This window comes from Mobula hypostoma, chromosome 21 (genome assembly GCF_963921235.1).
Source record: "Mobula hypostoma chromosome 21, sMobHyp1.1, whole genome shotgun sequence".
Lineage (NCBI taxonomy): Eukaryota > Metazoa > Chordata > Chondrichthyes > Myliobatiformes > Myliobatidae > Mobula > Mobula hypostoma.
The window spans coordinates 22,747,284-23,261,288 of NC_086117.1; the positions used below are offsets into that span (position 1 = coordinate 22,747,284).

Here is a 514,005-nt window from a genome sequence, read left to right on the forward strand (position 1 = left end):
GCCAGTATTACACATTTACACGCCTCTACTTAGTTACACGGACCCTTCCTCTTAGAGCGGACATCAAAGGTGTTGAGGTATATTCGCGTATTGCAGAATCTAGCCCCTCCTTGGGGAAATAAAGGAACATCTTGTAGAATTTTGGCGACAGTGCCCAAGAAATATATTCGATTGGTGTATTATTGTCACATGTACCGAGGTACAGTGAGACTTGTTTCTGCATACCTTCCATCACATTAGTACGTCGAGATAGTACAAGGGAAAAGAAATAGCAAAATATAGTACTGCAGTTACAGATGACTGCAGGATTGTTTTACTAACTCATTTAACTGAATGCCTTCAATGACACACGGAATGAGCATCCGGTAAATTCTTTCATCAACAAGGAAACAGAGTCATTTAAAAACGTTTTACACAGCGAATCTCTAAATGCGTTATTCTTAACCAATCACGTTCAAGCACTTGAATAATACAGGTGAGGCCAGGAACACGCTGACAACTGCATTCACTGATTTGCATTTATTCCCAGTACTTCGCTGTTTTTCTTTGGCACTTTTTAGTGAACGTGTCATAATATTCACATCGCTCTAGCTGCGCGCAAACTTTAGCATCACACAGATTTATATATAATATAAATATCAATGCCATGCATATACACGGACGCTTGCAAATGTTTTGTTGTTTAATAAATAGTTTATTTCCTAACAATAACTTGCAGTCACGTGGCATGTAGCTAATACTGGAGAGTAAATGGCTCTATATTTCATATGAGAGATCTGCATAAACAAACGACATTGGACCAGCACAACGAAGCCTACAAGTTAACCTCAGCTGACGTAGAGAATTGATTTTATGCACTCTAAGACTTTAAATTATACTGCATGTGTTTATATTAACCTACATCTGGATGTCTCCAAAATAATTGGGGCAACTTTATAATGAAAGAGAAACTACCCAGTATCTGTAACGAAAGAATTCGTTCACATTTGAGGTCGATTAGCTTTTATGATTTTAAAAAAAAGTAAATAATTTAAAGCATTAATCCTGTTTCCCCCCCCCCCCCCCGGCAAGTGCTGCCTATTTCCAGCATTTTCTGTTTTTATTTCAGATTTCCAACATCTGCAGTATTTTGCTTCTGACTAATATAAGTTTATTTTCGTTTTATCCGTCACTGTTTAACTTTAGAATTGATCTTACAGACACATAGGACTAAAATGATTTGTGCCTTTCTCGAGTTTAATGGTCACCATGCAGTAATCTCAAACGGGGATGATGATTTTGTACTGTACAATATATTACTAAGCTTTTGTAGTTTACCAAAAGTAGAAGTATTCGGTTAAAATTAGAGATTGGAATTTCTTGGATTCATAAGTTTTTGTTTCACCTTTTTGAGTTGTATTGCAACTGGTTCTCAGAAATTATGTTTGGCACATCAGCAATAGCTCTGTCAATCAGCACATTTTTTTTAGTGTACCGGAGTCGAATTGCACATTGCATTCCCTGTCGTGGGGCGGCAGTAGAGAGTTTATAATTAAAATAAACTTCCTCGCTTTGAAATCTTTCTTTGCCCTTTCCAGCTGCTTTCGAGCGGTTTCAGTCGGAGTTTGTTCGGCTCGGAAATGTCGAGACCACTGGGTTATTCATGTGGGAGTGGGATCTGCCTACAGGTCTGAAGTTATCAGGCTGAAGGTAAACCCCCCGGTTCCCTCCACCCTCAAGCCTTTCGGACAGTCCCGTTGGGATTTATAGCCTTTTGATTTTTTTTCAAAGAGGTTTTCTTAAATACACACACAAGAAATCTGCAGCATATCTCGCTCGCTGGTAACATTCAGCATCTGGCTGCATCTAACACTCTGGCTGTTAAATGGGATTTAGAGTCGGTGTGACACATCGAGAGGCCGGCATAGTACGATCTTCAAGCGTTCAACCGGCTCCAAAGTTTACTTTCTTTCCCCAAGCTATTTTGTAGCGTAAAGTTTCCGAGAAATCAATGGAATGAACAGGCAGATGTTGTCAGATGTGTCTCCTTTTCCCCCAATGGGACTCAGAAAGAGAATGAAGTAACGGGATGGAGACGGCGGCAGTCCCGGACTCCAGCAAAGCTGCTGCCTTTGGGGGGTGAGTTCAAAACCTAATCGAAAGCATTTGACAACTTACCGTACGCAGGGAGTTGCGAACTCCGGTGGACAGGAAGTGATTTAAATCCGCATTTCTCTTGTCTAAAATTATCAGCAGAACCCGCGAGTGACAAATAAAAGTCCCAACCCCTTAATTACCCGGGGACGGACAAACGTATTAATACGCCTTATAAAATCTAAAACCATTAACGCTCATTCGCCTGGCATATAAAATCGTTTCCACATTTGGAGGACGGTGACATATGCTGTGGCTCGCACACGTCGATTTCAAAGCATTTTGTTAACAGTACAGTTAGTTTAGGGCAAAAGATAGTTGAAATACAGATAGCTCAAATAAGAACGGTTTATTTTGAATTTATGGGGGAGGCCAATGGTGCTGGGTTAGTGTTGTGGATGAGACGGAGATCCGTGTGAATTCATCTTCCCGTTTCCTCCAAGAGGCAGACATGCTTAAGAACTGTCAGTTCCAAGTAAGGGAACAACTGCAAAGCTCGAAGGAATTGTTAGTGACCGTTTTTTAAAAAAATATCCAAGTTATTTCTATTGCATATAGAATGTGAATTGGAAATGTTTACTGTGATCAGGGCGTGCTGTGTTTCTGATCTTGCAATTTATTACATTTTTTGCTTATTCTTTCAAATTTAAAGTTTCGGTCAAAAACTATAAGCATTATGTCAAACCGGTCAATGAGTGCGAGCCTTAAATCAACAGATCAAAACAAGTTAAGACTTTGCATACTTGCTTCTGGAGTGTTGTCATTCAACGCTTGATTTTGCTTGGAGATGATTTCTGTATCCTTCGCTTGAAGAGGAGTACCGTGCTGTTTAGAGACGGTGCCTGAACTCGCAGTGCTGTGTGTAACGCTGCCTTGCGAAGCACTTCCGAACACTCTGAGTGTTCGAAATAGTCCGCGTCTTCAATTGAAGCGATTTCCACTCAAGCTGCACCGCCGGGAAATTTTAAAGCATCTTGAATCGTCTGCAGCACACGACGGATATCCATCATTAACGGAGATTTCAGGTGAAGGAGGGAAGGGAAGAAGCAATAAAGCTCGTTTGCTAAGAGCAGAATTCCTTGCTCGCATTAAGTTGTAGTTGGTGGAAATCTGAAATTAAGCGGGAAATACTGGAAATACCTAGCTGGCGAGACAGCACCTAAGGAGAAAGAAACGAAAGATAAGGGTTCACGAGTTTCAGAAGAAATGTATTGTTTTTTAAAAACAATCCTGTTTAAACAATTGAACAGTTTTGTGACGGGGCCATGGTCTGCTCTGGAGAGTGGTACATAAGCGCATGTCAGAGAATCAGAATTTTAATCAAGTTTTATTGTCACTGACATATGTCACGAAATGTGTTATTGTGTGGCATCAATACATAAAATGTTACTACAAGTAACAATAAGAAGATATAATAATTAAATAACTAAGAAGAATGAGGCGGTGTTCATGGATTCATGGCCCACTCAGAAGTCTGATGACTGAGGGGATGTAACTGTTCCTGAAACGTTGAGTGTGTGTCTGCAGATTCCTGTACCTTGATGGTACCCGCCCTGACACCATAAAACAGCACCCTTATGATTAATAATTACATCTTTAGCTAATGGAACACAGCATGAGTGAATAAAATGGCAAGATTCAGACGGTCAGTGCCACACTGGGAGTTTAAAAGATGAAGGGTCGGAGCTTGGAGTCCAGGTGGGAATTCTGAAGACTGGTTGAAGGACAAGGTCAGCCATCGAAGACTCTTGAGGAAGGAAATGTGCACAAAAGCAAAATGGAGCAGAGAAAGAGCTCCAAACTGGGTGAATCTGAGGCCCGAGGAGTAATTGTTTGTGTTAAGAGAGGGAGGTCAAAAGGAACAGAGAAAGGAGTAAGATTGGGGGGGGGCGCGATGTCCTCAGGGGAAAGTGAAAAGGAAAATAATGATTCTGAGCAAAGTTTGAAGAATTGTTGAAGTTTGCAGTCCTTCACAGCCGAAAGGGTTAAAAAGTTGAAACAGTGAACTAGTCTGCTTTGAGAATGTGTGAGTTTATGCTGTCGAAAGGAAAGGTCAAGGTAATGTGTGATCATATATATTGCAATAAAAATGGACCACTTTTTTAAAATGTTGAGCACAATATCTTTAATTGTGGGTTATTTAAAATACTAAGAATGGGATTTCATTTAGAATATGCATGGAACACGCTGAGGTAGACACATCTGTTAATAAAAGAAATTGTAGTTATGAAAGGAAATTTGGTAGATAACTATCAAAAACAATACAGTTGAAAAAGATAATGGGGCAATGGAAATCCTGTGAGAGACAGAAATAGCTTCTTTATGATGGGCGTTCCTGAAATAGAGGTGGCAGTGAATTGTTAAAAATCTGAACTAAAACAGAAAATGTTACATCTGCTCAGCTGGTCAGGCAGCATATATGAGAGAAAAACAGAATTAATCTTTCAAATTAGAAAGGTAATTGACTTGAAGCATTAACACTTTCTGTCTGTAGACGCTACTGTGTAGTTTAGCATTTTCGGTATTATTTATCTTCTCAGCTTTTCGGTGTTTTAAACTCAATTCTAATTGGCCCTTCTTGAATAAATTCATATGAAGTGTCACTAATTGAGATAAATTTATTGTAGCATTTTTCAGAACCTTCTTTGCTGATGTCAGTTGAATGAAATTCAGTTGCTAATTTTGGACAAATAAAACAGCAATAAATACATGAAGAATAGTCAAACTTACATAGAATATTACCACTTGTTTTCTCTCTGTGCTAAAATAGTACAACCAACACTTTTGATTTAAAAGTCGAACAATGCACTGTTGCTTTATTAATCTAATTGATTTGAAATTGATTTGCTATCAGTGTTTCACTGATAGCTAAAAGTGGGTATTTTAAATTGTAATGAATATTACTTAGTCAAGGTGTTTTATGTTCTTATATTGACTTCTGTTTTATAAGGAATAGTTAAAGATGATGAATAATTAATAAGTTTTCAGGATGCACTTGTTATAACATTTTAGATTAAAGGATAAGGGGGGATTTAACATTACTTTAAATACTCTGATGTGCTGTGTTCATACATTATCTATACCATAAGCATAATCCATAGAGGTTTCTCTGTACTGTAGTGTACTACTGGAAATTTGCCAGTTCTGTAGTTAACATTGTAAATATTTCTGTGCAATGGAGACTGTGAATCAAATCCACAATGTTGCTCCTGGACTGTAATGCTTAACCTCTGTTGACAGTCTTGCCCATTGAAATATTGGAGTATATGGCCTTGAGTATTGGCCTCTTTAAGTCCGTAGAAGCTCTTTTGTCATCTGGCCCATGAGTGATCGGATATTTCAGTGTATCCGGATTGTTGGGAAACAATCTGCTAGCAACAAAATGGTGATCATAGTCCATTTTTCATCTGTCTTCTATTCCACTAATTTTACAACTGCAGATAGCTAGTATGTTTAAATCACGTCATTCCAAATCAAGCATGGTGAATACATTCACTTACAAGAGATAATTGGAGAACTTTTAAGTTTCTAGTTGAATTTTGGTTGCACATTGTTTTTAAAATTCTGTTTTTGGTTAGAAAAAGGCTTTTTTGTGCATTAAAATATTATGTTTTGCAAGTTGCCTTCCAACATCATCTGCTTCTGTGGTAGTTATGATGAGCTAGAGATCAAGGTAGATCTGCTGGATGTAAGCTTTAGCTAACCACTAGGAGCTGCATTAATGCGATCCAGGGTCACCAGCCTTCCAGGACTGACCACACAGAGAAATGTCCATGTCAAACTTGACATCTTTTTACATGGTATGGAAACTTCATTTGGTAAAATCACTAGAGCTGCAGTTTATTGTGAGAGCTTAATTATCTTTAATGAGTACTCATTTCTTTTCATGTACACACATTTATCCATGGGAATGGCCTTAATCAGCTGTGTCTATCTACATTGAGCGGGCATTTTACTACCAAATAACTTGGCTATTTAGATAAATAAAACAACTTGCCAGAGGAACTCAGTGGGTTTGGTCACATCTGCGGAGGAAGAGGATGGTTAGCATTTTGGCTTCAGACCCCATCCTGATGCAGGGTCTTAATCCAAAGTGTTGACCATCTCCGTGCCCCCACAGATGCTACCGAACCCACTGAATTTCTCTGGTGATTTGTTTCTGCTCCACTGTACAGCATTTGCAGTCATTTGTTGGGGCACCACTCAGCCAGATTTTCAATCTACCCCCCCCCCACCCCCATATGCTGATTCATCACCACCTTTGATTCAGTCTTCAATGGCATATCATCAGCAAATTTAATTATGGCATTAGAGCTGTGCTTAGCCAGCGCCTGAAGGAAAGTTATGTTCAACTGTATTATTTCAACATTATTTCAAATTTAGGAAATAATGTTTTTAGTGTAAAATTAATTTTAGAAATATTACCAAGCTAAATAAAGTCACATGCTAGAATATCTTAACTCTTTTGAGATATCTCTGCGTATGTTTCGTTTCATGATGTCTTTACTTATAAAAATCTCTAATTTTATGTTTGAGCATCCTTGGCCCTGGAAAGTTCCAGATGTCCACTTTCCTTTTGTGAATAAAAAATCTTGCTGATTTCTCTCGGAAAAGACTGAGCTCTAAATTTAAAAGTTATGTCTAAAGCCCTGCAGGATGAATGTCAAAGCATTATGGAAGAGAATAGACTTGCAGAGAAATAAAATGTACTGTTCGTTCTTATGGTAATTTGCAATGGTCAGAAGACATTCAATTCTGAGGGTGAGAAACATAATAGGCAATTGGAGTTTAGATACTGTATATTGGTCATGATCTGATCGAGTTCTCGGTAGCGGGCCGCATCTCAAATAATTATGAGTTGGAGTACAGGAAGGAGATAGCAAGCTTACAGACATGTTGTAATGATAACAACTTTTCTCTCAGTGTCAACAAAGCAAAAGGGTTAGTCATCGACTTCAGAAGGTGGGGGAAGGGACGGTGCACATGCGCCTGAATACATTAATAGCATTGAGATTAGGAGCTTCAGGTTCCTAGGTGTGAACATTTTGAATCGCCCGTCCTTATCCAACCACATTGATGTCACGGCCAAGAAAGCTCACCAACACCTCCACTACCTCAGGAGGTTAAAGACAATTGACTTGTCCCCGTTGAGACTTACCAATTTTTGTTGATGTACCGTAGAAGGCATCCTACCTGGGTGCATAATGCATTGATATGGCAACTGCGCTGCACCTGCCCACCAGAAACCGCAGAGAGCTGTGGACACAGCTCAGCACATCACAAAGAACTAGCCTCCCCTCTGTGGGCTCCGTCTACACCTCCTGCTGACTCAGTAAAGCGGCCAGCATCCCCTCACCCCAAACATTCTTGCCCCTCCCCTATCGAGCAGAAAACACAGAAGGCTTGGGGCGCCACAGTAGCATAGCGGGTAGTGCGACGCTGGTACAGCTTGCGGGGGAGGGGGCGTCGGGGTTCAGAGTTCAATTCCAACGCCATCTGTGAGGAGTTTGCATGTCCTCACTGTGAATGTGCGGGTTTCCTCCAGGTGCTCAGGTTTCCTCCCACATCCCAGTTAGCAGGTTAATTGGTCATTGTAAATTGTCCTGTGATTAGGATAGGGTTAAATTTGGTTGCTGGATGGGTACGGCTTGTTCGGCCAAAAGGGCCTGTTCTGTGCTGTATCTCCAAATAAATAAATAATAAATAAAAGCCTGAGAACACATGCACCAGGCTGAAGGACAGCTTCTATCCTTACTCTTGAATGGCCCTCTTCTGCAGTAAGAAGGACTCTCACCTCAGAATCTATCTTATTATAAATCTTGCCCTTTCATGTTCACCTGCACTGCACTTTTTGGGTGGGCTTTGCACTTTAACTGTTTTACCTTATTCTAGTTCAAAGCCCTGTGCAATGATCTGATCTGTATAAACAATATATGAGACAAGCTTTTCACCGTGTCTTGGTGCATGTGACAGTAATAAACTGACTCCAGTGTCCAAGCTGAGAACACTGACTCAGCATAGGCCAGGGATCATTTAGATTAGATTATGAGGACACTCAGCCCTCGTTTATTGTCATTTAGAAATGCATGCATTAAAAAATGATACAACGTTCCTCCAGAATGATATCACAAGAAAACACAGGAAAAACCATGACTAAAACTGACAAAACCACATAGTTATAACATAGAGTTACAACAGTGCAAAGCAATACCATAATTTGATAAAGAGCAGACCATGGGCACGGTTTAAAAAAAAGTCTCAAAGTCCCAATAGACTCATCATCTCACGCAGGCGCCATGAACCTCCAAGCACCGCCAACTTGCCCGTGAAGCACCATTGGAAGCACCCGACCTCCGTGGACTCTGAGTCCGTCGGAAAACTTCGAGCCTCCGACCAGCCCCTCCGACACAGCCTCTCCAAGCACCTTCTCTGCCGAGCGCTTTGACTCTGCCCCGGCCGCCAAGCAACGAGCAAAGCCGAGGACTTGGGGCCTTCTCCAGAGATTCTGGACCGCACAGTAGCAGCAGCAGCGAAGCAGGCATTTCAGAAGTTTCACCAGATGTTCCTCCGTGCTCTCACGTCCGTCCCCATCAAATCAGGATTGTGCATGGCACCCTACTTGACAAATAACAGACATCACCACCGGAGTGGCCACTGCGAGCTGCGTCGCACCGCCATCTTCTCCTCCCGCCTGAGAATTGGTAGTTTCTTTGTATAGCTTTGCAAGACTTACAGATGAGCAGCTGCAATTTTTACAAGATTTAAATTGTGACATTAAATAATTTCTGTGAAGTGTTACCTTAGTATTTATTACTTGTTTTTCTTGGTACACTGCACTTGTCCCATATAGCTACTGATTTGTTTGGTTTACAGGAAACAGATGAGTATGATATCTGAGATTGGGTTGGCAGACTGTAAGGCATAATCATGGTTGAGAGGGAAGTTAGAGACTCAGAAAATAGTTTGGACAGAGGCCAAAGATCCAGGAAGTGGGAACAGGTCAGGCAATCTGGCTGATTTTACTTGAGGCCTGATTTTCCAAAAAGTACAATTTCTATAAAATACCGTTTTGGTTGGGCCTTAGTTGTGCTTTTAATCTGAATTCTGTGTTAACATGTTTCAGGGATACTGATATCTGGTTCATATTATAATTAACGTATTCTCCAGAACCAGTATTATTTATTTACTGATACAGCATGGATTAAGTCCTCCTGGCCCTTAGATTCACGCCATCCCAGAAACCCCACAACCCCTTTTAACCCTAACCAAATCAGGTGATAATTTACAATGACTAATTAACCTATCCAGTTGGACTGTGGGATGAATCCAGAGCACCTGGGGAAAACCCTTGCATTCCAAAGGAAAGCCCACACATTCCACAAAATCTCCTCATATAAAACAGTTGTATTTTCAGCATAAAAGTTGAAACTGTTCAAAAGCAGACAGCATTAATCAACTGTGGAACAGTTCATATTAACCACTGAAGACTCTCCATCATTTCTTCTGCATTTTAATTTTCCATTTTTATTTTGGACCTCTACCATCTCTTCGAAATCCTCCTCATATGCACGTCAGCTACAAATCTTTCAAATTCTTAATGTCTAGTGTGACTAATAGCAAGACTGAAATACCGTCTAATATTAGTTCTCAAATCAAGGTATTAGTTGCACAAGTTGACTCGTCACCGGCCAGAATAAAGTTTGCAACTTCTCTCTACAGCTTTCCCATACTCAATCAGTGGAATGATAAACAACACACAAAAATTGTGGAGGAATTCCACAAGTTAGAAGCATCCATGGAAATGAATAAATGATCATTTTCATTGGAAATGATGAAACAGTCTGCTGGCGGAACTCACTGGGTCGAGCAGAATCTGTGGGAAGAGAGGAATCAGAACCAGGTTTATTCTCACTGCAGTATGTTGTTGACTCCGACTCTTCGTGAGGTTTTCATAGCAAGATACAGAAGTAGCTTTCTCCCACGCAGATGCTGCTGCTGCCCAGGTTGGGACCCGGCTGGGTTTGAACTCAGGACCTTCTGCCTTGAAGTCTAGTGCTGATGCCACTACACCAGCCGGCCCAGTACAAGACATAGAAGTCTCAAAAATAAATATTGCGAAAGACTAACAATGAGGTACTGTTCATAGGGTCATGAACCATTTGTAAGTCTGATGATGGAGGGGAGAAGCTGCTCCTAAAATGCTGATTGTGGGTCTTCAAGCTCCTGTACCTCCTCCCACGCAGAGACAATATGCCAGATGGTGAGGGTCTTTAATGATGGATTCTTTAAGACATTACTTTGTGAAGGTGTCCTCAGTGGTGGGGAGGCTTCTCCCTGAGATGGAACTTGCTGAGCTTACAACCCTCTTGCAGCCTCTTGTGATCTGATGCATTGGAGGCTCCGTACCTGACCGAGATGAATGCTGTCCATCATATGTCTGCAGACATTCACAAGAGTCTTTGGCAACATACCAAATCTCCTCAAGCTCATAATGAAATCGAGCTGCTGGCTTGCCTTCCTTGTGATTGCTTGGGAAGACCCTCTGAGATGTTGATGCCCATGAATTTGAAACCATTCACCTTTTCCACATTTGACTGGCCAATGAGGACTACTGTGTGCTCTCCCAGCTTCCCCTCCTGAAGTCCAAGTCAATTTCTTTGTCTTACTGACATTCAGTGTAAGGTTGATGTTGCAACACCACTCAGCCAGCTGATTTATCTCACTCCTCTATGCCTCCTTGTCGCCATGTGAGGTGTTAGCAACAGCAGTGATGTCATCTGCAAATTTATAGATGGCATTTACGATGTGCTTAGCGCACACAGTCTTGAACGTAGAGAGAGTTAAGCATGCATCCTTGATGTGCAACTTGTTGATTGTCAGCGAGGGGGAGATATTATCACTAATCTGTACTGACTCTGGTCTCCCAATAAGCAGGCTGATAATCCATTTGCAGAGGGGGGGGGTGGGTGTACGGTGGTCCAGGTTTTGAAGGTTGGTGATTAGTACTGAGGGGTGATAGTGTTGAATGTTGCACTGCAATCGATAAATTTGATTGTAGTCACTGCGATCAATAAATATTGACGTATGCTTTGCTGTTGTCTAGGTGACCCATTACTGAAAGGAGAGCCAGTAAGATTGCATCTGCTGTAAACCTGTTGTGGTGATAGGCAAATTGCACCAGGTCCATGTCTTTTGTCAGGCAGGTGTTAATTCTAGCCGTGTTCACCCTTCAAAGCACTTCGCCGTACCAGATGTCAATATTTCTGCATCCATTGGGGAATTTCAATCTAAGTTTAAAAAGAAAGCACAGAATAAAGATTGCAAGATACAGGGTAGGATATAGATGACAAATAGGATGAATTTTTATTTGTATACTAAATGAATGTGAACATTGAGGATTGGTAGTGAGAATGTTTATCCTGTACAATAAATGAGGAAAGAGTTTGTAATTCTACAAAGCGGGAGTAAACATATTAGCAAATAATATTGCCCTCTACCACCAGAAAAAAGATGGGAGAATAAGTCAAAATTGATCATCGAAAAAAATAAAGCACCGGAGTGGATGTATAGTGTGTAATCACAATTATTTTGAGAAATGGGAAAAAAATAAAAGGTTCATAAGATAGAACAACATGTAATGAAGAATTAGACAGCATAAGAGAGAAACAATGGATTTTATTGCCTAGACGGGAAGCCCAATGAGCTACATTATCTAAGTTTGCATTAGTGTCAAGGGGGCCTATCTAGACACTAAATCAAACTACTAGTAGATACTAGAAAACTATTAAAAGCCTAGTAACAAGCTTGATTCATCATTTGATCAGATCCTGATTGGCCTGTACCTCAAGTGCATTTGCCTGTCTTTGTTCTATATTCTTTGATTCAGTAAGCCAACAAATCTCATTCTTAAAAATTTTGATTGACCCAACATTTGCAGAACTTTGGTGAACATGCCAGGATCTCATCCGCCCTATGTATGAGGGGACTTTGTGTTTCATTTCCTCATTATTTTTCGTACATCAGTTAGCTAATTCCTCAGTCAATTGCATGTCCTGGGTGATGAGGTCCACTATTTAGGACACCCATTACACAGGACATTCCCTCTTCTCATTGTTACTGTCAGGAAGGAGGTACAGAAGCTGGAAGGCACACATTCATTGATTCCAGAACAACTTTGTTCCCCTCTGTCATCCAGTCCCTAAATGGACATTGAACCCAGGAACACTACCTCACTATTTTTTTGTTTTTTATATTATTTCTGTTTTTGCACTATTTTTAACTTAACTACTTAATATACTCACAGTAATTGCTTTATTTTAATTTTTATTGATTTTTAAATCTAGATTATCATGTATTGCATTGTCCTGCTGCCACCAAGGGAACAAATTTCACAACATATGCCGGTGATATTAAACCTGATTCTGATTTTGAATTTTCTAAACTCAAAGACTGCAAACTTATTCAATCTATCTCATATCTTAACCATTGAAGTAAAATGGTAGTGAATCGAGGCTGTATCCTTCCAAATGCAGTATATTTTTCTGAGACTCGGTTCCCAAAGCAGAACCGTCAATAGGGTTCGACTTTCTGAAATAAAATCAGGAAATGCATAATGTCCTCAGGCAGTACCCATTTAGAGGACAGAAGCTGATATTTCTATTGCAGAACTGTGGATCCTAGAAATGATGAACAGGTTAAAAAAGAAAAGAAAATGGCAGGTAAAGGAATGTACTTAAACTGACTGGGGATGTGACTTCTGTCTCAGCATAATCCCAGTCTCAAACTTAACTTTCTTCCCTGCCCAGTTCTTGGAGATGGTGGCATATTCATACCAGGCAGGCAGTTCCTGGGTTACTTAAGGATCCCATTCCTAAAAATTGTCCATAAACCAAGTTTTTTCCCAAAAAGTCAACAATTTACACTTTCAATGATTAATATAAACTTTTATTTATTACATTTCTCTGTGTAGTTAACAATTGTACAGAATCAGAATGTCCCACATCCAAGGTTTCTTTTGATGACCTTGAAATAGCTATGGATTTACAAGTGTTAGTAGAAGAAAATACCATGTTAGTTTCCAAAGGAAATCTCTTAAGTGGCTACTATGTTAAGCGTTCTTAACAGACACTTATGTCTGTTTGATTATTGCGAGGTGGTTATATGTGAACAGGTTTTTTTGAAGTCTGCAAGTCTTTTGAATTAAATAACTGCTCCCACTATTGTATAACTCCTGGACAACACTCACAACACGCTGGAGGAACTCAGCAGGTCGGGCAGCATCCGTGGAAATGATCAGTCAACGTTTCGGGCCGAAACCCTTCGTCAGGACTGTAGAGGGAAGGGGCAGAGTCCCTATAAAGAAGGTGGGGGGAGGGTGGGAAGGAAAAGGCTGGTAGGTTCCAAGTGAAAAACCAGTAAGGGGAAAGATAAAAGGGTGGACGAGGGGAAGCCGGGAGCTGATAGGCAGGAAAGGTGAGGAAGGAATAGGGAAGAACACAATGGGTAGTTGAAGGAGGGGGAACCATGAGGGAGGTGATAGGCAGCTGGGGGAGGGGGCAGAGTGAAATAGGGATAGGGGAAGGGAGGGGGAGGGAATTGCCAGAAGTTGGAGAATTCTATGTTCATACTGAGGGGCTGGAGACTACCCAGGCGGTATATGAAGTGTTGGTTTGATCGTTTGACTGATATGACTGATCGTTTCCACGGATGCTGCCCGACCTGCTGAGTTCCTCCAGTGTGTTGTGAGTGTTGCTTTGACCCCAGCATCTGCAGAGTTTTTGTGTTTACTATAACTCCTGAAGATGTTTTCATTTCTGAAACTAACTTATCTTGGAAAAAAAAACTTAAAAATTTTACATGAGAAATTGCATGTCATCAGATTTCCTTAAGCAGCCCCTGTATTGTCAGTAGGAAAATAATCATCAAATTATGATGTGGTTTGGGTTTGTATTACAACCTGAACAAAGTCTGCCAAGAACTTAATAGAAAGAACCAACATTCTTTTTTAAACTGCCTTGCACTTAATTCGTAGCATATAGAACATGCTTGGTCATTTACTTTATCATGTTTTGATCTTTTTCTACGTCTGTATTATCAAACATTAAAATTACGTACTGGAAATACGAACTTGTTCTGTTGAAAAAGTTTGACTAGTCGCCAGAGTGTTTCCCTTGTTTCTGGTTTTTATTTCATCAGTGTCATTGTCAGCAATAAGATTCGTTTGGAAATTCTTTGAGGATTATATTTTTATGTTACTTAGGCAGCACACCTTAAAGAAAAAAATCTTTAATCCCTTTGCACCCATATTGTACTGTCTCAGTACTTTTATATTGCACCCATGTTGTACTGTCTCAGTACTTATATATTTGTATGCTGTAGCACGTACTTTTTACTCGCAGTTATTTTGCACTTCTGGTTAGATGCTAATTGCATTTCATTGGCTTTGTATCTGTACTCGGCATAATGACAAAGTTGAATCTAATCTAATCTAATCTTTATAATATCACATGGCAAAGTTTAGAATGAGCCTGATACTTCACCCTGGACAGAAATGTCACCAATTGCACCTTCAGACACCTTGATTCAGCTTAATATACGGTAATTTTGTCACTATATTTGGTGTGTTATGTATGATCAACGTCCCCAGAGAGGTGCTATTTTTCACTGTGTTGAAAGGGATGCGTTGGAGAGGACATTGGTTGGAGTTTTGCATCCTACTACTTTTAAACTTCTTATTTGTTCTAAGCTATACAGTTTGCGCAAGGACTTACTGCATTTATCCTTGGCTCAACTCAAACATGTTCCTGGGAATCCCATCATACCAATTACATTTTTGAACTAACTTTTACTGTATCTGTGCTTTCCAAGGATGGAACTTTGGCTGGGAATATTCCTGCGAGATTTCATCACGTGATCTTGTCTCTCCAATTGCCTTACCCCATTGCCTTCCTCACTTCCCCTGCTAGTGTTGTTAGCTACGCACATTATTTGTTTTCTTAATCTAATTTATCCCCAATGAAAAGACTTTCACCATGGAAAGATGTTTCATTATTCAGTTGACTTCACAACTTCAGTATCTTATAACTATTACACAAAACTTCTAATGATATTTTTAATGATATGCTTTTTCTGTTGCTTTGTTCTCCTGGAACTTAACATTAAGTTCCCAAGCACTCCAGAACATTCCTGGAGGTTTGATCACATTGACTGTCTCCTATGTTTGATGCATGGGGCTGCTCCCTATATTGGTTGAGATGCAAGAAGTTCAAAGTTTGATATAAATTTATTATCAAGGTACATATGTCATTGCATACAACCCTGAGATTCATTTTCTTGCAGGCATACTCAATAAATCTATAAACGGTTGGTGATAGAAAGATGAAAACAAAATACTAGAAATACTCAGCAGTCAAGCAGCCCCTGTGGATAGAGAAGCAGAATTAACATTTCAGGTCAATGACTTCCATCAGAACATTTCATCTAATGGAAGGTCATCAATCTGAAATGTTGACACTATTTGTACAGATGATGCCTAACATACAGAGTGTTTACTGTATTCTCTATATTGCTTCAGTCTATTTTCAGATCAGTATTTTCCTATTTTCGATAACAGGATTGTTAAATAAATTAAAATTTTAAAAAGTACTAAGTGTTCATCATATCCCCTGTAGATATAGTATCATAGCATCATAGAGCGCCACAGCACAGAACCAGGCCTTTTGAGCCATCTGGTCCATGCTGAACTATTATTCTGCCTAGTCCCATTAACCTGCCCCTGGACTTTGGCCCTCCATATCTCTACCATCCATGTACTTACCCAAACTTCTCTTCAGTGTTGCAGTTGAACCCATATCCATTGCTTCCACTGGCAGCTTGCATTTGCCCTGTATTTTACCCATGATAATTTTGTATACCTCTGTCAAATATTTCCCCATTCTCCTACGCTTCAGAGAAAAAGAGTCCTAACCTATTCCACCTTTCCCCAGACCTCAGGTGCTCAAGTTCCAGTAATGTCCTTCTTAGTTTTCTTTGTACTCTTTAAATCTTTTCTGAAGGTAGTTGACCAGAACTACACATGAAGTTCCAAAATTGGTCTCAATAACATCTTAAAAACCTTCAGCATAACATTCCAACTTAGTACTCATTACTCTGATTTATGAAAGCCAATGTGCCATAAGCTCTCTTTAGAGCCCTATCTACCCACGACACCACTTTCACGGAATGATGGATCAGTATTCCCAAATCCCTCTGTTCTACTACATTTTCAGTTCCTCTTAAATCTGGTGAGTAGAATTACACCACAATCTATTATATATGTACATCAAAGGGAAAATTAGAACTGATTAGACACGTCAAAGAAAACGATAACTAGACAAGAAGAGAACAAAGCATGAGTGACTAGAAGTTATTTGAGACTAGGAGAATGACATTGGAGGACAATAAGCATGATGATGATTCATAGTACATGGACTATTTTTCTTTTTCTTTAGATATACAGATCTGTAACTTATTTTTTGTTTTCCTTCCTGTACACCAGTAGGCAAATATTTCAGTCATTTAAAAGATTACATTTTTTGAATTTGTCTCATTTTATGCTGCAATAAATGTTTGCCTGATATTATTATGTAGTAATATACCATTTTGTGCAAATATCCTTCTTACCATTCAAAGTTTTAATACTGTCGAAACATTTTAAAAGGGAATTCTCAGTGATGCTAAGAATGTTTGAAGTGGAAGAATTTCATTGCAACGTTTTCTCCTAAAAAGCTGAATACCCCAGTTCCACTCACCAGTCCCCGCAAAACATTTCTAAGGATCGATACGCTTCTTTTAAATAGTTTTGAATTCTACGAAGCTGATTAGCTGAACAACTAAAATCCACAAAGAAGAATATTGAGTGAAATTTCCTCATATATTTCAATAACAAAGAAAGCTGTTATATCTCTGACAGCCTGGCGGAGGCCCAATGGATTCCCTAGCACACTCGGAAAAATAAAATTCACCCTGATAAGCTGCAGGAAGCTTGTAGATTAGTAGTGAGTGTCCGTAATAAAGGCTTGTAATTGTCTTCTGAAGAAATCCAAGGAACTGACTCATAAGAGGAAATAACTACAAGAGATTGATTGACTGCACTTGGGTCTCAACTGCAACTCTGTGTGTGTGTGTATTTTTAAATGAGAATTAATTGGTTCTTTAATCTATTTTAATTCAGTAATCATTTAGCTACTCAGACGAATAACAGAGTTGTATTGTACATGCATACTTTGACAATAAAATGAACCTTTTTGAATGAAGAAGCATGGTGTGAAGATTTCCATGTAATGGGAGGAAAAGGGTTCATTGAATAAGGCCGTGTTTGCAGATTAAAAATAACAGCTTTAAGATGAAGTTGATTGTGTTTGTTATTAACACTAATATTTTATTTTCTCAGGATTTCAGAATCAGGTTTATCATTGCTGAAGTTTGTTGTTTTGCAGCAGCAGTACAGTGATAAGTTATAATAAGAAATATTTAAAAGCAGTGCAAACAGAGAGAAAAATAGTGAAGTTAGGTTTGTGAGCAGTTCAGAAATCTGATGACGGAGGTGAAGGAGATGTTCCTAAACCCAGTATTTTCCTGTAGAGTGCATTTGTTGCTCATCTTCAATTGACCAGAGAAGCTGGTGATGAGCTGGATACATGTCATGTCACTCCCATATTACCTTGATATTCATATTTGAATTTAAATCTAATACATTTTGATCTTTAGACTCTCTTGATTAATGTTGGTAAATGATGGGCTCTCCTGTTATATCTATTTGCACTGTTGGTAGAAAACCATAGTCTCCAATGCATTCAGCTTTGCCAGATTTTAATCATGCTTCATAAAAGGATATTCTGACATCCGTTACTGGGATTCTTTTGAAAAGGAACAAAGTTGGAACCATATGTGGTAACCATGTGTTGGTTTGAGCTTAACAACTAGTACACTGTTTTAATAATTTGAGAACATCATGTTTTAACCAAGCTTTATTAGAAATTTCCTGTTATCAAGTTCTTGATTTCTTTCACAAATGGACCTACCAGCCATGAACATGTGTTTGAGAGTATGCTTAAAATCATTGGCATTCATTCACTTCTTACAATTGATGATACTTTAAGCATTAGACCTTTCGTTGACCTGAAGTCACCATCCAGTCGCAGCTCAAGTCAGTTTATTTTCGCCTGGATTCTCCTTTATTTTATGCGCATTGTGATCTTGGCTGTTTTTTTTTATATGCTGCAGTGGATAAACTGGCCTGTGTTAGCAATTTGCATTTTTCTCAAGTGACACTGTATCATCGGTGGCCTGGATCTAAGTTGTGAGCTCTTTGGCTAAAAATGATCAGCAGTGAAGCTGTCAAGAATCGCACATTTACTCTGACTCAACAACCTGATTCTGCCCTCCGTACTCCCTCTCCTCCCGCAGCCTCTGCTCCTTAACAAAGATCTTAATTGTTGCACCTGCTCTCCATACTTTTCTCGCATGATAACTTTTCGTCTCCCTCATCAATCTTTTGAAGAACCTTATCTGAGTTGTGTGTTGACCCTGCCCACGTCAGCAGATCTTTTACTCTTCTTTCTGTGGTGTTTTTTCACTGTCAGCCTACATAAAGTACTCTCAGAGCTCTTTCTACACCTGAGGAGGACAATCGAAGTGCTTATTATCTTTGCATGCCCCATTGGTTTTGCTTGAGCTTGGTTGTGCAGAGTCAGGGTTTATTGTGTGGTCAGAGTAACCTTTTTGTAAAACTGTGACTTAGCATTGGACTGGGGCTGCATCAAATTCTTGCAAAAGTCATAGCTGAGCAAATACTGCTGTCCTAAATTCTTTGCAAATATATTTCAGAGGATGTAAAACGTGTGGAAGGGTCACCCTTAAAGGAGTTAATGCCTCCATTAAATGACCTTTAACTTGAGTTGCTTAGCTGCATGTGTCATGTGGAATTTTCTCCTTTTGAGTGGGTGGTTTGAAACAGGAAGGGGGTCAACTGTGTTGGAAGAGATGGCTACTCGGAAAGCTGATTCCTCCCTTTCCAATTGCACTTTTCATCTAAATGTGCGAATCTGTATGTAGTGATCTCTTTTAGGAGAAGTTGTTTGATTTTTTAATATTTACCAGTGTTAGGTTGAAGTTGGGCTTTCAACAATGTGCACGTAATTCTGAGATTCTTGGAGCCTGCTGCTGAAATGGAAGCAGTTTGGATAAATAGATACCGCAGGCTCAGAGGATGACTTTGACTTTGTAAAAAGGATTTCTTTTATTGTTGACAGATTGTGTGGCAAACTTCAGAGAAAGTTTTGTTAGAAATCTCACTGATTTTCTGAAGTTGGCTGCTCGCTTTCTGGACTTTGTAGCTGATGATTTGATAATTCGACTTCGGTACAGTTAATAGTGTAACATTGTGGAAGCCAGCAATGGGAGAAAGATCAGTTAAGTGATCCTGCTTGCAAGCAGCCATGTCGGAGGCTGTATTCTTGATTTCCATAATCTCTAGGAGTTGAAGATATTGCAAAAGATTATGGTAGAATTGCAGTTTACAGCAAAAAGATTTTCTCTTCCTGGACATGGTAACCATACTTTTCAAGTGATAGCTGGATCACTATCACCCTCATTTGCTCTGACAGGGGAATTGTTCTAGGGCTGTATTGGAGTCTTGGCCAGAATCTTAAAAGGTGATTGCTGTCTTGCTGTAGAAGGTGACCAAGTATATGAATTTTGCTTGTGAGTAGGTCCATCAAATGAGACTTGTTTGGAGGAGGGTCAGAACTGGCAGCTCAGTGTTCCAGGGTTCCACTGTTTTTAGACGTGATAGAGTGGGAGCGGTTATAGAGGGAGGGGCGACATTACTTGAAAGGGAACTTGTCACGGGAGTGCTCAGTAAGGAGGGACTGGACAGTCAGGCTTGGGACTGTCAGTCAGGCTCATCTCGTGAGGCTTAATGGGTAGAACTGAGGAATAACAAAGTTATGACTGGGTTTATGGGATTATATTATAGAACATCCAACAGGATTTAGAGGAGCAAACTTATAGAGAGATCGCAAGCATTAGGTTGTGATAGTAGGTGATTTTAACTTTCCACATATTGATTGGGTTCTCCCACACTGTAAAAGGGCTGGATGGGAAAGAGTTTGTCAAGTGTGTTCAGAAAAGTTTTTGTAATCAATACATAGAAGCTCCAACTAGAGAGAGTGCGATACTAGATCTCCTATTAGGGAATGAGACAGGGCAGGTGACAGAAGTTTGTGTAAGGGAACCCTTTGCATCTAGTGATCATAATGCCACTATTTTCAAGGAAAAAGGATAGTTCTGGTCCTCGAGTTGAGATTCTGAATTGGAAAAAGGCCACTTTTGATGGTATCAGAAAGGATCTGGAATGTATGAATTGGGACAGGTTGTTTTCTGACAAAGATGTACTTGGTAAATGGGAGGCCTTCAAAAGTGAAATTTTAAGAGTACAGAGTTTGTATATTCTTGTCAGAATAAAAGGCAAGGATGAGCCGTTTCAGAGACCTTGGTTTTCGAGAGATATTGAGACCCTGGTTAAGAAAAAGGAGGTGCATAGCAGGTATAGGCAGGCAGGAGCAAATGAGGTACTTGAGGACTATAAGAAATGAAAGAGAGCACTTAAGAAGGAAATCAAGAGGGCTAAAAGAAGGCATGAGGTTGCTCTAGCAGACAAGGTAAAGGCGAATCCTAAGAGTTTCTACAGATATACTGTATTAAGAGCAATATCCTGCAGGGGAAGTTGGTCAAGACGCTTCAGTCACTCGGCATTCAAGATGAAGTAGTAAATTGGATTAGGCATTGGCTTCAAAGCAGAAGAAAGAGAGTGGTGGTGGATGATTGCCTCTCTGACTGGAAGCCTGTGATTAGTGGAGATCCGCAGGGATCGGTACTGGGTCTGTTGTTGTTTGGCATCTGTATCAACAATCTGGATGACAATGTGGTAAACTGGATCAGCAGATTTGTGGATGACACCATGATTGGCAGTGTAGTGGACAGCGAGGGAGATGCTCAAAGCTTGCAGCAGGAACTGGACCAGCTGAAAAAATGAACTGAAAAATGACAGACAGTCTTGCAAGATGAGCGGTAGGGCACTGAGGAGTGTGGTAGAACAGAGGGGTCTGGGAATATAACTCAGTAATTCCTTGAAGCTGGCAGTACAGGTCATTAGTGCCATAAAGCTTTTGGCACATTGGCCTTCATCAATCAATGTATTGAGTACAGGAGTTGGGTTGTTATAATGATATTGTATAAGGTGCTTGTGAGGCCTGATTTGGAGTATTATGTGCAGTTTTGGTCACCTACCTACAGGAAAGATGTAAATAAGATTGAAAGAGTGCAGAAAAAATTTACAAGGATGTTGCCAGGACTTGAAGATCTGATTCATAGGAAATAGCTGAATAGATTAGTTCATTTCCTAGAAAGTACAGCAAAAGATTGAGGAGAGATTTGATTGAGGTATAGGAAATTATGAATGGTAAAACTAGGGTAAATGCAGGCAGGCTTTTTCCACTGAGGTTGGGTGAGACCAACTATAAGTCATGGGTTAAAGGTGATAGTTGAAATGTTTAAGGTGAACATGAGGGGGATCTTCTTCATTCAGTGTGCAGTGAGAGTGTGGAATGAACACGTGGTGAATGTAGATTCGATTTCAACATTTAAGAGAAGTTTGGATAGGTACATGGATGGGAGGGGTATGGAGGGCTATGGTCCGGGTGTAGGTCGATAAGATGTGGCAGATTAATGGTTCAGTGTGGACTAGATGGGCTGAAAGGCCTGTTTCTGTGCTGTAGTATTCTATGACTCTATGGTTCTATGAAAATGGCCTTGATATTGAGGCTCTGGATGGTCTACCATTAGTGCATAATGCCAACCCCATGAGTGTTGACATCAGCTCGAGGGGCTTCCAATCTATCAATATGCAACTAACGTATTACCACAAGACTGGCTTTCTGCAAATATATGCAGGATTTCAGAGTGCATGTTGTGATTCTGTGCTCTATGACGTATTCACACAAGCATACAGGCTTGAATGGGACAAACACCGACAGAAGAGCAAATTATAATGTTGCATTAGATCAAACCAAGGAAGAAGACAAAAATCTTTCAGAGAGTTTTTAGCTTGCGTGAGAAGATGCATGAAGTGTCATAAGTAAGGCTGATGAATTACAAGTCAGAAGCTGCATAGAATTATGATGTTTTGGTGATAATGGAAACCGTGTGCAAAACGGGACATGTTTGGCTTTGAATATGCCTGGATACTATGTATTCAAGTACGATAAAAAAGAAGGAAATTGGAGAGCTATAAGATGTTATTGATTATATATGAAGTTCCATTACTGAATCAGGAGAATGCCCTTGGGAATGAATGACAACATGGTTAGAACTCTGAATTAATGGAGGTCTTCTTAGACTGCTGGTAGAAAGGCTAAATGGAAGCAAACTTGCAGAGAAATGTGGAAATTATAGAAAAGTGATAACAGATACTTCAAGATATTAGTATAGAATAGGTTAATTTTAAAAGTCAAAGATGGGGGAGAATTTCTAAGAATTCTTCCTTATGATTACTATATGTTTTGAGTATTGCCAGGAAAGAACATTGCCTGATCTGATACTGTGGGATGAGTCAAGCCAAATGTAGCTGTGTGAATGGGGAAACACTGCTACACTTGACCTGCCTCATATCATAGCATCATGAGGTTTGGGTTCTATAAGGTGGTGAAATGTAGAGTTAAAATCCTTAATTGGAAGGCTGCCAGTTTCATTGAGAATGGATCTGGCCAGGTGAAATTAAAATCAAAAGTTGGCAGGAAAACTGTTGCTGAGCAATGAATAGCCTTCAAAAAGGAAATAGTTCAAGCAAAGTCTAGGAACAGAGGAAAAAGGTAGGGCAACCAAAGCCAGAGCTCCCCGAATAAAGAAAGGAATAGAGAGTAAAATAGAGCTATGAAAGGGATGTATTCTATTGCTAGATTCATAACATTAGTGAGAAAGATGACGGCAGACAAAGATCTGTGAGAAGTAAATAAAGGAAGTGTATTGGACTAGAGTCAACAAAAAGGGGACATTAAGTCTTCTGTCTGTGTACAACTAATAGACAAGTAGTCAGGGATTCACATGATTCACACATGGAGGCAGAGTCCATGACAGAGATTACTGAACGCATTTTCTGTATTAGTCATAATTAAAGAAGATGCCACCAAAGTGGAGAGTGTTGATAATGTACAGTGGCTAAGAATTGTTGTGGAGGTGCTGGGTACTTAATTACAATGCCAGATGGGATATGGCCTAGGTTACTGAGAGCTGTAATTGTAGAGATGATAACCACAATCTTCCACCATTCTTTAGAAATGTGGTGATGCCAAAGGACTCGAAAATTGCAAATGCAGTTATGTCCCTCTTCAAACAGAATGTGAAGAGAAACTGCCAAATCAGTACGGTATGTCTGTCATTTTACTGATAAGGGTGAAGAAGTTGCTAGGATTAATAATCAGAGGAAAATAATCAAAATTTGGTTATGTATGGATTGATACTGTAAAGGAAAGCCAACAAGAATTACTTTAAGGCAGATCTTGCATAACAAAGTTTAATATGACAGAGGGTTCTCATGAGAGCGAGGCAGTTGCTGTTGTACATCTGAACTTTTTGATAAAGTGTCACATAAAAAGTTAGCCAGAAAATTTTCAGTCCATTGAATAAAAGCAGCAATGGGAACATGTAATTAAGATTGGCTGACTAAAAGTAACAGGGAAGTGATAAATAGTAGTTTCTCAGGCTAGAGGAAAATATGCAATGAAGTCCCCCAGGGAACTACCACTACTTCTTTTGATCTATTAATCACATGAGTGTTTAAAAACACCGTTTCAGTAGTTAAGATGACACAGTTTGTTAATCTATTCCTATGGATACATTTACTGCTTTTATTATCATAGGCTTTGGTAGCAGATAAGGCACCAACGATCTGAAACCATTGTCTCAACGTGTGCTAAGTAATATGAGTAAGGCATAATTTTTGGTTATTGTTTCTCGTGCTGTCAGACATTCCCCTGTATGTATTTACTTTGTCCCTGTAAAGATAAATTAACTTTTTGGCTTTCTGTGAAAATCGTATTTTCACTTGTTTTGCTTAGAATCACGATACGAAAAAAGGATTTTCACCACGGTTTAGTAGCAGTGCCTTCACATGCAAGTCTGGTCCATATTTTGGATCAAAATCTCTCTGCTATGATGGGTACCATATGAAGATGAAGAAAGTCATTTTCTTCACTATGCTGCCTAATAGACAACCCTCGGTCTGTACCGCCATGCTGAGACTTATGTAATCTCAAGCTTGATCAGAGCTGGTACTATGACCCCTCTTGATGATGGATATTGTTGCCCCTAACTAGAACAGGTGAGCATTGTTTGTTTTCCCAGTGCTGTTTAATTGTGGCTCAACGTTGAACACTACTGATTTGTCAGCTAGGGGAAGATGATAGTAATCAGCAAGAGATTTCCTTTTCCATACTCTATCTAGTACATTGAGACCAATAGCTCTGGAGTCAATCTTGGTTATTCCCGCAATCATTTCTCATGCCGGTGGGATACCCTTGAATCATGCTGGAGCAGTCTGGGATGTTGATTGGAAGTTATAATTCTGTGAATATGCTCTCCAGTCTTTGTTTGACCAGTGGGAATCGTCTCCCAGTTTGTCATTATTTTTCGTATGTCTCTGATGAGGATGCTGCAAGGTTGAGTAGGCCAGAGGTGACGTTACCATGCTTGTCCAGTGCCTTAATTGATGGTGGGTAATCCATCTGATTATATTCTTATTTAGTTTAAACTTTGTGGATTTTGACTGGACAGAAAAGCTTGCTGGATTGGAGTGGTACGGGTAGCATAGTGGTTAACATAATGCTCTACAGCGCCAGTGACCTGGAATCAGTTCCCACTACTGTCTATAATGAACTTATACATTCTCCCCAATATCACATGGGTTTCATAGAACATAGAACGTAGACACCTGCAGCACATTACAGGCCCTTCAGCCCACAATGTTGTGCCGACCATCTAACCTACTCCAGAAACTGCCTAGAGTTTCCCTACCGCATAGTCCTCTATCCTTCTAAGCTCCATGTACCTGTCCGAGAGTCTCTTAAAAGACCCTGTCGTACCTGCCTCCACCCCGTTGCCAGCAGCGCATTCCACGCACGCACCACTCTCTGTGTGAAAAACTTACCACTGACATCCCCTCTGTACCTACTTCCAAGTTTCCTCCCACAGTCCAAAGACATACTGATTGGTAGGTTAATTGGTCATTGTAAATTGTCCCGTGATTAGGCTAGTATTAAATTAGGGGTCGCTGAGCAGTGTGACGCGAAGGCCAGGAGGGCCTACTCTGTGCAGTACCTCAATAAAATTTTTAAAAATCTAAATCTGCTAAATGTGACTTGCATTATAAAGTATGTATGTATGTATATAAACCTTTGAAGGTGGGAGGATAGGTTGAAATAGACTAAAATAAAAAGAATTCTGGTCTTCAAAATATATTAACGGTGGTTTTCCTGGTACATCAGAGGTTTGAAGATGAAAAACCAAAGTAGGTTATGAAGGCAACCGGACCCTCCTAGCCTGCATTAGCTTTTATAACACACAGGGTTGGCTTCAGCTAGTAACCAGTTCATGTCCATTCCCAGTCATCTTGCAATAGGAAATAATATAATGCCCTTCGAGAGGATGCAGAAAAAAAGATTTGTAAAAAGGTCCTGGGCATGAAGGAGATCAGTTATTTGGCTAGCCTGAAGAAGCTGAGATGTTTCTTAGAAGACTGAAAGATGATCTTAAAGAAATCTTCAAATTTGTTAAACTTTAGACCAAATAAGTAGCAATTGGAGCTGTTGACAGTAAAGGTGTGAACTTATTGACAGTAAATGGGTTGATATAACCTGTTATCTATGCCTTATTTATTGCATAGTTTTTTATTCATTTCAAAACTCAGTGGTTGTATCATTCTAGTCAAGGCCTAGCTCTCCCTAGTCCTATACTAACCTTGTGCGGATGTGAAGACGTAAACACGAGGAATTCTGCAGATGCTGGAAATTTAAGCAACACACATCAAAGTTGCTGGTGAACGCAGCAGGCCAGTTAGCATCTCTAGGAAGAGGTACAGTCGACGTTTCGGGCCGAGACCCTTTGTCAGGACTGATGAAGGGTCTTGGCCCGAAACGTCGACTGTACCTTTTCCTAGAGATGCTGCCTGGCCTGCTGCGTGACGAAGGGTCTCGGACTGAAACGTCGACTGTACCTCTTCCTGGAGATGCTGCCTGGCCTGCTGCGTTCACCAGCAACTTTGACGTGTGTGGATGTGAAGAATTTATCTTGCTAGGCCAAAGCACCAACAAATTTAGTGCTAAGGCACAGGCTGTGCCAAGACTTCACTGAGTTTGACCCAGCCCCAAATACCCTTACAAGCTTGACAGCTTTCAAAGCCTAGCTCTGAAATTTGTTGCAAAAGTTGTGGTTCCATTACAAATTAAATATACAATTAACAATATAGGTTGATTAAGAAACAAAATCCTTAAATAATAATAAAATGAACTGAAATAATTTAAAAAATCCTTTCCTGGTAATCCGTGTTAATTAAAATGAGTGTGTTATAAATCCTGCATCAGGTCTAATCTGGATCAGTAGAGGCTGAGGAATCTCAGCAGGATAATGCACAGCAGCAAGTCTCTGGGATGTCTAGCTGTGATGAACAACAATGGTGGAGGAACTCAGCAGGTCAGGCAGCATCTATGGAAATGAATAAACAGTCAACATTTCAGGCCAAGGCCCTTCTTCAGGACTGGAAAGGGAGGGGGGAGATGACAGAGTGAAAAGAGGGGGAGCATAGCCTGGCTTCAGCTCTCATCTTCTAGCTAATCATCCGTCCCCCCACCTTTTCATTCTGGTGTCTCCCCCTTTTCCTTTCTAATCCTGAAAAAGGGTCTCAGCCTGAAAGATCGAATGTTTATTCATTTCCGTAGATGCTGCCTGACCTGCTGAGTTCCTCCAGCATTTTGTGTGTTTGTTGCTCTGGATTTCCTGTGTCTACAGAATCACTAGTGTTAATATGATTAACTTTGAAGAACACTTTGAGATCGGGAACTCCCTGTCTCCTTGATAAACTGATCTTCCAGCTGTTTATTTACATGAATATAAAAAAAAGCCTCTAAAACAGATTTGTGGCCATTTCATTTAGTGTGTGTTGGTGGGGGTGGGGGAAGGGTTGCATGCGCAGGCACAACCTTGATTTGGGAACAGCCTGAGGATATGAAGTGCCACATGTCTGAAAGTTGTTACTTTTGCATTACATCTTAAACTTTTGGATGAACTGTCTCCAGAAAAAAGTGGGCAAATTTGCCTGTTGCTTCAGGTTTTTGTCAGTGCCATTGCTGTTGTGTTGTGGCTGTCAATATCTTTGTTGTGTTGTTCATAAGTAACAGTGTCTGCAAGAAAGTGCTGTTAACATTGTTGGTGAAGGAGCCCACCAAGTACAGTTCACCAAATCCTGCATACAGAACTAAGTAGGTTCAAATTTGAAATTGTCCTAAAGGGTACCCATATGTCCACTTGTAATGATGGTAATGTGAGAAATTAACTCACAACCACATAATACCTGTGTAGATTTGCAAAGATAAATATTGTAAAGTATAATTTTATAGTAGAGAATATGGAATTTTGTATTTTGATAACAATGTAAATAAATACATAATGTCTTCAGATTGACACATATACTACCCATTTCATCATCAAGCTTAAATCTGCCAGTTCCATGATTATTAGTTATGTTTACAGATTAGAACTTCCAGTTTTAAATTGAACTTCAAAATGAATTTGAGTTTATCATTCCTGAAATATGATGACTTGGAGATTATCGTAAAAGAATTTAATCAGATAGGATATGAAAACTCAATATTAATTGCACATGGAATATATGGCTGTTTATGATTGAGGAACATTTAAGACATTTTCTGGCTGCAATCCCAGAACTGGAGGCCTTAGTTTGTTGAATCTATTGTGTTAGAGACAAAGATGTAACAAAGAAATAATGACATTTTTGCACTGGCACGTAATATAAGATGATAAATAGATAAATGTAGTTTATTTTCAAAAATTCTAATCTATTCTATAATCTTTTCTAATCTAATCCCTAGGAGAGCCCTAATCCTCTGTGCTGTATTGTACTGTACTTGTTGTCTGGGACTTGCACAAGTACTGCCTGAAGGTAAGATGCATCTCATTAATACAAAAACTGCAGGAATTGGAAATCTGAAGTAAAACCAAAAGATGAAGGAGATACTTAGCATTTTTATGCAGCATTGAAGGGTGGGGGAGGGGAGAAGCAAATTTAACTTTGTCAGAGCATTTAGTATTTGAAATTAATTCATGACATGGCAATGGTTCAAATAAAAAACAGTGGGGTTTTGAAGAATGAAAATGGAAATAGTAGTGTTATTATTTGAAACTGTTGACATGTTTTTGGTGTGGTTTCTGTACCACGAGACGGGGCCCTGAACTGGTTGAAACTGGGAGTGGGGGCATTGTGGATCGTGGTTTAGTGAGTTCCGAGGATTAGCAGAGATATTGAGGGATAGTGATAGGGTGCACTGAAAGATAATTGCGGAGTATTGGACAACTATGTATAAGATCAGTGGGTGAGGCAGCTTTTTGGTTCCTTGAGGAATCTGTGGGGACCAGAGGGGCTGGTGTGTTTAGAAACTTGAAGGGCTGATGGATGGAGGACAGAATGGTGAATTGGTGTAGGTTTGGCAAAATGTCAAGTTAGGATAAATCAATGTACTGTTTTGTAGTTTCCTTGGGAGTTTGGAGGCTAGTTGGTTAGTTGTTGGGATTCTGAGTATTGTGTGTGTGGGGAGGTGTCTCAAAAATAAAAATAAAATAGATATGAGATTTAGTTTTTCTAAAATTGAATAACAATAGTTATTTTCTGGCCATCTTGTTTTGATCTCCCTTTGAAAAGTGAGTTGCACAAGCAATTATATAAATTGATACATATCTGATGTGCATGTATCCAGTTTCCTCCCCCAGTCTAGACTTACCGCTTGGTAGATTAATTAGTCATTGTAAATTGTCCTGTGATTAGGCTAGGGTTAAATCGGGGGATTGCTGGGCAGCGTAGTTTGAAGGGCCGGAAGGGCCTATTTTGTACTGTATCTCAACAAAATAAAATTGAAAAAAAAACAAAAAGCATAACTCATTCCAGGAATTATTATATATTTCCAAGTCAGGACAATGTTTCATGAGAGCCTGCAGATAGTGGTGTTTGAGTGAGTCTAGACCCCTCCTTTTAAGAGACTGAAAATTTGGAATAAATGTCAAAGATGCAGAGGCAAATAATTAAATTGCATTTTATAGGTTGTATACACTGTGGATCTAGTGCACTTGCCAAAGGAAGTGATTGATAATGTTTTGAATGGGATAACAGTCAAATGAGCTGTTTTGTCCTAGATGGTGTCAAGCTTTTTAAATGTTTTTAATGTGGTTAGGGCTGAAGAGATTCAATTACTGTATTGTTGAAGTGTATCCCATAGCTGGTGAAGGACATGTCAAATGGTCAAAGTGCAACCATCTGCATTCTGTAACAGTGGACTGCAAATAACGTGTTTTCTATCAGAGGCCTGTTGACTTCAGTTTTAGCAGGGCCTCACTCAGTCAAATGCTGATATCAAGGTGAATCACTCTCACCATTTATTTTCCACATCTCACTGGAAAACAGTTTTTCAGTCAACATTTAAGCCAAGTACTGTGTATTCATTATTTCAGTAATATTTGAGTAATATTGTAAATATATTGTTTGATTAAGCATTCTTTGTTATTTACGTAATGCATTGTAGGTTATATGTAAAAGTACATAAATGGCATACACCAATATGTTATCACGTCATACGAGCATGCCTCGCTTAAAGTAAAATGAAGTTAGACTCGTTTTCTCAGTTCCTTTGTTTTTCTTCCAATTAGTTTTGTGTTTTTGAGTTACAAAACATAACAGTGGTGAAAAGGAAGATTTAACTAAACCCAGGGCAGCTACCTACCTTTTGAAGTGTGTTAAAATAAAAGCACAGCAAGAAATGGTTCAGTAAAAAACAGTGCAGACATTTTTCTTTGGAGAAGCATATTTTCTTTGCAAAGAGAAGGATAATTGAGTTAAAAAAGGGTAGTAAACAGAAGAATTCATAGGTTCATAAACAGTACTGGGTGATAATAATCATAAATAATAAAAATGAGCAGAAATAGCTGGCTACTTCAGAAAGATGGATGTATTCCATTGTATTACAGATAACTGGCTCATATATACTGAGCAATTGAGCAGTATTTTCAAGCAAATGGAATAGCCAATGAGAAACAAGTACCAATTTTCCTGAATGCGTTGGTGGAAAAGCATACAGTTTGCTTTGAAGTTTAACTGCTCCAAATAAACCAGCCAAAATGAGTTTTGCTGATATTGTGAAAGTAATGCAGGAAAATTTAGAACTGAAAATTGATTGCCAAATACTTCAGGTTTCATAAGCAAAATCAAACCAAAAGGGAGTCCATTCCAGCATATTTGGCTGAATTGAAGAAGGCTGACTGAGCATTGTCAGTTCAGTGATGGGCTTAATGACGCACTGAAATATTGTTTAGTTTGTGGAATCTTACAGGAAAGCATTCAAAATGACTCCTAACTGAAGCATAATTTACATTTAAAAGAGCAGTTGAAATAGCTGTATCAATGGAAACAATAGACAGAGATGCAATTGAGTTGCAGTCACTAATAAATGTGAGCATGAACAAGATTGCAACATCTAAACAAAAACCTACTTGGCTGAACAAATTGTGTTGCTGTTATGGGTAGGGCTGATATACACCAGACCAACACAGATTTAAGGGCGAAACTTGCAGAAAATGCGACAAAGAAGGACACATACAAAGAGTATGTCGGGCTGACAAAAATAAATGGACTGCACAAAGAAGCGAAAAAGATAAAAGGTCAAGTTGCAGTTTGAAAAAGAGTACTAATCTGAATGCTGTTGATGAAAAATCCGATAATGATGGGAGTGACACAGGACTGAGTAGCCTTGAGATTTACAATGTGGATTACAAGCAATATAATTTACAGCAGAAGTGAATGACAAATTAATTAAAGTGGAATTGGAAACTGCCTCAACTGCTTCAGTCATTCCACAAAATCAGTTTGAATGGCATTTTGAAGATACTGAACAGAAGCCTTCAAATATCTAAGTAAAAACATATAATGGAGAAAAGATCATTCCTGTGCGACTGACATTTGTAACAGTGAAATACGACAACCAAAAAGCCACATTTGGGCTTGTATGTGGTAAACCAGGAGGGTCAGCATTGTGGAGAGGTGATTGGCTGAGACGACTATAATTTGATTGGAGATCCATCCACAATTTGCATGCCACGCCCCCTGCAATAGAGTCAACAAAGCACATTAAGAAAGGAACTGGATGATGCCACATCAGTGTTCAAGGGTGACATTGGAAAACTCAAATATATCAAGGGTAGAATAGTGTTAGATGAAAATGCCACACCCAGGTTTTGCAAAGTCAGTCCGGTTCCTTATACCATCTATGACAAAGTAGCTGGTGAGCTAGATCACATGGAGGCCGAAGAAATTCTTTCCAAGGTTGAGTGAAGCCCATGGACAACTCCAGTAAGCAAGAAGAATGAATTTGTCAGGATCTGTGGTGATTTTAAGGCCAACATCAACCCAGTACTGAAAATTGATCAACACCCTCTGCCCAGGATAGAGGAAATCTTTGCAAACCTTTCTGGAGGGAAACACTTCAGCAAAGTGGACTTAGCTGAGGCCCACTTACAGATGAAGATGGAAGAAGAGTCCAAAGTGTTTCCAACCATAAACACTCACGAATGGTTTTATCGCTGTAATAGACTCATTTTTGGAGTAGCATCTGCACCTGCACTCTGGCAAGAAGCTATAGATCAGGTGCTGCAAGGCTGCCCAGGCACTCAATTTTACCTGGATGACATCATTGTTATCAGTAAGGAAGACAAGGAACATCTCCAAAATCTCAAGACAGTGTTAAAAAGAGCAGAAGATTACGGTCTCAGAGCACCATGCAACAAGTGTGAATTCCTTAAACCAAGCATTACTTACTGTGGTCACACCATTGATGCACAAGGATTATACAAGTATGCTGAAAAAAATTCAAGCACTGGTGGATGCCCCAAGGTCAAAGAACATGTCACAGTAGTGGTCCTTTTTAGGATTTGTCAATAACTTAAAATAGATCCCTGTCAAACCTGATTATGTGCTCCACCCCTTATTCTAGATCAGGAAGAAATGGCAATGCAGTGTGAGGTGGCTTTCCAAAAGGAAAAGGAAATGGTGATGTTAAATACTGTAGCCACTCGTTACGATTCACACCATCCAGTGAAGCTTGCCATGCACTGTTAGGATGCCAACATGTCCAGGAGAAAGGTACCCAGAGCTGTCAGAACCACTCCCTGCTGTGCCAGAATCAACTCCTACAACCATCACAGAGGAAGCCCCAGAACCTGAGATTATTTCACAGCCATGAGGTTCTCCCGCAAGCAGAGGGACCCCCACCCCCACTTTGTTAGGAAAGGCATTATCCCACAAGAATAAGATATCCTTCACAGCGATTAAATCTATTGACCTGAATGGGACAATTTAAAATTTACTATGATATGTATATAAATTGAGAAGCATTCTATATTGAGTGGGAGTTTATAGCTAATTAGGGAGGAGTGTTGTGTATTTAATATTTCAGTAATATTTGAGTAATATTGTAAATATTTTGTTTGAGCATTCTTTGTTATTTACAAAATGCATTGCAGGTTATGTTCAAAATTACTTAAATGATATACATCAAAAATGCCACCACATCATATGTATGTGCCTCGGTTAAAGTAAAAACAAAGTTAGACCTGCATTCTCGGCTCCCTTGTTTTTCTTCCAATTAGTTTTATGTTTTGGAGTTACAAAACATAACGCCAACGATCTAATGGGTTCTGGAGCTGCATGGTTCCATTGAAACTCAATTAGAATTTAGAATTAGAATTGGAATTTATTTAAATCTTACATCCATCCCACAACGTGAGGGTGTAAAAACAGTTGTGTTATGATTCCATTGCAATGTGAATTTAAAAGTCTAATGGCTTGTAGAAAGAAGCTGTCCTGTAGCCTGTTGGTCCTGGCTTTTAATGCTGCGGTACCGCTTGCCAGACGGAAGTAGCTGAAACAGTTTATGGTTGGGGTGACTGGTGTCCCAGGTGATCTTCCAGGCCTTCTTTCTGCACCTGCTGCTGTAAATGTCCTCAATGGAGGGACGTTCACATCCATAGATGCACTGGTCAGTCCGTACCTCTCTCTGCAGTGCCCAGCGATCAAGGTTGGTGCTGTTCCCCTACCAGGTGGTGATACAGCCAGTCAGGATGCTCTCAATGATACTCTTGTAGAATGTCTTGAGGATTTGGGGCCCATGCTGAACTTCTTCAGTTGCCTGAGGTGGAAGAGATGCTGTTGAGCTCTTTTTGCCACAAAGTCAGGTGTACAGTCCAAGTGGGATCATCGGTGATGGGTATACCGAGGAACTTGAAACTATTCACCCTCTCAAATACAGACCTGTTGATGTTGATTGGGTCAAGCTTGTCTCTGTTCTCCTGTAATCTACAATCAGCTCTTTTGTTTTTTGGACATTGAGGGAGAGGTTGTTATTTTGGCACCACTGTGTCAGGGTATCAACCTCTCCTCTGTAGGCTGTCTCATCACTGCTAGAAATAAGGCCGCTCAAAGTCATGGCACCTGCTAATTTGATCAGCAGACTGGAGCTGTGTGTGGAAGCACAGTCATGAGTGTAAAGGGCGTAGAGAAGGGGACTCAAACACAACCCGGGGGGGGGCACCTGTGTTGAGGGTCAGAGGGGCAGAGGTGAGGGAGCTCTGACAATCTGACTATCAGAAGGTTATTGCTTCACATGTTTGCTAAAACCACAGTTACCACTGTTAGGCTTCTCAGTGTCATATTTTTGTGTTGTTGTTGGTGCTATGATCTGAAGGGGTCATTTTTGCGATTCTGAATTATTGATGGCTTTGTTTCCCAGTTATCAGCTTTCATTTTCTTTTTGGTAGTGCAGGTGATGAAGTTTAAATATGGGCTGATGTTTTTCAATGTATAGGTCAAACCCAACCACTTTAAATTTGTCTTTTAGTATCTTAGCATTGTACGTACTCTATCTTTTAATTGCTTCACAGCATTATTTAGAGAATTGAAAGTTATGAAGTTAAAAGTGTCCAAATCTCAAGCGAAAGTTAAACGGCTGGAAAAACTCAGCATGTCAAGCAGCATCTGTGGAAACAAAGGGATAGTCAACATTCCGGGTCAAGACCCTGCATCAGGACACTGGTGCCGGGTCTCAGCCTGAAAAATCAGCTAGCCCTTTCCTTCCACAGATGCTGCTTGGCATGCTGAGTTCTTACAACAGTTTACTAAAAGTTATTGACTGGCTATTGCATCATATCTGTTCGTCAGTTCAATTCCAGGCCCTTTTTTGATCAAAATAAAGCAGTTCAAATCTACCATACTATCTGGTGTGAAATATTATAATTTGCAATATGATAATATTTCACTTGTGGCTCTGTTTATTTTAAATTTGTGACCTTAATTTTTGCTATTGTCATTTTCAATACCATTATAAGATTTTAAACAAATCTTTCACTAATGTTCCCAGACTCAAATATAACCTACTGATTTGTGAAGCATTGAAGGCCAATATGTGCTGTTTTCAGTGAATTATGTTGGCAATGGCAAGCTTGCATGAAAATAGCTCAGGAACGGTTTGACCTTTGTTAAAATAGTTTCTCAGGGAATAGGTTGGCAACAGAAAGAATTGTAACTCATCTATTAAATACAGTACTGTGTATAAAAACACAAGTCTACAGATACACATATCATGGCAGGATATAAACCGGCAACAAGTACAGGATCATATATTCCTTTGTTTAATTTCTCCCTTTATTGTCGGAAATGTTTGCAGTTTGCAATCAGGATGTTTCAGTGTAAGTGACCCTTGAGGAACAAAAATCTTTTGCGTTAGGATGAAAACAGGTAAAGAAAAGCCCTGAAGAACAAGAGTTGTAACCGTAAATCATCAGTCATCAGATGTGACAGATGTATACTGTTGGGTTATGGCAAATACTGATAAATTTATTTCCTAATTTAAACATGCTTTCTGTACCAAAGAATGTCTTTTTGTAATGAATCCATTCTTTATTCAGCATGTCCCCTTCCCAATTTTGTTCGGCATTTTTAAACTTTTGAGCACAATACCTTGTTCCATTCCTTGAAGCTCACCTGCATCCTTACAGGTCCCTAGTTATGTTTCTTTCTGTTGTTTTTTGGTACCCACAATTTTAGATGAAATGGCTTCTCATTCTGTTGTGATGCCATTGACTCTACTTTTGACTTCCTTGGTCTTCTGACTCAAACAGTTGCACCAAATATATAAACTCATTCTCACGCTTAACCTTTCTCTGGAGATGTCGCATAATACAATTGTTAACCTGTGTTCTTGAAACCCACCTTTACTTCTTTCAGCACCCTTATCTGAGCTAAACTCTGATTTTAAAATTTCATTTATTTTAACATTATTTTGAGATTTATGGGAAACAGGAGTAGAGAATAGTTAAGATAAATGATGGAATGTAGGGAATTCCAGAATTCCTTGGTATTCTGGGAATCCCAGGGGTGTGGAAGTATTTCAAATTTAACAGTAGGTCCTCTATTTTCTTTCTGTTTCATTTTTCATCAAACATCTGGCTTGTTTGACGGGCAGCCAGGATGGAGGGAAAACTGGGATGGATTGCTGGGCCTCGTCCTCAGAACAGTGACTTCAGTGGGGTTGCTTGCTGGCACAATTGTGTACGGCAGTGGATATATTTGAGAGCTTAGTTGCATTTCAGCTTGGCGTGACCTGCAAGCAGCACTATAAAACACAGTTACCTGGTTCATCAACTTCTCTGCCATGTTTCATGCAGTCAGAGAAGCCAGCCATGAATTTAGATTGAGAGTTACTAAGTGTATACTGGGACTCTAGTTTAATTTGATAAGCAGGTGGCCTACCTCTTATGAACGGGATGCTGGCATCGCACGCAGTCTTCTTGGGCACAACAAATGATTCTCGGTATTCCTTGTGTATTTCCCCTTGCTAATGCTTGCAATCTCCTCAGCCCTGCACTGTCTGAAATTTGTTGTGCATTTCTTAGCTGTGCTGTTAGCAACTTCCATTTACTTTTGTTCTAACCTCTGGAATTCTCTTCCTAAATCTGGCTGTCTCTGACTATGGATTTTATTATCTGAACTTGTACTTACTCATCGAGCTCACTGTTGGATATGATTTCACAGTTGCTTGTCTGAACCATGTTGAGATTGTTTACTTTGTTAAAGGCACTTTAAGGGTTTTTTTCTGGTTATTACTACATTTATAGACTGTATATCTTTTCTGCTGTGCAGTGTCTCTACTACTATACAAAATGCTATTGCTAAGTGATAACGATGCTTCCTGATGGATTTGGTCCATCTGAAGAGCGAGAGGTCAGGAGTTCAAATCCTGGATGAGTCACGTTTTAGTTAGTTGAGATGAGCTAGTGTGACAAGCACAGGAAAATCTGCAGATCCAGAGCAGCACACACAAAATGCTGGAGGAACTCAGAATCTGCAATGGATTGGTGTATTTGGATTACAGGGAGAGTTTGATAAAGTCCTTCTCAGGAGGTTGCTATTCAGGATTAGAACACATGGAATGTTTTGAACTATACTTGTGTGGATTAAGCGTTAGTTAATGAATGGGAAACAAAGGGTGGGAATAAATGAAGTCTTCTCAGGTTGTCAGGCTGTGACTAGTGGGGTATTATTAAAGATGAGGGAAATGCCGCCAGTATTATCCCAGGCTGAGGTGACTTTGCTCTAGCAAAAGGCACCAGGTCAGATATTGGATCTTCACACACACTATTTAAGACCATAATACCATAAGATATAGGAGCAGAAGAAGGCCATTCAGTCTGCTCCACCATTCAATCATGGGCTGATCCAATTCTTCCAGTCATCCCCAAACCCCTGCCTTCTCCCCTGGGCATACTCTTTGATGCCCTGGCTAATCAAGAACCTATCTATCTCTGCCTTAGATGCACCCAATGTCTTGGCCTCCACAGCTGCTCGTTGCAATAAATTCCACAAATTTATCAGCCTCTGACTAAAGTAATTTTAACACATCTCTGTTCTAAATGGATGTCCTTCAATCCTGAAGTCATGCCCTCTTGTCCTAGATTCCCCCACCATGGGAAATAACTTTGCCATGTCTAATCTGATCAGGCCTTTTAACAGTCGGAATTTTTTTATGAGATCCCCCTCATTCTCCTACACCCCAGGGTATACAGCCCAAGAGCTGCCAGACGTTCCTCATACGGTAACCCTTTCATTCCTTAGAAGTGTAGTCTTTAGAGAGACAGTGTAACCACCCCCTCTTCCCACTGACTTCCCTCATTATCACTACTCCTCAACAGAAAATTCAGATGTAAACATCATTGGGACAACTAATAGAAACAGCAAACATGGTTGCTTGAGACACACAAAGTAATGGTCACGTTGAGTCACTGTGATAAGCAGCTCCTTATCATCACTCATAGACACTGATGGCAGAGGATAGCACTTCCAGTGTAATACAGGTAGAATATAGTCACTATATAAGGGCTGTATGAAAGTTCACACTTCTGCCATGTGAGCTCAGGCTTCTGTCAACATGAATTCCACTGCGCGAAGAGGTTTTGAGGGTGTTAAGTCATTCCAGCAACTTATCGTTCAGCAGATTAATGTGACTGCTGATTATTTATCTGAGCTGAGTTGTAATAATTGCCTAGAACCTTATATCCATCTGGGTAGTCTCCAACCTGATGGCAAGTACATCGATTTCTCGAAATTCCGGTATTGACCCCTCTCCCCTTTACCATTCCCCATTCCCATTTCCTTCTGTCGCCTTCTCTCCTTCCCTGCCCATCACCTCCCTCTGGGGCTCCTCCTCCCTATCTTGTGCATAGAACATGAACCTTGTTCTTCTCCGAGGGTAACAACGTCTGTGCTTTCTCTCCATTACCACTCTTTTAGCAGATCCTTATTGCTTCTAGGCAAACTGGCTTCAATTCATATAGTGAGAGTGCATGGAAACCACCCTTCATCTTATTGATTCCACACTGACCATCAAGCACTTGTTCACACTATTTCTACCCAATTCCCGTTTTTGTACTCCCTGCATCCCCATTAACTCCATTCAGGTTCTACCACTTATCTACATACCAGAGCAAGCTGTGGTAGCCAATTGATCAACCAACCTGCATGAGTTGGGATGTGGGAGAAAAGCAATGCTGCCATCGGGAAACGTGCAAATTCAACATAAATACCACTAAAGGTCAGGGACAATATGTCAACTCCATGGAGAGAGCACAAGAGGACAGGATTGAATCTGAATTGCAGGAAATATGGAACTGTACTAGCAGTGCTAAGGCGCCAGTGAGATTCGGCAATCCGAAACCTGCTCATCAAGAAAGTAGGTAAGAAGTAAGAGTAGGACTAGGATGGTTGCCTATCGAACCTGCTCTGCCATTCACTAAGATCACAACTGATCTGGCTGTGGGCTCAGCTAGACAAACCAGGTTTTCCCCATCACCTTTAGATTTAGATTATGAGGACACACAGTCCTCTTTTATTGTCATTTAGTAATGCATGCATTAAGAAATGATACAATATTCCTTTGGTGTAATATCACAGAAACACAGGACAGACCAAGACTGAAAAACTGACAAAAACCACATAATTATAACATATAGTTACAACAGTGCAAGCAATACCGTAACTTGATAAAGAACAGGCCGTGAGCACGGTTAAAAGTTCAAAGTCTCTCAGAAGTCCCACATCTCACGCAGACGGGAGAAGGAAGAAAACTCTCCCTGCCATGCCCGACCACAGTCTGACTCTGAGTCATCCGAAAACTTCGAGCTCCGACTAGCCCTCCGACACCGAGTACCGAGCACCATCTCTGCCGAACGCTTCGACCCCAGCCCCAGTTGCCAGCAGCAGGAAAAGCCAAGGATTTTGGGGCCTTCCCTCCGGAGATTCTCGATCGCACAGTAGCCGCGGCAGCAAACCGGGCATTTCAGAAGTTTCTCCAGATGTTCCTCCGTGCTCTCATGGCTGACACCAGCAAATCAGGATTGTGCACAGCATCCTACTTACAACTACGATATCATTTCACTGGAGAGGCTACACGCACTGCGTCGTGCCGCCATCTTCTCCTCCCTCCTGAATTCTCCTACTATGAAAATTCTATTAACTGGGTCTTAAGTATATTTAAAGAGGTAGCTTTTACTGCTTCCCTGGGGCAGAGAATTCCACAGATTTACTCCTTTCTGGAAAAACAGTTCCTCCTTATCTCCATTCTAAATCTATTCCTTGGAATCTTGAGGCTATGTCCCCTAGTTCTAGTCTCACCTACCAGTGCAAACAACTTTCCTGCCTCTATCCTATCTATCTCTTTCATAATTTTATATGTTTCTATAAAATCCCCACTCATTTCCGTGAGTATATTTCCAAATGACTCAATCTCTCCTCGTGGGCTATCTCTGGAATCAGTATGATCATCTATAGAGCTGCTGACAGTTTTTCTTCATAGAATCTGTAACTTCCATCAAGGGAGCAACCATTTGATTTGTTTGACTGCAGGGAGCAGTGCTTAGAAGTAGTAGGGAAAGAAAAAACTTGCAGAACCTAGGAATTCTGAGGGTAGGACTATATTGAGTGGTCAATAATTCTCAGGTTTTGGCCTGGATTGATATATGAGTAGGTTAAATACCACAACTCTAACTTTCATGACTAGTGCTCAAGAGGATTTTGAAGTGATCAGCACCAAAGGGATATCAGTCATCCACCAGCCCTGAAGGCCAAGGTGTGGTTTATTAATGGCTTTTAGCTCCACTGGCACAGGTGAAGTGCCTTTGAAAATTGTCTCTGAATATATTGTTCTTCAGATAGTTAGAATAAGATAATTTCTCTTAGAAGACTCATGAAGGATTAACTCTCCCCCTAGTCAGAGCTCTTTGCTTCGCTGTTAACTTGCTTTGTGAAGGCAGTCTGGTCTTTGAGTGCAGGGATTATTATCAAAGATCCAAAGTGACCAGTACCAAAGCACCCGTGAATTTGAGAAATGGATAGTTTCATCTCATCAAATAGAAAACATCTTATTTGTTCCATCTCTACAATGATGCCAACAAGCTATATTCCAACTGAATTGTCAACAAACCTTTAAGAAATGGACAATCCCATTAAATAGTGCAAGTGTGAACTCTCTCCCTTTTGCTTGACCCTGCCTTCTTATGTATGGCCATATTGTTTTATTAGTTCCACCCACATTAACTAAACTGACAGGGTAGATGTCAAATATATCATGGAGCAATTATTGACATCACCCTTGTGAGATTTGGGCACATACCATGCCCTGAACCAAGCAGTTTATTTTTTACAATTGGAATTATTTTGCAAGACCTGTTATAAACTACTTAACACCTGGAGTTGATTTTCTAAGCCACTCAGGATCTAACTAACCTGTGCTAAGGGATTGCATTTCTGGGCATAGGTAACAAATGTTTCTGCATTGGATCTATCTCGGTCGTGTACTTTCCTCATTTATTGCAACTCTAAGCGAGTTTCTTTTTAGATTCAATAAAGAATGAATGATGTGAGCCCTGCATTAAACAGAGAGATACAACTAAAAGACTGAAAGCTCAACTCAGAATTTTAGAAGGCCCTATTTATTCCAATAAATTTTTTCTTATATTTATTTCAGACAAATAATTTGTAGTAATAATATTGTTCTCTTGAATGAGTAGATCATTTCTGTTTTTCTGATTTATCATGCAGGGCAATTAGTTTTTTAACATTCTTCCTTGTGTTGAGAAACTTTGATCCCTACTGAGAACATTCATATGTAGTCTACTGTTAAAACCGTCTCCAAGAAATTTTGTTGTAGCATTCGTTCCAAATAGTTTTCTACTCAATAATTCATCAGCTTTCTCAATTTATTATTTCAGTAAGTAGTTTCAGATTGAAATTAGTGAAAAAGCAGCACAGTAAGTCCCCGGGTTAAGAATGTCTGACTTACAGACAACTTGTACTTATGAACGGCCTGCCATGAGGCCTATTATATTAAAATTTTGAGATAAATACAATGGTTCGTCGGCTCGAGGAAGGAGAACACCGTCCGCCATTTTAAGGCAGATCACGTTGCTGTTAACACTGTGTTGAGTGTGTAACTTTGTATTTGGCTTAAATTTTTCTCTTATTTACCCTTGTAACCATGCCTCCAAAGCGTAAATCCGATGCAAGTGCTGGTGATACATCAAAGAAAAGGAAAACAATCACGATTGAAAATAAAGTGGAAATAATAAAGCGATCGGAAAGAGCTGAAACGCCATCGGTCATTGGAAAAGCTTTAGGCTAGTCGGTCAACGATGGGAACAATTTTAAAGGATAAAATGAGAATAGTGGAGCATGTGAAAGGTCCTGCCCAGTGAAAGCTACAATTATTACTAAGCAACGCAGTGGTTTAATTATTGAAATGGAAAGGCTGTTGATAATTTGGTTAGATGATCAAGATCAGCGTAATATGCCTATTAGCCTTACTTTAGTGCAAGAAAAGGCTCGAAGCCTTTTCAATGATTTAAAAGCTGCATGTGCAGCAAGTGAAGGTGATTGTGATGAAGAATTTGTTGCGAGTAGGGGTTGGTTCAATTGTTTCAAAGTGAGGGCAAATTTACATAATATTAAAGTGCAAGGTGAAGCAGCGAGTGCCAATGTAAGTACTGCGAGTGATTCTCCTGAAATGTTGAAAAAAAATTATTGAGGAGGGAGGTTATTTGCCAGACCAAATATTTAATGTAGACGAAACTGGCTTATTTTGGAAAAAAAAATGCCTGAAAGGACCTACATTTCGAAAGAGGAAAAAAGTGTACCAGGGCATAAGGCATCGAAGGGTAGGCTAACGTTATTGCTTGGGAGTAACGCATCCGGGGATTTCAAGCTCAAGCCTTTGCTTCTGTATCGCTCCCTAAATCCGAGGGCTCTTCGCCATATCATTAAGGCATCTCTTCCTGTTATTTGGAAGGCAAATGCAAAAGCTTGGGTTACAATTGCCATCTTTGGATTTGGAAGTGTTTCTTAAGTGTTTTATATGCATAGAAAGGTAAAATATATACTATATACTAAGGCAAACATTTGACTAACTGACGCTAAATAAGAACCGTATGTACCTGTTCCAACTTACCTACAAATTCGACTTAAAGACAGACTTAGGAACAGATCTCGTTCGTAACCCGGGGACTGCCTGTAGTATATTTCAAGAATTGGGTTAGCAAACTAGATTGAGTACCGGACTGAATCTGGCATGAGAAATTACTTCCAAAGCACTTGTATTCCAGACTAATTGTATACATGGCATCTAAGGCCAATTTCTATAGCATTATTTATTCTGTACTGGACCTTTACATGTCTGAAATCTGTGGCTTGGAAATTCCTTTTCAAAGCTCCCAATGAAACAATTGATGGGATGAATGAAAATTGGCTGAACCGATGCTGTAGTAGAGCAATAATACTTGCTGCTTGTTTGGAAATTTATGCCCAGATGCTTTGGGATCATTTTCCTTTCCTTTGCATGTTTTTCTCTTGTAAAACTCTCTAAATATTTAACTATTTTTAACATCTTTAATATTTAATATTTGTAATCCAGGGAGTGTGAAGCGCAGAATCAAATATCGCTGTGGTGATTGTACGTTCTAGTACCAATTGTTTGGCGACAATAAAGTATAAAGTATAGATAATAATAATAGAACATTTATCTCTAGTGTGATTTTTCAGCCTCACTAGTCTAAAAACAACAGTTCTTGTTCATTTGCCAAACAACCAATTGTAATAGTTCAATAGTTCAATTTAATATCAGAGAATGTATACAGTATACAACCTGAAATTCTTACTCTTCACAGACATCCACGAAACAGAAATAAAACTCAAAGAATGAATAACAGAAACGTTTGAATCCCAAAGCCCCCCCACTCCCATGCACAACCCTCTCCCCCCTCCCCAACTTGCTTCAGCAAAAGTACCAACCCCCTCCCCCTGTCATGCAAACAATAGCAAAGCCCCCCCAAAGAGACCATGATCTACAATCCATCAAAAGACCACAGCCCATCCCAACACTTCAGTATCTCAGACAGCAAAGAGAGACAGAAACCACTCCTGCAGCATCCATTTCTCACAGAGCCACATTATTTAAGGATTACCACTCCTACTGCGCTGTTTGCCCTCCGTTTTGATCTGCAACTTAATGTGGCTTCAAATACAGGTCCTGCCCAGGTTACGAATGCCCGATTTCTGTACAACCTGTACGTGCGAACAAGCATTTGGGAGATCGGATCAGCAAGATGGATTTGCTGAAGCTACAGGGCTACAGTCACCTCATATTGTGGTTTGAAATTTCCTGGTTACGAGCACTTTACACGCAGGGGCTCCCAACCCAGTGCCCACAGACCCATTGCGTAATGGTATTGGCCCATAGAAAAGATTGGGAAACCCTGATTTACAGGAACTTTGTCATAACTTGAGGAGGACCTGCATAAGTTAGAGTGCTCTGCTTATGGACATCAAGGTCATGATCACCCACGGTATCGTAGCCTTAGAATCATCCCAGGCTGTACCCTGAAACATCAACTACACCTTAAACCTTTGGCTCATTGTTGTATTAGACAATTCACCCAAAATCGATACCCTAGCAGAGTGCGATCAAGTGCATCGGCAGGTACAGGATGTTATAAGTATTGTTGTCTTTTCCAAAGTGCAAGCATTTGCAGACTATCTCCTTACCTGCCTCCCTTTCTGTCAGGAGAGCCAAGTTGTATCTCAGGAGTGGGAGGGTAAGAGCATGGGGGGCTGATGGGAGGAGAGAAGGAAGGATGGGAAGTGATAAAAGTCAAGAGAGAGGGAGTCATAAAGAATAACCCTGTAGGATACACTCTGAGTATTCAGGCCACTCTTAACTTCTAGGGAGCACTCTGCCACTATGCCAACTCAACCACCTCCAGTGGCTGTAGGGTGAATTCAGTAGCTGACACTGCATGGCATTTCACAAGGAAACGTGGCCAGGATGCTCTGGGAACTTGAAATTGAAGATTGAGGTGTTATGGAAATATTGGAGTCGTGCACCATTAAAATGTAGGGAAAAAAAACTGTGGTTGTAGCTCTTCCAATTGACCTTTCTGTTCACATTTCAATGTTTTAAAATCCATGTTTAGTGTAAGAGTGCAGCCTGGTCTACTTTAGAAGCTGTGATTGTTTTTCCCAGAGGAATGATGGATTTCTCTCTTACCTCATTATTGTAGCAATTTGAGAGATGTCAGATGCCCAGCATGCTTTATATTCACTGAATAGGTCCATTTTACCTAAATGGATCATGTTCCCAGAGATCTTATAGGCAAAACAGTTTTTCTCTTGAAAAAGAGTGTATTAGAATTCAAAGAAATGTTTTAAACAGTAATTCCATGAGCTGAGCGAGTCAATGCTTCAGCAGGACAGTGATAGTTCTCTGTAAATATCAAATAACATTCATGAGCAATCAAATCATTTGTTATTAATTCAAGCTTTAATCCTTTCTTCACTGTAAGTGTTAAGAACATTGGTCCTAAACAGCAGTTTGCTTTTTGTTGAGTTGCACATTTATAAGCCTAAGCCCTCGTGATCTATCTGTCATGACATTTCTTCCCCCATTTATCCCAAAGGTCCTTCTCTTCCCCCCACCCCTCCTAGCCCCCATGCTGTTACTCTCCTCTCGAGATACTACTTGGCTCTCATGACATCGGCACAAGATCGAAGTAAGTTGCAGAAACTTGTAAAATTAGTCAGCACCATCATGGGTACCAGCCTCCGTAGTGGCCCAGACATCTTCAAGGAGCGGTGACTTAGAAAGGCAGCGCCCATCAATAAGGACCCCCAACACCCAGGACATGCCCCCTTCTCATTGTTACCATTGGGAAGGAGGTACAGAAGCCTAAAGGCACACACTCAGCGATTCAGGAACAGCTTCTTTCCTTCTGCCAACCGATTTCTAAATGGACATTCAACCCATGAACACTACCTCACTACTTTTTTTTAAATTTATGTTTATTTTTTGCATTATTTAATTTAACCTAACTATTTAATAGACATGTATATACTTTCAGTTTTTATTCTCTATATTTATTTATCATGTATTTCAGTGTACAGCTGCCATAAAACTAGTGAAGTTCATGACATTAAACCTGATTCTGATCTGACATTTGTGATCGCTAAATTATGGAGTAATGGTTGCCGTGTTTAATTTAATGAATCAGTAATCCAGAGATCTGGAGTAAAAGTGTAGAGTTCAAATGCCACCATGACAAACAGGGAATTTAAATATTGTTAATTAAATAAAAATTCTTGGAATTTTAAAGGGCATCTTTAAATCTGAGGAACTAAGATGAAAATCACAGAAAATCACACATATTGAACAAACTATTCAAATCTAATTTAAGAATCTCCTCTTTAGTTAAAGATAACTTTGTATTTGTATAATGCGTACGAGGGATCTCCTCAGAAGATATTGCACCAGACACTGCCAAAGGCTGATACCTGACAGATGGATCTGAAACAGATTCTGAGTGGAGAGTGTTTTTTATTATTTTCTTAAATGAAGCCAGAAAATTCCAATGTGCCACACTGCATACAGAATTGGTTCAACTAAATTAATTTTGGATCTAGTAATGCAATGTGCGATAACATTTAAAAACAATATTTGCATGGTTATGTTATAACTTGGAAAGAAACCAGAAAGGTTTAGATCTTTACTGGGTAATAGGTCTTGTTGCTGACTTGTTTGTTTCATTTTTGCTTTGTGCTTAAAGGTTCAGGGGTTCATTTATTATCAAAGTATACAACTCTGCAATTCTTCAGTTCTCCAGGTAGCCATGAAACCAAGAAAGAAAAGAAAACTAGCACGATCATCCACCCCCAAATCTCACTTCCCCACAAAAAAACCCGAACAAAAACAGAACAGGCACATCGACCCTCCCCCACCCCAAATCCCTCTTCCCACGCAAAAAAATTCAAGCAAAACGGCTCAGGCACATTGACCCCCAAATCCCTCCTTCCACAAAAGAAAAACAAACAAAATGGATCATTTGTTTATATATTGGATTTTGTTTTGGATATAAACTAATGTTGGTAACTAGTCCTCAATTTGGCGAATACTGTGCTTAACTATATATTTTCTTCTGTTAGAGATGGTAAAATGTGCAAACATTTCCTTAGTGTAGCTAATGTGAAGTCCATCTTTGGGTTAAGAGAAAATGCTGTACTGCAATGTGTTGTGTGATGCATCTATACTAGACTTGAAAGCAGGTACAGGAAATGGTGAATCTGAAATAGTTATATTTGTTTCTAGATAATGTGAAAAATTATTTCAATTTTTCAAGAGTAGTAGATATGGGCCGTTATCAATGTTCAAAACTAATTTACAACATTATCTCTTTCACCAATTAACTTCTGAGCTCTTTACTCCATCCTTCTCGTCCTCCCAGTTTCACCTATCATCTACCACCTTGTACTGCTTCCTCCCCTCCATGCCCCCGATCGCGTACCACCTTGAACTCCCCCCCACCCTGAATTCACCAATCATCTACCACCTTGTACTTCTTCCTCCCCTCCCCCCAAGTCCTTGCACTGACTTCTCATCTTCCATTCCAATCTTGCTGAAGGGTCTTGACCCGAAACATCGACTGTTAACCCTTTCCCATAGATGCTGCCTGGCCTGCTGAGTTCTCCAGCATTTTGTGTGGGTTGCAACATTATTGTCTCACCTTTTTTCTGAAGGAGTATGCAGGATTAGGTTTAGGGTGACAAAACGTGTGGAATTAATCACTGAGCAACCCCATCCAAAGCAATGACACTCACATTTTTAGTAGAGCATGATAGGTTGCGTCAATGTGGCCTCTTGGGGGAGATATATTCTCACTTCCTAATGTTCATTAATCATTCGGGTAGTATTGGGAATTGACACAATGTTAGGTTTATAGCCTTCCTAGGCAGGAAGTTGAAGGAATGGAATCAAATCCAGGCAAAGATACTATTGTTCTCGGTACTCAGAGTTGCTTTCTTACCTAACAGTGGGTTAAGGTTTGTTTGGAAAACATTATTTGAACAGTTCCTTATTTAGAATAAAGACAGAAAATGCTGCAGATCAGAAAGCATCTTCAGAAAGCAAAGAAGGAGAAGCAGAGTTAATGTTTCAGGTTGAGAACCTTTCATCAAAATTGAGCTAAAACAGATTATTTTTCGTGGCAGACAGGGCAGGGGAGAAATAAATACAAGAGAGGATGGTGGAGTGATAAACTTTTAATGAAACGCTCCGGTTGATATATTTATAAGGAAGTTGGGTGAAAAGAAAACAAAGGGACCAAAAGCTGTGAAGTATAGGTCAGAGTATAGTTCAGAGATTTAATTTGTTTTCAAATTTTTCTCTTTCAAGTAAAATGAATGCCATTTTTCGTATCTTCAGTTAGACCTCAGAAGAGGATCGAGATGACCAGCAATAGTATGTCTACAGTAGCCCTTTGCCCATAGACTTGCAATTGTATGAAAAGTAAGATCCCTTAGCATTGAACGCTGCCATTGAAATAGGGTCCACAGACAGAGGCTCAGTTTATGTTGCATGGCTTTACATGGGACGTAATTTGGAAATGGGAGTCAGGTCAGGTGGTGTAGTCTTCTAGATGAAGAGCTGTTGCAAGTTAGACACAGTGGCTTAACACAGTGCTTTCGGTCTTTATTCTTTTATCTTTTATTTATTCTGCTCTTCCACAGATTTATGCAGGATCTGCCAATTGCCTACTCATAAATACCTGTATTAAGTGACCGATACTTAAATGGGCAGCACGGTGGCGTAGTGGTTAGCCCAACGTTTTACAGTAGCAGCGACCCGGGTTCAATTCCCGACGCTGTCTGTAAAGAGTTTGTCCGTTCTCCCCGTGACCTCGTGGGTTTCCTCCGGGTGCTCCGGTTTCCTCCCACAGTCCAAAGACGTACTGGCTGGTAGGTTAGTTGGTCATTGTAAATTGTCCTGTGATTAGGCTCGGATTAAAGCAGGGGTTGCCGGGTATCGTGACTCGAAGGGCAGAACGGGCCCATTCTCCACTGTATCTCTATAAATAAATAAAATAATTTCTAGTCCTGGAAGTCAGCTTCTGTCAACCTTGCTACTCTTTTTTTTTAACAACAGGAAGATGCCTTCATGTACAGCAAAGCAGGCTTCACAGAATCAGAGACTACTAGAGCATAAAAGAATCCTATTTGAGCAGTTAGTCTGTGCCAGATCCAAGCAGAACTATCCTAACTGTCCTTGCTACTGTTGTAATTTAAGTTCCAACAACACAGATTAAGTGTGTAACTGTAATAACTGTCATAAAGATGTTGGTGAGCACAGATTCCTGGGTAGCTGCTATGATTCAAGGCCTGCAGCTGTCTAAACTGTGTAATCCTGTCTGGAACTGGAAACAGATTTTAGTGCAAGGCAACAGGGATGTACATTACATATGGAGATTTCTACATCATCAGAAATCAGATGATGGAAGCCCAACAGCATTACCATATATAAAAAAGAATCACTCTCTTCTCTCCATCTTGCTCACTTTCTGACAATCTAAAATACTTTTGATTTCTAACTTTTTTTAGTTCTCATTAGGCCATAAGATATGGGAGCAGAATTAGGCTATCAAGTCTGCTCCACAACATCTGTGAGGAGTTTGTACGTTCTCCCTGTGACCGCATAGGTTAAAGTTTCAGTTACTTTACACCAGGTAAATTAAATGTATTACTTTAAAACATATTAGAATAAATTACAACTCTTTGATATTATTCAGAATGTTTAACTGAAGTGATGATCTGAAATATTCAGAAACAGTACAAAGTGCTGTCAGTCGTGCCTTTGGGAGACGGGGCTCCGAGTTCTGTTCGTGAGGCACGTTTGCTGTTGGCGGACTGCGCTGTTCTGGCTGCAGACGTGAGGTCTCCGTGACTGGAAGAGCAAAGTGCAATTCTGGGAATAGCACAGGGGGCCCTTATTCAACGCATGGCTGAAACACAAATGACCCTGCCCATTATGGTGTTTTCCAAAATTTAATGAATTTATCAGCTCATTTTAAATGCACATTACTGTTTATATATAAACAGTGGATGGAAGTGTTGCAATGCTGTAACTGTGCATGGTTACCAGAGAGAAACGGCTGGTAAATTAAAAAAAAGTCATAAGCGTCTTTACTTGGGACACACACAAGCTGACAGCCTTTGGCGTCGTGAGAGACAGACAGACAGACAGAGACTCCCCTATCCAACATTACAGCACATCTTTATATGTTAAAGAACAAGGGTAACAGGACAATTTTTATAGTTACAATGCCTGCATCATGCTTCTCTTGAGTTGCACGTAGTTTTCAAATTCCTGGGTCTTCCTACCAATGCACCGGAAAAGGTTATTAAGTGCTGTCGTCTCTGGGTCGTATTCATGCAATGGGATGTTGAATGCATTCATGCATATGCAGACATATATCAGTCAATTTGGTCACAAACGAGAAAATCTGCAGATGTTGGGAATCCAAGCGACACACACACAAAATGCTGGAGGAACTCAGCAGGCCAGGTAGCATCTATGGGAATAAAGTACAGAACAGTTGACGTTTCAGGCCAAGTGTCCTGCCGAAGGGTCTCAGCCCGAAATGTCAACTGTCCTTTGTTCCATAGATGCTGCCTGGCCTGCTGGGTTGCTCCAACATTTTGTATATGTTGCTCAGTCAATTTGGTGTTTCCTGGTCTGCAATTTACTATTCGGAGCTGTATTTTAAATTCAGTCTACAATCCATATTCATATCTGGTTGCTGCTGTGATTGGAGATAATATTTGTTATATACCCTAACTCCAAAATATACCCTAACAGAATTTTTCTCCCCTGGGCTATCATTAGAAAGTGAGTCTTGTGAAATGAATGTTGAGATAGATGGATGAAGGAGGGAACAGAATGCTTTGTGTCTTTTGGAAAGGTAATATAAGAGTGACTGGAACTGGAGCTCTCCAAATCCAGCCAGATTTTCTCTGAAAATCTTAGAATAAACAGGTAATGTTTTATCAAGGTTACTGATAAAGTTAGGCAGCAACAGCCCTGTGGAAATTCTCTCCTTAGACTTTGATGTGAAAGGCATATGGTGTGCCCGCCTTTATCAGTCAAGGAATTGAAGTCAAGAGTTGCAGCTTTATAATATTTTGCTTAGGTTACCTTGGAGTACTGTATTCATTCCTGGTTGCCCGATTATAGGAATATATCCAGGGTTTGGAGAAGGTGCATAAGAGGTTCACCAGGATGCTGACTGGATTCGAGGGCACGTGCTATAAGGAGAGTTTGTACAAACTGGGGTTGTTTACTCTGGAGAGGCATATAAGATTATGAGAGGTATAAACAGAGTAGACAGTTGGTATCTTATTCCCAGGGTTGAAATATCTGATACAAGAGTGCATGCATTTAAGGTGAAAGGAGTAATGTTCAAAGGAGATATTAGGCAGCTTTTTTTTTTACAAGGAGAGTGGTGGCTGTCTGGAATGCCCTGCATGGCGTGGTGGTGGAGACAACGAAGACAGAGGCATTCAAGAGTTTCTTATACAGGCAGGAAATGGAAGGGTATGGACATTGTGTAGGCAGATAGGATTATTTTAGTTGCATTTGATTACTGATTTAATTAGTGCAGCATAACATTTACAAGCTGTTCCTGCACTGCACTGTTATATGTTCAATGTTTTCATGGTTGTTGCACAAAGCGCTTTTATCTTTAATTCTGAATATGATTTGCATCTTTCTCTCTTCCAGGCCTGTTGGGTTCTTCACCTTACCAACCACCCCACCCCACACCAAAATCAATCAAGGGCAGTTTCTCTGAACTACTCTTGCTCTAGAACATCTTGAATTAGATATTTAATGACGTTTAAGGCAGAAATATAATGAAGTATATTATCATTTGACACTTCTTTCTCATCATACCAATTTTGCTGATAATTAATTTTCAGATTTCCCTTTTTTCCATGTTCAATGACCGAAACCTTTCCTTTCCAACTCTTACAAGTCTATCTGTACCACGAGCTGTGGTAAATGCCAAGAACTTGCTATTAATTTGCAATTTTTTGTAAGTGATTTTGAAATGTACCAAGAATGATCCTCATAACAATAAGGGTCTTGCTTCCTTTAGTCTCATTCAATGCCATTTCTGAGCATGCAGCTGCACCATGCTTTCTTCCTCAAATACCATCCATTTTCTTTCAAAATTGTTGTCAATGTTTATTCCTATAAGCCAAAGCTAGGGAAGGATGCTGCATTTGGCTGTTACTGTAGGCTTGGGAGGAGACTAATCTGTTACCTACCGTCCGATTGTTGGGTGATCCCATGTGCAAACTTGATCATGCTGAGTTAAGATGTCTCTCACAGACAAACAGCCTTGCACATAGATGAGTGTTAAACCAAGGTAATACAGGGCTTTTAGCACCCAAGGCATTACATTGTGAATTCACCACTCTGTTTAAAAGATGAGAAAAAAAGGCTTCAATACATTTGCTGAACTTCTTTATTGTTAAGAGGATGCCTTGATACATTTCAAAATCACTAAAAAAACCTGCAAATTAATTATGATAACGGGATCTTGGCACTTACCACAGAATGAAAAAGTTTATAGCCAAGAATGTCTAATGAGCCGAATGGTGGAAGTGTGGCGGTAATGAGGAAGGCAGGGAAAAGTGGGGCCCTTTAAAGGGGTGTGGGGGGGGGGTGAGAGGCTAAGTTGGAAAATGGCATTGTAAAATTGAATCAAATTGTTTAAATTTCCAAGAACACAATGCACTCATAAAACGTAATCTTTGAAAGTATTTTATTAAGATAAATAAAAGTTTATGATAGTATTCAAATTTACTTTTATTTTAAATTAAATTTAAAAGTAAATTGACTTTAGTCCAAGATGGCGTTTTTGAACCATGTTGTGAGCTGCTTGTAAAACTCCTAAATATACTTGTTCTGATTTATGCTCACTGTAACCTGCAGCCTGTAATTTCCCTTTAAGCAACGTACCGTTAAACCATCTTAATGAACTAACCGTTTCACAATCTTCTGAAGGATTTGGCAGATTCAAGCATGCAGGTACGGCTCCTTTAAGTGGACGAAGGTACATTACTATAGCTGGAAGAGAGAGAGGCGGGGAGGACTCCAAGCCAGGCTGAAAAGCCAAGCAGTGGAAGTTCCTCCACCCTGCATTTTGTTAGCAAATGTACATTTGCTAGGGAAGAAGACTGAGGGCCTAAAATAAAGATTGCTGTATTGGAGGGAAGTGAGGAGTTGCTATGTTTTGTATTCCACAGAGATATGGCTCAGTCTGAAAACACCGGATACGGTGAGTAGACCCAGGGGCTTCTCAATACACAGGGTGGACCAAACTGCTGATTCAGAGAAGGCAGTAGGTGGGCGGGGGGGGGGGGGGTCTGCGTTTCATGATTAAACTCTCCGTGGTACTCGAGCACAGTGGTCTTGGTTTTGTCACATTCTTGTTCCCCTGACCGGGAACATCTAACAATTAAGTGTGAACCATTCTACTTAACGAGCGAGTTCTCCTCTGTGATTATGACCGCACTATACAAAAGCTGATGTTAACAAGGCACTTGAGATACATCTCAAGCCTGAAATAGCCCACCTTGGGGACACATTTCAAATCACAGTCAGGGATTTCAATCAGGCTTGCTTGAAAAAAATCTCTGCCCCAGTTATCACCAGCATATAACCTGTGGCACCAGAGGTCCCAAACACACCTACCGCTCCCTGTTTAAACCACATTTCAGGAAATCTGATCACTTGGCTGTTCTCCTCCTGTCTGAATACTGGCAGAGAGTAAAGAGCAAGACTCCAGAGATAAGGACAACAAAGAATGGTTATCGGAGACTCGGACCGACTACAGGATTGCTTTAAGTCAGTGGACTGTGCCATGTTCAAGGACACATCAGGTGATCTGAATGAATACAGCACTGTTGTCAGGATCTTTATTAAAACAGTTGCTGATGACTGCGTCCCCACAAAATCATTCAGGGTATTCTCCAACCTCTGGATGAAGAATGGGATCCAGAATTTGCTGAGGGCCAGATCTGATGACCGAGTATAACACACAACATCTAGGTATGATCTCCAGAAAACCATTTCACGTGTGAAGTGCCAATTCTGATCCAATGCTGAGTCGCTGGGAGATGCTTGACAACTGTGGCAGGGCTTAATTGCTATTAATTAGTGAAACCAAATAACATAGGCGACAACAAGGCTTCACTCCCGGATGAGCTCAATGCTTTCTATGCTCACTTTGATCATCAAAAAATGGAGGAACCTTCATGAACTCTGACCGCTCCTGATGACCCTGTGATTTCAGTCTCTGGGGCTGACATGTAGCATCCTTAAGAAGGATGAATCCCCAGAAATCATCCAACCAAGATGGGGTACCTGGACATGTACTAAAGATCTGTGTTGATCAACTAGCTGGAGTGTGCACTGATATTTTTAATCTCTCGCTTTGGCAGCCAAACAGGTTTCAATTACACCTGTGCCTAATTATTCCTCCCTCAATGACTATTATTCAGTAGCACTTGCATCCACTGGATGAAGTGTTTTGAGAGGTTGGTGATGAAACACATCAACTCCTGCCTGAGAAGCGACTTGGATCCACTCCAATTTGCCTACAGGAGCAACAGGTTCACAGCAGATGCCATTTCATTGGCTTTTCACGAATATCTGGACAGCAAAGATGCATAAATCAGGTGTTCTTTAGTGACTACAGCTCTGCATTCAATGCTATTATCCCCTCAAGGTTAATTAATAAGCTTCAAGATCTTGGCCACAGTACCTCCTTGTGCAATTGGATCCTCATTTTCCTCACTTGCAGACCCTAGTCTGTTCAGATTGGCAGCAGCGTCTCCTCCACAATCTCCAATAGCACAGGTGCACCACAAGGCTGTGTGCTTAGCCCCCTGCTCTACTCGCTTTATACTTATGACTGTAAAAGTACACACGACTCCAAAGCCATATTTATGTTTGCTGACAACACCACTGTTCTTGGCCAAGTCAAAGGTAGTGGTGAATCAACATACAGGAAAGAGATTGAAAATCTGGCTGAGTGGTGCCAGTACAACAACCTCTCACTCAATGTCAGCAAGACCAAAGAGCTGATTATTGACTTCAGGAGGAGGAAACAGGAGGTCCATGAGCCAGACCTCTTTGGAGGATCACAGATGGGGAGGGCCAACAACTTTAAATTCCTCGGTGTTATAATTTCTGAGTATCTGTTCTGGGCCCAGTACGTAAGTGAAATTATGAAGTAAGTACAGCAGGACCTCTACTTCCTTAGAAGTTTGTGAAGATTCGGCACGACATCTAGAACTTTTGACAAACATATACAGATATGTGATGGAGAGTTTATTGACTGGTTTTGTTTCTCAGACACTCACCATGAAACTCACCAGAGGCTTGTTTCCACATGCTTCCATTAACATTACTACATTCACTGGAAAACTTATGATTCTGCTCTGTATCATCATTGAACATGTAATGAAGGTGCATTGGTGTATTAATAATATTACATTTGATAGTCCAGAAAATCTGTCCATCTGACACCACAAAGTCCTAAACATGTGGATTAACAGTTTTGTTTTACACCGTATATGCAATTGAAAACTCAGTTTAATTTTAGATCAGCTTTACCTACTGTATTTGGTGTAAACAAATATTGACAGACTAGTAATAGAAAGTGAGAGACAACATAGGTGACATATGCATATGATGGTTCTCCTGATAATCTTGCCCTGCAGGAAATCTCAGCCAGCTGAGAGACTGACAGTTAGCAAAGATGAACATGACATAAGGCATTGTATCTTCCAATAGTAAAAGGTATACAATCACCATATCTTTGCAGAGTACGTCCAAAAGATATCATAGTTGCAAAAGGATATTGAAGTTCTTGGAAGTGAGGCCAAATTATTGATTTGATTAACAGATAGGCTGAGATCTGAAGTCAGAGTTGGGATTACAGTTAGGTGTTCCAGAAAGTATCTGTGGAAAGCGAAATGGTTAATGCTTGAGATCCTGGACCCTTTGTCAGATTGAAATAGATCGTCTTACTATTAAGACAGCTATGCATCTGAGGTTATCTTGAAGCCAGATACATCACCAAACATCAAGGTGAGAATAATCTGATTGACTTTTAGACAATTGCAGGAAGAGATATGGGCTGGGTGGCCAGTGCATAAAATCTTGAGTGGTTCCAAAGATATTTGTTCTAATCTTCCCATCATTTTCTCAAGTAAAATTTCTGCCCACGTAGTTGAGGATGTCGGACAAGCAGTCCATTGACTTGAACACACTGGTGCCCAAGCAGAGCTGGGAGTAATCGGTATAGAGGTGAAATGTTCTAGATGAGCTAGATGAAAAAAAGGTTAAGTATATCAATGTGAAAAATAAAGTGCCATTTAATAATCAGGCAAAATATAACATTTCAAGTAACCTAGGTAAATGCAAAACTCAAAGGTTTCAGAGGGAAGGCACAGGTAAGAACAGGTAAGCTTTTAGTCCTTAGTTAGTGTATGCAGGGTTGTTAAAGCAGTAGAACACTCCTCCTGTGATATGTGGGATTTCTGGGTATCAAGTAGTCACCTAGAAGTCTGCATCTGCAGGAAGTGCACCCAACATCATCTCCTGACTGACAACGTCAAGAAACTGGATGGAGTTTGAGCTGGATGTGTTCAGGCCATCTGGAAGGCTGAAAATGCCATAAATGAAACTTCTACTGAAGTGGTCCCACCCAGAGTACATATGGCAGATAGCAGACGGGTTACCAGCAGGAGATGTAAGGGAAGTAAGCAGTCAGTGCAAGGTTCTTCATCTCATGTACTTGATATTATTTATTTATTATCATTATTCTTTTCTGTTTTGTATTTGCACACTTTGTTGCCTTTTGCACATTGGTTGTTTGTCCGTCCTGTTGGGTGTGATCTTTCATTGATTCTTTAGATTATGAAGACACGCAGTCCTCTTTTATTGTCATTTAGTAATGCATGCATTAAGAAATGATACAATATTTCCTCTGGTGTGATATCACAAAACACAGGACAGACCAAGACTGAAAAAAACTAACCAAACCACGTAATTATAACATGTAGTTACCACAGTGCAACAGTACCATAACTTGATGAAGAAGTTCATGAGCACAGTAAAAGTTCCAAGTCTCACAAATGCCCCACATCTCACGCAGATGGGAGAAGGAAGAAAAACTCTCCCTGCCATACCCGACCACGGTCCGACTCTGAGTTACCCGAAAGCTTTGAGCTCTGATCAGCTCTCCGACACCGAGTACTGAGCGCCATCTCTGTCCGAACGATTCGACCTCCATCTCGGTCGCCAACAGCAGGCAAAGCCGGGGATTTTGAGGCCTTCCCTCCGAAAGATTCCCGACCATGCAGTAACGACAGCAGCGAATGAGCGTTTCAGAAACTTTTCCAGATGTTCCTCTGTGCTTCCACGTCCATCTCCATCAAATCAGAAAACACGATTCTGTTGTGTTTTCTTGGATTTACTATGTATCTCAGAAAATGTATCTCAGGGTTGTTCATGGTGACGTAAATGTACTTTGATAATTAATTTTCTTTGAACTTTATTCTTGAATTTAAGATAATCTTAAGCTTAAAATATTACAGTTTCAGAACTGTTTGGAATTGATTATGCAGTTAGTTTCTGAGAGAACAAACCTTTTTTTAATTTAAGACTGAGATTCTATTCTGATTAAAGAAGGATGTGGTCTTTTGGGAGAGGACAGTTGTAAACCGTGTTTTGTTTAGACTCTGATATGAATAGAACATTTTGATGCAATGAACTTTCATTCTGCCCACGTGACTGAACCCACTATTTGCTGATAACTTTGTATCTACATGCTCAGTGGTTGGATTACAAGTAATCTCCATTCTTCAAATGAAAGCTTTAGCCAGTTTTGTTTTCTTATATTTATTCATAGTTTTGTGGCCTAAATTAGAAAGCACTGGAAAATAATGCTGGGATCACCACCAATTAATATGTAACCTCACGGTCTGGTGCAGACTGCTTAAAAAGTTTGCATTTTTGATTAGAATTTCCAGGTGGCTCCAACTTCATTGTTTATTTTCTCAGTACATAGCAATACAAATTAGTTTTGGATGCTCACGTCAGTTCAACCCAGTTGGTGCCGATTATAGCAATTTTCTTGAAGTAGTTGACAATGCTGTCAGAGTGTTATTCAATTTAATAATATTACAGTTGTGGTTTAATACACACTTACTCATACATGGCCAGAGAATGACTAACAATGGATCCAGGTGTTGATATTTTAATGTCTGGTGTTCTACAAGGAGTGATTTTCGGGCTGCTCCCGCTTTGCACCTTTACTCTACCATCATCTGAAAGCAGCTAATTTTTAATGCTGGAGGAGCCTCGCGGGTAAGGCAGCATATATGGAGGGAAACGGACAGTCGATGTTTTGGGTTGAGCTGTTCAAATGGACTGGATGAAGGGTCTTGACTCAAAATGTCGACTCTCCATTTCCCACTATAGATGCTGCCGGACCTGCTGAGGTCCTTCAGCATCGTGTGTGTGACTTCAGATTCTACTTCCACGGTCTCCTGTGTCTCTTAATTTTTTAACATGCACATTCTACAGTCTTATCTCACAACCAGCTCCCTTGTTCCATAAGACCATAAGATATAGGAGCAGAAGTAGGCCATTTAGCCCATCGAGTCTGCTCTGCTCTTCAATCATGGGCTGATGCAATTCTTCCAGTCATCTCCACTACCCTGCCTTCTCCACATACCCTTTGATGCCTTGGCTAATCAAGAACTTATCTATCTCTGCCTTAAATACACCCAATGTCTTGGCCTCCACAGCCACTCGTGGCAACAAATTTGACAGATTTACCACCCTCTGACCAAAGTAATTTCTCTGCATCTCTGTTCTAAATGGACATCCTTCAATCCTGAAGTCGTGCCCTCTTGTCCTAGACTCCCCTACCATGGGAAATTCTAGGTTTTCTTATTCGAACGTGTAGTGAGGAATATCTGTCCTGGGCCTATCACGTAAGTGCAATTATGAAGAAGGCGTGGCAGAGTGCCTCTGCTTCCTTAGGATTTGCGAAGATTTAGCATGACATCTAAAACTGTAGATGTGTGGTGGCAAGTATATTGACTGGCTGCCATCACAGCCTAGTATGGAAACACCAATGCCCTTGAATGGACAATCCTACAAAACATAGTAGGTACGGCCCAGTCCATCATGGGTAAAGCCCTCCCCACCATTGAGCACACCTACATGAAGCATTGTCGCACAAAAGCAACATCCACCATCAGTGACTCCCACCACCCAGGTCTCGCTCTCTTCTCACTGCTGGCATCAGGAAGGAGGTACAGGAGCTTCAGGAGTCACACCACCCTCTTGAAGCAGAGGGGATAACTTCGCTCAACTCACTTGGCCCATCACTGATTTCCACAAACTTTGGACTCACTTTCATGAACTCTTCATCTCATGTTCTTGATAGTTATTGTTTATTTATTTAATTGTAATTATTATTATTATTATTTCTTTTTTATCTTTCTTTTTGTATTTGCATAGTTCATTGTCTTCTGCACACTAGTTGTCCTCCCTGTTGTTGCAGTCTTTCATTGATTATGGTTATTAGATTTATTGATTATGCCCACAAGAAAATGAATATCAGCGTTGTATATGGTGATATATATGCAGTTTGATAATAAATTTACTTTGATCTTTGAACTTTGATCTGAAATGTTAATTGTTTTTCTTTTTCCATTATTGTGGCATGACCTGCTACGTGTTTCCACGGCCTGTGAACTTTCACACATCCACACTACTGATTGTGGACTTCAGTAAGAGTAGGATAAGGGAGCACAAACCAATCCTTATAGAGGGATCAGAAGTGGAGAGAGTAAACAATTTCAAGTTCCTGTGTATCAATATCTCTGAGCACCTAACCTGGAAGCAACATATTGATGCAGCTATACTGAAGGCAAAACAGTGGTTTATTTCATTTGGAGTTTCAGGACATTTGGTCAACTAAAACACTTGAAAACTTCTACAAATGTACTGTGGAGAGCATTCTGACTGGTTGCATCACTGTCTGGTATTGGGGTGGGGGTGGGGGGGAAGCTGCTGTGCAAGATTGAAGTAAGTTGTAGAAACTTGTAAAATTAGCTCTTTTATGGGTACCACCCTCCGTAGTATCCAAGACATCTTCAAGGAGCGGTGCCTTAGGAAGGTGGCGTCCATCAGTGAGGTCCCCCACCACTCAGGACATGCCCCCTTCACACTGTTATTGTCAGGAAGGAGGTACAGAAACCTAAAGGCACACACTCAGCGATTCAGAAACAGCTTCTTCCCCTCTGCCGTCCAATTTCTGAATGAACATTGAACCCATGAACACTACCTCACTACTTTTTTATTTCTGTTATTTTGTCCTACTTATTTTAAGTTAACTATTTTATATATATATATACATATACACACACACAGCTATACGTACATCAGGTTGGCTGGTGGCGCAGTGACATCAGCGCCGGACTCCGTAATGGAGGTTCCCGGGTTCGAATCCAGTCGGGCCGCTCCCGAGTACGCTTTCCATCTGTGCTGGGTTGAGTGTTGAGCTCGCAACTCGACCTCGTAAAATAAAGAAAAATACTGCGAAATGTCTGTGCAAGGAATGGCGCCCCACACAGCCTTCCGATCTGCGCCTTGTAAGGCATGAAAATACCCAACGCTGGCCGGTCAGGCCTGAGTTGATGTTGTCATCATCATCATCATCATATACATACATACATACATACATACATACATATATATGTAACTCCGCTTTTTTCTCTATATTTATTTATCCTGTATTTCATTGTACTGTTTTTGTGAAGTTACCAATATACCAGTGATATTGATTCCGATTCTGATAGTGTTCATTAATAAATACAAAAGGATAAAGAAGTCCTGATTGCTCCTCATTTAATAGACAGCAATGTTTGTAACGAGTTGAAGACCAGCTGAACATTCAAGGAGTGTCTCTGTATCCATTGGATTCTCATCTGGCACAAGCAAGATGAGATGCACAGTCTCTGGATCCTTGAATCATTTGGATGCTCTTTATCACTCAACTGAGAATCACTCAGTTCCCTCTGCATACTACTGCTGGCACAATAAGAGGAAAAGATTTCTTGACATTAAGCTGCAGACCTAAAGGATTAGCCACCAAAGCACAATGATTGGCAGCAACAGATTTACGCTTAAATTTAGGGTTATTTTCAGCTTTGACTCGAGCTCTGAACTGAAGACTCAAATATTCAATGCCAACAAGCTCCTTTCCACCGTTATCAAATCCTTGACCTTTGGTCCCTTTAAATAGCCCCTATGTTTTTGTAGGGATGTAGCTCTTGCTCCTGCTGAGTGCTGGAATTTTTGTGGATGTAAAATGCATGGCAGCCTGGTACCTATTGACACTGTTCGTCATTAGCTTGTTGTAGCAGGGGTTTGATGTCACAGTCTGTCTGCTCTGCCTATTGCTTCTGCTTGTAATGTAAAATGAGTACCTGCATATGCCAATTAAAATCGCAGCCAAATTGGCACCCCTGGTGCTGAAACAGTGGATGAATGAAGCCCTATTTCATGTCCTTGATCTTCATAAACTTCACTTGACTTGCTACAACTAAGGAACTGTCTGCAAACTCCTTTGGACCACAATTTTGCATTGTCAGTGTCTCTTAGTGATATGGTGCTATGATTCAGAGTGAAGAAAACAAAAGAGCTGACTTCAGAGAGAGGGACAGTGCACATGTTCCTGTCTACATTAAACAGCAAAGAGGTTAAGGGTTTCAAGTTCCTAGGTGTGATTATCACTAGCAGCTTGTCCTGGTCCGTCTGTGTTGACATCAGGACCAAGAAAACTCCCCAATGCCCCCAGCGATGTGCTGGTCTGGTAATTGTCTACGATTACCATACCCCAACCACAAACTGTTTCAGGGGCTTCTGTCTGGCAACAGTACCACAGCATCAAGGCCAAGACCAACAGACTATGGGACAGCTGCTTTCACCAGGCCATCAGATTTATCAATACACATTGATCTGATTGTCTATCTGACTGCATACATATATACAAACAATTATGTATACAATATACATATAGGGCTACTGCACAGGACCAAAAAAAGCTGCAGAAGGTTGTAAATCTAGTCAGCTCCATCTTGGGCACCAGCCTATAAAGTACCCAGGAGTGGTGTCTCAGAAAGGCAGTGTCCATTATTAAGGACCTCCAGCACCCAGGGCATGCCCTTTTCTCACTGTTGCCATCAAGCAGGAGGTACAGAAGCCTGAAGGCACACACTCAGTGATTCAGGAACAGCTTCTTCCCCTCTGCCATCTGATTCCTAAATGGACATTGAAGCTTTGGACACTACCTCACTTTATTTAATATAGAGTATTTCTGCTTTTGCAAATTTAAAAAAATCTATTCAATATACGTAATTGATTTACTTGTTTATTTACTATTATATTTTATATTATTTATTATTATTATTATTTTCTCTCTGCTAGATATGTATTGCATTGAACTGCTGCTGCTAAGTTAACAAATTTCACGTCACATGCTGGTGATAATAAACCTGATTCTGATTCTGATCTTCGTGTCTGGACAATATCCTCCCACATTTCCCTTCCTTATTGCTTGTACATTGCGACGGAGACGCAACATAAAGATTTTTACTCCCTCATGTTGTGAGATAGATTAAGAAATAAAATTCTATTTCTGATATTGCCCTTGTGTAAATGGGTGGCAGGCGAATGTGGAGGAGTTGATGAATATATTAGGGAGAATAGGTTAAGGGAAATAAGTGGGTAATGGGGATTGGGGGAATGCTGTGAGGGCTGGCAAAGAGTTGATGGACCAAATTCCTTTTTATGTTGTTAGAAAAAATATAAAGCATTGTTTCTGAAATTCATTCTATTGAAGTCAATGAGAAAACAATGAATTGCCACTATTATATAGATGACAGGAAACAAATGCTGTATAGTTTACATACATACAAATAATGCAGTATGTATTATTGTCACATGTACCTCTTGAGGCCACCATTGGACTGGTTTGACCATGAAAGTTGGGTCCTAGCTGTCTAGATACGCAAGCCGTGGCAGTACAAGCTGCCCCTCTTCACACAAACTGACGAACCCAAAGGAGTGGCAGAGACCGATACAGTTTGGCACCAGCGGCGTCGCAGAACTCAACATAGGACTGCCTTAGGGTCTCCAACTCTGGATTTTTCCATCGGCGTTTACTCCGGAAGCCTTCCCCATGAGTGGCTACAGCCGCAAAGCAGTGGAGGTTTGAGATCAGAGTTTTCCATCTCCTAGATGAGCTGCCAACCACGGCTGATGAGCCCCAACTTCCTGAAGTGACTGGTTTTTAAGGCGTCAGTAGCACGCTTTGCCTTTTCTCCTGTCAGTAAAAATGGCTAAGCCACATGTAAAGAACAGGAGCTGGACTAAGTAATCTGGGCTATTTAATAGAGGCACAGCACTCTACTGTACAGGCGACCCGGGTTCAATTCCCGCCACTGCCTTTAAGGAGTTTGTACGTTCTCCCCGTGACTGCATGGGTTTCCCCGGGGAGCTCTGGTTTCCTCATACAACTCAAAAAGACACACTGGTGGGTAGGTTAAAGGGGATTGTAAATTGTCCCGTGATTAGGCGAGGATTGAATTGGGGGATTGTTGGGCAGTGCGGCTCAAAGGGCCAGAAGGTTCTACTCCGCGTTGTGTCTCAATAAATACAATTAAGACCGTCCTGCCAAAGGGTTTCGGTCCGAAACATCCACTGTACTTTTTTTCCCCACAGGTGCTGCCTGGCCTGCTGAGTTCCTCCAGCATCTTGTGTGTGTTGCTCGGATTTCCAGTATCTGCAGATTCTCTCTTATTAGTGAAATGTTTTATTTGCGTTAATAACCAACACAACCTGAGGATGTGCTCGGATTAGCCCTCAATTAATTCTACACATTCTGGTTTGAGTAACATAGTCAGAGTGAAAAATTTACTCCCCCTCCCCTTTTCTTCTATTCCTCATTCTTGCCTTTCTCACCTGCCTATCACCTCCCTTGGGACCCTCCTTCCCTTTCTCCTATCAGATTCCTTCTTCTCCAGCCCTTTACCTTTCCCACCCACCTGGTTTCACCTATCACCTTCTAGCTAGCCTCCTTCCCCTCCCCTTTTTATTCTGGCATCTTCCCCCTCCCCCCTCCTTTTCAGTATCTTGGCCTGAAATGTCACCTGTCTATTCTTCACCATAGATGCTGCCTGATCTGCTGAGTTTCTGTGGGTGTTGCTTTGGATTTCCAGCACCTACCGACTTTCTCGTGGTTACAGTCCGAGTATGTCATTCCATCATTTTGAGGCACTGTGCTCTAAATATCTCATGAAAATATTAATGTTGAATGTGTGGACCTGTTGCAAATCATTCCAGCAATTGGTTCAGCATAGACGACTTTTGTGGTTTTCTGCATAGAGGAGATTGGATTAAAGCCAGTTTGGAACAGACTTAAATTTTAATGCACAGTGCAACCAGAGTTCTATTTTTTCCCTCAATAGCTTATTCCCTTGGCTCTATTACACATCTTGCATTGAAACATCCTCAGGTTCCTGCAGCGTTTGAAACTAGAAACACTGCAATACATCAGTTGTTTCAATCCTTCAACACGCTGTGTACTGTCAAGGATAGGTTTCTCTTTCCCTTAACATTACATCTAAATTTCTTCAGTTGGCCAAGAATAATAGGAAATAATTTCAATTTGTCACTTAAAAAAATCAGACTAGTTCACATTAAGATTAGACCACACAGTTCAGTGGGTTATCAATATATAAATGAACTTCAGTGTTTTTTTTGTGTGATGAAATTTCAAGAATGGCCTTTCCGCAAGAATTGTGTGGCTGGCAAAATTTAGTCGACTGTGTACGTGCTCATGCAGATAAGGACTTTGGTTCCTAGAATATCAGTAAATGGTATCATTCATCATGTAGTGCTGTTTTGAGTGGTGCCAAGTGAAGTTGGGTCACGTTTTCTTGTGTTGGAAAAATCACTGGCAGCTCACACGGAAGCTGGATGATTTAAAATGGTATGGATACATTTGATGTTTATTTCTGTACTGTTAGGGAACTCTAGTGACCAGCTGGGGAACAGGGAGCTTTATACCAGGATTTCGAATGAAGTACCCTGTCAATTCTCCACATTACCCCTTTGTTATAAATGTTTCTGTGGCGCTTCTGCTAAGATGCTACGTGAGTTGGAGCTGCCGGGTGATGTCTTAGGTAGGACAGGTATACCTGTTGGAGGAGGGGAAGAAAAAGCTGTCCACAAACTCTATACATCAAGGGTGTTCAATGAGTTAATCCCATATCGCTAGCTCCCCAAACGGCAAAGGATCGAGAAGCCGACATTTTATAAAACACTGCTGATGGAAGTGTGCTACACTTGTACCTGTTTAGTTCTGCCTGTCGTCTTTCTGTTGTTTTATCCAATCATTGGTGGTCAGACTATGCCGCATTCAGTCCCTTTAGTCCACAGTGTAAGGGGGCGGCAGAAGGAACTTTTTCTCTCCGACCTCGAGTAGAGAAAATCATCCTGAGGATTGTTAAACATTTAAAGCAGGTTGTTCCCATGCTGGGATCCGTGGACCCCCTCAGTTAATTGTCGGGGTTCATGACATTAAAAAGCTTGGGAACCCCTGATTTAAAGGTTTATACTGAGGGTTTTGGATGACTTCCATCCATATTTCCACAGCACCAAGAATCGACTGCATTATCCGCTATTCTTCTTGAATGTCACTGACCTATTCACACGTGGATTGCAAAGGATGCTCTCCTAACTCTGCATAAGGATTTGCAAGAGATTAGAGATGGAACCCCACCCCAATCCTCCCTCTTCCATGTTGTTTAAATTCTGTTAACCAGGTTGGATTAAAATATCAGCCATTTTAACATTCAGCAGCCACACTTCCCATGTATGATTCTCTCTTGTAAATCTCATCTAGATGAGTACATACTAGAGTTAAACTTCTTCCCTTGGAAAAATGGCACAATCGTTCCTAAAACTCCTGATCTGACTGAAGCCCACTGTGTTACTCCGTATGAAATGCCCCCCTCGTCTGCGGGACTAGAATTTGAATTAGTCATTAGTGATATCCAGAACAACAGTAAGGTAACACATCCCCTCTGCAGAGTGCTAGTTTGATGCAGGGGGTGTCTCCTGAAAATGTGCAGTGATAAAGGCAAAGGGAAGAGTGTGATAACTGTGTATATGTGACATTGACAACTGGAGGGGCCAGCAAACATTCAGATATATTAGAATCAGAATGTTTCTAATATATCTGAATATATAATATATCTATAGAACTATCATTCCTGTAATGCAGAGGTACCCAACCTTTTTCATGCCATGGACCAATACCATTGACCAAGGAGTCCGTGAACCCCAGGTTGCGAACCCCTGCTCTAAAGCAGGGAGCGTGGTAAAGCCTCAGTATATATTAGCATTTGTTTCATCTTCAGTGACAGCAAGGGAAAAGCCTAAGACACCACAACATTGATAGATACAGATTCATTTGTGACGTTAACATCAAAACATACAGTGAAATGCGTCATTTGTGTTATCGACCATCATGACCGAAGGATGGGCTGATGGTGGGGTGGAGGTGTGGGAGGCGTTTCCTTTTCTTCTGCCTTGTGAGTCTTTTCTGAAAGGAATGTACCCTGTTCCTCTTGGTATTAAAAGGTGAAAGTTAAATGTGGGTTTTTTTTGATGGTGAAAAGAAAGTTTTGGATTTTAAAGTTTGCAGTTGACTAATTGTGTTATAAATATGTGTAATAAATAGCAAGTCTGAAAAGCTCCTAGAGCGGGTGCAGAAAGGATTTCCCAAATTGGTTCCAGGGATTAAAGATTGTGGTTACAGAGCTTGACAAGCGAAACTAGGGATGTTCTGCTTGGAGCTAAAAATAAATGCCTTTTGGTTGGAAAAGATATTTATTAAGAATGTTTAATACATACAAAGTATATATGTTTTTCACAACAGACTGCCAGAATGTTTTCTGCACAATAAACAATGTCCCTATTAGCATATTTAAAATCTTGTCCAAGAGTTATAAAGGTAGTGTCAAGAAAAACACCTTGACTCCCTGGAACTCACTTCCTATAAAAGGTGACAGAAACTGTCATGAAGGGATTTTGAAAGTGGGATTTTCAGCACTTGAAGGGTTACAAAGCAAGGTGGCATTTGGTTGTGTGACATTTGGCAAGAAAGGATTAAAGGTATCGTAGGTAGGTTAAGTGAATGCATAAGGGATGTGGTAAGTAAACTAAAATGTAGGTCTATGTGAAGTCAACTGTTTTATCAAAAATAGAAAATTATAATGTTTTTCAATGTTGAGAGAACATTGTTAGGTGTCCCTGTTCAGAAAGAACTTGTTGTGCTCGTGCACAAGTCATTGAAGCTTAATTTGCTGGTTTGGCAAATAAGTGTGAAGGCAAATTTTAGGCCTTCATTGCAATAGAATCTCAGAAATGCAATAGGGATGTCTTACTGGAATTTTATAGGACTTGGGTGAGATTGCATGAGTAGGTCTGGTGTCCCTGCTTATGGAAGGAGATACAGAGAAAGAGCATGTTAGTATGAGGAGTGGTTAAGCAGGCTGTGCTTGTATCCTCTTGAGTTTATCAAGAAGTGATCTTATTGGAACATTGTAAATCCTTACAATGCTTGGTAAGGTAGATCTTCCTCCAGGTTGGATGTCCAGAACCAGTGCTCACTTCTCAAGGTATATGACGAAGTGAGAAGAAATTTCTTCTTTGCAATCCCATATCCAAGAGGGCTGTGGACGCTCAGTCCTTGCTGGAGTTTTATGTGTTAAGAAAATCAAGGGACGTGGATAGGGTTCGTAGAGGAAAGTGTACTGATGGAAAAGATCAGCTATGGCTCTCTTCAATGGAACAGCCATGAGCGTCTAACTAGTCTACCCCGCTTCTAATTCTTAAACATGTTCTAATTCAAACTTCGATGGTAAAATCTTGAATTTGATAGAATAGCAAAAGAATGTCAGAAACTCTCAAGGCAAAATTATCTTTTTCTTACTTAAATCAATTGTAAAACAGACTATTTTAAGATCTCACCTGTATAGACTTAATAATTAATTATTTTTTTCTTAATTTTACTTTTCAGATGTGGACATTCTCCAAAGGCTGGGCCTTACTGGGAAAAAAGCACAAACACAGTCATCACCATCTTCTGTAACGTCCCACTCGGTTCCTCAGGGGGTCATTCCTTTTAAATCAGGCGTTATTCTCACTCAGAGAGCACGTATCAAAACATCTGTCGCAGCACTCATTCCTGCTTCATATGGTACTAACTTCGCCATAGTTTTGAGCCTATGCTCTCATCGTATCAACAATGCTTTTTTATTTTCTGTTAGAAATAAGAAGAAAAAGCTACAGCTTGGTATTCAGTTTATACCAGGTAAAATCATTGTGTACGTAGGACACAAACAGTCTGTATATTTTGATTATGATGTTCACGATGGCCAGTGGCATCACATGGCGATCAACATCAGGAGCCGAAAGGTTACTCTGTATACTTCTTGTGGGAAGAATCGCACTAATGCAAATTTGCATTTCAAAAAAGAAGATTCTTTAGATCCAGATGGTTCCTTTCTTTTGGGAAAAATGAACCAAAACTCAGTTCAGTTTGAAGGAGCCATCTGTCAGTTTGATATTTATCCCTCTGCAAAAGCAGCTCATAATTATTGCAAATATATTAAAAAACAGTGTAGGCTGGCAGATATCTACCGGCCGAACCTTTTCCCACTTCTTCCTCTCTTACCACGTTCTCCTAATTCATCTGCTGTCACTTCTCCATTAACACTGCAGAAAAGGACTGGAAAGGGTGACAACTGCACCGATAAGTCAGCTTTTACGGACATGTCTCAAACGGTGCCAAACTTTAACATCCAGATCAATAAGCGATCGTCTTTTGACACCATGTCCCAGCCGGCCCATTTGTCAGTACAACACCAGAGCACTGCTTCCTCCCCTCTGCAGCCAGCAACGACGACACTGATCCCGAGCACTGAGTTTCTCCAGTTCCCGCCTCGTATCAAATTTCCAACCACAGCCCCTGCTACGATGCCGTCTCGCACAGCTCTAGACAAGTCCACGGAAAAAAGCAGTGCCAAGAGGCAGAAAGGACAGATTAGCAAAAACCTATCTGATAACACAACAGAGCAAGACATGAAGAAGAAAGCTAGAGTGATTGTAAATGTGACAACAAGCCCAACATCAACAAAGCCAGTAAAAAAGAAATCAGAATACCAATCCACTGAAAGTCGACCTGAGACCCAGAAGCCCTCTACAAAATTTGTGGAAGAATCGCTGCAAAGACAGAACCAGCAACCAGAGAGGCATAACAAACAGACACCAGAAACTAAAAATGAGCCAAAGCTGACAACTCCAGGTGACTCCAGAGGTCCCTACACTGTGATGTCTATAACACCAGCTGCCACAGACGGATACCAAACATTCGGAATGGAAAGTTTTACCATGGATCCACAATTTCACGAGCTTCTAGGTATAAAAGGAGACCCTGGACCAATGGTAAGATTCATGTCAACTTTTATATTCTTTGAATGTATTCTATATTTTTGTTTGCCGTAGGTCTTTTATCAAACTTGTCACCATGCCCAATTTGCAAAGTATTTGCCATGCAAACATTGGAGGCAAATTTCACATTTGAAAAGCTGTAACAACTCACAACTGGTCAAGTCCTATTAGCACATCACCTGAAGGAGTGCAAACTACCAAAAACAGCCATTAACAAATAAAACTTAGAGCAAGTGAATCACTCAAAATATTTTTTGAAAATCCTTGCTGGAAGGGTAATTTTCCTGATATGTTCTTTTTGCAGCCAAATGCAATTAAAAAATTAATAGCTTTCTGATGTGAAATGTGCAGTAGTCATTTGTATTACTCCAGAAATTGGACCGGATTCTTGCTGATGTAAGTTACCTTTGTATCCCAGATGTGAGTTCCATATCAAGAGTATATGGCGTAATGTCTTTCCTCTTTGGACCATAGACGGGAACTTGCACCATGTTTTCAAGGATTACCCACCACTGGTATTGCTGGAACAACCTGATCTTCCTAGTGCGTCAGTAAATTGTAACATCTGTGGTGCAAGTCAGTGCCGGGTACCCCTGTGAATGTTTCCTCAATAACTAGTATACTGCTTTGGATACTATGGAGCGGGATGACCCTCTAGGGGAAATGGGGAAATCCACAGCAACCAGGTCTTCAAAGCTTGAGTCTGGTTCTGTGGCTCAGTAGAAATGGGGAAGAGAGGAATGCACTAGTAACATACATCAAAGTTGCTGGTGAACGCAGCAGGCCAAGCAGCATCTATAGGAAGAGGCGCAGTCGACGTTTCAGGCCGAGACCCTTCGTCAGGACTAACTGAAGGAAGAGTGAGTAAGGGATTTGAAAGCTGGAGGGGGAGGGGGAGATGCAAAATGATAGGAGAAGACAGGAGGGGGAGGGATAGAGCCGAGAGCTGGACAGGTGATAGGCAGAAGGGGATACGAGAGGATCATGGGACAGGAGGTCCGGGAAGAAAGACGGGGGGGGGGTGACCCAGAGGATGGGCAAGAGGTATATTCAGAGGGACAGAGGGAGAAAAAGGAGAGTGAGAGAAAGAATGTGTGCATAAAAAAGAGTAACAGATGGGGTACGAGGGGGAGGTGGGGCCTAGCGGAAGTTAGAGAAGTCAATGTTCATGCCATTAGGTTGGAGGCTACCCATACGGAATATAAGGTGTTGTTCCTCCAACCTGAGTGTGGCTTCATCTTTACAGTAGAGGAGGCCGTGGATAGACATGTCAGAATGGGAATGGGATGTGGAATTAAAATGTGTGGCCACTGGGAGATCCTGCTTTCTCTGGCGGACAGAGCGTAGATGTTCAGCAAAGTGGTCTCCCAGTCTGCGTCGGGTCTCACCAATATATAAAAGGCCACATCGGGAGCACCGGACGCAGTATATCACCCCAGTCGACTCACAGGTGAAGTGATGCCTCACCTGGAAGGACTGTTTGGGGCCCTGAATGGTGGTAAGGGAGGAAGTGTAAGGGCATGTGTAGCACTTGTTCCGCTTACACGGATAAGTGCCAGGAGGGAGATCAGTGGGGAGGGATGGGGGGGACGAATGGACAAGGGAGTTGTGTAGGGAGCGATCCCTGCGGAATGCAGAGAGGGGGGGGAGGGAAAGATGTGCTTAGTGGTGGGATCCCGTTTGAGGTGGCGGAAGTTACGGAGAATAATATGTTGGACCCAGAGGCTGGTGGGGTGGTAGGTGAGGACCAGGGGAACCCTATTCCTAGTGGGGTGGTGGGAGGATGGAGTGAGAGCAGATGTACGTGAAATGGGGGAGATGCGTTTAAGAGCAGAGTTGATAGTGGAGGAAGGGAAGCCCCTTTCTTTAAAAAATGAAGACATTTCCCTCGTCCTAGAATGAAAAGCCTCATCCTGAGAGCAGATGCGGCGGAGACGGAGGAGTTATGCACTAGTAATAGGGGTTCACAATTAGGGAAACGGAAAGGAGATTCTGTGGACGAGAACGGTATGTTGCCTCTCAGGTTCCAGGGTCAGAGATGTCTTGGATTCAGTTAAAGGGGAAGGTGAGCAGCCAGAGGCCATGGTCTACATCGGTACCCATGGCACAGGCAAGAAGCAATGACAAGGGCCTGCAAGGTGAGTTCAGGGAGTTAGTTAATTTAAAAGAGAGGACATCCAGGACTGTAATCTCATGATTGCTATCAATAACACATGCTAGTGAGTTAAGAAGTAGGAAGATAGTGCGTTTTAACACATGTCTAAGGAGATGGTGTAGGAGGGAGGGCTTCAGATTTTTGGTTCATTTGGCTCTTTTCCACTGCAGATGGGACCTGTACAAAAGGATTGTTTGCTCCTGAACTTGAGGGGGATTTTAGGTTAGAGTTACTTGGGGTTTGGAAACTGGAGTGGCAAAGGCAGCAAGTGGAGTGGCTTTGGAGAAAGTAGATGTTTAGCCTACAAGCTGAGACAGAAACTGACTGGTTGATTAGCATGGTGAGACTAATGTTCTGACGTATGTCCATTTCAGTGCAAGGGTATTGTAGATAAGGCAGATGAAGTTGGAGAGCATAGATCAGCATGTGGAATTATGATGTTGTAGCTATTAGTAAGATTTGGTTGCAGGAGGGGCAGAACTGGCAGCTCAATGTTCTTGGGTTCCATGGACATGATAGAGCATAGAGTTCCTGACCTATTTTTATGCTATGGACCAACACCATTAAGCATGGGGTCTGTGGACCCCTGGTTGGGAACCCCTGTGACAGAGGGTGAGGCATTAAAAGCAGAGGGGTGGTATTACTCATCTGAGAAAACGTCATGGCAATAACAACAGTCAACATACTGGAGGGCTCGTCTACAGAGGCAAGCTGGGTCAAACTGAAGAATAAGAAAGGGATGACTTTGTTAATAGGATTATAATGTAGACCACCTAATGGACAGGGAGATTTAGAGGAACGAATTTGTAGAGAGAGAGCAAACATTTGCAAGAAAAATAAGATTGCAATTGTAGGTGATTTAATCTTCCACATATTGACTCCCATACTGAAAAAGGACTGGATAGGATAGACTTTGGCAAATGTGTTCGGGGAAGTTTCCTTTATATGTAGAGGTCCCAACTTGATAAAGTGTGATACTGATCTCCTCTTGGGGAATGAGTCAAGGCAGGTGACAGAAGTGTGTACGGAAGAACACTTTGGATCTAATGATCATAATTCCATTAGCTTCAGTTACGGAAAAGGATAGGACCGGTCCTGGGGTTGGGATTCTAAATGGGAGTAAGGCCAATTTTGATGGCACCATAGGGATCTGGCAAGCATGGATTGGGATAGGCTGTTTTCATGAAAAGAGGTGCTTGGTAAGTGGGGGGCTTTAAAAAGTGAAATATTGAGAGTGCAGAATTTGCATGGCCATGCTGGAATGCAAGGCTGATGGGCTTTGGGATCCTTTGTTAAAAAAACATTGAAACATTGGTAAAGGAAAAGCAGATGGGACATGTCAGATATAGCCAATTAGGATCAAATAAGGTTCTTAAGGAGTATAAAACATGGAAGCGAACACCTGAGAGAGAAGTTATGAGGACTAAAAGAGGACACGAGATTGCTCTGGTAAACAAAGGTAAAAGAGAACCCAAGAGTTTCTATAGCTGTATGAAAAGCAAAAGGGTAGCAAAGAACAAAGCTGGCCCAGTTGAAGGCTATTAGTGTCATCTATGCATGGAATTGGAAGAAATGAGAGAGATCTTAAATGACTTATTTTTGTATTTGGGTTTACTCAAGAGACAGACACAGGGATTATAGAACCGAGGCAAAAGAGTAGTGAGGTTGTGGATCATATCTGGATTACGAAACAGGAGCACCTGACTAGGTGATCCTAGAACCTTATGGGAAGCTAGTGAAGAAATTGAAGGGGCCCTGTTAGAGATATTTTAAACATTCTTAGCCACAAATGAGGTCCGGAGAACTAGAGGATAGTGAATGTTGTTCCATTGTTCAAGAAAGGCTTCAAGGATAAGTCAGGAAATTATAGGCCAGTGAGCCTGACATCAGTTGTGGGTATATTATTGGAAGGTACTCTAAGAGAGAAGTCCTATATGTATTTGGATAGATGAGTCCTAATTGGGCATGGTTAGCATGGTTTTGTATGTGGTGGGTCATATGTGACCGATCTTATGGAGGATTTTGAGGAGGTTAGCAAGAAAGTTGATGAAGGAAAAGCGGCGGATGTTGTCTACGTGGACTTTAGTTTGGCCTTTGACAAAGTCCTACATGGGAGACTGATCCAGAAGGTTAAGTCACTTAGCATTCAGGCTGAAGTAGTCAATTGGATTCAACATTGGCTTAATAGGAGAAGCTGGAGAGTGATATTAGATGATTGTCTCTCTGACTGGACCCTGTGACAGGTGGTGTGCTGCAGGGATCAGTGTTTGATCCAGAGTAGCACATACAAAATTCCGGAGGAACTCAGAAGGTCAGGCAGCATCTCTGGAGTGGAATAAACAGTCGATATTTCAGGCCAAGGCCTTTACTGGGGCTGGAAAGGAAGGGTCCTTCCCTCCTCTCACCCCTCTTCTCCTGGCCAGTCATCAGAGCTTCATGGGCACTTTCCAATTTCCCTTTTCATCCTCCCAAACTAAATATCAAAATATATCTGTTCCTTCACCTCCCCATCCACTGAAGGAAAACGCAGAGACTACAATAGTTATTCTAAATTATTGTTATGCAATCTACATACTGTTTTAACCAGTAACCTGGGAACCAAGACATCTATCATACTCACCCACATTTATTGAAGAATTTTATGTAGATGCTAGCTGAAATTACAGACCATTGGTTTCTGTTTATGCCTGTCTTGGCGTTGTTCCTTCAGAGAAATGTTCTCCCGCCCTGCTGCATGATGAGATGGCTCTGTGTACTTCTCTCATTTCTTTGGCTCCTCATTCTAGTATTTGCAATCTCTTGTGTCTCCAGCTTCCTAGTATTAAGGCTAACATTTATTTCTCAACTAGCATCAACATAAAGTCCCATTTGGTTGTGAAGAACCTTGTTGTATGTTTGCTGACAAAAAGAAACAGTAAGGGCAATTAGTAAATAATTAATTGATAAGAAAGTCCTGTGGGAATTGTTGGAAATATAAAACCTGCCCACCGCTCATTAAAAGTTGTTTGAGAGTCAGTTTCGATGAGGTCTTAGAGCCATATTCTTGGGAGTGGAGTTGGGATGGAGAGGCTTGGAGAAGTACCTGCCATGAAAGGGACCTGCTGAAGTCAGGTTCCGATGCCATCTTAGAACCTGCTGAAATGGATTTCACAAGGAACTAGTATCCCCTCCAAAAGCCCATTGCGCATTTTTCTTTGGCATTGTCTTTATGAACTGCCTTGAAATGCTTGTCATCAAATAAATGCAATTTATATAGCATTTATAATTTGTCTTAATGAGCCGCTAATGCTATGTGCAACTGTCAGCTACGTAGCATCCACGTAGACTCAAAAACAGTTAGTTTCCCCAAGCAGTAAGGCTGATCAACACCTCCACCCAGTACCCCACCCCTCCACAATTCCAACCACCACTACTTTATCATTTCCTGTCAGTCACCTTACGTACAAACACTCCTGTGCTTAGGGTCACTTTATGGATATACAATCAATCTATATGTATAAGCTACCTTATGTATTTATATTTATTGCATTTTTATTATTATTGTAGGGGTTTTTTTGCTGCATTGATAGGGAGTAACAATTATTTAATTCTCTTTTACACTTATGTACCGGAAATAACATCAAACAATCTTGAATCTTGAATTTTTAAATAGTCTCTTGAAATTCAAAGTGTGATAATTTTGCTTGTGCGCATTTATGTTGTTTCTTTGGAGACATTGAAGAATAAAGAGATTTGATTTTTGTGAAAGGATGCAGAAAACATTGTTAGGTCAATGCGCCTGTTCTTAGTTATGTTTCAATATCATGTGGGTCACTAATTCCATATCAATGAAATCACTTTGCATTGGAGGTGATGATTATTATTTGGGGTTAGATCTACATTGCAAGGAATCTGGTTTCTCTCTCTCTGTTCTTTGAGAAGATGGTGCCCAGTTAGATCTGTCTGTCCACAGTGCTGCAGGCTAAAGCTGTGTAATTTGTGTTTTTAAGAGTGAAAGCTGGTTGCTATAGTGTTGGCAAGGTGCCAATTCCTCAGGTGATGGCACAGATGTCAGTATTTACTAGAATGATTAATTTTGCATTGTGAAAAATCTTTAAAATGTGCTTGTCTTTGTTGATACTATATACCAAATCTCCTCAAGCTCCTAATGCAGTGTAACTGCTGGTGTGCCTTCTTCATGATTGTTTCAATGTGTTGAGCTCTGTAGTTACCCTGAAACGTTGATGCCCAGAAACTTGAAACTGCTCACCCTTGTCACCGTTGACCCCTCAGTGAAGGCCAGTGTGTGCTTTCACAACTTTCCCTTCCTGAAGCCCTCAGTCAGGTCCTTGGTCTCGCTAGTTTTGGGTTGTTGTTGAAATACCACTCAACCAGCTGATCTGTCTCATTCCTGTACAGCTCCTCGTCACCATCTGAGATTCTGCCAACAGTGGTATCATTGGCGAATTTATAGATGATGGTTCAGCTGTGCTTAGCTACACAGTCATGAGTGTAGAGAGCAAAGCATCGGGCTAAGTACGCATCCATGAGGTGAACCTGTGTTGATTACCAGCAAGGCGATGTTATTTCCTATCATGGTCTCCTGATGAAGAAGTAAAAGATCCACCTGCAGATGGAGATACAGAGGTCCAAGCCTTATTGATTTGTACTGAGGGGATGATGGTTTTGTTATTGAGCTGTGATCAATAAACCTCAATCTGACAAGGGTATTGCTATTGTCCTGGTGCCCCAAAGCCCAGTGGAGAAGCAGTGAGATTACATCCACTGTAGACCCATTGTGGTGGTAGGAAAACTGCAGCGTGTCCATGTTCTTGCTCAGGTGGAAGTTGATTCTAGCCTTGACCAGCCTCTCAAAGGACTTCATCACAGTGGATGTGAGAGCTGCCAGGCAATAGTCATTGAAACAACTTACTCTGTTCTTCTTGTATGATTTCTGTAGGGTGGGAACCTCAGACCGCAGCAGTGGGATGTTGAAGATGTCTTTGAGCACTCTAACTGGTTGGTCAGCACAGGTTTTCAATATCAGCCAGGAACACAGTCGGGGTATGACACCTTGCAAGTGCTGCCCCTCTTGTAGGATGTTCTGACGTTGGCCTCCAAGGCAGAGGTCACAGATGCTGTAGAGGTTTGCATAGATTATTTTTTTTGTCCCTTTCAAAGCACCTATAAAGGCATCGAGCTCATTAGGAGTGAAGCATCATGGCCACTTATACTATTATGTTTTGTCTTATAGGAAGGAATAGCACACCATCCTAGCCACAGTTGTTGTGCATCCACTTGGTCTCCAACTTCACGTACAATTACCTTTGCATTCTCCTGGTGCCCTTCAGAAGGTCACACCTGGACTTCTTGTAGGGTTCTGGATTGCTGATCCTGAATGTCACAGATCTGACCCTCAGCAGACTGCATAATAATCTGAATTATTATGACAGCAATTCCTGAGGAATTGAGAGGGGTTGCTAAGGCACTGATACGGGAAGTTGCCAGGGTTACAAGGCAGCTCTTTGTTACTAGGCGGATGCCATTTATTGAGCTTGTTTGCTTCATTAAAGTTGATTCCATTCATATTCAATATTTCCTTTTACATACCATCCATTAAAAAGATTTTAGAAGCAAAGTAAAAAGTTAAATTCATTGGCAGGAGGTATTTAAGTGCATATGGTTTGATTAGTTGCATAAATTCAATGTTACCAAAGAAACCTCGCAGCTCTCGGTACTTTCAACTTCGTAATTTTTATGAAGCTGGATTTTACAATATCCTGGACTTAAGGAATATGTTTAAAATGGGATCCTGCTGTGCAGCTGAGAGCTCCGTTTGATATTTACAGAGGCCATGTGAGTTTGCCAGGGTTGGCAAATTGACTAGTGAAAAGCTGCACAAGTTAAATGGCCTTTCAGTACTTCCTGTGGACGAGGAAGATTTTAACATCTTTTCTGCTGAGAATAGTTTTGAATGTGTAACTAGCACTAACTCAGCACTGTGCACCTCCTCCCCACCACTCCCCATTCAAATGGCTTCTTTGCTTTCCTTAAAACAAACCTTCCTCACACCCAGAACAAACTCTGAATGATTAGCTAGCCCATGATGCGCTGGCATACCAACTCCGAGACCGGAATATTGACATTTCACCCTCCCAATCACTGTGGGCTGAACCCAGTAGCAGCTTTTTATCATTGGTTTTCCAGCAGGCTAATGTTTGACCAGCTGTTGGGCAGAAACAAGGAAAAATGCTAACAAGGTTCTACATTAGTGTGAGATCTCTAGCTACCCAGCTTTTTCAGTGTCTTCCACATTCTCCTCATTTGTGTATAAATATCAGGGCCACAAGATGGTATTAGCACAAAGATGAGAAAATCTGCAGATGCTGGAGATCCAAAGCAACACACACACAAAATACTGGAGGAACTCAGCAGGCCAGGTAGCATCTATGGAAAAGAGTAAACAGTCGACGTTTCGGACCGAGACCCTTCATCAGGACCCAGGGTCAACTATCTACTCTTTTCCATAGATGCTGCATAGCCTGCTGAGCTCCTGCAGCATTTTTTTTTGCATATTGCCACAGGATGGTATGATAGTTTCTGAAAGTGGGGAAGGTAGGAACTGCGAATAGTTTCATTCCTCAGAACCTGATAATGTAGATGCAAGATGATTTGTAAAATTCTTGACTAATTTGAAAGATCTGCACACAGTTCCCGAAAGGCTCAAGCTATTCAAAATAGAATAAGCAAAACACACCAAAGCTCAAGTCATTTACTGTGTCAACATGGTCCATTTGAGCAGTGGTGAATTTGATGGTGTGAAAATTAGCTTTAGCCGTCACCCAGGGAGGTAAAACAAAAATCAGACACAGTTTCAATTTCTGGTAGTTATCCAACAATCCTTTCTGAAAGCAGACATTAGAATTGCAGGAACGATTTAACTTGGATGAGCTCCATAACTGTATAATCTATCAATAACGAGGCTCACGGCTCTACATGATGAGAGTCATCACCTTCTGAATTTAAAAACGCAAACACAAGGAAATCTGCAGATGCTGCAATTTCAAGCAACAGACATAAAAATTGCTGGTGAACGCAGCAGGACAGGCAGCATCTCCAGGAAGAGGTACAGGAAACGTCGACTGTACCTCTTCCTAGAGATGCTGTCTGGCCTGCTATGTTCAGCAGCAACTTTTATGTGTGTTACCTTCTGAATTTACTTCTTAAAATTAATTTTCAAGATCTGCAAATCTAAGTCCAGCATTTATTACTTATTTCTAGTTGCCCTTGAGAAACTGGCAGTGTGCCAGTTACTCAAAGACAATTATGGTCGCTATGGTGAAGGTAGTCCCATGTGCTCTTGGACAGGGAGTTTCAAAATATAGACGCAATGACAATGACGTATTTTCAACTTAGGGTGGTGCCTGACTTGGAAGGGAACCTGAAGATGGCATCTTGTCCTTGGTGGTAGATGTTATATGTTTGGAAGGTACTGTCAGAGCATCCTGAATGAATAACTGCAATGAATTTTGGAGATGGTACGTTCTATAGCCACTGTGATGGTGATTAAGGCAATTAATGTTGATGGTGGTCTCTGGGGTCCCATTCAAATGGGCGGCTTTGTTCTGGATGGTGCCTTATCACTTGAACACTGTTGGAGTTGTACTCTTCCAAGCAAGTGGAGAGCACTTCATCATACTCCTGACGTGACTTATAACTGGCGGACAGGGATTCCCATGTATATCCATGATACTTCGACATTTTCAACTCCTTGGCCCTAACTACCACACTTCCAAATTAGGAGGGCCTGAGGGTCTCTGCTTCTTCCTTGAACATAGGCCCGACCAGCTCCCCTCTACCAGCACAGTCATCCTCACATGACTGACTTTGTCAATGCCACTCACACTTTCTCCTGATTAAAGGTGTAGCTATGGAAACTCATTTTGGCCCTGTCTATGCCTGGCCTTTAATTGGAACAGTCGATTTAGGTTCACTGCCTCAGCTCATTTCCAGAATATTGATAACTGTGTCAGTGCTGCTTCCTACAAGCCTACTGAATTTTCAAAATCTCATTGCTTTTGTTGCCTATTTTCAGACAGTTCCTATCTTCACATGGTGCATCTTTAACTTTTCCCTTTACCTTCGGATCTCTGATCTTAATCTCAGAAGATTAGTGTGCCACAAACATCCATTACACGCCTATAGACTTCCAGTTTGCCTTTTGTAAGGACTGCATTCCATTCTCCCAGTTTCTTAATTAGCATTGCACTTGTTCTGGTGGTGAGACTTCCTGCTGAGGTGATTCTGAAATGTTTCCTTTTTCCTGAACAGCACTTTCTCTGGCTTAGTTGTCAGAGCAGTTGATGACATCTCATCAATTTCCCACCCCCGTTTTCTGGACAACAAGCAGAGAGTTTCCACAGTTGTAAACTCCCATGCCATCTGCCCTAATATCCAATGGATCGTCCCTTGCCATTTTACATCAGCTCCAATAAGATTCCATCACTGGTCCCAATTTTCTCTCCTCTTTTCCTTTCAGATTTCAAGGGAACCATTTCCTTTGATTCCCAGCTTGGCTCTACATTCCTCAGCAACACTGCTGTGGCATTTCCCTCCCAAATGCAGGAGGTGCAATATTTGTCCTTTCCTTTCTTTTGCTCCCACTATTCAGGGATCTGAGCTTTTGCAGTGATTCACTTGCACATCTTCTAATCAAATGCACTATGTTTGGTGTTCACATTGCTTTCTCTATATTGGAAATAACAGTTGCAGATTGAGTAATTGCTTTGTGGAGCACCTGTGTTCAATCTGCAAGAGCAACTTTGAACTTCCTATTGTCTACTACGTTAATTCTTCATCCCATTCCCACCTGACCTATCTGTCTGTGGTGTCCTATGCTCTCACAACGAGGCCCAGTGCAGATTTGAGGAACAGCACCTGATCTTACCATCAGAGCACATTGCAGTCTTTTGGACTTAGATAGATAGATAGATAGACATACTTTATTGATCCTGAGGGACTTGATATTAAAATCATCACCTTTAAGTACTTTACTTTCTCTGTATTAGAACTGACCATTCATGCTGTCAGTTATCCACACTCCATCTCTCTTCATGAATACAATAGGACCAGTGGCCAAACATTTTAATTGCAATTCCCATTCCCATTTTGACATGTCAATCTATGGCCTCCTATCGTGCCAAGAAAAGGCCACCCTCAGGGTGTCACGGTCCAGTTCGTGAAGTCCGCATTCCGGTTCACGGTCCGGTCCATCGATCCTTATTCCAGGTTTTCTGGTTTTCCCTTGTCCTGTGTGTGCCTTAATTGAGGCACATGATTCCCATTTTGGGCTGACTACATAAACAGCTCTTGGGTTCAGCTTCAGTTGCTCTGAGTCAGTGTTAGATATTACGTTAGTGTCTAATACCTTGGCTGGCATTAGTAACTGGGGAGTTTGGACTGCTTCAACAGTAGGCAGTGATCACTACCCAGTTTTGTGTTCAGTGGGTGAAAGAGTTGAAGTAAGACCAGGTGGCGGAACCCCAAAGTGGGTGTTTGAAAAAGCTGATTGGGGTAAGTTCCAGAAATTGAGTGAAGAAGGGTTGACAAAGATTGATATTTCTGGAAATGTAGATGAATTAAACAGTCAGGTGACTTCAGCAATTATCATGGCAGCAGAAGGATCTATACCTAGGAGTAAAAATAGGATGAATAGAAAACTGGTACCATGGTGGACAGAGGAATGTTGTCAGGCTGTAAAAAAACAGAAATAGAGCATTCAGGCTAGTTAAAAGAACCCATAATATGCAGCATTTGGTTCAATATAAGAAAGCACAGGCAGTGGTGAGAAGAACTATACGTCAAGCTAAAAGGGCAAGTTGGAGGAGTTTTTGCGACAAGGTAGGAAGAACAACACCTGTGGGAGAGATATGGGGAATGATTAAGAGGATGGGAGGAGATAGAAGGGAATGGGAATATCCAGTAATGATATCTGAGGAGGAAACTGCAGTCTCCAGTAGGGATAAGGCTGAGGTCATGGCCAAGTCATTTGTACTGATACACAGTTCAGAAAATTTGTCTGAAGAAGGGAGAGGAAGAAGGGAAAGAATAATGAGCCAACACCCAGGTGTGTTAAGCAGGAGGGAAGGAACAAATGATATAATTGATGATCCATTTACATTAGCAGAAATGGTGAGAGCAATAAAGAGATAGAGACCAACCTCCCCAGGGAAAGATCTGATATGCTCTGTGATGCTAAAAAATCTAGGAGAAGGAGCGCTCTTGAAGTTGCTGCATTTTTATAACAGAGTGTGGGAGGAGGGAAGATTACTAAGTGCATGGAAAGAAGCAGTAGTAATTTCAATAAGGAAGCCTGGCAAGGATCTGTCAAAACCCACTAGCTACAGACCAATTGCATTAACATCAAGTATATGTAAGATAATGGAAAGGATGCTAACAGAAAGGTTATCATATGAGCTTGAGAAAAGGGGAACGCTGGCAAGTTATCAGAGTGGTTTTAGAAAGGGAAGGAATTCCATGGACTCAGTGATTATGTTAGAGACTGAAATAAGGAAGGCTCAGGCAAATAAAGAGTCAGTAGTGGCAGTGTTCTTTGACATTGAAAAAGCCTATGATATGATGTGGAAGGAAGGATTATTAATTAAACTGCACAAGATGGGGGTTGGTGGGAGAGTTTTTAATTGGATTAAAGATTTTTTGTTTGGTAGAAAAATTCAAGTTCGGATTGGATCAGAATTATCAAAACAGTACATAGTGGAAAATGGCACACCTCAAGGTAGTGTGATTAGCCCGTTACTTTTCATCATTACGATCAATGATGTCTTCACTCAGGTACCAGTGGATATAGGTAGGTCACTGTTTGCGAATGATGGGGCCTTGTGGAAAAGAGGCAGGAACATGGACCATATAATCAGGAAACTACAAGAAGCAGTTGATGAAGTGGTAGAGTGGGGTTATGATTGGGGATGTAGATTTTCAGTAGATAAAACTCAAACTGTATTTTTTACCAGGAAAAGTGTTGAGGTAGGGAAGAAGTTAAGGATGTATGGGGTTGAATTAGAAAGGGTTGCATCATTTAAATTTCTGGGAGTTATATTTGATTCACGATTAACATGGGCAGACCATATCAGGAAAGTTGAGGAGAAATGTAAAAAAGTAATAAATGTGATGAGATGTTTGACTGGTAGGGAATGGGGAGCAAGTTGTTCAGCTTTGAAGAGAATGTATGTGGCTTTAGTAAGATCTGTATTGGATTATGGAAATATAGTATATGGATCAGCAGCTAGGTCTCTTATAAGGAAACTGGATGTGATTCAGGCTCAGGCCTTGAGAGTGTGCAGTGGGGCTTTTAAAACGTCACCAGTGTCAGCACTACAGGTAGAAATGGGAATAATGCCTTTGGAACTAGGAAGGATGCAACTGATGGCAAACTACTGGGCTAACTTGCAGGGGCACAGTGATTCTCACCCTACTAAAGGAGTGTTGCAGGAGTGCTGGGAAAATGGGAGGTTTCAGAGGGATACCTTTAGTCGGGTAGGGAATGATATCGCAAAAGAATGTGGAGTGTTTGATCTGAGGATAAGTCCTTCAGTAGTTTATCCGGTTGTAGCTCCATGGAAGCTTGTATGGCCTGACATAGACTGGCATTTGTTAGAGGTAAAAAGGAAAGAAAGATATAAAACAGATTTGGTAAATGCATTTAACTGTCATGTGATGGAAAAGTATAGTGATTATACTCACATTTATATGGATGGTGCGAAGGAACCTGAAACAGGAGTGACAGGGTTTGGGGTGGTAATACCAGCAAAAGAAATTGGAATCAGCAGAAGAACATCTAATAAGTTAGGGGTGATAACAGTGGAGATGCTGGCAGTGTTGGTTGCGTTGCAATGGGTGCAGAAAGCCAGACAAGCCAAAGCATTGATATGTTCAGATTCATCCTCAGTTCTAGCAAGTTTAAGGTCTTTTCACACAAACAGTCGGCAAGATGTACTTTATGAAGTCCTTCAGTTAGTTACAAGAATTGCAAATCAGGGAGGTCAGGTAAAATTTCTATGGGTTCCAGCACATGTAGGGGTGAAGGGGAATGAGAGGGTGGATGAGTTGGCAAAGAGGGCGTTAAAGAAAGAAAATGTGGAAATGCACATTAGTATCAGTAAAGCAGAGGTTAAGTGTGTAATCTGGGAAAAAGTCAACCGAATGTGGCAAGAAAGATGGGACAGGAAGGGGAAAGGGAGGCATTTATATCAAATACAAAAGAGTGTTGCAGTTACTAGGGTAGGTAATGGAAACAGAAGAGAGGAAATTGTGTGGACTAGGTTAAGGCTGGGGCATTGTGCATTAAACAAAACATTGAAAATGATAGGGAAACACCAGACAGGATTGTGTGAGGAATGTCAGGAAGAGGAGTCAGTAGAACATGTAGTTTTGTGTTGCAGGAAGTATGGGATACAGAGAGAGATGGAGAGAAATAAATTAAGGGAGTTGGGGATGCAGGAATTCACATTAAAAGGGTTGCTGGGCATGGGTGAGAGAGCACAAGTCCGGGTATTTTTAGCGTTTTTAAGGGGTACAGGGTTTTTTTATAGAATATGATGAATAAACAGGAATAGGATACTAGGACGGTCAAAGATGGGAGGGTGAAGTGTAGGTTTGTATATATATATATATATATATATATATATATATATATGTGTGTGTGTATGTGTGTGCGCGCGCGCGCACGATTGGGTGAAGGGATTTAGAATGTATGTCTAGTGAACATTCTGCAGCAGAGGGTGGCGGTAATGCACCATTAAGCTGGATGCCAACCGCCGTAAAACAAGATACAGACAGACAGACAGCTTCAGTTGCTGGACTGTTCCCTCCCCTTCCCCTTCCTTTTGAAGCCTCGCCTGCTACCTTTGCCTGTGTCCTTGCCTGTAACACCGTCAGATTCAACTGCCAGGGCAAGATCGGGGCCTTGCTGTGTCTAGATAAGGAACTGTCTTTTGTTGTTTGGAACTGTCTCTTTGTGTCCTCGCCTTCGCTAGGTAGGTCTGGCCATTTGCCGCTACCTTGTGTTCAGAACTGTCTCCCTGTGCTCTGTGTATGAGTCCCAGCCCTACGTCCTGTTCCCAAGGAGGGGTCCAGGCTCTGCATACCTGGTCTCCCTCGACCAAGGCGCTACATTCTCGTCCTGTCCATGTGCCTCGCCCAGCCCAGTGCTGGGGTTCCCCCGTCCTGTCCAGGAGTCTCTCGTCCTGTCCAAGCCACATCCAAGAACCTCGTCCTGTCCTAATCAAGGCTTTGTGTTCTTGTCCTGTCCATGTGCCTCGTCCTGTGCAGGAGTTCCATGTCCTGTTCTGTAGCCACGTCCTACCCTTGCCAAGATCCTAGTCCCGAGTCCTAGCCTAGACCCGGGTTCCGGTACCGAGTCAAGACCCAGGTTCTGGGTCCTTGTCCAGGCTCTGGTTCCGGAGTTCTGTGTCACTAGTCCAGGCTCCTTGTTCCTAGTTCCTTGTCTGGGTTCCATGTTTCTTGTCCATGTCCTAACCCAGGCCCTGCATCCTATTCTCGTCCTGGGCCTGTGTCAATGTCCAGCGTCCTTTCTTCCCCACTTCCCTTGCCTTCTTGACACTCAGAGTCCAGTTCCTAGTACTTAAGTGTCTGTGTCTTGCATTTGGGTCCGGTCCCAGTGCGCCTCCTTATGACACAGGTTGGAGAAGCAACACCTTATATTCTATCTGGGTGCCCTCAAACCTGATGGCATGAATATCGATTTCTCCTTCCGGTAAACAAAATCCCACCCCCTCCCTTCTTCTATTCCCCACTGTGACCTTTCACTTCTTCTCACCTTCCTGTCACTTCCCCATGGGTTCCCTCCTCCTTCCCTTTCTCCTATTGTCCACTCTCCTCTCCTATCAGATTCCTTCTTCCCCAGCCCTTGACCTTTCCCACCCACGTGGGCTTCACTTATCAGTTTCCAGTTAGCCTCTTTCCCCTCTCCTCACCTTTTTATTCAGGTATCTTCCCCTTTTCTTCTCCGTCCTGAAGAAGGGTCTCAGCCTGAGACGTCGACTGCTTACTCTTTTCCAGGGATGCTGCCTGATCTGCTTTGATACTGATGCATTTTGTGTGTGAAACTTTGGATTTCCAGCATCTGCAAACCTTCTTGTGTTTATGACCTTCTGGTTATGTCCTACATCCCTGTAATTTGTAACAAATTTTGCTTTCTTTGTCTGTTTATCACCCTCTTGCTGCATGGTTAGCCAATTTGAAAATAAACTTATCCCCATGGCAACCCAAGCCATATTCACTTTCTTTTATCTCTAGCTACAACTTAAATATAATTAGTTTTTCTCTCCTTCCCTTCTGATGACGGATCATTGAATTGCAACATGAACTCTGTTTCTTTTTTTTAAAACGGGAGTTGCTTAACATGCTGAGAGTTTCCAGAATTTTCTGTTTTCATTCCAAATTTCTAGCATCTGCATCATTTCAGTTGCATGAATCTCAGTTTGATCCAACCAAGCATTATTACATGCTTAGTTTAAATTCCCTATTTTGAGGCCGAGTCCTCTACAAATAAACATTGGTGCTTGGCTTACTATCTTTATGACCTTGTAAATCCATGGCACAACCTTTAGTGTATTTTTATACTGAGATCCCATTGTTCCTTTACCTCAACTAGACTTGAACCTTACATACACTGGTTGACTTCTCAGTTTTTCCCACCAATGTTGGACTGAAACACTTTTACCCTTGCTTAAACTTCTTCGAAGATCTCTTGTCCATTCTGTGAATCTGTTAATGTTCTCAGTTCACACTGACAGCATGTTCGCATAGAAATAAAACATGCAAATAACCAGCTGGCTCCTTCAACACTTTCCATCCATGCTGGGTTGAGCATCGAGCTAGCAACTCGGCCTCATAAAAAGCAGACAGATGCTAAAGAGACGGCAAGATAGCCACCCGATGCGCCACAAGGTGTGGAGAAGAACATTAAAATATGCAAAGTAGATAATCAGTGGTGAGTTCTCTGACCAAACTCTGAAGCACTGTTCTGCGTGTGACAGTGCATTTCAGTTTGATATTTTGTTTTGTATCTAATACTGCTCTGCTCAAAGTTACCATATACGTTTTGTTTTTTTTTTCTTATTTCTTTTTAATTGGGTGTAATTCCTTGTTCCTCTCTATTTCCTGCTTTGTGAAAATCTGTTTGGCTTAATCACTGCAGTTAAAAGCTTGTCTATAAAAGAATTTACAATCCAAATGTTGCAGTTATTACATTATCCTGGCTAATCAAGAGCCTATCTATTTCTGCCTTAAATACACCCAGTGACTTGGCCTCCACAGCCACTTGTGGCAACAAATTCCACAGATTTACCCCCCTCTGACTAATTTCTCTGCATCTCAGTTCTAAATGGATGTCCTTCGATCCTGAAGTCATGCCCTTGTGTCCTGGAATCCCCTACCATGGGAAATAACTTTGCCATATCTAATCTGTTCAGGCCTTCTAACATTCGGAATGTTTCTATGAGATCCCTCCTCATTCTCCTGAACTCCAGGGAATACAGCCAGGAGCTCCTAGACGTTCCTCATATGGTAACCCTTTCATTCCTGGAATCATGCTTGTGAATCTTCTCTGAACCCTCTCTAATGTCAGTATTTCCTTTCTAAAATAAGGAGCCCAAAACTGCACGCAATACTCCAAGTGTGGTCTCATGAGTACCTTATAGAGCCTCAACATCACATCCCTGCTCTTATATTCTATACCTCTAGAAATGAATGCCAACATTGCATTCACCTCCTTCACAACCGACTCGACCCGGAGGTTAACCTTTAGGGTAACCTGCACAAGGACTCCCAAGTCCCTTTGCATCTCTGCATTTTGAATTCTCTCCCCATCTAAATAATAGTCTGCCCATTTATTTCTTCCACCAAAGTGCATGACTATACACTTTCCAACACTGGTATTTCACTTGCCACTTCTTTGTCCATTCCCCTAAACTATCTAAGTCTCTCTGCAGACTCTCTGTTTCCTCAACACTACCTGCTCCTCCACCTATCTTCGTATCATCAGCAAATTTAGCCACAAACCATTAATACCATAGTCCAAATCATTGACATACATCGTAAAAAGCAGCGGTCCCAACACCGACCCCTGTGGAACTCCACTGGTAACCGGCAGCCAGCCAGAATAGGATCCCTTTACTCCCACTCTCTGTCTTCTGCCGACCAGCCAATGCTCCACCCATGCTAGTAACTTCCCTGTAATTCCATGGGCTCTTATCTTGCTAAGCAGCCTCATGTGCGGCACCTTGTCAAAGGCCTTCTGAAAATCCAAGTACACCATGTCTACTGCATCTCCTTTGTCTGCCCTGCTTGTAATTTCCTCAAAGAATTGTACCTTTCTGCTGGCATTGGCCTATCTTGTTATGTGCATCCAGGTACTCCATAATCTCATCCTTAACCATTGATTCTAACAACTTTCCAACCACTGATGTCAGGCTAACAGGTCTACAGTCCTTTCTGCTGCCTCCCAACCTTCTTAAATAGTGGACTAACATTTGCAATTTTCCAGTCATCTGGTACAATGCCAGAATCTATCGATTCTTGAAAGATCATTGTTAATGCCTCTGCAATCTCTCCAGCTATTTCCTTCAGAACCCAAGGGTACATTCCATCAGGTCGGGGAGATTTATCCACCATCAGACTATTAAGCTTCCTGAGCACCTTCTCAGTTGTAATTTTCACTGCACAAACTTCACTTCCCTTGCACTCTTGAATGTCTGGTATACTGCAGACATCTTCCACTGTGAAGACTGATGCAAAATATGCATTCAGTTCCTCTACCATCTCTGTATCTTTTATTATAATATCTCCAACGTCATTTTGTATTGGTCCTGTATCTATCCTCAACTCTCTTTTACCCTTTCTATACTTAAAAAAGCTTTTAGTATTTTCTTTGCTATTAGTCGCCAGCTTCCTTTCATAATTCATTTTTTCCTTCCTAATGACCTTCCTAGTTTCCTTCTGCAAGTTTTTAAAAGCTTCCCGATTCTCTATCTTCCTACTAGTTCTGGCTTCCTTGTATGCACTCTCTTTTACTTTGGCTCTGACTTCACTTGTCAGCCACAGTAGTGTCCTTCTTCCCTTTGAAAATCTCTTCTTATTTGGAATATATCTGTCTTGCACTTCCCCCATTTTTCGCAGAAACTCCACCCATTGCTGCTCTGCTGTCCTTCCTACAAACGTCCCTTTCCAGTCAACTTCAGCCAGTTCCCCTCTCATGCCATTGTAATTTCTTTTATTCCACTGAAATACCAACACATTGGATTTTATTTTTTCGCTCTCAAATTTCAATGTGAACTCAATCATATTGTGATCACTGTTCCCTAAGGGTTCCTTAACCTTCAGCTCTCTTATCACCTCTAGATTATTGCACAACACCCAATCCAGCACAGCTGATCTCCTAGTGGGTTCAACAACAAGCTGTTCTAAACAGCCATCCCTTAGACGTTCTACAAATTCTCTCTTGAAGCCTAGTACTGACCTGGGTTTCCCAATCCACTTTCATGTTAAAATCATGATTAACCATTAGAGCTTGCCAAATAGATTGCTTGCTAAACAAACAGAAGATAGTTTTTTTTAGTTTTCAATTCCAATGAATTATCTACAAACAACAGGAATTCTGCAGATGCTGGAAATGCGTTGCTAACATTATTTTCTATTTTCAAATGCTGATTGATTTGCAACGTGTTTTCACCGTTTCTACAATTTCTAAAATGCTCGAAACTCGACCAACTCTATAATGAGGGGTTGTCATGTGAAGAGTGAATAAAGTTCAAAGTTCAAAATAAATTTTACTATCAGAGTATTATATGTCATCATGTACAACCCTGAGATTCATTTTCATACTCGGCAAATCTATAGAATCGTAACTATAACAGGATCAATGAAAGATCAACCAGAGTGCAGAAGACAACAAACTGTGCAGGTGCAAATATAAATAAATAGCAATAAATAATGAGAACATGAAATCACAAGATAAAGAGTCCTTAAAGTGAGATCATTGGTTGCGGGAACATCTCAATAATGGGCAAGTGAGTGTAGTTAGCTCCTGTTGTTCAAGAGCCTGATGGTTGAGGGGTAGTAAATGCTCCTGAACCTGGTGGTGCGAGTCCTGAGGAGCCTGTACCTTCTTTCTGATGGCAGCAGCAAGTAAAGAGCGTGGCTTGGGTAGTGAGGATCTTTGATGGATGCTGCTTTCCTACGACAGTATTTCATGAAGGTGGTTAGGAGGGCTTTACCAATGATGTGTTGGCCGACTCCACTGCCTTTTGTAGGATTAAGGAGTACCACACTGACTGGAATTTAGGAAAACAAGACATGGGTTTGAATCTTCTGGGAAGTGGTACACTACAGGTACTTGCCAGTCACCTGCCTACCTAACCTGTGAGCTGCTTCAGGTAAGATTGCTCCAAACTGCACTGCAAAGCCCATCAGAATGCCTGGCTTTTCTGCAGCTCTGCTTCAGGATAGATGTGACAACCTGGTAAGCCATGATCTTTTGGCTTCCCAGCTAGCATGCCAATATTTATTGAAAAGTCCTTTGAAAGGTTAAACAATTAATCATTAGCAAACATGTAAAAGTAACCAAATATATTTAAATCAATTTGATTAAATAAAAAAATTAACTCACTTTCTACTTGACCTCCTCCCCTTGCAGCCTGTTCTCCACAGGATGCCCTGCTGCAAGAATAATGGCAAAGTTTTTTAATGTAAACACTGGAAAATATTCAGAAGTTTACACTGCCTGTTAGTGTTTATACAAGTTGGTTGTCAAAACACAATCAGGAAATTCCTGGTAGTCAACTGAGAACTTTGCAGAGTCCTGAACTTTTACGGAGTATGGTTCTGTGTGGAAATGCTGGCAATTCAGTAGAAGATTAGAAATTAATCTCAATGAGCCTTACAAAATTGAAAACAGTTGAATAACAAAGAATCATCGAGGGGGGTGGGGGAAGGTCTCGCTGATATCCTCCTGCTTCTATTTTTTCTAACTTTCTTGATTTACTATATTTCTGAGATGGAACTGTGCGAAAATTTTTAGACTGTTCTATATGTCCAACTCCCATCACAATGGCATTCAGAATGTATCAGGAGCAAACTCATTCATTTCTCTGGTTATCTTGTATGACCTTGGAAGTATTCCTCTTGTCATTTTGAACAAATATTCTAATCGGATTGCATAAATTATTTCCACATTTCCTTAAAGGTACTATTTTTAAATTTAAGTACCTTAGTTATAATTTTCTTTTTAAATAGTGAAAATTGCTTAACCATTGCACCTTCCAAGCTACTTGCTTCACACAGTGTTTTGTTTTCACAATTAGTACTCTCATTACAAGGTGACATTGTCAAGTTTGAGACAGTTTTCTGAAAATTTATTTCTCTGTGGAAACCAGAAGTCAGTATTCTGGCAACTAACCCATAAACTCTGTCACGTCAAGAGGAATTGGTTAGTAAAGGCTGTACTAATTGAGGAATGACTGTATAATACATTAATACATATTAATTATTTCTCTACAGGGTCCTCGTGGTCCTCCAGGCCTACCTGGTCAACCTGGAAAAAGAGGACCTCGGGTAAGTACTTTAGTTATTCTCAATCTTTACACCAAAATAAATGTAATTAATATTATTATGTATGAACCACTTTACAAAACACTGATTGTGACCATTTAATATCAGCATCATAATGCTATTAAATAAATCTATAAAACACAGAACAGTACAGCACAGGAACAGGCCCTCCAATTTTAGACTTTTAACCCTGGAAAAAAGATGCTGTCTGTCTGCTCCGTTTATGCTGCTCATAATCTTATAAACCTCTATCAAATCTCCCTTCAGTTTCCACTGCTCCAGAGAAAACAACCCAAGTTCGTCCAACCTCTCCCTACAGCACATGCCCTCTAAGGCAGGAAACATCCTCGTAAACCTCTTCTGCTCCTCTTTCCAAAGCTTCAACATCTCTACTATAATGTGTTGACCAGAACTGTATGTAATACAGTGTGGGACCTAACTAGAGTTTTATAAAACTGCAACATATCTTCCTGACTTTTCAACTCAGTACTTCGACTAATAAAGACAAGCATACCATATGCCTTCTTAACCACCCTATCAACCTGCGTAACCTCTTTCGAGGTGCTATGAACTTGGACCCCAAGATTCCTCCGCTCATCAACACTGTTAAGGGTCTTGCCCTTGATGATATACTGTCTGTTTGTGTTTGTCCTACTAAGGCGCACTACTTCATGTTTGGCTGGGTTGCGTTCCACCTGCCATTTCTCCACCCATATTTACAACTGATCTATATCCCACTGTATTCTTTGCCAGTCGTCTATGCTATCCAGAATGCCACCAATCTTCATGCCATCTGGAAACTTACTAACCCAGCCATCTACATTTTTATGTAGGTCATTTATGTACATCACAAACAGCAGAGGTTCCAGTACAGATCCCTGCAGGACACTGCTGATCACAGACCACCAGCTAGAATAAGTCCTGTCTATCACTTTCTCTGTCTTCTATGGGAAGTCAATTCTGAATCCAAATGGCCATTGATTCCATGCATCTTAATCTGCGGGTTGAGCCTCCCATGAGGGACCTTGTCAAATGCTTTACTAAAATCCATGTAGACAATGTCCACAGCTTAACGTTCATCAATTGCCTTTGTCACCTCGTCAAAAAACACAATCAAGTTAGTGACACATGATTTGCCTCACACTAAGCCTGCTGGTTCTCCCTAATTAGACCATGGTTTTCCAAATGCTCATAAATCCTATCCCTAAGGATTCTCTCCAGTAACTTCCCTCCCACTGATGTGGGACACACTGGTCAAAAGTTTCCAGAATTATCCCTGGTTCCCTTCTTGAATAATGGAACAACATTAGCTACTTCTTTACTGGCTTCTTAATAATCCTCAAGGTCCCTGTTTGATTCAAGCTTCCTAAGATTTACAAGCTATTCTGTTTTCTTCTTGACTAAATTCATCACTTCTGTCAACTTCTTACTGTGCCACCCTTGTCCTTCCTTCTGACTAGAACATACCTGTCCTATATATTGTTCTTTTGTCTTTAAACACCTTCATGTGTCAGATATGGACTTGCCAAAAAACAGCTGTTCCCAATAAACTGTCCCTTGTTCCTGCCAATTGTTTTCATAATGTGCCCTGCTCCAATTTAATACACTCACACAAAGACCTTACTTATCCTTTTCTATAGCTACCTTAAATCTCAAGGAGTTGCGGTCGCTGTTCCCTAACTACTCACGCACTGAAAGGTCAGTCACCTGGCCAGGCTTATCAACCAACAGCCCATACAGCCCCACCTCTGGTTGGACTATCTATATATTGATTTAAGAAACCCTCCTGGATGCACGTAACAATTTCAGTCCCATCTAAACCTCTTGCACTAAGAAGGTCCCAGTTTATATTGGACAAGTTGAAGTCCCCCATAACAACAACCCTATTGATTTTACACCTTTCCTTAATCTGCCTGCATACCTATTCCTCAATGTCCCAGTGGCTATTATGGGGAGGGTCTACACAGACTGATTGCACGCTTCCATATAGATTCTGTGGACAAGCCCTCCAGTAGATCCTCTTGGAGTGCAGCTGTGATATTGCCCTTGGCTCACCTCCCCCTGCTTTTTACCCTCCGTCTCTGTCTGAAACATCAAAACCATGCACATTAAGCACCCATCTCTGAACCTCTTTCAACCAAGTCTATGTAATTATCACAACATCATAACTCCACATACTGATTCATGCTCTAAATTAATCTCCTTTACCCATAACACACCTAGCATTTAAATACACACTTGTCAAACTATCCATCCTATCTTTTACTTTGCTTCTACCCATTTTCACCGGCCCTGACATCTACCTTCCTCTGCACCCCTCCACTTTCAGACCTGAGACTCTGGCTCCCATCCCTGGTGACAAACTAGTTTAAATGCTTTTGAGTACCTCTAGCAAACCTTTCGACCACGATATTGGTTCCCCTCCAGTTTAGGTCCAACCCGATCCTCTCGTACAGTTCACCACTGCCCCAGAAGAGGTTCCAATGATTAAAGAACCTGAAACACTGCCCACAGCACCAGTTCCCTTGCCACTCATTCATCTGTACTGTCATCCTATTCCTGTCCTGGCTAGCATGTGACAAGAGAATTACTGCCTTGGAGATTCTGCTCCTCAGCCTCTTCCCTAACTCCCTGTATTCTCCATGCAGGACCATTTCCCCCCTTCTTCCGATGTCATTGGTGTCATGACCTCTGGCTGTTCCCCCACCCCCTTATGAATATTCTGCAGCCGCTCTGTGACATTCTGGACTCTAGCACCTGGGAGGCAACACACCATCTCTGTTGTGGTCACAGAATCTCCTGTCTGTCCCCTAGCTATCGAGTCTCCTATCGCTGTCACTCTGCCTGATCTTACGCTTCCCTGCTTGGCTTCTGAGCCAGCTGAAGTGCCAATGGTCTGGCTGCTGCTGTGCCTTGATAGGTCACTTCCCCATCCCCACCAGTGGCCAAAGGGGTATACTTGTTGCTGAAGAGAATGGCCAGAGGGGAACCCTACACTGACTGCTTACTCCCCTTACTTCTCCTGGTGGTCACCCACCTACGATCGGAAGCCTGCACTCCGGGTGTGACCAGCTCAGTAAAAGTCTCATCTGAGGTTTTCAGCCTCCCAGGTGGTCCTGAGTGCATCCAGCTCCAGTTCCTTGACCTTGTCGGACAGGAAATGGAATTGGGTGCACTTCCTGCAGATGTCATCATCTGGGAGACTGCCTGGTACCCAGAAATCCCACACCCAACAGGAGGAGCATTCCTCTGCCTTAACCATCCTGCTTACACTGAACTAAGGATATACAGGCAAAAAAAAGCTTACCTGCTCTTACCCGTGCCTTCCCTCTGAAACCTTACAGTCTTGCACTCACCTAGGTCTCTCGCTGTGTGTGCTACATTTTACCTGATTATTAAATGCTATTTTATTTTGCTTGTTGATACATTTTACCTTTTTCTCCTTCTGTTTGAATCTGAGCTCATCTAGAACATTTCACATCTACACTGATCACTCCCAGCCCTGCTTGAGCAGCAGAGCTCTTAGGTCAATGGATTACTTGTCCAACATCCTTAACTGGAAGGGCAGAAAGTTTCTTTGAGAAAATGATGGGAAGATTAGAAAAGATGCCTTTGGAACCACTCTAGACTTTGTGACCTAGGCACCCAGCGCATCCCTCTTCCTGGCAATTGTCTAAAAGTGAATCAAATTATTCTCACCTTGATGTTTGGTAACATATCTGGCTTCAAGGTACCTTCAGATGCATAGTTGTCTTAATAGTAAGACAATCTATTTCAGTCTGACGAAGGGTCCAGGGCCTCAAGCATTAACCATTTCTCTTTCCACAGATGTTTTCTTGAACATCTAGCAGTTATTTCACCTCTGACTTCAGATCTCAACCTATCTGTTAATCATGTCAATAATTTAGTCTCACTTCCAAGAACTCTCATACCTCTCTGCAACTATGATATATTTCATAAGATATCTGTTGGCCGTATTCTGCAAAAATATTGTGATTGTATACCTTTTATTATTGGAAGATACAATACCTTGTGTCAGATTTGTCATTGCTAACTGTCAGCTTCTCAGCAGGCTGAGATTTCCTGCAGGGCAAACTTATCAGGAGAGCCATCATATGCATATGTCACCTATGTTGTCTCTCACTTTCTATTTATCAGTCTCTATCGATATTTGTTTACACCAAGTAGAGCAGGTAAAGCTGATTTAAAGTTAAACTGAGTTTCCAATTGCATATACGGTGTAAAACAAAACTGTTAATCCACATGTTTAGGACTTTGGTGGTGTCAGATGGACAGATTTTCTGGACTATCAAATGTAATATTATTAATACGCCAATGCACCTTCAATACATGTTTGATGATGATACAGAGCAGAATCATAAGTTTTCCAGTGAATGTAGTAAGGTTAATGGAAGCACGTGGAAACAAGCCTCTGGTGAGTTTCATGGGAGTCTGAGAAACAAAACCAGGTGTATTTCAAGGGAGCCTGGAAACTGAGGCTGCAGTGAATGAAAGGGAGCCATGGATGAGGAGACAAGTGAGTGAGAAGGGAGCATGGGAACCTGCTCATGGTAGGTCAGAAGGGAGTGTGTGAACTTGGGACCCGGTGATGATAGGGAGTGCACGAACCTGGGCCCGAAGAGTGAGAGGGTACATGGGAGCTAAGGCCCCAGTGAGTGGGAAGGGAGGACAGGAAACAGCACGTGAAATGAGGCCCTAGTGTATGAATGGGAGTGTGAGATGTGAGGTTCTGGTGTGTGGAAAAGAGCAGGGGAACTGGAGCCCCAGTATATTAATGGCAGCATGGAAATCAGCAGATGGTGAGTCAGAAGCTAAGCTGTCATGATTTATGGGTCGCCAATTATCAGTGAATTAGTGAATTACTAGAGTTTGCTGTAATAATGAATCTGTCTGATCTTTTGATTACTGCTTTTCAAGTCTCACTTAATTCCTACTACTGTTGAAGGAATTACTTTCAGAATAGATTCCTCAAACATCTTCTGTGCAGGATTCTTCACTTCTGTGCTATGCATATAGCTTCAACTATTTGAAAATTTTGCACCCCTTGTCATTCTCATTAAAACATCTTAGACAATACATCTATAACTCCTTAATTAATTGATCCTGTTGAATGAGCACTCAAACCTCCATCTCGTGGAAATCTGTCCATCATTTCATTCATTCTATATGGGTAATAACAGGATCATAGCTTATATTCTTCCGTCAATTGATGCTGAATCAGAGTCTATTGAACAATCGTTATTATCAGCTGCTAGATCTCCCCTTTACCAGTTTAACCATTATTACTCCTTAAACTATAAACTGTTGACTCTCCTGATGCATAAGTCCAATATCTTCCTCCTTGTTCTTCACTCAGCCCTTGCAAAACGCCTTCAGCTGTTCATTTTTAAGAAATGAGTTACATAAAGATTCATTGTTATGAGAAGCACCACTGAGATCCAAGAATGTCGGCTGGAAAATTACCTAGTTTAACTGTGGTTGTTCATTTAGTTTTGTGGATTCAGAGTGGAAATGTAAATAATTGCAAAAAAAGCTTCTCATTCATTCTATTAAAATAACTGATACTTATTTTCCATTCATACTGTAATATGGGAAATTAAGCAGCTCCAAAGTGGGTGAAATCTGATTTCCAATCCCAAACCATCATTAAGATCTCAAATTAAAGAAAGGCAAAGTAAATGCTTCCGGGGCTCAGCACATGAAGGATCCTGTTGTGGGCAGTTTCAGATTTTGAACATTACATTCCAGAATGCATTACAAACTCACATTTTGTCTCTGTGTTCTGAAAGACCCATGAAGACTGCTTCATTATTTTTTTTGCATTATTTATGTTGTAATTTATAGGAATTTTTATGTCTAATTATATTGTGCTGCTGGGAAATGACAGTTTGGATTTCAACTTCCCTTTCTTAGCTCAAGCATTAGAAAACCAAATAAAGAATATACCATTTCTGTTACAATATTCTTCGGAATTATTGGCTAACAGGCATAGCTGATATATTTAATTTCCTTGCTGAGTAAATTAGAGGTGAGAAAATCCTCGAGTCCCTCACTAGTAAACTCCAGTCAGTTTGGATTGGCAACATCTCCTCCGCAATCACCACCAGCACAGGTTCACCACAAGGCTGCTCCACTCGCTTTGCACAAATGACTGTCAGGCCAAGTGCAGTTCCAACGCCATATCTGAGTTGTTGACAACACCACAGCTGCTGGCAGAATCAAAGGTGGTGACAAATTGGCATGCAGGACAGGGATTTGAAATCTGGTTGAATGGTGCCACAGCAGCATCTCCTCACTCAATGTCAGTAAAACCAAAAATCTGCAGGAGGAAGATATCAGGTGTCCCTGAGCTAGTTCTCATTTGGGGATCGGAGGCAGAGAGAGTCCATGACTTTACATACGTTAGCGTTACCACTTTGCAGGATCTGTCCTGGGACAAGCACTTAAGGATCACTACAGACGAAGTATGGCAGTGCCTCTACTTTCTTAGAAGTTTGTACAGATTCGACATGTCATCAAAAACTTTGACAAACTTCTCTAGATGCGCAGTGGAGAGTATCCTGACTGGTTGGAACATGGACTGGTATGGAAGCACCAATGCTCAACAATAGAAAGCCGTACAGAAGTGGTGGATATAGCCCAGTTCATCACAGGGAATACCCTCCTCACCATTGAGCACATCTACATGGAGTGCTGCCCCAGGAAAGCATCATTAAGGACACCCAGCATCCAGGCCGTGCTCCCTACTCACTGCTGCCAACAGGAAGGAGGTAAAGGAGCTTTAGATCCCACACCACCAGGTTCAGGAACGATTATACCCTTCAACCATCAGGCTCTTGAACTAGTGTGGATAACTTCAGTCACCTCAACACTGAACTGATCACTGACACAACATATGGACTCACGTACAAGGACTCTACAACTCATGTTCTCAGTATTATTTATTTTCCTAATTATTATTTTTTTTGTATTTGCAATTTGCCTTCCTTTGCACATCGGTTACTTGTGTTTTTATGTTATTTTTCATTGATTCTATTGTAATTCTTTGTTCTACTATGAATGCCTGCAAGAAAATGAATCTCAAGGTAGAATATGGTGACATATACATACTTGTAATTATAATATATTATATTATCATACTTGGAATTATAATTTATTATAATAAATTAACTGAAATTTGAGTCAAACATAAAAGTCTAAAATGGGTACCAGTAGATTCTAAAAGTAAAAAATGCTGGAATTGCAGATCAAGTCACGTCATATCAATGAAGAGAGTGAGAGAAAGAGGTTTATTTTTCAGTTCAATGACCTTTCATCAGAACAACTATAATTTCTGTATTTATACATCTCTAAAACATTGTTACACTTCAGAACTAATGTTGATCCACAAAGTATCCAAAAAATGAAGTAAATTAAGATTAGCCATCATTATTTTGCCAAAAAAATCCAAAATGTTGTGAAGACATCATGGAAGCTTCCCTCCAGGACTCGTAGATATTCTGGATGGCGAGGTGAAGGGTAGTGTTCAAAATGGGTTTCAGGAGGTTGTGTTTCAGGCTTGGAGGTTTGAATATCTCAGGAATACAAATAACCCTTGAACCTTTTCCTTTGTCCACCCAGCAATCTCTTTCTGTGTCAAAACTCAAAATATTGTGTCCATTTAGGGAGTCTGGCATCAGGCATGCCACGTTACATTACTCTCATGCCCAGTGGAGTCCCTGAGATATAAAAAGTGGTTCCCATTTTAAAGGGTCCTATGATGACCATTTATGAACAGAGAGCAGTTGGGTGCAGTCGAAGAAGGTTGGCAGAGGAACTTTCTCTTGAGCATGTTTAAAGAAATGCTTCAGTCAAGGTAATGCTGACTTGAAGCTCATCATCTGAGTAAACACAAGTGCATGTGTTGTCTGCATATAATAATTAATAATTGACCATGGTGTGACTTTGGTTCTAGAATGTAGATACTATTGGTTGAATAATCTGAAGATTAGCTCCACTCTTCTGGAAATTTTGTTGGAGGTCAGTTGTGACCTTTTGGCAGGAAAGATTCTGACAAGTATCAGGGAATTGCCAGAGCCTAGTTTTCACTAAGACTGGTTCTGCTGTAATCCATTGATTAGGATCGTGTCTTACACGCCATCGTAAAATGAACATAGGCAACCAACTTTAAAGAGGGTGTTTTACGGACACTTGATTGATGGAGTCAAGTGCTTTAACGAGGACACGAAAGATCACAATAGTGGTTGGTGCTGCTCTCTACAATTTTTCTTGGGAGCTTTTGTAATAAAGCTCTTGTCAATTGTGTCTCAAGATAGACGGAATTATAACACCGATCTGTTATTATTTTTGCTCAGGGGCAATTTGATTACCAATCATAACAGAATTTATAGTATCTTCTCTTGCAATCCATTCCTGTTCCTCTCTCAACATCATAGTGTGAGTCAAAGTGTAAATTATATTTATTAACAAAGTACACCATATACAACCATGAGATTCAGTTTCTTGTGAGCATACTGAATAAATCCACACTGGAGTATTAACCATAATACAATCAATGAAAGACATTCCAACTTGGGCATTCAACCAATGTGCAGAGGAAAACAAACTCTGCAAATACAACAATAAAGAAATAATAACAATAAATACATAAGCAATAAGAATCAAGAACATGAGATGAAGAGTCCTTGAAAGTGAGGCCATTGGTTCTGAGATCAGTTCAATGATGGGGCAAATGAAGTTAAGTGAAGTTATCCCCTTTGGTTCAAGACCCTGATGGTTGAGGGGTAGTAACTGCTCCTGAAGCTGGAAGCGTGAGTTCTGAGACTCCTGTACCACTTTCCCAGTGGCAGCATTGAGAAGAGAGCGTAACTTGAGTGGTGGGGTCCCTGATTATAGATGTTGCTTTTCTGCGACAATGCTTCATGTGGATGTGCTGAATGGTGAGGAGGGCTTTACCCATGATTTACTGGGTCATATCCGCCATTTTTTGTGGGATTTTCCATTCAAGGGCATTGGTGCTTCCATACCAAGCTATGCAGCCAGTCCATATACTCTCTTGCAAACATCTATAGAAGTTAGTCAAAGTCGTGCTGAATCTTCGCAAACTCCCCCGGAAGTGGAGGCACTACTGTAATTGCATTCACATACTGGGCTCAGGGTAACTCCTCCAGAATGATAATAATGAGGAATTTAAAGCCACTGTCCCTCTCCACCTCTGATCCTCCAGTGAGGTCTGGCTCACCCATGTGCTAATGTACTGATCCGCATGCTGAGTTCATTACCTCAATAATAATGCTCCTAGCATTAAAACACACACACACCTCAAGCCCTGAATTGTGTCTGTTATCTTGTTGCTGCCTGTTCTTATTGGCCCTGACGTCCGCCTTCCTCTCAATCCCTCCACTTTCTGACCTGGTGCTGTTTCCCACCCTTCTGCCAAACTAGTTTAAACCCTCCTAAGTGGTACTAGTGAACCTCCCAGCCAGGATATTGGTCCCCTTCCAGTTAAGGTGTAACTCACCCCTCTAGTTCTAGAAGATTTTACAGTGATCCAACAACATGAAACTCTGCAGCAATTCCACGGGCATTCATTCATCTGCTCTGTCTTTCTATTCATGCCTTGGCAAGCATTACTCTCTTTATTCCCTTTCCTGATTTTCCATACTCACTACACAGGACCTCTTTCCCAGTTGAACCTATGCCATTGGCCTCAATGTGCACTGTGACCTCTGGCTGCTCACTCTATCTCTTGAGAATGTTCTTCAACCACTCTGAGACTTCCTTGACCCTAGCATCCAGGAGGCAACATGCCATACAGGCATCCCTTTTGTGGCCACAGAACTTCCCGTGTGTCCTCTTAAAGCGGGGTAGACAACCTTAAGCACAAATGATTTTCTAGCGTGTGTTATTCATTAATTTGAGGCAAAACATAATTAGATGTATTGAAATGGATAATTTCCATATTTCAGGTTTTTTTATGGCATTTATCTGGCCCACCATCCGCTCATTAAGATGTGATCCGACCCACAGAGGCAATAAAGGTTGCCAACCCCTGTCCTAAACCAACAAACCAACAAGTCTCTTGTCACTGTTACACGCGCGTGCGCGCGCGCGCACACACACACACACACACACACACACACACACACACACACACCCTCTTGTTTATGCCTCTCTGGTTCCATCTGGCTCCACCTATCACTGGCAAGCCCCTTTTCCACCCCTTTCATACTGCTTTATACTGGCTATCTCTCCTGCTGCACGTTCAGTTTTGGTTTTTATAGTCTGCAAAGGAATACAAGAAAATTAAAAGCAAATGCATATGCAAATAGGTATTTTGCTGAATAAGAAATCTAAATCAGGTGACAAAAGAAACAGAGCTGCATTTTTCAAATTTTCCTTCACTTTCCATGAATGAGAATGATTTCAAACTTTTAAATCCTTTAGAAGAATAGTTTTGTGCACCTCATAACCATCACCCAATGCAAACAAAAGTTTCCAATTGCTAAATAAGTTCTAAGACACAATCATGGAGTTTCTAAGCTCTTTATGAAAACTGCAATTGATGGAAGAAGACCACATCAAGTATGTATCTATATTTCACCTTTTCAGTTATTAACAGCCTACACTTGCCTTTGCAGGTTCACGTCAAACATCATAATGTTCATCAGAAATGCAGGTGGTGGACCATTAGGTCTGTGGAGCAAAGGCAGATGGATTTGGTTAAGATTTGGATTACCCAGTATCTCATTCAGTGATGGAATAGATCCAAGGTTTCTGACTGATATTCCCACTTGAACTAGATTGCTTTAGATTTATACTTCAGCAGATTTAGATAATGTCTTTGCCAGGACTAACAAGGGAAATGTGAGTTGTAGAGTAACTGTCTAATGCATTATTGTCATAATTGCCATTGGAATTATATTTTTAAAGCCTTGAAGCAATCTGTATGACCTTGGCCAGGGAAACATTTAAAGAAAAAATTCTGTAATACAAAAAGTTGATGGGCCCGTGAGGGAAGTTAAAGATGGTGTTAGATTCAAGGAAGAGACGTATAGCAGTCAGCTTGATCACTGGGAATATTTGAGAACTCAGCCATGAACCAGGAAATTGATAAAGATTGAATATTATGGTACTATAAATTTTAAAGTTGATAATTTTTTATAGGTGCTTAGGAAGCAAAAGACTAACGAGTACGGGCCAACTGCAGACAGAAGCAAGGGAATTCATAGGCAGGACCAATGAATTAATTACTTTTTAACTCTCTTCACAGAATAAGACATACAATATCTGCCAAACTTAGTACCAACTGGATAGGTGAGCTTGAATGCTGCTACATTCCAAGCGCTCAGTGATTTACAAACCAGAGTTTGAAAAGATGTGGCTTTAGAGATTGTGGACACCCTGGTTATCGTCTTCCAATGTTTTATAGATTCTGAAATTGTTTTTTCTTGGGATAAGAGTGTAGAAATGTGACTCTATCATTTAAGCAGAATGAGGGAGAGAACAAACAGGACTGTTGTCCTAAAGCAGTGTTAGGAAGATACTGGAACCTCCACTGAAAGGTGTAATGACAGAGGACTTGAAAAGAACAGTCAACACAGATTTATGTAATGAAAAATAGTGCTTGACTAATCTATTTTTTGAGCAGGTGACTATTAGAATAGATAACAGAGAATCGGTGGATGAATGTATTTTAGAAGGTATTTTGTAAGATCCTGTGTAGGACTTGGATAAGAGAACCGGAGCACATGGAACTCTGGTAATATACTGGAAAGAATAGGGATTGGTTACTGACGTAAATCATGGGTAACACACAGATTGCTGCTGGACTCCACAGTCTATGACAACGATTTGGTGAAAGGGGCCAAATGACATAGTTCTAAGTCTACTGACTATTTTAAACTAGGAGGAACTGTGATTAAAGAGGATATATAAAGGCTTCAAGAGGATAAGGACAGGATGAATGATTGTTTGAAAATGTGGCAGATGGAATGCAAGGTGGAAAAATGTGGCTCACTATAGTTGAAAAGAAAGTATTTGTTAATGGTTACGGATGTTCAAAGGGGCTTGGGGACGATTGTACTTACGCCATTAAAAGCCAACACATATGCATAGCATGCAATAAAAGCAAACGGTTTCTATTATGAGAGGAATTGAATACAGTCGTTAGAAAACTTTATTGTGAGTGTATGCGTCCTTTGTGACACAACACCTGGAGCATAGTGTGCAGTTTCGGTCCCTTTACATAAAAAAATACTGTAGATTCCTTTCAGTGAAGATCCACTTGACTAGTTCAACAGGAGGATGGTGTGCTCAATGAGTAGATTTGGACTGCATTCTCTCCAGTTTTGAAGAATGAGAGGAAATCTCAATGAAACATGCAAAATTATGCAAGAGCTTGATAGGGTAGATGCAAGGAGGATGTTTCCAGTGATTGATAAATGAACGGACAGGGACAGTGTCAGAGTAAAGCTGGATACAGATGAGGTGATGAGATATTTTTCGCATCAGAATATGGTAATCCTTGTGCATTCTTTGCCCTAGAGGCTGTGGACGCACTGCCATTATGTTTATTAAAAAGAAGGATCGATGGATTTTATATGAGGTAAATCATGGGGTATGAGGATTCTGCTGGAAAATGATGCTAAGGTGGAAGAGCAGCCATGATCTTAATGAATGTCACGACAATCTCCAAGAACTGGATCCTGCAACTATTTCATGCTTTTATGTTCTGATCTTTTAGAAAAGAAAAACCATATTCCACAATTGTTTTCTCCAATGTTTAAATACCTAGTTAGAAAGGGGAAAGAATGCTGATTTAGCAGTTTGTATGAATAAATGTTTAAAGGAGTTGGTGTAGCTATTTATGAAGTATTTAAATATTTAATCAAGGAAAGTAGTGAATAAAAAATGTTTCTTGTGTTCTCCTTTCACGTATAGTATATAAAAGCTTTTTTTAGTAGTTGGCTGTACCCCTGACCAAATCAGAAAGCTGTGGATAAAAGACTACTCAAATGTTTGAGCACATAATCTCAAGCAATATTTCTGTCTAGTGCTACATTATTGATGACTCTGACTGTGTATGAGGCTTGAAGCCATGGTTCATATTTCTCTAGTGGAATCATACCACACAGAAACCGGTGCTTTGGCCCAGTTCACCCCTGCGTACCTGAGCTAGTCCCTTTTGTCTGAATTTGGACTGTACTCCTCTATACCAGAAGTTCCCAACCTGGGGTCCATGAACCCCTCGGCAATCGTAGGGGTCCATGGTATAAAAAAAAGGTTGGGAACCCCTGCTCTATATCTTTCCTATCCAATGGTTTTTGACTAACTGTTGCTTAAAAATTGTAATTGTACCCACATATACCATTTCCTCTGGCAGCACATTCCATATACCTACCACTTTCCATGTGGCAAATCTTGCCCCTTGGGTCCCACTAAACCATTTTGAACTAAGCAACTTAGCCAGTGTTGTCTACTTTGAAACAGCCCAAATTAAATAACCCAGTGTCTTACACTGCATCTCTTGAGCAACAATAAACCAGGTATTGTGGGCAAGCAGTCCGTTCCATAGAGAGAGTTTGTTTGTAAAGCTGCTCTGTAGCTTCAAACTGATTACTGCTTGCTATTTACATTTTAAGAACTGAAGACTGGCTCCCGTCTGCAACCAGAAGCTAAACAAGGCATATGGTTGGAAGTTTAACTCACACTGTTTGGTCTTACAAGTGGCAGCTGTTGTGTTTGGAAAACTGAACTTGGCAAAACATGAGGCCCCCTGGCCCAGGAAGTGAATATCCTGGATTGGGGAGCATGCATTATGAAAATAGGTTGAGTTAACTCGGCCTCTTTTCCTTGGAGCGACGGAGGATGAGAGGTGACCTGATAAAGGTGTATAAGATGATGAGAGGCATTGATCGTGTGGATAGTCAGGGGCTTTTCCCAGGGCTGTAATGTCTAGCATGAGAGGACACAGTTTTAAGGTGCTTGGATGTAGGTACAGAGGAGATGTCAGGGGTAAGTTTTTTACGCAGAGAGCGTGAGTACATGGAATGGGCTGCTGGTGATGGTGGTGGAGGCAGATACGATAAGGTTTTTTAAGAAACTCCTGAACAGGTACATGGAGTTCAGAAAAATAGAGGGGTATGGGTAAACCGAGGTAATTTCTAAGGTAAGGACATGTTCAGTACAGCTTTGTTTCTATCCATCAGATTTGGGTGTAAGTATTAGAGTAATGTTAATTGTGTGAAGCTTTCTGAGACATACAGAGGTCTTGTAGTTTTTGTGATTGATGGAATTGGTATTAGATAGTGATAGAGCCTGATAGTATGGTGCAGTGCGTGAGTAAAGCAAAGGAATTTTTTTGGAAGTGGCATTTGCTGATATATTTACCACATTTCTTAATGAAGAGTTCATTGCACCTTTTGAAAAGCAAGTGGCGCCTGTTGGATTTTCTGCTAAGCTAGGGCTTTTCTCTTTGGAGTGAAAGAGCATGAGAGGTGGCTTGATAGACGTGCAAAAGATAGATCAGGCAGCCAGCACCTTTTTCCCAGGGTTGGAATGGCTAATATGAAATGGCATAATTTTAAGGGGAACGACGGAAAGTATATGTGGGATGTCAGAGATAGGTTTTTGTACATAGAGGGTGGTGAGCGCGGGGAACGCGCTGCCAGGTGTAGCGATAGAGGCAGTTAAATTAGGGAGATTTAAGAGACTTAGATAGGCACATGGATGAAAGAAAAATAGAGGCTATGTGCAAGGGAAGGTTTAGATCTCAGAGTAGTTTAAAAGTGTAGCATGACATCATGGGCCAAAAGCCCCGCACTGTGCTGCACTCTTCTGTGTTCTATGTTCTTTTGCATATTACATTAGCTTCTTTAGCCTCATCCTTTCACAGTGGTTGATTTTGAAGGCTTGGACATTTCTGAGGGTAGTGCCCTTTCCTCTGCCTGTTCAAAGCATCAGAAAATTGTTACATGCATTCTTATATCCAACGTGCCGTGGCCTTTCAAAATGTACAATTGATTTCAGCCGAAGTTGGATGCAATGAGCCCCAGAACTCCAGCTATGACTTAAGCCAACACTAGTTGCTTTCAGCTTGTTTGGACAAGTGCTGCATTTTGTGTCCCAAGTCTGGTTTTTTTCATGCTCCTGCAGAGTTCCTTGTAAAAGTTAGTGAGTCCTTCATGATGTCCTGCGCTTTGGGAGAGGATTACATCAGATCAGGGAAAGCCCTTGTCTGGCCAGTTGTATTCCATCAAGTGAAGCTATTATGTGGCTTCTTTGGAAGGAAGCTCTACATCAGCTGGCTATGGAGGTTGTCCTCCGAGCCTTTGCTGATAATGTACTCCTCGTGGTCACGGATAAGATAGACTTGCAGAAGAGGTACGAGCGCCAGTGGGTTCTTTTTGCCTCGCTCTCTGCGTGGGTCGATCACGTGAAGTGTTCCAGACACCTGGTAAGCGATTGCCAGGTGGAAGTGAGACTGCACCACAAACCTCCTCTGTCTGGGAGTTACCTTGGCTAGCAAACTGGCAGGAGCTGGACATGAATGTCTCGCCTAGCTAGGCACTCAGCATTCTTACAGCGGCTGAGTACTTGTCGTAGACCAACAGGTGACTTTCATGCTGCAGTACCATTTGGTTACCGTCGTCCTGACCACATCCAGAAGAAACTGGAGGGCTTCTCCTTGGGTAAGAGATTGTATTGGGCTTCTGCTGTCGTTCCAAGTCTTTCCAGCACGGCAATCTGGCACGAGTGTGTATTTGAAACCAGACGGCAATTCTCTGGCTTCAGCCCTCAAAAATAACTGAGCACAGAGCCCCCTCCAGCATGTCATGCATTGGCAATCAATTCATTGCTTCAATATGTCATGCAACTCCCAATGGCAGGCATCAGCTGTGTTTCTCTTTTCCCATGACCTTTTCAGATTCTGGGACAGGGTCACTTCCACTCACAATGCTTCCAACCCAGCAAAGGAAGAGAACCATAGAACCATAGAAACTACAGCACAGAAACAGGCCCTTTGGCCCTTCTTGGCTGTGCCGAACCATTTTCTGCCTAGTCCCACTGACCTGCACACGGACCATATCCCTCCATACACCTCCCATCCATGTATCTGTCCAATTTATTCTTAAATGTTAAAAAAGAACCCGCATTTACCACCTCGTCTGGCAGCTCATTCCATATTCCCACCACTCTCTGTGTGAAGAAGCCCCCCTTAATGTTCCCTTTAAACTTTCCCCCCCTCACCCTTAACCCATGTCCTCTGGTTTAGTGGAAAAAGCCTGCTTGCATTCACTCTATCTATACCCATCATAATTTTATATACCTCTATCAAATCTCCCCTCATTCTTCTACACTCCAGGGAATAAAGTCCTAACCTATTCAACCTTTCTCCGTAACTGAGTTTCTCAAGTCCCGGCAACATCCTTGTAGACCTTCTCTGCACTCTTTCAAACTTATTTATATCCTTCCTGTAATTTGGTGACCAAAACTGAACACAATACTCCAGATTCGGCCTCACCAATGCCTTATACAACCTCATCATAACATTCCAGCTCTTATACTCAATACTTCGATTAATAAAGGCCAATGTACTAAAAGCTCTCTTTACGACCCTATCTACCTGTGATGACACTTTTAGGGAATTTTGTATCTGTATTCCCAGATCCCTCTGTTCCACTGCACTCTTCAGTGCCTTACCGTTAACCCTGTATGTTCTACGTTGGTTTGTCCTTCCAACGTGCAATACCTCACACTTGTCAGTATTAAACTCCATCTGCCATTTTTCAGCCCATTTTTCCAGCTGGTCCAAGTCCCTCTGCAGGCTCTGAAAAACCTTCCTCACTGTCTACTACACCTCCAATCTTTGTATCATCAGCAAATTTGCTGATCCAATTTCCCACATTATCATCCAGATTATTGATATAGATGACAAATAACAATGGACCCAGCACTGATCCCTGTGGCACACCACTAGTCACAGGCCTCCACTCAGAGAAGCAATTCTCTACCACCACTCTCTGGCTTCTTCCTTCGAGCCAATGTCTAATCCAATTTACCACCTCTCCATGTATACCTAGCGACTGAATTTTCCTAACTAACCTCCCATGCGGGACCTTGTCAAAGGCCTTACTGAAGTCCATGTAGACAATATCCACTGCCTTCCCTTCATCCACTTTCCTGGTAACCTCCTTTGAAAAACTCCAACAGATTGGTCAAACATGACCTACCACGCACAAAACCATGTTGACTCTCCCTAATAAGCCCCTGTCTATCCAAATGCTTGTAGATTCTGTCTCTTAGTACTCCCTCCAGTAACTTACCTACTACTGACGTTAAACTCACCGGCCTATAATTTCCCGGATTACTTTTCGATCCTTTTTTAAACAACGGAACAACATGAGCCACTCTCCAATCCTCCGGCACTTCACCCGTAGACAGCGACATTTTAAATATTTCTGCCAGGGCCCCCGCAATTTCAACACTAGTCTCCTTCAAGGTCCGAGGGAACACTCTGTCAGGTCCCGGGGATTTATCCACTTTAATTTTCCTCAAGACAGCAAGCACCTCCTCCTTTTCAATCTGTACAGTTTCCATGGTATTACTACTTGATTCCCTCAATTCCATAGATTTCATGCCAGCTTCCTTAGTAAATACAGACGCAAAAAACCTATTTAAGATCTCCCCCATTTCCTTTGGTTCCGCACAAAGCCGACCACTCTGATCTTCAAGAGGACCAATTTTATCCCTTACAATCCTTTTGCTCTTAATATACTTGTAAAAGCTCTTTGGATTATCCTTCACTTTGACTGCCAAGGCAACCTCGTGTCTTCTTTTAGCCCTCCTGATTTCTTTCTTAAGTATTTTCTTGCACTTCTTATACTCCTCAAGCACCTGATTTACCCCCTGTTTCCTATACATTTCATACAACTCCCTCTTCTTCTTTATCAGAGTTGCAATATCCCTTGAGAACCAAGGTTCCTTATTCCTATTCAATTTGCCTATAATCCTGACAGGAACATACAAACTCTGCACTCTCAAAATTTCCCCTTTGAAGGCTTCCCACCTACCAATCACATCTTTGCCAGAGAACAACCTGTCCCAATCCACGCTTTTTAGATCCTTTCTCATTTCTTCAAATTTGGCCTTCTTCCAGTTCAGAACCTCAACCCTAGGACCAGATCTATCCTTGTCCATGATCAAATTGAAACTAATGGTGTTATGATCACTGGAACCAAAGTGCTCCCCTACACAGACTTCTGTCACTTGCCCTAATTCGTTTCCTAACAGGAGATCCAATATTGCATCCCCTCTAGTTGGTCCCTCTATATTGATTTAGAAAACTTTCCTGAACACATTTTACAAACTCTAAACCATCTAGACCCCTAACAGTATGGGAGTCCCAATCAATGTACGGGAAATTAAAATCCCCTACCACCACAACTTTATGTTTCCTGCAGTTGCCTGCTATCTCTCTGCAGATTTGCTCTTCCAATTCTCGTTGACTATTGGGTGGTCTGTAATACAATCCCACTAATGTGGCCATACCTTTCCTGTTTCTCAGCTCCACCCATAAGGACTCAGTAGACAAGCCCTCTAATCTGTCTTGCCTGAGCACTGCTGTAATATTTTCCCTAACAAGCAATGCTACTCCCCCACCTTTCATTCCTCTGCCTCGATCACTTTTGAAACATCGGAACCCTGGAATATTAAGCCGCCAGTCCTGCCCCTCCTGTAGCCAAGTTTCACTAATTGCTACAACATCATAATTCCACGTGTCAATCCACGCCCTCAACTCATCCGCCTTCCCTGCAATACTCCTAGCATTGAAATATATACACCTCAGAAGATTTTTACCACCACTCACAACCTTTCTATCAGCGGATTTGCTCAAACTTTCAACATCATTTATTTTCACCCCAGCCACACTGTCAGCTGTGGCACTCTGGTTCCCATCCCCCTGCAAATCTAGTTTAAAGCCTCCCCAATAGCACCAACAAACCTCCCTGAAAGGATATTGGTCCCCCTGTGGTTCAAGTGTAACCTTTCTCTCTTGTACAGGTCCCACCTGCCCCAGAAGAGGTCCCAATGATCCTGAAATCTGAAACCCTGCCCCCTACACCAGTTCCTCAACCACTTGTTCCTCCTCCAGAGCATCCTATTCCTACCCTCTCTGGCACCTAGCACAGGTAGCAATCCTGAGATTACCACCCTTGAGGTCCTGCTTTTCAACTTCCTACCAAGCTCTCTATACTCACTGTCCAGGACCTCTTCACTCTTCCTTGCTATGTCATTGGTACCGATGTGCACCACGACAGCTGGCTGGTCACCCTCCCACTTCAGAATGTCATGCAATCGATCAGAGACATCCTTGACCCTGGCACCTGGGAGGCAACAAACCATCCTGGATTCTCTGTCATGACCGCAGAACCTCCTATCTGCACCTCTAACTATCGAGTCCCCCTATCACTACCGCTCTCCTCTTTTCCCCCCTCCCTTCTGCACTGCAGAGCCAGACTCAGTGCCAGAGATCCGGCTACTGAAGCTAGTCCCAGGTAAGTCATCCCCCCCAACAGTATCCAATGCAGTATACTTGTTGTTGAGGGGAATGGCCACAGGGGAACCCTGCTCTGCCTGCCCTTTCCTCTTCCCTCGCCTGACAGTGACCCAATTTCCTGTCCTCTGCTCCTTTGGCGTAACTACCTCCCTGTAGCTACGATCTATAATCTCCTCATTCTCCTGAATGATCCGCAGGTCATCCAGCTCCTGCTCCAGTTCCCTCACGCTCCTGCATTTTAGGATCATGGCCGAAATCTCCAGAATTGAGTGTCGAGGGGAACAGTAAGTGTGAGCAGTCTTCACCATAATGACCCCCACCCCCACCCCACTCAGCCAGAGTTGTTCGTTAGTCCCAGGCCCCTAAGCCCACCTTGGAATCGGGTCCACAAGGCCTTGCCATCCCTTGAAAATGCCCTGCACACTGCCCCATAGAACATAGCGGCACACCTACACGGACAGCCCTTGCACACTCCCCCCTTCTTTGCCCTTTACCTGCCATCTGGACTCGCTGTGATGGTCAATTTTGCCATCCAGTGGCAAGGGTGGCGGGGGGGCTCCCCTTTGTGCGTTTATCTGTGCGGAGTCCTCCCACACGACGTCGGGGAAGCTGCAGTGAAGAGCGTTGTGACAAGTATTTAAGCCGTTTCACAGTCTCCCAGGCCGCCTGTTATCCCTGCAGCATGGAGTCCCATGTTCCATGCATGCACAGAGTGCAAGAGGCAGCAGCCCCTCTTTGAGGATTTGAAGTGTCCTCCTGTTCCTGTTGCACATTGGTCTTACACTCATGTTCTTTGATAAGCCAAGCAGAGCTGGGTGCAGGCACCAGTCCTCTCTTGAGCCTGGCCATGGTGGTCATTCACAGATCTAGGCAGCAGGAGATTTTAGATAGACAGATACTTTATTGATCCCAAAGGAAATTAGTGTCACAGTAGCATTACAAGTGCACAGATATACAGATATACAAATATTAGAAGAGAAGTAAGAAAGAATAAAAAATAAGTTAGCTCAAACAGTCTAACAGGAGGGGGTCATCACTTCCTCGCCTATAGGTCGACTCATTAAAGAGCCCAATGCCGAGGGTAAGAATGACCTTATATAGTGTTCTTTGCAGCAGCGCAGTTGCCTTAGTCTTTTCCCTGACCCTACCAAAACGTCAGTGCCTGGGTACCTCTGGAGACAGAGATGCTGGGTCGTGGGGTGAGAAACTGTTGAATTATATAGTGGATGCTGGTTAATTAGGACACATCGGGACCTGTACATTTTTGGCCCAGATCAGCTGCCAATTTGGCAAAGCTTCATGGAAATAGTTGAAAGATGTAAAAAAGTTAACTGAGTAACAATTTATGTATTTAAATGAAATACAGAATAAATTAGAATACTACCAATACTTCTACAGTACTATAAAACTATGTATTATTCCCTAATATTTATTAACGGAAGAATTCGGCTGCCACGTTCTTTTGATTGGCTGTAAATAAACAAAATCAGTGTAAGCACCTAGTGCAGATAATGGCCTGCCTTCACACAATGTTTTGGACGATTGCATCCTTCAAATCTTCATTTTCATTGTAATATTCAAGATGTTTGTCGATACCTTTGTAATGCCTAACTTGCTGAAGAAGCGAAAAATCGTTTCATTTTCACTCCCATACGTTTCTGGCATCTCCACGCCTGAAGGCCTGAATTCGTAGTGAGCAAAGCAGTTCTGAATTGTTTTACTGCTGACGAAAATCACCGCTTTTTGAACACAAACACACGCAACTGACGCTGTTTAAAAGCTTTAAGCACGGCGTAGTGTCTAATGGCTGCGCAAGTGCACGTGATTGAAGCTCGTTAGAACCTGTTTGCCAGCAGTCCCCTGCCCTAATTCAGTGCCATAATGACCAAAATAAACAAAGGGGATCCCAGCTATTTTGTCGATCAGTTTTTGTCCTTTAAGAGCTGTCCCAAGTAAACGGCTGCCCTGTGTGGTGATATCACGTGTAATGACATGTCAGAACATGATTGGAAAGAGTTCTGAGCATGTGCAGAAATGATAGAATGATCTGGAAGCATGGCTCTGTAAGAAACGTGGTTTGGTTTTGTTGCTGTAAGTAGAAGTTCTAATTCTTCCAGAATATGATTCTTTATTGTTAACCTACGGTACGTATAAATATAAGGACACAATGTGGTGTCGGAAGTCGGTCTGGAAGAATAATACATTCGCTAATACGGGAGAAGTGAAGATAATCGAAGAAAATAGAGTTTGAACTGTTTTAGTGTTTGCTAACAGTTTTAAAAATGGAAGGTTTGCAGCCTCTGCCGACACTTCAGCTGACTGGGAACATAGCTGAGAACTGGAGAAAATTCAAGCAGCGTTTTGGAATATATTTATCAGCGATCAGAGTGGATTAAAAACGGGAATAAATGAAAGCTGCGCTTCTACTCCACATAATAGATGACGACGCAATTAAGGTATATAATCACTTTATTTTTGAAGATGGAGATAATTTAAAATTGGAATCGATAATGGACAAATTTGAAGCATTTTGTATACCGAAGCGTAATTTAACGTATGAAAGGCATAAAGTTTTTACACGCGAGCAGAGAGCTGCTGAAACAATTGATCAATATGTTACTGAATTGAGACACCAGAGCAAAACATGCGAGTTTGTAGAACTGACAGACTCTCTCATTAAAGACAGAATTGTTTGTGGCATTTGGTATAATGGTCTGAGAGAAAGCTTCGGAAACCGTGACATCACAGGCTAAAGAACTTTTCATTAAAATCTACAACGTAGACGCTGTGAGAAACCAGGAACATATTAGAAAATATAATAAAAGAACAACATAACTGACAGAGAGCAAGACGTCATCTGAGAGAAAAAAGCTATGTGATCGCTGTGGGCAGCAGCACCGGCCTAAACAGTGTCCAGCGTAAGAGAAAATGTGCAATGACTGCAGTAAGAGTAATCATTTTTCACACTGTTGCAGAAGTAGAAAGAAAATAAAACAAGTAAATGCAGTGCTCGAAAATGAACTTGAAGTGTTTTATATAGCTGTGCTTTGTGAAAACAAACAAAGTAAGAATGACTGGACTATTCCATTGCAAGTGAACCAAAACAATATTCTGTTTAAACTTGATACTGGAGCACAAGTGAATGTTCTTGCAGAATCTGTGTTTAATGCATTAAAGCCAAGACCAAAGTTACATAAGACGAATATAAAAGTGACTGGGTATTCAGGTGCAAACGTTCCAGTTAAAGGAACATGTGAGACAACAGTATCACACAAAAATATTGTGCACATGCTTTCATTTGCGGTGGTGCCAAAGAATGTACAGTCAATAATGGGTCTATCTGCCTGTGAGAGACTGAATTCGGTGAAAAGGGTATTAGTCCTGGACGGTGACACGGAGTCAGAATACAGTGACAGAATGGAATGGCTAGAAGTCATAAAGAAAGCTCCCAGACCCATCCCTTTGTTACCAGCATCTGACAAAGCATTGCCACCAATACCAGGAGTTGCAATTTTGCCTTCTGGAAGTAATGCACATGCATCAATGGGCCATGCATTCCATCACAATCTCACCTCTGCAGGAGGACAGAGGCCAAACTTGCCGGTACAGTACAATACTGATCCGAAGCCAAAGAGTGACAAGAACCAGGATCCAATTGAAGAAGTGAAAGGACAAGTGAAGGAATTGAGAAGTTTTATTGAAATAATGAAGTCTCAGCATAAAAAAAGAGATTGCACAGTTAATGAATGAATTAGATGAAGAAAAGAAGATTCGTATTTCATTACAAATGGAAGTGGAAGGAATTAAGAAAGCTACAGCACTTGAAGAAGTACAACCCAGATCATACATGGTCCAAACAGAAGAAGCAGCAGTGTTAAGAAGAAATCACAAAGGCCTCAAGAAAGAGCCAACTTCAGAGTTTCAGTAAACTGATGCAGACCAGACAAAACATGGAAATAACAACGAAACACAAGAACTGTGTGAACCACTTAGAAGGTCTCCTCGTGTTCGTAAATCCCCAGAGAGACTGATAGAGACATGTTAAATTATGCATTTGTTCTGGTTGATGTTGCTAATTGTTTTTCTTTTTTAAGGAAAAGAAGATGTGATATCACGTTCAATGACGTGTCAGAACATGATTGGAAAGAGTTCTGAGCATGCACAGAAATGATAGATTGATACAATAATCAACACCCTGATTAATCAATGGCCCAGTTGACTGGAATCCACTGTAATGAGACTGAATGCTAATGCATTGCTTAACATGACCGTGCAGGATCAGTACTCAGTAAAATATGCTTAGATTTGAAGAGCTTGTTGCACTAGGTCAGACAGATACAGTTTTTTCATGAATGATGATTCCAGTGTGCTCACATTTCAAGCGTTTATACTTGACATCAGTTTGAATTATTTCTGAAAGTAATGAGGTTTCTTATTTGCAATCATGCAGTTTTGCAGGCGTTTACATATTAACACAAAATGTGAGAAACTGCCTGATAAATATTCACCACCGCTCTCTGATAAGTTAATATTTATCAGTAGAAGGCCTTCCACGGAGATCTAATTGCAATATTCAGTTACCTGACTTCAACTAGGTTGTTCACACCAGCTGGAGCAGATCAAATTGTTCATGGCAACTGGGATTGAATTAGATTGTTCACACCAGCCGGGTTCATATTGAATTGTTTATACCAGTTTGATGGTAACAATATGAGCTGGACAAAATTATCTGTAACATTGCAGCTGTCTTAAGTACGGTATTTTGAATTCCTGGCATAGGGTGGCTAATTATGCTTGTCGTGATCTCCTCGCTGGGAAGACTTTAGCTTGTTAGAAGGTGTGAATAGCAGAAAGATTTGTAGAATTGCTCAATACATGTCAGGCATTGTGAATCTGAAATACTGAAGTACAGCTAGGATTTTTTTCAAAAGTGAAAGACAACAGTTATTTCAGCTGATTGCAACAACCAAACTGTGAGTCATAATTAATTGTTGAAAGTTGGCCGGATGTCAGCTGGGTTATATTCCAGTTTGGCTCTCTTTCCAGTGGTTCAGCATTGGACTGAGAACAATTACATTGAATCACTTTCGTACCAGAACATCTGTCAAATCGACTGAAACAATTTGGTGCAGCTGAGCCATCCGAATTTGTTTCTACGCATGAGCTCCCTGCAATAGCCAACCGGCACGGTGCGCAATTGCATAACTTTTAACTTTGCACGGGAATCAGGAGCTGTAAAGGTGAAGAGTCAATGCAATGAAAATTTGCCCTGCTGTTAACTGCTAAAATAATAAATATGCAAACTATACAATATCTCTCATCAGTAATATCCATTTGTCATCCTAACTCTGGAATGAGGAGAAATTCAGCCCTTTAACCATTCTTGGCATTAATTTCCTCCTCCACTGTGAATGCAGTTGGTACAACCACATTGGAGTCATTCGCTGAAAATCTTCCCAAATCCACGTCCACCAAAATAAGTTAGGCGAGCACTATGTAGGAATGCAAATTGCAAATTCCCCTCAAGTTGTATGGTATCCTGATATAGGAACTACAGGGTTCAGTGCTTGTCTCTCAGCTGCTCACAACACTTATCAGTCAGTTGATTAAGGGAACCAAATGTGTTACTTCTAAATTTGCTCTTGAAACAACCTGGTGCTATAGTGTTGTGAGAAGAATTATAAGAAGCCATAAGGTGATGTAGATAAGTGAGTAAACATCTAGCCAACACATTTTAGGGTGTCTACAAGAAGGGTCAGAGCCGTCTCTATTTCCTGAGGAGACTGAGGTCCTTTAACATCTGCCGGACGATGCTGAGGATGTTCTACGAGTCTGTGGTGGCCAGTGCTATCATGCTTGCTGTTGTATACTGGGGCAGCAGGCTGAGGGTAGCAGACACCAACAGAATCAACAAACTCATTCGTAAAGCCAGTGATGTTGTGGGGATGGAACTGGACTCTCTGACGGTGGTGTCTGATAAGAGGATGCTGTCCAAGTTGCATGCCATCTTGGACAATGTCTCCCATCCACTATATAATGTACTGGGTGGGCACAGGAGTACATTCAGCCAGAGACTCATTCCACCAAGATGCAACACAGAGTGTCATAGGAAGTCATTCCTGCCTGTGGCCATCAAACTTTACAACTCCTCCCTTGGAGGGTCAGACACCCTGAGCCAATAGGCTGGTCCTGGACTTATTTCCTGGCATAATTTGCATATTACTATTTAATTATTTATGGTGCAACTGTAACGAAAACCAATTCCCCCCGGGATCAATAAAGTATGACTATGACTATGACTAAAGGTAAAGTTATCCACTTTTTCATAGGGAAAAAGTCCAAGGTTGAGAAATAGAATAGAGACACACACTGACACACCTCTCAATTAACAATATCCATGCCAACCACGATGCCAAATGTTTCTACACCTGTCTGCCTGCTCATCATCCACACTCCCTCTATTCCATGAATGTTTCTGTGCCTCTAAATGACTTTCAAATGGCACCATTGTCTCTGCTTCCACCACCCTTGACAGTGGATTCCAGGACCAACTATTTTCTGTGGAAGGAAAAAGCATCCTGCACATTCCGTTACATTTACCCCTTCTAGTGTTTGACATTTCTACCTCGGGAGAAGGATTCTGACTATTTACCCTATGCGTTCCTCCCATCGTTCTCTCAGGACCCCCCTCAGCTTCCAGCGCTCTAGAGAACAACCAAGTTTGTCCAATCTCTAATTATGGATAATACTCTTTAATCCAGACATCTTCCTGCTAGGCCTGTTCTGCACCCTCTCCTAGAACTCCACACCTTCCTGTAATGGGGCAATCAGAACTGCACACAGTATTGATTAATGAAGACACTTGTCACTGAAAGCAAACATACAGGAGCAGCAAATAGTTAGAAAGATGAATTTTTTTTTTGTTTTTTTTTGCCAGTGGTAGAGCGTGGATTCTTGCTACAATTATTAAAGGCTTTTTTTTGGGTAAATCCGGATTATTGCATGCAGATCTGGTTTCCTTATCCAAGAAAAGTCGATTTCCACAGGGGGACTGCTATAAAGGCCAATCGTACGGATTGCTTCACTGGTTTACAAGGATAGTCAATCCATTGTTAATCAATATTGTGTGCACTTCTGGTTACCCCAGTACAGGAAGGTGGGACTATGGAATGAGAGAGATCAGATCATAAAGGCCATCATTCACTGGAGTTCAGAAGAATGAGAAGAAATCTCATTGCAATGTATAGTGGATTTGACAGGCTGAAGATACTTCTGGCTGGATGTCTAAAACCAGGGTATAAACATCTGAAAGAGGGGGTGCAGTAAAATTTCATGAATGATCTCCAATCGTAACCCTAACATCCATCTGATCTACCCTACTGAGAGCCCCAGACCACCTCCCACCTATCTCCTTACAGATAGCCATCTGCTTGCTTCTCTTTCTGGCATCCCCTTTTGTTTTCTCCACCGTCCTCTCTTCCTACCTCCACTCCTCTTACTGTCCAGTCCTCCTTCCATCTTCAATGCACTTCAGCTAATCTCTTCCATAAATTCCATTCTTCACCAAGGTGAGGACTCACAGGTGAAGGACCTTTAGGTGAGTTTTGGGATACACGACCTTGTGTAAAGGAACACTGCCTGTCACAAAACCAGCGCGAGTCTTCACACTGCATTGCTTCAAATGCGCCCTTCTAGAAGTATTGCAATCTCTGGCCTGCTACGCATTATATGAGATGAAGAACAGAGGTCCTAATACTTTCTTAAGTAATGGCAAAACTATCTCTTTGTATTTTTTGGATTTCTTCAAATAACTTGGTCAATGTTTAACTCTCAATCGCCATTTTAGCACATTCATTGCATTTTGTAGTGTGTAAATCATTTTGTTGTTTGCAAGTTAACTGTTGCTTAGCATTAAAATATTGTAGTTGCATTTCAAGTCTACCTAATTGGCAGTGAAGTGCACTATGACATTCCTGAAGTCATGGAAAGGCTACATTAACGCATACTCTCTTTTCTAAGTTTTGTTTTATGTCCAGTTGTGGAAGTCGCCCATGTAATGCCCATGACATACAACAGAAAGACTCTTTAGCTCATTCTCCTTTCCCCACACTGAGTTATAAATCACTCCAGTCATGTGGTCTTATTGTTGTGCCTGGTACCATACGAATGCCTTGTGCATTAAATGTTATGCGAAAATGACAGCAGAATAAAAACACACGGTTGTGAATTTAGTAAGTTGAGAACTTGTAGGAAATTTTAAAAATAAGGTATATCAGGTCAAATTCACATGCATTGGGAGTTTAACATTTTATTATTTAATAGTCAAAGGTGAACAGAATTTATGAAAAATGACCATAAATTTTTCATGCCAATCCAAGTTGATTGTCATCTTCGTAGTTCCTGAGTACAGTAACATTCTGATTCCATTCATAAACTCCTGTATTACAAATACAAGTAAGAACAGCAAAAGTTGTATGGGCCTCAGTCTGTATTTTACATTATGTAAATTGGTGTGAGAGAGATCTAGTGCAAACAGATCTCTCTCAATTTTTGAAAAATTGTATTTGGTTTTGTAAAAATGATGGCTGAACGATATCTTGGTAATTTTGAAAACACCCCCTCAAATCAATTCTCCATTTCTCAGTGAACAGTGATCCTGATCAACGTAAGCATAATAGCCATCTGAAAACGGGGTGCATCTCAAGGACAGCACTGGCTGTTGCATTTTGAGAGCCTCATCGCTGTTAAACATTATTTGAAAAGTTGTACTCGGAAAACAGATGTTGTGTTCTTTGTTCAGGGAAGAAAAGGCCAATCATGAAAAGACCAGTAAATCATGAAGTTGGCAATAGGAAGACCTCATAAATAATAAGGCAATATAAAATCAGACCTGTTTATCAAAGCAGTATCAAGGATCCACAAAAAAAGGCAATGAGATTTAAAATAATGTGAAAATTGGAGCTCTAACAATCATGGCAGTCCACAAATCATTCAGTAGGAAATCTGAACTTTCAGAACCAATGCCACATGCACACAGAGCCTGAATCCTCATTGGTGACTTTACCACCACAGTAACAACTGCCAGCAATGCTCATGAAGATATAGAATTGTGGAAACTTGGGCACACTTTCTAAGCCTGCTTCTGTTTGAGGCCTCCATTGGTCAGAATTGACCATGGATCTTGTGTCCTAGCTGTCTAGATATGCAAGCCTGGGCAGTACGATACAGAGAGCAAGCTGTTGCCCAGCACCCCCTCTCCACTCTTCTGATGAACCCAAAGGGACGGCAGATACAGATACAGTTTGGTACCAGCAGCGTCGCAGGAGTTGCCAGTCAGCTCTGAACTCAATGTAGGACTGCCTTAGGGACTTCAGCTCCGGATTTTCCTTCATGGGTTTACTCCCGAAGCCTTCCCCTTGAGTGGGTACAGCCACAAGGCAGCAGAGATTTGAGATCGCAAACAACAGGAATTCTGCAGATGCTGGAAATTCAAGCAACACACATCAAAGTTGCTGGTGAACGCAGCAGGCCAGGCAGCATCTCTAGGAAGAGGTACAGTCTACGTTTCAGGCCGAGACCCTTCGTCAGAGATTTGAGATCAGAGTTTTCCTTCTACTAGGTGAGTTGCCAACCACAACTGATAAGACCCATCTGCCCGAAGCGACTGGTTTTAAGGCGCCAGTAACCCGCCTTTGCCCCTTTTCCTGTCAGTAGAAATGGTTCCACTGGGCTTAGTAGCTAAACGGCACGTGAAGTCCAGAAGCTGGATTTGGTTGTCAGAAGCTATTTGAGGCACACGCCATTGGGAGCATTTAGTAGGTAGTGGGAGCTTGTCCCCATTACCACCCCCAGCTATAACAACCTTAAGTATCCAAACCTGCTTCGTGACAGTGACATCTGGAAATAAAATTACCAATATCAGCAATAAAATCCCCAGTAATAATGCTACAAAATGATAATGTACTCAGTACTACTTCCTCAACCCACCCCATGCAGTCCAAGTCAATCCTGTTAGATTGCAAGAAATTGTACTTGGTTACCATCTCAAAGCAGCACGTATGGAGGCCTGGCAGAAGGATTCAGAAGCCAATAGAAAACAGACTTGATACACAACAGCAAAAATATTTGGTGAACAGCTGAGAAGTGTCAGAACATTCCGCAGCAAAACGCAACGGCTAATTGAATAATACAGAAATTGCTAAAAGAAAATTGCAAATCCGCAAACAAACAGCATAAAAGGGGAACGGCTTTGAAGAGGATGTAAAGAGAATACTTCACTGCAACCCTAATGGGGAAAAAAGCCTTCAATTGTTTGGAGATAGCAACAGCACAGCACTTCATGGTGAGATAAATAGATAAAGAAATATAGGTAACGCACACAAAATGCTGGAGGAACTCAGCAGGCCAGGCAGCATCTATGGAAAAGAGTAAACAGTCAACGTTTCAGGCCAAGACCCTTCAGCAGCACTGGAGAAGGGTCCCAGCTTGAAGTGTTGACTGTATTTTCCATAGATGCTACCTGGCCTGCTGAGTTCCTCCAGCATTTTGCGTGTGTTGCCTGGATTTTCAGCATCTGCAGATTTTCTCTTGTTTGTGTAAAGGAATACAGGTCACAGTGGCAGGGGAATGACTGTTGATAAAGGTCCTCCCTAGCTTACAAATACCTGATTTATGGACAATGTGTACATGTGTAAGTGTTGGAAAACTAGCATGAAGGATGATGTTAGATTTCCCAGCTCCTATGGGGCTGCAGCCTTCTGCCAGTGGAGTAGCGAGCGGGAATTGGCATTTCCACTTGCTTTCTTCCCTCACCACTCCCTCTTCCCCCTGGGAGCAGTAAGCATGTCCACCCACTCACTCGTAGTGAGGCCTGCTGCCAGCCACTCACTCTCCTTTCTTTGATTCCCTACTGCACGTTGTTTTTGTTCATTTCCAACTAATGGACAGTTCTCAAGAAAGAACCCTGTTCTAACCTGAGGACTGCATGCGTCGCTCAATACCAGTATGAGATCTCAATGGTTTCCCGGGATCTTATACTTCCAACGCTAGGTAAGGACCTTTTAGATAAAAAGAGCTTTCGGGCAATTGCTTTGTCACATTTATTATCTTTGTGTGAGCACTATGAGATACAGAGCAGCAGAATTAAGCCATTTGGCCCATCGAGTCTGCTCTGCCATTCCATCATTATCTGGAAGAGTGTCGTACCTACTCTTGAATAACAACTCACCTCCAAACAAATTGCGTTTTGCCAGGCATGGTATGCGAGGACCAAGTACTGAATCATACCTAATGGTTTCTGGAAAAGTTGATCACCTCCGCAGATTTTATGAATTTCTAAGTGGTACATGATGGTGTCCATTGTCCAACATTACTTTAGATGATTTGGGATGTGATGAGGAGCCAGTGAGTATTTTGTTCTCAAACTTCTGGGAAATGCCCTCTGCCCTACCCCCATCCCCTTTTCCCTCTCTCACCTTGTCTCCTTACCTGCGCATTGCCTCCCTTTGGTGCTCCTCCCCCCCCTTTTCTTTCTTCCATGGCCTTTGTCCTCTCCTATCAGACCACCCCACCCCCCCTTCTCCAGCCCTGTACCTCCTCCACCAATCAACTTTCCATTTCTCTACTTCACTCCTCCCCCTCCCGGTTTCACCTATCACCTTGTGTTTCTCCCTCCCCTCCCCCCACCTTTTAACTTTACCCCTTATCTGCCCGAAACGCCGACTGTACTCTTTTCCGTAGATGCTACCCGGCCTGCTGAGTTCCTCCAGCATTTTGTGTGTGTTGCTTGGATTTCCGGCATCTGCAGATTTTCTCTTGTTTGTGATTTTGTTGAAAATGGTAGCTTTTATTTCAAACTTTGAGAACTATTCAGTTGCAGGCACCTGCATTGCCACAACCTCCCACTAAGAAAACATAATAGTACTACTGATCTTTAGATCTTAAGACAATTGAAAAACGAATCCATCTAAGCACACCTAGGTTTATCTCTGCCGAAGTATAGCACAGGAATGTAAGAAGCTTCAGAGAGTAGTGGATTCTGCCCGATATATTATGGGTACATCTCCCCCCACCTCAGGAAGGCAACATCGATCATCAAAGATTCCCACCATCTGGACCATGCCATTTTCTCACAGCTGTCATCGCAAGGGAGGGAACAAAGCATTAGATCTCACACCACTAGGTTTAGGAATAGCTAATCCCCTTCAACCATTTGGTTCTTGAATCAGCCGACCCCAATCGCTAGGGTTTGGCAGCACTATAACCACTCTGGTCACTTCGACTAACAGGGACTTATTTTTAATCTTGTTTAATTCATGTTTTCCTTATATGATACTAGAACGTCTTTGTGGTGCTGCTGCAAGTAAATTTTTCATTGCATCTGTGACTATATGCTCAGCACCTCCTGTCCCTAATAAAGTGGCTACTGGGTATAATTTTGGTCTTCTGCTGCTGTAACCCATCATCTTCAAGGTTTGACATGTTCTACTTTTATGTACTTGTGCATATGACAATACACTTGACTTTGGTGACAATAGCTGAAGCAAGAGACGTCACCAATATCAAGCATACTATATATACCAGTCACACTAGCCACGTCAACTGACCCTCCCCCCCCCGCCACCACTGCTCAACATGTCTTTCTTCCCAACATCCTTCTTCAGTTGGCTAGCTGACTTTCAACTCTCCTGAGTTCCCCAACAACTTGCTAATCTGTATCCTCTGATACCCAGGTGCACCACTGGACCGACATTAATAGAATAGAAGTGAGGAATTCCTGGAGTTAGTTAATGGCTTTCGCTGCCCTGCCGAAGGGTTTCGGCCTGAAACGTCGACTATACTCTTTTCCATTGATGCTGCCTGTCCTGCTGAGATCCTCCAGCATTTTCTGTGTGTGTTGCTTGGATTTCCAGCATCTGCAGATTTTCTCTTGTGTGTAATGGTTTTCATTGTTCCCTTTGCTTCCCCATCTAGATTTTTACAATTCCTTTGAAATTAATTGGGATTCACTTACAACTAGCCAAATGTACAACCCAGTAAATCTAAACCCCAGCATGTGTGGATTCCAGCAAGAGAGTGACCTGACTGTTTCTGACCAAGCATCGGCATTATCCAGTGGAATCTGATCTACATTTTCCAGTTTTTATTTAGATTTTACATCCTGCTTGTGTGAAGAGGATTGTAGATGGAGAGGTATTGCAGAAATTAAAAAACCCTCGTTAATCATTCCTTCAACCTTCATGGCCAATTTAACTGGCAAGTTCTGGCCAATCAGGGAGACTGTTCAAGCAAGAGAATTAATTCAGATTCAAAAGTTACAACCTGATAGCATCAGTCAAACCATGACTATATTTCTGGTGGAACTCAGAAGGTTAGGCAGCAGATGAATAAGCAGTCAGCAGTTTGGGTTGAGACCCTTCTTCAGGACTGAGAGGGAAAGGGGAAGACAACTGAATAAAATGGTTGGGGGAGGGAGGAGACTAGCTGGAAAGTGACAGGTGAAGTGAGATGGGTGGGAAAGGTAAAGGGTTGGAGAAGGAATCCGATAGGAGAGGAAATAGGAGAAAGGGAAGGAGGAGGGGACCCAGGGAGAAGTGGTAGGCAGGAGAGAAGAGGTAAAAGGCCAGAGTGAGGAATAGAGGAAGAGGGAACATTTTTTTTATCCCGGACGGAGAAATCGATGTTCATGCCATCAGGTTGAAGGCTACTCAGACGGAATATAATGTGTTGCTCCTCCACCCGGAGGGTAGCCTCATCTTGGCACAAGAGGAGGCCATGGACCGACATGTCGGAAGGGGGATCCTGTTGACTAGCATTTCAATATGCTAGCCAACAGAAGGCCCAAACAGATAAATTAGTATTTCAGTGTCTCCCAATAGCACCTCCACTTTGAGCTGGGCAGCACTGCACTGTTGGTTTGGCACCAGGTCCTGGCGCAGCTGCAGGCAGCTGTAGGGATGGCAAGGGTCTATGCTGGATTTCTGTACTGTCCTGAATGGATATAACCACTTTCTTCACTGAGCCCATTGGGAAAGCATCCTGAGCCCTAAGTAAGGTATCGGTATGTACACGAGCAAAAGAGAACTTACTGATCTCACAGCTGTGCAGTTTTATTTGGTCTACAGGTTACATTATCACATATATTTGACAAAATAGAAATACAAAAGGAAGCTGTATAAGTGTTTATGTTTATCAGTCAAATGATATGATTCTAATGGAATTCATTACCTTTTATGATTATCTAAACTCGGGCTTTGGCTTTATTACAATTATGACGTAGTTTAATTGATGTGTAACATGCTGTTCAAGCCAAGAAATCTGATTCCTGCCTTTCTTTCTTTATTCATTCTATAGGGACGCCAAGGACCCCATGGAAATCCTGGTCGCCCTGGTCCCCCTGGTGTGAAGGTCTGTCCTTAATTATTAAGAAATATTGCTCGAGAAGTTCAAATATATAGTACATGCTTATTATGTGCTTTGAGAAGGCAGTAAAGTGTAAACTTGACAGTGATTAGCAGCTCGTGTGACCTTATTTCATGTGGTTGCACGTGTGCAACGTGCCCACGCCTGATGGCTGTGTACCATGCACCATTAATGTTTACCAGTGGCAAAGTGCACTTGTGGTTGTCGCCGCTGACACGCTTCGAGGCAAATGGGGTTTGACCAGGAAAGTAGGTTCAACGGAAGAAATCCATTTTGTTAGAGTGGGTGAGGTCTGTCAAAGTAAAAGATGGGTCCAGCATTCTTGGAATAGGTTATGGTAGGACAGTGGTTAAATTAGTAAATTAAAATTAAGAAGCTTGCATTGTTGATCCAAAAACATGAGTTCAAATCCCACTAAAGGAGTTCTGGAATTGAAACTTATGGAACTATATAAAATCTCCTCAGTTTAAGGGCATCCAAATCACATAAATGAATAAAGTAAAAGAGAAAATGAACTGCATCTTTCTTTGGAAAATCTCCTGGCATCCTTCCCACCCTTTCAAACAATAAAGCACTGATCTCACATCCTTCTTGTTCTTTAAAGGTCTCAATCTCTGAACTCACCCCAAGACCTTGATCGTGAACCCACTCTCCAAAACTCTTAATTTCTGAAATAATCACTAATCATCTCCTGCCCCCAAGGTCCCAATCTCTGACTTCACCACGCCCTCCCCAAAGGCAATGTTCATGTACCCACAGTCAAGGCACCAGGTATGGATGCTATGGTTGGGTCCATAAACAAAATAGCCTTCGGTACAACATGCAATGGCTAACTGTTGCGCTATTCAAGGCATAGTTGAGTTTGTAGAGCAAAATGTTTGAATAAAGCAAGAGCTTTGTTAGTAATAACCTCAAATTTGGCAGTAGTCACAAAATAGATAAAGATTTACTGCTGAAGGGAGCAGCAACTTTGGATAGACTTACTGACTAAAGCCCATCCAAAGTGGTTATTCCATCCCTTCTTTTTGAAGCCAACAGTGTCCTTAGAGGCAATATAAATATTGAAGATATTGCTGATCCTTTCTGGATTCTGATACAGATCATCATTGAGGTTAGTTGTCTAAGTTGCAGAAGGCTCAGGTATTGTTACTTAAATCTTATCATTGCAAACAAAAGCACACATCTCACGATAAAAGGATTATTTATGAGGACTGAAATTCAATTATTCTTTATTTAAACCCTGCTTTACAACAAATTCAATAAGCCAGCAATACAGTTAAACATGATAATTGTTATCCTGGAATTTTCTCTTTAGCTGATTAATATTGCTAAACTTGAAGTACAATTTGCCTGAAACACAATTATTTGATCGTCAGAAGCAGCATAACTACTTGTTGTAACCTTAGCAACTTCGCACCATTAGTGGGTTCTGGCTGCATTTAAAGAATATCTGCACTTATCTGGTTGAATGCAAAACCAAGCTTGAAGGGCTGAATTGACTAATGTTATTCCTATATTCATACACTGAAGTGTCTTTGGCAAAACTGCATGTGATGTCAACCTAAGCGGCATTTAAGAGCCAGGCAAAAAAAAGCCTTGTTCTGGAAGCAATCATAGAAATTAATGCATTTTTTCTTCAAGATCCCATCTCTCTCAATAAACAATCGTGGAAACATTAGGAGGTGTTTCTAAATATTTACATCAGAATCCTAATACTGGATATTCATTGCTGGTAATTGTTGGCAATGTGCATTAAATTTCCAGAATAAAACATAGAAAATTAACAATAAATCTAGTTGTTCTAAAAGTTGCCTTCTGCAGAAAACTACAATTGATTCCATATTTAGCTGGAAGGATTGTTACGTACCCCGTAACTGGGTTGCCAAACCAGCAGAAATGGATCACTCAGTTGGAGTCTGGAGTACTAGAACTAAGAAAGTTTTATTAAAGAAATAAGCAATACAGTAATCGAAAGGATAATAAATGCAACAGTTCAGCAATGATAAACACACATGTGCACAGAATTAAGATAACAGCATCAATCAAGCTCTATCGTTGTCTAGGGGTAAATGACCAAATTTCAAAGTGACTCAAAGTTCAGTCCAGTTTAGTAGTTCAGTTCGCAGTAATCGTTGCCATGGCGATGGACAACGTGGGGGGAGAGAGAGAGCGAACAGGAACAACTGATCATTCAGACACGGCTTCACTCACAGACCGGCGATATGGCTCCCAAGCAGCTTTTTGGGCAGGGCCTTGGTGATGTCACCTGAGGTCACCGACTGTGACCCCTCCTCCAGATGCGGTCGATCCTCTGCAGTGAACCCGGCACCCAGGCAAGGGCGGACACACACCAGATTCCCGCTGATCGTACCTTTCCACCCTGGCCGTTGTCTGGTACTTTCCACCGACTCGTGAGAGGCGTACCGCTTCCAGGGTTTCGTTACCTCGGGTGGCGTGTGTGTCGCCTTAGCGAACCGGTCCCTTTTTATCCCCCTGCTGGGGTATCGCCTGTCCATCACTTCAAACAGTTCAAGGTTCAAAGGGGGGAGCCGCTCCAGACAGCTCTCTCTCCCCCGTCCCTTCATTACACATCTCCAGACGCTGCTCCATTGTTCCTTATCTCTCCTTCCCCTGAGGGCAGGTGGCAGACCACTTGCTGATGTCACTGATGCTAACCCAGGCCAGCAAACATCTTAATTTTATGTGTATTCTCGTCACACTTCCCCCCTTTAAGGATTTTTACCGGGAGGTAAAAATTACAAACATGAATACATTATTTGATACATACACAAATATACATCTTTATCAGCTATTTGGCTAACACAGCGAGTTTGAAGCTGTCAACACCTTGACAGACAGTCATCACATTTTCTGTTCCTTTTACACGTGTTATTAATAATCCCTTAGACCAGGCTCCAACTCAGCAAACTTCATAGTGGCCAAAAACACTGATGAATTGCGACCAATGTAACCTCTCATTTGGTTTTGTCCCGGACCACAATAACAAGGGTCGTCCCATTCCGACTCAGTTTTCTCTCGCAAGGGCTTAGTAGGAGGGGAACAGGTATTGACCGCAGAGTTATTGCAAAACTTCCTGCAGTACCCCACCATCTCCAAGAGCCTTCGGAGGGCCCTCTTGTCTGTCGGGGTTGGGAGGTCAGCGATAGCCTGCACTGTAGCTTGCATCACTGCCAGCTGCCCCTGTGTCACCACAGTTCCCAGGTAAGTGACCCTCGTGTGGCCGAATTCATTTTTTTCAAGGTTCACTATCAAGCTGGCTTCAGACAGCTGTATTAAATTGGCAATACACACCTCTGTGTTCCTCAGCCCTTTAGCCACTGAATTACTCATTAAATATGAGTGTTGTTTACTAGGCTGACCTATTGTAACAACAATCACCCAACGTCCCAGTTCTTTGCATTGCCTCGGGACAATCAAACACACGGGTGCGAGTCGTTTAATTACTTCTTCTAAAGATTCGCTTTGTTTGGGGATTAAGGGAGAGACCTTATCAGTAGATCTGGCCAAAACAATAGCCTTCTCCCATCTGATCGATCCCATCCTAATCTTTTCAAAATGGTTTTTTCCTCTTATCAGGGGGCCCCTAGCTTCATTGATTTCCACGCTAACACCGACTAGGTTTGTTAGTATATCAAAAGCTGGTGACCGTCTCAATTCGCGTCGGTCATGATCAATAACATTCTTCCCCCTGGGCAGCCGGTAAATCTCTTTCATGATTCCACCAACTGTTTCCTCCAGCACCGCAAAATGTCCACCGGGGGGGTACCTCGTGGGCCATGTTAAAAACCTCATCCCCATAACTCTTTTGCACCACCCCCCACTCCTCATCTGCGGATACTGTACTTGATTTCCCTTTTTTCCTTAGCACTTCCTCCTCTACACAATAGCCTACTAGTTCCCTTGTCAAGGCTGTGTCAGAGAGAGCGGTCTCTGCCAAAACCATCAGCCCCTCGTCCCGCTCCTGTGCCTGTATAAAGTCCCCCCTGGCTAATGCTAAGTCTGCCTCAGCTCCCTCACTTCCTCTTGTTTCATTTCGTTCCGTCTTTTCACTTTCTATTTCCCCCCCCCGTACAGGGTGGGCAGAAACGTTTCAGCTAAATTCACTATCGCGGGCCCGTGATGAACCTGTGAGTCCATGGGCGGGGCCTCAATGCTGGCAGGCTGACCTGTCAATCTCACGACTGGGAACACGATTCCTCCGGCGATGTCATTACCGAGCAAGACTTCCACGCCTTTCATCGGTAATTCGGACCTCACCCCGATCATGACTAGTTCAGAGACCAGGTTGCTTAGTAAGTGTATCTGGTGCAAAGGGACTGACTCTGTCCCTTCCCCAACACCTTTGACCTCTACCTCCCCAGTCTGGGTCTCTGAGCTAAACTCTAATACACTCTTCAGTATTAGTGACTGACACGCTCCCGTGTCTCTCCAGATCCGCACTGGAACTGGTTTTAACCTCTTCCTTCACTGACACCAATCCAGCCGAGATAAACCTCTCGCGCCCTTCCTGGACTTTTTCAGACCTGTCCTTCCCTAGCGGTTCACTTAACAGCTCGATACAGCCATTCAACATTGCCGTTTTCCCTTTCCTTGGGGCAAAGCACCTGGACGCAAAGTGTCCGACTTTCCCACAATTATAACAGACGACCCCAGGGGACTTCCTACCAGACTGCTCCCGGTCTACCTTATCCTTTTCACTAGTCCCCGGCTTACTTTCTGACTTTTCCGGCGGACTCTCCCCGCCGTCCTGACTGCCCTTCTGGTAGCCTTTACTCGGGGCAAACTTCATTTTATGCGTCAACGCATACTCATCCGCTAACTTAGCAGTTGCGGCTAACATGACTGCCTCTTTCTCATCGAGGTAGGGTCTCATACCCTCAGGGACACAACCTTTAAACTGCTCAATCAGGATCAGCTGCAGCAGTCTGTCATAATCCCCCTCTACCCCCTTTGAGGCGCACCAACGCTCACAATATGTCTGCATCTCACGGGCAAACTCCAAATACGTGTGGTCCCACCGCTTCCTCGCATTCTGGAACCTCTACCGGTATGCCTCCGGGACCAACTCATAAATCCTGAGGATGGCCTCTTTCACCACCTCATACCTCTGGGCATCTTCCGCGGACAAAGCTGAGTAAGCTTGTTGGGCTTTCCCTTTCAGTACACTCTGAAGTAACACAACCCACTTATCCCTCGGCCAGTCCTGACTTATAGCCACTTTTTCGAAGTGGAGAAAGTACCGATCCACGTCGGTATCGTCAAATGGGGGAACCAGCCTAACCTCCTGGGTCGCCCGGAACCCTCCACCTTGGTTCGGCACGAGCCCCTGCTCGGCCCTTATCTTTAACTTCTCCAGCTCAAATTCCCTTTCCCTCTGTTTCCCTCTCTCTTCTCGCTCCCATTGCCTCTCTTTCTCCTCTCTCTCTAACTGTCTCTCTCTCTCTTTCTCTTCTCTCTCCAACTGTCTCTCTCTCTCTTTCTCTTTCTCCCGCCTTTCTAACTGCTTCTCTTCATTTTCTAACTGTCGTACCGGGAACTCGTGCTCGAGTCTCAGTTTTTCAAGCTGTACCTGTACCGTGTCTCCAGCAGGTTTTTCAATAGACACCACCCCCAGCTCACCTTGGGGAAACACACCTTTAGATACATAGTGCTCTACAATAGCTCTGTGTATCTCCTCTCTCCTCATTGTCGACTTCACCTTAGCAAGATTCAACCGTTTGGCCACAGCTACCAATTCCGATTTCCTGGCATCCTCTAATGCCTCCAAGGTCGGCGCCTTTATAAATTCCTCAGCCTTCATTTCTGCTGTTTGTCTTTTCTTTCTTTCGGGAATTTTAACCCAATCAATTTACTCCATCCCAAATTTAGCGTTCAAAATCGCGGACGAGAACCCCACTTATGTTACGTACCCCGTAACTGGGTTGCCAAACCAGCAGAAATGGATCACTCAGTTGGAGTCTGGAGTACTAGAACTAAGAAAGTTTTATTAAAGAAATAAGCAACACAGTAATCGAAAGGATAATAAATGCAACAGTTCAGCAATGATAAACACACATGTGCACAGAATTAAGATAACAGCATCAATCAAGCTCTATCGTTGTCTAGGGGTAAATGACCAAATTTCAAAGTGACTCAAAGTCAGTCCAGTTTAGTAGTTCAGTTCGCAGTAATCGTTGCCATGGCGATGGACAACGTGGGGGGAGAGAGAGAGCGAACAGGAACAACTGATCATTCAGACACGGCTTCACTCACAGACCGGCGAGATGGCTCCCAAGCAGCTTTTTGGGCAGGGCCTTGGTGATGTCACCTGAGGTCACCGACTGTGACTCCTCCTCCAGATGCGGTCGATCCTCTGCAGTGAACCCGGCACCCAGGCAAGGGTGGACACACACCGGGTTCCCACTGATCGTACCTGTCCACCCTGGCCGTTGTCTGATACTTTCCACCGACTCGTGAGAGGCGTACCGTTTCCAGGGTCTCGTTACCTCGGGTGGCATGTGTGTCGCCTTAGCGAACCGGTCCCTTTTTATCCCCCTGCTGGGGTATCGCCTGTCCATCACTTCAAACAGTTCAAGGTTCAAAGGGGGGAGCCGCTCCAGACAGCTCTCTCTCCCCCGTCCCTTCATTACACATCTCCAGACGCTGCTCCATTGTTCCTTATCTCTCCTTCCCCTGAGGGCAGGTGGCAGACCACTTGCTGATGTCACTGATGCTAACCCAGGCCAGCAAACATCTTAATTTTATGTGTACTCTCGTCACAGGATATAGAAAATATAGAGATAATATGAAACCATTTAATTTGCAGTTGGGATTATCAGCCTGATTTTGAATTGTTTTGCTTACAGATGTGTATTAAATAACAATAGCTATGAGGTTTTCAAACAAAATGCCCGGAAGGGCCTATTTGGCACTGTATCATTCACAATAAATAAATTTCTCTGACGTTTGTATGCTCGGTCAGTTGAGGGAATCGAACCTGGGCCACCGATACTGTGTTGTGATAACCACTACGCTACTGTGCTACCCCAATCAGGGTGACACTCTGACTGACACTCATGCAGGCACAGTACTGCATTCGCACAGATACACACAGTTACAAACATCCCCATATTCCATTCATTCCTACGTTCCCCACCCCACCACTGATGCATAAATACAACCACCCATAAAACCGAGATCAGGGAGCTAATAATAGATTCCTGCGAGAGGATATTGAATTTGTGCTTAGATATTCAAAGCCACTGCAAGGCTGTCAAACAAGAAAGGGAATAGAGTATTTATCTTCAGAGATAAATGTCCTGACTTTTCATTTAGGTCATGTTTAAAGTGGTTGTAAACAAATCTCAAAACACTAGCAGTATTCAAATGTGCTCTGAATTAAGGCACACAATCTAGTTGAGTGTGTATGGCTGCTGCTATTGCTGAGTTATCTTCATGCCTCATTTAGAAGGTTTTCTCATGCTACACTTTACATGCCCATTTTCGTGGAGCCACCTCTTTATGTATCGGTTGAAAGTGACAGGAATGACGTGAGAGCGTTAGTGAAGTGTGACTGCGTGTGCAGGATGGCATTGATTGTATCCAGTTGCCATGTGCTCAGTGAAATGTAGTGATTCTGTTGCAGAGTCCTTAAGAATAGAGTTTTTCCCACTGTGTACGTTAAAGACGTCAGCTGGTGTAATGACTCAAAATAAACCTTACATAGAGTTTTACGATGGATTTCTCATTACTGTGACTGTGATCTTGGAATATTACTTCCTTACCCAAAGCTGAATGTGAGGTAAACACACAAGATCTTGTCTGATGTTTGCACCTTCAGAGTACATCATCCAGACTTGGACGTAGAGTCAGCCAATAGTTTCCCATTGTTATGCAAAGCAACACACAGACAAAATGCTGGAGGAACTCAGCAGGTCAGGCAGCATCCATGGAAATGAATATACAGTCAACTTTTCGGCCAATGCCCTTCTTCAGGGCTGGAAAGGAACGGGGAGGGTGCCAGAATAAAAAGGTGGGGGGAGGGGAAGGAGGCGAGCTGGAAGGCGATAGATGAAGCCAGGTGGGTGGGAAATGTAAAAGGCTGGAGAGGAAGGAATCTGATAGGAGAGGAGAAAGGGAAGGAAGTGGGGATCCAGGGGGAGGTGGTAAGCAGGTGAGAAGGTCAGAGTGGGGAATAGAAGAAGAGGAGGGGGGGAGGGATTTTTTTTTCCTTGAAAGAGATATTGATATTCTTGCCATCGGGTTGGAGGCTATCCAGAGAGAATATAAGGTGTTTCTCCTCATACCGTTGGGTTGGAGGCTCCATTATTTGGGTAGGAAGAGGTATTGCCATCAGACTACTACTGTGGGTTGTTGATGGTTCTTCAATCGCCAAGTTATTTGCAGGCAATGGAGGTGTGTATTAGTAAAAGATGCAGGGTACTGGAATCATATCTTTACAAATCTTGTGAGGTAGCAGTACTTCCTACATGGTCCTTCATCATGGGATAGGTTGCTCCTGGAGCTGAACTTCACCACTACAACCCTTGCTTGCCCTTCAACCATATAGAACCTCTGGGTTTTCTCCACTCCAAGATGACAACGTGTGCGATTGTCTATGAATTAGGATGCTTGTGCGCTACCCCGTTCAGCTATTCTTTCTGCTGGTTTGTCATACATTCTCCTTTAAAAGGTTATACTGGGTGTTGCACTGTAAGGCTGGAGCCACAAAGTTGCAATTGTGAGGCTAAGTATTGGCAGCTAGGCCAATGTCATAAATGTATTCAATAGGGTTGGGGTGATGAGCCAATGGCACGAGTGCCCAAGATGCCACGGTACGCAGCAAGTAGTGCTGACCCTTCGTTCTTTAATGCCCATCCTTAATAAAAGACACATAATGATTATCTTTACTGCCAAATGAAGCAGCAAATGATGTTTTTTACAACCCAAGAGCAGTGAGACGTTTTCATGTGTCATGCCAGCTTGGCGCCAGCTACGCGATTACAAGAACGTGTGACGTTGGATGATATGTTTTGAAATCCTCACGGAGCTTGTCTACACATCAATGAACAGAAGAAAGCCATTTCTACCCTGGGGAAAAGGCTCTGGTTATCCACTCTACCTATGCATCCGATAACCTTATACACATCCGTCAAGTTGCCTCTCATCCTCCTTTGTTCCAAAAAGAAAAGCCCTAGCTTGCTCAATTTTTCCACATTTGACTTGTTCACTAATTCAGGCAGTGTCCTGGTGAATCTCCTCGGTCTCTTCTCTAAAGCTTCCACGTCCTTCCTATAATGAGGTAATCAGAAGTCAACACAATATCACAAGTGTGGTCTAACCAGAGCTTTATAGAGCTGCAACTTTATCTTACAGCTCTTGAGCTCATTTCATCAACTAACGAAGGCCAACACACTTGTATTTTATGTTTATGTTTAAAAAAGTTCTTTTTTTTAGCTTCAGAATTAGATTTCATTCATTTCTGTGCACTGCACCAATTAGATTCTTCATTTTATCCTAAAGACTGATTGGGTGACATGAAAAAAAATCACTTATTTGGGCTATCCTTGCTTTAGGAGATAGTAAGCATGATTCTTTCCACTAAGCAGCATCAAAACCTCACCTATATGATTAAGCAGGCGATTTCCACACCCACTCATAGGAAGCATATCAATGTTATTTAAAAACTCACATAGAACAGCAGTGAAGTTGCACCTACTGTACAATATAGAGAGTCCTGACATTAAGTGTCCTGCCAATTTTTTCCATCTTCCAGATCAATTCAAAATATTTAAAGTCACTTCAAAATATCTTTTGCATAATTTATGCATATAGATGTTCATATGAGTTGAGTTCAATTTCTTGGTCTTTGTCTACAGGCAGGAGTTCCCAGCTTAGGATCCATAGACCCCTGGGTTAATGTAGGGATCCATAGGACCATAAGGAATGGGAGCAGAATTAGGCCATTCAGCCCATCGAGTCTGCTCCACCATTCCATCGTGGCTGATCCTGGATCCCACTCAACCCCACACACCTGCCTTCTTGCCATAACCTTTGATTCCCTAACCAATCAGGAAACTATCAATTTTTGCTTTAAATATATCCACGGTCTTGGCCTCCACAGCTGTCTGTGGCAGAGCATTCCACAGATTCACTACTTTCTGGCTAAAAGAAGTTCCTCCTTACCTCTGTTCTAAAAGGTCACCCCTCAATTTTGAGGCTGTGCCCTCTAGTTCTGGATACCTCCACCACAGGAAACATCCTCTCCATATCCACTTTATCTAGTCCTTTCAACATGCTGTAGGTTTCAATGAGATCCCCACCCCCATATTCTTCTAAATTCCCGTGAGTACAGGCCCAAAGCTGCCAATATAAAGGTTGGAACCCCAGGCTCAAATTGACTCCACTTATTGGAGCAATCCTAGAAATAAATCATATAAAATTGAACACTTTCATTTAGAATCATAAGAAATATCCATTTTTATTCAAGATGATAATATCTTTCATGTTTAAGTAGAAATTGGGAAGTTCAGCTTAGAGATAGAAAATCCAAATGTATGAATGAAAACGGAATAAAATTTGGATAGCTGAAGAACTGGAAAAATCAACTCAGCAAAACCTTTCACCAGATTTGAATGATTTCTACATATGAATTTTTTGATTTTGATGCTATTAATTTTTATCAGTATTTTCTATGTTAGGAGGAAAACTGGAGAGAAAATAAGTGTTGACAGGCCTTGTGGACAGCTTTGTTAGAGCTGTAGGGAGTGGTTTAAACTAATATGGCTTAGGGATGGGAACCAGTATGATAGAGCTGAAGATGAGCCAGTTGAAGATGATGGGTGTAACAAGAATGTAAGGAAGGAAAAGCCAATGATTGGGTACAAATGCAGACAGAGCAAAGAGTTAAATTGTCCCACAGAGGCAAAATTCAAAAGGGCAAAGAATGCGGGACTAAAGGTGTTGTATTCAAATGAACTCATGGCACAATTAAAGACTGGTCAGTATGACTTTGTGGGCATCACTGAGTTGTGACTGAAAGATGGTCGTAGTTGGGAGTTTAATATCAAAGGATATACTTTAAATCAAAAGGGCAGGCAGGAAGGCATAGGCGGTAGTGTGGCTCTGTTGTTAAAAGGTGGAATCACATCTTTCAAAAGAGATAACAAAGGTTCAGAAAATGTCAAGTCTTTGTGGATGGAGTTAAGGAAAAAAAACATTATGGGAATCATATATAGGCATCCAAATTGTAACCAAGATGTGGGGTTGAGATTGTAAAGGGAGTTGGAAAGGGCATGTAATAAGGGTAATGTCACAATTGTAATGGGCGACTTCAATATGCAAGGGGATTGGTGTCGGATTGCAAAAGAGGGAATTTGTTGAATGCATACGAGATGGCTTTAGTAATGTATTAATCCAGATTTTATTCGGGAGCTTAAGGTAAAGGAACCCTTAGAAGTCAGTGATCATAATATGATTGAATTCATACTGCAATTTGAGAGGGAGAAGTATAAGTCACATTTATCAGTATCGCAATGGAATAAAAGGGAATTAAAGAGACATGAGAGAGGAGCTTGCCCAGGTGGATTGGAGGGGGATACTGGTGGGGATGACGGCAGAGCAGAGGTGGTGAAAGTTTCTGGGAATAGTTCACAAGGCACAGGATAGATATGTTGCACAGAGGAAGTTTTCAAATGGTAGGGGTAGGCAACCATGATTGACAAGAGAAGCTGAGGACTGCATAAAAGCCAAGGAAAGGACATACAAGGTAGCAAAAGTGAGTGGGAAGTTGGATAACTGGGAAATTTTTTAAAAAACCAACAAAAGGCAATTAAAAAGCATAAGAAGGGAAAAGATGAAATATGTGGTGTCAGGATTGGTCTCCTTTTGGATTAACCAGGTCATGATATGAACATTCCCGACTTGACCCTTTTTTTACGAGGCCGAGTGGCTAGCTCGACGCTCAACCCTGCACGGATGTAAAGTGTGCTCGGGGGGTGGCCCAACTTGGATTCGAACTTAGGAGCCTTCACTCCTGAGTCCAGCGCTAATGCCATTGCGCCACCAGCCAGCCCAGAAGGCATTTGATGAGGTGCCACACGTGAGGCTGTTTAACAAGATAAAATTCCATAGCATTATAGAAAAGATATTGGCATGGATAGAGGGATGGGTGGCAGGCAGGAGGTAGCGAGTGGGAATAAAGGGGGCCTTTTCTGGTTGTCTGCCAGTGACTAGTCGTGTTCCTCAGGGATCAGTATTGGGAAAACTACTTTTCTCATTGTTTGTCAATGATTTGGAGAATGAAATTGATAGCTTTGTGGTTTTGCAGATGATATGAAGATAGGTGGAGGGGTAGGTAGTGCTGAGGAAACAATGCAATTGCAGCAGGGCTTGGATAAATTGGAAGAAAGGGCAAAAAAGTAGCAGATGGAATACATAATTGGGAAATGTATTTTGGTGAAAAGAACAAAAGTGCAGATTATCATCTTAATGGGGAGAAAATTCAGAGGTGCAGAGGGACTTAGGAGTCCTTGTGCAAGACGCCCAGAAGGTTAATTTACAGGTTGAGTCTGTGGTAAAGAAGGCAAATGCAATGTTGGCATTCATTTCAAGGAGAATAGAATATAGAAACAAGGAGATAATGCTGAGACTTTATAAGACACTGGTCAGGCTGCACTTGGAATATTGTCAACAGTTTTGGGCCCATATCTCAGAAAGGATTTGTTGTCATTGGAGAGACTGGTGTCAGAGGAGGTTCACAAGGATGATTCAGGGAATGAAGAGGTTAACATATGAGCAGTGTTTGGCAACTTTGGGCCTGTACTCACTGGAATTTAGAAGGATGTGGGGTAAATTTCATTGAAATGTACCGAATGTTGAAAGGACTAGATAAGATGAGTGTGGAGAGGATAGTGGGAACTAGAGGGCACAGCCTCAAAACTGAGGGGCGACCCTTTAGAACAGCGGTAAGGAGGAATTTTTTTAGCCGGAGAGTAGTGAATCTGTGGAGTGCTCTGCCACGGTCAGCTGAGGAGGCCAAGACCGTGGGTATAGTTAAGGTAAAATTTGATAGTTTCATGATTGGTCAGAGCGTCAAAGTATGTGGTGAGAAGGCTTATGGGGTTGAGTGGGATCTGGGATCAGCAATGATGGAACAGCAGAGAAGAGTAGATGGGTCAAATGACCTAATTCTGCTCCTATGTCTTATGATCTCCAGTTCAGACGGACTGATTTCAACAACTCCTTGAGCAACCCCAGCCAATATTTTTCTTTGCATGGTGTAATGTAAATAAATACTCTGGAATAAAAATTAGTAAATTTTATCTTCATTGTTATATTCTATAGATGTATTTTTATCACATTCTAGCAAGTACAGGAGAAGAAAGCAACAGCTGTAATGTGTAATGCCTTCAAGAATCTTATATTAAAGAAAGTAACTGCAGATTACTTTTTAAAGCATCCATCCACCTCTTCATTGCATGGTTCCTATCTGTCTTTCGGATAACAGTACTTTTACACACTCATTAAGTCCTCGTTTATTTTTGGTTCTTACACTTCAGAGATTTTTAACATGTGAGTTCAAGTATCTCTGCCATCTTTCAGTACCTTGCCTCATTGATGATAACTCTTGTGTGAACTGAGAACAGTTGGTGTTGACAGCCTGATAAACTTAATTTATTAATAAGTTTGCTGCTTAAGATAAATGACAACTCAATTGTGGCAGAAGCTTGCCACCTTTCTCATTTAAATTTTCTACCAAAATTTTGAGAAATTGTTTTTATAAATCACAGCAGCTTATTTTTTTTAATTGCTGAGCACAGTTTGTATAATAGGCTAACAACAATGTAAAAGAGAAATCACTCCAGCTCTTATAAGAAGTAGAGCTATTGAATAGCATTCAAGGTTTTCTCTTTCTCATTCCAACTGAAAGAACATTATTAATAGAAATTATGTTAAATCTGTTCATGCTACCCATTGTAAGAACGTTTTTAAACAATTGTTGAATGTCACCTTGGGGTACAGTGTCACTATTTTCACAAATCTACATAAGTTGAAGCCCTGGATTTTGGCATCAATTTAGTGAAATGCTGGTCTTAAGGAATACTTAAAATAGTCATTTCTGAAGTTCTAAGTATTATTCTTTTATCTTTCAGGGTCATAAAGGTGAACCTGGCGTCTCTCCAGGGAAAGCACCCAATGGACAAAAGGTTAGAATGAGAATATTTCTTCAGGAGCAACAGTTAGCAGAGAAGCATAATAGAAGGTGCTTTATGGATGAAAACATTGCAAAATTACTGCACGAAAAAGACACATCTGTAATGAATTTGGCACTGGAGTGGATTTTCCAAATAACCTGATTGGATTCTAAAGTAAATACTGAAAGTAAAACCAATAAAAACTTCCATGTTGATGTAGGAAATAATTAACCTACTTCATTGCTGCATTAGTTGTTAAAGCCAATGCCCTGTAAGTCCTTTGCAAACTGTAACTAATCTAGAATTAATTACTCGCTTGTACTATCGATAGATTTGAAAACAGATAGTAATGGGACAACTTTGGAAGAGTGGGAGGGAGTAATAAACAAGCAGTGTTCTAGTTTTAATCGTTTTCCTCGGAAATGTTCTCAATGGTACAATAGAATTTGTTTAAACCTGCATTTCGCTAATTTCTTGCTAACTTCCATGGATTTACTTTTGAGTAATAATTGGCACCACCATCAAGGACTTGTAAAATCCTAATGTGCGGCATCGCTTTTCTGAGAATTACTGCAGAAAATTAAGGGGAAAAGATTTAAACTTAAAGTGAAAATGTCTTTTAATGTGTTGTTAATACTATAACCACTAACATCAGCTGAAGAAAAAAATTAACAAAAATTCATGGTGCAATTTGGCACAAAATGAGTTTCTTTTAATTAAAGGGTCCTTTTTATTTATTCTTGTGATATGGACAAATTTACTGGTAATTCTTAGTTTGTCCGTAAACCGGTGGTCAGTCTTCTTGAACTGTGGTTACCCTTCTAGTTCCAAGTGGGCATACTGGTCTTTTGACTTTTGGGAAGAACCACACAGTGTGACTTTGAAGGATGCTTGGAGGTTTTCCTGTTCCTGTTATTTTGTTAATAGAGGACTTCATCAAAATCTGGTTGAGAAGCTTAAGTGGTACAATGTACAGAGAGAATATACAACATGATGACCAATGGACTTGTGTTGAAGTAAGCTAATGCTGTGTTCAAGCTCTCTAAAGATTATCAATGCTTTTTCTACTTGCTCAATCCCCAATCCAGCAGGCTTCTGAGATCCCACTGCTCTGAGGTCATAGGTCCAGAAATTCCTGATGACTTCAGACTGAGACCCTCCGTTCCACACTCCCTGCCCAGCTTCAGCTTACATCAGTCAGAATACTCCATGTCTGAATCACACCATATATCATATATCTCTGTCACAAACTAACCTTTGCACCCTGACCACAATCGATCAGGTTGCTAAACTTTCCTCCCTCTCACCTGGAACCTAAATTATACTTTGAACTTTGAACATAGACTTAGACTCTTCCAAAAGAAGAGTCATAACATTCTTTCAGTAACAGGAATGAATCCAAATTGGTCATTGAGATACCAAGCAATGAATACACAGTGCTGTTGTGGCAGAGTACTACAATTTCTAAGCTATTAATACAACTTTGGAGACTGGCAGCATGCAATTTGTTGTTAGATTTGATATTTTTGGTATCCAAGATACTGAAGTGCCAAATGAAAAATTGAACATCGATGTTGAATAAATGCTACTGAGATTTGGGTTAAATCTGTAGCATCTGTTCAGACTACTGTCTACCTTAGTTGGCAGCCTTTACACTTCAATGTTCAAGGTTCATTTTATTGTCAAAGTACGCATGTATAATACAACTCTGATACACATCTTCTACAGATAGCCATGAAATACAGACATCAACTACCCCCCTGCACGAAAGCAAAGGAAATAAAACTTGCAAACCCCCAAACTGCCTTGTCCTAAATTTTGCAGATATATAAATATATGGTTAACCAGTGTTGATCACTCACAATTTGAACTGTTTATATAATCCTCAACAACTGATTGCATTATTTGACGGGTGATTTTGCAATGTAGTAGCAAAATGAAAACAATGTAATATTTATCAAGAAGATACAAACTTCAAATACAAGAAATAAACCATGAGTTTTATCTCAAGTATTTGTGGAAAACAAGAACAAAATCAAACAAGAGAAAATCTGTACATGCAACACACACACAAAAGGATCTCGGCCCAAAACGTCGACTGTACTTTTTTCCATTGGTGCTGCCTGGCCTACTGAGTTCCTCCAGCATTTTGTGTGTGTAGCAAGAACAAAATCAATTCTGTTTTAGGAACCATTTGTTGTGAAATGGATGTGTTGTTATACGAAGCATATTTACATCTGGAATATCCTTTGTGAAGTGTTAAAAAGTGAAATGCTATAACACAGTGATATTGCGTTGCTTTCTGTGGTCATTCTAAGATTTTCATATGCATGCTGATATTAATATTTATATCCATAATAATGGACTATTAAGTCCAGTAGTGAACACAATACCAGTTTACTGTATGGAGCACCTCTGTTCTATCCGCCACAAGCTGCTAAACCTTTTAATTCTGATCCCCATTCCAGTTCTGACATGTCGGTGCATAGCTTCCTCTTGGGCCAAGATGAGGCCACCCTCAGGTTGGAGGAGCAACAACTTATATTCCATCTGGGTAGCCTCCAACCTGATGACATGAGTATCAATTTCTCCTCCTGATTTAAAAAAAAATCCCCCTCCCCTCTTCCCCCATTCCCCACTCTGATCTTATATATCTTCTCCATTGACTATCACTTCCCACTAGGTATCCTTCTCCTTCCCTTTCCCCTATGGTCCACTCTCCTCTACTTATCGGATTCCTTTTGCTCCAGCCCTTGACCGTCTCCACCCACCTTGCTTCACCTATCACCTTCAAGTTGGCCTCCTTCCCCTCCCCATACCTCTTTGTTCTAGCAGCTTTTCCCTTCCTTCTCAGTCCTGAAGACGGGTCTCAGCTGGAAACATTAACTGTTCATTCACTTCCATAGGTGCTGTCTGACTGGTTGAGTTCCTCCAGCATTTTGAGAGTGTGATTGTGTTTTATGCTATTGCAACAGTGAGTCTGGTTGAGTATTTTTACACTACTTTTAACATGGAGATTTGGTTTTATTGTTTTACAGGGTGATGTGGGCCACCCTGGTGCTCTGGGACTCCAAGGACCACCAGGCCGAAAGGTGGGCAGCTAAAACTGGGTGTTTACCTGTTCTTTTATTAACTTTTAACTGGGAATATTTAACTGAATTTTTGGAATAAGGAAAGCACTAGTTAACAATCAAGGTGAGCAGGGTAAATTGGAAGTTAGTTTTATGAGCTTTAAGGTATGTGATGTTTTGGCAATTATTTCTGAGTTGATTTGGTAGCACTGCAAACTGTGTACCTGCCTATGCATTATTGAAGATTAAGCATCTCCTCATTGGCTTTATGTGAAGTATATCATCTAAGCTTCTTTTTGAGTCATGTTTCTGTAACTACCAGGTGAAAACTCCTGTAGCTGGCGAATCCAATATGTACGTTTTTGAAAGAAGACATCTCCAGTTCGCAGATAGGCTAGTTCCTTTCTTTGGAAAATTCTTTGGCCACTCCTGGAGAAATAGTACAATTCGTTCATGATGAATGCTTTTGTTTTCACTTGGTAAAACTGGTGCCAAGTTGCTGGGGGTGAGAGGGTCTCCAATATTAAATCTTTGAAGGTTATGTTAAAAATATCATGGTTAAAGTTTCAAGTAGATCTGGCTGCAGGACTTAATGGCATTTGTTCAACATTGCCGAAAGCAATTTGAGTGTATCTGGGAATCACTGGTTTATATCTTTAACACCTCATTGCAATTCAAGATCAATCATTATTGACTTAATTTGAGAAGGGGATGAATTAACATATTTTGAAGTCTTCGGCTTTATTTTACGACTAACAAAAAGAAGACCGTGGTGTTGTGTTTTTGTAGCATCCAGCAGTTCTAGATTATTGGAGAAGACTACTCGAATGTATCAGATTCAGTTTTATTGATCTGTATGAGATCAATTAAAAAAATCATTTTTCTTATTAGAGAGTATGTTCAGCAGTGTGATTGAAGCTGGGAGTGCATCACAGAGTTTTAGAGCAATCAGTTGGGTATTCTGTAAAATTAAGAGCTAACTCCACAAAATGTACCACACATCTCTCTGCCATGAATGGGACCTGTCACTTTTCTGTTCATAGAATATAGAACAGTACAGCACAGGAACAGGGCTTTTGACTCACAATGTTTTGCCGACCAGCTAAAATCAAAATCAAAAACATCCAGACACTATTCCCTCCTACCTATACAATATCCACATCTCTCCATCTTCCTAACATCCTTCTCCCTATCCAAATGCCTCTAAAGTTTTTGCATCTATCAGATCTCCTCTCAGTCTCTGCTGCTCCTGAGAAAACAGCCCAAGTTTATCCAGCCTCTCATGATAGCACATGCCCTCTAAACCAGGCAGTATCTTGGTAAACAACACACACAAAATGCTGATGGAACGCAGCAGGCCAGGCAGCATCTATGGGAAGAGGTACAGTCGACGTTTCAGGCCGAGACCCTTCATCAGGACTAACTGAAGGAAGAGTGAGTAAGGGATTTGAAAGTTGGAGGGGGAGGGGGAGATCCAAAATGATAGGAGAAGACAGGAGGGGGAGAGATGGAGCCAAGAGCTGGACAGGTGATTGGCAAAAGGGATACAGAGTTGGAGAAGGGACGGATCATGGGACAGGAGGCCTAGGGAGAAAGAAAGTGGGAGGGGAGCCCAGAGGAAGATGGAGAGCAGGCAAGGAGTGATTGTGAGAGGGACAGAGAGAGAAAAAAAAAGGGGGAATAAAAATGAGTAAGGGATGGGGTAAGAAGGGGAGGAGGGGCATTAACGGAAGTTAGAGAAATCAATGTTCATGCCATCAGGTTGGAGGCTACCCAGACGGAATATAAGGTGTTCCTCCAACCTGAGTGTGGCATCATCTGGTGGATAGAGCATAGGTGTTCAGCGAAATGGTCTCCCAGTCTGCGTCGGGTCTCACCAATATATAGAAGGCCACATCGGGAGCACCGGGCGCAGTATATCACACCAGCCGACTCACAGGTGAAATGTCGCCTCACCTGGAACGACTCCCTTGTCCATTCATCCCCCCATCCCTGCCCCATTCGTCCCCCCCATCCCTTCCCACCGATCTCCCTCCTGGCACTTATCCTTGGAAACGGAACAAGTGCTACACCTGCCCTTACACTTCCTCCCTCCCTACCATTCAGGGCCCCAGACAGTCCTTCCAGATGAGGCGACACTTCACCTGTGAGTCGGCTGGTGTGATATACTGCGTCTGGTGCTCCCGATGTGGCTTTCTATATATTGGTGAGACCCAACGCAGACTGGGAGACCGTTTTGCTGAACACCTACGCTCTGTCCGCCAGAGAAAGCAGGATCTCCCAGTGGCCACACATTTTAATTCCACATCCCATTCCTATTCTGATATGTCAATCCATGGCCTCCTCTACTGTCAAGATGAAGTCACACTCAGGTTGGAGGAACACCTTATATTCCGTCTGGGTAGCCTCCAACCTGATGGCATGAACATTGATTTCTCTAACTTCCATTAATGCCCCTCCTCCCCTTCTTACCCCATCCTTTATTCATTTTTATTCCCCCCCCCCCTTTTTTTCTCTCTCCGTCTCTCTCACAATCACTCCTCACCTGCTTTCCATCTTCCTCTGGGCTCCTCTCCCCCTTTCTTTCTCCCTAGGCCTCCCGTCCCATGATCCTCCCCCTTCTCCAACTCTGTACCCATTTGCCAATCAACTTTTCAGCTCTTAGCTTTATCCCTCCCCCTCCTGTCTTCTCCTATCATTGTGGATCTCCCTTCCCCCTCCCACTTTCAAATCTCTTACTATCTCTTCTTTCAGTTAGTCCTGACGAAAGGTCTTGGCCTGGCCTTCTGCGTTCCACCAACATTTTGTGTGTGTTGCTTGAAATTCCAGCATCTGCAGATTTTCTCGTGTTTGAGTATCTTGGTAAACCTCTTCTGTACCCTCTCCAAAGCCTCAACATCCTTCCTGTAGTTGGGTGGCCAGAACTGCATGTAATACTCCAGATGTGGTCTAAGCAGAGTGTTATAAAGTTGCAATATAACCTCTTGACTTTTGAACTCAGTGCCTCAACTGATAAAAACAAGAATTCCATAGGCCTTCTTACCACCTTATTGACCTGTATAGCTTCTTTCAAGGAGCTATGAACTTGGATTCCAAAATCTCTCTGCCCAGCAACACTGTGAAGGACCTTGCTCTTAACAGTGTGCTGCCTCCTTGCATTTGCCCTACCAAGGTGCAAAACGTCATATCTGGGTTAAACTCCATCTGCCATTTCTCTGCCCATATCTACAACAGATCTATATTGCGCTGGTCTTTTTGCCAGTCTTCTACAGTACCTGCAACTCCACCAATCTTGGTATCATCCACAAACTTACTAACCCACCCATCTACATTTTCATCCAGGTCATTTGTATACATCACAAACAGCAGAGGTCCCTGTGGAACTCCACTAATTACAGACCTCCAGCTCGAATAAGTCCATTCAGCCACTACCTTCTAGCCAGTTCTGAATCCAAACAGCCAATTCGCTGTGGACTCTATACATTCTAATCTTATGAATTAGCCTCCCATGAGGGACTTTGTCAAATGCCTTACTAAAGTCCATCTAGACTGCCCTGCCCCTCATCAATCTTTCTAGTCACCCTGTCAAAAAACTAAATCAAGTTTGTAAGATATGACCTGTCCCACATAAAGTCATGCTGGCTCTCCCCGATTAGGCCATGGGTCTCCAAACCTTCATATATCCTATCCCTAAGCACTTTCTCCAGCAATTTCCCTACTGGTCTATAGTTCCCTTCTTAAATAGAGGTACAACATTAGCCACTCACCAGACCTCCGGGACTTCGCCTGTGGCTAGAGAGGACATGGGGATATTGACCAAGGGCCCAGCCATCTCGTCCCTTGCCTCCTTCATTAACCTGGTGTAAATCCCATCAGGCCCTGAGGACATCCTCCTTCATACTCATTAGGAGGCCCAACACTTCCCCCTCCTTGACCCCTAAATACCCTAACATATTTATACACTCTGCACTGATCTCCTGGTCCTCCATATACTTTTTCTAGGTAAATACTGAAGCAAAGTACTCATTAAGTCCCTCACTCACATTCTCCGCATCCAAGCAAATGTTTCCCCCTTTATCCTTGACTGGTCCAACCCTCTCCCGAGTTATGCTCTTACTCACATTACCAATTCACTATTTGTTGTGTTCTTTAATCTGATTTTATTAACAAACTTCCTTATGATTGCATCTTGCCTAAGACCAGATCACACTATAAGTTGTAAACAAAATAGATCCCATTAACATGTCATTAACCATATCCTTCCAGATTGAACCACATCAATTTAAATCTGATTTTTCCTCTCTGGGCTCTAGTCTCGTTCTGCCCCATGTTGATACAAGATTACCATCTTGTTGTTCCTACTTCCTAGATGAGCACAAGCAGGAGAATTGTGATACCAGGTCCACCAAGATCACAGTAACTAAAGTGCAACACCTTTTCACTGCCAGGGGCAACATCACACTGGCCCTTGGGCTACCGCACAACTTTTTTGAAGAGGTCTACTCTTTCATTCAAGCTCAGTCAAAGACCTGTCCTTTCACCAAATGGAATACAGAAATTCAGGAACCTTGGTTCACCAGGAAACTTTGGAAAGGACAATAACTGGTGGCCTTGCTAGTGACATGGAAAGGTATTTTGGCAGCACCCATCCTGAATTGTTTCCACCCTGACAGCAGACCAGAAGGAACTCAGTGAAGCAGGTAACATCTTGAAGAAGATGAAAATCTGTGATTTTCTTAAAGCTCCTATGAGAGTCTTTCAATCTCCACACTTGAAAATAAAACTACCTCAAGTTCTTGATGGTTTCCCCAGTTTGACCAAAATTTTATACACTGCCCTCCCAGAGTAGGGGAATTCAGGACCTGCCTTTCTCCTACTACTTGTGCCAGTCTAGGTAGTAGAAACAGCACAGTGCATCTCTTATCCCTTATATCTTTCATAGACAGAATATCTTTTATCTTTCATAGACAGAATGTACACAGTAACTCACACTTCATACAAAACATGGAAAATATATTCAGAATGTCTTTTTATTTTCCTTTGCAATCTGCTTCAATTTCCAAGATCTATTCTTTTTAACTGAATTGACTTTTATCAATTTACCCTTAAATATTTCCAGAGTTTGCATTTTGACATATTTGTTATCTGTTCTCAGAAACCCAGTGGAACTCTTTCTGTAGAGCAAACATTTCTTCTTTATTTCAGTCTGACGTTGGAAGTGCTCTTCTGGAAATATTATCCATTCTTTGCCTATAATTTTACTTAAAATTTCCTGTGAGTGAAATGCAAAAGAAGTAATTTCCTCTTAATGCAAAACAATCAAACTAGTGGTATTTAATAGAGTATTTTAAAACTATTTATTCAGAGGTTATAGGTCTCTGTTTATATATAAAAAACCTAAGGACTGCTGCCTCTGCTACTGAGAAACACTAGTAAAGCAGTGAGTATTCTGTCTCCGGTCCCAAATTTATGGAAGTGGACACATCTGTTTATCATTATCTGAGATCTTATTTTGACAGACAGTTCAATTGTGAATCAGTATTATTGACTACAAGTATAGATTCTGAACATTGGATTTTAAGAATTATACAAAGCATTTTTTTTCTGTAGCATTGCCTAAAACTTGTAATTAAAAATGTATTGGAATCTCCATTCTGTAATATACAATTGCTAATGATGGCAGTAGAATTGAAATAAATCTGAGAGAGCTTCTTTGTGAATGTCACAAACTTCTGTTAGCATGAGAGTTAATTCAAAAGTCAGCTGTTGGCAAAGGAGCTAAATGTGTGAAAAAGTTACCTCGTTAGCCCTTTCCTCTCTCACCTTAAATGTATGACCTCAAGTTTAAGGTTGTTCTACCCTGGGACAAAGACTGTGACCTTATCGATGTGCTCATGATCTTACATATTAAGTCACCCTTCAATCTCCAGTGTTCCAGGGAGAAAATAGGTTCCCACTTATATGGTCTCACTTTACAACTCAGACCTTCTTCTTATACTCAAGTAATGATGACTCTAAATTCATAACACAATCCCTGATCGCTCTGTAAAAATTATGTGAATTTGGATAGTTTAGTGCAAACATTTCATGTTGCAATGAAGTATCCAGCCCTTAACATGTCTATGCCGTATTACAGTTTTCTTTTCAAAACTGTTTCACTGTAGAGGTTTATTGAGATTCTATCTCGTTAGACCATAAGGCATTGGAGCAGAATTAGGCCGTTTGGCCCATTGAGTCTGCTCTGCCATTCTATCATGTCTGATGCAGCCCCATTCTCCTACCTTCACTCCATAACCTTTGACATCCTCACTAAGCAAGAACCTATCACCCTCTGCTTTAAATATATCCCGTGACTTGGCCTCCACAGCTCTCTGTGGCAGTGAATTCCACAGATTCACCACCGCTACGTAAAGAAATTCTTCCTCACCTCTGTTCTAAAGTGACATCTTGTATTCAGAGACTGTGCCCTCTGGGCCTCAGCTCAAAACATCCTCTCCACATACGGTCTTCTAGGCCTTTCAATATTCAATAGGATTCAATGAGATCCCTTCTCATTCTTCTAAACGTCAGTGAGTACAGGCCTAGAGCCATCAAATGCAGCTATTTTAACCCCTTCATTCCCAGGGCCATTCTACTGAACCTTCTCTGGACCCTCTCTAATGCCAAAAACATCTTTTCTTAGATAAGGGGCCCAAAACTGCTCACAATACTCCAAGTGCAGTCTGACCAAAGCGTTAAAAAGCCTCAACATTACATCCTTGCATTTATATTCTGGTCCTCTCAAAATGAATGCTAACATTGCGTTTGCCTTCCTTGCCACCAACTCGACCTGCAAGTTAACCTTTAGGGAATCCTGCACTAGGACTCCCAAGTCCCTTTGCAACTCTGATTTCGGAGTTTGCTCCCCATTTAGAAAATAGTCCACATCCTTAACAGCAGACCTATGCAAACTATGACTCGTTCCTTCACTCAGGTCACCAATAATGGCATTAATGAATGGCAACAATTTTTGTTTAAGGACTATATTCACCAAAGAAAATCTTTAGAGGCACTGCTGTGCAAAGTCTCTGGCTCTTAAAGCAATAATTTTGTGTATGTCCATTATATTACCTCTAATAAATATTTTTAAATATAATTGATTCAAAATAATAAAATACTGTTACTTGATTTTCCCCTTTAATCATGAGTACGTGGTTTGATCATTATTTAGTACTCTGCAAAGTGTTTTAACTGTTAATAATTAATAGCTGCACGTGAGAATTCTTTAATTCTCAGTCAGCTTATTGACATGAAAGTCATCTGCACACTTGAGATCTGATGCCAGATCGCAACAGATGTGAGGTTACTAATCCTTCGTTGGAAGATTTCTGTTGCAGTCAGTGACAATGCCTCAGTGCTGATTGCAAATTCTGGACTATTAATAACACAAAATTCTGCTGGTGGCGTAATGGCATCAGCGCCAGACTTCGGAGCAAAGGCTCCTGAGTTCGAATCCAGCTGGCTCCCTTGCACACTTTCCATCTGTGCTGAGTTGAGCGCCAAGCTAGCAACTCGGCCTCATAAAAATAAGAAAGCCTGCTAATAAAAACGCCATCATGATGGCGTCCCAATGACTCCACTCGGAGTTAAGGGCTTTCTTCTTCTTCAATAACACAAAAGCAAACTTGAGGTTCATATTCTCTATTGACAGTACAGTATAAGGCAGAGGGACCATGGGGAATAGATGATGACAGCACTCTGGCCAGCCAGATAAATGGTCTCAAAAGCCCTGATGAAATAAATAAGGCTAAAACTACCATTAGGTCTCTTCAGACTAATGGGTTAGAAAGACAGCTGAATGTGATGAAGAAATACAAGAGCAATATATTGTTTGACTAAAATGTATTGTTTTTGTGAATATTAAAGAAGACAACAAAAGGTGCAGTTCCTTCCACAGGTATTTGAAAAATGAGAGAGATTATTCCAAGCTGATAGCAGCAGGCCTCAAACCCTTGTTTTTTTGTGTGAGTGAAGTCCTTCTGTTAATGCAGTTATAAGAGGTCTGGCTGAAGGAATGAGTAGTGTTCTACATAGGTCCACTGTTACTAGATTCTCCTGGGGGATTCATCAAAACTGAAGGTTGAGATAGTCAACATCTTTCCAGGTCATGAAATACTAGAGGTGATTCTGGGGACTAGTGGTGCAGGCAGGAAAGATGCGGTGATCTGTGTTCAACCGTCCATGAGATTTTATGCATCAGTAGTTTCACTAGAATGGTTTTGTTTCCCAGATCCAAACATCGTAACATTCATCCCTTGCATTACAAGAAGAGGTAGAAATGGCTAAAGTGTTCTGCAAAGTCAGAGAGAAAAGTATTGCTGCAGCAATTAGTCACCCTGTATCAGAATTGCAGTCCTTGACTACAAATCCAATGTAATGATGTGGTTCTGGGTGTGTGTGCAATTGGGTTAAATTTTTCTTCAGAATTGTTTTCATGCATGTGGGTACGTATGCACATCAGATGCACCAAGAGTTTTATGGTAAATACATATTTGATGAAGGGGGATTGAATTAGCAGAATAAGAACAAACCTTCTGAAGGGTGCCACCTGTTTTTTTTCCTGTGGTAAACTGCATAAAGTATTTCGCAAAGTATTGGCTTAATAATTGAGGGATGCAGGAAGAAGTGACATTTACTTTAGAACTTTGTGCCAGATTTTCGCTGATTCATTTTGAACTACTCTACAATTCGGGGAATGAATAAATGAAGCATTTCTATGCTGGAACACTGTAATTTCTTTTATTCTTGACAGACTCCTTGGCCATCACTTCTTTCAGATTCCGGTTTCTGCTATTAAAGTAAATTCATTAGCAAAGTTAGTATGTGTTAACATATATTATCTTGAGATTAATTTTCTTCCAGACATGTACAAGAAACATAAATACAATAGTTTATGAAAATTATGTACAAAACAAACACTGACAAAAAGCCAATGTGCAAAAGACAATTTGCCGAATTAAACAGTAAATAATTAGGTACATGCATACATACAATATTGAAAACTTTTTATTTAATTAGATACAGTGCAAAATAAGCCCCTCTGGCTCTTTGAGCTGTGCTGTCCAGTTACCCCCAATTTAACCCTAGCCTAATCACGGGGCACAATCTCAATTTACAATGCCCAATTAACCTACCAACCAGTAAGTCTTTGGACTGTGGGCGGAAACCAGAGCACCTGGAGGATACCACATGGTCATGGAGAGAACTCCTTACAGAGCAGGAATTAGACCCGGGTCGCTGGTACTGTAAAGTGTTGTGCTAGCCACTGTGCTGTTGTGCCACCATGACCAGAGTTTTCGAATGTGAGTCTGTAGGTTGTGAAAATCAGTACAGAGTTATGGTGAATAATCTCATAAAGTTGCATGTGCGGTAAAAAGTTAGAGTAAATATATTTGAATAATTCAGGCTTATGTGTATGAAGTTTAACTTAATTTGATAACATACGAGTTCTATGATTATTGCTAGATTCCTTAAAATAATTATTAAGTGTAAGTTTCCTCCAAACTATTTTCCAACAGTTTCATAGTTTAAAAACAAACTCCTACATAGGCAATTGAACAAATACCTAATAATGAATAATGTTTTTCGGTCTTTAGAAAAGTCGGGGAATGTCACTAACAGATTTCCATTACCTGAAGTCGGCTTCCTTCTTTGGCATAACAATCCCATGATTCAATGACTTTATAAAATGAAATAGCTTATTAACTCCATAATAAGAATTCAGTCAGCTAATATAACATCAAAATTAGATAACTGTATAATCCAAGAGACATTATAATGAATTAATTCAATAACCAGTCTTTTAATAATTTTCAAAAATTAATTAGTGACATGCAGCATCTGCCAATCTCAGTTTTCATTGCTCAGTGGTATCTGCATCACTAACTCTTCACTGTCTTTGGAAAAATGAGTTATTTCCAGTTATTAAAAAATACATCAACCTATCATCTCTTTAAGCACAACTAAATTTAATAATTAAGAACTAAAATTTAGTTCAGGCCTGGCATTAGTTTTTTTTAAACAGTAACTTCTTTCATATAATCACAAATATCTTTTTTTTACTTCTTTTCTGCAACATCTTTATGGTTCTGGCCTTTCTCACCGGCATCTTGCCATTTGGCCTGCATATCCCACAAGCAAATAAGATTGGTTATGAAATCAAAAAAAAAGAATGCTAGAAGGATCTGTGGATGTGGAGGGTGTAAATTGATGTGTTGGGGCAACAACTTGCATTGGAACCTGAAAGGAAACATTGCCAGTACACAGTAGTGCTAGAGAGGTTGGAACAGAGGCTGGTAGATTGCAGACGGAGCCAGATGGGGAGGAGATGATGGAATTATGGAACCAGGTGGAGGGAAGAGGACAGGGGAGGTGAACAAATGGAGAAGAAATCTTAGTGGATGATCAGAAAACATAAAACGGTGCATCACAGGAATGTTTGTACACCAGGGTGCCAACCCAAACTAAACTGTTTATTAGATTATTGTTATCACATGTACTAGTGACATAACCAAAAATATAGAGGATAAACTCCTGAAATATATTTGATAGTTATTGAATTTTAAATGTTTTCTAATCTACATGGCTCATCACTACATGAATTACATAGGTTTTTTGCAAAGAGTGGCAGATGTGTGGAATGTGCTGTAAGGATGGTGGTAGAGACAGATGCATTAGGGACATTAAAGTGTCTCTTAGATAGGTACATACATGAAAGGTAAATGGAGGGCTATGTGGAAGGGAAGGATTAGATTTATCTCGGAGTAGGTTAAAGGGTCAGGACAACATTTTGGGCCGAAGGGCCTGTACTGTGTTCTATGTTCCATTTACCCATTTGGCCCATTTGCCTTAAGCTGTTCCCAAAGGTAAGAAAATCAGTCTTCTTGCCAATGGAGTGTGATCAAAACAAAAAAATAATTTTTCCATCTTCTGAAATATTTGAAACTGTGGCATCTTCATAATTATTTAAAACAAGATGAATCAAGTTTCTACATTTGCTACCAGAAAACCACACATTGAGATTTTGACTTGAGGAATATAGTCATTCAAAATATTCTCAAGAATTTGGGTTATGCCTCCTCCATTGTTGATGGATTATCGTGACGTTCCTCTTGTTCCTGTATTTGAGATCCTGCCTATATTTCGGTGAATGTTCTTTTACAAACTAAGTAATGTTGTTTTCTTTAGGGGATGAATGGTTACCCTGGACCACGTGGCCATCCTGGCGAACCAGTGAGTGCTTACTTCTCTTTCTACTCAGTGCTGCTATACTACATTGTTTATTTTTGGAGACAGTATACAATGGTGTCATTCAGTAAATTCAAAGGTTCATCTCATTATCAAAGTATGTAAGCAGAATACAACTCTGAGATTCGTCTTCTCCAGACAGCCACAGAATACAGAAAACCAGATAAGTAGCTGAAAGAAAAACAAAAACTTGTAAACCTAAAATACCCTCAAATCCTCCCTTGCAAAAAAGCTAATAAATCGCCGAAACCCCACCCACCAATCTGCAACAAGAAAGAATGGGTGAGAACACAAAATAAACACAGAACTGAAAGAGGCCAATAAGAACTATGGGCCTATCCATAAATCTTAGAATTTTGCCCAAGGTTTTCTGAGGTAAGTGACTCGAGCTCAGTGGCCTCTCCAATGGCAGCAACTCGATTGCTAAAATGACTAAGTTGTCTATTTCCTGTGCCTTTCTCTCTATGTCCTGCCTATATAGTTCAAACGTTTCATTTCCAGCATTAACCCATTTAAATTTCCAAGCAACCCTGTACATATTTGTGACATAAAACTATGTCTCCAGCGGTGTTCAGAGTTTCGTGCATCATGTCAGCAGCTTTCTGTTGGTTTTCACTACTCTCAGTCATGCAAGTCCTGGGTGGAGAAGGAATCTTCTCAGATGTAGAAGGAATCTTCATTGCTGTTTCTGTAACAACTTTGTTTAACAGGACAGGGTTGGTACCCGTGAGGTGAGCCCCCAAACCCAGAGGACTGGTGGACCTCTACAAGATTGGCCTCTATCCTTTGGCCTGTTTGGCATGGGTGACCCTACCAAGAGCCAAAGCATAAAGCCTTGACTCCAGCCAACATAGCTCTCTGGGTCATCGAGGCATACAAGCCTCAATTGCTCTTGGAGGTCTGTGACATAATATGCTTCAGTAATTCACTATGAATACTTCTAAAATGCTATGAAAGTCTCCACCTCCTCCATTCCTCCACCCCAACAGTTGTTCTAGATTCCAGTTCTTCCTCAGATTTTCTCTAAAGTTCTTAACTGCTCAGCTTAAACCTATGCTCTCTAATTTTGTACTTCTCTGGCACGGGGAAACGTTTCTTACTATTTATCCTACCCATGACTCTCATAATTTTATATACCTCCATCAGTATGCACTTCAACCATCTCTGCTCCAAAGAAGACAAGCCAACCTTTCCAGGTCCAATAAAGGGCCTTGGCCTGAAATGTCGACTCTTTATTCCTCTCCACAGATGCTGCCTGACCTGCTGAGTTCCTCCAGCATTTTGTGTGTGTCATTCTGGATTTCTAGCATCTGCAGTATCTCTAGTATTCAACCTATCCAGTCTCTGCACATAACTGAAATATTACATCTCAAGCAACATTCTGACAAATCTTCTCCACACCCTTTCCAATATAACCCTCTTATAGTGTGCAACCAGAACTGGCATTGAAATCTCAAAAAAATGAGTGTCCTGTGAAGCACTTTATTTGAAATTAAAGTACAAATCCGCTACTTTGATTCTGGTAGTAATGAATAAATTATACTTAAATGAGAGTAAATTCTAACTGGAGATCAAATATTCTATCAGAAGCATGCTTGAACATCGACGACAGTATTTAGTAATAAGATTAAAATACGTAGTGTTACGTACTCCGTAACTGGGTTGCCAAACCAGCAGAAATGGATCACTCAGTTGGAGTCTGGATTACTCGAACTAAGAAAGTTTTATTAAAGAAACAAGCAACACAGTACTCTAATCAAAAGGATAATGAATGCAACAGTTCAGCAATGATAAACATACATGTACACAGAATTAAGATAACAGGATCAATCAAGCTCCATCGTCGTCTAGGGGTAAATGACCAGTTTCAAAGTGACGCAAAGTTCAGTTCAATTTAGTTCAGTTCAGTTCGCAGTAATCGCTGCCGTGAGAGATGGACAGTGGGGGGAAGGAGAGAGAGAGCAAAACGAATAAATATTCAAAACGACTTCCACACAGATCTTCGCAGTCAGCTTTCGGGCGAGTCCTTTGTGATGTCATCTGAGGTCACCGACCATGACCCCTCCGTTTCCAGATACGATCGTTTCTCTGCGGTGAACCCGGCACCCAGGCAAGGGTGGACACACACCAGGTTCCCGCCGATCGTGCCTTTCCATCCTGTGCGTCTATGGCCTGGTCCCGCAATCGGCCTTCCAAAACTTCCCACCGACTTGTGAGAGACGCACCGCTTCCAGGGTCTCGTTACCTCGGGGTGTCGTGTGTGTCTTGCCTTAGCGAACCTGTCCCTTTTTATCCCCCTGCTGGGGTATCGCCTGTCCATCACTTCAAACAGTTCAGGGTTCAAAAGGTGAGCCGATCTTGACAGCTCTCCTTCCGTTACTCTCTCCCGTCCCTTCATTAACATCTCCAAATGCTGCTCCATTGTTTCCCTTATCTCTCTTTCTCCTGAAGACAGGTGGCAGACCAACTGCTGATTCCACTGGTGCCAGCCCAGGCCAGCTACATCTTAATCTATGTGTATTCTTGTCACAGTAGCAAGCACAACAAATGGCTTGCTCTTTGGCAGTCATATCACTACTCCCCAACAATCGTATTTTATTGGAATGGTGATTTTTAAAACCACTTCATAGGCATTTGATGTGCAGGGGACATGTATGTATGTATATATGAATGAATGTGCAGAGAATGTTGAACAATTTACCATCAAATGAACTTGCATTTCCAGGAACTTTTGGCAGGGTGTAACTTGATTATTAGATCCAGCTGCTCTTAGATGTCTGTTGATCTTTTTTTAAAAGAAAAATAGCTTTTACAGATACTTTTTTTTAAAAAAAACAGTAAAATATTTAAAAGAGTAAAAGTACTGGGAAATCCCTTTCAAAGGACCTGCAAAAAAACAGCATGGAAAGAAGATTCAGTGTTTAAGGTTGCTAACGTAGAAGCAAATATGCAAATCTGTTTTTAATTCCACTAGACAGACCTTTAAATGCACCTGCTGGAATAATTTACCTTGCCAGGATATTTATTTCTTGTGTAAGGACAAGTAAATGTGTAAAGATAAATACATTTTATTTGAGCTGAAATGTTTCTTCAACTGAAACAATTTATTTGGACCTCTGTCATCTCCAATACAAATATTCTACTAAAAGCTCTTGGAGTGACATTGCCCACAGACTGGAAATGGTGTTGGTAATTATTTATGTGCAGATGTTATAACTCCAACGGAGAGTAGATGCAAGATTAAATAAAAATACAGATGGTGCTGTATGAGATGGACCATATTCTATCTATTAATTTAAAGTCATAAAGAAGCTCAGCACAGAAACAGGCCCTTTGGCCCATCTAGTCAATGCCAAAACCATTTAGATGTCTACTCCCATCGACCTGCACCGGGACCGTAGCCCTCCATACCCTACCATCCGTGTGCCTACCCAAACTTCTCTTAAATGTTGAAATCGAGCTCGCATGCACCACTTGTGCTGGCAGCTCGTTTCACACTGTCACAGCCCTCTGAGTGAAGAAGTTTCCGCTCGTGTTCCCCTTAAACATCTCACCTTTCATCCTTAACCCATGACCTCTGGTTATAGTCCCAACCAACCTCAGTGGAAAAAGCCTGCTTGCATTTACCCTATCTATAACCCTCATAATTTTGTATTCCTCTATCAAATCTCCTCTCAATCTTCTATGTTCTAAAGAACACAGTCCTAACCTATTCAAACTTTCCTATAACTCAAATCCTCCAGACTCCACAACATCCTTGTAAATTTTCTCTGTACTCTTTCATCTTTCCTGTAGGTAGGTGACCAAAACTGCGCACAATACTCCAAATTAGACCCCGTCAACATCTTATACAACTTCAACATAACACCCCATCTCCTGTATTTAATACATTGACTTTTGAAGGCCAGTGTGCTAAAAGCTTTCTTTACAACACTATCTACCTGTGACACCACTTTCAATTACCTGTGTTCCCAGCTCCCTTTGTTCTACCACACTCCTCAGTGCCCTACCATTCACTGTGTAAGACCTACCCTGGTTGGTCATACTGAAGTGCAACACCTCGCACTTGTGTGCATTAAATTCCATCTGCCATTTTTCAGCCCATTTTAACCACTGATGCACATACCTCTGCAAGCCATGATAGCCTTTCTCACTGTCCACTGCATCCCCAATCTTGGTGTCATCCGCAAATTTGCCGATCCAGTTAACCACATTATCATCCAGATCATTGAGAAACAACAATGGAGCCAGCACCAATCCCTGTGGCACACCATTAGTCACAGACCTCCAGTCAGAAAGGCAGCCCTCTGGCTTCCCCTACCTCATCCTGAATCTTCTTGACCAGCCTCTCATGCGGGATCTTGTCAAATGCCTTACTAAAGTCTACGTAGACAACATCCATTGTCTTGCCTTCATCCACTTTCGAAAAGCTCTATAAGATTGGTTAGACATGCCCCACTGTTGTAAGTGAGGAAACAGATTCAATAGGTCTCAAAGGCGAGGACTCTGGACACAGTCTTGGTAGTAAAGGATTTTATTTACAGAAGGCAAACGTGGGAAACTGGCAAAAGAAGCAACACGCACACGAACACAATTTACAGTAGTTGAATCAGCAATAAAATACGTGGACAATTAATAAAATCGCATGGGAACAAAGTACACGCGTACACACACACACACACACACACACACACACACACACACACAAAACCAAGGGAAAAGTCAATACAATACCCGACACCCTTGACTCTATGCGGGCACAGCTCTTCTGCTTAGGGACAATATCCACACTCCCAACCCTATTCAATGCACAACTCACCAATGGCAGGGTGGTCCCTCGGAGGTAGCAAAAAAGAGAAAGGGTCAAGCACACATGGCTTCCTTTAGAGTGCAGCAGGGCTGATGAGTCCAGCCCAGGTGACTCACAGGGAAGCCAATGGCTCGGTGCCAACAGGGTTAAGCTGATTACAGAGGTCAATTGCCCGAGGTCAAGTACAAGGCTAATTAAAGGGGCCAATAGTTAGGTGTGCATTGATGGGTGAGGAGGGGGTCAGACCTTGATTGTCAGATGGCGTGTCTTTTGACCAGGTAAATGGGCAGTGCTGTGACGTGACAGTCATGACCCCTCCAATACACCTACACACACAAAACCATGGTGACTATCCTTAATCAGTCCGTGTCTATCCAAATACTCATATATCCGGTCCCTTAGAATACCTTCCAATAACTTTCCCACAACTGATGTCTGACTCTCCAACCTATAATTTACTGGTTTATGTTTAGAACCTTTTTTAAACAGTGGCTATTCTCCAATCTTCTGGTACCTCCCCAGTAGCTAAGGATGTTTTAAACATCTCTGCTTGGGCCCTGGCAATTTCTGCATGTGCCTCCCGCAGGGTCTGAGGGAACACCTTGTCAGGCCCTGGGGATTTATCCACCCTGATTTGCCTCATCCTCTGTAATCTGTACAGGGCCCATGAGGTTGATGCTGCTTTGCCTCACATCTGTAGACTCTGTATTCACCTCCTGAGTAAATGCAGATACAATGAATTCATTTAAGGTGTCCCCCATCAGTTTTGGCTTCACACGTAGATTATCGTTCTGGTCTTCCAGAGAACCAATTTTGTCCCTTGCAATCCTTTTGCTCTTTACATATCTGTAGAATCTCTTCAGATTCTCCTTCACCTTGTGTGCTAGAACAACTTCATGCCTTCTTTTAGCCTTCCTGATTTCTTTCTTAAGTGTTCTCTTGTATTTCTTATACTCCATAAGCACCTCATTTGTTCCTACTTGTCTATGCCTGCTATGCATCTTATTTTTTCCTCTTAACCAGGGTTTCAACATCTCTTGTAAACCAAGATTACCTACACTTGTTGTCTTTACCTTTTATTCTGACAGACACATACAAGCTTTGTACTCTCAAAATTTTGTTTTTGAAGGCCTCCCACTTACCAAGTACACCTTTGCCAGAAAACAGCCTGTCCCAATCCACACTTGCCAGATCATATCTGATGCCATCAAAATTGGCTTCTTTCCGGTTTAGAATTTCAGCCCACAGACCAGACCTATCTTTTTGCATATTTACTTTGAAACTAATGGCATTGTGGTCACTGGATGCAAAGCGTTCCCCTACACAAACCTCTGTCACCTGCCCTGCCCTGGATAGCAGATCCAGTATCGCACACTATCTCATTGGGACTTCTGTGCTCTGATGAAGAAAACTTTCTTGAACACATTGACAAACTCTATCCGATTAGTCTTCTTATAGGAGGGGATTCCCAGTCAACATGTGGAAAGTTAAAGTCACCTACTATAGCAACCTTATGTTTCTTGCAACAGTCTGTGATCTATTTACAAATTTGTTCCTCTAAGTCCCTAAGACTTTTGGATGGTCTGTAATATAGCCCCATCAAGCTGGTGGTACCTTTCTTATTTCTCATTTCCACCCATAACACCCCAGTAGACGAGTTCTCCAGTCTGTCCTGACAGAGCACTACCTTGCTGACTAGTAATGCCACCCCTCCTCCTTTAATAGTGTGGCGTGTGGCCAAGTGGTTAGGGCGTTGGACTAGCAATCTGAAGGTTGTGGGTTCGAGCCTCGGTCGAGGCAGCGTGTGTGTCCTTGAGCAAGGCACTTAACCACACAATGCTCCAGTCTACCCAGCTGAGAATGGGTACCAGCAAAAATGCTGGGGGTTAACCTCGCGATAGACTGGCATCCTGTCTGGGGAAGAGTCTCGTACTCTCAGTCGCTTCACGCCACGGAAACCGGCATAAGTACTGGCCTGATGGGCCACAAGGCTCGTGACAGACTTTAATCTTTAAACCTTCTTTAATCCCTCCCGCTCTGTCACATCTAAAGCAACGGAACCCCGGAATATAGAGCTGACAGTTCTGTCCTTCCTGCAGCCAACTAATGGCAACAACATCATAATTCCAGGTGTTGATCCATGCCCTGAGCTCATCTGCCTTTCCTACGTATCTTACGTTAAATTTTCACGTAAACTATAAATCTTTCTATTCAAAAACTGAGTTAAGAGAGGGCGTAATTGCCCAGTATCTATGGGGTAAATTTACAACAAAAACTTCAGGTTTGTCCATTATATTCCACATCTTTTCAATGGTGTAATTTATGGTATTTACTGCTAATCAACCTCTCTGGCAGCGACATTTTATTGGACAAATATTAAGTCATATTTCTTAAGGGATTTTGTTTTGTTGGAGATACATTTTTAAATGTGATTAAAAGTTTATTTCTTCTCTCTTAATTGTCTTCCTTTTCATTTCATTTTCTCTCTCTCATTTGACATTGGGCCAACCATTGTATTACAGTTCTTCGTTTGCTATTTCTGCATTTTGGTGGTTAAAAGGGTACAATTATTTTCCCTATTCACCTGAATTCCAGATACCCAATGATTTCCATCCCCTACTTCTAATAACTCATGGAGCAAAATATGGAGGTTTAGAGGCAAGGGCAAGTTTAAATAGCAGTAAACATAATTCACTGGCCTATAATAAGAATATCTAGCTTGAGAGTGAACTGTTGATCTTCGAAGTTCATTCTTTGATGAGTACTCAGCCGATTTCTGCTGTTGAAGTGACATCTTCAGCTGAGAAGAGGGGGAAAAATGTAAATTGATTTCACTTATTCTTCGGTGACCTTGCTGAAAAGTGTGTACATGGATCTGGGCGAAGATGAAATGATCTTGGTTGAGATATGTTCATAGCTGGGATTTGACATGCCTTGCTGTTTGACTTGCACATGAGTCAGCCACACAAAGCTCCCAACACCGTGGATCTGAAATAAACGTTGAATCAAATGTAAGTGTTTGGTTCGTTAGGGCGGCATCTGTGGAGAGGAAAACAGTAAATATTGTAAGTTAATGGTCTTTGTTCAAAGGTTCTTATGGAAGATCATCAGCTTGAAACACTAACCCCTTTTCTCTTTTCATATTGGCTATAAATGTTTTCAGCATTTTGCTTTTTCTAATCTGCTTTTCCTTAGTGTATAACTCATGCTTTCCCATAATGTACCCCCACTACCACTTTCATGTCCAATCACTCAACCTTTTTATATCCTCCAGTTGAGAATAGACAATTGAGTTGGAAAAGCATAACGGGTTGTGGAAAAATCAGAGAAGATAGTGTGCAGATAGTCCAGGGCAGAGGTTCCCAACCTGGAGTCCATGACTTAATGGTACTGGTCCATGGCGTAACAAAAGCTTCAGGGCACAGTTGATGGATGGGGTGAAAGGAGAAACAATTAACCTTAAAGAGACAGGAGAACAGAATTTGGGAAAGAGATGTTTTCTGGATAGTCAAACATACCAGAATTGGAAGATCTAAGGGCAGCAAAGGATTTAGCAAGAGGGAATTAAATTTGAAATGTTTTTGGTATGTGGGCATTGTCATCAAGGAAATGAAGGTGGTTGAATGGGACTTGATGTGAAATAAATTTAGAGATCAGAGCAGTGATTGAGCTGCAGTAAGGAAATTATCCTGAAGAGCATTGTAGAAAGGTGATGATAAGAAAGTGGAGAGTCTAATAAGGAATCCATCTGGATGTCATAATGTGGATAGTTTGTTTCAGAGGTCAGGAAACGGAATGGAATATAGGTTCAGAAGTAAAAGAATGCTGTTTAGGATGAGGAACTGAGACAATAGCTTCATTTTTCCCAGCAGGTAAACTTCCTAACTTCCTCCTGCTAGTTAACTTCCTAACTAGCAAGAAGAAAGTAATACCCATTCAAAACTAGTGTTGAAAAAGAAGTTTGACAGTATATAGCAATAGAGAAACAGCTGTTATAATTTTTAAAAAAACTATAAGCACAAGTGATATAAATAGAGCAGTTAATACAAACATCTGTCAAAGGTAAGTATAAATAATAGACTGGCAGCTGAACTTCAGATATCAATGACTGATAAGGAAAATGCTAAAGAAGAATACAGTGATGCAGATTTTTAATGAAAATCTGTAAAAATTAATTTAAAGATAGAAAAATGAAACAAATATTCCATGAAAAAGGATCTAGTGCTTTCCCAGCGTATATGACAAATAAACTCTCTCAGGCTTCCAGCCAGGTACAGGTATCGATTATAACCAGCGTTTGGATGACAAACTCTGCCACCTTCATCAGGGATGATGCCTGGCCATGTCTAGTCCAGTGGTATTTATACCCTATTATCTGACCCTCCTCATTGGTTAGTCCTCATCCAATCAGGTTTCTGCTCTCCCACCTTGTTTACAACTGAATTCCAGTTCTTACCGATATACGCTGCCCCGCATTCACAGGGAATCCTGTAGGTGCCAGCCAGCCTGAGTCCCAGGTCACCTTTGACCCACATAAGCTGTGATTTGAGCTTCCTTATGGGTTTACGGATGGTATTAATCCAGTTTTCCTTCAAGATCCTGGCAATCCTTCCAAAAACCATGGAAATATAGGGAGGTCAAGCGGCAGCAACAGATTCCTCCTCGTTCTTGGTTCTTGATCCTCCAAAATATTCCGCATGGAATTTAAACTGGAGGTGGCGGAGGGTGTGCTTAAGAAGGAGCTTTTTGAAGAAGAAAAAATTATTAGGTTTCCTGGTTTTTCCATCAGCCCTTTCAAGGGCCTGATTAATTTCCTTCACCTCGTAGCCATTCTGCAGGAACATCGTGCATAATCATCTTATTTCCTCAGGAAGACTCTCTGGGTCTGAAATAGTTTTTGCACGGTTAATCAAATTAGAAAGAACTGCTCTACATTGGGAGGTGTTATGGTGGCTGTTATTGTTGAGGTACAAGTTCATTTGAGTGGGTTTCCAATAGATGCCATGTCTAAGGCTACCATCCAGTTTCTGTCGTATTAGAATATCCAGGAACGGGAGGCAACTTTTCTTCTCCATATCCACCGTCAATTGACTGTTTGAGTGTATAATCAGTATCATCCAGATGGGATGCACGGTGAAAACTCACATCAAGGAGCACAAGAGGTTTGCAATGGCCATAGAATTGACTTTGACAGCACAAAGCTACTGTGCCACTCCAATGGCTTTTGGGACTGCCTGGTGAGAGAAGCCATTGAAATAAGACTAGAGGAAAAGAATTTTAACAAAGACAAAGTTCTCGCTCTAAGTAAGGACTGGAATTCAATTGTAAACAAGGTGGGAAAGCTAAAACCTGATTGGTTAAGGGCTAACCAATCAGGAGGGACGAACTACAGGGGTATAAATGCTATCAGACTAGACATGCCCAGGCATCATCCCTGGTGAAGACGGCAGAGTCTGTCATGGAAAAGTCGGTTATAATCGATACCTGTACCCAACTGGAAGCCTGAGAGGAGTTCCATGGTTTAAAAGAATGTTATGCTGTGCCGCAATTTAGTGCATTTAGTGTTTACTAAGTAGACCTTCCATCAAACTACTATTGTATATTTGTTCCCGCACTTACTTTGATGGGATCTCAGCGTTATTTGTTACAACAAAGTATGCAGGGAAGTCAAAAAATACATGTTGCGAAAGCCTATAACATGGTCAATAGGAGTCTGAGAAACTAAAATAGCTGAATCAGCACTAAGTGAGAAAAAAATGTCTTGTCTCTTTTTACAATTAACTAGACACTCCCAGTATACACTCAGTATATCTAAAAGGTATCTAATAAAGGCCACTAGGTGTATGTTAGTGGCTTTCTGCGGCTATAACTGATTCATTTCAATATTCAGAGTTGTGCATTTAGAGATGGCCTTCTGCACACCATTGCTATAATGCATGGTGTTTTGAATTACTGTCAATTTCCTGTCAGCTTGAACCAGTCGCTCCATTCTCCTCTAACTTCTCTCATAAACAAGGCATTTTCACCCACAGAATTGCCACTTACTGTTTTTGTTTGCACTGTTCTTTATAAACTCCAGAGACTGTTGTGCATGAAAATCTCAGGAGATCAGTTTCTGAGATACTCAAGCCACCCTATCATGCACTAACAATCATTTCATCATCAAAGTACCTTAGCTCCGATTTCTACCCCATTCTGATGGTTGATCTGAATAACAACTGAACATGCATTGCATTTCTGCCATGTAATTGGCTGCCACATAATAACTCAATGCATGCTTTTATGCATTGAGTTGCTGCCACATAATTTGTTGATTATATATTTGCATTAACAAGCAAATATACCTCATTTCATGGCCACTGAGTATATGGACACATGTAGAACTATTTTACTTTTAAACTTTTATGGTGCATTATTGTTGAGGATTAGATTGGAATTGATGTTCACTCTGTGCTTCACACGCTCACTCTTCTCCAGCTCTTTTATTGGGGAAAGTATCCTTGTGTCTACGCTAGCTTCCCGTAGAAGCTTTTGATAAATGCTGGAGTTGCCTTCATGTTGCTTCCAACAGTGGCTGAAACAGAAGCTTTTAAATTATACTCAGCATGTCTGTATCAATTTAAGACATCTGGATACTGTGAGGTCATGTCAGTCATCACTAATAATATCTTGTAAGTATTTCTGTTGGCAGCCCTTGAATCTTGATGGTGAAGAAACCAATTGCATTGTCTTGAATCAACAATCATAGAGGGCTGAATTCAATCTCTTTAGTGATCTATTCCTTTACTATGAAGCTGCAAAGTTTTGGAGGATGTACTAAAGCAAAAAAAAAAGCCAACAATTGTTGGGGATCTTAACAAACATGAGGAATGCATTTACAGTATATAGCAATTTTCTATCTACCGAAGAATAGTTCCTGCATTAAATTGCCTGTGTCAATGCCTAAGTTAAGTTGGCAAACAGAGAATGTCACCCAAATGTGTTAAGCATTTGTGGGTTAATGCAATTAACAATAATTTTCCAGGCTGCTCTCTATGGAAATTGGTTTAGTGTTTGGCTGATTCTAAACTGATTTTTTTTTCTGTAACAGCAACTGCAGATTTTGTAGTGAGCTGAGTACAGGCCAAATTTATTCCGGGTCGCAGGAAAAACATTGGATAAGAAGTAGGGGTACAATTAATTTGGAACGTACATTTTGGCCATTTTTAGATGCTAAGGACATTTATCAGTAGTACAAAATTACCCCACTTGAACCCCACAGTGGGACCAATATAGATCATATCATTTTTTAAAATATTATTCCAGATGACTTGGACCAATCTGAGTCTGTTAAATTAGAAATTGTTCTTTGCTGTGCAGTCATTCCTCATGGGTCAGACTGAAACATGAATTCCTTGGAACAAGGGACATCCTAGAAACTAATGCCAAGTTTTTACACTGAATCATGCTGCACTTGGCAGTGGATTTCCTTAATTGTGTTCATGCATGAATACTATATCAGTAACACATCTGGAAAATAGCTCCCAGTGACATGGGCTAGAGTATGTTTAAAGCTGTAATTCCAGTCGAAACATTACTCTTTCGTCATGAAATAAAAATTATTGCTGAAAATAAATTTACTTCAAACTCCTCGATATTGAGCGTGGAAACAAAATAAAGTCAAAAATGATGCTGGATTTGGTGACCTATCAGGTAATAGTATCAGTAACATTGTCCAACTCTTTCCAACAGGGAGAACGTGGACCGAATGGAAGCCGAGGTGCCAAAGGTTATCCTGGCAGGCAGGTGCAGTAAATCTTCTCGTGCCGTGCAGTTTGATACAGAGAATGTACATTTGGCAAAGTTTGTTTAATTAAGATTCTGCTGAATCATCCAAAAGAACACATTAATGTATGGTGGTTGATCCTACTTTGCGTATAGCTTTTTGATGAACACTTTCAAATCCAAAAATGAAATACTAGTTTAACTGGCTGATAATGATTGATTCTCTGGTGTAATTTTTTCATCTCATCCAACATGCTTACAAACCATAAAGACCATGAAGCATAGGAGCAGAATCCTAGACTTCCCCACGACAGAAAATATCCTCTCCGTGTTCACTTTGCCTTTCAATATTCCATAGGTTTCAATGAGATCCCTCCTCATTCTTCTAAACTCCAGTGGGTACAGGCCCAGAGCCATCAAACGATCGTCATACATTAACCCTTTCATTCTCAGGATCATTCTCATGAACCTTCTCTGGACCCTCTCCAATGCCAGCACAACCTTTCTTAGATAAGGAGTCCTAAACTGCTCACAATACTCCAAGTGCGGTCTGACCAATGCCCTATTAAGCCCCAGCATTACACCTTTGCTTTTATATTCTAATTCTCTTGAAATGAATGTTAACATTGCATTTGCCTCCTTTATGACTGACTCGTCCTGCAAGTTAACATTTAAGAAGTCCTACATGAGGACTCAAGTCCCTTTGCATCTCTGTCTTTTGAATTTTCTCCCTGTTTAGAAAATAATAATCTACACCTTTCTTCCTTCTACCAAAGTGCATGACCATACACTTCCCTATGCTGTATTTCATCTGCCACTTCTTTGCCCATTCTCCTGATCTATTTAAGTTCTTCTGCAAACTCCCTGCTTCCTCAACACTACTTGCCCTTCCATCTATCTTGGTATAGTCCTCAAACTTGGCCACAAAATCATCAATTCCTTCATCCAAATCATTGACATATAATGTGAATGAAACCATCCTAACACTGACCCCTGTAGAACACCACTACTAACTGGCAGCCAGCCACTAAAGGTCCCCTTTATTCCCAGTCTTTGCTTCCTGCCAGTCAGCCAATGTTCTATCCATGCTACAGGAATTCTGCAGATGCTGGAAATTCAAGCAACACACATCAAAGTTGCTGGTGAACGCAGCAGGCCAGGCAGCATCTTTAGGAAGAGGTGCAGTCGACGTTTCAGGCCGAGACCCTTCATCAGGACTTCCTTCAGTTAGTCCTGACGAAGGGTCTCAGCCTGAAATGTCGACTGCACCTCTTCCTACAGATGCTGCCTGGCCTGCTGCGTTCACCAGCAACTTTGATGTGTGTTTCTATCCATGCTAGTATCTTTCCTGTAATACCATCTTGTTTAGCAGCATCATGTGCAGCACCTTGTTAAGCACCTTTTGAAAGTCCAAGTAAATAACATCCACTGACTCCCCTTTGTCTATCCTGCCTGTTATTTCCTCAAAGAATTCCAACCAATTTGTCAGGGAAGACTTCTCCTGAAAGAAACTGCGCTGAACTCGGGCTACTTTATCATGTGCTCCTAAGTACTCCGAAACCTCATCCTTAATGTAAAATCTTATCAACTACTGAAGTCAGACTAACTGGCCTATAATTTCCTGTCTTTTGTCTCCCTCGCTTCTTAAAGGGTGGAGCAACATTACCAATTTTCCAGTCCTCCAGAACCATTCCAATATCTAGTGATTCTTGAAAGATCACTACCAATGCCTCCACAATCTTTTCAGCTACCTCTTTCAGAATCCTGGTGTGTTGCCCATCTGGTCCAGGTGACTAATCTATGTTCAGACCTTACAGCTTCCCAAGCCTCTTCTCCTTAGTAATAGCAACTGCACTCACTTCTGCCCCCTGACGCCCTCGAATTTCTGGCATTCTGCTGGTGTCTTCCACAGTGAAAACTGATGCAAATTATTTATTAAATACAACCACCATTTCTTTGTCCCCCCATTACTACTTTTCCAGTATCATATTCCAACGGTCTGATACCCACTCTCGCCTCTCTTTTACTCTTTATATAGAGTGGATTGCAGTTAATTTGGACACATGAGGACCAGTATATTTGGCCCAATTAAACAGCTGCTCCAAATAGCTGAAGTTTCATGGAAATGGTAAAAAGGTATAAAAAAGACAAACTACTGTTTAACTGAATAATAAATTATTAATTTAAATGAGAAACAGAACAAATTAGAACACTACCAGTACTACTGGTGGTTGTCCACCATATCTGACGATGACAGGAAACCTGTGCAGGGTAGTTTTTAAAGTGGAAAAGCCACTGCACTAGTGCAATTACGCTCGCTCTACCTCAGAAGTCTATGTCCCGTGGTCATCACAACTTCCCTGGTTGCAGAGGATGACCATAACTTTTTCTGTGCCTCGTCATGCCTTTTGCTCTCCAGGGACTAGTGCAGAATCACCTTCCAGCTGAGATACAGACTGCCAGAGCTGACTTTGCAGGCTAGGACGGGCATATCCCTATCTTTACCAGGGTTTGAGATCCACCAGCTACCGTACCTGGTTTAGCCCATCAGTCGAAGTGGTGTACTGGGGTGTGGTCCCTGTCATGTGCAAACAGGTACTTGGGGTCATAAGAGAGGGCTGAGTGTCTGGTGGGGACCAAAAGTAACATTCCATATGATTGCCGATGCCTTCAAATTCTTCATAGTCCTTAACTTGTTGATGTGGTGAAATCTTTTCATTTTCTCTCCTATTCCTGGCATTTCCAAGTCTAAATACTTGTCACAATGGTGGGGGTATGGGGAGCAAGGGTGGACCCAAATGCAAGACACATCTTGTGAGGTTACTTAGGTTTAGTTTATTGTACCATACCAGGAGACCAAGACAGAAGCAGGAATAGTGAACAGGATAAAGACTCAGGACTACGACTAGGCTGGGACCAAGGGTCTGGGCTTGGACTCGGAATCGGCTCCCAGAACTAGAGGAGACACGAAGAGGCTAGGGTATGGACTCCGAGCCTGAGACTGGGCAAGGACCCAGTACCTGGGTCTTGCCTCGGGCTCGGACCCCAGAACCAGGCATGGACGTGACATGGGCTAGGAAGAGGAGGGACATGGAAAACAGAACCTCGGTCTCGGGAGAGCAGGTACATGGAACCATGGACACATACACAGAACAGAGAGCCGGGACCCCTCCTTGGGTACAGGACATAGGGCCGGGACTCACACACAGAACAGAGAGCCGGGATGCCTCCTTGGGTACAGGACATAGGGCTGGGACTCACACACAGAACAGAGAGCCGGGACCCTTCCTCGGGTACAGGACATAGGGCCGGGACTCATGACACTCCGCGGGGCAATGGCAAGACGGCCTGACTTACCCCACAGAGGCGAGGACAAGACACGACAAGACATGACCCCCCCGTGGGGCAATGGCAAGACGGCCTGATTTACCCCACAGAGGCGAGGACAGGACAAGACAAGACCAACACGAATGAACACCGGACAGTACCTATCTAGCTCCGGTGATGGAACTAGACCGAAGTGCAGGCGGGGGCTAGAGGCGAGAGGGGCAGAGAAGGGTTTCAGACAAGGGGGTAGGACAGGAATAGCAGACCGCCAGGGCCAGGACATGACTCAGAACTGGGAAGCCGCCAGGGCCAGGACTTGACATGGTACTTGAATGCCGCCAGGGCCAGGACTTGACATGGTACTTGGATGCCGCCAGGGCCAGGACTTGACATGGTACTTGAATGCCGCCAGAGCCAGGACGTGGTACTTGGATGCCGCCGGAGCCAGGACGTGGACGTGGTACTTGGACACCGCCAGAGCCAGGACATGGTGCTTGGAACCTCCGGGTAGTGCCGAGCTCTCGACTCGGCCCGGGAACAGTAGACAGCGGCTCTTGATTCTCTCCGGCAAGTTAACTGACGGACCCACCTTGATGAGGAAACTTTGCAGGCTCACTTCGGCCAGGTAACTGGACAGAGTTGCTCCGGTGAGGAAAGGCGAATTACCGGCACTCACTTCGGGCGGAGACAAGGCTTGCTCCGGCCAGGTGACATTGGCACGCCGTGACTTTGCAGACGCTCCCGCGCCGAATGGCTGAAAGCCGGAGACTATAAACTACCAGTTCAGCTGAGCGTTAATTGCCTCTAATCACCAAAGTCAAGGGACACAGGAAAACAGGGAATCAACGGTCCGGATTGTAACATAAACAAGCTAAATTTAAAGGGACCCCGATCCGGACCATGACAATACTTGAAACCGCAGTGGGCAAAACAGTTCTGAATTACTGCTTATTTCCCGCCAACAATCACTGACAAAGATCACTGCTTTTTGAACACAAACAAACGCAACTGAAGCTACTTAAAAACTTTTCACTCTAAGCACTGTGTGGTGTCTAATAGACACCCAAGTGCACGTAACTGACAGTGGTTATAAACTGTTTGGCAATGGTCTCTTGGCCCAATTAAGTGGCATAGTGTTCCACATAAACAAAGGGAATCCTGGTTGTTTTATCAATTAGTTTTGTGTTCTTTAAGAGTTGGCCCAAATAAGCAAATACCTCAGTTAACTGGAATCCACTGTACTATAAAACTGCGTATTAGCTCCTCATAGTTATCAACAGAGGAATTTATCCAGGGTACCCTGCTATATTCTTTTGATTAACTGCAAATGAACAAAATCAGTGCAGACACCCAGTGCAAATAATGAACTGCCTTCATACATTGCTTTCAATGATTGCATTCTTCCGATCTCCATTTTCATTGTAACATTCAAGATGATTGTCAAAGCCTTCAAGTTCTTCAGAATTCCTAACTTGTTGAAGTGGTGAAATAATTTCATTTTCATTTCCAGCCATTTCTGACATCTCCAATCCTGAATGCTAAAACTGTGATGAGCAAATCCATTCCAAATTGTCTTTCTTACTGCTTATTTCTTGCCAACCATCGGTGACAAAGTCACTGCTTTTTGAACAAAAGCACATACAACTGAAGCTTTTTAAAAACTGTTCACTCTAAGTATGGTGTAGGGTCTAGCAAGCCACATAGTTGCACGCGACTGATGCTAGTTAGAAACTGTCCGGCCATAATCTCCTCTCCAAATTAAGTGGTTTAGTGTCCGAAATAAAGAAAGGGAATCCAGGCTATTTTTTTCAATTAATGTTTGTTCTTTGAGAGTTGCCTTTAATTGACCAGAATCCATGGGACCTGAAAAAAAAATTTGGTATACTTTTTTATATTATTGGCTAGCTTACCTTCATGTTTACATAGAACATAAAACATAGAAATTTACAGCACATTACAGGCCCTTCGGCCCACAATGTTGTGTCGTTCATGCAACCTACTCTCGGAACTGCTTAGAATTTCCCTACCATGTAGCCCTCTATTTTTCTAAGCTCCATGTACCTATCTAAGTCCCTTAAAAGGCTCTGCCTCCACCACCATCATTAACAGTGCATTCCATGTACCCACCACTCTCTGTGTGGAGAAACTTACCCCTGACATCTCCTCTGTACCTACTCCCAAGCACGTTAAAACTTTCCCCCTTTGTGCTAGCCATTTCAGCCCTGGGAAAAAGCCTCTGACTATCCACATGATCAATGCCTCTCATCATCTTATACGCCTCTATCGAGTCAATGCAAATTTCATAATAGGTAAATAACTAAATGTAAAATATTGATATGTGTTTGATAATGTCACTACACATCCATCTGGATTTTATGCACAATACAGGGAGATAGCCATTTTACTTCTGAATTTTTCATAAACACATTTATGGACACAGTAAATTTGCATTGCTGTAGCAAATATAGACGGTGAACAAATGTCATTGGCATAGTTGACTGTTTTTAATATTAACTAGTTCCTGGTTCTGTTTTCTCAGTCAAACTCTGGAATATTCTGTTTCTGTGCCCAGGCCTTTATGCTTATTTGTTTTATTAGTTTGAAAATTGGAGACTGGCAAGCAGAGAAGCATGAAAAACAGCCCCCTGATATCTCCGGGTTTCACTTAGGTGCATGTGTTGTTCTATCAATTACAGTTCAAGTTTGTCATTCAACCATACACATGCATACAGCTAAACAAGACAGTGTTACACCGGGGTCAAGGTACAAAACATAGTACATACAGTCACACACAGCACATAGAGTTACAACAGCACGTACAGTCACAAAGTAAATATTAGCGCAGCCCATGGGTGGCATGGCTGAAGACTGATGGTGCATGGGATTTGTCTGTGTTTCATCCATATCCCTCCAAACACTTCTTGTCCATGTGCCTGTCCAACTACCTTTTAAATCTTGATATTAAAGAGACGAAAGAGATTGCAGATGCTAGAATCTGGAGCAAAAAAGAGACTGGTAGAGGAACTCAGTGGGTCAGGCAGCATCTGTGGATATAGAGTTGCTCAGCAATTTTTTTATTAGTTTCAACAATTGGAAAATCTTTGCAAAGACTTCTAACACAGAAAATCAAAGATGAAGTAGATACTGAAACCTGAAATAAAAATAGAAAATGATGGACATACTCCATTGATCACTAAGCTTTTGCAGAAAGAGAAACAGACCCTTCATCAGAAGTGGTAAAATAAGGCAAGTGAAAGAGAGGAGCTGCAGCAAAGGAAATGCCTCTGATACAGTGAGGCCCAGGATTGCCACGGTGATTCTCTTCTTCACTGAGTTTTCTGGTTGGTAGATTGATCGGGGCAATGAAAGAGGCCAGAAAGACGAAAGGACCCATAAAAGTTATGAAATGCAGGTGAAATCCAGAGAAGGAGAGGTGTCTTTGGAGCAAAAAGTTGAATTAATATTACAGATCTTATAGCAGAATTGGCAGTTATTTGACCTTGTTGAATTCGATAATGAATTGTGAAAGCTGCGGTGTACCCAGATGGAAAATGAGATGCTGTTCTGTAAAATACAGGGCTCAGAGATACAAACAACTAGGTCAGAGTGCGTGTGGGATGGAGAATTAAAGTGGCAGGCGACAGGAACCTGAGTGCCACTCCTGCAGACTGAAGAGTGATACTCTGTGAAGTGGTTATTTGAGCTGTATTTGGTTTCTTTTCAGTGAGCACTGAAAGACATTTAGAAGGCTGACATGAGTAAAATTTAATTATAACTTCACCTGGATTGACTTTGTAGTCTTTGCATGGTGATCAGGGAAAATAAAACAAAAGAGATATTGCACTGTTTTTGCAAGTCATTTGCCCAAAGTTCTCCGTGAAATGAGAAATTGTAAAAGCATTTTCACTTGAAGAACCATATTATTTTCCTTTCGTAGACTGAGTTTCTACTTCAGTTTCTATCAACAAAATTCACCCTCCGTTGCACTAGAATAAATGTTCTTTCGGATGATTCTTTACCGTATTCGACACAACCCTATAGCTGGCTAGTAGAGTGAAGTATTAAATGTTTGTTTTAGATACAAGTAACTTCAAAAGTATTAGGGAATTTGCTATCTGTTACAATGCAATAAAAACATATATTGCTCTATAAAGGTAGATTGCAGGCAAGCACAATAGATGTTTCCCTTATCAGTTGTGTTAATGCAACATGGCTTACTGTTATAATTCTTTCTTATAGTAACATTGATTATGTATTTGGTTGTCTGGTATTACTGCCATTAAAAGTTTTAGTTTAACCGTGAAAGTTAGTTTACAGGTGTGCTGCTGTGGTAAGAAAGCCACTTTCAGAAATATCAAAGAGACTTTTTGCCTTCAGGGGTCAACGGATCCCTTGCTTAATGGTATTGGTCCATGGCATAAAGGCGGCTGGGAATCCCTGCCCTGTTGTAGAAGTGGGAGCATCCTATTACACATGTCTCAAATTATACGAAAAGAAGACAAAAATGAGATAAGTCCTGGTTAGTCCAACAATCCCTTCTGCTTGCATTACATATCCAGCAAGATGTGTCGATGCTTGAAGGAATTATTCGCCTTATATCTCAGATGTAAACAAATAAAAGGCCAACATTTGTGCTTATAAAGCTTACTGTCAGCATTGATCACCTCATAACAGAATTCTCACTCATTCTGTTCCCAGCCACAGAGGGCCGTTTCATAATCCCAATTTCCATCTGTCCTTATAAAGCATTTATCAAGCTCTCTTTCAAGGAGTTGACCACCTCGGCCTTAGCTACATTCAGTGGGATTCTACACTACATATTGGATCAGATTTTCTGGTACCCAGTGAGTTGCTTGAGCTCATCAGTTGCTTTGGGCCATGCTGTTTGTTCTGCTGTGGTCCTGAGGAAATATCTTCCTCTGGGAGGCTACCTCCAACCGATTGATAAAATCCAACACAAGACCGTAAGATATAGGAGCAGAATTAGGCCATTTGGCCCGTTGAGTCTGCTCCACCATTTCATCCTGGTTGATCCATTTCCCCCTCAGCCCCAGTCTCCAGTCTTCTCCCCATATCCCTTCAAGCCCTGATTCATCAGGAATATATCAACCCCTACCTTAAGTATACCCATTGACTTAGCCTCCACAGCTGCCTGTGGCAACAAATTCCACAGATTCACCGCTCTCTGGCCAAAGACTGGTGCAGGATCTCTGCAGGAAGAGCAGCTGAGTCTGCCTCCAAAATGGCTTTAACAACAGGTGAGGCCCCACCTCACTGGCTTTCAACCCTGTACTGAAATGTTTTGACTGCCTTTATTAAAACATTCAGAATAATTTAAATTTTTTTAAAATTGTAAATTATTTAGAACATTTTAAAACTAAAATACTGAAGGAACACTTTCACACCTAAAATTAAGTAAATATATTTTAACTAAGTGATATTAAATATAAGAGAATACATTCCATTCAACAGACAGCTTGCTTACTCCCGTTGATTCCACTAGTTCTACTGCACTTGCACTAATGTGGGCGAAGGGAGCAGATTTCCCAGCTCAAGAACTGGAAAATTTGAGGATTCCTGTGTTTTGCTGTTGGACTCTCTGAGATGCACACCTGTACAGCCCAGGTCTTATAAGGTTAAATTTAAACTAAACATAAGGACAGCTTTCACCCGTTTTTGATAGTCCTTTGATTCTGCCTCGAAGAGCATTTGATGATCTTAAAAAGAAGCATTGATTCAAAAGGAGTTAAAAAAAACCTATTGATTTGGGGGAAAAGTATCTTCATCTTGTCTCAGCTATGTTTGGTATTAACTGAAGTTCTCAAATTATTAGTAGATGGAATTAAACAAAATTAATTGGGAGTTATTTCAAAATATTGTTGTACTGCTGAGCAGCTCTTTTGGTCCTATTGCGTACAAATATGGATAGTCTTGATGCTACACTTTAATTAGCATTTATTTCCTGGTAGCACCTCCCAATACTACCATTGCCCTTCTCCAAGTCCTCTGACGTATTTAGCTTGTTGCAGGTTTTATTTCTGTGCATCGTGGGTGACAGCATTCTGACTGACTCAAAAGGGCCCGAGCCTGGAAGCTGAGATTTCTCTCAGGGCCTTGGCGTGTGAAAATATTCTTGCTTGCTGTTGTTGAATGCTGTCGCTTACCCATCGCCAAACCTCTACTCCTGTCCCTCTGCCAGCTGCGCCTCCTTACGCACGGATATAATCACAAGTTAATATTGAGCATGTTGTTCCTGTAATTTTTTTTTAAACTTGTTTTTCTTTTGCAGGGCTTACCAGGGCCAATAGGGAAACGTGGGCCAAAAGGAATAAGGGTAAGTACTAATTGGGAATCTTTCTATCGGTTTTCCATGGTCTTGCAAATGGGTGCTAAAAATGTTTTATTGATTAACTAGGTTTGTTGTGTTTACTAGATAATACTGTTCCAAAAACTATTTGATTATCTTTAAAAGAAATATTTATACAAATTGAATTAGAAAGACTAATTTGAAAGATGTTCTTTACTCTGCTTGGCATATGTTTGTCATTAACTGAGATTACACTGGACAACAATTGTTTTCAAAAGTGTTGATTCCTCAGAATTTTTTTTGTTTATGATAGACTGCTTGAAGATGAACACAAATATAATTTCAGACTACCTGTATCACATAGGAATTTGGAGAAACAACAAATTAACTTATTGAATATAATATGTTTAATTGCATAATGGTGCTGATGCTTTGCAATAGTTCAACTGAGTTAAAATATTTTGTTAATGATTTTCGTTTGTACTCAGTGGCTGAGGCTTTTCGCTTAAGTGTCCAACAATAATTCGCCAGCATTGATGGATTCCAGTTGCCCTATCTTTTCTCCATGACCGCAATGAATGGTGAAAACTTTCACCATGCTCGTCACTAACAGCACCAAGATTTGCAGGGAAGAAATCTAAATGGGAATGCAGAAAATGAATCTTTAGTGACATGTTGTATTTCGTGGTTTTATATGCTTGAAGCATGCTTTCAACCAGCTGCATGTAGATTGGTGCACTGTAGATGGCGAGAAAAATTTCAACAACTTCTTTGGATGCCTTCCATGTGATTTTCTCCAGTCCCACTAGAAATTCTTCAAATTGCCTGCCTGATTTGTGGACCAACAAACATGCTTTTCTTAATCTTGGCATCAGTTATTCTGGGAAGCATCTGTCTCAAATATTAAAATCCTTCATAGAAATTTTTGTGCCTGGTGATAGCAAATTCCATCCTTACAGTCCTGAACCCAATAGTTGTTACTAAAACCTGTCCTGCCATGCAGCAACCGCACTGCCTGAGCGTGCCCAAGCATGCCTGGACAAGATAGGAAACTTTCCATTTTATGTTGTAGGCAACATTTTAATTGACCTGAATTATGAATTGAAATAATAAACATAAGTGATTTCAAAAAATGGTGCGTGATAGGGAAATTTCATGGTGTTTTCATGATCAGTAGCCCAAAATTCATAAGATACACCTAAAGGTATTCAGGAAGCAAAATCTTTTATGTCCAGTGTTACCTATCTACTAAAAATTGGAGCCTAGATAACATCAATTTGGATTTTTGGCACTGGTTAACAACTCTTTTGGCCCATTGCATATGTAAATAGACTTAATGCTACACTTTAATTAACATTTATTTAAATGTTAATTAAAGTGTAGCATTAAGTCCAGCAGTTTTCTTAAAAATCTGCTATTTTACATAACCTGGGGACGTTCAATTGGAAACAATACTTCTGGAGGCAATCGTCGAATATAATTATAATATATTTATAATATAATTATGTGAATAAACTTTCCCCTTTGAGGCTTCGAGTCCCAACATTAAGGCTTCTGCCTTGAAGTTGTTTAAATGGGAAACTTTCACTGGGATTCACAGCAAAAAGAAAATAAAAAGCTGGAGGAATTCAGTGGGTCAGGTAGGATCTTTGAAGTTACCTGTACAAACTCTGTTCAGGTGTAGGTCTCGACCTGAAACGTCACTATCCGTTTTCCTCCACAGACGCTGCCCGACCAGCTGAGTTCCTTCAGCAGCATGTTTTTTGCTTCAGATCCCAGAATGTATTGCCTCGTATTTCTCCATTTCACAGGGATAATACATCTAAGATGATTTGATATTGCATTAAGAATGTTACATACATTGAGAATGTTTTGCTCTTAACCTTCTTAATTCCACGGATTTACATACATTACATTCCTGATGCCTCAATTTGCTTTTCTCAAGGTGAAAAAGTTGCAACCACAAACTGTATTTAGTCATTGTCGAGTTTACGTAATAATGCAAATTCAGGAGTTTTCAACAAGAGTTTCTAATATGATGTGTGCTGCGAAACTTACGAGGCAACTTGGTTATGACTGCTGCTATCAATGTCTGTTTGCGTATTGACATAACTGATTGCATTTTAAATGTAACTGGTTTCTTCATCAAGACATCTTGATACCCTCTGCATTTAATTCACTGTATCTTTGAAGAGTGTAGCCATGCTGTTGAAGCATTTCGAGAAATTGGTAGTACCCCGTTCAGTGCTACATGAGTTAATGTCAACAAAATACCTGGATTACAGCAGTGGCTAAGTACGGTGTTAGTAATCTTCAACAAAGACTAGCACACCATCACCATGCCCAGTAATTTTGTAACAAGTTGCATAACTGAATTTCCCAGATATAGCATCGTGTTTCTTTGATATTCAGAACAGGTTTTGGAAAGATGCACACAAAGCTGGTTTGGGCTTGTCTTGGCTCACCGCTGGCTCCAGACCTTTTCCGTGCACATATGATCAGACACATACAAAAACTGTTCATATGTATTTCAGTAAGCTTAAATAAGAATTATTAGAAGTACATTTTCTTTAAACAGGAGGGAGAAGTTATTTAACAAAATTGAGATTATGTAAAATAAGATCAAAGACGAGCCGCATATCTTTTAACGCAAGTCAGGCGATGCTGTTTAAATGCAAAGGGCTCTAGTACATCATCCCTGGCATTAATCAGAATGGCTGAATTAGGGATGCATCTGGTTGCTCATCTCAGTATGGTTGTGATTCTGGCATCTGACCTGGAGTTTGCCCCTGACTTCTTCATGACAGTATATATGAATGGAGTTTGTGGGCAGGCCGGTCATGCATTGAGGTTGTGTTTCTCTGTGAAGCAACTGGCAAAACTGATAGCTCACTGCTTGTGAACTTGTAGTGGGCTTTTCTGGCCACTAAACTTAACCACATTCACTTTCATGTGCTCTGCCATCTAAATAGTTAATTCAGTTTTCAGCATCACAGCAGTCAACACAAGTTATCTCTTTCCTTATCATTTTCAATTTCTTATGACCCACCAGTGAGATGCTGCAGCTCATCTACACATTTGCATGTCTTTTTTAACAAACGAGACTGGCTTCTGTCCAGGAAGTAAAGTCTGGCAGCATCTTCCAGATTCTATATTTTCTAAATCAAAAGAGAAACCTCGACTAGATCCATTCCAGTGTTCTGCCTGCTGCCTGGCTTGATGTTGGTTTGTGTCGTCTCCACCCACTGGAGAGACAAAAGTGTCACAAAAAAAAAACTCTTCCATATTTACCTTTTGACGTTAACCATGTTTGCACACCTCTCAATCCTTATGGAAAATATTTGATAATTGTACCTACTTTGTAGCTAGTGTCTGTCCTCTGCACTGGTTCTGTGATGAAGTTTCAACTTTATCCACCACCAATAAAAGAAAATTTTGCAAGTCCTCAATTTCTCTGAAGGGGAAAGAAATAGGATCGATCCTTCATCAACCTCTTTGTTTATACTAATTAAATATATGTTCTTGTTCCTGTTGGGTAACAATGTGATGGAGTAATTGGTGTGGGAAGTGTGCACATTTGCAACAAAAATTCATTCCGCCTCTTCTTCCGCGAAGCTTGTGCTGATACTTTGTGGTCTAGCAGGCAAGTTGTGATCACTTACTTTCATCTGAATAGGCAATCTGCAATTTCATTTTCTTCCTTGTGTTTTCCTCTGCACAGCATGATACATACATGTTTTCTATTGACAACCGCTCGTTTCATCTCTCACCATCAAGAGAAAAATCTACAGATGCTGGAAATGACACACAAACTGCTGGAGGAACTCAGCAGGCCAGGCAGCATCTGTGGAAAAAAATAAAGTTGACATTTCGGGCTGAAACCTGCCAAAGGCCAGAAATGTCAACTGTACTCTCTTCCATAGATGCTGCCTGGCCTGCTGAGTTCCTCCAGCATTTTGTGTGTGTTGTTTCATCTTTCACCATACTGGTTATTACTGTACTGTTTATTCCATAATGTGGATGCCTACATTGAATCTGACATTTCTAGTCAGAAAGCTAAATGGTTTTTGAGAAATGCAGTTCTTTGAAGGATGTGAGCACAATGCTCTAGAATTTTTATGGATATCAATAATGTAGCATATGAGTTTGATCATTCAGTGCTCTTTCCCCAACTCATATTAGTTACTTTACAGGAAACTTTTACAGCAAATGCCCATCCACTATTATGTAATGACCTAAAGAATCTTTACATTTTAAAGCAATTCTGAGAAACCCTGGGCAATTCATATTTATATCAGCTCAGGACATAAGTTCTATGGTTCCTTTTCCTAAGCTGCTACTTGGCTAGTTTCAGGCAGTGAATGTCAAGAAAACCTGTATTACATTCCCTTGTCAAAGGGCAGGTATCCATAAAGTAGGTGTTCCCAACATTCTTTTATGCCATTAACCCATTTATCATTAACCCAGGGGTCCACGAACCCCAGGTTGGGAACCCCTGCCTTAAACCAGCGTAGGTACAATCTGCTGATCTATCAGGATAATCAGAGAATAGATTCAGTGAAATATCCACCCCTCCAGGGAAATAAACTGAATTATCAAGGATATTGCTTCAGGATGGCAAAAGGAGCGAAAGGAAATAATTTTTGAACAATATTCCTGACACTGTGTTGCAACATCAAAATCTGTTGATGGGATGTTGTTGTTTGTGTTTTTTTTTGTCTGCATTACAGCCCCAAAGACTGGACTCTGGTGCATCAGTTATGTTTTCAATTTGAAGTGAGAAGATTGAACAAGATTTGTAATCCACCAGTAAAGGTGAAGGGTCTTAACCCAAAATGTCCATGTCCATCCATGTGTTTTTTTTTTTGCTTTGTAATCCACTTTGTTTTTAAAAAGTTAATAAGAGGGAACCTTTACATATTCCTACTTGATAGCACTTGCTGGTGAACCAATTTGATACCATGCAATTAGTTTGCCTGCATTTAGGAAGTCATGCTAGTCAAGGTAGTCTTCAAACCAAACAGCCAGTCCCTAGGCAGTGCTAAGGCCTCACACTTGTTGCCAGGATACTAGGGAGGGCCACAATTTTGCTGACATTTGGAAGTGATTAAAATGATTAAAACTAAAATATTTGTCTGAAATTTCACAAAATTACAAATGTGACCACTTCAGTAATTAATAACAGCAAAGACAATTGTAGGAATGTAACTCTTCCAACTTCCCAGCTTTTGTAAGATCTGCATTGAGGCAAGTAGGTTCACAGATCCTGTCTCAGATCTACTCTACTACAGCATCTTGAAATAGAGTTCCCCAGCAGAGATCCCAGGGAATTCCAGTAAACACCCACTTCATAGCTGAAAGTTTGTGCAGAGTCCAGCATCAGATCACAGGCAGGAAATCACCACAAGAGCTCAGCCAATAAATTGCTGGCACTTATGAGGATGAATGCCAGCAGTTCTCTGTAGAACCGCTGGCAAAACCATCAAATTCTGGCCTATGGTTACATTTTCTATGGTTAAAGTCTAGAATCAGCAAAATACTCTTAGTTTTAAACTGCAAGTAGGATTAGAAATTTTGTTTTTAAAATATTACCCAGTTCTCACCCCTAAAATGATAGGCTAGATCTCAGAAGAAGCTTACTAATACTTGTTTATCTTGCCATTGTTGTTGGTAACTAATACATCCTGTTCTCCAATGTGAGTAATTTAAATCCATGGTATTTGCCCTCATTGTAAATGTTGCCAGGCATCCCACTCTATAAGAAAACAATTTAAAATTAAGGAATATGGAAACAATAATTGCTCTAGGTCTAATATTTGACTATTTAATTTCCATGTCCACAGTTTCTGAGCTTTCTAAGTGATAACTAACAGATCCCACCCACTGCCTGAATTCATTGCCCATTGTTCAAAGGTTCATTAATTATCAATATATGTATCCATATACAACTCTGAAATTTGTCTTCTCCAGATAGCCATGAAGCAAAGAAAGAACATGAAAGTTGTTCAGAGAGAAACGTCAAACCAACCCCTACCTGCATAAAAAGAGAATGGTATCCCAATCATCAACTCCCAAAAAACCCCTCCCCCCACACACAAAATGGAATAGGAACACTGAACCCCCCCCAAAAAAAGATAATCCCTCCCCCACACAAATAAAACTAACAGAACACAACAGAACATCAGCCCACAAACACCCTCCCCCCCCCCGCACAACAAAATGGAAGAGCAACGGGTGATAAGAAACACAGAATATAAAAACCATAATTCTGAAAAAGTCCACAGACCTTAAACACAACAGACCAATCCATAAACGCAGAACCATGATACCATCCCACAATATCACTGACATTCATCAAAAGAGAGGGACACCGCGTGAGGCCTCCCCGCCTGTCACAGCGAGCCACACAGTGATAGGCCAATCACAGACTCCTTCTCCGGCAGTGATCAGAAGGAAGGCAGTTGGCACTGAACTCTCACTCGCCATCTGCGTTCGCCTCGATGTCTCAATCTTCTTCAGCGCTCTAATCGGTGGTTAATGGTTGCTTTAACTGGCGAAATGGAGTCAAACATCAGCTCGCACCCCATCTTGAAGTTTCTTCGCTCCGAGGCCATTCAGGCACGTGCTCGCTTCCCGGAATCTTCTCGGAGTCAACAAAAAGCTGGATCACTGGGTCACTCAAACCATCTCCAAGCTGTAGACCGTAGGCTCCAACAATCCCAGAAACACATTTAAGGTGAAAAACAGACGTAAAAAAATAAAAAGGCATTTTCGTGCACTACGTGTAAGATGTCAACCAAGGAAATGTCGTACGCTGACACAATATTGACTGCAATTGTATCCACGTACCTACAAAATATTGCTAGGGATATGCAGGGCTGCTGAATGGACTCCCTTTATCTGAGAGGTAAACTTCAAGGCAGAAGAGTCTCCAGGCTCTTGGGTGTTGGTTCCTGAGGCCTTTCCCACAGAACTTCCAGAAGACCTTTATTGACTCGCTATTGACAAAATGTTTTAAATGTCCTGAATATTAAAATAAAATACCAGAAAATTGCAATTGCTGGACATGTAAAGAAAAAAACAGAGATTTAATATCAGACAGCATCTGTGGAAAGAGAAACATATTTCAGGTTGGAAATGAACTGCTGAAGTTAGAAAGAGATATTAAGTAAAGGAAATTTTATGTTGCAGAGAAGTTCATGGGAGAGATGGATAGGACTTTGAGAATATCTGTGATAGGGTGAGATCAGTTAAAGGCTGTTTGTTATGTTTCACTCATCACAAGGCCATGGAACTTTCCAGCAGATTAGCCTGTACTAATGGAAAAAGGAATAATGAGGCTTACAGAAGAAATGGCCAATCATGATGAAAATGGGAAATGCCTTGCTAAAGTTGGAGAATTTGATGTTGAGTGTCAGGCGTAATTCAAGCTTGCATAGCGTCTCATTACAACAGAGCAAGGGAGCACAGGCAACGCGGCCAACGCGGGAGTTGGATTAAAAACTAAAGTGGCAGGCAACAGGAAGCCCACGGTTTGCTCCTGGGACTGAATGCAGAAGCTCTGTAAAGCCGTCACCCAATCTGAAATAGGTTTCTCCCATATCGAAGAGACCACATTGTGAACATCAAGTGCAGTGCACTACATTGGAAGAAGTGAAGTGAACCATTGCTTCATACAGAAAGACTGGTTGGTTCCTGGTGGGAGAAGGGAAAAGATGAAAAGGCAGGTGGGATATCTCCTATGTTACATGGGAATCTACCATGAGATACGAAAGGATTAATAGGGACAGAAGAGTAGATAGGGGAGTCACGAATGGAATGTCTTTTCAAAGTGCTGAAAAGAGAAAAGAGCTGAATATGTGTTTAGAAATGGGATCTGGAGCTGGTGGAGCTTGCGAAGGATGATCTGTTCCACCAGTGAGGTGCAAGGTAAATGTAAAGGGGAAGCCATGGTTGTTCCTAATGCAGTGTGCCTGATTGACATGGTCCGGAGCTTGGTGTGAGGACGTAGGTATTGAGGGTTCTGTGAGACAGTGACTTTTGAAAACTGTTTAATAGATTGAAATAATTTTAAAAGTTTAATTTACAATATCTTAAAGTATAAACTACTTGCCTTTCCTCAGACATTGACATAAGTAATGTTTCCTATTCTTGCCAACACTCAGCAACACCACTTATCCTCTACTGTACTCAGCAGGGTGGAGAGCCAGCATGTGTCCTCCAGCTCTGCTCAGTCATTTACACTTAACCATACAGACACCGAAAAGTCTGAGATGACCTGAACCACAGACTGTACTTGACTGATGAGACTGACAGATAAATTCAGGGGGCTCCACTGCACAGCTGCCGCAGTGAATCTGTGACGAGCAAGACAGAAAAATCCTGGAAAGAGGGATTCTAAATAATAACAAATGTCGGCCTGATGCGTAACATTCACCAGTGACTTTCACTTTTTGTGTCAGAGCATAAAGAATTCCTGTATAGAGACCAATGCTTTAAAAAAATGACTAATCCCTGATTGGTTAGCTTATATGGATGGAGCTTCACTTTGTTTGACTGAATCTCACTCTAGTAAATCAAGATAAAGAAAAAATTTGTGGTATTCATGAAACTCCAGGCCAGCTTTATAAATCGCAATGATCTGTTCCTACCATTTTTTACTTTCTCAATATACATATAATAATACAGAACAGGATTCATTATATAAATGTGACAATTCTATTCCAGTTAAATTTTGGCACTTAGTGAAGTAACAAAATCCATGAAACCAAATGAGAAAGTAGTGTTTGCATTTCATCTCTTTACAGTTTTTAGCAGGGTGGTAGGTCAGAATCAGGGTGATTAATTTAACTTTGCTATGTATGTAATTAAAAAAATATCTTTTTTGTTTTTCATGAATACACGAATATATTCTGAACTTCAAAATGATCGTTTGTGATGTGTTCCTGGCAACTTGCAAAGTGAACTGTTGATGTTAGAGCCTGGTCATACATTTCCACACCTAAAACAGAGTCCTATTAGAGACTGTTTGATTTGAACTTTGAGAAGTGGCAGCTGGAAAGAATGTTGATGAAATGTTATTGTTAGTGTATTGAGATGAATGTGCAAGGAAATGCTGGTCAGGAATAGTTGAATGTAATACTTTGTTGAGCTGACTATTTATTGGCATACTGCATGGTGACCTAAGTGCTTAGAGAATTGTTAGAATATTTGTGAATGTTGGGATGAACAGACTGATGTTAGCAGATACAATTACAAAGGATGACATAAAAATTATGTCTTGGAAACCTATTTATTTTAATCACTCTTCACATGTTTGTCATCCATGCAAATGGTAATCCTTTTCAGTCTTGTGTCTTTGCATTGCTTTCCCTTATACCAAGTACAAAGCCTCAGGCTTAGAAATTCATTATATGCAATGAATTTATGTCTTTAGAAACATAGAAACACAGGTACATGGAGCTCAGAAGAATAGAGGGCTATGGGTAACCCTAGGTAATTTCTAAGGTAAGGACATGTTCAGCACAGCTTTGTGGGCTGAAGGACCTGTATTGTGCTGTAGGTTTTCTATGTTTCTATGTCTATGTTTCTTTGTAAATGTGTTGAATTTGCACTGTGCAGGGATTATCCCTGCCATTTTGTTTCAGTGCAGTCAGAGAGTGAAATTTATATATTTTAACATTATCATTTTCCACATCTTGTATATTTAGCCTATTCTGAGTAAAGGTAATACTAAACATTCCTGCCCATCTGCTGAAAATAACCTGATGACTGACCATAGAATACTTACACGATTGAAAGTTATTATGCAATTGGGGAGCGCTAACATCATAGGAACAGGCTACTCTTTCATTGATGCCAATCTTGAGATCCTGGTGTGGGAGGACTACACCTGCATGTTGAGTGATGCCAAAATCCAGCAGGAGCAAGAAGGTATCATGGTGGCCAGAGAAAATGGCGCCAGAAGAAAGTCAAATCTGATCTAAAAAATGGCCTGGATCTCAGGAACTTTGCAGTTTATGTCTACAGTTTGCAAAAAGTAGCAATACAGTTGGAGAGAGGAGTGAAGAAGGCATTTGGTGTTTTCCTTTAAGAGCCAATGCATTGAGTATAACAGTTCGGATGTTGTGTTGCGGCTGTACAAAGCATTGGTTAGACTGTGTTTGGAGTATTGCATACAGTTCTGGTTGCCACTCTATAGGAAGGGCATGGTGACAAAAAAGAACATGCAGAAGAGACTCACCAAGATGTTGCCTGGAATGATCATCTTCAGTTATAAAGGCGTGTGGAATATTCTTACTAGAACGTAGGACACTGAGGTGTGACGTTATGGAGGGTTTTAGGTAGTACAGAAAGAGTGTGATCTCCGTGTGGCCACCCATTGTAATTCCACTTCCCATTCTCATTCTGATATGTCTATCCATGGCCTCCTCCACTGTCGGGTTAAGGCCACACTTAGGCTGGATGGACAACTCCTTATATTCCGTCTGGGTAGCCTCCAGCCTGATGGCATGAAACTTCCAGTAATGGGATCCCCCTCACCATTCCCCATCCCCTTTTCCCTCTCTCACCTTATCTCCTTGGCTGCCCGTCACCTCCCTCTGGTGCTCCTCCCCGCTTTTCTTTCTTCCACGGCCTTCTGTCCTCTCCTATCAGACTCCCCCTTCTTCAGCCCTGTATCTCCTTCACCAATCAACTTCCCCCTCCCATTTTCACCTCTCACCTTGTGTTTCTCCCTCCCCTCCCCCACCTTTTAAACTATTCGTCATCTTTTTTTCTAGCCCTGATGAAGGGTCTCAGCCCGAAATGCTGACTTTTCCCTGGCCTGACCTGGCCTGCTGAGTTCCTGGAGCATTTTGTATGTGTTACTTGGATTTCCTGCATCTGCAGATTTTCTCTTGTTTTAGGATATATTGTCTATTTCCTCAGACAGGGGAGTCTCAATCAAGAGGCACAGATTTAAGGTGAAAGGGGAGAAATTTAAGGAAACCTGAAGGGTAAGATTTTTGGCAGAGGGTGGTGGTTATCTGTTACAAACTGGTAGTGAAGGTACTAAAGGCAGATTATTGTTTAAAACAGTGGTCCCCAACCACCGGGCCGCGGACCGGTACCGGGCCGCAAGGAAGCGATATGATTTGGCGATATGAGTTAACTGCACCTTTCCTCATTCCCTGTCACCGCCACTGATCAGCCATTACTCATGCGAGGTCATGACCCGCGCGTCATCCGTGTCAGGGCGGGAAGGAGATCAACTCCTCGAGCTAGCAAATGACGGCAGGCTGAAAAGTATGTTTGCCATAACATCTCTGTCAGCATTTTGGATCAAAGTCAAGTATCCTGAGATAGCCATGAAAGCACTGAAAACGTTGCTTCCATTTCCAACATTTTTCTGCGAAGCTGAGTTTTCTGCAATGAATGCAACGAAAACTAAACTGCAGAATAGACTGGACATCGGGAACCCCCTTGGAGTATCGATGTCTCCCATCACCCCTCGATAGGATGGTGTTGTTGCAGGGAAACAAGCCCAGGGCTCTTACTGATTCAGCGGTATTGGTGTGCTGCAATGATTTTATATATTCATACGGGGAAAATATGTGCTGTGCATTTAATATCCAAATGTTACCTAAAATGTTATGATGCTATTGACTTATAAGTGACCTATATAACCATATAACAATTACAGCACGGAAACAGGCCATCTCTCCCCTTCTAGTCCATGCCGAACGCTACTCTCACCTAGTACTGCCAACCTGCACTCAGCCCATAACCCTCCATTCCTTTCCTGTCCATATACCTATCCAATTTTTCTTTAAATGATCATATCGAACCTGCTTCTGCCACTTCTACTGGAAGTTCGTTCAACACTTACTTCAAGCTCCCCTGATAATTGACTTATCATTATATTCATGCGAGGAAAATATGCGCTCTGTGTTTAATATTAAATTTGTTAGATAAACCCTTTTAGAAATAAAATTAAGTGTATTACCCACTTATCACCTATATTCTGATAGTGATTAACAGCCACCCCCACGAACAGAATCGCCAAAAAGGATTTGCTGGGGGGGGGGGGAAATCAGCAGGTCACGACGCGCATGCGCATTGGTGCCCGCGCAAGGCTTCATGGTTGTTGTAGTCTTTTGGGTAAACAACGCATTTGACTGCTACTCTTGTCCGTTGGCAACCCTACCCCACCCCCACCCCCAGTCAGCCGGTCCGCAAGAATATTGTCAATATTAAACCGGTCCGCAGTGCAAAAAAGGTTGGGGACCCCTGGTTTAAAAGGCATTGGATAGCACAGGAGTGAAGGGTTGCAGGTCAAATGCAGATTGGCATAGATAGGCATCATGATAAACACTGAGAAGGCTACTTTCCTTTCCCCAATTATCACCTTCCCAGCTTCTTACTTTACTCCCCCATCCCACCCACCTGGCTTCACCTATCACATCCTCTCCCTCCCCCACATCCTTCTTCAGCCTTCTTCCGACTTCTTTTCCAATCCCGATGAAGGGTCTCGGCCCGAAACGTTGACTGTTTAAACATTCCCATAGATGCTCGGGATGGAGAAATCAATGTCACTGCTCTTGTGGTTGTGTTCCATGTTCCTTTGTACTTTAATGTATCTTTTCAGCAAACCGAGATGGTAAATGTCAAGAATGAAATGTTATGGTCACAGTTTAATCAAGTTTTTGCTCCCTTTAGTATGGATCGCAAGGTAGGCTTTTCATATTTTTGTTTCTAGAAGCAGTGTGCATCAGACAGCTTGATCCCTGGTGTGAGGGTATGTGCCCTTGGACTACATCGTGGAAGCCAGCACCATGCAGTCCATGGGCATATACACTTGCCTCAAGGCTTTGTTCATCACCTACATCACTCTGCTGCATCGCTGGAGCCAGATAATTCACTGACATCTCTGACTTACTGCAAGATCCACTGATGGCGCTTCTCTCCTCTTTCTACAGGGCTTCATAGGCCCACCAGGGTTAATGGGGCCTTCGGGGGCAAATGGAAAGCAAGTAAGTCTTTCATTCTCTCTCCATCCCCTTCCCCTCCTTCTCCTCTTCCTTCTTCCCCTCACCCCTCTTCCCCTCACCCCCTTCCCCTCCCCTTCCCCCACCTCTCCCTCTTTCCCCCCTCCTCTCCTCCCTCCCCTCTCCCCTCACTCCATCTCTCTCCCTTCCCCTCCCTCCCTGTCTCTCTCTCTTTCTGGTCCTCCACCTCTTTCCCTATCCCCCTTCCTCTCCCTCTCCCCCCTCCCCCTCCCCCTCCCCCTCTCCCCCTCCCCTCTCCCCCTCTCCCCCTCTCCCTCTCTCCCTCTCTCCCTCTCCCTCTCTCCCTCTCCCCCTCTCCCTCTCCCCCTCTCCCCCCTCCCCCTCTCCCCCTCCCCCTCTCTCTCTCTCCCCCTCTCCCCCTATCCCCCTCTCCCCCTCTCCCTCTCCCCCTCTCCCTCTCTCCCTCTCCCTGTCTCCCTCTCCCTGTCTCCCTCTCTCCCTCTCCCTCTCTCCCTCTCCCTCTCTCCCTCTCCCTCTCCCCCCTCCCTCTCTCCCTGTCTCTCCCTTCCCAGCGCTCTTTCTCTCTCCCTCCCCATTGCATTTATGTTAAGATTTATTTATCTTAGAACTTTGTGAAATTAATTCACCATCTGTTGCTGTTTTATTGTTGTGATTACCTATGCACAGCACAACTGTCAAGCCTATTTTCTTCCTGTTTTGATTTTCACCGTGTTATATGACCTATATCTTGCTTCCCTATTACTTAGTGTAAGGTAAGTATTTTCACCAAGTTCAAAGTTCAACGTAAACTTCTTATCAGAGTGCGTATATGTCAACGTTCAAGGGCATTGATGTTTCCATACCAGGCTTTGATGCTGCCAGTCAATATACACTCCATCACACATCTAAAGAAGTTTGTCTAAGTTTTAGATGTCATGCTGAATCATCACAAACTCCTAAGAAAGTGGAAGTGCTGCCGTGCTTTCTTTGTAATCGCACTTACATGCTGGGTCCAGAACAGGTCTGAAATGATAACACTGAGGAATTTAATGTTACTCACTCCACCTCTGATTGCCCACTGAGGACTGACTCATGGACCTCCAGTTTCCTCCTCCTGAACTCAATAAACAGCTCCTTGATCTTGCTGAGTGAGATGCAGCAGGATCAGATAGTATGTGAGGAGTTTATTTGAATGATTTATTTCTTTGAAAGACTACATTTAACTTCCATCATCACCTGTAGCTTTTGGCTCAATCACAGAGGCTAGGATCATTTTACAAAAAAAATCCTCCAGTAGTAGTTGCCAGCTGTCTGTTTAAGGTCAAATCTAGAACTGGATGTTAGCTAAGTTTCTCTAAGATATCTCTCTCCCTGTGCCACGGTGAGCCTGGCGATCTTCACTGTCATTTGCCAAATGATTCTGACAGTGGTGTTGCAATATCATTAACTCGTTTCTACGTAGCAAAGCATCGACTCTCAAGAGTGTAAAGTAACACGAACTGACACTGAGCTAGATAAGGAGATGCTAGGGTAGAAAATTAAAATCTTGATGGATGAGGAGATTTTAAACAGGTGCTGAAATGGTTGGGGGGGGGAGGGATTTTAAGCAGGTTAAACAAAGGCAGAGAGATGCAGAAGCAAAGATTCTTTGAATATCGAAAAGATTCCAGAACTGAGATTCATGGCATTTGAACACATCTGGGCAGCAAAAGCAAAGCAATTAAATTTAGAGACAAGCAATATACCAGAATTGGAGCAGGACAAGTATCTCTGAAGACCATTGAGTTGGAGATTATCGAGAAAATCATGAACAATGCCATGCAGGCATTTGATGACTTGATTCATGGCTGTGAACTTTAATTCTGAATGTTAATTACTTACATTTTATCGTTTGTGTGATTTATTCTTTGGCTCATTGGGTGTTTGATTATCTTCCTTCTTAATGATATTTTTTTGTGTGGCTGCCTATAAGGAGGTAAATCTCCAGATTGTACATAGTATACGTACTTTGATAATAAATGTATTTTAAACATTTTCCTTTGAATGCAGGGATATGTATTGAAAAGTTGAGGTATTGCTGAGTCCAAAGCCAGCGTCGTTGAGAAAGCACAAGGGTATTTGATAATTGGGGTGATGCAAGTTAGTGTGCAGATAATAAAGGCAAAACCCAGTGTAAGTGAAGATGGTGAAAAAGTGGATATGAAATACTTTTGTTAGTGTGTCCTTATAATTGATAAGCCAACACTGTGTTAACCCTCCCATGTCCAAACAAAACTTTGGTATTATTAAAAAGCAATTTATCTAATAATCCCCCGTGTAAAAGCTGCAAATGCTGGAAATCTGTAATAAAAGCAGAAATTGTCAGAAATACCAGTAAAACTTTTTGGCACAGGCAGGATTTTGGTGGTGTCGGACTGACAGGTTGATTCCACTATTGGATGTAGTTCAGAGTTTATACTTTGATAATAAATGTATTTTGAACTTTGAGTTCTAATTAATACCCCAATAGACTTTTAAATTGCTGTTTTTGGATGTTTACACAGTTGTGTAATAAATGTTTCAATGAACCTAGTAAGTTTAAAAGAGAACGCAGATAAAGTGCTCCAGTGTGTTAAAGGGCATGTGGAAACTGGGGTTCCAATGCTTTAAAAGAAACATGAGAATCGGGGCCCCAGTGCTTTGAAGGGAAAGCAGGAAATGGAGCCCTGCTCTTGTGGAGTGCAGCAACTGGGGTTCCAGTGCGTTCATGGGAGTGTGTATGAAGTGAGGCCCTAGTATGTTAAAGGAAGAGCAAGAACCAGGGCCCTGAAGTGTTAAAAAGAGTTAGTAATCAGCACACAGTGAACCTGATGCTGAACCACCTGCTTTTCAAAAAGCTCAGACAGCAGATTATTGGAATATTACTGGACTGAGCTGATATCAACTAAGTAGTTAAATTATGTCTTCATCCATAGGTGTTGCCTGGCCTTCTGAGTGTGTCCAGCATTTTCTATTTTGATCCCAAGCATTCCATGACTTCCTTTCTATCACTGAATATCCAACCAGAAGGTGCAAGAGCCCTTCTACTGACCTCACATTTAACCCCTTCCCATTTATCACTTTGGTTTCCTGTGTCTTGAATCTCTCTTCACCAGGTATCTGATCCCAATTTCTATCCTTAGAAATCCAGCAATCATTTTGCCTTTCCCTCTCGTTCCTGAGCATAGTTGTCGTCCCTTGATGGAACATTGTTATCATCCGCCTTCTTTGGTCTCCCAGGATATCGTCAATGTTGCAATGAAGCCCAATGAACATACAGTACAGTATGCAGAGGATCAGACTTCTGTGCCCTCATTTTATTTTAGCATGTATTTGGAGACCAGCTCTCCTGATAACTTTAATAATATTTGCATTGTTGTTCAACATTTGGGAGAGCTGAGGCAGATTTCCTTGTTCCTGTAATCAGACAGTCCCATTATTACTCACCAATCTTTGGAACACCCTTTGCTCCGTATCAAATAAAGTTTTATCCAGCAACTAAGTTGAGAATCAATCACACTTGCCACCTTAAGGAAGCAAATTCATGCACTTACAGGATAAAACTTGCAACCAGCACACAAAATGAAGCAAGGTTCTGAATTAGGTTGCTTCAAAAAGCTATAGTGTGTATGTGTACATGTCTGTGAAATCATCTCATCGGAATGTTCAGATTAATGTACTTGGGGCTTCAACTAGACTGACACACTCTGGGTTGTTTCCAAGGTCGTTGTGTAAACATTGCAGTTAAACTATGATAAATTGATATCAGATTGGAAATCCCGATGGTTCAGCTTCTGGCTCACCAGGTGATGATTGTTGCATCGCTTCAGATGCACTGGGAAAATCTGCCAATCCAGCACCATCGGAGTCCTGAGTTTGCTACAGTCAGGGTATTGTGTTATATTTTATTGTTCTCATGGAGTTGAATGAGGCCATCTGGAGACTGTTATATTCGCATTGAGGGAGTTTAGTGAAAACTAAGGAAAACTAGGCGTTTGTCTCTATAGACGAGCATTATACAGCATTATATTTTTTTGGCATATGATTTAAATTGTTACTTCATCCATTACCATTGTCATGACACTTATTTATACTGTTAGTGTTGGAATGTTCTTTGAATGAGCAAGAAGTGTAAATCTTAATGTTAATCGGTTAAAATCTGGATCTAGGTGCTCCCTAAAGGTGTAATAGGGTAAACTTATGAGAAGAAAGATTCATTGAACTCTAAAACAAAAACAGAAAATGCAGGTCCGTAACCCTTTTGTCAGAACTGATCTGAAACATTGATTCTGTTTTGTGTTCTGATGTGTCCTGATTTGTTGAGTGTTTCCAACAATTTCTGCTTTGTTTTAGATTTCTAGTTTATTTAAATTTCACTCATGTATTACACTTCGTGTCACAGCTAATGCAGATAATGACTATTCCAATGTATTTGATTAAACATATTTTGCCAAATGCTTCAAGAAATGTTTTAAATGAGTTACAGATTTTCATTAAGATGTTGGTGATGAGAACTGAAATTGATGGTTTATGAAGAATCTGGTATCAGTGTATATATAGCGCACTCTGCCTGTGATGCCATGCACAGGCACCACATCTGCCCATGAGAAAACCTAACGTCTTGTCTGTTGATAACCATGTAGTAGCCAAGCCAAAGCAAACTTTTACATTTTTAAGTTTCAGCATTTAGATGGCTAAATCATACATTGTGAAGTCTGATTTTTTATTTCTTACTCTTGCAGGGCATACTCGGAGAAGCAGGGAAGAGGGGCAAGATGGGTAGGCCGGTAAAGATTTTCTCCATTTTTCTCAGCTGTTCAATCTGACGTTTAGAACATCCAAGATAACAATTAATATATAAACACATTTATGGAAGGAATTAAGGGATGAAAGAGGAAAGGAAAACTGCACTGAGAAATTACGCATTGTTATTTCATGTGGATGCTTCTTGACCTTTTTAATATTTAAATAACCAATAATTTCTTCCTCAAGTTACAAAATGTCAATTATTATGATTCAGTTAGTAATTCATAGGCAAGCTTCTGAGGTAAAATGAATGATGTAATCACAGTTCAAAGTTAATTACATTGACTATAGGCCGGAATGATTCAGTGTTTTAACATGTGCAAACTTTTGGCCCATATCCTTTATAAACGAAACTACAGGGGCTAGAGATAAGCTGATATAAAACATAAGTGAATAGCACCTTACAAAGCAGCTTTTGTAGGAATAAAATCCCAATAAGAAACCAAGACATTTTTATGAGTTCCAATATTAAATCTGCGCAAAGCCACAATTGCATTGCAACTATATTTTTCTTGGATAGGGATTATGGTAGAACGGGAATTCAACTTTTGGAATGCAATGAATGGATCATAGCTTTTGTATAATAGGAATGGATTATTATACATTTGTATGAGAAGGGAAAGTTATGTGAATTGAACATTGAAAGACTTCATACTTTGTTCAAATATTTATGTGTACAGATTTGAATTTAATGCAAAAAAAACTTCTTAATACCTGATTATGAGAATTGGAGCTGAGCATTTTCAGTTTCTGAACTTCAGCATGTAGATTCTTTATTCATTTCATTCCCAGTGTCTTGAATCCAATATGAGCACTGACTAACTGATAAGTTAAATATTGATAATTGAAACATGTGCAAAAATATTTTGTCAAGGTAAAAAGACAAGTTGGAATCCAACATTAAATGTGTAACAAACACAGTGGTGAAGATGTTTTGGGGCATAATGCAAGATGACAGCATTGAATTGGCAGTCATTTGCTTTGCAACAAAAGTTGGGTGCACTGCCAATTCTTGGGTGCTGAACAGCTTTTTAACTAATTGATGAATTCTGCAGCAGTACGATACACCCAAGGCTTGAAATAACTGCTGGCCACTGTTTTTCAATTAACAGTTTGATTAATTATGTAAGCAGCAAAGCAGGTCTGTTGTTTCAATTACCTACTTGTTATTGATTAATGTATTCAGTTGATGACCGGTGCCTGGGTATTTGAGAATTTGGACAAAGTGGAATTGAAACCTGCCCATCCCCAGCAGAATGAGCAAAAACAAACACTTCCAATTTAAGAAAATGGTCGGTTTTGTTGGCATGGACTTGATTTGGACAAAGCTTATTGACTTAACATTAAAGCTTCCAGATAGACGTGGTGTAGTGTGATTAATGCAATAAATATTTTGCAGCATATTGCTCTATTAGATTTCATTGCATCCAGAATGCTTTGTTGTATTAGGCAGTCATCATGTGAAGATTCCAGGCTCTGTGAGCAATAGCAGTTTATAGTATTTGCAGTGTGAGGGTCTGGTGTTCTTTACTGTGCTGGTAAAAGCAGTCTATGCCAGCAAGCAACTGCTACATGAACTTAAAGAGAGGTCAGTAGTTGTACCTACAGTTGAAATATAAAGGAAAAAGTAATGGAAGAATATGACAAGGTGAGATGATCAGGTAGAATGAGTTTCATGTGGAACATTTAAAAAATCAAACAGTTGGGAATACAGGCCTGTTTTAGTGCTCTACCTGTTCGCAAACCCATAGTACACACATTGCTACAGATGACGTGTTCATGTATAATAGATATGGAGTACAGGTTCCTGCTTAGTTTTGACACAATGCCTCCATGTTATAGATTTCTTCTGGTATTGTATGATGTATAGCTCTGGTCATGATCTACAGCTGCTGAAATATTGTATTTCATAAAATACAATATTTACTGAGTATTGATCTTTCAAATGAAGATTCTGCTGCCAGATTGCTATAAAAGTTTAAAAATAGCAATATTCACTATTGCTGACGAAGGGTCTCGGCCCAAAACGTCGACTGTACCTCTTCCTAGAGATGCTGCCTGGCCTGCTGCGTTCACCTGCAACTTTGATGTGTGTTGCTTGAATATTCATTATCACTATTTTACCTACTGTCCGTTACGCTGCTGGTGTTTCGGGCAGCAATGAAGGTCCTCCATCTCTTTTTGTCCATACCATCGCACAAAGATGTTTCCGTAACAGTCTTTTTTGATCAGTCAGGGTTGTTCGCCCTGAGCTGAACACTCGAACCTGGAGGACCAATGGACCACTCTTAGTCTGGCCTCTACTCTTTGACCTGTTTGGCATGGGTGACCCTACCAAGAGCTAAAGCATAAAGCCCTGACTCGGGTCAACGTGGCTCTCTGGGTCACTGAGGCACACAAACCTCCAAACCCAACGACACGGTGTGCTCCTCTTGGAGGCTCACTGTTTTGTTGTGTAGCAAATGTACTGTAGTTCTGTAAGCTAGTGTACCATCATTTTATAATTGCTAATGTTTTAAAGTAAAAGTTTTTTTTTAACATAAAATAGGTTTGTAGGTAAAATAAGTAGATTGGGAGGCCATATGTTTCTTTTATATTTTATTTTATTGGGATACAGTGTAGAATAGCCCCTTCCAGCCACCCAGCAATCCCCCAATTTGACCCCAGTCTAATCACGGGACAATTTACAATGACCAATTAACCCACCAACCGGTACATCTTTGGACTGTAGAAGGAAACCAGAGCAACCGGAGTGAAAACCCCCGCGGTCACGGGGCGAACGTACCAACTCCTTACAGGCTGCGGCAGCAGCTGAATCCGGGCCGCTGATCCCGTAAAGTGTTGTGTAAACCACTCTGCTGCCGCAGCGCCCTTTCCTTGCCCGTATCGTATTAGTAGGTTAATTCGGAGAAGATGCCGTCAAATCTCTGTCCAGGTCAAGTACAATTAGTGCATGATAAGAGTTTGATAATGCTGAAACATAATCAATGCTCATTATAGTTTCAGTTTTCACACAGATGCAGTGCATCAACTGTTTGAGTGTAACGATGATAATGATATGTGTAAGGTTGATGGAAATGAATATATCATAATGAGCACTTGGCAAGAAAAACATCTAAGTCCTTATCTTGATTCAGCGACAGAATCTCACACTTCGCATTGTTGGGTTTCATAACTCTTTTTCACTTAGTCCCAATCTCACCCTTGGACTTGTTTTCTGGAGAGTTACTGCTGTTGTAGGAACAGCTCATTCTTCCATTTCCCTTCACCACTGGGCTTTTGTGTATTATCAGGCAAGGGTTGCGCTTCACCGTACAGGTGAAGGAAATGTGCTCTCTGCTCCATTCGCCAGGTTTTGGAGCCTTAAACTCTTGAAAGTTCTTAACACAGTGTGTTAACCCTTGTATAGGTAAATAAACCAACATAATAGCCAGTAGAACTTTCTAGTTTATAAATTTGTAGAGTACAAAAGAGAAAAAATAATTATGGATTTATATTAAAGATAGGTCAGGCACTTCCTGTGCTGTGTAGTGTAATTAATTGCAATCATTCAGCACTTCTGTGCTGCTATATTTGTGTGCTTTGTGAATGTGGTGAATTGTCCAAATCACTCAGTCACCAACAAAATGAAGCAGAGCTATGCATTAGTTCCAAGCCATTCCAGTATGTTATTCTCCGCAATGCTAACAAGATACCTTTTATGAACATGGTACATGGATTAATCTCAGATACCAGAGTGAAAGCAACTTTTCAATTTAAGATTACAGATGAAGTTGAAGTTATAGGAGGCTGCTGTTGATTAATGTATATTTACATTTTGACAACTTCGGTCTCCAAATAAACATAAAGAAGACAGAAGTGAAGCATTATTATGTATCGGCAAAGCATTAGGTTGTTGCTGTTGCTCCTTTTCGTGCCTTATGGCGCGTTGAGCAGCATTTTTGGCCATTTGTCTGTTTTTTACAAGGCTGAGTTGCTAGCTCGACGCTCAACCCAGCACGGATGGAAAGCATGCCAGGGGCTGGCCGGATTTGAAGCCAGACTATTCACCTCGAAATGTAGTGCTGATGCTGCTACACCACCAGCTGGCAAAAGCATTAGGGCAGAGCTTCATAAAGGGCCAAATCTTTCAAACATTGTACAAGATCACCTTTGCAGTCCACTGTCAAGTAAGGTTGAAATCAATAATAGAATTCTCAAAGCGATTTTGGTAGATCCAATGCAAATTGGACACAAACAAAATCGTCAAACAGGAATGAAGACATAAAACAATTATTCAGTTTATCCTGATGTATAAATGCAAAAACTCAAAAACTGTACCGAAGTAACTGCTTAAAGCTGTACACTTGCCACACGATTTTTTTTTGCAATAACAGCTAAGGATAAGATGACAAGACAAAAAATTTGACCTGTGTGAGCATCCCAAGCACTTACACTATGCTAGTAAGATTGTAGATGTGCTGAGCAAGCCATATCCCCAGAATGTCACTTAAGCAACTACTGAGGAACTTTTATAAAGTGTCATTGGAGAGTAAGTGCACACAAGGAGGCTTGAAGAATCATTTCAAGGGTTCCCTCAAGTGATTCTTGAAGCCTTTCAGTGGTAAATCAGAACCATGCAAAGATCTTGCTTATGAATACTCCATCCAGCATAATCTTGTCGATAGGTAGTAGAACTGCTGCAGTAAAGCCGAGATGTGGCCAGTGGAAATCCTGCAACAGAAGCTTGTTTGTTGTTGTTAATCACGTAAACCAAAAGTGTGCCTCATGTGCTACCAAAAGTTAAATGCCACTCATGTTTACTAATCATAAACACAAAATACCGTGCAGATGCTGGGGTCAAAGCAACACTCACAACACGCTGGAGGAACTCAGCAGATCGGGCAGCATCCGTGGAAATGATCAGTCAACGTTTTGGGCCGGAACCCTTCGTCAGGAACCCTGTGTCTTGACGAAGGGTTCCAGCCTGAAACGTTTTCTGATTGTTTCCACGGATGCTGCCTGATCTGCTGAGTTCCTCCAGTGTGTTGTGAGTACTAATCAGTTATGTCCTTGGTCATCTTCCATCGTGCAAAGGATGTACAGCACAATACAGACATCCTTGTTACCTTACTGTGTTATTGGACTGTTATTTCTTCAAATTGTCAAGAACAATGGGTGGCTTTAACAAACATGTCGTCCTTTCTGACATTCCCTTTGAGCCTCCTAAATGCAACAATTGTTCCAGCAAGGCATCTGCTGATAGGTCAGGTATATCCGTCTACATAGTTGGCAGCAATTTTGTGAACTTCTGTCTCAATGGATACAAGTTCTTTTCTGTTAATACTCTCTCTGATACCTTATAATTAACAGGAATATTTATGGAACTTGCATTAGCTAAAGCAATACTATTTAGCAAGAAAATTGCTGAAATATTAGTTAGTATAAACTTACCTCACTGGAATTTTTAGGAAGGCTGTTACATATATCATTTTGAAGATATTTATTACATGGATTTTACACTTATTCACTGAAGTTTTACAGTGTGTTACTTTAATTATAAAATATAAATTATACAGTACTACATTTACACTTAAATCTTATATGGAAGAAGGAAGATGAATTTAAACTTAATCCATAATTTCTATTAGCTGAACTTAATAGATATTGTGGAGTCTGGTGTAAAGGTGTTCATCTGTGAGATTTGAAAATCAAATATGTTCCCAATAAACAGAAGTGGTAATTCACTAATTGAGATCTTGCTATCTGTTCAGGTGGAAAAAAAATAGGATAAAGTAATAAAGGGATGCCTATCAGGAAGAGCTGAATGAGGAGCTAAGCATTGTGAAGAGCTCAAAACTCTTAAGTGCAGGGTAAAATTAAGAAAGAACTGGGAAGATATGGAAGGTGCATGTGAAAATCTGGTGAATTTGAGAACAAAATATCATATGTAAGGGAAAAGAGGATAACTAAAGGGTCTTTGGGAGACCAAAAGGATCATTTTAGATTAGATTATGAGAATACTCAGTCCTCTTTTATTGTCATTTAGAAATGCATACATGCATTAAGAAATGATACAATGTTCCTCCAGAGTGATATCACAGAAAACAGGACAAACCAAAGACTAACACTGACAGAACCACATAATTATAAGATATAGTTACAGCAGTGCAAAACAATACCATAATTTGATAAAGAACAAACTATGGGCATGGTAAAAAAAAAAGTCTCAAGTCCCAATCGACTCCCGAGTCCCCGATAGCAGGCGGCAAAAGGGAGAAACTCCCTGCCATAAACCTCCAAAGCACTGACAACTGCTGATACCTTGGAAGCAGCCAACCACAGCCGACACTGAGTCCATCCATCTGAAAACTTCGAACCTCTGACCAGCCCCTCCGATACAGCCGCCTGAGCGCTATCCTCTGCCGAGCGCCATCGACCTAGCCCTGGCCGCTGAAACAAGCAAAGCCGAGGATTCGGGGCCTTCTGCTCCGGAGATTCCGGTTACCACACAGTAGCAGCGGCAGCGAAGCGGGCATTTCAGAAGTTTCTCCAGATGTTCCTCCGTACTCTCACGTCTGTCTTGTGCACGGTCCCCTACTTGACAGATTACAGATATCATTCACCGGAGAGGCTGCGCGCGCTGCATCGCACCACCATCTTCTCCTCCTCCTCCTTCTAATTTGAATTTGGAGATTCAAAGATGTATTGGTTAGAGGGTTAAATGGTCACAGTAAGTTGTCCTGTGAATAGGCTAGGGTTAAATAGGTGGGTTGCTGGGCAGTACACTGGGCCAGAAGGGCCTGTTCTGTACTGTGTCACTAAATTAAAAAAAATAAAATAAAATGAGTAAATCAAATATGTGCCTTTAAATGAATGTATTGCATCAGTTTTCATGGATGACACAAATACTTAATTATTATGGGTCAGATCCAGCAGAACAATTTCATTGGCCCTATTCTTCCTTCTGATTTACCTGTACCTTTGCAACTCTATTCTCATGCCCATCAACCTCCTTATGATTCTTTTACTCTCTACCTGTTAGGTGATCAATCTATTGACACATATCCTAGATCCAGGAGTAATCTAGAACTGTGGGCAGAAACTCCCACAAACTTCAAGTACAAACTTCACACAGCGAGCACCTAAGGTCAGAATAAAGCCTAGATCCCTGGAGCTGTGTGGTGGCAAAAATAACACTATGCTGGCCCACAATATTTGTATTAAACATGACAATGTGAATCTTGGAGATCACTGACATAGAGAAAGGGTATCCTTAATAGTGGATAAATTGCTTCATGCTAGAAGTCTATTATAGTTACTGTACAGTGAATATGTGCCTTAATGCTCTGCAGACATAGGGTTAAAATAATATAATTTACAACAGTCAATGTTAATCCATAGTTATTGAGTGTATCCACTTAGTGTGCCAAAACCGCTACATGCCTTTGCTCCCGACACTCTAGAAATAATCCATTAGTCACTAAGAGTCTTTCAAGTTAAATAAATTGGGATTTTTAAAATCATCTGCTTTCTTTAAAACACAATGCACGTTATTGCTCTTATTCTTGTGCAGAATAGTCATTCACCGTGCACAGAGGCATGAAAACTGAATATTTATTGTCTATCCCACCAAATGGTGCATTAGAGTTGAGTTGAGTTCAATGAGTGCTTAACTAATATTTTATCATAGTGTGAATAAGATAGTTTTACTGTGCCTCTTCCTTTCTTCCTCTATACCAAGTCTTTTCATCCTGTGATCAGGGATCAGAACTGGTGTCCTAAATAAAGATGCAACAACATACCACACAATTTTCCATCAGGTTACAATTTTAGGAAATAGTTTTTGACCAGGACAGATCCACAGAAACAGTATTTTCTGTTCAAACCTTTGACCTTCCTGTGAAATAGAAGATAAACCAGTATATGTTTGGATGGAAGGTTTTCTTTTTTTCTGTTGTTTAAGAATAATAGAGAATCATAAATACAATACCTTCTTTCTCCTTCATATATCCCTACAGAAGGACATTATGCAGATATTTTCAGTTCAAGGATATATTGGCAAAAGTTCCTTTCTTTTATCTGCACAAAAAGCATTTTCAAACAGTCCTTGAAGTTGTTGTTAAATTTGGTCCTCACCCAGGGAGAATTCAATCCTATTTTTGGATGAAACTAACACTGGGGTGGAAGAATGCCAGGATTTCCTGGACTCTCTTCCTGGCAATAAAATATTACTCTTTCCTCTATTAGGCATGTGCCACAGGGAAATAAAGACCAAATGAGAGAGGCAGAGACGGAATAAAGAAAAGGTCTGAAATAGAGAATATCAACATTGAGTAAAGAATTAGAATTAAAGAAAGAATATCAAAGGCATTAAAATGCAAGTGACAAGAGAATATTTAACCTTGACATAAAATATATTAAATGTTGGGAACTAGGTTTAATGAATTGGAAATGAAATAAAAGCCTTTAAATATTTAGGAAAGAATTTCCTTTGAAACTGAGGAAGATTTAATTTAGATTAGAGTCTCACTGCAGTCCTTATTCAAGTTTGGCATACTAAATGGGAAAAGTGCTAAAATCGGAAATAAAAATAGAAGCCGAAAACAGCAAATGGTACAACGCCTGAAGTAAAGATAGGGCAATAGATGTCGTCTTGTGATTCCCCACACAAGCTGTAGTGCCACACCACAAGATGTGCAGATTGGAGAATTAATAATGATGACGAACTCATCATTTGAATGTTTTCCACTCATAACTTGTCAGAGAATTTCCCTAATAAGTTTTTTTTCCTCTCGAAATAGACTTGCCAGTTGGCTGAGTCTAAAGAAAAACACGCATTAGGGTATTCCCAGTTTTCCAATTTAGGCAAAAATGATCACTCTTCATCACCTACAGTGCACAATGAAAATAAACCAAGCATGCAGAGACTTAAAAACATATTTTGTTATACTCTATTAATAATTCCAAATAAATAAAATCATAGAAAATTGTTCCAATTTAACTATGGAAATTTTGTGTGCAAGATACTTGGATAAGGACTGCAGTAACTACTAGCTCTCATGTGTAAAATCATGGTATACCCAGCAATACATTTACCAAAAATAGAGGGAAACCAAAATAAAAACAGAAAATTCTGAAAATAGAATATTGATGTTATCCATGGAGAGAGAATTAACATTTCAGATTGTTACATTTTAATTACAATTGGATTTTAGATGCAACTCTCTTGCGATTGGGAAGAGTTGGTGGTCAGATGAACATTTAAAGTTTATAGGTTGGAGGAGAACTTAGGTTGGTGGATGGGCTGTGACCGCTGGAAAATTCAATCCATTTTCATTTGGTAGTCATAGTGGTATGTGAGTGAGGACAAAGATAGGGAGCACTGCAGCAGGGTAATAGTTGGGTTGAGGGTAAGCCTAGATGTCAATGAGGGAGTTGCTTGAAAATCATGTGGATATACAGTATTTATCATACTGGGCACAGGTTAGGACAGAGGTCATTGGGAAAGAAATGGATTGAGCTGAAGAATGGTTCAGCTGTTCAGCTGAACATCAGCTTTGAGGTATTCTGGCTGTGATCACTTTGGGGTGGTAACATTGAAGACCGTTGTTGGGTGGCCTGGCTGAAGATTGCTTGTAAAATGATAAAGGTAAGAGTTATTAGTGAGACTAAATATTGGGTTGGGGCTTAGAACATTGGAGATGAGGGGTTTTTTTTCAGAATAGCAGACAGTATATTAGCAAGAAACTGCACAAATCAGTTTTTGGGCCTCACCTAATCAGAATGGATCCAATCACTCGGATGCAACATTTTGAAGTTCCCTAGGATGCTATACTGCGTGGGATTAGGAGTTGTGAGGAGGATGCAAAGAGGCTTTCAGATAATTTAGATTGAGTGAACGGCAAAAAAAAAACTTGGCAGTATAATCCAGATATATCTGGTTACCCACTTTGGCCAGAAAAAAAATCAAAGCATTATTAAAGTGGACTGATGTAAAAACAAAAGAATTTGGTGTCTCTTTACTGAAAACAAAAAATGAGGTGAAATAAACAGTTATGAAGACAACAGGAAATTCAACCATTGTAAGAGAAAATTCAAACTCAGACATCAAGATATTAATCTACAATGATGTAGCATCTTGGTGAGATCACATCTGGAGCATTATGAGCAGTTTTGATCTCCTCACCTTAGAAAGAATACCCTTGCTATAGAGAGGGCGCTGTGAAGAAACAACAGATTGATGCCTGGAATTGGGGGAACTGCATATGAAGACAAGTCAATTAGGTTTGTATTCAGTCAAGCTTAGAAGAATGAAAAAAGATCAAATTAAAACATACAGAATTTTGACTGGGATGGGTAGCATTGGTTTTTAGGGCTGACATGAGGAGAATTGTCTTCATTTAGTTGGTGGTAAATCTGTGGAGTTTGATCCCACAGAGAGCTATAGAAACTAATTCATTGAATATATTTCTGAAGAAGACAGATAGGTTTCCAGATGAAAAAGTGCTGAAGACAAAGGAAGAGAGCTACAATGCAATATTGGGAAACGACCACCCTGGATGTATTGAATGGCAGAGTTGGTCTGAAGGCTAAATAAATGGCGTACTGCTGGTCCTGTTTTCATAACAGAGAGTAGTTTTCCACCACCAGCCTTGCTGGTCAGGTATTTGTGCAGGTAGTTCTCTCAACAAATGATGCTTCACAAATGTTGTGAAAACCAATTCCTGCTTGAGTAGTCCATACTGCCTGTGAGCCAAGCAAGTATTAAACAAAATGAGGGAATGTTAGATGCCACGATGTACTATATGTGTTGAAACATAGGATCTGGAGTGGACTGGAAGAAAAGTCAAGAATTCATGGTCAATCCATGATTTTTCCTTATAGTTGATGTTTTAATATCAAAACTATATCCATGCCAAATGTGCTGCATGACTTAGTTGATAGATAATTAGCCTTTAATACGATGCATGTATTTGTCTTTAGTTTTTAAAAATAAATACATATCGCTTCTTGGTATTGTGACTATGACCTTAGTCACCAGAGAGACACTAAATCTGGTGATATAAAGATTGTATCACAAAAAGCAGGCAATCTTCTGGAGACCCTCTGGGTACAGTCTCACAAACTCAAAAGTACAACACATTGTTGTTGTCTTAATCTAAAATAATAGTAGGTAATTGAAAAAAATTTCAATAGTTACAATGACATTGTTTAATATTTTGAGTTTGACAATGCTTCCTTTGAATTGTATGGGAGACACTTCTGAATGGGCAAATACCTTTGCTGGGACAAAGTAATTCACACAGATGGTCAAAAAGGAGGGAGGAGAAGATGGCGGCGCGACACAGGGCACGCGGCCTCTCCGGTGAAATGATATCGTATCTGTTAAATAGGGGCCGTGCACAATCCTGATTTGATGGAGACGGACGTGAGAAGCACAGAGGAACATCTAGAGAAACTTCTGAAATGCCCGGTTTACTGCCGTTGCTACTGTGCAATCGAGAATCTCTGAAGGGGAAGGCCCCAAATCCTCGGCCTTGCCTGTTGCTGGCATCCGGAGCTGGGGTCGAAGCGCTCGGCAGAGATGGTGCTCGGTGCTCAGTGTCAGAAGGCTGGTCGGAGGCTCGAAGTTTTCAGATGGACTGAGAGTCGGACTGTGGTCGGGTGCTTCCAGGATGCTGCATCGGCAAGTTTGCGGCGCTGGAAGCTCATGGCAGGGAGCGTTTTCTTCCTTCTACCGTCTGCGTGAGATGTCGGGACTTTCGAGAGACTTTGAGACATTTTTTACCGTGCCCATGGTCTGTTCTTCTATCAAATTACGGTATTGCTTGCACTGTTGTAACTATATGTCATAATTATGTGGTTTTTGTCGGTTTTTCAGTCTTGGTCTGTCTTGTGTTTCTGTGATATCACACTGGAGGAACATTGTATCATTTCTTAATGCATGCATTACTAAATGACAATAAACGAGGACGGAGTGTCCTCATAATCTAAAATCTAAAAATAGCTTCTTGGGACAGAAATCACAAACACCTAAAATTAACACTGTGAGGGCTAACTCTAGGTAGACAAATATCCCAACTAATGTTTGATCAAATATACCTGTAAACATGTTTGATGTGTTAGGCTTCTTTCAACTCAGTTATAGTGATACAGATAACATAGCCCATGGCTGCATGGTTTGATGTAGGCCCGTTAACTTAACCCCATTGTCTTACATTTGGCTGATGCATATCAGAATGGTTCATGAACTTCATTTTGCAAACCATATTTCTCAGCATTCAGCCCCCTGCTGTAGGCCAGTGTTCCATAAACAGAACTGTTTGTTTGCCCAGCTGTTCATTAAACTTTGAACTGATTAATGCTTGCAACTTACATCAAGAACTGAAGTCTGGCTCTCGCTTGATTTACTATCTGCTATATTCACACAAGTGCCTAATTCTAGAATAATCGCTAACAATGACACATTAAAATCAGTGCAGTTTTCCAAAATAAGCTTTCAGCTCCCTGACAAGACTTCATAATTATATCATCTGGTTTTGAAAGGATAACGTTGCCTTTGATTGTATATACTTGTAGCTGTAGTTTTTATAGGGTGACTGGCAGCGAGAGCTTTTAGTGTTTGTTTTACAGCTACTAATGTGCCATAGGTTATATTTAATAGACCATACACTGGAAAGCAAATCCCTGGCAATTCCTAAACTAACTTGTTTTCTGGTTATTAGAGTTTAGTTTAAGAATAAAATGTTTGAAAATGTGTTTTTTTCCTTTGAGAAAGGAGACAGCACTGCAACTTAATTTATGGTTATAAGAAGTACAAGGAAAGTTACCAGAATTGTTCGATGTTAAATATGTCCTGACCTGACACTAATTTATGTGGGAGGTACTTTATATACGACTTTTGTAAAATGTAGCTGGGTGAATAGAACTTCAGCATGAGCCTTATAAAAGAATGCCACTTAGTACCACAAGGCTGATGAATTTACTCTTAAAGCAACAATTTTAATGTAATCTAATTATGTGTACGTATTCCTCATAGAGCTGAACTACAAAGTTTAGCAAATTTTGTATTTCAAGATTACATTATCCAAGAGTTTTCTTGTTTTTTTTTGTACTGATAAAATGTTTCTCCTATCTTCAGGGTTTTCCAGGAAATTTTGGAGAGAGAGGAACGCCAGGTGCCGATGGAAGTCCAGTAAGTTCACATGAGATATTGGTAGAACAGTTTCTTGACCCAATTTCAACCACGTAGCCTCTTCTTATAAATGCTGATTGGTTGGGCCACATCTTGTGTCAGAACTTCTCTTGTTTCAAGATCACTTTTTACGTAATATTTTCTGTCTAAGCAATTGCTAACTGATTGGATTTCAACTAATGCAGAAGAAATCTGAAGCTCCTGGTGGAAAGCCATATAACCAGAGAGCACGCAACCTCCACACACAAAGCACTTGAAAACATCCAAACTCCACATAGACAGAACCCAAAGCCAGGATCACTCCTTCGTTGCTGGAGTTGTGAGACTGCAGTTCTACCGAGAGCCAAGTTTTCACCACGTTCTATTTGTCACCAAAGACCAATTATTTCCACTTCCATATATTTGTCTTCTAGTGTCTACACTTCAACCGAGTTCCCAAAACAGGTCACACCTTGTCCACGCTGTCATTGAAAATTAAAATCTGAATACCTGTAATGAATTTGTACAGAATAGAAGCAGAGTCTTTGGCCCACTGGGTCTATATCAATCATCAGGTCTATACATACTAATCATAATTGCCTGTGTTAATTTCAAGCCCCTCCACACTGGTGGTTCCCAACCCTTTTTTATGCCATGGACCCCTACCATTAACCAAAGGGGCTGGGAACCTCAGCTTAGGAACCCCCACTCTACACCATTCTCATTCAAGTATCTGTCCAGGTGCCTCCTGAATTTTGGTACCGTCCCTGCATCCAACACTTTATCTGGCAGCTCATTCCAGATACCATCTACTCTTACCACTCAAATCCCCTTTAAATCTCCTCGGTCTTATCCAAGTTCAAAGTCAACTTATTATCAAAATACATGTGTGTTACTGTATGCTACCTTGAGATTCATTTTCTTGCAGGCATTTACAGGAAAAAAACATAGAATTTTATTAAAACTAAAACAGGCAAAGACTAATAAACACCAATGGCAAAAGAAGACAAAATTTGCACATAAATATATGATATATATGTACAGTATCTGAAATACATCTTATGGAAATGTTTGATGATGAACTTAAGTAAAAAATAAATTACAAAAAAAAAGTACAGAGAATATGAGGTGTAACGAGTCCTTGAAAATGAGTCTGTAGGTCCTAATATCAGTTCAGAGTAGAGGTGAATGAAGTTACCCACGCTGGTTTAGGAGCCTGATGGTTGTAGGGTAATAATTATTCCCAAACCGGGTAGTGGGAGACTTAAGGCCTCCTTAACTCCTGCCTGATGGTAGCAGTGAAAAGAGGACAAGGATTGGGTGTTGGGGGTCTTTGATGATGAATGCTGCTTTTATGAGGAAGTGCTCCATGTATTTGTACACAATGATGGGAAAAGTGTTGCCTGTGGAAAACTGAGCTGTCTCCACCACTGTCAAAGCCTTTTCCATGCCTAGACATTGGTAGATCCCTACTAGGTTGTGATGGAACCAGTTAGGCTACTCTCCTCTGATCATCTATAGAAGCTGGTCAGAGGTTTTGGTGACCTGCCAAATCTGCGCAAACTTCTAAGAAAGTAGAGGTGCTGTCATGCCTTTTTTGTGATGAACTTGCCTGCTGGTCCCAGGACTGATCCTCTGATATGTTGACACCAAGGAATTTAAAGCTACTGATCCTCTCCACTTCTGTTCCCTAAATGAGGACTGATTCATGGACCTCTAGCTTCTTCCTCCTGTAGTCAATAATCATCTATTTGGCTTAGCTGACACCGACTGAGAGGCTACTCAAGTATATTTCCTGTATACCAGTTCATTGCCGTCTTTGATTCCACCAACCGCAGTAGTGTCATCAGCAAACTTAAAGCAGCATTGGAGCTGTACTTAGCCTCGCAATCATAAGTGTAAAACGAGTAGAGAAGGGGGATAAGTTCACATCCCTGTGGTGCACCCGTGCTGATGGGAATTGTGGTGGAGATGATGCCGTCAAGCTGTACTGACTGGGATCTGCCAGTGAGGAAATCAAGGATCCAGTTGCACAGGGAGGTACCAAGGCCCAGGGGTTGGGGCTTAGTGATGAGCTTCAAGGGGATGATGGTGTTGAATGCTGAGCTGTGACCCATAAGGACCATCCTGGCACGAGCATTTTCATTGTCCGTGTGTTTCAGAGCTGAGTGGAGAGCCAGTGAACGGCATCTGCTGTTGACCTGTTGTGACAGTAGGCAAATTGGAAAGGATCGAGGTTTTTCCTCAGGCAGGAGTTTATATATTTCATGACCAACCTCTCAAAGCATTTCGTCACATTTGGTTAACCCTCTAGCTTTAGAAAACCCTTATCATTGGGAAACAAACACTAAATATTTACTCTATCTGTTTCTCTACAGATAGAGTAAATCTACAGCATATTACAGGTCCTTTGACCCACAATGTTGTGCCACCCATGTAACCTACTCTAGAAGCTGCCTAGAATTACCCTACCGCATAGCCCTCTATTTTTCTAAGCTCCATGTACCTATCTAAAAGTCTCTTATAAGACCCTATTATATCGGCCTCTACCACTGTTACTGGCAATGCATTCCACACACCCACCACTCTCCATGTGAAAAATTTCCCTCTGACATCCCCCTTATACCTGCTTCCAAGCACCTTAAAACTTATGCCCCCATGTGTTAGCCATTTCAGCCCTGAGAAAAAGCCTCTGACTATCCACACGATCAATGTCTCTCATCATCTTATACACCTCTATCAGGTCACCTTTCATCCTCCATCTCTCCAAGGAGAAAAGACCAAGTTCACTCAACCTGTTCTCATAAGACATGTTCTCCAATCAAGGCAACGTCCTGGTAGATCTCCTCTGCACTCTTTCTATAGTATCCACATTCTTCCTGTAGTGAGGTGACCAGAACTGAACACAGTACTCCAAGTGGGGTCTGACCAAGGTCTTATATAGCTGTAACATTACCTCACAGCTGTTGAACTCAATCCCACGATTGATGAACGCCAACACACTATTCGCTTTCTGAACAACATTATTTTCTGTACATCTATTGTGTCACATCTCAGTCTCCTTTACTCTAGGGAAAACAAACTGAGCTCATTTCCCGTTATTTTTTCTAAATAACCTCCCATCAAAGTTAGACTGGTCATCCTGCTGACCTTTTTGAAAAAGGTACCGCTTCATCTGGCCGGCAGTCATTTGGTACCATGTCTATGGCCAGAGAAGATTTGAAAATTTTTGTCAAGAGTCCCAGCAGCCTGCCCGCTTGCCTCCCACAGTAGTCTGTAAATGATCTCATTAGGCTCTTGGGACTTAACTGCATTTAAACCCACTGTGACATCCTTTTCAATAGTAATTGTGTACAGGACTTCCACTAGTCCTATCCCTCAATTCTCCAATTTTAAAATCTTTTCCTATAATAAATACAGATGGGAAGTATTCAATTAAGACCCCACTTCTGCTCATCGATCCATATACAGATTGCCACAGTGCCCTAGTCTTTCCCTTGTAAGCCACTTGCCTTTAATATACTTATAAAGTGCTTTATGATTTTCCTTAATCTTGCTTGTGAGTGCTATTTCATTCCTCTTTTCTAAATATTTTCAAGTACTCCCTCCTCGAACATATTCTTCACTCCTATAAGGCCTCCCTTTTTTCCAGATTGCAAAATCAGCCAGAGAATTTTTTTACACAAATCTGAATATCCATTGACCTCTGGCGTTGTTTGAATTTGTTGACCTTATCTTTCACTATTATGGGAACATTTGTCCTTGAGTTCTTATTTTATAAAAGCAGTAAAGAATTAATGACTAGGAACCAACATCATCAGTGTCTTCTTATCTGAAGATATATAACAACAACAGTTACATGTCAACAGCAACAGTTATATGTCAACAACATTTACTACATTGACCTAAATGCTAATTCCATTTCTCCCTCAATGGATGCTGTCTGGTTTATTGCATATTTAAATTACCTAATGCTGTCCATCCAAAATCTGTCACTTTTCTTTTCATGGTCATGAGAGTTTAACTTGGTTGACAACTGCCAACAAGCCACCTCCCTCCCTCAAAATACAACTGAAGTGGTAACAATTATGAATCAGATGTCTTAATACTGAAGTTTTGCTGCATATCTCATGAACTGCAAGTATATCATTAATTTGGGTCGCACATATGGTAATTCCCTACACAATTAAGTGGTGTTAATGATCTGTGACGTGACAGTGCCACATTTTAGTCATTATAGATATCTGAAGAAAATTACATCATTGTTAGTGCTGTGGGAGAGCAGTATGCTGCCCTGGAATTATAATTAGTACTGCTGGTATAATTTTAATGTGTAAGAAAGTAATTTGGAGATGGGAACATTATAATTAGTATGTATGGTACAAAAGGATGATTTAGTCTGTGTTAATACAATAATGCAAAATTCAGAGCCTGTAATTTAGTGTTTGCTGTTCATTTGGATTGAAGTCTGTGTCATTCAAAGTTTTATTCACAAGATTAAACTAGCAGAGATTTTGCTAACAGAAACATCCGTTCTATCCACATTCTGTATTTTACTTAGGAATCTGCACTGGTTTTATTCCAGTTTGCATCAATTCATCTACCAAAAAAAAGATTGCTGGCTACTGGGTGGTTATAGTTATCTCTTTCACTGAAGTGTTCCCGCAGTCCCACTGGTGGAATGGAGGAAATCTGGCTCGCACATAACTGTAGCCCACTGAAACGGGACAACAAGCAAGCCTCTGTTTGAATGCTGAGTGGAAATAGCTGGGCTCCATTTATTAGCATGCCTTCTGTAGATGGGAGTTGCAGATTACACAGGCTAGGGAGGGAACCAGGTCTTCCCCCTTGAGGCTCTGCTTTCAGAGCACTAGCCACTTTCAAACTCCCATTTGTTTAGAAAAGAACCAATAATCTTCTGAACTTTGCTTACAGGGAGATTTGGGAGCCCCAGGCCCTCCTGGCGTTCGTGGATTGGTTGTAAGTAACAAGCAGTCCTTAACTAGTTCAATGCTGTTATTTATTTCCTATTCAGCAGTTTGCATTTGTTGTATTTGAAACTATTAGTGAAACTGCGAAATGCACAGAGAATAGTGGTTTGTTGTTCAGGCAAAATCAAAAACATTGTAACACATTATACTCTTAACACAAGTATGGAATGAATATTAAATTGCAAATACTAGTTCATAGATAATTATATTTAGTAGAATATCATTAAAGCTGTTAACACTTGTGCTGTTTAAAATGTCAGATCATTTTATTCACCTCTGGCATTTAATACTTTTGCTTACTTCAATAAAGGGGTATTTTTTTAACTCTTGTAGCTCTAAGGGAATAACTCTTTCCCAAAAAAAGTCACTGTTTCTTCGATCAAAACTCTGCTTTCAGCAGACATTGACACAATAATGTGCAATATTGTGAATGTATTTGCTTTGTGATACTGTATTAAAGACCAAAATACATGAAACGTTAATTAAACACTTCCATGCACAGTTTAAACTGAAATTAAACACTTCCAATTTTGAGGGTTACCCTTTGCAACCACCTCCCCACCCTACACAATTTCTTTTTTCTTTCTTGTACTCTGGATTATCTATAATTGCTCCTCCTTAATTTTCTCCTTAACTCTCCTTATTCTCATACACAGTTGGATAGAAACAAGCATTCACACCTCTCCTAATTTATTTTTAAATTGAAAATAGTAAAGAAGGCAACCTCGAGGTCAGTCTTTAAAAGATTCACATAGTTGCATTTTTGATGCTGCAGGATCAACCTTTTAGAAGCCAAGCAATAATGCACATTTAAATAGCACAGCATGGTAGCGTAGTGGTTAGCACAACGCTTTACAGCACTAGCGACCTGAGTTCAATCCCCACTCCTGTCTGTAAGGAGTTTGCATGTTGCCCTCCCACAGTCCAAGGACCAACCAGTTAGTAGGTTAATTTCTCATTGTAGAAATTGTAAATTGGCCGTTGATTAGACTAGGGTTAAACTGGGGGATTGCTTAGCAACATGCCTTTTCCACATTGTATCACAATAAATAGATAAATACATTTCTTTGTTGTTTGTATCCTTATGTAATAAGCTCCTTTTAAAAGACAGCTTTCTCTTGTCAGTTTCAATTACATTTCCTAAAATATCATTCAGGTTTAAACATAACAACTTTAGAGAATTACTTCGTATATACTAAAGAGAACCTCAAAATTGCAAGATATGTGATCTTTCTTTTAACAATGCATAGTGCTTTTAATAAAAAGGAATTGCTAAACATATACCGTTTTTTAAAGGTCTCCTCTGCTGTTAAATTTTGCACATTTTGTTCTACGGTTTGATCTTGAAAACAATGAAGCTGATTTTCCTTATGAAAATTTCGTGAGGGCATTATTATGACTGCAAAAACCACCAAGTGCTGGCAATTGTATTCTAAATTTAAACCACCAGACTGTATTTTCTCAAAACAAAAATGGCAAAGAGTGCTTGGTGGAATTCCACGAGTAAGGAAAATTTGTTAATAACCATTCAACAGGTTCTCAGTGTAATTAATCACCAACTGAATTTCTGCAGATGTTAACTGGACAGTTCAAAGGTTTTTGCAGTGAGAGTGCAAATGATCGAGGAAAAGCATTGGTGCCTAGAAATTGGACCCATTTGTAACCTTTTGTGAAAAAAATCCTGCAAAAGTGGTTGTAGACGTTCACTGTTTTGAACCTGTCCAGTAGGAAATTGAACTGGGTTCTTTCTTTGCAATTCACTTTAACACAACTTTAATTTTCCCATTGAATTTTGAGCACGAGATGATAATTATTTAATGAAAATTAGATCTAAAGGTAGCCACTTGCAACATTAATACTTTACAATCAAATACGTACAACGTGCTGTAAGTAGTGAACTCAGTGTGATTTAAAATGACGCCGTTCCTTGCACTTTTGTTCTGAATATTGAAACATCATTTTTATGTGATGATAAAGTAAACCCAGTCGCTTTTATATTTAAGAAAGAATACCTGCAACTGGCTGTGAAGCTTGAGGTGTCCATGAACAGCCAGCTGTGGCTCACAGGTCCCTCAATCCGTGGACTCAAAAGCTGTTGCTCAGAATGAAGCTAGGGATTTGCCGAAATCCACTGGGTGTGATCGGTCTGCTTCATCCATTGTGACAGTTTCCGCTTTCCTTGCCTTCAGGCTGCTAAGAAAATATAACTTTAAAAGTTATATTTTCTTGTGCAACTGTCTTCTGGGAAGTGCATCATTAAGTTTCCTTATCACAACAATATTGTAGTTTCCTGACTTTCATTCATAGCCTCTGATTTGACTTTAGTTCTCTACACAAAGTCCAAGTATTAGACAAAGAACACTTAATAGCGGGATAAAGGTTAACACATTTCACACCTTGATGATTACTAACTTGAATTCAAAAAGAGAATATCATCCTCTCCCTGAAATTCATAAGATAAGCTATTGGTACTGGTTTACTATTGTCACATATACCAGGAGCAGGAAGGGAACGTTGACTCAGACCATGAGAGGCCTGCGTCAGGCATTTTCATGCCTTACAAGGTGCAGATTGGAAGTCTGTGTGGGGCACCACTCCTCGCACAGACACTAGAGCAATGTGTGGTTAAGTGCCTTGCTCAAGGACACAAATACGCTGCCATAGCTGAGGCCCGAACTAGCGACCTTCAGATCACTAGATGAATGCCTTAACCACTTGGCCAACATATACCAACATACTATGAAAACTTTGTCTTGCATACTGTTTATACAGGTCAAACCATTACACAGAGCACTGAGAAAGAACAAGGTGGAACAATAAGAATGCAGAATAAAGTATAAAAGCTACTGAGAAAGGGACACCACAGTCATGTAGTGGTTCATGCGACACTATTACAGCTCGGGATATCGGAGTTGGGATTTTAATCCTGGTGTTCTCTGTTAGGAGTCTGTTTTTTTTTCCCGGTTGCACCGGTTTTGTCCCACGGTCCAAAGACGTACCGAGTAGGTTAATTGGTCATTGTAAATTGTCCCGTGATTAGGTTGGGGTTAAATCGGGGTTGGTGGGGCGGCGATGATGGAAGGGCTGGGAGGGCCTACTCTGTGCTACATTGCCAATAAATAACAAATAATAAAATGCTAAAGTGTAAGATCATTATGAGGTAGATTGTGAGGCCAAGTGTCTATCTTATTGTACAAAAGGCCTGTTCTTTAGTCTGGTAATACTGGGATAGAAGCAGTCCCTGAGCCTGGTGGTACATGCTTCAGTATCTGACAAGAGATGAGTATAGACTCCTCGTCCCTCCCACGTACTTCTACGTCACCCAGTGCCGTTGCTAGGTGAATCACTAAATTATTTGACCACCATTTTAGGCAATGAAAACAACCAAATGGACTGCGCAAGGACTGAGATCAAGCAGGTGTAAGCAGAGTAACATCTGGGAGTTTATAGGTTAAACAGAATGAGAAGCAGGAATAAAGGTTCAAAGTTCAAAGGTTTATTTATTATCCAAGTATGTATGCAGTATCCAACTCTGAGATTTGTCTTCTCCAGATAACCATGAAACACAGAAAACCATGGAGGCCATTCAAAGAAAAACATCAATCCCTCCCCCACACAATAAAAACAAATCATGCTAATGGCAACATCAAACCGCCCCCCCACACAGAAAAACAAATCGTGCAAACGTCAAGAACACCAAACCCCAAGCTCCCTCATCTCGCACAAAAAAACTAACAAATCGTGCCAAACGTCAACAAGAGCATCAACCCCCCCCCACACACGAAAAAAAAGTTGTACAAGTGGCAACAAAAACATCACACCTCCCCACGCAGAAAAATAAATCGCGCTAACAGCAAGGACACCAAACCTCCTGACAAAAAACTAACAAATTGCACCAAAACGTCAACAAGAAAAAAACAGATGAAAACAGAGAATATGAAATAAGCAACATAACAAGCTGAAAGAGTTCACAGTCCAATCCATAAATCACAGAACTTCAGTAATATCCTCCAACAACATCGAGGGAGAGAGAAACCACTCGAATACGGGAGCAGCGAACAATAGGCCATTGCACACGGAGACCTACCTTCCTATTGAACAGTAGATGAGCTAAAGAAGTGGCCAAGAGCTGACTGTGGGTAAAGATTTATCTTTGCTCCATAACAGGGTAAATACACCCATGTATTAGCCCCTAGTTGTGCTCAGCTGAAGTCAATGGAACTGAATATGTGGAACTGAACGTAATTGTGAGCAATATTCTTGTACATAGTGTTAACAACATATTAGGTTAGGGATGAAAGGGGAAAGTTTAAGAGGAACATGGGGGAAACTTCTTTCAGAGGGACGTGGAAGTGTTGAATGAGCTGCCAGCACAAGTGGTGCTTGTGAGCTGGATTACGATGTTTAAGAGGAGTGTGGATGGGTACATGGATGGTAGGGGTATGGAGGGCTATGGTCCCGGAGCAGGTCAATGGACGGAGGCAGTTTAAATGGTTCGGCATAGACTGGATGGGCCAAAGGGCCTACTTCTGTGCTGTACTTCTCTATGATATGGAAAATGTCCTTTTTTCTTTGATATAGATCTCCGTAGTAAACAAATAACAAACTTTCAAGCTAACAGTTTAAATCTTAGGCTTCTAAAAATACTGAGCCTGTTATATTTTGAAGACTGTTAAATACCAGGTGAAGGTGTAGCTACTGTGTATTACTAGAATAACGGGTTATTAGTTGGTTTAGTTATCTCCAGGTAGTTCTCTTAAAAACACTTCAGAAAACATTATTAGTGTAAACACTGACGTACAAAAACATATTTTCAGACAGTTGTGGAGAGAGACTTTTTATAACCAGAGTAATAAAAACCACTAGCTTTTTCAGTGGAACTCGGTGAATCAAGCAGCATCTGTGTGGGAGGGGAGTCCATAAGACCATAAACGGGAGTCCAAAGACTATAAAGATATAGGAGCAGAATTAGGCTATTTGGCCCGTGGAGTCTACCCCGCCATTTCATCATGGCTGGTCCAATTTTCCTCTCAGCCCCAGTCTCCTGCTTTCCTCCCCATATCCCTTCATGCCCTGACCAATCAAGAATCTATCAACCTCTACCTTAAATATACATAAAGACTCGGCCGCTAAAGCTGCCTTTGGCAAATAATTCCACCGACTCACCATTCTCTAGCAAAAGGAATTCCTCCTCATCTCCATTCTAAAAGGACACCCCTCTATTCTGAGGCTGTGTCCTCTGGTCTTAAAGTCTCCCACTATAGGAAACATCCTCTCCATATTCACTCTACCAAGGCCTTTCACCATTCCATTGGTTTCAATGTCATCTCTCATTCTTATGAATTCCAAGGGAATACAAGTACAGAGCTATCAAATGCTCTTCATATGACAAGCTATTCAATCCTGGAATCATTTTCGTGAATCTCCTTTGAATGGTCTCCAGTTTCAGCACATCTTTTCTAAGATTAGGGGTCCAAAACTGCTCACAATACTCCAACTGAGGCTTCACTAATGCTTTATAAAGTTTCAACATTACATCCTTGCTTTTTCCATTGGAGGAGGGTGAAGAATTATCTATAGCTTGGGTTGAAACTCTCCATCAGGACCTTACCCCTACAGATGCTATTCAATTTATGCATCTGCAGCCTCTAGTTATGCTTCTTCACCTAAAGAAGCATTCAGTCTGCATGAAACTTCAAAACAAACAGTTAAAACAATATTTTTTTCTCAAATTTTTAGTTTAGATGAAGTAAAGTTTTGGTTGCTCCCTCAAAAAATTTGCAATGTTAAGCAAGTCCACAATCTGCTGATTGTTACTTCAGAAGGATTTTTCTTTTCGTGAACACATTTTAACAATTTTTTAATAGATCGCGTACCTGCCAAAGTTTACATTGCTGAAAATCATTTTAGCAGCTGTAGTGTAACTTGGGTATGAGGTTACAACTTGGAGGTTCTACTGAATGATGAGGCTCCCCGACTAACTGTCAGAACTGAAATCTCAGCAACTTGGGCTTTGCAGCTGAACTTCAGCTTCCTTACTGCAATGTGAATCCTTAGTTTCATTCCTCCTTTCATGGGAAACTTTATAACATATTGTAAAAACATGATCGTCGCTAGGAATGCAACCCAGTAACTGCAATTGATTCTAGAAGGGCCAATGTAGATCAGCTTCTGAGAACCACAGCAACTTTAGTGCTTTAAAAGAAAATCACAGCTTGCTGTCTTTTTCAGCGCTACGCCATAGAAAATAGAGGAACATTCGAAAGCACAACTTGTGCTTGTTAGGAAACTTGCCTGCTGGGAAATTTGACTGTGCAGTTTTTGTTGCCATCTGCACAAGAACATGTAACGCTTTTCACAAGTGGAGGGTGCATTAGTGGAAAGCTATTCTTAGTGCAAAGCTGATTAAAAGAGATGTTAGGAAAAGTTAGGTCCCTTTCTTTCCGCTTGATTTGATTCATTGGTTAGTCTCGCAGAGCTAGTTAAAGGGCCACATTTACCCACACACTGAAGTATGCAGTCTGCCACAAACCACACTGAACTTGCCAGATGATGTAGAAATGTGTCCTACCACAAAGACTTATGAATGAGATCCACAGTCCCTTTACGATAGAGTGTTACAGTGGTGATGCTGCAGCGCGCACTGCATCCGCTGATCCTGTCAAACCCTGAGCAAGGCAGGAAAGAAAAGATTCTTGTCTTCGGAAAATAACCCAGAGTCTGAATCAGGGATCAAAATCAGGTTTTAGTCTCACCGTCTTACTTTAACTGAAAAACTGTTGTTTTGCACAGCGGTGCAAAAACTTAAACTGATTGTAGTTAGTAAATAGATGTTGCAAGAAGAAAGGAATAATGAGATAGTGTTCATGGACTCATTTGCCATTCAGAAATATGGTGGTGAAGGGGAAGAAGCTGTTTCTGAATCTTTGAGAGTGGATCTTCGGGCTCCTGTACATCCTCCTTTCTGATAGTAATGAGAAGAGGGCATGTCTCTGATGAAGATGATCCTTAGTGATGGATACTGCTTCTTGACGCACCTACTCTTGAAGAGGTCTTTAAGACTGGTTGAGTCTATAACCCTCTACAGGTGTTTTCAAATCTGAACTGGAGTCTTCATATCAGGCAGTGATGCAACCAGTCTGAATGCTCTCCACCATAAATCCATAGAAAATTGCTGGCATCTTTGGTGACATACTAAATCTCTTCAAGGTCCTAGGGAAGTAGGACTGCTGGTGTGATGACTTCACGATTGCGCCAATGTGCTTGGATCCAGGACAGATCCTCCGAGATGCTGACACTCAGGAGGTTGAAGCTGCTCGCCCTTCCCACCGCTGATCGCGCAATGATCTCCCGACTCCACCTTCCTGAAGTCCTCAATCAGTTCCTCAGTCTTGCCGAAGTTGAGCGTGAGGTTGTTGCAATGGCACCGCTCAACCAGCTGATCTGTTGCACTCCCGCACACCTCCTCATTCCCATCCCAGCAGCGAGCTTGTGAATGCTGTTTGAGCTGTGCTTAGCTACACCGTCATGGGGACAAAGGTATTGGAACAGTGGGCTAAGCATATATCTTTGTGGTGAGCCTGTCTCTGTTGTCAGTGACTTCTTTTCTTCCCGTTATGCTGCTAACGTTTAGGGTGATGAAAGACCTCCATCTCGGTACATACCATCACATACAGATTATATGAGGATTCTTCATCGCTGTTTCCCATAAGAATATTTTTTGACCAGTACTGGTCCCACGAACCCATGAACCAGCAGATCACCCTTAGTCTAGCCTCTAACCTTTAACCTGTTCAAAGGGCATGGATGACCCAAACAGCCAAAGCAGAAGGCCCTGACTGTAGGCGACGTAGCTCTCCAGGTCATTGAGGCACACAAGCCTCCAAACCCTACGACAAGGTTGTGGTCCGCTTGGGGGATTTATCAGCAGGGAGGAGATGTTATTGCTAAAGAAAACCAGCATCCCATAAGCCTTCTTGAAATATTAGTCAATGCATTTGAAAGCAACTTATCCTGATGGGTCCATTAGTATTAATAGTTAAATGCTTTTCAGAAGTGTGTAAGAAATTAGTTTTTAAGCATGCAATAATGAGGTTGCAATTATATCCCAGCTGATGCAGAAGAGTTAGGGGAGGTCTATCCTGTAAGAGATGATCTCCTGCTGAAGTCCAAACGGATCTTAGTTTACCACAGTTGTATTGCCAAGCATACAGCATAAACTCATTATTAAAACCACATTTTGCTTGTTCTATGCTGGGTAGGGTATGCAATAGACAGAAAGAGCAGCTAATGGACACCATGGCAGTGTAGCAGTTAGCGCAGTGCTGTTACAGCTCGGGGCGTCAGAGTTTACAGTTCGTTCTGGCACCGTCTGTAAGGAGTCTTTGTATGTTCTTTACAGGGATGTTGCCTAGATTGGGGAGCATGCCTTATGAGAATAGGTTGAGTGAACTCGGCTTTTTCTCCTTGGAGCAACAGAGGATGAGAGGTGACCTGATAGAGGTGTATAAGATGATGAGAGGCATTGATCGTGTGGATAGTCAGAGGCTTTTTCCCAGGGCTGAAATGGCTGCCACAAGAGGACACAGTTTTAAGGTGTTTGGAAGTAGGTACAGAGGAGATGTCAGGGGTAGGTTTTTTATGCAGAGAGTGGTGAGAGCGTGGAATGGGATGCAATAGGGTCTTTTAAGAGACTCCTGGACAGGTACATGGAGCTCAGAAAAATAGAGGGCTATGGGAAACCCTAGGTAATTTCTAAGGTAAGGACATGTTCGGCACAGCTTTGTGGGCCGAAGGGCCTGTATTGTGCTGTAGGTTTTCTATGTCTCTATGTTCTCACTGTGGGATCTCTGTGTTTTCTCTGGGTGCTCTGGTTTCCTATCACAGTCCAAAGGCATACCGGGTAGGGTAGTTGCTCATTGTAAATTGTCCTGTGGTTAGGGTAGGGTTAAGTCGGGGTTGCCAGTAGTTGCTGGGACAGCACAGCTCAAAGAGCCAGAAGGGTCTATACCATGCTGTATCACAAAATAAATACCCTTTGTAAGTCTGTTCTTGTAATTAGACTAGTCGGGAAACAGTGGTCATCCTGGTATTAACAAACAAACTAATCTCACAAGAATCTTCCCTTTTGAAAGGGCTGTAAGTAAACAAAAAGTAAATTATTACAAAAGCACAAGAAAGGATCCAGTTTAATCAGATTGTTTTCTTCTGTCTGTTGCACAGTTCTGGCCCTGTGGTTTCCCATAAGCCTCAGAGAAATAAAAAGAACTGCCTCTATATGGCACTTTTCACGATTTTGGAACATCTCAAGGAATAACCAATGAATATTTGCACATGTTTCCCATGCCACTTAAAAGCATAGCTTTCAAAGTGCTTACTTAGAAATGTTATAACCATTTGGTAATTTGTGCATTATTTGGATTACATACCAGGAATCTGAAAAACAGAAAATTACAGAAATACTCATACGTTAGGCAACATCCTTGAAGAGATCAGTAGAATTAATGTTCAAGTTATTTACCTACCATGATGATGAAGAAGAATTGTACCCATGGCCACAAAGAAAGTTCTGGTGATATTGCTGGGCTTGTTGAGTATTTCCAGCATTTATTCTTTATGTTTGAATTGCTTAGATGCAAACTAAAAATTTTTATACAAAATAATCTATCCCACATCTTCAGTGTTGTAGTATTATAAGCAGTGTTGTAAACAGTGGAAACAATTCTTTAATGTTTATATACTCAGATGTATTTCTAAATTAACCACAAAACAACCACAGATTTAACTTGTGCTAACAATTAACAAGTTGAAGAGCCTCAAATGGATTTTTTTATTTTTAGAAGTTCTATATAAATGCATATAATTGGTGATATTATAGGTGGTATCAACGTGCAGGAGTTTATTGTGTGACTGATGTTAGTAGTTTTTAAGTATTATGTTGTGGATTGTATTAATTCTGCTCCCAGAAGGTGGAAGTGTATAGTGCAAATGTTCAAAATTTAGCCAATAGTTAACAATTGGTTTATTCTCTAGACGCTTGCAAGATAATTCCTCAAAGCTGTCATAAGTAAAAAATGGGAACGCTCTGTGCCAACAGTAACTGGAAGCAAAGTTTTGCAATATGCTGTCAAAAAAAGCTTGGAGTTGTATCTGATCTGGAAATGCTTGACAATTATCAAGTATGTAGGACTAGCATGTTTCAGCTGAACTGAGGACCCGATAATTCTTGTGATTTCTTTTCATTAACTGTTTTATTTGCCGGTGAACATCGCAACAAACCATTGATTTGTCTTTCCTGTTTTTCACAGGGTGATATGGGGAGAATTGGGAAAATGGGCAGGCCTGGACGACCTGGACCAAAGGTGAGATGGTTGCATCAACACTCATTTTGTTAATTGATTTTTCTCTCTGCAGCTTACTTCAATCCTGTAAAGTAGTCTCCAACACCAACCACCCCCCAACCTGCCCCACCATTACCAGGCAGTGATGCAACCAGCTAGAATGCTCTTCGCAGTACATCTGAAGAAATTTTCAAGTGATATTTTATTATGGTCAAATTATTTGTCATAAACAATAGACTGAGTATACATATAGTATATCATATTTTATACAGTTCAAAGCCTGTATAGTAGTTAATATATATGATAATTGTATGAAAGTGACATGCAGTGCAACATTGACTTCAGTGAAATAGATTCCAATTTTAGAACATTGTCATGATTACAGCGTGTTCAGTGTTATTAGGGATGAATTTCAAGGTATACATATCTAAGACACCACTTTACTTTGGATACTCTTCATATTAGTATAAAATTGTGAAATTTATTAATGTGTGCCTCTCTTAGAAGCAAGTAGCATCTCTCAAATGAATATCCATAAAATTTCAGTGCATACGGTATATATTGTGTGGATGTTTACTTGTATAGCAAGGGGCCAAATATAAACTGCAATATATTACCATGTTAAAAACACTCTACATCAAACGCCTGAGAAATTCACGAATGTTTTCTTATTGCATTCTAATTTTCAGACTCAAATACCAATTAAATTTAGTTTGGTAGAAGTATGGCAAGGGGTGAATATCTGCTGCTCAATTAAATAAGTATTTCTGTGAGATTTCTCATTTTGCCTTTGTATTTGCTTCAAGTACTCTTTCTTCATTTTTACCGAAGTTCAATTTACTTTATGACCTATGAAAAAGTAATGAAAAATTGCAGAGAAAATTATGTTTGGTGTTCAATGTGTGAAGTACTGCTTCCATAAACAATGATGGAAGTGGACGTATTTTGACTGGGTACAACGCCATCACTGAGACCATTTATTCCCATTTAATATATTCTGATTCATTTACCGCTGAATCCTTCATTCATGACTTTCTCACTCCTTTCTCATTATTTAAACATATTCCTCTCCAGCCTGATATCTTCCATTCTGCCTAAAATTGAGTGAATTCCAAAATTTGCTTACTTGGCCTAATTCACACTAATTCCCATTCATCTGGCCTCTCTTTACTTGCTGACATACAGTGGCATCTTATTAAAAGACATATCAGTTTTAATAGTTTACATCCTCTCCCTCCCAAGCATTTCTCTGTATTCTCTTCTAGCATTACAATCCTGTTTCTATGTGCTTCTAGCCTCTTAAAAATCACTGTGCCTTCAACTGCCAGTTCCCTGAGCTCTGGAACTTGCTCCTTAAATTCGTCCCCCTGTTGAGGTTGAGCTCAGTTACCCATTGAAGCATTCTTCTATGAACGTTCTTTTGTGACTTGGGCAGATTTTAATTACGTGTTCTTCTGCTTTTGAGGTGTTTCACAAAATAAAAAAGTGCTTGGTTAATACAAGTTGGTGTTACATAGTAAATAACATCTGCATGCTGCTCTGTAAGTGATAGATAAATGATGTTGGGCCTAAGTCACTGTGAAACCTTTCTGTGATATTTTCATGAGAGGTCGTGTATACATAGAGTGAACTTTTCCACCATTTGGGCTAAAAATCATTCACTGAAGTTGAAGTTAAAAGTTCAAAATGTTATCGTCAAAGTACATATATGTCACTGTATACAACCCTGAGATTAATTTTTCTGTGGGCATACTCAGCAAATCAATAGAATAGTAACTATAACAGAATCAATGGAAGATCAACTAGAGTGCAAATGCAAATATAAATAAATAGCAATAAATAACGAGAACATGAAATAATGTGTCCTTGAAGTGAGATATTTAGTTGTGGGTACATCTCAATGGAGTGAGCTATGACATTCTACCAATGAATTCAATCCAGTTTAGTTTTTTTTAAATGTATGTTAATAACTTATACTTCAAGAATATGACATCCATGTGCTGTTTTCTAAGTTTTTTGCTTATCTTCCTAGGGGCTGATGGGAAACCCTGGAGAACCAGGATTGAAAGGTGATAAGGTGATCTGAATACTCCCTTATTGCACTGATGAAATATTAATGCATCCTTCCAACACAAGTTTAATATTCCCTATTGCATAATAATTCCAAAGCATAGTATTGAATTCTCTCTGTTGCTAAACTGTATTGATGTATGCGCTGATTTAAAAATAACATTTTCCGCCTTGTATCTATCTAATATTGAGTTTTTCTTTAGCAATGAGTTTATTTCCCCCTAATTTTGCCTTTAATTCTTTTTTAATTTTAGTTTCGTAATAATTTGCAAAACAACGTCTAATGTTCCATTATTGCACTGCAGTGGAGTTTGTTGTATTTGTCACAGTTGTATAAGCCCCATTTTCTATTAACCTAAGGAAACAGAGAAGCAGATTGCTGTTGCTATTTTTTGGGAAGAGAGGGGTATGGGGGAACAGCAGGGACATGGTATTGAATTCCGATGATCAGGCATGATCACATAGAACAGCAGAGCAGGTTACTCCGGTTCCTATCACAAACAAGGGAAAATCTTCAGATGCTGGAAGTCCAAGCAATGCACACAAAGTGCTGGAGGAGCTCAACAGGCCAGGCAGCAGAGTACAGAGTATGGAAAAGAGTACAGTCAACCTTTTGGGCTGAGGCCCTTCAGCAGGACTGGAGGAAAACAGATGCAGAGTAGAGTTAAAATGTGGGGCTTCGCCGAGCATCTCCCAGTGGCCACCCATTTTAATTCCACTTCCCATTCCCATTCCGATATGTCAGTCCTTGGCCTCCTCTAAAGTTGTGATGAGGCCACACTCAGGTTGGAGGTACATCTCATATTCCATCTGGGTAGCCTCCAACCTGATGGCATGAATGTCGATTTCGACTTCCAGTAATGCCCCCCCACCTTCACCATTCCCCATCCCCATCCCCTTTTCCCTCTCTTACCTTATCTCCTTGCCTGCCCATCACCTCCCTCTGCTGCTCCACCCCCTTTTCTTTCTTCCATGGCCTTCTGTCCTCTCCTATCAGACTCCCCATTCTCCAGCCCTGTATCTCTTTCACCAATCAACTTCCCAGCTCTTTCACCTATCACCTTGTGTTTCTCCCTCCCCTGCCCCCACCTTTCAACTCTACTCCTCTTCTTTTCTTTCCCTCCAGTCCTGATGAAGGCTCTCGGCCTGAATTTAGACCGTACTCTTTTCCAAAGATGCTCCCTGGTCTGCTAAGTTACTCTAGCATTTTGTGTGTGTTAACTCCTGTTCGTATTCTATTTTCAGTGCTTTCTTGTTTGAAAGAAGATAAAAACCAGAAGCTCTAAATCATATTTTAAATACCCCTTTTCTCTCTTTTTGGAAATATTGATGCACGTCTAAGTTTGGAAACTTAATTCATAGGAATTATGGGGAAAAATCTTTAACTAACGTCTGTAGCCCAGCATGTTCACCTACCAATATGTTGTGCTGACTTCAAATTTACTAATTCACCCATCAAATATTATGAATACTACTGAAGTATTCTTGCTGTAAGAAACTAATGTATGTTGTGGCCTGGTATTCTCTGAAGATATATGTTGACCTGGTTTATCAGAGCTGGCTTTCAGCATTGATCTTCATTCTCATGTATTGGTTTTTCAATATGATTGCTCAGAATATTTTATATGTGGCATGTTTTCAGAATAACAAAATACCACCATAATAATTCCTTTTTGGGAAAAGCAGTAATGCTACTATTTTTATAGAAAGAAGCCGGGCAATTCAATCCTGACACATTGCAACCCCTCAGGCTTATATATAAATAGCTAAACATCATATTTAACCACCATTGTGTAATGAACTAGGTTTGCGTGATAAAAGTTTATTTTGATTTTATGACTTGGGGGGAAACATTCTTTGCTCATTATTCTACATGTACAGGAGTTGATAGTCTTTCACGGAAAACATTTTTTTTATAAATGTTTTGTGCGCTAAAAACATTTTTGTAGATAGACAGATACTTTATTGAACCCAAAGAAAATTACAGTGTCTCTGTAACATTACAAGTGCACAGATATACAAACATACAAATATTAGAAGAGAAATAAGAAAAAAATAAAAAATAAGTTATCTCAAGCAGTCTAACAGAAGGGGGTCATCACTTCCCCACCTGTAGGTTGACTCATTACAGAGTCTAACGTCCGTGGGTAAGAATGACCTCATATAGCACTCTTTGGAGCAGTGCATTGACTTAGTCTATTACTAAAAGTGCTCCTCTGTTCAGCCAAGGTGGCTCACAGAGGGTGAGAAACTTTGTCCAGAATTGCCAGGATTTTCCGTAGGGTCCTTTGTTAGACCACAACCCCCAGTGTGTCCAGTTGGATTCCTGTAACAGAGCCAGCCTTTCTAATCAGTTTATTGAGGCTGTTGGCATCACCCGTTTTGATATCATTGCCCCAGCACACCACTGCATAGAAGATTGTACTGGCGACAACAGACTGGTAGAACATGTGAAGGAGAAGCCCACATACTCCAAAGGATCTCAGTCTCCTCAGGAAGTAGAGGTGTTTCTGGCGCTTCTTGTACACAGCCTCTGTGTTGGTGCTGCACTCAAGTCTGTCATCCAGGTGCACCCCCCGGTACTTGTATATCCTCACCACACCCACGTCCTCACCATCAATAGTAACAGGGAGCAGTGTAGGCTTAGTCTTCCTAAAGTCCATCACCACCTCCTTTGTGTTACTGATGTTGAACTGCAGATGATTCAGCTTGAACAGTTTGACGAAGTCCTCTGCCAGGGCCCTATATTCATCCTCCCGTCCTCCCTTTATACACCCAACTATTACTCAGTCATCAGAGAGTTTCTGCCAATGACATGACTGAGTGACTCATTGTTGTTACTAGTCCGAGGTACACAGGGTAAACAGGAAGGGAGCCAACATAGTCCCCTGTGGGGCATCAGCGCAGCTTATAGCCACGTCTGACACACAGCTCTGAAGCAGCACAAATTGTGGTCTGCCAGTCAGGTCGTCCATTATCCAGGATACAATGGAAGTGCCAGCCTGCACTGAACAGAGCTTATCCCCCAGTGATGAGGACTGCATGGTACTGAAGGCACTTGAGAAATCAAGCAACATAATCCTCACAGTGCTGCCCTGTTTATCCAAATGGGAGTAGGCTCTGCTGTACATTTTGTAAATTGCTGTTAAATCCTCATATCAGATCAATAAGACAACGAAAGATTGATTAAGGAGTATAATGACATCATAAGGACTGTGCTATTTGTCTCAGCAATCTATATATAATTATTTTCTAGCTTGACCAAAATAAGTATATTCTCACACATTCTTGGCCATGCAGTTACATAGCCTTTGTTTAAAAGAAGTTCCAGGAAGATAATATTCAGTCATTTGCTTATGGAGTTTCTTTGAGTGGTCCCAAAATTAATAATCTGCATTTAACATAATTGTTTTACATTTATTATATTAAAAGTCCAACTAAATAATGTGTGTAATTTCAAGAAATCTTTGATTTCTATCTAACATGAAATAAAGAAGTTAAACATTGATTGTTAAATGTCAACATTCAGGTAGATTTTTACTAATCTCCATCACTATTAAAAATCTTATTATCGTTTTGACTGCTAGACTAAACTACAAAAGATGTCTGTTAATGTAACTACTCAACTGGGATAGAAATTATATTTTTCAGTCTTTTATTATATTTTGTATTTCAATAATCTAAATGTTTTGAGAAGTTAAAAATATGCGGTAGATTTGATTTTTATTTTACCTGCAAAATGTTAGCGATGAGCCATCTATTATGGTGACCACCCCACCTAAGTTTCGCTGAAAGTCCAGTGGCTTCTAAAATGGGTTTTATTCCAAAGCAGCAAGTTCAAGATCTATTTGCTTCCACTGTTTTAATTTAGATAGTTTTTTTAAAATGGAATGTCTACATTTGGTTTAGCTTTACTGCAGTGGTTTAAACAATTTTAGCAGTGGTGAAATAACATTGAAATCAACTCATAAACAATCAATCCTTACCTTTAAGAGGCAATATGAAAAAAGTTCTTGAGAGAAGGAGTACTGTTCTGGAGCTGAGACCAGATGCTCAACTGGATATTTTTTCCTCACAAATATCAATTTGATCTGGGTTGTTTTCCATTAATCTGAAAATTTTATTGGATTTGTGACAACATTCACTCATGCAGAACGGATAATGTCATTCCCTGTGCAAGCTTCTGTTGGCAAATTAGAGCACCCATCGACTACATGGTGCTGGGGAATCCTGACATAGGGCAATCCCAGGATAACATGATGTTACCAGCAATGTGTCAAACTAGGATTCAGTGAAATAAATGAATTCCTTCCTTTAGTCCTGGCAACATTCCCCCCACCACTTCATTTTGTGATTTTTTTTCCCTCCCCCCTCCCCTTCTCTCACCTACCTGTGGATGCAAACCCACTGCTGGTCCTTATCTACTGTAAATTCCACATCTCCTAATGTGCTTCCAATCCCTGATTCCACTCCTATCCATAACCCTGTGTGCTGATGTTCCTCCCAACACGTCTCCTAATTTCCTCTCCCCCTACCACCACCAAGAACAGAGCAGTCTCCTCATCTCTCAGTATTCTTCTCTGATGCCCCAACCCAATCTCCAAGTCACTGCAGAGGCTCAACAGAAGCTGTTGCTATTATCTCACAAACTTCCCTCTGAAAATATTGCCAAGCATATCTAAATTGAGCTGCATGAAATTTTAATATGAGGGCTACAAAACGAAATATGTCATTGCCTCCCCATTTTAAGAATGCACTACAATTTCTAGGCAAAAGCTTCTTGTTTGTTTGCTGCATTGACCTGCCTGCAGTGTTACCTCTACGCGATAACTGCCAAGTTATCATTTGAAAATCTTTAAGATCTGTACTCAAAGTAAAATGGACAAGTTCGTTTCAACTCAAATATGCCGAAAAATCTTGGATGTGGGTACTTGCGTTAAAAAAGTGCTTGTTTTTGTCAGAGAACCAGGGCTTTTTGAAATATTCATGAAAGGGTAAACAGAAAGGACTCTTTGATCTCTGAAAGTTATAGACGTCAAAAGAGCCACTTGGTTTCACTCATATCTTATTATAAAGATCAATTAGACTTGGCAGCATTCTTCATCCTTCAGCCTGAAAAAAACCCAGGGTAATCATGAATTAGAGATGTTTCATCATCCAATGAACAGACAGGCTCTTCGACCCACCACATACACACTGCCCATTACATCTACACAAATCTGTAGCCTTCTAAGTTTGGCAAGAGGAGTTGTTGTCTAGATGCGTGTTGTGAAAATATCTGCCTTCGCCGCTCTTGAGGTAGTTCACTCCGGGCTCCAGCTTTCTTCCTTTGTGTGAAAGAATCTTCCTCTCAGATCTCCCCTGAATCCTCTACTACTCACTTTAAACCCTATTGCCTCATGTCTTGGACCACCCTCACTATGAGAAAAAGACTATTGCTTATCTATACCCATCATAACTTTATATTCCTCTATAACATCGATTCCCAACTTTCTTTATGCCATGGACCAATACCATTAAGCAAGGGGTCCACAGACCCCAGGTTGGAAATCCTGTTCTATAAAAGGTCATCCCTCTATCTCCTTTGATCCAGGGAAGACAAATATGGGCCATCTAGTTTCTCTTTATAACTATTGTTCTTATCCAGACACCATCCTGTTGAATTGCCTCTGTACCCCCACCAGCGCAAGAATACTTTCATTTCTCTTTCTTCTCCATTCCTGAGCTGCAATCACAAGTCTTGAGTTCATTGGTACCAAGTGAGATTTATTGATTGGCCATTTCATAATTTTGAGGGCTTTATGTGAATGAATCGGTAAGCGAATAATAGTGGATCAATATGAAAAGATAGTAAAGGCATCTGATAGTCTTGCGAGACCATGGATCTGCGCCTGGAAAGTCTTCACTCTCCAGGGCGCAGGCCTGGGCAAGGTTGTATGGAAGGCCAGCAGTTGCCCATGCTGCAAGTCTCCCCTGTCCATGACACCAATGTTGTCCAAAGGAAGGGCATTAGGACCCATACAGCTTGGTACCAGTGTCGTCGCAGAGCAATGTGTGATTAAGTGCCTTGCTCAAGGACACAACACACGTTGCCTCGGCTGGGACTCGAACTCACGACCTTCAGGTCTCTAGTCCAATGCCTTAACCACTTGACCACATAAAAAGATACATGACAGGTTACTTCATCTTATTAGCAGAAGGATTGGTGAAAGGAAAACAACTAAAGTACTATTCACAGCAACACGCACAAAGTGCTGGAGGAACTCAGAAGGTCAGGCAGCATCTATGGAAATGAATAGATAGTCAGCATTTTGGGCCGAGACTCTTTAGTCTTGAAGAAAGGTCTCATCACCAAACCATGACTATCTATTCATTTCCATAGATGCTGCTCAACCTATTGTGTTCTGCCCAGATTTTGTGTGTGTTCATTTGGCTTTCCGTCATCTGCAGTCTTGCTCGTGTGTGTAATATATCATTTGTGCTGGAAATCTGTGGAAATTAAAAACACAGAATACTGAAGGGTCAGGCAGCATCTGTGGAGAAAGAAAAATAATTAATGTTTTCAGTCAGTGACCTTTAATCAGAATTGAGAAATACTTGAGGTAAGATAAGAATCAAAGAATAATGAAAACAACAGGAAAGATCTGTGATACGGGAAATAGCAACAGTTGAAGACCAAGAGGAAGAAATGTCACAAAACAATGGGGGGAGTGGTGTGGAATGAGAATTGAAAGATGGGAGTGAATGTGGAACTTCCATCTTGGTGAACTGTATACAGAAGGATCTGGTCCACCTGGTCAAAAAATAAACTTACATTGAGCTCCAATGGAAATTTTTTTCCTATTCCATTTTTCCAGTGATGCCAGCTTCCTCACCAGCATTTTTACATGGTTTCCTTGTTCCTGTGTCAAGGAATTTCTGGCATCCTAGTCAACCATATCCATTCCATTTTCTACATGTTGTTACTTTCCATCTCAAAACAACAAAAGGGCTTCTTCTCTGTTCACCGTCAATCTACCAGAGATTTCTTTCAGTGAATACTCATTGCTATTTTTATCATCTCTAGCATTCTGCTGCTACCAATCCTCTTCCGTACAAAGATGCTGTCAAACTTGCTCAGAATTTGCAGCATTGTTGGCACTTCTTCCCATTTCTGTGTTTGCTATATTTTGCTTCAGTTCAATGCTTTGCAGTTGTGCATTGTCTGTAGTGATAAAGCTGCAACTAACTTTGTTGTTGTTAATGTACATTGTTCATGTTATGAATGATGGTAGAGCAATGGTAGAATGATGGAGAAATGTCCACAACTAAATCCAGAATAACGAAACAATATCGTAATATGTTTCCTTGTAAGCTATGTTTAGAATGACACTCAAATGGTTTGACATCCATTACATTAAGATTTATGAGGCAATGTGACAGATTTATTGTGTGCTTCAGTGTTTAGGCAAGGTAGCAATGATCTAACAGTATGTTGTCTTGTACTGTGAGTCTAGGGTGACGAGGGCATTCCAGGAATACCAGGAGAACCGGGTTTCCCTGGTGATAAGGTAAGTTAGACAATGGTTTGATATTGAGTTTCAACTTGATTAATTCGACCTATTTATTCCCCAGTTTATATCTCGGGTTTAAACAGCAATCACTGGTATTAATAAAACCCCTTTTTCAGTCTTTCCTTGCAAGTAAACTGTAGTGCCTTTTTTATGCCAGAGTTATTTATCAAGGATGCATGAAAAATGACTAGAGTTTATTTCTGAATTTATTTCCTTCATAAATTAGTCATGGCCTTGATAAATGAACCAAATTGCCAAGATAAGAGTCTGTACTGTTCTAAATTCTGTCAGATTTAAATCTTTGAAATCTGAATCACAATATAAAATACATCTATTTTTTAAAAGTGTTTAAAGTGTTGTTGGTGCAAGATTTGCAGACAGAAATACCTGGTTTACCTGACACAATGAGAACAGTGCTGCTCATCCCTCAGAAGCAATGAAGTGTCAGGGTGACAGTCAGGCAATGTTACACAACAGGCTGAATATTGGTTCTTACTTATACCATCACTCCACACCACCACTCCACACCATCACTCCACACCATCACTCCACATCACCACTCCACACCATCACTCCACACCATCACTCCACATCACCACTCCACAACATCACTCCACACCATCACTCCACACCACCACTCCACACCATCACTCCACATCACCACTCCACACCATCACTCCACACCATCACTCCACATCACCACTCCACACCATCACTCCACACCATCACTCCACACCACCACTCCACACCATCACTCCACACCATCACTCCACACCATCACTCCACACCATCACTCCACATCACCACTCCACACCATCACTCCACACCATCACTCCACATCACCACTCCACACCATCACTCCACACCATCACTCCACACCACCACTCCACACCATCACTCCACACCATCACTCCACATCACCACTCCACACCATCACTCCACACCATCACTCCACATCACCACTCCACACCATCACTCCACACCATCACTCCACACCACCACTCCACACCATCACTCCACACTATCACTCCACACCACCACTCCACACCATCACTCCACACCATCACTCCACATCACCACTCCACACCATCACTCCACACCATCACTCCATAAGATCACTCCATATCACCACTCTACACCACCTTTCCATACCATCTTTCCACAGCACCGCTCTGTACCATCACGTCACACGATCACTCCACACCATCACTCCATACCATCACTCTATATCACCACTCTACACCACCTTCCATACCATCTTTCCACACCACCATTCCACACCATCACTCCACACCATCACTTCACACCATCTTTCCACACCGCCACTCCACACCATCACTCCACACCGCCACTCAATACCACCATTCCACACCATCACTCCATACCATCACTCCACACCATCACTCCACACCATCACTCCACACCATCACTCCACATCACCACTCCACACCATCACTCCACACCATCACTCCACACCATCACTCCACACCATCACTCCACATCACCACTCCACACCATCACTCCACACCACCTTTCCATACTATCTTTCCACACCACCACTCCGTACCATCATGCCACACGATCACTCTATACCACCATTCCAACCATCACTCCATATCACCAGGAATTTCAAAATATACAAAAATACCAGCAGCTGAGTTTTGAATCTGCTAAGATACATAGATTTTGAATTTGTGCAGCGTTGTAAAGTATATGCCACCAAATCAGGAGTTTGTGTCATATTTCAGCTGAGCGCTTTGCCTGTTTAACACAGTTGAGCAATGTCAGGAGCTCCCCAGTTCCATCTACACTTTCTAAGTGTAGGGTAAGAGAGTGCTGGTGATGACAGTGGGCTCGTCACTAGCGTAGTCACATTTATTTCCCAGCCGCAGTCGCCATGAAACATTAGAGGTGATTCTCTCCTTTGAACTGTTGAAGGGTCTGTAGTGACAGTCCTGTTAGGTAACTAATCAGTATCAAAAGAGGAACAATAAAAATATCCAAACCAATATGATAAATAACCTGGAGGGAGAACTGAGTTGGTCTTACAACATTGCTGTTCATGTGCTTCATGGTGGTTCTTGTTACAAGAGAAGGAGCTGTTTTCAAAACACTTGACTGAGGTGCTGCACTCATCCTCGGGATTAACGGTGGGAGGAATGATACTAAGTCCAGTGTCAGATCACAAAACCATACGGATAAGGACTAAGTATTCTTTGTATCTTTGCAAATGGAGGGAAGACTTTGAGGGTTCAAAAAGGGAGTCTGTCATTGTAGAGTAACATTTCAGGCAACACTGTTGCGTAGCAGTTAGCTTTACGGTACGAGTGACCTGGGTTCAATTCCCGCTGCTGGTTAGAAGGAATTTGTATGTTCTCCCCATGACTGTGTGAGTTTCCTCTGGGTGCTCCAGTTTCCTCCCACATTCTGAGATGTACAGGTTAGTAGGTTAACTGATCAGTTGGGGTAATTGGGCAGTGTGGGCTCGTTGGGCTAGAATGGCCTGTTACCACACTGTATCTCAAAAATAAATTTCTCCTTCAGTTCTTCTGACCAACTTTCCTAAACTTCCAGTTATGTGGAGGTTACAGCAACAGTTATGTGGAAATCTCCTAGGTTTTGTCTTGTTTAAGTTGGCACAAGCGAAGCCGGCTTAGGATACAGTACTACCTTTGGTGCTGTGAAGGAAGAGATGCTTCGCTATTGGAACAGTTACAAATATATTTCTGGTTGAAGGGATAAGATGGCTTTCATGATATAGTATTAAATAATGAACAGGCATCAGCTGTGTTAAATTTGAGCTATATTAATGGGCATCAGCCTCAAAGGGTTTTCTAACCTTCCACCTTTAAAAATGATTGTGTGCTAGAATTTATGAATTTGTGGATTGCTGGAATTCATTCATATTACAAGCCATAGCTACTTGCTTATATACCACAGTTTCATCTAGACTATGTAAAAAAATAATTCACTTAGATTGAGAAATGGTCAGGAATTATCAGAAACAGGGGCTGTTTTTATGAATGAATGCCATGTGGACTGACTTTTTTGTTCAGAACCTTGTGAGTGGGATGCAAACGGACAATGCCCTGCATGATTATTTTGCTGTAAATTAAGTTCTGATATTGATAAATTGACCTGACTTTGCAACTTACATTTGGAGATGCTGACTTTTAATTGTTGTCAACAAGAAATGTCCCATTTGTTGCAGATTGTTCATAATCGATGTCAATATTATGTATTCTAAAACAACTTAGAAAGTTACTAGCATTCAGGTGCAGACGAGGAATGATGTGCTGTATAGGGTACAGGAAGGTCTCTGAGAAGACAAAGTCTGCCTTACCATTGTCATTTGATGAAGGATTATTTTCTTAGCATTGTGTGATGGCACAGGAAATATTAAAACAAGCTTTGGATAAAACTAATGCCAGAAGGGAAGTTATTATTTCAAGATGAATTGTTTTTTGTAAATGTGCTGTCATTAATTTACTATATTTAGTTATAATGGGAAAATATCAAAAGCATTCACAAGTCAACTTGAAACGTTGGAACTTCAGTGAAGAAAACAAGGAAGTACTAAAATTAAATTAGTGTATATTTGTATTCCACTGCTTCAAGGAATTTTATGCAGAGAGTGAATGAAAGATTTAGGTGGCCACGCACATTTAGTTCCAATAAGAATCCTTACTATGAGAAGCTGCTGTGCAGGAATGGTGAAGATTCAAATTAGCTGCTAAGCTTAAATTAATTTATTACAGATGTTTAAATATATTTTCACACCCAAACTACTAGCGTGTGATCCACTCGGAGAACTGCTCCAATTCTGCTTTAAATTATTTCTAGTACTTACCATATTTAAATATAATGATTACAAAGGGAGCTGTTTGACCTTTTCACCATCTATTCTGTGAAATATTATTATTAACTTAGTTTAATAAGACTAAGATCCAACCAATAAAGGGAAATACATCTAACCTCTATTAACCAAAATAATTTATGCCATTATTGCTAGCATCAAGTAATTCAAGACTTTTTTTTTTCTTTTACATTTCCTTTGTTATAGCTGGAACAGCACTTTCAAAGAATGGTAATGTTTCTCTCAGGGAAACTCATCAAATTATTTAAAAATGCACTTAGTGGATGGCCTGCACTGTAAATAGTCTGATGGTTTTGGAACATTATTTATAGTGATGAAACCGTGGGGTAGGACCCAGGAAACTGAAATGGGATAGAAGATTCTTTAATGTCATTTTATTTATTGGGATACAGCGCAGAATAGGCCCTTCCAGCCCTTTGAGCCACACTGCCCAGCAGTCCCCCGATTTAATCCCAGCCTAGTCACAGGACAACTTACAATCACCAATTAACCTTCCAGTCAGTATGCCTTACTGTGGCAGGAAACCAGAGCACCCCGGAGGAAACCCACGCGGTCACATTAAGAACGTGCAAACTCCTCACTGGAAGCAGCGGGAGCTAAACCCAGATTGCTGATACTGTAAAGCCTTGTGCTAGCCACTATACTACCGTGCCGACCCAGTGCACAACGTAAAGGAGAACTAAATAATTGTTAGTCTGCATCCAATAGCACAAAAAACAACAATAAGATAAAAAACAAAATAATGGTAAAAAAAAACACACAGTAAATGTAAATATGTAAATATAGATTGATTGTATGTCCATAAAGTGAGGCAAGGCACAGGAGAGTCTTACAGTTGACTTACAGGAAACGATAAAGTAGTGGTGGTTTGGGGTGTTGAGTGGTGGGTTCATGGGTGGAGGTGTTGATCAGCCTTACTGCTAGGGAAAAGTAACTGTTTTTGAGTCTGGTGGTCCTGGCGTGGATGCTATGTAGCCTCCTCCCTGATGGGAGTGGGGCAAAGCAGCCCATGAGCAGGGTGGGTGGGATCCTTCATGGTGTTGCTGGCCCTTTTTTGGCACCTGTCTGTGTGGAGGGTAGGCTGGTGCCAGTGATGTGTTGGACAGTTTTGGTGTTGAGGATACAGGGGAAGTTGGAAGTTTGGATTTGGGTCTGGCTTGACCATAAAAAGCTGCAATTCTGGCAGGTGGTCTGTGACCAGAGATGCTGGCATCTCTGTCATTTGATATGTACAGTATCTTCTTCGGCTGTCCATCGATTTTCAATGATGACTGAGGCCTGGGCAAGGTTGTATGGAAGTCCAGCAGTTGCCCATGCTGCATATCTCCCCTCTCCACGCCACTGATGTTGTCCAAGGGAAGGGCACTAGGACCCATACAGCTTGGCACCAGTGTCGTCGCAGAACAATGTGTGGTTATGTACCTTGCTCAAGGACACAACACGCTGCCTTAGGTGAGGCTCGAACTAGTGACCTTCAGATCACTAGACCAACACCTTAACCACTTAGCCATGCGCCACACATATACAGTATATCAATAACTTGGATGAGCGTGTATATAGGTGGATAAGCAAGTTTGCAGTTAACGCCAGGATTAGTAGACTTGTGGACAATGTATAATGGACTAGAAAAGAATACAATGGGATATAGATAAATTACACGTATGGTCAGAGAAGTGACAGGAAAGTATGAGGTGTTGCATTTTGGAAGGTCAAATGTATAGGCCCCTTAATAACATTGACATACAGAAGGGTATCGGGTCCACAGTTCACTGTAAGTGACTATGCATTTGCATAAGGTGGTAAAGAAGGCATGTGGACTGTTTGCGTGGTAGGAGATTTGAGAAATAAAGTCATTTTGCACCTGTGTAAAACTTCAGTCAGACTGCACATGGAATATTGTGTCCATTTCTGATCACCCCAATATAGAAAGGGTGTGTAGAGTTGAAAGGGTGCAGAAGAACTTAACCAGATTGCTGCCTGGATTAGAGAGTATGAACTACAAGGAAAGGTGGGATAAATTTGGGATTAGACTTCCTAGAGTGGTGGAGGCTTGAGGGGAGACTTAATGGAGGTTTTTAAAATCATGGGAAGCATAGATAGAGTAGGCATTCAGAAACTGTTCTCCAGGGTAGAAATGTCAAACACCGGAGGACATGCTTTTAAGAGTAGAGGGGAGAAGGATTTTACACAGAAAGTGATAGTTGTCTGGAATGAGTTACCAAGGGTAGTAGTGGGATTAGGCAGTTTAGTGGAGTTTAAGAGGATTTTAGATAGACATATGAATAAGAAGAGAACAGGTGGATGTGGATGATACACAGATGAGGACAGTTAGTATAAACTGGTAAAAAGTTCAGCACAAAATCATGGGCCAAATGTCCTGTCCGATGCTGTACTGTTGTATGATTTACGACTATTGTTAAATTAGCTCCATCCTTATAGGTCATGAAATCAAAGAGATTTTTAAGATGATGATCAGGCCTTCTTACATTGTTCATGGATTATGATGAGTGTGGGGGTTCCCATTATTCTTCACTCCCTTGTGAATCAAACAGGTTTATTAATACGCCACAACTCCCAGGCGAGTACCTGACATTATTGATCCAGGTTTTTTTTTTGGTGGTATCATTTGACTCAGAAACAAGTAGCAATAATATTAATGCACTCCATCCATTCAGTAACAGGTAAAATTACCTCTAACTTTTATTATGTTTAAATATATGTCTTTTACTTCTGTGATCAATATGCAGACAAAATTACTTGAATCATTTTTTCACTATATTAGAAATTAGTTTTGTGTATTTAGTAATTATTGAGGAAAATGTTGCCATTGCAAGTGTAAGTTGTTAATGATAACTAAATTACTCTGAATCAGTAAATTTGCTGTTGTTTCACTACAGGGTAATCCAGGATTACAGGGTTTGCCTGGAATGAGGGGGAAAATTGGGATACCTGTGAGTATTTGATTATTTCTCATTCTTGCTATTTGGATATACATGTCACTTTTTACTAAGGCCTTTTTAAAATATCACAGCCATTCGAAACCTCACAATTTACTTGATATATATTTCAGCTTCAGAGATGCGTAAAAGTGCTTCTTTATTAAAACTATTGTACACTCTTTGATACAAATGTTTGATGTAACAACAATATTTTTCTTCTTTTGATTTGAAGATTCAGATCAAAAGTGACTGCTTCCATAATTTATTTGCTCAATACCCGTTTCTCAGGCATTCTGCAGACAAAGAAAATCACTGTACTGCAATATTAAGCAGTTTTTCCATATATTTCTCAGATATTTAATGATAGCTATTAATATCCTATGGCCTTTCTGGTTCAAAATAATTGTGTATTTTAGCCCTGCCCAAATGATGCAATGATGGCACAACATCCAAGATTAATTGAGCTTAGCAATTAGCTTGCAGACGTTTCACTGGCTAATAGGCCAAGCTTACCAAACGCCACAACATCAAATACCTCAACCCGAGCTACCAATATTCACCACCATCCTATCTAAAATTAATCTCCAGCAACGTTTTTAACAAAAACACAAGAAAGTCTGCAGATGCTGGATATCCAAAGCAACACACACAAAATGCCGGAGGAAATCAGCAGGTCAGGCAGCATCTGTGGAAATGAATAGACAGTCGGCATTTCAAGCTGAGACCCTTCTTCAGGACTGAAGAGGAAAGGGGAAGGTGCCAGAATAAAAAGGTTGGGGTGAGGGGAAGGAGGTTGGCTGGACAAAGAGAGGTAAAGCCAGGTGTGTGGGAAAGGTCAAGGGCTGGAGAAGAATGAATCTGATAGGAGAGGAGAGTGGACAATAGGAGAATGGGAATGAGGAGGGGACCCAGGGTGAAGTAATGGGCCAGATGTGAAGAGATAAATGGTCAGTGTGGGGAATAGAGGAATGGGAGGGAAGAATTCGTTTACTGGAAGGAGAAATCAATATTCATGCCGTATTTTAAGATTATTGATTTGATGGCCAAATTGTTCGTATACTCAGAGAGAAAACAGCTTCTTATGAATATTGAAGCTCTGTGGCAGTGTTTGTTAGAGAAATACTTGACACTGAGTGGATAGCAAAAGAATGTATGTTCATAATGAGGTTCTAATGCATGATCAGGCCCTCTTGTATTGTTCATGGATTATGACTAGTATGGGGGTTCCCATTATTCCTCACTCCCCTATGAATCAAACAGGTTTATTAATACGCCACATTCCTACTAAGACCATAGGCTGATTTTTGCACAACTCTACAATACGCTTCTTAAGTAAACTGATTTTAGTTGGGATCCTTAAGATCATATCATTCAGATTTCAGTAGATCCCTTCTCAAAGTCTAGCTGCCAGAGGAAATCCTGCAGGTGAAGAAATTTTTCATGTTCAATAGATAAGAAATTAGTAAAAACAGGAGAAAGACATTTGACGAAGGAAGTAGTACACAGCGTCTTATCCACCCAGGTTTTGCAGAGACCCACTTTCTTAACGCTCCTGATATTGCAACGTTGAAGGAAACCATCTGGAAAATTGGGCGTGTACTGGCTTGCAGCATCCCATCATGCCATTCCCCATATTTCCCTGCAACCTTTCTCCTCTCGCGTGCCCATCAATTCCACCTTGTTTCTCCTTCACCTACCACTAAGGGTAATTAATCATAGTCCATTAATCTGCCAGTCTCCATACCTTTGGAAGATGTTTGTTGGGGCAAAGTCAATGTGGCTGCCCTCCCGTAAGGTTAATTCCATTCGCACCTGCTGGGATTTGAATCCGTTCAACCAAAGAGAGAGGGGGGGGACAACATTTTACCTTGTCCAACAGGAGTTGTTGAGGGAGATCATAGGACATGATGAGCCGTCAATACATGGTGAAGGTCTGGTGATTCTCTAACAATAAACCCACACCCACTGTGCTAGACAGAGTGCATCTCTGAGCAGCAGCGGGGGCGGGGGGGGGAGAGATGGGGAGAGGAATGGTGTACCCACTCATGAATATTTGGACTTGAAAACCTAGAATGAAACAATGAAGAGCAATACAAAGTGGAGTGGTTATGTGTTTCGGTTCTTATGTACTTACTTCATTAAGGAATTTACTGGAATTGAGAAAACCTCCTCTACAGGATGCATAAGATCAGCGGATGGATCCATACTAACAGATCCAGATAAAGTACGTGAGAGGTGGATTCAGTACATAGAGCAGCTTTTTGAAGATAATAAAGGGGAACCCCCGATATTAAACACCCTAATTCTGGCTCACCTATTACCAAAGGAGAAATAACTAAAGCAATGAAAAGCATGAAACATGGTAAAGCCACTGGACCTGATGAAATTTCAGTGGAAATGATACAAGCCCTAGAAGATCTGGGCATAGATATTCTTTTTGAGCTGTTTAATGGCATATATGAGTCTGGTGTATTGCCTGACGATCTCTTGAAATCAGTATTTATAACTTTGCCAAAAATTCCTGGAACTATTGACTGCGAAAATTATGGAACTATCAATCTTATGAGTCACATAATGAAGATTTTGCTGAGAATTGTTCTGAGTCAAATTAAAAACAAGTTAAGACCAGAAACTTCTAAACTGCAATATGGATTTATTGAAGATAGAGAAACTAAGAATGCAACTTTCATACTATGAATGTCTTCAGAAAGGGCAATTGAATATCAAAATGATGTCTTTTTATGTTATATTGATCTCACTAAAGCATTCCCCAAAGTGCAACATGAAAAATTATTTCAAATTCTCGTTAAACTAAACATTAATGGAAGGGACCAACAACTGCTTCAAAATTTATATTGGAATCAAACAGGGGCGGTAAAAATTGATGATAATATGAGCAGTTAGACTAAAATTCAAAGAGGAGTTAGGGATGCGTTGCCTCAACGGAATTATTTAATATCTATAGTGAAATGATTCTCAGAGAAATAGAAGACCTAGATGGGATAAAAATTGGAGGTGTTAACATCAATATAAGATATGCAGATGATACCACCCTGATAGCAAGTGCTGCAGAATACCTACAAATCCTCCTAGACAAAGTAGTACAAACAAGTGCAGATTTTGGTCTAACCATCAACTGTAAAAAAAACAAATATATGGTAATATCAAAACAGCAGGATACTCCCAACTGCCAATTGTACATCGGTGACCAAGAGATTGAACAAAAGACCAACCTTAATTACCTTGGTAGCTTTATATCACAAGATGCTAGAATTAGAAATAAAAAGAAGAATTGCCATTGCCAAAACCAACTTCCAAAAAATGAAACCCATTTTTACCAACGTACACATTTCTATGACAACAAGACTTAGGCTACTAAAATGTTACATCTGGCCAATCTTGCTGTATGCTTCCGAAACATGGACTATAACACCAGAACTCCAAAGAAACTTCGAAGCAACAGAAATGTGGTTTCTTAGAAGAATGCTGAAAATATCATATAGAGATAGGGTAACTAATGAAACAGTACTCCAATGTGCCCATACAAAAAGATCTTTAATGAGAACATTAAATGAAAGGAAACTTAAATCCCTGGGCCATGTCACCAGAAGGGAAGAAATAGAATGCCTTACATTACAAGGCCGTATGCCTGGGAAACGCGGACGAAGAAGGCAAAGAAGAAAATATGTGGACACTGCGAAAGAACTAACAGATCTAAGTGTGCGAGATATTGACGCTGCGAGGGATCATTCGACGTGGAGAGCTATGATCGCCCAAGCGTGCAACATGTAAGGCACATGAAGAAGACTTCATTAATAATAACCTCAATCTTTCCACATGTTTATTGCTCTTCCACCATGTATCAAGTAGCTCTCTCTTAGATGTAACAATCAGTGATAACATCCATTCAGTTCTCAATTAGCACTGATCCTTCACAAAATTCAAACCATTCTCTAGATCAGGGGATCCCAATCTTTTTTATGCCGTCGCCAATATCATTAAGCAAGGGGTCCGTTGACCCCAGGTTAGAAACCCCTGCTCTAGAGTCTCTCTATATTTAAAATACCATTGTACTCAACACAACCATAGTACAGTTAATGCCCATGGACAAAGTGAACTTGTAAATTGCCCTGATTTTGCAATTGTATTAGTGATGAACCTATTGCCACTTGTTATCACCACATAAGTGGGGCTTGGGAGTTCAATTTCAACATTTAATAGAAGTTTGGATAGATACGTGGATGGTAGGGGTATGGAGGGATATGGTCCCTGTGCAGCTTGGTAGAAGTAGGTAGTTTAAATGGTTTGGCATGGACTAGATGGGCCAAATAGCATTTTTCTGTTCTGTATTTTTCTATGATTCTATGAGTGACAGTAACTTCAGGATTTCTGCTGTCAGTAATTCATCTTCTTTCCATAAGCTGCTCTGTTTAAAGTGTTTTTCAACGCAATAAGGTTACATCAGTTGAGCTGGTGTGTGGTTAAAATTGTTACCAACTAGCCTTCCTGCAAAATATTTTAAAATAAGTCAAAATAAAAACAGTAAACACTGTAAATACTCAGCAGACCAGGCAGCATCTGTGGAGAGATAAACAATTAACGACCCAAAGAACCTTTGTCAGCTCTAAAAATAGAGGCACAGGGAACAAAGGCAAGAAAATAGTTATAGTCTTTATCAGTTAGTTTCAGCTAAAGTATCATAGATTTAATGCATTTATTTGATTTGTTACTTACATTAATTTTTCAGGGAAGAATTGGAGATAAAGGTCCCACTGGAATATCAGGACCCCCTGGACTTGAGGTGAGCTTAAAGATATGTTTTAAAGGTTCCTTATAAGATTCCAAATAAGCGGTTACATTCTTTCTCACCCCTTCACTGCCCCTTCATTGCCAAACTGCTTGTATAGCATACAGTGCTTGATCATTGGAAATTTTTACTGACTTAATATTAGCAAGACTGAAATAATTTTGCCACAAATTATGTTGCTTTGCCACCAAGTGCCTGGGATCTGCCTGAAATGAAATGGAACGATTCAACTCGCAGGCCAAAGTGAGCGTCTGTTCACGTGGCTGAACCATTACAAAAAACATCTATTTCCACCCCTGCAAAATCGCTCTGATTTATACTGAAACCCTCTATTATTTCAAGGTTTGTTATCTCAAGGTTTGTCTGCCCTCCCTTGTTCTACCCTAAACTGAAAGAAGTACAAAATGCAGAACACTGGAAGACCCAGTTAGTCAAGCAGTATCTGTGGAGGCAAAAGTTGTAAGTGGACATTTTGGGTTGAAACCACGCAAGGAACTGCCTGACAGTAGGACAGGCTCTGTGCTGTTTTGGGAAGGAAATGTGGGAAAGAAAGTTGATGTTGGAGGTGATCATGAAGCAATGTGAGTTGCGTGAGATCCACATTCTACAGGGCTGATAGCTGAATTCTTCATCATATAATCTGTGCTGACGTCTCAGTACTGTCTACAACACAGATTCCCAACCTGGGCTCCACAGACCTTTTGCTTAATAGTATTGGTCCTGGCATAAAAAGGGTTGGGAAGCCCTGGTCTGTAAGGTATGCTACATTGTCAAGAGTCAGAGGTTTACTCATTCATATGAACCCTCCCTCAATATTCCGGCCCAAATAAAGATAAAATTTCACGTAAATATTTTGACAGAGGATGGAAAATTTCTCCTGGTTCTCCCAGCCAACCATTATCTCTGCAACAATCATCTTTGTATGCAACAATTCTGTACAAGAGGACGAAATTTGGCTCAGCATTTAGTATTCTCTCACAGCTTGCTTAATGACTCATTTTATAGTCTGCTAAGCTAAATTCTACAGAACTCGGTGTGCAGGCATATAAAATGGCAAGCTCTCATGCCCTGACAAGTTAAATTTCATACTTAAGAATTCTGTTAGTCATTAGACATCTTAACGTTGTTAGCAAGACTCATTAAGGAGGACAGATGGTCATCCAATTCATCCTTGAAGGAAATGGGATTGGCTTGATTTTATTCCTTCTTAAGATGCAGGCGTTGTTGGCTGCTCTGCCCCAGTAACAAAGGATTCATAGTGATAAACATCCAGTCATGTCAGAATTCAGCCAGAATTAGAAGAAAGCTTGGGGATGAAGGTGCTTATCTCCCTATGCTGTCAAAGTTGTGGGTTTAGGTAGTGCCACTGATGATGGCACCCTGCACAGTAACTGCTCTTCTGCACTGTGGTGTTAATACCGATTATGCAGTTCAGTTTCTAGTCAAGTAGTGATACTGAAGATATTGATGGTGAGTGAGGGACTAGTGACAATTGATCTTAAAGAGCTAGAGGTTATTCTCTTTCTTGTTGATGATTGTGTGTGACGTATCAACCCAAGCCGGTGTGTCGTTTAGCTCCCGCTATTTGTGGGGATGGACTATCTCATTATCAAAAACACAAGAGCCTCTGCTGATGCTGGAAATCCAGAGCAACGCACACAAAATCCTGGAGGAACTCAGCAGGTCAGGCAGCATCTATGGAAATGAATGCAGTCAACATTTCGGCCAGAGACTCTTCATCAGGACGGCCTCGACCCGAAACGTGGACTGTTTATTCATTTCCATAGATTCTGCTTGACCTGCTGAGTTCCTCCAGCGTTTTGTATATCTCATTATCAAGATGCTTTGAATCTAATTTCTTAATCTTGATTAATACTTGTGGAGACAAAAAGTGAAGAAAAAACTGAAACAAGACAGGAAAATGATGTAAATTTAAAGTAAGAAACTACTTGAAAAGTTGTACTTACCTAGTTGTGAATAATGATGGAAAATTAAACAGCTCACGGAAGAAGCTGCTTCAAGAACATTCTCATCCTGAGTAATTGAAAGTTCCAACATGTAATTGCTAAAAAGAAGGGTGAAATACAGTATTCACAAACTTGGACATCTAGAAGTGCCATAAATCACCCATCTTGGCTTCCTCCTGAATTCCCCATCATCATTAAAAGATAGTTTTCTGACAATTGAATTCCTTGTGCATTGTATCAAGAAACAGTTATAAGTGCCAGGCTTTCGAATTAAATTATATCTGGCAGTTGCAGCAACAACCCACATTCCAGAACAAATCAGACCTGTACTGTTACAACGTTAACATCTACTCTGGTGATTGGAAAGTTTTCTTGTATGAACCATTCACAAAAAAAATAGGGTGTATCTAATTTGCGCCGAGTAATGGAATGTGTTGCGGTAATTAGCAAGCAAGTTTATTTGTGGAGCACTTTTCAAACACAAGGCAGTTCAAAGTGCTTTACGTAGAACAAGATATAAAAATCAAACATCAAATTTCAGACTATATATAGGAGAATAAAAGCACACAAAAATAGATATGATAAATAGAAGTTACAGTGCAGGAGATTCTAGTTAAAAGCTACAGCGAAAAGAAAAGTTTTAAGCCTCAATTTAAAGTTGAGGCAGACTCCAAATCCTCTGGAAGGTTGTTCCAGATGTATGGAGCATAGTAACTAAAGGCAGTTTCATCATGTTTAGCTTTGACCCGGGGGACGGTAAGCAGACCTGCCCCAGACGTTCTGAGAGTTCGGGGAAGTTCATAACACAGCAAATAGGTGGAATCATAATTCAGGTGGCACCTACTTACCAATAACTTGCTCAGCCACATCCAGTGTGGAATTCTCCTCAACCACTCGGCGACAGACCTTATGACACAGACCAAGGAGCAGAATTTCAGAGATGAGGTGAGAATGAGCAGCCTTAACCAAGCCAGCCTTTATCCAACTGTGGCACAAGGAGTACTCCTTAAAATGAACTGGAAGGAAAATATCTGTAAATGTACCTCAGACAAAAAGGAGATGGTTGAGGTTGCTGCGCCTGGCAATAGGGCCATCACTATAGGATTTCCACAGGGCAAGGTGTTCGCTGTAATGCTGTTCAACGACCTCCTTTACATGATCAGAACTGGGAGAGTTATACAGAATTCAGTTCTATCCACAACGCCTCAGCAAACGAAGCATTCTGTGTCCGCGTGCAGCAAGCATTCAGATCAGAGTTAACAAGTGGCCAGTAACATTCGTGCCACTAAAGCAGTGGTTCTCAGTGGGAGCCAGGTCGGATTTCATAGGGACCACAAGACAAAAAGAAGAAACTAGGGGCCACAGGAGATTCTGTCTGCGATGTGATAAGTTTGCTGTTTTAATGAAATATTGCTAAAATGTATAAATAAAGAAGAAATAAATCTACGTCTTTAATTTAATTGCAAGCCTGAATGAAATGAATGGGAACGTATGCTAAAAGATGCAAACGAGGCAGCAAAACAGCTTAGCTTGTGTGTTTGGGGTGGTGGGGGTGTGACACGTCAATCATTATCTCTGCTCCCGCACAAATCACCATTCACACCCCGCAAGATGGTCCACTGAGCCCCACTCCACATCCCCTCCCCACCCAAATCACTGATTAGACAGTGAACAGGCGGACAGGTAGTGATATTGAAAACAAGTTTCCACAGTTCTGGAAGAAAGCAAAGCTGTTTCTAATTGGATTTCCCGCTTCTTATCCAGTTGAATGTGGTTTTCAGTCAGCCTCTTCACCTGCTACCAAAACCCTGTAACCGTCTTGATCACAAACAAGAGAAAATCTGCAGAAGCTGGAAGTCCAACCAACACACACGAAATGCCGGAGGAACTCAGCAGACCAGGCAGCATCCATGGAAAAAAGTACAGCCAACATTTCGATCTTGATGTTGTGAAAAGAGGCAATTTTCAAATATCTTCAAACAAGTTGCAAACAGATATTCAAAAACTCACTAGTTTGCATCAGTCACAAGGATCTCACTAAATACCCAAAATAACAATATTAAGTGCACTTTTGTTGCTGGTTGGAAGAATATTTTATATATTTTATAAATAAAGTATCCTATTAAAACCTTTGAAATAGTTTTATTTTTCATATACACCTGTAATGTTATATATATAACTTGTTAAAACATAAATATTGACTCTGGAGTAAAATAATTAGTGCATTTGACCAAAAAAACTTTAGAATCCAACGGGTTCTATGGAGGGTGGGGGGGGGGTCATAGAGTTAAATAAAAGTCACAAGTGGAACACAAGCAAAAAAAAAGTTGAGAACCACTGCACTGAAGTACCACATAATGACCATTTCCAAAATGAGAGCTTAACTACCTGCCATTGACGTTCAATGGAATCAACATCGCTAAGTCCCATTCATCAAGTTGATCGCCTGCAATTTTGAAGCTAGTGAGTACAAAACAGGAAAGCAGGCAAGTCTTTTGAAGTATGTTCTCAGGTAGCTGCTCCCCCTACTGGAAAATAGTGTTCAAAGTGAAAAATATTTTGAATGCAGAATAATAAAATTGCTTTGTTTCTCAATAAAAAATACTAATTGACAGCAAAATAACTGTGTGACCTTTGAAAAAGCTATCAGCTTTCTTGACCCTCCATTGCTTTGAAATTATTAGGTGGCTTGTACAACCTACTATTTTCCACAGAAAATACCTTAAAACATTGAAGGATTAAGCCATTGCAATTAATGCTTGCTACAAACGCAGTTTCTGAGTGGCTGACTCTAACTCTATTTCTGCTGATTATCTGATGTTGAACTACACAACGCAAAATCTTGTGTTGTTTTTGACTGTGAGGTAATCTTCAGCATGTCTACAAGTTCCTAACTGCAGCAATGTAAATTTTTCTTCAGTGGATCATTGGGTAAGGCAGCTCATTCAGACTCTTTAGTTAGTCCCAACATTTATCTTAATCTCTGTCGGTCTGTATTTCAATTGCATTTGCTCATCTTTGCTTCACATCCTTGGATGTGTTTCTGTTGTCTTCAGTTTTGAAAGTTAGGCAATCAACCTTTGTCCTTGAACGCCCCTCCAGAGAACTCATTCTCCTTCTCTTTCCCTACCCTGGTGGACCCTAAAATTTTGAACGTTTTAAACAGGTCTTTTATTCTCAAGTGGAATATGACCTATCTTATGCAGATATCTCCCCATTAAACCCTCCAAGTTGCATCTCCTTCAAATTCAAAACTTAAGCAGGTATTCATGTAATTGACCTTCTGATTGTTGAGCAGGGGCCTGTTCCCGACCAACAACTGGACAGGAATGTTTCGGATTGCTTGTAGGGTTACTGAACCTGTTTTAGGGGAATGAGCACTGAGCCATGAGTTGCCAGTCATTTCCTTTACTGTTTCTGCATTTGACAAGGACTATATTAACAAATGATTTGCAACACATTATGATACCATATCACGACATAATAAATCACAGTTTTAACCACATAAACCTTTCACTCAAACAGGACAACTAATGAAAAACATTCATTTGCACTATGAAGTCATAAACAGTTTGCACTCATATGCTTTTGTCAAGGCAAACAATAAAAGCATAAATGCTTTTTTAAAAAAAGTCCCCTCTTTCTTTGCTTGCATGTGAACTGCAGTGCATATGTTCTCAATTTGGAACTCAAATTGTGACTTATTGGCCTTGATTATAAAGTTGGTGTTGAGGAAATAGGTCACGTGAGCCCCAGGTTGGAAACCGTGACATTTGGATAGGTGAGCTGAAACAAAATTGATGGGTAATTGTAGTTTTTGTATCAACCAAGGTACTATAACAGTGAGAGAGCATGATGCTATTATAGTTCAGGGCACTGGAGTTCAGAGTTCAGTTCTGGAGTCCTCCGTAAGGTATTTTGTATGCCCTTCCCGTGAGCACCTGCATTTCCTCTGGGTGATCAGATTTCATCCCACAGAACATAGACATACCAGTTAGTAGTTTAACTGGTCATTGTAAATTATCCTGCGATTCGTTTGTTATGTGCTGTGTCGAATGATGTAGGTAAATATGGCCTTTCCATGATTATTCTTGGCAAATTTTTCTGCGGAAGTGGTTTCCCATTACCTTCTTCTGTGCAGTGTCTTTACAAGATGGGTGACCCCAGCCATTATCAATGCTGTTCAGAGATTGCCTGCCTGGCGTCAGTGGCATAACCAGGACTTGTGATATGCACCAGCTGCTCATACGACCATCCACCTCCTGCTCCCGTGGCTTCACGTGACCCTGATCATGGGATTAAGCAGTAGCTACACCTTGCCCAAGGGCGACACCTCCTTTGGTAGACACATAACTGCACCCCGCCACTCATTATTCTGTCATTAGGCTGATAAATAGATGTGTTGCTGGACAGTGTGGCCCACTGAGCTGGAAGCCTGCTCTACTGTATCTCTAAATTAATTAATTATTCATGGTTAATTAATTCAATATTCATGGTTCAACAGTACAGTGAAGGGGCACAGTTATGTGATGGAGTAGCAAGTGCAGGGTCGAAAAACTGCAAATCAACATCAAGACCAATATTAATTTTACCCAACTGCACAAATAAAATATGAAAGAACTTGGAACATGCTGTATAAATATTTGCCAGAGGTTAATCACGTGGAGATGTTCAACAAGGAAAGGGAATTCAGAGTAAAGGGAAGATGTTGAGTAGTGTGGATGATCAAAGGGATCTTGCAGATCCTCAAAGATATATCCTGTTAAAGCAAATGAGATGCCTTTATTAGCTGAGGTATAGAATAATTGGTTGTGCAGGAATTGGGGGATAGGAACACTTGGGTGAAGTCAGCATGGTTTTGTGAAAAGCATATCATATTGCACCAATTTAATTAAGTTTTTTTTGAAGAGGAAGTATTATAGAAGAGAGCCTCTTTATTAAGTTTTCTAGTGGGAGTATGATTCTACATTCAAAGGTTATTTGGATAATAAAATATCATGATGCCAGTGAAAATGTATGATATTGTAGAAAATTGTCTGGTTGGAAAGGAAATGAAGAATAGGAATAGAAAAGTAATTTTAAGTTTAGGAAGATGTTTTAGTGGTGTGTTACATGGATTGGTACTGGTGTTTGTATAAATCTAAGTAATTCTGGTTCGGATTTATTTATTACATGTGTTTTGAAACATACAGTGAAATGTTTCATCAACTTGGATGAAAGCACCAAGGGATATGATTGTTAGATTTGTTATCGACACAAAAATAAGTCAGGAAGTTAAGTTATGAAGAGGATATAATAAGACTGAACAAATATATGTGTTAAATGAGTGAGTAAAGATATGATAAAAATATACTCTAGAAAACTAAGAAATAGTCCATTTTGCAAGGGAAAAAAATAATAATTTATCCACACATAGCAAACCTATCACAAACAAGAGAAAATCTGCAGATGTTGGAAATCCAAGCAACACACATAAAATGCTGGAGGAACTCAGCAGACCAGGCAGCAACGATGGAAAAGAGTATAGTTGACATTTTAGGCTGAGACCCTTTGAATATGGCTGTAAACTTTGTTGGCACGTGGCCTATGCAGTGCCGTCCTTCTGTTCTGTAAACTCCACTCATAATAAAAAGATACATAAGATACAAACATAACCATTACTAGAGAGAAAATTCTTGGGAAACTGAAATTTCTGAAGGTAGATAAGTCACCCGGACCAGATGGTGTACACAGCAGGGTTTTGAAAGAGGTGGCTGAAGAGATTGTGGAGGCGTTAGTAAAGATCTTTCAAGAATCACTAGATTCTGGAATGGTTCCAGAAGACTGGAAAACTGCAAATGTCACCTCACTCTTCAAGAAGGGAGAGAGGAGAAGAAAGGAAACTATAGACCAGTTAGTCTGACCTTAGTGGTTCGAAGATGATTGTAATCGATTATTAAGGATGAGGTCTCAGGGTACTTGGGGGCACATGATAACATAGGCCATAGTCAGCATGGTTTCCTCAAGGGAAAATCTTGCCTTACAAATCTGTTGGAATTCTTTGAAGAAATGACAAGCAGGATAGACAAAAGAGAATCAGTTGATGTTGTGTACTTGGATTTCCAGAAGGCCTTTGACAGGGTGCCTCACATAGGCTGCTTAACAAGCTACGAACCCATAGTATTACAGGAAAGATTCCAGCATGGATAAAGCAGTGGCTGGTTGGCAGGAGACAAAGAGTGGGAATAAAGGGAGCCTTTTCTGGTGAGCTGTGGGTAACTAATGGTGTTCCATGGGGGACAGTGTTGGAACTGATTTTTTTATGTTATATGTCCAGGATTTGGATGATGGAATTGATGGCTTTGTTGCAAAGAAGATAGGTGGAGGGGCAGGTAGTTTTAAGGAAATAGAGAGGTTACAGAAGGACTTAGACAGATTAGGAGAAAGGGCAAAGAAGTGGCAGATGCAATACAATGTCAGGAAGTGTATGGTCATGCACTTTGGTAGAAGAAATGAAAGTGTTGACTGTTTTCTAAATGGAGAAAAAGTACAGAAAACTGAGGCACAAAGGGATTTGGGAGTCCTGTGCAGGATTCCCTAGAGGTTAATTTGCAGTTTGAGTCTGTGGTGAGGAAGACAAATGCAATGTTCGCCTTCATTTCAAGAGAAAGAGGATGTGCCAGAGCTTTTGGAAAGCATCAACTTGGATAAGTCTCCAGGACTGGATGAGATGTACCCCAGGCTACTTTGGGAGGTGAGGGACGAGATTGCTGAGCCTCTGGCAATAATCTTTGCATCATCAATGGGGACGGGAGAGGTTCCAGAGGATTGGAGGGTTGCAGATGTTGTTCACTTATTCAAGAAGTTGGAGTAGAGATAGCCCAGGAACTTACGGGCCAGTGAGTCTTACTTCAGTGGTTGGTAAGTTGATGGAAAAGATTCTGAGAGGCAAGATTTATGAACATTTGGAGAGGCATAATATGATTAGGAATAGTCAGCATGGCTTTGTCAAAGGCAGGTCGTGCCTTACAAGCCTGATTGGATTTTTTGAGGATGTGACTAAACACATTGATGAAGGTAGAGCAGTAGATGTAGTGTATATGGATTTCAGCAAGGCATTTGATAAGGTATCCCATGCAAGGCTTATTGAGAAAGTAAGGAGGCATTGGATCCAAGGGGGCCTTGCTTTGTGGATCCAGAAATGGCTTGCCCACAGAAGGCAAAGAGTGTTTGCAGATGGGTCATATTCTGCGTGGAGGTTGGTAGCCAGTGGTGTCTTCAGGGATCTGTTCTAGGACCCCTACTCTTCGTGATTTTTATAAATGACCTAGCTGAGGAAGTGGAGGGATGGGCTAGTAAATTTGCTGATGACAGAAAGGTTGGGGGTGTTGTGGATTTAGTGGAGGGCTGTCAGAGGTTACAGCCGGACATTGATAGGATACAAAACTGGGCTGAGAAGTGGCAGATGCTGTTCCACCCAGGTAAGTGTGAAGTGGTTCATTTTGGTAGGTCAAATATGATGGCAAAACATAGTATTAATGATATGACTCTTGGCAGTGTGGAGAATCAGAGGGATCTTAGGGTCCAGGTTCATAGGACACTCAAGGCTGCTGTGCAGGTTGACTCTGTGGTTAAGAAGGCATACGGTGCATTGACCATTGACCATTTACATACAGCTGTGTAAAACCCTGGTCAGAGCCCACTTGAAGTATTGTGCTCAGTTCTGGTCACCTCACTACAGGAAGGATGTGGAAACTGTGGAGAGAGTGCAGAGGAGATTTACAAGGATGTTGCCTGGATTGGGGAGCATACCTTACAAGAATAGGTTGAGTGAACTTGACCTTTTCTCCTGGGAGCCGTGGAGGATGAGAGGTGACCTGATAAAGGTGTATAAGATGATGAGAGGCATTGATTGTGTGGATAGTCAGAGGCTTATTCCCAGGGCTAAAATGGCTAACACGAGAGGGCATAGTTTTAAGGTGCTTGGAAGTAGATACAGAGGAGATGTCAGGGGTAAGTTTTTTATGCAGAGAGAGGTAAGTGCATGGAATAGGCTGCTGGTGATGGTGGAGGTGGATATGATAGGGTATTTTAAGAGACTCCTGGATAGGTACATGGAGCTTAGAAAAATAGAGGGCTATGATAATACTAGGTAATTTCTAAAGTAAGTACATGTTCAGCACAGCATTGTGGGCCAAAGGGCCAGTATTGTGCTGTAGGTTTTCTGTGTTTCTATGTATAAAATCCTGAAGGATCTTGGCAAGTTGGATGCAAAGAGGATGTTTTCTTTGTGGTAGAATCTAAGGTCACTGTTAGAAGTTACGAGGTCACCCCTTTAAGTCAAGTTTGAGATGGAGTTTTTCTCTCAGAAGGCTGTAAGTCTTTGCTAAGTACTTTCCCAAAAACAGGGTCTTTGAATATTTTTAAGATAGATACAAATTGAAACTCGGTAAGTAAGGGGATGGGGTGTTACTGGGCGGAAGGCTAAGAAGTGGAATTGAAGTTATAATCAGATCCTCATGATCCTTTTGAATGTACTCATCATCATCATGTGCCTTGTCGTATGACGTGGGCGATCGTGGTCTGAGTTCTCCTTAGAGTTGATCACCACGTTATATTAAAGATGAGATTGCACTGAAGAGAGTGCAGAGAAAATTAGTAAGTTTCGAAGATTGAAATATTTTAACTATAAGGAAAACTGGATAGGCTGGGAATGTTTTCTTTGGAATCGAAGTGACTGTGGTGTATGAAATGTTTCAGAAATTGCACGAAGGATCTGTTTCTCACAGCACTAAGGTCAAAACCACGGGAAAAGAATTACAACAATTGGTTGAAGGATTGGATGGGAGCTGAGGAGAACAGTTTTCACCCAGGGGTGGGAGGGATCTTGAACACACTACCTGAAGTGTTGTGATGGCAGTAAACCTCATCCCGTTTATAAAGAGGCATGAGCTGGAGGGTTATAGACTGCGTTAAGTAACTCTTTACGGACTAGCACAGGCACGACAGGCCAAATAGCTGTATTTCTTTTGTGATTTTTTTATGCTCTTTCACATCTATATTCTGTCAGTGTCATGAAAAGATTGTAGTTTAGGTGTTGACACAACCCACATCTTTCTGGCACTCCCTACGCATGTACCTTGGATTTGCATTGCCCTCTACATCATGAAAAATGGCAGATAATGTAACAGCTTTAATTTAGTAAAATAGCACAAGGCCTTTGTTTGTTTATTTATTTATTGAGATACAGTGCGGAATCGGCCATTCCAGCCCTTTGAGCCTTGCTGCCTAGCAACCCTTGATTTAACCTGAGCCTAATCATGGGACAATTTACAATGAACAATTAACCTACCAACCAGTATGCCTTTTTGGGTTACGGCAGGAAACCCGAGCACCCGGAGGAAGCCCACACAGTCATGGGGAGAACATACAAACTCCTTACAGGTACGGTGGGAATTGAACCCACGTCACCTGTGACGGTAAAGCGTTACGTTAACCATTATGCTACCGTGCCACCTCTTACCTTGTAAAATTTGATTCTGAGTCACATAAAGCGGTACTCATGAGAAGGGACCAATGACCAGATGGTTGCTTTTGAGGAGTGAAGGATAGTGAGGCCGAGAGGTTTCGAAAGGGAGTGCCAATATTTATACGCAGCAGAAGACAACAAGCACTAATTGTGGAGTGAGAAAAGAAGTTGCACAAGAGAGCAGAACTGATGGGCGCAGATATTTTGGAAGAGTACGATGTTGGAGATCGTAGCCATTGAGGGATTAGAATACAAGAATAAGAAATGTAAAATCCAGGCAGTGTATGACCAGGAACATTTGTGGAATAATAATAAAATAATAAAAGCCTGATATTTCCGTATTCTAAATAAAAATTAGGTCAGGCTTTGGTCTGTCTTGGTCTGTTTGATGTTTTTGTTGGATATGGACTAACAACAGCTGTTACCAATACTGAGTGCCTCTTGTTCGCTGAGCAATATGATTTATTGAGTCATTGTTTCTGTTACCAATGATAGAAGAATCCATGTCTTCTATTCCATTTAGAAAAATTTTTTTACATGAAAACATCAATAAAAAAGGATTGTATTACAGGACTCACAATATCGAAAAGCCAATACAGGAATTCCCATTCAACTTTGAAATGATATGCAAATATGTATGAACAAACTAATATAAACATTATTTTGCAAATTCATCTTTGAAGTTCTGCTTTCCTTCCCTGCTCTATAGCGTTTATCCATTTAAGAATGGAAGCGTTTTTACGTTACAAGTATTAGAATGCTAAAACAACAGACCAGATAGTGCTTGATCCAGTCCTTGCCTCAAGTTTTCACTCTATGCTATCCCTGTCCCTGTAGCTTCATTATCCTTTCATTTCCTCACATATTCACCCGAGCTGGAAGCTTTGCTTCCGGGGACTATGGCTATCACTAGGTCTCAGGCAAAGGATTAGAGATCCCACACTATCGACACTTAAACTGTCTGAAAATAAGACCATATGAATTAGGACATTTGGCCCATAAAGTCTGCTCCAGCATCCAATCATGGCTGATTTATTATGCCTCTCAACCCCGTTCTCCTGCCTTCTCCCTGTAACCTTAGAAACCCTTACGAATCTTGAACTTATCAATGTCCGCTTTAAATATACACAATAACCTGGCCTCCACTGCCGTCTGTGACAATGAATTACACAGATTCCCAACCATCTGTCTGAATAAATTCTTCCTCATTTCTGTTGTACATGGACGCCCCTCTATTCTGACGTTGTGCCCTCTGGTCCTAGACTGTGCCACCATTGGAAACATCCTTTCCAGGTCCATTCTATCTAGAAATATTCAATATTCAATAGGTTTTAATGAGATCCCTCCTCATTCTTCTAAACTCCAGTCAGTAAAGGCCCTCAAACGCTCCTCCTTTTCATTCTGGTGAACCTCATATGAACTCTTTCCAATGCAAGCATATCATCTGTCAGTTAAGGGGCCCAAAACTGCTCACAGTACTCCAGGTATGGTCTGACCAATAACTTATGAAGCCTCAGCATTGTATCCTTGCTCTTACATCCTAGTCCTCTCGAAATGAGTGCAACCCTTACATTTGCTTCCCTTATCACCGACACTGGAAAAGGAAGGGTCTCGGCCTGAAATATTGACTGCTTATTCATTTCTGTAGATGCTGTCTGACCCACTGGGTTCCTCCAGAACTTCGTGTGTGTTGCTGACATTTAAGTCAAGTTTTATGATGTTTCATGCTTTAAGTATACATTTGCCAATCCTAAGTGCATCAAGTCTATCCACATGTGCAGCAGTCTTATGTCCATATTTTGTAAGCTCACAAATTAGTAATCGGAGTTAAGCTCCTGCTAGTCCTCATGACTAAGCAATTTTTTTAGCTTTATTTTGAGCTGCAACTTTTTTTTTCTTTGCGTCCCTCTTTATTTTTATGTTCCGGAGCCTCAGCAAGGAATTTAGTTGCAATTCATAAACAATTTGTTGTCAACAGTGCCAGTTGCATGGTCCTAGACAGTATTAGTTTATATCGAAGAGAAGTTGGTTCAGGGACGCCATCAGTGCCAGATAAATCTGATTTTGAACTGTAGGTAGGCTCCATCGATTGTATATAAGTGTCTTGGGGCCAATACAACAATCCCATTTTAAGCCAAGAAAACTTTTAGTTGGATCCGAACCAAGATTGTTTGGGTCCAGTTTGTTCATTCTAATTATGCTTTAAAAAAAGTTAAAACTACCTGTGGTGTTTATGCTGATGGATACAAAGTCACCAATATATCAAAAGTGGTGAGACATGTAGACATTGAAATAATGAATGTTCTGTGAAGTGCAGTTGAAAACTATAATTGCTGTAAGTCATGTTTTCTTTGGGCTGAACACATTTTTTTTAACTGAGGGATGTTCGTGAAAAGGCCTTGGCAAGTAGGTCTATCAGGTCTGCTGTGATTCAGGTCTATACACATCAAACAACAGAATCAGTAAGGTAACAGAGCCAGGTGTTTCCATAACCCAGCAGGTCAGATCAAATGTCTGTAGTCCTACCACATCCTGTTGGGGATATGATGCACGTCTGAGCAATAGACTTGAGGAAGAGTGTCTAAGAACAACACCAACTTAAAAGAATGTAGATTGTTGCCTAGATGTGTTTCTGTCCAGAGTAAGAGTCCAACCTGGATAACTACTACCCTGTTAGTCTGGAAGGTGTCATCAACAGCACCTCCAAAACCATGACATCATACAATACAAAACAGCCAGCTTGCCGAGAGTGCCATCTTCCACTTTAAGTATTAACTCCTTTCACCAGTAGTTCAGCACTTTCATTAACACCACAAATGCACCTCTTTCTTTGATAGCGTCTCCCAAACCCATGATTCAGTCACGATGTTTGACGAAGTCAGCAGGTACATGGGAGTGGCTTCCAACTTCCAACTTCCCTTTCATTGACTTCTTCATTTTTTTGTGTGACAACTATGCTGAGTGCCTGCCTAGATGTTCAGATTTGCATCACTAATTAACTTCCTCCCGTATGACGTCAGGGAAGTTATGTTCCGTGTTTACTTATGGGCACGTACTCCGTCATGGGCACTAGCCTCTCCAGCGTCTGGGATATCTTCAGGAGCAGCACGGAGATCATTTAAGACCACTGAGTTTTAATTAATTATAACTATTTGTCTCATAAGTATATTTTGTAGCAGAACAGCAATTAGAGGTGCACAATATTGATATCATGATGCTGTTAACTAATTGTGCCCACCAAACAAAAGTTATTAATGTGGGCTTCATAATGAGATGAGATAGATCCACAGAACTTATACACTCAGACAATTCCATCATGGGTACTTGCCTCTCCATTATCCAAGGCATCTTCAAGGAGCGAGGCCTCAAAAAAGTGGCATCCATCATTAAAGACCCCCATCACCCAGGACTTGCCTTCGTCTCATTGCTGCCACCGGGGAAGAGGCATATATACACTCACACTTTAACTGTCAGTTTTATTACTAGGTATTGTAATGTACTGCTGTTGCCAAACAACAAATTTCATGACAAATGCCAGTGATATCAAACCTGATTCGGATTCTGATTCTGAGAAAATAACAATCACAACTTAAGGACCCCCTATATCCATCAAACATAAATTTATAATGTTAGAAGTAATTACTTCCAATGATGTAAAATTACATGTTTTAAATCAACTGGAAGTTTTACGTTTGTGAAATATCTTTGTCATTTTGTTATACTCCCGAAACCTGTCTGTTGGGTTACAGTAAACTAGGTAATGGAAAGAGCAGTGGCAAGTGGTAGTGATATGGTTCAAAAACAGACTAGTTGGTTAACAATGTAATCACTGATATTAAACTTGGATTTTCCCTAAATTTATGTCATGCATAAAATTATGTCATCAACAATGATGCTGAGGTCTGGAAAGGTAATCAAAATAATCATTTTCTAAAGCAGTAGTTCCCAAACTTTTTTTGGGTTATCGCCCCCTTGTCTCCTAGACCACATCCCCACCGCCCTCTTCTCACTTTCCAGCAAGTAAAAACTATAAATAATTTTGATTTATGATGCACAGTAAAAGAAAATAAGAACTGCAAAGTCAAAGCAGTGACAAATAATTGCAAAAATTATTCAAATCTGTTTAAAGCTACAAATAAAATTATTTCTTTATTTAATTGTAGTAAAAACAACTTTTATCAACAATTTTAGAGCATACATTAGTTGTCCAACTATTCACGACTTCATTGCTCTTTCATCTTTCAATGAGGTGGATGTGCTTGGTGCAGTGATATCAGCTCCTCAACATCAGGCTGAATGTCACTCAGAAGCGTCTCCAGCCCCCAAGTTCAGTCATTTGCAGTCTGTTCCATTGCTTTGAAAGAAGTTGAGCAACTGCACTGAAACCACTCTCCACCAAATATGAAATTGGAAAGGCAATAAAGAATATCTCGACCTTTTTCCACAGTGCAGGATAGTGTTCAGAGATTTCTTTCTGCAACCAAGAATCTGGGTGTGGTTTTCTTGACCCTCAGTTTCAGCTCAAAGTCATTTTGTAGAGCGATCATTTCTTCTTCCATCCTTCCTGTTAGTTCCTCATTACAAATGTTTAGGAATAGATGTATTAATCGATCTGGGATAGAGAGAAGATTCTTAAACTTCTCTGACATGTCTTTATGCAGCTCACCCAAGGGAGGGCACAGTGTACTTGAAGTTCATCAGCAGGAATTCTTTCTTTCTCTTTCAACTCAAGAGTGGCTCAGAAATTGGAAAAGGTTATGATGGCCAAAGTTGCACTTAAATAGAGTTATCTTGGACAGAAATGTGAAGATGACTGATTTGGCTTTGATGAAATCCACATTGTTTCCTTGAAATAGAAAATTAATTTCATTAAATTTTGCAAATTGAGGATTGATTTCATTAAATTTTGCAAATAATTCTGACAAATAAGCAATGTCATGCCTAATATTTTTGAGCTGATTACTGAACAGAGCATTTGAGTGAGTCTTCAAAGAATGTTATCAAGGTTTCCAAAAGTGCATAAAAGCATCTCAGGCAGTTTCCTTTGAGAGCCATCTGACATCTGTGTGCAACAGCAAGTGTTGAAGCTGTTCATCATTCTCAATACAAAGCTCTTGAAATAGTTGAGAATTAAGAGCATGCAACTTGATTTTATTTACCGCTGTGATAACAGTATTTAATGTTTTGTGCAGCCATTCACTTAGATGCTTTGCAACAAAATGTTACCTGTGAATTACACAGGGAATGGTAAGTATTTTAGGTACAGCTTTTTCCAAGAAAGTTGTAACCCCACGGTAGCATCCTGTTATTGATGGTGCCCCATCTGTTGTACAAGCTAGAATGTTGGTGAGCAGAATGTCCTTCTCTTTGAAAATATTGACTCACCCTTCATGTCTGTTTCTAGTCCCCTTGCAAATAACAACCCTTGAACCATACTTTCATCTTTTTATGAAGTAAACATAACTAAGAAGCAAAGATTTGTTGCCTGGCAAAGTTGACTCATCCAACTGCAGAGCAAACTCTGAAGTCTAAGCATGTTGCACAATGTGTTTTCTACATTCTCAGACACTTTATCTATTTGTCTTTGAACAGAGTTTTGGCTGAGTGGGATTACTTTAATTATTTGATCTGGTGATTTATGCAAAACTGTACTCAGAACCTCCTCTACTGCTGGTAGAATCAGTTCTTCCCCAATTGTATGGGGCTTTCCAGATTTAGCAATGAGCAGTGAAAATTTGTATGAAGTACAAAATCCATCACTGTTTTATTGTGGAGTGCTGGCAAACATGTTATGAAGTGTTTTTTTGTTTCTGAAAGTTCTCACAAAGTGACTAAAAATAAGCCAGGTTTTTGTTCACTTTATTAGAGCGTATTCTCTTCAAGTTTTCAAGGAGCCTAGATGCTTTCATTGCCTCAATTGAAAAAAAAAGACTTTTTTACACAACAGACACGTTTGCTGTTGTTGGTTACTTGGTGCTGGTATAAATCCATAGTTCAGGTACTCCATACTACATTGTCTGCTCTTCTACCTCAAGCGCTGTGATCAATAAAGGGGAAGTTATGATCAGGCAAAATCTGACTCTTTGCCTTAAGTACATAAAGTGAGGCAACGATATCTCGCTTGGGCTGTGGGCTAGAGAAATGCGGTCAAAACCATTCAAAAGGGCAGATTCTGAACTTTACCCCACTAAACTTGTCTATTGTCTATTGAACGCCATACCATAATTCACAAGATTTGTGTCACTGTATGATTAGAGTATGGGAATCATACTCACTAACAATCTAGTACAGTAGTGAATGGCAATAATGCATGGGCTGGGCCCAGAAATAACACAATTTCTTCAATCCAGATTTCTCATGATATGCAAAATACAGGTGTCACATTGCTTTACAACAACTATAATGCACTTCGAGCAAACAATGGGTTAGCAAAAAATGAGGTGATTATGTGACTATTTTAATCAATTATGAGGCCATGAGGATCAATGCTTATAATAAGTCATTAATTTCTTAAATTAAGCCTGTAACCACTCAAATGCCCCCCTTGTTACCAAGGGCTCACCACCATTGCCCACTTTGGGAGCCACTGTTTTAAAGAAATTATTAGTCTTTCTCCTCTGTTCTTCACTCCTTCTACTCATTATTTGCTCTACATCTATATATTCTTCTTGTTATATTGCATTTTCCTTTGTTTCTGTGATACTTTTCTACATTTCTCTCTTTTTTTCACTTTTCTCTTGGCAGCCAATGACTATTCTAGCATCCGCATGCCTGCTAAAGTTTCCAAGGGACATTGCATGCTAGAAAGCTCATAGATAGTCCAGTTATTTTAGCAATAGTACATTACACTCTCCTCTCATTTCTGTAGTGCTTTACTAAAAATTATTTCATAAGCGTTCCCTTGGTTTCATCTTTACAATTATCATTTTAAAAAATTTAAATTATCAATTGTCAAAACTTTCTTTAAGACGAAGTACTGAACTGTTTCCCTTTTAATTGCATTAATTCTTTCTCTTTCACTTGATTTATTCTTTAATTTTTATTTTCTTACTCTGTCTTCTCTCTATTATTTTAAATTCTGTTTTCTCATTTCTCTCTTCCCCTTCTGAATTCTTGTGCATTATTTCAACACAGAACCCCTCATACTTCAGCCAAAATTCCACTTGCGTACAGACATTGCGCACAGATTTAATAATTTGATACGTAAATATGTGAAACTAAAGAGAATAGCTTTTTCAGATCAGTTGTGCAGAACTGCATGTAATGGGCCAAATCAAACTGGATTTGGCCAAGTGCCCAGGCTCTCCATCCGCAGTTTCTGCCAATCCATGCTTTCTTGGACATGTCACAGAGTATTGATCAAACTGACTGCCCACACCCAGAGGGTCTGATGAGGTTAAAACGAGACCTCAACTTTAAGTTACCCTTGGGTTGCTTACCCAGACACCTGAATCTCCTCGACAGTCCTTGACAAGAGGCAAAGCTGGGGACAAATCTTTGTTATTCTTAATAGTTTTTTTAAAAAATTAATATGATTTCTACAAATACTTTTAAATTCTGTGCCAATTCTGGCCAAGCAATATTTGGACAGGTGGATTCCAGCGAAATGCTGGAAAATCCCAGCAAGTTACAGTTCCATTGTTTGGATTCCTTGTCTTGGACTTAGAACAAGTTACAGTTCCATTGTTTGGATTCGTTGTCCTGGACTTAGAACCAGTCTGCTTACATTTGAGCCCCACTTAACTTGGAGAGGTTGCTACAGCAAGCATAATCGGCCAATGTTGTTTGTAATCTTCTCTGACTGCAAGTTAAAATGTGCAACAGCTATTGACCCAGCCCTTTAATAATTTTCAACATTTTCTGTTGATGGGCAGCTATATATGCTTCAGTGTGTATCAGCCAGCGTTACCCATATTCAAACACCAAGTATTTTTGTCAGTGGAAGATCCTGGTGACATTTGCATCCCACAGTCCAATGCAGTCTGAGCTAAATACAACTCTATATTGGTCATTGGCAGCTCAATTGCTAGAAGTTAATTGGGACATAATTTCTATCTACTAGTATTGCTGAAAAGCTGTCCAATTTTCTTCAGTGTTCCAACATTCTCTGCAGCATCCATGCAGTCATAGTCTTTTATGGTGTGAAATTCTAACTCTTGAGAAAGATGCGGTGTGTTTATCTGTAGAATTGTGGCTCCCCATGGTGTTCTACACTGGCGTTTCTCGGGATATTGGGGTACAGATTTAGAGTTTTCAAGTTTATGGTTACAGTCGGTAATTTAACAAAGGATCTGACCTTTGGTCCCGTGGGGAGGATGGTAGATAAAAGACATGGTCCAAATGCTTCAGTACAAGGAATTCTCGACAGAAATCATCATCTCTAGCACACTCTGCCTGAAGAGGTTCAATAATTCTTTTAGGGGAACAGTGGTGCAAGGGGACAATCAACACGTGTAGAGTTGAAAATAGGTTCCTGTTCCATTACCTTGTCCTAGTCATCCGCCATTAATGATGATGAATTAAGGGTGCTATGTTATACTCAATGCCCATTGGTCACTCATGCAAGATGTTCAAGTAAGTACCTTAGTTGTTGCAGAGGAGACCTGCATGACAAGAAGAAAAATGTGTACTACACGGTCAGGACTTATTTGGCAATCAGCTTATTCTGCAGAACTTTCCCTTTGAGCTTTGCAGTTGTTATGCAATTGGCTAACAAAGGCTGAGTGCCAGCCCAACATGTGAGAAACAGCACTATTCGCCAAAGTCATGAATGCCTATTAATAGCTTAGAAGAGTCATCTACATAAAAGAGAATTTTCCAATGCTCAAGCTAAGAATGCAAAACTTTGTTGTAGCTGAGTGGCCACAATTAAAGTTCAATCATCAAACAAAAGATTTAGAATTGAGCCTTTCAAAACTCATAGCCGCCAACTCTTAATCAAAGGTTTTTAATGTGCAGAAAAATAACTCACAAGTACTTGAGTGAAATAAAATTTATTATGGCACTTCAAGTTACTTTCATATGTCAACATTTTTCATTGACAAAATGCCTTGAAAAACCTCTCCAGGCCTTTGAAACATCATACTACTTCTATAATTTTACGTGAACATTTAATGAGATGTAGTCTCAGTATCTCAGTAAGATACTAAAAAATAGTGATATAAATAAAGGTGCTTTATTAAAAAACAGAACTTTTGTGAAGAATTGTATTTGTCCTGCTGCAGCTTGTTCCACAAAGATACACACCCTGACAATGGCACACTAAATAATCTAGAAAATATGATACGAAGTTCATGTTCTCTCCAAGCAAGCCAGGTGAACATAACTTAGGATGCTGGCCCGGGAGTGAATGCAGGCTTTGGTTTACTTTTCCTCGCAGTGAATTTGAGAAATCTTTCAGATTTAGCATTGATGGTATTTTTTTTTCTGTGTCTTGAGATGTTGGCTGGATGGAGCCTAGGTCTCAGAAACATATCAACAGATCAAGGAGCACTGATGGCCAATGGACCATTTCTGTGCCAGTTTAAGGAGTTTAATCTTCAAATATCCTGTTTCCTCAATTGAACAAAGATTGTGCTACGTTGAAGGTGATGGCGAATACTACATACACTTAGATATGGGAAGAGAAGGACATTCCTCAGGCTCTCAGAGATGCTGCATTAGGATCACCTTCCAGAAATGGGATGTCCTTCTGTGGCAGGGGTCCCCAACCTTTTTTGCACCGCGGACCAGGTTAATATTGACAATATTCTCAATATTCTTGCGGACCGGCCAACCGGGCGGGGGGGGGGAGGGTTGGGTGTTCAAGTAGAGTTAAACTCACCTCAACATGTCTTTTACAGACTGTAGGGTTGCCAACTTTCTCACTCCCAAATAAGGGACAAAAGTAGCAGTCAAAAGCAGGACACTAGGGTCTACCCCGAGAAAGACTACCATGACCGTGAAGCCTTGCGCGGGCACCTCTGTGTGTATGCGCATATGTGACGTGCGCATGCATGTACGTGCCGATATTTTTCCACAAATTGGTTTTGGCTTAATCTTCCCAACTATACTGTACATACATTAGTTCTACTTTATATAGGCTGTGTATTTATCATATCATTCCTGCTTTTACTATATGTTAGTGTTATTTTAGGTTTTATGTGTTATTCAGTATGATTTGGTAGGTTATTTTTTGGGTCTGGGAACGCTCAAAAAATTTTCCCATATAAATTAATGGTAATTGCTTCTTCGCTTTACGCCATTTCGGCACGAAAGGTTTCATAGGAATGCTCTACCTTAGCGGGGGAAATACGGGACAATTTAGCCCAATATACGGGATGTCCCGGCAAATACAGGACAGTTGGCAACCCTATGTTCAAGTTCAACAGTGCGTGACAGGGAATGAGGAAAGGTGCAGCTGACTCATATCGTTTCCTCGCGGCCCGGTAGCACATGCTTTGCGGCCCGGCACCGGTCCATGGCCCGCGGCCCGGTGGTTGGGGACCACTGGATTAATTGGTCCTTGTAAATTATCCGGCAGGTCACTGGACAACATAGCTCACAGGGCCTGAAGGGCCTATTTCACACTGTACTTCAATAAATAAATAAACTGGTTTGTTCAAATGAAACTGTAAAATTTTGCAAGGGAAAGAAGTTGGGAATCAAATAGTAAGCAATATAACATTGATGAATGTGACAATAACAAAATTAATCAGTTGTGACAATATCCCGATTATTACATCAAATATTTGCTCACCAAAGGGAGCCACTTCATTAACAAAAGTGATCCAAAGCACCTATGATGCTGACACTGAGTAAACAATGTAGAAGATTCCTGTTACATTACGCTAGAGTTAGCACCAAAGGTCCAACATTGCACTAACAGAAAATTCTTATTTTGAGATGATAAGGCAGCAAATTCCAAGGAGCAGTAGTTAGGGGATTGGTGTAATGGTTACAATTCCAAAGAAGTATTTTCTTCAGTCATTGTTTGTTCATCTCCTTATGGATTCTCTGTTGCAGTGACAACATTATTAATGAAACTCTGGTTCCGTCGGCTGCGTAAGTCTAGGGAATGACAATTTCCGGCCCCGCCAAACATGGGAGATTGAAGTGTGAGCCCCCCAAATCCCCTTGTTTGTGTGGATGCTGCGTGATTTGTTACCCTGTTACAAATAAGTACCATGAAATAACACATAGTACCGTGCATACAATTAAAAGATTTACTTTTATAATTCTTAATTTGACTAAAGGGTTAGTAAAGAAAAGGGCCCATTTTAATGAAATTAGTCCAATGTGCAAAAGTTGGAGCTCACGGTTTCCCCTTCGCCGATCCTCCTTCGACCTCTCTGGGCTTCACCGAACCATGGCCCCGCTCCGGGTCAACTCCTACGACTTCTTCTCTCCGGCGTCTTCTCTCTTCTCTCTCAACAAGAGCCCCAAGCCCAACCTTAGTGTCCCTCACCTGAGAAACCTCCCCTAAATCTGGCCACCCTAATTGTATGGGATACAACTCCCCTATCTCTTATCTTAAACAGTAACCCAGACAAGCAGCGTACACAGAACAAAACAGCATAACAGAGAAAAATTATGAACCATCTGTACCAGGGTATTACAATAATATCTTTCACAAAGATGCGATGGGATGTTTGATTTGCCACAGTTAGACACAATGCATTGGTTCCTCTGGTTTCCCCCCAACAAATGGACAGCTGTTTAATACAACTTATTTTGCTTTCAAGCCTGTTCAACAGACCAAGACCAAAACATGTTAAAACCAAACAGTCTGCTGTTAAGTGTGTTTCATTCTGGGAGAAGATATTAGTCATCCTTCATGTCTGACTACACTCCCTTGACTTTCTCATGCACCTTTCTAGCAGTGATGTTGTTAGTGGTACAATAGATGACTCATTAGAGCCTGTCTGGAATCTGTACCTCAGGTTACTAATTTAACTTCAGACAAGTCTTGAAACTTGCATGTTGTTTTGAGGTTGATGCTGTTTACATAGTTACAAAATTATGGCATATCTATGAAATTTCTCTCCAATTTGTTGACACTAAATCCATCGTACTGCCTCTCAAATTCATTCCACTGGCTTCAGTGGAATAATTCCTGATGACAGCTCGCTAGGGACAAACAATTCAGACAAACATTTGTGCTTGATCTAGTTGTAAATGTAATAAACAAAAGATTGTTTGACATAATGTTATTAGTAATGTGATGGTTGGCTTAGTAGTTAACATTGCACATACTGTATAGGACAAGACTCATTTCAGGCTGCAGGGTTATAACTAGGGAAAAAGAAACAGGGCTGAGTTCTTGGCCCTCAAATTATTTACTATCTACATTAATGATTTGGAGGAGGAAACGGAATATATGGTTTCCAGATTTGCCAATGATATGAAAATAGATGGAAAGGCATGCTGTGATGAAGACAATGTGATTCTGCAATGGGATAGAGTTGGACTGATTGACTGGCAAATGCAATTAAATGTAGGGAGATGTGAGGTCAGTCACTTTGGTAAGAGGATTCGAAAAGGCGGACTGTCCTCGAAATGGATAGAGGCTGCAGACGACCGAGGTTCGGAAGGATGTAGAGAGCTTCAGTGCATGAATCGTTAAAAGTTAGCAGGCAGTTCTAATAAGTAGTTAAGAAGGCAAAATGGCATGTTGGCCTTTATTGGGAAGGTGTTGGAGTTTAAGATTAAGGAATTTTTGTTACTATTGTTCAGAATGTTGTTGAGGTCACAGCTGGAATACTACGCACTGTTTTTATTTGAAAAAAGATGGAATAGTATTGGAAGCAATGCAAAGCAGATACACTAAGCTAATTCCTGGTATGAAAGGATTGTCCTTTCAATAGAAGCTAGACCATTTGTGTCTGTATCTCTTGGAGTTGACATGAATGAGCAATGACATTTTTCAAGATAAGGTCGGAGGAGGGCTTGATAAGATAAATATTGAGATGTTTTTGCCAGTGGGAGACCCATACAAAATAAGAGCTGGTCATTTAAAACTGAGATGTGTAGAAATTCCTTCTCTGTGGTGGCAGGGAATCTCTGGAATCCGCTGTCCCTGAGGGTCGTGGAAGTCAGATCAGTAGATACATTTAAGGTGGGGATAGATAAATATTTGAAAGATCAAGAAACTGAGGTTTTGAGAGAACTGGCACAGAAGAGATGTTGAGGCCAACATAGATCAACCATGACTATATTGAACCACAGTGTAGGCTTAAGGAGGCTGGTGGCCTACTCCTGTTTATTTCCAAAGCATTGCCAAATAGAACAAGCTGCATATTTTCATCTGGATTTGTAACATAACATTAGTGTGGTCAAAATACATGGAATGTTTTTCAAAATAATGGAATCTGACATCAGCTCAGACTTTTCTGCTAAATGTCAGCAAATCTAAGACTCATACAAATGTACAGATAAAAGTGCAAATCGCTAACTTATCCTGAGGCTTTGAGGGCTGTATCTGCCAAAATACTCTTTCCAGTGGATTTCCCACAAGCACTGAGAAACATCTTCTCAAATTCAGCACCAGGTTATTTCAGTGGGGAGTGTAGGGATGTGGTCAAAAGAGGAATGAGGACAATAAATTCCTTATATTTATTATTTCAGTTTTATTTAATATTTGTCTTTTTTTCTTGTTTTGCTTTTTTTTAAAAACGTGCTTCATTTTTAAATGTATTATATCAGCAACATTTACCCTTGGATGAAATAGGTTCTGAGGTGACTATGGGTGAGCCACTGCCTATGCCAGCAGCACTTGACCATCATCTGTTACACTTGTAGGTTGTCTATTCAGAATTGGCTTACCTGCAGAAGGCAGAGGGTCGTGGTGGAGGGAGTACATTCAGATTGGAGGATTGTGACTAGTGGTGTCCCACAAGGATCTGTTCTGGGACCTCTATTTTTCCTGATTTTTATTAACGCCCTGAATGTGGGGGTAGAAGGGTGGGTTGGCAAGTTTGCAGACGACACAAAGGTTGGTGGTGTTTCAGATAGTGTAGAGGATTCTCAAAGATTGCAGAGAGATGTTGATAGGATGCCGAAGAGGGCTGAGAAGTGGCAGATGGAGTTCAACCCGGAGAAGTGTGAGGTGGTACACTTTGGAAGGACAAACTCCAAGGCAGAGTACAAAGTAAATGGCAGGATACTTGGTAGTGTGGAGGAGCAGAGGGATCTCAGGGTACATGTCCACAGATCCCTGAAAATTGCCTCACAGGTGGATAGGGTAGTTAAGAAAGCTTATGGGGTGTTAGCTTTTATAAGTCGAGGGACAGAGTTTAAGAGTCGCGATGTAATGATGCAGCTCTATAAAACTCTGGTTAGGCCACACTTGGAGTACTCTGTCCAGTTCTGGTCGCCTCACTAGAGGAAGGATGTGGAAGCATTGGAAAGGGTAGAGAGGAGATTTACCAGGATGCTGCCTGGTTTAGAAAGTATGCATTATGATCAGAGATTAAGGGAGCTAAGGCTTTACTCTTTGGAGAGAAGGAGGATGAGAGGAGACATGATAGAGGTGTACAAGATAATAAGAGGAATAGATAGCCAGCGCCTCTTCCCCAGGGTACCACTGCTCAATACAAGAGGACATGGCTTTAAGGTAAGGGGTGGGAAGTTCAAGGGGGATATTAGAGGAAGGTTTTTTACTCAGCGAGTGGTTGGTGCATGGAATGCACTGCCTGAGTCAGTGGTGGAGGCAGATACACTAGTGAAGTTTAAGAGACTACTAGACAGGTATATGGAGGAACTTAAGGTGGGGGCTTATATGGGAGGCAGGGTCTGAGGGTCGGCACAACATTGTGGGCCGAAGGGCCTGTACTGTGCTGTACTTTTCTATGTTCTGTGTTCTATTCACATCATCTTCTATTTTATCTTGAAGGGTTTTCCAGGAGATATTGGACCACCAGGGCAAAATGGTCCAGAAGGCCAAAAGGTGAGCAGACATGTATGGCTTTCTGCTTCAGGCAAAGAATTAGATACATAATTTGGTTATCTTTCAAAAAAACTGACCAGATTTGATTAATCATGATTATATATTTTATTCATACTATCTTAAAAAGTAACAATTGCTGAAAGATTTTCCTTAGTAACCACAAGTTGGAAGATTATCACAAATAAAACTTGGTGACCACAAATAAAACTCGGCACTTTATAGCTGCAGTAGTCAAAACTGAACTACATTTAACTACTTAATTTTCTTATATAGGGAAAACCTGGAGCACGAGGTCTACCTGGACCGCAGGGCCTGGCTGGTCGAGAGGTAAGTCCTGAGAGAAAAGTACTTCAGTAAGAAAAGAAAAAGAATAATTGGATCCTTCTGACCGGTTTTGATTAGTTGGATACCACAGGGCTCCAGCTACTCACAATCTATATCCATAATTTGACTGCGAGATGAAATGTCATATTTCCAAGTTCACTGACGATAGAAGTTAGAAACCCAAACAAAGTAGGATTGTATGGAGGAGGATGTCAAGAGACTCTGAAGGGTTGCATTCAAGCTGAATGAGAGGACAAGATGGTTGATGGAACATAATGTGGAAAAAATGTGAGGCGTCCACCTTGGCACACTTACTGAAAAGCAGTATTCTAGTATTTGACAAATGATGAAAGCTTGGGTAGTGCTGACAGTCAAAGGGACCTAGAGGCAAACAAGCAGATGTAATAAGCTATCAAAGTACGTATATGTCACCATATACAACCCTGAGATTCATTTTCCTGTGGGCATACTCAGCAAATCTATAGAATAGTAACTATAACAGGATCAATGCAAGATCAAGTAGAGTGCAGAAGACTACAAACTATGCAGATGCAAACATAAATAAATAGCAATAAATAATGAGAACATGAGATAGAGTCCTTAAAAGTGAGGTCATTGGTTGTGGGAACATCTCAATGGAGTGAGTTAGGACATTCTACCAATGAATACAATCCAGTTTAGTTTTTTTAAATGTATGTTAATAATTTGTACTTCAGTGTTCAACTAATTCAAGAACATGACATCCATGTGCAGGTGAGTGTAGTTATCCACTTTTATTCAAAAGCCCGATGGTTGAAGGGTAGTGACTGTTCTTAAACCTGGTGATGGGAGTCCCGTGGCTCTTGTACCTTCTACCTGATGGCAGTGGCAAGAAGAGAGTGTGGTCTAGGTGGAGGGGATCTCTGATGATAGATGCTGCTTTCCTACGATCAATAGGGCAAACTGTACATTAAATTTTATAATGTGAAAGTTTGATTATAAGACTAAAAAAGTCTTGTAACAATCATACAGGCACTTGGTGAGACTGTACTTGAAGCGTTTTGTGCAACTTCAGTCTCTGTATCCAAGAAAGTTTGCCTCTGCTATGGAGGGAGTGCAGCAGCATCTTGCTAAATTCCAATTTGCTGTAAGAGAGGGATTGAATAGAATTGGACAATGTTTTCCCAGTTAAGGGTAAGAGGGTTACAAAATGAGATTGCAAGATTCTTAAAGGCTTGAAAAATAAGATACAAATAGAATGTTTTCCCTGGCTGAGGAGTCTAGGTTCAAGGGGCATAATTTGAGAATAAGGGGATAGGCTGTTTGGAACTAAGTTGAGGGTTAATTCTTCACTCAGAGCATGAGTGAACCTTTTAGGCTTAAAATGAGAGATAATTCTTCACTTAGACCATGATGAACCTTTAGTACCCGGATAACTGGGAAAGCTTAGTGGTTATATGCCATTAAATCAGAGACTGACAGATTTCTAGGCACTATTTGGAATCAAACGATTTTGGGATAATCCAGAAAATGGCACTGACCTGGAAGATCAGTCCTGACCTTGATGAATAGCAGGGGAGGTTTGAAGATCTGAATAGCCTATTCCCGTAACCATCACTGATGGTCTAATGCAATGCTGATGTGTCATTATTGTTCAGTGCAATATCTTTTCAAAGATCTTCTCAACAATGTTATGGATGAATAAGGATTAGATAATTAATCAAAAACAAGTTAACAAGAGATCTATTTATAACTTTTAGGGTAAACATATCCAGACAATAGTTTCTGCCTGCAGAACTAATGAACAACATAAAACTTCATCAGAAATAAAGTGAAATCTGTTATTGTTTCACTGAAAATAGCATTTATAGTTGAATGTCCAAACAAAACCCCAGACTAACAAGAATTTTTCCCTGTTTATGAGCATAATTTTCTACTTGATTCATCCCAAAGGCAATAAGGAGGTAAAAGTGCTCGTAATCCATTAATTGAAATTAGTTTGGCAAGTACAAACAGTCTGTGGAAGTAAGAATGCTCAGGCTTCTAATAAATGATACATTTTATTTATTGATATATGTTTTTTAAATGGTTTATTAAAGGGTGATGAAGGACCAAGTGGACCAATGGGAAATCCAGGCCCTGAGGTATGTTCAAAATTTTAAGCATTCATTACTGTTAATGCAAACACGGGAGAAGCGTCATAAGTTATGTTTCAGGAAAGTTTAATTTTATAATTATTTTTACTTCTTGAAGAAAAGAGCTAGATAGAATTAAAGAAGCAGACAGACTCATAAGTTCATATCAACTGTCCATGACTTCAGGACAGATTTCGTCAAGTACGGCATTAAAGAGATGATCACTGGGAGTCAAAGGAAAAACTCCGCTAGCTCAAGTGATAACTCACCCCTAGGATGACTACTGTGGATGTCTCAGCCTTGAGAATCATTACAAGAGGTCCTCAGGGCAATATCCTAACCAACCAACAGAAGCTGCTCTTTCAGAGACCTTCCTTCCGTAATAAGATGAGAAAATGAGATGATCACTGATGATTGGACAATGTTCAATTCTGTTTGCATGTTTTCAGAAAATACGGAAGCCTGTGCTTATCTGGACAACCCTCAGAAGTGGGCTTATAAGTAGAAAGGAACCTCCATGCTAGAGAAGCCATAGGCCATCGCCATCCCTAATAAGAGTGAATTGAATTACCCAGCCTTGACTCTCAGTCGTATTACAACATTGAGGCAATATTATCTGCATCCCGGGCGACCAAAATCATTGACGAGAAACTTAATTGGACCAGCCTTAAAATTAATGTGGCCATTGGAGCTGCTATTTGGCAGAGACTGAATATACTGCAGTGAGCTATTTTTGTTACCTGACTCCCAGTGGTGTTGAACAGGCAGGCGATGGAATGCTCTCCATTAAGTGAGTGCACTCCAGTTATAATCAAGGAGTTTGTCACTACCTAAGACAAAGTACCTCACTTGACTTTCTTCCCATCCATTACCGAAGACATTGACTTTCTCATATACCAATGCACCCTGGTCTGAGTATGTAGGAAGCACATTGTAGATCTCTGAGAAGGCTACTTTGCTAGGACCTCGTAACTACACAACCTCAATCACAAAGACGTACAGGGCCTGAAAATACAGAGGAATGGCATTTTTGTAATTTCCTCCACAAATCATACACTATTCTTGTAAAACATCTCATTCCTTCATCAATACTGGATTTGTATCCAATAACATCCTTGAAATACTGTCACAGGGGTTCTGTAGTGGTTACAACAATTCTCAAGGTCAGTTAGGGATATAAGATTTAGTCTTGTTAGCAAAACATCCACTCCATTATTGTAAAAATACCATCTAAGCTACTCTTGTAATGCAATGGTGGCACCAATTTGATGTATTTTTCAGTGGGAGAACATGAATTAATGGCAGAGTTGCCACCTTTGAATGATTGATCTGTTACAAATCTGTCCAGTGTGCAGCTCTTCAAAGTCATACCATTTATAAACCATTCCACAATCATTTAATAGAACTGATTATAATGGGCACCACGGTCACGTAGTGATTAGCAAGGTATAATTACAGCTCGGGGCGTTGAAGTTCAATTGCAGTGCCACCTGTACATTTTCCCCATGTCCGCATGGGTTTCTTCCCATAGTCCAAAGACATACCAGTTAGTAGGTTAATCGGTCATTAAAAATCGTCCTGTCATTAGGCTAGGATTAAAAAGGTGAGTTGCTGGATGGTGTGGCTCATTGAGCCAGAAGAGCTTATTCTGTGCTGTATCTCTAAATAGAAAAAATAAAATAAATAAGATGAAGTAAATCTTCAATTTCAAACCGTACAAGTTCAGTCTTTTCATGAAACCATACGAGCTCCATCTTTTCATCAAACCAAAGAAGCTCAGTCTTATCATCAAACCATACAAGCTCAGTCTTTTCATCAAACCAAAGGAGCTCAGTCTTTTCATCAAACCATACATGTTCAGTCTTTTCATCAAACCATACAATTTCAGTCTTTTCATCAAACCAAAGAAGCTCAGTCTTTTCATCAAACCATACAAGCTCAGTCTTTTCATGAAACCAAAGAAGCTCAGTCTTATCATCAAACCATACAAGCTCAGTCTTTTCATGAAACCATACAAGTTCAGTCTTTTCATCAAACCATACAATTTCAGTCTTTTCATCAAACCATACAATTTCAGTCTTTTCATCAAACCATACAAACTCAGTCTTTTCATCAAACCAAAGAAGCTCAGTCTTCTCATCAAACCAAAGAAGCTCAGTCTTATCATCAAACCATACAATTTCAGACTTTTCATCAAACCATACAAGCTCAGTCTTTTCATCAAACCAAAGAAGCTCAGTCTTATCATCAAACCATACAAGCTCAGTCTTTTCATGAAACCATACAAGTTCAGTCTTTTCATCAAACCATACAATTTCAGTCTTTTCATCAAACCATACAATTTCAGTCTTTTCATCAAACCATACAAGCTCAGTCTTTTCATCAAACCAAAGAAGCTCAGTCTTTTCATCAAACCAAAGAAGCTCAGTCTTATCATCAAACCATACAATTTCAGACTTTTCATCAAACCATACAAGCTCAGTCTTTTCATCAAACCAAAGGAGCTCAGTCTTTTCATCAAACCATACATGTTCAGTCTTTTTATCAAACCGTACAATTTCCATTTTTTCAGTGTGTAACTGTATAATGGAATAACTACTACTGGGCCGACTGGTGGCACAACGACATTGGTGCCAGACCCGCGAGCGGAGGTTCCCGGGTTCGAAACTAGTCGGGTCCGCCCCCGGGTACACTTTCCATTCGTGCCGGGTTGAATGTCGAGATCACGACTCGACCTCATAAAATAAAGGGGAAAATGCTGCGAATACTGTATGAGGAGTGGCGCACCCCACAGTCTCTCTCTTGCTTCGCGCCTTGTAAAAAAAAGCCATGAAAAGGACATCATCACAGATGCATGCACATGCAGACACACACACCAAAGAAAAGGAATACACTAATATCTCACTGTTGATTGACTATTGGCAGCACTTTTTAAAACTTCTAAGAATCCAGAAAATAAGATTTGAGTACAAGCAAGTACAAATATTGATGTATGATATACAAGCAACCACCCTACAGCACTGAGAGTTGGTTACAACAAGCCTTTATATCCCTAGTCATATGTATTCAAGGTTCAAGACCTTAAATATTCCACAGTTGTAATATTCTGAATGTAACAATTTTTATGCCGTTTGTAGTTCTGATTATCTCATTCCTACAATATTTCAGTTTAATTCATTTAATTAGTTGAATAATTAAGTCTGTTAATTGGACCTATAACCACTTTAAAAGATGTTGTTTTAGTAATTGGCCATTAACTGATTCAGTGAAAAGTGCAACTGGCTGAATGTTGTGGATAATCTGAGGATATGAGGGTTGAAAAAGGTGGATGAATAAAATCTGTGTATGGCATGGGAATGAAGATTGAATGGATTTGAAGCCAAAAAATAAAGGAACTGGAAGAAATGTGCACTGAAGATTAAGAGAGGCAGTGATAGTGGACAGAGAGTATCTGTTTCCCAGGATTGAAATATCCAGTGCCAGAATGTACGTGGGGGGTGGGAGTGTGAAGGGTAAGGTTTTTATTTAGAGAGTGGTGGATGCCTGGAATGCGCTGCCTGGTATGGTCAAGGCAAATACTTTAGAGGCTTTTAAGAGATATTTGGATAAGCACGTGGGTGTAAGGAAAATGGAGCGATATGGACATGGTGTAGGTAGAAGGGAGTAGTATTTGGGAGTTTTTGATTTAGTTTTTAGCTGGCTTGGCACAACATTATGGGCAGAATGGCCTCTCTCTGTGCTGTACTGATCTATGTTCTATGCTCTGAGAAGACAGTATGCATAAGTTATGGGTAAAGCATATAGAAGTGAGTCCTAAGCAAAACTTGAAGGAGAAAGTAGAAAATGTGATCTGGGGGAAATTATGCTGGTAAGGGTTAAATGGGAATTCTGAGTGATTTGAAAGAGTGAATCTTGCATGCAATTTGAAAAAAAAAGGAATGCTGAGCTGGAATTTTAGGGGAAAAGAGGAGCTCAATTTAAGGGGAAAAAATCAGTAATCCTGAGTGACATGAATGAATCCGACTGATTAAAATGAAGTGCAGAAAGATTGAGCTAAATTTTGGAGAAGAAAGTGTGGGAATCAAAACTTAAAATTTGTTAGGGGTAACTTGAAGTCCAAACTGAGTGAACTTTGCAGACCGAACAACCGGCAATATTACTGAGAATGCAGGAAGCAGACAAGATTTAGAGGGAGCAAACTATGGAAAAGGGGGTCTGTGCAAGACTTTGGAAAGTTTTCTGAACCAAGAGTTCTAATGTGACCAATTTGATAGATGAGTTTTAGAATTAACATTCAGATCAACTAAGCTGATGGCTATTAAATGATTCTGGAATGGTAAGTAAATGGTAAAACCTGAAGTGCTGCATGCTGAACACAGATTTGTAACAGATCACATCTTTTGAATGTGGTCTCTTGATTAACAGATTGAATAACAGTGTCCTGCTTACAGAATGGATGAATCACATCCCTAACGTAACTCAGTCATTGATAAGAAATTCAAGGATGCAGTGCCCGCATTTTTCTGATTTAATTATGTTTACAATAGGAGGTGGATGAAAGCCTTTACTGTTTGATGAAAACTAAAATCTAGGTGTTAATCTTATTTGTGTGTCGAGCCAGTAGGTAAATTTCTGGATGGGAATGGAATGTTTTTATTTGTTAGGTAATGAAAGTCAATAACAAAGTTGGTACAACCCCACTGATTCATAGGAAAACTCCCCTTAAGCTGCCTACACATGACCTGAGCACCAATTCAGAAAGACTGCACGAATTATCCAGTCCTCCTATCTCCACTCTTGTGGTTGACTTCTGCGCCAGTTTGTGTTGAGGTTTTGCCAGCTTCGTTAAGCAAATCTGTACTTCTAACATCTGGCTTGTCACCGAACAGACTTATTTTGCATGGAACCTGTACAGTAAAGAGGGAAGAGGCTTCCATCCCAGAAGTCTGAATAACTTTCAAACCCATAGACCTAGGTGCTAACCCAATAAATGCAGCATTCCATATCAGTGATGACATTTTACAGAATAACACCAACTCTTCAACTCGGGGCTAACCCAAATCTTAAACGGACTGGAATTTTACTGACGTATTTAAGTAAACGCATCTTTTGATAGGCTAGTGAAAACAGGACAGGAAGGTATCCGCGATATTTGTCTGTGGTCTGCATTAGGTGTACTGATTTTAGTCGTCACTGGAGGCCTTACAATTGGTTTAAGTACTGATTGACCTGAAACCAGTGAAAAACAGTTTGAAAATATTTCTATTCTTATTTCTAATTGGCTAAAAGAACTTAAGTATTTGGATAACACACACAAAATGCTGGAGGAACTCAGCAGGCCAGGAACAGAGTACAGTTGACATTTTGGGCCAAGACCCTTCAGCAGGACTGGAGAAAAAAGATGAGGAGTCCAAGTAAAAGGGTAGGGGGAGTGAAATGGAGCAAAACACAAGGTGATAAGTGAAACCGGGAGGAGAAGAGGGGTGGGAAGAGTACAGGGAGCTCTTGTTCAAATTCCTTATAGATGTTCCAGGTGGGTGAAATTCTCCACCATTATCGGACATTAAGCAGATCATGGAACAGAGGGCTGGGAAGTTGATTGGTGAACGAGATACAGGGCTGGAGAAGGAGGGATCTAATAGGAGAGGACAGAAAGCCATGGAAGAAAGTAAAAGGGGGAGGAGGAGGAGCACCAGAGGGAGACGATGAGCAGACAAGGAGATAAGATGAAAGAGGGAAATGGAAGTGGGGAATGGGGAGGGGGGAGCATTAACAGAAGTTCAAGAACTTGATGTTCATGTCATTGGATTGGAGGCTACCCAGATGGAATATAAAGTGTTACTCCTCCAACCTGAGCATGGCCTTGTTGCGACACTGGAGGAGGCCATGGATAGACATATCGGAATGGGAATGGGAAGTGAAATTAAAATCGGTGGCCATTGCGAAATCCGTCTTTCTCTGGCAGATGGAGCGTAGGAGCTCGGTGAAACAGTCTCCCAATCTAGGTTGTGTCTCACCGATACACCAGTTCGGTATGTGGGTGCCTTAATGTTTGATGAGCACTTGTAAATATCATACCTATCAATAATTAAGTGTGACTAATATTAAATAAGTCTTGAGGTCCTGCAATCACCAAGCCCAGAAAAGTTCAACAGCTGTATTGTGTCAGAACAGCATAGGTGAGCTGGCGAAAATGTCTGTCCCGTGATCTGCTGAATGTCCGATAATGGTGGACAGTTTCACCCACCTGGAATATCTATAAGGAATTTGAACAAGAGCTCCCTGTACTCTTCCCACACATAATCTGGTGGACTGCATTCCACTTGAACAAGTCCCACCAGTTTCAGGGGCCATAACCAACGTGCTTTGTAAAGTAGCCCCCAACTAACAAATGGAATTTTAAATTGGTCTGAATAAGTTTGGTAACTGAGCCATCATTCTAACATGTGGCATTAATTTCTTCTGTGTACTATTGTAGGGACGTCCTGGGAGGAGAGGATTTCCAGGCAAACCAGGACCTGATGGTCCCAAGGTAAAGAAATAGGTGGATATGGCAATGTGGATCCTATTTCTTCTGCTTCTTTGTGCTTCAACTTTGGTGGCTTTAACTAGAATTACAACTAGGCGGTAAAATCCGAAATGCGTTTGTCAATCTGAAGAATTATTTCCTTAAACGGTTCAAGATCACCCTTATTTTATAGTTCACTAACTTAAGCTGATGGTACAAATGCAACTTCAGCTTTAGTAATTATTTCTGTAAGTAAATTGTCCTGTTACAGACAACCTGTACGTATGATTCTGGCTAAAAATCCAGCGCTTTCCCAACATCTCTAAACGGGTGCCATGGTAGTGCAGCAGCTAGCACCATGCTTGGGCATTCCAAAGTTTGGATTCAATTCCGGTGCCTTTCTGTACGGAGTCTCTGTACGTACTCCCTGTAGAATGCATGGGTTTCCCCCTCCTCCCACAGTCCAAAGATGTACTTGGTAGGTCGATCATTGTAAATTGTCCCGTGATTAGGTTAGGGTTAATTGGGTTTATCGGGGTGGTTGCTGGGTTCAGAGAAGAACCTGCTCTGCACTGTTTCACTAAGTAGAATTTTTTAAAAATATAAAGTTTTATGAACCTGATCCTGGTTTAAACCAAACTTAGATCAAAATGAAACAAACTTAGCACTATTTTGATTCATCTCGAGTTAATTAACTAAATAATAAATCAGCAAGTTGTTGATCCATTTTATCATATCCCTCTAAGGCAGGAATTATGCAGTGAAGTTATATTTAATAGCCTGGGATCTTTCTTTAGCCAGAGAGTGGTGAATCTGTGGAGTTCTTTGCCACAGGCAGCTGTGGAGGCCAAGTCTTTATGTATATTTAAGGCAGAGGTTGATAGTTTCTTGATTGATCAGGGCATGAAGGGATATGGGGAGAAGGCAAGAGGTTGGGGCTGAGAGGGAAGAAGGTATTTTTGAGTTCCTATTAACTTGAATTAAAGTCTGTCCTATTGTCTTACGTAGCCGGCTGGTGGTGTAGTACCATCTGCACCAGACTTTGAGGTGAGTGGTCCTGGGTTCGAATCCGGCCGGCTCCTTGCATGCTTTCCATCTGTGCTGAGTTGAGCATCAAGCTAACATCTTGGCCTCATTTAAAAAAAAAGGCATAACTGCTAAAGAAACAACAAGGTTGCCGCCCAATGCGCCCTAAGGCGTGGAAAGGAACAACGACTGTCATCTTACATTCTTACAAATATAATCATCTCATTGCACAGTGCCCAGTCTGATCGTAGTAGAGCATCTGCTGCTGCAAAAAAAATAAAGAATTAGATCCTCAAATTCCAGAAGGAGAGTTTAGCTTTATTTCCACAGTTGACCTGCTCCTGTCAACACTTCGGTGACTGCGAAGTTTAGTTTGAAATTCCTCTGTTTACTGGTGACTGGTGATGAAGAACTGCATCTTGTGTGTGCATTCTTTATTCAATGTAAGTGTACTGCAATAGAAGTGGAACTTGTGGAAGGAGGAGTTAATATAACATCATTTTACTATAATGTCTGAATGTGGATGATGAAATAATTTCATTTCAGTATTGCCCCTTTATATATTTGACAATCTTTCGGGTGATTTTTACTCCAGCCTGCAAACTATTTTAATGGATTGCATAGATTCTGAAAAAGGCAGTTGTATTTACAGTAAACGAAGCTGAATATTGATGTTTGATAACTTTAAACATGTGACATCAATTTTGAGGCAAATATATGACATCAAGGTAGGCTGTTCAGTCTACCACTAACCCTGGAAGTATATTATTCACATTGAAGATTTATTTTTGAAGATTTATTTTTCTCTGATTTAAAAAAAATGCCAGACTTTGAAGAATTGTGTAACATTTCAGGACAATCTTTAACTTTTCATATTTGTTGGAGTGAGACTGCACTTGCTGAGATTTTGATTGCTTTCTCCCCTATCCCTAACCCAAAGGGTGAACCAGGCGATCTTGGAAGAGTTGGGAAAATTGGAGAGCAGGTACTGATTGGCTTTCTCATTTCATTTTCTAACAGGAATTCATTGCATCTTGCTGCATTTTGATTAATACTTATCTAGCTTATATCTGAAGAAGGGTCTCGGCCCAAAACATCGACTGTTTACTCTTTTGCATAGTTGCTGAGTTCCTCCAGCATTTTGTGTGTAGAAACATAGAAACACAGAAAACCTACAGCACGATGCAGGCCCTTTGGCCCACAATGCTGTGCCAAACATGTACTTACTTTAGAAATTACATCCGGTTACCCATAGCCCTCTATTTTTCTAAGCTCCATGTACCTATCCAGGAGCCTCTTGAAAGACCCTATTGCGTCCGCAGGACCCGATTGTGTGTGTGTTGCTTTGTATCTTAAAAATGTTCAGTTTTTTACCACTGCACCATTTAAAAACATTGTCCACATGAAACACATTATCAAACCAAATATAAAGTCTTAATGCACGAAAGATAATTGGAATGTGCTCAGCTGGCATTATTCGGAGTGCAGCCCAATAAAAGTACAGATTGCTAGAGAACGTATTAGTTCAATTCAGGGTTTTTTTAATTATGTTTGGATTGCATTTTAATGACAGCAAAACTGGAGTGGTTTGCTATATTGGAATACTCCTAAATTATGATTCAGTGCAAAGTTGTTTGCACCGCATAGTTGGGAAGTTGGTCATTGGTGATAAAGCACCGAGCTTATATCCAGACTGGATGTGTGCGGACAGGATATCTTCTACTTTCATCCTATCTCTTCTGTACATTTTTCTCTAATTTAAATACGCAGAGTTTTCGAATTATGTTAAATCTTTCAAAAGGAACCAGGAGAATGAAGCTGGAGCCATGATTGTATGCTGAGCATTTCTTTTCATATGTTACTGTCATCTCTGAAGTGTCAGAAGCACGGGCACAATATAAAAATACAGGTGGCCTCAAAGAGGCGGCAAGCAGCCTGTTGTCAGGAGAGGGAGAATGGGATTCATAGGCAGAATCATCCACTGGTTATTGTGGGCACCTTTGGAACGTGAGGCAATTGAAGATGTGTCATCTGATTGCTTGCATCAAGTCAATGTGAACTGGTGAGCGGCCATAATTCTCAAGTGAAGTGTGAATGATCAGCTTCCCGCCGCTGCCTCTGAGGAGTTTGTAACATTCTCTCCGTGTCTGTGTGGGTTTCCTCCAGGTGCTCTGGTTTCCTCCCACATACTGATTGGGAAGTTAATTGGTCATTGTAAATTGTCCCGTGATTAGGCTAGGATTAAACTGCGGGGTTGCTGGGCAGAATGACCTATTCCGTGCTCTCTCAAAAATAAATAAATAAACTTCAGTCAACAAACTTTCGGGTTTTAAGTGACAATATTTCCATCATCCCCATCATTTTTAAAAACGTGTAAGAAAAGACTGAATTCCTAGTAAATCAGCATCATGTCCAGGGAGTCACAGTTACCCGTCCCGTGAATAATGAACAGATTTGATTTTTACAGACCTACATGAGCTGACTCTGTCCGTAAGTTAAAATGCATAAAATTACTCAACGTGGTGATCACAGCTCCACAGTATTGTAATGAATAGTATCAAAAGTACATAAGACTAGCAAGAAAGAACAATGAGCAAACAAAGAAGGGAACTAGTATTGCTGTTTATTGGAATGAAAGTGTGTCAATATGTTGGACTTCTGAATTTAATAGCGCCTTCAGATGTAGGGGAGTCCATGTGTCTGCGGTTTGTAACCCAGGGATCGCCTGTATTGAGGAATGCAAGACACATTTTGGTGCTGTGCATGTGTCTAAGAAGATTACCTAGATAAATTAATTCCTAGTTAATAAGGAAAAAGTACTGCAGGAATGAGAGGAGTGGAGCTAGCTGGATTGAATTTTAAAAAGACAATTGTAGACTAAATAGTCCGTAATGCTGCAATGTTTGGTCTTTCTATGTCACATCCTTCTATTTTACTGTGACAAAAGATAATGTATCAACCGACCCATGGTTCCAGTGCGAAACAACATTAATGTCTTTCCATCCCATTACACCGCACTTCAGAAAAGATGAAATATCAACTTGGTCAGATCCAACTGTTTTTTTTCTCTTCTGGATAAAATTCTTACCACAAGATACCCGCATTTCCTAAGAAGCCAATTGTTGGTTCAAATGTGCTTTAGGACTTTTGCCAGACTCTGTTTATCCGGCATTCTGATACCCACAGTAGGACTTTACTAGTGCTGGGTGTTAGGAGGATGAGGCTTGTGGGAACAAGTCCATCCCAAACAACTCCTGCCTCTTGCAAACATTCGTCTGAGTTCACCACCATTAGTTTAAATATTGTTTTCAGTGTGGCAATACTGACCATGCTTTCTGTTAAAAATTTCTTTCTCAGTAACAAAAATAAAAGAATTATGTAGTATACATCAGACTTTGCAGCATCAATAGGCAGAAAAATAGATGGCACTTTTGGTTAAGGACCATTCAAAAGAACTGTAAAGGTGAGAAGACAAAGCATATTTTGATTCACAGTAATGATCATGATATTGTCTCCTCTATACTGGAGAAACCAAATACAGATTAAGTGATAGCTTTCTTTACGGAATATCTCCACTCAGTTCACAAAGATGACTTTGAACTTCCAACCTCTACTCGCTTGAGTTTTCTATCCTGCTCTCACTCTGACCTGTGTTGCTCCAACAATGTCCAGTTTAAATTCGTGGAACAGCACCCCACCTGCACACGATCTGGAAAAAGCTGCAGAAAGTTGTGCACCCTGCAAGCTTCATCATGGGCACTAGCCACCCCAGCATCGAGGACACCTTCAAAAGGAGATACCTCAGAAAGGCAGCATCCATCATCCAGGACATGGCTTCTTCCCATTGTTACCATCAGTGGTGCCTGAAGAGACACACTCAATGGTTCAGGATCAAATTTCTGAATGCACTACCTCAGTGTTTTTCCTCACTTTTTACACTACTTAATTAATTTTCTGTTTTTTATACTTAGTGTAATTTATACATTTTATTTTGTACTGCTGCCACAAAACAACAAATTTCATGACATATGTCAGTGACATTAAACCTGAGTCTGATTCAGAATTTTTCATCTGGATGACAGGATGGAGATATGGCTGTACGTAAGGAGGTGAAAGGCACTCCTTCCTTGGGCTGGTCAGTAGGTCACCCTTGGGTAAGGTGTAGCACCTGCTTTGCCCCCTGATCAGAGTCACGGGGAGCCATGAGAGCAAGTGGTAGGTGGATGTATTAGGAGCTGGTGCATATCACAAGTCCTGGTTATGTGATCACTGACACCGGGCAGACAATCTCTGAAGAGTATTGATATTAGCTAGCGTCACCCATCTTGTAAAGACACTGCCCAGAAGAAGGCAATGGCAAGCCACTTCTGTAGAAAATTTGCTGAGAACAATCATGATCATGGAAAGACCATGATTGCCCACATCATGTGGCACAGAACATAACAAATGAACAAACATTAGAATAATTTAAGACTTAGTGTAGAACTTAACAATACCAAGTGAACCTCTGTTCATTCCTTCTCCATGGTTTTGGCAGTATTTCAGTTTGTTTCATTTTTCTATTTTGACTGCAAATGCTGATAATTGTTACCTTGGCAGATTTGGTGTGCACCCTATTACAGAGAGTCTCTTTGTACTTTCCACCCTCCTTATCTCTGTACAACTAAAATATGATCGTCTGCTCACTTTATCAGTTCTGATGGAAGACCCTTAAACATCTTTTTGACCCGCTTAGTACTTCCAGTCTTTTCTGTTTTGTTTCAGATATCCAGCGTTTGCGATTTTCTTTTACTCATGCTGTGTTTCTTTAATCTTGTTTGCATTAAAAAGTGAAGAGGATCTAAGACAAATCCGAGAGCGGAAGGCTACCCCTCAAGGGCATAGAACTTCCAACACAACTCAGATATTACAGAGATAAGCTAAAGAATTGCGTATTGCTATCAGTCTTTGAATGAGTCAGAGACTAATCCATCAGATTTTAATCAACCTTTCATCATTTTTTATAACATAACCTTTAAGAAAGATGAGTAAATGTTGAAAATCTGAAACAAAAAAAATAGAAAATTCTGGAAACACTCAGCACGTCAAGAAACATCAGTCGGCAGAGAAAAAGAATCAACATTTCAGGTCAAGGATCTCCTACTATAACTGAAAGAGTGAAGTTAAGCATATGTTTTAAAGACCCCCATGACTTTTGCAGATTCTTTAATCGACAGGGCACTTTCTGTGCATTCCCGATAGTTTATTAATACTTTCCTGTGCTCCCAAAAGCATTTGTGGCCAAGTTCAGTGTTTCTCTCCATTACAGTTGCCCTGCCACCAATCTGTTGTTATGCCAGCCAAAACACTTAATTTCCATATACACATGGTAGTCTGTAACTCGCTGCATTTCACTGGCTGGGAATTCCCTTGGAGTAGCACACTATTTTCCCCACACACCAACCATACTTTTGCTCTGAACAGTCGGCTGGCAAAAGCTTCCTTGAAGAAGCCAGCTCAGATCTGATTTATGAGGTGCCTACCCACTGAGGTACTTGGAACCAGTTGTCAAAATTGTGGAGCAAATTGAATGTTTGTATATGTTGCACATTCAAAATATGTTAAAAATTAAGCAGATAATTAAGATGATAAATTGCTCAATAAATTTAAAAAAACAAGCATTAGAAGAGACTTAATCAAGTAACGCAAACTATTGGAAACATTCCCCTCTTTCACAGCTCTTCCTCTGTTCTTTGAAATGAAAAGTTTTGCTGAACCTACACGAGGTTTAATTTGTCAGCAGGCTGGTTTGCCAGCACATCTGATGGGATTCTATATGCCCGCATGATCAGCTGGACTTCCATGTGTGTGCTGGCTTGCTTGGAAATATCGGACTTTTTAACCACAGCTACTGAAGTAGACACCAGCATTTCAGTGTGCATCTACAAAAGCTTTTGTGAAAACTTCATTCTATTTAGTTCCAACAAGGAAACAATTTTTGTTAAGTGTTGTAAGTGGTACCTTGGCAAGAAGGCTAATAACGTTTGGGAATTAACCAAATGATGCTTTAGAATGGGTACTTGTTAGCAGCATGACGATGGTGGCTGCAAGGCGCTGTTCTTGTGTTCTATGATTGAAAAACTGGGCCCATTTGCCTATGTTATTTTACATAGTGTATCTTAGATGCTGCAAGTGATCATTTCTGGGTCAAATTGTGAACATTGACAGAGTTGCTCAGGTACTTTACTGAATGTTTCACCTGCATGCAGCTGTTTGCCACTGTGAATCATATAGCTTACAATAGCAGGGGTCACACTGCACATGTTTTCTTCACTGCTACCAGACATTGAATATGTTTTGGGGGAAAGTACTACCTTTCTTGTTATTTCACAAAAAGAAATCACAGTACGTTATTATGCAAGGTTCAGGAGTGAGACTAGGATTAAAGATTGCTTATGGTCATTACTGGTTCTCACAACTGAGTACAGTGTACCCGCTGGGAGCAAGGTACAAGACAGCCGAACACAGCACAAGGCACATATAGCGCATTTTAGATATCAGTAAAAATGCTGTCACACAAAAATGATATAGTCCAAGATCCTGAGTCCATGAAGGTTGCAGCAGTCTGCAGTCAAATATAATGCAGCTTGCTTTCTGTTGAGCGAACACTGGGGGGCAGCACCGACTCCAGCTTGGACACTGCACCGTGCCACCTCCAGAGTAGCACACCAGCTCCAACAACTCTCTCCTGGGCAGCTGTAAACAGGCGACACCATGGCTTGAGGCCACGCAGTTCCCCCGCCATCTGCCCCTCCTTCACTTTCTCTGCCAACGGGCTACTCACTGATGGGGTAGATCTGAGGTACTTTAAGTTCTTCATGTTCAGGAGAGTCTTGTGATCATAAAAAAATACTTTTTGAAAAGACAATAACACCTTTGGTTGACCCCGTAGAAGCCATCACGATCAAATGCGCTGACATCTTATCAAGATTTCAGTAACCAGACTGCAGTAAATAATTGACCACATTTCCTTTCACTGACTGCTACCTTTATATAAAAAAAATTGTGAGATTCGTGCAGCAATCACTAGTCTCTGAAACGGCAAAGAGCTCATTGTGAATTTCACCAGCTAGGAGTTTCATAGTTGAAAGCCATGGCTCATTGCAAATACTAGTGCTTCCCATCTCGCCCACATCTCACTGTTTACTGTCATTGCCACGTTAAACAGGTCAGCCATTTCTCAAGGAAAGGAGACTTTAACTACTTTTTTATTTGGGTAGCTCCAACCCTTCCCATTGCTTTACCAACAATATGGCATCTCTTCATTCAGCAGCATCACTCCTCCATAGTCAAAAGAGTGACCTTTGTATAGAGGCATGTCTCTTTGTGAGTTGGCTGTGAAGGTTGCACTTGCTGGGCTATGTGTTGGAAACTACACAAACTTATAACACATCAATGCAAAACGTTACACAGCAACCAACAATGTCAACTTCAGGAGGGCAACGCTGTTCCGTGAATTTCTCATTCTTTACGCAATCTTTATGTTAAGATAACCCATAACTGCTTTAAAGCTACAGCATAGTTTGGGGCATTCTCTAAGCCACAGTTATTTACAATACATTTGGGCAGGAATTGGATTATTGGACAATGTAATGTCTTGATCATCTGCCATAAAGGTGATAATGATACACTGGGGCAATTTGCTGGGAAAAAAAGTAAGTGTGCAGTCATCACTCCATCCCTTTCAGTCAAAAGAAAATAATAATGGCATTCCAGCCAATCCCATGGGATATCACACCTCCAACCACAATTTTCTAAGACTATCTCTTATGATTACTTTTTGTACTGTCAGTGCACTTTGTGATACATGGCCCAACTCAGGATAAGGTGGATACAATTACTGTCCATATGCAAAGCATATGGTGGGCACGTGGCCAAGTGGTTAAGGCATTGGACTAGTGACCTGAAGGTTGTGAGTTCGAGCCCCAGCCAAGGGAACGTGTTGTGTCCTTGAGCAAGGCACTTAATCACACATAGCTCTGCGACGACACTGGTGCCAAGCTGTATGGGTCCTAATGCCCTTCCCTTGGACAGCATTGGTGTCGTGGAGAGGGGAGACTTGCAGCATGGGCAACTGCTGGTCTTCCATACAACCTTGCCCAGGCCTGCGCCCTGGAGAATGAAGACTTTCCAGGCACAGATCCATGGTCTCGCAAGACTAACGGATGCCTTAGATGCAAAGCTGATTAATTAATGCTTCAGAATCCATGCACAATTATTGCTTTGTCTAATCCTTGGCTCAGTTGGTCATAAATTGCAACATTTAATCATTTTTATGACTTCTAAAGTGAAAGAAATATTCTGTTTTTTATTCTTTCACCAGGGTGAGCCAGGATTCATGGGACCAATCGGAGAACTTGGAAAGATTGGGGAAAAGGTATACAGAACGGATACTCACCAATTGATCCTCTTTCTGGGAATATAATAGCAACTATCAGAAATATCAGGCATATTGAGGCAAAGATGCAATTTATTCTGGAATGGCTGAAAGCAGACACAAAAGTCACCAAAGAGAGGAACTGAAGGCAATTGAAGTAAAAAGAAGCAGTGTATCAGAACGTTTGAAAAAGATGTAATTTAGAGAGTATGTATGAGGATTAGAAAACAGAAAGTACTCGTTTGGCTCAATAAGTTGTTGCCAGTGTTTATACACTGTATAAAATTTCTCCCTTAAACCTTCATTCAGTAAACACAGATATATCCCTCTTTTCCTTTTCTCCTCATGTATACATGTTGGCATGTTGGAGAACCACCTACAGGTCCTCCCCAGCTTACCTGACTTGCGTACAGGCCATACATATGGATGAGTGTGTGGGAGACTGGCAGGTTGGATTTGTCCGCCGCAGGCACCTTCTCAGGCATACATGGTCACATTTCTGCTCTGAACCGTTCTGGCCACAGAGAGTTCCCAAGAATGGAACCTGCCTTGACCTGGAGAGGACCTGCCTCAAACTCAGAAGGTCACGGGTCTATTCCTGGAGATTCAAGCACTCTCGTGGCATTCCCATGTAGTAGTCAGGGACAGCTGCATCACCAGAAGTGCTTACTGGTATTGACAGGATGTATTGACATTTGCCGGTTCCCCAGAGACATTGCAGGTCATCAATGACGAGGTAAGCAGCAGGGTTCCTGAAGCAGCAGGGTTCCTGAAGGAAAACAGTCCTTGTCAGGGCTGTTTTGATGCTTCAGCAATTTACAACATTGCTGCTTCACCTTACAGTAACTATCCAATAAAGGCAGAGATTTCTGAAAGATCTGATCACGTAAGGGAGAGAAGCAAAATAAGTGTTTCAGGTTGATAACTTTTGAATACAACCTTTCTCAGTTATGATGAAGGATTATCCCCGAAACATTAAATCTGTTTTTCCCCGATCGCTGTTGTTCAAGCTGCTGAATATTTCTAGTTTTCAGTGTAATGACGAGGGGTTAGCTCATGACAAAATGGTGGGGCAGACTCGATGGGCCGAATGGCCAACTTCTGCTCCTTTGCCTTATGGTCTTATGGGTTTTGGCCTGAAATACCTGCTGTTCATTTCCCTCCATGGATGCTGCCTGACCCACTGAGTTCCTCCAGCATTTTGTGTGTTGCTCCAGACTCCCAGCATCTGCAGTCTGTTTGATCATACTTATCTCCTTAGACTAACGGAGTAAAAACAAATCAAAAAGCAGCATTTGCACAGAGAGATAGAATCGGTTTATGTGATTCTCACACAATTCGTGCAATTTTAATGATGTTTTGGGTTATGCCAAACTCATACTTGCAGTATGTACCAGTAGACTTTCTCCTCCCATCGCATTTCATCTCCTTCTCCTAGTTGGTCTTTACTTTGCCCCCTTGCCCTCGCTCCATCTCATTTTGAAATACCTTAGATCTCTGATGGTGATCAGCCCCATCTTACTGAGGTCACTAATGTTGGAGTATTGTGTAAACTGTGTTCTGGAATTCCCACTGAACAGTGCCTGCTCTTGTTTCTGCAGGGTGACCGTGGTGAAACAGGTCCTCCGGGCCCTCCAGGAGTTAAAGGAGCAACGGTAAGGAGTGGATTTGTTGTCTCTCTCCCCCATCGCTTTATAGCCCCTTGCCCTCCCTGCACTCCTATTCCTATATATACTGAACCTCTTTAGTCTGTCTCCACAAATCCTCTGCATTCCCTTTCTTTCAAGCCTCCCTTTTTACTTCTTCCTCCTCTTTATCCCTCCTTTCTCCTGATTTGTTTCACCTACCATTTTCTCCTTCCTTCTTCTACCACATCTGATCCCATCCACCTTGTTCATCCTTCTAGTTCCCTTCCCATCTCCTTTTCTTCTCCATTACCCCTATCCCTCCATTATCTTTCACAGACACTACCACTTTTGCTCCTCTTGCCCCTTCACTGCCCTCTCCTCACCAACCCGTTCCACTCATACATCTCTTCCCCTTTTTCTTCTCTATCTTCACTTCCACTTCTTCCCATCCTCACTCCTCTGCTTTCCCCTTCTCCATTCTCTGCCCACCTGTGTACCCCCACTTTCCCATCTCCTTTGCTCTCCGCTCCCCTTTTGTTCTCGCCCCTCCCATTTCTCTCTCCTTTCCCAGCTCCTTTTCCTTCCTCTTCTCCTTTTGCTTCCTCTCCTCCCCCTCCACTTTATTCCTCATCTTCCTTCTCCTGCTGTCTTTCGATATTTCACCCTCTTTTTCTCCTCCCATTTTATCTCTCTCAGTTTGCTCATTTCCTCCCCCTGTGATTTTAAAACCCATGTTTTCCGAGCCTCTGATCATAGTCCCCACATTACAAACAGATGAGAGATAATTAGCTTCATGATTTTTCCATAGATTACAAAATAAATGTGTATAAAGGATAATATCTACTCTTTAAAATGCATCTTCTGAAATGCATAGGTTCTGCAATTATTAATTATCAGGAATCCAAACAGGAAAATACCTCCAATGCTGTAATTCTGATATAAAACAGGAGATGGTGGAAACACACAATGGTCCATTACGACATCTACAGAAAGATTTAATGTCTCATTAGTCCTGACTTTCCCAGATGAGAATTGAATTGTTCAATATTTCCAGTATTGTCTGTTCGGTTTTAATAAATAGGGTTAAAACTAGGCATGAAAATGTCGACTCGTTATGCACTTTAAACTTCAATGAGTCAAGAGAAATGATCTGTATTTTGATGCTGATATTTCAGCAGTGATGTAACTTGAGGTCAATGGGCATTTCAGGTTTGAGAAAAGGAGAGTTCTTACGTAATTTTTCTGAAATTCTTAGAAACGCAGTAAGGTTGAAAAGAAAAATAACAGTCTGTAAGAGAAAACAAAAAAAATTTGTAAAATATGTAGGGACGTGGCAAAGTCAAGTCAAATTTTATTTATAAAGCACATTGAAAAACAACCCATGTTGACCAAAGTGCTGTACAAACCATAACAGGTAGCTAAAATCACAAATACAAGAAACACGGATATAAACAGCAAGGCACACAGCTTATAGGCACAAAATAAACAACACCTGAGCCTAGGCACAAGCCAAAAATCAGCCACATCAGGAAGATTCAAACGCTAGTGAATAAAGGCAAGTTTTGAGCCTGGACTTAAAAGAGTCGATGGAGGGGGCAGATCTGATAGGGAGGGGAATTCTGTTCCACAGTCTATAGGCTACAACAGCAAAGGTGCGGTCATCCCTAAACTTAAATTTAGATCGCAGGACGGCCAGGAGCCCCAAGTCAGCTGACCTGAGGGACCTGGAAGTAGAATAAAGGGTTAGAAGGTCAGCGATATAGGAGGGGGCCAGCCCACTTAGGACTTTAAAAACAAACAAGAGAGCAAATCAATTCTAAACTGTACTGGTAGCCAGTGGAGAGAGGCCAGGAAGGGAGGTGTATTCTGGGAAGAATGAGGAGAACAATATGAGTTAATCCAAGCAACACACACAAAATGCTGGAGGAACTCAGCAAGCCAGGCAGCATCTATGGAAAAGAATATCGTCCGTGTTTCAGGTTGAGATGCTTCGGCAGGACTGGAGAAAAATAGACGAGGAGTCAGAGTGAGAAGGTGGGGGAGGGGGGAGGAAGAAGTTCAAGGTGATGGGTGAAACTGAGAGGGGGAGGGGTGAAGTAAAGAGCTGGGAAGCTGATTGGTGAAAGAGATACAGGGCTGGAGATGGGGGAATCTGGCAGGAGAGGACAGAAGGCCATGGAAGAAAGGGAAGGGGGATGAGCACCAGAGGGAGGTGATGGGTGGGTAAGGAGATAAGGTGAAAGACGGAAAAGGGGATGGGGAATGGTGAAGGGTGGGGGAGGAAGGTTGCATTACTGGAAGAAGTTTAAACACAGCAGTGAGAGCAGAGAGAATTGGGGACATACTGTATAGTGGCAGGGTAAGTCAAAAGTCTGTGAGAAAAACACACAGGTTCCTTCCTTCTTTCATTTGAGCTAAAGACAACAAAAGTAAAAACATTATACTAAACCATTTAAAACACTGGCAGTGCCTCAGCTGGAATAGTGGATAATACAAAGGATGTTCTGGTCCGTAACCCGCACTTCACCCTGCCATGCTTGTCTGACTGTTATTTTAGTGAAGCTCTGTGGGATCACTCGACGTGGAGCTCTTGTTTCAACGGTCATCCTGAGAGGCCATGGGTGGACACTGTACCTCATGGGATAGATCCCACCTCCAGATGCCTTGTGGTTGCTTCTGGCAGTTGTTGCTGTCAGGACCTTTTCTTAGGGAGGGAACATCAGCTCAGACCATGAGAGGCCTGTGTTGGGCACTTTCATGCCTTACAAGGTGCAGATTGGAAGTCTGTGTGGGGTGCCACTGCTCGTACAGACTAGAGCAATGTGTGATTAAGTGCCTTGCTCAAGGGCACAAACACGCTGCCACAACTGAGGTTTGAACTAGCAACCTTGAGGTAACTAGACGAATGCCTTAACCACTTAGCCACATTTCTTAAATCATCTTTAATCAGCCCTGAAGATCAGAGGCAGTTAAACAGCTCAAATAGAACTAAGTAATCCAGAAATGTATTTTAAAATATCTGCATTTACTTAAAAAACCTTAAATTGCTCAAAATAAATTAATTGAAAATTTGAATTAACAAATCATATAACTTTGCTCACCTTTTTAAGCTAGTGACATTCTTCAGCCGGGGGGTTTGTGTTTTGGTGAGTTCAGAGAAGGAGCAGGAGATCACGTGTGTTGGCATCTGAACTTTAGCTCACCTCTGATCTGTGCATTTCAGTGGGTAGGTACAGAAGGCAGCGATGCACTGACCCCTGCACCGCAATAGGTGATGGTCTCTGGAGTAATTTCCACTTACAAATAAGTTTAGGCCAATTGTGTTCAAATCTTGGCTCTCGGCGCTTTAGAAATTCTATTGCTTTGGAGATGAACAGAAGAGGTTTACCAGAAAAGTCATATGAACAGGCAAAGTCAATTATGTTTGGAATTTCAAGAAGCTGGAATTACAGAATAAAATATACACAATAATAATGTACCAATGTAGACTAGAGGACATTGGTTTAAGTTCATTGGCGTATCAAATTGCTTTGAGGAACTGTATCTTGCAAAATGAGCTCTTGTGATCTGAAACTCTCTGCCTGATAACAGTGATGGAAGAAGCTTCATGAATAACTTCGAAAAGAGAATTGGATAAACATTTGAATGGACTGCATTTACAAGTCTCTTGTGGAGAATGTAAGGAAGCTGGAGTAATTGGTAGCTCTACCCAAGTCACAAAGGAATAAATATTGTCTTCCTGCTTCAGATCACTCAGTGATTCTGTTGCTCTCTGACTATAAGGGAAAATGCTGATTAAAAATTAAGTATATAATAGATCACCAGCATTGACTAGATAAAGGAACGATTCATATTTCAGGTGGAGCTTCGCTGCATTTCGAAATTTCTAGCAACTTATGTAGTTCACTAGCAAAATTGTCTCTCAAAAACTGAATAGTCTTGCAAGAGTTTTTTGACACCTTTACAGCTTACATCCTGGTGATAAAATACTCCATCTGGTGGCCAAAGTGAATATAAATGATCACAAATAACCAGCTGAGTCAGAAGGACCTGGCAAACAGGGGTTTGATTTCAAAACTTTCGATTGAAAGCCTGGTATTCCTCATTAGGTCTCAGTTGGTTCTTCCAACACTGAAATTATATCTTAACCTGCAAATTATAGCTTAACATTGGGAAACGATTTAATGTATCAATTCATTCTCCTAATTTGTCTTAATTCCATTGTTATCTGTGAAAGGTCAGTCCAGTGACATAATTAATCTTACATGCTAATCATTTATTAACAAACCACAGATGTGATGTATCAAAAGCATCACTGTTAAAATATACTGCATTTCCACATTATGCATGGTCATGTCATCTGCCCTGTATTCAAAATTAAAAGGCAGAACCACTTGAAATAGTCTCTTTTTGCTTTGAAGATGTTAGTTTTGAACTTGCATTGTGACATTCGAATACACTGAGATGTCAGTGAATAAGCTGTCATGTGTGACTCTCCACATATGGTAGCCTATTTACTGACAAGAGAGACATCAAGTCTATTTCCATAAGGACGTGAGGATTGGAAGCCAGACATTTTCCCACAGGGAAGTGAAAAGAGGAGCTCTTTTAGGCCACAGTACTGTTTTTCCAACTGGCTACAGGGTACTTTTACTGTATTTTCTGCTCAGAAAAGTAAACTATGAAAAGAAAATTGGAAACTAAGAAAGCAGTAAACCTTAAAATCCAAATCTTAAGGCTAAAATGTGTTTACATATCCAAAATAAAGGATTGTGCAGATTGAAATCATTCATCAATTTTGTGCAGAGTTCAAAGTGGGATAAGTTTCGTCATTAATAAGGACTGACCTCCTGGTACTCGAGCTTTGTGTAATCTGGTACAGTTTTCCTGTGGTCCTGTTAATCTATATGATGTCAGTTGTAATGTCCTACCCAAAAACTCTGACTGATGAAATTTTCAACCTATTGGCCATTTCTCATATAAGAGCTTTTAACAATGATGAAGGCTGAAGCTGAGCATCATTTAGTGGCCAGGCACATTTTCCTGCAGTAGTGGTCAGAGTGTTGCACGTTTATCTGCCAGAAGCCTCAAAATGATTGATCCAAATTGAGATCCCAGCAACCACATCTGAAGCTGATGACAGCAAAATTAAGTGGTGACAAATTCCAAATAAAATCTTGCAAATATTCATCAGATGGTATTATATATCACACGGTACTCGTTGACAAAGGCAATGTCTATAAGGCGCTAGGGTATAACTCCTTTCTATGACTGCCTACACTGTTGGGATTCTGAAGTGTCACTAATGACTCCTTGAATTATTAATGTAAAGATCACATTTATTAAGGATCTGCTGGAGATTTTGATTTTTGCACTGAAGCTGTGAGCATCAAACTGCTGTGGTAGTGAATCTCATTGGAGCCAACCTACAATGATCCTGAAGCTAGGGTTCTGAGAATTAGGGTGACCATGACACGGACTTCAAGAGAAATTCAGAGCACATACTGCACTTGAAATTTGCCTAGTAACCAAATGCAAGTAGCTCCACTGCTCTCAAAGTCAATGTCAGAATCTCCCTAACTTTTAAAAGTCTTGCCTCAGGATTCTTAACAGTTTGTATTACGTGACCTTTATTGATTGCAGCTGCATTGGTCCTTTCTGTTTTTAGAATGAGTATTTGACTGCAGGACTCCCAAAATCACAGACACTCATGATGGACTCTCATGTCCTTTCAGATACCTCCCTGGCTATTTCTTTTCATGCATCCCATTTGCTTATGAAAATTGGAGGATGAGCACACAGTTGTTGGGTTTTTGTAGGTTCCACTTCTTCCTGGAGAGAACTCTGCAAAATCTGTCCACTTATTGCAAAATGCATTCAATCTCAGTCATCATGCTCCAGAAAAGTCATGACTGTAATGTGCCATGAACTTTTAAGAAATATTTGCTTGAGCCAAAGTTATGAAGAAGGTTGTCATCAGTGTAGGTAATTGGATACATAACATGCTGTGTTTTTGAAATAGAGGACCTTTGGTGCTGTTTTGGATCTACTCATAATGAATTTCGTGATTTTTTTTTTGAAACACTGCTGTTTTAAAGCCAGAAAACAGTGATGATGAATTTCTGCTTTATGTTTTGTCTTCTGGCCAAGATAGATTAAAATTATATAATTTAATAATAAATAAATCTCACTTAAGAATGGTTTAGTTGATTAGAGGGTGTTTCCAGCCAAGCCAGATACGTGCCTGATAACACAGTCTGTTGGAAGATACCTGCTCAGCAATACTTGATGCATAGAACTGATATTTATCCAGCAAGGTAACAGTTAATCTGCTGGTCATAGCATTTGTCCAATAAATTGCATGGAACCAATCCAAAAGGAAGGGCTAAGATTAGGAATAAAAATCTTTTAGAATTCAATATGTGTCTGCCAAAATTGGAACTGTTTCAGCACAGCCAAAATCTCGAACTCAAAGCTGTTGAAATGGGCATTTAAAAAACTGAGAACTGCTGCCACTAATAAACACAACATAATATTTGCTTTTATCCTATAAGATGTGGTTAGGTCCATGCAGTTACAGTTGGAGGACAATCATGTGATCTTGTTCTTAAACATGAAATATAACAAAGAGGTAAGGTTTACATCCGTGATTCAAACAACAGATTTGTCCTGATTATTTGTTCCACAATAGTTCCTCATGCCAAGCAGAGGCCAATGTTTTCCCCGTGAAAAAGTGAGGGGATAAGTTAATGAAGTTTATGTTCAAAATTGTTCTTGTCGGCAACTACTCAAAAGTAAGCAAGGAGTCATTAACCCAAATTCCCAGCCATGATTTCTCATGTGAGACCAAAACTGAGACCAAACTAGTGTTTAGCATAAATTTTAGCTCAAAGAAGTCCAAATTTTAGATACAGGAAGAAAATGAGTGAGAAAAAAAGTGAAAATTACTATGGCTTGATTTTGCTGAAGAACGTCTGCTGTTATTAATGTGCAGCTCAGCTAACATTTTGGGAAATGTTGCTGGTCGTTTTGGACCATTCTTCCAGATGATTTGTAAAATGGCATTTCTTGTTTAGTCTCCCCATGAATTACACATTAACTACCCCTAAAACCTGCTACAGAAAGCTAAATCTAATAATTAACAGATTAAGTACCCATTCAATGACATGATCATTGTTAATTATTGACACATAGCTTTATTTGCTTGAAAAGTGAAAGCTGATTATCTTTCCTTTCAGTAGTGATTCTATTTAGGATTTTAATATGGAAATATAAATGATTACAATTACTTTCATTCTTTTCCTTTCTGTTACTTTTCTATTTCTTTATCCATTCTTTCTATCCCACATTTTTGTGTCATTTGCCACTGAATTCGTCAACTCTAATTCACTTTCCATTTCAGCCCCCTCGCCTTCTTTTTGCTCAATATTTTCATGGATTGAGGAGATAGCAGATAGAACATTTGCTGCATCATTCATCAAGATTCAAGTAGCTGTTTTGTCTTCAGACCAAACAGCTCATGGTCTGATACCTCTGCAGCAAACACGCACTAAGCTTCCTATTAATGCAGTCCAAAAGGCACACAGCAGGATGTGTTCTTGTCTCAAAATCTGGACAAATAGACATTTGTTAAATATATGGGCAGCACAGTAGCATAGTGGTTAGCACAACACTTTACAGTACAGGTGATCCAGGTTCAATTCCCACCGCTGCCTGTAAGGAGTTTGTACGTTCTCCCCGTGACTGTCTGGGTTTCCTCTGGTTGAATCTTGAATTTTGGTGAACAATGCAGCAAATGGTTTATCTCCTTAATCCATAAAAATATTGAGCAAAAAGATGGAGAAAGGCCTGTTAGGAGTTTGTACATTCTCCACGTGACCAAGGGGGATTCCGCCGAGTGCTCTGGTTTCCTCCCACAGTCCAAAGACCTACCGGTTGGTAATTAATTGGACATTGTAAATTGTCCTGTGATTAGGCTAGCGTTAAATTGGGGGATTGCTGGGTGGCGCAGCCTGGAGGGCCAACTCTGCACTGCATCTCAATCAATCGATCAATAATTAATTAATTAATCAATAGGTAGATAAACCAACTAACTAAAAAATCACAATTGCCTGTCCTTTACAACAGATTTCACAAAAATATAGCTATGTTCTCTCTCAGGTTTTGTTTGTTTCTAATGATCTGCATTTGACTAGCATTAAAAATCTTTAATCATGTTTTAAAGTATCACATTCCAACAAATCCCTTTGGACTGGGTTTCGTTCCTGCTGATGTAAAAGCAGAATTCAGTGCTCCTGATATATACCTGAAGTACATATGAAGCAGTTAAGTACTGTAAACAATGACCTTATATTAATTTTAATTAAAATAAAATGATGGGCTGGGGAGATCCAGAATTCTCTACCATACACTGCCTGATTCGGCCAGATGTAAAATGTCACCTGTATGTTTGATTAAAGTTGATTATGGCCTATTTCCATTGGGTATCAATGTATAGAATTGTAAAACAGTATTTATCTATGCCCGTTGGATATAGTCTCCCATGTTCTGATTGGTCAGCGCATGAAGAGATGCAGGGAACTTGGGGCTGAGAAGGAAAATGGGTCAGCCATAATGAACTGGTGGAGCAGACTCAATGGGCCATATAGCCTCATTCTGCTCCTACCTCTGAGGGTCTTATGCTTAGGGATTACAAATATCATCAACAATTAAGGTGCCTGAAATTAAATAGACAGATATTATTAATATTCTCCCTTATCAGAGTTGAGAAATGCCTTTACAACAATGTCATAAGACTTGAAGAATGACAACTTGAAGTTTTAAAGTGGTAAAATACTCAAAAGCACTTAGCAAGAGGATTAACAAACAAAAGCAAAAATTAGGTTTAAATCAAATGGAAAATATTATGACGTTGTTTTACTAAAACAAGCAGTTTGTTGTTATTTGTCCAATTTATCCCACTTATGTGTGGCCTTCCGTTTAATGAGAGGAAATTCCGAAAAGCCAATTTTTGACATCCGGCTACTATACCATCTGCTGTAAAGATGTATTAGGTACAGTTAACAAAAACAGTTCTTATGTTTGAAAAAAAAGATATTTGGAATTTAAGTTTAGTCAGTATCAGGTTTCATAACATTGGCGTATGGCGTGAAATTTGTTAACTTTACGGTAGCAGTACAATAAAATACATGATGATTATCGAGAAAAAAACTGAGTCACATTATATATAATATATACACACTTAATGTAACTCAGTTTATAGATAAATGTCTATTAAATAGTTGAGTTAAAATAAGCAGTACAAAAAAAAACAGAAATAAAAGAGTAGTGAGGTAGTGTTCATGGGTTCAATTATAATGACGGACTTTATTTGTCCCTTTTTTGTTAGTATAGATCCCTATTTTGTGATACTGAGGTACTGTACATGGTATTTTCATCTCCAACTCTATTGTCAATCTCATGGCAGCCCTGGAGCTTTCGTCTCATATTGCTGTTTGGATGGAAATGGATTAAAAATAGCTAACCTTACTATATTCTGCTCTGTGAACTAAAAGCGGAAATGGCTGTAAAAGCTGTGCAAATGAGAAATAACTAGCAGACGTTCTAAGTGAAAGCAGCCATAAAAGATTGCACAGATGTATTGATATCATATGGTGCATGCATCATGTTATTGCAGTAAATGATTTATTTCTACCAATTGACACACTTGAAAGGTGAGATAGCAATGTGAATTCCTTTTAATTCATGTCTTTTTTTTTGCACTCTGTCCTGCCAAACCATTTCTAACCACATTCAGACTGATGATGGAAGTCTGACTCAATGCAGCTTAAAAGTTTTGTGTTAATAAACTTCTCAGTTCCTAACTGGAAGTTGTGAGCATAAGTTTAGGTGCCCACCCTGAAATGCTAAAGGAACATTATTAATGCTGGTGACTATTTTTAGAATAGTTGAATCTGTTTACCTGATATCCTTTCAATATGTTGATAATTGCTGTGCGAGTGAGGGCATTCCCTCACTGCCCTCACTGCCTACAGACCAGAACACACATTCTGTGTATTTATTGTCTTTTGGCTAGGAAAGCTAGGAAAGTGGGATATAGATGCTCCAGTCTTCACTTGCCAGAAAGAGGTCTGGCACATTTCAGTCTAAGAGAATTAAGGAAAGTTAAAAGACAGAAATGTTTATTGAAAGCAGTTTCTTTCACAGGAAATGGCAGCAAATTGAAGGTTGCACTGATGGCCAATCATAAATGTTAGTGAAAACTTTATTTCACACTGAACACTATTTTCTATTTCCTTCAAATATTTACTGAAATTTCTGTTCTGCAACCTTCAGATGAATGAAGAAATGTGCTTAAGAACATTTCCAAGTTAAAATACCATAATCTGCATTAAGCCACATTTAATATCATCAAAGATCTTAACTATTCCAATTTGAAATAGAATATTGCAAACACAAGGAAATCTGCAGATGCTGGAAATTCAAGCAACACACAAAAAGTGCTGGTGGAACGCAGCAGGCCAGACAGCATCTATCTGACTACTGCGAAGTCTCTTCCAGTGATGCCTACACTGAAGAAGTTTAAATCTTCTCTTTATGGATGCTGTCTGGCCTGCTGCGTTCCACCAGCATTTTGTGTGTGTTGCTTGATATAGAATATGCTTCTTTTGGTTAGTCACTTCTTCCAACCTATCCAAAAATGAATTTGATTAGGTGTAATTGTATGCTCTGCTGAGGTTGGTTCAAATACATATGACTCAATGATTGTAGGTCTTTGATTTATTAGTATGCACTGTTTTCTTAAACATTTATTTTCTTCATCATCTGCATTCCAATCACGGCTTTAAGAAGTCTGCAAGAAATCTATTTCATGTGAACATCCTGTGTGAAAGCTTTAACCTGCTAGCTACTTACATTGCGATTTGTGGGACAAAAGGAACATTAAGATACTGGTCGTCCAGATGTTGAAAAATGAGACTAATTTGCAAATCTGCTTTAGCTTCTTGGAATATATTCTGCTTAAATAATTATTGACTTTCAGCTTTTCTTTGCAAACATGATATGTACAGTTGCTCTCTTTAACGTTCTCTATGAAAATCATTCTCAAAAATATATTCAATTTTCACATAAGTTCAAGGAATCTAAGAAAGGGAAAAGTAAGAAAGACACATGGAAATTTAGTATCTGCAAGATTTCAGTGCAATAAGAAATCACGAAGTCAATATTAAATAAAGATAGTAATTTTGTGTTTTGAGTGCCTAGAGCTCCATTTGGTTTCCAAGCCCAGCCCAAATCATGCAAAATTGGATCTTTGTAAGTTACTGGTATTAGCTACTTAAACTGCAAAGCTTGTGGAGCCAACTTCAATGAGGCTGCAAGGGCAGTCAGCATTTTAGGACAGAGCAAAAGTAGTCGACATGGTCCATGCAATCAGCTGTTGTTTTTAACCGATCCCTGTCTTCCCTTATTCTTTGTTACATAGAAACATAGAAAATAGGTGCAGGAGTAGGCCATTCGGCCCTTCGAGCCTGCACCGCCATTCAGTATGATCATGGCTGATCATCCAACTCAGAACCCTGTACCAGCCTTCCCTCCATACCCCCTGATCCCTTTAGCCACAAGGGCCATATCTAATTCCCTCTTAAATATAGCCAATGAACTGGCCTCAACTGTTTCCTGTGGCAGAGAATTCCACAGATTCACCACTCTCTGTGTGAAGAAGTTTTTCCTCATCTCGGTCCTAAAAGGCTTCCCCTTTATCCTCAAACTGTAACCCCTCGTTCTGGACTTCCCCAACATCAGGAACAATCTTCCTGCATCTAGCCTGTCCAATCCCTTTAGGATTTTATATGTTTCAGTCAGATCCCCCCTCAATCTTCTAAATTCCAACGAGTACAAGCCTAGTTCATCCAGTCTTTCATCATATGAAAGTCCTGCCATCAATTAGTTACGTCAACTAATGTAGAAATTCAGAAAATTTGGGCTTTTTGCAAGATGTGTAGGTCACAATACTTGGTGGGTTGTGGAATCTACATTTTAACAGCCCACGTACAAGTGTCTCAAATGCCATAATTAAATTTGAGGAGGAGAAAGGGACAGTTATTAGAAAAGTACAAAATTAGACACATTAAGTGAGCAAGTAAAGTTATAATGAATGGCACACAGAATGGGTAAGTGTGGGGAAAGCAAAGCATTATTTAAATGGTGTGAAACTAATGAATGCTGGTAATCAGGGAAATCTGAGTGTTACCATATAATTAACACAGAAAATTAACATGCACTAGTAATTAATTGGGAAGGCTTGCAGCAATTGTTACTGTAAATGCAGTATATTGGGATGGGTTGATTGATGCTTTCTCAACCCTCAGGCATGTGTGTGAATCCATCTGAGAATGACAAATTAGAAGTTTGTTTTCATTGTTTCTTATGATCTTACATGAAATGAGATTGAACCATCTCCAGATCACCAAAAATTCACCTTTTACTGGTGGACATGTGGACACAGGTACTTCACAAAATGTTCCATTATCCCCTGAAAACTAGCTGAAGGGTCTCGGTCCGAAATGTCACCTGTACTCTTTTCCATAGATGCTGCCTGGCCTGCTGAGTTCCTCCAGCATTTTTTGTGTATTACTTGAAGTGACAAACTGGGAAATGGAAGATCACTGTACTGTTCAATCACAAACAAGAGAAAGTCTGCAGATGCTGGAAATCCAAGCAACACATGCACAAAATGCTGGAGGAACTCAGTAGGCCAGGCATCAGAGTCATATGAAGCATCTCGGCCCAAACTGTCGACTGTACTCTTTTCCATAGATGCTGCCTGGCCTGCTGACTTCCTCCAGCATTTCGTGTGTATCGCTGTAGCGTTGTTAAGGTTCATAGTAAAAGGAATAGAAGAGGAAACTTCAGTTATCCATCTAACCCTGCTGTATGTAGCACCGTGCCAACAGTGATCATGAGAAGTGGAAAATTTCCATTTTCTGTACCAATGTTGTACACTGCAGAAAGCTAATTATATAGAAAGTAAGATTATTTGATTTTTCAAGTATTTGTCAACTTAATCTTTCAAGTGGCTGTACTCTTGCAGTTATGCCCATTATGCCTTCCTTCCTCTTTTATAGAAATATACTCATAGTTAAATGCTTAATGGCTGTAATCTAATATCCAGAATTATGTTTTTAAAAAGATTTTCTAAATATTTTCTCATACAACTTGCTAGTTACAAATACATTTACATTACTACCTTAGTACTTCTGAAAATGTAGAATAAGTATAAACTCAACAATTTACAGTAAGACATTTGAAGTACACCTCTTTCTACTAGCACCATCAAATCAGTAGACCAGTGATAACTCAATGAGGACTGCAGAAGGGCTGCTGGGAGCAACATCAGGTCCACCTGAAAATAGTCACATATCCTAGCAATGCTGTCCTGCATATCAGGGGCGCAGCAAGTACAGCATGCAGTAGATAAAACTAAGTGATCTCAAAGCCAAGGTTTGCAAGCCTGGGTATAACTGATGGTGGACACTGAAACGTGTAACAGGAGGAGGGGGCACCAGAAGATCCCATCTTCAATATCGTCAGTAGACTGATCTTTTCCATATGTTCGCGAGCACTCATTACATTTGGTCTAATATTGTCAAAGTCCTTGCAAATGCTCTATATCTTGCTTCCTACAGTTAAAAGATTAGTGTGCAAACTTAAAGCACACGGTATTGGGGGTAAGGTATTGGTGTGGGTGGAGAATTGGTTAGCAGACAGGAAGCAAAGAGTGGAAATAAACGGGACCTTTTCAGAATGGCAGGCGGTGACTAGTGGGGTACCGCAAGGCTCAGTGCTGGGACCCCAGTTGTTTACAATATATATTAATGACTTGGATGAGGGAATTAAATGCAGCATCTCCAAGTTTGCGGATGACACGAAGCTGGGTGGCAGTGTTAGCAGTGAGGAGGATGCTAAGAGGATGCAGGGTGACTTGGATAGGTTGGGTGAGTGGGCAAACTCATGGCAGATGCAATTTAATGTGGATAAATGTGAAGTTATCCACTTTGGTGGCAAAAATAGGAAAACAGATTATTATCTGAATGGTGGCCGATTAGGAAAAGGGGAGGTGCAACGAGACCTGGGTGTCATTATACACCAGTCATTGAAAGTGGGCATGCAGGTACAGCAGGCGGTGAAAAAGGCGAACGGTATGCTGGCATTTATAGCGAGAGGATTCGAGTACAGGAGCAGGGAGGTACTACTGCAGTTGTACAAGGCCTTGGTGAGACCACACCTGGAGTATTGTGTGCAGTTTTGGTCCCCTAATCTGAGGAAAGACATCTTTGCCATAGAGGGAGTACAAAGAAGGTTCACCAGATTGATTCCTGGGATGGCAGGTCTTTCATATGAAGAAAGACTGGATGAACTGGGCTTGTACTCGTTGGAATTTAGAAGATTGAGGGGGGATCTGATTGAAACGTATAAGATCCTAAAGGGATTGGACAGGCTAGATGCGGGAAGATTGTTCCCGATGTTGGGGAGGTCTAGAACGAGGGGTCACAGTTTGAGGATAGAGGGGAAGCCTTTTAGGACCGAGGTTAGGAAAAACTTCTTCACACAGAGAGTGGTGAATCTGTGGAATTCTCTGCCACAGCAAACTGTTGAGGCCAGTTCATTAGCTATGTTTAAAAGGAAGTTAGATATGACCCTTGTGGCTACAGGGGTCAGGGGGTATGGAGGGAAGGCTGGGTTCTGAGTTGGATGATCAGCCATGATCATAATAAATGGCGGTGCAGGCTCGAAGGGCCGAATGGCCTACTCCTGCACCTATTTTCTATGTTTCTATGTAAAACATTTTGGTTAAAACTCACGTTTGTGCTGAATGATTCCTTTGCAAATGCATCAATATTTCAAACCATGCCTGCAATTTGCATCATTTACACTCAAGTGACGTGAACTTAATCCCAGAATCTCTTCCCTTGTTTATACTGTTGGTATGTATGTTGCATTTACACTAACAATTGCTGCAGGGCTTCCCAATTAATTTCCTACTGTAAGTGCATATTTATTTTCTGGTAACACTCAGATTTCCATGAATATTGGCATTCACTCCATTTAAATAATGTTCAGCTTTTCTCACTCCTGCCTATTCTATTTGTTATCCATTATAATTTTACCCACTCACTTAATGTGTCTACTTTTGTACTTTCCTAATAATTGGCTCTTTCGCCTTCTCAAATTTAATTCGACCTGCATTGGTCGATGTACTTTCAACAGTCCTACTCTTAAAGCTTGGAATTTACACTCTCAAATTCTCTGCCTCTCCTCTGATAAGGGGAAAGTTTCCTGCAGTTTACTCTATCTATAACTTCATCGTTATATATGCCTCAGGGTATCTCCCCTTGTAACTTCCTCCACTCCAGGGAAAACAGGCGTGGACTCTTCAATCTCTTCTCATAACAGAAATACTTCATCCCAGGCAACATCACAATGAGTCTTCTTTGCCCTCTCTGCAGTGCTGTCACATCTTTAGGTGCCAAAACATGTTTTTTCTAAATGAAAGGTGAATTGTGAAGACACCCATTTCCTCCCACATCCCAGAGATGTGTAAATTGGCCACTATAGAGCGTAGAATCTGGGAGCCAATGGGAATGCTGGGAGAATGAAGTGGGATTATTGCAAGATCAGTGATAGGTTGGTTGATAGTTGGTGAGGCAGGGGGGTGTTTCTGTATTGCATAACTCTAGGCTGCTATTGTACTCCAACAATCCTCAAAAGATCAATTTGGCAAGTGTCTCAAATATAATAATTCTTAGCTGAATTCACATTTTTCTCTTCTGATTTTTAGGGTCACCCAGGTCCTCCCGGGGAACTAGGCCCTCCAGGACCAATTGGACCACCAGTAAGTGCCCAACGTTTTTGGATTAAATTTTGAATCTTTGACTACAAGCTTTTATATGGATGAATGGTCCTGCAGAATATCTTGCAGAGGTTCCCAACTGGGGGTTCACAGACCCCTCCCTTAATAAAAGAGGTCTATGGCATGAAAAAGGGTGATAACCCTTGGTCTACAGCTTCTATATGTTGTTGTTTAAGAATATGCGGTTCAGAAATGTTACAATGCGGAAGAGTGCAGGCATAGTGAGTGTGAAATTGAATGTACCCACTGTTCACACTGTTTATGAACTTTAGTTTGTGTCATTTTTAATCAAGTAACTTTATCTAGCTTTTTAATCACAAGGAATCCCTTTTCTGGTAAATGGCAGGAAATTGCAGTTTGTGGGCCATAAAATACTAAATCAACAAAAGTCAATGAGTTTTATATTTATGAAATATAAGATATTTTTAAAAACAAACTTGAGTCCATAAAGTGTAATATTGATGGAAGTTTACTTAACCTATTTATTAATCATGGATCAAGTGAAAAATGAATGAGATGCCTATACCTGATTTCTACATTGCATAGTAACTGGAAAAATAATTCAATTGCCAACAACTCAAAGGGCCTCATTCATAATTCTCTTTGGGAAAAAAAAGACTTCAGTCCATTGAATAAGGATAGAATAATTTTGAAGAGAGAAGTCTAGAAAGCTGGTTGTGTAATAATCTGTTTGTAAGTACTGTGTTTGCCCATTCGTGCACAAGACCAAAGGAGCTTGCATTCGTTCAGGACTAAACAGTACTCTGGAACGGAAACCCCACTTGGCACCGTCAACTTTACCTGCTATTTGCTATTTGGTATCGACTCGGTGGCTGCAGTGCGCACAACGTTCCGAGAGGACCCCAGGAATGCTTGAAGACTTCAAAGGCAACAATTGGAAAAGGCTTCACCTTCACAACCTGGAAGGCCAAGTACTTGGATATTGTGACACAGAGTACACAGTGCTGATTTTAAAATTATTAAATCTTAATAGATTAATGGCAAGAAAGCGAGTGGTACAGCCACCATTCTCATGCTGGCCAGAAGGAGAGCTATTTAGATTATCTTATTTTTCAAATCTTTGTCTGACCTTGAAGTGCTTCATTTACTCATTCAGATACTTTTCAAACATGACCTGTTTCCTTCTTCTCCACAGAGAAGCTTCCCTCACATTAGGTTTATTACAAGCTTTATTACCAGTGGGTCAGGAAGGATACAAGAACAAGTCAAATCATCATGGCAAACATTTCTTTTGTGTCCAATCAATTCCAAAACCGTAGATTTGCTAATGAGTTAGCCATTACTGTTCATTTTACCACAAGTCCCCCATATGTTTTCTCCGTACACAAAATGCTGGAGAAAATCAACAGGTCAGGCATCATCTGTGGAAAGGAATAAACTGTCGAAGTTTGGGCCGAGACTCTTCAACAGGTCTTCATTGGAGAGAAAGGCGGAAGAAGCCAGAGTGAGAAGGTGGGGAGGGAGGGGAAAGGGTACAAGCTTGAAGGTGATAGGTGAAGCCAGAGGAGTGGGAGGGGTGAAGTGAGAAGCTGGGAGGTGATAGGTGGAAAAGGTAAAAGGATGACAAAGAAGAAATCTGATAGGAGAGGAAGAGTGGACCATAGGAGAAGGGACGTCAGAGGGAGGTGATAGGCGGGTGAGGAGAGAGGGGAGCCAAGACGGGGAATAGAAGAAGAGAGAAGGGAAAGGGGGTAGAAATTATTAGAAGTTAGCGAAATTGATGTTCATGCCGTCAGGTTGGAAGCTACCCAGACAGAATACCAGTTTTGCTTCTTCAACCTGAGAGTGGCCCCAGGTCACTCGGCAGAAGAGGAGGCCGTGGAACCAACAAGTCAGAATGCAAATGGGGATTGGACTTAAAATGGTTGGACACAGAGAGATCCTGCTTGTTGCGGAACGAGCGAAGGTGCTCAATAAAGTAGCCCCCCCCCCCCCCCGTCTACGTCAGCCCTCACTGATGCAGAGGAGGCCGCACCGGGAGCATCGGGTATGCTGGGTGACCGGAGAAACTACAGGTGAAGTGTTACCCCACCTGGAGGGACTGTCTGGGGCCCTGAATGGAGGTGAGGAAGGAGTTGAACGGTCAGGTGTGGCACCTTTTCCGATTGCAGGGATATTGCCAGGAAGGAGATCAGTGCACTGGGAGAGACGAGTGGACCAGCGAGTCACAGAGGGATGATCCTTGTGGAGAGTGGTGGGGAGGGGGGTGGTGGGAGAGGTAAGATGTGTTTGGGGGTAGGATCCCATTGAAGATAGCAGAAGTTGCGGGGAATGATGTGCTAGATGTGGACCCTCATGAGGAATTTTTGTCTATAAGGGAGCGTAGGACCCTTAACAGGGATTGGTGTTGCTTGTGTTAAAGCAAAGAAAAGTTTCATTTGATGCCACATAAACTCATATATCCTTGCACAAGTTACACCCAGGAAACAGCATTGCACTGGGCCAAACTGGAACTGTTCCCTCAGCTTTAGCATTTGTTATCATGGGTGTTTGAATTCCTACCTTAGAGAGAATCAAACGTGTGTGTGCATTGTAAGGGGATCCTGACAGAACTTTATCCTTTGAGCAGAAATTAAGCATCTCCAACTGATTTACACACGTTTATTCCACCAAAAGATCACTGCCTACAAATAAATTGAATTGAATTGACTTTATTACTTACATCCGTCATATACATGAGGAGTAAAAACCTTTACATTACATCTCCATCTAAATGTGCAATGTGCAAGTTACAGTAATTTGTAATAAACAGCATGTACAACAGGACAGTCAATGTAACACAAAAATACAATTGTATCAGCGTGAATTGATCAGTCTGATGGCCTGGTGGAAGAAGCTGTCCCGGAGCCTGTTGGGCCTGGCTTTTATGCTGCGGTACCGTTTCCCGGATGGTAGCATCTGGAACAGTTCGTGGTTGGGGTGACTCGGGTCCCCAATGATCCATCGGGCCCTTTTAACACACCTGCCTCTGTAAATGTCCCGAATAGTGGGAAGTTCGCATCTACAGAACTTCCACTAAAGAAATGCCACTGCAGACTCTTTAAGCTGTTGCCTTTGATATAAAATTTGGCATATTTATGGGTGTTAGAGTCACAGGTTTACCCAAGCAATTACATCACAGTTGCCTATGATGTTTAAGTTTGTCTGAGCCTGCACCTTCAGTTGCTCAAAGATGTGTTTATGTAATATAATTATGAACTGACTGTTAAAGACAATATTTGCTCCTCGTATTGGAGTGAAGGAATGTGAAATATTACAGGATAGCAGTTACCTGATAGCCACATTATTACCTAAAATTTGAACTTAAATACGTTGAAGCATTTCCCTATGACAGAATAAATTATCATCGTCTAAAATAGATTTTCTGTTCCCTTCCTATTCATTACTGATATTAAAAGGTACAATTTGTGTATAATGTAGTTAATTTTAACTTATTCAAGAGTAACTTTTAGCTCTCAAATAGTTCAGCTTTCATTAGTGTGACAGTACCCTATAATTCTAACAGGCTTAATTAATAACATAGCATATTTTCTAGGGTGTGTTAAGTGACATTGAAAAGGTATTCTTTTCTATGGAAAGCAATAATGGTGATTGTTGATTAGTTTCTAAAATGTAGCAAATTTTATAATTTACCTAACAATGTTGCATTGTGTGCTTCCGTTAAATATTTTGGATATTCTCATGAACAATGTTCCCATTTTCCCTAATTTTCCTCAGCACCAAAATGAATACAAAGGTGAATAGTTGAAGTGAGTGATGTTGATAAGTCAAGTGTGATATATTTGACAGGATAAACTAGTACAAGAAAAATTGTTAAGAGGCTCAATTAGAACATATTTCAAAAGAAGCAGGGGGAAAATGTTGCCACTGGATACAGAAATACTTTGCTTTTGGCCTACATGTTTACAGTTCTTTTTCCTGCCCCCCGGCTGATTTGTTTTCAATTTTTCTATTTTCCCCATTCGTCTTCTCATAGGTTTCTGTTCCTGATCTTGTTCTCCTTTCTGCTGTTTATCTTTGCTTTTCTAACTTCATCTTTTGTAGCCTTTTCTTTTGCCCGACTAACTGCCGCCAGCTTATGCTGCAACAACTTGCTTGTCAAAGCTGGAGAAAAAAACATATACAAATCTTCACAGCTATTTGACTAAATGTGCAATAATACATCTTTCACGTTCTTCACAGTGCTTATAGGTAATGCACATTAGATGTGCTTGTTTTCACAAATGAACTCTTTTTGGTGATACTGAATACAAGAATGTCATAAAGTACAGATGGTTTACCTTTGGATTAGTCAGGAAGAAAATAGTTAAGGTTTTTAATTTCCTGCAAATATCAGGTGCTGATACTAGTTTCCAGAAACAGTTGTTTTATATTTGTTTCAATCATCTTGAGACCAATGTTTCTATAGTAGTAACCCCACTTGCTTATGCCTGTGGTAACTTTGCCTATTTTGTCTCAATACCCTGTTTCTCAGGGGCTGATGTATTTGAGAATTTTTCTAGATGATTTTCTCAAATTAACTCTCTATTTAATCTCTTCTCTAATCCTTCTGGGTTGAATAAACCCTTCACTTAACTCTCAATCATTTTGTATTCATGTTAATCTAATGCTGTTGTTTCTTCACATCGGATTCCTCGATGTCTGTCTCTCTCCACTATCATTCTTCTTTTGATTGTTAAATACAAATATCATGGTTTTATTATTTTCATCTCTTAAGCTTGATTTATCAAGTATAAATCAAACTAAAGTTTGTGGGTATATTGTAAGTATTCAGTATAATGAATAAGAAAAGTGGATCTATGGGGTCCTAAAAATAGGAAGCTTGGAAATGTGGATATGGTGAGGTTCTTGAGGACTATTTTAGGAGTGTCCTCACAAAAGCAGTGAGTGATGTTGTTAAGGACAAGTGTGATATATTTGACAGGATAAGACAGTACGAGATGAATTGCAGACAGGCTCAAGTAGAACTTATGTATTCCAAAGAAACAAGGGGGAAATGTTGCATCGAGATACAGAAATGGAGCTATTAGACTAGAGGACAATTACTATTATATTGTTGTTTACAAGAAAATGGGAAAATCAAACACTTACCAGTCAGTTAGTTTAACAGGTGCTGGGAAAGATTATTGGAATCAAGTCTAAAAGTTTAAACCTCCATTTACAAAGACACAGACTGTTTCGGGAAGCCATGGCTGACTTGCTTGATTGAACTCTTTGAGGTGATAACAAGGATCACTTGTTTATCAGCTCTTATTTCTGAGGATGTCATCCAAATTTTTTTATATGTTGGAATGTGCATAGCTATTTCAAAAATTAAACTGAAAGCAGAAACATCAAAAGGCACTAAGGTGAGATCCAGGTTTACCTTGCAGTTCTCCTCCATGAACTGAAAGCAGATAAAATGAGGCAGTGATTTCCACATCTGGATGTGTAAGCTCTTCACTTTCACAATATCAAATTAATTTAGAAAAGCATAAAGCACAAGCTGGAATAGTGGAAAAGTGTTAATTTATGAACATAAAAATAACAGAAATCATTAAGTGTCATTTCCAATACGTTTTTAAGAAATGCAGCTGCTGACCAGTTAACTGCTGATTGTTGCAAAAATTATATTTCCAAATCTGGGGTTTCTGACCTTTTCTATGCCATGGATTCTTACCATTGTTGTATTTCCAAATCTGGGGTTTGCAACCTTTTCTATGCCATGGATTCTTACCATTAACCGAGGGGTTTGTGGGCCCCAGATTGGGTTTCCCTGCTCTAGATGGATGTGAAGGTATTAAGATTTTTATAAGAGTGTAAAGTCAATGCTGTACACTAATAACATAATATTTCGTGAGATGCCACCAGCATTACACTGGTAGATAGTAAAATGTCATTTTAAAGTAGTGATGTCATATTGTTGAGTTGCTAACATCTAGTTATAACCTGTTGTTATGTTCCCATCACAGGGTGTCAAAGGCGTTCCAGGACCTCCGGGAATAAGAGGAATGAAGGGCCGCAGGGTAGGAAATATATATAAATAGAATAAATAATCGTATTGGTTATTGGAGAACATTATAATCACAGAAAGTGAGTTATTAACATATTGTGCTGTATTTACGATAACAATGAAAGGAAAATAATTAAAGGAAAATAAATTGCTTTTATTATTATGCCAAATCATTTGGAATGATATGTAGCATCTTACCAGGTAAAAGAATTGCTTTTCACTATTTTCATACACTAGGAATTAAAATTGACATTTAAAAGTGCTGTTGAGCTTGAATTACATTCTGCTGATATTTGAAGTCCGCTTTGTGAGGAACTTCGGAACCCTTACTGCCTCTGGCAAAGATAATTGCTTTAATAAGGAAAGGTGGTCGTAAGTTACACGGAGGTAGGTCCTGCTGCATCGTGCGCCCACCAGGATAAAAGAAGTAAATAATGCCAGGTTGTACTGTTGGTTCATAGGTGGAAATCAGCAGCAAATGTCATGTGCCAGGCCAAGGGTTTTCAGGCTCCCGATAATTCACACAAGATATATATATGAACCTGCTGCCATTCTTTCCTCATATAAAGTATTTAAACTTTGCACATCCTAAGGATTAAGAATATAATATTTTTGATGCTATTGAAATATCAGAAAGTATGGCTCTGAACAAGAACGTACGAGGAAACGGGTAGTAAAAAGCTCCAGTGCAGATTTCATAGGTCATTCTGATGTGACATTTAAATGTTCCATCCTGATGACTAATATTTCCTGAGTCATTTTTAGGAACTAAGAGGGCTATTCACTTCATCCACTGTATACAATGTCCAGCTTGTTTACTATAGGCCACAATCAAGCATCAGAATTTTAATTCTATCCATTAAAAATGCTAATAATGATATCATACCAAAAGTGTTTTCCCTGTTGAATTACTTTAATGTTAGGGATTTGCTTCATATTATTTTGAGTAATAGTTTGTATCTAGTTTGTCGTCAGCTATTGGAATAAATACAGTATAACAAATTGATGAATTAAGTTTATAAAGTGATTTTGCCTATAGACGTAACAAAATGTTAGCATTCTGGAAGTTGAACTTTAGCATATGATTATCATAAGCAATGATGGTGGAAAGCAGATTCTCTAGTAATTATGACGTAAAAATATTTGTACAATATTGCCTTTTCAGTCAGTCCAGCCTAACAAGCCATTGTTGTAGCTTGGTGCATTGAACTTTAGCCATCGTGGATCTTTCATAATTATTCATTTTTGGGTATGTGGGTGTTGCTGGCAAGATCAACAGTTATTGTCCATTCCTTGGTGCTCTTGAGAAGAGGTTTTGAGCCAACTTCTAAAACTGTTGCAGTTTTTATAGTGAAGATCTCCACAGTATTCTTTGGGACTTAGCTCCTGTAACAATGAAAACCCAATGTATTTCAAGGACAGTATGTTGTGCAGTTTGTGGGGAATTTGCAGTTAGTGGTGCTCCTACGTGCTTGAAGCCCTGTCGATAATATGCATACCTGTTTGGAGGTGTACTCCGAGTAGCCAGGGTGAGCAATACCATTCAATCGGTAGATAGAATGCACTGCAGTCACCTTCTTTAGCTTCCTCCTGTTATGCCCTGTCACGGTTGTGGATGGGCTTGAACTGGAGTCACCTCCACCTGCTGGTTGGTTAATTGTCCACCAGTTGATACTAAGTGTGAGAAATCTGAAGAGCTTTGACTAATCCATCGCTCTTAGCTTTCTGTTACACGTTGTTTTTCGCTGCCTTGCATAGTGCATCTTCACCAAGTTGACGTCTTGCATTTCATTTTTAGTTATGATCAGGATTATGCTTATTTTTACTGACTTATAGGACGTGGAATTTATTGTTTTATGATATCAATACATAAAATCACTATAAATTACAAAATAAGTGCAAAATATGAAGAAATAATGGGGTAGGCTTCATGGATTAATGAACCGTTCAGAACGTTCCTGAATAATTGAGAGTGGGTTTTCAGGCTCCTGTACCGCCTCCCTGATGGTAGTAACAAGAAGCAGGCACGTCCCAGATGGTGAGGGTCCTTAACGATGGATGCCACCTTCTTCAGGCACCATCTCTCGAAGCTGTCCTTGACGGTGGGAAGGGTTGTGTCCGTGATAATGCTAGGTGAGTCTACAGTCTTCTGCAGGCCTCTTCAGGCCTGGCTGTGATGCAGCCAGTCAGAATTCTCTTCACTGAACGAGGCTGCAAGAGTCTTTGGTGACATCTCAGACTGCTAACTCCCGGTGCTGCCGTCAACCGGCATTAATCCCTTGCAGGAGCATTAATGATCCATTAAGGGGAACGCCAGGCCATGTGGTTGCAGATGGTAGCAATGTGCACTTCTGATCGCACTAATGGTTTGTGAGTGTGTGGCATTAAACTGCCAGATCTATTTGGAGTTCATTCCATTTACCATGATTGTAGTGCCATTCAACACGATGGAGTGTTTCCTCTGCATGATGACTTTGCCTGCATAAGGACTTTGTAGTGGTCATTTCCACCAGAGCTGTGATGGCAGATTTATCTGCTGCACATTAACCGCCGAAGGCAAGGTCAAGTCAGCTTATTCCTCGTGTTAGTGCATTCACTGTGGAACTGTGACGGGATGCACCCTGCTGTGATGCTATCAAGCAACACTTGGCAATGGATGTTGAAGCTCACCAGCCAGAGTACAATCTGTTCCCTTGCAACCTTCAGTGCGTCCTCTTAGTGTTGTTCAACATGGAGAGGCACAGATTCACCAACTGAGAAGGGCAGTAGGTGGTAATCAGGTGTCCCTTCCCTTACGTGAGGAACTCAGCAGGCCAGGCAGCACTCATGGAAAAGAGTAAACAGTCCACATTTTAAGCCAAGACCCTTTATCAGGACCACGGATGATGCCAGGCCTGCTGAGTTCCTCCAGAATTTTGCATGTGTTGTCTTTTCCCTTGCCCATATTATACTTGTTTCCTTGAGGTTTCATGAGGTCTGGTGCCAAAAGACAATCCCCTCCTACCTGTATCCCCATCATTCAGGCCGTGCACTCTTCTACCATGGGGAAGGGGGTACAGAAGCCATAGGTCCCACAACATCAGGCTCCTGAACCAGCATGGGTAACTTCATTCACCTCAGCACTAACTGACTCCACAACCTACAGAAACCTTTCGAATCTCCCCGTCCCCCTCCCACTTTCAAATCTCTTACTCACTCTTCTTTCAGTTAGTCCTGACGAAGGGTCTCGGCCCGAAACGTCAACTGTACCTCTTCCTAGAGATGCTGCCTGGCCTGCTGCGTTCACCAGCAACTTTTATGTGTGTTGCCACAACCTAAAGACTCACTTTTGAGGAATCATGTTCCTAGTATTATCTTTTAAAATTTGTACGATTTCTCCATAAGCCTCAGTTCCTTGACCAAAACATTTCTTAACTTTGAAATCAAAGTCTGACCATTGAGAGCTTCCTATTTAAATATTTGAAGAAGAGCTAATATAGGTGGCCCTGATTCTCTGACGAATGGTGTTCATTCTGGTGGGTAGGGTTCACTGTGTTTTTATATTGGCTCTAGACGAATGTCACATCACACAGTGTTAAACAAAACTATATGTGAGTTCCATATGGTAAATTTAATTCACAACATGTTTCACAATGAGAAGTAAATTAAAAAGTCATGGGAATTACATGACCAAAAGAAATTAATTGCACTGAAATTTCCATTACAATCATTGTATGGCTCAGAAAGATATTTTTCTAATGACTTCATTTCTGATGGGAGCTTCTCTACAATTATGCCAGAAGATGATATTGGGACTGTAGAGATATGCATGTTACACAAGTATATAGTGTCACCTTTCACTTGAGGGAAGAAGTCTGTGGGTGAATACATTTTTGCAAACATCATGCAGTAGTATAATCAGTGAGCAAGATGAGTTTAGAAAGGTTATTGTGAGTTTAAAGAGGGTGTGAAGAAAAGGGGCCCCAGTAAATGTAAAGGCAGTAGAGGAAACAGGACCCCTTGTGTCAAACTGTGCATGTGGAGTGAAATGAGAATCAGAATTGGGCTTAATATCACCGGAATATGTCATGAAATTTGTTAACCTTGTGGCAGCAGTACAATGAGATGAATAATAAAGAAAAAAAACATTGAATTACAGTATGAACATATATATATAAGATAGTCAAATTAAATAAGTAGTCCAAAAACAGAAATAAAAAAAACTACTCAGGTAGTGTTCATGGGTCAATGTCCATTCAGAAATTGGATGGCAGAGGGGAAGAATCTGTTCCTGAATCGTTGAGGGTGTGCCTTCAGGCTTCTGTACCTCCTACCTGATGGTAACAATGAGAACAAGGCAGGTCCTGGATGATGGGGTACTTAATGATGGATGTCACCCTTTTGAGGCATCACTCCTTGAAGATGTCCTGGGCACTACGGAGCTGGTGCCAATGATGGAGCTGACTAAGTTTACAATTCTCTGCAGCTTACTCCGATCCTGTGTCGTAGCATTTCCCTCCCCGGCCCCCACGCGTGCATGTGCGTGCGCGCACGTGTGCGCACACACACACTCTGTCATACTCACTCACTCACTCACTGCACAGTGACGCAGACAGGCAGCAAAGCAGGCCTCAGTGAGTTCAGATAGGGCATTGGAAACGCAGCCCTGGTGAGGAGAGGGGATCACAGGAGTCAGTAACTGGTGAACCAAATGCCAAACAGACCACTGGGATTTCTTAACAGTCAGATGGTGGGTTATTGAAGTTTTATTGTAGGTTCACCTGTGCGTTCCTGTCCAAATGCACAACTGTTTAAGAGCACCTTATTGAAATATATCAGAAGCAGAACACTAGCTCGAGACAAGATAAGAAACAAACAAGTGTTGTTGTCAATTTCCACTAAATCCCATTGTGCTGTGCCATCAGTACACATGCTAGGACAGGGTCTGTGGAAAGGCTGGTTAAAAAAAGGTGAAAATCCTAGAGATGCTGTCCCAGGATGAGAGCAAATGAGATGGTGAGGGACAGCAAGGAAAAACACGGTGACATCATTGAGAAGATGTGTGGGAGGGGCAGAACAGGAAAGAAAAGGTAAAAGGGCAGGGGCCCAGGGTGAGGCAATGGGTGAATAGAAGTGTGTAAGGGTTTACAAAGAGAACAAAATGCAAAGAGATTACAGGGAGTGGAGACTCTGTGTCAAAGGGGAACAGGGGAGATAGGTGATGAAGGGTTCCAAAGAACCTGAAAATAGATCTCCTCCAAAACCTAGCACGGAGAAATCTGGCACTTTACAACATGTATTTGACAGAAGTTTGTGAAAATGATTTGCAACACATTAGAAGCAGGATGGGAAGTTTTAGGACCCAAGATAGTACTGGCGAGCCACAACAACATTCTGTGAGCAGCTGGCAAAACCACTAACAATTCTACTAAATATACTTCTTTTTGACTGCGGTCACTGCAATCCACAGCCTGTAACTTCCCAATGGGAGGTATGTTTTTGAACTATCATATGACCTGGCATTTTTGTGATATCTTGAAATATTTGGCGAACTGGAATCTCGAGACTGTAGATATAGCCACGGTGACCATTGCTGGAGCCGATTTGGGGCCAGACTGAAACTCCGAGTCGGATTGAAGCATTGCGGCCAGGGCTTGAGAGCGAAAAATGAATCAATGTTTAGCCAAGCTAAGCATCAAGCCAGATTTTAAAAATTAAGGCGTCAAGGCTGAGGGCGAAGGTGTTCAGTTCACTACTCAGTAAGACTTTATTCGCCTCAGTACTGAACTGGCTCCATGAGTGTGGCCTGTAGCCATTAGCACTCGCCTTGGCGCTGCAGATTTCTGTACCATTGATGGCTCAGGTCTAGATTTTTTTTTGAGTGGCTCTATCTTATTGATATCCTTATATGCTATGTGTGCTTTGTGCTGTGTGTGATTGTTGGTACTGTGTTTTGCACCTTGACCCCTTGGTAATGCAATCTCGTTTGGCTGTATTCGTGGGTATTCATGTTTAGTTGAATTAAACTTGAACTGAAAGTGTGAGTAAATTCAGACATTAGCAACACACACAAAGTGCTAGGGGAGTTCAGCAGGTCAGGCAAGGATGAAATGGGTTACTGTGGTCCAATAGTTTGTCATTTCAATCCAGCAAAAGGGTTTTTAATTTCTGAATTGGCCATAAATGAATAAAAAGATCAATTGCAAGAGTTGGTCAACAGCTGCAACTGTTAGGATGCTGGAAGATGAATTTGATGAATGGACATTGGTCATTTACAACAAACACAGTCTGACTTTCTCTATTCTGCTAACATACCATGCAAAATAATCATATTCCCTGTCCTTTTGTACTATGTCAACCCTTGTCGAGTTCTTAGGTCACAGTAGCAGAAGCTGCAGGAAATTCAAACCTGAGCAGCAAAACTTGGCAGTTTTACTGGAAAAAATTAAATCCCTCAGCGACAAAGTTAAAGACTGTTGTTGAAAGAAACAGCTGGTTTTGTTAGTGTTTGGCATGGGCTTGAGCATACATTGAGAGTTCAGGTAACGAAGACAGAAGCCAAACTTCTCAATCCTGTTGTTATTTGTATCACATTGAGATATTTTGTTTGTATACATTCTTATAAGAATTAATAGTTTGGTTGAGTTGTTCTCTTGGCAATTTACCTGGAAACATCTCGTCACCATGAGAGGAGGTGTCATCAGTGCGCTGTTGATTGTGGTGTATCCTCTAAATGCGTGGCCTTTTCAATCAGCTGATTGGACAGTTGTGACGTGGGGAGGAAATCTCATCGTTGACTGGCTGTGTGGCGATCTTCGTGCATAGTGGCCTGGAAATTTTGCCCGCATCAACTCATAAATAGGATCAAGGTCTACGCGTATGTTCAGAGAATTGTTCACGGAAAACCACACTTCTAGGAATTCTCTTGCATGCTGCGTTTGCTGGCGCTGTGGCTTTCACTGATGCCCAGCCGAGTTTGAAGTATTTCTAAGAATTAATAATTTTTATTTTACATCATGAAGATTTAAAAATCATAAAGATTTAAAGATTGAAGATGTTTTTACAAGGACAATAGGAATTAATTCTGACATAAGGTTAAGAAAACAATAAGTATTATATAATACTGTATTAGCCTGGTATTACACACAAGTCCTAGAAGTACCAAATCACGCTCACAGATTTGGAGTGCATAATGCGTCACCTTACTCTACCACATGAAATCCAGTGCTGGAGCCTAGTCACAGGGTGATGCAGCACAGGAGCAAGCCATTTGGTCCAACTTCTGCATGCTAACCAGGTGCCCGCCCAAGCTAATCCCACCTGGCCATCTTTAGTTTGGATCCTTCTAAAACTGCCTTGTGTGTGTACTTATCAAAATATCTTTTAAATGTCATTACTTTGTTGTGCAACTATGATCTCCACAGTGATTTGCAATTTTTTATTCCCGTTACATTAGGGAATTCAGTGGAAATTGTACACATGGGGATTTGGAGAAAAATTGAATTTCATTTAATTATCTCACTTTAATGTTTTTGGTTGTTTTTATCTTTTCTGAAATATTTCAGATATGTAAGAAAAAAAAATCACCGGGAGTTCTGCCACTATCCAGAGCACACTGTTGGAGTCTGAGCCTGTGAGATTTGCTCTCGCGTCTGAAATTGATAATAATCTAAATTGCTGACTCAAGGTGCAGAGTGCAAGGTTCTGACTCAGCAAGGTCTGCTCCAATCATTCATTTCACTTACCTTATCATTGAAAAATAATATAGGAAAACGGGTTCCGATGCAAAGAGCACTGATAGAAAATAAAGAGAAAGAGGTAACCAATTCTTAGGAACAGGTTTCACATAACCAGGGCAACAGATGAGGTTTTAAAGTAAATAGCAAAGAAACGGGGAAGTTTCTTATCAAGGGGAATTTGGAAAGTCAAAGAAAAGGGGCAAGGATAGCAAAATGGGCCACAGTATCGACAGTCTGTAAGGAAGGGACAGGAGCATACAGACGAGGAAGTATACTGGCTAATAGAACAGAGTGGGATAAAATGGTAGAAAGACTAAAGGCTCTTTGACTGCATGCACACACCATTTGTAACAAAGTACAGGTGTCCCCCGCTTTTCGAACGTTCGCTTTACGACACCTTGCTGTTACAAAAGACCTACATTAGTTACCTGTTTTCACTAACAGAAGGTGTTTTCACTATTACGAAAAAAGGCAGCGCGCGCCCGAGCAAGCAAGCACCTCCCCCGGAACTGTATTCTAGCCGGCATTGCTTAAACACGTGCCTGTGAGCATCTGTGCTTTATGTCGATTTATTTTGAGCATCCATTTGCAAGGTAAGTTTTAAGGTATCGGTAAAGCCTAAAAGAGATTGTAAGGGTGTTACACTTAGCGTAAAACTCGACATAATTAAGCGTTTCGATCGTGGTGAGCGAAGTAAGGACAAAGTGAGTTTGGCTTATGGAAGTTGACAAAGATGATGTTGAAGAGGTTTTGGCATCCCATGACCAAGAACTGATAGATGAAGAGCTGATGCAATTGGAAGAGGAAAGAATAATAATCAAAACTGAATGCAGTAGCGAACGGACCGAAAGTGAAGTCGTCCAGGAACTGAATGTAAGGCAACTGCGTGAGATTTTCGCTGCAATGATTGCAGAAAAGTACGGCTTTAATTTTGAAAGAGTACGTAAGTTTAGGGCATATTTGCAGGATGGTTTGAGTGCTTACAAAGAACTGTATGATAGAAAAATGTGCGAGGCTAAGCAGTCAAGCATACTGTCGTTTTTCAAGCCTTCCACATCAGCCACAGCAGACGACGAACCTCGACATTCGACATCGAGGCAGGCAAACATAGAAGATGACCAGCCTGCCCTGATGGAAACAGACGACGATGAGATGACACCCCAGTGTCCCACCACCTCAGTGGTCCCAACCTCCAGGCCGCGGACCGATACATTGCCGCGAAGAATGCAGTGGTAGTCGGAATGCACCCAACACATCTTTAAGAAAAAAAGCCAAAATGTTGGCCCAGATCAGAGGCAATTGCCGATTGCGTTGCCTCTGATCTGGGCCGACATTTACGTGCCGGGCAGCACCTAATTAATTAGCTTGTTTATTTCAGCTTTTTTCCTTAAAGATGTGCTGTGTGCATCCCAGCTACCGCTGCACTCCATGCTTCGTGGATTGGTACTGGTCCGGAGTTTGGGGACCACTGCACCACCCCAACCTCCGACAACTCAGCCTAACGCACCATCATCAGTGTGCTCGGCGCTGTCTTCCGGATTCCCGTAAGTGATGCTACACTGTACATACATTATTTCTGCTTTATATAGGCTGTGTATTTTTATGTGTTATTTGGTATGATTTGGCAGCTTCATAGCTTAAAGGTTACTGGAGAGAGTGTTTCTACTGAGAGCACTTGTGTGAGATTTTCGCTACGGTGGACAGTGCGGCAATAACTGTAGAAAAGTATTTCTACTTTATATAGGCTGTGTATTTATCATATCATTTCTGCTTTTACTATATGTTACCATTATTTTAGGTTTTATGTGTTATTTGGCATGATTTGGTAGGTTATTTTTTGGGTCTGCGAACGCTCACACATTTTTCCCCTATAAATAAATGGTAATGCTTCTTCACTTTACGACATTCCAGCTTACGAACCGTTTCATAGGAACGCTCTACCTTCGGATGGTGGGAGAAACCTGTAGATGATTTCATGTCATCAGTAGAAATAATTGGGTATAATTTAAAGTCCACTGCAGGGAACTGTTTCTGAATGGAGGTGAGAGAGGAGGTGTATGGGCAGATGTAGCATTTTGGCTGCTTGCTGGAATAAGCACCAGGAGGGAGTATAGTGGGGAGGGATGAAAGGAAAAGGGAATCACAGAGGGAGCGATCCCTGTGGAAAGTGAAAAGAGGGGGATATGATAGAAGTTTATTTGAAGATTGGTATTAAGTATCAGTTTGTCACATGTACCAAGGTACTGTGAAAAACTTGTCTTCAATACTGTTCATACAGATCAAATCATTACATTCAGAAAGAATAAAGTAAAACAAAGACAATGCAGAATAAAGTGTAAAAGTGAGGATCTGAGATTTGTGTCAGAACTCAGCTCTGACTTACCACCTTATAGTATTGAATTTCTTCTGAGGGGATAAATCACTCAGTAACAGAGCTCCGATATTTTACCTGAATGTCAATATTTATTTATCGATCTCTCAGAACTAAATTTCTTAATAGGCCAGAAATAGTTAAATGTGAAGACTTAACACAAACAGTGAACACTACTACTGTCTGGGGCTACTGTCATAATTTGAAAATACTGTATTATAATGGAGTTTTTCCAAAAAGAAGCATTGCATGCGTCAATTGTTTAAAATCACGCATATTTCCAATAAAGTAAGTAGAAAGGTTCGCCTTCAATACGTCCACCATTAAACTTTTTCAACTTCTGAACGTTTACATCATATATCTATTGTAAGGGATACAGGAAGGACTTCTTCCCCTTCTTCTTCTTGTTTTACGGTGGTTGGCACCCAGCTTAATGGTGCATTACCGCCACCTTCTGCTCCGGAGTGTATAATAGACTTACATTCTAAAAAAAAGGAAAATAATAAATAAATAAATAAGGAATGGGGTACGACGGGGAGGTGGGGCATTAATGGAAGTTAGAGAAGTCAGTGTTCATGCCATTAGGTGGGAGGCTACCCAGACGGAATTTAAGGTGTTGTTCCTCCAACCTGAGTGTGGCTTCATCTTGACAGTAGAGGAGGCCGTGGATAGACATATTAGAATGGGAATGGAACGTGGAATTAAAATGTGTGGCCACTGGGAGATCCTGCTTTCTCTGGTGGACAGAGCGTAGGTGTTCAGCGAAACGGTCTCCCAGTCTGCGTCGGGTCTCGCCAATATATAGAAGGCCATACCGGGAGCACCGGACACAGTATATCACCCCAGCTGACCTGGAACGACTGTTTGGAGCCCTGAATGGTAGTGAGGGAGGAAGTGTAAGGGCATGTGTAGCACTTGTTCCGCTTGCAAGGATAAGTGCCGGGAGGGAGATCGGTGGGAAGGGATGGGGGGGACAAATGGACAAGGGAGTCGCGTAGGGAGCGATCCCTGCGGAAAGCAGAAAGAGGGGGGAGGGGAAGATGTGCTTAGGGGTGGGATTCTGTTGGAGGTGGCGGAAGTTATGGAGAATTATATGTTGGACCCAGAGGCTGGTGGGTTGGTAGGTGAGGACAAGGGGAACCCTATTCCTAGTGGGGGGGGATGCAGGAGGATGGGGTGAGAGCAGATGTGCGTGAAATGGGAGAGATGCATTTGAGGGCAGAGTTGATGGTGGAGGAAGGGAAGACCCTTTCGCTAAAAAAAAAGGAGGACATCTCCTTCGTCCTGGAATGAAAAGCCTCATCCTGAGAGCAGATGCGGCGGAGACGGAGGAATTGTGAGAAGTGGATGGCATTTTTGCAAGAGACAGGGTGGGAAGAGGAATAGTCCAGGTAGCTGTGAGAGTCCGTAGGCTTATAGTAGACATCAGTAGGTAGGCTGTCTCCAGAGATAGAGACTGAAAGATCAAGAAAGGGGAGGGAGGTGTCAGAAATGGACCAGGTAAACTTGAGGGCAGGGTGAAAGTTGGAGGCAAAGTTAATAAAGTCAACGAGTTCTGCATGCGTGCAGGAAGCAGCGCCAGTGCATTCATCGATGTAGCAAAGGAAAAGTGGGGGACAGATACCCCAGAATAGGCTTGGAACATGGATTTTTCCACAAAGCCAACAAAAAGGCAGGCATAGCTGGGACCCATGTGGGTGCCAATGGCTACACCTTTAGTTTGGAGGAAGTGGGAGGAGCCAAAGGAGAAATTATTAAGAGTAAGGACCAATTCCACTAGATGGAGGAGAGTGGTGGTAGAGGGGAACTGGTTAGGTCTGGAAAGTGGTGGTGGAGGTGAACTGGTTAGGTCTGGAAAGTTGCAATTGTTACTTATTGCATTAATATCATTTATTCTGTTGTTTTTTTGTCTTAGATAAATGCATGTAATACAATCACCTATTTTAAGACTGTGCTTCTGAGAGTAATTTATTAGAAAGGTTGATCGCAGCACTAAAATATCTCTTCAGATTTTATTGATATCTTTGCCACGATTCTAGGCAATGATCTCAGGTTAGAAATTCTAAGCAGGCACAGTAGAATGTGTACCTGCATGAACAAACTAGAAACTGAGAGCCCCAAAACACAAGAGTAGGGTTATCTTTGTGGTCGGGTTTCACCACCCATCTCTAGAGCGGTGTATCACTCTGAAACGTCAACACCAACCCAACCAAACAGCAGCGAGGATGTCTGACGTGGTTTAGAGCAATGTGTCCTCTTCTGTTCTTCTGCTCACAAGAGAATTTCCTGAGGAATATACTCATTACCTTGGGCAGGATTAATAACCTAAACATTGGAAGTTTCTTTTCACGAGAGTTCGGTATCAACTCATTCTAGCTTTCATGTTTTCAACTTCTCTTGTCAATTACCTGAGGACTATTAACTTTAAAAATACCGAAGACTCTTAACTTAAAAAGGATGAAGGTTTCTCAAAAAATATCTGAGAGCTAAAATGAACCTTCATGTATAAAGTGAATTCTGGATCATTGGGACATATTGGGACCAATACATTTCGGCCCAGCTAAGCGGCTGCCCAATTAGCAATAGTTAAAAAAGACAAACTGGGTAACAAATTATGTATTTAAACAAAATACAGAACAAATTAGAGCACTACCAATATTACTGCAGTACTATAAACTGTGTATTAGTCCCTAATATTTATCAACAGTTGAATTTATCTCTATCTTATTCCTTTCACCTTAAATGAATAAAATCAGTCCAAATATCTAGTGCAGATAATGAACTGTCTTCATACAAAGCTGTTAAATTGCATCCTCCAAATCTTCATTTTCTTTCTAGCATTCAAGGTGATTGTCGATACCTTCAAATTCTTTGTAGTTTCTAACTTGTTGAAGTAGCGAAATAATTTCAATTTCACTCCTGGCCGTTTCTGGCGTCTCCAAGCTGGAATGCTTGAAACCACAGTGAGGAAAACAGTTCTGGATTGTCTTATTGCTTATCCCTTGCCAACTGTCAGTGACAAAAAGTGCTGCTTTTTGAACAGAAACACATGCGTCTGACACTAGTTAGAAACTGTTCGGCAAGTCCCTTGCCCCAATTAAGCTGCATAGTGTCCCAAATAAATGAAGGAATTCCAGCTATTTTCTCAGTTTTTATTCTTTAAGAGTTGTCCAAACAAGCTGCTGCCCTAGTTAACCAATGGCCCAATTAACCAGAATCCTCTGTATTCCTTTCTTAATGATGATGATGACGTAAATTAAGAAACCGCTATGGGAACTTTATTTTACACTCCTTGAGGTGCTTCAGACCGTTTTATCGGCTGTTTACATGAATGCACTTCAAAGAGCAACTTTGGTGCCAGGCTTACTAAACATTGAGGTTATTAGCAGTCGAACTCTTAACAAGTTTGTTTCGTATTCCTCTGTGACTTTAATGCTGGATCTGTATCAAACAGATTGCAGAGAGATGTCAAGGGGTTGACTTAACAAAACCATAAATATGAGCACCAAAAGCACATTTATAACATTGTATTTAAATAGTAAAGGAAATTTCCACCCACAGTGGCAAAGCATATGTTCAATCATTGCCAGCTGCACATTCCAACCAAAATCATGTGATTGTTCTGTGATAGAAGACTTGGATGAATCAGAAATCATTGTTGATCCTAAACGTTCAGCTCATCTGGGCTTTAATTGGAAGCCTCGCCAGATCTTTGGAGGATTAAGGAAATAGGTGGGGTTAGGATTGCAGAAGCATCTCCTTGTAGAATGTAAAGTACATCTGACACAAGAACAACAACATATGATCTGTCTCTGTTCCTGCCTCATCAACAGCCTGCATTCCAGCCTGATCAGTACTCTGTATTTCTATCTGCTTGGCACATCCTAGAGGACAATTTCTAAGAGATTAAGCTATCATAATTTTGTTCAATCTCATCTGTAAAGTACAAAATGCTTACAAAGTTTGCAACGTTTGTCAGGTAAGTCACCTAACTACGTGGACTGTTTGAAAATTTCATTATTTTGAGAAATTGATGTTTATTTGCAGTTAATTGCCTAGACTGCCTGCTTATTTGTCACAAGTGTTACATTTTGGTGAATTAAATCAGGGCAGGCCTTGTCAGGTCCTGTAGAGTTTAGTAGGTCAGTAACCTAGAGGTACAAATACATAGTTCCCTGACAGTGACAACGCAGGTTGACAGGGTGATGAAGGAAGCATTTGGCATGCTTGACTTCATCAGTCAGGGCATCGAGTATAAGTTGTGAAGCTGACAACGGAAGTGATAAATGTGGGTACAGATGCAATGTTTAAGGAATATCTAGACAGGTACACGAATAGGAGAGGTTTGGGCAGATATGGGCCAGATGCAGGCAAGTGAGACTGGTTCAGGTTGGCAACTAGGTCAGCAAGCTCATTTACTGTACCTCTGTTTTGGGGGGGGGGGGTGGAGGCTGTTCCCAACTTTCATGGGATCTAATTAGAAGAAGTATTTGCAGTTTTAGTCATGCTCTGGTGTGGATGTATGTGACAGCAGGGATTCTCTAGATTGACTCCTGGAAAAAGGAGGTTGTACTTAGAGAAGAGGCTGAGTAAGATTGACCATTTAGTGGAATAAGATGTCATTTCATTGACACATACAAGATTCTGAAAGGAACAGGTGAGGTGCTATCTCTTCCAGCCCTGAGTGTAGAGTGTGGGCATCATCTTTGGATAAGGCCCAGCTATTTACAATGTCCAACCCTACGTCCCCATCATGAGAGGTGGAAATGGGTAAAGGCTGATTTATACTTATGTGTCGACTCAACGCCGTAACCTACGCAAGTGGCCGACACGCATTGTGAACATATATACTTGTGCGTTGGTGTGTCTGCATCGCTCTGCAATTCGGGTACATTGCGCATGCGCACACACCTGCCCGTGTTAGGCTTCATGGTCATGGTAGTCTTTCTTGGGGTAAAGCTTAAAGCGAGCGTCTTTTTTCGTAAAAGCGAAATGTGTCCTCCATAATTTCGGAGGTCTGTAAAGCTTTATGGAAAGCATTGCAGCCAGAGTTGCTTCCCTGACCTTCAGTCACCCAATGGGAAGCTATTGCAGCGTAGGAGGAAATGTGATGCTACCAAGCGGACCAATCACAGTAGTTCGGTCTGCGTTGCTGCGACGCATAGTTACATTTTGGGAGAGGTGCGCGTCAGGCTATGGCGTAGGGATCCGCGTAGGGTTCGCGGCAACGCCGTACCTACGGCGTTGAGTTGACGCAGAAGTATAAATCAGCTTTAAGTCCGGCCAACAGGGCTCTGGCAAAGCTGTACAGATCAGTCCCCTGTACGCTGGATACTATGGATTACAGAAACATTGATGAACTCCAACCATACCATTGACTTCAGAGAACGATGGGAGATCATCAATGGACCGTGCTCCATTGGGAGATAAGGGCCCTCAGAGAAGATGAAGATTTACAGTGTGATCAGATTTCTGAATGGGCATTGAACCCATGAACACTACCTCAGTACTTTTTTATTATTAAAGGCATCCGTTAGACTTGCGAGACCATGGATCTGCACCTGGAAAGTCTTCACTCTGCAGGGTGCAGGCCTGGGCAAGGTTGTATGGAAGACCAGCAGTTGCCCATGCTGCAAGTCTCCCCTTTCCACAACATCAATGTTGTCCAAGGGAAGGACATTAGGACCCATACAGCTTGGCACCAGTGTCATTGCAGAGCAATGTGTGATTAAGTGCCTTGCTCAAGGACACAACACGTTCCCTCAGCTGGAGCTCGAACTCACGACCTTCAGGTAGCTAGTCCAGTGCCTTAACCACTTGGCCACATGCCCACTTTTTATTATTAAGTATTGCAATGTACTGCTGCTCTATAACAATAAATGTCACAACATATGCCAGTGATTTTAAACCGGATTCTGATTCTAATTCTGATACATTTCATTATGTAGGCGATTATAAATGTTTTGAACATTCTACCTCAGTGAGCTGTGAATACTGAGTCAGTGGGTATATTTGAGATTGAGTTTGGGGCTTTGATGGCTGGATATGACATGATCAGCCATTATCTTATTGAATGATAAAGGGGTTTGAGGGGGTTTCCATTTTCTTACATGCTCAATGCTGAATATTTCCCTCCATTTATCATCTATTTTCATGGGGTGAGTGGAGTCATCAAATAATGGCTTTTGGTAGTTTCTTGTTTCTACCCGGATTTTCATCTAAAAGTCATGATGTGTATTTAATGTATCAGCACACAATGGGGAGGATGTATTGAAATGTCAATATGAAACTATGTCACTAAGTTTATTTCCTTTATGTGTTTCTTACTTTGCAGCTAGAGGTTTTAAAATTTATAGAGCTGCTATGACTAATACAGTTGTTCACACACCAGCTAATTACATAATACTTAGAACAATATTCCATATATTAGATATTTAAACATCAACTGTAACCTACGTCCACCATAACTACCAAGATCGTATTATGGGCTGGAGCTGGAGAAATGTAAATGTCAGTGCACTGAGCAGTGCTGTAGAACAAGGGGACCTGGGAATACAGGTTAGATTAGATTATAAGGACACGCAGTCCTCTTTTATTGTCATTTAGTAATGCATGCATTGAGAAATGATACAACGTTTTTCCAGAATGATATCACAGAGACACATGACAAACCAAAACTGAAAAACTGACAAAAAACACATAATTATAACATATAGTTACAACAGTGCAAAGCAATACCGTAATTTGATAAGAACAGACCATGGGCACGGTAAAGTTTCAAAGTCTCTCGAAAGTCCCATCAACTCACGCAGACGGTGAACCTCCAGCGCCGCAAACTTGCCGAGGCAGCATCCTGGAAGCATCCGACCACAGTCTGACTCCGAGTCCATCCGAATACTCCGAGCCTCCGACCAACTCTCCAGCACCGAGCACCATCTCTGCCGAGCACTTCGACCCCGGCCCTGGCAATAGGCAAGGCCAAAGATTTGGGGCCTTCCCCTCCGGAAATTCTCGATCACACAGTAGCAGCGGCAGCGAAGCGGGCATTTTAGAAGTTTCTCCAGATGTTCCTCCGTGCTTCTCACGTCTGTATCCATCAAATCAGGATTGTGCACGGCATCCTACTTCACAGATACGATATCGTTCGGAACGGCCGCGTGTGCTGCATCGCGCCGCCATCTTCTCCTCCCTCCATAACTCATTGAAAATGGCAGCACATTGGGCTTCATAAATCAAAGTACTGAGTGCAGGAGATGAGATGTTATGTTGAAGCTGTAAAGGATGTTAGTGAGGCCTAATTTGGAGTAATATGTGCAGTTTTGGTCACCTATCTACAGGAAAGATGTAAACAAGGATAATAGTACAGAGAAAATTTACAAGGATGTTGCCAGGACTGGAAGACCTGAGATTTAGGGAAGATCAAATAAGTTAAGACTTTATTTCTTGGAATGTAGAAGATTGAGGGGAGATTTGATCAAGGTATACAAAATTATGAGGAGTACAGATAGGGTAAGTGCAAGCAGGCTTTTTCCGCTGAGCTTGGGTGGGACAACTAGAGGTCATGGGTTAAGGGTGAAAGGTGAAACGTTTATGGGCCACACTGGGGGGAAACTTCTTCACTCAGAGGGCCGTAAGGGTGTGGAAGGAACTGCCAGTGCAAGTGGTGCATGCAAGCTTGTTTTCAATGATTAAGAGAAGTTTGGATAGGCACATGGGTGGGAGGGCTATGATCCCACTGCAGAGTGATGGGGGTAGGCAGTTTAAAAGGATGGCATGGACTAGATGGGCCGTAGGTCCTGTTCCAGTTCTGTACTTCTTTGTGACTCTAAATTCTCTAAAGAAAAAGGACATGCTCGTCAAAATTTAACAGTCTCCTCTTCTGGTGACAAAATGCTTGCAAATGGATTGCCAAGAGTGGAGAACAACTCAACCAACCAAACTTACAGAAATCTTTTGTATTTTTCTTTATCTTATCAATAACCCTCATGAGAAAAGGGCCGGATTTGTAGTGCAGTCCAAATGTGCATGGAAATGCTAACTGAAACCTGCTTCGTTATTTTTTAAATGGGAATTCAAATGGTATGAGGAATTTTAATATCCAATACCACATATAATAATGATACTCATTGCACTATACAGAAAATGCCATGTTCATGGTTGGCATAACCCATAATTTAACCATGTTTGGTCATCTGTTAATGGTTTGCTCATCCCAGATGTATTCACAGTATTTGGCAGAAAGAGTCTCCAATTATCTAGAGCTTTTAAGTGCTGCAATAAAACCAATATACACAAGGCTATGTCCACTACAAATAATAAGATAACTAAATAATCCGGCATTTCTGTGAAGCTGTTTGAAGTATTATTGACCATGTGAACTAATTTAGTTTGTATTGTTTATAGGATCTTTTGGTTAGACATCTTTTTTCTAATATATTCTTTAGTGTTTATAATCCTTATTCTGCGAGCTTCACACAAGCCAGTGATTTCATTGCATGCCCCTGCATATGAATACAACCTAATCTTGAACATTTCATTCAATCGATGCTGCTACTCACCTTGCAGTGCTGAACCAAGCAACCGACTGCACTGTGTGTCTGAATATCTGCATCAGACAAAGATGAAAATGTTGCTGATTCAGACAAGGATGTTGTGAACTCTGCAAAGGCTGATATTTACTGTATAGTTTTAGTACACAAGTCACAGCTTCTGCTAGATATGTGTTTACTTCCCACGCCAATACACATCGGATGCAGGGTATACTTTCTCCTCTTGGTCTCATCTTCCAATTTGTGTATCCTTTTATATTTGTTTCTAAATTTATCAGCACCAATCATTTGACCTTAGTACATGATCTACATTGCAGTTAATTAAGATATTTAGAACATACAGAAAACTCACTACAATGTTGTTAAATAGTTAATAGGCATCTGTTAGTCTTGTGAGACCATGGATTTGTGCCTTGGAAGGTTTCCAGGGCGCAGACCTGGGCAAGGTTGTATGGAAGACCAGCAGTTGCCCATGCTGCAAGTCTCCGCTCTCCACAGCACCGATGTTGTCCAAGGGAAGGGCATTAGGGCCGATACAGCTTGGCACCGGTGTCATCACAGAGCAATGTGTGGTTAAGTGCCTTGCTCAAGGACACAACACGCTGCCTCAGCTGAGGCTCGAACTAGCAACCTTCAGATCACTAGACCGACGCCTTAACCACTTGGCCACGTGCCAACACACATATTGTTAAAGTGACAGGATGAATTGTTGTGATCTACTTTTTCTCTTCAATTACTACATTGTCTTGCAAGGCTTCCTAAAGCCAGAACACACAACTAGTAGCATTCTGGAGCTGGTGACCATCCAACTTACTTACTGCCCCTTACGCTGTGGGCGTTTAGGACAGCAATCAAGGTCCCCCATCTCTGCCTGTTTAGAAGGATTCTCCATTGCTGTTTCTGTTACAATTGCTTTTGATCAGTCAAGCTTGTTCGCCCTGAGCTGAACCCCCGAGCCTGGAGGACTGGTGGACCACTCTTGGTCCAACCTCTACCCTTTGACCTGTTTGGCATAGGCCAAAGCACAAGGCCCTGACTCCAGCCAATATAGTTCTCCGGGTCATTAAGGCAGCAAGCCTCCAAATCCTATGACAAGGTTCTGGTCCTCTTGGAGGGGTGACTTTCCAAGACAGAGCAAAGTTAAGGGTGGCATTGTTATATCAATTTCATAGTCTCATCATGAAATGACCGTAAATTGGTTCTAAAGTTTGTGACAAGTTCTTGTTCAGTAGAAGAGCTGCATTACTGATTGTTTCTTTAATATCATTAAAGTTTCTTTAGTCACACAGGAGCTAAATAGATTAGTACTGCTCTGGCATAGATTATTACATGTAATATTCCATTAAATTCAACACATAAAATGAGCTGTAGGTGACATTTTGCTCTGGAATGTAAATCTGGAAGATTCCGGGTAGAGGGAAATCAATATACATACAAAAAGACAGAAGAGCTACATTTGTCCACAGCCTTCTAAAATGTGATCCAGTTTGTTTTGTAAGGATTCAGATCAGTGGGGTGTTCACTGCTGTTAAGCAGGACAAAACATAACCAACTCCCACAGTTTCTGTAAACAGAAGTAATGCCATTAGACAAGAACTTGCAAAGAGGCTGTTCACAGCTGAATGGGTATCTGGCGTTGAAGATTTTTAAAACTGAAATAGGGGAAGTTTTGGAGTAACTGAGAAGGATTAGGGGTATTTATAAGATAAAAGAAAATACTAAAAGTTTATTTAAGTTTGTCTGGGTTGAGTTGTTCTCCAATCTTGGCAATCCATTTGCAAACAAGGCATTCTATAAGTTTTTAATGAAAGCAGGAATAGCTCCTTAAGGATCAGTTTGGGCATCAATGTATGGAGCCATGGGAAATGAGTGAGGTCTTCAATGAATAATTAGTGTCTATATTTACCATGGTAGATGGACAATTCAGGGAAGTGAGCAGTGATGTCTTGTAACTTATGGTATTACAAAAGAGATGTTGATAACAGCACATGACCAAGTGTGCCTAGGATATTTTAGGAAGCAAGAAAATAAATTGTTGTGGTCCTGGCAGAGATTTTTGGATTTTCCTCGTCCACAGGTGGCTACTGGAAGACTAGAAGGTGACTAATGTTTGGGTCTCAGTCTGAAACATTGACAGTTCATTCTTCCCCATAGATGCTGCCTGACTTGTTGAGTTCCTCCAGCATTTTGTGTGCGTTGCCCAAGATTCCCAGCAGCTGCAGAATCTTTTGTATCTCATGTTGTGTCTTTATTTAAGAAGGGCAGCAAGGATGAACCAAGGAACTACAGGCCACCAAACCTACTATCAGTAGTGATATGGAGGGAATTGTGAGAGACAGACTGTGCATTTTGAAAGGAAAGGACTAATTAGAGATAGTCAGCATGACTACATGTGTGGGAAATCATGTCTCATGAATTTAATCGAGTTTTTCAAAAAGGTGACCAAGAATATTAATGTATACAAGGCGGTTGCCAATGTCCAATATGGTCGACTGGTCCAGAGGCTAATATCACATGGGATACAGGGTGATCTGAAGTTAGCTTGGTGGAAGGAGTCACAGGGTGGTAGTGGAGGATATTTTCAGACTGGAAGCCTGGGAACAGTGGGATGCCACAGGGATTGGTGTGAGGTCCACTGCTATTTGTCCTATGATGTATATTAATGATTTAGATGAGATTGTAGATGGCATAATTAGTAAATTTGTGGATGACACCAAACATGATATTGTGGTCATCATCATAGCTTGTCACAGCAGACAGCCAGCCACTCTAGTGTTGTTTGGTTGATGTTGAGCAGGTCAGTGTCAGCTAAATCAGGTGAGAGTGGGCAGTTGCGCAGAACGTGTTCAACGTTCTGCACCCTTTCGCCACACTCACAGGATTTGCTAGTCTTTAACCCCGCTTCACCATATTGTCTCCTATCCTACAAACTCCCGCTCTCGCTCTGTTGAGAGTGCACCAGTTGCGTCTGTCAAGCAGTGCCCCGTCTGGAAACATTTCTGTGGGGTCTTGCACTGTATTGTTTGGTGGGGTTAAGATATTGTGGTGCACAGTGAAGATGATTTCCAAAGGTTACAGCAAAATGCTGGAGGAACTCAGCAGGCCAGGCAGCATCTATGGAAAAAAGTACAGTCGACATTTTGAGCTGAGAGCCTCCAGCATTTTGTGTGTGTTGCTTGGGAATGTAAAACTAGATGACATTGGTTGCAGATGAGAGGAGAAAGATTTAAAGGAGATCTGCAGGGTAAGTTTTCCACACAGAGGGTGGCGGTTATCTGGAACGAGCTGCCAGAGCAAATATTAGAGGTGTGTCCAGATATAATGTTTAAAAGATTTTTGGATATGTTCATGGACAGGAAAGGTTTACCTGGATACGGGCCAAATACAGGTGACTGGGACTAGCTTAGGAAGGAATCTTGGTTGGCACGGCCAGATATACTGAAGAGCGGTTTCGATCTTCTATGACTTGGAAATTGAAGTTCTATTTGGCTGAAAATATTGGTGCCTGTGGTATAAAAATGAGAACAGAAATACCAGTGCCATTGAATGGAAAATCTTACAAAATGTTGTGGACTTGGCCCAATGCCTGGTGGTAAAGGTCTCCAAACCTTTGAGCACATCTACGTGAAACTCTGTCGTAGGAAAGCAGCATCCGTCAACAGAGATGCTCACCATCCAGGCCATGCTCCTTACTCGCTGCTGCCATCAGGTAGGAGGTACAAGAGCCTCAGGACTCACACCACCAGGTTCAGGAACGGTAACCAGCCCTCAACCTGAACAAAAGGGGATAACTACACTCACTTGCCCATCCATTGAAGTGTTCCCACAATCAATGATCTTACTTTGAGGACTCTTTACCTTGTTATTTCATGTTCTTGTTATTTATTGCTATTTATTCATATTTGTCTTTGCACAGTTTGTTGTCTCCTGCACTTTGGTTGATCTTTTATTGATCCTGTTATTGTTGCTATTCTATAGATTTGTTGAGTATGCCTGAAGGAAAAATGAATCATAGGGTTGTACGTGGTGACATATATGTACCCTGATAATAAAATGTACTTTGAACTTTGAATTTCTAAGAGGCCAAACATTATCAGATACTCTAAAAAATTTTTTAAATTATTTACATTTTTTTCACTCAATCATGAAATCTGATTTAACCTCTGGTGCTTAGACTGTATAAGTTGGTAAATTGGTATATTATTGTCAAATGTGCCGATGTACAGAGAAACCCTTGTCTTGCACCCCATCCGCCCATGCCAATTCAGTACAACAGTACAAACTGAAACAACAGAGGGCAGATTTAAAGTGTAGCATTTTTAAGTATCTTCTGCCCAATGGGAGGGGAGAGAAGAGAGAAGCTCTGGGGTCTTTGATTGTACTGGGTGCTTTACCAAAGCAACGAGAAGTGTAGACAGAGTCCACAGGAAAGGGAAGATGCTGGTTTCTGTGATGTGCTGAGTTCCGTCCACAACTCTCTGCAGTTTCCTGCAATCACAGGCTGAGCAGTTGCCACGCCAAGTCCATAAGACCATAAGACAAAGGAGCAGAAGTCGGCCATTCGGCCCATCGAGCCTGCTCCACCATTTTATCATGAGCTGATCCATTCTCCCATTTAGTCCCACTCCCCCGCCCTCTCACCATAACCTTTGATGCCCTGGCTACTCAGATACCTATCAATCTCTGCCTTAAATACACCCAATGACTTGGCCTCCACTGCTGCCCGTGGCAACAAATTCCATAGATTCACCACCCTCTGATTAAAAAAATTTCTTCACATTTCTGTTCTGAATGGGCGCCCTTCAATCCTTGTCATGCCCTCTCGTACTAGACTCCCCCATCATGGGAAACAACTTTGCCACATCCACTCTGTCCATGCCTTTCAACATTCGAAATGTTTCTATGAGGTCTCCCCTCATTCTTCTAAACTCATGATACATCCAGGTAGGATGCATTCTATGGTGGATCGATTTAAAAAAAATTAATGGGGGGCAAATGGACTTGCCAAATTTCTTTAGCTTCCTGAGGAGGTAGAGGCACTGGTTAGTTTTCTTGGCCGTGGCGTCAATGTAGTTGGACCAGGAAAAGCTATTGATGATGTTCGCACCTAGGAACTTGAAGCTCTCAACTCTCTCAATCTCAATACCATTGATAGAAACAGGAGCATGTGCATCTCCCTCTTCCTGACGTCAAGGACCAGCTCCTTTATTCTGAGGGAAAGATTGTTGTCATGGCACCATGTTACCGGGCTTGATGTCTCCTTTATGTACTACTTTGTCATTATTTGAGATACATCCCACTGTTATGGTATCATCTGAATACTAGAGCAGTATCTGGCCACACAGTCATGAGTGTATAGGAGGCAGAGGACAAGGATGAGGACACAGCCTATGGGGCAACAGTTTTGAGGTTCATCGTGGCAGAGGTGTTGCTGTCCATCCTTATTGATCGCAGTCTGTTGGTCAGGAGGTCAAGGATTAGATTAGATTATGAGGACACTCAGTCCTCGTCTATTGTCTTCTAGAAATGTATGCATTAAAAAATGATACAACGTTCCTCCAGAATGATATCACAAGAAAACACAGGACAAACCAAAACTAAAACTAACAAAACCACATAATTATAACATATAGTTACATCAGTGCAAAGCAATAGGATAATTTGATAAAGAGCAGACCATGGGCACGGTAAAGAAAAGTCTCAAAATCCCGATAGACTCATCATCCCACGCAGGCGGCAGAAGGGAGAAACTCTCCCTGCCATGAACTTCCAAGCGCCGCCAACTTGCCGATGCAGCACCGTTGGAAGCACCCGACCGCAGCGGACTCTGAGTCCGTCCGAAAACTTCGAGCCTCCGACCAGCCTCTCCGACACAGCCTCTCCGAGCACCATCCTCTGCCGAGCGCTTCGACCCCGCCCCGGCTGCCGAGCAACAAGCAAAGCCGAGGACTCGGACCCTTCTCCTCTGGAGACTCTGGGTCACACAGTAACAGCGGCAGCGAAACAGGCATTTCAGAAGTTTCAGCAGATGTTCCTCCATGCTCTCACATCCGTCTCCATCAAATCAGGATTGTGAACGGCACCCTAATTGACAAATAACAGACATCACCATCGGAGTGGCCGCTGCGAGCTGCGTCGTGCCGCCATTTGAAAAGGAGGTGTTGAGTCCCAGATCTAGGAGCTGGGAGAGGAATATAGTTCAGGTTGTAATTTCTTCCATGTCTCTTACCATGGTGACAACCGGGCCACAAGTAATATAGAATAATTCAACTATGTCAAAGATTAACAAATAAATACCTTTATTTATTCATTGAGATACAGCACGGAATAGGCCCTTCCGGCCCTTCAAGCTGCATCGCCCAGCAAACCCCCAATTTAATCCCAGCCTAATCGCAGGGCAATTTACAATGACCAATTAACCTACCAACTGGTACATCTTTAAACTGTGGGAGGAAACCAAAGCACCCGGAGGAAACCCACGCAGTCACAGGGAGAACGTACAAACTGATTACAGGCAGCGGTGGGAATTGAACCCAGGCTGCCTGTACTGTGAAGCGTCGTGCTAACCATTATGCTACCGTGCCACCCAAGATCATGAAAAATGGCAATAAATGATAATTTGTTAGTTAGTAAATACAATTCGGGCAGATGGGGCTCGTCAGCCTTGGATGGCAGCCCACCTTGGAGAAGGAAAACTCCGCTGCCTTGTGGCCATACCCACCCATGGGAAAGGCTTCGGGAGTAAACCCCAAGGAAGAAATCTGGAGCAGGGGTCCCTAAGGCGGTTTGACATTGTTTCTAAGTTCACTCTGGCAACCTCTGTGACGACACTAGTGCCAAGTTGTATTGGCACTTGCCCTTCCCTTGGACTACATCAGTGACGTGGAGAGGGGGAGCCCGCTGAATGGGCAACAGCCGGTTCTTCAAATCTTCCTGCCCAGGCATGCCCCCTAGAGAGGACACAGTCCACCAGAGGTGCAAACCCATGATCCCCTGGGATCGACTGCCTACTACAATTGAGTTAAAAATGCAGATCACACCATATGTCGTGGCTGTCTATCTCTCTGCGCAGATATTACCTGGTTTGTTAAGTATTTCCAGCATCTTCAGTTTTATTTCACGTTTCCAGCATTTGCAACGTTGTGCTCTCTTATCACTGTCATTCACATTAACATTTAACCTGATCACTCGCAAAGTCAGGCTTTATGATCTGGAATTTGTATCTGAGGAAACATGATGAAGAATAGAACTGGAGAGATCACTGGAAAGGCCTGAAAATGAAATAAAAGCCGAGCCGTCACTTGGCAACACAGGATGGGGGTGTTTGCCTCTGGATTGAACTGATTTGTGTCTGCTTGTCAATTCTGATTTTTGGCAGCACAGTACAAGTAGGTTGTGTGAGGTTCATGCATTAATTAACCTATATGCTGAGTGCCTCCATCATTAGGAAAGATACACAATGGAATGCTGTTAGTGACTGTGAGGAGCTAGATTTGCAACAATCGTTCATTTTCAAAAGGACTGATAGTGCCATGGTTTTCCTTTGGATTGAGTCGATTAAGTTACCCCAGTAATGTGAGGGTTGTTTCGTAACAAAGTCTGTTTCATGTAATAAATCTACCTCTCATTTTCATAGGGAAGAAATAAGTCAAGTGAGATTCAAAAAAAATAGATCAAGTGTGTTTGAAATTGTTTCAGATCAGATTCTGAGGCAAAGCCGTTTTAAAATGTCAGCCACAAGGCTAATTCTAAAATTGTAACTCTTTGAATAATCAAACAGTGAAAACATCTCACAGGATGAATTTTGCCTTTGCAGCTACTTGAAGATTAAGATCTTTCCCGTTTCCGTTGCCATAGTGTGCGTGATGTTGGGGGAGGCGGGTGTGTGTGGGAGGTGGCAGGTGGCGGTTGATGATGTGATAGTTACTGGAATTAATCCAGGAATGTCCTGCCTCATTCACTAATCATTTATAAAGCATGTCAGGTTTTGTAAACTTAATGGACTTCATTTCCAAAGTGCAAAGTAAATTTATTATCAAAATGTCATCATATACAACCCCGAGATTCATTTTTTGCGAGCATACTCAAGAAACCTAATTGCCACAATAGAAAGAATAAAAGACCTCCCCAACCAGGTGTACAACTAGTGTGCGAATGATAACTGTGCAAGTACAAAAAGAAAGAAATAATAATAACAATAAATAATCAGTAAATATCAAGAACATGAGATGAAGAGTCCTTGGAAGTGAGTCCACAGTTGTGAAAACCGTCCAGTGATGGGGCAAGTGAAGTTATCCCATTTGGTTCAAGAGCCTGATGATTGAAGGGTAATAACTGTTCCTGAACCTGGTGGTGTGAGTCCTGAGGCTCCTGCACCTCCTTCCTGAAGGCAGCAGTGGGAAGAGTGTATGTCCTGGATTGTGGGGGACCCTGATGATGGATGCTGCTTTCCTGCAACAACACTTCATGTAGGTGTGCTCAATGGTGGGGAGGGCTTTACCCGTGATGGACTGGGCCATATCCACTGCTTTTTGTAGGATTTTCTGTTCAAGGGCTTAGGTGCTTCCATACCAGGCCATGACGGAGCTGGTCATACTCTCCATCACACATCTATAGAAGTTTGTCAAAGATTGCAAGATGGCGCCAGTGAAGCAGGGCGACGTTGTGCAGGCTACGTACAATTCATTTTTAGCTAATTAGCGGATCCTGCTGCTTCTGTCCTATCAAATTATGCAGATGTATATCACCTATTTGAGTCTCCAGTTATGATTTTCTGAAGAAGAAAGAGCAAAATGATTGCCATTTGTAAATGTCAGCCAAGGAAAGGGATAGCGAGTTTGTTTACCGCTGTGTATGTCAGTCTCACTTTGCTGTTGACAGACTTGGCTCAAGAGACCCACTATGATTTGCAATTATTTCAGACTTTCAGTGAGTTATTTGAGGATCATCTCCAACAAAAAAAATCTTTATTTTCACCAATATTTACTTTCTGGATGCATTCTGATCATGGTTGTCAAAAATGCATTTTTATCTTGCCCCTCAATATCTTCTAAAAGAATTTGAAGTTAAAATATCAAATGGTAGGTTAGCTGTTGAGAAACTGTATGGGTATCTGCAGAAAAATTGCAACCTGTGGAATTTGTTTCCTTCTGCCTTCTTAGAGTCAGAAATATTCAGCGCAGAAGAAGGCCATTCAGCCTATCGAGTTCATGCTGTCCAAAAAGGAACCATTCAGACTTGTTCGTCTCAGCCTGTTGCAATAATGGTGTAAGTTACTGCACCTCAAGTCCTCACCCAGGGTTTGAGGACCCTTTGACAAGGATTTTTGCCACCACTTTATCTCTAGCTGTGAGTTCCAAAGCCCATCCAGCCTTCAGATTCTTCTGCTAATTACCTGAAATCTTTGTCTTTAATGATTGATATTTCTGCAAAGGAAAATAGATCGTCTCCATTCATCTTCTCCAGACCTCACAAGATTTCATACATCCCTTGAGTCACTCACACGCCAAAGAAAGCAACACCAACCTCGCAAATCTCTCCTTATAAGTAAACCTCTCCAGTCCAAGTAATATCCTCTTAATCTGTCCTGTACATGCACTAGTCCTACCATACATTTCCTGTAGGTTGGCCTAAATAGTGTTCTACATAGTTTTAACATGATGAAGCATAATTTCATTATTCTTATATTCTACATTTTAGCCAATACATCATTTCTGCAATCTTATTAGCATTTGTTAAGTTTATTAAAAACAGGCATTTTTCTTTTTTTTCCAAAAAGACAGTAACAGGGTCCCAAGTATTCTAGAGTTTCAAAACTCTTACTATTTGTTTGCCACACTGTCAAACAACCAGGTCAAGGTAGGCAACAAGCCATCCAAGAAAATCCCGGGTGAATATGTAAGAGAAGTTAATGACTTATGCTTAAGTTTGAGTTTTTAATCACCTGGCTTGAAATTAAGTACTATTTGTTTCATAATTGTTTGACCTACCTTGATTCTTTCACATGTTAAACCTACAAATATTTACAATTTCATTTCTTTTCCAATGGCAATTGGATAAAAATTGATACACTGAGTCCCCACCCCCTTCCCTTTCTCCTATGGTCCACTCTCCAGCCCTTGACCTTTCCCACCCGCCTGGCTTCAGCTATTGCCTTCCCACTGCCCCCCACCCCACACTTCTTATATTCTGGTATCTTCCCCCTTCCTTTCCAGTCCTGATGAAGAGTCTTGGCCCTAAACATTGACTGTTTACTCTTCTCCAAAGATGCTGTCTGACCTGCTGAGTTCTGCCAGCATTTTGTGTGTGTGTTGCTTTGGATTTCCAGCATCTGCAGGCTTTCTGATGTCTGTTGATATTTCTGATATCTGGTTAGGAATTGACGTGAAACAAGCACAACAATCCCATTCTAAATGCTTCAAATGAACTACTAATGAATATTTCTCAGACAGACCCAGACAGGAGAGATCTATAGATGGCAAGTGTAGTTTGTTCAGTAAAGGCATAACGATCTTGTTCACAAACTCTTTATTCAGCCAAAGATATCATTTTTACTTATTTATGATAATTAATGTTTTTTGCAGTATGTCTGCTGTGGCCATCTGGAGAGGAAGTGGGAAAAAAACTGCCTTTTAGCCAGTTTATGAATTTTTTGTGATAAATTCTCCTTTGTTGAGGTTGTTTATTGTGGCTCTAGGTTGTGATGTGACTCCAACTGCAATACATCAGACTCAGGTTAAGAGGTAATGCAAAGTTTCTGTATATATTTATTTATGAAAATCTAAGACAAGAGGGCGTAACCTTAAAATCAGAGCCAATTATTTAGAAGAGAAATTAGGAATCTTTTTCTTACTCAGAGGGTGGTTGAAGTTTGGAATTAATTCCTGCAAGAAGCTGATGAGCATACTCAATTAATGGTATGAAGTTGTCTGAAGTTTATACATTTTTCATAACCAAAAGTTTTAAAGAATATGGAGTCACAATGAGTGAATGACGTTTGGTTGCGAGATTACCACCATCTCAGTGGGAAAGCTTGAGAAGCAAATTGGCCATTTTTTGTCCCCTTTTTGTTGGACTGACTTTTCAAATACTGCCAACGTTGTCAGTCAGACCAGTCAGGAAATTACAGGGCTGTATAAGATTATCCGGACAGACTGTAGATGAGACTTGAATCAGAATCAGGTTTAATATCAGTGGCATATGTCGTGAAACATATTGTTTGGAGGCAGCAGTACAGAATAAAAGTCAAGTCAAATCAAGTCATTTTTTATTGTCATTTCAACAGTACAGAACACAGTAAAAATGAGACAATGTTTTCCAGGACCATGGTGCTACATGAAACAATACAAAAACTACACTGAACTACGTAAGAAAAAAACGCAAAAACTACACTAGACTACAGACCTATCCAGGACTGCATAAAGTGCACAAAACAGTGCAGGCACTACAATAAAAAACTATTAAGTTACACTAAGAAATACTTGTGTACATATGCAGTACATAATTAAATAATGTGCAAAAGGAGAACAATAAAGGAAAGTGATGAGGTAATGGGTTCATTGTCCATTCAGGTGGTGGTGAGAAGCTGTTCCTAAAATGTTCGATGTGTATATGCAGCCTCCTGCACCGGATGGTAGCAATGAGAAGAGGGCATGTCCTGGGCGATGGGCGTCCTTAATGATGCCCTTTTGAGGCATCGCCTTCTGAAAATCTCCTCGATGCTTGGGAGACGTGCCCGTGGTGGAGATGGCTGAGTTTGCAACTTTCTGCAGCTTTTTTCAATCCTGTGCAGTGGCCCGTCCATGCCAGTGATGCAAAGAGTTGGAATGCCTCCACTATACATCTGCAGAAATTTAGGAGAGTCTTTGGTAACATACCAAGTCTCCTCAAGCTCCTAATGAAATATAGCCCCTGTTGTGCCTTCTTTGTAACTGCATCAATATGTTGGGTCCAGGACAGATCCTCAGAGATGTTGACACCCAGAAACTTGAAACTGCTCATCCTTTCCACCTCTGATCCCTCGATGAGGACTGGTCTGAGTTCCTTAGATTTCCCATTCCTGCAGTCCACAATCAATTCCTTGGTCTTATTTACGTTGAGTACAACGTTGTTGTTTCCACACCACTCAGCCAGATGATCTATCTTGCTCCTGTACGCCTCCTCATCACCATCTGAGGTTCTATAAACAATAGTTGTGTCATCGGCAAATTTACAGATGGTGTTTGAGCTGTGCCTAGCCACATAGTCGTGGGTGTAGAGAAAGTAGAACATTGGGCTAAGCACGCATCCCTGAGGTGTGCCAGTGTTGATTGTCAGCAAGGAGGTGTTACTTACGATCTGCACTGACTGTAGTCTCCTGGTGAGGAAATCAAGGATCCAGTTGCAGAGGGAGGTACAGAGGCCCAGGCTTTGGAGCTTGTTGATTAGAACTGAGGGTACGATGGTGTTAAACGCTGAGCTGTAAACAATAAACATCAGCCTGAAGTAGGTATTGCTATTATCCGGGTGATCCAAGGCCAAGCGGAGAGCTAGTGAGATTGCACCCACTGTAGACCTAGTTCGGCAATAGGCAAATTGCAGTGGGTCCAGATCCTTAATTAGGCCGGAGCTGGTTCTGGCCATAATCCCTTCATCACATTAGATGTGAGTGCAACTGGGTGATAGTCGTTGAGACAGCTCACCCTGCTCTTCTTGGGCACTGGTACGATTGACGCCCATTTGAAGCAGGTGGGAATCTCTGATGACAGCAGTGAGTGTTTGAAGATGTCCTTGAACACTCCCGCCAGTTAGTTAGCACAGCTTTTCAGTGGCCTGACGCCTTAAGAGGGTTCACCCTCAAGAAAGGTATTCTGACATCGGCCTCCAAGACAGATCAAAGGGTCACAAGGAGCTGCAGGGATTTGCACAGGTGTGGTTTTAATTGCCCTTTCGAAGCGTGCATATTCATGATGTGGCATTTTGCCTTGTGGAAAGTAATGTCCTGCAAGCCCTGCCAGAGCCCTCACTGCCTTAATAATACAAAAATATGAAATGATTTTACTTCCCAAGACTCATTATATTGATAAGAATAAAATATACAAGTGAGTTACATAAACTTATTTGTACCATGGGATGAAAATATTCCAACAGCCACAATAAATCAGAACCAAAAGTGGTTTTCTAAATATATTACTTCACAGATTTAAATCTCTTTTAATTCAGCAATATAATTCTCAGTTCTGCTGTCTTCATTGCTTTGTTTCTGTTCTGAGATGCCATCTGAAAATTGTTACACTCTTATGTTTTCCCTTCATCCTTACTTGTGTCGTACCTTCATCTGCAATTCTATCCTTTTTTTTTGCTCGACAGATTGAAATGGCAGTCATTTCATGTTTTTTTTATGACAAGGCAGTTCCTGAGTTGCCCCAGTCCCATCTGTCTGACATTCCACCCCCCGCACCCCCGCCTCTCCACCATGTTAATCTCGGTATTTCTGGCAGTCTCTTTCAGTCAAGCCTGCCAAAAATAGAGGGGCGGTTTCTTTACCCTGCATGGTTTCTCCCATCAATCTGGCAGTTTCTCTTGAGTTTGTTATTATGGTTCTCTTTAAAGTGATCAATATAGCAGATAAAAAGGAATTGAGTTAAATTAAGTAACACTAACCCATACTATTCAGCCCTTCACATTACTCATCTATGATGTCAAGTGTGATTCTGCAGTCACCGCTCACTGTGTGGGTAAAATTATACTTATTCCTTGTCCCACGTGCTTCAAGCAAGAGCTTAACGTTCACCAGCTCTGAAAACCTGCAATAACGCCCTTCAGAAATGTTACAGATTCAAGGCAGAGCAAAAGAGGAGTTTTCTCTAAAACAACACACATAAAAATTGTTGGTGAACGCTGCAGGCCAGACAGCATCTTTAGGAAGAAGTACAGTCGAAGTTTCGGGCCGAGACCCTTCGTCAGGACTAACTGAAAGAAGAGATAGTAAGAGATTTGAAAGTGGGAGGGGGAGATCCGAAATGATAGGAGAAGACACAGGCGGTTGGTCTTACAAAGGTCGAAAGATGACATCTCTATAAATTCTCCTGTTTACAACCCTGATTGAGTTATTTATGACCCAATTTGTAAACCAAAAGTACCCCTTCAATTTTCAGTTCTGTATACTGTGTATTCACTCTGCAAGTACACTTATTTCCATTGATCCAGTAGACCCTCGGTATTTATGTTGGAATATGCAGATACTCTGTTCAGATTCATTCTTGCCATTTCTGCATATTCAATTTCTTCAGATTGGGAAGTATACTACAAGACCAACTCTTTATTTAAATCTGGAATAATGCAAAAGAAAGCACATGCACAGCCTCAAAAACCAGCAAATTTAATCATCAGATTGTTAGAATTTCATCAGTTTTTGTGTTTTAACATTTTTTGCGCCTTTTTACATGGTTTGTGATTGTTCCAAGCATTCTAACAAAGCTTTCACACTTTGGTGATTAAGATCATATCACATAGAATTGGCCCATTCAGCCCATCGAGTCTGCTCCACCATTCAATCATGGCTGATATATTTTCCCTATCAACCACATTCTCCGCATTTCTCCCCATAACCTTGACGCCCCTACTAATTAAGAACTTATCAACCAGTGCTTTAAGTATACCCAATGACTTGGCCTCCACAGTGCTTGAGTCAGACTCCACACAGTGATAATATAGCTTTCCTATTTAAAATAACAGTACATTTCTAACAGCAGATTCTGAAAGTTTACTTCCTGTTTAGACTGCCTCACAAATTAAATTCCTGTTATATTTGTCAGTCACTTCAACTCATAATCCTTTGGTCCTTTGGTAGTAAGAAACTGCATTTCTAGATGGAAAGCCTGCAGAAATATTCCCCCAAATGTCACGGCCGGATGGAAATGCGTGCAAAATGTTCACAAGGCAAATAAACAGATGAAGATGGAGTTAGTTCCAATCAAGTAATGAGATGCAAAAGCCCTGTGTCCTCTACAGAAAGCCAAGTAACAGCCAATCCAAATTTACATCTACAGTGCAGATGGTGATTAAAAAAATGCACCTGGGGTGTGAAAATCTTGATTGGAGCGCTGCTGTGGTAGAATTTTTAACATGCTACATTGAAAGATTAACAAGCTGGTGCTAAATTTTGCCCAGTCTTGGTCTTGTCCTGTTTTAAATAAAGCCCAGTTGCTTCTTAAAGCAGCAGCCTGATGCTTTTTTGAACGAACTGTCCGCATGGGTGATACATGCTTGCCGTAGTATTTCTTTGTTTCAGTGACGACGAAGGAAGTTTTTGACAATGCTCATTTTAAACTCCTTTTCATGAGAACTCTACAGGAATATTAATAATGTAACACTTCAGACTCTGTGAGAAACCTTTATTGATGTTGCATTCCAGTTTTTGTAATTTCACTGAGACAAAAATAAGAAATGTTCACACTTTAGTTTTATTTATTTATTTATTGGGATACGGTACAGAATAGGCCCTTCTGGTCCTACGAGCCGCATCGCCCAGCAACCCCCTAGCAGAATCACGGGACAATTTACAATGCCCGATCAACCTACTGACTGGGACATCCTTGAATTATGAGAGGAAACACATGCAGTCACAGGGAAAATCTTACAGGCAGCAATGAAAATTGAACCCTGGTCACCTGTACTGTAACGTGATGTGCTAACCACTATGCTACCAAATGGTTAAGGTGTTGGTCTAGTGATCTGAATGTCGCTAGTTCAAGCCTCAGCTGAGGCCCTGTGTTGTGTCCTTGAGCAAGGCACTTAACTACACATTGCACTGCGACGACACCGGTGCCAAGCTGTATCCGCCCTAGTGCCCTCCCTTGGATAACATCCGTGTCGTGGAAAGGGAAGACTTGCAGCATGGGTAACTGCCGGTCTTCCATACAACCTTGCCCAGGCCTGCGCTCTGGAAACCTTCCAAGTCGCAAATCCATGGTCTCACGAGACTAATGGATGCCTGTTATGCTACCGTGATCTAGCCTGAGGAAGATCTTTCTCGTCTTCATTTTATTTTGACTATATACTTGGACTATATAAATGGCAAACCACTTCTGCAGAAAAAATTGTGAAGAACAGTCATGGTCAAGGGCCACGGTTGCCCATGTTATACAACGTGGTACGTGATAACGATGCTGATATTTGGTACTCAAAGTACTCTGTGTAATTATCTGATATTGATTGTATCTTAACTACTTGTTAAAGGACTTGATTGCCAGATTTTCTTGAGTTAGAGTTTTTGGAATAATTAAATGTAGGTGAGGAGTCCTTGCTATTTGTATGGTGGTGGCATCCGTTAGTCTTGCGAGACCATGGATCTGCACCTGGAAAGTCTTCACTCTCCAGGGCGCCGGCCTGGGCAAGGGTGTATGGAAGACCGGCATTTGCCCATGCAGCAAGTCTCCCCTCTCCATGCCACCGACGTTGTCCAAAGGAAGCGCAAGGGCTGATACAGTTTGGCACCAGTGTCGTCGCAGGAGTTGCCACAACAAGGTTGAAGGCAACGTCGGACTGCTTTAGGGACTCCAGCTCCGGATTTGTCCTCGGGGTTTACTCCCGAAGCCTTTCCCATGAGTGGGTATGGCCGCAAGGCAGCAGAGGTTTGAAATCAGAGTTTTCCCTCTCTTAGATGGACTGCTTTCCCAGGCTGACAAGCTCCATCTACCTGAATCACTGGTTTTAAGGTGCCTGGAACCGCCTTCGCCCCTTCTCCTGTCAGTAGAAACAGTTCCGCCGGGCTTAGAGGCTAAGCCACACGAGAAGGCCAGGAGTTAGACTTGGTTGTCAGAGGCTATTTGAGACGCATGCCGTGAGGAGCACTTTTAGGTAAAGGGAGCTTGTCCCTACTACCACTCCTCGGCTTGACAACCTTGGATTTGTATTTGTATACCATTCTATCAAATCATCAGATTCAGATTTTTGTTTGGGTTCCCAATTGTATATTTAAAAAAACTGAAAACTTTAAAAATGTAGAACATAGTATTTACAGCTCGAAGTGATATGGTTTCATAAATGATGACTTACATTCTAAATCAAAAATACAAAACACATGCTGTAAAACCAGGAGACACAGGAACCAAAGATAATTTGTAGCTTACAGAAAATATTCACAGTGGTTTATACTCGTTGTGCTCTGAATATAAAATATACAATTTCTTTTGAGTACAGATTTATAAAAAGAAAATTCGCTAAATATCAAAACTTGGCCATTAGTACTTGGGCTTTCTAAAACTCTATCTACAAAAGTGTTCACCCGTCCTGACGAAGGGTCTCGGCCTGAAACGTCGACTGCGCCTCTTTCTATAGATGCTGCTTGGCCTGCTGCGTTCACCAGCAACTTTGATGTATGTTGCTTGAATTTCCAGCATCTGCAGAATTCCTGTTGTTCACATTCATATTAGTGTCAAACAGTCTATTTCTTGGTAGGCAGTGCTCTAGTTTTGATGCAAATTTTCACTGAATCCTTGAAAGGATTAACCATTTATGTTGGCAGCAGGTCACAGAATGAAATGCCACTGTTTCTGATGACTGATAAAATTAGCTTCTGATAGGAAATGAAATAAATGGGAGGGAAGGGAGATGAAAAGAGGGAAAAAGAAGACCAATAAATGAATAATCCAGGATGTTGTACAAATAGGGATTAAAAATGAAATTGAGGAAGAATCCAAGCCTGTGCTGAGACTAAAGTTGGAAGTGCGAGAGAGACACCTGCTGTTCAAATAATCTCCTCTGTCTTTCAGGGTGCAAGAGGTTCTGACGGTCCTACGGGGGAGCCGGGGTCACCAGGTATCAAGGTATGTAATTACAAGATTATATGGAAGCAATAACCCAATCTGAGCCCTGTATTCCTTCATTTTAGGGACAAAAATATTCATTCAGTGTTACGTCTTCAAAGTGGAGATGAATACATTTAAAATATTTTTAACTTTCTTTTTGAAGTTTACTGTTTACTCAGCGGTTTCCAGAATGTTTGCAAGACTTCTTTCAGTACCTGTTACATTATTTTAACTTCTCCCATGCTGCTTATCATGTAAAAGGAAGTTAGCTATTAACGCTCCTTAATGTTATGTAATGGCTCTGAGACAAGGGTTTTCTTTCTGCAAGCACTTTTATGTGTAGTTGGGAACATACCATAAATAACTTGTACCTAGCAATGTGTTCACAAATAAATATTGGTAATACTTTCAATGAGAGTTAACTTATTGAAGGGACTTGCCATTCAATCCAAGAGCTGTATTCAGGGTGTTAGATAAATAAGCCATCTCCTCTATAAGTTGCCGTGTTGTTTAAGATATGAATGAGTTTAAAACTATGATTGCTTCAATTAATAAACGTTATTAACTTTGTTTCTTTCTCTATGACAGGGATCTGTAGGGGATCCAGGACGTACTGGACGAGGTGGGCATCAGGTAAGTGAAGCCAAAGAGGCAACCCAGTATTTTTAATTTTATTTAATATTTATCCCAGGTATGTACATCCTTTAATGCCAAAACACAAAACTTATAAGATGTTTGAAATCCATGTACTTATTTTCAGGGGAAAAGAGGAGAACCAGGAAAGACAGGATCACGCGGATTTCCAGTATGTATTTAAAGCCTTTGAATAACAATTTATGAACCAATAAAAATACTAAGTTAAAGTAAAGACAACTTTCGAGATCTCTAATTGTCCTGAGAAAACATTCTGCAATGGCCAAAAAGTCCTAAAACTTTAACTAAAGAGGAACCTTGTGAATAATGGGACCTCAGATAAAATTGATTACATTTGATATTTAAATGCTATTGTTTATCATTTTGGAAATCTACAAAATTGTTTTTGTCATTTATCAGAATGAACCCAGAAAACATATGTGGGAGGAGGTGTGAGGAATGATCCTTGCTGGTGACGGTTTCCATCCAAATCCACACATGCTTGATATTTTGGTGTAGAAATTTAATAATACAGTGCATGTTTCTTGGATAAGAAACAGGTGCCAAACGGCCCAAAGTGATATGCATGCTTTCAATCCACACGGGGACAACATTGATTAGAAATTTCAAATACCATTTCAAAAAGCAAAGGAAAAGTTTTGCCAGGGGCCTGGCTTACATTTATCTGGGCATTATTGTTTTGCTATTCGTGGGAGCACATTTTTTACTGCTTGCTGGCAGTGCAATAGTACCTATATAGAGTCACAGAAAAGTACAGCTCAGAAACAGACCCCTTGGCCCATCTAGTCCACGCTGAAACCATTTAAAGTACCTACTCCCATCGATCTGCTCTGGGACTGTAGCCCTCCATATCCCAGCCATTCATGAACCTATCCACACTTCTCTTAAACATTGAAATTGAGCTCGTATGCACCACTTGAGTTGGCAGCTCATTCCACGCTTCGACGACCCTCTGAGTGAAGAAAGTTCCCCTTATGTTCCCTTTAAACTTTTCACCTTTCACCCTTAATCCATGACCTTTAGCTGTAGTCCCACCCAACCTCAGTGGAAAAAGCCTGCTTGCACTTACCCTATCTATACCCCTCATAATTTTGTACACCTCTATCAAAATCTCCCCTCAATCTTCTACATTCCAAAGAATAAAGTCCTAACCTATTCAATCTTGGACAATAAACCACTTTGAAAACACTGCAATTTTGAAAAATGCAAAAGCAAATTAAAGTTTTCTTTTGTGCCTTGATTCTATATTAAAGCTAATCCTTACTGACATGCTGACTCTTCGATATACTTATTTCCATAACATAGGGAACTAGCTGGAAGATCCTGCCTCTTCTCCCAGTCAACAAGCAACCTCAGGTGGTGATAACATTCAGATCTTCAAAGTAATTAACAAATAAAGTCAGCAGACCAGTTTTAACTCTTTACTCCATTGGCTTCTTCAAGCTCCATTACCCACAAGCGTAGACACGTCATGCCTGAGTTTGGGTGTAATTCAAATCTGGGCCTGAATTTAATCCACACCTCTTTGTTACCAATTAGCGACTGTAATTTTGTATATTTATAGTCCATATTTTGGGAATTTGATTCTAATTGGAACCAATGGCCCATTAGAAGTAAGTTATAACTCAAAGCATGATGTTTGGCCTCCACCCAGAACTGAGAAATGTCAAGCAGTGAGATATTCTGAATGGCTATAAAATGGTATCCTCTCTATGTTTTGATTTGATTACAAAATAGATATTTGAGAAGAGCCTTAAGCATTAAAGCTCATATCTAATCTGAAATGATTTGAGGCAAATGTGTTTTAAGAAATGGATTTCTATATAATGTTTTAAAACCTACTTTTAGTATAAAAATACGATTTGCATATATTTATAGAATAAATTATTAAATAGTTTGGCCAAAATATATTAAATTACTCAACCTAAACAAAAATGACAGAATATTCTTTAAATTATAATTTATGTTGAAGATGTTAAAATATCTAAAATCTATGGCTGTGTTTAACTCAACTTAATGAATAGGTTGGTTTTCCAAGTATCTAAATCTGGATAGCTCAGGAACATTGTATGCTTGGATCAGGATTTCACTTTAAGGTTTTTAGTTGGACCTTATACATTAAGAAAAAACTGAAAGTGGTTAGGTAAATTAATATCTAAAGCCTGCATTACCATTTCTTTTTTTACTGTTATGCATGGTTTAGAGTAGGATTCAATGAAAAATAGTTAGGTGGAACAGTGTGCTAAATTTTAATAAATTTAAATATTATACTTATTTGTTCCACCTAGCAGACATTAACAGCAAGTATGTGCATTGGTGCTTTCAGTACCAGGCTAATTCACGCTGCTTAAGACAATATAAATTCATCAGGGTTTACTTCTGGTTACAGTCCATTCAGTTTCCTTCCTAGTTTTCTTTTTATTCCCCCAATGGAATTCTCTGCCAATAGGGATCAGCTTTGTTTTTCTCTGTACCACCTTCACTGAAGGTGAGATTCGAGCCGGACTCTGTGTAGGGTAAATTCAGCAATTTTCCCAGTTAAGGTATTCCTCTTTACCCGTTGCTTCCTCCTCCAGTGTTTCAACTAAGTCCCGCTTTGTCATCACTCAGGTTCCTTTTCACTTTGGCCATGGCTACACCAATTAAACTGCACTAATACAGTAATATAACTATGCTATTCAGTGATTGAAAAGCAAAAATCAATGAATGCTGGATATTTGATATTAAAATAAAGAGTTTGCTGACTTAGATACCCATTTCCCTCTAAACTAGGGGTTCCCAACCTGCGGTCCACAGACCCCTTGCTTAATGGTGTTGGCCCATGGCATAAAGAAGCTTGGGAACCCCCCACTGTAAACCTTTCTTATCCATATACCTGGTCCAATCACCTTTTACATGTTGTTAATATACCTGCCAACAGCAAGATTCAAATTTGCCTAAATAACAACCCTTCCATTCCCATCAAGTGAAAGGCAGAGCTTGATCCTACATGAGCTCCCATAGCTACACATTCAATTTGAAGGGTAAGTTGAGTTCAGGAAGTTAATCAATGTTGAAAACAAGTTCAGCCCTAATGAAGGAGTTGGTGGTGGCAAGTTGTCCTGAAACAACTTATTCTGAAGTATAAATTATCCATTTTTAAAAGTCTATACTGAATTTGCATCTGTAATCCTTCAAAACATTGTATTCAAGAAAAGAGCATTTTATGGGATAATATTCTTCTCTCACCCGCCTAGTTATTTTGTCACATTTTTTAATCATCTTCCAGTAGAACCACTATCATTATTATCAAAAGTTTGAGAAAGTTTCCATGAAATCTAAAAAGGAAAAGATCACAGATTCTCCAGAATTTATAATGTGACCAATTTTATCTTCATTTCCTCGGGCATAAATAAACATATCTATGAAAGGACATCTTTCTTTGTAAGAGAATTTGAAGAAATCTACTACTTTGAATAATTTCCAAAAAAAGCTGTGGGAGCATTAGAGAGATTTGATTGTTTTAGTTCAGAAGATGGTAACCCCAATCGATCCAGATGTAGAAGGGAAAAGAAATGACCATAGATCAACATGAGCATGGACCAAACTGAGTTATATATACTTCACATGCAAAATGCTGGAAGAACTCAGCAGGCCAGGCAGCATCTATGGAAAAGAATAAGCAGTCGACGTTTTGGGCCAAGACCCTTCATCAGGACTGGAAAGGAAGGAGAGAAGTCAGATTAAGAAGGTGGGGGTTAAGGAGAAAAAAGTACAAGTTGGCAGGTGATAGGTGAAACCGGGAGAGGGGGAGGGGCTGTAGTAAAGAGCAGGGAAGTTGATTGGTGAAAGAGATAAAGGGCTGGAGAAGGGGGGAATCTGATAGAAGAGGACAAAAGACCATGAAAGAAAGGGAAGGGGGAGAAGCACCAGAGGGAGGTGATGGCAGGTAAGGAGATAAGGTAAGAGAGGGAAACTAGAATGAGAAATGGTGATGGAAAGGGGGGCAATTACTGGAAGTTTGAGGAATTGACATTCATGCCATCAGGTTGGAGGCTATATACTTCTTCATATTTAAGTACCCTACTTAACTGTGTAATTGAAAATGAACAATCACTTTGTTGTTACAGGGTATACCAGGACCTTCTGGTCCTCCAGGTATAAAAGGAGTTCCAGGTGAACCAGTAAGTATCTTTATCATTGCCTAATGGAAGCATAGCTATAGGAAATACTAACAGAAAAGAGGAGACATATAGATGGTTTTCAGTATATGCATTACACATATTATGCCATGATATATTTTAACGTACTGTATAAACTGGGATCATTCCGTTTTGCTCTAGCACTCCATCCTCTATAGTGTACAAGCCAACATTCCAGTTGTCTTAATTGTTAGCACGTTAAATTTCTGTGATTCTGGGAAGAGGACACCAATCACAATGCCATTCAGACACTTAGTTCCTCCTCAAAATGGTGTTTCCGTCCAACAGACTTGAAAATGTTTCTCTCAGTTTCTTCAACTCTCATTAAAGTTCAAAGGAAATGTACTATCAAAGTACATGTGGGTCAGCATGTTCTACCCTGAGGTTCATTTTCTTGCAGGCATTCACAGTAACTGCAAGGAAACCTCACACAACGACAAACAACCAATGTGTAAAATACAACAAACTGTGCAAATGCATTTGAAATAATAATAATAATAATAATAAATAAATAAGCAGTAAATATCAAGAACATTAGTTGTAGAATCCTTGAAAGTGAGTCCATAGGTTGTGGGAACAGTTCAGTGTTGGGGTGAGTGAAGTTTAGTGAAGTTATCCCCTCTGGTTCAAGCGCCTGATGTTTGAGGGGTAATAACTGTCCCTGAACCTGGTGATGTGGATCCTGAGTCTCCTGTATCTTCTTCCTGACGGCAGCAGTGACAGCATGAGCCTAAATGGTGGGGGCCCTTGATCATAGATCCTGCTTTCCTACGACAGCACTCCTTGTAGATGGGGAGGGCTTTACCTGTGATTGTCTGGGCTGTATCCACTCCTTTTTGCAGGCTTTTCAATTCAACACATTGGTGTTTCCATATCAGGCTATGATACACACAGTCAGTACACTACGCATGTATAGAAGTTCGTCAAAGTTTTAGATGACATGCTGAATCTTTGCAAACTAGCTAAGTCTTCAAGGCTGATCCATAAGTCATCTCACTCATTATAGTTTTCCCCTTTTATTTTATTTCTACCCTTTGTCTATTAACTAATCATTTATCCAAAGTAATGTTACCTTTAATCTTTATCTTATGTAGTACCATTTAACCATATAACATATAACAATTACAGCATGGAAATAGGCCATCTCAGCCCTTCTAGTCCGTGCTGAACTCTTACTCTCAACTAGTCCCACCGACCTGCACTCAGCCCATAACCCTCCATTCCTTTCCTGTCCATATATCTATCCAATTTAACTTTAAACGACAACATCGAACCTGCCTCAACCACTTCTGCTGGAAGCTCGTTCCACACAGCTACCACTCTCTGAGTAAAGAAGTTCCCCCTCATGTTACCCCTAAGCTTTTGCCCTTTAACTCTCAACTCATGTCCTCTTGTTTGAATCTCCCCCACTCTCAATGGAAAAAGCCTATCCACGTCAACTCTATCTATCCCCCTCATAATTTTAAATACCTCTATCAAGTCCCCCCTCAACCTTCTACGCTCCAAAGAATAAAGACCCAACTTGTTCAACCTTTGTCTATAACTTAGGAGATGAAACCCAGGTAACATTCTAGTAAGTCATAACTTGAATGTGGCAACAGCGGATATTCTTCGAAATTCAAAAATACTGCACTATTAGTTCACCAATATCTACTGTGTCACAAGTGCCCTCAAAGAATATTAACAAATTTATTAAGCATAAATTTGCCTTAATAAAACCATATTTACCCGTTTCTTCATGAAATACCTTTACAAGTATTCTTGTACCAGGTTCTTCAGATTAGTTTCAAATATTTTCCTGATAACTAATGTTAGGCTCACTGCTCTGTAGTTCCCAATTTAGTTTCTCCCTTCTCTATTAAATAAAGGCTTTACATTTGCTGCCTTCCTTTTTACCAGAATATCGCTGGAACCTCTCCAGAATCCAAGGAATGTGGAAGCTGACAACCGAGGCATCCACTATCACTACAGCCAATTACTTTAGAATCCTGAGTTACTGGCCTTGCATCCCAGGAGATTTGATTATCCTTAGTTGCATTACTTTGCCAAGGACTTTCCCCTGCCATTGATTACTTTCATTTGGTCATTCTCTTTCGCCCTTCAATATCGACACCTTTTGCCATGCATTTCTAAAACTTTCCCAATTCTTTATTGCTTTTTTTTTTCAAAGCTCAAAGAAAATTTATTATCAAAATACATATATGTCACATATACAACCCTGAAATTCATTTTCTTGCAGGCATACTCAGTAAATCCACAACAGGGTCATAACCATAAAAGAATCAATGAAAGACTGCACCAGCTCAGGTGTTGAACCAGTGTGCAAAAGGCAACAAACTGTGCAAATAAAAAAAGAAAGAAAAAATAAATAATTATTGAGAACGTGAGATGAAGAGTCGTTGAAAGTGAGTCTGTTGATCGTGGGAACATTTCAATGATGGGCGGAGTGAAGTTATACCCTTTAGTTCAAGAGCCTGATGGTTGTTATAGCATGCTTAATATTTATTATCCAAAATGAATTAATTTTCTACTGGAGTCTTTATTTCTAAATGAATATTTGTTGGAAATTAAAGAATATTTCTTTTTATGACTGCCCCTACATTACTTTTAGTCTAATTAAGGAAATGATTCCTCCATTCCTTAGTTATTGGCATTGTTTAAGACTGAAGTTTCACGGATACATTTGTCATTCTCAAACCGAATGTGAACTTCTGTCCTGTTTTAACTATTCTTTCCCAAACTTTCCTTTATTAATTGCTCCTCATAACCGGATCTAAGCTTCCTATTAGATCCACTATGTACTGTTCCAGGAAATTTTCTCAATACATTCCATTTTAGCTAAGTTCCAATTCTTGGCTAATATGTTAAATACATTTTCATGATGATTTCTGTAATAATATCTTTTTTGAACAAGATAAAGTCTAAAATTAATATTTTGTAGTCCCTGTGAGCAGGCTGCAATTTTTAGAAAATCCTGGAAGTACTCGGCAGGTTCACTATCACCTGTGGAGACAGAAACTAAAGTTAACGTTTGCAATGTGTTGCTTTGCTTCCAATTTAATAAATGATAGTTGACTGGCATTTGAACTTTTTGCATCCAAGCAAAAGGTTTGAATAGAAGGTCACGTACAGGAGAAAAGAAGTGCAAAGCTTCACCATAAATAATGAATGCAAATGCTTGGAACTGATGTAGATCATTGAGATGAATGAGCTCATTGTGTTCTTGTCATAAAGCCTAGAGATCAGTTTGAAGACCTGGCAGTTAATAGTACTGAATAATAGATGGGCAGAAAGTCATACTGCACAGAAATGGACCCTTGTGCCCACCGGGTCTGTGGCAACAATCAAGAATCCACTTACTTTAATGATAAACTAATCTCATTTTATTGTCCCACCATCCACCACCACTCTACCACTTCAAATTCTACTACTTACCTATACACTAGGTTAAGATTAGGTGGCTAATTAACTTAATAACCATATGTCCTTGGATCTGTGTGAGCACTTGAAGGAAGACCAATCATCACAGAGAGAATGTATAAACTCTAAACAAACAGAACCAGAGGTCAGGATTGAACCTGGGTTGCTGGTGCAGTGAGCTAGTCCCATTGGTCATATTTGGCCCATAGCCCTCTAAACCTCTCCTACCAATGTACTTATTTTCACTTTTAAAAATCAGCATTCACGTTTTTTTATATATCCTTGGACTCCTCTGATTTCTCAACTAATTTCTATAGTATGACAACATTATCCAAATGTCCCAACAGATGTCGGATTAAAACCCATTCTTGGATGGCGTTGAACTCCTTTCAGCTAAATATTGGAAGGCCTGCAGCTCTTTCCTCATTCCTCATGCTGCCAACAAAACCATTGGCAGTCTTAACATCTTGTTTTACTCAAGCTTGTATCCATCTTTGTATCCTGTCCATTACAAACTTTATCCGACTATATCACTTCCTGTAACTCTATCTCAAAACATTAGATTAGTCAATGAAGCTTTCCTTCCTTCCTTTGATAGCTGTAGAGTTTGTTACTCGAAATTTCTCCGGACTGGCCTTCCTTTTCCCATCGTTGGTAACCATCATGCATTCCTGTCCCACAGCACTTCAAAATTCTTATCCTTGTGTTAAAATATCACTACAGTATTTTAGCACAAGTCATTGAGCCATAGACTTTTCACGTGACATCTTCTCAGCAACTAAATCCCAAAACCATACCCGCTATGTGTCTGCCAACATCTCTCCAAGGAATTTTCCTCTTTTCCCTTTCCCAAATCCCCATTTCTTTCACCATTCAGAGTCTAGATCAGTTCTCAACTTGGGGTCTAGGGACCTCTTCCTTAACAGTATTAATACACGGCATGAAGAAGGTTTGGAACCCCTGGTGTAGATTCTACTCTCGGGAATGGTCTTTCCCATTCCCTCCAGATTTGTGCCTTCTGAACGCCAACATTTCTAATCTGGCTAACCCTCTTAACTGCCTCATCTCTGACTCAGCATTCAATAATCTCTGTGAAGTGTCTGAGGATGTTTACCAATTATAGTTTTTTTTTATTTCAGAGCCAAGCTTTTGACCCCGTCATATCTGTTGGTCTCTGTTTATTCAGTTCTGTTTAGAATTTCCTCAACCTATAAACAGAAAGGCAGTTTCTAAATACAAACACACTGCCAAAATAGAAGAAAGTAGATTATTAGCTGTGTTATCATCAGCCTTTTTAACTCAAATCCATGGAAACAAGAATTAAAATATTACATCTATGCTCATTCTCCAATAACCTTCATTGAATCGTCTAACCTACATTGTGAAATAAGTTGTTCAATAATTCTGCCTTTGCTGTATTACACCTGAACCCAGTCTGCTGCGTAGAGTCTCTGCTTGTGTTCCCCACATGCCAGAATGTGCCTGGTACATAAGGAAGGGTGATCTTGATGGTTAGCCCCTGTACCCTCAGGATGAGTGGGGCATGGCCCCAGTGGTAGCTAGGCCTCAAGTCCAGAGTCCCCATTTTCAAAATGCCCCGACTGTGCTAGTCCCCTGACTGCATGCTCTCACATTCGTTTTTCTATTATGTGACTTCTTGTCAGAGGGTTTTCAAAAATAAGGAATGTAGATATATATGTAACCTAAATGTGCTGCATCACCTTTGTCTGCACCCTTTGCTTTGACATCAAAGAATCTAATAATTTTAAAGACAGATTTTCCTTCGTGAAATCACAACTGAATATTTATTGTTATTCATTTTTTTCCTCTAGTAAGCATTCCATTTATATCAAACGAAAGTTAGGCCGAATGATATTCGTTCCTTGGACATTTTCTGTGTTTTGGACTTGAGTGCACATTGAAAGAGTCAAGATTCAGGATAGTTTAATGTTATTTCCAGTACATAAATGTAAAGGAGAACAAAATAACTGTTACTCCAGATCTGATGCAGCACAAAAAAAACACAATAAGATAAATAACCCAATAATAATAAAATAAAAAGCACAATAAATATAAATACATATACATTGATTGTAAGCCCATAAAGTGATGCTAGGCACAGGAGTGTCTGTGCATAAGATGACCCTGACAGGAAACGATGATGTAGTGGTGGTGGGGGGGTGTGGTGTGGTAGCTTGGAGGGTGGAGGCATGGATCTGCTTTACTGCATGTGGAAAATAACTGCTTGTGAGTCTGGTGGTCCTGTTGTGGATGCTACGTAGTCTCCTCCATAATGGGAGTGGGACAGAGAGTCCATGAACAGGGTAGATGGGATCCTTCATGATGTTGTTGGCCTTTTCCCAGCACCTTTCTGTATATATGTCCGTGATGGCAGGGAGGCTAGTGTCAGTGATGCACTGGACAGGTTTGACTATCCATTCTAGTGCAGTTTCCATACCATGCAGTGATGTAGCATGTTAGGATGCTCTCTATTTGCATTTGTAGGACATGAGCACAGCTGAGCACAGTCCAGCTTTCTCCAGCCTTCTCAGGAAGTAGGGGTGTTGGTGAGATTTCCTGATTATGTAGGATGTCCTCTGGGACCGTGGGAGGTTTGCGAGATGTGCACACCCAGGAGAAACCGGACGAGATTAGTATTCTTAAGTTTGGTGAAGGTTTTTAATTCAGGCCAACTGTGCGGAAAGTGGGAGAGAACTAAAAGCTTTCTTCTCAAATAACCGCCTCATTATTCCACCACCACACAGGTCATCCACAGTCAGTGTAATGTGCTTGAGTTGTGAATAAACTTGGCAGGTTTGAAAATTATTTTTATGCTTGCTTTATTACACGATCTACTACTCAATGTCAGAATGCAAAAGGAAGCAGTTAAATGTCTTCAGTGATGGTGTCATCCAGTGCAGCATGTTCTTTCTCAACTTGCATCAGGCTGTGTTAGTATAAAAGACAAAAAAAAAGTGATCTTTAAAACTAAAATCCACTAGATGTATTCTTTTTTATTGTAATCTGCAATTACCCTCAAAATGCAGATCGGTTCCATCAGAGTAACCGCTTCATTAACATATTGGATTTTAAAAATTGTGAACAATTTCCGAACTCTTTTGCTTATTTTTCAGGGGCCTCCTGGACCCGAGGGAGTTATTGGAATGCTGGGAGAGATGGGCCCAAAGGTAAAGTGAAAACCATCCAAATGTTTTTTTTAAATGTATATTGCGCTGGTGAATGTCATAGTGTCGGGAAGTTGATTTTGCTTTCCATTTTTTATGTTCAGTTTCAGAAAACGTATTACAGGTCAAAATATGCATAAAATTATAGATGGATTTGTGGGCACGTGGCCAAATGGTTAAGGCATTCGACTAGCGATCTGAAGGTCGCGAGTTCGAGCCCCAGCTGAGGTAGCGTGTTGTGTCCTTGAGCAAGGCACTTAATCACACATTGCTCTGCGACAACACTGGTGCCAAGCTGTATCGGCCCTAGTGCCCTGCCCTTGGACAACCTCGGTGTCGTGGAGAGGGGAGACTTGCAGCATGGGCAACTGCTGGTCTTCCATACAACCTTGCCTAGACCTGCGCCCTGGAGAGTGAAGACTTTCCAGGCGCGGATCCATGGTCTCACAAGACTAACGGATGCCTTATATAGATGGATTTAGGGGAGGTACCAGACATAGGCTTTTTTTACGCGGAGAATGGTTGGTGCCTGGAACGCACTGCCAGAGGTGGTGGTAGAAGCTGATACAATAGGAATCTTTAAAAGATCCTTAAATAGGCACATGGGTGTAGGAAAAAAGGAGGGTTCTGGGCTGTGTAGGAGGGAAGGGTTAGATTGATTGTGCAGTAGGTTTATATAAGTTGGCAGAATATCGTGGACTGAAGAGGCCATACTCTGCTGTAGTATTCTATGTTCTTTAAATCGGATATAGCATTTATTAAATTAATTATTGAGTTTCCAGTCTGTTGCCTGAATAGTGGACAATAAGGGTAGCCCTGAATTGGTAGCTGCGGTCAGCGCAAAGTAGCAATCCCATATCTGATGTTACCCTGCTTTTAAGACTAAGATGGTCAATACAACCATCATATTGTAAATAGTATAAGTGCATGAAAAGTAGTTTATGATAGCCCAAACAACAGAAATTCTGCAGATGGTGGAAATTCAAGCAACACACATCGAAGTTGCTGGTGAACGCAGCAGGCCAGGCAGCATCTCTAGGAAGAGGTACAGTCGACATTTCAGGCCGAGACCCTTCGTCAGGACTTTCTCGGCCTGAAACGTCGACTGTACCTCTTCCTAGAGATGCTGCCTGGCCTGCTGCGTTCACCAGCAACTTTGATGTCTGTTGTTATGATAGCCCAAATTAATTCAGCTGTAGTTTTTGAACCAGTTAAAAAATTATCATATTACTCCATAAAGAATTTCAACCTAGGCCCCAGAATGGAAGGACTGGTATGTGAAAAATCCTGGTACATCGGGGCAAGTGTTAAGAAGTGTGTGTCAGAGTGAAGTGTTGGCTCTGCCCAATGTGATTACAGAGATGCTGGAACTAATTTTAGGTTCTGGCCTCATTGGCCTGTTTTAAGTGAGGTCATTCTGTGGTATGGAACAAAAAAATCTGCAAACGACTGTGAGCGGCGGGTGGCCTGTTGGCAGGCAGGTGCGTTCTGTGAGTAGACAGAAATGAAAGTCAACTGCTAGGGACTGGAATACACTTGTGGAGCCAAGGCCAGTTCTCCTCCTACTGATGCTGCAAAGTTCGTATGGAGTAAGGCATCTTTGGAGAGAGTTCTCCAACAGCTCCTTCCAGAGCACAAGTTGACCTCTCAATCTGGAAAACTGAAAATGAAATAAGGCCCTTGGGAAACATGAGGGGAAAAAAAAGAAATAACTTGCATTCTTATAATATCCTTTACTCCTCAGAGCTTTACAAAACAACTTGTAGCCAGTAAAGGTCTTTTGAAGTATCATCTCTATAAGAAACAAAACAGTCATAAATTACAACCACCAGCAGATTAGTGAAAATGGCCGTAACGAGTGTTGGTAATGCAGAAATGTGGGAGCTTTCCTGCTCTATTTTAAAAGTGCATTGTGGGATCTAATGCATCCACTTAAGATGACAAATAGTTGTAATGTCTCAACTAAAGCAAGATATCTCCGTGGGTGACTCACTGCCCGGAATGCTCTTCCTGGATCATGTGCTGGTTTGCGGGGGTCAGCGATGAACCTGGATGCACAAAGCCTCCCTTACCTGCCCATCTGAAAACCTAACCTTTCCTCTCTGGAAGCTTTTACTTCCAATACCCATTGTCAACCCCAATTTCCCAGATTTCCGCTGAGGTCTTGCATGAAGATTTAGCATATACAAAGTTTTTTTTTCCTCAGACAAGCAGAGTAGAAAGGAGTTGCTTTGTTTTGATGTATTGCATTGACTAGTTTCAACCTGTATATTCAACTGATATATTCTTATATCACCTTCTCATTTAATAATTCTTCTGGACAGCACATTGAGTCTGATTGCCATGATGTTCTATTTTTTTTTAGGGGATTCCTGGTCCTATTGGTGAGCCTGGACTCCCAGGTGAAGTCGGAGAAAAGGTACGACATTCTAATCAATTCTAGCTGAAAGTTCCATGGATAATGGAGGCTTTTGTTTTGAAGACTGGCTCTCTCATTAAAACCCATTCCAACTGGGCAGCCGGACAGAATAAGCCAGAATTACTACAGCAGGCTCCATTCTTCCTGAAAAACTTCAGTGGAAAGGGAAAGTGGACCAAATCTTTCTGAGAATAGCCCTCTGTGCTCTGAGCTTTCTTTGCAGTTAGTCAAATATGCACCTGTTTTCCATCCGGTAATACTGTAGGAACTGGTTTTTGAAAAATGCCCATTTCTAAACTTTATAAACTAAAAATAGAGAAGTAAACAGGGTATAAGTATTTACTGTAATCAGAAATAGTTAAATCTGCTATCCTAAATGGATTTTTTTTTTGTGGAGTGTTCCAGCTGAAAGAATTTGCCAACTCCTAAGTTTCTGCATTTCCAGCCTGTGTACTAGCTGCAGGCAAAGTTTATATTGCACCAGATGCAAAATGTGCAGCAGTAGAAATGTTTGAATAACAATTATCAAATTAATTCATTTAACTTTTATTTATGGTGGTTAGTCAACCACACAAGTACTTGCATGTACGCAAACATAGCTTAAAATATACTGTATTCTTCTTACTTAACACTCATCGAACTTTCCAGCAAGTTAAATGTGTGGCTTTGAATTTGAAGAATCATTCAGCCATTCAGAGGGGGTTTCACCAATCAATTAGATGAGCATTCTTCAATATATCAATTCCAGTTACCAGCTTCATATTCCTATTTGTACCATCCATCGGGGACATTTATCAGGAGCACTATGTGCATAGGACCTTTAGTATTACTAAGGATCCCATCCATCCATCCAGCATCCTCTTTGACTTTCTACCATCAGGCAAGAAACTCCGATGCATAAAAACAAGAACGGTCAGGTTGTGAATCAGTTTCTTCCCCAGGCCATTAGGCTTCTGATCTCCCTGCCACATTACATTTGACGTATCACTGGTTAATCTGCTCTGTACCTAACAATATTTTATTTTATGCACTTTATTTATGCATAATTCATCTGTAGATTTTATCCTTACTTTCCTAAATTATTGTGTGTTACATGTACTACTGTGCTTTACACCCTGTTCAGAGAAATATTTGACAGTATACAGGTTTAGTCAAATGACAGTAAACTTGACTTGACCTGATACCCTTGTGATAAACCGGCCTTGAAAATGTCCATTAATTTGGCATCTACACCTCTTGAAGAAGAAATTCAAAACGTTATGATAAAATGCTTGTTAATTATGAATTTAATTGTAAGTATTCCTTCTGCATTTTCCCAACACAGAAATCTTTTCTTTATATATAAGAATCTCACTTAAATGGCTTCAGATGTATTAACTGAAGGGACTGCTGGCCAAGTTTATCCAATCTGATCATATAATTTAACTTTTTTTGTCTATAATTCAGTGAATCTGCGCCACATCTTTTTGAATGTTTGGGGGCCATGCTCAAAACTGAGCACAGCACTCTAGATGGGATCAGAATTATTTCTTCACTTTTGAATTTCAGCCATCTGGAGATAAAGGCCAAAAGCGATTAGACTTCCTTTTTAAATTTTATACTTGTGCACGAAATAGTAATGAATTTGATCTGTAGATATTTGAATCATTTTGCTCACCCACAGATTCTAACTGCATGTTAGAAAAAGCAACTATGGGACCTTTCTTATCTTTTTCTGATCCAAAGTGAATCATTTTCTTTCTAACACACACGAAATGCTGGAGGAATTCAGCGGGCCAGGAAGCATCTATGGATAAGGGTACAGTCGATGCTTTGGGCCGAGACCTTCCAGCCGGTCTTGCTGAAGGGTTTTGGCCTGAAATGTCGACTGTACTTTTTTCCCATAGATGCTGCCTGGCCTGCTGAGTTCCTCCAGCATTTCGTGTGTGTTGCTTGGATTTCCAGCAACTGCAGATTTTCTTTCTCTCCACTATGAACTCACCTGTCATAGTTGCGCACACTCACTCAGTTTGCTTGTCTTTTTGTAACATTATCTACCTATGAGTAACAATACAAGTGGTCTAAAATCTGGCCTTTGCTCTTTGGCTGTAATTTGTGGTGGTGCAATTGGTAACACTCTCAGCACCTCCATAACTACTGTGATGATGTCAGCAACTTTGTAGGTCAGCAATTCCAATCAAACTCTGAACTGCACTCTCCTGTTACTCCAATCAATCAGCATTCGGCTCACTGGCTGTTGTTTCCTGTGCTCCCTTTAAACTCACCAACACCCCTTTTCCCGTATGCCCTTCAAAATTACCAGGGCCCTAAGAATAGTGTTCACTTTAACATCGCCAGAGTCCATTCCACATGCTTCCTTTCAGTTCACTGGATCCCGGTTTCTTTGTTCCTTTTAAACTCATCAGGGGCCTATTTCCTTTGAAGTTATCAGTCTCTCTTATCCATACTGTTGTATGTTATAATACTCTGCTACATACCGAAAAAAAAATCTGAGTCTTAAATATAGAGGGACACTGGTAGGAATCACCAAATAGTCCGGAAAATGTGCCTGTTTGCCATTGCTTCAGCCAAAAAGGTGCTGGATTGTTAGGCTGAGAAGGTGCTGGATTATTAAACTGTAAAGGTGCTGAATTGTTAGGCTGAGAAGGTGCTGGATTATTAAACCGAGAAGGTACTGGATTATTGTTGTGAAGGTGCTGGATTATTAGGCTGTGAAGGTGCTGGATTATTAGGCTGAGAAGGTGCTGGATTTTAGGCTGTGAAGGTGCTGGATTTTAGGCATGAAGGTGCTGAATTATTAGGCCGAGAAGGTGCTGGATTATTAGGCCGTGAAGGTGTTGGATTATTAGGCTGTGAAGCTGCTGGATTATTAGGCCGTGAAGCTGCTGGATTATTAGGCCGTGAAGCTGCTGGATTATTAGGCCGAGAAGGTGCTGGATTGTTAGGCTGAGAAGGTGCTGGATTATTAAACCGAGAAGGTACTGGATTATTAGGCTGTGAAGGTGCTGGATTATTAGGCTGTGAAGGTGCTGGATTATTAGGCCATGAAGGTGCTGGATTATTAGACCGTGCAAGTGCTGGATTATAGGCTGTGAAGGTGCTGAATTTTAGGCCATGAAGGTGCTGAATTTTAGGCTGTGAAGTTGCTAAATTTAGGCCATGTAGGTGCTGGATTATTAGATTTTACACTATGTAGTTAAATGCAGAAAGATAGAATTTACTGTTAGAGGGAGAATTCTTCTCAGGATATGCTGTCGCAGACTTCATTCAACACAATTAAATGATTTGATGGGAAATAAAATATGAAAAATTCTAGTTGCTTGCTATCCAATTTTTTCAAAAAACCCAATGGCTCAGCATCTGTCTCACTGGTTCTGTTTCCAAGTAAACTTACTAGGCCTCTTGTTCCTGCACTCACTTTAAACTCATTGGAGCCCTGTTTTAGCTCACCAGGGCCACATTCCCATTGAGACCAATCCCGCTGTTCCTTGTAAATGCACAGGCATCCTGCTTCCTCTTTCCTTTTAAACTCATCAAAGCTTTTATTCCTTGGTCCCTTTAAATGCATTGGATTTCTGTTGTCTGTGATCACTATAAACTCATCAGATTCACTGGATGATTTATTATCCTATAGTGTAATACTAAAGAAGAATACATTAAAATTAGGTTGCTGTAAGAATAGGAATAATATCCAATAGTTCAAGTTTAATAGTCAATCCACTATACAACATGAATACAGCCAAACAAAGCAGCGTTTCTCTGGGGCCAAGGTACAAAATGCTGAAGCAACAATTACTTTATACTTTATTGTCGCCAAACAATTGGTACTAGAACGTACAATCATCACAGCGATATTTGATTCTGCGCTTCGCACTCCCTGGATTACAAATATTAAATATAAAAAAATATTAAAATTAGTTAAAATTAGTAAATATTAAAAATCTAAATTATAAATCATAAATAGAAAAATGGGAAGTAAGGTACAGGTTTCCCCCGCCATCCAAAGGTAGAGCGTTCCTATGAAAAGGTTCGTAAACTGGAATGTCGTAAAGTGAAGAAGCAATTACCATTTATTTATATGGGAAAATTTTGTGAGTGTTCACAGACCCAAAAATAACCTACCAAATCATGCCAAATAACACATAAAACCTAAAATAACAGTAACATATAGTAAAAGCAGGAATGATATGATAAATACACAGCTTATGTAAAGTAGAAGTACTTTTCCACAATCATTGCCTGAACTGTTCTCTGTAGCAAAAATCTCACGCCAGCGCCGTTGGCAGAAACACAGCGCAAGCGCTCTCCAGTAACCTTTAAGCTATGAAGACAGCACATATAGCAAATATAATTAGTTAGCAGAAAAACATACAGTAGTTACAAAAACTGATAATATAGCCCAAGTCCCTGAGTGTCAAAACCTATAGATTGATGGTGCTTGGATGCTGTCTGGTAGCCACGTCTCTGCAAGAACAAGCCCACAGCAGTTCCTCATATCACATAGTGTAGCAGCAGACAAATGCAAAAATGCTTGTCTCCCTCCAGGTGAACACTGGAGGGCAGCACTGATGGGAGGGTCCAGCGCAGAATGCAACAGCACCTAGCCCCGCGTCTCCTTCCTCGGCATCCGCAGCATGTGGCCCTGAGGCAGGAAGGAAGGCATGGTCCAGGCCACACAACTCCCCCGCCGTCCGTCTCACCACTGAGCCGGCGAATTGGATTCGCACTATTCAATATACCAATATCCAACAGGGTCTTGCGATTGCGAAAAAGACACAAAACGACCCTTGGTTGGAAGCAGAGAGGTTGCTGCATCCGAGCGTGCCTCCAGCTTACCAGAAGATGTGAATAGTACAGAAAATCCATACGTTTGGTACCGTCCAAGTCCCAAGGATGTTGGATTATTGGAGTTTCATTGCTCAAACCACTAATTCGTTACGAATGAGATATACAGGTAGTTGTCTCTTACACCTGTACTCTGCATTCACGGAGAAACACAAATCACAATTCTTAACAGTCTATTAAGATGGAGCAAAATCTACTAATGGCACAGCCATTGGAGCTGCTGCGGTGATCCAGATTCAGCCCTGGCGTCCAGTGCTGCTTGGGTGAAGTTTGACATGTTGGCTTGCACCAAGTCTATCAGTTTCATTCCACGTCCCAAAGTGCTGTTCAATTCATAATCAAATATGCGCTTCCCTCCGTGTCAGTACTTTGCAACAGGATTGGAGGGGAAGTGGGAGGCAGTGTTGGGGAGTTGATCAGTCCGGGAAAGAGAATCAACTACAGGGGGAAAACATGGGGTTTGCTCTGAGAGCTGCAATGGGCCAAATAGTCTCCTATATCATATGAGAATATGAAAGATAAATAAAATGATATTAATTCAAACACTGCAGATAACATACTACAAACCACTGTACACCAATAGCAACTTCATACTCTGTACTTCATCGTTAACCAAGAGGACAACTCCACTCATATGTAATTCTCACTCATTCGGACAATGAACCCTACTCAATCCCAATGAATACCATCAGGTTTAAAGTTACATGTGAGTGTTGTGCATTTGCTGCTGACTACAAAATCCACAGCAATGGCTAAATAGCCCCACTACCTTTTGGGCAGCCTTGGGAGAGATGAAGGCTACGGGAGTAAACCCAGACAGCAAATCCGGAGTGGAGCCCCTCGGGTGGCTGGACGTCATTGAACATCCTTCCAGCAGCTCCTGCAGCCAAGCTAGTGACAAACGTATTGCTTCATAAACTTTCCCTTGGACCACACTGGTGAGGCCGAGAGGGGGATCTTGATGACTGGGCATCTCAGGATCTCCATAGCTTCCACCCAGGCTTGTGATGATGATTGTCATCACCCATTGTCCTTCGAGACAGACGGATGCCAACCACCACCATAAAATCTGGAACAATGTTTATTTTCATAAACTCTCAATATTGACTGTTCAATTAGTGATTAAAAACATGTCATGACAAAAATATTGTCAAATATTGCCTCTGCATGATTTTTCTAAATTTTTGCAGATTGATAACGTTTGCAAAAAACAATACTTTAATGATTGTGGTTTGTCCAGAACTGAACGTTTCTAAAGGGAATTGAGCTTGTGAATTAATGCTTATGTTTCAAATCCTCTGACGACAGGGTGCAATCGGACCAGCTGGTGTTGCAGGTGAACAAGGACTCATGGGTCAAAGGGTGAGTGATCAAAAATGTGGCATTTCATCCTATTTGAATTCAGCATATAGAAAAGATATTCCGAAAACATTACTTCAGATGGCATAGGGAAGCCATCAGGAAAGAAAATCTCCACATTCCACTGAGGATTTCCCTAAATTCCTGTTTGTTCTTCAAATGTCAGTGTAAACCTTGCCCATTTTTCCATTGTCACAAACGGCCCTTTTAACAAGCAAAATAATAAAGGAGTGCAGGGAAATATCAACATCGACTTAACCTAGCTCACAAAGCCTAGAAGTTGTTTATTCCCAGCTGATTTTCTTTTGGGTTAAGTTATTTCCTTTATTTCAGGTTCATCATCATCATTATGTGCCTTGTCGGATGACATCATCATTATGTGCCATGTCACATGATGTGAGCATTCGTGCTCTTTCTGTAGTCATCATTGCTCTTGGCAAATTTTTCTACAGAAGTGCTTTGCCATTGCCACCTCTGGGCAGCGTCTTTACAAGACAGGTGACCCCAACCATTATCAATACTTTTCAGAGATTGTCTGCCCTGCATCAGTGGTCACATAACCAGAACCTGTGATATGCATCAGCTGCTCATACGACCATCTGCCACCTGCTCCCATGGCTCCAAGTAACCCTGATCAAGTGGCTAATCAAGTGCTACCTCTTGCCCAAGGATGAACTGCAGGCTAGCAGAGTGAAGGAGCACCTCTCACCTCCTCTGGTAGTGACGTATCTCCACCCCACCACCCCTTTCTTCAGGTTACCAAACATAAGTGGGTTATGCAGCCAACTAAAGATAGAAAATTTATTGTGCATTTACTTTTTCCCCCAAATTTAAAAAGGTTAATTTGACCCAAATAGTACTTCACAATATGAATATGTTTGGTACTGGAGAGCTGGTATTATGAAAATGGAAGTTATCCTTGTGTTTTTCAACCTGATGATCAAACTATCGAGAACTTAAGCCACAATGATTTTCCGAAGCAAAAGTGCATAGTTCAGGGAATTCAGTTGGAGAAAATCAAATAACTAGAGATGCTAAAAACTTGAAAAGCAAAACTGGAAGTAAATATTGGGAATACTCAGCAGATCAGACCACATTTGCAGGAAGAGAACCATAGGTAATGTTAATGTTTCACGTCAAAGAATCTTCTCCATAACTGGAAAGAAGCTTGTTAAGTTATGGGGGGGGCGCGGTAGAGGGTGCAAAGGGAGTAATATCTCTGAGGAGGTAAAATTTGAATGAGCACCGGGATAAGTTATGAATGAAGTTATCAGATCAGTGACTTTATGGGAACAGATTGAGAGTCAGAACACGAAGACCTCGATAAAAGAATGTAGGATTTGGCCCGGTTATTTACTATCTACCTATCTATCTAATCTGGATATCTACTGCCTTACAATCCATGCTGCCTAACAACGCACAATTTAACCTAGCCTAATCACAGAACTATTTACAATGACCAATTAACCTCCCCAGCCGGTACGTCTTTGGACTGTGGGAGGAAACCGGAGCACCCGGAGGAAACCCACGTGGTCACGGGGAGAACATACAAACTCCTATCAAGCAGTGGCGGGAATCGAACCCGGGTCGCTGGTACTGTAAAGCATTGTGCTAACCAAAGCGCTGGTTGGAGGTTGAGCAAATGGGATTAGCGTAGTTGGTGTGAGCATGGTGAGCGGAAGGACCCAGTCTGCACTGAGGGACTCCGTGAACTTTCTCTGCAAGTGTAAGACATGCCCAGCTTGACCTCATGGGCTTGATTTCCAACTCTGCAGCTCACATCTCCTATGTTCTTTTGCCTAAGTTCTCACTCTCTGTCTGCTACCAGCCACTTATTGACCAGTTTACAGTTTACCCCCATGAGCATCCTGGTTTTACCCTATCAGAGAAATACCCCTCCCTCACCCTCCTTGCAGCTTAACAAACTAATTTTTCTCTTCTTCCCTGTGCTGAGAGAGGATCTCCAACTGAAATGTTAACTCTGCCACCCATCCCACAGATGTGGCCTGACCTGCTGAATATTTGCAACATTTTCTCTTTCTAGTTCATATAGACAATCTGACTGACTGATTGGATGCCATAAATTTTTGACAATAGTTTTATCTCAATCTCCATAAGCACACCTAAGTATTCATTTTCTGGCAACCAAGTTAGTAGCATTAAGGAATACTTACTGTCATCTGTTGCTCTTCGATAATATAGTTACATCCTTTTGCAAGACCAACTCTGGTGCAAGATTGTACCTAAGGTTCTGTGATCACCTCTCAATTCTAATATATCACTGATTCAAATAAATGATTATCAGAATCATGTTTAATATCACCGGCATATGTTGTGAAATTTGTTAACTTAGCAGTCCAATGCAATACATGATAAATATAGAAAAAAGTAAATAAATTACAGTAAGTATATATATATAGATATATATAATAATTAAACTTAAAAATAGTAGTGCAAAAACAGAAATATTTTTTTTTTAAGCGAGATAGTGTTCATGGGTTCAATGCCCATTTAGAAATCAGATGGGAGAGGGGAAGAAGCTGTTCCCAAAGCTTCTTTACCTCCTTCCCGATGGTAACAATGAGAAGAGGGCATGTCCTGGGTGATGGGGTCCTTAATAATGTAATCTGCCTTTGTGAGGCCCCGCTCCTTGAAGATGTCTCGAATACTATGGAGGCTAGTACCCAAGATGGAGCTGAGTAATTTCACAACTTTCTGCAGCTTCTTTTGATCCTGTCCAGTAGCACTCCCTCCACCACACCCCATACCAGACAGTGATAATGCAGTCTGTCAGAATGCTGTCCACAGTACAACAGTAGAAATCTTCAAGTGCTTTAGATGACAAACCAAATCTCCTCAAACTCCTAATGAAGTATAACCACTGTCTTGCCTTCTTTATAGGCGCATCAATATGTTGGGTCAAAGTTAGATCCTCAATGATATTGACACCCAGAAACTTGAAATTGCTCACTCTCTCCACTTCTGATCCCTCTGTGAGGACTGGTTTGTGTTCTCTCGTCCTCCCCATCCTGAAGTCCACAATCAGCCCTTTGTCCTTACTGACATTGAGCGCAAGCTGGCTGCTGTGACACCACTCAACTAGCTGGTCTATCTCATTCCTGTTTGCCCTCTCGTCCCCATCTGAGATTCTGCTAGCAGTGGTTGTATCATCAGCAAATTTACAGATCATTCCTTGGCTTTAGGAATTAGTGATATAAAACTCAAGGGTTCTCCAAATAATGATAGGTATATTTAAATACACAAAATACGTACCATCAGGATATTAGAAAATGGGTTTGTTTTATTCAGCATCCTTGTAGGTCAAGAGTTCCCCTGTTAGAGCCTGCAAAGTCCTTAGCTTTTGTCGGCACATAATTTAAAACATCTTTGGAAGTGTCAGACTTTGCCGTTCTCTGTTCTGATTGCAACAACTACTCCTCCTCATTGTCCATCTGGAAGCTCTATCTGGTCTTGAGTGAGATAACATTTAGAAAATGCAACGTTTGCGAAGTAATTTTTACAAATGCTTACAAATCATGCTTGTAAAATATCTTCTTACCATATAATGACCAAATGAAACTGACATCTTCAATAATCGTTCCTTTTTTTATTTACAAAGGGTGAGCCTGGTCTGGTTGGTGATGATGGACCCCCGGGAATTGACGGGATCAAGGTAAGGCATTTCAAGAATGGATGTGTAATACCAATTAGTCTGAAATATGAATAGACTTCTATAACAATAATACAAGCATAATTTTGGCTTCAGCATCCAGTATATCTGAATTTTATATATATAAAAGATTTTAAATTAGCATTTTGAATACAGTGTATCTGCACATATTTAAAATGTAGATCTTGAAGATTTTAGTTTCTCCAAGTCTAATTCTTCAAAGCAGAAGGAACAGATCTTTAGTAGATTGTTATGTTTTTCTTCATGCCTTTTTGCCTCAAGTGATACTTACTACATTACATATCACAGTAGTTGTTTGAGCTTTAAAATTAGACTCACACTGAGATCCTGCCTAAACTGCAATCTGGCCTCTTCAACAATGGGCCAGATTGTTCAATCCACTTCAATCTCCTTCTTCAACTTTCTCTTGAAACATATCAAATCTTGCCTGAGTAGCGACTTGGGTCCACTCCAGTTTGCCTACCAGCACAACTGGTGCGTAGCAGATGCCGTTTCGTTGGTTCTTCATTCGACCCTGGAACATCTGGACGCCCTTCATCAAGCTCGGCATTCAATACCATCATCTCCTCAAACCTAATCAATAAGCTTCAAGACCTCCTTGTGCAACTGGATCCTCAATTTCCTCACTTGTAGACCCCAGTCAGTTTGGATTGGCAACAGCATCTCCTCCACAATCTCCGTCAGCACAGGTGCACCACAGGGCTGTGTGCTTAGCCCCCGCTCTACTCACTTTACACTTATGACTGTATGGCTAAGCACAGCTCCTATACCATATTTAAGCTTGCTGATGACACCACTGTCATTGGCTGAATCAAAGGTGGTGACGATTCAGCATATAGGAGGGAGATTGAAAATCTGGCTGAGTGCTGCCACAACAACCTCTCTCACTCAATGTCAACAAGACCAAGGAGCTGATTAGTGACTTGAGGTGGAGAAGGTCAGCAACTTTAAATTCCTCATTGCTACCTTTCCATAGGATTTGTTCCAGATTTAGCACGCAAGTCCCATTATGAAAAAAGCACAATAGCGCCTCTACTTCCCCAGGAGTTTGCGAAGACTCAGCGTGACATCTAAAACTTTGACAAACTTCTTTAGATATGTGGTGGAGAGTATATTGACTGGCTGCATTATGGCCTGCTATAGCAACTCCAATGTCCTTGAACAGAAAATCCTACAAAAAGTAGTGGATACGATCCAGACCGTCACGGGTAAAGCCATCCCAACCATTGAACTCACGGAGCACTGTCGCAGGAGAGCAGCATCCATCATCAGGGACTCCCACCACCCAGGTCATGATCTCTTCTCGCTGCTGCCGTCAGGGAAGAGGTACGAGAACCTCAGGACTCTCACCAGGTTCAGGATCAGTTAGTACCCCTCAGTCATTGGGCTCTTGAACCCTGGAGATAACCGTCTGTAAAGAGTTTGAATGTTCTTCCCGTGTCCATGTGGGTTTCAAGCAGGTGCTCCAATTTCCTCCCACAGTACAAAGACAAACCAGTAATTAGGTTAATTGGTCATGTAAATTGTCCCATGATTAGGCTAGGGTTAAATCGAGGGTTGCTGGACAGTGTGGCTCAAAGGGCCTATTCCACGCTCTATCTAAATAAGTAAACTTAACTCAGTTTTATGCGCCCAGGCACTGAACTGTTCCCACACCCTATGGACTCGCCTTCAAAGACTCTTCATCTCATGTTCTCAATATTTATTGTTTTTTTTCTTTTGTATTTGCACAGTTTGTTGTTTTTTGCACACTGGTTGTCCACCCTGTTGGTGGGTGGGGACATTAACTCTATAATGGTTGTTCGATTTATTAAGTATGCCCACAAGAAAATGAATCACAGCGTTGTACATGGTAACCTGTATGTCCTTTGGTAATAAATTCACCTTGAATTTTGAACTTTGACCACTTCTGTAAACTGAATCCCTGATCCCAAGTCATTTGTTTCACCAACTGATCCAAGAATGTAACCAATGATGTCCACCAAGGAACATGGATTTGAAAACAATTTATATAAAGTAAGGTATAATGCTCCACAAATTTGAATTAATGACATGATTTAAATATTTATTAAGTATTAAAGTTATTCATATAGTTTAAGCTGTTTTACCATCCAGAGGCAAATGTGCTTACTCATTCTAGTAATAATTTTTTCTGAATTTCATCCTACTATGTAGACAATCTCTTAACTGTTACTCCAGTGCTCCTGTTCTGAGAAATTATTGCATTGTCAAAGGTGCTATCTTTTGTTTGAGACATTAAATCATGGTCCTCTGAGCCCTCTCAATAAGACACACAAGATCCAATAATCCAATTTTGAATGTGAGAAATGTAATTATGTCTATTGTCTGATCATTGTTCCTTAGCCAACAATTAAGCAGAGGGAGACACAAGTTCTGTGATGTAGGTTCTCAACTTGAAATGTTAACCATCTCTCTGCCTCCATGGTTGCTGCCCGGCCCACTGAATTCCACCAGAGTTTGTTTTTGCTTTAAATTGCATGAACTGATCACTAAATTTCATTCTTCTTGTGCGATTATGCTATAGGCAAATTGGTGATCATTACAGGAGTGACTGTTAAGTGCTCTATTAACTAAAATGCCATCTAGATTTTACAAGCCCATAAAAGGCTGAATGGAATTTTCTTTTTTACACAAATTCTGATTTATGTTTTGTATGTTGTGAAAGGAAACATTTCATCAGAAAAGGAGTGCCACATTTTTCCTTAAAATTAATTTAATTAGAAAAGTTTTCATAGAATAAATACTAAAATCTCTTTTAAAACCTTACTCATCTGCAAGAAGCTGAAGGACACTAATGTCCGTTTTAGACAAGATCTTTTCTGAAAATAATGATCCTAATTAAAATGCAAAGAATTGAATTGATTATGGCATAATAATAATCAGCAAAATTAAAACCCATGGGATTAAAGAGACCACAGCAGAAAAGCAGGTTGTTTTCTCAAGGAGGGAAAACATTTCAAAGTACAAAGTAAATTTCATTGTCAAAGTACATATAGAATATGTCACCACATACAACGCTAAGATTCATTTTCCTGCAGGCGTCCTTGACAAATCTATAGAATAGTAACTACAACATGATCAATAAAAGATCAACTAGAGTGCAAAAGACAACAAACTCTTCAAATGCAAATATACATAAATAGTAATAAATAACAAGAATATGGAATAACAAGATAAAGAGTCCTTAAAGTGAGATCATTGGTTGTGGGAACATCTCAATGGATGTGCGAGTGTAGTTATCCCATTTTGTTGAGGAGCCTGATGATTGTGGGTTTGTAACTGTTCTTGAACCTGGTGGTGTGAGACCTGATGCTTTTTTACCTCGGACCTGAAGGCAGCAGTGAGAAAGGAGCATAGCCTGGGTGGTGAGGATCTCTGATGATGGATGCTGCTTTTCTACGACAGTGTTTCATGTAGATATGCTCCACGGTTGGGAGTGCTTTACCCGTGATGTACTGGGCTGAATCCACTAACTACTGTAGGATTTTCCATTCAAAGGCGTTGGTGTTTCCATGTGATGCAGCCAGTCAATACACTCTGAAGTTTGTCAGAGTTTTGACGTCATGACGAATCTTAGTAAATTCCTAAGGAAGTGGAGGTACTGTCATGCTTTCTTTGCAATTGCATTTACATGCTGGGCCCAGGACAGGTCCTCTGAAATAGTAATGTGCAAGAATTTGAAGTTGCTAGCTCTCTCCACCGATGAGGATTGGGTCATGGACCTCTGGTTTCCCCCTCCTGAAGTCTACAATCAGTTCCTGGGTCCTATTGACATTGAGTGAGAGGTTGTTGTTGTGACACCACTCAGCTAAATCTACATTCTCCTTACTGTGTGCTAATCCACCACTACCTTTGATTTGGCCTATAACAGTGCTGTCATCAGCAAACTTGAATAAGGTATTGGAACTGTGCTTAGCCACACAGTCATAGGTGTACAGCAAGTAGAGCAGGGGACTAAGCACACAGCCTTGTGGCTCGCCCGTGCTGTTGGAGATCATGGAGGAGGCATTGTTGCCAATCTGAACTGGCTGGCGTCTACGTGAGGAAATCCAGGATCCAATTGCACAAGGAGGTTTGAGGCCAAAGTCTTGGAGCGTGTAGATTGGTCTTGAGGGGATGATGGTATTGATGCTGAGCTGTAAGTTCCAGGGTTGAGTGAAGAGTCAATGAGATGGCATCTGCTGTGGACCTGTTGCTCCGATAGGCAAATTGGAGTGGTTCCAAGTCGCCGCTCAGGCAGGAGATGATACGTTTCATCACCAGCCTCCCAAAACACTTCATCGCTGTGATGTAAGTGCAACTGGATGATAGTCATTGAATCAGATAACTACACTCTTCTTGGGCACTGGTATAATTGTTGAGAGTGGTAGTGAACAGTTTTTAAAGCTGATGCATATTGAAAAAGCACTTTGAGCCCAAAAGATAAAGTATTTGTTACATTTTGTAGATCCTCAACATGTTGGCTTTTGGGTCAAAAAGACTTTGTGAATCAAATGGATCAATGCCTTGAGGTAATACTCTGATCTCATGACAAACATTAGACATCAGATCTCCTGGCTACTTCTGTAGATTTTTGACCCTAAATTGTCAGGATTAACTATACGAAAATCTGACTTGTGATTGAGAAGTTGTTAGAACCCGAACTTGAACTTCAAGATATAAATGTATTGCAGTGCAATTGCAATATATGCCCAGTACTATAATCATATTTAATAGCTTGTAACCCACCTATTGGTTAGATGTCTTAGAGTTTGGGTATGGATGCTCAGTGTTTTTACATCAGACTATTTAAAGTCAAACCAACTTCAATTACCACAGGACCTATTAAGAAGTCCGTCTGTACTTAAAACACTACTGCTCATTATTCTTAAATAACATTCTAGTTGGACACACACAAGTATTTTTTGATGTATGAATGTTAACTTAAAAAAGCAGGAACACGCACGTAATGCCACATCAGAACATTTATTAAATACAGGCAGCTTTCTGGAATATGTTTTTTTTTTTCGTGCTTACACTGTTCCTCACAAACTCCTTAGTTTTCTCAATAGTTTCTTTTTCTGGAGTAAGATCCATCAATTTTAATTAATTTGGTGAATTTTTGGGATACCCGAATGCAGAACCTGACAGCACTTTTATCCCAGATTGTAAACAAAGATGATAGTGACAAAGTCGGTGGCAGTCTCTGGGCAGAATTTGGGGGAAAAGTCTTGATTATTGTGCCTTCAGTGTTGACGGTAATATTTGAAGTCAGCATGGCACCGGCTGCATCAATAAGACAGTGTCTGCTGGGAGTTCAAGTAGGTGAAAATAGTAATGAAAATAAATGTATGTGGCTACATCAGAGTGAGTTAAAACAGTAAATGAAGTAAGTGAGGCTATAAACAAGCACTTTGAACCACAAGCAACACACACAAAATGCTGGAGGAACTCAGCAGGCCTGGCAGCATCTATGGGAAAGAGTAAACAGTCGGTGTTTCGGGCCGAGACCCTTCATTGGGAGTCCTCCAGCATTTTGTGCGTGTTGCTCTGGATCTCCAGCGTCTGCAGACTTCCTTGTGTCTTTGAACCACAAGCTCAGTTTAAGGGACATGTTGAAATTCCATAAGCAGAAAGGAAGTGGGGATTCAACAAATCTAATTTTTTTTTTCATGAACAGATAGATCTGGAGAAATTAAGGGGATTTACCAAATGTTGGAACGTTACAAATAGCCGACCGATGGTCAGCCCTTATACATGAATATGCATTTGGAAGACTGGCAGTACGGGTTACAAAAAATTCATATCAGAGCAACCGTGCCATGACCCAGATAGGGCCTGTGTTTGAAGTGCCATAGATGGTTTGCACTGGGTAGATGTACATTTGGTTGGCCCTGTTTAAGCAGCACTAGTTTTCCAAATCTGAAAAATCTCAAAACTAAATCCCAGCCTCAGTCTCCTTTTTAAAGCAATTCTCTCACAACCATCTAACCGTCTCTCGGAGCTTTCTCCTTATCCTCCCTGCCTGTTTCTAAATGTCCCTGTCGACTTCCACCTGTTTCCATCTTCCCTGCTCCTTGCACACCTCAAATGCCTCAGCAGAGGACATGTCCCTTTCACCTCCTTTACCGTCGAGCCTCGAACTATCCAGTTTCTCTGTTATTGCTTTACAACAGTGAAGCAGAACATGCTGGTGTTTAGCTAGTGAGTTCATGCGAACCACTCCTTAAGCTTTAATCTGCCATGGTTGGTACATCTAATCTCACCCCTTTGGTTGGGATTGCTAAATGTTAAAACTTAAGGTAAGTTTTTTTAATGTATTTTTGATGATTTCAATGTATCATTGTAGTTTTAATTAATTAATGGTGGGTTCATGTGCTTTCAAATAAATGTATAATATTTTCTGAATTTTGTAATGCCGTGCTACGTATGTAACCCAATTTAGAAGGCCACATATTTTGCTAGTCTTCCCCTACATCAGGCTGAGCACTGTGTTTTGTTCCCACTAGGGTGACAAAGGAGACCCAGGGGTTGAAGGAGATAAAGGAGAGAAGGGGCCAGAAGGAATGAAAGGAAAAGAAGGACCACCGGGAGTACCAGGAATCACAGGAGTACAAGTAAGAACTATTTCTAATGATTTCCACAGAAAGTGAAATAACTGGAGATAACAATTTGCAAGCAATGACACTGAAGTATCTTGCATCATAGGAATATTGCTGCGTGGGAATATTTAATATAATAATTATTTGTTTCCTGATGTGTGATATAGCCACAATTTACCACTAAGTAATTCCATTCCTGATGGAAAGTGCAATTGTGAAGGTAGAATTATAATATTATAATCAAAATGCAAAACATTGCAGATGCTGGAAATCTGAAATAAAAGCAGATCAGGCAGCATCTGTAGAGAGAGAAACAGCACTGACAAAAGAAACAAGTAAGTGGAAGGTTATTGACAGAATTATTAACCATGTTCAGTTTTACAATATGCTTGGATCACCAGCATGACTTCCTATTTCAACTTTATTAACAACAGAAAATTTGCAAGCAAAGTGATCTGATGTTCTCATAGAATCAAAAATACATTGTGTGCTTTCTGTTGATAAGGTAGATTTAAGGATGCAAACATCCCATGAATGACTTAGAAGGATTTCTCACCCATAGCATGAAGTTGTCCAACTATAATTAAGTCTGCATGACTCCTGCTGTCACCTATTGCTTGATGATCTTGAATTCTGAGTGTTTCGCTGTGGTATCTGATCTTGTCTGAGAAGTAAACAGCAGATTGTGCATTTCTTCACGGTTTGGGACACAGATCATTGCTTCATTAGTTATTTTACTGTTGAAGCATTGCATTATCAAATCGGCTCTTTCAATCAGAGAATTGGGCTGTTGTTTCGGTCACTGAATTATTTCACGTTAGGTCACATGCTGTACAGGAACACATGGATTATTCTGTTATTCTGTTATAATCCAGAAAATGTGGGTTTTATTTCCTGGAAACATTTGTCTCATAAGTATGGGGAGAAATGGCAGAGTGTTGTCTATTCATTCACCTAGTTCCATTTGAGAAGTAGGCAGTTGATCCCAGCAATGTTGTCTTCTCATCTTAGGATAAGGAAATTGGTTTACCAGGAGGTTATTTTGTCTTATAAAGTCTGGGTCATCCGTTAAAGAACCAATTCTCTGTAACTATTAAAAATAAATATTATGGCACCATAAACCATACTGAACTTAGGAGAAACAACACACACAAATGCTGGAGGAACTCAGCAGGCCAGGCAGCTTCTATGGAAAGAAGATGTTTCGGGCCGAGACCCTTCATCAGGACTGGAAAGAAAAAGGGGAAGTCAGAGTCAGAAGGTAGGGGGAGGGGAGGAAGAATTGCAAGGTGGTAGGTGCTGGGTGAAACTGGGAGAGGGGGAAGGGTGAAGTGAAGAGCCGGGAAGTTGATAGGTGAAAGATGTAAGGGGCTGGAGGAGAGAGAATCTGGTAGGAGAGGGCAGAAGACCGGAAGGAGGAGGAGTACCAGAGGGAGGTGATGGGCAGGTGAGGAGATAAAGTGAGAGAGGGAACCAGGAATGGAGAAGGGGTAGGGGGACAGTTACTAGAAATTCGATAAATCGATATTCATGCCACCAGGTTACAGGCTACTCAGACGGAATATAAGAATACAATTAAGATAGAAAACGCAGGCTGGTTTACGTTTAATAGTACCATAAAAGTCTTGCAATTCAAGAATGCTGATGATCTTTAACTAAATGTCATTTTAACCTGGTTTCTTTTCACTCTACCAAAGAATGGCAAGGTTTTATGTTTTAATGAATATTGTTTCCACTTTTTCATGCTGAGTAACACTTCTAATGCTTTCTTTTATGGCAGTGGATTATGACAAGCTCCTCTTAGGCAGTTTCCTATATTCTTAATTAATATTCTCAAAGGAGTTGAACAAGGAAGCAATGACTTGCTGACATCCTTATCTGCGGTTTTTAACGGCTTTGAGGTGTCATGTGAAACTGTTCAGAAATACTATGGAGTCTTTGTTAGAAAGAGTGACTTATTCAAAAGAGGGGATTGCATATTTTTTGGAGATTAATTTTTAAATACTACAATAAACTACAAACAAAGGGTATTTCATCCCAAATTATAATTCTTTATAATGTTTGGTAATTAAGGAAATTGTTGAACAGTAAATGTAAGAACCAGGTACACAACATCTGGAGGTTATTTGAATCTGACATTTTATAGTGTTGTACAATCAGTTGGTGGAGAAACAGGTGCCAGATGGACATGGAAAGTGAGCCAAGCCATTGGGTTCTGGAGCTGAAATAATTTCTAAAGATATTTCTGAAATTTCTAAAAATAGCAGTTTTTTATCAGACCAACAGATGGTTTTGAGTACAGGTATAAAGACATTCATTGAGCAAAAATGTCAGAAATGCCTCATTCTATTTCTTCAGCAGAACTGCTTTTGGATATTTTCTAACAATCTGTACAATCTGCACCTGAAGTGTATCTCAAACCAATTAGGTTGAAGTAACCTGGAGCGCATTCTAATTTACCGAAACAAATGCTAAAATCTAAAGAATGCATGTATCATAATTTTATAATTAATATCTAAATCCATTTTATTCTTATGGAAAATAAATTTAATTTCTTTTACACGTAATCTTGTTTTGCAAATCATCTTCATAGCTCATTTCATTAACTCTTTTCTTCCGTACACAAGTAATTACCTCCCGCTGACTAAAGAGCAGGCATTACTGAGCATGTATGGAAATACTGAGTATGACTGGAGAGAATACTGAGCATATATTTGGAGGTATTTTTGGATTTCTCAGAAATGGAAGGGTTCTCAGAATGCCAGAGTGTTTAATAAGTGATTTAAAATTTTAATACTGCTGTTACAAATGAGAATGAAACGTCTGATTACCCATAGGTTTGTAAATCAGTAACGTCACAGTATAGATAAAATGATGGAAGCGTTCTCCTGGTAAAACAGCATCAGAAGACAGAGAGACAAATTACCAGCTTAGGTGAAAAATGAATGGAAATAGAAAAGCATTAATAAATTTAAATGAGTACAGGACAACACAGAAAAGGGTGCAGGGCAGAAAATAAGAAGTGCAGAAATGAAGTGGCAAAAGGAGGTGACTGAAAGAACAAAACAAAAGTGGTGGTTTAATGTTGCTGTGTTCACCGAGCTTGGCAATTCGCTTGCAGACACTTCATCGGCAGTCGAGGGTGATATCCTCAGTGCAATTGTTTGTGTTTCCCTCTGGGAGTGCTCGCGCTTTTATAGCCTCCTGTTCGCATCCTCGGTCCTCATTGGCTACCCCTTCAGCTGGCCTTTGAATCCTATTGGCTCACATTTCTTTGGCTCTTAGAGGTTTATTGATGGCGCTAATTTCGATGGGTTTATGTACAGAGTTATCAGAAGAGACCAACGCTTCTAAAAATTCTTGTGCCTGCTTCATGTTTGCCTGCAGAAGGACCTTTTTGCCTATCCTTTTTTCTTCTTACATCCTGTTGTGACGCTCCTGTGCATTCTTCTTCTTCCACATGGTACCAGCACCATAAAGCAGAGAGTGGAATACATCTTATGTGAATATATAAAAGGATTGCACCCTCTTTGCTTCTGTTGTGGTGTAAGGGTCTGTTTATTAAAGTGACCTGGATAAGCCATTGGGGAATTTTCTACTCTATTAACCAACCACAGGGAGAAGAGTTTGCCAAATTGTGGAGTGATTTATGTAAACTCTCTAATATATTTTCCAGTTCGGATGAAAGGTTATTAAACCTGAAATATTAATAACCACAAGAAAGTCTGCAGATGCTGTGCTGTTTCTCCACAAACGATAGTTGATCTGCTGAGTGCTTCATATTTTTATTACAGTTGTCCACAGTCTGCACTGAAAATGCCTTGGCCAATTCATTGTGCAATAGAAACACCTCATACTTAACTATGACTACAATTTGAGAGTCTCGCGCATTCATTGCTTTTCAGTAAGTGAAATTAATAAGGGACCATAAAGATTTGGCTGAAAGGACAAGAATGAGTTAAATAGGCTCCTACTGAAAAGACTCATTTAAATTCCCTTTTTTTGGGGACTTTTGCTATTGAGTTTATTCAGTCAGGTTGGACCATAAGATTAACTGTCCCCATTAATTTTCAGAAGTTGGGACCCAGGCCAGTGAAATCTGGAATGAGTTAGCTCTTAATTCAAGTTCATGTTGGCCTGAGTTTGCATAAATCAATCAGGGATTTGGCAATCTCTCCTCCCTGTAGACAGTGAAGAGTAGGAAATCTCCTAGTGACTCTTCCAGGTCTCTAATAACCAGAGCCTCATACCACAACATATGCACCCATTCTACCGTAATGTCCAGAGACTGTGCAAACATTCTCGTAGCATTCAATCTGAAGTCAGAGTACTAAATCTGGGCAACACACACAAGATGCTGGAGGAACTCAGCAGGCCAGGCAGCAAGAGTTACAGTCGACGTTTCAGGCCAAGTCGGGCAGGACTTGATAGACTGACAAAAAAATTAACTTCAGTAAAGGAGCTAAAATAAAAGTGCATTAGTGATAACCTGTTAGGAAGAAAATAATAGGTCTGAAAGGTGGCATGTCCCCAAGACCTGATCTTGCTATTTTGAAGGAGGTGGCAGTGGAGAAGGTAGATACACTGGCTGGTATTTTCCAATATTCCATAGATTCTGCGATGGTGTCCAGAGATTGCTGAACTCTATTTAAAAAAGGATATAAAACCGAGATCTACAATATTGGGCAATTAGCCTAACATCAGCAGTTAGAAAAATACTAAAATATACTTGAAGAAAGTAGTAATAGTAATATCATTGGTTAGAATTAATATGGATTTACAAAAGGGAAATTATGTTTGACAAATCTGTTGGTGTATTTTAAAATCATAATTACCAGATCATAATTACAAGCTAATTTATATGGGCAAGAAAGCCTTTACTAAGAGGCACTCAAGATTAAATAAAATCAGAATTTATGGCTTTGGGAATAATATATTGATATGGCTTGAGAATTAGTTAGCAGACAGAAAGCAGAGAGTATAAATAATGGTTTTTAATCTGATTAGGAAGCTGTGATTAGTGAACTGGGTCCCCAGATGCTTACAATCTATATCAGCGATTTAGATGAGGGGAACAAGAATGTTTACTGCAAAGTTAAGTGGCAGAGTGGGCATGTGGAAGGCGCAGAGTGGCTCCAGGAGAGACCCAGAAGCTTCCATGACGGTAAGAATATGGCAGATGCAATATAAGTGGGAAAACAGAAGGTCAGTTTTGTGGAAAAGTATAAAGGTAGTGTATTTTGTAAGCAGTGAGAGATTGAACGATATTGGTCTTCATAAGGACTTGGTATCTTTGTAAATAAGTCACTGAAGGTTAAATTGCAGACACTGCAAGCGACTCTCACATTGCAAACACAAGGAGATCTGCAGATGCTAGAATTTCAAGCAACACACATAAAAGTTGCAGGTGAACGCAGCAGGCCAGGCAGCACCTCTAGGAAGAGGTACAGTCAATGTTTCGGGCCAAGACCCTTCGTCAGGACTAACTGAAAGAAGAGCTAGTAAGAGATTTGAAAGTGGGAGGGGGAGATCCAAAATGATAGGAGAAGACAGAAGGCGGAGGGATGGAGGCAAGAGCTGGACATTTGATTGTCAAAAGGGATATGAGAGGATAATAGGACGGGAGGCCTAGGGAGAAAGAAAGAGGAGGGGGGAAGCTACCCAGACGGAATATAAGGTGTTGTTCCTCCAACCTGAGTGTGGCTTCATCTTTACAGTAGAGGAGGCCGTGGATAGACATATCAGAATGGGAATGGGATGTGGAATTAAAATGTGTGGCCACTGGGAGATCCTGCTTTCTTTGGCGGACAGAGCGTAGGTGTTCAGCAAAACAATCTCCCAGTCTGCGTCGGGTCTCACCAATATATAGAAGGCCGCATCGAGAGCACCAGACGCAGTATATCACCCCAGCCGACTCACAGGTGAAGTGTCGCCTCACCTGGAAGGACTGTCTGGGGCCCTGAATGGTGGTGAGGGAGGAAGTGTAAAGGCATGTGGAGCACTTGTTCCGCTTACAAGGATAAGTGCCAGGAGGGAGATCAGTGGGGAGGGATGGGGGGGATGAATGGACAAGGGCGTCGCATAGGGAGCGATCCCTGTGGAAAGCAGAGGGTGGGGGAGGGAAAGATGTGCTTAGTGGTGGGATCCCGTTGGAGGTGACGGAAGTTACTGAGAATTATATGTTGGACCCGGAGGCTGGTGGGGTGGTAGGTGAGGAGAAGGGGAACCCTATTCCTAGTGGGGTGGTGGGAGGATGGGGTGAGAGCAGTTGTGCGTGAAATGGGAGAGATGCGTTTGAGAGCAGAGTTGATGATGGAGGAAAGGAAGACCCTTTCTCTAAAAAAGAGGACATCTCCTTTGTCCTGGAATGAAAAGCCTCATCCTGAGAGCAGATGCGGCGGAGACGGAGGAATTGCGAGAAGGGGATGACATTTTTGCAAGAGACAGGGTGAGAAGAGGAATAGTCCAGATAGCTGTGAGAGTCCATAGGCTTATAGTAGACATCAGTAGATAAGCTGTCTCCAGAGATAGAGACAGAAAGATCTAGAAAGGGTAGGGAGGTGTCGGAAATGGACCAGGTAAACTTGAGGGCAGGGTGACAGTTGGAGGTAAAGTTAGTGAAGTCAACGAGCTCAGCATGCAATTCAGGAAGCAGCGCCAATTCAGTCGTCGATGTAGCAAAGGAAAAGTGGGGGACAGATACCAGTATAGGTTTGGAACATGGATTGTTCCACAAAGCCAACAAAAAAGGCAGGCATGACACGAGGAAATCTGCAGATGCTGGAATTTCAAGCAACACACATATAAGTTGCTGGTGAACGCAACAGGCCAGGCAGCATCTCTAGGAAGAGGTACAGTCGACGTTTCAGGCCGAGACCCTTCATCAGGACTAACTGAAAGAAGAGCTAGTAAGAGATTTGAAAAGGCAGGCATAGCTAGGACCCATACAGGTGCCCATAGCTACACCTTTAGTTTGGAGGAAGTGGGAGGAGCCAAAGGAGAAATTATTAAGAGTAAGGACTAATTCCGCTAGACAGAGCAGAGTGGTGGTAGAGGGGAACTGATTAGGTCTGGAATCCAAAAAGAAGCGTAGAGCTTTGAGACCTTCCTGATGGGGGATGGAAGTATATAGGGACTGGACATCCATGGTGAAAATAAAGCGGTGGGGGCCAGAGAACTTAAAATCACCGAAAAATTTCAGAACGTGAGAAGTGTCATGAACATAGGTGGGAAGGGATTGAACAAGGGGAGATAAAACAGTGTCAAGGTATGCAGAAATGAGTTCGGTGGGGCAGGAGCAAGCTGAGACAATGGGTCTACCTGGACAGGCAGGTTTGTGGATCTTGGGCAGGAGGTAGAAACGAGAAGTGCGGGGTGCGGGAACTATAAGATTGGTAGCAGTGGAAGGGAGATCCCCTGAGCAGATAAAGCTGGTGAGACAATGGCCTAGTGGGATCATGATCAAGGGGTAATATTGCAAAGGATTTGATTACTAGAGTATTTACGTTCTTCTCCAGTTGCTAAGAACCCCCGTGAGACCACAGCTGGAAGATCATGTTGATGTCCGATTGAACATTCAGCAAAGAAGTGAGAATGAAATTTCTTCACCCAGAGGGTAGAGGGAACCTTTGGAATTCGCTACCCAAGAAAATGGTAGAGGCTCAGTCACTCAGTGTGTTCAAGACAGGAATCAATAGATTTTAGATATTAATGGAGTGAAGTTAAGGTGGGAAAAATGGCGCCAAGGTGATAGATCAACCACATATTGAATGATAGAGCAGGAGCAGTGAGCCAAATGGTGGCTTTATGGTGAAGATAGATAAGTAATTGAATAATTGAGGAACTGAGGGTTATGATGAACTGGTGGAGAAGGGGGAGTGGAAGCCATCAGAAATCACCATGAACAGCAGCACGCGGGAAGGCCCAGGCTCTTCCCCTGCTCCTATTTTCTTAGTGCTTCTGATTCTGATGTTCTTAATCTCAAGGCATGAGTACATGTCTGTTCTATATTCATGGACAGTGTATTCATCTGTATGTTCAATACAAATTAGATAAACAGGTTCATGCAGTGGTGCTTCAGAACTAGGTTGAAATTTTACATCCTGTGTATACTGGTGATAATTGGCGCTCTTGACCAAACTGTATTCTTGCAGTCTAGACAGCCCCCAATATTTGTTCAGATTACACATCTCACAACTAATCTCTGAAAATTCATTGTTGCTGTGATTCCAATGGACAAATTCCTGGAAGATTTTTAACACTTTTCACTGCGTAAGGTTTTGGCGAGCTTCTGCTAAATTGAAGTTTCCAAGCTGCACTCTGTAGTAAGTCTCTGAAATGCATACAGACTTTATGCTTCTGCAGTTTGGATGCTGGCCTTTCACCTCATGGATGAATTCAGCCAAACTAATGAGATAAAGTCTCCTTCACTTTGTAAGGTTCCACAGCCACAGTCCTGTTCCTGAAAATAGAATGTCCACAGCACAAAACAGCTCCTCATGAAATTGCAGTTCAAACAAAATCCGCCTTCTCATTCAAGGAAGCCAAAGAATATCTGGTTTTGGAAACAGGAAATTATTATGTTTACAGAATAGAACTGAGGCAAATCTTTTGGGTTAGTGCAGAACTATATCAAAATCAGTTTAGGATTGTTTAATGATAACTCTAGTCAGTGAGGTAAGTGGGGTATCATCTACCTAAAGTCATTCTCCTCAGTTTGAAGAAAGCCACCGACATTCGGTCAATGAAATGCATAAAAAACGTTGGCTTTGATAGAACTGGAATGTAATTTTACATAAAATTTTATCAGATATAAAGCACAGAAACAGACCATGCTACTCTGGGCCATCCCAATGTGCATGTGCCATTGCAGCCTTATTGCTAATTGCGGGCCTCAACAGCTTATCTGCCTTCCCTTAAGTATACCTGTTTGATTCCATTTGCTCACCATCTGAGAGTAAGTTTTTCAGTCCCATCGCTGCTATTGATGAAGATGGATTATTTGATTTCTTGATGATTGTTTTAACAGCCTTCAGAGTTTTTCCTCTTGAAGTTGCCCCACCTTCAAGTGGAAATACCCTGTGTCAAAATTTCTCTTTGAAATCCTCTCAGATTCTTTTCTTCAAAAGGGAAAAGATAAAGTTCTTACATCTGAATATCCTGTAAGTCTTTTTATTGTTTTTTTACAGATTGTAGAATGTGATGGAAAGGATTTGTAACACTTCCAGAAGAAAAAAATACTACGTTTTTAAAATTTGTACTGAATTTACTGAATTAAAAAAAGAAAGTCCTATAGACTGAACCACTCAAGCCGCACTTCTTGAGAGAGCAATAGAGTTAACATTTTCGATCCAACATTGGTAATATTTTATTGGAGTGGTAGAACATGAAAAGTGTTTATGATTGTAACTCAAAAACTAAAGAAGATAGTTACCTCCCTGGAGATTTGTCATCTTCAAATTCCCTGGCAACATCCCTAAGCTAAAGGAGATTGGAAAATCATAGTCAGAGCATGTGCTGTTTGTTTTCAAAGATTTACACTTCTGAAACATTTTTCCTCCTCAATGTTAGTGTCTATCCTTTTCTACCTTGCAGACAGACACAAAAATGGTGGGCAGTATTACCGACCCCACATACAGCCAACCATTGTGGTCTCCAATGGGATCACCTTTTATGATATCCGCCTTTCTTCTACTAAACTGAGATTACATCTGCCCCTGATCTGTCAGTGTGTATCTGTACAATGACTGGCCATCTCTAATGCTTCAGTAGCAATCAGAACTTAGTCCACACAGAATGTCAAAAGGCCATGCGGCCAAAGGCAACAGCCAGCAATACTGCATCCTCATCTCAATGACCGCAAGTCTGTAGCTGTATTTCAATGGATTCTTCATGCTCCCTCACCTTAAATATGCAAATGAGTGAATACTGTTTCAATAAAGGGTTCAACTATTCACAACAACATTGTCAGTAATCTTCCCTCATAGTCTTGCTGTATGGAATTCCTTGTGATCCAGTCGGAAATATTTAAATTGACATAATAAACATAATTATTTCATTGTTTTATTATTCATTCAAGGGATGTGGATGTTGCAGGCTGATTCAGTGGTTTATTGTCTTTGAGGAGGCTATAATGAGCTTTCTTCTTAAACTGCTACTGTCCGTTTGGTGTGGGTATACCCACAAAACTTTTGATGGTGAATTTTCTGGATTCATATTAACTATTTTCAGACAATAATAGGCAGAGACTTGCAATTTAAGATGGCACTCCTGAAGTTGGATGACAGCTTACTGGTGGTTTATAAGGCAAGAAATGCGACTAAGTACTTTATTAACAACACTTTTAATGTGGTAACTTGTGGTAAACTATCACTGCAAACAGTGAGGAGATCAACAAAGGCAATGCTGACTCAAGGGTCAAGCCATGACGGTGCGTGCCAAATTGGAGTGTGGCATGTTTGAGGGGAAGCGAGGTCGAGACGGTGCTGGAGTCAGCAATGGAGTTGGAACAAAGCAAATCAGAGAGGCATTTCAGAGCGCGTCCACCTAAAGCAGGAGCGAGGTTGGATTGATCTAAGCGATGAGCCGATTTGGAAAGGTCGAGTACGGGCTGGGAGGCGAGGTCTGGGCCCAGAGCGTTTCACTGCAGCACGGCCCGGGCCTTAATGTGGGGCATGACCCGGTGTCTGAGTAATTTAAACACCGGTCCGGATAAACCAATCAGGCAGGGTGTTGGGACCAGTGGCGAGGATCAGGCTGATTCCATTCGCTCTTCCACAGTGGTTACTCCTCCCTCCGCAATGCTGAGGCTGTGAGACTGCTCTGGCTGCAACGCGCCTCGTGTCTGCGAGCTTAGCGGCAGCTTGCCTCGCTGTGTGATGAACTGAGACAGAGGCTACGGGCCTTTTCCAGCTGCTCCAGGCTCCAGGTCTACAGACTCAATTTGGCTCTGAGTGCTGTTGCTTGCTGTTACTGTTTGCATGGTTTGTGCTTTTTTTCTCTCTCTGCACGTTAGGTACAGGTCTTTTTAAAATTGGGTTCTTTAGGTTTCTTGTTCTGTGGCTGCCCGTAAGCAGATGAATCTCAAGGTTGTACAATTTATATATACTTTGAACGTTGAGTATTTCCATGCAGTATCAGTTGGCAGTCCAAATGAAGAGGGCACAACGGAAATTATTGGTGTGTTTACCTGGGTTGTAGAAGAACCTCCTGTAGGTTCGGTGAAAGCAGCTTGGTCTATTCTAACCCTCGGCCAGTCAGTTGATCCTTCAACCAGAAACCTGAGCTTGCCTTTCAGGGAAATAGGTTCAAGTCCTGTAACGGAAGCCTATTCTCAATCATGGTGACCACGAAACTACCAAGTGAGCATAAAAAAAACCAACAAGTTCAATAATCTTTGTCCAGTCTGGTCTGTACGTCACTCCAGATACACAGCATTTCTTAACTGCCCTCTGAAATAGTCCAGCAAGCTACATTCGAACAGAATAGAAATGAAATTGGACGAACCGCAAAGCATTCCTGCAGGCATAAATTCATATTCAGTAAAGTCTTTGATAGCTGCTTACAGTAGAATTTTTGTCACAACCATCTGGGGACTTGGACATCTCTGTGATTTTTGTGTTTGGAATATTGAGCTCATTACCACCGGAAGAGTTTGGGGAAAATGGCTAAGATATATTCAGAAGGAAACCAGACAGAGGGAAGAATATCCCTGATGAATCCTGCCCCCTCCTTCCCCAGGTCCCAGGTCCTCTAGTTTTCTCTATCTCTGATATGGAGGTTTGTTTTCTACAGACTTCCTATTTAAATGCCACATCACTTTACTTGCCTCAGTCACATACCACGCTGTTTGTAAGGAGTGAGAATGTTCTCTAGAACTAGGGGACATAGCCTCAAGATTCGGGGGAGTAGATTTAGGATGAAGACGAGGAGGAACTATTCCCAGAGAGTGGTAAATCTGTGGAACTCTCTGCCCAATGAAACAGTGGAGGCTACCTCAGTAAGTGTATTTCAGACAAAGTTGGATAGGTTTTTGCATAGTAGGAGAATTAAGGGTTATAGGGAAAAGGCGGGTAAGTGGAGATGAGTCCATGGTCAGGTCAGCCATGATCTTATTGAATGGTGGAGCAGGCTCGACGAGCCAGATGGCCGACTCCTGCTCCTATTTCTTATGTTCTCCCCGTCGCCATGTGGGTTTCGGCTTTCTCCCACAGTCCGAAGAAGTACTGGTTGGTACGTTGATTGGTCATTGTAAATCGTCACCTGATTAGGCTAGGGTTAAGTCAGGGGATTGGTGGGTGGCTTGGCTCGAAGGACCAGAAGGGGCTATTCCACGCTATATCTAAATAAATAAAAAAATAACATTCCCCATTAGCCTCCTCTGTTCCGTGGAGAAAAGACCTAGCTTCTCCAGTCTTTCCTCATCCCAGGCAATATCCTGTGAATTTCCTCTACACACTCACCTCTACTGGTGCATCCTTCCTCTACCTTGAAGATCAGAACTGCAAGCAGTACACCAATCAAGCGTGCCTAAAGGGGGCGGCATGTTAGCATAGCGGTTCGCGTAACACTATTACATCGCCAGCAACCTGAGTTCATTTCTGCCGCTGTCTGGAAGCAGGTTGTACGTTCTTCCCGCGACTGTGTGTGTTTCCTCCGGGTGCTCTGATTTCCTCCCACATACCAAAGACATAAGGGTTAGAAGGTTAATTGGTTACGTGGGTGTAATTGGGATGTTGGGCTGGAAGGGCCAGTTACTGTACTGTATCTCTAAATTAATTAAATTATAACATTGAACCATAACCTTTCTCTGCCCTGACTAATGAAGAGTGGTATCCCTTATGGTTTCCTAACTATATTGTGTAACCTGTGTTGCCAAAGATCTGTGGAGTTTCACAGCAAGATCCCTCTGTTCTTCAATACTCCTTAAGATCTAACCATTCATGATGCATGTCTTTGCATCATGAGAGCTCCACAAATACGCCAGTTCATATTTTGGACCAGCCTTTCACTGAGGACCTTGTGAAATCCATGTCCATCCTGAAGTCTAATGTTTAAACCTTGGCTTTGAATTTTCAGCGAGCAAAGACTCATTTTAGCCTCAAATAACTTTATGTCTAGTTTCTTCCAGTGACGTTTCTTCTGCTGACGTTCAGGTGGCCACCAGATGCAGAAATCTTACAAGTTATTCTCCCCTTGTTACATTGCCTTTTTGTAATGCCGCATTGATGGGCACCATGGTGAAGTAGGAAGAGTAGAGGTTTCTCCCTTTGCCGCAGGATAATAAAACAAAGATGTCTGTGAAATTGGAATGGATATATCATGAAGTTAAATAATTCATATAGTAAGAACTTTTTATTAACAGGGTGAATTATCAGGCGATTTGTCAAGTTGTCTTTTGTCAGATTATCTGTTTACGTTTAGTTTCCTGAATAACCAATAAAATGAAAGTGATGTCATCTTTTCCTAAACCACTCATTTAAATTTTATTGAAGTCTTATGCGTGATTGCGAAACGGAGGGATATTTTTAAAACTAGAAAGCATTTTTACAAGCTGCTGCCAGAAAGCATATGTATCCCCAGATTACACTTAAATCTTTTCAAATCTGGCTCAGATATCAGTGCAACTGTTTTTTGGGAATTAACTGATCTCATCTCATTTGCCAGCCCCAGAATTCTCATTGAAAATGACGTCGCTTTGCAGTGGCACGGCGGTGAAGTGCTTAGTGCGGCTGTCTCACGACTCTGGGGAGCTGGGTTTAATCCTGTTCTCGGGCACAGCGTTGGCGCATTCCTCCTGTGACCATATTCTATTTCCTCTGCAGGTCCTGTTTTCATCCCACATCTAACGATGTCCCTTTAAATTACCAGCAGACTAGGTTAGCGGTGGCACAACAGCACAGCAATTACCGTAATGCTTTACAGCGCCAGCCGGAAAATCACGGTTCAATTCCCCCTTCTGCCTGTAAGGAGCTTGTACATTGGTTTCCTCTGGGCGTTCCGGTTTCCTCCCACATTCCAAAGACATGCCAGCTCTGGTTAGTTAGTTGTTGGTACGGATACTATGGTGACTCTTGCAGGCTGCTGCCAGCACATTCACAACGCAACCAATGCAACCAATGCACTTCACTGTATGCTTCGATGCTTCACTGTACTTGTGACAGATAAAGCTGATCTTTTGCCTTTAATGGCAAAAAAGAATCAAAGAGGAATTGGTAAGTATGTGCGAAAGTACAACACACACACACACGCACAAAAAGCTGGAGGAGCTCAGCAAGTCTGATGATCTCTGCCTGAAACGTCGATTCTTTACTCCCCTCCTTAGATACTGCCTGACTTGCTGAGTTCTTCCAGCATTCTGTGTGTGTGTGTGTTGCTCAAGATTTCCGGCATCTGCAGGATCTCTTGTGTTTGTGTGTGAAGGGGAATGAGTAGCAGCACTGCATGAAAATAAGGAATGGGGGAATGAGTCAGATGGAATTGCTCCCTTGGGAACCAGCGTTAGGCTGTATTACGTGGAATAGCTCTTTCCATGTCATTGCAAGATATAAATAGAGGGCGAGATATAAATATGTATAAGATGTACTTAAATTGGACTTCTATTCATAACTAGAATCTATTGATGGTTAAATTGTACATCACATATTGTGAGTCATTTAGTTTTGTTGAAGCAACATGACTGAGCCACACACGCAAAATCGCAAGATGCTGGAGGAACTCGGCTAGCCAGGTGGCATCAGCGGAAGAGGGTAAACAGTCAACACTTTGGGCTGAGACCCTTCTTCAGGACTGGAGAGAAAAAAGACAAGAAGTCAGAGTAAGAAGGTTGCGGGGGGGAGGGGTCAGAGGAAGAAGTACAAGGTAGTAGGTGAGAGGTGAAACCGGGAGAAGGGGAGGAGTAAAGTGAAGAGCTGGGAAGTCGATGGTGCAAGAGATAAAGTGCTGGAGAAAGGGGGAGTCTTATGGGAGAGGACAGAGGGCATTACTGAGGTTGACTTACTTCTGTTTCTTGCTGTTTGATTTTCCTGAAATTCAACGCAACTATGAAATAATAATTGTACACAAAGGAGATTTGCAGTGCAAACCTAAATTCTATTTACTCTATCCTGAGGCTAATCAGATCTGTAATAAAAAGTCTGCTCCTGGCCCCAATCTCATTTCTGTAAATTACTCCAAATATTCGGGTTGTGGGAAAGCAGTCTGAGTTCATTTATTCTCATCTCTCTCCCACCAACATCCCAGCCCTCCAGAAAATTCATATTGAGGTACTGCAATAAATGGTCTCCTGTGTTTTGGTCATTTGCAGACAAATGAATGATGTCACAGATAATGGGTGTTTATTAAGAGGGCTTTAGGACCTTGCTCTGAGCAGTTAAGTAAACTTTGTACATATAAAACCCTTCACACAATTAACTGGTAGCTGTTACAACAATGCTGAAGTTGATATTACAGGGTTGTCATCACCATTAGTGTGGCTATCTCTCTAGGGCAAGGAAATATTCATTTTGCTCAAAACGCTCTATAGAAAATTTCCTTCAGCTTTTCACTTTTCTAGCAAGTAGAAATGGTCTTTTGGGAATGCAAAATTACCAAGTATGCAAGAGGGAAAAAAAACGCTTAAAAAAAGATCATGCTGAATCATTGGCAGTGAAATTTGTCTCTTTGGATTCCACGTAAAATCGACTCTAAAGAAAAAAAAGAGGAAATGAATCACTGAAATTATGACAAAATAAGGGGAGAATAGTCCAGTGCCATGGCAGAAACTTGAATGAACCCTGAATATAAAATTATTCAAATGATAACTTCCTGTTGATTTGATATGTTTGTTAAAGTTGTAGAAAGAATAATTTTTATCCTCCTTAGGTCTCCCCAATATAAATTTTTTTCAATCAACATGTGAAATTTGCACAACTCTCCTTTCCTACAAGAGTGATTTCTGAACAACTGCTGCTGCTTAACCTGGTTATACTGTTCTGCACAGATTTGAAACTATTTAATTGATTCGATTTATTACAGTAATTCTTCGGTTGATTTCATCAAGCAAGTTATAAAGTTAGTGTCAAATTTCCCTGAAATTGAAAGGTGTCTGTTTAGGCATTATATTTGGATTTCATCAAAACCTAAGAATTGCACAGAAGTTCTGGACAACGCACATGAAATGTTGGAGGAACACAGCAGGCCAGGCAGCACCTATGGAAAAAAGTCCCGAAATGTTGACTGTTTACTCTTCTCCATAGATGCTGCCTGGCCCGCTGAGTTCCTCCAGCCTTTTGTGTCTGTTGCCTGGATTTCCAGTATCTGCAGATTTTCTCTTGTTTGTGATCAGAAGTTCTAGAGTTTTGTAATATTGAAGTTTTAGATATACAGTATGCATTACAAAGTCATGAGTTTATCCCCAACCCAATCAAAATCTAGAACTACAGATAGCGTACTTCATCTAAAGGTGGGTGGCTTTCTTGAATCCATTCTACCTTTCAACCCACTGAGTTCAGCTGAGTTTCATTCACCAGTTCCTGACCACCGTATTGGATAGAATTTCATACAATTAATGAGATATCTTTAGTCCAGGGAGCGGTGGGTGGGAGGGAAGAGAGGTTAGTGGCCGAATTCAGTTCTAATCAGAAGAATCATTCTTCTTATAACACAGTCAGCGAACGGTTTTTGAGAACTGGTTTCGCAGATCAATGTAACACCAGTTAATCTTCCGTCCGTGGACTCACTTTACACCGCACGCCGTCGAAGCAGTGCTGCCAGGATAATCATGGACATGACCCACCCAGCCAACATACTTCTCGTCCCTCTTCCCTCCGGGAGAAGGCTCAGGAGCTTGAAGACTCGTACGGCCAGATTTGGGAACAGCTTCTTTCCAACTGTGATAAGACTGCTGAACGGATCCTGACCCGGATCTGGGCTGTACCCTCCAAATATCCGGACCTGCCTCTCGGTTTTTTTGCACTACCTTACTTTCCATTTTTCTATTTTCTATTTATGATTTATAATTTAAATTTTTAATATTTACTAATTTTTACTATTTTTAATATTTAATATTTGTAATCCAGGGAGTGGGAAGCGCAGAATCAAATATCGCTGTGATGATTGTACATTCTAGTATCAATTGTTTGGCGACAATAAAGTATAAGTATAACCGAAGGGTCAACATGTAACGTTAACTCTGTTCTCCTTCAAGCTGTTGTCTGATTTGCTTTTTATTTTCTGCCCCTTTTTTATTTTTGTACCACCAGCTAAATAAGTGGTTGTTGTGCAGACAGGGTGCAGTATATTGACTTAACCGATGTTGTTATTGTTACCTAGGGACCTGAAGGAAAACCAGGAAGACCTGGGATAAGAGGAATACCTGGCAGAAAGGTTAGTTGCACTTGTGTCTTGTTTGGTAGTATCAAAAAGTTTTCAGTACTTGCCAACTTTTACATCCAGGTCTAACCGCCTGTATCCCAACAGCATCATTCTGCAACTACCTGGGCAATTCTTTGTCCCTTTTCTTGTCAATTATTGTATCCACCCACCGTTCTTTCAGTATGAGGCCATTCATTTCTATTTGCCCTTCTAGATTATTCTAACATCCAGAAGTTAAATTCATTTAAAACAACCATTTTTTTCATACACTGCTAATATATGAGAGTTACACCATTGCATCTCTGAAGTATTTTTAAAAGACTCTAATGCTTGCCATTTAGTATTGATTGAAGGTAGCACTTTCATGCTCTTATCAAATTATGGAAACTTGCATGAATAGACCATTTCCTCTGTGATGGTGGAGAAGACACATCAGCAAAGTGTAAAGTGATCCAATCTATGGAAATCAACAGCATCTGCCGTTCTGCCGTCTCTGAAGGAGTTCAGTCAGGGTGAGAGCAGAGTGTGTGGCCTGGTGACCTGGAAGCCTGGATCCATGATCGATTCCATTGCTTCTCTTCAACTGAGGTGCCAAGCAAGGTTGAAGACGACAAAGATGAGAGCAGAGGACGCACGGGTGTTCGGCGTTGTCTGCCTACGTTTCACCGGTCTTCTCCTCCCACTCGCTTGCTGCCGTCGGAGGAAAGTGCAGGATTCTGAATTGCAAGGATTGATGGCCGAGGGTTGTGGCCGTGGAATGGCTTTGGGGGACTTTGAGGTTCATGGTGCTAGTTTCTGGGTGTTGGTTACTCTGCTTTTGATTGGTTTGATCGGTGCAATCGGTGAGGACTGCGGCATTTCAGTGAAGAGTGGCTCTGCGGCCTATGATTGGCTAGCGGTGCTGAACCGAATTGAACTGAATGGTCCTGGAGTCCTGGTTTGAGGTTGATATCCTCTGTGTTGTTTCGCACGCTTTTTGCCGTTTACACAGTTCTTTTTCTCATGCGTTGGGCATTTGATGTTTTTCTGGGAACGGGTTCCATGGTGTTTCTTTGTTTTGTGGCTGCCTGCAGGATGGGGAGGGGAGTGAATCTCAGAGTTGTATTCTGTATACACACTTTGATAATAAATGAACTTTGATTCCACCTCTAAAAATGCATTGCATTCCATCCAACTATTTTATCCTAATACCTTTCCAATAACCACTCTCCATCCTCCATCTTACAATTACTACGTTTCAAATTATAAATGCTCAAGTGGATTTCCTTCTAAAGTTATTCAGTATATTTAGGGTTTAATTGTTTCTTGGACTCTACTGCTATATTTCTTATCCAGAATATGTCGGAATCACTAGCCGGTGAAGAGATACCTTTTAACCCTTTCATATGTTGTTGTGTAGGGCAGCAAAGGACACATGGGATACCTGGGAGAAACTGGACCCCCAGGAGAGCAAGGACCTGTAGGAATCCAAGGGCCCAAGGGATCTCGAGGAACACGAGGATCTCTGGTATAAAGTTTCGTTAAAAAACATCACTTTTTTTTCTGAACTAAACATATCACTAGGAAGCCAACAAGAAAGTTTCTGGGGAGGGGGGTTGTCAGAAGTAAGTTCTTTACACAGACTGGTGGGTATATGAAACACCCTGGCAGGGGTGGTGGTAGGGGCATTTAAGAAACTCTTATCTAGGCTCACAGATGATAGAAGAAATGAAGGACTATGTAGGAGGGAAGGGTTAGATTGATCTTAATGTAGGTTAAAAGGTCGGCACAATATCATGTGTGCCTAAGGGTCTGTACTATGCTATTATGTACAGTGTTTGGTGTTCTAAGAATGCAAAGTTAAAAAGAGTCATAGAACGTGTTAACTCTGAATTGTATTGACAGAGGCTGTGCATTTTTCCACATTAAATTCAGTAAACTGTTTTTGATTTGTTTATATTGCGTTCAAGGCCCACTTCAGCTTTGCAATGTGAGATAACATGGGTCTGACATATACTAAGAAATAAAACTCATTCTCAGCCTGTGAGATCCGTGTGCAGAAATTCTATTTAAGTTTACACATTCCAATACATTGAGTCCTAATAATCAATGCAAGGGGGAAAGTTATGTATTTACAATAAAGTTATTTAAAATGAATCAACATATCACCATAATTTCTTGCTTCCTGATTCAGTTGTCAGATAAGCATTTCTTTCCTCTCACTAGGGTGCTCCTGGTCGTATGGGTGTTCAGGGTGAAATTGGGCTTGCAGGCTATGAGGTAAGGGTAATCTTTTACTTCCTTATAATGGATAACTGCATGAGTGAATGTGAAATATAATATTCCTAAGCTGATGCTTCTCAACAGATTTGAATATGTTTTGCTAGGTAGTGCCTGTAGTCTGCGGTAGCAACATTTAAGTCAAAATACAAACAGATATTGCTGGCACAACTGACAAGGTCTGATCATTGGAAAGAAACCGGAAGTACTGGAGGAAAGGAGTGGTTGATGTTACGTTCAAGACCCTGTGTCAAAACTCATCAACATCAATCATTCCTTTCCCATCACAGATGCTGCCTGACCCACTGAGTCTTCCAGAGTTTTTTTTTGCTCCAGATTCCAGCAACTGCACTCTCTTGTGTCTCTGCAGGAAGTACAGCAGGGTAAATACTCCATATAGAAGACTCTTCATGGGAACACTGTATTACTTATTGTTGGAATCTTTGAACTGCTGGCATAAAGATTTATAATCCTTTCAAATAAATTAAAGTTTCACTTACATTACATGGTTTGCAATTTTGCACAGAGATTATAAACAGCCACACTAGAACAACTGTTAGGAAATGACATTTCCTCCCTGAATGGTTGTTTATTCCCACTGTTAATCAGGAAAGACCAAGTGAAATAAGATTTTGAAGATTACTACAGTAACATTAGAAGCCTCAGGTCCAGACTTCTTGTCCAGAACCAAAAGGCTGGGAAATTTGCTCATTGAGAATGGATCTTCTGCAAATAGAGTGTAAAATCTACATAACCCTCACTATATTAGACAAGTGAACATTTCCAGGGGACATCATGCTCAGTGGGTCTCAGGACTTCTATGTGCAATTCACCCTGACACATTTGACATTTCACCACAACGTGCCAATACAAATAGGACTTACAACATTCTCTGAAAAGTCATAAAACAGATGAGTCATAAACTGTGACTAAGAATAAAATGGGTTTAAAGTCATATAGTTGGCTTAGAAGTTTGACTGCTCCAATCAAACCAGCCAATATGAGTTTTGCTGATATCACACAGAAACATTTGGAACCAAAACCATTGTTGATTACATGACATTTTAGGTTCCATAAGTGGAGGTTTCAAAAGAAAGGGGAGTTAATTTCAGCGTACGTGGCTGAATTGAGGAGATTGTCTGAGCATTGTTAGTTCAATAATGGGTTTAATGATGTACAGAGAGATTGTTTAATTTGTGTAATCTTACAAGAAAGCATTCAAAAATGGCTCCTAACTGAAGCACAACTTACATTTAAAAGAGCAGTTGAAATAGCTGTATCAATGGAAACAGCAGACAGAGACAAAATTGAGTTGCATACAGGAATGAAAGTGACCATGAACAAAATTGCAGTGTCCAAACAGAAACCTGCCTGGCTAAACAAATTGTGTTACTGTTGTGGCAGGAGCGCATGTAGATGAAACAAATACAAATTTAAAGGCAAAACTTGCAGAAAATGCAAAAGGGTAGGACACATACAAAGAACATGTCGGACAGACAGAAATAAGTGGGCTGCAGAGGGAAGAGAAAAAGATAAAAAGTCAAGTTGCAGTTTCAAGAAGAGAACTAATCTACATGCTGCTGATGAAAAGTCTGATAATGATGAAACAGTTGCAGGATTGGGTAGCCTTGAGAATTACAATGTGAAAACTAACAGGAGACCAGCAATATGGCTTACATCAGTGGTGAATGGCAAATGAATTAAAATGGAATTGCATACTGGTTTGGCTGCTCAGTCATTCCACAAAATGAGTTTGAATGGTGTTTCAAAGATACTGAACTGAAGTCTGGAGATATCCAACTAAGAACTTCCACTGGAAAAAAGAACTCCTGTGGAATGACATTTGTAACAATGAACTACAACAACCAACAAGTCACTTTGGGCATGATGTAGTAAAAACAAGAAGGCCAGCATTGTGAGGCTGTGATTGCCTGAGACAACTACAATTTAATTTGAGATCTATCCATCATTTGCATGCCACATCACTATAATAGAGTCAACTGAAAGCACATTAAGAAAGGTACTGGATGATGGCACAGCAATGTTCAAGGATGATATTGGAAAACTCAAACATACCAAGGATAAAATAGTGTTCAATTAAAATGCCACACTCAAATTCTGCAAAGCCTGGCCTGTTCCTTATATCATCTGTGATAAAGTAGCAAGTGAGCTAGATTGCATAGAAACTGAAGGAATTCTTTCCAAGTTTGAATGGAGCCATGGGCAATGCCAGTGGTTCCAGTAGCCAAGAAGAATGGGTCTGTCAGCATCTATGGTGATTTTAAAGTCACTATCAACCCAGTACTGAAAGTAGATCAATACCCTCTGCCAGGATAGCGGATATCTTTGCAAGCTTTTCTGGAGGAAAACACTTCAGCAAAGTGGACTTAGTTGAGACCTACCTACAGGTGGAGGTGAAAGAAGTGTCCGAAGTGTTTCTCACCATAAACATTCACAAAGGGCTTTATTGCTATAATTGGCTTATTTTTGGAGTAGCATCTGCACCTGGACGAGGTGCTACAAGGCTGTCCAGGCACTCATTGTTACCGGATGACATCACTATGAATAACAAAAAACCCCCAAAATCTTGAAACAGTGTGTTAAAAAGACTAGAAGATTATGGGCTCGGTGCAAGATGCAACAAGTGTGAATTCTCTAATTCTAGCAGCACTTACTATGGTCACACCATTGATGCATAAGGATTACACAAGTGTGCTGAGAAAATTCATGCAGTGGCGGACTCCACAAAGGACGTGTTACAATTGTGGTCTGTTCTAAGATTTGTCAATTACTGTAACAGGTTCCTACCAATTCATCACTACAGATCGGTAGGAAATGACAATGGACAAAGCAATGTGAGGTGGCTTTCCAAAAGGTAAAGGAAATGGTGACGTCAGACACCATACTCAGCCATGAGCATCCACATCATCCAGTAAGCCTCGCCATGCACTGGTCAGGATGCCAACACATCCAGAAGAAACGTGTCCAGCGTCAACTGGACCACTTCCTGTCAGAACCACTTCCTGCAGTTCCAGAGTCAACTCCTACAACTACCACGGAGGAGACACCAGAGCCTGAGATTGTTTCACAGACACAAGTCTCTCCTGCCAAGCAGAGTGACCTCCCCAACCTTGTCAGGAAAGACTTTATCCCACAAGAGTAAGAAATCCTCCACAACAATTAAATCTTTAGGCCTGAATGGGGACAAATTAAAATTTACTATATTGTGGATGTCCATATGGTAGTTCTATTATATAGTTTATTGTGTGTGTGTGTATATATTGTGTGTGTGTGTGCGTGTGTGTGTGTATGTACGTAATTTGTGAAACATTCTATATTAATTTGGAGTTTATAGTTAAGTAGGTAGGAGTGTTTTGTATTTAATATTTCAGTAATATTCGAGTAATATTGTAATATTGATTGATTAAGCATTCTTTGTTTAAGTAATTCATTGTGAATTATATGTAAAAGTATGTGAATGGCATACGTCATTACACCGCCATGTCATTGTATACGTACATGCCTCATTGAAGTAAAAACGAAACATGACACACTTTATCCCTCACAAACAAGAGAAAGTCTGCAGATGCTGGAAATCCAAGCAACACACACAAAATGCCAGGGGAACTCAGCAGGCCAGGTGGTATCTATGGAAAAAAAGTAAACAGTCGGTGTTTCGAGCCGAGACCATTCGGCAGGGCAGAACACGTTATCTCATGGCTCCCTTGTTTTCCTTTCAATTAGTTTTATGTTTCAGAGTTACAAAACGTAACATAGAAACATAGATAAAAACATAGAAAACCTTCGGCCCACAATGTTGTGCCAAACATGTACTTACTTTAGAAATTACCTAGGGTTACCCATAGCCCTCTATTTTTCTAAGCTCCATGTATCTATCCAGGAACCTCTTAAAAAAACCCCATCCTATCTGTCTCCACCACCGTTGCCGGAAGCCCATTCCATGCTCTCACCACTCTCTGCGTAAAAAACTTACCCCTGACATCTCCTCTGTACCTACTTCCATGCACCTTAAAACTGTACCCTCTCATGCTAGCCATTTCAGCCCTGGGAGAAAGCCTCTGACTATCCACATGATCAATGCCTCTCATCATCTTATACACCTCTATCAGGTCACCTCTCATCCTCGTCACTCCAAGGAGAAACATGCTGACCATTTTGTTGATATACACCAATCCCAGCTGCCCTCATTAGGACCATATCCTTCAGTGCCTTCCCAGTGAAGTACTAGCCTAAAAGTGTCTTAAACATAGTAATTATATTTGATTTCACCATCTTCTCTGGCAGTATGTTGCAAATCTCAACCACTGCCTCTGTAAAAAAGACAGAACCTACCCCTCAGATCCCCTTTAAAACTCCTACCTCTCGCTTTAAAACTATGCCCCCTAATTTTTGATAATGCTAAATGATTTTGACTATCTACCCTATCTATGCCTCTCATAATCTTATATATTTCTATCAACTTCCTTGGATCCAGGTAAAACAAGTCCCACCTATCCATTCTCTCCCATAACTAAAATTCTCCAGCCCAGGCAACGTCCTGATGAAATGCCTGGGCACTCTTTGCAGCATAGTCGCATCCTTTCTGTAGTATGGGAAACCAGAACTCCAAGTGCCGTCTAACCAGTGTTTTGTAGCGTTGCAGTTTAATAGTCCAGCATTGTATTTATAGCCCCGCAAGGTCACATTCTAGCCCACAATTCTGAAATAACACCATTAAAATGTAATTTTTGATGTTTTTTCTTGATTTTTATAAACAGTAACTGTTTATGGCATTGAAAAGGAATTACATCCAATTTTTAGGCTGACCTGCTGAGGCTCACAATGTTTTGTACCTTTATTTTCATTTTCCAGCATTGATAATTACTTTGTTTTTTGGCAATAATCACCCTACTACTGTGACCAGGAGCAGAATCTCATCCTCAGAATTAGGCCATTTGGCCCATCAAGTCTGCTCCACCATTTCATCACGGCTGATCCAATTTTCCTCTCAGCACCAATCTCCTGCCTTCTCCCCGTCTCCTTTCATGCCCTGACCAATCAAGAATCTGTCAAGCTCTGCCTTAAATATACATAAAGACTTGGCCTCCACAGCTGCCTATGGTGAAGAATTCCACAGATTCAGCACTTTCAGCTAAAGAAATTCCTCCTCATCTCCGTTCTAAATGGATGCCTCTCTATTCTGAGGCTGTGTCCTCTGGTCTAAGATTCCCCCACCATAGGAAACATGCACTCTGTGAAGACCTTTCATTATTCGATAGGTTTCAATGAGATCACCCCTCATTCTTCTAAATTCTAGTGAATACAGGCCCAGAGTCATCAGACACTCTTCATATGACGAGCCATTCAATCCGGAAAGCATTTTGTGAACCTCCATTGACCCCTCTCCAGTTTCAGCACATCCTTTCTAAGCTCACAATACCCCGTGAGGCTTCACAAGTGCTTTATACATTTTCAACATTACATCTTGCTTATGTATTCTAGTCCTCTCGAAATGAATGCTAAATAGTACTAGACACTCTACTACATTTTCTGTAATGCAGAAGATTTAAATACAAAGTAGCTGACAAATTACATTGCTTTAATTACCCTTGCTTTAAAATTATAATGATCCCGGTCTCAAAAGTTCAAAGTACATTTATTACCAAAGTATTTATAGTCCGTACAACCTTGAGATTCATCTTCTTGCAGGCAGCCACAAAACAAAGAAACACGATAGAATCTATGAAAAACCACACACAACAAAACTGTTAGACATGCAATATGCGAGAAGAGAATAAATCGTATAAAGAATTAAAAATGAAACAAATAACACACAGAACATGAGCCACCAGTCCCTGAATGTGAATCCACAGCTGCACAGTCAGTTCAGCACTGAGGGGTGAGAGTGACCAGTCCAGGAGCCAGAGGACTGTAGGCCACAGCTGCATAGTCAGTTCAGCGCTGAGGGGCGAGAGTGACCAGTCCAGGAGCCAGAGGACTGCAGGCCACAGCCACGGAGTCAGTTCAGCACTGAGGGGTGAGAGTGGCCAGTCCAGGAGCCAGAGGACTGTAGGCCACAGCTGCACAGTCAGTTCAGCGCTGAGGGGCGAGAGTGACCAGTCCAGGAGCCAGAAGACTGTAGGCCACAGCCACGGAGTCAACTCAGCGCTGAGGGGCGAGAGTGGCCAGTCCAGGAGCCAGAGGACTGTAGGCCACAGCTGCACAGTCAGTTCAGCGCTGAGGGGCGAGAGTGGCCAGTCCAGGAGCCAGAGGACTGTAGGCCACAGCCACGGAGTCAGTTCAGCGCTGAGGAGCGAGAGTGACCAGCCCAGGAGCCAGAGGACTGCAGGCCACAGCTGCAGAGTCAGTTCAATGCTGAGGGCTGAGTGACCAGTCCAGGAGCCCAAGAGCTGCAGGGCAACAACTCCTGAACCTGACTGCATGGGACCAAGACTCCTGCACCACCAAACCGATGGCAGCAGTCAGAAGAGTGGGAGATGGGTCAAACCCGGGCAGACAGGGATGGGCCCAGGTGGGGGATCCTGGCTGACACAGAATAGTCAGCTAAACACCAGTTCATTCTCCGCCTTTGGCCTCGGAGCATTAATCTTTTTAGTCTAGCTCAGTGTTTAAATCAGCTAAACCCCAGTTCGTTCTCACTCTTGGGCCTAGGCCCTGCTGCTTTAATCCAGCCTGAAATTTCAATCCGGCTGAAGTCTGCTCCAGCAATGGCTGTGGCCGTTCCTGCATTCCCAAGAGTCCAGTTCACCAAATCCTTCAGGATACCACAGAAATGCCAGATCGTTGATACAGTTCAAAAGTACAGTCCCAAAGGGAAGTTACAGGCTATGAATTGTTGTGATGGCAGGCTAGAGAAAAATATATTTAATAGAGTAGCTAGTAGTTTTGTTAGCTGTCCGTAAAGTGTCGCCATATGTTGCCAGCGCCATCTTGGGCAATTATTCCAAAGTATTCTATGTTCTAATGTGACGCTTGCAAGTGGGTTTCTGAACGGGCCAGAGACAGGATCCCATCATGAATCTGCATCTTCACATATGGGCTGGATAAACATTGCCAAAGAATATTATTGAAATTGCAGACATAACCTTTGTACTTGAAGACATGTTCCTTTCCATCTGCAATTGTATTAATAATATATTATGTTTATACTGGAAGATATGTATAAGCCAGTTATGTCTAAGGAATTATATCACCTGATTGAAATAGCAGCCACTACCCAGGAGGAATAGATTTACTGGCAACCAAACACACGAAGACATGTTAGGTTTTTAGGAATTTCTAGGTTAAGCATTAAATTAGTTACGGTCAGAATACAAAATTTTACAAATACTGGAAATACATGAACAACAAATGTTTGAATAAAAAAACCACAGAAACTGCTTGAATTCTCAGCACACCAGGTGACCGCACTGTAAAGAAAGTAGACCGTGCCGGAAACTCTTTGCCAGAAATGGAAAAGAGAGAATGAGTTTTAACTTGTAGGGCATTTGTGACAGGATGGATAGGCGAAAGGGGAAATTTCTGATTGGACGAGTGCAGGTTTGACTTGTGGGTCACTTCTAGAGGGCATCTGACTGATGAGTTCAGAGAGGGAGAAAGAGTGAGAGAGGGAGGGAGACAAGGGCAGACAGTGAGGGAAAGAGAGGGGGAGAGAGAGGGGGAGGGATGGACAGTGAAAGAGAGGGGGAGGAAGAGAGTGAGACGGGAGAGGGAGAGAGGGAGGGGAAAGGAGAGGAAGAGAGTGAGGGGGGAGAGAGGGGGAGGAAAGAGAGTGAGACGTGGAGAGAGGGAGGGATGGACAGGAGAGAGAGGGGAGGGAGAGGGTGAGACAGAGGAGAGGGAGGGAGAGGGTGAGATGGAGGAGGGGAGGGAGAGAGGGATGTGAGGGGGATTTTGTAACTGTTGCACTGAGTTGTTTGTATTCTCACTTTCTAACTAACTTAAGAGTTCTTTTTCATCTTCTCCCTCTGTAATAGGCCCCATTAACCCATTCACCAGATGAACTCAACAACTCTTCCAGATGGCAAGCCCGACTTTACCATCCCGGGATATTCATTTGTTCTATCCATTCCTCCCCCATCATTTCTGTACAACTAAAAACCAAGTTATTTCTCTGTTTCCCACTTCTGAAACATTAACTCTTTCTCTCTCTCTCTCTCTCTCTCTCTCCACAGAAATTGCCCGACCTGATTTTATCTCAGATTTCCAGCATCTGGAGTCTTTTTGACTGGAAAGAGAAAGCAGGTCTGGCAATATCAGTGACAGTTAACAGTCAATCTCTTTTGATACAGGATTGCATATTTCAATTCAAATCCCACCACAGCAAAATATTCCAACAATGACACTTTACCTACTTAAACCTTCTAACTGTGTCACATGGTTCCACACAAAAAATGGTGTAAGATAATATCTTACACATGTGAAGAGGAAAGCAAAATGATACCCGACGTAGGTGGGAAAAAGACTAAGAATGTAACTTAGCCAAGAATGCAAACACTGTGAAATATGTTCATGGTCCTCTGGTTTATTTCAAATCCTGCAAAGAGTGATCTGAAAGAGCCTTCTAATATTTAGCTTTTTGATTCGACATCTTAAAATTGTTAACCTTTCACACAAATTCCTTGAATTCCCTTCAGGTACAGTGCAAAAGTGTTTTCACATCCAATTTTTTTTTGGTATAACTTTCATCAAACCCATTCAGTTGCGTCAGCCTTGGTCATTAACCACCCTCTTCCCGTAGTCTCATCCCTTGTGAAACAGGAGGATAAAAAAACAGTAAATGTGAGGCAAGTACAGAAACAAGTTTAGCAACTTCCTTCTTGACAACTAAGGCAATGAGGCAAGGTTTCAAAATACTCCTATTTTCATTCACTCAAAACACAATCTCAACTCGCTAAAATCTTAACTCTATAATTATAAACTGACTATAATTCTAAATGAGCCGGGTGCATGTTTTCGTGTCAGCAAGCTTAGTTTGTCGCTCACGCTCTGTCAGTTGCTCAGCGTGGCTAACATCTTTAATCCCAATACTCCGTTGTTACTCTGCCTCTGCACATACGTGACAGTAATGAGAGGAGGCCATGTCCCGGGTGGTGAGGATCCTTCAAGATGGATGCTGCCTTCTTGAGGAACCGTCTTTGCAAGATGTCCTCAGTGGTGGTGAGGCTTCTGTCTGGATGGCTGTGGCTGTCTCTACAGACCACTGAAACCACTTGCCATTCTGTACATTGGCACCTCCATACCAGGTGCTGATGCTACCAGGCAGAATGCCCTCCATGTAGAAATTTGCTGGAGTATTTGGTGACACACTAACTCCCTTCAAACTCCTAATGCAGTACAGCCATTAGAGAGCTTTCATCATGATGTTGGGCTCAGGACAGATCCTCCGTTTTCGAATGTCTTCAGAAGTCCTCCATGAAATTTCAGTTTAAGATGCCCAGTGACTACTTATTGGCGATAAAAAAAGCAAAGCAAAGAAAACCATTAAACACCTTATTAATGACACTTTATTAATAACGATCAATGCTCACAATGGGGAGGTGAGCGGAGGCAGAGGCGTAAGCGAGGCACAGTCGAGGTGACGGAAGGCAGAGACAGGGCCGAAGCAGAGAGTCGTGGTGTTCCCCGAGAGCGAGGGAAGTTCCAATATCTGATTGATTTAAGCACCAGGCCTAACTGGAAAGGTCGGGTACTGGCTGAATCGTGGCAGTGGGGTCCAGGAGCGAGGAAGGACCTGATGTCAGACTGTTTCCTGCTCCAGCCACAGTGATGCCTGGCTTCGCATCTGTGATCTCGCAACGTTTACTCGGCTTTGCGATGAACTGGGGCTGTGGCCTGCTCTAGCCACAGTGATGCCTGGTTTTATGTCTTTCGTAAAACTTCAGCTCTGAAGCTGTTCGCTTACTTTTGTTGTTTGCACGATTTGTTTCAATCTCCTTCTCTCTGTTCATTGGGTGTTTGAAAGTCTTTTTTAATGGGTTCTGTTGAGGTTTCTTTGTTTTGTGGCTGTCCGTAAGGAGACGAATAATGTATACAAACCTTGAACTTTGAAATAAGAATTCTATCTGTAAGAATTCTTCAGTGCTTTGACTTCTTGGCTGACTTGATGACAAGGTTACATCTCAGAGACTGATGTGAGAGTAACATTACTGGTTACCTTATTGGCCAGAAGGGCTATTTTATTGAAATGGAAAGATGCCTCTGCTCCCACTTTGATACAATGGTTCTCTCAGGTGATGCTGTGTCTTAGTTTGGAGAAAATCAGAAGTCAAACTTTTGATCCTCAGGTTGATTTTGAGAAAAGGTAGGGTTCATTTGCCGGCTATTATCATCTGATTTGAGTTAATTAAGATGGTTTCCTTCTGATTTTTGTTTAAATGGATTTGAGTTGGCGGATTGATGTTTTTCTTTTATGGAAGCTTGTATGGAGTATAGCTCCGGGGTTGTGTTCCCAATGGTTTTTTTTGGAGGGGGGGGGAAGTTGAGTTAGTCGGGGTCTTTTTGTTTTAGTTAGTAGGGTTTTTTTCCCTTCTTTCAAAAAAAATTCTTAACACTTTATTTTTTCTTATTATTAATGATATGTTGTTTAGCTTTGTTAATCAGTTATTTGGTAATTTAATTCTTCATTGTACATATTGACATGTTGGCTTGATTACCTTAATGTATTTTTTGTTGGTCTTTAATAATAATTAATAAAAAAGATTTTAAAATGAAAATGAGAGTAACATTACTTTTAACTTATAGAAAGGGAAAATCCTCAGCTAGAGATCCCGAGTTTTATGGACAGTTTCCGTTGAAATAAGCAGATAGCTCTGACATTTAGTTCTGATGCCAGAATGTAGGAAATCAGTTCATTTGTCCATTTTGCTACATTTTCAATATTCCTCGGTTGATTCAAATTAAATTTTTGTTCTTACAAATAGTGAGAAATATTATTCTCTTCATCCCCACACAACTACAGCCTCCTACCAGACTTGGATAAGGATTCGGTCAGTGGCCTGTTTTACATCCAAAACTTACATTTATCTTTATTGCATATGACTGTTCAAGATGTGTGTTAAAGCAAATGACTGTACATAATATGCTATTGATGAAATCATGATATATTGACTCACGGTGATATCTGACTCATTTACAATAAAGACATCACTTAACAGTTATCATATCGCAGATTGGTATAAAACAGGTCAAGCTATGAAAGAGTCTCTAGTCCCATTTTCTATGCTAGTAATATGAATGTTATAATGTTTTTAATAGTAAAATATTGACCCAGTAGATAATACAGTTGCTTTAGCATATTGTAATTTGGTTGCAGAATATTTACTATTTATTTTTTTGTCTTATACAGGGGCATAGAGGACCGCCTGGCCCAAAAGGACCACCAGGTCCCAAAGGTGAAAAGGTAAATCTTTAGTTTTTAATTGCGCTGGAATGAAAGCTTTGTAGAGTAAAACTTTGGCAGCAAGAACAGAATCAGCTAATCATCAAATTGCATATAGAGCATGTTCGGTTCCATAGTCTGCAACTGCTCCTCAAATCAATTCAGCTTATACAGTTCGATTACATTAAGCGGTCTGTCCCTGTCGGTCAGCTCAATGACAATTGCCCGAGGCTCTGGATTTCCAATCATATACTCGATTAAATAAGTAATTAGATGAGCTATTCTGGTCAAGCAACTAACATGTGAGTTTGTATGCGTTGACCAGTCCATCTGCAATTGCACTCATCTGGAAGTGTTCGTGCACTGAAGACTTAGCTGAGTGAGATGAAACAAGCCTTCGTTTGCAGTATATGGTAGTTCATTGAATTATACTTTATAGAAGCTCTTAAGCTTTCCAACTCTCCAGTGCTTTGCAATTCCTTTTGATCTTTTTTTAAGGGAAATATTTTGTTTATTTTTATTTGAACTTCATGTATGTAAATGTTCAGTTGCCTGTGGAAGGAGAAGCTGGAAGTTTGATTCAGTGCCAGTGGAACTATGTTTCTGAAAAGCTCTATTGTGAACAGTGCAGTATTGGTGCAGGCAGAGATTCGAATTTGATTGCCATAAATTGCAAGAATTTAAATGAATTCCGCTTTTTATGTCAGAAACCCAATGAAGGGTCTCGGCCCGAAACGTCAACTGTTTACCCTTTTCCATAGATGCTGCCAGGCCCACTGAGTTCCTTCAGCATTTTGTGTGTGTTGCTCCACTTTTTTATGTGTTACCTACAGTTTATTATACACTGGGGCCACGAGGAAATGGTCTTTGTACTTTAGTCATGGAGTCATACTGCACTAGAACAAATCCTTCAGCTCTTCAAGGTCATGAGGACCATTCTATCTCTCACCAATATATTAATGACATTTTACAGTAACCAATTAACCTACAAACCAGCACATCTTTGGAATTTGGAAGGCAGCCAGAACACCCAGAGGAAACCTACATGCTCACAGGAAAACATGCAAACTCCACATAGACAGTACTGGAGGAAATTGAAAGCCCGATTTATAAAAATATAATATATGAAAATGATTATTTAATAACCTTGAAGTCCACTGAATTAGTATTTTAAACTGGTAAGCTGCTTTATCATTGTGACATGTACCGTGATACAGTGAAAATGTTTGTTTTGCATTTATACAGATCATTTCATTACAACAGTGCATTGAGGTAGTACAAGGGAATACAATAATAGAATGCCTTTCTTTGAGTCTTTTGTATCTTCTGCCCAATGGGGGAGGGGAGAAGAGAAGAGCGAATGGCTGGGGTGGATGACATCTTTGATTACTTTGGCTACTTTAGCAAGGCAATGAAAAATGTGGACAAGTTCCATGGAGGGGAAGCTGGTTTCTGTTATGGTGCTGAGCTGTGACCAGAGTTTTCTGCAGTTTCATGCAGAGCAGTTTCCATACTGAGCCATGACGTATCTAGATAGAATGCATGCTATGGTGCCTGGGTAAAAATCTGACAGGGTCAAACAGGACGTGCCAAATTTCTTTAGCCTCTTGAAGAAGTAGGGGTGCTGGTGAAACATTTTTGGCCTTGGCATTAACATCGCTGATCCAAGACATGCTACTGGTGATGTTCGCTCCTAGGAGCTTGAAGCTTTCAACCGTATCAGAATCAGAATCAGGTTTAATATGGCTTTGGGGCATCAGTACAAAGCAATACTTAATAATAATGAAAAAAACATAAGTAGTGCAAAAATAGAAATAAATCTAGAGTGAGGTGGTGTTTATGGGTTCAATGTCCATTCAGAAATCGATGGCAGAGGTACAGTACCGATGATGTAAACCTCAGTACTGATGATGTAATCCCTCAGTGCTGATGACGTAAACCTCAGTGCTGATGACGTAAACCTCAGTGCTGATGATATATACCTCAGTGCTGATGATGTAAACCTCAGTGCTGATGATGTAAACCTCAGTACTGATGATGTATACCTCAGTGCTGATGATGTAAACCTCAGTGCTGATGATATAAACCTCAGTACTGATGATGTATACCTCAGTGCTGATGATGTAAACCTCAGTGCTGATGATGTAAACCTCAGTGCTGATGATGTATACCTCAGTGCCGATGATGTATACCTCAGTGCCAATGATGTAAACAAAAGCATGTGCACCACCCCTTTCCTGAAGTCAGTGAGCTGCTCTTTTGTTTTTTGACATTGAGAGGAAGGTTGTTATCAAGGCACCATGCCACTAAACTCTCTACCGCCTTCTTGTACCATGTTGAAGTAACTGTCATCGCTGAAACTAAAACAAAATAACTAAAATCACTGTACCCAGTACACACAGACCCTTACGACTCAAGCATTCCTTTTATTTTACTTGTGCACAAGGAGAACAGCATGGCCCCTGTCACCCACTCTGTTCTGAATTCTGAACAGAAAACTGTAATTTATATACAGAATTTGTACAGATATTGATTATTATAAATTGCATATGCCTTATAAATTACTTGTATGATCAATCGCCATTCACAATAAAGGCTTTAAAAGTCAATCAAAACGTCAAGCAAACAGCTGATGATATTCTGAAGCTAGTAAAGATAATAGAGCCTTAGTTGTTGGGTATGTTTCACATCCTTCTGTTGTCTTGTATGTCCCCATCACCCCCTGTAGTGTAAAGGGAAGCTGTGTTTTAAGAAGACCTTTCTGGAAAAGCTTCACTGCAGAGGCCTCACTCGTTTGGCTTGAGTACACACTGCCACAGTAGAGGTCTCTCCAGTGGCCATTTCAAAAGTCTCGCTTGGCTACAACCGCCCCAGGCTAACCTTGCCTTCCTGTAACTTCCACAACTGCGATTCATCATTATTCGTGGTAGGCCCACTGCAGTGATGTCAGACATCTCACCTCTCCCGGAAGTTCCGGGAGTCTCCCGCAAGTTCCGGGAGTCTCCCGCATATTGCTAGTGGCTCCCTGATGCCCGGAAATTATATACAATATCCCGCAAATCGATTTTTTTGAGAGGGAGACCGAGAGCGAGAGCGAGCATCCTGATTGGTCTTTCTTCGTGCTAAGTAGACCTATCAGTTTTCTCTGTGGGCGGGCTTTACAGGCGACCTCAAAAATATTGACGGTGTTGCTCACTGCACTGTTTGCAATGGTGACTTTTCTATTGCCCATGGTGGGTTAAAATGTAAAAGACATGTTGAGGTGAGTTTAACAGGTGTCATTCGTTCATTAGCATAGCTAACATTATTTAAACTAGCTGGCTGGCTGCTAAGGAGCTACTCTATTGATGTCCTACGTGATGAGACCAAACTCTCTGTAGACTTGCTTAAAGCTGTAATAGAATAAACATGATAATATAATATAATATATGTACATATTTTAATGTCACATTTTCTGCATACACCCAACTTGGTTTACAGATTAGAGAAAGTCACTAAACAAGGTATTACATACACCCTTGGAGGTCGACCGGGGGTGGGGGGGGGTCTGTTACCTCCCTGAAATGAGTTTTTGCAGCGTGGGATGTCTGTGATGTCATCTGTAGACTTGTGGGTGGAGCTAGAGAAGAATCTGACCACGTGGCCTTTGAGTGTATAGGGAGTAGAGCAGCGGGCTGAGGATGCAGTCTTGTGGGACACCAGAGTTGTGATGATTGTTCGTGGCAGACCCGTTGCAATCCTCACTGGTTGAGGAGAATTGGTCAGGAAGTCAATGGTCCAGCTGCCAAAGGAAGTTTTGAGTCCCAGGTTTAGAAGCTTTAGACTCAATAGAAAATGCTTACCTTCCATCCCCACCTGGCCTTGCATGTCTCAGATTTCCCAAACCAATGCATCCCTTGCAATGGAGGACAGCTTGGGCCAGACAATTTAAGAGTAGACGGTTATCGATAATAACTTGATAGAAAATAAGCAAACTCCACTCAACACTGTAGCCTGGCCAGTGGTGTGGTGGCATCAGCACTGGACTTTGAGGCAAGTGATCCCTGGTTCGAATCCGGCCTTCTCCTTTCCACACTTGCAGGGTTGAGTGTCGAATTAACAACTTGGCCTCTTAAAAAACAGATGTGCTAAAGGTTGCTGCCTGAGAGACACAAGGCACGAATAGGAACAACAATCTCACCACTATCACTATCTCCCCAAGGCAGAGATTCATCTCTAACCTCTGATCCCAGCTGCAATTTATAGACCAAACCCTTTTCTCTCCACTCTGTGCTCTGACACTCTCAGAAAGTAAGTACATGAGATATTTTCAGAGTCGAAATATAGTGGAGAACTCAGTTTTGCCATGATCTTGCTCTGTTTATTTCATCATTTTCTAGTGGAGGGAGAAAATGCATTACCTGCTCCTGCCTCTGATTATTACAATTGAGAACGACTGTTTTGCCCAGAGAAAAGGTGTCTCCAGTGGTCACTTCAAAAGCCTCGCTTGACTACAACTGAGGTGTGAGGAGGACAACAAAGGTCGGCAAAACAATAGCAACACGCACAAAACACTGGGGGAGCTCAGCAGGTCTGGCAGCACGTATGGAAATGAATAAACAGTGTTGTCCTGGGTCAAGACTGGAGAAGAAAGTCTGCAAAAGAGTAATTCAACTAAAAGAGTAAAAGATCGGGATTGTGAGGTTGGAAGAATAAAGAAATAGAATAATACATAAATGGAGGCAAAATGTTGCAATATAGATGATCCTGAATGTCATTGTTACTAAATACAGAAAGGTAGCGTATTTAGGAATGTTGTTCTTTGTTGCAGAAAGAAAGAAGTACAAGAATTAGCTTAACTATGAATGCTTTGGTGAAACTCGCCTGAAATACTATGTACGGTTCCAGTGTACTTTGGGAAATAATTGCATTGGGAGGCAGTTCGGGGAAGATTCATCAAATTGATTGCTGAAATGAAGAGGTTGTCGAATGAGAATAGAAGAACAAAACATGATCTTATTGAAGCATACAAGGTTCTGAGGTGGCATGAAAGGGGGGAGGATAATGTGAGGATGTTTCATCTCATAGTTCTACTGGAACTGGGGGGGGGTCATAATTTCAGAATAAGTAGTTGCTCGTTATAGTCAGAAGTGAAAAGTGATTTCTTGAGTAATAGTTGTGGATCTTTATTCTCAGAGCATTGGGTAACCTGAATTATTGAGTATATTCAAAGGTTAAGGCAGACAGATTCTTGGTCAGAAAGTGTAGTCAAGCATAATGGGGAACAGGCAGATGAGTGAAGCCAGGCAATGATCTTACTGAATAGCAGAGGACTCTCAAGAGATGATGTGATCTATTTTTGCTCCTATTCTTTATGTATTAACAGCAAGGGTGACTTTGGGAACAACTGAGCTTTTAACAGGATTATTTAAAGGTGCCTTCTTGCAGCAGATTGAAACACACTACTAGAATCTGACACAAATAGCCCCTGTAACATCTTTACCTTCTCCTGCACACCTCCAAATCTCTTCCCACTGTGCTGACCCCACAGACCGGCACAGCTCCTTTCCAAAGCCCAGATTCAAACCCCATTCTCTGGATCCCTCTTCTGATATCCCAACTGCCACCACTAAAGGTCCTGATTTCAAGACCTTTCCTCCCATTCCTAATGCCTCAAACTGACAAAGCAGACCCCATTCTCCAAGGTCCCATCCCCATAACCTCAGGCCATATCAGGCCCCTGATTCCCAACCCTCTTTCCACCATAACCCCCAACCCTCTTTCTACCACCACCCCCAACCCTCTTTCCACCATCACCCTCAACTCTCTTTCTACCATCACCCCCAACCCTCTTTCTACCATCACCTCCTAAACCCCCTTTCTGCCATCACCTCCCAAACCCCCTTTCTGCCATCACCTCCCAAACCCTCTTTCTACCATCACCCCAACCCTCTTTCTACCATCACCCCAACCCTCTTTCTACCATCACCTCCCAACCCTCTTTCCACCATCACCTCCCAACCCTCTTTCCACCATCACCTCCCAACCCTCTTTCCACCATCACCCCCAACCCTCTTTCTACCATCACCCCCAACCCTCTTTCTACCATCACCCCCAACCCTCTTTCCACCATCACCTCCCAACCCTCTTTCTACCATCACCCCCAACCCTCTTTCCACCATCACCTCCCAACCCTCTTTCTACCATCACCCCAACCCTCTTTCTACCATCACCCCAACCCTCTTTCTACCATCACCCCAACCCTCTTTCCACCATCACCTCCCAACCCTCTTTCCACCATCACCTCCCAACCCTCTTTCCACCATCACCCCCAACCCTCTTTCCACCATCACCTCCCAACCCTCTTTCCACCGTCACCTCCCAACCCTCTTTCCACCGTCACCTCCAACCCTCTTTCTACCACCACCTCCCAACCCTTCACATCCATCCCAGTTTCCAGACTCAGATTCACTGAAGGGAACTGTATGAATAGCATTGGCCAATTCATAGCATCACCAAAGAACTTTTAAGCCAACATTTCATCGACCCAAAAATCTCAATAGGTAGAGCAAGGGACCTTAACCATATTAAAAGTAAATGACTTTATTTGAAACTGAAAATGTTGTTGTAAGTTTCAGAAAGGGTTCATGTACTACCCTGATATTCATTTTGGGACAGAGATTCATGGGTTCTTAAGTTGTATGGAAGTTGGGCCAGCGGGGTGGGAGGTTTCGGGAGCATAATGAAGTAGAAAAACAGCCAAGATCTGCCTGAACGATGGAGCAGGATGGAAATATGCAATAGTCCACTCTAGTTCCTATTTCACATATCAAGCCAGCAGATATTTGATTCCTGGGCACTGGGGACCAAGCCTTTAAGAAAACCATGATAGCTCTTGAAGAAATGGTCACCAGCAAGTCTGCATGCAAAAATGCCCAGATTCAGGCAGACAAGATACATGTACCCAAGCGGACATTCTGGTATACTGTACATGCAGCTTAAGACTGGTATGTTGATTCCAAATTTAACTTTGAGTCTACAACAGAGTGTGCAAGGGATTGCACAGTGAATGCTTCCCTGAGTTGTAGTGAGTTTATTGGACATCAGCTTCAAGTTTGCCTTAGTGCCATGATCGTGTGTTGGTTTCATTAATACGAAGTGAAAGGAAGATTTCACCATTCTTGGTGTTTATTTTCCAAGCAAGGATATCACTCTGTCTAAGTCCCAGAGCTTGCACATCATATTCTGCAAGTTTATCTGGATTGGCTCAGGTGGGACTGCATGTGGAAAAGAAGTTATTAAGGACCATGTTGCAGGTCAGATTTAACTCACCTGTGGTCATTTGGGTTCAGGTCAGGTTTTACTTTAATAAGTAAATCACTATCTGGGTATTCTTTTACATGGATCACAAGCAATTAGGAAAGTATATTTTACTTAATTTGAAAGTGATTGGATTTAGGGTGTGAGTAGTGTTCATAAATTTGGTCTCCTTACCAAAAGAAGAATATTCTTTCCTTATAGGGAGTAAAATGAGGGTTTGTCTCATGAGGAGACACTGAGTAGACTAGTCTATACTCCCTCCAGTTTATGCGAATAAGATCTAATTTCATTGAAGCATATAAAATTGTTAATGATCCTGGTGAGGTGGATGCTGGGCAGATGTTTCCTTTGTCTGGGCCATCTAAACCTTTGGGTGGCTGGTACAGGAACCTCAGTCTCAAAATATGGATCAGACAGTTAAGGACTGAGATAACGAGCAATTTCTTCTTCTAAAAACGTTGTAAATCCTTGAAATTTTCCATTTCCGAGAGCTGTGGATATTCAATAATTTTGTATATTCAGAAGTTCAAAGTAAATTTATCAAAGTACCTGATATTCATTTCAGGACAGAGATTCATGGGTTTTTAAATAGTATGGAAGTAAGTGATGGATATTTTTTGGAGAATAATAAGATAGAAAAACAGCCAAGATCTGCCTGAAAGATGGAGCAGGAGGGAAAGATACAATAGGCCACTCATTTTTTTTTTTGGCATGTGCCTGCGTGCATGCGAGTCTATACGTCTGCATCCGCGTGTCTGTGCGATGCAGAGCGAGAGAGAGAGACTGTGTGGCGCACCACTCCCCGCACAGACATTTTCATAGTATTTTCCCTCTGTTTTACGAGGTCGAGTTACGATCTTGACACTCAACCTGGCACGGGTGGAAAGCATACTCGGAGGTGGACTTGACTAGTTTCGAACTTGGGAACCTCCGCTCCCGGGTCTGGCGCCGATGTCGTTGCACTACCAGCCGGCCCACAATAGGCCACTCTAGTTGCTATTTCACATGTTTACTATTGTCCATTCTCTGATCACAACCCATAATTTAAGTCATACACCTGCCTAGATTCTCAACCCCCACTGCTTCAACCACATTCCTGGCCCATGTTCCACACACCTGGTTCTGAACACTTACCTACCCACCTCCCCATCTTCAATCACACACCTGGCCATGTACCCAAAGGACCACTCCCGTACCCTGCTCAACGGATGAGCCAAAGTGCAGTTGCAGTAGATCAGAATGTGACCTCACTATGAACTATTTGGGGTTTTGTGAAATTCTACTCTTCTTGGAAATAAAGGAAGTCTGTGTCAATGTTTCCCTCCTTAAAAGTATATAAGTATACATTTTTATCTAATCTCACGTGGATTGGCAAAATGTTTCTACACATTAGCACCAGTCCACAGAGCAGTCATTGGGAAGCACTGTCAAGATGTTATATACATAATATCATAATAATGAATGCATCTTAAAATGATTATTTTACTGTTGTCAAATAAATATAGTTTTGATAGTGACAAAACTTTTAATGTTGGCATAACTGGATGATTTAATTTCAAAAAGATTGAAATTGCACATGTGATTAATTAGCTTCTGACTACACGGGGCTCAAAAAAAAGCTGAGTAACAACTGTTCCTAGCTTAGTTCGTTTCGCATTTTTGTGTATACTTGGTCCAAACAAGAGTCTAAAGTGATCCCATGATCATAGACTTGCATATCTGGCAACCGTCTGCAGTGTTCAACGCACTGTTGATCCCAACTGATGTCCTGGAAAGAGAAAGCCAATGCTCATCACATTGGCTTGTTCATTTCCTCTTTCTCTTATTCTTTGGCAATCCCTTGATGGCCAAGGGTGATTAGCTTCCTCTCTAGTCCTGTGGGCTCTGAGTGGTGAAATGACCATTGTGGAATGGTTAGAAAGTGCCTGATGGGGTGAATGTTGGGCTTGTTTGGGTGCTGCTACTCTCTTTGCACTGTTTACACTGGATTTCTGGTTCCTTCTGACAACTGGACTCAACGTACTTAGTGCTCCTTCTCCTGCAGTTCAGAGGATAAATCGCACCTTTTCAATGAGAACATCCCTGAATCTTCTGCTTTATCCATATGATAATCTCTACCATGAGAGAAGTCAGAATAGAGTGCCTGTTTTAAGAGACCGTTGCTGAGCATAAGAATGCAGCAGAGCCAACTGCTGAGACGCTGACCCGGCAGAGGGCACTGACTTATGCTCATGTACCTTGACAATGAAAGCGAAGATTCTGCAACAATATTCGTGAGATATCTCCAGTGCTTAGGTAGTCCATGTCTCAGAAGCACGGAGGAATGTAGGGATCGCTGTTGGCTAGCGGATATTGAGCTTCCTCCTGACTTTGAAGTCTTGATCGTGAAAGTAGCGAGCCCTGAGCTAATTTACAAAATATGGTGACCCTATTTGTATGACTGGATTAGCCAGTCCTGGTGGAAAATGGCAAATGCAGATTAAGTGCTAGTATTACTTTCCTTTTTCATATGTTTTATTATTTGATATTAAATGGCAGTATTTTAGTATTTATAATTTTTATTGATGTTTTTAAAGTTATTTAAATAGTCCTTAACTATCTCTAAGGTGATATTCAGACATACACTGCCAAAGAACCGGCTTTGGGACTTGCCCTGCCTCTCTGGTGTTAGGCTAAGCTTGTCCGCATATGAAGAAGTAAATGAGGGTGTATGAGCAACCGTCCTGGTGGTCCTTTGGGGTCCAGCATGATCTGGCCCAATCAATTTGTTTGAAAAACATTTGTCTGAAAATATTACGAGGCATTTATTTTATTCACACTAATATAACCATAGTAATGTGAGAAAGGAAATTTTAAAACAAATATGTTTGTATATTAAACATACTTTTCGCAACTAAAAGCCTATTTCCTTGAAATTTTGTTCACATACGTTGAATAATGCTTCAGAATTACAGCTTATTCTCTCATTTACAAACAGAATTTTTAATGGTTTCAAATAATACTCACTTTGTATAATTTTTTATTTGTAAAATTCAATCGTAAAATGGGGCGGACAGGAGCAACCAGCTGAGTATTACCAAATATAACAGTTATGCTTTAATTTTTTTTATTACATTCATCAGAGGGAGTGATTGCTGTGTTGGGAGATGGAAACCATCTGACTCCCAAACCATTTTAACTCTAATTACTCCCATTTTCCAATTGTCATGATGTTTGGAGTTTCTTGATTGGTTTAGAAATGAGTTCTCCAAACTCGGCCTTAAAAGCAGAGTCCGATGGTTCAGTGCTGAATCACTTCTACATTATCTGTGATTAAAAACTGGCTCTGATTCAGCTGGGCTCAGCTGCCAGGAAAACAAACTCCCCAGGATTCTCCAGCAGACCAAAAGGTGGGAACTACTGCCAAGTCCTGACAGTTGAAATTAACTTGCTGTCTGCGCACAGCCCCATAAGAAAGATCTTGTTTCACTGGAAGATTAGGAAAAAAACACTGTTTCGTAATGTCTGGCATTTTGACTTGTAAGGACCAAAACTGCCTTTTCAGTCAAATTCTGAGCTTCATTTTTCATCACTCTTCCTTTAAAAAAAACATAGAATCATAGAATGAAACAGCACAGAGAACCATTCAGCCAATGAATGAGCTGTTAGTTAGTCCCCTCCCATGCAAATTTGAATACTGAATTGTCAACGTACTGCCCATTATGCCGATGGCGGTTAGGGCAGAAATGAAGGTTCTCCCATCTCTGGCGGTGCTCGGGGCTTCTTTCATCATGTCAGTAGCTTTCTCTCGGTTCTCACTACTGTCAGTCGTGCAAGTCCCAGGTGGAGACTCAGGAATACCGTCGCATTCAGATGTAGAATGATTCTTCTTTGCCGCTTCTGTAACAGTTTTGTTCTACCTGTCAGGGTTGTTAACCCTGAGCTGAACCCTGAAACCTGGTGGACCACTCTTAGTCTGGCCTCTACCCTTTGACCTGTTTGGCATGGGTGACCCTACCAAGAGTCCATGCACAAAGCCCGGACTGCAGCCAACACAGATCTCCGGGTCATTGACGCACGCAAGCCTCCAAACCCTACAACAAGGCTGCAGTCCTCTTGGAGGAATGAATTGTCAAATTTAATGCATCATCTACAAGAGGAAAGCACAAGCGACCTTCTTCTATCATCCTCTCCCAGGATAAAAATCATACAAATACCTGCCCTACCTGTTCTAAGCTGGAAGAATCAGGTGTTGCCTCCAATACCATCCGAGCTTGACTGATACAGACATTCTTATTGAGATTGGAAGGAGATGGAGGACAATTGAGAGCAAGCAAGACAATTCTGGAATTGTGGAGTGCCAATACCACAATTTGCTGTAAGCCTGAAATAAGTGAGAATGCTGGAAATACTGAGCGTGAGTGAATAATCAGTTCCCACCACTGAAAGCAAGTATGAAGCAGCAAGCAGCTAGGAAGGCAGAAGTTGGCTTTCAGAGTGAGAAGATTTAAGTCTAGGAACAAGGCTGTCTTGGCTTTGAACTCACTGTGAAGGTTATGCTGACACTTTGTATTGTGTGCAGTTCTGATCTCCTGATCTGAGAACATTTACACTTGCCAGGAGGGTATGCAACAGAAGCTCAGCATACTGATTTGAAGGATGGTGGGCTGCTCTATTAGATGAGACTAGGGTGGCAAAGTTTGTGTTTGCCAGAATTTAGAATAAGGAGAGGGGTTCTAATTGAAACATACTAATTTCTGACCAGCTGAGAGAGCCTGAGTGTGAGAAGATTGATTCCCCGAGCTGGCTGAGGAGTCACAGCCTCAGCCAATGGCCCTTTAGGACTATGTTAAAAGAAATTTCTTCTCCTAGAGGGTGGTGACCATATGGACTTCACAACCACAAAGAGCTCTGAAGGGGGGGGGAAGCTGTCATCCTTACCTTGTCTGTCCTATATGTTTGTCCAAATCGGGAAACTGTCCATCTTAAATTACCTCTTTATGAGCCATCTCATAATCCAGCTGGGTTGTCCACAACCCGCCCGTGAACAGTGAATTCTCCCGTTTCTGCTAACTTGCTGACCCTCTGTCCCTTTCCCTCTCCACCCGGGTTGCCCAACACACCCATCCTCTTCTCGCAGCCCCCAATCACTCAGTTTATTCCCCCTCCTCCTCCCACTCCATCTGCCAACCACCCACACACTCCTCCCACTGGGTTCCCCCACCCCCACCCCTGTTCTTATCTATTCACCAGCCTACTTGTTCAGTTCCACGTTTGACCATCTTTTCCTATCAGATTCCGTCATCTGCAGCCCTTCCTTGCCTCCGCCTGCCACTGTTTCCCTCTCCATCCATCGGTCACCCTCCTGACCTGGATCTGCCCATCACTTTCCAGCTCTTGCCCTGCCTCTTCACTTCACGCTGGCCCTCTACTCCCTGCTCTTTTCAATCCAGGAGAAGGGTCTCGACACAAAGCGTCAGCTCTCCATCTCCCTCTGCAGATGTTGCCTGACCTGCTGAGCTCCACCAGCAGTTTGCTTTTTTTTTCGCTCCCGATTCCAACATCTGGGGTTTCTTGTGGCTGAGACAGCAGGTCAAAGACTACAATGAGTGACTCATCTGCTGATAGCCCAAAACCTTTCCACCAGGAATGTGGTGGACTACTCTCCACTTGCCTAGAGTTCCTAGAACTCCCCAAAGCTCAACATTGTCCTACAATCCTCCTGTTTAGCCCATATCCTGCACTCTGATGTTCATTCCCGACTCCTCTGGCAGCAGATGTTACGATATACAGTATATCTACAAGATGCAGTCCAGCTGTTCACCAAGGCTATTCTGACAGCAACAGTATCGTCTGTCCTCCACACCAAGGACAAGGGTATCAGGCACACCGAAGCACAACAGCCTGGAGGCTTCACACCTTCCCGACTTGGAAATGTTACACCGGTGCCTCATCATTCCTGGAACTAGCCATTAGCCGTTTTGAAATATCTTCAGCAGAAAATAAAAAAGCACCAATATGTTTCTTAAGGTAATTAGGAGTGGCCCAAAAACATTGCTTTTGCAGTGAAAGTAAGATTTTAAAAGGCTAGTACGTTTGTAAATAAAATTCACCTCCGGCATCTTTTTTTTGTTTCAGACATCCAGTACCTAACTTACCTGGTCCTTTCCTGCCATGATCCTTTCCCTGTTCACTTATTCAGCATTACCTTCACTCCTCAATGGTGATGGGTCCCTCCTACTGCCCACAATGACTTGAGCCTTAGGACTGAATGGTGGCCGATTAGGAGAAGGGGAGGTGCAACGAGACCTGGGTGTCATTATACACCAGTCATTGAAAGTGGGCATGCAGGTACAGCAGGCGGTGAAAAAGGCGAACGGTATGCTGGCATTTATAGCAAGAGGATTCGAGTACAGGAGCAGAGAGGTACTACTACAGTTGTACAAGGCCTTGGTGAGACCACACCTGGAGTAATGTGTGCAGTTTTGGTCCCCTAATCTGAGGAAAGACATTCTTGCCATAAAGGGAGTACAAAGAAGGTTCACCAGATTGATTCCTGGGATGGCAGGACTTTCATATGATGAAAGACTGGATCGACTAGGCTTATACTCGTTGGAATTTAGAAGATTGAGGGGGTTCTTATTGAAACGTATAAAATCCTAAAGGGATTGGACAGGCTAGATGCAGGAAGATTGTTCCCGATGTTGGGGAAGTCCAGAACGAGGGGTCACAGTTTGAGGATAAAGGGGAAGCCTTTTAGGACCGAGATTAGGAAAAACTTCTTCACACAGCGAGTGGTGAATCTGTGGAATTCTCTGCCACAGGAAACAGTTGAGGCCAGTTCATTGGCTATATTTAAGAGGGAGTTAGGTATGGCCCTTGTGGCTACGGGGGTCAGGGGGTATGGAGAGAAGGCAGGTACAGGGTTCTGAGTTGGATGATCAGCCATGATCATACCGAATGGCGGTGCAGGCTCGAAGGGCTGAATGGCCTACTCCTGCACCTATTTTCTATCTTTCTATGTTTCTATGTTTCTAGGACACTCAGCGTTGTCTACAATGCACCAACGCAGACATTGATCAAAGATTACAATTTGTATTATTTATCGTGTGTACATTGACGCATAAGGTTCGTCCATCGTCATCAATGAAGACCTGGACACCATTAGTACTTTTTACGGGTTGAGTGTCGAGACCTCAACACTCAACCCAGCACGGATGGAAAGCGTGCCCGGGAGCGGCCCGACTGGATTCAAACTCGGAAATCTTCGCTCCAGAGTCCAGCGCTGATGTCACTGCGCCACCAGCCAGCTTTATGATGGTGTCAAGACTAGCGCTTGATTTGGATTTAAGTGAGGGAGAGTTGCACAGCGTCAGCCTCACTCTCTCTTCTCAGTTCCCATCTGGATCCAGTGGCAAGACAGAGTCAAGACAGCTAGAGATGGGACTAGGCGCAGTGGATGACCAGGACGTCTTCTGTGTCTTGTCCTGCTCTACACGTTCCACGACGCTTGCAGAGACCGCTTTCTTGACCGTTGGACCTTCCATCGGTCTCGTCCGTTCATTCTGCCGGAGTCTGTCTTCACATGCTGAGATAAACAACTCCCTATCTCACCGTCAGCTACTCTCACCTGGTTTAGCCGGCTTGTCGAAGCCGTTGCCCGGGGTGTGGCCGCTGTCGCATGCAAACAGCTACGGGGAGCCACAGGTGAGAGCTGAGTGCCAGGTGGGGACCAAAGGTGGACTAACTGCCTTGAAAAGGACGCGACATGTTCCCCCACCAGAGGTGCTACCCCCCCTGACACCCCATATACCCCACATTGAAGTGTACAGTACAGAAAAATATGTCGTTTGTGTCAACAACCAACACAGTCTAAGGAAGCTAGGGACGGCCTGTAGACATCACTAAGCTTCCCGTCCCAGCAGAGTGTCCCACAGCTCCCTACCTGGAGGAAAGCCGTGTGATCATGGGGAAAATGTACAAACTCTTTAAAGACAGTGGCAGGAGATGGCACTATAAAGCCTTCCGCTAACCGCTATGCAACCTTGCCGCTCTGACTGGCCAACTGAGGAAAAGAGTGTTTGAAGATCAAGGTTTCACACCCGCCACAAAACCTGTAGTCTACTGGACGTACGTCTCCTCATGAAATCCGGACTATCTACTGCAGGCATGTCAAAACACTGGAAAGATACCACCAACAAAGTCTTTAAATTCACTGGAACCTATGCTCATATCAGCACCCCTAGTATCAGGACCCTAATTATACCCACTTGGTTCAGTTAGACATTCTGTATTGTTTTTATGTCTGATTGCGGACAAAAAAAACAAAGTGCTGAAAGAATCAGTGGGTCAAGCAGCGTCTGTGAAGACAAAAGGTGTAAGTCAATGTTCTGAGCGAGGACTGAGAGGGAAGAGGAAAGGTTGTCCGTACAGAGGGAATAGGGTGGAGGTTGGCTGGTAATACGTGCATATCTCTGGCTTCATCTGCAGTTCCCATACTGGCCTCATCAGGCACCTCATTTCCCACAAAACTGCAGCCCTGATCCTGAGGCCTGCCAAAAGAGAAGGAAACTTTATCCTCCAGCAAGCCCAGTCAGGAGATGCCATGGGCCATACCTGAGCTACAATCCATGATGTGGGTGTTTCTATCAGCATCCATCCTAATTTAAAATTTCTCCATCGGGTTTTTACTGGATCTGATCGACTTTGGAGAGAATAACCTGAATCTATCCAATAACTGTATTTCCTGCCAGAATTCGTCCTTGCCCTAACTTTCACATCTTCCTGAACTGAATGCAGTCTAATGGAGTCAAAACTGAAATATTTTGTGACATTTTACAATACGACTATCTGTGTAGAAATTAGTGAAAATCTTTCTTCTGTAGTAATGCTGCTAATGTGGATATTAATACTCCAATAAATCTTTACTTAATTCTGAAGTTAACAACACTGGCATTAAGTAATATTATCTAGAAATCTAGAAGTGTAGCAAGTCTGCCAATTCTTAAGAGTCTCAAAGGTTTAGGTTCAATCATCAGTGAAGAGTCGGCTTACTGGAAAAAATCCCTTTCCAGTAGCAGTTAGCGTGGCATTATTACAGCTCAGAGCGTCAGATTTCAGAGTTCAATTCCAGCGTCCTCTGTAAGGAGTCTCTACGTCCTCCCAGTGGATGACGTGAGTTTTCTCCGGGTCCTCCAGTTCCCTTCCACAGTCCAGTGACGTACCGGGTAGGTTAATTAGTCATTGCAAATTGTCCTGTGGTTAGGTTGGGATTAAATCGCGGTTGCCAGGGGCCAGGGGCCACGAGACAGTGCAGCTCAAAGGGTTGGAAGTGCCTATTCCATACTGTACCTCAAATAAAAATAAATAAGTAAATAGTATTCTTGTTTTCTCTACTTTTGTCCTGTTTTTTCTTTTATTGTCATAGTAATCAGATCACTAACACCTCATTGGACCTTAGGTTAGACCTACTTATAACTGTTTCCCAGAGTCTACTTAAAAGTGTTATTAACAGTGTTTTTCTTCTGCTCCAGGGTGAACAAGGGGATGATGGGAAGATGGAAGGACCAGCTGGCCCACCCGGTGACAGGGTAGAGTATTATTCTTAATGCCTTTAGATCTTTGAAACTGCTTCCTTAACTTCTAACCATTGTCTGCATGTTGGCACACTTGCCAGCTTCCAGAATCAGAATCGGGTTTACTATCGCCGGCATGTGTCATGAAATTTGTTCACTTAGCAGCAGCAGTTCAATGCAATACATAACATAGAAGATAGATAGATAGATAGATAGATAAATAAATAAATAACAGTATACATATATTGAATAGATTAAAAACAGTGCAAAAAACAGAAATATATATATTAAAAAAGTGAGGTAGTGTTCATGGGTTCAATGTCCACTTAGGAATCCCTTTTAACTCCAATGTTTTCTCAACTTGTAAGAAGTCATTGCTTCTTTAACTTTATTGGTGATGGCCACCGTGTAGTAACTACAAGCTCCCCCACTGCTGTTGTTTTAATATTTATCCTGCTTCTGGGTTGAGTGCCACTGCCCTACCTAAGGAAGAATGCTCTACATAGGCCGCATGCACCATGCGAGGGCCTGGCCCCCAGGAATGGATATTTGCAGGCTGGATCAATCTGCCTATGTCTGAGGCCCCTCAATACATTTCCTCCAGAGACAGGAAGTAGTTGGGATATTTATCTGAATATTCCCCTTGTTCTAGTTGGGGAGGCCATTCCTTGCAAATACCAATGACATAATTGTTCATTTGTTTGTTATGTGCTGTGTCTCATGAGGCAGGCAATCCCATGCTCTTTCCAAGACCATGATTGTTCTTGGCAATTTTTTCTACAGAAGTAGTTTACTATTGCTGCCTTCTGGGCAGTGTCTTTACAAGACAGGTGATCCCAGCCATTATCAATACTCTTCAGAGATTGTCTGCCTGGCATCAGTGGTCGCATAAGCAGGACCTGTAATATGCACCGGCTGCTCATACGACCATCCACCACCTGCTGTCATGGCTTCAAGTGACCCAGATTGTGGACTGTGCAGGTATTACACCTTGCCCATGGGTGACCTGCAGGCTAGCGGAGGGAAGGAGCGCCTTACACCTCCTTTGGTAGTAACGTATCTCCACCCTGCTACCCAAATGGCAGAATAAGAGAAACAAATTACCTCAGCATCAAGCCACAAAAGCTAGTGTCATTTCTGGCCTGACACAGTCATGCCAATGGATCAAGGCCCATGAACTTCAGCCCAGTATTTCAGAGCACCATATGAGAGCTGAGTCATGAAGAGTAGTCTGTTGCTTATTTCTATGCCTTTGGTTGAACGATTCAAGTCATCATGGCCTGAGAACACTCAGCCTTCCTGCCAGAGTATTAGTGGGAATACACTAAAGGAATGCAAAGTTTGGGGTTTTGATATCTCTCTCTCAGCCAACAGCTTACCAAATACAGGATAGTACACATTCAACAGGTCCACATTCTGGACACAGAAAATTATATGATATCAAGAATTCTGATATTAAACTCTTCACCAAATTAATTTTTAATAGGTTATAGCCTCCATTAAAGTAGCGATGAAAGAAACAGTAAGCAAAAGTTTTGACAGCCATATGCAAATACGGGTTCTATATCTGCATGCAATTAATTGATGCAACCTAATACAAGGAGTATTATAAGTCAAAGCCACAAGATGTTCTTCAGTATGACAACAACTTCTGCAGGGAACCACAAAAACAATTCAGGTTCCAGTCATTAAATTGTAACCAGTGTGCAGATTCAGCTCTCAGCAGATACCTTTAGGCAACTTTAAAAGTAAAGTTTTCCTTAACTTCCAGTTTTTGCACCAGATTTTTGTCAATTATCTCAGTCATGTGTTTTTGACTTCTGTATAATATACAGTCTCAGTTAACTTATGTAGAAACATCACTCTGAACATCAAACCAAAATAAGAATTAGAACACATAAACATGAAGGTTCATGTTAGAGGCTGTAGAGTTAAATAGAAATTTTCTGCTTCAGGGCAGATTTTCCAAAGTTTTATTCTCAGTCAATGTAATAGACGAACAAAGTACTTAACTAACTGAAGGGAATATTGTTTGTAGGGTCCTATTGGAGATCGGGGAGACAGGGGCAATTCTGGAGATCCTGGTTATCCTGTAAGTTGTTTACCTCTTCCCTCAGTGTGCTGCTATTGGAGGAAGGCCCCTTCTTTGTTTTGTTTCAGCAATAACTGTTACACTTGGCTCAGTTTTCCATGACATAATTAGCAACTAAACTTATATGTAATTTGCAAGAATGTGCCTTAACTACTAAACTGTAAATGCTTTTATCCATTAATGGACAATACTCTAGCACAGAGCTCTGATTTCAAAGCTTTTTTTTTGAAAGCTATGCAATCCAAAATGAAATTTACCCAGATTAATGATGAAATCTCAACAGTTCTGTAATTGGACGTGGCATACGAAAATTGCCCTGTGATTGATAGAGGGTTGATAAAACTACAATATCAGCAGGATGTTGATGGCCTGATTTGGCAGAAAAGTGGCAATCAACCCAGCGAAGCACTTGGAAAGATCCAAGAGGAAAGGTATACAGTAAATGGGATGACTTTGAAAATGGTGGGTGCAGGGAGGCTCTCCATGAAGTGCATGTCCACAGATCTTTTAAGAATAACAGAACAGGTGGCAAAGATGCTTAAAAGGGCAGGCCAAGTGTGTTATCTATAAGCTGAGGCATAGAGTATGAAACTATGCTAGAACTGTACACATTGACATATGCACAATGAAGAAATGCAATGGTACTTGGGTGCTTGAATTTAAAACACCATTAACAACATGGATTGCCTGTATATTAGAACCATTAACATCAATGCACATATACTCCATGCAGGGTCAAGAAGGCCTGGATGGTGAGAGAGGCAAACCTGGTCAGCAAGGTTCACCAGTAAGTACATTCTTCTAACTTTATATAAATCAGCATGTTGCTGACGTTACATAAACGCTCCTGAAGATTGAGATTTCATTTTATAAAAACTATCAGTATTTCTTAATTCTGTCCATCAAACCTCAAATATTGAATCACTTAAATGATGGTGCTGTGGGAGGAGAGTTTGTATGGATGGGAAGTGTGACAATAATTGATTCCACGTTGAGGAGGATATCTTTCATGTTGTAGAAATTGTGGCTTGCGATAGATAGAGAAGTGCAGTTAATACCTTGATTATTTCTTCTGAATTTCTAGGGCAATCCTGGACCTCCAGGTGAGCCAGGTGTAAAAGGATCTAAAGGTCAAGAGGTGGGTCACTTTCATGTAACCAATCATGTAGAATCAAGAAAATTCAACAAGAGAAACAAAGCAATGTTGCATTTTATGGTCACTCATGTTCTTTCTTCCTTTTAGAATAGAAATTAAATTCTGTTTTGAGATGATATATTTTTGGCTCGGCATCTACTTGTAATAAAGTATTTCATATTCTCTGAATCTTCTGTGTGAAAAGAACTTTTCTAGTTACTGCCTTCTTGTCTAGCAATAGTTCTCAGTCTATCCACCATAGTTAACTAGATCTACCCATCAGTGGAAAATATTCAAAGTAATTGCATACTTTCAGTTTTCCAGGCAAAAAAAATGTATGTTTTAAGTATTCCATCAAAGCTATAACTTCACATTCTTACATTAAACTAATATTGGGGTTGTCAGATCTTGACAACTTTCTATTGCGTTGGATGTGCATTGGGGTTCAGCTTTGCACTGAAGACAGAACTGAACAGATCTTCTCTACATCTGTTCATTTCTCTGAAGACCTACGTGTCTGTATTCTAAATCTTGTTTTTTTGCTTTTTATCGGGCTACTTGGAGTATAATGCAATTCCTGATAGTTTTGTCCTACATTTTAACAGTTGTACATTCCACGGCACTTATTATTCACATACTTCGAACATCGACGCGTCCAAGTACTGCGCGATCTTACTTTCTGCCTCGTGATACATCATGTAGTTTTGGCACAAAATTACTCTCTACGCTGTGAATACCATAAGTCACATCTAGGGAAAAGTAGTCACCAGAATATCTATTATAAATCTTCTTACCTTTAGTGTTATTTACGAGAGGTTAGCCTCACATTCTCCCTGCGATTGCATAGGCTTTTGCTGAATGTCCTAGTATCTCCCTACATCCCAAAAACATGGTAAGTGTTAATTCATTACTGTAAATTACTCTTTGGTGTAAGTGAGTGCAAAAAGTTTCAAAGCGGTGTATGTGAGCATGAGAGAGACTAAGTTGTAAACTTCCAGGGAAATAAAGAGAAGGGAAATAGGACTGTGGGCTTGGCTCTATTTTGAGTCAAATGGACCCACTGGGTCAAATGGTCTCCTGTAATGTTCCATTAAAGGATTAAGTAACCATTTAAAGTCATCTTTCTCTACAAAATGCATGATCTGTGTTTAAGATGAGTAGAGTTAGGTGCTGAATGAAATTAACTCATAGGCTTACTGTATGTCCGTGTCATTCTGAAATGAATCACTTCGAAATCCATAAGGACAACATTAGAATGATTCTGGGCGTGACTAGGAGCAGAGTTTATACCAATTCTATTATTGTACAACAGTGTCTCGGTATATTTCAATACTTAGTTTATGGAGCTTCTGTCAATGAAAAACATGGTTCTTACTATCTAGGATTTAGATATCCTAAACCACACTCCAATCCAGAAGGTGGCAGTAATGCATCTTAAAGCTGTTTGCCAACTGCCATAAAACCTCAGAAGAAGAACATGGTTCTTAAACATAATTAAATATTTGGATATAACTGAACTAGCTTTAATTTCAATTTTCATATTTCATCATGCCAGCGCTGGGGAATCATGCTTTACTATCAAAATTCAAGATTGTTTATTGTCATTCATCAGTTCATGAGTGTAATGAAGAATTAACTAATTGTTACTCCAGATCCAAAGCAGCATTAAGAAAAACAATAAGCATAAAAATCATTATTTTTAAAAAACAATAAAACACAATAAAAATATAGAAGCAATCCTATAAAACACATTATACAAGTAACTGTGTGTACATAAATTGACGCGTGATATGTTTGTAGTGGTGGTGGGGGGATTGGTGAGATGGGTTCAGAGGCATTGATCAGCCTGACAGCTTAAGGGAAAGTAACTGCTTCTGAGTCTGGTGGTCCTGGCATGGATGTTACATTGCCTCTTCCCAAATGGGAGTGGGATGGTCTGCATACTGGTGTGCATGGACCCATTCTCTTCAGCCTTCTCAGAAAGAAGAGGCATTGGTGAGTTTTCTTGATGGTGGAGGATGTGTTCTGGGACCATGAGAGCAAAGACCAACAAGATTTCATTTCTTACTTCATCCATAGATGTTCTTACAATGATTAATTACAGTGCACAATTAACCAACTTTGGAAATTGTTATCCAAGTGTGGGAAGAATTTTGTCATCTGACTTCAATGTAAAATTATAGCAAAGAATAGTTAAGCTGCAATGAAAGAAAGGTTTAAACAAGTCCAAATCCCACAATTGCTTTCTCACTTAAGTAATTAAGAACCTTTCCACCAGCTCCATGACCTCACAACTAAGCCAAGTTTGAAAATCAGAGCTGATGAACGGAATTTGGAATAAGTGTTCCATGTGCAACGGCATCCAAAGGCAGGGAAAAAAAATTACATTAGGAAAATTACTGTTGAAAGGTAGTCTTTCATTGAAGGAAAGTCCAAAGTGTAATCATCAAACCTTTTGTAACAGTTTTGAATTATATGATATAGTCATGCGCACTGCTTTTTTTGGACAACATTAAAGAAAGTTTGAGCCCAACCTTCTGAAACCTACTCAAGTATGTGTTTCCCAAATGTTGTCTGGAATTATATACCTCAGCAGTGCATGGTGTTTAAATGGCAATTCCTCCATCAATTCATGTTCAAGAATACTTGGCCGCTCTGAAAAGTTCTTGGGGAGATGGCAAGCGAGGCTCATTCTTTTATGATGTTTCACTGAGTAAGGGATCCAACCAAAAAACCAGTAAACCTATTTACCAGCTTTTACTGAAGCAGCACCACCAAAAACTACCAGTGATTGCAGCTTCTATAAGTGCTTCAGTTTGTGGCAATGCTGTGCGTCCAATCGCTGAATACTGACACTTTGTGTCTACGCTATTGAAAGGAGAGGAATAAAGTGTTGTTATTAGCAGATTAGTCATTGAAATCCACGTCCATTGTATTCAATAGAGCCAGTCTCAATCTGCAGCATTTCTGTATGTAACACTTAAGTTGTGCTTATATAGTAAAGAAAGCCACCTTGCATATTTTATCTCTGTTCTGCAGAGCAAATAAGAACTGTAGAGATTTTTCAGGTTTCACAAGCCCTGGTATTGCGAGCACAGACGCCAGTCAGATAATCTCTGAAGATTACTGCAGAGTATCTTGTAAAGACACTGCCCAGAAGAAAGCAATGTTAAACCACTTCCAGGAACAAAAATTCTTCCAACATTTGCCAAGATCAATCATGGTCATGGAAAGACCATGAGCGCCCATATCATATGACCAGGCACATAATGAATGAATGAACAGATTTTCAAACAGCAATATTAAGAATAATGCAGTGCTTTTTATAGAGCACAATGTTCCTCGGTGTTCCGGAAGATTAACGTAAGAGACAGTAAACAGGAGTAAGGGAAAGAAAATCCTGTTGAGCAGCTGTTGAACAGTAGCAACACACACAGAATGCTGGAGGAACTCAGCAGGCCAGGTAGCTTCTATGGAAAAGATTAAAGAGTCAATGTTTCAGGCCGAGGCTCTTCATCAGGATTGAGAAGGAAGGGGGAAGATGCCAAAATAAAAAAAGTGGGAGGGAGGGGAAATAAACTAGCTGGAGGGTGATAGGTGAAGCCAGGTGGGTGGGAAAGGTCAAGAGCTGGAGAAGAAAGAAGTAGGTCAACTTGACTTTGTTAAAGCCCTGCCTTGCTTTACAGAAATAGGCAGACACAGATTCCCTCCCAATTTCTGCCCATTACTTCTTGCAGGAACAAGTACAATTTGCCAATGTGCGGAAATCAAGTCAATATAAGATGACTATTCAGTAACCACTGAATTATAAGAATAATCCAAATCTATGTATTAGAAACTAGCCATAATTGGATACTCACTAATATCTCGGATTTTTTAAAAATAAACTTATATGTTGCTCTCTAAAGTTAAGCATCCTTTGACTCTTTGCTGCATGTAAAATATACTTGACTGTTCATTTGCTGCCTCTGTGGATCAATTGCAGTTTTTTCTTTCCCTTATTCTGACCACAGAATTTTCATTAGTCTGGAATTCAACTGTCAGCATTTGCAATGGGACCACAGTGTTTCTCACAATATAGTCACAGTGGGGAAGAAATGCATCTCTGTTGCTAGGGCTAAACCAGTGCATGTTTTGCTCTGTTCTTGATCGTTGATCGCACTGAGAGCAATCGAACCAAAGGGGGACTACAACAAATAGCTGGTACTCCAGCACCAGGTTAGATAGATAGGTACAATATTGATCCCAGAGGAAATTACTGTATCACAGTAGCATTACAAGTGCATAGATATAAAAAATATTAGAAGAGAAGTAAAAAAGAAAAAAAAGTGATCTTAAAAATAAGATATACAAGATTTACAAGTTCACACTGATAAGATGGTAGTACAAGAATTACCATAATATGATACAGTAATGGGTGCACATTCACACTGTCCAGATAAGGAGTGATGGTGGTATTGCACAGGGTGTCCTCAATACTAGGGTGTGGTAAACAGAGTCTAACAGAAGGAGGTCATTACTCCTGCAGCTATAGGTTAACTCATCGTAGAGCCTAATTACCCCATATAGCACTCTTTGGAGCAGCGCAGTTGTCTATTAAACTTTGTCCAGAATCGACAGGATTTCCTGGAGGGTCCTTTGTCTTACCACAGCCTCCCGTGTGTCCAGTTTAGGTTAGTACTATTGATGAAAGAGAGTTTTATAAGCCAGGACCTCATAGGCCTTATTCTCTCATGACCTGAACTGCAGAAAGAAAACAAAAGTAAACATGTGATGAAGTCTACTGTACAACATAACAAGGTTATGCAAATAACATCTCACTGTCAAAACTCAGATAATTATTTCTCATTTTTACAGGGACGAAAGGGAAAAACAGGTGCCCAAGGCATGCGAGGAAGTCGAGGCCCTCCTGTAAGTGTTTTCTATGTGAACACGTATTAGTGCATTACTAAGAAATGGATTTCAAAATATTGTGGCCAATTTGCAGAGAGATTAAATTGTGAAAAAGACCATAAGACATAGGAGCAGAATTAGGCTGCTTGGCCCATCGAGTCTACTCCACCACTCCATCATGGATGATTTATTATCCTTTTCAACCCCATTCTCCTGCCTTCTCCCCGTAACCTTTGATGCCCTGACTAACCAAGAGCCTATCAATCTCCACTTTAAGAATACTCAGTGACCTGGCCTCCACAGCCATCTATGGCAATGAATTCCACAGATTCACTACCACCTGGCTTGAGAAATTCCTTCTCATTTCTGTTCTAAATGGGCATCCCTCTATTCTGAGGCTGTGCCCTCTGGTCCTAGACTCACCCACTATAGGAAACATCCTCTCCAAATCCACTCTTTCTCTAGGGCTTTCAATACTCAATAAGTTTCAATGAGATTCCCACCCTCCCCCCCCAATTCTTCTAAACTTCATCGGGTACAGGCCCAGAGTCATCAAATTCTCCTCATATGTTAACCCTTTCATTCCCGGAATCATTCTCATTAACCTCCTCTTGACCCTCTCCAATGCCAGCACATTTTTTCTTAGATAAGGGGCCCGAAACTGTCCACAATATTCCAAGTTCAATCTTACCTATGCCTTATAAAGTCCCAGTATTACATCTTTGCTCTTGTAAGCTAATCCTTTCTAAATGAATACTAATATTGCATTTGCCTTTCTTGTCACTGACTCAACCTGCAAGTTAATCTTTGGAGAAAGACTCCCAAGTCCATTTACACCTCTGCTTTTTAAATTTTCTCCATGCGGAGGAAGTATTCTATGACTTGATTCCTTCTACCAAAGTGTATGGCCATACTCCATTCCATCTGCCACGTCTTTGCCCATTTTCCCAATCTGTCCAAGTCCATCTTCAGATTTCCTGCTTCCTTATCTTAGTATTGTCTGTAAACTTGGCCACAAAGCCATTAATTCCGCCATCCAAGTCATTGATAAATAACGTGAAAAGAAGCAGTTTCAATACCGACACCTGCAGAGCACCACCAGCCAACCAGAATAAGCCCCCTTTATTCTCACTCTTTGCCTCCTGCCAGTCAGCCAATCTTCTGTCCATGCTAGTATCTTTCCTATAATTTCATGGGCTCTTAATTTGTTAAACAACCTCAAGTGCAGCACCTTGGCAAAGGGAGGTAGGGAGAGAACGTCGACTCAGACCATGAGAGGCCTGCGTCGGGCATTTTCGTGCCTTACAAGACGCAGATTGGAAGTCTGTGTGGGGCGCCACTCCTCGCACAGACTAGAGCAATGTGTGATTAAGTGCCTTGCTCAAGGGCACAAACACACTGCCACAGCTGAGGCTCGAACTAGCGACCTTGAGATCACTAGACAAACGCCTTAACCACTTGGCCACGTGCCCAACACCTTGGCAAAGGCCTTCTGAGATTCCAAGTAAACAACATCCACTGCCTCTCCTTTGTCTATCCTCCCTGTTATTTCCTCAATGAATACAAAACAGATTTGTCAGGCAAGATTTCCCCTTAAGAAAACCATGTTGACTTTGGCCTACTTTATCATGTGGCTCCAAGTACTCCGAAACCTCGTCCTTAATAATGTACTCCAATGTCTTCCCTACCACTGACGCCAGGTTAACTGGCCTATAATTTCCTTTCTTTTGCCTCCCTCCCTTCTTAAAGATGTTTGCAATTTTCCAGTCCTCTGGAACCATTCCAGAATGCAGTGATTCTTTAAAGATCATTACTAATGCCTCCACAATCTTTTCAGCTACCTCTTTCAGAACCCTGGGGTGTAGAATGCCTGGTCCAGGTGACTTACCTACCTTCAGACCTTTCAGCTTCCCAAGTACCTTCTCCTTAGTAATAGCAACCAAACACTTCTGCCCCCTGAAGCTCTCGAATTTCTGGCATACTGCTGGTGTCTTCCTCAGTGAAGACTGACACAAAATCCTATTAAGTTCATCCGCTATATTCTTTGTCCCCCAATACTACCTCTCCAGCTTCATTTTCCGACAGTTCAATATCCACTCTCCCCTCTCTTTTACTCTTTTTATATATGTGGAAGTTTTATTCATATTGAAAATCTGGAAAAGCCATTAGGCATATTTGTTTCTGAATGGGAAAAAGTTTAACCACTTTTTATACTTTTTTAAAACATAAAGCATCCCATTTAATCCCATTTGTGAAATGTTTTCCTGAAGTAGCTGACTTTCTTTCTGTTGGTGCCAAGGCATTAAAGCTCATTGCTACCACAAGTTGGTTTGGTTCACAGTGTCTGCTGCAGAAACAGATGGGTCTGGGGTCAGGGATTGGGAAGGCAGACTCCAAGCCCTGGGAATGTCTTGAGGGAGAGAGAGATGAGAGATCCCAGAACAGACGAAACTGAGGCTCAATGTCCTTGGGGCAGGAGGGAGGCCAGAGATCTAAAAAAAATGAAAGTTGAAATGAAGTCTACATCTCTGGGGTACGTTCAAGTCTGGAAAGTCAGCGGTCTTGGGAATTCCCAGTCATGAGCTGTGAGAGCATCTGAGAGGGAGTTGGAGACTAGGATAATGGATGGATAACCCAGTGCTTTAAATCAGATACCAGATATTGCAGGATCCACATTTTCTGCAATATTGCAACTTAGTGGGGCCTTGCCCAGTTTAACTCAAACTAGAATTCAAAATGATTTCATTAACTGTAAAGTGCTTTGATATGCCCCAAGGATGTGATTTATATACCTTAATAACACTAAATACAATTATTTTCCAATAGTATGGTACATTTATAGAAAAATAAGTGATATGTATTTATTACCATGCCTTTCAGAATGTTCCAAGGTGCTTTTTCATCACAGTATAACCCCTCATGCATTTTATGAACTTAATATAGTATGGAAGAACTGAATATGATATACATTACATTGTTGCAATCTAAACATTTATAAACTTGACTAATGTTATTTTTCGTTTTTAAACCCTAGGGTCCAGTTGGGCCCCCTGGTCCGAGGGGTGTTGTTGGCCGACAAGGTCAAGAAGGTGCTCCAGGCTTGGATGGAATTCCAGGAATTGATGGCAAAGCAGGAATTACAGTAAGAAGAACCTACTGATAATAAAAATACCTGTATTGGCATCTTTAAGATACTAAGTAACCATCCCAGTAAAAATCCCACTCTGTAACAGTAATATTGCACAGCCTTGAAAGTAAAATAACCACACAGCTCCACACTTGATTTGCTATCCAACCTGTGCCAAGCACATAGTCTATCCATCAAATCACTGCAATCCAATACGTTGTAGTTACGAATAAATAATGGAACTAAAATGTAAAGGCAAACTCTCAAAATGCTCAGTTAATAAATGCTTCCTTCATATGTAAGAATGAGATTATTTGTAGTCGCTGTCGCAGGAAAGCAGTGTCCATCATCAAAGATCCCCACCACCCAGGTCATGCTCTCTTCTCGCCGCTGCCATCAGGTAGAAGGTACAAGGCCTTGCACCACCAGGTTCAAGAACAGTTACTACCCCTCATCCACCAGGCTCTCTTGAATAACTTCACCCAACTTCACGTGCCCCGTCATTGAAATGTTCCTACAACCGATGACTCTTAAGGACTCTTTATCTCACTATCTCATGTTCTCATTACTTAAGGATATTTATTTATATTTGCATTTGCACAGTTTGTTGTCTTCTGCACTCTGGTTGATCTTTCACTGATGCTGTTATAGTTACTATTCTTTTGATTTGCCGAGTACGCCCACAAGAAAATGAATCTCAGGGCTGTATGTAGTGACATATATGTACACTAATAATAAAATTTACTTCTGAACTTTATAATCTGCTTTGTTAGCCACCATATATTGTCTCATCCAGCTGAAAAAGCTTGATGGTTGGCGATAAGGAGCAATCCCTTCTGTGATAACAGCTGATTCGTATTTAATTACAAGTGATACAGCGAGGTTAGAGGCAAAGTAGCAAACGTTATATATGCACTACTAAGCAGTACGGCGCGGTAACTAACAGCTAGCAACGTCACTTTACAGTGGCGGTGATCACCGATCGGTGTTTGATTCCCGCCGCTGTCTGTAAGGGATTTGTGCGTTCTCCCTGTGACTGCGTGGATTTTCTCCGGGTCCTCCGCTTTGTTCTCACATTCCAAAAACGTACGGTCAAGGTCAGGGCTAGTAAATTGCCGGTATGCTACGGTGGCGCCGGAAACCTGCGACACCTGTGGGGTGCCCCCAGCGCATGCTTGCTGATTTGATTTGATGCAAGTGACACATTTCAATGTTTTGATATACATGTCAGAAATAAAGATAGTCTTTAATCTCTAACATGAAATATCCTAGGAACAGGGCCCTCTTTCTACAGATGTCAACAGGTTTACTGATACAGTATGATGGAAAGTTCTCCAGAAGCGTGTCATCTTGCAGTCTGGAAAAGAAAATAATAGGGCGTGCTTTGCCCAAGTTTCAAACAGGCATTAACCCTAAAGAAAATGCATTTATGACAGATTCAGTACTTGATTGTGGCAAGCTAAGTAAAATTTCTTCATTCAAGCCATGTATCCAGTTTAAGGATTAGTTCTGCACTACAAGGTTGTTTTTTATAGAACTGAAGAGCCATTTCTTAATCCCATTTGTCACTTACCGTCTTTGATATCCTTGTCCCCTTCATGCCCATTGCCATCCCATGAACTTTTTGGTCATGAAAACAATGGGTATATTATTAGTAGTAGTATTATTATTATTATGATTATTTAGTTGTTGTTATTATTATTATTTAGTTATTAGTTTTTAATGGTGTGTGGCAGTCTTTGGGAGTGTTCAGCTCTCTTAGACAATTGTAGCTACAAATAATTCATTCAGTACAAGACATTACATGCGTGAACTTCCAGCATCTCCAGATCATCCCGGTTGGATTAAAAGATCAGCAGCCAAAATGGAGTTATTGGTCCCATGGTGCCTCTTTCATGAAAAGGAATTTCCTTTAAAACAGTCAAGCAATCAAAATGTTAACAGCATTCACATATTGACTGAAAATGAACTATTGGTCTGATTTTACCACAGACTCCTTTCACATGTGATGTACATTTCTGCCAAAGTCAACAAAGCCCAACTAATAAAAGTGCTACCAATGTACAGTTTTATTTTATTGAGGAGCCATGTGGAATAGGCCCTTCTGGCCTTTTGAGCCACACCGCCCAGATATCCCCTGATTTAATCCTAGTCTAATCATGGGACAAGTTACAATGACCAGTTAACCTACCAATTGGTATATCTTTGGACTGTGCAAACCAGAGCACCTGGAGAAAACCCATGAGGCCGCGACCTTCTATAGAGGCACAGCTGTGAGCATCCTATCAAGCCTCACCTCTGCACGGTACGGAAACTGCACTGCAGTGGACAGGAGGGACCCTACAACGGGTAGTCAGAACTGCCCAACGCATCACTGGCACCAGCCTACCTGCAACCAAGACCATGCAGTATATACAGAAAGTTACCAGAAGAAGGCCAGCAGTATCATGATGGGTCCCACCCACCCTGCTTACCAACTGTTTGTCCCACTCCCATCAAGGAAGAGGTTACACAGCATCCACGCTAGGACCACTGGACTCACAAGTGGTTACTTGCCCCAAGCCGTAACCACCTCCACCTCCCCCACTTCCATTAAGGCCAATTTATACTTCTGCGTCGAATCTACGCCATAGCCTGACATGCACCTCCCAAAAAATGTAACTACGCGTCGCGGCGATGCTGACCGCAACAACTGTGATCGGTCCGCTTGATAGCATCGCATTTCCTCCTACGCCTTTCCGGTTGCTTCTTCTCGTCAAATCGTCAAATCTCCCTGCCGACATCCGAAAATATTTGAATTGCATTTCTTCATCCATGTCTCTCAGTGGCCAGACAAGCACAGAAAATTCGCCCTCCTTCTGCTTCAATTCGTTCAATGGTCGTACACACCATCTCCTCCAACGTCTTCTCTCTTTTCTGTGTTGTAGTAATTTCAAAGTAACTCTTGTTCAACATTTATTAGCTCCAACTCCAACAAGATGCGCTCAGTTTCAGTCGCCATTGTTTGAAGTACACGAAGAAACTCAACACAGTGGCATAGAAACCCCACTGTTTTGGCGGTGAATTGCAGAGCGACGCAGACACACCAATGCTGAAGTATAAATGCTCACAATGGCGTAGGCCACTTGCGTAGGCTACAGTGTAGAGCCTACGCAGAAGTATATATCAGTCTTTATACACACATCACCTAGCGTCATTTCATGCACATACAGTCAATCTATGTATATAACAGCAACTTGTACATTGTGTTTTATTGGATTGCTTTTATATTTATATTTATTCTTTTTTTTATGGTGTCCTTTATGCTTATTGTGTTTTTTATGCTGCATCAGATCTGGAGTAACAATTATTTTGTTCTCCCTTACGCTCGTGTATTGAAGATGTCGGTAAACAATCTTGAATCTTGAATTAAGCTTGTTAACATGTAACTTTCCCTGACACTTTAGGGAGAGCAGGGAGATGATGGCCTTGTGGGATTGATCGGTGCGCCTGGACCACGTGGTCGTGCTGGAGTACCCGGACTACCCGGATCTCAGGGCCCCCCTGGCTTTAAGGTGAGCAGGTTTGAGACTTCCACGGCCTTCAATCAGTAACCTAAAGTAGTCCTGTATAATAACCTGGTCTTTAAAAAGAAAATAAAGTTTGTCCTTTAAAGATGATCTTCATGCATTGAAGAAGAGCGTTATCCATTGATCTGAAAAACTGATGTGTGATAACATTAATATAGTAACACTGATATAATTCTGCATTCTCAGGAGTTCGGTGGGGTTGCACTGGCAGATTTTCTGGGCCACTCAAGGTTACTTCTATTAATACCTCAATTTTGTTTGACTAGTTTTATTTTAAATGTTAGATAATTTGATCGCATTTCCAGTGAGCAACATGAGTTAAGAGGGAGTAGAAGACTTAAAGCTCCTGTAAGTTGAGGGGGAGGATGGACACCAGGGTCCAGGTGAGTGGAAAAGAAGCGTTGGAAACATTACTTGCCACAGGTGCCAAAACAGCAGTTTCCCAAATGGTCAGATGGTGGCCTATGAGAATTTTATTTTACTCCAGAATTAAGTCCCAATCTGCTAGAGAAAGCTCAGTATATTGTATGAGATAACACATTAGGGTGCATTTCGTCTTGTTCCAGAAAGCCATTGGTTTCCACACCTTCTCAGATCTTGTCCCAGATCTGCAATGACTCCATTGACTCTGAGCGTGGAAGGTACTGGTTGATTAGAACATGGAAAATAAGATCAGGAGTAATCCACATAGCTACAGCATGCTGTGTCACTCAGCGAGAACATAGTTGCTTTCCGCATCAAGCCCCACCGTTGAGTTAAGCATGTAATGCAGAATGTGCTGGTCGGTGAAATATCAAACCAATGCTGAACTGTATCTTGCTGTGAACAAGTTAGCGGTTATATTTGCCCAGATGACAGCAATGTTTACACTTCTAAAGCACTTAACTAGTGTTGGATCTCTGTTGGATTTCTGATCCTGCGAGTTCTTCCGGGCGTCAAAAATGGCGAGCAGTCTCAATTCCAAGATTTCAGCTTATTTTAGAGTGCAAACAAACGTACAAGTGCCAAGTAAATAAAGAGCTGAGAAAAGATGCTACGAAAAATTAATGCTAAACTGTGTGAGACAAAAGAATAAAGATGGCGATCCTGAAAATCTACCACTTTTATGGATAAGATAAAGAAATTCTTCAGACAGAGATAAATTAGTTAATAGGCTACATAATTAAAACAATTACATTACGTGGGTAATGTGCTAACACTTAGCCAATGAAAAACGAGAAAGGTGATAAACCGTTAGTTTAGCTGCTATACCACTTTCTGCCAATGAGGGTGAAAAATTCATGAGTTTGTTAAAAATTACATATCTTATAAAAAATACTATTTAAGAAAAGACAGTAGTTTCCAACACTAGTTGTAAGATTCCTTAGATCCAAAGTTACATAAAAATACTTAGCTTTTTCTTAGCAAGAAAAACACAAAATTAACCATAAATAGAATAACACTTAATATATAAGTTCAATATTTCAGATACAGATGCAATCTGTTGCAAAATACATTAGGAAATGTGCTACTTTGGTTGGTAATTTATGAATTGTTCTTTTGATTAAATTGGAAAGTAACAATGTATTAATGCATCTTCAAGTTATGAGATTTCCAACTTTACTCTTTTGCATTACTTTAGATTAAAAGTATTTACTTTTAATGGTTCAGCTAGATTCATGTTTTAATGGCAGTACTAATATATTGCAAAATTATTGCAACATTATTGAGGGTGCATTAAAACATTGTTACTTAACAATTTAATAAAATTTAATAAAAATATATATTCCTTAAAATGATTTAGGAGCCAAGTCAATCTGTGTATTAGGAGCTTACTTTACTTTGCCTATGTCAAATAAATTAGATCCTTACTAAATTGAACTTGCTGCTTGTTTCATTCTTTCCCCGGACAACACCTGGCTACAGGTGATCTCCTAAACAAGTAGTGACCAAGTCTAAATAGAAAGGTACAAGAATAATTTAGTCTCTATACTTGCTAAATTTTTGGGAACTAAGTAATTTAGGCTCTCTTGTTAACTTGTATGTTTTGGATTGTATCACCTGAGTCATTGCTTAAGATATCCTTTTATTTATAGTACCTAATTAGTAAAATGACACGATAATAGAATTATTAAATGTTTCCACTGGAAAGGGTTAAAACACTTTGTAACTTAGTAGATGGTGCTGTCTCCTCCAAATTTCTACTGTGCAAATAATGAAATCTAGTCATTTTCTATTCATACTTTCAATCAAGCTACAATTGGATGTCTGTTCAATGAATGCCCCTAGTTTTGATTTAAGTGAAAATAAACTTTTTCTAATTTTGGAATCAATTTGCTGTATAATTCAATAAAGCTGTCACAATATTCCAGACAAAACTTCCAGCCTCGTTATTTGGGAACTTTTAATCCAAAAATTTATATACCTTCTGAATGAAACTTCTGTAATAAAAATTGGATATCATCATAACTAACATATAAGATTTTAATGAGACCCCCTCCACCTATTTTCAATCATTTCCTGAAATCCTATTCCTTTGGGCAAATTTGTCAAATTAAATCTAAAGCTAAATGTATGTTCATGATAAACAGCAATCACCCTGACAAGTTAAGCTGTCAAATGAATTCTTAGCGAAATGGAAAAGTAGTTTAGACCAAAATGATACATTCCAGAAATGTAAAATTTTAAAACTAAATATAATTCACTGCGCACGAAAAAAAAATCAGTATATTTTTACAGGCCATTTGCCTTTCGAGCTGCACTACCAATTATGTTACAGAAAATGAAAATCTTAAAAATGCAGATGCTGGAAATCTCAAACAAAAACAGAAAATGCTGGAAATACTCAACAGATCAGGCAACATCTGTGGGAAAATAGGCATAGATAGTGTTTCAGTCTGAAGACCCTTCATCAGAAGTGGGGACAAGAGAATGTAGGTTAATTTTAAGTTGACAAGAGTGAGGGGAGGATGGTTAGGACAACATGAAAGGCTCTGATTGGGTGAGGCCATGCGGGTAAGCTGTACAAATCATCATTAATGGGTGTGGTTGGAGAGAGAAAGATAGGAAATAATGGCCATGGGAAAGGGAGAACATCAACATAGGAGCATAACATTTATATATGGCAACTCAGTCTTCAGTCTTTCCAGTTTCCCCAGTGCTGATGCTGTCCTGTTATATTATATGAGGCCGAGAGCAATGCATCTCCATATTAGTAAATTATACCCATACAATGAAGTGCATTTAACCAAATGCCTTTTAGAGCACTGATTATATCAAATGCAATAAAAATAATGATTATTCTGCTACAACAATCAAGCATAGCTTTTTCTGTAGACTATTTTATAATTATTCTTTATCATCATTTAGTTCCAGCAAAAGCATCACGTGCCCAATCCAAGTCCCAAGCATTTCATTAAATTTGACTACAGAAGTGCCTGTCAAAATGAAGTGAAAGTAAATTTGTTTGCCAGCCACATTTATAATTAATGCTCGTTCTCTTTGAGAGCGTAAGTTGGGTAAATGAAGTGATCCACTCTGAGACGAGTGGCTGTTGGAATCTATGTTGATTGCTGTACGATTGGAGGCAGAGCTCTGAATATTTAAAGCGTCATGTTGGAGTGAGAGCTGTTTGTTACTGCTGCACCTACTCGTGCATCTTGTGCCTGATTAGCATATCAGACCCAATCTCCATGGAAACCCTGTCAATAAGCCACCCCACCTCTTCCAAATAGGAAGTTGACTGGACCCATCTGGGGAAGTGGTGGTCAGATTTGAGAGTTACAGGGTGGTCAGTGTGGTCCAGCCTTGAAGGAGGATACTAGTCATATCAGACAGCGTAGAGATGACCCAGCAGTACTTTGCAGCACAGCTTTGTCCATTATCAGTGCTACAGCAGAGAGGTTCTAAACATGGCCTTTTGACTTAGGGAAGGCCATACCTGGTGCCGGACCAAACATCTCTCTGTGTAGTTTAATTCAACCTGCTTTGATCTGTCAAGTGAGTACTGCAATGTCTGTCTATTTGCCTACATGATTTTCCAGGCTGCAAACACGAAGAGGTGGTGAATTAGAAACATAGAAAACCTACAGCACAATACAGGCCCTTCGGCCCACAAAGTTGTGCCGAACATATCCCTACCTTAGAAATTACGAGACTTCCCCACAGCCCTCTGTTTTCCTAAACTCCATGTACCTATCCAAAAGTCTCTTAAAAGACCCTATCGTATCCACCTCCACCACCGTTGCTGGCAGCCCATTCCACACACTCATTACTCTCTGAGTAAACAACTTACACCTGACATCACCTCTGTACCTACTCCCCAGCACCTTAAACCTGTGTCCTCTTGTGGCAACCATTTCAGCCCTGGGAAAAAGCCTCTGACTATACACACGATCAATGCCTCTCATCATCTTATACACCTCTATCAGGTCACCTCTCATCCTCCGTCGCTCCAAGGAGAAAAGGCCGAGCTCACTCAACCTATTCTCATGAGGCATGCTCCCCAATCCAGGCAACATCCTTGTAATTCTCCTCTGCACCCTTTCTATGGCTTCCACATCCTTCCTGTAGTGAGGCAACCAGAACTGAGCACAGTACTCCAAGTGGGGTCTGACCAGGGTCCTATTAAAAGAACATACTCAATTTACAAAACACTTCTGGTTATTCTGTGCACGGATGGATACAGAAAGTAGCCATTTGGTCTCTTAAACCTGCTCTGCCATTCAGTCACAACAGGCATGTTTCAAATGCAGTTATGTGCCTTAATGTCAAACAACAATATTGAAAATTTCGATTGACTCAACATCCCTGATTTCATTTAAAGAGATATTTGTGTGAGACTGTTCTACTGTCCAAAAGTGAAATATTGTTACAATAATACAAGTAAGCCATTGTAGTGAACACTGAATTATTGAACCTTAATTGTTACTCACTGTTCGATTTAAGTTCAATGGTGCAACGGAGATTGTATATGCTGTGATCGGTTTCATTAAATGTATTGCTTTTATCCATTGTGATCATTACAGGGAGAAAGAGGTTTGCGGGGTCAGACAGGACCACCCGGGATAAAAGGAACAGAAGGAGGGACAGGTCTGCCCGGGAAGAGAGGCAATCCGGGTGCCAAAGGTCAACCGGTCAGTTCAACTTTTTTCTCGAGTTGTAGTTTACTGAGTTGATATTAACTAAGTTCGACCAAGATTTATAGGAAATAAAGGCTGACTGATCTCAGCATCAGTTGGAGTGATGTGATGTCTAAAATTAATCAAGAACTAATTTTATATTAGGTAGAAGATTAGTGAGGAACTATTTTACTAACTGTCCTGCTAACATTACGTGATGTTTAGCCTTTATACATGACGTATTACTTGATTTGATCAGATAGTTTCATGGTGTCATATTTTGTCATCGTTGACCTATGAGTCTTAGTGCTCTTGAGCAACTATGCAAAGTTTGAGGCACAAGTTTGTTAGCTGAACTCTACCAGCACTTCCTTACTACCCCTTACACTGCTAGCAGTTAGGGCAGCAATGAACGTCCTCCAACACTGTCTGTCCTTGGCCAGGCTTCCTTCATCATGCCAGTAGCTCCCTGTCGGTTTTCATTTCTGTCAGCCATGCAAGTCCCTGGTGGAGACTCAAGAATATCGTTGCACACAGATGTAGAGGATTCTTCATTGCTGTTTCTGTAACAGTTTTGTTTGACCAGTCAGAGTTGTTAGCCCTGAGTTGAACTCCTGAACCTGGAAGATCAGTGGACCATTCTTAGTCTGGTCTCTGTCCTTTGACCTGTTTGGCATGGGTGACCCTACCAAGAGCCAAAGCATAAAGCCTTGACTCCTCTGTGTGTCTGTGTGTGTGTGTGTGTGTGTGTGTGTGTGTGTGGGGTGTGTGTGTGTGTGTGTGTGTGTGTGTGTGTGTGTGGACCTTGGTGATGACAAAACAGGCTCAAATGCAGTGGTTTACATGTAATGCCCTGGTTCACATCTTTACTGTTATGCTGTAGGTATTTCATTTAGCTTCTCTATAAGAGCAGTCTGCTCTGCTGTCAGCCTTTTTAGGGTTATTGTTGAAAATAAGGGATGATGTGGAATGTGTGCCATCCAATTAGTGGGAGGTTTTCTTGGTGAGGGCCAATGAAGTTGGTCTTGGGCTTGTGTTCGGGGGCAGATGAAGAGAGAAGACACTAGGGAGAACCAGTCATAGCATATGATCTTGTGGGATTCCCATTTGTTCAAGATGGATTGCGAGCGATATTCAGAAGGCAGTGTGTGCTTTCACGCTGACCGAGGACCCAGCACATGAGTGACAGGGAAATTCAAGATGAGCTCCAACTTGTGCACATTTGACTGTTTAATTAGAATAGGCCCTTTTCTTTTTGCTATTCTTTACTAACCCTTTAGTTTAAGGTTCATAAATATAATTCCTTTAATTGTATGCAGTGCACTGTCTGTTTGTTATTTCGTGGCACTAATTTGTAACAGGGTAACAAATTACACAGCATCCACACAAATCGGGGTTTGGGGTGGAACGAGTCACCTCAATCTCACGGGTTTGACGGGACTTGAGAGTGTCTACCTTAGGCTTGCACAGCCAAGGAAACAAGGGTGCTTCATCCAGTATGATGAAAAATGGTTGGGAGTTAAGAGGATGATTTAACAGAAACAGATAACTTTCAAATATGCTAAATATAAATTTCAGACTCACTGTCTCTTTCTGGACCTTGACATCGTCCCACGGCATAGATCATCAACTTTCACTAGTAAAACAAAAAAGCATTCAGAGCCCTAGGCTCGTGATTGGGAGGATGTCCAGTTACAATGAAGGTATAGACAGAAAATGGCTGTTTGACCCACCTGAGCTATACTAGTGTTTATGCTCTGGATAAGCCTTGCACAGCCCATTCCATCCCCTCAATTGTTCCTATTGTGTAGCCACTCGCTAGCTCAGCAGTGGCCCCGGTTAACAAGGAAACATAAGATCCAGTTTGTGCCCAGTTCAGATCATAAGCAAGATTTTTTTTTCTCTTGAGTTACTTCAGTTTCCCTTCAGTATTGGGCATTTAATATTTCTGTAGTATTTGTTGTAAATATATTGTTTGAGTAAGCATTCTCTATTTGTTTAAATAATTCATTACAGGTTATATCTAAAAATACATGAATGCCTACATCATGTGACATATGTATGCCTCACTTAAAGTAAAACCACAATGTTGGACTCACGTTTCAGACTCCTGTCTTTTTATTGCAATTAGTTTTTATGTGTTGGAGTTCCAAACCAGAACAGTGGTGACGAGGTATTTTTAAAATGAACCCGAGATGGTTACCGACCTGTTGAAGCTTAGCAAGATGTACGAGTTTTTAAAAAGCGCAGCAAGGAACGGCGAGTTAAAAAAAAACACAGCACGTAGAAACAGTCGGGTTTAAGAAAAAAGGCAGAAAACAGAAGAGTTCACGGGTTCATAAAGAGTGAGTACCGGGTGATAATAATCATTTAAAAAAAGAGCAGAAATGGCTGGCTACATCAGAAAGATAGATGTGCTTGATTGCTCAGCAGGTAACTGGCTCATGTATACTGAGCTGATTGAACAGTATTTTGAAGCAAGTGAGATAGCCAATGGGAAATGAGTACCAATTTTGCTGAGTGCATTGGATTTAAAGGCATACGGGTTGCATCAAAGTTTAACTGCTTCAACCATACTAGCTGGAATGAGCATTGTTGATATTGTGAAAGTAATGCAGGAGCATTTCGAACCGGAACCATTGTTGACTGCAAAACACTTTAAGTTTCATAAACAGAATCAAAAGGAAGGGGAGCTCATTTCAGCATGCATGGCTGAATTGAAGATGTTATCTGAGTATTGTCAGTTCAATAATGGGCTAAATGATGCACTGAGAGATCATCTAGTTTGTGGAATCTGACAAGAGAGCTTTCAAAAATTGCTCCTAACTGAAGCACAGCTTCCATTTAAAAAAAGCAGTTGAAGTTACAATTCCAATAGAAACCACAGACAGAACGGCAATTGAGTTGCAGTCAGAAATGAAAGTGAGCATAAAGAAAATTGCAATGTCTAAACAGCAACTGGTCCGGCAAAGCAAAATATGTTACCAATGTGACAGGGGCTCACATTGACCAGACCAGTGCAGGTTTAAAAGTGAAACATGCAGAAAATGCAACAGAGTAGGACACATACAAAGGGCATGTTGGGCAGACAAAAATAAATGGACTACGAAGATAAAAAGTCAAATTGCAGTTTCAAGAAGTGCACTAATTTGCATGTTGTTGATGAAAAGTGTGATAATGATGAGAGTGATGCAGGATTGTGTGGCCTTGAGATTTACAGTGAAAACTAGCAACAGACAAACTATATGCCTTACTCCAGAGGTGAACGGCAAATTCATTAAAATTGAATTGGACACTGGCTCGGCTGTTTTAGTCATACCACAAAATGAGTTTGAACAGCATTTTAAAGATAATAAACTGAAGCCTGAAGATATCCAACTAAGAACTTATACTGGAGAAAAATAACTCCAGTGGGAACGACATTTGTAACAGTCAAATACAAAAACCAACAAGCCATTTTGGGCTTGTATGTGGTAAAACAGGAGGGCTAGCATTGTGGGGTCATGAGTGGCTGAGACAACTACAACTTCATTAGAGATCTACCCATCATTTGGATTCACATCCCCTATAGTAGAGTCAACTGAAACTAAATTAAGTAAGGTACTGGGTGATGCCACAACAGTCTCCATGCTGTACACCATGAGCAGTTGCCCAACAGAGGGCAAAAAGCTGTTGGTGCCAGCCTCTGTGTCTCTGGTTGGAAAGCATATTGGACCAGGAAGAAACGGGCTGCTCAGAAGTGTGAAAGTGACAAAAGCAGTGGTTCGACTACAACTGTTTTTGTAGGTAATGTACCTGAGAAAGCTTCTGATATGTTAATCAGACAGTTCCTTGTAAAATGCGGCTTGGTTTTAAGCTGGAAGAGAGTTCATGGAGCTTCAGGAAAGTTGAAACATTCAGCTTTTGTGAGTATAAAGAAACAGAATCTATTCTGTGTCCATTAAGATTATTGCATGAACTTCAAATGGGAGACAAAAAGCTGATTGTAAAAGTAGATACAAAGACCAAAGGCCATCTGGATGAATGAAAAGCTGAAAAGAAAGGAGTCAATGGAGATACAAAAACAGAGGATTTGTCAGATGATGTTGTGGATGAGGAAACCAAGAGAAGAGACCAGATCGTGAAGGGAGCAATAGAGGGATTAATAAGAGAATACCCCAGTGAACTAAATGTAACTTCCCAAGATCAAATTGCACATCCTAGAGAGAAGAAAAAGGAAAAGAGAGAGGAGGATGACACAAGTAATGGAGATGGAGGAAGATAAACGAGACCTAATTTCTTGAGAAATTAGCGGTATCAGAGATACTCACAAGAAACTAGAAGCAAAAGGAAAGCAAGGAAGAGAAAGACAAGAAGAAGCAAGGATTGAAGTAGATCCAGGGAGAAAAGCTAGGAGAAGGAGAAGAACAGTGTCCAGAGCTGCCAGAACATCTTCCTGCTGTATCAGAGTCAACCCTACAACCACCACGGAGAAGCCCCAGAACCAAAGAGTGACCCCCTTGTTGGGAAAGGCACAAGGATAAGAAATCCTCCACAGCAATTAAATCTTTCGGCCTGAACGGGACAATTTAAAATTTACTATGCTGTGGACATCTGTACTTAATAGTTGTATTATATAGTATATTGGTGATGCATTCTCTTTTGTGTTGGGGTTTAAGCTAAGCAGGGAGGAGTGTTGCATATATTCCATCAATTGTATTTAAATCTAATACAAAATTGAATCAGTTACTTATGTATGTCACTGTCACCCCAATCCTTAAGGCCATAAAATAAAGGAGCAGAATGAGGCCATTCAGCCCATCAAACCTGCTCTGCCATTCAATTATGGCTCACTTTCTTTCTCAATTCCATTTTCCCAATTTGTCCTCATAACCTTTAAACCCCCCTTTACCAATTAAGAACCTGTCCATCTCTGTGTTAAATACACCCAATGATTTGGTTCCCACAGCCCTCCATGGCAAAAAATTCCACAGATCCACCACCCGCTGGCTGAAGAAACCCCTTCTCATTACCAGTTCAAAAGGGACATCTATTTATTCTGAGGCTGTGCCCTCGGATCCTTCCAATCTACAAATGAAAGCCTTCTCTTCACATGTATTATACCTAGGACTTTCAGTATCTGGTAGATTTCAGTGAGATCCTTGTTCATCTTTCTGAATTCCACGGAGTATAAGCCCAGAGCCATCAAAAGATCCTCATATATTAAAACTTCCATTCCCTGAATTATTCTTGTGAACCTCCTCTAGATCCCCTTCAGGGCCAGCTTGTCATTTCCTAGGTACAAGGTCACAATGCAGTCTGACCAGTACCTCATAAAGCTTCAGCAGTACAAAACTAACTACATTTGATATTTTACATAATTTATATTTCAAATAATTGGTCATTCCAACAAAATGAGAGTGTGATAAAAATGCGTGGGGTAAGTACTATTCATGTTGAAAACTAGCCAGTTTGAAATTCACTATTACATGTTCACCCAGTACTATTCAAGTATCGAGCACAACTAAAGTTGAGAAATAACCACATTTTCACCTGGTACTGATTTGTTTTGCCCTGCTGTAGCCTCCTGTTACATTCAAGAGTAAATAACTGGAACCATTTTTGTGGCATTGGAAATGAAGCAACAGATGTTGCTGAATATTATATAATTTGTACCTTATTACAAGGTACAATGAAGCGGTAGTAGAGAAATGGAATCAATTTTGTGAAGTGATAGAGAACCATGTGGACCATTTATCAAGAGTTCAAATCCCGTCATAGCCGTTAATTAACCAAGCTGAGCACCACGATAGCGTAGAGGTTAGTGTGACGCAGTTACAGCTCCTTCTGGAGTTTGGAGTTCAATTCCAGGTCCATTCTGTAAGGAGTGCTCCCTATGGAATGCGTGGGCTTTCCCAGAGTCCAGAGGTGTGCCAGGTAGGTTAATTGCTCGTTGTGAATTGTCCCTTGATTGGGTTAGGATTAATTGGAGGTTGCTGGGGTGGTGAGTCTCAAAGGGTATCGCTAAATCAAATAAAGTATGATCTTATTGAGTATGTGGGATAGGATCCATTAACTGAACTCTTGTTGCTATTGTAATAGACATACATAGGAAATGGGTGCAGATAGAAAACCATCAAAGTTACTTTGTCACTATTGTAGGATAATGAAATGGGTGGAAACGTATATAACTCACAATCTCCGACAGTGAGTTGGGGTTCACTTTAAGAGGCTGGTCTGACGTGATGACTTAATGGCCTGAAGTTTTTTGCCGCGCTTTGTGTTCTGTGTTTGGTGGACAGTGTTACGTACCCCATAACTGGGTTGCCAAACCAGCAGAAATGGACCACTCATTGGAGTCTGGATTACTAGGAACTAATAAAGTTTCATTAAAGAAATAAGTAACACAGTACTCTAATCGTAAGGATATAAATGCAACAGGTTAGCAATGATAATACACATATGTACACAGAACTAGGGTAATAGGAATCAAACCAAGCTCTATCATAGTCTAGGGGTAAAATGATCAGTCTTAAGTGACGCAGAGTTCAGTTCAGTTTAGTACAGTTCGCAGTAATCGCTGTTGTGCCATTGGAGAGAGAGAGAGGGGGGTGATGCAAATTTGATTCAGGCAGACCTTCGATGTTCTTCGCAGTTGGTTTCGGGCAGACCCTTTTATGTCTTCTATCCCGCTGTGGTCACCGACTGTGACCCCTCCATTCCGGATACGACTGTTCTTCCGCGGTGAACCCGGCACCCAGGCAAGGGCGGACACCACACACACCAGGTTCCCACCAATCGTACCTTTTCACCCTGTGAGTCTATGGTTGGTTCCTGAAAACCAGACCTCCAAACTCCCACCAACTTGTGGGGGCACACTGCTCTTCCAGGGTCTCGTTATCTCGTGATCTCGTGGTGTGTCCCGTGCCTTAGCGAACCTGTTTTTTTATATCCCTCTTCTGGGGTATCGCTTGTCCATCAAACTCCACATAGTTCAGGTTCAAAGCAACCGGTCTGTCAATATTCTGAATTGTGTTTCTTTTCTGTTAATCTCTCCCTCCTATCTCATTAACATTTTGAACGTTTCTCCATTGTCTCCCTTATCTCTCTCATTAGCATCAATCATCTGATAACTTGGTTTGGCGTCACAACAGTCAAGGAGTTGTTACAGTTTCCCTTAAATTTAAAACGCCCTGCCATTTTATTTACAAACACCGACACTATCGTACATGAGCCATATTCAGTTCTTTTAAAACTACTATGATGTTGACTATTTAACGTCTCTATCAGCTAAGCATAACCCTCAGTCTAATGGGACTTTGTATTTATAACTAACCCAAATATATTTGTTGATTTCAGGGAGATCCTGGAGAGTCTGGCTTCCCTGGGCTGATGGGAGTATTTGGACCAAAGGTATTGGATCTGTGACTCATTTCAGAGATTAAGGATCATTTTCACTTTTCCACGATCTTCTCAGAACCTTGTACAATTCAGTAACATTTAGATCAAAAGGAAGTCATTGGATTCTCAACTATCATGTTGATCAGGGTTTTTATTTTAACATTTATTTTGATTAATACGTTTGTAAGTTGCAGAGTAATTCACCATTTCATTACCAACGTAGTTTGTTTATAAAGTGTATATTTCCTCCACATGGTGTTGCTATATCCTGCAAAACACTCATTAACTCCACAGATGTCAGATAAGTTTAAGTACTTGTACATGAACTTCTTTCTTGTGATTCATGTAAGTTAGATTTTAAATAATTCAGAGCACAACCAATATTGGCATCTTTGTGCAAATAGTCTCAAATATATATGGGTGTGTGTGTGTGTGTGTGTGTGTGTGTGTGTGTGTGTGTGTGTGTGTGTGTGTGTGTTGACCATGAGGGAGCTATTGAAATGTTTACTTTTAGCCATTGCAGGCACAGCTTTGGTCCCCTCAATGAAGGAAGGATTGTAGTAGCATTGCAGACAGTCCAACGGAGATTCACCAAACTTATTCTTGGGATGAAAAGTTGTACTCTGTCCAGGAGCACTAAACAGCTTAGGTCTCCATGCTGTAGAATTCTGAAGAACAAGAGAGGATCTCATTGACACACATAAAGTACAAAATTCAATATAGACTTATTATAAAGTACATATATGTCACCATATACAACCCTGAGATTCCTTTACTTGTGGGCAAACACAGTAAATCCAAGAAACACAATACAATGAATGAAAGACCGTACTCAAGAGGATAGACAAACCACCAATGTGCAAAACACAACAATCTGTGCAAATACAAAAGAGAGAAAAATAATAATAATAATAATAAATAAATAAGCAATAAATATTGAGGTCATGAAATGAAGTGTCCTTGAACGTGAGTCCACAGGTTGTGGGAACAGTTCAGTGATGGGTTGAGTGAAGTTATCCCCACTGGTTCAGGAGCCTGATGGTTGAGGGGCAGTAACTGTTCCTGAACCTGGTGGTGGGGGTCCTGAGACCCCTGTACCTTCTACCTGATGGCAGCAGCGAGAAGAGAGCATGGTCTTGGTGGTGGTGGGTTGTCGATGATGGATGCTGCTTTCCTGCGACATCACTAAGCCCTAACGATGCAAGATGGATGATGTTTTGATGTCTGCGCTAGTGGGAGTATCTCATACAATGAAACACAGTTGCATAGTAAAGGGTTGGTTGATCAGTTAAAGCTGTGGTGTAAAAATGTTCTCCTCAATAATGGTAGTGAATCTCTGGAATTCTTTGCCCCAGAGAGTTATTGGAGCTGGATCAATAGAAGGATTTGACATGGAGACAGATAAAATTCTGAAAGGTTCTGGAATGCCTATGGAGAAAGCATGCTAGAAATTGAGGCCAGCACACAGTGTGTCAGCCATCATCATGTTGAATGGTGGAGGCAGAGATGGGCCAAATGGCCAACCTCTGCTTCTATTTCCTCTGTTCTTGTTTATTTATTCCTCTTAAAGCCCATATTCTTCATATATTTCATGTATCACCATGGGCATTTTTCAGTTTTTTTGAAGTTAATGCAGCAATGATACACAGTTGCACGTGATTTTAACATTAATTTCCCAAACATTTTCTGATTTCCTTTTCTTTGTGGTAATAGCTGAATCAGACTTGACCCAGCCCACTGTTCCCATTCACCTCCATAACCACACAAACCATATATGACCACTCACTCACAAAGTCCTGGAGGTGTTGCTGCTACACTTTAAAAATAAGTTTAAAAACACTTAAAAATTATAAATGAACTTAAAACACTTTTTCCCCGTGCAAATTAATTAAAAATACTAATTGGTTATAAAAGATAAAAACAAATAACTTAGCTTCGCTTACTTTTTCAGTAAAGGTCAGCAAACCTTTTCTACTGAACAGAATCCTGCTACATTGTCAGTTTGGAATGGTTAGAACAGAGAGGCCCGATGAATAATCAGGTGGAAGAGAGGGTGGGAAGTTGATGGAGGTACAGTCATTGAGCTAAAAAGTAATGGAATAATTGAACCATGTTGGGAGTAATTTGGGATTGATGCATTAGATTAAAGAGGTAATTAATGTGAACTGTTAGAATATAAAACAGCACAGGCCCTTCAGACCACAATATTATGCCGACTTTTTAACCTACACTAAAATCCTTCCCTCCCACATAGCTCTCCATTTTTCTTTCAGCTATGTGCTCTCTAAGAATCTCTGAAATGTCCTTAAAGTACCTGCCTCTATCACCACCATCCTGGATTGCATTCTTTGCTCTTATCACTCTCTGTGTGGGAAAAAAAACTTACCTCTGACATCGCCCTATACTGTCCTCCAGATACCTTAAAGCTATGGCCCTCATATTAGCCATTTCCACCATTGGGGGAAAAAATCTCTGGCTGTCCACTGTTCTCCTGGCATCCATGTGACAAAACATCTAAAATCTTTGGAATCCGTACTTTAGAGAAGCTTCTAACTGCTCATCCCGATGAGTATCAATTAATAGGGACCTTTGCAGTACCAAGGTTAAGTTCCCATTCTAAATTGATATGAAAACGATGCAGAGCTGAAGGAAGTGAAATGGATGAAGGTTCGCTGCAGAGCTATCAACATCTGGATAGCAGTAGCAACAACAGCTTGCATTTATATAAACTCAGATACCAAACAAGATTTTCTTGGGAAACACTCTCTGTAGATTGAAATTTTCCCCTTGCTTCTCCAATATTTTGATGAGAGAGGAAAACCAAGGAATAATGTTCTAATTAGCCTAACATTTGTGGTTGGGAAATTACTGGAGTCTGTAATTAAGCATAAAGTGATTGTATTCCTGGAACTGTCCGGTCAGTCAGGGTGAGCCAGGATCGATTGTAAAGGCAAAAAAACTGCAGATGCTGGAAATCTGAACCAGAAAATCCTGGAAGTACTCCGCAGGTCAAACAGAAAGGTCATTGACCTGAAACGTTAATTCTGTTTCTCTCTCCACAGGTGCGGCCTGACCTGCAGAGTATTTCCACATTTTCTGTTTTGTTGTGGATTTGTAAAGGGTAGGTCACGACTTTTTCGAAGAGGTGACTGAAGTGGAATACAGAAATAATTTTCTAGTGGTGTTATTTACGTGCACCTCAAGAAGGCATTTGAAAAGTCCCTCGTTACCGAGCGCAGCGAAAGCAGAAGCTCGTACAGTTAGTGACCTGCCTAGGGAGTTAGTTATGTGGCTCAGTGGTGTTCTATTAGGATTTGTTTCAGAGCAATGACTTTCTCCCACAACTAACCTATAACATGACATTTAGACCGCCAAGCCATTTAGAATGGGCATTTTAAGGCTGTGTGGCTACTTGATCGTCCCGAGCAAGGTGTCCTGACTTGCTGAAGTTCTGTGCTCATATTTCACACTAACCACATGACGTGGCACGAAATCCATGCCCCCCTCACCACATCTGTACCTTTAACTCTTGCCGGTCACCTGTCTCTACTTCTCGCTGTCTCAATAAAGCAGCCGGCATAATCAAAGACCTCATCCACCCCAGACATTCCCCCTTCTCCCCTCTCCCAACAGGCAGAAGATACAAAAGCCTGAAAGCACGTCCCACCAGGCTCAAGGAGAGCTTCTACCTCACTTTTGTCAGATGCTGGAACAGACAACTTGTATGATAAGATGGACTCTTGGCCTCACAATCTACTTCATTATAATCCTGCATTTTATCATTCACCTGCACTGCACTCTTTCAGTAGCCTTTACACTCTATCCTGCATTGTTACTGTTCTACCTATTCTAGCTCAATGCTCTGTATAATGATTTGATCTGTGTAAACAGTATGCAAGACAAGCTTTTCATTGTATGTTGGTACATATGACAGTAATAAACCAATACCAATATCCGATCTAAAGTTATAAACACAAGAAATTCTACAGATGCTGGAAATCCAGGGTAACACGCACAAAATGCTGGAGGAACTCAGCAGGTCAGGCAGCATCTATGGAAAGTCAACGTTTTGGACCGAGGCACTTCATCGGGACCGGAAAGGAAGGCGGAAGAAGGTGGGGGAGGGGAAGGATAACAAGCAGGAAGGTAATAGGTGAAGCCAGGGGGAGTGGGGATGAAGTAAGAAGCTGGGAGGTGATAGGTGGAAAAGGTAAAGGGCTTGAAAAGAAGTAGAGGAGAGTGGAGCATGGGAGAAAGGGAAGGAGGAGGTGAAGGTTAGAGGCAAGTGAGGAGAAAGATAAGAGGGGTGCCACAGAGGGAAGGGAGAGGGGGAAAATTACCAGAAGCTAGAGAAATAGGTGTTCATGCCATCAGGTTGGAGGCTACCCAGGTGGAATATGAGGTGTTGCACCTCCAACTTGAGGGTGGGCTCATCATGGCAGTGGAAGAGGACATGAACCGATGTGTCAGACCGGGACTGGGGGTTGGAAATTTCCACCAGGAAATCCTGCTTGTGCTCAATAAAGCACTCCCCCAAACTATGTCGGGTCTCACCAATGTAGAGGAGGCCACGTTGGGAGTACACCAACAGATGGAGTGTTGCCTGACCTGGAAGAGCTGTCGTTCCAGTCTTTCCAGGTGAGTCCTTGCAGGTGAGGCAACATTTCACCTGCGAATCTGTTGGGGTCGTCTACTGTAACTGGTGCTCCTGATGCAGCCTCCTCTATGTTGGTGAGACCCGACTTATCTATGTTTAAATAGATACAGATTTGTAACTGTCTTCTAGTTAGCAATGCCACAGTCCTATTGAAGGCTCCACCAGTGTTTGGCAAGCTTAACACAACAGTGGAAGCTTCTGACTTTGTCCTTGGAAAATAAGCAAGACTTCGGAACTTTCCCTCTTCTGCACTTAGCAGCCCGAAATTTCCCATCCACCAAAAGTCAATGACAGGAAAGTTATATCATGGGAGTGGTCAGACCAATTACTTAATAACTGGCAATTATATTCTTCATTGCATTTAAGTGTATCTTGATATTTTCAGTCAGATGATCTTACTTATGAATGTGGAAGTAAATTAGAATTATGGCAACAATTCATCACCTGTTATTTGCTTTCCATTTAGGGCCATCCTGGAGACATGGGTTTTACTGGGATCCAAGGTCCAAAAGGGCCTCCAGGATTAATGGTAAGTAGTTACATTTTGCAGAAAATTCAATTTCACATTGTAAATAATTGTGCATAGAAGTATCCTTACCTTCATAAGTTATCGTGTGTTATGTGTACTACTGTGCTTCACACCCTGGTTTGAAGAAACGTTGTCTTGTTTCTATATACATTATGTATGTTATATACTTGCATGTAGTTAGATGACAATAAGCTTCAATTGACTGAATATGCTACTTGAACCAAACCTGACTCTCAAAAGCACAAGTATGTTGCACCATTTGTCAATGCATTCAACCCCTCAATCTGCTCGGTCAGCCAAGGATAAACACTGTGGTCTTGAAATGGACAATGTGAGCTCCATCTAGAGGGCAGTGGATAGCACATATCCGTGAGCATTACAGGGTGATTCAATTACACATTTTACTAGTTACTGAATTAATAAGGAATTTACAATTCTGCAAGCATACATAATTATGGGAAACATCAAAATGAGTAGATGTAAAGATGTGGATTACAGGAAGAGGGAACTATGTGTTATCAGTCACTGTCATCTATTATAAGATCATAAGATATAGGAGCAGAAGTAGGCCATTCAGCCCATCGAGTCTGCTCTGCCATTCAATCATGGGCTGATCCAGTTCTTCCAGTCATCCCCACTCCCCTGCCTTCACCCGCTACCCTTTGATGCCCTGGCTAATCAAGAACCTGTCTATCTCTGTCTTAAATGCACCCAATGACTTGGCCTCCAAGCCACTCATAGCAACAAATTCCACAGATTTACCACCCTCTGACTAAAGTAATTTCTCCACATCTCAGTTCTAAGTGGATGTCCTTCAATCCTGAAGTCGTGCCCTCTTGTCCTAGAATCCCCTACCATGGGAAATAACTTTGCCATATCTAATCTCTTCAGGCCTTTTAACATTCGGAATGTTTCTATGAGAACCCCCCCCCCCCATTCTCCTGAACTCCAGGGAATACAGCCCCAGAGCTGCCAGACGTTCCTCATACAGTAACCCTTTCATTCCTGGAATCATTCTTGTGAATCTTCTCTGAACCCTTTCCAATGTCAGTATATACTTTCTAAAATAAGGAGCCCAAAACTGCACACAATACTCCAAGTGTGGTCTCATGAGTGCCTTATAGAGCCTCAGCATCATATCCCTGCTCTTATATTCTATACCTCTAGAAATGAATGCCAACATTGTATTCGCCTTCTTCACAACCGACTCAACCTTTAGGTTATCTTGCACAAGGACTCCCAAGTCCCTTTTCATCTTTGCATTTTGAATTCTCTCCCCATCTAAATAATAGTTTCCCATTTATTTCTTCCACCAAAGTGCATGACCATACACTTTACTATCTTCAGATCGGAATTGTTAAAATATAAAGGATTTTATAAAATATGATATTATAATCATACTTTACATAAACACAAAGTTTTATAGTAAAACCATAGGGCAAAACTGTGCAGAATTCTTTGAGTCTTTGGCTACGTCCACACTACGCTGGATAATTTTGAAAACGCGGTTTTTTCTCTTTGCTTTGATCCTCTGTCCACATTGAAATGGCGTTTTCATCCCCCGAAAACGGAGCTTTTCTAAAACACTCTTCAGAGTGTGTAAATTTGAAAACGATTGTTGCGCGTTGTAGTGTGGACGGGGTCAATGGAGATATTTAAAAATGCTGTCAAGACAACACCACAACAACAAAGTTTTTTCTGCTTCTGCTTGGTACTGCGCAAGCACTGCTGGATGGCTGTTATAAAGCGCAGTCGGTGTGAACAGCGTGAGAGTTAAATTGTAAAGTGAGCTTTTTTGACTACTTAAAAACGCTGTCACGACGTGCCGGAACAGATGGCAGCAACGTGGTATTTCATTGTTTTCTTGAACGCAACCCCCCACATAACCTAACAATTTCAGAACAGACAGCAACGAGACTGAAGCCAGAAGAGTTAGAAATGTACTCGCCAAATACTTTGATCCATAGCTTACTGACTCACTTTGTTTACTCACTTTGCCCTATTTTCTGTCCTTGCTTGTATGAAGGTAGTTTCCTATTTATGCAAGTACCTCTCTGACCATGGATGTGTAACAGCCTAATGTAACGTTGTATGGCAATACAAGATAACACTGATGCAGACATGTTTTATACATTTAACAAGGTGCTTTATTAATGCAACAGAGTTAGTCAGTTTTTCAATGTTCATCGTCAGCCAGGTCATGCTGTCCATGAACTCCCTGTCGGTTGCCTCCATACGCTCCAGTATTTTTTTAGTTTTAAGTCCTCCTGCGCGAGAGCCAACAGCAATTCCTTTAAAGTTTTTCTAGTCTGTAACTGGACAAACGCGCACCAAGTATACTGTTTCCTCTTCGCTTGTTTTCTGTGTGTCCTGCACATGCCCAGTAGGAGGAGATTCGCTTAAATATCCATTCTAATGTAGATGGAGTTATTTTGAAAAACGCTTGGTGTGGACGCCTGTCGTTTTTACTCGAAACCAGCGTTTTCAAAATTATCCGGTCTAGTGTGGACGTAGCCTTAATTATAGTCAGTAGCCACTTTATTAGGTACACCTGTACACCAGCTTGTTAATGCAAATACCTAATCAGCCAATGATCTGGCAGCAACTCAATACATTAAAGTATGCAGATGTGGCCAAGGGGTTCAGTTGTTGTTCAGACCAAACATCAGAATATCCTAATCTGTGCCTTGTATTTTGTGGTTGTTGATACTTACATTTTTCTAACTTCTAAACTTGGAGAATCGAGAAAACTTACTGTTCACACCCTGCTAAAATCAATATTAAAAAATAAGCTTTGAAATCAGTTATCTCAATCAAACACATGCAATAAATAAAATTGTGTTTGTAAACTGCTGGTATCAGAGGATAAATTCTCTTTCCTGCCCAGGGTAAAGAAGGCATCATGGGTCCATTCGGTTTGACTGGTCCTAGGGGACATCCTGTAAGTACTCTTTCCTTTGCCTTTATAGTTGAATAAAATAATTATTTGAATAATTGTTGGCATTTGCATTCTCTTCTAATGCTAATCTAGAAATAAGAAATGCTTTTGCTTATTGATTTGTAGGGTCCAAAAGGTTACAAAGGAAGTCAAGGTAACACGGTAAGATCAACATTGGAAAAGCTTAAAAGCCAGTCTCTCTACTTGATAAGTAATTCTAACTCTTCAATTTGAGATTAGTCTCAATTCAGGATGTGATTTAGTATTAATTTTATGTAGTGTTGATCATGATCATAATTATCAATATTGTTCAATAGAACATAAGAAATAGAAGGGAGGTTGGGCCATTGGCCCTAGTCGAGGGGTATTCATAAAGTTAAAGAGAAAAGATGGCAAGATGTTTCTGAACAGCAAATTGGGTAACAGTAACCAGATTTGAACAAACGGAAGAGCATGTAAACAATAAAGTGCATCTCCAATCAGAGAAAAGCTGGGAAAAAAGTATAAAGTCAAATGAAGTCTCTTTCTTTGAATGCATGCAGCATCTGCAAGAATTATTATTTTTTTACTTATTGAGATACAGCATAGTATAGGGTCTTCCGGCCCTTCGACCCATTCCATCCAGTAACCTCTGATTTAACCCCAGCCTAATCACGGGACAATTTACAATGACCAATCAACCTACTGACCGGTATGTCTTTGGATTGTGGGAGGAAACCAGAGCACCCAGAGGAAACCCACTCGGTCACGGGGAGAACGTGCAAACTCCTCGCAGACGGCGGCGAGCATTGAACCCGGGCCGCTGGTACTGTGAAGCGTTGTGTTAACTGCTGCACTACCATGCCATCCCAGACACTAACACAAATGAATGACTGTGATCTATTTGTGCAGATGTGGATCCAAAGTGATCGAAATTAGGAATACTTCACTCTTAGAAGAGATAGAAATGTAAAAGGAGGATAATAAGGAAAAGGATAAAAAGAAAGGATCGGAGCTAGGAAAATCAAAAAATAGAATCAGTTTGGGGGAAGCAGAGAAATAGCAAGAAGTAATAAACAGAAATTGTGATTTTGCCAATAGTAATGGCAATGTATAAAGAGTAAAAATCCAGTCCTCTGCTAAACAACTGTTCAGTACAGTGCTGTACTGTTCTATGTTCTATTCAGAAATGCTGATGGTTCAGCATAAGCTTCAGCTAATGATGTTCACTCCATTCCTTTCAACTTACCAGGGACCTGATTCCTGAGCTTCCTTTCTAGAAAGTCCAAGAAAGGGATAGGTTACTTTCAATTTTGAAACCAGCAGCTTTGTAGAACGTGGATGCAGTGATAATTCCAAAATTTGGTTCTATGTAAAATTGTTTTCTAGATGGAAAGGTAACGAATGCAGTCCTATTATTTTAAAAAAAAGGAGGGAGTGAGAAAAAAAGAGAACTGTGGATCTCTTAGCCTGAAAAGTGGTGAGGTTTGTTATTAAGAAAATATTTACTGGGCACTTGGGAAATGATAGTAGCACTGGACAGATTCCAATAGATCTATTAAGAGTTATTGAGGTTCCAATAAGCATAATTTAAAGTCTGTCACAAGCCTTGTGGCCCATCAGGCCGGTGCTTATGTCAGTTTCAATAAGCAGAATAGCTACGTGCAAACCAGCAGATCTGTACATTTGGAATTTCAGGAGGTCTTCAGTAAGGCGTCACACAATATTGGGGGGGACTCTGGATTGTAGGCTGGTTAATGGACAGAAAACAGGATTAGGAATAAATGAATCTTTTTCAGGCAGGAAGGCTGAGTTTAGTGGGGTGCTGCAGGGAATGGTGCTCAGATCCTGGCATCAGCTCAGTGATAAGATCAGTAGAGAAGACCACAGGCAGCGAGGTGGATACTTCTTAAGCTGTGTGCTTGTACTCAATGTTGTTGCAAAGTGAAAGGGGATTCATTCTTGCGCTGACATTGAAATGGCAGCAGCCGATGCTGGTAACACTGAAGAACAGCAGTTTCAGGCTCCTTCACCTTGCAACTATGCAAAACAACTTTAACGGAAGGGAGGGACATTGAACCCTTGGACACTACCTCACTATTTTTAATATATAGTATTTCTGTTTTTTGCATGATTTTAATCTATTTAATATATGTATACTGAATAAGATTTACTTATTATTATTATTTTATTTTTTTCTTCTATATTATGTATTGCATTGAACTGCTGCTACTAATTTAACAAATTTCATGTCACATGCTAGTGATAATAAACCTGATTCTGATTCTGAGAAGTACACTTCTAGGTCCAAGTAGCTCTGTAATTATTTTCAGGTCTCTTCTTTAATTTTCTTTCTACTGCTTGGGTACCTGTGAATCATTGTGGCCCTTGTTTATATATAAAAAAAATAACGCTTTCAGCCTCCAGCCAGAACCCCAGTCCTCCTTGTGCTCAGGAGTGCCTGGATATATTGGAGTGAACCACAAGTGTTCTGTGCCTCTCTATCAGAGATCTCACATACAGGCCTGCTAGAACTAGTTATTACACCTCACTTGAGTTCATAATTAGTCCACATGTTGATTTTAACTAGGTTCCAGATAGGTTGTGGACAGCAGTTCAGAAGATAGAGATCTGTGCTTTGTAATTAACCATGATGGTGGATGACTGTTGGTTACCTATAAAATATTTCTGAGACTTTCTTACTCATCAATATCTATATTTTTTTCCTTGTTCCTCGTCTGCATGACAGGGGCCACAAGGGCCAACGGTAAGATGTTCCTCTTAATTTTTCAGATTATAACGTTCTTTATCTAACCTGTGTTTTGCTGATCAGCCCCAATGTAATTTTTGTTTAATATTTTAATGCAAGTTACGAGCAGTTCCACAAAGAGGAGAAAGTAGCCCAGAAATCTTCCCATGACCAGCTGCAGTTTAGCCCTGCTGAGTAAACGTTCATAATATATTGGCAAAATGTACATGTTTAGCATCATATCCCATTTGTTTGCCATAGAAAACAGTCCATTCTGCTCAGTTATTGTCTATGTGAATATTCTATATTGTCAATCAGAAAAATAGTTTTATCTAATCATGTTCATTAGAATCAGGTGGTATAAAACCACTGCAGACTTAACACCTATTACAAAATATCATCGCCACACTTACAATATTAATTTTTTTTAACTTAATACTGGAAACTGATGGAGTACTTTTATACCTTCTAACATTTTAGGGTCCCATGGGACCTCGAGGACTCCCTGGACCACCAGTAAGTTCTTGAGGGTTTTTTTTCCCAGCTCTTAAAATTATAACAATAGAATTGCATGTTTTGAACTTTGTATGTTCTGTTGGAAACATTCTTTGCTGATGTCATAATAGGTATTTTTTGGTGGTTAACTAAGTTTTGTTCTTTTGAACAGGGCCCTCCTGGAATTCCAGGCGCACTTGTAAGTTGTCTTCTCACTCCTTCATGTATTTCAAAGCCACACATTATGAAACTGCCTTGTTCTCACTGAGAGATGATCTCAGATTGATTATTTCATAATAAAAAGCCTGTATTATAGCAAGTTAACTGGGTGAATTAAATATTTACTGTAATCTACAATTCATCACATAATATTACAAAATAACATCCTTTATTCTCCAGATGCAATAACAGATTCTAGTGGGTAGTCTATAAATACATTATTTGTTGTACAGTGACCAAAAAGCATTAAATATATCCAAAATACTTTTGAAGTAGTTTCAACTACTCTGCCCATTACTAACTCTGCAGGAATTTCTCACTTTGGTCCCAATTCTGTGATTGAGTTTCAAATGTATTATGTTCTTATGTTGTACCACTTACCTCTTCAGAAAACTGAAGATCTAGGCGCTGCTTTACAAGCGTATATCGAATCCAAAACTGTACTCAGGACAGAGGTAACTTAATGCATATTGAAATCTTTGATCAGTTGAAACTAATTTTTCATATCTTCTGTAATAAAGTTATTACAAAATTAATTGTGAAGAATTTAACCAGGTATTAAAGCCAACATTTGTTTCCCTTCCACAGAACTATCAGAATTCAGACCTACCTTTGATTGACCAGGGAGCAGAGATCTTTAAGACCCTACACTACCTCAGTAATCTTATCCACAGCATAAAGAACCCTCTGGGCACTAGGGACAATCCAGCCCGGGTCTGCCGTGACCTTATGAACTGTGAGCAGCGAATGAACGATGGTAAGTCCAGCCCTAGCACTGACTCTGATTCCCATTACTAATACAGTCGTCGCGTCATAGAAAAGCACAGCACAGAAACAGGCCCTTTGGCCCATCTAGTCCATGCCAAACCATTTAGACTGCCTAGGCCCCATCGAGCTGCACCAGGACCATAGGCCTCCATACCCCGCTCACCATGTGCCTGTCCAAATTTTTCTTAAACGTTGGAATCGAGCTCACATGTACCATTTGTACTGGCAGCTCATTCCACACTTTGCATATCTTCACAGCACCTCCCCACTCCATCGCAATGTTACTGGGCAAGGTCAATCCTAGTAGTAATGACTGAAACAGTACCAATTGCAGACATTCAATCTATTTGACTGTGCCAGCTTTTTGATAGCTATCCAGTTGATTTCACTTCTTTATTCTTTGCTGGTGTCCCACTGATTTTTTTTCCCCTTCACATGTTCATCCAATTCTCTTTTCAGTTTTTCTGTTAGATCTTTCACCACTGTTTCAAACAATGCACTCAGCATTAAAAAGCAGAACACATATAAAAATGATCTGTTTGTGTCACCTCGGGTACTTTGGCTATCTACTTTAAATTCCTATGCTCTGCTGTTGATCCTTACAAAATCTGCTCCTGGCCTCATTCTCCAATAACTTCCCACTCCCCCACCCGTCCCATACTGATGGACATGAATTTCCCCATATTGAAATCAGCATTTTGGAGATTACTGGTTTTGGCGGAGACAGGAACTATCTAAAGATGCGTGTTATTTACACTAAAGCCCTAGTTGTACACAAACCTGGGCAGCCCTCAGACTGCTGGTAGAGCCAAGCCCAACTGGAACCAAAGTTGCACATGCTGCAAAGTACGATCATCAGTGACGCGATTGCTGTCAGCCAATGCCACTCGTATCGGGGTGTTATTCAACGCTGTCACCATTTTCAGACAGTTTGAGAATACATTCTGAGTAGTAATTGCAATAATTCCTATCCTTACCTTGCTGGGCAGATACATTGTATTTGCACCACAGACCATTTTGTAAAGATGATCTGCTTGGTGCATTTCCTCTTCTTTCCCAGCTTCCTATCATTGCTTGTGTACAATAATGGAACTCTTTCCTTTCACACAATGTTTAGGCACTTACTGGATCGATCCTAACCTTGGCTGTACCTCTGACACGATTGAAGTAGCGTGCAACTTCACGAATGGCGGGCAAACCTGTCTCAAACCCATCACAGTGTCAAAGGTAAAGCTCTACTTTTATTTATCTATTTTATCACATACTCTGATATAACTCTTTATATATCAACTGTAGCCCAAAGATCCTTCCCCAGTTCGGTCTTCCTCATCAGGGTGACCTATGACCCCTTGCCCTGCCCCCGAAATATTCACGGCAAAGAGGATAGCTGCCCCCTGTGATATCCCACCACTGCCAAACTCCAACACACCCTGGCAGGATGCCAGACTGCCTTGTCCCGAGGGCACTACAGATGGTGGCACGATCAGGTCCTAAAGAAGCTGGCGGAGATCCTAGAGACTGCACCGGGATGCGAGAAGCAGCTTCTCCCCAGAGGGACAGCAACTCTTCCCATTTGTTAAGGCTGGTATGAGCGCTGAAATCACTCGCCCAAGAGCTCCATCAAGACTCCTGTCCATGGGCAAGGAGTGGAACATGAGGGCAGATCTTGGCAGAGCTCCCCACGGATCACCAGCACATCTCTCTGCCCAGACATCGTAGTATGGTCCACGGCCGCCAAGACAGCCCTCTTCATGTTAACCATCCCGTGGGAGGATGGAGTGGGGGCTGTCTATGAGCAGACGAGGCTGAAGTACTCAGGCCTGGCAGCTGAGTGTAAGGATGCTGGATGGAGGACCATCACCTACTCTGTGGGGGTAGGGTGCCAGGGCGTCGTCGGCACTCTGTGACACAGCAGTGACTGGAACGAGGCTCAAGTGGGCCACCAGAGAGCTGCCTGAAGCAGCAGAAAAGGGCAGCTTGTGGCTGTGGCCGAGGAGGAAGGACAGAAATTGGGGGACCGACTAACGCCATTGAAAGCTGCAGGGGGTGATGGAGATGTCCCGCCCACTGCTCCACCGCCAGGAGATGCACCAGGGTTATGGGAGAGAAACATCAATGAGTGGTGCTCCCCGGCTGATGACCCGGCAGTTGACCTAAGGGCGCTGTTGGAGGTGTGGCAGGCAGCAACGCCAAGCAGGAAACAACATCTTCCTGTACATCTCATTGATACCTGAATGAAATCGATGCAGAATTTCTTCACAGACAAACTTGGACATAGGTAACCTTGAGGTATGAGTAACTTAGTTATTTTCAGCTCTTTATAGGGACAGAAACTGGCTGGTGGCGTAGTGGCATCAGCGCCGGACTTCAGAGCGAAGGCTCCCGAGTTCGAATCCAGCCAGCTCCCTTGCATGTTTTCCATCCATGCTGGGTTGAGCATCAAGCTAGCAACCCAGCCTCATAAAAATAAGAAAGCCTGCTAAAAAAACAAAATGCCATCATGACGGCATCCTGATGACTCACTCGGAGTCGTCGTCGTCGTCGTCGTCGTCGTCGTCGTCGTCTCCTCCGTCGTCGTCGTCTCCTCCTCCTCCTCCTCCCCCTCCTCCTCCCCCTCCTCCCAACACAAAATATCTGCACCTTTCTGATCATAATCTTGGCTTGGGTGCGTGGCTCCTTAGAGTCCAAAAATCTGTTGATCTTATGTATGCCCCATGACTGAGCATACTGTGCAGAAGATTCATAGGTCAGTGGGCTCCCAACCCTACCTTGCCATTCAATACAATCGTGGCTAATCCATGTTGGCCTCAACTCCTCCATCTTTAAAATATTAATTTTCATCATAAATATTTTTAATGAATTTCAGACAGTCACTGCCCTCTCAGAGAAGAAATTTCTCTGCAATAGTGTGAATCTTTGCAGTGACAAAAATTCTCCAGCCAAGGGAAATGGCCTCTCACCTTCTACCCTCAATCCCTTTGAAAACACCATACCACCTTTCGTTCTTCTACACCCCAGGGTCAGTATAGGCTTAATCTCCTCATCTATGGTTAAGTGGCTGAGCAGACTCGATGGATCAAACAGCCTAATTCTACTCCTGTGTATTATGGTAACCTGTAATCTCTCATCTCAAAATATGCCCAGTGAATCCATTAAAAAGTGTGGAGACAAAGACTGCACACGGTATTTCAAGTCTAGCTTCGTCAAAACTGCATATTTTTCTCTTGCGTTTCCATTTCAGGCCAACAAATCATTGTCTTCCTAACTGCTTTTGCTGTTTCTGCGAGTTAACCCTTTGTGTTTCTCATACTGGTGCTCTCAGATCAGGCTCTATGCCAGTGACCGAAGAATTCTTTTTGATTTCTTGTTCATCCGATTATAGTGACTGCGTTCATCCTTAAAATCATTAGAGTTTTTATGCCATCATCTCGCTCCCTTGGCATATCGAGATCCCCGTGCAGTAACCTTGCTTGTCTTCACAACTTACTGCCCGACATATCTTTGCATCTTCTGTAAAACTGCCTGCATTATATGGTCCTTTAAAAAATTACTGATGCAGAGAGGGCCATAACAATCCTTTTGCCGCACTCTGGACTACCTTACATTTTCCCACTTTGTTTTTATCTCCACCATTTTTGCCTGCTCACAACCCCCTTTGATCCTCTTCACAACATACCTTATTGCCTACTTTCATGATATCAGCAATTTAGCAATCATACCTTCACTCCACGCATCCATCTTTATATAAATTGTAAAAGGTTGAGGCCCCAGCATCAATCTTTATACCACACTACTTGTTACTTCTTACCAACCAGAAACAATCACACACTCTCCACTTCTTGTTTGTCAGCCAATATGTTACCATGAGCTTTTTGTATGCACAATAACCTCTGAAGCATTATGGAAATCTAAGTACAGTACATCCACATAAATACAATAATTAATGGCTGGGTGTCCCGCAGTAAGATCCTGTAGCTAGGTCAAAATCCTCGAACACCCTCACCTGCAGTATTATTGAAGTACCTTCACCAGATGCACCACAACAGTTCAAGGCCATCGCTAGATGCACCAGAACAGTTCAAGGCCATTAGCCAGATGGACTACAACAGTTCAAGGTAATTAGCAGATGGTCTACAACAGTTCAAAGCTATTAACCAGATGGTACAACAGTTCAAAGCCATTAACCGGATGGACTACAACAGTTCAAAGCCATCAGCAGATGGACTACAACAGTTCAAAGCTATTAACCAGATGGACTACAACGGTTCAAGGTAATCAGCAGATGGTCTACAACAGTTCAAAGCCATTAACCAGATGGACTACAACAGTTCAAGGCCATCGCTAGATGGATCGCAACGATTCAAGGTAATCAGCAGATGGTCTACAACAGTTCAAAGCTGTTAACCAGATGGACTACAACAGTTCAAGGTCATCACTAGATGGACTACAGTAGTTCAAGGTCATCTGCAGATGGTCTATAACAGTTCAAGGTTCAAAACCATCCTAAAGGACAATTAGATTTGGCACATAAATTCTGAACCTTGCGTTGACACCCAGATCCTGAAAAAGGATAAATGTATTTTATCTAAACTCTATTGTTCTACAGGATGCAGAGATCTGATCCAAAGTCGTACCAGTTAGTAGGTTAAGAAGCTGGTGCAGGGGGTAGGGCTTCAGGTTCTTGGATCGTTAGTATCTTCTCTGGGGGTTCAAGAGTGACAGGTTGCATCTGAACCCGAGGGGGACCGATATTCTTGCGGGCAAGTTCTTTTAGAGCTGCTGAGGAGGGTTTAAACTAATTTGGCAGGGGGGTGGGAACCAGAGTGAAAGGATCAGGATGGATGGTAAAAAAGCAAAGATAGCATGCAGTCAGACTGTCAAGAAGGGCAGTTAGATGATAGAACATAACTGCAGCCAGCAGGGTGAGAATCAAGAAGGGTAGCAAATACAGTACTCAAAGTGTTACATCTCAATACACGGAATATGAGAAATAAGGTGGATGATCTTGTTGCACTATTACAGATTGTCAGGTGTGATGTTGTGGCCATCACTGATTCGTGGCTGAAGGATGGTTGTAGTTGGGAGCTAAATGTCCAAGGTTACACGTTATATTGGAGGAATAGGAAGGTAGGCAGAGGGGGTGGTGTGGCTTTGCTGGTAAAGAATGGCATCAACTCAGTAGAAAGTTTGACGTAGGATGAGAAGGTGTTGAACCTTTGTGGGTTGAGTTAAGAGACTGCAGGGGTAAAAGGACATCTGATGGCAGTTACATACAGGCCTCCAAACAGTAGCTGGAATATGGATCACAGATTATAATGGGAAATAGAAAATGCGTGTCAAAAGGGCAATAGCCATGGGAGATTTCAACATGCAGGTTGATTGGGAACATCAGGTTGGAAATGGATCTCAAGAGGGTGAGTTTGTTGAATGCCAATGAGATGTATTTTTAGAGCAGTTTGTCATTGAGCCTACTGGGGATCAGCTATACTGGATTGGGTGTTACGTAATGAACCAGAGGCGATTAGGGAACTTAAGGTAAAAGAACCCTTAGGAACCAGTGATCACAATATTATTGAATGCAACTTGAAATTTGATAGGGAGAAAGTAAAGTCTGATGTAGCAGTATTTCTGTGGAGTAAACGAAATTACAGTGGTATGAGAGAGGAGTTGGCCAAAGTAAATTGAAAGAAGATGCTGGCAGGGATGACAGCAGAGCAGCGATGGTGTGAGTTTCTGGGAAAATTCAGAAAGGTGCAGGATAGATGTGTTCCAAAAATGAAGGAATACTCAAATGGCTGACAAGGGAAGTCAAAGCTAATGTAAAAGCAATATAGAGGGCATACAACAAAGCAAAAATTAGTGGGAAGACACAGGATTGGGAAGTTTTTAAAACCCTACAGAGAGCAACTAAGAGGATCATTAGGAGGGAAAAGATGAAATATGAAAGCAAGCTAACAAACAATGTCAAAGTGGATAGTAAAAGCTTTTTCAAGTATGTTAAAAAAAGAGATGAGAATGGATATAGGACCGCTTGAAAATGAGGCCGGAGAAATAATAATGGAGGCCAAGGAGGTGGCAGATGAACTAAATGAGTATTTTGCATCAGTTCTCACTGTAGAAGACACTAGTAGTGTGCCAGCTGTTGAAGGATCTAAGGGAAGAGAAGTGAGTCCAGTTACTATTACAAGGGAGAAGGTGCTGAAAGACCTAAGGGTACATGATTCACCTAGACCAGCTGAACTGCACCTTAGGGTTCTGAAAGAGTTAGTGGTAGAGATTGTGAAGGCATTGGTAATGATCTTTCAGAAATCATTGGACTCTGGCATGGTGCCAGAGGACTGGAAAATTACAAATGTCACTCCATTCTTTAAGAAAGGAGGAAGGCAGCAGAAAGGAAATTATAGACCAGTTAGCCTGACCTCAGTGGTTGGAAAGATGTTGGAGTCAATTGTTAAGGATGAGGTGATGGAGTACTTGGTGACACAGGACAAGATAGTACAAAGTCAGCATGGTTTCCTTCAGGGAAAATCCTGCCTGGTAAACCTGTTGAATACCTTTGAGGAGATTACATGTAGGATAGATAAAGGGGATGCAGTGGATGTTGTATATTTGGACTTTCAGAAGGCCTTTGACAAGGTGCCACACATGAGGCTGCTTACCAAGTTAAAAGTCTATGGTATTACAGGAAAGCTACTGGCATGGTTATAGCATTGGCTGATTGGTAGGAGGCCACAAGTGGGAATTAAAGGATCCTTTTCTGGTTGGCTGCCAGCAATTAGTGGTGTTCCACAGGTGTTGTTGTTGGGACCACTTCTTTTGATGCTGTATATCAGTGACTTAGATGATGGAATAGATGGCTTTGTTGCCAAGTTTGCAGATAATACAAAGATTGGTGGAGGGGCAGGTAGTGTTGAGGAAACAGGTAGGCTGCAGAAGGACTTAGACAGATTAGGAGATTGGGCAAGAAAGTGGCAAATGAGATACAATGTTGGAAAATGCGTGGTCATGCACTTTGGTAAAAGAAATAAATGTTCTAAACTGGAGGGAAATCCAAAAATCTGAGATGAGAAGGGACTTGGGAGTCCTTGTGCAAAACACCCTAAAGGTTAGCTTGGAGTTTGAGTCGGTGGTTAGGAAGACAAATGCAATGTTGGCATTCATTTTAAGAGGTCTAGAATACTAGAACAGGGATGTAATGCTGAGGCTTTATAAGGCACTGGTGAGGCCTCACATTGAATATTGTGAATAGTTTTGGGCTCCTTATCTAAGAAAAGATGTGCTGACATTGGAGATGGTTCAGAGGAAGTTCAAAAGGTTGATTCCGGGAATGAAAGGGTTATCATACCAGAAACGTTTGATGGCTCTGGGTCTGTACTCGCTGTAATTTAGGATGAGTGGGGATATCATTGAAACCTTTCGAATGTTGCAAGGCCTAGACAGAGTAAATGTGGAAAGGATGTTTCCCATGTTGGGAGAGTCTAGGACAAGAGGGCACAGCCTCTGGATAGAGGGGCGTCCATTTAAAACAGAGACGCGGAGAAATTTCTTTAGCCAGAGGGTGATGAGTTTGTGGAATTCATTGCCACATGCTGTTGTGGAGGCCAGGTCATTGGATGTAGTTAAGGTAGAGCTTGATAGGTTCTCGATTGGACATGGCATCAAAGGTTACGGTGAGAAGGCCGGAGAGTGGGACTGAGAAGGGGAGAATAGAGTGGAGAATATCAGCCATGATTGATTGGCGGAGCAGACTCGATGTCCCTAATCTCCTAGTACTGCTCCCATGTCTTGTGGTCTAACTGGTCATTGTAAACTGTCCTGTGATTAGGCTAGTATTAAAACAGTGGGTTGCTGGGTGGTGTGGCTCGATGAGCTTGAAGGGCCTGTTCCGCACTGTTATCTCTATATAATTTTTTTTTAATAACCTATAATTGAAATAAAAAGAGTAAACGTTGGAAATAATCATCACTCCAGGGGGCACCTGGGGAAAAGGCTACAGAAAGTGGTGGCTACAACTCACTCCAAAACAGGAAAAAGCCCTCCTCACCATTGAGCACACTGACACAAGGAAAAGCATTCATCATGAAGGACTCTACCATCTCTTTTCAATGGGTAGGAGATACAGAAGCCTTAGGTCCCACACCACCAGATTCATGAACAGTTATTACCCTACAACCATCAGGCTCAAACTGGCATGGGTAACGAGACTCACCACAAATCTGAACTCATTCTACAACCTACAGACTCCTTTATGACTTTTTACAACTTATGTTCTCAGGATTGTTTCTTTTCTCATTTATTTGCACAATTTGTCTGCTATTGCACGTTAGTTATTTGTCCATCTTGGTACATGTATAGTCTTTCTTGAATTATATTGTATTTCTTATTTTGCTGTAAATCGCTGCAAGAAAATGAATCCCAAGGTAACATATACATACTTTGACATTGAAAGAGTCATAGTCCATATAGTTAAAGTTTGGATTTCAGCAGCTGCAATTTCATTTTTTTACACAGTGCAGTTAGAATTATTTTTAGAAAACGAGTTCCAGATGATTTAAAGGGACCATAAAAATTTCAAATTTGATGTCCAAGAGTTATTGTATTTCTCACTTTTAAAAATCTGGAGGAGTAAGGTTGTTGCAGAGCGTTGCCGTCCAGTTAGTACCAGAAGGTGCCGATGCTGACAGCTAAATCATTGACACAGCACCACCAACTGGTGAATGCTGGCACTGCAAGCACCTTTCTGAAATATTCTAAATATGATGGCTATTGCAATTACTCTTTTACCCAAAGGTTAAAAAAGATTATTCAAGCTTTCCCTACATCTGTGAGATGGTGTAAAATATAAAGTTAGGCAAATAGGGACATTGTAATAGGGAACTATGTTGATTGATTTGGATGTGGAACAATGGGTAGAGGATCAGACACAGCACAACACCATGTGGACTGTTTGGATGAGGGAGAGCTTAACTGAAGTGCATCATATAATTAACGGACGTGGTAGCAGAAATTCTGTTTCCTCTGATGACAAAGTCCTGGACAAGAACAAATATTGACTTTCATTGTAACCTTGGTCCTAAAGACAAACAGTTCAGCATAATTCTGCAACAAAACTACTTTAATGGTTTTAGATCAAAGTTACACAGCTTTAACAACCGATGGTGGAAATCTGAAACCATAACAGGGACTGGCGGCGTCTGTGGGTAGGGAAACAGGGTTAATGTTTTGTTCAAACTGGGGAAAGGGAGAACTCAGGTAAAAGTTCAAAATGCATATATGTCACCATATACAACCCTAGAGATTTATTTTCTTATGGGAATACTCAACAAACCTATAGAATAATAACTGGAACAGAATCAATGAATGACTGCCAAGCTAGGGATTTCAACCCTTTATGTAGATGTAATGTAATGTTAATGTAGAGTTTATACAAAATACTCTGCAGATGCTGGGGTCAAATGTAGTGAATGTAGAGTTAATGTTTTGTCCAAACTGGGAAAGTGAGAACTCAAGTTAGTTTTAAGTTGCAGAGAGGAATGGATAGGAGGTAGGTTAAGGCTAGGGATAAAGTGAGATATAGGCCTTTGTCTGTTACTATACCCCTGGTCTCTACATAACTTACACAAATAAATGACATAACTTCCATCTTAATCCTGACCTCATATGATAGTTATTTAATTCTGTACAGTAAATATTTTAGTTGTGATTTTAGCTAGGAGAAGGCAAGATATATATTTGATTAAAACCCATTTGCAGGATTGTGGTAGAAAATATGAGGGGTGGAATTAAACTGGGCAGCATTCTCAAAGGGCCAGTGGGAGCTGACAAGTCAAATGGCCTCCACACGTTGTGTATCGGTCGAGGATTCAATGATAAATTACCATCTATTACATCTATCGGGGTCCTGATGCTCTGGGCCATCTAGGATAATTACTGATCAAACATTGAAAATAATGCTTTAAACACGCTCAGAGTTACACAACACACAGCAACAGGAGGAGAAATCAATCTAGTGAATTCATTTTACTTCCCCTAAGACAAGTATATCTTTCCTCATATAAGGAGATCAAAGTGGCCACACGAAAGCCCTGAACAAAGAACAGGAAAACTTATTAAATTTGCTATCCAATGTACCGTTAGCCTTCATGCTTGCTTTTTGTGAGTTCAGATAACTTTCCACATTTTGAGTACAACACAACCCACTTTCTTGCTTACTCATGCAGCATATTCATTTCTGTTGCTGTTGCTTTTTTGTATAGTTGCAGAAGCCTTTGCATATTCCACTTGCTGCCTCTGTTTGGTCATAGTCTCATGGTTTTTACAGCTCTGACTCCTCAGGTTTATGCTTCTTTATAAAATTATAAGATAATGGAACTGCGTCATAAATGGTGCTTCCTCTCTGTCCATCTTACTGAGAAAATACAGAATTGATTGAAGCTATCATTTCAGTTGAAGTAATGCTCTGAAAGAGGTTTTGTGCGACATTTACCTTCTGATAAATCGATACCTGGACCAAAACAATACCTGAGGTACATGTAAATATGGCGGGAGGAGAAGATGACGGCGCGCGGCCTCTCCGATGAAATGTTATCGTATTTGTTAAATAGGGGCCATGCACAATTCTGATTTGATGGAGACAGACGTGAGAAGCACAGAGGAACATCTGGAGGAACTTCTGAAATGCCTGGTTCGCTGCTGCTGCTACTGTGCGATCGAGAATCTCCGGAGTGAAGGCCCCAAATCCTCGGCTTTTCCTGTTACTGGCGGCTGGAGCTGGGGTCGAAGCGCTCGGCAGAGATGGTGCTCAGTGGCGGAGGACTGGTCGGAGGCTCGAAGTTTTTGGACGACTCAGAGTCGGACTGTGGTCGGGTGCTTCCAGGATGCTACATCGGCAAGTTTGCAGCGCTGGTAGCTCATGGCAGGAAGAGAGTTTTCTTCCTTCTCCCGTCTGCGTGAGATGATGGGACTTTCAAGAGACTTTGAACTTTTTTTTACCGTGCCCATGGCCTGTTCTTCATCAAGTTACAGTATTGCTTGCACTGTTGTAACTATATGTTATAATTATGTGGTTTTTGTCAGTTTTTCAGTCTTGGTCTGTCCTGTGTTTCTGTGATATCACACCGGAGGAACATTGTATCATTTCTTAATGCATGCATTACTAAATGACAATAAAAGAGGACTGCGTGTCCTCATAATCTAATCTAATGTTGTGTCAGGTCACAGAGACCTTACCAGCAAGGAGAAGAAGTAGAGTGTAAGAATAAATCTCGGCAAACAAGGAGTGAGAAACATGTACAGAAACATTAGAGGATCCTTATGAACTTGGATGTCTGGAAGCCTGAAGTTCCTACTTTGGGTCCGTGTTTTCTGGATCAATTCTGCTGCCCCACCAGAAGTACCGAACTAAAGTCTCTTCTGCTGGGATAATCTGAACCACTACCTTCCCAGGATCCAAATGAAACAATGCAAGAAAGGCTGTATTTCAATAAATATACACCCATACATCAGTTGGAAGCAGGTGTTGCAAAAAAGTGTAAAAAAACTGTCTTCAATGTATATTTAAAATATATTTATATTTAAACCATACGCTATATTCATCTCTCAAAGTTTCTGCTGTATTACGATTCATCCATGCCTCGCGTAGTATTAAACTCCAGTCGTTGAAAAGCACTTTTTCCTCCAATTAACCATAAATATTGCCAAGGAGAGCGCATGCTTTTTCTTGCATCAGATTTGAATACTATCTTAGACCTCCTTTGATCTGCTTTTAAATCTAGTAAAGAAAAAGGTTCTTCCCACTGGTGGTGTAGTGGCATTGGCACTGGACTTCGAGACAAATGGCCCCGGGTTCAAATCTGGCATGTTAGGCCTCGAGCCAGCAACTCAGCCTCGTAAAAAAAAACAGCCAAATGCTGAAGAAACAGAAAGGTTGCTGCTTAATGCACCACAGGAACACAAAAAACAGAAAAAGATTAATAATTCAGCAGGTCAGAATCTGAAATGTCCTAACTGTCTACTGCATAGACATGAGATTATACAAATTTACAATCACAAAGAAAGCCTTCCAGCCAGGGTTCCTAAGTAAACTCTAAATCTCAAAGCCTTTACTTTGCCCATAATCTTCTATTCTAATGCCCATCAGCTGTCAAACCAATTCTCTACTGAATGCTGCAACTGAATTTTCTTCCTCCAACCATCTAAAGACATTCCAGATCCTGATAGTTCATTGCATGGAAAGAAGATATTGCCGCTCTGGGTATTCTGCACTGATTTTGAGCTTAAGTCTTTGGATTTTGGCTTGAGTCCATGACCTTCTAACCCAGAGACAAGAATGCCATCTGTATATCATGACTTTTGCCCTAATGCAGTTGAAGATCAGACTGTATGTATGGACCTTCTAAAGCTGTTTCATATAGTGTTACATAATGTCAATTTAATTGAAATATGTGGAATAAAAGGGGAAAGTGACAGAATAAATCCACGCAATACACACAAACTGCTGAAGGAACTCAGCAGGCCAGGTAGCATCTATGGAAAAGAGAAAACAGTTGACGTTTCGGGCCGAGACCCTTAAGCAGGACCCTTCTCTTGCTTGAGAATGAATTCAAATTGGCTTGGGGACAGAAGGCACAGCTTTGGTAAACGGCTGTTTCTCCTGGGACCACCAATTGGCTTAATATACCCTACTGACTAGGATACAGTTTAGATATTTGCAAATTAAACAGTGAGGGAAGTTGTGCCCAGCTTCAGCCAGCAGAGACCGGTGAAATGGCCAGGCACACAGTAGATGGACTTAATGATGGGTAATGCAAGTCATTATAGCCTGCTAGAAAGCTCAAAAAATGGCTGTATAAGGACGATGATACAATTTCAAATGATATGCAGGAGCAGAAAGATTCAGGCATTTATGTGCATCAATCCTTAAAGGCACATTCAGCATCCTGAAAGAGACATTGACTACAAAGTGTAGTCACACTGATGGAGTTTTCGTAAATCAAATGGCAGAGGCGTTTTAAGTTGAAGGGAAACAGTAACAACTCACTTCATTGCCAACCAGACACAGAACATAAAGCGCAGTAAAAAAAAACTTCACATAATTACATCATCACGTCAGAATAGCCTCTTAAAGTGAACCCCAACTCAATGACGGTGGTTATGAATTAGGGGTTTCCACCACTTAGGTTACCCTACACAGAGTCTCTATAGAAACACAAACGAGAAAATCTGCAGATGCTGGAAATCCAAGCAACACACACAGGAAACGAAGGGTCGGCCTGAGATGTCGTCTGTACCTTTTTGCCCGGCGTGCTGAGTTCCTCCACCATTTTGTGTGTATTGCCTCTATAAAACACTGGTTCTGCTGCAGCTAGACTGTGCCCAATTCTTGCGGTGGCAGTTTAAGGAAAAGATTTATTAGAATCCCGGGAGTTATGGGAGTTTCTATTTACCTGGAAAAGCTGGAGAGATAGAGAAGTGATTCACCGAAATGTTAAGAGTCACAAAGTTAAGCAAAAGGAACAAAGAGAAGCAGTTTTGTTACAAGAAGGACTAAGAAATAGATAACATGGATTTAAGGTGTCACCCTGGCTATTTTTGATCTGGAATTTACTGCCTGAAAGGGAGATGAAAGCAAAAACTATTGCAGGACAATAAAGAATGGGACTGACTGGATTACAATCAGATATTTCTGGATAGAATTAAGTTTCACTAAAATAGGTTTAGTATTTTTTTGACAGAATTGTATTCCATATGGCAGAACCCTACCAAGTTATAAAGTCTGTTGATGTCATTATTGACGTGGTTATTGATGTCACTAGTTACTCTCATGTGAAGAGGTTCGACGTGACTTTAAAGTACACAATCCAGAGAATTTTAAAAAATGTTCCCCGGGTAACAAAAACAGAAAATGCTGTAAATGCTCAGCAGGTCAGGCAACTGTTGTGAAAATGTAACAGGGTTAACGCTTCAGGTCAAAGTCTGTCAAAAATTGTAGATTTATGGGAAATGACACTATTCAGGTGTTGTGACTGTGAACCAGAGAGACACTGAAGCTAATGGATATAGCAAAACAAGCAGCAGGCATCATATACGAGACACTCTTGGAAGAAGAGGTTTCTTAAGCTCCAAGTACATCACATCTTTATACCCCTAAAATCGATGGTAACTCAATACAGTTTCAAAGGTTAAAATGACATTGTTTACTTCAATGCTTTGGGTAGACAGTGCTTCATTTAAGTTGCACACCAACACCCCAGACACACTAGACTGACTGTTAATCAGCATTGTCTCCCTCCAGCTGCACTCACGCAGACATCTCAGGCGAATGGGTGTTTCCTGGCTTGCAATCAATCCCAGTCTGCAGCTCCAGGAAGACCACTGTTCAGAGCTGCATTTTAAATTTGATCTACTATCCATGTTCAGATCTGAAGACTGGCTGCTGTTGAAATTAGTATTTGCTATCTACCACAACTCCAGAATACGCCCTAGCACAGGTATAACCTGAAATGTAACTGCTCTATCCTCCCATTGCAGAACTGTGATTGAAAGAAGCTGCATTGTAACACTCTGCAGAAAAGAAATGTGTCCATTTAACAATGTAATGTATATACAGTCTTTTGGGGACCTGTCTTCCTGCTTGCTGGTTGATTTTCTTGCATTTTACACTTTACCTGGAGATAACCCTCACCTGATTTTTTTTTTAGTACTGAAAGAAGGCTGCAAGAAACCACACTTTCTCTTCTAGTAAATCATAAGGATTTAATGGAACCCATTAAGTGCTAAAGCCTATAACACAGAAAGATTGAGTTTCTGTACTTGTAAAATTTGCAGCCATCTGTGAATGTCTGCTGAGAAAAAGGCTGATGTCCAAAAAGGAAACTACTTGACTGTATACTTACTGGTGGTGGTCCATCGTGTCTGCAATGATGGAGCCTGTGTGGGAGAGCTTCTAAAGTGGAAAAGAAGTTGTACTGGGGCAGTTCCACTCTCTTGACCTCAGAAGTCCAAGTCCAGTGGTACGAGCAAGGGTCACAAACTGGGGTCTTCCTTGGTTGCTTACTGACTGCAAATAATATTATTTTCCTCAGATTGGAGGAACAACACCTTATATTCTGTCTGGGTAGCCTCCAACCTGATGGCATGAACATCGACTTCTCAAACTTCCGCTAATGCCCCACCTCCCCCTCGTACCCCATCCGTTATTTATTTATATACACACATTCTTTCTCTCACTCTCTTTTTTCTCCCTCCGTCCCTCTGACTATACCCCTTGCCCATCCTCTGGTTTTTTCTCCCCCTCCCCCTTTTCTTTCTCCCTAGGCCTCCTGTCCCATGATCCTCTCATATGATCCTCTCATATCCCTTTTGCCTATCACCTGTCCAGCTCTTGGCTCCATCCCTCCCCCTCCTGTCTTCTCCTATCATTTTGGATCTCCCCCTCCCCCTCCCACTTTCAAATCTCTTACTCACTCTTCCTTCAGTTAGTCCTGACGAAGTGTCTCGGCCTGAAATGTCAACTGTACCTCTTCCTAGAGATGCTGCCTGGCCTGCTGCGTTCACCAGCAACTTTGATGAGTGTTGCTTGAAATTCCAGCATCTGCAGATTTCCTCGTGTTTGCGTTATTTTTCTCACTGCTGTCTTGTCTTTGCTAAGACCATAATTAGTGGTACACAATCTGTAGGTGTTAGCCAGCTGAGACAGGTGCACCCAGCTCTTTACTTCCTAGCCCTGACTTTAATGCATTTTACACTTTACTAATTAGCTGGGTTTTCACTCTTTTCTGTGGTTGCAGTTGGAGTTTTCTGTGGGGCGAGTCCAGATGAACTTTTTACATTTGCTGAGCTCCGAGGCAGTCCAGCACATCACCATTCACTGCCTGAACGTGCCGGTGTGGACGGACGGAAAGTCAAACAAACCTTTCAAGCAAGCCGTGAAGTTCAAGTCCTGGAATGGCCTGATGTTGGAGGCAGGAGGACACTTTATTCCAAAAGTGCTGCTGGATGACTGCCGGGTACACACCATCTTAAATCAAACTGATTTTCAATGTTGTGCCTTTGCTCTTACACTACCAAAGCTTTTATGTGTTGTGTTGCTCCTTGGCTGGCATTCACATTGAGAACTAAAAGGGGAGCAGGCCATCACACACCGTGTCATAGTAAGACTTTCCACATTGTCCCTTCCCATCTTATTCAGGCCTAATGATAAGCAGTTTATGGTGTGGAATCATAGCCACGGTGCACATTTCTGTGCCTCATCTCAACAAACAACATCTGCAGGTAAACCACACAGCCCTGGATCCTTCCCAGGACCAACATCCGACAATATTTCACACCAAACTACATTTAGCGAGATATTAGATCATGTCAAAGGAGAACAATTTAGGAAGAGAGTTGGTTCAAAGTAAATGTATTATCGAAGTACATATACGTCACCATATACAGTCCTGAGATTAATGTTCCTACGGGCACACTCAATAAGTTCAATAGCCATAATAGAATCAATGAAAGACCGCACCTTCAGCGCAGACACCAAAGTGTAAAAGGCAAGAAACTGTGAAAATGTAACAAGTAAGAAAAAATAATAAGAAATAAGAAATAAATATTGAGAACATGAGATGAAAAGTCCTTGCAAATGAGTCCACAGATTGATGAAGCAGTTCAATGATGGGGCAAGTGAAATTATCCCCTCTGGTTCAAGATCCTGATGGTTGAGGGGTAATAATTGTTTCTGAACCTGGTGGGGTGAGTCATGAGGCTCCTGTACCTTCTTCCCGATGGCGGCAGCGTGAAGAGAGCATGTCCTGGGTGGTGGTAGGAGGAGTCCGTGATGATGGATGCTGCTTTCCAGCAACAATGCTCCATGTAGAAGTGCTTAATGCTGGGGAGGGTTTTACCCGTGATGGACTGGGCCATATCTACTACTTTTTGTAGGATTTTCCATTCAAGGGCATTGGTGTTTCCAAACCAGGGCGTGATACAACTAGTCAACATACTCCCCACCACACATCTATAGAGGTTTGACAAAGTTTTAGATGCCATGCCAAGTCTTTGCAAACTTCTAAGGAAGTAAAGGCGCTGCCGTGCTTTCTTAGTCATGCACTTGCACGCTGGGTCCAGGAATGATAACACTGTGGAACTTAACTTGCTGACCCCGTTGAGGACTGGTTCATGGACCTCCAGTTCTTTCCTCCTGACCAAGCTCCTTGGTCTTGCTGACATTGAGTGAGAGGTTTAGAGAACCACAAGCAGCTAAAGGGAAGGCTCCCAATGGACTATGCCTTCTGGTGAGGCCCCTTTTACTGAAAGAAAATTGAAATTTGATCCTGTCAAATTGCGGTGAAAACGCAGTTGCCGTCACTGTACCTCAGAGTGATTGAAGATCTTCTGGGAAGAAAGCAGAGTACCTTTTAAGTCAGTGGAACCCTTTATTTTAGCTGCTTTACTTACAGGTATAGATAAAACTGGTGACTATTTTCTTTCTCTTTATTGCCTTTCAGATACAGGATGGCCGATGGCATCAGACACACTTCTTTTTTCACACACAAGATCCCAATCAGCTGCCAATAATTGGCATCTATAACTTACCACAACCAAAGCCTGGAATTCATTACCACCTAGAGGTCGGGCCCGTCTGCTTTCTCTAACTTCTGACTGAACAAGCCTTAACCCACATCAGAGCATAGTTATTCTTTACTATATATTAATAAAAGTGAAGGAATTGCTAGTATGATGTGAAAATGTCACATTGCTGATCAGAGAGGGCCACGGAAGGCGGTTCCAAAATAACCAAGGAAAATGTTATCGGACTTGATTTGAGCGAGAGTTCTTAGCTAAAACAACTAGAATTTTAAAATCTCCAACAGTAGCCAAAGAATCTTTCTGCCATTGTGTTGAGAGAAGTGAGAATGTCTATAACTGGGCTGCAGAAAATCCATTTTCTTTTTAAAGCTAAACAAATCGGTTTCTAGTGGCTCTGAAACCAAGAGGGCGTAATGTCAATAGCCACAAGAGGGATTGAATACAGTAGCTGGTGACAGCGTGTCTGATAAGCATCACCAATGTGCAATAGTGGTGGGGAAAGGGAAACTTACGAGCTGTTGAAATTTTCTAAATCCATGACGTTTAATTTAATGTGTGACCCAATCTAGAGCTGGCTTGCAGCCAAAAGATGACTGACTTAATTGACTGGTTGCAGGCAAAGGGAATCAGAGGGGGAAAAAAAAGTGGTGCACCCGCACTACCTGCTTGTCTAGATTTATGAAATGGTGCTAATAGGATGAGCTTCCCGGGGTGATTTTCTACCTCCCATTACCTAGTATTGGTGCTCACGTTCTCTTGTCTTGTTTCCGTTCACATATCAGCTCTGACTCAATGGTGCTATGCTATTCCCATAGAGCAAAAGAGGCTGTCCCGGGGTAAAATTTCTACTACTTTCTGAGTGGGGTGAGATCCCTCATCCTTGTCTCACTCCTCCCTACAGAAGTGCAACAATAGTTGTTAACTTAATTATGTCTAAAAGTGCCTTTAATATTTTAAGGGGGAATATTAATTGTGTCTTGGAGAGGTATGACAGCAGCCTACCATTCCTGAGTCACTGAATGACTTTTTTTTTTAAAGAGTAAAGTTGGGAAATTGATGAGAGTTAATCTATTTTTGAAAGCTATACTGTCTCTTAAGTTCTTTATTTTGAATACTGCTTCTGTTTGTACAAAGTTGCCCTTGAAAGCTGTAATTAATATTTAGGGAAGCTTTATTAAAAAGGAACTAGAACTTTTCTGAAATGGTAGATTCTCCACCTTCTTATCAAATTGTGTAAAATGTTTCTACATGCTATGTTGTATACAGTGGATCAATATTTTACAGTCTGCTATTTAATGTTATTTAAATGTTTTAAAATCATAGTTAAAAAAAAAGTTGCCTCTCCCTATCACAGATGTCTATGTTTCAAAGTAGATCTATCTTTTTGTAGTTGTAAACTTATTGCTTCAGCACCCAACTGGTCTTGGAGAGTTATGTGGAGTTCTTTTGTGGCTTGTCTAATGTGTAAATTTGGTGCTTCGAAGAGAATATTTCAGTGTTTGAAATCTATAAGGTATTATGCAGAGTTTAAACGTACTGTATAGGAAAATGCATTAAGCGCTTTTTAATTCCTGTTTTTTTTTACTTTGAAGGAAATATGTGAAGAATCTAAAATTCTAATACGTTATTTTTAAAAATCTGATAATACAGTTGAAAAAAAAAGCCATCAGAATACCTCAAATTCATTTTGGTACCATTCTGAACACATTTCAACTTTGTTTCATTTTAGTTGAATTTTCCATTTTTTTTTACTTTGTTTTTTCTATTCCATTTGCTTTTCTGTGTGTCTGTTGCTATAGAAACAGAGTTGCCATAAGATGGTCATCTGCAGACAACAGTATCATTATTGCCTTAGTTGCAAATGTTTGAACGTACTGTACAACAGTTCACTATTTAGCTGTGAAGTACCTTACTCAGCCTTTGCTAGTCTCATTGGAGCAGACGTCCATTGTTTGAAATTTAAAGTTTCTGAAACTTTATTGAAATAAATATTTCAAACTGAAGCAATGAAACCCTGAGTTGTCTGTTTTGTGCATTTTTCAAGAAAAATGTCATTTCTACAAAATAAGTTAATACTTTTTGAATGTGCCAAGGTTTTCTAACACTGGAAATAAAAGCTACTGCTCACTTCTTGGTTACACGTCAGATGAGATTTTACTTCACGGCAAAAAACTTCTTAAAAACAGTTGATACTTGCTGTTGTCATGCCTCTGACACACTTTTTGTTTTAGCTTTTTTCTCGTTGGGAAGGCAAATTGTGCAGAGGATATGGAGAGTCTGCAGAGAGATATAGATAGGTTAAGGGAATGGGCAAGGGTCTAGCAGATGGAGTACAATATTGGTAAATGCGAGGTCATCCACTTTGGAAGGAAAAAAATTATCATTTAAACGGTAAAAGGTTGCAACATGTTGCTGTGCAGAAGGACTTTGGAATTGCTTGTGTATGAATCGCAAAAGGTTGGTTTGCAAGTGCAGCAGGCTATCAAGAAGGCAAATGGGATATTGGCTTCATTGCTAGAGAGATTGAATTTAAGAGCAGGAAGGTTGTGCTGCAACTGTGTAGGGTACTGGTGAGGCCACATCTGAAGTTCTGGTCTCCTAACATGAGGAAAGATATACTGGCTTTGGAGGCGTTATAGAGGAGGTTCACCAAGTTGATTCCAGAGAAGAGGGGGTTAGACGATGAGGAGATCTTAGAGAAACATATAAAATTATGAAAGGAATAGATAAGATAGAGGTAGGAATTTTGTTTCCACTGGTAGGTGAGACTAGAACTAGGGGACATGGCCTCAAAATTCGGGGGAGCAGATTTAAGACGGAGATGAAGAGGAACTACTTTTCCCAGAGAGTGGTGAATCTGTGGAATTCTCTGCCCAATGAAGCAGTGGAGGCTACTTCAATTAATATATTTAAGACAAGATTGGATAGATTTTTGCTTAGAAGGGGAATTAAGGGTTATAGGGAAAAGGCAGGTAGGTGGAGATGAGTCCATGGTCAGTTCAGCCATGATCTTATTGAATGGCGGAGCAGGCTCGACGGGCCAGATGGCCTACTCCTACTCCTATTTCTTATGATGTTCTTAAAATTCTTAAGTTTTTTAATCAGATAGAGAATGGGAATTGAACCCCAGTAACTTTCTCACTGAAGAGTACTACCAGTCACTTTCTGGTACTGACAGTTCGAATCACTTTGCACAATATTTTCTCAAGAATTTTGGAATTCTCTCAAACTGCTTTTTTTCCCAAAATCTTTCCTGATTGGTTAGTCCTCATCCAATCAGGTTTATGCTCTCCCACCTTGTTTACAAACGAATTCCAGTTCTTACTTAGAGCGAGACTTTCATCTTTGGTAAAATTCTTTTCCTCTAGTTTTATTTCAATGGCTTCCTTTACCAGGCGGTCCCAAAAGCCATTGGTGTGGCACAGTAGCTTTGTGCCATTGAAGTCAATCCTATAGCCATTGCGAATGCAGTGTTCTGTTATCACCGATTTCTCTGGGTAACCCAAATGGATGCACTTCCTGTGCTCCTTGATGTGGGTTTCCACCATGTATCCCGTCTGGCCAATATACGCTGCTCCGCATTCACAGAGATGAAGGTGGCAGGGTTTGTCATCAAAACATAGGTTATAATGGACGTCATCAACGTCAACGATGGACAAACAACAATATAATGGATACCTGTACCCGGCTGAAAGCCCAAGAAGAGTTTATTCATCATATATGCCAGGAAAGTACTAGATCCTTTTTGAATTCTTTTAGTTTTGTTATATTCTCTGATACCTGATGGAAAATGAAGCGGGTTCTATAAAGGGTATCATATCTATTTCAACAAGGAAATGCTCAGAATCTAGACTGCAAAGGAAATGGTCTACACTATCGCATTTCATGTTTGCTGTGCCTAACATTAATAAATTATTCTCTGTAACTATGAACAGAGCTGTGAGAGGTTTTCAAGTGCATCTTGTTACACATTTCCTTGTCACTCACTCTTACAAAATATTATACTGTGATCTTTATGTCACACTTTAAAGATAAAGCCCTCCAAGAGGACCACAACCTTGCCATAGGGTTTAAAGGCTTGCGTGACCCAGAGAGCTATGCTGGCTGGAGTCAGGGCCTTGTGCTTTGACTCTTGATAGGGTCAAAGTGTTGAGGCCAGACTAAGATTGCCCCACCGGTCCTGGAGGCTCAGGGGGTTCAGCTCAGGGCTAACAAGCCTGAACGGTAAAAAAAAATTGTTACAGGAACAGCAACGAAAAGTCCTTCAATACCTGTATGGACAGACCAAGATGGAGGACCTTCATTGAATGAATGAATGAAATTTATTTTGGTCAGTCCAAACGTAACAAAAAGCATCATTTTCAATGATGATTTCATAACGATGATTTCCTAGGACAAGATTACACCAAAAAAAAACATAGATATTCTTCAAAACAGACCGAAAGGGTGTAGGCTAAAGCTACAGCTTATTACGCCTACCTCTCTTACTTACACAATAACATATTTGGCATCAATCATCACATCAAAACAAAAAATTTCATAACCTTTTAACACAAAATCCAATTCCAAGTTTCATTTATTTACATTAATCCCATTCATTTTAAATTGTATATTTTATATTTGTTCATTAAATTATTTTAAAATATTTTTAACTTAAGTGTGGTGCATGTTTTTAAATTCTCACTACAACTGTTCCATAGATTCACCCCTCTGACTGAAATACAATGATTTTTTACATTTGTTCTTATCCTTTGTTTTTGAAATATACATGTTCCTCTCAAATCATGTTGACTTTCTCTCATTTTAAACAACCTTTGGATGCTTTGTGGTAGCTGTCCATTTCTTACTTTATACACAATTTGTATTATTTTAAAATCTACGAAATCTCTGAATTTTAAAGCGTTTAATTGAATAAGTAGTAGATTGGTTGGCTCATAATGACTTGTCTTATTTACAATTCATATGACTTTCTTTTGGAGTAGAAAAACCGAGTTTCTATTTGTTTTGTATGTATTTCCCCATACCTCTACACAGTAAGTCACGTATAAGTGAACAGTATAATGTATACAAAGATTCCTGATTTAAGAAATCTTGCGCTTTGTACAGTATTGCAATAGATTTTGACATTTTTGCTTTGACATAATTTATATGAAGTAGGTTTTCAAAGCTTGCAGAGAGTTTTAGGCCAGTTAGAAGAGTGGGCTGAAAGATGGCAGATGGAGTTTAATGCTGATAAATGTGAGGTGCTACATTTTGGTAGAACTAATCAAAATAGGACATACATGGTAAATGGTAGGGCATTGAAGAATGCAGTAGAACAGAGGGATCTAGGAATAATGGTGCATAGTTCCCTGAAGGTGGAATCTCATGTGGATAGGGTGGTGAAGAAAGCTTTTGGTATGCTGGCCTCTTTAAATCAGAGCATTGAGTATAGGAGTTGGGATGTAATGCTGAAATTGTACAAGGCATTGGTAAGGCCAAATTTGGAGTATTGTGTACAGTTCTGGTCACTGAATTATAGGAAAGATGTCAACAAAATAGAGAGAGTACAGAGAAGATTTTCTAGAATGTTACCTGGGTTTCATCACCTAAGTTACAGAGAAAGGTTGAACAAGTTGGGTCTTCATTCTTTGGAGCATAGAAGGTTGAGGGGGAACTTGATAGAGGTATTTAAAATTATGAGCGGGATAGATAGAGTTGACATGGATAGGCTTTTTCCATTGAGGGTGGGGGAGATTCAAACAAGAGGACATGAGTTGAGAGTTAAAGGGCAAAAGTTTAGGGGTAACATGAGGGGGAACTTCTTTACTCAGAGAGTGGAACGAGCTTCCAGCAGAAGTGGTTGAGGCAGGTTCGATGTTGTCATTTAAAGTTAAATTGGATAGATATATGGACAGGAAAGGAATGGAGGGTTATGGGCTGGGTGCAGGTCGGTGGGAGTAGGTGAGAGTAAGAGTTCGGCATGGACTAGAAAGGCCAAGATGGCCTCTTTCTGTACTGTAATTGTTATATGGTTGTATGTGGTTTCCAGCTTAATTTATTATCTATTACCACTCTTAAAAATTTTGTTTCAGATACCTATCAATTTCAACATCATTTATTCTAAGTTTACTATATGAGTTTAGTACACGGTTTCCAAATATTATGAATTTAGTTTTACTTAGATTCAGTGATAATGACCTGGCCTCCACGGCTGCATGTGGCAACAGATTCACCACTCTTTGGCTAAAAACATCTGAACTGTGACCCAGATTTGCTGCAGCATACAGTAATTCCGTAAGCACAAAGCTTAATGTTCTCACTGCACCCGTCAACCCCCCCATCACAGAGTCACCCAAACAAGTCCTTGTCCCGCTGCAGCTGTGCTGACAACCACGCATTTATGAAAATCCAGCATTAATCCCGTTATTGTAAACTCTCCACATTCTCGTATTGGCAATCTATGTGTTCAGATATATCACACATACCTGCTTCAGGATCCGAGCCTCCGAGGCCAGGTTCTGTTCGGCAAAGTACAGCACAAGACATCCCTCTGAAAATCCGATCGCCAAACACGGCAGTGTTTTGTCAGCCAGTTAGGCAAAACACAGACATTCAGATGTACAGAATCTCTGAGAGTCGGTAAACATCTCTGACATTCACAAACACTGAAAAAATATCTCCGAAACTTGTAAGTTCAGAAAAAACTAACGTAAAAACACCAAAAAAAGACTTTAAACTATTGAATGCAATTTAATAATAAAAAATAATTACATTAATTAATTTTTAAATATATATATTATCTGAAATGTACCCATTTCTGAAGGAGCCATTCCTTTTCATTAAGGGAGTGGGGCTCATTAAACAACTAGAGCACATTCATATGCAGGATGATATTGCTGTAAGGGAAGTCTAACATCAGCCCATTTGGAGTGACAGTGATGAGGGAGCCCCAGACAGTTCAGGATTTTCACAGTTGTATGCATAACCTTCAAAACTCTTTTAGATGGTCAATCTGAACCTCTCTGCAATAGGATTGTACACCATCAGTCTAAACTTGTACAAAAGCAGCACTCCTTCACCATTCCCTATCCCCTTTTCCCTCGTTCACCTTATCTCCTTACCTGCCCTCACCTCCCTCGGGTGCTCCTCCCCCCTTTTTTTGTTTTCCATGGCCTTCTGTCCTCTCCTATCAGACTCCCCCTTCCCTTTCACCGATTAACTTCCCAGCTCTTTACTTCACCCCTCCCGCTCCCGCTTTCACCTATCACTTTGTGATTCTCCCTCCCCTCCCCCCATCTTTCAAAACTACTCCTCGTCTTTCGTTTCTCTCCGGTCCTGATGAATCTCGGCCTGAAACGTCGACTGTAGTCTTTTCTGTAGATGCTGCCTGGCCTGCTGAGTTCCTCCAGCATTTTCTGTGTGCTGCTCAGATTTCCAGCATCTGCAGATTTTCTCTTGTTTGTGAAAAGATGTGAGGTGGATGCAATTAACCAGTACTAAGCAAAAATCAATTCCAAAGAAAATGTTTCCAATAAAAACTATTAAAAGCATGCAGCAGAAACATGTTACCTTAGTTTAACATAAGTAGCTCACCAAATAAACCTAATATCACTTCACTAAAGCACAAAATCACATCGCACTTCGTTGGCCCTGTCCCTTACAACTACAGTCGAGTTGGAATTGAAGGAGTGTTAAATTGCCCACAAGTGGGGTTAAAAAATGCAAATTGCCCAAAGGAGGAATTATAAGCAATTCTTTCACAGTTAGTTCCCATTGTCTTGCAGTATAGCAATGTCATGATAGCGAATTAGACAAAGACAAAGAATAACACACACAAAATGTTGGAGGAACTCAGAAGGTCATGCAGCACCAAAAGGAATAAAGAGTTCTGATGAAAACTCTCGGCCCAAAACATTAACTATTTATTCCTCTCTATAGATGCTGCCTGACCTGCTGATTTCCTCCAGCATTTTGTGTGTGTTGCTCTGGATTTCCAGCATCTGCCAAATCTCTTGTGTTTAAGACCAAGAATACATGGCTAACTATCTTCCAGCAAACAAATAAAACAGAACCATCTTGTTCAGATAGACTTCTCATAGGCAATAATTTTTTGGATGTTAAATGTAGTTTTTGACTTAGAATTACATTACAAATTAAACCATACAGAATTAAACATATTTAAAAAGGTACAATGGAAGTGGGGTTTCACTTACTCCATCAGTTAAGTATTCAATCACGAATCTACTGTGTATCTGGCAGATGAGCAAATGTACTGAATGTTTTACTTAAATAAAATCACCCATAACAGAATTACAGAGCAGCTTCAGTGTTTGAAAGCAACGCAAATTTTAAATCACGTATATTAAACAAGGACAATAGATAAAAACCCATTATAGTAATATGTAGAGACCTAGGGAATTGATAAACTACTACATCTTTCATCAGCAAAGACCCAGTTTTTCTGTTTATTTCATTTGTAAGCAGTTTCCTAGCACAGAACATGTAGCAAAGTTTTGGGCAATTTCATGATTTTATATTGTAAGGTGCAATCATGCAGTCTTCCTCAAGAACTAGTTACTAAACAGGACGTACAAGGAACCTGCCACCCATGCATCATGGAGGGTATCAGTCCTTAAAGAGTCTCCTCACTGAAGAGAAAGCACTAAACAGCTAGGTAAAAATCTGCCAGAGGTGAGGGGCAACTTGGCAGAGAGGGAGGGGTACAAATGGAAAGTTTTGGACCATATGAGAACTTCACTATGGTGGCCTGCCCTGACTGAATCCTGTGCCTTGAGTGTTCCTACACCACGGTAAGCTGAAGTGATCAACAACACAGAGCTCGCAACATGTAACATCATAGAAAATGAAAGATAATCTGCATGAAACAACCAGTGCTGAGGAAGTCAGCTTTCAAATAGACTGGCAGATGCTGTGACCAGAATCAGAATCAGATACTGATGGTAGAATCGAGCCCATTCAGCTGGTGACCTCAGCTTGATGTCCTTCTTCATTGCGTATCGGAGTTCATCAAAGGTCACGGTTGTAGCCACAAGTTTCAATTTACGGCAGTAATTGAGGAAATATGTGGCACGTAACACATGACTTTGCCGAGTACGTCTGACTTCAGCAAAGTGTCAGCCAGACAAACTTGAATTATGCATGGGAGGGTTTCATCCAGCTTTATCCAGGATTGATCGCAGTCTAAACTGAGTTAGATTGCTTTTTCTGTGCGATCTGCCCTCGAAACCCCAATGCTATCGGATTTAATTTCTGTCAAATGCCGAACAACAAAAGGCCCTCAGCTGCAGCATTTTGAAGAGGAATATCATGCAATATTTATCTCTCAAAAAAAAATGAATTACCTGATCACATGATCGCTCCCCTGAGGGAGCTCGGTGCTCATCAAGCATGGGTTAAACTAAAATACTTCAAACCAAAAACTACAACATACTTCTGGATCTTCCAACCATAATGGAATGTGTATTAAGGAACAACATTTTTAACATAATTCATAATCCTTAACAGCATCAAACACTTCTAAGGGTTGAACCATACAGACAATTTGAACTAACAACCTTTTTCAGAGAAGGAAACATTTCCCATGGGTCTCCGCACAATGAAACACTGTTGCAGAATATTCTGGAATGAAGCAAGCACCAAGACCACTTGACAGCATCATTCATCGTAACCAGAAATCAGAATTAAAGAGGGCTGATCCAGGTTCCCTGACGCTGGGCAAATTTCCCCAGGGAGCAGTTGGGGAGGCTCTATGTGCCATCCCAGACTTCACACAGTAACCATGCGGCAATAGTCTTAACCAGCCCACTGAAGGATGATAAAATTGTCATGTCATTTTATTTCATCACCTGGGGCTGATCACCATTCGGCTCCAGCTGTTAATGTGTGTGTGAAAGTCAAGTCAGGACACATTTAGGTCATGAGGCCTTCTCAGTTGACTAGTCCAGCAGTGCTCTCTAATGATGGCCGCTTGGATGAGAGACTAGAGGTGTCAACATGCAACATTGTGGGCTGAAGGGCCTGTGACGTGCTGCAGATTTCTATGTTCTATAATTATCTCAGAGCTGCGTCTGGTTACTGAACTGCATGCCAGAGGAAATGGCTTTTCACTGCCTTCTTCATTGATTCCTCCAAGAGAACCACAACCTTGTCATTGAGTCTGGAGGCTTGCGTGCCCCGTTGACCCGGAGAGCTAGGTTGGCTGGAGTCAGGGCTTTATGCTTTGGCTCTTGGTAGGGTCACCCATGCCAAACAGGTCAAAGAGTAAAGAACAGACTAAGAGTGGTCCACTGGTCCTCCAGGTTCTAGGGTTCAGCTCAGGACTAACAACCCTGACTGGTAAAACAAAACTGTTATGAAAACAGGAATGAAGAATTCTTCTACATCTGAGTGCGATGGTATTCCTGAGTCTCCACCCGGCACTTGCATTACTGACAGTAGTGAAAACCAAGAGGAAGCTACTGACATGATGAAGGGACCCCAGCCAAGGACGGACAGTGATGGAGGACCTTCATTGTTGCCCTAAACGCCAGTGACATAACAGGCAGTAATGAGATTTTAGGTTTAAGATCTGCCATTAATCTCCTCTGCTGAAAAGGGACACATCACCTTCACCAGATACCTTCATCCCTGCCATCCTCCTAGTAAACTGCCTAAGACCGAGCATGGGTTCCTTATTTCTCAGTTTCCCTATTAATAAAGCCAAGTGTTCCGTATAGTCTCCCCTCAAAATGCCTTTTCAACCCCTCAGTCCCTCACCACCAACTCCTCAAAACTGTAGCATCAAATTACACTGTCTCCTCATGTTGCTTTCCCCAGTTGCATCTCTTCCAAATTACCCGCCAAACCTACTCTGCTGTGGAAGAAAATTTAAAGCATCATTACCTATTAGGGAGCCATTTCTGCCACAACAGCAGTACTGTCTGCTCTTGGTAAATTGCCAACTAACTAACCATACCTAGCTATAAGTAACTGACTCCCATGCTTGCTTGTACTTTAAGAAGGATGTGGGAACTTGTTTTTCTCTGAACTCGTTGTTCCATAATCTGCCCTAACCTGACAGGCAGAGTAACTTTTAAGCTGATTTGTGCTTCGGGTAATCGCCTAGAACATGTTGTTCTATTTGTGTGAGAAAGTGCTTTTTGTCACACATATTTTGACTGTAAATATGAGTGTAATCTTTTGTTGAGTAGAGTCTCAGAACTCTGCTTTAGGTGCCTGGGCTCTCCATGATATCATGCATCAATAAAGATTTTCTGAAGTAACTTCCCTTCCGGGTCCGAGTACTCTTTTCCGCGACAGTTGGCGACAAGGATGGGATCCTCAATCTAGTCTCCTAGTGAAAGGGGAGGCTAGAAGAGCAAGATCCCTGAAAAAGAACCCTAGGCGTAAAAGGAGAAGCAAGACAGAAAGACACCTTCCAAGTTCGGAAGGAAAATCAGTCTCCTAGCTGAAAGGGGGAGACTGGTGGCCTGTCTCCTAACTGAAAGGGGGACAGCAAGGGGTGCTCGTGAGAGTACCAAGGTAGCTACTGATTTATTCTGTGACCAAACTCAGAGACTTGTGGAAAGACAGAGGAAACACACCAGTGAGCACTCATTGTGTACGAACTGTGAATAAAGAAACTTTGTGTTGTGTTAACTGAAATTGAAATCCTAAACAGGAAAACTGGGAAGTGCGAGCAGTCGATCGGCTAGCACTGATCCTGCTAATAAACCGAAGAGTTCCGGAGGTAAGACGAAGGCTTTGAACACTCAACTGCAGGTAGGAAAAAAGACTGCAAAAAAAAAAGATTAAAAAGATAAAACAGCACCACCAGCAAATAGGAGACCCTTAGTCCTGCCTGGATCCCCGGCGGATATGGTAATCAGAGAGACTGGAGATGATCGTTATGTGGTAACATTCAGCAGTGATTTGCATGAGTGGTCACATGGGGATTGGACATATGGGGCAAATTTTAATTTGAGACTAATCCAGCACTGGCAGGACCCAACCCGGAATGGGGACGGCGACCCAAATTGGGATGCTGGTTACATGTTAAGACATTTTAAATGATGGAAGGAGGTGGTTAAAAGACACCAACCTCCAAAGAAAAAGATTAAGCAGCCTGAAACAGAGAAGGCTGGGGATGAAACAAAACCTGCCACGGGACTCTATCCTCGACTCCCCGTACAGGCCAGTGCCCCGTTGGCACCCAATAGTCAAATGGACGATTTAGTAATGACGATGACTGCCTTGGGATGACCCGCACCCACTCCTTACAAACCCCCATGCCAGAAGTTCAGGCATCTGACACCCCCAGCGGATCAGATATCCCTGTAACGAGAGAAGGGTCTCAGGAGAGAGGAATTGAAGCTGAGGGAGCTGAAGGAAGTGTTAGCAGTACTAGAGATGACTCAGAAAAAGAGGTAGGAAAGAGAAAAAGGGAATGGAGGATAAGCTTTTAATAGACACCTTCATTATAGCTAAAACAGCCCCGCTTCCCCTGCTGGGTCCACAGACTGTTTGTAAATTAGGGGCAACACTGCTAAAGGCATATACATGGAGCTTCCTCAAATTAGGGTGATTCCAATGCTAAAATTAATGAATGGGTGAGAAAAGGACAGTTCAGAACCCATACTATACTGTTGGCAGCTGGATAGCAATCTCTATGATTGGCAAGTTCAGAGTCTGTATGACACATTGATAGGACGAGCCAACCTCTACATGCAAAATCAGCAATACTTGATTAATAGCAGCCGAGAAAAGAAGCAGCTCCATTGCATGGTCTATTACACGTTACTAACTGACCCGCACTATGATCAGCCTGTACACTCTTATTTAAACAGTGACGCTGAAGGCAACACCGTACGTGTATTTTGGTCCTGAGGAATTAGGGCTCCTGGTAGACTTAGTGGAAGATCAAAAAAAAAGGATTCCGACTAGGGGGCTCCTCAATATCTCATTTGACAGTGGCCATAAAACCACCAGTGAAGCCCAAAGATATCTGGACGATAATACCCAGCCAACACACTTTTTGTCCCTCTTCCCTCCGGGAAAAGGTTCAGGAGCTTGAAGACTCGTACGGCCAGATTTGGGAACAGCTTCTTTCCAACTGTGATGAGACTGCTGAACGGATCCTGACCCGGATCTGGGCTGTACCCTCCAAATATCCGGACCTGCCTCTCGGTTTTTTTGCACTACCTTACTTTCCATTTTTCTATTTTCTATTTATGATTTATAATTCAAATTTTTAATATTTACTAATGTTTACTATTTTTAATATTTAACATTTGTAATCCAGGGAGCGGGAAGTGCAGAATCAAATATCGCTGTGATAATTGTGTGTTCTAGAATCAATTGTTCGGTGACAATAAGTATAAAACGATTGGCAAAAGAAACCAAGGCTGCTTATACTATAACTCTGCCGGTACTGGGACAAGAAGCCCGAATAGAATTCTTTAACAAAAAGGAGAGGAGAAATATGTTAAAGTCCAAGAGCTGGGAAACACCCTTTGAAAAGCAACAACCACCAGCAGAAGACCCTCTACTTCCCCTAGAGCCTTAGCACGGATACCAGGGAACCTATGGGCCCAACATAGCAATCATGTGAGAAAAACCCATACAGCTCTGGAGCATACAGTTACTCTAAAAGAGAATGTGCCACTGCCCTGTATTAATCTCTCTCGATCCAACTGTACGTACAAAAGATCTCCGGCTATTAATCCAGCTACTTTTGTTCCGTTACCATCTGCACAACAGGATGGGGATGACCATGGCTGTCTGCTCACAGTAGAAGCCACTACTACTCCCCCACCAGATCTGAGAAGCGAAATTATTGATAACCCTGATTAAATTCCTTTCACAGATGGCTCTTTGCACCACCCAAGAGATGATCCGTTGCTGGCAGAGTATGCTATAGTAACTCCCCACGAGGTAGTAGAAGCTTACGCCTTGACAATAGGCACATCAGCGCAGGCAGCTGAACTCTATGCCATTACCCGAGCTTGCTTGCATTTTGGCCTAAGGAAAAGCTGCCAATATTTATTCCGACTCATGTTATGCGTTTGGGATAGCACATGACTTTAGGCAATTGTGGAAAAATAGAGGATTTATCACCTCGTTGGGGAAAGCGATTAAACACGCCTCCTTCGTACTGAACCTTTGAGAAGCTATACAGTTGCCACAGACTTCAGTAATAATTAAGTACGAGGCACACACCTCAGCCAAGAATGAGGTCTCCGAGAGAAATTGGTTTGCAGACGTGGTATCAAAACAGGTGGCCCTTCAGCGACAACCTGTGCGACAGACCCCTCGGGCTGAATCGGGAGGGAAAAGGAGCTCCCTGTGCGTATGGACATCCAGCAGTTGCAGAAAGCCCAAAATCTTGCCTCACAGCAAGAGAAATGTGCCTGGAGCAAATCTGCCTGTTACCAGAATACCGGGCTATGGCGTCACCCAGACGGCCGAGTAGTGTGTCCACATAGTTTATTTTTGCCCCCGGCTTGCCTGGCACATGGCCAGGCTCACATGGGGAAAGGAGGGATGCAACATGCAATTGATCAATAATGTTATACACCCAGGATAACCCCAACCATACAGAGAATCACTCAATCCTGTCTGATCTGTCAGCAAAACAACCAAGGACCGGGGGCAGCCAAGTATGATCACCTTCCAATGCCCCAAATGCCCTTTGAAAATCTGCAAATTGATTTTGTACATACGCCCCCGGCCTCAGGGTATAAGTATATATTGGTAATAATAGACATGTTTTTCAGATGGGCGGAGGCCTATCCAACTAGGAGGGATGAGGTAAGAACTGTGGTGAACATATTGATGAAAGGAATTGTATCTAGGTTTGGAATAGGGATAAATAGCGACAGGAAAACCCATTTTACAAATAAATTAGTACAGGGACTGAAGGAAGCCTCGGGGTTCCAGTAGAAATTGCATATCCCCTACCAGCCTCAGTCCTCAAGTATGGTGGAAAGAGCAAACGTGGAAATAAAAGCGGATTTGACCAAAGTTTGTCAGCAAAACGGTCTTGGACGGCCAGAGGCAATGCCCTTTAGTAACCGTACACTCTGCGAAATCAGAAGAATAGAAATACAGGACTTGCCCCTCATGAAATGTTGATGGGGCAGCCTATGACAACAGGAACTAAGCCTCCCATGACTCCAGAAAAGGTAGCACTGATATGATGTGATGAGAAGACGCAGAAATACGCACAAGCATTGTGTCAGGAGGCAGAGAAATTGTATGAGAGGGTCCAGCAAGCCCAGGCACCTTTAACTGAAGGCAACGTGCATCCGTTTAAGCCGGGAGATAGAGTATACGTGAGATCAATGAATAAAGATTCTTTCTGTCCCAAGTGGAAAAGCCCCTACCCAGTGCTGCTGACGACCCGTACAGCCATTAAGGTGAAGGAGAAAGCTGACTGAATACATGCCAGCAGATGCAAGTTGCTCCATGACGAGGACGAAATAAAACACTGAACAAGTGACATCTTCCCTGAGAGAGAGAGGAATGGTGCTGAGAACAAGAACTCAGTGTTATTGAGAGACTGGAAAAGAAATCTATTCTAACCTCATGTTATATACATAGTGACTGATTATTAACAAAATATATACTCATTAGAGGACTAATATGAAGGAAGTAGTGGTAATAATCATATTGGGGGTGGGATTGATTGATTACCTAACAGCGTCAGAGGGCAAATACAAAGAAACAGGAAAGTGTAGATTTGGATACTGTTGGGGGGGATGACTTACCTGGGACAAGCTGCAGCAGCTGGATCTCTGGCACTGAGTCTGGTTCTGCAGTGCAGAAGGGAGGGTGGATGAAGAGGAGAGTGGTAGTGATAGGGGACTCGATAGTTAGAGGTACAGACAGGAGGTTCTGTGGTTGTGACAGAGACTCCCGGATGGTTTGTTGTCTCCAGGGTCAGGGATGTCTCTGATTGCGTGCACAGCATTCTGAAGTGGGAAGGTGATCAGCCAGATGTCGTGGGACACATCAGTACCAATGACGTAGGAAGAAAGAGTGAGGAGGTCCTGGAGAGTGAGTATAGAGAGCTTGGTAGGAAGTTAAAAAGCAGGACCTCGAGGGTGGTAATCTCAGGATTGCTACCCGTGCTACGGGCCAGTGAGGGTAAGAAGAGGATGCTCTGGCGGATGAACGCGTAGCCGAGGAACTGGTTTAGGGGGCAGGGTTTCAGATTTCAGGATCATTGGGACCTCTTCTGGGGCAGGTGGGACCTGTACAAGAGAGACAGATGGGTTACACCTGGACAACAAGGGGACCAATATGCTTGCAGGGAGGTTTGTTAGTGCTGTTGGGGAGGGTTTAAACTAGATTTGGGAACCAGAGTGCCAGAGCAGATAGTGGAGCGGGGGTGAGAATAAATTATGTTAAACATAGAAACATAGAAACATAGAAAATAGGTGCAGGAGTAGGCCATTCGGCCCTTCGAGCCTGCATCGCCATTTATTATGATCATGGCTGATCCTCCAACTCAGAACCCCGCCCCAGCCTTCCCTCCATACCCCCTGACCCCCGTAGCCACAAGGGCCATATCTAACTCCCTCTTAAATATAGCCAATGAACTGGCCTCAACTGTTTCCTGTGGCAGAGAATTCCACAGATTTCCCACTCTCTGTGTGAAGAAGTTTTTCCTAATCTTGGTCCTAAAAGGCTTCCCCTCTATCCTCAAACTGTGGCCCCTCGTTCTGGACTTCCCCAACATCGGGAACAATCTTCCTGCATCTAGCCTGTCCAATCCCTTTAGGATCTTATACGTTTCAATCAGATCCCCCCTCAATCTTCTAAATTCCAACGAGTACAAGCCCAGTTCATCCAGTCTTTCTTCATATGAAAGTCCTGCCATCCCAGGAATCAATCTGGTGAACCTTCTTTGTACTCCCTCTATGGCAAGGATGTCTTTCCTCAGATTAAGGGACCAAAACTGCACACAATACTCCAGGTGTGGTCTCACCAAGGCCTTGTACAACTGCAGTAGTACCTCCCTGCTCCTGTACTCGAATCCTCTCGCTATAAATGCCAGCATACCATTCGCCTTTTTCACCGCCTGCTGTACCTGCATGCCCACTTTCAATGACTGGTGTATAATGACACCCAGGTCTCGTTGCACCTCCCCTTTTCCTAATCGGCCACTATTCAGATAATAATCTGTTTTCCTATTTTTGCCACCAAAGTGGATAACTTCACATTTATCCACATTAAATTGCATCTGCCATGAATTTGCCCACTCACCCAACCTATCCAAGTCACCCTGCATCCTCTTAGCATCCTCCTCACAGCTAACACTGCCACCCAGCTTCGTGTCATCTGCAAACTTGGAGATGCTGCATTTAATTCCCTCATCCAAGTCATTAATATACATTGTAAACAACTGGGGTCCCAGCACTGAGCCTTGCGGTACCCCACTAGTCACCGCCTGCCATTCTGAAAAGGTCCCGTTTATTCCCACTCTTTGCTTCCTGTCTGCTAACCAATTCTCCACCCACACCAATACCTTACCCCCAATACCGTGTGCTTTAAGTTTGCACACTAATCTCCTGTGTGGGACCTTGTCAAAAGCCTTTTGAAAATCCAAATATACCACATCCACTGGTTCTCCCCTATCCACTCTACTAGTTACATCCTCAAAAAATTCTATGAGATTCGTCAGACATGATTTTCCTTTCACAAATCCATGCTGACTTTGTCCGATTATTTCACCGCTTTCCAAATGTGCTGTTATCACATCCTTGATAACTGACTCCAGCAGTTTCCCCACCACCGACGTTAGGCTAACCGGTCTATAATTCCCTGGTTTCTCGCTCCCTCCTTTTTTAAAAAGTGGAGTTACATTAGCCACCCTCCAATCCTCAGGAACTAGTCCAGAATCTAACGAGTTTTGAAAAATTATCACTAATGCATCCACTATTTCTTGGGCTACTTCCTTAAGCACTCTGGGATGCAGACCATCTGGCCCTGGGGATTTATTAAAAGTTCATGCAAAGTCACAAACAGAAGGGTTGTGTGTGGTGGTAATAATCTTCTGAGGTGTGTCTATTTCAATGCAAGCAGTATTGTGGGGAAGGCTGATGAGCTGAGGGCGTGGATTGACACATGGAATTACGACATTATAGCCATTAGTGAAACTTGGCTAGATGAGGGGCAGGACTGGCAGCTTAATGTTCCAGGGTTCCGATGCTTCAGACGTGATAGAGGCAGAAGAATGAAAGGTGGGGGGTGGCATTGCTAGTCAGGGAAAATGTTACAGCAGTGCGCAGGCAGGACAGATTAGAGGGCTTGTCTACCGAGGCTATATGGGTGGAGCTGAGAAACAGGAAAGATATCACTGCACCACCCAATAGTCAGCGAGAATTGGAGGAGCAAATCTGCAGAGAGATAGCAGGCAACTGCAAGAAACATAAAGTAGTGATAGGAGGGGATTTTAATTTTCCACATATTGATTGGGATTCCCATATTGTTAAAGGTCTAGATGGGTTAAAGTTTGTAAAATGTGTTCAGGAAAATTTTCTAAATCAAATCAATAAATTTCTAAATTTATATATTGATATAAATCAATATATAGAGGGACCAACTAGAGGGGATGCAATATTAGATCTCCTATTAGGAAATGAGTTAGGACAGGTTACGGAAGTGTGTGTAGGGGAACACTTTGGTTCCAGTGATCATAACACCATTAGGTTCAACTCAATCATGGATAAAGATAGATCTGGTCCTCGGGTTGAGGTTCTAAACTGGAAAAAAGGCCAAATTTGAAGAAATGAGAAAGGATCTAAAAAGCGTGGATTGGGACAGGTTGTTCTCTGGCAAGGATGTGATTGGTAAGTGGGAGGCCTTCAAAGGAGAAATTTTGAGAGTGCAGAGTTTGTATGTTCCTGTCAGGATTAAAGGCAAAGTGAATAAGAATAAGGAACCTTGGTTCTTAAGGGATATTGGAACTCTGATAAAGAAGAAGAGAGAGATGTATGACATGTATAGGAAACAGGGAGCAAATATGGTGCTTGAGGGTTATAAAAAGTGCAAAAAAAAACTGAAGAAAGAAATCAAGAAGGCTAAAAGACATGAGGTTGCTTTGGCAGTCAAGGTGAAGGATAATCCAAAGAGCTTCTACAGGTATATTAAGAGCAAAAGGATAGTAAGAGATAAAATTGGTCCTTTTGAAGATCAGAGTGGTCGGCTAGGTATGGAACCAAAAGAAATGGGGGAGATCCTAAATGGGATTTTGCATCTGTATTTACTAAGGAAACTGGCACGGAGTCTATGGAAATAAGGCAAACAAGTAGTGAGGTCATGGAACCTATATAGATTGAAAATGAGAAGGTGCTTGCTATCTTGAGGCAAATCAGAGTAGATAAATCCCCAGGACCGGACAGGGTATTCCCTTGGACCTTGAAGGAGACTAGTGTTGAAATTGCAGGGCCCCTGGCAGATATACTTAAGATGTCGGTATCTATGGGTAAGGTGCCGGAGGATTGCAGGATAGCTCATGTTGTTCCATTGTTTAAAAAAGGCTCTAAAAGTAATCCGGGAAGTTATAGGCCGGTAAGTTTGACGTCGGTGGTAGGTAAATTATTGGAAGGAGTACTAAGAGATAGGATCTACAAGTAGTTAGACAGACAGGGACTTATTAGGGAGAGTCTACATGACTTTGTGCGTGGTAGGTCATGTTTAACAAATCTATTAGAGTTTTTCCGAGGAGGTTACCAGGAAAGTGGATGAAGGGAAGGCAGTGGATGTTGTCCAAAAGGCCTGTTTCTGTGCTGTAATGTTCTATGGTTCTATGGTGCCCTTATTAAAAGGTCTTTTCTTATTTAACCTCCTTAACAAAGCATGATTCAACATAATAGATTAACCAGATTCAAGCTGATGGAACTATAATCCTATAATGGTTTATGATCAGGCTGCAAAGCTACAAATGACATAGAAAAGTTGAGCTAAAGTATCTAGGGAAAGTTGCAAAATTCCTTCTCTGAAAAACATCAGTAAACTTACACACTCTTTATGATAAAGCAATAGTTTTGCAATAATTAATTTCCTAGTCTCAGCCAAGATTTGTTAAATTCCATTTCACAATGTAACACAGCAGGTAGTCATCTGGGAAACAATGTTCTATGCTTCCCGTAACAAACCACATACTGTGGCCTAACACTTCTCAGCTTAAAAAAAAATACAATTTAACTGCAGTTCTTCAAAAAAACTTGGCTGAAACAATTTTTTTCCTGAACACCGACAAGGAACTTGCAGGAATTTCAAGGAAGGCATGGTTGGAAAACCTGTTTGTTCTGAGATTGTAACATTGAGCTCTTGCCTTGTCCCTAGATACTGGAACGGAAGACCGTGAATTGCCCTTCAGTCCAGTTGTAGGAGGTGCAGTTAAACTGAGCTCTCCTTATCCTCTTGCAGATGTTAAATAACTCCAGCAGCTGCCAGCTCCATGTGTTACCCAGAAAGAAACTTGCACTCACTTAGCACATACCATGACCTCAGAGATTCCTCAAGAGGCTTTGGGCCTACCCCGGGCTGCTCTGGTGTTCGGATCTGAGGACTAACTTTGGTTCTGAATGCTGTTGTTCGTTTCAATTGTTTGCATGATTTGCTTTTTTTCTCTGTTATGCATCAGGTGTTGGTCTTTATTTTTTCTCTCTCTCTTTAATTGGGGTCTCTCAGGTTTCTTACTCTGTAGCTACCTGTAAGCAAACAAACTTCAAGGTTATATAGTTTATACATTCTTCGATAATAAAAGTTCTTTGAACCTTTATAAGTTTTACAAATTTCTAAGTGCCTCTGGAATGTAGTAATGTAGGAAGCACAGAAGCCAAAGACTCCACAAGCAACATCGTCATAGTGCCCATGTTAATCTGTTGTGTGTGGTATTGGTCAAGAAAGAAGCAGCAGTCAACACTTCTTCTTGAAGTAGGGAATTTTTTGCATCCAACTGAGAGATAATTCAGATCATACCTTTGCTCTGTCTGCTGCAAAAGGCAGGATCTCCCAGTGGCCAACCATTTCAATTTGACTTCCCACTCTGACGTGTCTGTCCATGGCCTCCTCTACTGCCAAGACGAGGTCAAACTCAGGTCGGAGGAGCAACACCTCATATTCCATCTGAAGAGCCTCCAATCTGATGGCACAAATGGCGATTTCTCCAATTACTGCTACTTACACTCCTCTCCCTCTCCTATATTTTTACATTTTCCATTTCCCCTGCTGGCTAACCTCTCACCTTCTCTTCTCCTCACCAGCACATCACTTCTTTCTGGGTCCCTTCATTCCTCTCCAATCAGATTCCTCCTTCTTCAGCCCTTGACCTCTTCCACCTGTCACCACCTAGCTTCTTAGATTATCTCCCCTCCCCCTCACCTCTCACCTACCACCTACCAGCTTGTACTCTTCACCCTTATACTGATCTCTCAGTGCCCACCTCCCTCCTTTCCCATCGTGCTGAAGGGTCTCAGCCCAAAACGTTGAATGTTTGTCTCCTTCTGTAGACGCAACCTGATTTATTGAGTTCTTCCAGCAGTTTGCGTACGTGTTGCTCAAGATTTCCAGCATCTGCAGAATCTCCTGAGTCCAAATCATGTCTGCCTTGTTACAGTGCTCAGGTCCCTGGCAGCTCCGAGGCAAGAGTGTCACCTATTGAGCAACGGCCGAGAGCTCAGGGCTATGCAGAACACTCCACGATTCCCCCATGTGGACAGTTTCTGGTTAATGAACTCATCCGTGCATTCATGGCACCGGTCCAAGAAAACACATCATCCTGTGATGAAATAAGAAATGCTGGTCTGCTGTTGAGTAAACATTGTGCCAGTACTCAGATTGCAACAGACACCAAAGTTCCTATAAAAAGCCTAGTGCCAGTAACCCTCTGCAGTTTGCTCACAACCAGGACAATGGCTGCTTTCACTGTGCTGGTCTTCATTGCCATCAACCTGATTCAGTCATTCGCTGCTACTCCTCTGAGCTGCAAGATGCTCCAGCCAAAGAAGATTGATCCGAAGAGTACGACGGTAAGACGATCACAAATCAGTTTGAAGAAAAAACCAAAATAGCTCACACTTGCAGAGCATTTTTCAAATCCTTTGTTTGTCCAAAAGCAGTTTCGTAAGCAATAGAGGTTTCTGGTGTATAATCACTGCTGCATTGTATGACGCATGGCTAAATGAAAGTACTGAGGGTCATCGTTTGGATGAACAGAAGATCCTGTGATGTGTGACTCAAATCCTATGATAGTTTGGCTACCAGATTATATGAGAGGTCTTCTGACTTGAAATGTTAAGTGGTCCTTCCACCCACCTCCCTCCACTGAGGCAGTACCATAGTTTAGTGGTTAGCCAACACTTCACAGTACCAGCAACCTGGGCTCATTTCCCACCACTACCGGTAAGGAGTTTGCACGTTCTCCGTGACTATGTGGGTTTCCTTCTCTTTAAAACAATGCCTCCTCGTGTTAGTCATTTCAGTTCTGGGGGTGAAAAAAACCTCTGGCCATCCACACAATCAAAGGCTTGCTCTCACTAACAATGGGTTAATGACTGGATGATCTGTTACCAGTGAAAAGGGATGAGATCTAAACATTAGTCAGAATACAATGATAACGCTTCTTTATAATGGTGCTATTTTAGAGGCGGTGATGGGTTAAAACTGCACTGAACGACAGCTCGAGTCACTTTGGCTCAGGTTTACTGACTGAAACCTGAACCTTGTTCTACCAACACAGTACAAATGGCCTGGTGTGTACCTGAATACTTGACCTTGATTCAAAACAGGGAAGTTACTCCATTCTTGAGAGATGTGATTTCAGATGTAGCAGGTTGGTTTGGAGTCTTCTAGCATTGTGCCCAGCAATAAAATCATCTGGACAATGGAACATTTTTCTCTTTTTTTCTTGCAGCATTTCTGTCCTTTAGTTACAAAAATGTTGCTGCTGGCAATGGGGAGGATCGCTGGGCTGAGTTACAGATCCTGGAATGGGTAACAACGTGTCTTTTCACTCCCCAACTGGCCTCGAGGAGACAGGGCACTAGGGAGGGTGCATCAGTCAGCCTAAGACACGGGCACTGGGGAGGGAGGCAAGTTACATGGGGAAACCTACAGGAGTGCATTCAGCCAGACTTGGGAACACACTGGAAATGGGTTTCCAGCTCTCAGCTAAGCCCCAGATAGCTGCTGTGGCCTGGTTCTGCTCTAGAGGGCTTCCTTTGCTGATTGGCTGATTTCTTCTGCCAGTGAGGTGGTAGCGGGTGGTCACGCTGGAACCTGCTGACATCGGAGAAGGCTTTTTTTGTACCTTTCGCAGTTTATGTCACTAAACTCGCGTGATGTGCCCCGCAAGCCCATAAACAACAATGAAAGATCATTGCCCACAAAGTCCACTTACAATGATGATTTTTACTCCTCTTCATCTCCAACAGTTCTCTGGCAAATGGCACTTTCTGCGCTGGGCAACTCAGTACGAGCCCTACCGAAAGGAATTTGGCCAAGTGGACAATTCTTTCCTTATGATCCTTCCTGTTGTCCAAACGGACAAAGTGCCGATGAAGGGCTACATGCGGATGTAAGTGCACTTGACTTTGTACCTTCCCTTTCTTTCCCTTTGGCACCAGACTCAGCTGATTTAGCCGCTTACTCCTATGGGCAAACTGGCACAGCGGATAGTACTTCTATGTCAGGGCTCCAGCGGCCGGCTTTAAACCTGGCATCCAGCGCGGAGGAAGCATGCCTCCCTACAAGTGTGTAGGTTTCCTCCGGGTTCTCCAGCTTCCTCCCACATTCCAAAGACGCAAGGAGAGTAGGTTAACTGGTCTTCTGGGTGTAATTGGGTGGCACAAGCTCATTGGACCAGAAAGGTCTGGTACCATGTTGTATCTCAAAATTTTTTTTTAAAATTAATTAACTGTTGCAGAGTGGAAGGAGAATCAGGAGAAGCTGGTGAGAAAAGATTACAGAGAAGTCGGTGGCAGAAGGGGATTGCTCAGAGCTGGCAGGGACACGATGGGCCAAATAGCCTCCTTCAATGTCATATTACATTTTTAAAATACACTAACTGTATCTATCTTCCTACTTCTTTACCTTTGCCTCACAAAACTCTTTAAATTGGGACACAAGAGATCAAAGATATTGGAATCCGGAGCAAAAATAAACAACCTATTGGTGGAACTCTGCAGGTCAGGCAGCATCTGCGGAGAGAAATGGGCAGTTGACATTTTGGGTTGAGATCCTTTATCTGGACTTAGGGGGTTAGAGGGAAGATGGCCAGGACAAAGAGTTGAGGGGAAGGGATGAAGTAGAAGCTGGTGAGTGATGGATGGATCCAAGTGAGAGGGGTGAGAGGCAGATGAATGAAGAGAGTGGAAATAGAGAGAGACTGAGAGGTGATAGGTAGGAGCCCATCACCTGAAGAGTCCCGGCAAGTCACGGGGGAGAGGTTCAACATAGATGTTAGGACTAATCTTCACCTGAATGCAAAGATGTTGGAGCAATTCAACTATGATGCACATGGGAGGGAGTCATTCAAAAATAAACTGATCCATCATACAAGCTCTGACCCTGGGGAGGGAGGCTGTGGGTGCTGGTGTTGGAAAACAATGGAACTAAGCAGTTACCATAGCAATAGTGAAGGATGTAATAAACTAGCAACACAGAATAGACTCATCAGTTCTCACTTTGACGTTAATTCCTTTTTTGTCCCCCCAATCAACTAGAGGAGACAATTGCGCCTCTGAGATAGAGACCTACCATTTATCAAGAAACGGTGTGGATTTCACCAGTGAAGGTAAGTACCAAGGTTAAAAGTGAAACAGACATGCAATGAGTTGAGCATCTCAATTCTGATGAACCAGTAGGACAGGGTGGGTGGAAGCATCACACTTATAAAGCTCAGAGGAGCTTTCAAACTTGGGAAAATTATTAGCCACTCAGTTCTACCATTCAAGGTGATGATGTCAGATTAAGCTCATTTTTGCCTAGAAGCTAAAGCATTTTGTTTTCAGGCACCAATCATACAAAGTTCTCTTTTTTCTGCAATGGGTCTCAATAGCCATCTTTTCCAAATAATATTTCACCATTAAAAATTGGACCGGGTAACTCCAAGCGCAATAGTCAACTGGGTATCTGATGTTTCACTGGCATCAGCTACATGTCCAATGACATTGTTGTCCACCAATCACCCATCTTTGCCCACAAGTATGGACATAAAGTGGAACACCGACCTCAATATACGAATAAAACAAGCAGCTTATTATACTAGTTTTTCTTGCTGCGTTAAGGGACATTGCAATATCAGGAAACCTGGCTAGTCAGCTGAAATATTTCCAAAAAGTATATATATACTTGTTCTTTGCAAAAATTTACTTGTTCAATCTCCATGTACGACCGAAGGAGTCTGGAATATGGTCTGTACGGCTTGCTTGCATGAGTCAATTATATTACGTGCTGGAAGGCCATCTCATAAACACAAGAGAGTCTGCAGATGCTGGAAATTCAGAGTAACACACACAAGATGCTTGAAGAACTCAGCAGGTCAGGTAGCACTGACAGAGAGGAATAAAGAGTTGATGTTTCAGGCCAAAAGCCTTTACCAGGACTCACTATGAAGGGTCTTGGCCTGAAATGTCGATCTTATATTCTTTTCCTCAGATGCTGCCTGACCTACTAAGCTCCTCCAGCATTTTGTCGATGGCCATCTCTCCCAGCTTAGACATGCAGGTGTTAATGAGGACTTTGCAGCATTGAGCAGAATGGAAGTGAATCTGCTACTTCTGAGATATACGCCTTGGCCACTATCAGGTGCTCTGCTAGTTCGAAACTTTCTCTCTTCAAACATCACAGTAATGATATAAATAGCTTGCTAGTCTTATCACAGGGCACTGTGACCAACTGCACTGGGTCAAGGGCCAACCAGTAAGGATGGCATAGTCCCTTAAAGGGCATTAGTGAACCAGATGCTTTTTTTAATGGCAAAATGAGTTATGTGTTGATCATTATTTATTGTTTTACCTTGTACTGCCTCAATACACTGTGTAATGAACTGATTTGTTTGAAGAGTACTTAAGCCAAACTTTTCACTGTAACATGGTACGTGTGACAATAGTAAGCCAGTTCCAATTTTTAAGTTCCAGATCATTAACTGAATTTAAATACTATAGCTGCAGTGGTGGGATTTGAACTCTTGTCTTTTGACTAGCAATGCTAGAGTCTATGTGCTGTGCCACCACTTTAATCTAGTTTCAGTAATGTGGTACATTTAATTCCTATTCCTGACCTGCAGCCGTATCTGAGCACAAAAGTTCAAAGTTCCAAGTAAAACCAGCACCACATTCCATACTTGTCCTCAATGTCACTTCCCACTTGGGAAATTGTCAACTGGGTGAAATAAGTCTTACTTCTTTTACTTGCAGCCAAGCCGTTTATGGTGTTCAGAATTCTCGACACAAAGATTCAGGATTCCTTGCTTTTCCACATTGAGGAGAAAAGAGATGGCAAAATGTACCGCACTCTTTGCCTCTACGGTGAGTGCATGTTGCCTTATTCAGGAAAATGTTGAATGAAGAATATTTTGTAAGCCAAGAAATGCAGTGGGTCAGAGGTCCTATACTATCTCCTACCCAGCCCCTCTCATTTTCATTCTTACAGCTCTCTGCTCCTTCAATCCTACTGTACATCCACCCTTCCACCTGTCTCTCTGCTCTTCATCCATTCTTCCCCACTACACCTTTGGTTCCATCTCTACCCTCTTCCTTCTCCCCTTTCCCTTTGCTGTCGTGGTCCCTCTACCTATATCTCCCTTCCTCTTCCAACTTCCCTCTTTTACCTCTTTCACCCTTCCCTTTTGGTACCACCTCTCCCTGCCCAGCTATCACAACTCCACCCTGCCTTTCCCCTTCCTATTCTTCCTTCCTCCATTAACCGCTCTCCAAGCTCTGTCCTCACAAGTGCTCCAGCCCCAGTGTCAGATATGCCTTCTAGCAGATGAGATGTACCAAGGCTAATACCTTTCAACAATCGGCTAATCCAAATCCACCTCAAGATTCATGACCAAGAAACAGAGACCATTTTATCTCACCCATGAACAGGTCAAAATCCAGTTGCAATGGAGAATGAGGTGAAGATCTTTGAAGAACAGGTGCAATGTGCGGGAATGAAGAAGGATAAAATCATAGTGCCACCTCGATTGAAGGTTAGCTTTCTAGTTTTTTCCCCAACAGAAATGTACCAGATATCATGTTCATAACCTGAAAGCAGAATCTTAATATAAATATAATATTTATATATTAATATATGATGTCTATATTATTTATATGATAGTTTGATCCAGTAATTCCAACCTACACCTCAATCAAGCTCTTCAAAAGTACTGTCTATGCCCAATTTGCAGTGTCCTAACTATCGGACTACCCATGTTCACTGACCTACAGTACGTTGTTTCCCAATCCCCATCTTGAAACTCCATTTTCAAGTCCTCCCTCTCTCTTTCCATGCACTCTTCTCTAATCCCAGCCACTTGAACCACTCTGATTTTAACATTCCGCGACTAATGACTGCACCTCCAGTTCCCTAAAACATTCAGCTTTTTTTTTTCCCAGTCATAAGATTGAGTGCAATTAGGCAGAGATTTTGCTAAAATTATCGAAAATCAGTCAGAGAACATCTGAAGGGATTCCATCAACAATCTTCATTATTCAACAGCCTGGCTCTTCCCAGATGCATGTCTGAGGAAAAAGGAACTAAAATCTGTAAACACATGGTTCATACTGAACTAAAATACGTTATAATGTAGGTAAAGGTCATAAGACACGGAGCTGAATTAGGCCATTTGAAATAACAATTCTGTTCAGCCATTCGATCACAGCTGATTTATTCCCCCTCAATCCTATCCTCCTGCCTTCTCCCAATAACTATTGACACCCTTACTAATCAAGTCCTTAAAAAAAAATACCCATTGACTTGTCCTCCATAGCCATCAGTGGCAATGAATTCCACAAATTCTGATTCCTAAAATGGACATTGAACCCATGAACACTACCTCACTTTTTATATTATTTCTGTTTTTTGCACTATCTTTAATTTAACTATTTAATATACTTACTGTAATTGGTTTATTTACTTTTCTGTATTATCAGGTATTTCATTGGACTGCTGCCACTAAGCAAACAAATTTCACAACACATGACAGTGATATTAAACCCGATTCTGAGATTCACCACACTTTGGTTACAGAAATTCCTCCTCATCTCTGTATTTTAAGACTACGCCCTGTGACTCTGGACTCTCTCCAACGCCAGTATATTCCTTCCTTAGATACGGCCCAAATCTGCTCACAATACTCCAAATGTGATGAAAGATGAAAGACCCAAGGGTACATAAGTCACTCGAACCAGATGAACTGCACCCTAGCTTTCTGAAAGAGGTAGCGGTAGAGATTGTGGAGGCATTAGCAAAGATCTTTCAAAAATCATCAGACTCTGGCATGGTGCCAGAGGACTGGAAAATTGCAAATGTCACTCTACTCTTCAGGAAAGGAGGAAGGCAGCAAAAAAACTATAGACCAGTTAACCTGACCTCAGTGGTTGGGAAATGGTTGGAGTCAGTTGTTAAGGATGAGGTTATGAAGTAGTTGGTGACACAGGACAAGATAGGACAAAGCCAGCATGATTTCTTTAAGGGAAAATCTTGTCTGACAAACTTGTTGGAATTCTTTGAGGAGATTACATGTAGGATAGATAAAGGGGATGTAGTAGATGTTGTATATTGGGACTTTCAGAAGACCTTTGACAAGGTGCCACACATGAGGCTGCTTATCAAGTTAAGAGCCCATTGTATTACAGGAAAGTTACTAACATGGTTAGAGTATTGACTGATTGGTAGGAAGCAGCGAGTGGGAATAAAAGGATCCTTTTCTGGTTGGCTGTCAGTGACTGATGGTTCTCCACAGGGGTCAGTGTTGGGACTACTTCTTTTTATGCCGTGTATCAATGATTTGGATGATGGAATAGATTGTTGCCAAGTTTGCAGATGATATGAAGATTGGTGGAGGGGCAGCTAGCGTTGAAGGAACAGGAAGGCTGCAGAAGGATTTCAACAGATTAGGAGAACCGACAAGAGAGTGGCAAATGAAATACAATGTTGAAAAATGCATAGTTATACACTTTGGTAGTAGAAATAAATGTACAGACTCTTTTCTAAGTGGGGAGAAAATCCAAAAATCTGAGATGCAAAGGGACTTGGGAGTCCTTGTGCAGAACACCCCAAAGGTTAGCTTACAGGTAGGGTCGGTGGTGAAGAAGGCAAATGCAATGTTAGCATTTATTTCAAGAGGACTAGAGTACAAGAACAGGAATGTGATGCTGAGGCTTCATAGGGCACTGGTGAGGCCCCACCAAGATGTGTTGGCATTGGAGAGGGTTCGCAGGAGGTTCACAAGGATGATTCCAGGAGTGAAAGGGTTATTGAGGAATATTTGATAGCTCTGGGTGTGTACTTGCTGGACTGTAGGAGGATGCGTGGGGATTTCATTGAAAGGCCTAGCCAGAGTAGATGTGGAAAGGATATTTCCCATGGTGGGAGAGTCTAGGACAAGAGGGCACAGCCTCAGGATAGAGGGGTGTCCATTTAAAACAGAGATGTGGAGAAATTTCTTTAGCCAGAGGGTGGTGAATTTGTGGAATTTATTACCACAGGCTACTGTGGAGGGCAGGTCATTGGGTGTATACAAGGCAGAGCTTGACAGGTTCCTGATTGGACACAGCTTCAAAGTTACGAGGAGAAACCTGGGGAGAGGGGCTGAGGGGGGAGAAAGGATCAGCCATGATTGAATAGCGGAGCAGACTCAATGGGCCAAATGGCCTAATTCTGCTACTATGTCTTATGGGTTTATGGACTAATGCCCAATAAAGCCTCAGCATTACACTCTTGCTTTTATATTCCAGTCTTCTCAAAATGAATACTAACATTGCATCTGCCTTCCTTATTACGGATTCAATCTGAAAGTTAACCTATCAGGATCCTGTGCTAATACTCATAAATCACTCTAATTTCTGAATTTCTTTCAATTTAGAAAATAACTTGTCTCTTTATTTCTTCTTCCACTTCTTTGTCCCTCATTCCAACCTGTCCAAGACCTTTCGCAGACTCCCTGCTTCCTCAATACTATCAACAGCTCCACTTTTCTTTATATCATCTGCAAATTTGGCAACAAAGACGTCAGTTCCATCATCCAGATCATTGACATCCAACCAGCCTAGGTGTCTTGTCCACCTCCAGATCTTTCAGCTTCCTAAGCATCTTTTCCTCAGTAATGGTGACTACACTCACTTTTGCCCCCAAATCTCTTGAATTTCTGGTATGCTGCTGGTGTCTTCCACAGTGAAGAATGCCAAAAACACTTCTTCAGTTCATCTGCCACTTTTTTGTTCCCCAGTACTACCTCTCCAGCGTCATTTTTCAGTGGCCTGGTGTCCATTCTTCCTAGCTTTTACTCTTTATATATCCGGGGAAAAACCCCTTTTGGTATCCTCTTTTATATTATTAGGTAGCTTACCTTTATTTTTCATCTTTTCTCTCCTTATCCTTGTTGTCTTCTGTTGTTGTTTACTTAAAAGCTTCCCAATCCTTTCGCT

At 41.1% G+C, this 514,005-nt stretch overlaps 1 protein-coding gene across 2 annotated transcripts; it reads left to right on the forward strand.

Annotated features, from left to right (window-relative positions):
* Window positions 1–1,727: 1,727 nt before the first annotated feature.
* col27a1b (collagen, type XXVII, alpha 1b) lies at window positions 1,728–485,376 on the forward strand. Of its 2 annotated transcripts, XM_063073617.1 has the most exons (61): window positions 1,728–2,118; window positions 28,332–28,402; window positions 67,663–69,089; window positions 90,826–90,879; window positions 124,811–124,864; window positions 139,033–139,086; window positions 142,113–142,166; window positions 153,372–153,416; window positions 165,973–166,026; window positions 175,622–175,666; window positions 188,599–188,652; window positions 193,389–193,433; window positions 206,576–206,629; window positions 211,544–211,588; window positions 221,907–221,960; window positions 223,972–224,016; window positions 231,506–231,559; window positions 238,337–238,390; window positions 243,126–243,179; window positions 269,533–269,586; window positions 269,860–269,913; window positions 271,989–272,033; window positions 278,503–278,556; window positions 280,499–280,543; window positions 287,921–287,974; window positions 289,576–289,629; window positions 305,441–305,494; window positions 311,485–311,538; window positions 347,917–347,970; window positions 348,541–348,585; window positions 348,713–348,757; window positions 352,716–352,769; window positions 359,342–359,395; window positions 361,758–361,811; window positions 367,965–368,018; window positions 371,635–371,688; window positions 378,216–378,323; window positions 395,619–395,672; window positions 397,060–397,167; window positions 397,866–397,919; window positions 409,288–409,341; window positions 426,132–426,188; window positions 428,212–428,265; window positions 428,999–429,052; window positions 429,350–429,403; window positions 434,258–434,311; window positions 437,328–437,435; window positions 440,867–440,974; window positions 445,996–446,103; window positions 453,427–453,480; window positions 458,592–458,654; window positions 461,542–461,595; window positions 461,719–461,754; window positions 464,321–464,338; window positions 464,801–464,836; window positions 464,988–465,014; window positions 465,424–465,489; window positions 465,623–465,791; window positions 466,920–467,029; window positions 481,591–481,809; window positions 483,295–485,376. In XM_063073617.1, the coding sequence occupies exons 1-61, from the start codon at window positions 2,069–2,071 to the stop codon at window positions 483,439–483,441; spliced, it is 5,223 nt and encodes a 1,740-aa protein (XP_062929687.1). In that variant the 5' UTR covers window positions 1,728–2,068; the 3' UTR covers window positions 483,442–485,376. The 2 variants fall into 2 exon arrangements, 1 of the variants encoding a protein (XP_062929687.1); XR_010021219.1 differs by lacking the exons at window positions 464,988–465,014; window positions 465,424–465,489; window positions 465,623–465,791; ... (1 more) ...; window positions 481,591–481,809; window positions 483,295–485,376 and adding an exon at window positions 456,531–456,589 and having other exon boundaries at window positions 464,801–464,830.
* The last annotated feature ends 28,629 nt before the right edge of the window (window positions 485,377–514,005 follow it).

Bases quoted from the DNA above. Each gene is read 5' to 3' on its own strand.
- col27a1b (XM_063073617.1), top strand. From the start codon at position 2,069: ATGGAGACGGCGGCAGTCCCGGACTCCAGCAAAGCTGCTGCCTTTGGG. The intron at 243,180-269,532 runs GTGAGCTTAAAG...TTTATCTTGAAG, and splicing joins CAGGACCCCCTGGACTTGAG to GGTTTTCCAGGAGATATTGG. The intron at 446,104-453,426 runs GTCAGTTCAACT...TGTTGATTTCAG, and splicing joins CGGGTGCCAAAGGTCAACCG to GGAGATCCTGGAGAGTCTGG.